The following is a 494,971-nucleotide window of genomic DNA, read 5'->3' as shown; positions in this document are numbered from 1 at the left end:
TTAACCTCAGTGTTCTTGTAGAATTTTTAAGGTGAACTTCTAGAAATGGAGTCTGACCTTAGTGCTGGGATTGCTAAAACAACCTGAGACAACAAGAGACCTGTTTCTGGAGTAACAATGCTCAGATTACTAGAAAAGACCAGGCTTCTATATTCCTTCTTCAGAAATGTCAATATAAATTGTACAGCAGATTTTAAAGAAAAGGGTAATCATTCTAATCAATAACATCCCACTTCATCTCTCATATTCTTTGTAAAATAGGCTGGTCACATGTAAAGGTGCTCACTTTAAAGTAGTTCAGCTTTATTGTCTGTTTTTCTCTTTCAGTTGCTGTCCTGTATAAAATAGTTGCATAACAAGTTTTTCCCTTCAAAGTCATATGCATTTTTTTTGATTACGTAGAAGTGTGATGTTCATATTTGCTCAAAATTCTGTTATGTTTTCTTCCTCACTAAACAAGCAAGTCTTCCCATTGGAGAATTACATCATGAAATCTCAATTTGCATAGCAAAGTATATTTTCTTGTTCCAGAAGTATCCATAATCTTGAAATTCCAAACAAATGTTTAAACTTTTGCCTTCTTGTCAAATGAGTATCAAATCGGAAATAATTTCATCTTCCAAGGATTCAAATTCTCCTGTTGTTAGCATCTCTACTCAGAATTTGCTTAATAAAATGTGAATACTTATGTTAGTGCCTTCTTTCCACCATCACCTTGAGAGTAAACCCCTGGGCTTGAATATGGGAATTCTATTGATTTTCCCATTTATGAAAGCACTCACAGAAGTCTTCTGGTTTCATTGTTCTCAGTACCTCCTGAAGTTCCACTTGTGTCTGTTCAGTGGAGTTAAAATGCCGTTTTTCAACCGGAGTTTCATATTTTAGAGAAGAGGTGGAAGTTGCAAGGGGGCAGATCAGGTGAGTAGGGTGGCAGGTGCAGAACTGTGATCATGTTGGGCTTTTGTCAGGAAGTTCCTCATAGTAAGCAAGGTGTGTGTGGGCATTTTGACATGTTGCAGTAACCATTTGCTGGTGTTCCCCTTGCCAAGCCATTTTTACTTATCTTCCTTCAGTCATCTCAAAATATTTTTGTAAAACTTCAGCAATCATTTCTGCAGTTGTGCATAATGACAGTCGAAACAGACATGTTTCATCCTCCACAGATTCCCGGCCTACCCTGAAACATTTAAACCACTCAGATGTTCTTACTTGGCTTAAAGCTTGGTCAATGAAAGCCTCCTTTAGCATTTGATGGGTTTGTCTGCAGTTTTATTGAGCCTGAAGCAATGTAGGGCAGGTTCTTTTGCTCCTTAACATCAGCCATTTCAAAATTCACTAAAGCACAAAAACTTGGTGTTAAGTAAAGCATAGAAAAACTGAGGCACTTGCACTTATGAGGATGCCAATTGCTAGACTAACAAGGGGGCATTCCCTACTTGTCACCACTGATTTCACTCAAATTTATAGAACATGCAGGGCTTGACTAGAAATGAAAGTACCTGAAGTGGGAACTCCAGATGGCCAAGCGTATATAAAATAAAAATAAAAATTTGACGCGGCTCTCGCACCATATCAGCCACTTACGTTAACATGCACGCCGAGCAGCAGTTGGGGTAGCGGTAAGAGCTCGGACTGGTAATTCGATGTTCGTAGGTTCAACTCCCCGTGTGGAGACTGTTTTTTTCCTGTCAACTTTTATATTATACATTTTCCAATTAAGCAAAGAGGTAAATAATTCATTTTATTTATTTATTTATTTATTTATTTATTTATTTATTTATTTATTTATTTATTTATACGCAAAATGCATAGAAAAGGTAAAAAATTGGGATTTAATTGTCAGACATTTTTCTACCTGCGCCAAGAATCTATTGTTTGTGTACAGCCGCCAGGACAACCTTCACTTGTCAGGTGAAAACGAATCTTACAGCGAAACGAATATTCACGTTTATGGCACATTCCCCAAGGAGGGAGATAGCCAGTAAAGGAGAAAAAAAGAAGAATTTATGTTTGAACACGTCGGGAAAGTTCGCAACTCCAAATTTTCTACAACTGTGTGCTCATTACAAAAATGATGTCCTATATGCCTTTTGCATACAAATAAATAAAATTAATTAAAATAAATTAATAATATAACAATTAAAAAAAATATTCTCGACACGGGGAGTCGAACCCACGACCATTGAATTACTAGTCCAAGCTCTTACCGCTACACTAACTACTGTTATTAATAATCTTGACCATGATGGTCGGGATTGGATCCGTATTGACGTAGTAACAGTAAATATGTTGGAAGATGGTCCGCCTAGTCAATACTATTTATTTATTTACCTTTCACCTTAACATCTAGTACATGTTTCGAGAATATTATGCATTCTCTTCCTCAGCTAGTGGATTAAAATTCAGTGTACAATAAGACCTGACTAAAATAGGGGGCCCCCCATTAAAAATTCAAAACAATGAATATTACAATGTAACACTTAAAAATTGGGTAGTACAAACATAGAATTAAAATCCCATTTTGTCAAGTACAAATTAAAAACACAATATAGTAATGTCTAATTAAATACAACGTCTTGTGATGATATGCATTCACAGTGTCCTTGAAGTTGCCTTGCGTAGTTCAAAAAAGTGAGTTTAAGCTCGTGGAATTTAAGTGTTTTGGCAGGTGTAAACAATTGCGACAGTGCTGTAATTTGCCACAGTGCATCTATTTGTATCGTGGAATCAAGTACTATCAACAATTAGTTCGTTCTTTGTTCGAGTGCCGTGCAATTAGTGTAATAGTGAAATGGCGCCAGGAACGAAGAAGAATCAACAGCAGGCCGAGTGCAGGAGTGCCAACCCAACAGAAGACACCGTGAGGAAAATAATAGAAGAGACACTTCAGTCTAAGGTATTCGTGGAATTAATTGTGAGTACCATAGTGGACAAAATTACGGAGTGTGTGTTAAAGAGACTAGAGGAATCTGTTCAGTTCAATATAAATGCATGTGAGGACCTAAAGAATCAGATTGCCAAGAGAGACAAGGAACTCGCAGAACTTAGAGCGGAAGTGAAGTCAAATTATGATAATTTGGAACAATATCAGCGTAGAAATAACCTCCGCATATTTGGCATTCCGGAAGAGTCGAATGAGGACACGGACAATTTAGTATTAAATGTTGCACGTGACATTGGTGCCGACATAAAATTGACTGATATCGACAGGAGCCACAGAGTCGGGCTTAAAATCGGTAATAAACCCCGGCCTATTATCGTGAAGATGACAAGTTATCGCAGCAGGAAGGAGATATTCGCAAAGAAAAGGCATTTAAAAGGATCTCGTGTCACGATCCGGGAGGACCTTACATCTGCCAGACTGACGGTTCTGAAGGCGGCTATCTCCAAGTTCGGCGTCAGAAATGTCTGGACCAGTGATGGAGTTATCCTGTTTAAGACCGCTGATGGCAGCATGCACCGCGCTACGCAGATGAGTGACATTCCATGAGCTTACTCATATCTAACCTGTGTTTAGTTTACTAACCCATAAGTTGGTAACCCTTTGTATTAAGTTTTGTTTCCTCTTCTAGGACACATATCTCTCTCTCTCTCTCTCTCTCTCTCTCTCTCTCTCTCTCTCTCTCTCCTTCACTGCTCTTGCATTCCACCCTGCTTGGCTGAACGGCTATAGTCTACCTGCTTGACCTTCACTAGCTCGTTAATTACGGTTCTCCACTGGACACTGACCTTGTCCCAACCCTCTGTACAAACTCCGTACTTACAGTAACTTCCTTCTTAGTAATAACTAACAGCTGACTTTAACCTTTTCCTGTAAATAGTCAGAATAGATCTAGAAGATGATTATGTAACATACCAACCTCTTTCAGAGACGAGAAGGGGCATCAAAGATTGCACGAGTAGTTTGCAGAAGCATGCGGAAGGGAAAAGTACATTACAAATTTTTCATACTAATATTAGAAGCATAAGGAAAAATAAGAACATTTTAGACGTTGTTTTGAAAGCATATGAGCATAGGTTTGATGTCGTAATTTTAACAGAAAGTTGGTCACTGAGTAATGTAAATATAAGCAACCATGCCTTGTATAAATCTTATTACAATGAGGGTTCAGTTAACAAATGTGATGGTGTTGTATTAATGGTAAAAAATGGTTTGGAGCACGAAATGGAAATTATTGAGTACGATGACTTTAAATTTCTCAGAGTAGTAATTAACTATGACAACAAGAAAGTAGCTATTACAGGAGTATATCGGTCACATGAATATCACAAACAGCGGTTTCTCAGTGCGTTAGATCATTATATCCAAGATAGATGCCATGTTGAAACCGAACTGATAATAGGGGACACAAATATAGACCTTTTAAATGAACACGACTGTGACGAATATCTCAACATGGTACAAGAAAGAAATTTTCAGTCCTTAATAAACAATCCTACTAGAGTATCTGGTACAAGTAAATCCTGTATTGATCATGCTTTGATTAAAAGTAGGTTGAGAAATGACGACATTCTGTCTATCATCTCTCAAAGTAAAATTTCAGATCATTATCCTATAATAGTAAGTCTCAACATTCAAAATGCCTCGGTCCCTAGTAATATACCAAATTTTCGACGTAACTGTTTTAAAATAGATCATTTTGAGCTTAAAAATCATTTAAGTAAAATAAATTGGGGAGACATCTTAAACAGCAGTGATTTAGATATCAAACTTGATAAATTCGTGAATACAATTAAAAGCTGCATGAGCCTGTCCACTGTTAAATTGAAATCCAAGGAAGTCAAAAGAACAGAATGGATTTCTTACGGTTTGGTAAAATCTATTCACACAAGAGACCGACTTTATCAACAATATTTAAAAAATAAGGATAACTTGGAAATTAAAGAACAGTACAGGAAATATAGGAACAAACTAAATGATCTAATTATGAAAACGAAAACTGAGTACTATAGGAATCTGATCAATCGCAATTCAAATAACCGGGGTAAGGTCTGGGGCATAGTCAATGAAATAACACAAAGGTCAGTTAGAAAAGAAGAGATCAAGGAAATCAGATATAAAGGTGAAATCTGGAAAGATGACATAAATATTTCTAATAAATTTAACAATTATTTCATTAACGAAACCACTGAGAAAGCAAAGCATCACAGACAGATTTCCGACTCCACATTAAATATCGCTCGCAACCCTCATACTTGCTTCCTTGCACCGGTAACAGAATACGATCTGAAGAGATGTTTGAGTGAAGTACATGAAAACAAAGCTGTAGGAATAGACAATATTTCGGCTCGAATTATTAAAGAAAATATAGAGTCATTAAAGGAACCGTTGCTGAATATTATCAATGATTCCTTCACCTTAGGTTACTTTCCAAAACAGCTTAAAACAACAATAGTAAAACCTCTTCACAAGTCTGGAAATATTTGTGACATTAGAAATTACAGACCCATTTCGATAACTACAACAATATCAAAAATATTCGAGAAATGCTTAAAGAACAATATTTACCAATTTTTAGAAAAACACCAAATACTTTCGCCCAGACAGTTTGGATTCATTAAAAATCTCGGAACGACTGATGCTATATCAGCCTTAACAAAGAGAATATACGAAAATCTTAATTCTTCTCTGCTCTCCACAGGGATATTTCTCGACCTTGAAAAGGCATTCGATAGTGTGTCACACCGCTTGCTCCTCCAGAAATTGGAAAAATACGGCTTTAGGGGTAATGTGCTGGATTTGCTTGAGAGTTACTTGACAGATCGAGTACAGTATGTCAAAATTAATCAACATCTAAGCACACCAATGAGGATAATAAAGGGTGTCCCACAAGGCACAGTATTAGGTCCTTTATTGTTTATTATATTTATTAATGATCTAGAGAAAACAATAGCAAATGCCGAACATACGCACGTCGTAACATATGCAGATGATACAGTCATTTATGTTGAGGGTGATAGCTGGAATCTCGTCAGACAGAGAGCAACTCGAGCACTGCTTAAAGTGCAAGCATGGTTAGATAATAATGAATTATTTCTAAACATTAAAAAGACAAAACTTATGAATTTTTCTGTAACAGATACACGAAACGATTTTAATGAATTAATTGTACACAACATCAACTGTAAATTTAATTGTAACTGCTACAAAATTTATAAAGTAAATAATGTTAAGTATTTGGGATTATTAATTGATTCGAACATGAAATGGAAAAGTCACATTACCGATTTAAGAAAGAAAATCAGAAGAACTGTTTATATATTTCATAACTTAAAATACATATCCAGTATAAAATTGTTAAGAGAGGTTTATTACGCTTTAGTTCAGTCTATTCTTAGCTACGGAATTTTGGCATGGGGAGGAGCCTACAAAAATGTAATCAATAAAATACAGGTTGTTCAAAACCTTATATTACGAATAATGTACCAGAAAGGAAGATTATACCCAAGTAGTCAATTATATGCTGAAGCAAATATATTTAATGTAAAACAGCTCTATGCCCTTGAAATATACAAATATATTAACAAAAACAAAAATATAATTGAGAACATTAAACATGAATATTCAACACGCAGTAAGATGAACCACCGTTGTATGTTATACAAACCCAAACTTAGCATAACAAAGCGCAATTTCTTGTACTTCATTCCAAAATTCTTTAATGTCCTTCCCGGTTCTTTACAAACTACTTTATTAGGTCAGAAAATGAGTCTGAAGTGTCTTAAATCCTTTGTCAGGGATAATAAAACTGTTATGGAAGAAATAACTAAATGAGAATATCACGTCACCATATCCAATTTCTATTCAATGCTCCACCATGTGCTGTTGATCATATCCGTCATTCACTCATACCCATACTCGTATTTCAGGCATCATTTAAAATATATTTCTCACTATGTAATTAATATTCTAAATTACCACACACAAGGTTTCACCTTACGTGGTATTTTACTGATATCTACTCGACTCTGTTGAGGTTGGTGTGATTTTGTATAATAATAATAATAATAATAATAATAATAATAATAATAATAATAATATATTTAATGTGTGCAAGAGATAGTTAGAAGTTCAATTTATTTTAAGTATTAATATGTTGATAATAATACTACTACTTCTGTAATATATGTGGTTTAGTTATAAGATTAATATTTCTCCAGTAATAATGTTATTAGAAGAGTTATGTATATATAAAACAGAGTCCTGTAAATATGTAAACGACATGATGAATGAATAAATACTACTACTAAAATTGCATTAAAACTTGAAGTCCTGCCGATATTCACCGTTAATGGGTGTTAAAATGATGTCTATTTAAATTAAAATATTGGACACAGCGTCATATAATGATGTGAATTTACGGTGTCCTAGGAATTGTAATACTATCTTGCGTAATTCAATTGGATTTGTACAAGAATAAATGAAGTTGCGTTAAAACTTGGAGTCCTGCCATTATCTTCGGTTGATAGATGTATTATGCAGCCAGGTTGAAAATAGGTTAAAATGGTCATTACGTGTGGCATGCATGTGTTGGCAATTGCCATACAATATCAGGTGCCTTCACATCTATCTAACACATTACATCATCACACTGACCATTTTAACCTATTTTCAACCTGGCTGCATAATACATCTATCAACCGAAGATAATGGCAGGACTCCAAGTTTTAACACAACTTCATTTATTCTTGTACAAATCCAATTGAATTACGCAAGATAGTATTACAATTCCTAGGACACCGTAAATTCACATCATTATATGACGCTGTGTCCAATATTTTAATTTAAATAGACATCATTTTAACACCCATTAACGGTGAATATCGGCAGGACTTCAAGTTTTAATGCAATTTCATTCATTCCTAACTCAACTTTTTTGAACTACGCAAGGCAACTTCAAGGACACTGTGAATGCATATCATCACAAGACGTTGTATTTAATTAGACATTACTATATTGTGTTTTTAATTTGTACTTGACAAAATGGGATTTTAATTCTATGTTTGTGCTATCCAATTTTTAAGTGTTACATTGTAATACTCATTGTTTTGAATTTTTAATGGGGGGCCCCCCCTATTTTAGTCAGATCTTATTGTATACTGAAATTTAATCCACTAGCTGAGAAAGAGAATGCATAATATTCTCGAAACATGTACTAGATGTTAAGGTGAAAGGTAAATAAATAAATAGAATTGACTAGGCGGACCATCTTCCAACATATTTACTGACACTAACTACTGCTCGGCATGGGCGCTGATGTAAGTAACTTATACGGTACAAGAACCGCATCAACATTATTATTTTTATTTTCTATATGCTTGGCCATCTGGAGTTCCCACTTTGGGTACTTTCATTTCTAGCCAAGCCCTGCATGTTCTATAAATTTGAGCAAAATCGGTGGTGATAAGTAGAGAATGTCCCCTTGTAAGAGTTGAAACATAGGGTACACCCACAGGTACGTAGCATCAGAACTTGGTATTGCTTCTGGTTCATACAGGATATTAAAATTCTAGGAAATTCTGGGCAGCATATCATATGTACGCATTTTGATTTCTTTGTAAACAGAGCAATTCAAAATTAACCCAAAAAAATATTATTCACCATTCATAAAATATCTATTCACAACCATTAGACTCTCTGACTCAGTTGCTTTCCTAGTAAAATTTATTTCACACTCAAATTTTGGTGTGTACAGTATATTTCATGAATCATACAGTGTTATGTGTCATCAGTTTTCTCTATCGTATGTGTTTTCAAGGTCTGTGGATCAGAAAGGAAGATGTGAACACATGAAGGGACGAATGTGGTGACAGGCTAGATTGGGCAAAATGAGAAGTACAAGGTCTAATATGTCTGCTCTCACTAGTCTTGTCGTTCTCCATTTTGTGTTCCTGTCCTCCTTAGCTTCTTACCTTAAATAATGTGTATGATTGTTATAGATGGTTAAGTTGAAGGCATCAGAGAAAGTGAGGGTTGGTAGGAATGCTGCATAGCAGTTCAGGATGTATAAAATGTCAAACTAACTCCTAGACATGATAACGCTTTGGGTTTATGTGTGTGAAATGAGGCAAATTGCAGAAAACATATTTTATAGACCTTGATCTGCTTCCCTAGAAGCAAACCATGACTGTTCTAATAATGCTGAAAGGTTCCAATTTGATATTACTGTCATTCTGCCAATGGCATAATACCCTTGTTCATTACTAGATGGCCCATTGTGCTTCGTTGTATACAGAGAAGGCTGATAATAAAAATTTAAAAAATTAAAAAAAAAGGCAGGGAATATTTCATGATTAATATAAATCAAGAACAGTGGAAGTTCAGTTCCTTAGCTGAATGGTCAGCGAACTGGCCTTTGATTCAGAGGGTACGAAGTTTGATTCCCGGCCAGGCTGGAGTTTTAACTGCATACGATTTATTCCTCTGGCTCAGGGACTAGGCGTTTGTGCTTGTCTGAATATACACCTCTTCATATACAGTAGAGTTTCGATTATCTGAGTGGACCAAGATTACCTTGGATAACAAAAAATTCAAGTAAAGGCATGGTTACTGAAAAAGCTGTCTTTTGATTAGAAATTGGACAAACTCTTCATTCATTGGACTAAATAGAATGGACAAATCAGGCTAATATGAACTCTCATGTTTTCTTTTTCCAGTCAGTTGTCCAACAGCCAATATTTTGATTACAGTTCTGAGAAATCAAGCCACAAAACAGCAATTGAATAACTGTTAGTGATAATAGACTCAAGCCAGGACAGTGGAGTCATTGCATAGCGTGTTCAGTCTGATACCGACTAAAAGAGAGTGCATAGACTTGAGCCTTGAAACAGTTGAATTCCTTGGCACTGATGGAAACATGATATTTGTTCATTTAATAGGCTTGGATAACACGGAACCTCACTTAATCGAGACTCTACTGTGCATACAAAACATCGCACCAAACTGCCAACCACCAAAGAAACAAGCATTAGTTAATATATCCCTCCACATAAGTTTAACATCAGGAAGGGCACGTGACCATAAAACTGTGCCAAAATCCATATCTGCCAAGAGCAATGAAAGGCATATCTCGGGTAGCCTTGTAATTTTCTGTTTGCCTAAGTCATTGCTGAGAAACATCACATTTCTATGCAAATATGACAACGTGAATTACTTTTCCATATATGATGATGCATAGTGAGCTATCTGGGGACCAATGAGAGTACTATTTCATCAATAGAACTTTAGAAAAATTGAATTTGAAACTGTCACCGTGAAGCCCATCTGGTGGCCATGATCGTTAGGGCGTAAAGTCTTTACGGTTGGACACTGTGGTTTGCTGATTCGAGTCCCATTGGTGGAAAAAAAATTCACCATCAGAATGTTGACCATCAGGCTAAATTGCGTGCCACAAGCCCGGGTTCAATTCCATACCTCCCTGCAGTGCTCAAGGAGTAACTAACTTCTTGACTATACATCATGCACTCATCATAATAGATAATGAAACACACTTATATCAACTTCTTGCCCAAAGATGGCCAGCACAGATAAATGAAGATCGCAAACAGCCCTTCATCACAGCCACTAGACTTGTACCCAAGTGCCAGGGCTTTAGGAATCCCACATTTCAGCATGATTAGAAGTTGTGTCCAGCCCTGGTTTACTTCTGAGGAAGCAGAGAAAACATGAAGTTTTTTTATAGGTTGTCTCATTTCATATGAAATAAACTCTAGTGACTATCATGTCTGTTATTCTGAGCCATGAAAGCATTTATCAACTCTCATGTTTTCAGTTTAAGTTGTTTTAATCTGGTGGTGTTCTATATTTTTAATTCTGTGGCCCATTCATGGGAAAATTCCAGCTTCTTTTTTAATTTATTTTGTTTTTTGTTCCATATAAGGAACAAATTAGTATCAGTATTCACTGTATCAGTGCCCTTATCTAATATAACATGACAAGTTGCTGAAAATTGTTCCTAAAGTCTGTGCATTAATACACAAGGAGAAATAAAATATTTTAAAATCAAAAATTGTTTTAAATTATACAGTAAGCATGAAAACAAGTGACAGAGAAATTATTGCTCAACTGTTGTCCATGTTTCCCTAACAACGAAGCATTTATTATATACTAGCTGACCCGACAGATGTCGTTCTGTCAAAAACAAATGACAATGGAACGAACTGAAATTCAGTCTGTAGTGCACGCTAAAATCAGAATAATGCTGCAACCTCTCCAAAGGGTAAGGTTACAATTAATAGGTTTAATGAAGAGAAAATGTTAGCTGCCGTAATGCATTCACAAAAGTACTCTACACTAGGCATGTCAACATATACGAAACTAAATTTGCAAGTACATAAATCACAAAAAATAAACAAACAGTTTAACCAACATGACTGTTAAGAAAGGATAACCGGGAAGCGGCTGGGAACCATATCCAGGCGGTGGAAGGTATTGGTAATACTGAAGAAGCGAAGTCAATGTAATCCTAAACTTTACTTAACAATTTAGATTCAATTTCATATATAAAGCAATAGCCAATATACCATTAAAATTTTGACGGCATTATTTCAACAACCATTACAATTTACATGAGGGTAGCATTTAGTTATTAAATTTCTTTTACACCGGAACATCACACATGACGTTCCACTGTCGTGGCGTTACCTTTAAAAACCCAAAACAGTTTGAAATAAATGAAAGGAAGGTAACGTTATACTAAAGTGAAGAGATACATCTAAGGAGGAAAAAATATTTACATATAATCATGGAGCAGAGCATCTTCAGTGGGTAGCCCCCTCAAAAACACTTCTGAGAAAGGGTACCCGACCTAAAGATGAATATTCCACGATGAAGCGGAATGAATGAGATAGTCCCGAGAAAAAAAATTACTTATAACGATTACTTCGACAGGCGTATAACATTTAATTTACAAAACAACAAACCGGAACTATCTCTTAACAAGTGAGGTGACTTACCGAAACGGCTAAGTCATAATGATAATATTTGGAAGCAGAAGGAAACACGGGTACGCTCCGGCAAGATAAATTAAATGAAACACTACATCTGAAACTGAATACCTGAAAAGTTAAAAAAAAAAAAATTAGTGCTTACCGGATGGCGGGGCCGAGAAGATCCGTACCTTGGAAGGTGACCGTTCCCTTCAGTGGTCAAACAGAAAAGATGCCCTCGCAGAGCAAGGCTCCAGCGACAACGCTTCTCCCCGGAAATTATGAAATCTTACCACGGCCAATGAGCGTACGATGTTTTCCTTCACCTACCAATCACATTTCCTTTTATTTTCTCCAATAGGAGCGCAGAAAAAATAGTGCTGACAAAGAACATTTAGGAAGCCTCTAGAAATTACGAAACTGATGCAACTTTACGAAACCGGAAATCTCCCACGCTGATGTGGCGCGTGTGGTACAGGATGCACCAGAATTACCATGACAATCAAATAATTTTAAAATCATATCAACTTCAAATAAATCAAACAATTCCAAACTTCACATACTGAGGAAAAACCAAAACAAACAATTGAATAAATTCTTTACATACACAATTCATCGCCGTCTTCCAAGTCCAATTAACCAAATCCCAATAATCACCACAATGCAAATGACTACATTATCAACATCAAATGAGTTAATTTTCTACTGCTACCAAAAGTTAGTAACAAACTACTGGACAAACATGTTTTCATTACCTGCAATATTAATATCTTGATTGTGAATAAGGAAATGCTCAAATAGATCACAGCATATCACTACCCAGAAATGGTCCTGATTGACTGTAACGTAGATGGTAACTTTTCAGCAAGTCTTCAAATCCCTCACAGAGCCATAATTATCCCCCGTCGCAAATCAAATAATTTGATAAGTTGATGGCGTGAAGATAATGTGGTTAAAGTTACTCCTCTTTCTTCGTAGGAAATAACTATCATAGAAAACACTGATTCCAATGAACACTATGAAGACATTTTTCATTGTAAAGCTTTGAGGTACACAATATTTTTTGTTTGATTACCTGGCACGTAAACAAACAAAGTTGATGGTTTTTCAACACGGGAACAGGCAACATACAGTTGGCCATGCGAGAAATGTCTTTTCAAGATTAATGCTGCAAACACTCAATGACTGCCCCTGGGATTTATTTATGGTCATAGCAGAAGCGATTCAAAGTGATAACCATCTTCACCTTGCCAAAATATGATGGGATATTGTAGCCATCATTTGAGCGGTGTGTTTCATACACATGCTGTAACTGATCATTCCGGCGATGTAAAACAATATCACGGGCTTCTGAATTCTCTCCAACTATAACAATGGCTACTTCATCAATTGTTGGCGCATTGAAACGTCTTGCATGTTGCCCGACAGAAGTTTTATCAGCTCTGATTACAATTTTGTGATTATCATATGGCATGAGATCCAGTGCAGTTTTGAACAATGTAATCAACTGATTGTGTTGATGAAAGAAAGTTTGTAATTGTTCTACAATAGACCTCTTCACTGAACTGTTATGTGCACAACGCAGATTGATTTCTTGTATTGAATTGCCCATGAAATAAATTTGCAGGAATTTGTATTTGCCAACTAACAGCAACAGCGAACTTGCTCTGTGATGTATTTGGCCTTGTATCTGTAAATTAAGAAGGACATGTTTATTATTTTTGTCACAAAAACTATAATATAAAATAAAATAAAATAAATAAAGCAGTATGGGGGATAAGACCGTTTGTTATATGTTAAAAGAAAGCAATCTTATATGTTACCTTGAAAGTTGGCATGAAATTGTCCCGAAGTACATTTGTTGCCCCAAATGAAGTCATTTGAAAGCAGCTGTTATATTTCTGGATATTTGTAAGGAAATGTATGAAATCTGTTCCTATTCCTGAAACCAGTGAGTGCAATGGATCTGGTGGTGGAATCAATGGCACTAATTTCACTTTGCCATTTGAGCAACACAATCCAGCGGCTTCATTTTTGTATTTCAATGCCTTACAATTTTGGCAAACTGAGTTCATAGATCCAATAGCAACGCATTGATAGGCACTGCAGTCAATTGAAACATCGTAACTGAAAGCAGCTCGATTCAAACTTGGAAGATTATTAGCTGAACGACGCGCTGCACGGGTTTGTGACATTCTAATCCTTTCAGTTTCATTTCGCTCTTCACGTTGTTGTGCAGTCCGATTAGACTGAAAATTAGCTTGGCTTGTAACATTTTGAGTTCTTCGACCGAAGTTGCTCCGCCCGCGTCTTGTAGGCGGCATGAGTCTTGAAACGAGTATACTGTATATGGAAGCACAAAATAAACCATGGGCCGGGCTGAGTGGCTCAGACGGTTAAGGCGCTGGCCTTCTGACCCTAACGTGGCAGGTTCAATCCTGGCTCAGTCCGGTGGTATTTGAAGGTGCTCAAATACGTCAGCCTCATGTCGGTAGATTTACTGGCACTAAAAGAACTCCCGTGGGACTAAATTCCGGCATCTCGGCGTCACCGAAGACTGAAAAAGTACTTAGTGGGATGTAAAGCAAATAACATTATTAAAATAAACCAAAGAAATCGATGAACTTGTTTGTTGAGAAGCGAAGATTTAAAAACAATCAGGGTGGACAAAGGTCTCCAACTATAACAAAACACAACACTGCATGTGACTGTCTGGAGAGCGTATGTTTGGGAGATCCGTACCGGCAGTCGAGGCAGCCAGACAGCTGGCCAGCCTCACGTGTGAAACCAAAACCCAAGGAGACATTCTTCCTGTCACAAACTGAGAACTAAGTGAGATAAGAACTTGGGGTTTGTTTTAAAAATAACTTCCGTATATGAAGACCATTTGCCTCGCTTTGACCCCACATGCAAATTCAATAGCAAAGAAGTTGGCCAGCGACTGACCTTTTCATGCCTGTACATAATCTCTGAACATGACTGAAATGAAACACAAATAGTGCATGTTCTTATCATTTAAATTTAAAAACAAACTTATATACGATGATATACTAACAATTTGTTGGTTGTTTTGATCCACCTTTTCAATACAAATTAGTTTGTGTTGCTAGGTCGTAATGTTACAACACTAATTTACCCGCCCTTCACAACAGCTCTTTCATACGTACAACACAAGGAGTAGAACCACAACAGACAATAGTCACAGTAACGCAATAAGGTCCACAAGATTCTGTAGCAGCAGACAAAGGGGTAAGTGATAATGCAACATCAACACTCACATTACAAGCACAACACACACACAATATTACTTAAGTTAATTTCCATTTGTTCCAGATGCTTCTTCCATTCTATATCGCGAAAGAAACAAAATCAGATACTCAAAATTTGGATTGAAGCCCCTTTTAACCATAACTTACATTAAAACAATCAACTTCCAACGGAGAGTCTGGTCGCTACAAACAAGAATTAAATATGTCAATACTTCCTCTGATCAAATTGCCAAACTGCAGCAGCAAGCCTCATCAAATCTAGAAGCCATTCTCCAACGAACCCAAGACTTCAATTCTAGATTATCATCATGACTAATCACGCATGATGCAAAATTACAGTCTTTTTAAATAATATTATTTAGAGAGCACAATTCTTAACTAAAATTCTCAATACTGAAATGTTACTGTATTCTAGAAACCAGCGCACTTTTGAAACTATGGCTCCTATATATTAACATCCAATATTTATATTTATGACTCAAATTTTAATGCCAAATTATAGTTGAATCAATTTTATTTTAACATTGCAAACAATTTTTGGCCAAATTTTCAAATGGTAAAAACTGTGTTTTGGACGTCAATGTGTTTTAGAATTAAGAGTTACTCCATTTTAACATTGCAAATCATATTGTCATAATTTTTAATGTGTATATTATTCCTAAGTTTTAAATATTATTATCACTGAAATTAGATTTACATTCAAAGTAATGAAATTTGTAACAACAATCCAAATATGACAAACCTTGAGACAATTGTATAGGCTGATGATGCTTGTGAATAAAGCAAAACATGTCAAAACCGGTAAATTAGTGTTGTAACATTACGACCTAGCAACACAAACTAATTTGTATTGAAAAGGTGGATCAAAACAACCAACAAATTGTTAGTATATCATAGCATAGTTCAATACGGGTCTAATCATGAGATTAGTTACATGTAAACTTATATACATCGAGCTGAAATGTTCCTTTACCAGCAGTGAAAAAAATTACAAATATAGTGAATATAAAATAGGAGTTACGACATGATAAGTTCTATGCAGTGAAGATTTTGCATTTGAGGTAACATTCCATTATATTAACATTTTCACACTCAATTATTTTCTAAACTTTTTTTTTTTGTTAACGGCATCAAATCCGACTTGAAATTTTGTACATAATCCGATATTCACCCATTTTAACCGCTAACATTCAGATTTACGGACATTTGGCAAACGCACTGGGTTAGAGGAGGACAGCGCTAAGCGCAAATGTGGGAGAAGGAAAGAGAGACGAACAGTTTGAATGGAAAAAGAAAAATGGGTCTTTTACGTTTTTCCTGTAAATTTTTTCCAATTTTTCTCTTCGTAAAAACCTTACTCGGACTTCGACGAATATTTGAAAAAAAGAATTAGCCGAAATGGTCCAGCCGTTCCCGAGTTTTGCGCTTAGCAACACATTTAGCGATTCATTTTTATTTATATTGATAATAGTTTGACATATTGTAAATTCAGTGTTGTGTTGATTTCTGCATGTGTGGTTCTCACACGTTATTTCCAGTGATTCGGAGTGGAATTACTTGATTTTACTCTTTTGGGGAGGATTTTGTTTTGGATAAGAATATGTTTAAAAAGGTTAGTGTGAATGTGATGGTTGGTATTTACTGTGTTCTTATTTTGGGTAGTCTTTATAACCGATGGAGTGAGTTTGCCTTGAGGTTCAGTTGTGTAGTATTGAGCTACAGTTAAGCTGAGTTTGTGGATTTGAATCCCAGTGTCAGCAGCTTTGAAGATGTTTGTGGTTTGCCATTTTCACACCAGGCTCATCTGCTACCTTCCACATCGCAACTCTTTCACATCCTTGTGTTGCTAAAATGATTTGATGTTTTAGTACAATGTTAAAACCACTAATAAAAAATAAAATAAACTTCCAATGGTGGGTATGCTGATTAGTGGATTATTTTTCTTTTCCCATTAAGTAGGTATGGTTTTTGCATGGAGGTTAGTGAGCTGAGTTCCAATGCCTTGTGAGGTGGGAAATTATTATGCTGTGCATCAGCAGTTCATTTCTGGGGTGGGAAGTATGAGGTTGGAGATTATGGATTAAGGATTGTCTGGGTGCTAGTTTCCAGGATGTCAACTCTGGACTGGTAGAGTAAATTTACTGAGGTATGGGGTTGGGTATTATGGATAGTGAGAAGGGATCATGACTATATCTGCTGGATTAGGAATTTTCTGTTTTTGTGTGTTACTTGAGTTCCATTTGTCTTTCACCAAGAGCTGTCGGTTTGTGAGAGCTGGTTTCTCTTTTAAACAGAGTCTGTTTCAGGTGTGGGGGATTTGTGCTAGGGTTGTGGGATTTTTAGGGATTGTCTGGGTGCTAGTTTCCATGACGTCAAGTCTGGGCTGGTAGAGGGAATTTACTGAGGAGATCATAGAGGGGTCGAGTATTTCTGGGTCACACCTGAGGTGATCATTCATCACCAGTACGTCATGAGGCTTAAGTCATAAGTCATGTAATTACTTGGGGCCAACCCACCCCCATCCATTATTCTCCCTACTTCCACAAGCACAGTAAAGTTGCAAGAGCTTGATGTTGGTATGGCCCCACTCGTCTTCACGTTATGAGTCTTCAGCAATGTTGTTCATGTGTGAACCCATTCACACTTAGCAACTAAGCATCTTGAGTCATCAGTATTTTTTATATGACTACTTGTTTGAAAGTGCCCGATTGCGTGTGAAACTTACGAAGTCTCACCTTAGAGGCTGTCTCTTGGACACCAGTAGGAAAGCATCCATTCACTAGATGAACTGCAACTCACATAATGCTAATATTGGTATAATGACAAAATTCTAGATGCATAACAAGAAATCAGTATACTTCAAAGGAAGCAAAATCATTTATCATTGTTGGTGTTGGTGTTGTAGTTCATTTTCCTTTTATACATTTCTGTTTATTAATAAGTAAACATGTGCTGAGTATACATTGTAGATAAGTTCACCAGACAAAAAATTAGTCAACCCCTGGAGACATTATTCTAATACTGTGTAACACTACCTCCAGCCTTGATTGGCAGTCCACAAGTTTCTGCAGGAATTCTATATCTGGTTGTAACCACTCGCTGATAGCGAGATCCGATAGAGTCACTGAATTGTGGAGATGCTGATACAGACCAGTTAAGGTGTCACATGGTTAATAATTTTGACTATAATAGGTGCTGTTTATTCCTGTATCGACTTGTATAAACTCATTAAAAACTATTTAAAGTATTCTGGTTAACTCCACTTCATCAATACATTTCTGTTAATGAACCTTATTTATTCATTATACATATTTAGAGAAGAATAAACATTGTCTTCATCAGAGATCATACAAACTTATTTCAACTGTCAAAGCCTTAACTTAAAACAGAGATTTTTATATAATTACATCATCAATGACCTTTCCTTTCCGAGGCTTGTTTTAGGTTTGAAAGCAGTATATTCATATTCAACTGTTGACTTGCTAGGCCTAACACAGGTGAGGATTTTCTTTTGGGGTTTACTCCCTTAGCCTTTGAAGATCCCTCTTCTCCACAAGGCAGTGGTGTCCTCTTCTAATTTTTCCCCAGGGAGGATGGGTTGCCTCATCCGCCATGTCTGCCATTCCGAAGGTCTCCTTCTCTGCCAAAGATGCCGTTAAGGTCTTCACCCGTAACCCTGGGCATGGGTTCCACGTTATACCCTGTGGTGCTGGGTCCCTGTCTGAACTTAGCCATCCTTTCACACCGGTCTACTGATGTGGAGGATGCCCACCCCCGCAGTGTGGATGCGCCAGGCAAGAATTACTCAAGTGGAGAACAGGGAAGGTGACCCTCTCTCCCTTGAGTCAGGTTAATGGTTGCTTATGATGCCTTAACCAAAGGTCGAAGTACTATGGATCTTATCTTTGCAGTAAAGATGCTGACAGAAAAGTACTGGGAATACGGAAGAAATCTTGTGATTGTATTTGTGGACGTTGAAAAAGCATATGATAGTGTTCCTCGAAACAAGATATGGGAATATCTGGAAGACCTAAAGGTGCCAAAGTACTTAATTGACAAAGTCAAGATGCTATACCAGAAGTGCTACAGCTCTGTCCAGATAGGCAACGGATGATCAAAATGGTTTGAAACAAAGAGAGGTGTCCATCAAGGAAGTGCTCTGTCATCACTCTTGTTCGTAATAGTAATGGACAAGGTCGTCAAATCTATCAAGAAAATGGACAGTGAACCAAATGCCCTGGTATTTGCTGATGATGTGCTTTTATGGGGAGAGACAGAAGCTGAAGTTCAGAAGAAACTTAATAAATGGAACAACACATTCAAAAATTTTGGGCTGAAGATGAGCAAAACAAAAACAGTGGAAATGACCATCAACAGGGAAGGAACAAGCTCAAATATATTTCTGGAAGGAGCAAAAATCGAATCAGCTTCCCACTTCAAGTACCTCGGAAGCACAATATTGAAAGACAACACTGTTAGGCAGGAAATACTCAGCAGGACACAGAAAACATCGAACTTCTACAGTTAAGTCAGGAATCTCCTCTGGGACTGCAAAATACCACAGAAAGCGAAAACAATCATGTACCACACTTACTTTGTACCAATCCTCACGTACGGTTTAGAGACATGTACCTTACTAAACAAAGACTTCAGTAGAATCCAAGCAACTGAAATGAGATTCATTAGAACCATGAACCAAACAACCAGAAAGGACAAGATCAGAAATGAAGTGAATAGGAAAGTACCTGGTATTGAGGTTCCCTATTATCAGTGTCATAAAGAAACGCAGACTTCAGTGGTATGGGCACGTAATGAGAATGAACAGGGAAAGACCTGCCAGAAAATATTTCGACCTTAATCTCGTAGGAAGAAGACCACAGGGAAGACCAAGAAAACGTTGGATAGAGACTGTAAGATCACATGTGGAGGAGAGAGGATACAAATGGGAGGATGTACTGGATCAGAAGATGTATGAAGACAGAAGGAGATGGCGAGCGCTTGTACACCACACCTGGGAAACTGGAGTTGGGAAATGATGATGATGATGATGATATCATCAATGAATAAAAACAATAACAATTTTCATTTGTTTAGCTTAAATTTAAAGAACTATTGTATCACAGTTTATAATATCAGTGAATAAACAGTTCATAAATATATCATCCAGGTCAAGAAAGCTAAGCAGTATACTCGTATCTGAGAAAATTGCTGATCATGTGACACTAATATCTGCTGGCCATCGTCTTGGCAGATCTAAGACCACAGACTTTTCCTTTTATCTTCAGTATATACTACGGAAGTGTATGAAGGAGAATATTGTTGTTTTGTAACTACATGCTATAGGTACAATGAAGAAAATGCAATTAACATTTACATCAACTGTAATGAGATTGATGAATATTGAATTTTCAAGACTGCATTGTACTCTAAATACACTTTGAACATAGTAGGTTGTGTTCAGTACACAGAATACTTATTGAACTGATGTTAAGTACAGAACAAAAGTGGTCAGCCAGACACTAGTGGGATCTGAACCCCTAATCTCCCGATTTTGTGTCAGTTACTCTATCTATCAGGAGACTGCTAAACTTAATAATACTGTACGCAGAGACCAATATTATTATAGTCCGTGTGGTTTAATGCTTGTTGCGGGACTCCTGAGGGTCACCTAAATGCTTATTACCAGGCTCAAAAAAAGTGCGGTGTTGGGCTCTTTGTATCATCAAGTGTATAGGGTAGGTAAGAAGCAAGCGTGTATGTGTTAAATATTTTACGTATGTTAGGTGTTTTTAAGTACGTTTGTTGTATTACTGAGATCTCGCTCTGTCACAGATCAGCCTGCCATGTGGTTTGCTGAGTACTGCTGACAGCCAGCTGATTTAGCAGAATAGAGTAGAGTGGAACAACCGAGCCCACCAAACGCTGCCAAAGGTCTGTGACAGGTTTCCAAGGCAAGCGCAAGCAGAATCCAATTCACACAAACATGCAATTCTACAAGGGTAGGCAATGAAATAAAATAAAATTGAAGGGGGTAAGTACAAATATATACAATTTCACAAAGACAGAAAATAAACTTTCTTTTTGGTTTTCTTTGTAAATTGATGCAGTTGTTTTCCTCAACATTAATACAGAAAATTCCATGGCGACCTTGGAGGTCATTCAAGTCGGCTTGGGTGCCACAGTGCACCAGTTGAAAACCTGTGGTCTATGATATCTATGTGTACTAGTTCAATTCAACAATCCCTGCAGAGTAGAATTAAAACCATGGACCACCATCATCACAAACTGATTGAATTACTCTCTCTGCCCAACTCCAAAACTCTAATTCATTTTTTGTATTTCAATTTTGTAAAAATTACTTTTCAAAAATATATTTTCCTCTCATAAAAGAATAACCAAGTTTTTTCTGAATAAATAAAACACATTTTCTTCCTTGTATTTGGATCATGAAACCACTGCCACAGACATAACTAATTTTTTACAAGAAGTTTTTCCAGGGAAGTTTTTTTGTTGTTGTAGGCATCATATATAGGAAGCTGTCCAGCAGTGTACTAGCACAAATATATACTTTTATTTTTTTATACAGTCTAGATTTGTACAAATAAAGCACATTTATAAAACATAAATCTGTATTTATTGAAAAAGAACAAACATGAAAGGATGTCTGTAACTTTAGACTTTGTTCTCAGTTTTTAAAATATAGGCTACTTTTCACAAGTACAACATTTTAGTACATGTATGTGTATTTGTATGTACAGATACATACATTGTAGTGGATTCTTTGTAAGTCAGCTGCACTATTTCTACCCAGCAGCTCTTAGCATTTTAATAACAACTGCTGGTACAAGCAATATGTTGTATAATACAGCCTTCTACAGGTTGATGACTGGATCTTCAGCAGGGCTGACAACAAATCTTGCACTGCGGTACCTCTGAGGTCTTCTGGGAGGTTCCAGTGACATTATTGCACGATCTTCGGGAACTGTTTCCAGGCTTGTATTGGCTGAGAATATCGGTTGACCGAAGTTCATCATCTGTGGTGGAGGTGAGGTTGGAGTACCTGTTGAACAAATGTGGCATTATAACATAGAATACATGTACACATTTCAGGGTATAAGAATTTGATATCAGGAAGGACATCTGGTCATAAAAACCCGCCACAACAGATTCATCTCACTTCATACTCGACCCCGTAGAGAAACGGGACAAGAATTCGACAAACAAACTTTCATCTCACTAATGGAGATTTACTCAACAATGACATGACTCCTCTGCTGATCAGCCTAAGTCTGCCAACCGCCAGACCCTAAGATTGTGGGCTCACATATGGCAGAGGTAGTAGGAATTTTGAAGGGCTGTCAGAAGATCCGTTAGGAACTGATACTGACCTGTGCAGCAGATATATGCGTAACAACAAAACTAGATGAAAGTTAGGGGAGTAACGTTAGGATCTGCAATGCAATGGGCCCTGCAGACTGCTAAAAAAAAAAAAAAGAAGGTATATTTAGCCTAATATCACTCTGCACAGAAATGGCCAGAAGGTCAGATCATGACAGTTTTGCAGAATCAGTCGAAATAGATTGTTTTTACAGTTTTTTACGTAGAGGAATTTCCATGTGGTTGTGTCTAGCGGCAGGTGTTAAAGTTGTGTTTAATGTAACGCAACACAGCTGTAAACAATGCTTTCCCTTGCCATCTCCCACAACAATGTGGCATGCTCCTCATGAAAGAGCTGCACCCAAATTATTTGAAAAAAGTAATATCAATGAAAATTGATACTAAATTTCCAAAATATATTTAGTTAGAAATCGATACTTTCTTGTAGTATAGTGTACTGGAAATCATATTATGTACAGAGTTTGCAGAATTTAACTTTTGTCACACATATATTCGACAATATTGTGATATAATTAATCACTGTCATTATGGGCTTTGAACCATGAAATTTATTTCATGCAACAGTGTATATGTCAATAAGAAGTTATCAGGCGTATCAGTTATGCAATGTGATATTTTTGAAACTTTATTTGAAGAGTTTTGGATTTAATTTTATTTTACACAGTACTGCCATAAGTTATGTCAGTACTTTCAATGCATAAAGCTACTATATAAAACTATGCAAACTGATCAATATACATTAATTCTGAAAAAAAAAAATTTAAAAATGCTACAGAATGAATGTACATGTATTCAAAATGATTACCATTTGCGGCAACACAGTGGCGAAGACGTTGAGGCTGTTCATCAATAGCTGCATGAATCGTGTTCAGTGGAATTTCTTTTGACAGCTGATATGATTGATTTTTTAACATCTCAGTATTGCAGTGCCGTTTTTGACATGCTATCACCTCGAGCTTCTGCTACAGAGAATATTCTAATGGATTGAGGTTCGGACTTCCACCAGGCCAGTCAGCAGCAGCAACGAAACATGGGACATTGCCAACCACTGCTGTGTATTTTTTGTTTTGTGTGCTATCCTGTTGAAAAATCCATGATTTCCTTTCAAACAGCTTCAAATTGATATATCGTATCACTTTTTCCAACATTGTCTGGCAGACAGCTGCAGAAGTCCGATTCTCCTCGCCAAGAAACTGCCTACCATACCATGACGGAAGCAGGGTGATGTCCGCGCTGCACACATAGAACTTTCTCTGGTGCTTCCTTGGAGGACTGTGTGCACACACAATTGTTTTGCTTCTTAAACGACTCTTCCATAGCGAATATTTGGTCATCTGTGAATAGGATGTCACGATACTGGCTCTCGCCATACCTCATTAACAAAGCCTGGGATTGAACCTGGTGTATCTCCTTTAATTTTTCAGTTAGTAAATGCTGTGTGTATCTTTTATATGCACCAACATGTAAATCATCCTTCAAAATATGTGACTTAGTTCGTGGAGATATATTCATTTCATGAGACAAAATGATTTGTTTATGCAAAGGATTGCATCGAATCCTTGCACAAACAGCATTTACAACTTCTTTTCTCTGTACACACCTAGGATGGCCCAATCTGACACGAGCAACAGTTGCACCCATTTTTAAAAATCGCGTTATTGTCCAAAACAAAAATCGTTCATTGATACCGAAGGGTTTCAGCATAGAAAAAATTTCCCTAGCTTGCATTCCACAACGAAAAAAACACCAATACAGCAATACGATTCTCAAACACTTCTTAATCCATCTTTAACTGCTGCCTGCTGTTAGCACACTGCAAGTCAGTTACTGGCAGAGTCATGAAGGTGACCTTGTGGATGACAACATACGGCGCTGCCAAACTTCTTCATTCACAATTGCCATACTACAGTGCATTTAGATTTTACTGACAGAACTTATGGCAGTACTGTGTATATTTTCCTGTGTTGTAATCAAATAAATTATTATAGCAGAGACTTTGGTATCGGTTACATACAGAGTAGAATTCTGTAGTTACGGTTAAGAACGAACATTAAGTGCTGCACATAAAGAAGCAAGAGTTAGAAAAAAGCAGAAAACAAATTCCTGAAAATAAGTAAATTCATTTTCCTCCTCCTAGTTCTAGTGTTAGTAAACAGTAACAGATGATACTTCCTCTTGCAGTGTCACAGACAAGTGTGCTTCTAAAGTGAAAAGTGATATGGAAATATAGTAGATAGTAGTTATGACAGCAATTGTGAAAGTGTAAAAGAACGTCTTTATGAAATTGCCTAAAAATTATTAAGCCTGTCAGTATTGGGGTGTATTGTATTCAAATGATCATGTAGATTATGAGTTAGATTATAGACAATGAAACTTAAAAGTTCTTTGACAGATAAAATCTGTATCAGCCCACGGGGCCTTTCCCTATAGATGCTAAACAGGATAACACATCCTTTTCCACTAAATATTTCAAAAAGTTCACATTGAAAGGCCAAAAATTCGGAGAGAATGGTTGAGTTATTCATCCAAAATGACTTTATTGTTAACTATGTAGGCTGTCTGGAGGACAGAAACTATCTTCAGTTTGGAGGGAAGGGGTCTGAGATTGGGGATGGTTAACCAAAAGCATAGTGAGATATGAAACCAGTCGCGCATATTTGAACGCATTAATTGTTTTTAATTTGTGGCATAAGAAAAGCAGTTGATGCGAGTATGGCTTCAGAACTAAAGAAAAGTTAGATCATATGGAAACAGGTCCTTGATCATATTGTGAATGTGACAGTAACATGGGCATACAATAATCTAGCTTTTCAGGAACATAGGAAAGATACTGGAAAATCAAACAGTGCAAAGTTTTTAGCAATCATCAAACTGCTCACACAGTGTGATCCTCTGTTAAGCGTTCTCTTATATAAACCAAAATACACTCAAAATGAGTTAATAGTTCTATCCCGTGCAGTTGAAAAAAAATGGCATTAAAGCTGCCTCTTTCTTTTTTGTTATTACAGATACAACATAGAACATTACAAAAGGAGATCAGTTAACTCAGATATTTAGATACCGGTATGTTACCGTTTCACGTAATGTAAGCGGAAAGTCTTATGACATGAAAAACCAACGAAAGCTTCTTACATTTTTGCGAAATAAAAGATGAAACTGCATTATGACTAGAGGAAGGAAATACTCAGTGAATTAGATGAAAAGGGACTCTTATTAATTAAATGTCATGGTCAGGGATATGAAGGTTATGCCAATATGTCAGCCGTATACCAAGGTGTCAAAATGAGAATTTACAAAGACAAAGAACTGCAAACTATGTGCATTATGCAGCACGTAATTTAAATCTAGTACTTTTATTACAAGTTGTTTTATGTCGCACTGACACAGATAGGTCTTGTGGCGACAATGGGATAGGAAATGGCTAGGAATGGGAAGGAAGCAGCCATGGCCTTAATTAAGGTACAGCCCCAGTATTTGCCTGGTATGAATATGGGAAACCACGCAAAACCACCTTCAGGGCTGCCGACAGTGGGGTCGAACCCACTCTCTCGGATGCAAGTTCACGGCTGTGCGCCCTAACCGCATGGCCAACTCACCCAGTCATATCTGGTACTTACTGATGCTACATGTGGAATTTAAGAAGGTAGGTCATATATATATTTTTTTTTTTAAATTGGCTTTACATTGCGCCGAGACAGATATGTCTCATGGCAACTATGGGATAAGAAAGGGCTGGGAATTGCAAGGAAGTGGCCATGGCCTTAATTGAGGTACAGCCCTATTATTTGCCTGGTGTGAAAATGGGAAACCACAAAAAACCATCTTCAGGGCTGCCAACATTGGGGTTCAAACCCATTATCTCCCAAATGCAAGCTCACAGCTGCGTGCCCCTAACCGTATGGTCAACTCGCTTGGTTTAAGAGACAGTGGAAATATTGTATCTTTTCTTCTGTCGGAGTATAAAAAAGTGGGAAATTTTAGTATATCTTCTTATATCTTAAAAAACTATTCCCAACGTGTTGGTCTTCAGGATAGCAGTCTATTACAGCCCTGCGTAATGCTTATGTCGATATACTTAAGGCACTGTCAAAAATAATATTGATATCTATGAAAAGAAAAACCAATTAGAGAAATTTAAATTCATTGTTCAGATAGGTTGCAAACAAAGATTTTAGAATAAACTAATTTAGTATCACAAATATTATAATTAGAATTAGAAATTACAATTAGAAAATGTAGAACTCGATAAAACGTGTTCTCTTATTCAGAATGCAGCTGAATAACTTGTTACCAAAATAAATTTGAAGAAGCAATGTCATTCGCTACATTTCTGGCAAAGAGGTATGGTGGCATTCCACCACAATTTGAAAATAAAAGTATCTGAAAAGTGAAAAAAGAAAATTTTGATAAACTGTGTCAGGATGAGCAGCTAGTAGATCAAACAATATACTTCAGAACCACTGTTTTTAATGGCTGTTTGGACATTATTGTAGCCCAATTAAAAACCAGATTTGAGGGTATGCATAATGTTAACCACTTATTCAAAATTATCTTCCCAAAATTCTTAAGTTCTGCTTCTGAAGAAAAGATTCACAATGCAGGAATGATAAAGATTCATTTAGTGAATTACCAGACCAGGTACAGTAGAACTAGGTTAATTCAAACTTCTATAATTCAAAATCTTCTTTAATTCAAATATTTTGCTTGGTCCCTAACAGTTTGTACATAAAGGATCTTAAAAGTCACGGGTAATGTAAATTTTATTTTGGCTAATTCTATTTTTTTTTACCTCAACGATACAGCACAGTATTGTATTTCACAACTTATGTTTTTTTAACAATAGGCTAGACTGGCTGTTAAAATTAGATGAAAAGTGTCGCAAAGAAAAACGGAAGATTACTCTCTTTATTGACAACTGCACTGCTCACAACGGCATTCTGCCTTCGGAAAACGTTACATCTGTTGTTCAGCCCATGGACCAGAGTATAATAAAAAGTCTGAAACACTTCTACAGATGATTGTTGGTTGAAAATATTCTCATAGAGGACTGTAACGCTCTTAAAATTAAACTTGACATTCTCCAAACCTCAAGAAGATGTAAGCAGGCATGGGATCAGGTGATAGCTGAAACAATCACAAACTGTTTCAAGGAAGCTGATTTCTTGATAAAAGACAATGACAGTGCCGACGTGGTTGTGGATGAAGCCATGCCTTCGGTTGACGGTTGGGAGGAAATCGTGTCTGTTCCTATCTCCTTTGAAGAATTCCTCAATGATGATGAAGATGTCGCTGTGTGTGGCAAGCTCACCGGCGCGGACATAATCTCCGAGGTAATCAGCAACTTCCACCAAGCTGGAGATGAGGGCGTCAATTCTTTAGAGGACCAGGAACAACTGATCCCGAGTGCAGCTGAGGCATCCAATTACGTCCATCAACTTGGGTTATATTTTGAAAATAATAACAATGTAAGTGATTCTATTTTTCAGTCACTAAATCATACAGATTCATACATCATGGGCGAGAGAATTAAATCAAGAAAGCAAGCCATGATCTCTGACTTTTTTAACAAAGAGCAAATGTGGTTTCTAATGGAGTTAGACTAACGCGTACAGTATTCTCAGTACCTACCTAATGTCAATAAACTAAATACTGTACTGTGCCCATAAACAGATAAAATAGATTGTAAAATATGTATGTATACACCAATAATGTCTAAGATGAAATTTTTTTAAAAAATCTAATGTTGGAGTTATTTTTGTAACCTTTTTGTTTATTTTGAATTTGAGGATGATTAGAATATTTTAACAGTCCTTTGAGGTTCGAATTATTCAAGTTCCACTGTAGTAGGTTTCAGAAATATTAAAAAAAAAGAAATAGCCTCATGAACCTCTGTAGCTGACTTAAAGCTATTAGTAATAGAGAATTCAACCATAGCTGCTAGTATTTCATATTTATGCATACTGGGTGAGTTGGCCATGCGGTTTAGGGCGCGCAGCTGTGAGCTTGCATCCGGGAGATAGTGAATTTGAATTGTTGGTAGCCCCAAAGATGGTTTTCTGTGGTTTCCCATTTTCACATCAGGGGAATGCTGCGGCTGTACCTTAATTAAGGCCACAGCCACTTCCTTCCCACTCCTAAGCCTTTCCTATCCCATCATCACCAAAAGACCTATCTGAGTCGGTGCGATGTAAAACAAATTGTAATAATAGATTTATGCACAGCTTTTTTCCTTTTTCCAACTATTTCTGTTACTGTTTTTCGCTCTGAACTGTCACTTTCAAAGTTGTATCTTATAACGTGTAAAGAACTATTTACAAAATTCTAGACAAGGCTCAGTGAACTCAGTACCGAATGCCAGCGAAATCATCAATACCTTCATATCACAGAAGGCATGGTCCATTTTCACTAAAGTTCAGTCTGAGTGCAACGAACAGCAGTTAGAAGTACCACATATGTTTATTGATACTAAATTTCAATCACTATAATATATCATTATGTTTATTTGAGTGCTCAGTCCAAAGCCTGGTTGGATTCTCAATCAGACATATTAAGCCAGGAGTTTCTTCAAGACAGGGTGGCCATTTCCTGTTGTCTGCTCCTTATATTCACTGCTTGGCAATATGAGGCAGGTATGACCCCATTCCAAACTTTCCAGTCTATCTTAAATTTGTTATGGAGCCAGGAATCGAACCTGGAATCTCATAGTTGGCAGTTCAGCAATTTAGCCATTACACCACGGAGGCAGTCAAATAAAATCTGTTTAATATTTTTTAATAATCTTACAATAGTGAATAATTCCTTTTTTATATAACTTGACAATATATTGCATGACTTCTACATGCTGTTATTAAGTTTATATTAGTTATTCAAAGGTTTTATATTTTATTTGAGAGGGCCTAAATTTTATTTTTGCAGGAAGGCCGGTTACCACATTTATTACACCTCTGTTGAGAGTAGAGTTCAGGTGGCAAAATTCTTTGTAGAGGTATCATAGGATACACAAGAAAACATAGAATCAGAAATAAAGAGATTAGAAAAAGTTTCAAAACTACAGGACAGGATAGAAATAGTATGGATATGGTGGAGGGTTTGGAAGTTTGTGACCTAAAGAAGTCCAAAATATGCAAGCAAATATGCCCTGAAACTAGCTAAATATGACCTAAAAAACTATATAACATGAATTTTAGGAATGGGTAGCAATTATCAGAGTCTTACTAACATTAAATGTCTTAAGTAACCAAACGTGATCAGCGATAATACACCAGACAGATTTAATCATACAAACTGACAGAGAGCTACAGTACGTTAAAACTTTCAACATTCAGTATCGTAGCTTTGGCGTGCAGTTCCCACTCAGTTTTCCTTAAAAACCAAAAAACAAAGTCTTAACATGCTTTATGGTACCTGTCGATGTAAGTTAGAAGACTCTACCTAACAGGAAGTTTATTGAGTTCATTGCCATACGTACCACTTAGTCCTCTTCTCTGCCAGCATTTCATATCATGACCATGTGCATTCTCAGGCTGCTGAAAAGAAATCTCCTTCGAAGATCGCTCAGTACTTTTTTGTACTGGCAGGAGCTTCTATCTCACATCATGTCACAGGAGCGTATTTAAACATAGTCAGTTCTCTGCAGGTCATCTTCACCTAAACCAGATCCACTATCCTCTAGAATGGCACTAATTCTGCACGTTGTTGTGTAGGCCTATCCCCCATTTACACTCAGTACCTCACTGAGTTTGTTCTTCACCATAACAGACACTGTACCTCTTGCTTGTTCTACCTTGGATACCACATCATTTACTTTTCCCAAACTCTCACGTAATTCAAAACTAGCAGTTTCTAGGCGAAAAGTCGTTTTCGACAGATCTCTATAATTTGAAGTAATATATACTAATTTTCCCAACAAATAATTGGAAAACAGTTCCTGTGCAGTTTATATTAGTGATGCTTCACTACTGTCAAAAGCAGAAACTATTTCTCACACAGTTTCATAGTGTTCACAGTAGTACTCCACTGCGATAAGCCATGTTCCCCATTGGGTCAGCACTAGCTGAGGAGGAAGAGGAAGCGAAGGTGTGTGATCCTTGAAATTTGTCACCCTCAGTGAAGCTTTCAAAAACATTTTTTAAATGTTTGTTATTAACCGGTCAACATTAGGAAACTTCTGCCATATTTCTTCAGCAACTCTGTGCACACCATGTGCAAAACACATTAAATGGGCCATCTTTTAGGTAGTGTACCTTAAGTCCCCTTGCTGCTTTCACCATGATTCGTTTTCACAAGATTCATTTTCGCTTAACTTCACCATCCCACAAAAGCTTCATGGCATTATCATAAAGTACTGCAATTGTGGAATGGTCAGCCGACCAGCCGATTCAAGAGAAACGTGCCAATTATAACATTTGCAACATACCTCCTACAAACATCTGTAGTTTCGTCAACGGATACCCAGATGCTATTGTTGCCTACACTAATTCTAATTTTTTGAAGAGCGTCTTCATAACAGGAAGGCAAATATCTTTATCACAATGTTGCCTTGTCCGGGATTGACTGTGTTGTGTATTCAGTTGAGAATATTTGGAAGTGCTCGCTGTTCACTTTGTTAAGCAGAATATTGGTAGATACCAACATTTCGCACAAGTCTTTTAAGAAATCGGAAAGTTCGGTGGACAAAGATTTTGCTGTATCAAACAAATGAGCTTGCCTGCTCTGTTCAGAAGACTTTTGATTCGTGCAGCTTTTATGCTTAGTCGTAATGTAGTGTTGTTGCACGTTAAAGCGCTTTACCACCACCACCTTAACTTCACACTTTACAAAAAAAAGAATTATTCCATCAGTACTGAAGAGCTCTTCACCGAACTCTTTCACATAATTTGTAATTTTACACCTTCACTGCACTTCAATTTCAGCATGATGGGGTTCACTGCAATACTACAAGTGTGACCAATCTGTTAAAATTTGTTGATAGTGAAAGAGAAAGGGGCCTGTAACTGGACGTGTCAAGGAAGAACTGGGCGAGAGATAGCATGGAATTTTGTAATTTGATAATTGCTTCTGAGCTAAATTGTCACTTTCAATGAGCTCATGTGTATCGTATCACAATTTAACCTGTCAAGAAAGATGTGCTAAAAGATGTCCCTATAGCAGCTCTTTCTTAGAATCAGGTTTTCTAAACCTGCTATCTGTCTGTTCTGGGGAAAAGCACACGGATTAACAATAAATAAATCGAAAACTGTTACTATGTCTGTCAACAGGCAGAAGAAGAAAGGAAAAATAATGCTGGAAGGTACACAGCTGGAAACAGTAGACCAATATAAATATCTTGGGTGCATCATTTCAAGTGATATCAGAATACAGCATGAGATTAACAACCGCATTAAAAAATCAGCACAGTTTTACCATCAAGTTCGGAACCTCCTCTGGAACGAACAAGTTCCCTTAAGATCAAAGCAGATTCTATTCCAATCATACTTCACCCCCATAATAACACATGGCCTAGAAACCTGCACAACAACCCAACAAGTGGATAGCAAAGTATAAGCCGCAGAAATGAAGTTCCTACGAACTATGGTACAGAAGACAAAAAGGGACAGGGTAAGGAATGAAAGAATAAGGGAGGAAGCTGGTGTGTACCCATCCCTGAACGAAAAAGTGACAAGGGCCCGTTTGAAATGGTTTGGCCATGTCAAACGAATGGACGATAGAAGGACAGCAAAACAATGGCTACACAGTCATGGCCGGAAAACGACCAGTAGGAAGACCTAGGAAGAGATGGCTGGACCAAGTGAAAGAGGACATAGGAACAAGAGGAGTCAGCTGGGATGTCGTCTTGAGAGAAGAGTGGTACATGGACAGACAGAAGTGGAGAGTGCTTGTAAACCACACCCGGGCAACTGGAGTGGAAAATTGATGATGATGATGATGTGTATCATTTAGAAATCTTGTGACTGAAACTTGACACGGATAACACGCAATTTATTAATGATCAAAATATGACCAAAACAATAAAAAGGCCAAAATATGCATTTATATGCACATTCAAATTGCTTTAAGCGAGGTCACGGACCCGTCATTTACGCTTCTTGAACTTGATACAATACAAAGAGAAATCATTATGCAGTTCTCTTACGGAAGTAAGGAAGAAGTAGTTTGACAATTATCTTTCTAAAACTCATCTTTATTCCAAAAGGCGAAGCTTTATCTGACCCTGTAATAATTAAGAGGGGAATTCCTCAAGGCAGTATTATTGGCCCTTATTATTATTATTATTATATATATATCAATGATATGTGTAAAGAAGTGGAATCAGAGATAAGGCTTTTCGCAGATGATGTTATTCTGTACAGAGTAATAAATAAGTTACAAGATTGTGAGCGGGGGTGACGGCAGTGCGTCAGCCTCTCACCGCTGGATACCGTGGTTCAAATCCCGGTCAATCCATGTGAGATTTGTGCTGGACAAAGTGGAGGTACAGGAGGGACAGGTTTTTCTCCGGGTACTCCGGTTTTCCCTGTCATCTTTCATTCCAGCAACACTCTCCATTCTCATTACATAGCATCTATCAGTCATTAATAAAATCACTTTGGGAGTGGCGACCCCATCTTACTAATAGCCTATATATGATTCATTCATTTCATTCCTGACCCGGTCAATGACTGGAAAACAGGTTGTAGGTTTTCATTTTTCATTGTGAGCGGCTGCAGGGTGACCTCGATAGTGTTGTGAGATGGATGGTGGACAATGGTATGATGATAAACGGGGTTAAAAGTTAGATTGTGAGTTTCACAAATAGGAAAAGTCCTCTCAGTTTTAATTATTGCATTGATGGGGTGAAAGTTCCTTTTGGGGATCATTGTAAGTATCTAGGTATTAATATAAGAAAAGACCTTCATTGGGTAATCACATAAATATGACTGTTAATAAAGGGTACAGATCTCTGCACATGGTTATGAGGGTACTTAGGGGTTGTAGTAAGGATGTAAAGGAGAGGGCATATAAGTGTCTGGTAAGACCCCCAACTAGAGTATGGTTGCAGTGTATGGGACCCTCACCAGGATTACTTGATTCAAGAACTGGAAAAAATTCAAAGCAGCATGATTTGTTCTGGGTGATTTCCGACAAAAGAGTAGCGTTACAAAAATGTTGCAAAGTTTGAGGTGGGAAGACTTGGGAGAAAGGAGACGAGCTGCTCGATTAAATGGTATGTTACAAGTAACTATTCTCATTTTGGTTCCGTATTGAAGATGACGTATGTCTCAAATATTATTACAATATTTATAAGTCCGCAATACAATACAATACAATATTGTAACTTAGTAGCCAACCAGGCAAAATCCAAATTAAATAGGTTTATCAATCTTAAAATTAAAATATCCAAGTTGTTTAAAACTAAAATTGATAATGTATTGTATTGAACAGGTGGACTTATAAATATTGTAATAATATTTGAGACATAAATGGTATGTTCCGAGCTGTCAATGGAGAGATGGAGTGGGATGACATCAGTAGACGAATAAGTTTGAGTGGTGTCTTTAAAAGTCGGAAAGATCACAATATGAAGATAAAGTTGGAATTCAAGAGGACAAATTGGGCTAAATATTCGTTTATAGGAAGGGGAGTTAGGGATTGGAATAACTTACCAAGGGAAATGTTCAATAATTTTCCAATTTCTTTGTGATCATTTTTTAAGAAAAGGCTAGGAAAACAACAGATAGGGAATCTGCCACCTGGGCGACTGCCCTAAATGCAGATCAGTAGTGGTTGAGTGAAAATAAACTGTAAATTTCATTTCTTGCCAAAGGAACTAACTGGGTGTAAAATATTCTTGTGAATACATTCAAACTCAAACCTTAAGGTGGAATTATTTTCACTTTACAATCTATCCTGTGTTTTAAATTGTACTTGGGCAAACATAGAATTACCCCACTAATGTGCAGTTATGAAATTACATTTCAGAATGTAAATTTGGAGTACACTCTCCCCATTTTCAAGTACAGTATTATGATGAACGTAATTATTGTAATCCACTCTGGAATAATTGAGTGTTGTTTCCTTTCCCTAGCTTTCTGATTGAACATGTTTAGATGTTCTTGTTTATTGTTTTGCTGATAGATTCCTTTAATATATTTTTATTTAACCTATATACTGTATTAGATTTTAGGCAAGGGAATAATCACTTTTCTCTGTACTGGAAGCACATTAATCAACATATGCTATTTGTTCAATCAAAATATTATTTTTAGTAAAGAATTTCCATTGATCATAGCCTGTCGAATCTAGGTCTTGCATCTAATTAAATTAATGTAATCTTTTTTAGGATTTCATGTAAAGATTCTTTTGGTTCCCCTGGGCATGAAAACTTAGGTTATTGTAATTACTTAAGCTGTTAATCTATGAAGGCAGTTCAAAATATAATGCAACACATTTTTTCTAAAAGCAGGTTGGTTTTATTGAGAATTCAAATACACCATGTTATTCCCGAAACCTTTTGCTACAATACCCCATTTGTCAACATAATCTCCATTCAATGCTATTGCCTTACGCCACCGTAATGTGATGGCCTGTATGCCTGCATGGTACCACTCAACTGATCGATGTTGGAGCTGAAGTTATGCTGCATCGATATCTTACCCATCATCCATGTAGTGCTTCCCGTGGATTGCTACCTTCATTGGGCCAAACAGATGGAAGTCAGAAGATGCGAGATCCGGGCTGCAGGGTGGATGAGGAAGAACAGTCCACTGAAGTTTTGTGAGCTCCTGTTGGGTGCCCAGACTTGTGTGAGGTCTTGCGTTGTTGTGGAGAAAGCTCACCGTGCTTTTGTCCACTGCCAGGTCTCCATAGAGATTCTGCAAGTGCCTATGAATATCTGTGATGCCCTGGTTTTCTGCCAAAAGAAACTCAATAACTGCTCTCTGATTGGTACGCATCTCCATTACACATGCCATTTTGAAGGCTAGTTATAGCGCTGCCACCTGTCAGAAATTAAGGAAACTCTATGAGACGAAGCGGGAATATTCAGAGATGTCCCGAACAAAATTCCAATATCTTTAAACAGAAATTGGCCAAGAAATAAATGATGTTGCATTATATATCGAATGCCCCTTGTAAAAGTTTTTTTTCAATGATATGTAATGATTATACACAGTTTTTATAATTCTAAAAGCTTTTCATTAATGAATCTTGTGCTTTCATTGTTGTCTATTAATATATTATAAGCCCATTTCTTGTTGGAATTTTTTTTAACCACGTGCTATAAAACGATCTCTAGTTTTGAACAAGCCTATGAGGCCTTGCTAAATCTTGTCACACAATTATATTCTTATTCTAATCTGAGATGTTTTCACCTTGTGAGTTAGATGATAGAAATTATATTATTGTTAATGTTGATAAAATAATATACATGGTGTTAAAATTTTTCTTTCAATCTTTAATTTATACTCTCCTTTTCTCTAATTATATCCTCTTACTTATTTTTGATCTTGTTATCTCACGATTCATAGCACTCTCTAATATTTGGGACCTGTCACTTCCTGCACACCTATTTTAAGTTAGGTTTTGACCTAGCCTCCTTATTTACTTATTTCTGAATCAAAACTTAAACTTATGCTAAACTTGGTTATACCACTCATAGAAGTGTGTCTTAGTGATAATCAACATTGTAAATAAAGGGTATCTTAAGGTCTAGGTCTATGTATGGTAGTCCCTTTTGGATTTGTGGAGTATTTTGGTCAATAGTATGATGTTTTCCTTCTAGTATATGAATGTACATGCATTTCTCATGGTAGAGTGCAAGTGAAGGGTTCATCTTCATTCATTTTTTCAAACATCAGTTCCCCACTTGGTTTCACACTTCATAATATCATAGATGACTAAAAGAGGTCAGATAGGAAAAATTAAATGAAAATGTGGAAGCAAATCCAAACTCAGCTAGGGGACCTGTGATCACCAACCCATGCTCCCAGTTGAGAGGACTTGGCCCTCAGTTAACAAATCTTCAGACTCCCAGTACTTCTTTCCAATTCATTTCTTCCATTTGTGACACTGGAGATTCAAAATATGATGAAAATCAATTCACACAATTCAAGTTTAGACTTCAGTTGTCCATGAAATAACATTAGTATATTATTTAAATGTAGTTAAAAATTAAACTAACTGAGACCAATATTATTTTTTAATGGACAGACAAAACTCACCTCATCCAGATATAAAATAAAAAAAAAATATTGTGTCGATGCATAAGTTTGTGCGGTTCTTATATTTTATACTTTATTTTATTTTACTGTCACTGTCACACACTGTAACTCACAATCACTCAGTGATGTTTTCACCTTCATTCTCTATGACCTTCTGCCAATATTCAGGTAGCAGTTGAATGGCTCACCTGTAGACTTGTTTTGGTTTCCACTGTAAGAAATCTGTTAGCCATTGGTCAAGAGAAGCTTTGTCAGCAAACACTTGCCCCTGAATGTGGTTAGAAAGAGAGCGGAAAAGATGGAAATCTGAGGGGGCCAGGTCGGGAGAATACAGAGGATGAGGAAGAGGTTCCTAACCAAGTTTAGCAATCACACCTTTGGTCAATTGCGTTGTATGTGAATGAGTGTTATCATGGAGCAATAAGACTGGTTGTTGTCTTTGTCTTTTGTTGTCAATAGCAACGGCAAGCCGTCTTAGCTGGTCATTATACACAGCAGAGGTAATCGTTACATTTTTCGAAAGAAGTTAATGGTGAAGAATGTCATTTTTGTTTCACCAAATACACAACATGATTTTCTGTGGATGGGCACTATCCTTGGCACGGGGACTTGCTTTTTTTTGATGGGCTGAGCAACTCTTTCTACTTCTTCATGTTGACATACAGATACCATTTCTCGTCACTGCTGACAATGTTCGAAAGGAATGCTTCGTGCCTATCACAAGCCAACTGGTGCCGGGCAAGCAATGACGAACAGATGTTTACTTGTTGATTTTTGTTACTGTCACTTAGCACGTGTCGTACCCATATACTCAATTTCTGTACCGTACCCATCGAAAGCAAATGGCGCACAATAGTTGACTGATCACATTAAAAAACTTGCGCCATTTTCCACGTTATTTTATGAGGATTCTCATGAAGCAACTCATTCAAGCAATTTTCGTCAAAATCTGAAGGTCTTCCAGAACGTGGATCATCAGACAATTCAAACCGTCCTGCTAGAAAGCGGGAAAACCATTTTTGTGCTGTTCTTTCAGCAATTGCTCCATTCCTGCACACTTCAAAAATTGTTCCCGTAACTCCTGCTGCACTGGATCCTCGGTTAAACTCAAAGAGTAAAATGTGTTGGAAATGCTCACTTTTCTCAACTTGACATTCCATATCTGTTTGTCTCAAATATACACAATTAATACGTTCACAATCAAGAAAACCTGTGTTTCACAACACACAAACTCCAAACTCAGTTAAAACAATGGAATAATGATAAGCAATCCCTTCATGCTGCATTGTTGCCAACCCAAAAGAATAGGGTACCGCACAAAATTATGCATCGACCCTATAATAGGCATTATTTTCAAATAAAATTTCAAACTCACTAGCAGTTTCCCGCTGGCTCCGCCCGCATTGTACAAAGTATGGTGTTGTTCGTTACTATCCTCACAGATGTATTTGCAAGGTTTTGAATTTTAATATTATGTCAACAAAACACTTGAAAATACATCACACAAAGAAATTGAATTAAACTCTCCTTGGAACAACACTACGCGCTGAACTGTTAAAAAGTCCTTCAAAGATCTTCGGTCATGGAGACAAATGTACTCATAACTTTTCTCAGAATCTACCAATGTAAGTAGTTATTACCTCAAAAGAAAGTGCATGATCCACTGAGTGTTTTTAGACAAAAAGGAACTGCATACCTGAATCAGAACAAAGATATGATTGCTTCAAAGAGACAAAAAATTGAAAAAAATCAAATAATTTGGGGAAGGCTGAAGTTAAGTGATTTATAGTACCTGATGACAAATCTGTCCATGAATACCTTTCAGTTAAAAAAACAATGAAGGAAATCGACCGGATAGAATGGTCGGACTGACTGACTGACTTAAGTTTTCATAAATTTTTTAAAATATATAGATAAAAGAGGTTACAAGAAACTGACCTGAAGGTCTCCAAGAGCCTTCTGACATTTGGCGGAGGAAGAGCCGTGGTGGCGTTTTACGGTTGGCACTTGCAAGAGTTCTGTACAACACTTCCAGTTCATGAACTGATGGAAATTCTTTTGCATGTATATCCTTAGTGTTTGGAGACCAAGTCATCTGATCTCCATCTGTCGCAGAGTTTAGTTTCTGGAACAGAAATGTTTACTATTTAGTTCAAAATAAATTTAAGAAGAAATGATAAAGACAACAAATATTTATTTTTTTACTTCTTGATTTAATGAAGAACTTTATTTACCAAAGTTATTCCAGAAAATAGAGAGAACTGGATGACTTGTACAAAATTTTAATAAACCTGCCATATAAAGAAGATAGCAATGGTATGTCTATTTGGCTTTGCCTGTACAACTTCAAGTGTCAAAGGTAATAGAGAGAGAAATGGTAGTATAAAGATAGTTTAATTAATGGCGTGCAGCCTCTGAAGAGGCCTGACGCAGGTCTTTTGAGTTAATGCTGTATAGGTGATCTGCGTGTCAAAATGATAGTGATATGGACAAATTACTGTAGATTTGAATTGACCTACTGTCCAATCACTTCATTTCACCCTGCTTACTTTTACGGTAGGCAATTCCAATTTATCATACTTTGCATGTGATGGAAAGTTTCTACACTAACTTATATTTTTCAAAGAAAATCATTTTAAAAATATCTGTTCTTGCTTCCATTTTGAGTATTATTTTGGTTCTTGAGAGGTATTGTATTCTTCTTTTTTTTTTTTTTTTTTGCTAGTTGCTTTACGTCGCACCGACACACATAGGTCTTATGGCGACAATTTGGATTCTTCTTCTTCTTCATTGGCATTACTCCTGTCAGGCTGCAGGGTACCCTTCTACTGTAAATCTCACCCTCCACTTCACCTGATGGACGTACATCCTCCTGCAGACAATCCATCCATTGCTTTGTTGGATGTCCTGGAAGTTAACATATAAATTATAAACAGGAGAGGTTTCCACCTATTCAATACATAGTTATATTTACACTGTTATTTACATTACATGGGACTAGTTTCAACCCTACATGGGGTCATCATGAGCCATATTTAAAGATACACAATATATGATGGTTGAAACTAGTCCCATGTAATGTAAATAACGTTGTAAATATAACTATGTATTGAATAGGTGGAAACCTCTCCTGTTTATAATTTATATGTTATCTCAGTTCAATACGGACCAACAACATGAAGTTCATAACTCTTGATGGTCCTGGAAGTTGCCGTCAACTGTTTTGCAATTGATTCTTCATACTAGTACAGTCTCACCTCTCATCTTGACCAGTATTTGGGTGATCTTAAGGGTATTCCTACCATCTTCATGCCTTAGGTGGTCCAGCCATATAACGAGCGACCATCCATCTTGGCATCCTTAACTACATCATGAGAAGGATATCTGCTCTTGCCTCTTCGTCATAGTCCAACATTGCACCCCAACGAGTATGCAAACATTAATGACCAAATGATACATCTTAGGATTTAGGTATAGAGGAATCTTCTGGTTGCAAAGTACACCTGTAACTTCATGCCACTTCAACCATCCAGTACTAACTCTTGTTCGGGCATCCAGTGGCGTAACATTTTCAGCTTTCATGCAATAGCCAAGATACCTAAAATTGGAAGACTTCACCAGTCTGATATCATCAACTATGATTGAGCCATCATCTCATGTTGATATGTACAACACCTGCCAAAGAGATGTTAACTACAGTAAAAGAAAGCAAACTGGACACCAGTGGAAACCGAACACACAACTTTCGAAAGCTCCTGCTAAAGATATGTGGAGTATAGAACAAAAAGGCCAACCAGAAACCAGTGGAAACCGAACACCCAACTTTTGAAAGCTACTGATTGAATTACAGTGGCCTTGTTCTGTTAGCAAGGATCTATGCTACAGGTATGACAGTACGACCAGCACAACTGTAGAGTGTGCACTTGTTGCCTCCTCTAGGCGATTCTAATTAAGTCTTTAGCTTCCAAGACCTCACTGTACAAGATATGTTAGCATACCTTCACCATATGTACTGAATCTTAATTTTATTTATTTATTTATTTATTTATTTATTTATTTATTTATTTATTTATTTATTTATTTATTTATTTATTTATTTATTTATTTATTTTTGATGACATGTTCACTCCTGCTTACACAAAGAATGGTTAAACTCGCAAACACACTGAGCAAATAAATGAAAACAACCACTGTTTCAGAATAATTATAACAGACATCTCAAAAAAAGTTTACCAACTTATTGTATCTCACAAAACAATATGGAAAGCAAAATACCAACAGAGATTAGCGAGGTACACATGTACGATTTTATAACTGTTTTGTCAAATCTACAAAAACCTGACGACCTCATTCAAGAGCTTAAGTGCATCAAAACACGCTCTGCTACCAAAATGTTATGGAAAATATAAACACACACAAAGAAAAGATAGGTAAAATATCCTGATCCAAGGATGATTAAAGGTAATGTGAATAGACGGACACCAGGATGTGGAAGATGATGGGCTGCCCTGGCGGGAACGTGACTTTATAGGGCTTGTACTCTTGAATAAGACTATCAGGTTTTAAAAATATTGTTTATTAAACATAAAATTCCTTAATATCCTTCAAAAATTTGATGCTAAAACATACGTAGTTTAACTACATTAACAGAACAGAGTGCTTGACAGCACTTGCGAAATGATTTGAAGATATTATTTGTTGTTTATTCAAAATCATTGCCTGCCTTACATATAAGGTAGCAATGAGGCCTAGGATCAGAAAACAAATAGTGACAAATGCTGGGACCGCCGTGTGCACTAAACATTCTCAAGAACTGTTAAAAAATTCTTTTGTATAAAGTTTTATTTGTTTAAAAATTCATATTGATTGAAAAATCTTAATTACAGTGATGTTTTTAGGCCTATAAAAAACACTATGAACATTATGAAGAATATCTATATTGAATTTTTTTTGTGGTAAATGATATTTGTTTTAGGAAAACATGAACATTTAAGGACTAATTTTTCTGAAGATCTTGATGTGAAATTGTAGAGTTTATAGAATGTATTGTGTAATTGTGGTTTAAAATTTGAACTTGTGAGGCAGGGTGTACTGTCATGTGCAATTTTTAGGAGTATTTTTCCAGTAGTTTCCTGTCGTTTGCTGGTTCATCAGAAAGAATATCCTCGAAAAGCTTTCTGATAGGTTAGAATAACGACCGTTCCTATTGGTGAATATAAAGTCTGGAGTAGTAGCGGGCTTACCTGATTGGTTATTTGTGAGTTTGTCTATTTCCATCCTTTCACTCCTCTGCTGGTGCGAAGCTTGTTTGAGTGTCTTTAACATCTGACCAACCTAGTGAGTGGACGCGCTCGGCGTTCGTCCCCTCTAAGGGATGCCTGCCTCTAGGGTAAGCGTTATTATTCCTTCTTGAGTTTCGGCCTTTAATGTGTTTTATGTAACTTCTGTTAAAATGTAAATTACTATTCGTGCATCGGAGTTTACTCGTGACATTCTACATTTGCTAATTTGAACAAGAAAAGGACTTAGCTTTTCAGCTAGTCAGTAAAACTTGTTTTCGGAGGCAGTTCTCTTTTCTTGTTCGAGTATTGTATCTAAATGTAAACTTAACTTTTCTTTTCTGGATTAGCGATATTGTCAGTCCCATGTAAAATATGATTTTCCTCTGAGTTTGCCTCACGTAGTTCTGAATCAGCTTCTGTGTTCAGGTTCTAGGCTCTTACTATTCGAAGAGCTTGATTTTTCCATTGTTACCATTTTTTTTTTTTTTAAAGATTATTAGTATGTAAGTAGTATTCACTGGCACTTTGGTGTTTTTAAATTTTACCTACTACATTGCTTGGATTTGTTTTATTAATTGGATTTTGTAGATTATCTCTTGTGTTGAGCAGTAAAGAGTTTGAGGGTACTCGTCACTATCTCCTTTTCCCCATAACGCTATACTTTCCCATGGACCTCAATAGGGTTTCCACGCTACTTCGACATCCTTTCCGTAGTTGTCATTTTGATCGACCTGTAAGTTAAGTTACGTAACCTCGAGTATGTGTTTAAATTTCATATATTTTAGATCCATTATTGTCGCGTGTTTTTTTTTTCAAATAAATATTACATTAAGGTACAACCTTCAAAAAAGATAAAGAAAAAAAAAGAGAAGGAAAACAGTCAATTTGACAGCCGTGCTTGGAGGCACGTGAGGGTTGGTGGCCCTCAGAATCTGAGTGATGTTTCATGCACCAAATAAAGAATTTAAAATGTTAGAAACAAAGGTTAAACAGTAGCTAATTGCAAAACACAAGTAAGCTAACGGATATCAGGGGGATTCTAAAACCATGACCATGCTCTTTCTTCCATATAATGGAAATGTACCGTGAGGCGGCAGTATATCCATTTACAAACCTGTTTTAGAATTGAAGATTCCCTTATTGCATTGGGCTAGTCCCATTCTGTCGGAAACAGACAAACAAAGAATATTACAATTTACACGGGAAGGTTGCTTGTCTCCAAACAACAATGTGTCATAGTACTGAAAAGCACCTTTTTGATTAAATTAAATCAGCGAAGATGAGAGCCTGCCCTGTAAAATTCCTGCACGTAAAAAGGTTAACTTGAGTTATGTTAAATAAAATTTAAACCATCCCGTTACCCAGGCCGGAACTCCCCAGGTGGAGCAAGAGCTCGGAATGGACATGCCCACCTTGACAGAGAACCAAGATCAGAATCCAAGATGCTAACTCACGTCTTAGGATATAACCCCCCCCCCCCCCCAGTTTGTACATGGCATCCTTCCAAAACAACGGAACCAATCATCCACTCATGTGCGGAATTTCGCCAGGCAGCATTCGCGTCTTCTTAGATGAGGGTGAAACGTTCTCATACCTTCTGATATTGACCAGAAACACCAGAAACAAGGGTTCCTTCTGGCGCCAGCGAGATGTGAGAATGAAATAGCCAGGCTTGCCATAGGATGTTCAAACAGTCCCCATCACCCTTTTACTGCGCAGAACCAAGATTCCATTTTCTTTATAATAATGAACTGCAAAGATTCCCCTTTCACACACACGTAACCCCAACGATGCATTTTATAAACTGGCACATATGTAATGAAGATGGAGCCAACAAGGAGAGGCATGTGGCTGGAAAATGGATAGTGGGAAGACCAAGAACCCACTCAAAGGACATTATAAAGATGGACCTTATAGACTGGGGAAGGACACTAGAGTATGTCATTAACAACAAAACATATCTCAATAAGACACAGTGGCTCACCAATAATACCTGGGAAACTTGCACTGTAAAATGATGGAAAAATTAGCAATTTCTAGGAAAAATGTTCAGATAACAATAGGTACTGCACATAACTTACAAGTAATTGATAAAATTCCTCTTGTAACCACAATCCCTATTTTCTCATGTAATGCATTTTCACTGTACAGTCTGATAAGGATAATTTTGAGGCAAAACAATAATTCTTACCTCTAGAGATCCTCTCTGCTTTCCTATAGCTCCATCGAAAGACCTGCCAGAATGTTCAATAACAAGTCTATAACAAACCAACACAATAATCATTAATTATTTCAATTATTCCATAAATGCACATGGAGACACACAGAGAGAAAATAAGGTGGTATGATAAAAATTAAGTGGTTTGGAGGTTTGAATCAGAAGTATATCTTAATAGCTAAGGATAACAAAAATATGAATATAAATGTTCATAAAATAATAAATTGAGATTCTACTGAAAAAAAAAAAACATGCTATAGTAAAAGTTGATGATACTGATTCCAAGGCAAGTATCAATAAAATTATCCTGGTTGATCGGACCTGAACCAATATATTGTTTTGAAACATAAATTATTTCCTACAGTTAAAGAAATTTCAACTATCTTAAAACAAACAAACATACAAACTAACTAACTTCCGTTCATCCCAGTTATTTCTGGCATCACTAGAGCCAAGCAGGCTCATTTTGGTTTTGGCTGGGGGTTTAAGGCTGGATACCCTTCAAGACACCACATAATTTTTGAGATCACTCACTCACTCACTCACTCACTCACTCACTCACTCACTCACTCACTCACTCACTCACTCACTCACTCACTCACTCAGGCAAAAAATTAATCTGTATGTCTCCCATGAGAACATGAAGGACCAAAAGGATGCAGAAGCCAGAGCATGTGCAGTATTCACCATGGACCTTCAGGCAGTGAAGGTATGGTAGCTCTGTTTCTGAGGGCTAGTGCATTATATTACAAAACAAGGATTCCAGTACATAACTTTACTGTATAAAACTTAGAAACCCATGATATATCATGCTATTGGTTCCATGAAAGTCAAGTTGAGCTCGTGTCTTCAGTCTTTGCCTCTTGCATAATCGATATAATAAGCAAGCAGTTGGAAAAGGCATGAGTTCCTATTACCTTGTATTCCTATCAAAATCGGAATGTAATGATGTCGAACACTTTGTTAAAGCTAGCCAAGAAAATTAGGGTTGCGATTTTCCAGAAATTCCTAGAAAAGGGTCACACCCAAATGGAATGTGGCTCAGTCCATATGGCAACTGAATGTAAGTTAAAGAACAGCGAAATCACACTTCTCAGCCAATATGCATCAGTGTCGAAAGAAGCACGAGGAAAACTCCAACCATACAATGCATTTTATCTTGACTACTCATTCTTAACCAATTATGCTGTAAAAGATTCATGGATTTAAGACTCCATTCATACGAGATGAAAAGCTTATGACCCAGCTGTTACGGATCTTGAAGTTATTAAATACGATCCAACAGGAGTCATTTTCTACAAATTGGATTTTGAGGATGATTTTGTGAAGATGCTCAGGATGCTAAGTGAACAAGAGCTTCCAAAACTTTGCCAAGAGAGCTTAAAGATCAAGAATACAAAATGGGATCATCTTCAGTAACTCAAAAGTGTAATTCCTAAAGACTGTCACTCCTATTATGACAGCATTCCACACTTGTAAGAAAGAATACGAGGTATTAATTATGATTCATGATCATAGTTGATGTGGCCCAATTTGTATACTATAAAAATAAAAGATGTTGGTTTTAAGGTTATATTTTAAATTTAATGGTAAAAATTGTAATTAAATTAATTTAAACAATTAGGTTTTATCAATTTGATTATGGAATCCAATACCGTGTTACTCATTGTTTTCTGAAAATTTAACTGATCGTAGCAACAGTGAATCTAATGCATTTAATCGTGGTGACAGCACATTGGATTGCCATATCCCAACACACATTTTCCACTAGTTTCTTGTTCATAACTCAGCAACGAAAGCAAAAATTAAAAATTAATTAAAGAATTAAAAATCTGACGATATGGATTAAACAAAATAAAAATTAATTTAATAGTATTATCTGAGTATCGAGAGACTTGTTTACATCGCAATATCAAAAAACAACTCTTATTATTTCACATTATTTTAAAAATAAACTTCTTTTGTCTCTGCCGTTAACTTTGAATTTTTTCAGTTACGTGGTATTAATTCTTAAGGGATGAAATACAGTTCATGTTTTATTGCTTGTATGGCAAAATCCTCGTATTCCCTCAAATTTTATGTGAATGAAATGAATATCGGGCAAATATGAAATAAAAATTAATTAAAACTTTTAAAAGTAATCATGAAAGCAGTTCTTTACCTGTATAAAGATTCATATAAGAACAGGCCTATGTGCCGTAGGTTTGTTTGGCTGGGCATCGCACACGTACACACAGACAAACAGTTCTGGATATTATGAACTGAATGTGGCTTCTCCTGTCGAGGACCAAAAATGGCTTCCTATGCCATGGAATTAAAATGGCTCCTTGACTTGTATTACCTATCTTATGTATGTTGCCCAACAACAGTGAATCTATACATTTAATCGTGGTGACAGCTCATCGGATTGTCATAACCCAACACGCATTTTCCACCAGTTCCTTGTTCATAAGTCAGCAACGAAAGCAAAAATTAAAAATCCAGTTTTGAGCTTTCATCTACCTATGTTAAAAATGTCAGATCTCTGCATGCCGTAGACTTGGCTGGGCACCAGCACAGACAGACAGACAGACAGACAGACAGACAGACAGACAGACAGACAGACAGACAGACAGACAGACAGACAGACAGACAGACAGACAGACAGACAGACAGACAGACAGACAGACAGACACTTCCTTTTATTATTATAGATTGAAACATGATACTAAATGGAATTATTTTTATCCCTTTTGTTTCACTAAAGCACTGGAGTTGTGATCTGAAGAATGAACCATCTTCCAAGGTCATACAAAGTACTCAACTCCTGCAATTTTGTGTTCTGCAAGGAAATATATAGGATTTCCAAAATCCATTAATGTGACAAGTGTGTCTGTTTGATTGAAGGTTTGGATATATTGTAAGCTTAAGAAGACATCTAAGTCTGCAAAAAATGGGTTTCCATTTCTTTGCAAATGTTATGGTACAGCTAGGTGTAGACACTATAAATCAAATCTTGTTTGTTTGAATGTTATCATTAGCAGTTTTGAATAAGTAATAAATACAATTCATTAATCAGTAAAAGCAAATTAATCTGCTTAGAAGATACAAGGTTTTCACTAGCTTTTCAGAGACAATAAACAAGACAAACATACTAACATTTATTTGTTAAGTTATCTACCTTCGACCCAATTCTCTGGCATCTTCTCCATTCCAAGTCCAGTTGTAGTCCTTGGCAACTTTCACATCATGCTTCCAGAATTTCTGCTGCTCTTTGGTTGTCCTGGGAGCCACAGCTTTAACCTACAACAAGGTATGTCTCTTTGACTATTCAAAGGAAAATGTTTCTCCCACTTTTTGTACTTTTAACTTAACGAGTATATCTCTCTAAATAGCTGCCACAGTGTTAATGAAATAGTAACTCAATAAAGGAATGATCTAAATAGCTGTGGCATCATTTGAACCTTACTCTTGTAAGATCTACTTTGGCCCATTGGATTCATTTTCTCCTGTTGTGTATTACCTTGTTCCTTGGTTTTTTCAACAAGATATTCTATTTTTATTTCTTCTTTTTCCCTACGTTTATCCATCTTATCCCATACTCCCCACATCAAAAACGAAGATCTCTCAATGAGTGTTGAAGCCTGGAAGATGGGAATCAGAAATAAACTCCTTGGAGCTTAGAAGTGGAAGAACTGGGATTGATGAAGAGAGCGTACCGTATTTACTTGTGTAATTCCCCCTTGCCCCCCTTTTTTAAAATTTTATCCTCAAAAATGGGGATCGAAAATTATGTGAATCTAAATTTAAAATATCAAAGAAAATCAGAGTTTGCTCTGCATTTCCGACTTGCGATAGCAGGTAATTGTACTCGAGCCACTTCCTAATAACAAATCTATGAAATTGCACGATTTTTTCACTGTGCCCCTTCGGAAGTCACTGGCATAGAGATGTCCTTCTTCGAAGAGAAAGATTGTTCCTTTTCATGAACTGATAAAACAACCCTCTGCTTGTTTTAAAATCAGGAATGTTCAAGGTTTTTGTTACTTCTGCAGCCTTTAATTGGAGCATCTCGTTGGAAACTGAAAAGCCATAATTTCTCAATTGATTTATGTAAGAAACAACTTCCTTTTCAATTTCTGGATGCTTCCCGGTTTTTGGTCCCTGAAATGCTAAAGTTGTTTTCTTGGTACACTGTAAATCTTCTTTCTGCTTCCGTCAGTAACGCTCATATGACGGTGATATGGAAAATTCATGAGATGCAGCACGATTGCTGTCATTTTCGGCAAATTCTATTACAGATAATTTACATTGTGCGTTGTAAGTACTGTTTTTCTTTCGCATCACATCACTAACAAACACTTCACACGTAAGAACACTGTTGAAAGCAATAACTGTACGCGTGCGAGTCACAGCTGATAACAAGGAAGAGTTATGGCTAGCCGTCACAGGTGTGTTCTGGTCCCGGGCGCTGGAATGTTGAGTAATCAGTCACTTCCTCCTCTCTTAGCATGGGAAACATGAACTAGAATTTCCAAACTAGTTCCTGATTTCTGTACATCGGCATGAATCACGAAGACAAGATAAGTCCGTGTTTCGTAACTAGGGGAAACGGTAGATAAAACAAGTGGTGAAAATATGCAATTTTTTTTCAAATATTCACTCTAAAAATCAAGTAGGGAAAATTATGCGAGTAAATGCGGTATCTCTCTAAAGATGGCAGTGTACAAAAATGTGGAGATTGTCTGTGTCGATTTGTGTTTACATGTTTGTTCTTGTTTTTTTTTTTTTTAATTGCTCTCTCCTCCAATGCTGACCTGTATTTGTGTGTTCCTATTAATTTTCCTATCTCTTTACACAGAACTTGATTTGTTAGTGGGACCATTGGTTTTATTTATGGTATCAAACTGACTGATAATTTATCGTGTAAGTACCATATAGCAATATTTTACCCTTCATGAGCAAATACATTGAGTGGCCAAAAGTCATGGGAAGACACTGAATGTGATGTTAATAACAAGTTGCTCCTCTGCGAGCCCTCAAAAGGGCAGCAATACAGCGAGGCACTGACTCTACAAGGTGTTGGAATCGTTCTGGAGGGATCTGCACCCACACATCTTGCAGGTCTTGTGTAGTAGGTGCAGGGTTCATGGAACATACACCAGCATCGACAGCATCCCATAAATGCTCGATTGGATTAAGATCGAGGGATCTGGAGGGCCAGTTCATGGTCGTAACTTTACTGAAGTTCTCCTCTAACCACCTGCATGCCACCACAGAGCGGTGACATGGTCCATTGTCCTGTTGAAATATGGCATCTCCATCAGCTTACTCTAGGGCCAGAAAGGGATGCAGATGGTCTGAAAGAACGTCCACATAACGTGCACCTGTCAGCGCTGCCTGCAGCCAGACAATGGGGCCTAATTGCGACCATGAGAACACTGCCCAGACTAGAACTGAGCCACCTCCCGCCTGGACACAACCTTGTTGACACGCAGGATCCATAGCTTCATGGGGCATACATCACACACTCACGCGCCCATCAGCTCGATACAGTTGGAACCGGGATTCATTGGACCATACCACATGCTGCCACTATTCCATGCTCCATTGTTGAGCTCTGTGTTGAGGTGTCAGCAAAGGGACTTGAGTTGGTTGTTGACTGGTGAAGCCAATGCGGTGCAGTTGTCTCCTTACAGTCCTGGTAGAAGTGGGTTCCTGACTTCCAACATTCAACTGGGCAAGGCAGTGATGTGACTCACAGTAGCTTGTTGAACACCCAGTATGGTTCTGCAGATGTGACGTGATGTCCGTTCGTTTGAACACCTGTGGTCTTCTCATGCGGCGGTTTACGCAGATGGTAACATTCTCTCTGCGATATTGAAGAATTTGTGTGTAATCTCCGCAATGCTATGACCCATATGCCATGTGCCGATGACCATCACACGTTCAAAGTTGGTTAACTCGTGACATGTTGCCATCTTCACGACACTGGTGTCTGTGACAAACTATGCAGTTAGCCGCAACGCTCAGGGATCATACATGGCACAGTTTCTAATGGAACACCACTTCCTGTGACTTTTGGCCACTCAGTGTATGAAAGACAACTGACTTCATTTCTTACCTTGAGTACCAAGATGCCCATTATGAAAATACAGACGATGTTGAGAAGTGTAAGTCCCATACTGACAGTACCCAAAATTGCAAGATCAGATGGGCGATGCTCACTGTACACATATGTATATAGTGGTGGGTTTGTTGAGTTATCATTGGAATCCCACCCACTAATTACATCCATAAAGGCCAAGCCCCAGAGGAGACCCTAAAAGAGAAAAGTGCAAACGTTTTCTTTCTATAGCTACATTATTTTAATATTCAAATGGTTGTGGATCATTTGTTGGAAAAATAATATGGAAAGTTGAAGTTACTTACAAGGAGAGGCCAGACCCTGCGGCCAACCGATTTCAACAAGCTTCAATATACCTGTTGGGGGGGGGGGCACTGAACAGTAACTCGTGTATAAGGTTTTAGGTCGATATGCTTTTATTTTTGAAAAAGGATAGGTCTAAAGTCATGATGCAGGATCTGTTTTGGATGAAGTGGAGGTGTAGAACACTAAAAGGCAAACAAATTTTACTTAAACATGTCAGGTCCGCAACTGAATAATTTCCGAAAAGTTGACGATTCCTTGATTTCAATGCAACGCATATTATTCTTGGACAGTTACAACACAGTCAACTGGAGTGGTTGCCTAGTGGTCACCATACTTGTCTGCGAACCTCAAAAATGTGAGTTCGAGTCTTGATGCAGCTATATTTCTTGTACAAAATAAATTAATGTTTGAGGGAAATTGAAGATAAAAATGGGAACAGAAATATTATGCAAATTGCAGTATAATTTACTTTCTACCTGAAATTAATACAGGCCTAAACGTTCTCACAGTTACTGTTGGATCTCTCTCTCTTTATCTATACTAATATTATAAAGAGGAAAAAATTTGTATATTTGTTTGTAACGGATAGATTCAAAAACTACTGAACCAATTTTAAAAATTACTTCACCTATAGAAAGCTACATTGCCAGTGAGTATCATGCGCTGTATTTTATTTTCGAAACAATTCAGGGGAGGGGGGGCGATGGGGGGGAGATATTAAATACTAGGCTAATATAGGTGAAATATCGTATTTGTTGTACAAGGATGAGACAAAGCTCTATTTAAGCCCCTTGATGCAAAGAACAAAACTCGGTAAGCCTTATGGGCCCTAAAACCAACCGTTTTGGAGATATCCCTGCTCTGGGAATCGGATAAAGAAATGAACTGCCGTAACCATGGCAACGTCAGCTCCAGTATTCTTACAGCACCGAGATTATCTACAATATATCACAAAAACCTGACACGTTACAGACATGAAAATTGGTATTTGGATACTCCTTTAAAAATAAAAGAACACTAAATGTTGTTTCCAGAATATCCACCTAAGGGGTGGGGGGGTAGTGATGAAAAGAAGTGAGGAAGGAGTTGAATTCTTTATATGCGGATACATATATCTCAGAAACTGAAGATGTTACAGAATTAAAACTGGTACTTGGAATCACCTTTAAAAATAAATGAACACACTTTTGAAAATCCACTTAAGGGGGTGAAATAATAAAAAAGCGGGTCAATTTTGAAAATGAGTATCTTCTTCTTCTACCGCTTTTACCACACCTTTGGGTTCGCAGGTGCGAACTGTGCCACACATGTGAATTTGAATACCAATATAATTGGTCCGTTATTGGAGATTATAAGGATTTGACCCTGTTTTACGGCTGGATGCCCTTCCTGATGCCAACCCCGTGTGTAGGGATATAATTACTATTGCGTGTTCCTGTTGTGGTTGGTAATGTGGTGTGTTGAGTGAATATGAAGAGGAGAGTGTTAGGACAAACACAAACAACCTGTCCCCGAGCCAAATTAATTAGTCACACGATTAAAATCCCTGACCCAGCCCAGAATCGAACTCGGAACCCTGTGAACCAAAGGCCTCAACGCTGACCACACCTGTGGGGTCGCAGGTGCGAACTGTGCCACACATGTGAATTTGAATACCAATATAATTGGTCCGTTATTGGAGATTATAAGGATTTGACCCTGTTTACGGCTGGATGCCCTTCCTGATGCCAACCCCGTGTGTAGGGATATAATTACTATTGCGTGTTCCTGTTGTGGTTGGTAATGTGGTGTGTTGAGTGAATATGAAGAGGAGAGTGTTAGGACAAACACAAACAACCTGTCCCCGAGCCAAATTAATTAGTCACACGATTAAAATCCCTGACCCAGCCCAGAATCGAACTCGGAACCCTGTGAACCAAAGGCCTCAACGCTGACCACTCATCCAAGGAGTGGGGCAGTTTTTAAAATGAATATATCTACAGTATATCTCATAAACTTAACAAGTTACAGACGTGAAAATTGGTATTTGCAATCCACTTTAAAAATACAGAAACACGCACATTTTGTTTTCGGAAAATCAACTTAAGCTGGAGATCGAAAATAAGTGAAGAAGGAGTTGAATTCTCTTTATGAGGATACTTATATCTCAAAAACTAAGATGTTACGGACGTGAAAATTGGTATTTGGAATCTCCTTTAGAAATAAAGAAGCCCTTTTTTTTTTTTGACTAAAAAGAGGACTGTGCCTCACATGTAGAGTTCCATGTCGCATGTTTCAGATTTAGCTCTGCCAGTAGCCTGGTCATCTTAGCCCCAAAAGGCAATGCCACAAACATGGTTTTCAAAGAGGTTCTGGGGTAAATGAATTGCAATTTTTCAGTGAGTTTTTCTACTTTATGGATTTTCAGATAATGTCTTATTGCAGTAGCGAGGAACAATTAATTTTTATCAACTTATCAAATCCTCACAAGCGAAGCCGTGGGTAACAGCTAGTAGAAAATAAAGTTCACTGCAGTTTGCCTAATATTATTATTCGCATTTTTATTTTAACATTCCCTCAAATAATCAATTATTTTGCACATAATAATAAATCTACAATGAGACTCAAACTCACATCATCGATGTTTGTAGACAAGTACAGTGACCATTTGGCCATCGCTCCGCTTGACTGCTGTCAATTTCCAAGTATATATGCGTTGCATTGGAATCGGGGGACTCATTAATTTTTCAGAAATTATTAGGTTGTGGACCTGACATATTTAAGTAAAATGTTCACCTTTTAGTATTCTATCACTTCCATTTGGTCCGAAGTGGATCCTGCGTCATGACAGTTGTCCTCAATTTTTTTTTTTTTCAAAAACAAAAGCATATTGACCTAAACCCTTATACACAAGTTACTGTTGAGTGTCTCCCAACAGGTACATTGAAGCTCGTTGAAATTGGTTGGATGCAGAGTCTGGCCTCTCTTTGTTAGTAATGTTCCTCCAGATAGTTCTTCTATCCATCCTATTCAGATGCAGCCCCAGAAAATGTTTGCTTAAATCAACAGCAGTAAAGGGAACAAAATGCTAATATGTCATACCTGTGTGTGTGAGGAAAGGACGATGATTACAATAGGTGCTGGAAGTGACCTCTTTTGGTGTCCTAACATGACTGAACATGCTGCTGTAACTTCTGGAATGTGGCAGCCAGAACTTGAAGAGATCCTGCTAGAATCTCATACTGAATATTCTCGAGCAAATTCTCTAGCGTAAGTGGAATGTTCATACACTGCCAGAAAAAATACATGCAACATCTTCAAGGACAGTGTTCAGTGGAACAAGGGTATAATATGTGCATACTGAGGGGTTGTTGTGTTAGTGATTCATTTATCACCAACATCGGCGATCAGATGGCGTTCAGGAAGCCTGTCCGTGTGCACTCTGTTTTGACTCTGCAGGCAGTAACTGTGCTGAGGTTAGAGGTAAACAGTGTTTGCAACATTCATTCTAGGGTACAACCATGCCCCGCCGACAAGTATGTGCTCCTGTTGAACAACTGCAGCTATTTGAACAGTGTTGGATTGTGACCTGCAGTAAGCTGGACAGACGCATGGACGGATTGCTGCACATGTTGGCCACAATGTATCGGTGGTGTGTCGTTGCTTTCAGCAATGGTCTATGGAATATTTCCACACCCATAGACCAGGCTCTGGATGTCCGCGTAGTACAAACGCACGTCAAGATCAACGCATTGTGCGAACAGCGGTGGCCAAGGAAACAGGAACAAAATCTGGTCACACGTTGCATCTGCTGTATCACGAAGGACCATTGGGAACTGTCTGCTTAGAGCAGGATTACGATTACATGTGCCTCTGGCCAGGCTACCACTGACACCATGACACCACCAAGCATGACTACTCTGGTGTTGTGAAAGAGTCGACTGGAGAAGGATTGTATACAAAATTATTTCAGTTGTATCCGGACTCCGGTGGGGAGAACAGATTGGTTTAGAAATCAAACTGGACTAAGACAAGGGAGTGTATTGTCTCCACTTAAATTTATAATGTTTGTTGTTGTTGTTGTTTGAGTCATCAGTCCATAGACTGGTTTGATGCAGCCTCCATGCCACCCTATCATGTGCTAACCTTTTCATTTCTACATAACTATTGCATCCTACATCTGCTCTAATCTGCCTGTCATATTTATACCTTGGTCTACCCCTACTGTTCTTACCACCTACACTTCCTTCAAAAACCAACTGAACAAGTCCTGGGTGTCTTAAGATGTGTCCTATCATTCTATCTCTTCTTCTCGTCAAATTTAGCCAAATCGATCTCCTCTCGCCAATTCAATTCAGTATCTCTTCATTCGTGATACGATCTATCCATCTCACCTTCAGCATTCTTTTGTAACACCACATTTCAAAAGCTTCTATTCTCTTTCTTTCTGAGCTAGTTATCGTCCATGTTTAACTTCCATACAATGCCATGCTCTACACGAAAGTCTTCAAAAACATCTTTCTGATTCATATATCAATGTATATCAATGTTTGAAGTGAGCAAATTTCTTTTAAAGTATGAAGGCTTTCACGGCCGGTGTCAATATAATAAAAATCTTCCGGGCTATTATGCCGTGGTCCACTCCTCTCGCTTCTCCCAGACGTTTCGACTACTGCAGTCGCCAGCGGTATACAGGAGAGCGTATCTACACGACGCCACAGAAGATGACTACCGCAGCAGTAGTCGAAACGTCTGGGAGAAGCGAGAGGAGTGGACCACGGCATAATAGTCCGGAAGATTTTTATTATACAAATTTCTTTTCTTAAGAAAGCTCTTCCTTGCTTGTGCTAATCTGCATTTTATGTCCTCCTTACTTCTGCCATCATTACCCAAGTAACAATATTAATTTACTTACTTTAAGACTTCATTTCCTAATTTAATATTTCCTGTATCACCTGCCTTCGTTTGTCTGCACTCCATTACTTTTGTTTTGGACTTATTTATTTTCATCTTGTACTCCTTACCCAAGACTTCGTCCATACCATTCAGCAGCTTCTCAAGATCTTCTGCAGTCTCAGATAAAATAATATCATCGGCAAATCTCAAGGTTTTGATTTCCTCTCCTTGGATTCTCTTTCCAAATTCCTCTTTGATTTTCTTTACTGCCTGTTCTATTTAAACATTGAAAAGGAGGGGGGACAAACTGCAGCCTTGCCTCACTCCTTTCTGGATTGCTGCTTCTTTTTCAAAGCCCTCGATTCTTATTACTGCGACTGATTTTTATACAGATTGTAGATAATTCTTCGTTCTCGGTATCTGATCCCAATCACCTTCAGAATCTTAAACAGCTTGGTCCAATCAACATTATCGAATGCCTTTTCTAGATCTACGAATGCCATGTACGTGGGCTTGTTCTTCTTGATTCGATCCTCTAAGATCAAACGTAAAGTCAGGATTGCTTCATGTGTTCCTACATTTCTTCTGAAGCCAAATTGATCTTCTCCCAACTCAGCTTCAACTTGTTTTTCCATTGTTCTGTAAATAATACATGTTAAAATTTTGCAGGCATGAGATACTAAACTAATGGTGCGGTAGTTTTCACACCTGTCAGCACCGGCTTTCTTGGGAATAGGTATAAAAACATTCTGACGAAAATCGGATGGAACTTCTCCTGTCTCATACATCGTACACACTAAATGGAATAACCTTGCCATGCTGGTTTCTCCTAAGGCAGTCAGTAATTCAGAGGGAATGTCATCAATTCCAGGTACCTTGTTCCTATTTAGGTCACTCACAGCTCTGTCATGGATGAAATTCTAAAGGAAACAAAGATAAGATATAGAGAGGATATGAGACAAAATAAGGAATGAGAAAATCCAGGAAGAAATTGGAGTGGAAAAAATGAATGATAGAATAGAGAAGAACCGACTAAGATGGTTTGGGCACATAAAGTGAATGAGCGACGAAAGAATGCCAAGAAAGGTGATGGAAATGCAAATCCAAGGAAGGAGAGGCCGTGGACGACCACGATTGAGATGGAAGGATACTATCCAACGCAGCATTATAGAAAGAAACCTGGACTGGGACACAGTGTTGGAGGAGGAGTGGTGGAAAGACCGAAGAAAGTGGAGAGGAACCATATTTGCCCCTACCCGGCTACAGCTGGATAAAGGGAAATGATGATGATGATGATGATGATGATGATGATGATGATGATGATGATGATGATGATGATGATGATGATGATGATGAAAATATTGTTGTTTGCAGATGACATAGTGATCTGGGGAATCAGTAATACAGAAGAGCAAATCCAAATAGAGGCTTTAAATGACTATATTGAGAAACAGGGTATGAAAGTCAGTGTGGAGAAAAGCAAAACAGCAGTGATGACATGAGGAGAATGAGAAGGAAAAGGAATTGTTAGTATCAGTGGGAAAAAACATTGAGATTATTGAATACTTCAAATTTTTGGGAAGTGAAATAAGACAAGACCATAACAAATGTGATAAGGCCTTGCCTGCCAAAATAAAAATTCAGGCCCCCTCAAATAAAATGTAAAACCTATGAATAACTAAAGTAAATTTAATAACAGCAGATACAAGTAATGTAATATTTTGTCAAGTTATATAAACAAAGAGATTATTCATTATTGTAAGATTATTAAAAGATAACTAGCAGTTTCTCGCTGGCTCCGCCCGCAATGTACAAAGTATGGTGTTGTTCGTTACTATCCTCACGGATGTATTTGTAAAGTTTCGAGTTAATGAAATAAAGCACATGATCTGCTGTGGTAATAGAATGTAATATTATGTCAATAAAACACTTGGAAATACATCACACAAAGAAATTGAATTAAACTTTTCTTGGAACAACACTACGCACCGAACTGTTAAAAAGTCCTTCAAAGATCTTTGTACCGGGTGAGTTGGCCGTGCGCGTAGAGGCGCGCGGCTGTGAGCTTGCATCCGGGAGATAGTAGGTTCGAATCCCACTATCGGCAGCCCTGAAGATGGTTTTCCGTGGTTTCCCATTTTCACAGCAGGCAAATGCTGGGGCTGTACCTTAATTAAGGCCACGGCCGCTTCCTTCCAACTCCTAGGCCCTTCCTATCCCATCGTCGCCATAAGACCTATCTGTGTCGGTGCGACGTAAAGCCCCTAGCAAAAAAAAAAAAAAAAAATCTTTGTCATGGAGACAAATGTACTCATAACTTTTCTCAAAATCTACCAATTTAAGTAGTTATTACCTCAAAAGAAAACGCTTGATCCACTGAGTGTTTTTAGACCTAAAACGAACTGCGTACCTCAATCCGAACAAAAGCTATGATTGCTTCAATGAGAAAAAAATGTTGAAGAAATGAGACATCAAATTGAATGTGCACTCAGAACTTTCCTCAGAATCAACCAATTTGAATAGTTAAGAGCTAAAATGAAAGAGCTTGATCCACTGAGTGTTCTTAAGCCAAAACGAACTCCGTACCTCAATTAGAACCAGATATGTGATTGCTTCAATGAGACAAAAATTGAAAAATCAAATAATTTGAGGAAGGCGAAAGTTAAGTGATTTATAGTACCTGATGACAAATTTGAAATTTAAAAAATGAGGGAAATTAACTTTAATAGAATGGCCGGACTGACTGACTTAAGTTTTCATAATTGTTTTTAATATATAGATATGTTATAGGTTTTAATGGCTAAGCTTCTGAACTGCCAACCATGAACCACTGCGATGTTTTAATTTTACTTCAACTGGTTTCATTTTTCAGTAACTACAGAACTATACTCTGAAGTCTCGATTATTATAAAAATTATTCAATTACAACACAGAAAATATACGAACAAAATTAAATTAAAAACTCTTCAAATAAAGTTTGTAAAATATCAAACCGCACAACTGATAAGCCTATTATTAACTTAGTGCAGAGAGAGCTCATTGGAAACTGAACTGACTGATTGTTACTACACCAACTTTTTATTGGCATTGTATTATATTGTTATCGAATAAATGTATGACAAAATGTAAGTGATCTGCACAATTTGTGCATAATGAAATCGCAGGTGCACTACACATCAAGAAAGTATTATTTCCTAATTAAAATATGATATTTTGGTATGAATCTCCATTGCTGTAATTATTTTAAAACAATTTGGTGAAATTCTTTTTTTCTGAGGAGCGTGTCATGGTGTTGTGAGAAATTGTTTACAACTGTGCTGTGTTACACTCAACATGATTATAATAACAGCTGCTAGATTGTTTACAACTGTGCTGTGTTACACTCAACGCAATTATAATAACAGCTGCTAGATTGTTTACAACTGTGTTGTGTTACACTCAACACAATTATAATAACAGCTGCTAGATTGTTTACAACTATGCTGTGTCACACTCAACACAATTATAATAACAGCTGCTAGATTGTTTACAACTGTGCTGTGTAACACTCAACACAATTATAATAACAGCTGCTAGATTGTGTACAACTGTGCTGTGTTGCGCTCAACACAATTATAATAACAGCTGCTAGATTGTTTACAACTGTGCTGTGTTACACTCAACACAATTATAATAATAGCTGCTAGATTGTGTACAACTGTGCTGTGTTACACTCGACACAATTATAATAACAGCTGCTAGATTGTGTACAACTATGCTGTGTTGCGCTCAACACAATTATAATAACAGCTGCTAGATTGTTTACAACTGTGCTGTGTTACACTCAACACAATTATAATAACAGCTGCTAGATTGTTTACAACTGTGCTGTGTTACACTCAATGCAATTATAATAACAGCTGCTAGATTGTTTACAACTGTGCTGTGTTACACTCAACGCAAGTATAATAACAGCTGCTAGATTGTTTACAACTGTGCTGTGTTACACTCAACACAATTATAATAACAACTGCTAGATTGTGTACAACTGTGCTGTGTTGCGCTCAACACAATTATAATAACAGCTGCTAGATTGTTTACAACTGTGCTGTGTTACACTCAACACAATTATAATAACAGCTGCTAGATTGTTTACAACTGTGCCGTGTTACATTCAACACAATTATAATAACAGCTGCTAGATGCAACGAAGTAGCTATTCAGCTACGTACTAATTGTAAAAATCAGTTTCGATTGATTGTACAAAAACGCCCTGATCATTTCCTTGCAGAATGACATATATATATTTTATTTTTACGAGGAGTCTGCAGGGCACCTTACAGGCTCGGGCCCGAATGCATTGCAGGCCCTGCAGGCCCTAACATTACGCCCCTGCTGCAAGGTTGGATAATGAGATCAGCAGAAGGATACAAGCAGGAAATAGATTCTACCAGAATGTAAGGAACATGGTGTGGAGCAGAGAAGTTCCTATGAAATGTTAAGAGATAATGTACAGAACGTACTATAACCCTATATTAACGTATGCTTCAGAGACTTGGACTTTGGCAACAAGAAAGGAGAATAAAATTCAGGCCAGTGAGATGAAGTTCCTGAGGAGTATGGTAGAGAAGACAAGGAGTGACAGAGTAAGAAATGTTGTGGTCAGAAAAGAGATAGGGGTAGAAAAAGTGAGTGCTAGGATGGAGAAGAATAAATTGAGATGGTTTGGACATGTTATGAGGATAGAGGAGGGAAGGATACTAAAACAAGTGTTGGAGGCTAAGATAGAAGAAAAGAGAGCAAGAGGGAGGCCTGGAGCAAGATGGATGGACTCTATCAAGAGTGGAGAGGTGGAAGGGGAGGCAACGGTGGAGAAGTGCCATTAACACCCTGATCTGGCAGGAGCTGGACAAGGGGAAATGAAAAGGATGATGATGATGATCATATGAAGAGGGGAATGGCGGTCTGTTGTCTTCAGTGATGAGAGTAGGTTCCGTCTTTATGCAAGTGATGGACGTACACATGTACAGCATAGACCTGGTGAGCGACCTATTCCAGAGTGCATTCGCCCATGACACCCAAGTGCTACCCCGGGCTTCATGGTGTGGGGGGCCATCAGTTACAACTCGTGGTCACAGTTGGTGTTTCTGCACGGTAACGAAACCAGTGCCTGCTACCTTGAACAGGTTGTTGTCCCCATGCTACTGCCATTTCTTCGACAGGAAGGTGATGTGCCTTTCCAACAGGACAGTACACGTCCACATACAGCTGCTGTGATGCAACATGCTCTACATGGTGTACAACAACTGCCCTGGCCTGCAAGATCACCGGATCTCTATCCAATTGAACACGTATGGGACATGATGAAGCAGGAACTTACGAGTTCTCCAGAGCCTGCAAGAACCATTGCCGAACTGCATCAAAAGGTGCAAGATGCTTGGGACAATCTATCGCAGGATGCCATTCGGCACGTTTATAATCATTTGCACGAGCACGAGCTGCCAGAGTGTGGTACACTGTGTATTGACATGGCTCTTTGGGCACCCTTTACTATGACATGTGTTTCATTTGGCCTCAATTTGTAATCATATATTCATGCAAGGATGAACTACCTGTCACATCCCATGTGAATAAAATGACCTTGTCCTTAAGGATGTTGCATTTTTCTTTTTTCTACAGTGTACAAACATCCCCTCTGAACACCAAAGGACACTTCCAGCATCTGTTGTGATTCTCCTCATGCAATCCTCCTCTCTCGCTATTAATTTAAGCAGACATCTTCTGAGCATAAGGACACCTGTAACATCAAAGAAGATTGATGATAAGGAAAAATGTAATATTCAGGAGAAGGCTTATTAATATAAATTTGATGAGTAGTCAAGCAATGTGGTCCCAAACACCTCATCAATGTTAAGAATACTGATTATTCTAGAAATTGTGTACAGGAATGGCTAATTGCTGAGAATAATATTTAGCTGTACTTCCTCTTAAAACAATAATCACCACCACCACCACCACCACCACCTGAGAATAATACTTCATGTTTGCAAAACAAATTTAATGATTCTTAGTGTGCAAAACAGCAGGAGTGTCCTCGCTGTGATTGTTTCTCTGGTAGACAAGGGGGTCACATTCAAATCAGCAAGGTTCACTTTGACATACATAGACAATTGCTGATATCAAGGCATCAGAATGGTAAAGATCACAGTCAAATCTATGATACTCTTGTGAAGCTGCTTCAACAGTTAATCTCTCCTCATGTCCCCAAACACTCAGCGTGGAAATATTATCAATTTAGACAAAATAAAGATAATGCAGATATCCAAAGGAAATATAAACAAACATTAACAATGAATGAGCTACAAAATGGGCAGGGTAAGGGGAGAAGAAAAATATAGGTATTAGATCATAAAATACCATTATTATAATCTGCAAAGAAAAGCAGTGAGATGTGTTCTGAATTTGAGAGCAAAAATGTGTGACATTTCTCCTACTGTGGTGTTTGATTACTTTCTGGAGACCCACGGGAAACCAGATTACATAGAGAAGGCTGAATATGCACCTAGAGTAACAAAAATGGAAAGAGATGAAATAATTTATAACTGTTAGGTTCTTCGGTCTGCCAAAACTAATTTTGAGTACAGTAATACATTTATAAACTACCTGAAAAAGAAAATATATGGTAACTTGGGGGAAAATACATTTGTTTCTTTGTGAATATAGGTTCTGTGTTATACATCATGAGGAATATTTTCCCTCATTTGTTGTTTGACATTTGACAAAATTTTTCATTTCACTGATGTTCTGTACAATATTTTCCAGACAAAAAGTTTTGACAATCATTTCCTGCTGGAAAAACTGAAATTTATCAGGAAAAATCCCCCAAGCTGAAATTAATGAAAAGAGTCCAATTGAATTAATGAACCTCTTTTCAGAACAATAATTAATTTCTTGTTTCCCCACAACTTTCCTAAGTTAATTGCAATCATTTGTAGCATACCAGTGTCTATTGCGTTGATGGAAAGGACTTTCTCGGTTTTAAAAAGAATAAAAACCTACTCAAGGAACAGAATTGGAGTAAAAAAACTTTCAAACTTGGCACTGCTTTCCATTGAAGTAGCATTACTGGAAAACGGTTGCCAGAAAGATTCATTTTTCGAAAGAAATGTTTGCTGCTTTGCTACACAGGAGGGAAGAATGAAGGTCACCTTTAAATGAACATGTCAACATTGTCAACGTGATCTCAGACAGCATTTTCTGAAGACCTCTCTGTCACTGAGTAGATGAAATTATTAAGCTCATTATTTACTAGCCAAAACGGTTGGCAGAATGGCAAAATATTATCTCAGAGGAATTCTGCAAGGTGCACCAAACTCTCTTACACATTACAAATCTTGCCTGGATTTGAACCTGCTTCCCGACTGCAGAGTACCAGATACTGGACAAATACGCTGTCGAGTTTCCTCCATAAATCATTCAAGTGAGTTATAATTTCATAAGTTATCAAATTATGGTGAATAAAAATCTTGTTTATTTATTTATTTATTTATTTATTTATTTATTTATTTATTTATTTATTTTGTTATATTTCCTCCTAGTTATCAAGTGAGTTTATAAAATATTAATGTTGACTTTAGAGAGTGTGGTGGAATTATGATTAATTATTTTTAAAAACATTTTTGCAGCTGGGGTAACCACACACCACTGGGAGAAGTGTTCAAGTTTAATGGTAATTTTTAACAACTTCAATCAATTTAATTTGCAGAGAAACGAGCTAAAAAATGAATGTGATAAGTGTTTAACGTACACTACAGATGAGAACAAAGTTGTTCTTGAAAATGCTTACAAATGAAGGAAAACTTTCTAGAGGCTGAGAACATGCAAGTTACAAAGTTGAAAATTCATATTTTGCTTTATTTGTTTTAAATCTATGTTACTTTTAATCCAGTTTGATTTCCAAATTCACTGCATAAATTTACACCCTGATTTTTAAACTCAAATTTATAGGGAAACTGCATGAGGTATGGACGTAAATACAGAATATGGTGTACTGGTATCAGTAACAAGTTAAGTTTCTGTAATTTATATAAAGAATAAGCTGAGGATATTTCTTATAATCCCTATTTGTTCCTTTAACTACTAAACATGCAGAATAAAGCTGAAAATTTGTTCTAAATCAAATTATGATCAATCAATTGATCACTACTGATCTGCATTTAGGGCAGTCACACGGGTGGCAGATTCCCTATCTGTTGTTTTCCTAGCCTTTTCTTAAACGATTGCAAAGAAATTGGAAATTTATTGAACATCTCCCTTGGTAAGTTATTCCAATAACTCCCCTGCCCCAATTTGTCCTCTTGAATTCCAACTTTATCTTCATATTGTGATCTTTCCTACTTTTAAAGACACCACTCAAACTTATTTGTCTACTGATGTTCCCCCACGCCATCTCACCACTGTCAGCTCGGAACATACCACTTAGTCGAGCAGCTCGTCTCCTTTCTCTCAAGTCTTCCCAGCCCAAACCTTGCAACATTTTTGTAACACTACTATTTTGTCGGAAATCGCCCAGAACAAATCAAGCTACTTTTCTTTGGATTTTTTCCAGTTCTAGAATCAAGTAATCCTGGTGAGGGTCCCATACACTGGAACCATACTCTAGTTGAGGTCCTACCAGAGACTTATATGCCCTCTCCTTTACATCCTTACTACAACCCCTAAATACCCTCATAACCATGTGCATAAAAGGTATTTGTTAATCCCCATAAATGCCTATTAAATGCCATGTTTCATATAACACAGGAAATGTCACATCTTTAATGCTGAAACCTACCTCAAAACCTTGGTGACATCTTTTTGCATCAGGAAGATTTCACAAAAAAATTACCAGCCTATTTCCTCTGCAATGTCCCAAAAATCAAAGCTAGAATCTTACGTGGCATAGCTGGACATACCTGCCTCACTGGCAAGCTGTGTTAATTTACAGTTTAGTACTCGCCACATCACTGCTGGCTTGCCCAAGGCTGTAAAATCCATCCAGTGGCAACTAGTATCACTTTTCTATAGCATATATGTGTAATTCAGGGTTTTATTTCAGAGCCTTGCATTGGAAACAGGTTGCAAAATTTTGCATGTTGTCTTTCTGTGGCACCTTGATTATGTCATCCAAGTTTTGAGGTAGGTTTTGGCATGAAGAGTGTGACACTTCTCTTGTTAGTCATAAATTACTTTAAATAAATCCAATTTAGAAAACAAAAATTATAATAAAATATTTTAACACTAAGTGATAATATAAATGGTAATGACATGATTTGCATTACTTCCTTACTGCATTGACAGCTGGTGGTAGCAGAGATGCTGAGATGGCAACACCAACAAGAGACCCAGTGTAGTCAGCAAGTGTAGATATTGCCACACCAGCCCCTGAAAATAGGGCTATCAGGAGGCCTACCCACAAAGAGCGGACTTTACCCCTGAAATGAGAAAGGTCACCTGCTGGAACTAAAAGTAAAGTTATCTATACTTGTTTTAAGCTGATAAACACTAAGCAAATATTGATGGAGTTACCGATGATATATGTCTTTTCACAAGAGTTTAATCCTGATGTAAACATGGTATGTCTATGCCTCCGCCAAAGAAAGAGTTGTGATTCGCTGAGCATGTAGTATCGACTCCCACCCCGTCAACGTCTTGTTTCGGACGTACAGGGCTGCGCATCACATACGATAACAGTGCGAAGATCTGAACTTCTGAATAAACGACTAAACCTAGATTCTGTTCACTTAGTTTATTGAACACATTCACAATGCACTGCCTATGGTCACTTCTGAGCAGTTTTCCTCTTTTGTGCTTCACTACACGTGATGGTCTTACCTCTTGCTCCATTTCTCTCACTATGAATACTGGCATTGACTGCTGTTGCAAGATGCCACATCTTTTCTCCACGGTACAACTTGGGACTTTCCCTCGCTACGGGCAGACTTCCTGTATTACACCTCACCTTGTGCCCTTATTTCTCATTATTTAATCACTACTTTGTACAAAAAAAATAAATATATATATACATATATATATACACATACCGGTATATATGACAAACATATTTTAATTTGATTACGTACTCTTCCGAACTTTCTAAATGTAAAAACTAAAATAAAATAAAATTAATGCAACGTACTACTTTTTTTCGAGCTCGCATACAGTCGAGTGAGTGTGATGGTTGCTTCTCCAATCAACTACGTCTATGTCCATGTGGAAAGGCAACGTGCTCCGCCTATTTGTTTGCAACAGGATTAAACTTTCATAAAAAGGCATATAGATGGACTGGACAATTAAAAAAAATACTGATTTTTAATGTTAATTCATCATGAAATGTATATGCTGTTAAAATGACTTCCATAAGTTTCATTGTTTCTCAACATATATCATTAGTTTTTAATTAAATTTCAAAGTTTGTGTAAGTATTAACAAGTACCCGTTAGAACGATAAATTTTAAACTTATTAACAGTGAAAATACACCCGACTTTTCATATTTATTTTTAAAACCATCACTGATTATTATAAAGGTGAGATTGTTTAGTCTTGATGACAGAGCTTCAAATAGTTTTTATCTAAGAAATATAGACACATGGAAACAAACACATAATAGGTTAAACTCAATGACAGGTCAGCATTGGAAGATAGATGAATAGAATAGGAAATAAGGACAAATGAAGAATTGACATGGAAAAGATATAAGTGCCCAGTTTGTCAAAAATCAGATTTTGTATGGACAGCAATCTATCTACCATTGCAGTTCATGCCATCTTACGGCATCGGATGGAATTCCATAGTTAATGGCATGGAAAAGGATGCAAATGCTGTGTCATGTTAGTTGAAGCAACGCTGTTCAACGTTATGTGGACTTGTGCAGAGTGTCAGATAATATGTATCTGGTGGTCAGAGGATACTATGATTCTACTGATCTGAAATTTCTGGTCTCCAGACATTCTTATACACCTTGTGATCGCAACATTGGCATTATTGAGAAATGAAAACAGGTTTTCAAGGCCATGGTGCCTGAAGAAATTCAGAATGCAGTGAGAATAGCACAACTTCAACACCCATTTTGTGTGGTGACAATAGAGAAATCTAATTTTTGTTTGATTTTTCCACTGCAGCTGATGTATTTATAAACAGAACATAACTGAAGATCACTAACAAATTGTGGATCCAAGTAACAGTGACAGATTTAGCAAACATTAAAACAAAGAAATCTTTCAGTGAAATGGAAGAGTGGGAGGATCATGCTGTCTTCAAGAAGGGAAAATATGCAGAATTCAGGAACATAGAGGCCTTCAGAAATGATACACAGGTAATATCAATAAGTGATGGCAAGAAAAAAGACTTATTGGCGATGCTGGATTACATGGATGCACAATATCATGAATTCTACATGGAAATCTGTTCTTCCTAATTTTGTATTGTTCAGGATAATAATTATCCTTATTATGTTTAATAAAAATTGTTGTTCTAAACCCAAAACAATCAATTGTGGATGAAAAATACTCAAATATTGCATTTTTGTAATCCTAACTATGTTTTTCCTTTCTCCTGAAAAATTTACTTTTTTGGCACTTGCATCCTTTTCCGTGTTAAGTCTTCAAATATGAAAATACAAAATTACAAGGACAATCTCCATATCTTTATACACTGCCATCTTCAAATAGATTGGCTCTCTCCTCATCAATCTTAGTTCTACATTCATTTCTTCTTAGCCTCTGAAGAGTTCATTTCTGTGGTGGTGGTGATTTTTTGTTTTATGAGGAAGTACAACTAGTTAATCATCCTCCCTGAACAAATTAGTGGAAAATAAATTTAAAATAAAACAAAAGTATTTATTTAACAAAGAAATTTGGAAATGCAGTACAAAATAAAACAATTTTTTTGAATTAGGCCGAAAAATTACTAACGAATCAAAAGATAACATATGTTCCCTAAGTAACAGTACACTTGTAATTTATATACCCTTGATTAATCCACTGTCGCACATAAAGCGGATGACGAGATTAGCAGTAGTCGCGTCATCGGCTAGTATACATTCGAGTGTTTTCTGCAGGCCGAGGCTCTGCCTTAGGCCAGAGAGAGCGACGCACTCTGTGAGGATGTGGGCCACAGTGAAGTCGGCACCACAAGAACACACTGGAGGTGTCTTCCTTCTTTAGTAGATAAGAGTGCGTAGATCGTCCATGACCTATACTCAGCCTACACAATACTACGTCCTCTCTCCGTGAAGGCCAAAAAGAGGACCGCCACATGGTGGTTTTCTTACTTGTTCTCAGCTTGTTGAGAGTTTGGATAGCTAGCCATTCTGATTCCCAGGTCGCGAAGATGATTTGACGTAGCTGAGAACAAAATATCCTTTTCCCAGCTTCATCAGAAGGGAGGCTTCAATACTCATTGACAGATCTTCAGTCCTGATAAGGAAAAATGTAAGATAAGGTGCTAAAAGAATAGGTACACAGGATAAACACAGAATAAAGAAAAAGAATATTGTAAACGAACTGAGACTGATAAGAACAAACAATTGGAAAACAGCAGCATATGGAGATTGTCCTTATTCTTTTGTGTTTTCCTTCTGTTTTCCACACTGACCTGTTTATCCCAGAGAGAGAGATTTATTAAAAAAATAAATCATCCATCCCCCAATGAGGGTGACCATTCGGATCCAGAATACAATCAGGTTACAATTTCAATTGAATTTACAAACATCAAAAAATAGAAATTTATAATTGTTAATACTGTTTTTTGTCCCCATTACTTGATTAAGTATTTGTTTATTAAGAAATGCTTTTAGGATATCTATCCTACCTTGAAGTCATTTCTTCAGTCGGCCATTCTCCATCCCCCCATTTGTCAGTTGACAGGCCAATAGCACAGCCAAACAGGAAGCCAATGATGAGACACGTGAGGAGACCAAGGAGCTCATTTCGGATGCCCATCTTCTGTAGATATCTGTCAGCAATCATTGTTCCAAGTGTACCTGCCAAGATTGGGCCCTGTAAAAAATGCAATTCAGCTAAACTGGAACAAAATAATTCCGGAAGTCCATGCAGAAGAGTATTCAGGCAACAATATGCACACTCATATATTATTTATAACATTCACATAAAGTTCTATGCTCTGCAACTAAAGTCTATGAGGGGCATAGTCCTTTGTATAGGTTTGTTTTTTTCTGGCCTTTTGCCAATTGTTTGCAGTTGGCACTTTGAACAGATCTACTGGTAGCCCATTTTTAAAGCTGAATGCCTGTTCTGATGCTGCCAACTCAGTGTAGAGGGATGCATTTACTATCATGTTTTTGTGGTAGTTTGTAGTGTGGTATGCTGTATATAAATGATTTGTAGTAAGATGAACACAGACTCCCAGTCCCCAAGCTAATAAATTAAGCAGACAAAATTCAAATCCCCAATCTGGCTGGGAACTGAACCGGGGGCCCACTGAAGCAAAAGCCATTATGTTGACAATGCAGCCAAGGAGCCGGACATGTTTGATTTTTCATACTTAATTTTTATACACAGGTATTATTGTAATAGTTACTGATGCAATAAAAATACATTTAAAACAAGAGAAATGGAAGAAAATTTTAATGTATTATATCTTCTGTATTAATTCTTTATTTTGAACTCAGTTCAAAGCAAATATCCATCCTATATTCTGCATTGATCTTATAATAGGAGTGCAATATTTATGAAAACTGAAATTGGAAATTAGAATCACAACCAACCATGTGATAAAAGAGATTTATGTGTGTGTATTTTTCTCTTTTTACAATGAAATGATTATAAGGAAATCTGCAGGTGCTAGTGAACCTCAAGAGGAAAGTGTATGACATATCCATTCTATAAGTAACAGCGCAAACCATCTTCAAGCCTGTCAGAAAGCAATGACGTGCTCTATGGTTTTAATCATCCTGAGACAGCAGGTCTGAAACATGGAGATCGAGAGGAGGAGTTGAGTTCTCAACGTGATGAGCAAGTGGTACAACTGGTAGATGGATCGATGACATCCACTGACAAGTAGAAAGCAACTGGACAGAGCAGAAGAAGAAGAAGAAGAAGAAGAAGAAGAAGAAGAAGAAGAAGAAGAAGAAGAAGAAGAAGAAGAAGAAGAAGAAGAAGAAGAAGAAGAAGAAGACATTTAATCAATAAATCAATTAATGTATCATCCTAATTGTCTACAAATCAGAACCTTAAATTCATATGAAAATTCCATAAAAACATCATGAACAAGTTTTAAAAATTAATTTTAAGGTATCATTGCTGGTAGTGTTTATGTTTAATTTTGTGCTTGTCAAGTTCAGGGTGTCTCTTATAATAAACCCAGACTGAATGCACGGTGTGCTATGGCAGCTGCCTCAGCCGAATTTATGTCGAGCATGGCCGCCCTGCTTTAAGCGTGTGTACAATCTTATATGAAATATTACCATATAAAAGATGCTGAAAGCATTGTCCTTCCTGCGTTATACAGGCATTGTATCTGCTTACCACATTCTGGCTGATGCAAGTGAGTTCTTCCACTGTAATGTTTCTGATTTCATTCGTATTCTTTCAGTTTCTCCAAAGTGTGAGGATTTGTTCGATTCACTTTTTTTTTCAGTTTACCCCACAAGTAAAAATCACACACTGTTAGATCTGGAGAACGAGGGGGAAATACTCCAGCACTGATCACTCTGTCTGCAAACACTTCAAGATTGTAAGAAGGGAATCTTCCGCTGTATGAGCAAGGGCTGAATCTTGTTGAAACCACCCATGCGATTTTTCTTCTTCTGTTAACTGATGGAATAACAGTGTTAGAATGACATTTTGGTACCCCTCTGTGTTTACTGTTGTCTCATAGGCCCAATTATTTGTCTTGAACTAACAGCACATCAAACACCAATCTTCCTATCACATTGAGGGACTTCATAAACACCATTAGGATTTTCTGCACACCAATAGATTGTTCACAAGACCATTAAGATGAAACCAGAACTTTTACATACAAAAATACAGTGTTGCAAATGTTAACTTGTTTCACCATGTTACCAGCTAAGATACAGACTGGTGTCTCATGCTTGCCAGGTCGAACACGTGCAGGCTGCTTGCAAGATCAAGAACTATGCTTGCACCTCTCATACTGCAGCTGCCATAGCCCAGAGTACAAACACCGTGTGTTCGGTCTGGGTTTATAAGACAGAACTTGTACATGTTATGAGAATAAAATAGAACTTCATTCTAATATACAGTGTTATGGGCTAGATGACAGTTACAATAAGGATTAAATTATTCAATATAATATAATATTACAAGCCAAGCCAAACACCATGGCACTACAGCTTTTATGGGCCTTGTCCAATGCTCAGCATGAAAGTCTGCAGATTAAGGCCCGGTTTCACAGTATACGCTTAAGCCTTGGATCGGGCTTAAGCGGGAGCTTAAACTCTGGACGAGTTTCACAGTGGGGAGTGCAAGTGGTAAGCCGAGCTTATCTGTGACTGGCTTAGGCCCGGTTTCACAGTATACGCTTAAGCCTTGGATCAGGCTTAAGCGGGAGCTTAAACTCTGGACGAGTTTCACAGTGGGGAGTACAAGTGGTAAGCCGAGCTTATCTGTGACTGGCTTAAGCTGAATGCAACTGAGGTTTAAGCTAAGGATACAGTTCAGATGGTAGAGCGCTGGCCTTCTTGGAACTTGGCAGGTTCGATCCTGTCTCAGTCCTGTGGTGAAGGTGCTCAAATTCATAGTTAGTGGGACGTAAAACCAATAACAAACATTAAATAACTTATATTTCTGAATATATTTCAAGGCTCGTGAAATAATACAGTTTCCGTGTTCCGATATACAGTAAAAGAGACAAAAATGTCGGTCGGTCACTTGCTTTCTTGGCTTGCGCTGCGTGAACCATCAACGATAGACCCCAAGTGTAAGTGTACGAATTGTAGAGCATAGAAACCTCTACAAAAAAGTCTGCGATGGTATATACCTATTTCCAACCGTTTGCCCTCTAGAAGTGATTTTATGCTATACTCAGCGGTAAAAAAATATAACTCCTTAACATTAAATAGATATTTCGATATCATCCTCAAATTCCTCATCGAAATAAATTGTTTGACCTCCTCCAGTATTTTATAAGGATTACAATAACCTTGTCAGGACATTATTTGCATGAATGGTTCAGAAGTTATGGCCATTTTAGACTGTAGTGGTAATACATGTCAGCAGGACGGGCGAGTGACCTTTTTTAAACTTTATTTTTGTTACTATTATTGGTATCACATTTTCTTGGCTGATAAACGATGTATAACCTACAAGTCAATCAATCATAGGCTACTGATGTAAACAAAGATGAGAATTGAATCATTGCGCATGCGCAAGCATTACCAACTTCGGAGATGTTCAGCTTAGTAAAGCTGCACATGGTCCCCCTACTGTGAAACTCGTAGTGTTGAAGCCAAAGCATAAGCCTTGCTTAAGCGGCGTTCGTGGCTTACTAAAGCTTTGGCTTAAACTCAAACTGTGAAACCGGGCCTAAGAGGTGATGCGTAGTCAGCGTGACAAAACCTCTTTGCCGTTAATACTGTGGCTGCTATCTAACAGTCAGATAGCTCGCTCCCCAATTGTTGGACCTCGAACCAGTCCTCTGAACCATTTAAAAATCCCTGACCTGGCTGGGAATTGAATGTGGGGTCTTCAGGTAAGAGGCAAGATCATTACCCCTAGATCGTAGGGTCAGTCAATAGGTTATAAAATATTTGTATTTTATAGATTCACAATTTAAATCAAACACCATTATATACAACTTGTAATTACCATAAGAGGAGATATAAGCATGCTGGCTACCAAAACCACTGTGCTGTTCTCCACCAGCCCCAAGGCAGAAAGAAATCTGCAACAGAAGACATATTTTACATAAAGATCCTTATTACTATTGTCATGAAAATCTAGAAAGATGTAGGAGTGACCCGAGTTGGCAAATACCTCCTTTTAGAATTAGTTCAAGCAAATTGTGATATTTGTCGAGTCAAAGGGATATTAGCAACAAGGGTATAAGTCCAATTACTGAAGATAGAGAGAAAGAGTTTTGACTCCTATGAAAAATGAAATGGCATATGGGTTTTAGTGCCGGGAGTGTCCGAGGACATGATGAGGATGAAATGCTGATCAAGACGATACATACACCCAGCCCCCTAGCCAGTAGAATTAACCAGTAATGGTTAAAATTTACGACCCTGATCGGAATCGAACCCGGTACACCTGTGACCAAAGGACAGCATGCTATTCATTTAGCCATGGGTGACTCCTGTTATAACAAGCGTCATGACAACATAAAATTAAATATTCCCTAGTTTAGAGGACTTAATTTCACTGTGACTGGAACAGAACAAGATTTGACTAAGAGAAGGTAATTTTCTGTTATGTCCGTCTCTGTGGTGTAGTGGTTATCGTTATTAACTGCCTCCCCCGGAGGCTCAAGTTCGATTCCTGGCTATGCCACGAGATTTGAAACATAGTACAAGGGCTGGAATGGGGTCCACTCAGCCTCGGGAGGTCAACTGAGTAGAAGTGTGTTCGATTCCCACCTCAACCATCCTGCAAGTGGTTTTCCGTGGTTTCCCACTTCTCCTCCAGGCAAATACCGGGATGGTACCTAACGTAAAGCCATGGCCGCTTCCTTCCTTCTTCCTTGTCTCTCCCTTCCAAACTTCCCATCCCCCCTGGGCTGAGTACTGGTCCTCCTCCACATTTTTATCCTGCCCGACCCAGAGTCTGAAGCTCCAGGACACTGCCCTTGAGGCGGTAGAGGTGGGATCCCTCGCTGAGTCCGAGGGAAAAACCGACCCTGGAGGGTAAGCAGATTAAGAAAGAAATAACTTACAGTTTATTAAAATCCGATAGCGAATTAGAACTTGCAAAAAATGTTTTTACTTCTTCTTCTTCTCCTTTATCTGTTTACCCTCCAGGGTCAGTTTTTCCCTCGGACACAACGAGGGATCCAATCTCACCTGCTATGGTGAACAGGGCCCTTGCAGGGGGGATGGGAAGATTGGAAGGGTTAGACGAGGAAGAGGGAAGGAAGCGACCGTGGCCTTAAGTTAGGAGAAGTGGGAAACCACGGAAAACCACTTCCAGGATGGCTGAGGTAGGAATCGAACCCATCTCTACTCAGTTGACCTCCCGAGGCTGAGTAGACCCCGTTCCAGCCCTCGTACCATTTTCAAATTTCGTGGCAGAGCCGGGAATCGAACCCGGGCCTCCGGGGGTGGCAGCTAATCACACTAACCACTACACCACAGAAGCGGATTCTCTGTCTGTCTGTCTGTCTGTCTTTCTTTCTTTCTTTCTTTCTTTCTTTCTTTCTTTCTTTCTTTCTTTCTTTCTTTCTTAATCTGCTTACCCTCCAGGGTTGGTTTATCCCTCGGACTCAGCGAGCGATACCACCTCTGCCTCAAGGGCAGTGTCCTGCAGCGTGAGACATTGGGTCGGGGGATTGGTATTGTGCCTTCTAAGCCAAATTCGTTTCGCTTGTAAGAACGGTTCTTACTAGTTCCATTCTCTTTTGTATTTCATTACCCATTATCTCAATTACACCCTGTATAGTAATATGTAGTCTGGGGGTAACGCGCGGGATTGCGTGGTCTGAATGTAGGAGTTCGAATCCCAGTGAGGGGGAAATTTTTACTGAAAATGAAATGGATATAGCTTTTAGTAAACATACCGTCGATATGCAGGACTGGAGAAACTTGGAAACGCAAGTCTGAAATATGACGGATGCGAGAACACGAAGAAACAAGCCTGAAAAAGGGAAGTGTTTAGGAAGATACATGATATGGGTAAAGGACTGCGTTCCAGGGATGGACTGAAAGTGAAACATGCGCCTGTGAGGTAGGCAGTACGCACAGTAGAATTCAACGACGTATTCTGGATAAATCGGCGAAGAATCCTCCCTGTATTTAAGGCAGCTGGGGCGGACGACAGTTACCTTTGACGTGTTCCCAACCACTATCCCGCCCGCCATTATACTTCGATTTATCAGCGCGAGTGAATGTATTAGCCCCTTTCTCTCTAGAACTTCATTGCCTGGTATTTCAGTAACAGTCGACAGCGATGAGTGGTCCGGGGTAACCCACTGCATTTGAATGTTGAACGCTGAGTTCGACTCCCAGTACAGCAGGGATTTTTTCTGAATAGTAAATACCTCATTCTTATACATTCATTATACAGTCAATACATTCATTACGCACATATTTTTACCGCATTGCGCCTTATCTTATCTTATCTTATCTTATCTTATCTTATCTTATCTTATCTTATCTTATCTTATCTTAATCTGTTTACCCTCCAGGGTCGGCTTTTCCCTCGGACTCAGCGAGGGATCCCACCTCTACCGCCTCAAGGGCAGTGTCCTGGAGTTTCAGACTTTGGGTCGGGGATACAACTGGGGAGAATGACCAGTACTCGCCCAGGCGGCCTCACCTGCTATGCTGAACAGGGGCCTTGTGGAGGGATGGGAAGATTGGATGGGACAGGCAAGGAAGAGGGAAGGAAGCGGCCGTGACCTTAAGTTAGGTACCATCCCGGCATTTGCCTGGAGGATGGCACGGAAAACCACTTCCAGGATGGCTGAGGTGGGAATCGAACCCACCTCTACTCAGCTGACCTCCCGAGGCTATGTGGACCCCGTTACAGCCCTCGTACCACTTTTTAAATTTCGTGGCAGAGCCGGGAATCGAACCCGGACCTCCGGGGGTGGCAGCTAATCACGCTAACCACTACACCACAGAGGCGGACTAATGAAATGAAATGTCGTATGGCTTTTATTGCCGGGATATCCTGCTCGCCAGATGCAGGTCTTTCTATTTGATTTGACTCCGTAGGCGACCTGCGCGTCGTAATGAGGATGGAATGATGATGAAGACAACACATACACCCAGCCCCCGTGCCATTGGAATTAACCAATTAAGGGACCCTGTGAACCGAAGGCCAGTACGCTGACCGTTCAGCCAACGAGTCAGAGGCGGACTGTATTGCACCTACCAAAACCAAATTCGTTATACTTACACTTGAGTGCATGGATCTTTTTTAGCTCCCTTCTCTTTAGAACTTCATCACCCAGTATCTCAATGACAACGTTCAACAGCAGTAGCGGCGATTGGAGATTAAAAGTGGGAGGGGGGGGGGGCAAAAATATACAGGCAACAGGAAGTAGCCGGGTTGAGGGATATAGCGGGCGTGGGGGGGGGGGGGGGGAGGAGTATACACATCAGAACTGAACAAAAAAGCTACAAATGGTATGTTTTTGATGCTCTTTGAGCGAATTTCGACAGAAAGGTAAAGGTTGAAAGTTTTACTAACTTAAGTGCGGCAATAATAGTTTTTTGAGATTTTGATTCAATACTCTATTTTCACCAAAGAAACAATATTACACACGTGTTACAGTTAAATAGAAGTACGGCGTGATTATAAATCATTTAGTATTTGACTACACTCTAAGAAACTGACAGACAATATTGGAGACTGCCAGACTGAGGAATGCACGCGGCAAGCAGGTGAATCACACCTCAGTGTCCACGACCGTGGCAAAAAATATACCCCTGTACCCTTCCTCATAGCATTTGCTAAGTCTCCACTACTTGCTGTGGCGCTATACAAACAGGTTAGCCGGGATGAACGACATTTTGTGCGTATTTTCGGTAACAATTTCGTTAATAATTAAAAATTTGCACAAATTGTCTTTTTAATAATTCCTAGTTTTAGCCGGCTAAAATGGAGTAAAAATGTAATGTTTGCTCTCGCCCCCTTAGTCGCCGCTACTGCTTGGAACCATCTCAACTTAGATGCCTTTGGTTTTAGAAAATTCCAGATTTTCTTTGTGAGTCGGTCATTATTCATAGGAAGGTATGCTCATAAAACATCAATCTTCTCTTTCTAATTGCTGTTGTTATCGGTTCCATCTTGCTGTATACTTCTTTGTTAGATTTCAGTCGAACCTGCCCGGGGCCGATGACCTAGATGTTAGGCCCCTTTAAACATCAATCAATCAATCAATCAATCAATCAATCAATCAATCAATCAATCAATCAATCAATCAATCAATCAATCAATCAATCAATCAATCAATCAATCAATCAATCAACCTGCCCGTCAACCCATCTGTTGCTTAAGATCACCCTTAATAGCCTGTGTTCTCTTTAAGTAGTTGACTCACTTGTCCTTTTCGATTTATTATTGTTTCGTTTCGGCCAACTAAGGACCACGTCATTTCAACTGTTTCCCTTGAGCTTTAATGTTGGTCCAGTATTCCTGCATTTATTATTATTGTACCGGGCGGTACACCTCCACGCCGCGAATTGAAATATTGCGCCAGTTGAAACCTCTCTACAGGAGAAAGCTCGAACTTTAACAAACTGTATTACCTCAACAGGTTCTCCGAAGATGGCTCTATGTGAATTTCGAGGTGTTTCTGTTTTTCATGTATCAAGAAGTGTGGACATTCTCTGCCAGATGTCTCTACTAAAACTATGATTACGCACTCTGGTGCGAAGGAATGAACCTTCTTGAAGAAATTTAGTATTCATAAGTTTTGCTTTTACTATATTTTGTTCTGTTATTTTTGGGTTGGCAAAATCAATCCTTTCTTTCCGCCTGTTTTGAATTTAGCCAATCCGAAATTTCTTTAATTTATTTTCAATCAATCATGTACATCTTCTTCGACAAAGGTATGTTGCTCTAAGCGATCAGATAAAAGCGAAAGGGGTGTGTCTAATCATTTCTGAAAGGTCTCGAATGTTCCACGAGAATATATAAACTGCTGATTTTCTTGTCTCCGGGCCACTTCAGTAACATCTCTCTTAGTGTGTGAATATGTAGCAGGGGGCGGGAATCGCCTCTTTCTTCAAGCAGCAGTTCATCTACAAGGTAATGGCCTATTAACATCTTCATTTCTTGCTAGCTCAGCAGTTTAATTCTCGGGGAGGGTTCGAAACCTTTAGTATGCAACCTACCCTTTTAAAATGTAAATTCTTTTCTGTCTATCTACAAATTACAAATCTGTAAAGCGGGGATAGAGAGTGCTTCACCCTCTCGAACTCCCCTTCATTTTGAATTTGAGGTGACTATGTTTTCGTAACCGTTTTTCTCTTCCTTCTTAAAGTCTTAAACTTATTTGCCGACTAGTCACCTCCATAGCTTGGGATTAGCCCCTGCCTGATCGGCCTAGCGCCACATAGGTTTTTAGACAAAACTTTGTGTAGGAGTGCAAGTTATCGCGGCCAGTAACTTAACCTGATGTTTTGTTTTCCTCATGTAAAGGCCCTGTAGGTTGGGTATCAAATACCCCTGTTTCTTAGTGTGCCTTGAGAGCAGTCTGAAGTGAAGGTTGTAGCCTTTGATAGGCTTGTAATATTGAGAGCGGGTTTGCTCTTTTCTTTAACATTGAAATTAGGAGCAAGTGCTCCTTGTACTTAGGGGTTTTCTGCCCCGTAGCTTTTGTGATTGTGAGTTGAGAGCTCAAGAGTTAATGAATTCGGGCCGTAGCCCAAGATATGTAAGAATCACTTAACTGGGTTTTGGTACAACGGCTGTATACCTGATTGTCTTTGTTATTTCCCCTAGTGGGAACCAGTTAAATATTCTCTAAATTGTGTACCTGATTTAACTTGTTGTTATTTGTTGTATGCTCAAAATTCTATGCTACCATTGTTAAGTTTTGAAAATATAACCTTGTTAAAATTTTAATTCATCTTTCGTGCTTCTGTAGTTGAGACCTATTCCAGCCCGCACCTTCTTTCACCTCTGCAAAACCACAAAACTCCGTAACAAGTGGTAGCAGAGCGTGGTTGAATGGGTCTCAATTTAGCCCCTTTTGATGGCTAAACATTGTTTCCGATTCGAACTCTAACAATTTTCTTAGTTGCTGGAATTTTTTTATCTTTCTAAAAAAAATTCTGTCGTCATGCCCGGCCCTCGCGACGTCCTCCATCCCGGCTATTTGCGCAAGGAGGAATTGATATATGAATTAACAATTAGAAATGTGCAATCTGGAGGCACGGTTGCAGTAGATACCAATAAGCTTAAAGAGTGCCTTGATTTGCCTATTTCATCCCCACGTTGGGAGAGAAAGAGATTGACGATGCTCTCTCTACGATCACTGACAATACTACTGAGCTAGCATCTGTAGTTAGTTTTTTTGAAGTAAGTGTTCCATCTCCTAATCAACTCAAAAGAGTACAGGCCAGGTTGTACAACTTTTATAATAGGGTGTGTGATCTATTATTCCTGAAGTTAAATGAACTTCAGGGTAAGGAAGCTAGTGCCGTTGCCGAAAACTTGTCTAAAATGTCTAGTAAAGTTAGCCATTTGTTATCTGGATCTGCTATTCCAAAAACCGACCAGCCTATGGTAGTGAATATTGTAAGTGGGGAGGATTCCTCTAAAGAGGAAGGAAGTAGTACTCCGGAGGCTACCCAACGAACACCTGCCCCATTAGAAACTGAGTCCGATCGTTGCACGTCCATTCCACCTTTCGTGTTAAATAATGCACCTTCTGAATCTGCTTCTCCGCCACTTAGGCCCCTTCCTACTACTTCACCGGGTTTCAGCAGTTTGCCCCATCCTTTAGCAATGTTGCTCAAAGGTATTTCTAACTTTTCTGTTAACTCTACCAGTGACGTCATTTCATTTCTAAGATTTTTCGTTGAGTTTCAGGATCATGCACTTGTTTTTTCTCTTTCTCCGAGTCAAATCCTTCAAATCATTTACCCTTATTCCATTGGTGTCCTCTCAGACAAAATAGTTAGAGCAATTGCTGAACAGTCATCCATAGAAGACTTCCATGCCCATCTGTTGTCAAATTTTATCCCCGCTCGAGCTAGGTCATCGCTCATTCAAAAGTACTACTACCGAGTAGAACGGTTGGATGAAAATTTGGCAGACTTCATCCAAGACATTATTAAGTTCTACACTAGGGTATTTGCTCTACATTTCCCTGAAGATCAAATTGTACAGGCTATTGTGGAAGGTATTTCTCCATCATACCGATCATACTTGTGTTTTGCGTCGCGTCCGCAAACTTTCGCCGAGTTAGAGGCTATGGCAGTCTCAGCCGAAGGAGTTAGATATGCCGACACACTACGTGTAGCGAGGGAGCCCCCTCCTTCTTTCAGTAATCCTCGGCCTCCACCTCGCCGACCAGTCACTCCCCGTAAATGTTACGCTTGTGGGTCGCCTGACCATCTTCGGAACAAGTGTCCATTAATTAAATCTAGTGGGATAAGGAATGGAGCAGGGTCATCCCAAGGCTGTGTTAAATGCGGCGCGTTTTCACATATTGCAAGAACTGCCCTAATGACAACAGCACCCCCTCCTGCTCAACTTCGGGTGCAACTTCCACCAACAATCATAAGTGACTAGTGGCTTTGGCTGAGTCGACTAACTCTTCTTTGCGAGGCTCAGCCCCAAGTAAATCTGCCGAAAGCTCATAGAAATTTTGTTCCTCTAATTCGTCTTTTGGAGGCCCTAAAGAATGTCTTAGGATTGCGGCGGATACCCCCGCACCTGTTCCATTTCTCAAAATTGAATTGAATAATGAGCCCGTAACTGCTCTTTTAGATTCAGGCAGTGTTTGTTCCATTATTTCGGCTGAATGGTATTCCAAATTAAAATCTATTTGTAAACTTCCTGATTTTTGTTCGTCTTCGGTTCAATATGTTTCGGCCAACTCATCTCCATTAGAAATTTTAGGTTCTCTGTATGCCAAGATCCGCATTTTGAAATTCACTTGGAAAATAAAACTGTTTGTGGCTAAGCACTTGTCTTGCCCCATTATATTGGGAGCTGATTTCATTTCTCACGCCGGTCTAGTGCTCGACCTTCAGAGCAAGTCGTGCACTTTCAAATTTGATAATAATTCCAAAATCCCTTTGTTAAAATGTAGTTCTGTAATATGTTCATCTATTTCGCCTACCCAGGATGAGATGTTGTTAGATCTTAGACATCTACCTGAGGAGCAGGCTGATAGTATTCGTAAGTTGTGTCAGTCGTTTCCAGAGGTTTTCTCGGATAATCTTGGTGTTACTCACCTTATCGAATATAAGATTGAGGTTACGGATTCTATTCCCGTACGGTTTCCACCTTATAGGCTAACTCCACCGAAAATGAAGGCGCTGAAAGAAATCATTGATCAGATGCTGAAGGACGGTATTATTCGGCCCTCTAAGTCAGCGTATTCTTCGCCTATTTTTCTAGTCCCGAAACCCCAAGGTGGCTTCAGGCCTGTGATTGATTATAGGGCTCTCAATCGGAAGGTGGTGTTACAATCTGTGCCCCTGCCAGACCTTCATTCTTGTTTTTCATGGTTTCGTAAAGCTAAGTTCTTCACCATCTTGGACCTCAATCAGGCGTGTAATCAGATCCCTCTAGCTGAAGAATCCAAACATCTGACAGCTTTTGCCACGGATTGGAACTTATATGAGTACAACCGCGTGACTTTCGGGCTCCCCACGGGAGCAGCTGTGCTTACGAGGCTACTAGACAGGGTCTTCTCCGACATTAAGTTTGAGTACCTGTACCACTATCTTGATGATGTCGTCGTATTTTCGGAGACCTTCGAAGAACACCTAGATCATCTGAAAGACGTTCTCAACCGCCTTCGTAAGGCTGGGTTAACTGTGAAGTTGTCCAAGGTCGCCTTCGCTAAGCCTTCCATGTCGTTTCTAGGGCATATTGTGTCGCCCGATGGCATCGCAGTGGATCATTCTAGAACACAGGCCATCCGTGAGTTCAAACCTCCTAAGGACATCAAAGGTATTGCCAGATTCATTGGCATGGTGAATTTCTTCAGGAAATTTATTCCTAATTTCGCCAATAGAGCGGCGCCCTTGAACTTACTACGTAAGAAAGGCGTCAAATTTGAGTGGGGACCTTCTCAACAAGCCGCTTTTGAAGATCTCAAATTAGCTCTGTGTAATGCCCCTGTTCTGGCTATGCCGGATTTCTCGAAGAAATTCATCGTCCAAACCGACGCGTCGTCGTCGGCTGTGGCTGCGGTCCTTCTTCAAGAGACCGAACTAGGGAGGCGACCCATCGCCTATGCATCTAGGACTCTTTCGGCTCAAGAAGCCAAGTATTCCATCTATGAACTTGAGGGTTTGGCTGACTTATTTGCGCTAGAAAAGTTCCGCCTCTATCTGGAACATGTCAAGTTCGACTTGGAGACTGATAACCAAGCCTTAAGCTGGGTCTTAGGTAGGCCGCGTCGTACTGGTCGTATAGCCCGGTGGGCCATCCGAATTTCTGCCTTCCAATTTGACGTTAGGCATATCTGAGGTACTGAAAATGTTGTGGCAGACGGGCTAAGCCGCGTGTTTTCCAATGATGTAGAGACCCATGAACTGGATGATAGTTCTTCACCTCCCGAGTTCATACAACCTGAGGTTAATGCTATTTTAACTGATGCTCCTATGTTGTTTAGGGATCTTGAGAAATATCAACGTGAAGATCCGACGCTGGCCCCTATCATGGAAACCCTTTCTTCTGGGGAACATGTTGTCCCTTATGTGCTGAGGAATGGTGTTTTATGTTGCCCGTCGAGGCATGAAAATAAGATGAAGGTGGTGGTTCCAGCCGTTCTTGTGCCCATGATCTTCAAGTACTATCATGAGACCCCATTAGGGGGGCATTTAGGTATCTTCAAAACTAGAGAAAAGATCCGGGAGATGTTCATTTGGAAAGGTATGGACGGCGAAATTCGTGAACTAGTAAAGGCTTGTAAATCTTGCTTGCTTAGTAAACCCACCATATCCACCAAGGTAGGCCTATTGTCTTCTCATCAAGCATCGCGCCCAATGGAACGTCTGTATATTGACTACGTCGGACCCTTCCCCCAGTCGAAGGCGAATGCCAACAAGTTCATCCTTGTGTGTGTAGATGGCTTCATAAGTTTTTCCTGGTTATTTTCGACTAAGCTGGCTACCGCTCAGTCCACTATTTCTTGTTTAAATTCCATTTTTGCTTCGTTTGGTCCGTGTCAATATATTGTGTCTGATAATGCTAAAGCCTTTACTTCTAATCTCTTTCGTAAATTCTGTTTTGATCTATCTATCTCACATGTAACACTTCTGCTTACTATCCTCAACCATCTCTGGCTGAACGGGTCAATCGTAATCTGAGGTCGGCGCTGATTGCATATCATCATGAAGATCATTCTAGGTGGGACACGTCCCTGCATTGGTTAGCTTTTGCTTTGAATTCGGCGGTTCATGAATCCCATAAATTTACTCCAGCTTCTTTGATGTTCAAGTTTGTTCCAAACACGCCGCTCTCTAACCTTTGGTCTCTGAGTGATATTCATGCCCGTCGAGGCATGACAATAAGATGAAGGTGGTGGTTCCAGCCGTTCTTGTGCCCATGATCTTCAAGTACTATCATGAGACCCCATTAGGGGGGCATTTAGGTATCTTCAAAACTAGAGAAAAGATCCGGGAGATGTTCATTTGGAAAGGTATGGACGGCGAAATTCGTGAACTAGTAAAGGCTTGTAAATCTTGCTTGCTTAGTAAACCCACCATGTCCACCAAAGTAGGCCTATTGTCTTCTCATCAAGCATCGTGCCCAATGGAACGTCTGTATATTGACTACGTCGGACCCTTCCCCCAGTCGAAGGCGAATGCCAACAAGTTCATCCTTGTGTGTGTAGATGGCTTCATAAGATTTTCCTGGTTATTTTCGACTAAGCTGGCTACTGCTCAGTCCACTATTTCTTGTTTAAATTCCATTTTTGCTTCGTTTGGTCCGTGTCAATATATTGTGTCTGATAATGCTAAAGCCTTTACTTCTAATCTCTTTCGTAAATTCTGTTTTGATCTATCTATCTCACATGTAACACTTCTGCTTACTATCCTCAACCATCTCTGGCTGAACGGGTCAATCGTAATCTGAGGTCGGCGCTGATTGCATATCATCATGAAGATCATTCTAGGTGGGACACGTCCCTGCATTGGTTAGCTTTTGCTTTGAATTCGGCGGTTCATGAATCCCATAAATTTACTCCAGCTTCTTTGATGTTCAAGTTTGTTCCAAACACGCCGCTCTCTAACCTTTGGTCTCTGAGTGATATTCTTCCTGAGACAATAGATCCTGACAACATTAAAGAGCTTTGGAAGAAGGCTAAGGCCAACCTTAAGGTTTCTCATGAAAAGGTTAGGGAAAGATATGATCGTGGACGGAGACCCACCAATTTAAAAGTAGGAGACCAAGTTATGGTCAAAAACTTTGTTCCCGCGGGCAAGCCTGCTCCCAGATTTCATGGGCCGTGCATCATTTTAGATTTCCTTACCCCGGTGACGTTGTTGCTAAACAATCTAGCCACCGAGAGGATATTTAGGGTTCACCTGTCGCAGGTGAAACCTGTATAATTTCCGTGCTAACCTTGTCTTTATAACCTTGTAAAAATCCTGAAGGTTATATTTTTAGTTTCATTTTAAGGCCTTCTGCCTCTTATAGTTTTTCATTTGATTGAATCTGCTTTGTATAAATATTGTGAAACCCTCCTTGAGGTTACTCTGCTGTCCTCTCCATACGGCCATTACCACGCTCCCGTCTCCTGCTAAACCACACCAGTGGCTAATTAAAATGAAAGAAAAACCTCCACGCCGCTGGCCCCTCAGCCTCACCACAAAGACTGTACCCTAAAACCATTATGGTCCAACAAAATTCTGCCGCCGAGATCTTAATGTTTCAGTGCTCCCGCAGCCGTGCGGCGCCGTACCGCCACTGAGGTGGGGTACGGGACCGCTCCACTCCAGTGAGGTCAACCAGTGTACGGCGAGTCGGAGTCCTCCTACCGGCCAAGGCTGATGTGCGGCGCACCACCTGCAAACTGCGCGCGGACTGTAAACAATCGTCGCGTGTGCGGCGTGCTTCACCACCACTACCCCTCTCATAGTAGCGGGAGAGGTGTATCTCAGAGTACTTGAGGGGTCCGAGCGGCCTCCTCTGGACACTTGCAGCGGCGGCTGGTCTGGCCGTCAAACTTAATCAACAACTAATGTACTTATTCAGCTACATGGACATTCCATATCCACAATTACTTCGTTTTTGGATTCAACATCAAAATCTGGTGGACTTAGCAAAAATAAATATTCTTCTTCCAAGAATTAAAGTTTTCCTTTGGAATTCAACTGCTACAACCATAGAGACCTTTCATCAAAAACTACTACAAAGAAATTCCAAAACGGGATTTTATTTAATCCCACTTATATCAAACTAACTTCTGAGACCTTCGACTATTGAAAAGTTATATTTTTCTCTTCTAAATTCTTCAACTCCTCAGCAAAAACTTGGACTTTTTTAAAAACAATTTTTTTTGTTTTCTTCTGTGTCGCCCCTTGGAAGGACTTGGAAGGTACACCTCCACGCCGCGAATTGAAATATTGCGCCAGTTGAAACCTCTCTACAGGAGAAAGCCTGAACTTTAACAAACTGTATTACCTCAACAGGTTCTCCGAAGATGGCTCTATGTGAATTTCGAGGTGTTTCTGTTTTTCATGTATCAAGAAGTGTGGACATTCTCTGCCAGATGTCTCTACTAAAACTATGATTACGCACTCTGGTGCGAAGGAATGAACCTTCTTGAAGAAATTTAGTATTCATAAGTTTTGCTTTTACTATATTTTGTTCTGTTATTTTTGGGTTGGCCAAATCAATCCTTTCTTTCCGCCTGTTTTGAATTTAGCCAATCCCAAATTTCTTTAATTTATTTTCAACCAATCATGTACATCTTCTTCGACAAAGGTATGTTGCTCTAAGCGATCCAATAAAAGCGAAAGGGGTGTGTCTAATCATTTCTGAAAGGTCTCGAATGTTCCACGAGGATATATAAACTGCCTGATTTTCTTGTCTCCGGGCCACTTCAGTAACATCTCTCTTAGTGTGTGAATATGTAGCAGGGGGCGGGAATCGCCTCTTTCTTCAAGCAGCAGTTCATCTACAAGGTAATGGCCTATTAACATCTTCATTTCTTGCTAGCTCAGCAGTTTAATTCTCGGGGAGGGTTCGAAACCTTTAGTATGCAACCTACCCTTTTAAAATGTAAATTCTTTTCTGTCTATCTACAAATTACAAATCTGTAAAGCGGGGATAGAGAGTGCTTCACCCTCTCGAACTCCCCTTCATTTTGAATTTGAGGTGACTATGTTTTCGTAACCGTTTTTCTCTTCCTTCTTAAAGTCTTAAACTTATTTGCCGACTAGTCACCTCCATAGCTTGGGATTAGCCCCTGCCTGATCGGCCTAGCGCCACATAGGTTTTTAGACAAAACTTTGTGTAAGAGTGCAAGTTATCGCCTCCATTCAGTCTCGTATTATGGGCCAGTAACTTAACCTGATGTTTTGTTTTCCTCATATAAAGGCCCTGTAGGTTGGGTATCAAATATCCCTGTTTCTTAGTGTGCCTTGAGGACAGTCTGAAGTGAAGGTTGTAGCCTTTGATAGGCTTGTAATATTGAGAGCGGGTTTGCTCTTTTCTTTAACATTGAAATTAGGAGCAAGTGCTCCTTGTACTTAGGGGTTTTCTGCCCCGTAGCTTTTGTGATTGTGAGTTGAGAGTTCAAGAGTTAATGAATTCGGGCCGTAGCCCAAGATATGTAAGAATCACTTAACTGGGTTTTGGTACAACGGCTGTATACCTGATTGTCTTTGTTATTTCCCCTAGTGGGAACCAGTTAAATATTCTCTAAATTGTGTACCTGATTTAACTTGTTGTTATTTGTTGTATGCTCAAAATTCTATGCTACCATTGTTAAGTTTTGAAAATATAACCTTGTTAAAATTTTAATTCATCTTTCGTGCTTCTGTAGTTGAGACCTATTCCAGCCCGCACCTTCTTTCACCTCTGCAAAACCACAAAACTCCGTAACAATTATTATTATTATTATTATTATTATTATTATTATTATTATTATTATTATTATTATTATTATTATTATTATTATTAAGAGCCTCCGTGGCTCAGACGGCAGCGCGTCGGGCGCGTCGGCCTCTTACTGCTGGATACCGTGGTTCAAATCCCGGTCCCTCCATGCGAGATTTGTGCTGGACAAAGCGGAGGAGGGACACGTTTTTCTCCGGGTACTCCGGTTTTCCCTGTCATCTTTCATTCCAGCAACACTCTCCATTATCATTTCATAGCATTTACCAGTCATTAATATCACCTTGGGAGTGGCGACCCCATTGTACTAATAACCTATATCTGGTTCATTCATTCCATCCCTGACCCGGTCAATGACTGGATGACAGGTTGTAGGTTTTCATATTATTATTATTATTATTATTATTATTATTATTATTATTATTATTATTATTATTATTATTATTATTATTATTATTATTATTATTATTATTATTATTACCATAATGCAGGGTAGAACACTGAGATAAGCTGCCCATCTTGTTTATTGATCACAAGGAGGTTGTTACGTAACATCCAGACAGAGTGCATTTTGTCGGCGCCGTTTTACGACTGAGCGGGATAATATGGTTCCGGAGGCTGGATCAGGAACAGTAGCAGCACTCACCAATGACAGTTGTCATCTGGCTTTAGAATATCTAACAAATTTTCAGTTTTATATTACAGGAATCAGTCGAGGGATGTTCCACCATTCAACACTTCATATAATGTTTATACTAATTCACATTTTACATATAATCTTATTCTTTTTTTTCTACCACTTTTCCCATACCTGTGCGAACTACGTAGCACATGTGTATTTGGTTTTATTTTACCGCCGGATGCCCTTCCTGACGTCAACCCTATATGGAGGGATGTAATCACTATTGGGTGTTTCTGTGGTGGTTGGTAGTGCGATATGTTGTCTGAATATGAAGAGGAGAGTGTTGGGACGGACACAGACACCCGGTCCCCGAGCCAGAAGAATTAATCAGAAGCGATTAAAATCCGCGACCCGGCTGGGAATCGAACCCTGGACCCTCTGAACCGAAGGGCAGTACGCTGACCATTTAGGCAACGAGTCGGACATATTTCACATAGAATATGCCTTTAAAATGCACTTGACGTAGTTAACATGAGTTGTATGTCATAAAAACACGTTGAATTTTAATTTACTTCCTTAGAGTCCAAGTCACAATAATTGAGTACGTATGCAGAATTTTAAATGAACCAAATCAAGTGTTTACGTTTTTAACATATATTTTTACATCTATGGTTATATCCACAGCATCACAGGAGCTTTACAAGATTCTCGACTACAAGTTTTTACACAATATTTTAAAACTTTGCTTAAAGTTGTGCATACGTGCTCAGTTATTGTGACTTGGACTTTACGTAAGTCATTTATGATGATGATGATGATGTTTGTTGTTTAAAGGGGCCTAACATCTAGGTCATCGGTCTACGGAAGACATTTAACATTCAACATGTTTGTATGACATACAACTCATGTTAACTACTTTATGTGTATTTTTGAGGCATATTCTATGTAAAATGTGTGTTAGTCCTGATACCTTTTCTGATTTATGTATTTGTTTGAACTGATGACGATTCCAAGAGAATCGAAACTAGTCTTCATTTATTAAAAGTATAAATATTATATAAAGCGTTGAATGGTGGAACATCCTTCGACTGATTCCTTTCATATAAGTCAAACGTCAACATGGAAATGAAAGTTATAAATTATAAAAATTTCAGATCGTTCACTCCCATATAATTTCACCTTGGGCATACGGCACTCATTTATTTATTTATCTACTGGAAGGACCGACAGCTCGGCTGAATGGTCAGCGTTGAGGCCTTCGGTTCAGAGGGTCCCGGGTTCGAATTCCGGCTGGGTCAGCATCGGATTAATTCTCCAGGCTCGGAGATTTTTTCCTTCATATTCAGAAAACACGCCACACTACCAACAACCGCAGGAAAACACAATAGTGAATGCATCCCTCTGCATAGGGTTGGCGTCAGGAAGGGCATCCGGCCGTAAAACACGGACAAATCCATATGTGCGACACAGTTCGCACCCACGACCTCACAAGTGTGCGAAAAGAGGTATAATGCGAATAAGACGAAAGTTTATCTACAGAAAGGTGTAAATAATGTTATTTGCTTTACTTCCCACAAACTACTTTTACGGTTTTTCGGAGGAAAAGTATAAAATGGCAGGGAGGGATTCAGTTGGTTGAAAATGTAGTAAACAGTTTGACCTATGTCGAAGACTTTGTCGTAATGGCAGACTAGACTGGATTTGGAGTACGTTATGGAAATTACGAAATTAGCACTTTCAAGACTGAAAAGACAATGTCAGGTCGGGAATACAAAACTGGAACAAATGGCACATATCTGTGTTCTGTCAGAATGACAATATACGTTTATGCTATTATTTTACGTCGCACCGACAAAGAGGTATTATGACAACGAAGGGATAGGACAGAGTTACGAATGGGAAAGAAGCGACCTTGGCCTTAAGGTACGGCCCTGGCACTTGCCAGGTGTGAGAATGGGAAACTATGGGAAAAACATCTTCAAGGCTGCCGAAGTAGAGTTCGAATTCACTGTCTCTCGAAGGAAAGCTCTCAACTACGTGACCCAAACCGCGTAGCAAACTCCCTCGCTGGTAGCTTTCTCATGAAATTATCTTTACATCGATCTGTTTTTAGACCGACTTTTCTATGCGGGAGTGAAAGCTAAGTGGACTCAGGGAATCAGACGGTTGATTTCCTCATCAGGGGAGCGACCGTGAATGCTGGCAGTTACTGTGATACAATGGGATGTCTACGGGTACCAATTCGTAAAAAGCGACCTCAACTTCTAACAGATGTCGTGTAGTTGCACGACAACGCCAGACCACACACAGCCAACAGCGCATGGGAATCGACACACCAAGCGACAAAGTTGCGGAACACGTGTATCGCGACAAGTCCCAGAGATGTCCTGCGACAGTTTTTCTGTGTTTGGGACTGTCGCGATATAAAAGTTGCATGTCGCAGGCCTCCCATTCGAAATGGGGTACATGATACAAATGTTGCGCAACATGATGTAGCCTGGACGTGTCGCGAGACAAAATCCCGGGACACGCCGATTCCAATGTGCAGGTAGCCGCCACGTGTTGGTGTGTTTCGTGTTTTGTTGTTTTGCAATGGAAACTACTCTAAAAGTCATTGAGGATTTACACACCCTCCCTTGTCTTTGGAATGTTATGTCTACCGAGTATAAAAACAGGGACGAAAGGAGGGAAGCAATGGAGTCTCTGGCTAAAAAGTTCGCTATGTCCATTCACGGGACAGTATCTCGCAACTGTCCCCATACAATGTCACGCAACTTTGTCGCTAGGTGTGTACTAGCCTTTACGGCGCTTCCGGTGGGGGATACTGGACCATCCTCCCTACAGCCCTGATCTGCCACCCAGTGTTTCATTCTCTTCGGACCGTTGAACAAGCACCTGGATGTTAAGCAATTTTTGGAAGCAATTCAACGACAGTCTTCATGACATGGCTTCAGAACTGGACGCGGATTTCTTCCATCCCAGCTTCGATGCGTTGGTGTGTCATCAGGACTAGTGCTTGGTCAAGAATAATGACTAAGTTGAATAGTAATATGTATCAGCGCATTACTACTGTGTATCCTACCGAGTGAGTTGAACGTGCAGCTGTGAGTTTGCATTCGGGAGATAGTGGGTTTGAACAACGCTGCCAGCAGCCCTGAAGATGGTTGTCAGTCGTTTCCCACTTTCACACCGGAGAAATGCTGGGGCTGTACCTTAATTAAGGCTACGGCCGCTTCCTTCCCATCGTATACATAAGACCTATCTACGTCAGTGCGACGTAAAGCAAGTTTGAAAAAAGGAATCATTTAAAAAAGAAATCATTTACAAAAGAAATCATTTTTAGAAGGTATTCACTACCTGAATGGGGCATTCTTTTTATAAACAGCCCGACAAGGTTAGCAGGTAAGCAAGGACAAAATACTGCGATGGATTATGTTTGTATTGCCAATACCACAAGTACAGAACTTACCCTGCAACAAGCAAGAGAGCGATGAAGTCGAAGGTAAGACTTGCTCCAGCCTTCACACCCTGCACAACTTCTGCCACAGTCAAGCGTGAACGTATGGAAGCGAGGAAGTTGTCCCACTCGGACATCTCCACCGTGTCCCTCTGGCTGTTCGAAAAAGACAGTTTCATTAATCATAGCAATAATTTCAAGCGAAGAAAACTACATAACAGATAAAGAAATGGAAATTAATCAAGTCACGTACAAAATACTGTGTAGATGTGTAACTAAAATGAACAAACGCTTTAAAGATGGCAATTTTCTAATATAAAACATATTTCAACTTAAAAGTACCACGGCCTGAATTTTCTTAATCAAATATATAGGGTACCCGGAGTACATAAGAACAGAAAGAGAGAGGATAAATGTTATAACCCAACTGAAGAGTAGGATAGGCCACTTCAGAGGGTTTTACTCACTGGTATTGATGGGACACAGACAGCCTAAAAAACATAACGAAAATATGATTATTATTTTAAATGTCGACTCTATTAAAGAAACACAAATACCTGAGGAGAACTCGGCAGACCTTTGAACAATAATGAAAAATACGAAACTGTAAAATGAAATGGCAAGGTAGGCCTATCAGAAAAAACATTTTCAGTTTAATTTATACCGAATAAAACTACCACATGGTACGTGAAAATATATATGACAGGCTTTAACACGGATATCTGGAAATAAATTGCAAGGTAAACGAACAATTTTCCTTTTAACACATAGAGTACAAAGTGGACTTGAATGTGATGACTGATGAGAAATGACGCGATTATGGGGTAACAAATACAGTACAGTATTCGTAACTGTGTACTCTAGACGATGAATATTGAAAGAGAGGGTCCCTGTGTGCTTTAGATGATAAACACCGGAATGAAATGGAAACTCAGGGGTAATAATGAAATGGCATATGGCTTTTAGTGCCGGGGGTGTCCGAGGACATAAATCAGGGGTGAAAGAGGTGAAGAGAATTGTAGAGGTGAATATATATATATATAATTTAATAGCACACAATTTGTGTATATAAAGCGATTACATGTCATTTAAACATAAGTGAATTATAGGCCTATTTCTCTTAGAGCATTCCACGACATGGTAACGAGAACAAGTCAAATTACACAGTGTACACACATAACTCTCGTCCGGTTCATGAAAGATCCTGGTTTTGCAGAGTTTGTAGTGGTATCCATGAATTGCCATAGAATTGATAAAATGTCGGAGGTCCTGGTTTGTATTGGTCCATGTTCTGTTCGTCATTGCTTCAGTCGTATAGAATTCGGGACAAATATCATTCCTTTTGGCCACTCTTTCGTCCAGGAGTTTCTTCCATTGGTCTGTATAAGGTAGAGCAAGCTTGAATCTCAAATCTTCAATTAGGAAAGGCTCCTTTGCGAGTTCATAAACCAGTCTTGATCTAGTGAATCTAGACACACACAGGGTTGTCTTTAAGAATCGGGCTTTGACTTTTTTTAGAATGTGTAGGTCATTCTTTGTTAGCTTATCCCAAATGATTTCCAGCCCATATGTTAAAATAGGGATTATTTTTGCGTCAAACAGGGTCATGGCCGTCTTGAGAGATAGCCTATTTAGATTCTTGATGTCAAATATCGCTTTCATAGCTGCCGCAGCACGTAGTCTAATATGAAGTCCAAAGGAGTTTGCTGTCGTCTGCATCGTCAATGTTTAATGTTTCTGCTTTGTACGTCACTTTGTCACCTGAGGATGTTCGTCCACCCTTCCCGAAAATCATGTAGACAGTCTTTTCGATGTTTACCTGCAATTCATTTATATCTGTCCATTTCTCCAGTGCATCCAGTGCTTTTTGTAGCTCTTTAACATCGTGTGATTCTAAAACCATATCATCGGCATATAAATACGTGGTTACTTCGTTTGTCACCTCTTTTATCGCTTGGACCACATCATAGGTAGCTACATTAAACAATAGAGGACTGAGAGGGTCGCCCTGTAGAACACCATTTGTCTGCGTGATCTCCCTCGATGAGGTTATATTGTCTGAGATGATGACAGTGTTATTTATCAACATGTTATGGATCAAAAGAGTGAGCGCCTTGTCCTCTACAAGAGAATCTAGTTTCGACGATATGATGTTTCGCTATAGGAAAGTCATAGTTCCACAGTCAGCACCAACAGATAGCGTAGGTACAAGAGGCAACCCGTCACTCTTCTGTCTTTGGCGATCGGTCATTGAATCGAGCGGGAGTTGCAAGAATTGAGGGGATGGGGAGTGTTACGGAGATTCCGTGGTGGACAGAGGTGAAAGAAGGTGCGGGTATCCACTACAATCAAAAGATTAATTAAAAGCTTTAAAGTTAGAGTTATCTTTCTTTTGGACTGTTTTTTTTTTTTTTTTTTCAGAAGCTATATTTTAACAAAACACGTCGCTCAGCGACAGAACAAGATTTCAGGTACAGTAGTTTAAATACAAAGTAGGAGAAATCAGAAAATTAATAAAATTTGTCAATCATCTGAGCTTAAAGCTCCCAATTTTACAAAGGTTACTTGAGCAATATTGCTCCATCCACTCAATAGTCAAGAAGACAGGTCTCCCACTTTCATTTACAAAGTATACTAACACCTTTACAAAAATAGAAAGAGCGCCTACGCTCTATGGATTTATCTAGGAGACTACGCTCCAAACCTTATCCCTTTACTGCCTTCTCACGGCAACCTTCAACAACCAGAGCATATTTGCTCACTAAATTCACACTTTCCAGGCACAGCCTACATTTTAAAATTTAAAAATAATTCACTGTCTTAAACTCCCAACAGTTTAACAGGAGTATCGAATACTCATTCCACCGGGCATTTGTGAAAAAAAAAAAAAACCCGCAGGTTAAAGTTAATGGCCTAAAAATCAAAATGATGCGGAGGCAGACACTTGCACTTCTTGAAACTTACACTTAGAAGTTGAAAACCCTAGTTGGGCTCACTGCTCGACGTTACAGAGGATAATCCTCTACTACTGAGGTGAATAGAAGGAGAAAATTTAAGTTACAGGCTGAAAACGGTTACAAAATCATAGTCACCTAGAAGTCAAGTTGATAGGGAACTCGAGAGGGTGTCACACTGTCTATTCCCGAATTTAAGCTAAGTGCTTTTCGGCTTGTTTGAAATTTACATTTTAGAGGATTGGAAATTTAAGGTTACATTATTAAAGATGGGAAACCTTCCCCTTGAGCTAGCTTGCAGAGGCTATCACATAGATATTAAATAGCTGCCATTACCTTAATCTGCAGTAAAGCTCGATGAAGGGCGCGACGCCCCCGCCTCCTCTATTAGCACACACTCAGTAAATTGGACGATCAATAAGACAAGGTGGCTCGATAAGGTACCAGCTTCTGTACCCGAGAGGAAAGTTCTAAAGAGATCTGGGCTAAGGCCCGACACACCCCCAATGTTTATTGGATAATCAAATAAGTAGAAGATGCATCTTATTGGTGGAAAAATACACATACAAAATTTCCTATTGGTCAATTTTAAGTTGGCAGAAAGAGATCGCAGTCTTGACAACTGTGATATATCCCAAAACATAGACAAATCAACTCAGTTTAGGAAACCTTAAAATAACAAATTACTTTGTAGTCTTAATCGTTCCTCTTCACATTAAAGGGCATAAGATATGTTTTTTTGTAGAGTCATCTGTGAAGAAAAGTCCCAACTTCTTGCACAAGTTGTTGCCTGTTTATATTGAAGATGGCATTCTTCAAGACGTTTCATTTAATGAACGGGCCGGGTGTACCTCGCGGTACAGGGAGAATCTATAATTATTAATTCACAGTGAATAATACCGAAATACATTCCTAACAACGTGGAAGCATGATAATTTAACGTTTACCAGTCAAAAGCCATGAGTCGATAATTGTGTTCTGGTATGGGGATAAAATGTGTAGAAGAGCGTATTGCGGTTAAGAATACGTCAAATTCAGTGGATCACCTCATCCACTACCTTCAGCTAAACCTTGATTCTTTGGAAGTTAACTACTGACCACTACCTCCCATGTACATCAATAAATTTTAGCCAGTCTTTCAAGGATAATACCTCATTGACGTTTTCTGACCTCATCGCATCCGGAAAATCCATATTTGATGTGGGCTTCCGTGATGCTTACATTTATCTTAGGGGTATTCTATCGTTTGGGATAAGATACCAACCCTCCGAATGCACGTGTTGTATCCAATTGGTTCCTATTGGCTGCTCTGCACCTTTCACTTCCTAGGTTCTCTACTATTCAAAGCTGTATTAATTTACTATTCAGAAAAAAAATTGTCAGTCTGATTGGGAATCGAACTCCCGATGTTCTGCATTCGCACTCCAGTGCCTTATCATTGCGAGCACTTATTGAGTATTTTAACACTCTCACACACATATGAGGACGAAATGGCGATTCTTTTCTCTTAACATGATTTATGTCTGCGTTCAGAAACGTTATCTGAAGTTCACGTGATAAAAACAATTACTATATGGGCAGAAGATTACTGTAGTAGTGAAATAAAATCATAAAATCCGCAATAGGTTCTGATAACGGAAGTCGTTTAGACATCACTAATAGTGTCGTCAACACGAAACATACAGGAACTCAAACAAGAAATATAATGAAGTAGTCTACGAGCGAAAAAAATACATAACCTACGTGTTGGTATCAGTAAAAATGAAAATGACTGTGATGGTTCTAACGAACAATAGCAAGTCCCAATATACTCTAATGCGCATGTGATCGCTTTCAACCAATCAGTAACCAGAACCAAATCGTGGATTTCTGGTCTGTTGGTAAATGTAGGGCGAAGGGCGAGCTAGTGGTTGGGAACACGTCAAAGGCAGCGATTGTCCGACCCCGGAGGGGAAACCGGAGCCATTACCCCAGCTGTCTAAAATACAAGGAGGACTCTATGTCGATCTGCTTAAAAGTAGGTCGTTGAACTTTTTTAAAAATTGCTATTTGTTCGGGGCGTCGACCTATAGAGATCTTTGCCCCTACTTGCACCGTGTGATATGAACCTGCGTGTAATTGGAATGGAGAGTGCTGAATATGAGGAAAGGAACGTTAAAGACGACACAAACACCCAGTCCCCAGGCCAGGGATATTAATCATTTACAATTAAAAACCCCTGACCCAGGTGGGAATCGAACGCGGGACCGCCGGATGACAGGTGGACGCGTTGCCCCCTACACCGTGGGGCCGAACTCGTTGAACTTTACTGTGCGGGTTGCCTACATCACAGGCGCTACCCCCATTTTCAGTTCAACCCTTGAACACCTTACCTTACTCGTATGGTATTTCTTTCTTCCTTTCTTAATCTGCTTACTCTCCAGGGCTCTATTTTCCCTCGGACGCAGCGAGGGATCCCACCTCTACCGCCTCAAGGGCAGTGTCCTGGAGCGTGAGACATTGGGTCAGGGAAGGATGACCAGTACCTCGCCCAGGCGGCCTTACCTGCTATGCTGAACAGGGGCCTTAGTGGTGAATGGGAAGATTGGAAGGGATAGACAAGTAAGAGGGAAGGAAGCGGCCGTGGCCTTAAGTAAGGTACCATCCCGGCTTTTGCCTGGAGGAGAAGTGGGAAACCACGGAAAACCACTTCTAGGATGGCTGATGTGAAAATCGAATTCACCTCTACTCAGTCGACCTCCCGAGGCTGAGTGAACCCCGTTCCAGCCCTCGTACCACTTTTCAAATTTCGTGGCAGAGCCGGCAATCGAAACCGGGCCTCCGGGGGTGGCAGCTAATCACACTAACCACTACACCACAGTCACAGTCTCCCCGAGTAGTGCCAGTGGAGCAGTAGCTTAGCCAGGATTGACCGTTGGGGGGTGGGGGGTGTTGTAGTTACAAAATGATGATAGAACATTATGAAGGAATTTATGCGTGTGTGGTGCGCCTTTCCATTATAAGGCCACTGATACCAGTGAATTATGTTGATATTCAGATCGCAGTACACTACAAAATCTTATATTAAAATACAGGAAAAAAATACGTTCAAGGTCAACCATTTTTACAACGAATGGTATGTTCAGTTTACAATCTAAAATCCAATTATTTAGTTTATTGTCAGTTTCTGTTTACTATTTTTTTTGTAAAAATCCCATGGGGGTGGTTCTAACCCCCCACCCCACCATAAATGTTGCTTCCCGACTTCTTGTGAATAACAACATTTCTGTTGGGTACAAGAGATATTTCTCTCTAAATGCGTGTTGCACTTCATGGTCATCAACCTGAGCAGGAGAGGATAATTCTAGGAGGACTGGGAGTTGGCCGTGCGGTTAGAGACGCGCAGCTGTGAGCTTGCATCCGGGAGATAGTGGGTTCGAACCCCACTGTTGGCAGCCCTGAAGATGGTTTTCCGTGGTTTCCCATTTTCAGACCAGGAAATTCTGGGGCTGTAAGTTACCTTAATTAAGGCCATGGCCACTTTCTTCCCAATCCTAGCCCTTTCCTATCTCATCTTCACCATAAGACGTACCTGTGTCGGTGCGACGTAAAGCAAGTTATAAAATAATTCTAGGAGGAAGTCAGCATGGTGGCAGAATAACGAAGTTCTTGACAGTATCACAGCCACTGCTATCACAAATATGCTGTTCGATTGATAAATTCTGTACAATGCATTTTTGTTGTGGTAGGGGAAAACAGGAAAGAATGTTTAGAACTGCATTCTGACCACGCTGTTTTATACCCATGATAATGAACTTCCTTCAGACTTAATATTGCAATGTGTGCGTAAACACAGTTGCGTTGATATCAGCACATCTAAGAAAGGAACGCTGTTCAGGAGAAGTAGTTTAAACGTACTAGAGAGGTTCAGTAGGTAATGCACACCTTTTTCTTGTTGTGAAATGAGAAGTTGGAGAAGGACTACATTTTATATACAGCAACTAAGAACCTTCCTTGTCAATGCCACGGAGTTTCATCTCCAGGGCCTCTTAACTTGGGAGAATGGATTGGAGACCACGGGCCCTTAGCTGAGTCCTGGAATTGTTTCCATTTGTGCCAAGTTACTCACTTTCATCTATCCTATCCGACCTCCCTTGGTCAACTCTTGTTCTTTTCCGACTCCGCCGGTATAAGAGCATTCGAGGTCTAGGGAGTCTTTTCATTTTCACGCCCTTCGTGGACCTTCTCTTTCTTCGGCCGAAACCTTCATTTTTCGAATTGTCGGACGGCTTCCATTTTAACCCTGTGATCAGTATTAATAAAGGATATTTGCCCAGTTTTAGTTCCTCTTAAAACAATAATCAGCTCCACCAAGTTTCATCCTCATTATCAAGGTAACATAATAGTTTTGTGTCCGACTCGTTGGCTGAACGGTCAGCGTACTGGCTTTCGGTTCAGAGGGTCCCGGTTTCGATTCCCGGCCGGGTCGGGATTTTAACCTTAACTGGTTAATTCCAATGGGACGGGGGTTGGGTGTATGTGTTTTCTTCACCATTTCATCCTCATCACGACGCGCAGGTCGTTTACGGGAGTCAAATAGAAAGACCTGCACCTGGCGAACCGAACCCGTCTTGGGATATCCCGGCACTAAAAGCCATACGACATTTCATTTTTCATAATAGTTTTGTTATAACATCGCTACTGAACATAAAGTACGTACAAAATAGAGAGTTGAGATATGTTTATTTTTTATCATTTTGTGGAGCAGGAGACCGTTGCAAACATTTACAGATGCTTAAAATATATGTCTATAGCAACGATCTAGGATAACAGAATAACATGATCAGTGGCGATTGAATACAAGTTTTAAGAAGTGAAAATTTAGATTCTTTCCTTCAAGAATGCCAGGCACAGCGTACGGTTGCTCTAAACCAAACGATTTCAACTGAGGTGCTCCCATGGCCCCGGCCGGCCCCGGCAGCAGCCCCGGCGCTGTGCTGTAGCCCCGGTGAGGTGGTGGGGAAGGAGGGGAAGTGCCAGAGGCAGAACCACAGGTCGTCAAGTCAGCGCGCAGCTTACGAAAACAATATTATTTATGACAATTCTGTGAACACATAAACAATTTATTCTGTACATACATTGCCTTTTTTTGCCCCAGGGGCTCTGAACTTTGGAGCGTGGGTTGGCGACCACGGGGCCCTTAGCTGAGTCCTGGCATTGTTTCCACTTACTTGTGCCAGGCTCCTTACTTTCATCTGTCCTATCCGACCTCTCTTGGTCAACTCTTGTTCTTTTCCGACCCCGACGCTATTAGGTTTGCGAGGGCTAGGGAGTCTTTCATTTTCACGCCCTTCGTGGCCCTTGTCTTTCTTTGACCGATATCTTCATTTTTCGAAGTGTCGGATCCCTTCCATTTTTTTTCCCTCTGATTAGTGTCATATACAGGATGGTTGCCTAGTTGTACTTCCTCTTAAAACAACAATCACCACCACCATCATACATTGCGTTTGCCTTAATGTACATTTAGCGTTTAAGTCGATTGTTGACATCATTTTGCGGCACCTAATTTACCAATATTGGGTACAATTGATTTGGCAGTAGAAATTCTAAGCACAGCCTCTAAGACAACATCAGACAGAGAAGTTCTAGTTATACATTTATTTAAATTCAGAATTGAAAACATCTGTTCGCATGCATACGTTGTATCGAACACTGAAGTAAATTTTAAGGCAAGTGCATGAAGTCTGGGAAATTCTGTGGATGATCACCTTTGTAAAACGAAATTAAATCACCGCTGTAGTGGTAGTACTTGTCCTTTAGGATTGCGTTGCACTGTAGTTTTATCAGCCCTGTTTGGAAATATGATGGCGATTTTTCAGGACGCGCTGAAAATGGGGTCATAAATATTTCACTTGAGGTGCCATATCATTCATTTCTTTGAATTGGGCATTGCATTTATGGTGCAAAGTCTGTAATGACGTTTGATAGTCTCTAATATTTTCGTAAGTAGACAAATGCAATCATTTTAATGAAGTGAAACCTTCAAAATTTCCGGCTTCAAGCTGACTTTTCAATAACAAACTGTGCATTTTTAAAAGCATTAATTGCATCCGGGAGTTAGTAGGTTCGAATCCCACTATCGGCAGCCCTGAAGATGGTTTTCCGTAGTTTCCCATTTTCACACCAGGCAAATGCTGGGGCTGTACCTTAATGAAGGCCACGGCCGCTTCCTTTCAACTCCTAGGTCTTTCCTATCCCATCGTCGCCATAAGACCTATCTGTGTCGGTGCGACGTAAAGCCCCTACAAAAATAAAGGATTAATTCTTTCACGCATGGTGCTAATCAGTGTGTTTCTCCCTTGCAATGAAATATTTAAATCATGCAAATAAGACGTTATGTCCGCCAAGAAAGCGAGATCAGCTATCCATTGTTTATTCCGCAAAGTTGGTTGTGGAGAATCTTTCATCTCCATGAACAGAGCAATTTCTTCAATTATTGCAAAGAAGGTTGCTAGCACTTTCGCGAAACTTAACCAGCGCACAATACGATAAAAGGGAATGTCGCTACATTCTGCCTCGAGATCCTTTAAAAATTCATTGAACTGCCGATGGTTCAAACCTTGCTTTCTGCAGAAATTTACATATTTTGACATAGTATCCATGACAGATTTAAAGTTGCGATTTTTTTTTTTTTGCACATAAGTGTTCTTGATGTAAAATACAACGCACTGTGTGGAATAGGTGGGGAAGGAGGGGAACGGTGCTGCTGAGTGCAGCGCTGATGCGCCCCAGCACTATACTCCGTACGGCTCTACTTCTAAATTGACGTTTTAGCAGATTTTGGCTCTGTCTGGTGGTTATGCGCTGAAGCATAGACATCCAACCAATCCCAAGCTGCCATTCATATCGATTTATATCGGCAGAGCACGATCTCGAAACCTAGTTACCAATTCTAATATTTACATTCGCCACGTGGTTAACTTATCTCGCTCAGCGTGTATGGTATTCCGTACGGTTCGCGATCTTTTGCATTTTCCTTCAATTTTTAGTGTGTTTTTCATATTTTTGGAGGGTTTCAGTGACTCTGAAATCAGTAGAGTGGTCCGTTTGTAGGCCATAACCTCCTTTCTGTGCCAGCTATCGAGTCTAACCTAGTCAGCGTTCGGTGACAGACGTATTGTGTGGAGTTGTCAGGAGAGCCGGCGTGGAATGTGAACGGTGGCCAGTAAAGTAATTCGAGAGGGAAGAGGAAGATGATTGGCGTGGATCAATATCGTGTGGCTATTGCAAGATGGCAGATGAAAGGGAAAAAGGAGATAGCTAGAAATAAAGGAAGTATAATGGAAACAAGAATGATGGACGAGATGATATTGGCGGCAGTGGTGATTATGATATTACTAGTTATAGGAGGAGTAGAGGTAAACCCTGGCCCGACTTCTAGTGGCAACATGAACTGGGAAGACGTGGAGATCATTAGAAAAGTGGTGAAAGAAGTGGTGGAAGAAGTATGCCCGTTTGAGCAGATTAAGAATATGATGAAAGAGCAAATGAAAGAACTTGAGCATATAAGGCGGGGGATACAGGGAAAAACAGACGAGATAATGAGTAGAGTAGAAACCAGCGAGAGAGAAATCATATCACTCAAGTCAAAAATAAGGGAGATGGAAGGAGAGGTGGTGAAGTTGCGAGCGGAAATTGAAGACTGTAACCGAGAACGGAGGAAGAAATGCCTATTCATATATGGAGTACCGGAAGATAAAGCAGAAGATAAAGTACTGACAACATACAAAGTTGTGGAAGTCATCCAGAAAATGATGAGAATTAATTTTAGCGAAGTCGATATTGATGATGTAGAAAGGATAGGTAAAAAACGGGGTGATAGGCCGATCAAACTGAAGCTATTCTCCACCTTGATGGCGGAAGTAGTGAGAAGAAGTGCAGATAACATACGGAGTACAAAAATTTGGATTAAAGAAGACATTGGTAGAGAAGGGGTAAAGAACATAAACACTCTGAAGAAACATTTGGCCAGGGCTAAATTACAGGGGTTAAGAGCTCATATTAAGGGTCAAAAATTAGTAGTGACCAACGGTATTTGGACTAGAACATGGAATGCGAAGAAATTACGAGAAATGGAAGATGACAGGAATGACGAAGTAGTAGTGGGAAAGAGAGTGGAGGAAAGACAAGCCAGAGACTGTAAAGTGGGGGATGAAGAACATGGGGGCAAAGAAAGAAACAAGGATAGTAAGGTAAAGGAACCAAGCTCGCAGCATGAAGGAAGTAACTGATAGATTTGTTAACCATAGCGAACAGGGAGGTAATGGCAGAGATGAGGAATGTGATAAGGAAGGAAACCAGGGAGACCTGGGCATTAACGAAGGAGTCCAGGACGGAGGCCAGTGGGAGAGAAGATAGAAGGATACAGGGAGAGATTGTGGGAGTAGAAACACAAGACGTAACAAGAGTAAGCAAACGAAGTGAAAACACGACTGGGAAGCAAGAAGAAGAAGCAAGAGGTGCCCTAGTGAGAGGGAGAAGTCTGAGCCTAAGAGAGTTATGGGGCAAAAAGAACAGAGTAGACGAAGGCATTGTGACAAGAAGCAAAAAGTTAATGTGTAGTGAGAAGTAAATGGCTATATACACGATAATAGTGGAGTGTGTGCGTGTTATTCATAACTTTGTTAAGAGCGAGTAAACGACGGGTGTGATAGAAGAGAAGTTTCCAGGTGGTCAAGTGTGTAGTGAATGTGAGGAAGAGGGTGTGATAAATTGGTCAGATGATAAGGAGAAAGATAATATCTGGTGACGGTTGGTTTATGAGCTGGGGTCCTAGTTATCCCAGTTGTCAGTGAGTGAACACGGCTTCATTTAAGGTGGTGAGTTGCATGGGTTCTAAAGTTAACAAATATAGTGAATTAATAGAGGTTGAAGAGTGATCAACAAGAAAGAAATGTGAAGTGTAATAACTGCACATCGGCACTACGGTGGAGATAACACGTAGTCAGGTTAGCAGTATAAGTAGAATATAAGAAAGGTCAGTGTCTAAGAGAGAATGTGCTGAGTGCGAACCCGGCCGGAAGTGGAACAGTCAGTGGTCTAGTGCAGACTCAGCCCGACACAGCACTGTACTCTGCTCAAGTTATATGTTGCCAGTTTTAGCTTCACATTGCCAATAATGCCATACAGTCTATAGATGGAATTACCCTGCTGCAATAGTTCTTTTAGTCTTCGTTTTATCCCTTTTCTTAATAGCAATATTGAGTTTTTACATTTTAATATTATTATTTTCAGTACGACTAGCTTTCATTTATCCCTGGTCTTAATAGCAATATTGAGATTTTTTGAGGTTTTGTTCATATCTGGAAAGATAACATTGACTCATGGACATTTGATTATTATTATTTCCAGCAACTTTGTTTTTCCACATTTGGTGTTCGCTATGTTTACTATACGAGCATTATTCTATGTGTATAGTATTTTAAGCTGTCTAGGTTGGGCACTATTATTTTTCTCCCTTAATGGATCAATAAGGCCTCATCGCTGTAGATCTGGAAGAAAAATAAAGGCTTTACTTACTGTGCCAGCTATTAGCCGTTAGTGATGTGTTATTTCCTCATTCTCTTTTATTGTTAATAATATATTCTCTTTTAGTGCCAGATATTGTTAGAAAGTGTAGTTCTTGTGAATTTGTTTTCAATCCATATTCATTCGGTTTTCAAGTACTGTATTACAATTTACAAGGGCTGTTTACCGCAGTCGTATTGCATCAGCTGTTCTCACAGGCGTAGCGCGCTGGCAACAGAGGAAAGGCGATGCTCATTTGTTTTACGAAACTTCAATTTGGAAGTAAGGCCGTGCGGAGTATAAGTGCTCGAGTTGGAAAGGCCTGCTCTAAACGGAGTAACATGTACGCATGGCAGAAGCAAAGCTACGGCGGGGCGGGGGTGTTATTGGGGGTTACAATCCCCCATTCCCATGGAAATTTTACACAAAATAAAATGAACAAACAGACAGTAAACAATAAAATAAACATTCAGAGATATAACTGTAAAACCAACAGATCTGTTGAATCTGTTTTCTAAGAAGCTTCGAAAGTTGGATTTTAGATTGTAAACTCAACATACTATTCGCTGTAAAACTGTTGACCTTGATCATATTGTTATTATTCTGTATTTTAATGTAAGATTTTGTAGTGTACTGCAATCTGAATATCAACATAATGTACTCGTATCATTGTCCTTATAATGACAAGAGTTGCATGCGCGCACCACACAAGCATCTTCCTTGTATTCTATCATAATTTTGTAACTATAACACCCTCCCCCACCCCACCCCCCAACCCTCCAGTCGGCCGATCCTGGCCACGCTATTGACGCATGGTGATTGATGATGTTCCCTTTTACCGACGTCGACAGAGGGCGGTGAATCACAGCACGACGATCCTTGAGTCCAATTAGTGGGGTAGGCCGTGGATAGTACGGTCATGACTTCCACGTTTCTTTGAATTTCTTTGCATACTGTCGGAAGCAGAACTTAACATGCCCTGATGAAGATCAATGCAATTTGGATGAAAGCTCGGCTTCATTAACTAAATATAGTGGCTTTAGTTCAGTATTCGTTTATTTATTTACGTTAAATACTATGAGCCACGAAAACCTACGTTCATTACATATTATATTCTCTTTGGTCTCGCAGTTATTTATTTTCGAGAAGATCGTGGAGTGTTTTTAAGCTTGTTCGGCGACATCACGCCATATTTCACGGGGCTTTTGTTGCAGATTGATGGGTAAGAGAAGAAAAAGTATGAAGAAACGAAAAGAAAAAAAGAAGAAGATTCTATTGGGGGATCAAAACTTTGGCGCCATTAACAAAAACATAGTCACCGCGGCGACTTGGCGCCCGGTACTTCTGCTCCCCTGCTACACAGGATGTTCAACCGGGTACATGAGTGTTAGAGGGTAGGTCGTACTGATAAATATATCGAAAAAAATTGATATTTCGCACCGTCCTCATTTTATCAGCTGATGAAATTAGTCAATCAGATCGCTGGGTGGTTTAAGAAAAATACTTTCACCAGGGGAGAGATATGAACACAGACCTCCGAGATGACAGGATCACGCCATAGCATATACACTACGCTGAGGTGACATCGGCAGAAACCCACGGTGTGCTTGTGTTTGATGCTGATTTCTTGGTATGTCTCTCAAGCCGGTCTAAGTCACTTTAAAATTTAGCAACACGGCCTCGCAAAACCCATATGAATTCGCCCGTTATGAGATCTGATTGGTTAACTTCAGTAGCTGATAAAGTGAAAACGGCGTGAACTATCGAAGTATTTTTTTTTTCAAATTATTTATCAGTACGACCAACCCTCTAACATTCACATACAGGTTCACGTTGTTTCCGAGCATTCTGTATATACTCAACATGACGTATTACGTTGAAAGTTTATTTCGAATACAACGCTGTCGTGAAAATTCACTATTCAAGGAGTGAGGTGGTTTACTCCTCGCCGAGCCAGAAGTTCCTCTTACATGCCAGTCTACCGAGCCCACGCACGCAACAACCTACCCCATGAGCAACTTTTTCACAGTACTCGCAATAGGGACTGGCTGCAGAAGGAGTGGCATTACTAGCAATACTCATACCTCTGTCACTTTCATGTTCGCGATGCCAAGGATAAGACTCAGACAGGTCAATGAAAGTAATGAATTTGTTCTAGTCCACATCAAAAGACATAGTGCTGTGTAAGAACTCTTTTAGGGGCAATGATTCACATGTTTCCAAGATAACTGATTCAAACGTGAAGTCATACATACTGCTCGGAGCTCACTTAGTTGCTAGGCTGAGGAATGTGACCACCGGGCGAGTTGGCCGTGCGGTTAGGGGAGTGCAGCTGAGAGCTTACAACCGGGAGATAGTAGGTTCGATCCCCACTGTCGGCAGCCCTGAAGGTGGTCTTCCGTCGTTTCCCATTTTCACACCAGGCAAATGCTGGGGATGTACCTTAATTAAGGCCACGGCCGCATTCTTCCCACTCCTAGGCCTTTCCTAAACCATCTTCACCGTAAGACCTTTCTGTGTCGGTGCGTTGTAAAGCAAATTGTCAAAAAGGAGGGAAAAAAAGAAAAAAAATGTGACCACCGGTAATCCAGCGCAAGCCAGTCTGACTGAAGTGTAGCGGTATCTGTCTTCCAAAAAAAAAAATATATATATATATATATTGTGTCATAACATTCAGAACGCACAGAACACTAATTTGAAAATTGGAAATACGTCATTGATGTTTTCATTTAAAGGACAATTATTAAGGATGATCGCCTAAATGCTGCGAAGTTCGAAAGTCTACACCAAGTAGCTGGAGCCATTGATGATGATTTTTTTAGAGTCGCACCGATACAGATAGGTCTTATGGCGACGATGGGATAGGAAAGGGCTAGGAACGGGAAAGAATGGCCGTGGCCTTAATTAAGGTACAGCCTGGTGTGAAAATGGGAACACACGGAAAACCATTTTCAGGGCTGCCGACAATGGGATTCGATCTCACTGTCTCCCGAATGCCAGTTCACAGCTTCGCGACCCTAACCGCACGGCCACTTTCTCGGTGACGGTGATGATGATGATGATGATGATGATGATAATGATGATGATTACAACATTAATTTAATTATGATTGTTTAAAATCAAACAACATGACTTGGCTGATGATGCTGATTTGTATTTCCTCTAGCTTCCGATCACACTGCTTAATCATGAATGTTCCCTATTATTTGCCTAGCTTCACTACGAATTATTTTCTATTTCTTGCAAACGGTGGTCATAAGGAAAGCAGAAAATATATCCACCGAGTAAAAAAAAAAAAAAAAAAAATGTATGCACCGTCATGGAAAACCCTGTGGAAAAAAAGCCGGACAATATTGAGTTCTGTCTGTTAGGTCATCAGCCCAGAGGCTGGTTGGATCCTCAAATAGCACCACCAAAGGTTATGCGGTTATAAGGAAACCCCAAAAACCAATGGCAGCACCAAAATGAGGCGTACTAGGCAAGATGAGGAGTGAGGTAGTTTGCCATTGCTTTCCTCACTGAGTCAGAAAGTACTATTGCAGCACGACTGACCCTATGAGCAGCACCTTTCATAACACTCAGATGCAATAGTTGTGCTCAGCACTACCCATACCCCAGCAGCTTCCATATTGTCACAGCCATGGATGTTGACTGGGACTTCGGTGGAAGGTACACTTTACTCTGGCCTGTGCCAACAGATGGATGCAAAAGTACTGTATCCATCAAGAAATGACAGCAGGCAGAATATTGAGTTATAATAACGATTTAATAAGAGCGCTGATACTGACACCAAGATAGAAAGTTATTCAGAGAATATTTGAAGAGCGAAACCGATATTTTCAGTTACCTAGTAGTAAAGAGGTTGCTATTGTAACGACAGCTAATCTGTGTGGAGGGAAGAGTATTCCCCCGCTCTCTGCTTCACCCCGCGCTAGTAAACACACGAGCTCCAAACAGTACTACTTTTTTTCGCCTAGTGGTTTAACGTCGCAATAACACATCGAAGGTTTTTGGCGATGCAAAGATAGGAAAGGGCTAGTATTGGAAAGGTAGGAACCGTGGCCTTATGGTGTGAAAATAGGAAACCACAGGAAACCATCATTAGGGCTGCCGGGATATGGACCCACCTTCTCCCGAATGCAGCTTACAGCTACGCGACCCTAACCGAACGGCCAACTCACTTGGTCATACAAACTTTGTGTACCAACGTGAAATGAATTTTATCATCGTCTTTTTAAGAAGCCTAACATCTAGGTCATCGGCACAGTCGTTTTCTGGACGCAGTTGGTATCAGTGGCGGCCGGTGACTTGACACGTAAGAGGTTGCATATTTTCAATTACAATATTTTACACTACGGACTTGTCGCTTTCACAAAAGTATGCATTAAAGAAAAGTAAGTTTGAGGCGAAAGTTTGAAGAGCACACACAAAATAATAATTTGTCTGTATTGATGATGTTTGTTTACTCACTCATCACCCTGTTCCAGGCCGCCCTCAGCTGCTTTGTCCATTCCTTCGTCGTCCATGCTCTGGTAGTGTAAGGAGCAAGGAATCACACTGCAAAAAATAAAGACCATTATAGTTGTGACAAACGATTACACCAGATACATCAATTCACATAACTTACTAAAGCCCAAATTATTTTTCTGTAACTTATTTTTAATGTTTAGCGGAAACATATGCAATACGAAAACATGACATTAAAAGCACGTTCTAAATTATGTAGCTTATGTGAAACGTCTCTCGTATGTTGTAATTAGAAATAATAATAATAATTTCGTGTGGCTATTTCTAGCCGAGTGCAGCCCTTGCAAGGCAGACCCTCCGATGAGGGTGGGCGGCATCTGCCATTTGTAGGTAACTGCGTGTTATTGTGGTAGAGGATAGTGTTATGTGTGGTGTGTGAGTTGCAGGGATGTTGGGGACAGCACAAACACCCAGCCCCCGGGCCATTGGAATTAACCAATTAAGGTTAAAATCCCCGACCCGGCCGGGAATCGAACCCGGGACCCTCTGAACCGAAGGCCAGAACGCTGACCATTCAGCCAACGAGTGTAATTAGAAATGATAAACACATTGAAATTTTTACACAGTTGTATTGGTTCATTTAAATGTTCATTTCCTTATGTTTAGCAATTATCAGCATGGTACTATTATTTCGGAAATTACGTGGACCACAGAGGAGTAAGAAGCTACCGGTGTGAATGGGCGGACAACGAATTAACTAGAGCATGAGTTGTTGTTGTTTGAGTCATCAGGCCATAGACTGGTTTGATGCAGCTCTCCATGCCACCCTATCCTGTGCTAACCTTTTCATTTCTACGTAACTATTGCATCCTACATCTGCTCTAATCTGCTTGTCATATTCATACCTTGGTCTACCCCTACCGTTCTTACCACCTACACTTCCTTCAAAAACCAACTGAACAAGTCCTGGGTGTCTTAAGATGTGTCTTATCATTCTATCTCTTCTTCTTGTCAAATTTAGCCAAATCGATCTCCTCTCACCAATTCGATTCAGTATCTCTTCATTCGTGATTCGATCTATCCATCTCACCTTCAGCATTCTTCTGTAACACCACATTTCAAAAGCTTCTATTCCCTTACTTTCTGAGCTAGTTATCGTCCATGTTTCACTTCCATACAATGCCACGCTCGACACGAAAGTCTTCAAAAACATCTTTCTAATTCCGATATCAATGTTTGAAGTGAGCAAATTTCTTTTCTTAAGACAGCTCTTCCTGGCTTGTGCTACTCTGCACTGAGTTAACACAACGAAATTCGAAATTTTATTTATTTACTTCTTTTTTGAATTTAAAATTTGATAAATAGAAGATCTGAATGAACAATAACAATAGCACATGGCCTAGGAGTCTGAGCTCCAAAATTTAATATAGTCCAGCCCCTCAGAGGCACAAGTTTCTTACAGCGCACAATCTTCAAATAATGTGTTTTCCGTCACGCAGCCCTGGTTTCGGCTTATCTTCTGCTGAACAGTTTTTCTTCTTCTTTTCCAGAAACATCAACAGGGGCAAAAAGTGTCCATACTAAATGGCCTTAATGTAAAATAAAAAGTTTGAATATAATTGGCGATGAGAAAAAGGCTAGGAGGCGAAACACTTATATTCCTTCTGAAGCATTTTTTAAAATCCCTAAGTTGGCTTATGGCCCAAATATACAGAGGCTAAGCCTATTCTACACCGGGGTGACTAAATGAGGAACATTAAATACCCAAAGAGTGTTAAGAATTTTATAGGATAAGAAACTTAAGTCGCCCCCTACCAAGTTGAATGGGAATCAACAGCGGGTAATCACTCTTTGTTCCCTTGTATTACATATTTCCCAGTAGGGAATAAAACAGAGTCCTTCGACTGGCCGAAAATTTTACATTTAAACTACCAGGTTTAGAAATTTACATAAAATAAAAGAGTTTTGTAACCTTCCCCTCAAGCTATCTGCCGGAGCCATCACTTGTTAAGGAAATTCTGCCATTACCTTGAGTTGCTGGGCCTTCCAGATGCAGACCTGCGGCCTCTGACTCCGACGAACACTCTGCACTCACTAAACTGGAGTGATGAAGATGACGATCGATCCCTAAAGTGCCCAGCTTTTATAGTATTTCCAGGGGAAGTTTCCAGAGCTCTTTGCAGATAGGCTGGGTGCCTGTACACACTCCCAATTTTAATTCGCTAGCGAAAATATTCACAACATTTCTGAATCGTTGATAGATACTGGAGATTGAGAGGGAGAAGTATTGACAACCTTGACCAAAAAAAAAAAAAAAAAAAAAAAAAATCAAAACTAAGTTTAGCCAATAGTGAAAATCAATTTTCCCTTAAGAATTAATTGTCCTTAATCCCGCCAGAGAGGGCACTTAGGTCGAACGTAGGACATCTAATAGTTGCAAACCCAAGTATCTTGCATAACATTAGTTCAAGTTCAATTATATAGATGGCCTTATAGCAGGCGCGCAGTTTAACCGGATGGAGGTGTACCCCCGGTAAAATTATTATTATTATTATTATTATTATTATTATTATTATTATTATTATTATTATTATTATTATTATTATTACCACCTATGTCCGTCTCTGTGGTGTAGTGGTTGGTGGGATTAGCTGCAATATTATTATTATTATTGTACCGGGCGGTACACCTCTACTCTGTTTATTTAAAAGTTGCGCCAGTTGAAACTCCTCTTCTGGAGGAAGGTTGAACTTTATCTATTCTATTAATTCTCTACTTTCTCAGAAGATGTCACCACGTGGAAAATTTTGAGTTTTTGAACTGTGTCACTTTTGATGTGTTTTTGTTTCGCTTGAAGTAAGAAGTGTGAACTTTCTCTTCTAGAGGACACTACTGAAGATCAACAATAGTGCGACCTAGTGCGGAGTTAAAGAACTATTTTGTTGGAGAAATTTTTATTTCAAGAGTTTGTTCTTTGTTAAATTTCTTTCTGTCATGGTTTAAGTTGGCTGTATACCCCTCTTTTTCCCCTTATTTTGGATCTAGCCAATCCCGGATTTCTTTAATTAATTTTCCACCAATAATGTGTTTCTTTTTCCTCTATGTAGGGGTTTCTTTTCCCGAACCAATAAAAACTTTGAGGGAGGGTGTTTTATTTCCCCTAACGCCTAGAATCTTCCGCGAGAGGATATAAACTGCTGATTTTGGGGTCTCCGGGCCACTTCTGTTCCATCTTTCAGTGTATTAAGTACATAGCAGGAGGCGGGAAGCGCCTCTTTCCTCGGCAGCGATCTACTACCAGGTAATGGCCTATTAATATCTTCTTTTCTTGCTAGGTCGGCAGTTTAACTCTCGCGGCGGGTTCGAAGCGTTTTCCATCATGTAACCTTTTCCTAAAATGTAACTACTCTTTTCTTCTATTCTCTTGTAAAGCTACATTATGGGATAGAGAGTGCTAACCCTCTCGAGTTCCCACTCACATCGTCTTGAGGTGAACTTATTTTTCTCAACCAATTCTCCCGTAATGTAATGTAAATTGCCTTTAAGTCACCTCTGTAGTATGGGATTAGCCCTTGTATTAACGGCCTAGTGCCAAGTAGGTCTTAAGCAAAGTGTATTAGGAGTGCAAGTTCGCCTCCTCTCAAGTTGTATTTTAGAGGTCATGTATTAATCTTTTCTCACCTAATAGACCTCAGTAGGTTGGGTATTTTACCCCTGTGTATATGTCCTTTGAGGACAACTTGAAAGTTGAGTTTGGTGTGGCCTGGGAGAGGCTTCACTTTAAGAGCGAGTGGCTCTTTTCTAAAACTGAGAGTTGTATGCCTCGAGGAGGCTTTACTGTGTAATTTGGAGCAAGGGCTCCAGGGTTTGAGTGGGGTCTTCTGCCCCTTTTGTTGAAATTGGTATATCGTAAAGTTGAGCTAGTTGCTCAAGAATTGTGTTTTCAGGGCTCGAAGCCCAAATTCTTTAATCCCTGTAATTGTACATTTCAAGTTGTATTTTGGCTACTAAGTACCTGTTCTATTTGTTGTTACCTAATTTTGAAAAGAAAATATAACCCAGGTAAATTTTAAATTACTTTTACATTAACTTTGATTCCGTAGTTTGAAACCCATTCACGCCCGCACCTTCTTACGCCTCTACCTACCGCTAAAACACGGTAACAAGTGGTAGCAGAGCGTGGTTGAATGGGTCTCAATTTAGCCCCTTTTGACGGCTAAACATTGCTTTGATTCGAACTCTAACAATTTTCTCAGTTGCTGGAATTTTTGAGTTTTTCAAAATTGTTCTGTCATCATGCCCGGCCCTCGCGATGTTCTCCTCCTTAACTATTTGCGCAAAGAGGAGTTGATATACGAGTTAACTATCAGAAATGTGCAATCTGGAGGCACGGTTGCAATCGACACCAACAAGCTTAGAGAGTCCCTTGATTTGCCCATTTCCATCCCCAATTTGGGAGAGAAAGAAATTGATGACTCTCTTTCCACGATCGTCGAGAATATTACTGGGCTAGCATCTGTAGTCAGCTTTTTTGATGAAAACGATCCGTCTCCTAATCAAATTAAGCGTGTGCAAGGCAGGCTGTATCACTTTGCAAATAGAGTTAATGATCTGTTGTCTCTAAAGGTGAATGACGTTCAGAGGAAGGACGCTAATACGCTCCTTGAAACTATTTCTGAATTGTCTAATAAGGTCACTCAATTGCTAACCGGCGAAGCTCCTCCCAAAACTGATCAACCCGCCACGGTGAATGTAGGTAACGAGGAAGAGCCTCCTCAGGGAGAAGTCAATAGGATAACCGTTGCTGCTCAAACTATCTCTGCCCCATCGAACAACGAATCTGAACGCCGTGCGTCATTGAGTAACACCCGCTCTGAATTAACTTCTTTGCCCTTGAAACCTTTAACGACTATGTCACCTGGGTTCAGCAGCTTGCCTCATCCTTTGGCAATGTTGCTTAGAGGTATCTCTAAGTTTTCCGTCAACACCACCAGTGACGTAATTTCATTTTTAAGATTTCTAGTGGAATTTCAGGATCATGCCCTTGTGTTTTCTCTTTCCCCATGTCAAATTTTGCAAATTATCTATCCTTATGCTATTGGTGTTCTATCTGACAAAATAGTTAGAGCCATCGCTGAGCAATCTTCTATTGAGGATTTCCATGCCCATTTGCTAGCTAACTTCATCCCGGCTAGGGCCAGGTCCTCCCTTATTCAGAAGTACTATTACCGTGTACAGCGCTTGGATGAAAACTTGGCTGATTTCATTCAAGATATCAAATTCTACACTAGGGTGTTTGCTCTGCACTTTCCTGAGGATCAGATCGTGCAAGCTATTGTTGAAGGGATTTCACCACCCTACAGGTCATATTTGTGTTTCGCGGCGTGCCCGCAAACCTTCTCTGAACTGGAAGCATTAGCCGTCTCTGCGGAAGGAGTTAGGTATGCCGATTCCTTGCGTGTGGCGAAAGAACCCCCGCCTTCCTTAAGTAACACTCGGCCTCCACCTCGCCGACCAGTCAATCCCCGTAAATGTTATGCTTGCGGGTCGCCTGACCATCTGCGGAATAAGTGTCCTCTGATCAAGTCAAGTGGGACAAGGAATGGAGCAGGGTCATCACAAGGCTGTTTTAAGTGTGGGGCCTTCTCACATATCGCCAAGAATTGCCCAAACTCAAATAGCACCCCCTCCTGCTCAACTTCTGGTGCAAATTCCAGCTATTCCAATAATAAAAGGTGACTAGTGGCGTCGGCTGAGCCGACTAACCCATCTTCCCGAGACTTAGCCCCTAGTAAACAGGTTGTAAATGCAGAGAACGACCAGCCTTCAAATTTATCTTTTGAATGCCCTAAAGAGTGTCTTAGGATCGCGGCGGATTCCCCCGCACCTGTTCCTTTTCTTAAGATTGAGTTAAATAACGAGCCTATAACAGCTCTCTTAGATTCAGGCAGTGTTTGTTCCATTATTTCGGCTGATTGGTATTCTAAATTGAAATCTGTTTGTAAACTCCCTGACTATGACTCATCTCCTGTTAAATATGTTTCGGCTAATTCATCTCCATTAGAAATTCTAGGTTCCTTACATGTCAAAATTCGGGTTTTTAAATTTACATGGAAGATCAAATTGTTTGTGGCCAAGCGTTTGTCTTGCCCCATCATATTGGGAGCGGACTTCATTTCTCACACTGGTCTTGTGCTCGATCTCCAGAGTAGGTCGTGCACATTCAAATTTGCGTCCAATTGTAGAATTCCCTTGTTAAAGTGTAATTCTGTATCATGTTCATCTATTTCGCCTACCCAGGATGAGATGTTGTTAGACCTTAGACATCTACCTGAGGAGCAGGCTGATAGTATTCGCAAACTGTGTCAGTCGTTTCCCGAGGTGTTCTCTGATACTCTTGGTGTTACTGACCTTATTGAATACAAAATTGAGGTTACGGATTCGATTCCTGTCCGTTTTCCACCGTATAGGCTATCTCCACCTAAAATGAAGGCTCTGAAAGAAATCATCGATCAGATGTTGAAGGATGGTATTATTAGGCCCTCTAAGTCAGCGTATTCTTCGCCTATTTTTCTAGTCCCGAAACCCCAAGGAGGCTTCAGGCCTGTCATTGATTACAGGGCTCTCAATCGGAAGGTGGTGTTGCAATCTGTGCCCCTTCCCGACCTTCATTCTTGCTTTTCATGGTTTCGAAAGGCCAAGTTCTTCACTATCTTGGACTTGAATCAGGCCTATAATCAAATTCCCCTTGCCGAGGAGTCTAAACATCTTACTGCGTTTGCCACGGATTGGAATTTATACGAATACAACCGCGTGCCTTTCGGGCTCCCCACGGGGGCAGCTGTGCTCACTAGGCTACTAGATAGGGTCTTCTCCGACATCAAATTTGAGTACTTATATCACTACTTAGATGATGTCGTCGTATTTTCCGAAACCTTTGAAGAACATCTAGATCATCTGCGAGAAGTTCTCAATCGCCTTCGTAAGGCTGGGTTAACTGTTAAGTTGTCCAAGGTTGCCTTTGCTAAGCCCTCTATGTCATTCCTAGGGCATATTGTGTCACCCGATGGAGTAGCAGTCGATCATTCTAGAACACAGGCCATCCGTGATTTTAAACCTCCTAAGGACATCAAAGGTATCGCTAGATTCATTGGTATGGTGAATTTCTTCAGGAAGTTCATTCCTAACTTCGCTAATAGAGCGGCGCCCTTAAACCTTCTTCGTAGGAAAGGCATCAAATTCGAGTGGGGACCTTCTCAACAAGCCGCTTTTGAAGATCTAAAATTAGCTCTCTGTAATGCCCCTGTACTTGCTATGCCTGATTTCTCGAAGAAATTCATCGTCCAAACCGACGCATCGTCGTCAGCAGTAGCCGCAGTTCTTCTTCAAGAGACTGAACTAGGGAGGCGACCCATCGCCTATGCGTCTAGGACATTGTCAGCTCAAGAAGCAAAGTACTCCATATATGAGCTTGAAGGTTTGGCAGTCTTATTCGCCTTAGAAAAGTTCCGTCTCTATCTGGAACACGTCAAATTCGATCTGGAGACAGATAATCAAGCCTTAAGCTGGGTCTTAGGTAGGCCGCGTCGTACAGGTCGTATAGCCCGTTGGGCCATCCGTATTTCTGCCTTCCAATTCGATGTACGGCATATCAGAGGTACTGAAAATGTTGTTGCCGATGGACTCAGCCGTATGTTTCATAACGACGTAGAGACCCACGAACCGGTCGACAGTTCATCACCTTCCGAGTCCATACTATCTGGTGTTAATGCCATCTTAACAGATGCTCCCATGCTTTTTAGGGATATTGAGAAATACCAACGTGAAGATCCGACGCTGGCTCCGATAATGGAAACCCTTTCTTCTGGGGAACATGCTGTCCCTTATGTTCTGAGGAATGGTGTTCTATGTTGCCCTTCGAGGCATGATAAGTTGATGAAAGTTGTTGTTCCAGCGGTTCTTGTACCTATGATCTTCAAATACTATCATGAGACCCCATTGGGGGGGCATCTTGGAATCTTTAAAACTCGTGAAAAGATTCGTGAAATGTTCATATGGAAAGGTATGGACGGTGAAATTCGGGAACTTGTAAAAGCTTGTAAATCTTGTTTGATCAGTAAACCCACCATGTCCACTAAAGTAGGCCTTTTGTCTTCTCATCAAGCGTCGCGCCCCATGGAACGCCTGTATATCGATTATGTGGGACCCTTCCCCCAGTCAAAGGGTAATGCCAACAAGTTCATCTTTGTGTGTGTAGATGGTTTTACAAGATTTTCCTGGTTATTTCCGACTAAGCTGGCTACCGCTCAGTCCACCATTACTTGCCTAAATTCTATTTTTGCTTCTTTTGGTCCGTGTCAATATATTGTATCTGATAATGCTAAGGCTTTTACATCAAATTTATTTCGTAAATTCTGTTTTGACTTGTCCATCTCTCATGTAACTACTTCTGCTTATTACCCTCAACCTTCTCTGGCTGAACGGGTTAACCGTAATCTCAGGTCCGCACTTATTGCCTATCATCATGAAGATCATTCTAGGTGGGACACGTCCCTGCATTGGTTAGCTTTTGCTTTGAATTCGGCGGTCCATGAATCACACAAATTTACTCCAGCTTCTTTAATGTTCAAGTTTGTTCCCAACTCGCCGCTCTCTAACCTCTGGTCTCTGAATGACATTCTGCCCGAGACAATAGATCCGGACAACATTAAAGATCTTTGGAAGAAGGCTAAAGCTAATCTTAAAGTATCTCATGAAAAGGTTAGGGAAAGGTATGATCGTGGACGGAGACCCACCACTTTGAAGGTAGGTGACCAGGTTATGGTCAAAAATTTTGTTCCCGCGGGCAAGCTTGCCCCCAGATTTCATGGGCCTTGTATCATTCTCGATTTTCTTACGCCGGTTACCTTATTGCTAAGTAATCCAGCCACCGAGAGGATATTTAGAGTTCACCTGTCCCAGGTGAAACCGGTGTAATTTCTGTGTTAACTTGCTTCATATTATTTTGAAAGGATATGAAGGTTATATTTTTTCTTTTTTTGAGTTTCACTTTTAAGGCATTCTGCCCCTCTGTAATATTTTGGTTTTAGATGTAAGCATGTTTGTGAAACCTGCCCCGACCCATTAAACTGCCATCCTGTCTTTGCCACGGCCATTACCACGCTCCCGTCTCCTGCTCCACCTTACACTGTGGCTTCATAATAGTAAATGCCATGGATATCTACACGCCGCTGGCCCCTCAACCTCTCCACAAGCCTGTACCCTCAAAGGAAATGATTGTCCAACACAATTCTGCCGCCTAGCTTTAATGTTTCAGCGCCCCCGCAGCCGCGCAGCGCCGTGCAGCGACTGGGGAGGGGGATGGGCCCCCTCCTCTCCAGCGAGGACGACATGTGCACGGCGAGCCGGAACTCTCCTCCCGGCCAAGGCTGATGTGCGGCGCACGACCTGCTACATGCCCGCAGCCTGTATCTGTTCACCGCGGGCGCGGCGTACTTCAACACCTCTGCTCCCCTCATAGTGCGGGCGAGCGGTATCTCAGGGTACTTGAGGGGTCCGAGCGGCCTCCGTTGGACGCAAGCTGTAACGGCCGGTCTGGCCATCCGACTCAATCTACATCAACTACATGGACAGTCACCATAAGCAATAATTACATTTGGGAATTTAACAACAATATTTGGTGGACATTGCAAAACTTTTCTTCACTTTTAAGCATTAAAGGTTTATCTTCAGAAATTCAACTACTACAACAGAAAAACTTTACTGCACCTGCAACAACAAAATTTTGAAATTGCAACCAACCAAATTACTAAAATCTTATAAATGCTTCCGCAATTAATCTTAATATCAACATCAAAACTTGGACCTTATTTTGGAAACAAAGCTTATGTTCTTCTGTGTTACCCCTTGGAGGAACTTTTGGGGGGGGAGGTCTGTACCGGGCGGTACACCTCTACTCTGTTTATTTAAAAGTTGCGCCAGTTGAAACTCCTCTTCTGGAGGAAGGTTGAACTTTATCTATTCTATTAATTCTCTACTTTCTCAGAAGATGTCACCACGTGGAAAATTTTGAGTTTTTGAACTGTGTCACTTTTGATGTGTTTTTGTTTCGCTTGAAGTAAGAAGTGTGAACTTTCTCTTCTAGAGGACACTACTGAAGATCAACAATAGTGCGACCTAGTGCGGAGTTAAAGAACTATTTTGTTGGAGAAATTTTTATTTCAAGAGTTTGTTCTTTGTTAAATTTCTTTCTGTCATGGTTTAAGTTGGCTGTATACCCCTCTTTTTCCCCTTATTTTGGATCTAGCCAATCCCGGATTTCTTTAATTAATTTTCCACCAATAATGTGTTTCTTTTTCCTCTATGTAGGGGTTTCTTTTCCCGAACCAATAAAAACTTTGAGGGAGGGTGTTTTATTTCCCCTAACGCCTAGAATCTTCCGCGAGAGGATATAAACTGCTGATTTTGGGGTCTCCGGGCCACTTCTGTTCCATCTTTCAGTGTATTAAGTACATAGCAGGAGGCGGGAAGCGCCTCTTTCCTCGGCAGCGATCTACTACCAGGTAATGGCCTATTAATATCTTCTTTTCTTGCTAGGTCGGCAGTTTAACTCTCGCGGCGGGTTCGAAGCGTTTTCCATCATGTAACCTTTTCCTAAAATGTAACTACTCTTTTCTTCTATTCTCTTGTAAAGCTACATTATGGGATAGAGAGTGCTAACCCTCTCGAGTTCCCACTCACATCGTCTTGAGGTGAACTTATTTTTCTCAACCAATTCTCCCGTAATGTAATGTAAATTGCCTTTAAGTCACCTCTGTAGTATGGGATTAGCCCTTGTATTAACGGCCTAGTGCCAAGTAGGTCTTAAGCAAAGTGTATTAGGAGTGCAAGTTCGCCTCCTCTCAAGTTGTATTTTAGAGGTCATGTATTAATCTTTTCTCACCTAATAGACCTCAGTAGGTTGGGTATTTTACCCCTGTGTATATGTCCTTTGAGGACAACTTGAAAGTTGAGTTTGGTGTGGCCTGGGAGAGGCTTCACTTTAAGAGCGAGTGGCTCTTTTCTAAAACTGAGAGTTGTATGCCTCGAGGAGGCTTTACTGTGTAATTTGGAGCAAGGGCTCCAGGGTTTGAGTGGGGTCTTCTGCCCCTTTTGTTGAAATTGGTATATCGTAAAGTTGAGCTAGTTGCTCAAGAATTGTGTTTTCAGGGCTCGAAGCCCAAATTCTTTAATCCCTGTAATTGTACATTTCAAGTTGTATTTTGGCTACTAAGTACCTGTTCTATTTGTTGTTACCTAATTTTGAAAAGAAAATATAACCCAGGTAAATTTTAAATTACTTTTACATTAACTTTGATTCCGTAGTTTGAAACCCATTCACGCCCGCACCTTCTTACGCCTCTACCTACCGCTAAAACACGGTAACAATTATTATTATTATTATTATTATTATTATAATAATAATAATAATAATAATAATAATAATTATTATTATTATTATTACCACCTATGTCCGTCTCTGTGGTGTAGTGGTTGGTGGGGTTAGCTGCAATCCCCGGAGGCCCGAGTTCGATTTTCGGCTCTGCCACGAAATTTGAAAAAAGTTGCACGAGGACAGGAACGGGGTCCACTCAGCCTCGGGAGGTCGGTGGGTTCGATTCCTACCTCAGCCATCCTGGAAGTGGTTTTCCGTGGTGTCAGACCATTACAGGACGATCATGGTCACCATGTTAACAATGAATGTCTGTTAAGCTGCAAAATTTTGTTTAGGATTTGTTTGCAGTTGAGTTATAACAAGTGGTAGCCAAGTGAGTCACTAGCTTCCTATGAAGGCGTCCACGGTTCGAATCCCACTCAATGCATATGGAAATTTTGAAATGAAAAGTCACGCCCCTGTGGTTCGTATTCCGCGTAAAAGTGGATGTCCCGCGGCTATGATCGCTATATCGTCACATAAAACTGCAAACTTGCTTGCGAAACCATTTAAATTTTTCTAAATTTAAGCTGGTAGAATGTATAACTCCCTCCTTAAGATGCAATCGTATAATTTTCAAATATTGTACAAAATGCTTTAGCACTAATTTATTGATCATAATTGAAACTCACCACTATTGAACAACGAAAGTAGAACAAAAGGGTGTAAATTAAAGCAATCTTCTATTCCATTTCTAAATATTTTAGTATCCGTACCATGAATACGTATTTCTTCAGTACTATGATTTGGACTGTGCTAATGTGCAGAGTGTCAACACCGGAAGTAAATCGAGCATAACCATCTCATTGTTGAAGTGGTATTTTATGTATTGGGGTTTATGTCCTTTATTTAACACAGGACTTATTTCTTGGAATTAGATCAATTCTACGTGAGTATCGAACTCGATAAATCTTTTCTAAGCGGTACCACGTAACCATGGAATTGGTAGGTCTACGCATTTTAATGCTACATTTTGTTTTTCTATCCTATTATTTGGTTTGAAAAATGCATTGATTTCCATTGTTATGGTCTTGGCTCAGTAGGTGGCGGTGGTGATTATTGTTTTAAGAGGAAGTACAACTGGGCAACCATGGTCTCTCAGCACTAATGAGAAGGAAAATGGAAGTTCTATACTTCGAAAAGGCTTTATTTTTAATTTTTAGAATTGGCTTTACGTCGCACCGACACAGATAGGTCTTATGGCGACGACGGAATATGAAAGGTCTAGGAATGGGAAGGAAGTGGCCGTGGCCTTAATTAAGGTACACATCGTCGCCATAAGACCTATCTGTGTCGGTGCGACGTAAAGCCCCTAGCGAAAAAAAATTAAGGTACAGCCCCAGCATTTGCCTGGTGTGAAAATGGGAGACCACGAAAAAGCATCTTCAGGGCTGGTGACAGTGGGTCTCTAACCCACTATCTACCGGATGCAAGCTCACAGCTGCGCGCCTCTAACCGCACAGCGAACTCGCCCGGTTTTTCGAAAAAGAAGCAACGAATCTGCAGAAGAGGTAAGGTAAGGGTTGTTCTGCCCGAATGCAGGTCCGAACCTCCGCAGAGGTGTTCCTGAGCCGGAGTTTACGTGCGGTAGGGTGGCCAGTTCCTTTCCGCTCCTCCATTCCCTTACCCCCACCAACAGCGCGTGGCAACCCATCCAACTCCAGACCACGCCCAATGTTGCTTAACTTCGGAGATCTCACGAGATCCGGTGTTTCAACACGGCTACGGCCGTTGGCAATCTGCAGAAGAAAGGGCGTGAAAACGAAATACTTCCTAGAGAACAAGAGTTGACCAAAGGAAGGTCGGACAGGAAAGATCAAAGTGAGAAACCTGACAAGTGGAAGCAACGCGAGACTCAGCTAGGAAACCTGTGCTCGCAAACCCACGCTCCCAAGGAGAAAGCCCTTGAACCCTCTTATATTCAACTTTTATGACAGGCAGAGGATGCCGTGAGAGTATTCTACTGCCCTTACCGATAGGGGGATTCTGGGGTTGTGCCTTAATAAGGCCATACTCACTTCCTTCTCAGTACTAGACATTTCCTATCCTATCGTCGTCGTAAAACCTATCCGAGTCGGTAGGATGCAAAAAAAAAAAAAAAGGTTGGGGGGGGGGGGACAAATATCTTCGTAGAATGAAACTCCAAGTAAGTGGGTAACTCAGATCTGTAACGAGAACGACCGAAGTGCTCCTCGTGTGCTGTGCCAAAGGGTACACGGGTCCCTCCGTTCCACTCTCCGACTGAAGCGCCTGACAACTCTGAAGAGCTCTTACGTCACACGTCAGCCAGTTGGTGGACACTGGACTAGCACGTCAAGTGGAAGAACGACAATCAACATGTAAAGCACTCTACAGTTCCATTTTATAGAATTCTAAAGGACATCTCCTATTAGTGTGACGTTAGAAAGGCTATCCGATTCATTCATTCTCCAGGGGAATATTACCATCCAGCCACAAGTTATCCTAGTCGCATATTAGTTACTTTGATCGAGTATATATTATTTCATGTTGAGTTATTTTATTGTATAAACTGTAGATTAGATATTTCCGTTGTCTTTTTTTCCTGACTTAGCAGGTTTCTTATCCCCAAAGTACGTTTTGGTGGGTGAGGTTGAGACATTATTCTTCCTGTTTATCCTCCAGGGTTGGTTTTTTCCCTCGGACTCAGCGATGGATCCCACCTCTACCACTTCAAGGGCAGTGTCCTGGAGCGTGAGACATCGGGTCGGGAATACAACTGGGGAGAAAGACCAGTACCTCGCCCAGGCGGCCTCACCTGCTATGCTGAACAGGGGCCTTGTGGGGGAATGGGAAGATTGGAATGGATAGACAAGAAAGAGGGAAGGAAGCGGCCGTGGCCTTAAGTTAAGTACCATCCCGGCATTTGCCTGGAGGAGAAGTGGGGAAACCACGGAAAACCACTTCCAGGATGGCTGAGGTGAGAATCGAACCCACATTTACTCTTGTGATCTCCCGAGCCCTCGTATCACTTTTCAAATTTCGTGGCAGAGCCGGTAATCGAACCTGGGTCCCCCGGGGATAGCAGCTAATCACACTAACCACTACACCACAGAGGCAGACGAGGTTAAGACTTACCATTAGAATTGGCTTCCTGAATTATCGGATACGATCTGAGATATAATAAGGGTTGCCCAAGTGAAACAGTCTATTGTTGGTTCTCTAATGGTTTATTGTTTGGAACACGTGGACATACAGGAAGAGCGATCTAAGGGTGATATAGGTCTATCATATGCCTAAATATAGCCGGCTTGTTGGTTCAAGCATTGTCGCAGCGGTCTACTTTATGTCCAGTCGGGCTGAGTGGCTCAAACGTTTGAGGCGCTGGCCTTCTGACCCCAAGTTGGCAGGTTCGATCCTGGCTCAGCCGGTAGTATTTGAAGGTGCTCAGATACGTCAGCCTCGTGTCGGTAGATTTACTGGCACGTAAAATAACTCCTGCGGGACTAAATTCCAGCATCTCGGCGTCTCTGAAAACCGTAAAAGTAGTTAGCCAATAACATTATTATTATTATTATTATTATTATTATTATTATTATTATTATTATTATTATTATTATTATTATTACTTTATGACGGCACTGCACAGGCGTTGCCTACGTTATATTTCACAAAGCCGTGAAATGCAGGTCTTTTCAAGCCAAAAAAGCGGGCACAGGTGTTGCGTCTTTCTGCCGCTAGATTGCAGGCTTTATCCCTGTCCTTGCTGAGAATTAACATTGTGGAGATAATTCTTCAAAGCATTAGTGTGCCTTTCCTGTCTTCTAAAATATAAAGATCTTCCTTCAGCTAGCTTGGGATCACTATGCAAATCACAATAGGCTCCTTCAGAATGCCCATAAGGCAGAGGGCAACAGTATCTATCAGAGAAATATATCAAATAATTAAATACCTCCATATAGGGCCTACTGTCTATAAGAGCAGCACTAACACTATTTCACGCTGCAATCAGCCGTATTGATACCTATGGTATCGAAATAATTTGGGAAAACTATCTTTATCCCATCTCCAGAAAACAATGACCTTTTTAGACACAGTCCGAACGTGGCATGCCATACACAGACGTCTGTAACATAAAACAGTTGTACATTTCACGAAATTTTGACAAATAAATTATTTTCCGCAGTAGACGACGACAGACTGACGTGGTTAATGGAGACCTTTTTTTACGTTTATTGAAGAGAGTCAAACCAATGTAGACCAAACACGCAAAATCAGCAAAAGAAACATATAAACTGACAACAAATTCGACTGCGAAAGGTATTCGGTATTTATTGTCAATAGGTTTCCATTACATTTTAAGTCACAGCCTGAGTAGTGACGACACTGAACTCTTGTTCAGTCATTTACGAAGGAAAGGTGGATTTACTGATATGGTGGATGTGAAATCATGCTTGTATGTCATAGAAACAACATTGAAAACTGGCATGAAAAATGCATTGGATACAAGTAATGCAGAAAGAAATACGTCCAAGACATTAGATCATAAAAACAGCCACCTACCGAGGTAGAGACGCAGAAAATTAACTCAAATTTTCTACTCAAGGATATTTTAGAGTTTCTTAACTTGCCACTAGAAGGTATGATGTTCATGTATCAGCTAGAAATAATTTTCTTTTCTTTGTATAAAACGTCTCAAGTAAACAATCCATAACTTGCTTTTTTCAGAATACCCAGTCTCAAACGAACTGACATCATTGTCTATGATAGGAGGGTACTTGGTTCGAACGGCAGAGAAAAACTCACAGTGTTCGTTCTGTCTAGAGTAACTTTCCGTAATCAATACCAACGGCCCTTTGATGTGCCTAATTGGGGGACAAGACTGGGGCCCATCGCGTTACCCACGGAGAAAGTTTGTTTCCTTCTGAAGAAATGTTCCTAACTTCACTTCGTATGCCACACAATATGTACAGAAATGCAGATCTACTTAAGAAATAGAAAGCATCAGTTGTTCCCAAATATTTATATGTGAGGAATGTAATCAGGAACCACTCCCTGACATTACTGTAACAAAGTTCCTACCAGTACTTGACAATCATGCGAGAAATGTTACAAATTTAATGTCACTGGTTTCGTGAATAATTTTATGACAAAGCCTCTAAGTCGGAAAGTGCTAAACGTATGATTCCCATATTATCATTAAGCAGTAGAGTATTTACAGCTATTTAACGTGTGTTATTAAAACCTAACCTAACCTAACCCCATGGCACTACAGCCCTTGCAGGGCCTTGGCCTTCCAAAACCACTGCTCATCCCGAAGGCCTGCAGTTACGAGGTGTCATGTGGTCAGCACGATGAACCCTCTAGGCCGTCATTCTTGGCTTTCTAGACCGTCGTTATTAAAACAATTATTTATTAAGTGAATTTACTATTTTCTTGTTCCCATAAGTGTGTCATATCTATTAATTCGCTTCATACATACATACATACATACATACATACAAACATACATACATACATACATACATACATACATACATACATACATACATACATACATACATACATACATACATACATACATACATACATACATACTGAACCCATGACATTTGTGCCCTAAGAATATTATGTATTAAATTGTCAATTGGAATAAGAAGTTCGATTCTTGATAGCACGGAGTTGACATGTGGCGAGGGGGTGGCTACCTTCTGTCCCACGCTCTGGGAGACGTGACGTCATTCGCACGTGTCGACGGCGGAAGAATCTTAAGTCATTTTGGGGGCTATTTCAGAAGAGCGCGTGTGTATGGCGTGCCCAAGCCAAGTCGACAAAATATAGTGCTTATCAAATGAGGTCATTTATCCAGCTAATTTTATATGTATAAATTTTGAATGTCCATGAACACTACCGCCGGAAATGTAGCAAGTATGTAGTCACCTTCAGAACTCTTGTAATTACAGTTTAGTTAAGTCAGAAAAGTTACAGAAATTTTCTTGGCGGCAAAGGGGGATGCCTGGAGAGAGGGGGAAGTTTCTATAAATGAAAAGTGACGCCATGACGAAGCCCAATGTATTTTGTATCACGAGGCTGAAGACAGAGGGTTGAGTTGCTCCGTAAAATCGAACGGCAAAGTAGACTAAGTCCAACCAACAGATTTTAGCCGTTGTGGCTGGGGTCTTGACTCCATGTGGAGATAGTTTTTCTTGAGTGGAAATAATTGTACCAAAAGGGACGGTCGAGGGACCGAATAAGTTTGTATGTGATAAAGAAAGTAATTCGTGTGCGGAAATAATTACAGTCCATCGTGTGCGCTCAACAAGAACAAGTGAAGGGCAATTTTTAATGCTTTATTTCCAGGAAAAGGGAAGAATAAAATGATCTGTACAGCCAGAAATGTAAAAATGGCTAAATAAAAATGCCAGGGTCACAGGTGAGCCCTATGATGAACGCTGGCGTGACTTAAGGTATGTGACTTACCATCTTTCCACCTATTATATCTTGTTTCATGATTCTAAATTGCATGTATTTGAAGGGGGTATATACGACGCAGTTGGTCGTCCATATGTGGTTTTTGTAAATGTCAGAATACGACGAAAAATGGTCATTTGTTTAATTTTCCACTTGGATAAATTTTTGAAGTCTTGCGAGTGCCGTATGATGTTGTAAAAAGTTATTAAATAGGGTTTCGAAGTGATATCACGTCCAATGTAGATCGTTATTTCCGTGTGTTTAGTGCCTATATTTTGTGATGTCAGATTAAGATGTTCATTCGACGTAAAATTTTCTGTCTGAATTTTTTTGACGTAAATAATATAAGAAATCCATAGTTACCCATTTGCAATCGAGTGGAAGCGCGCTGTCGGGTGAGAGTATAGAGTGATGAATTTGGTCACGGAGTGAAACGTTTTGTAGGCCCATTTAAACTGTGCCTGACTGACAATAAAAAGATTTAGTAGGATTTTAGTCATTTTCAGTGAAAATCCAGTTATAAAAATACGATATTTTATGCGAAGTTATTCATTATTAATGCACGGTGCGTTATTAGACGTCGTGGATTCTAGTAAGGATTTTATTCCAGTTGTTTTGTCAGTGATAGTTGCGAGTTTGGGAAACAGAGGTTAGTTTTGTCGTGTGAGTCGAGATGAGATGTGAGAATCAGGTTTTGGAGACCTGTCAATGGAGCCGGGACTTGTGGAAGCCCGAGGAAGATTTTATAATGTTGGGAATGGAAAGCAGTATACAAGAATCCGCGCGGTATTAATTTGCGATGTGTACAATTATTGTGGGCATTTTGAAGTATACTCTATGTGCATTTTGTTGGTTAGAATATCGTATTTGTGTAATTATGTCGGCAGAGTTTCAAGGTTGCATTCTGAGAGGCCAGTCATGTAGAACGACCAGATGTCTCATGTCACTGCCAAGCGAGGGTTGGGGCGAAATGCCGTCAGCTGATAGGGGTTCGACCGAGCTCGATAGCTGCAGTCGCTTAAGTGCGGGCAGTATCCACTAATCGGGAGATAGTGGGTTCGAGTCCCACTGTCGGCAGCCTTGAAGATGGTTTTCCGTGGTTTCCCATTTTCACACCAGGCAAATGCCGGGGCTGTTCCATAATTAAGGCCACCGCTGCTTCCTTCCAACTCCTAGGCCTTTCCTATCCCCTCGTCGCCATAGGACCTATCTGTGTCAGTGCGACGTAAAGCAAATAGCATAGTAGATAGGGGTTCGCCGCTCGGTTAACGGGATATGCAGAGTGTGTTACACATTGAATTGAGATTGCATTTCTCGGCAGAGGATAACGTTAAATGTTGGATTTAGTTGAAATTTTCATCCGGGAATAACGTGTGTGTTATTAGACACGGTAAATTTGTTTAATTGAAAACGTAATGTGCATTTGACACCGCAAACTTAGAGTATAATGAGCAAGATTAGCCAAATTCAGGGTTATCCAAAATATAGAGCGATGGTAGTGATGATTGTTTTGTATGTGAGGGGTGCGCAAACTTTGTGGAATGTTATGACGAGATATGACATCGTAATTGGCTTACATTATACGGTGAATTACTTTGGTTTGTACGTAAATTATTAGGGTTATCCAAGTGTTAATAATGGCTAGGGTTAGATTAGATTTAAAGTGTGAGGTCATGAAACAAGATATAAACTTGACATGAATGATGTAATAGTTCTTTTCCAGCTACTGGAATCAACGATAGACATCCGACATGATTAAATTAAATTATGTCAAGACTTGTGCAGGGACATGTGAAAGAAACCATTAGTCCGCGGAGATAGAATTTGTTGTTCATTAAGATTTCATTAAATCGTTTTAATTTATTTAATTATTAAATTCAGTGAAAACCGTATTTTGAAATAACTTTAAATCAAGCGAATAACTTGGAGATGCATTCTGGAAATCTTAGTTTGTTTTCTGGGGAATGTGTAAATGTTAACGTAACGATTAAGGGGATATATCCGAAGGTAATGCATTTTACTGCCACAAAGTATTGTGAGCATTGCTATTGTTGTATTATTTAACTTTTATTGATTGAGCAGTGAACGTGCTGGGGATAGTAAAGTGGAAACTTTGGTCATCAACCGATGCAATTTAAGCGTTTAGCCTTCAGCTTAGAAACTTGGATGGTCAAGGGGTCATCAACCTCAGTGATTTTGATTAGGGCCATATGCCACTGAAGCATCATTTTCCTTGCGGTCATCATCCACAATGACTTTAAAGTAACTTAGAAGTTTAGATGTCGGTCCATAACAGTCGCAGGTCACATCGATTCAATTAACCACTGTGTAGCACACACCGATTGGACTGCCTTAATTATACCCAGAGTCCAGAGTTCGTGTTACGAGGGCTGGACCATAAAGAATCACTAAGATGGTACATGTAGTCTCACATGGAAGCCGAATTTAAGGATTTCTAGACATTCCTTTCTTTAATTAATAGTTGAGACAATGGTTTCCAGTAAGAATGCCCATCAGGCAGTTACGTCAAAGGCTCACACCAGTGTTCTGTAAAAATTTAAAAATAATTGTGGTGTCCAGTGGACATGATTGAGTTAAATGATACCGTTCACGCAACTTTTATTTTATAGAAACACACATTTGTTTACAAAATCAGCAAAGCAAGTTCACTTTTTACAAACTCAGCAAATTAAATGAAATACTGACACACGCATCTGTTTAGAATATTTGCACGTTAATTAATTACAGATAAACACATTTATTTACAAACTCAGCAATCTATATATATAAAATAACTTGTCCTGACTGACTGACTGACTGACTGACTGACTGATTCATCATCGCCGAGCCAAAACTACTGGACATAAAGAGATGAAATTTTGGGGATATATTCATATTAAGAGGTAGGTGCTCGCTAAGAGAGGATTTTTGGATATTCCTTCGCTAAGGGGGTGAAAACGGGGGTGAAATTTTAAAATGAGTTGCTCTATATCTCAAAACTTTAAAATTTTACAGATGTAAAAATTGGCATTTAGAATCTTCTTTAAAAATAAGGAAACACGTATTTTTTTGTTTTCAGAAAACCCCAATAGGAGGGGTGAAAAAGGGTGAAAATGGGGAAAAATGGGTTGAATGCCTTTAATCAGGATACCGGTACCTTTATCTCAGAAACTGAAGATATTACAGACCTGAAAATTGGTACTTTTGATCTCTTTTAAAAATAAAGAAACACGTAATTTTTTGTTTTTAGAAAATCCAATTAATGGGAGGGTGAAAAGGGGGTGAATTTTTAAAATGAGTGAATCTATATCTCCAAACTTTTAAAGTTTGCAGATGTAAAAATTGGTATTTAGAACCTTCATTAAAAATAAAGGAACACGTATTTTTTTGTTTTCGGAAAATCGCAATAGGAGGAGTGAAAAGGGGCTAAAAAGTGGTTGAATGCCTTTAATGAGGCTACTTATATATCAGAAACTGAAGATATTACAGACCTGAAAATTGGTGTTTGGGATCTCCGTTAAAAATAAAGAAACACGTATTTTTTTGTTTCTGGAAAATCCAATTTGGGGGGGGGGGTGAAAAGGGAGTAATATTTTAAAATGAGTGTATCTATCTCAAAATTTTTAAAGGTTATATATGTGAAAATTGGTATTTAGAATCTCCTTTAAAAACAAATAAACACACGTATTTTTTCGTTTTTGGAAAATCCAAATATTGGGGGGTAAAAAGGGGGGAGGGTAAATTTTTTAAAATGAGAGTGTATACATCTTAAAACTTTAAAATTTACAGATGTAAACATTGGTAGTTAGAATCTCCTCTAAAAATAAAGGAAAACGTATTTTTTGTTTCCTGTAAATCCCAATAGAAGGGGTGTAAAAGGGTGAAAAATGGGTTGAATGCCTTTAATGAGGATACATATATCTCAGAAACGAAAGATATTACAGAACTGAAAATTTGTATATGGGATCTCCTTTAAAAATAAAGAAACACGTATTTTTTCGTTTTGGAAAATCCAATTAATGGCGGTTAAACAGGAGTGACAAATTGGGTGAATTTTTGAAAGACTATATCTACAGAATATCTTGGAAACGTAAAATGTTACAGACGTAAAAAGTGGGTGTTTGTAATCTCCTGTAAATCTAAAGAAACACAGGTGATTTGTGTTTGGAAACTCCACTTAAGGGGAACTCAAAAGGGGTGAAATTTTAAAATGAGAATTTTTACAGTTTATCTCAAAACACTTAACATGTTACAGAAGTGAAAAATGGTATTTTTTATCTCTATTAAACATAAAGAAACGTGTATTTTTAGCTTTCGGAAATACCACTTGGGTGGAGGGGGGGGGGGGGTAAAAGTGACTGAAAATGGTGTTGAGTTCTTTTAATTAGGCTACTGATATCTCAAAAAGATGTTACAGACGTGAAATTTGATATTTGCAATCTGCTTTAAAAATAAAGAAACACATATTCTCGGAAAATCCAATGAAGGGGGGGGGGGTGTGAAAGAATTGAAAAATTAATTGAATTAATTGAATGAGAATACATACATCTAATAAAAACTAAAGTTGTTACAGACGTGAAAATTCGTATTTGGATCTCCTTTAAGAACAAAGAAAAACGCGTTTTGGGGGGAAACAATCTTGGAGGGCGGGAGTGTAAAGGAGTTGAATTCCTTTCATGAGGACACATAAATCAAAAACTGAAGAAGTTAGTCGTGATAATAGGTATTTAGAAGATCCTTTACTATTAAAGAAACAAGTATTTTTTGCAGGAAAATTCACTTAGGGGGGGGGGGGGAGTAGTGTGAAATGAAGTGAAGAAAGTAAATTATTTTTATGGGGATACTTATATCTCAAAACTGAAGGTAATAGACGTGAACATTGGTGTTTGAAATCATCTTTAAACATAAGAAACAAGCCTTCTTTTATTTTTATTTTTTGGGGGGGGGGAGTTGCCGGTAAATAAACTTAACGGCGGTGGGGTGTAGAAGGAGGTGAAACCAATTGATTTTACTGTTCTTAATGTACTTATAAGGATCCTCGGCAGCGCGCCGGCCTCTCACAGCTGGGTTCTGTGGTTCAAATCCCGTTCACTCCATGTGACATTCGTGCTGGACAAAACGGAGGCGGGACAGGTTTTTCTCCGGATACTCCGGGTTTCCTGTCATCATCCATTCCAGCAACACATAATAATAATAATAATAATAATAATAATAATAATAATAATAATAATAATAATAATAATAATAATAATAATAATAATAATAATAATAATAATGTTCCGGACCGTCGTCAAATGTGCGGACCGCGCTGGAAACGGCTCCTGGACGGGTAATGACTAAGAATGCAGTCCGGCCGCGGGTTCAGTGCCTTCTAGGCACCCAATATGACACCACGCCGGATCTCCTGAAGGATTTTATCCATATTAAAAATGATTATAGGAAAAGATGGCAAAGATTTACGGACCCAACTGACCGGGAGGAATACCTGAGCCTAGCCCGGGAAGTACGAAATCGATTGCTGGAAAAGAAGATTGAAAAATGGGAGGAAACATGCCGTAACCTAATAGAAAACGAGTCAGATCGGGAATTTTGGTGGGTTCTCGCAGAAAACGAGTCAGACCGCGAATTTCGGCGGATTATATATCTAAAACAATAAGCATTCAATTATAAATTTCAGTATAATACCGTAGCGAAGCACGGGTATCTTGCTAGTTTCTTTATATATAATGTAATTCAGTTCAATAATTCGAGAAATATTGAAAGTGTATAGAACTATATGTGTTGTAAGTTGGTCAGTAAAGTTTCATGTTCCCAACAACGTTCAGTGTCACTCGCACACACGCACTGTGTGAGATAACCTGAAGCTCCCAAGTTACAACTTCAATAAGAGCACTACTGCTCCCTTCAATAATTCCTCAAAGAGACTGAGCTCCAAAACTTACAACAGTGGGAAGAGCGTCTTTGTGCCACAGAGTTACTACACTGACTGACAGAGCAAATGCAACACCAAGAAGGAGTGGTTCGAAACGGATGAAAGTTGGGGAAAAAACAGAGACGGCACGGACGAATAATTGATGTTTATTTCAAACCGATATGCAGGTTACACAATGCGCACGGCATCGACTCAGTAGGATGTAGGACCACCGCGAGCGGCGATGCACGCAGAAACACGTCGAGGTACAGAGTCAATAAGAGTGCGGATGGTGTCCTGAGGGATGGTTCTCCATTCTCTGTCAACCATTTGCCACAGTTGGTCGTCCGTACGAGGCTGGGGCAGAGTTTGCAAACGGCGTCCAATGAGATCCCACACGTGTTCGATTGATGAGAGATCCGGAGAGTACGCTGGCCACGGAAGCATCTGTACACCTCGTAGAGCCTGTTGGGAGATGCGAGCAGTGTGTGGGCGGGCATTATCCTGCTGAAACAGAGCATTGTGTAGCCCCTGAAGGTACGGGAGTGCCACCGGCCGCAGCACATGCTGCACGTAGCGGTGGGCATTTAACGTGTCTTGAATACGCACTAGAGGTGACGTGGAATCATACGCAATAGCGCCCCAAACCATGATGCCGCGTTGTCTAGCGGTAGGGCGCTCCACAGTTACTGCCGGATTTGACCTTTCTCCACGCCGACGCCACACTCGTCTGCGGTGACTATCACTGACAAAACAGAAGCGTGACTCATCGGAGAACATGACGTTCCGCCATTCCCTCATCCAAGTCGCTCTAGCCCGGCACCATGCCAGGCGTGCACGTCTATGCTGTGGAGTCAATGGTAGTCTTCTGAGCGGACGCCGGGAGTGCAGGCCTCCTTCAACCAATCGACGGGAAATTGTTCTGGTCGATATTGGAACAGCCAGGGTGTCTTGCACATGCTGAAGAATGGCGGTTGACGTGGCGTGCGGGGCTGCCACCGCTTGGCGGCGGATGCGCCGATCCTCGCGTGCTGACGTCACTCGGGCTGCGCCTGGACCCCTCGCACGTGCCACATGTCCCTGCGCCAACCATCTTCGCCACAGGCGCTGCACCGTGGACACATCCTTATGGGTATCGGCTGCGATTTGACGAAGCGACCAACCTGCTCTTCTCAGCCCGATCACCATACCCCTCGTAAAGTCGTCTGTCTGCTGGAAATGCCTCCGTTGACGGCGGCCTGGCATTCTTAGCTATACACGTGTCCTGTGGCACACGACAACACGTTCTACAATGACTGTCGGCTGAGAAATCACGGTACGAAGTGGGCCATTCGCCAACGCCGTGTCCCATTTATCGTTCGCTACGTGCGCAGCACAGCGGCACATTTCACATCATGAACATACCTCAGTGACGTCAGTCTACCCTGCAATTGGCATAGAGTTCTGACCACTCCTTCTTGGTGTTGCATTTGCTCTGTCAGTCAGTGTATATAGGAGACTATTCTCCAAATTCTATAATTTCAGGCCTCTTAAAGGCACAATCTGAATTTTACCAAAACCAAACAGTATTCACTGTCTTATCTGCCCGACAGTTACATTTAAAAGGAAATGAATAATGGAAGTTAACTTTAACAGGGGTAACAAGTACCCATTATACGTGGCGTTAGTTGAAAAAGAACATGTTAAAGTTATTGGCCGAAAATCAAAATGTTAGTAGACGAACATTTGCACTCCTTCGAAAAACACTTGAAAATATCTAAAACCCTATTTGGGCTGATGGCCCTAAGTTACAGAGTTACGGAGGTGACTATATGGAGAGAAAGATTAAATTACAAGGAAAAGATACATTTAAAGTTTACGAAAACATAGTCACTTCAAGAACAAGTTGAATTGGAACATAAGGGGGTTCCCACTCTTTATTCCCTGAGCTAAACTAAGATCTTAAACCAAATGTAGAATTTACATGGCCGAATTACATTAAAAATAATTTTGAGACCTTCCCCTCGAGTTAACTTTCTGAGACTATTACATGATTAAAATATGTCTGCCATTACCTTTAGCTGGTGGATATTCCGGAGATGAACGAGGCAAGCCCTCCCCTGCCTCCTCTACTAACACACTCTTCTGCGGACTGGAGCGATCGAAAGACAACCTGGCCCGAAAGGTCCCAGCTTTTATAGCTGAGAGGAATGTTCCAGAAATCTCTGGGCCGAAGCCCAGGGCACGCCCGTAATTTCCATTGGACAATCAATCAAATAAATATAAAAAACCCTGATTGGTTACTTAAATAAATGTAAAAAATTCCTAATGGTTACAATTATTTTAAGCTGGCGGGAAGAGATAGAAGTGCTGATAACCTTACAACACCAAGAACAATCTACAAACAACACAGCTTTGGAAACCAAAGTTTACAAAATTTCTCTTAAAAATTAATTGTCCCTCCTCTCATCAGATGGAGCACATAAGTTGATAGTAGAGATATCCGTCGATGAATGTTCAAACTTCTTCCGAAATGAGTTTCATTGTTCATGTTTTAGATGTCCTTCTAAAAGGCGGTTAATTTAAATGCGCGGAGCGCGTGTACCTCCGGTACATTTAGTATCGAATCTTGTTAATTTTCCTGCTGTGGTGAGTGGAACTACTTCCATTGAAGATATCCGCTTTGATTTTGAAGTTCATAGTCCCATTTCATTGACTAGTCGCCTGGTGTTCATCATTACTGACACCTGGGGGAAGAAGTAGAAGCCTTAATTGAGTCTGCTTCTTTGATTACAAAGCAAGAGTCGTAGACTCACATGCCCATTTGAAACTATTATTAATGCAATGAGAAAATGCTCATCAATGCTCTCTTCGCGGACGATCGCATCGCTTGCCTGTTGCACAAGCTGCACGTTCCTAACGAGATTTAACCTCTTGGGACTGTAGATAACTTGGATAGTGCAGAGAAAATACTTGGTATGACACCTGGATTTAAAATATTTCATTTTGCGTTCTACTTATAGTTCGTATTGCGAAAATGAAGGCTACAGACGCGAGAGTAATCTGAGGGTATCCACCTGCTTCCTTCATTAGGACCTTGCCTAGATATGGCCGACATACACTTTCTCTTAATTCGTTCTTAGATGGTATTTTATGGAATCTTTTCTCTTCGAGATTCGAACCAACTTACAGAAATTTTAAAAATGGTACACAACAATTAAATATTTCTAAAAGAATTCTAAAGTTGTGATAGTACATATATCATACCCTCGCACTATATGTAGAAGTGAGATATATTATTGTCAGTATTCGATTTATTATTATTATTATTATTATTATTATTATTATTATTATATGCATTTCAGTTGTATATTTTTTCATTAATATTTGTAAGCTGGGAGGTCTCCATATATAGTATGAGTAATTTGTTTTGATCGTACGGCTGGGAAAACATTGCTATATTGGAACAGGAAACGTTGCATGAGTCATGTATATATCCCAGTCTGATGAGATGAGCTTGTTGTTGTACTAGGAAATTTCTATGACTCATGTGAAACACCCCAGAGTTTGTTATTTTCTTGGGACCAAGAAGAAGTTCACGGCATGGTCTGGACTCATGATTGGCTGGCCAGGATCAATCTAGACGTATCATGTGATGTCTATAACGGTTGATCAAACGGCGGGAACCAGACACACTATACGAGAAGGAAGTAGTGCGGACACACTGTACGGGAATGAAGTAGTGCTGACACACTGTACGAGAAGGAAGTAGTACGGAGACACGGTACGGGAAAGAAGGAGTGCTGACACACAGTACGGGAAAGAAGGAGTGCTGACACACTGTACGAGAAGGAAGTAGTGCAGACACATTGTACGGGAAGGAAGTAGTGCTAACACACACGGGAGTGTAACTGGATATACGGTATTCGAGTGACACTGCTACAATGGACTGGACTTCAAACGTTCGTGGAACGTAGTCTTGTTATGTTCGTGGAAAGTGACTGATCGACAAATTGTGGAGTGCTTAAGCATTGGGTATTGTATCACTTTGTGGCGGCCTGGTATTATATGTTAGTGAAAGCTATCTCAGACTTTCCATAATTTATGTTCAGGATCGACAAGCGTGTGTTGCTCAAATGTAGGCTATATATCTTTAAAACAAGTGTTAAAGTCTGTGAACACAGTATTACGAGGTACAGTATCTGTGTGATGTTATAACTGCCGATTATGAGAATCGGCAACTCGTGTTGATACAGAGACAGTGAAGGGTTCTTATATACATATATGTACATTGTTCAACGCACTAACTACAAATGGTGGCTTAGTTCTCGCTTTCGTTTTCCCACTGTTTTCATTGTTGTTGTTGTTGTAAATATGGAGTCTTGCAGAAATCCTTTGTTTGTGTATTATAAGTGTATTTTGGTGTGTTGATGAGGTGCTCATGCACGGATTTTATTGATAATATAGTTAGATATTTTAGAATCAGTGGAGTTATTGATGAACCTAGGTGCAGTTCCTACCTATTTAATCGTTTTCAGAAGGTTAGGTAAGGCCTGTAGCAGATGTACCAGTACGCAGCATTATGTATACGCCCTGGGATATAAAGAATTATCATGCTCTATCTAAATTCGAGGGATCCATTCTGGTGAACTCTGGCGCCCATACTACGGACATTTCGATTAATTATGTTTATTAATTTTATTACGTTTTTAGTAATTATATTTATTTATATTATTTTCTGTATGATATTTTATTGTTATTTATTAGTATTCACAAAGAATTACAAAGTCTCAGTCCTACATAAAATGATAACTTCAAATGGAGGAGAACTTTAAAAATATCTGTAAGCTTAACATGATTAATTCATTTCATAGTTCTATACAAAATATCACTTGTACAAACGGGTGCTAACAGGCAAGTTCACTGAATTAATTGTACGAAATAACTCAGTTTTTCGTATACATACATGCATCAATAACACAATGCAACATCCACACTGACCGCGAAGATTGTGCGTCTATGACTGCACTCTTACGGCGACTTGAAGAAATATTGGTATTCGCGCCTTCCTGTGTTAAACTAGTCAAGACCGACTCCAATCCTCAGACCTTAATGCTACCAAATACTTTAAAAGTATTTGATGCTACTCTCGATCGTTCAAGCTGGCGAATCGAGTAGCCGGATATGTTGGAAATGTGGGTTTGTTTTGGTTTGTTGTTATCGTATGTAGTCGGTGTAATTTCATATAAGTTGACGGTAAATGTTAGTTTCTTTGTAGAATATAAGTGTGCGAGTGTATTTATATGATTCAGTGGACACTTGAGATATATAATTATACGCAGTAATGCGAAAATGTGTTGGTATTGATCGTGTTGTGAACCAGGTTTGTCTAACTACGGCACTGTCTCTCTTACAACTATTCTTAAGTTTTCTACGGAATAAAATATTTGGAGAGAAATGGATTAGGAATATACTGTACATCGTGATTATTTTTAAGTCAATGACAAAACTGTAGTGTGCATGCAATATTTTGAGAATAAGTCTGAGGTTAGGGAAGACTTTTCTCTAATTCTAAACGGGGAACCTATTCGTATTCTTCCAAAATATTAATTTAGATAGAATATAATCGATATTTTGACACTCCGTCAGTGTCAATGTGCTTTAAAGTGTCCAGTGATTTAGGTGCAAGTGTATTTTACAATAATCTGTGGTTGCCTGCGGAAATGTTTGACTGGCTCTTGTGGAGAATAACAAACCTTATAAGTGTGACAGATGGAGCAATCTGTATACTGTTATACAGAAGAAACAGTGACTTGGAGGGATTAGCTGGGTTTGTAACGCAGGGTTTTACCCTACCAACATATTTCGATTCATGCAGTGGTTATCTGTTATCAAGCAGACTACACTGAACTGACGCTCGTCCATGTGGTTAAATATCAATGTATAGAGTCAAAAGAGATTTTGCACTCATGTTCTTTAATGGGTAAAAACCTATTATATCTGTAGTGTCTGAACGTTTCATTACTAAGGTTACCGTCATTGTGTGAAGTGTTGCTATAAAAAGACAAAGACACCTCCGTACAGGCCTTGAAGGCCTTTGGAGGAGTGGAAGGTAAAGGCTTCCACCATTGTTAACCGCGGCACGTGATGGGGTAGAGTGGTTAGCTCTACGCCCGGCCGCCTTTGCCCCCAGGAATTAACCTGGTACTCATTTTTGGTGCAGGCTGAGTGAACCACAGGGCCATATGCACCTCCGGAAGTGGAAATCTCGTTTCTTAAATTTTACGACTTCCTGACGGGGATGAAGTGTTGCTATGCCATATGTTAATATTATGTTAACATTACCAGAGTCGTTCATTGGGTTAACGTAATCATTTCGGGTGTACTTGGGCTGAGTGGCTCAGATGGTTAAAGCGCTGGCCTACTGACAACAAGTTGGCAGGTTCGATCCTGGCTCAGTCCGGTGGTATTTGAATGTGCTCATATACATCAGCCTCGTGTCGGTAGATTTACTAACACGCAAAAGAACTACTGCAGGGCTAAATTCCGGCACTTCGGCGTCTCCGAAAACCGTAAAAAAGTATTTAGTGGAACGTAAAGCCAATGACATAATTTCGGGCGCACTTCCCTTTAATTGGCTGCTGAATAAAAGAAATCGTCCACTTCAAAACTAAGGCAACAAATTAAGTTTCATAGTTCTCATTAGAGCGAATGCATTGAGAAATCTTGCACCTTAATTTATTTTGAAGCATTCAAAATGATGTTATAAATAGAATTTTAACAGGTTTATCATGTATTTTCATCTATGCAGCGAAGTGAAATCTAAGAGAAAACGTTATTTGACTAAATGAAATTTCTAAATAATCAGCTTGTTATTCTCTTTTCTAGTAGAATATACGTTGTATGCTATTCTAGTTGATTGTATGTGGTGCACATTTGTTGGCGAAGCATTTTCATACGTGTAAAAGTGTTTTTCACTGTGATATTACATTTATCATGTTAAATTAGCGCCATTGTAGGTGATATTTTCGCGTTAGCCATTCCCATCAATCCGGCTACTTCGGCCGCCATGTTTTTTATAATACGGTCTGAGGATTGGAGTCGGTCTTGAACAGGCAGTGATCGAGACGGTGGTGGTCGTACTTAAGAGATCATCGAGCCTGTTACTTTGTCACCGATATTTTTTTTTTGTCACCGATATATCAGATACGCTGTCACGGAAGTATCTGTGACAAAATATCGTTTTACTTGGATCACGCTATGTTATCCGCTCTAGCTCAAGGTCTATATATCCGTTTTTGATTTACCAGTTACCTACGGCGATATTAAAGGTGTTAAATCATACATTTTATCATAATGTAATTATGAGCACAGTAGAGAGAATACCTGTCTAGCAACTCTATAACTAGCTCATGTTTCATACGCAGTGCGAATCCAACAGATTAGTCCTCAGCTGGTAAATGAGGCATGTTTGATTACATTATATTTTTTCGAGAAGTACTTGTCCGATTTTCAAAATAATCACGGTGCTGAATTTGTAATGTTTGTAGATTTAAGGGTATGTGTACAAAATAGTGCGGTACCGTTTAAAAAAGGCGAAGTCAGTACCATGATCCCAGAAAATATTAACTTAATGACACAGTACGTACTTTAAGCCCTTTTAGCCTTTGGTACCATTACTGAAAGTGAAAACAAAATGTCAGTATCTTTAACCGTTCATGAGTTATTTGAGGTGGACAACTTTGCTGAATAGTCCTGTATATGGGAGGAATATTTGTATTAAGTTCATAAATGTATTACTTTTATTCTTTTTATTTTTTAAACCCACATCAAGTAGGCCCTACTGTCCCCCTGTGGGTGGGGGCGGTAGAATAACACCCACGGTATCCCCTGCCTGTCGTAAGAGGCGACTAAAAGGGGCCCCAGGGGCTCTGAACTTTGGAGCGTGGGTTGGCGACCACGGAGCCCTCAGCTGAGTCCTGGCATTGCCTCCACTTACTTGTGCCAGGCTCCTCACTTTCATCTATCCTATCCGACCTCCCTTGGTCAACTCTTGTTCTTTTCCGACCCCGACGCTATTAGGTTTGCGAGGGCTAGGGAGTCTTTCATTTTCATGCCCTTCGTGGCCCTTGCCTTTCTTTGGCCGATACCTTCATTTTTCGAAGTGTCGGACCCCTTACATTTTTCTCTCTGATTAGTGTTATATAGAGGATGGTTGCCTAGTTGTACTTCCTCTTAAAACAATAATCACCACCACCACAACTAGGCCATACTGTAAATAATTGGCATCCCGGAGACACGACACGAGTAATCATATTCCGCTTGTTAATTTATTGCGCACCATGTTAACTACCTTTTCCCTATGCATTATTAAAACTTCAAATTATAAATGTGAATGTTATTTTTCCCTTTTCTAATGTCACGAATCTTCCGAAAAATACTACCCAACGTTGTCACACATAAACTAGAAGTATTTCTATACTGGCCGCCCGAGACCAAAGAGTGACCGTGACGATCATCATATGCTCGTGCTTCCTGTGAATGAATCACATAAAAAGTCAGATATTTTTTTTATCACAGATACGCCGGTCAGATATATTCTGAAATATCATTTAAGCTCATCTCTAACCGTGACCCGTGACGATAGTCATATGCTCGTGCTTCCCATTGCTGAATCACAGATAAAAGTCACAGATATTTTTGTGTCATAGATACGCCTGTGACCGATATTCTGAAATATCGGTTTAGCTCATCTTTAGTCGTACTGTGGGAAAGGCACCAAGCGGCTAAGCCCATCAGCTGATCGAAGTGAGCGGTCTGAATGAATGTTATGAATTGTACTTGTGAAGTAACTAAGTGTGTTCTTCGGATAATTGTGACTGTCGAAAGACAGACCTTTATTGTTAAGTACATTGCATGATTCTTCTATAAATTTATCACATCAGAAGTTACACAGACAGCTCTTACTGAGATAACCTGATCTTTTAGTTTAGGTTCGGTATGTTATTTTCATATGTTGAGTAATGTAAATTCAAGGAACGTTATACTTCTCATGGAATTTATTAATGGAATCGTTACCGTATAGCATAATTTTGTGGAAATACAATGTTAATAATTTAAATACATTGCCACAATGCCAAAAAGTTGAGGGCATCACGACGAATATCCAACTATACAAGTGACTATACACAACAGTACACCAATATTCTCACGCCTTACGAATGAGGACAGGATAAACTTACGGAAGGTGAAAATCCTAGCCGAAATTGTAACTACCCATTACGATGAATACAGCAGTATGTTTCACTCATTTTCCCGAGCTGAGGGTGAGTTCTGGTTTTGACTCTCTTCTCGTTATGTAAATACATGGCAGTGCGTTTTATTGTTGATAAAGTACAGTCCTAAAAGTAACATAGATGATCAGTAGGGCTCGGATGTTTAGGAAAAGTCATAACTTTTTCTTTGCCTCTGTTTCCTTGCCTGATTGGATTTTGGTGGAAATCAGGTGATTATCGTCAACATTAAGTGATTTTTATTTGTCATATAAATGCATATTTTGGCTATTTTTGTCATAAGGTCATATTTTGAGCTATTTTCGCAGATGCGTCATATTTCGGTCATATTTTGGCGGCTTAACGACAGCTGTAGCTGTGCAAAATCATCTTCAACGTACCGAATTCGAAGTAGTGTTCATAAAACTGCTTCTCAGTATCACATCTGCAGTTAATACAAGCGGAATACTCTGCCTCTTCTATCAAGATTGGGTAGGAATTGTTTTCGAACAATTTGTCAGAAAGTCTGGCATATATACGGTATATAGTCGAACTTTGGAATTATATCGAGCGCAATTACTCGTTTAGAAACTGCTAGCTCAGAAATTCAAGCAAGTATTGAAATCCTTTACAACAATCACATGTAATAGTTGGCGAAAGTGTAAAACGGAATTTTTAAAACACTCTCGCCAACTATTTTCGAGTCATATTTTGTAATTTTTACGTCATATTTCGTCACTTTTGAGGTCATATTTCGTCACTTTTGAGGTCATATTTGCTTGCTTATTTGGGCTATTTTTAGGTCTTAAACATCCGAGCCCTAATGATCAGTAACCAAGTGAGCCTACATTTGTGTTATTTCTTGGGTTAGGTAATATTGAGAACGTGCAATAAAAGCGGACTCCAGTCCAAAATCCAGTTTATAAAATCCAGCCTTCTGTTAAATGATTTTGGCATAGTTATACATACACTTTAAACAATTTAAATTAAGCTATTGCTAGTGGATAATATTTAGGCATTACAAATAATGCAACTTAATTCCTTGAAGAATAGTGACAGAAGTTCCGAGAAATGAAACCACGAAAGCTGCACTGTATGTTTGATCATCAAGAGGCATAGTGGCATAGCTTAATTTTTTTATTAGTGTACGTTCGCTGTCTCCATATTTTTATTGATGCATAATAATTATGATTTGTTGGGTACATGGATGAGTAATTCAATCATTACGATTTCACCACATTTTAAGTCTACTTCTCCTAAAATTGCCGTGACCTAACTTACAAGAAAGCAAACGATTAGAGAAGTTAATGATCTCATTTGTTCTATTAATATAACATTTGAGAATATTTCTTAACTAAAGCACAGACTTATCATGTGCTTGCATTGTGCGGAAGAAACTGTTCGCCTATTTGCGTGACGTCATCCGAGTTACAGTACGGCCTGTACTTCACCCACGGCTACCCAGATTGAACTACGTCCGTGGTTAATGGCAGAATCATTTTTATGGTTTCTCGGACTCACTATTACTTGCGAATCGGAATTATTTTATTGTTGATTTCCATTTTCTCACCAGGCTGCCCACTGTACCAGGCCTGGTTTTCGAACATCGAATAACGAATAACATTATTATTATTATTATTATTATTATTGTTATTATTATTCTCAGGTATGGAAAAAACCATACCCCACCTACAAAATTACAATAACAAAAAGAGACTTTAGTCATACCATGTGATCTGTTAAAGTCAGGGCCTCTCAGAGTGCATGCGCCTGGTGCATGCACTGTGCACGGTGCAAAAGACGACTTCGCTTGGTTGACCAGAGTGTAGACCCCCACCCCTCGATTTGGAGCAGTAGCGCTGTCTCTCTCTTTCCCCCACGCCTGTCTCGCTCGCTCCCCCCTGTCTCCCTCTACCTCACTCGCTCCGTAGCGCTCCACATCCGAGCCGAGTTGAGCCGAGCTTAGCCGAGTAGCCCAGAGACGAAGCGTTGGTCCGAGGCGAGCCGAGCGAGACCGAAGCACTGTGCACAGGAACGCTGCGCCGCTGTATGCACGCGTGAGACTTTGGGCGTTTGAGAGCCCCTGTGTTAAACTATCAAAATCAAAAGGAAATTTCGAACTATCCTACGTCAGCGTCTTTAGCATGAAACCCGATTTTGATTTGAGATTACTATTTTCAAATAGATTCTTATTTTGAAGTGAATGAAGTGACAGGAAATGGTGTATTTCATGGTTTACCTTTTCCGGATAACATGAGTGTATTTTGGAATTATTTTCACCAGGCGAGTTGCCCGTGCGGTTAGGGACGTGCAGCTGTGAGCTTGTATCCGGGAGATGGGTTCAATCAAATCATTCAATACTGATCTGCATTTAGGGCAGTCGCCCAGGTGGCAGATTCCCTATCTGTTGTTTTCCTAGCCTTTTCTTAAACGATTTCAAAGAAATAGGAAATTTATTGAACACCTCCCTTGGTAAGTTATTATAATCACTAACTTCCCTTCTTATAAATGAACATTTGCCCCAATTTGTCCTCTTGAATTCCAACTTTATCTTCATATTGCGACCTCTCCTACTTTTAAAGACGCCACTCAAACTTATTCGTCTACTAATGTCATTCCACGCCATCTCTCCACTGACAGCTCGGTACATACCACTTAATCGAGCAGCTCGTCTTATTTCTCCCAATTCTTCCCAGCCCAAACTTCGCAACATTTTTGTAACGCTACTCTTTTGTCGGAAATCACCCAGAACAAATCGAGCTGCTTTTCTTTGGATTTTTTCCAGTTCTTGAATCAAATAATTCTGGTGAGGGTCCCATACACTGGAACCATACTCTAGTTAGGGTCTTACCAGAGACTTATATGAGCTCTCCTTTACATCCTTACTACAACCTTTAAATACCCTCATAACCATGTGCAGAGATCTGTACCCTTTATTTACAATCCCATTTATGTGATTACCCCAATGCAGATCTTTCCTTATATTAACACCTAGATACTTACAATGATCCCCAAAAGGAACTCTCACCCCATCAACGCAGTAATTAAAACTGAGAGGACTTTTCCTATTTGTGAAACTCACAACCTGACTTTTATCCCCGTTTATCATCATACTATTGCCTGCTGTCTATCTCACAACATTATCAAGGTCACGTTGCAGTTGCTCACAATCTTGTAACTTATTTATTACTCTATACAGAATAACATCAACTTCAAAAGGTCTTACCTCTGATTCCGTTTGTTTACTCATATCATTTATATATATAAGAAAACATAAAGGTCCAACAATACTGCCTTGAGGAATTTCCCTCTTAATTATTACAGGGCCAGATAAAGCTTCGCCTACTTTCATTTTCTGAGATCTGTTTTCTAGAAATATAGCAACCCATTCAGTCACTCTTTTGTCTAATCCAACTGCGCACATTTTTGCCAGTAGTCTCCCATGATCCACCCTATCAAATGCTTTAGACAGATCAATCGCGATACAGTCCATTTGATCTCCTGAATCCAAGATATATGCTGTAACTTGCTGGAATCCTACAAGTGTAGCTTCGGTGGAATAACCTTTCCTAAAATCGAACTGCCTTCTATCAAACCAGTTATTAATTTCGCAAACATGTCTAATATACTCAGAAAAAATGCCTTCCCAAAGCTTACATGCAACGCAAATCAAACTTACCGGTCTGTAATTTTCAGCTTTATGTCTATCACCCTTTCCTTTATACACAGGGGCTACTATAGCAACTCTCTATAAATTTGGTATAGCTCCTTCAACCAAACAATAATTAAATAAGTACTACAGATATGGTACTATATCCCAACCTATTGTCTTTATTATATTCCCAGAAATCTTATCAATTCCAGACGCTTTTCTAATTTTGAACATCTGCATCTTATTGTAAATGTCATTGTAATCATATGTAAATTTTAATACATCTTTAGCATTAGTCTCTTCCTCTATCTGGACATTATCCTTGTAACCAACAATCTTTACATACTGCTGACTGAATACTTCTGCCTTCTGAAGATCCTCACATACACACTCCCGTTGTTCATTAATTATTCCTGGAATGTCCTTCTTGGAACCTGTTTCTGCCTTAAAATACCTATACATACCCTTCCATTTTTCACTAAAATTTGTATGACTGCCAATTATGCTTGCCATCATGTTATCCTTAGCTGCCTTCTTTGCTAGATTCAATTTCCTAGTAAGTTCCTTCAATTTCTTCTTACTTCCACAGGCATTTCTAACTCTATTGCATTCCAGTCTGCACCTCCTTCTTAGTCTGTTTACTTCTGTGTTATAATATAGTGGATGTTTACCATTCCTTACCACCTTTGTAGGTACAAATCTATTTTCACATTCCTCAACAATTGCTTTAAACCCATCCCATAGTCTGTTTACATTTTTAATTTACCGTTATCCACCGGTGATAATTACTCGTACTTTTTAGAAACTACCTCATGCCTGTTTTATCAGCCATATGGTACTGCCTAATAGCCCTATTTTTATGACCTTCCTTTCTATCACATTTATTTTTAACTACGACAAAAACTGCTTTATGATCACTAATACCTTCTATTACTTCGGTTTCCCTATAGAGCTCATCTGGTTTTACCAGCACCACATCCAGGATATTTTTCCCTCTAGTTGGTTCCATCACATTCTGAATCAGCTGTCCTTTCCATAATAACTTATTTGCCATTTGTTGGTCATGCTTCCGGTCGTTTGCATTTCCTCCCCAATTGACATTTGGTAAATTCAGATCTCCCGCTACAATCACATTCCTTTCCATGTCGTTTCCCACATAGCTGATTATCTTATCAAATAATTCTGAATCCGTGTCAGCGCTACCCTTTCCCGGTCTGTACACTCCAAAGATATGAAGTTGCCTATTATCTTTAGAAATGAGCCTTACACCTAAAATTTCATTTTTTTCATCTTAAACTTTTTCGTAGCTTACAAATTGTTCTTTCACCATAATGAATACTCCCCCTCCCACCATTCCTATCGTATCTCTACGATACACACTCCAGTTCCGTGAGAAAATTTTTGCATCCATTATATCATTTCTCAGCCATGATTCAACTCCTATTACAATATCTGGTAGGTATATATCTATTAAATTACTTAATTCTATTCCTTTCTTTACAATACTTCTACAGTTGAGCACTAACAGTTTTATGTCATCCCTACTTGATTTCCAGTTCCCTGTTCCCTTAACACCGCTGCCTAGCGCACCCTGTTTCCCTGAATGTACCTCCCTGTAAAATTTCCAAACAAATTTCCTAACTTATATGTACCACTGCGGTTTAAGTGAAGGCCATCTGAGCGCAGATCCCTATCTCCTACCCACCCATTAGGATCTAGAAGTTTCACTCCCAGTTTCCCACAGACCCACTCCATAGTCTCATTTAAATCCCCAATCACCCTCCAGTCAGTATCCCTCCTAGACAGTATTCCACTGATAACAATCTCCGCTTCCTTAAACTTTACCCGTGCTGCATTTACCAGATCCCACACATCTCTAACTATGTTTTTTTGGTACTTATATCAGCTTGCCTTACGTTGTTGGTCCCATCGTGAAACACTACCACCTTCTCCTTCCTCTCCTCCCTCAACATCTGCCTCAACCTAATTCCTGGATAACACTTTATCCTGGTTCCATTTCCTCCACACACTTTCCCCACATGTCTAACGATAGAATCCCCCATGACCAGAGCCTCAACCCAACCCACCTCATTTGATCCCTCCCCTCCTGGTCAGCCTTATCTTTCCTGATAGCTGCAGAAGCTACTTCCTCCTCCCTTTTCTCCTTCCTATGAACCTGTTTCACCTGTCTTTTCCTATCCTCTACTCTACATTTCCCTTTCCTACCTTTTCCCTTCCTTACATTCCCTTCCCTTGCATTGTTGGATGCGCTCGTGAACGGTTGGCTGTTGAGGGAGCTAGTGATAAAGTAGTTAAAACCTATTGAAATTATTGAAATTTTGTGTGTGTGTGTGTTCCATTTAGTGCTATTTATATATTGGTGTTTAGTGCTAGTTGGAGAAATTGGGAGTAGTGATATTTATTTAAATTTTATAACAAGTAATTCACTTGGTGTTCGGTAGATTACGTTTTCTAGGTTAAGTAGGCTAGCTAGGTGTACCTTGTTTCGAATTTAGTTTTAGGAAATACTTTAGGTAATAATATTAACTTTTAAAACAATATTTTTAAATATCTGTAGATTCGTTGGTATATTAGTTACAAATGTGGGTTATCATAAGGCGTTGTAACTCATTGTAACTTCCCCCGCAATTTTCCGATATTTCGTATGGATATCCGTTCAAAATATCACAAAGGTAATAACAAATACAGTAGAGACAATACGCGACACTGAGCGAGATATCGAGGGACAGCTATTGGAGCTCTCTCTAGCGGATAGACCTGAACAGTACTAATTCTGTCATAAGAGCAAGTGTATTTTTGTGTGCAGTTTTTGGTGTTATTTATGCGTTTTCAGTGAGTTGACATAATTAAATAGTAGTGTGTGTCATTCCTTGATATCTCCTCTCAACATGAGGGGAAGGGTATGTGCTGTGCTTGGCTGCAGTAACTATGAAGTAGAGAAAAATGCGCGGTCGTTCTTCAGGTTCCCTCGTGACAAGAAAATGTAAGTAATATTGTGTTTGCATATATATTCTTCCAGTGACCGAGATTTTTATAGTACTTCATAATCTTCTGACCTGCTCGACCCATATTTTAACTGGCATAAAATGTAATACGCATATTTTATTGTATAGTGCAGCAGTTAACCTTCAATACCGATGTGTTGTTGTAGGTGTGATCTGTGGGTTTTGAAATGTCACAGAAGTGATTTGGATAAGGAGTATAAGAAAGAAGGGACGTTACGCTTATATAAGAATTATAAGATCTGTTCAGATCATTTCCAGGCCAGCGACTTTAAAAATCCTCGACTATACAGCCAAGGATATGTTACATTTTTACTCTAATTGTACGTAAATATTTCTCAAAGCATCACTATCGACAACATTTTCATACTTTTCTTTCTTTAATCCCTCTTCTCAGATGAAAGCCGGAATTTTATAGATTTTCTTTCTGTTAGTAGGCTTTATGTTAAGAGGAAAATTGTCCAGCTTTTAAATGTTAATTCATTGCATCATGTGTGTAAGGAATGTGCCGATATTTTTATTGACAAGTGTCTTAATGCGATCATACAATGTTTTCTAAATGAGGAAAAAGACAAATCCAACCGTAAAAGTTCAGGCAGGAATGCTAAAGCTAAAAAAGTAATGCATAAATGAAAGATCAAGCCATTTCACAGCAGCCCATTTCATATCGTGTTTATGTGTCTAATTTCAGTCTTTGAATAATAACCTTTTAAATAATTCTTCATTCATTTATCCAGAATTGCTTTAGCAACTTCGAAGTTAATATCTCAATACCACTTTCTTTCTAGACGTAATTTATTTATCCATTTCCGTATATACATTCCCATTGATTTTTTATTTTAGCGCGATTTGTTCAGGTCAAGTCACTAGGAGCGCCACCGTCGAATTGTCTCCCATTTTAGAAAGGCGAAATCCGTAAGTGTCGCGTATTGTCTCTACTGTATTTGGTAATAATTTATTAAATTACATAACACGATACGCCTGTAAACTTCGATTTAAAAAGAAGCTAAAGAGAATACACGGTAATTTCACTGGATAATTACGGCACTTAACAGTTTTTGGATTGTTGACGATTGCTGCTACACGCACATGGCAGTTGTGTAAATCAATACAAAATCAGCTCATTACTTTATTCCGATAATTTGTAATCTTAGTTCCCTGCATACTTTGTACTTTTCACCTTCGTTTATTCATCGAGTAAAAGTTAATAATCTAATAATCAATCCCAATAATATTGCAGTTCAAGCCCCCGGCGTAGTTTTGACAGAAATTATTGTAGACAAACTCTTATTTTTCAGCATTTAAGGACACTTTTATTCTCCATCCCGCGTAGTAGGGAAAATAATAATGATCCACCAGCGGTAAAAAGTCATATAACCACATTTCAGCTGAGAATTGTGGTGTAGATACAGTATATTTAGATAGTACCGTATCTTACCTGCTATATTCGTGTGTATCTATTAGAGCATAGTACTAATAATAATCTGTCTAAGGATTTGGCATTGTTGGTAATCTCTGAGTGCAGTAGTTCTTGCAAAATTTCAAACTTGCAATTTTCATTTCTGTTTGTGTTTAATAGCGACATACGGTAGGCTACCGGTATTGTAATTAGGATACGTCTGAACGTAGTTCAAAATTATTGTAGTGGACTGTACAGTAGTATATGTGTAATATCTTATTAGAATTTGGCGTGCTTATTTTATTATTGTAAAATATTTGTGTAGTACCGTTATAGTAGAGGTATCCGTAGAAACTCTCTTACTAAAATTCTGTTGTTGTAATTAGGATAGGCTTAATTGCAGTTTAGAATTGTGTAATTCTTGTGTATTGCTTACGGTATTCAGTAATTAACAGTAGGATAAAAATAGTGTAAGACTAAGTAGTATTATAGTGTAGTCGTATATTAATTACCTTATTGTCGTGTCATCTTTGAGTACTATCCCAGACAATATATCACTCGAACCCCACTGACGGCAGCCCTGAATATGGTTTTCCGTGGTTTCCCATTTTCACAAAAGGCAAATGCTGGGGCTGTACCTTAATTAAGGCCACGGCCGCTTCCTTCCCACTCCTAGGTCTTTCCTACGTCATCGTCGCCATAAGACCTATCTGTGTCCGTGTGATGTAAAGCAAATTGAAAAAAAAAACTATTTTCATTTGGATTCTTATAACCGTGCTATTTACTGGACTTGTTAAAACTAGTTTCTCGCGAAGTGGAAAATCTGGCAACATTAAGAAGCTAAAGAAACGCGCCACCTCAGTTCATAAACCAGTTTTTGGTGCCGGGAGGATCCAAGGACACTTTCGGCTCGCCTAGTGCAGGTCTGTCTGTCTGCCGTCCATGGGAGATTTACGGTCTGGGTGTGAGATGCTGATGGTGTATGGAGAGGGTGAAATCCAGTGTCGGCAGACAGACTACCACTGTCGAATAAAACCAAGGAGTCTGATCAAGGGGTAATGTTCTCATCCAAAAGACGAATCACCATCAAGAACGTCATATGCCCTCACTATATATGAACTGCGGAACTGGAACTAAATCCAGGCTTTTGATACGCAATCTAGTGATCTACCCTGCCAGCCGACATTCCAATGGCAAATATTTTTCCACCAACGGCACTGGAACAGGCTAACCATTGTTTCAAACCATAAGGGCTTGACGCCTGAACGATTATGGCCATCATGTGAAACAAGGGAAGAAGTAGCACTTGATGAGTTAGATGGTACGACTTACCTGACGACAGAACTCCACTTGCTGCCTATCCCGTACTCTTGCAGTTGTTGTAATGTTTCCTCACATCCACTGTCTGCTTCCATAGTAAATATCACCTGTAAAATGAAAGCAAAGACCAACTGATTGTATTCCCCTTTCGTATCTATACTAACATAAGGAGATAAAATAATAATAATTGAACCGGGAGGTACACCTCTACGCCGCACATTTAAATCTTGCGCCTAATAGAATTCCTCTACTGGAGGAACAGTGAACTTGAAACTGGACCAACTTATAAATTTACTTTGAAGATGGCACCACTAAAATTTGATGTAATTTTGTTATTGTGAAGTTTCCAGTACTGTGTGAATTTCTATTTGTGTTGTTTGCCCTTTATCAAGAAGTTTGGACTTTCTTCAACAGGTCACTGCTCATAAACTATCATGTACCCTGGTGCGAAGTTGAAGAACCTTGATTTGAAGAAATTTTGTATTCATAAGTTTTATTTTACTAAATTTCGTTCATTCAGTTTTTGGTTGGCAATATTTATCTTTTCTTTCCGCCAGTTTTGAATTTAGCCAATCACGAATTTCTGTAATTAAATTTCTGCCTATCACAGGCTTCTTCCTCGATTTTGAGTGTAACTTTTAAATTCTCCAATAAAGTGAGAGGGTGTGGCTGGTTTATTCATGAAAGGTCTCAAACTTTCCCCGAGGGTTTATAAACTGCGGATTTTCACGGTTCTTGGCCATTTAATCGTCATCTAACTTAGTGTGTGTGTCAAGCGGGAGGCGGGAGGCGCCTCTTTCATCAGGCAGCAGTTCTTCAGTAAGGTAATGGCCAATTAACATCTTTATTTCTTGCTAGCTCTGCAGTTCAACCCGAGGGTGAGGTCCGAAACCTTAACTATGTAACCTACTTTTCTGTACATGTAACTTCTGCCGGCTTTTGTAATAACTTCATAAAACTTTAACTGTAAATCGGGGATAGAGAGTGATGTACCCTCTCGAGCTCCCCATCATATTGGTTTGAGGTGACTACGTTTTGTAACTGGTTTTCTTCCTTTCCGTAATGTCATAAATTTTCTTTCGTATACGAGTCACCTTAGTTTGGGAAGCTTGATATTGTGAGTTGGGAGCAAGCGCTCCATGTATTGAGAGATTTCTGCCCTTGTGTAAATTTGTACATTTGTAAATTCGAATTAAGAGCTCACAAAAATGGTAAAACTAGGGGCTGGTAGCCCAAGTGTGTTAAAGTTCCGAAATCTTGGATTTTTTCCTAAGTCTTGTACCTGAACTGTCATTGTTATCTCACTAAGTGAAAAGTTGTTAAAGTTTTTTTTTAATTTTTTAAAAATATAACCTTCAGTTTGCATTTTAAATTTTGTTCTGGACATTGTAGTTAGACCCATTCACCCCGGCACCTTTTTTCACCTCTGCTGGTTCACGGGTAACCCCGTAACAATAATAACAATAATAATAACAAATGTTACGGAGATTATCCGTGGAGTAGAAAGAGGTGAAAGAAGGTGCGGGTGTTGAATGGATCTAACTACCACATCAAACATACATACATACATACATACATACATACATACATACATACATACATACATACATACATACATACATACATACATACATACATACATACATACATACATACATACATACATACATACATACATTATCATTATAGACTGTTATGCCTTTCAGCGTTCAGTCTGCAAGCCTCTGTGAATTTACTAAACGTCGCCACAATCCTCGATTTGCAACTAGTGTTGTGGCCTCATTTAGTTCTATACCTCTTATCTTTAAATCGTTAGAAACTGAGTCTAACCATCGTCGTCTTGGTCTACCTCTACTTCTCTTACCCTCCATAACAGAGTCCATTATTCTCCTAGGTAACCTATCCTCTTCCATTCGCCTCACATGACCCCACCACCGAAGCCGGTTTATGCGTACAGCTTCATCCATCGAGTTCATTCCTAAATTAGCCTTTATCTCCTCATTCCGAGTACCCTCCTGCCACTGTTCATACCTGTTTGTACCAGCAAACATTCTTGCTACTTTCATGTCTGTTACTTCTAACTTATGAATAAGATATCTTGAGTCCACCCAGCTTTCGCTCCCGTAAAGCAAAGTTGGTCTGAAGACAGACCGATGTAAAGATAGTTTCATCCGGGAGCTGACTTCCTTCTTACAGAATACTGTTGGTCGCAACTGCGAGCTCACTGCATTAGCTTTACGACACCTTGATTCAATCTCACTTACTATACCATCCTGGGAGAACACACAACCTAAATATTTGAAATTATCGACCTGTTCTAGCTTTGTATCACCAATCTGACATTCAATTCTGTTGAATTTCTTACCTACTGACATCAATTTAGTCTTCGAGAGGCTAATTTTCATACCATACTTCTTGCACCTATTTTCATGTTCCAAGATATTAGACTGCAGGCTTTCGGCACAATCTGCCATTAAGACCAAGTCGTCAGCATAGGCCAGACTGCTTACTATATTTCCACCTAACTGAATCCCTTCCTGCCATTTTATACCTTTCAGCAGATGATCCAAGTAAACTACGAACAGCAAAGGTGAAAGATTACAGCCTTATCTAACCCCTGTAAGTACCCTGAACCAAGAACTCATTCTACCATCAATTCTCACTGAAGCCCAATTGTCAACATAAATGCCTTTGATTGATTTTAATAATCTAACTTTAATTCCATAGTCCCCCAGTATAGCAAACATCTTTTCCCTCGGTACCCTGTCATATGCTTTCTCTAGATCTACGAAACATAAACACAACTGCCTATTCCTCTCGTAGCATTTTTCAGTTACCTGGCGCATACTGAAAATCTGATCCTGACAGCCTCTCAAAATTGAATTTAAAACTTTAACAAAGGTTATATTTCTCTTTAAATCGCAAACTGAACAATCTTTTCACTGAGTGAACAACATGTTACAGGTACAATGACAATTTCAAAAATTGGAAAATTCAAGATTCAGGTCTTAACAACCCTGGGCTACAAGTCCCCAGGTTACAAATTTACAATTGAAAGTGGTATTATTTAGGTAAGGGTAGAAAACCCCTACTTCAATAGCACTTGCTCCCAAAATTTACAATACCTAGCCTTCCAGAGGCACACTTCACTATTACAAAACTTAAAAAGAGCTAACAGGCTCTCAGTTTCTTCCAGCCTACACGAGGCAACATTACATCAAAATCTAACACTCTCTGGACTCCCCAGACACGAATTACAAATAGAAATAGTATTACACAGAGGTATCTAGTACCCAACCTGCAGGACCTTTGCGAAAAAAAAAAAAAAAAAAAGTTAAATAAATGGACCGAACACAAACTGAATGGAGGCGAAAACTGCATTCTAGATAATGAAATATAAAATCCTACAGGGCTCTCGGCCGATGAAACAGGGGCTATTCCCAAACTACTGAGATGGCTCGCATGGAAATCACTTTAACACATTACAGGAGGAAAACAGTTACAAAACGTAGTCAGCTCAAACCAAGATGAAGGGGAGGTCGAGAGGGTAACTTACTCTCTATCCCTGATTTACAGTTAAAGACTTTATGAAGTTTTACATTAACCGAAAAAAATTACATTTTAGAAAGGTATAGATAGTTACATAGTTAAGAATTCGGACCTTCCCCTCGGATAAAGCTGCGGAGGTAGCTACAGAAAAGAGAATTTATGTGGTCATTACCTCCTAGATGTTCTGCCGGCCGAAGAAAGAAGGACGGCGATCAATTGACAAGGTACCCAGAAAAGCCGCAGTTTATACACCCTCAGGGAAGGTTCGAGAGAATTCAGGACTAATCAGGACACACCCTCTCAATTTTTATTGGTTAACACAAAGTGAACAAGGTATGCGGAATTGGTTGAAAATTAATTGCATTAATTTATGATTGGCCAGATTCAAAACTGGCGGAAAGAAAAGAAGTGTTGCCAACCCAAAAATAAATGAACATAGATTCAGTTATGAAAACCTAGAAATACGAAACTTCTTTAAGTTATAAGTTCTTTCACCTTGCACCAGAGTGCATGATCAGAGTTTTTGGTAGTGTCATCCTTAGAAAAATGTCCAAACTTCTTGATGTGTAGCAAACAAAACAAGGAGAAATTCAATCAGTTTAGGAAACTTAACAATAACACAATTCCTTAATATTTTAGAAGTGACATCTTTTGATAAAAGTTCCAACTTCATGTGGTATCAGTTTCACCTTTTGATCGATAGAGGAGTTTATTAAGGCGCTTATTTTGAATGCGCGGGGTTGAGGTGTACCTCCCGGTACAATAATAGTAATAATAATAATAATAATAATAATAATAATAATAATAATAATAATAATAATAATAATAATAATAATAATAATAATAATAATAATAATAATAATAATATCGTCGCCATAAGACCTATCTGTGTCGGTGCGACGTAAAGCAAATAGCAACAACAATAATAATAATGTTATTGGAGCCGACGACCTAGATTATAGCCCCTTTAAAAGACAAGCATCATCATCAACATTAATGTTATTGGTTTTATGATCCACTAACTAGTCTACTTTTACGATTTTTGGAGACGCCGAGGAGCCGGAATTTTGTCCAGCACTTGTTTTACGTGCTGGTAAATCTACTGACACGAGGCTGACTTATTTTAGAAGCTTCAAATACCACCGGACTGAGCCAGGATCCAACCCGCCAACGTTCAGGCGTTCTGCCGTCTGAGCTACACAGCCCGGTAAAGAAAGGACGTTTTTGAGTTGTATGTGGAAGGTAAACTCGGGAACCACTCAATGATTTCAATCATTCTTTCACCATTGATAAGCTTACAGTATTTATTCCGAATTATTAGATGCTGTACAAAGTATTATTTATTATTATTCTACCTTATCAGCAAAATAGGGCTGCTTGACCCAGACGGTAAAGAGGTGTTCGGTTCACCCGAAAGGAGATGGCTTCGATTCCCCTACACCAAAAAATGAGTACCAGGTTGATTCTTGGGGGTAAAGGCAGACGGGTATAGAGCTAATCATTCTACACCACCAAATGCTTAGGTTACGGATACGTACATCTACCCGCCGCATTGAATCCCGAATGTGCTGATGTATTTCTGGAGTATCAATCATTTGAGCCGGGCTGAGTAGCTCAGACGGTTGAGGCTCTGGCCTTCTGATCCCAACTTGGCAGGTTCGATCCTGGCTCAGTCCGGTGGTATTTGAAGGTGCTCAAATACGTCAGCCTCGTGTCGGTAGATATTTACTGGCACGTAAAAATCTACTGCGGGACTAAATTCCGGCACGTCGGCATCTCAGAAAACCGTAAAAGTAGTTAGTGGAACGTAAAAGCTGTATAAAGCTGTTGTATAGTATGGTTTAGCAATATAGCAGGCTCCATAGCCTGAGCCCCGCCATATAAGAAAGGCAATAAACTAAACTAAACTAAACTAAACTAAACTAAAAGCAATACCATTATATTATTATCATTATCAATAATTTGCACATTTCATGTAAGAAAGAGTTTCACGTGGTATGGTGGTGCGTTCTCTTCCTGTGTGTTTCTCATTATTAGGACTCGGAAGCTGAAGACCAATACATTACCTATAAAAGACCTAAACATGTCCAAAAATGCCTAAAGCTTGGCAAAAAGGACCTAAAAGTGTGATCCAAATTCATTCATAATTTTAGTTTAGATTACATATTTAATGTTTAAAAAATGCAAAATTTTAGTGGTATGTAACATCTTCTTAATCTGTTTACCCTCCAGGGTTGGTTTTTCGCTCGGGCTCTGCGAAGGATCCCACCTCTACCGCCTCAAGGGCAGTGTCTTGCGCGTGAGACACTTGGGTTGGGGATACAACTGGGAAGGATTACCAGTACCTCGTCCAGGCAGCCTCACTTGCTGTGCTCACTTACTCGCTTCGAGTGAAATTTCGCACTACCCAAAACAGAGCGAAAAATAGCGCGAGTGGGGCGAGCCGCCTTCGACAAGCCTGAAAGCTTCAGTTCTGGTTTTGCAGCCAACATGGAAACTTGTTTTGCCCCTCCAGCCGCTACATTATTTCATCATCATCATCATCATCATATAGTAGATTAGTGTCATAAAAATATCATAAAGTTAAAATAAATTTCAGTTTTTGTAAGAAATTGAAGTGTTGCGTTCTTCGTGCTGGTTGCGCTTAGTTCTTCACAATGACCCAAGAATGCTTCAAAATAGGTACCGGTAGGTTCAAAAAAGTAATGAAATGACACAATGTTGCATTATAAACCAATAGTAATTGCTTACCTGATCCAGTGACTCTGCTCTTATTTTCTTTCGCTTCGATATGATCCCGGTAGCGCTTTCATCTTCCCTTTCACTGTAGAGATAGGAAAGTTTAGTTGAGAACTAATTTCCTTCCACGCATCTTCTCTTTTATTGCGATTGAAATGGTTTTTGTTTTTCGGATTCCACATAAAATGTCGATTTTTATAGAGCTCGATGAGCTGCAAGCACTGTTCTTGATTCATCCCTCGCGGAATTTTGAGGACCACGTTTACACTCAGCGAAATTCGATGAGCGAAACCCTTTGATGCGCGGACAAAAACCTACAAGGCTCCGAGTCGCAGCGAGGGCCCTCACTCCGCAATTACTCAGGGGTGAGGGAGCGTCTACACTAGGCGCAATTCCCTCGCGAAATTATTTCGCGAAATTATTTCGCGAGGGAATTGCGCTTAGTGTAAACGCAGCTTTAGGTGTAAAGGATCGTCAGTTTTCAGAAAGCATGTTGTGAAACATTGAAAAACCTGTCTCCACATCAACAGATGTTAAAAGGTTCATACCTGAAGCAAGTGAGATCTTCCTCTTCAAAAACACATCATAATTTTATCTTTTCAATATTTCACTTGAGTCTCCGTGGCTCAGGCGGCAGCGCGCCGGCCTCTCACCTCTGGCTTCCGTGGTTAAAATCCCGGTCACTTCATGTGAGATTTGTGCTGGACAAAGCGGAAGTGGGACAGGTTTTTCTCCGGATACTCCGGTTTTCCCTGTTATATTTCATTCCAGCAACACTCTCCACTGTCATTTCATTTCATTTGTCAGTCATTAATCATTGCCCCAGAGGAGTGCGGCAGGCTTCGGCAGCCGGCACAGTTACTATCCTCGCCGCTAGATGGGGGCTCATTCATTCCATTCGTGACCCGGTCGCATGACTGGAAACAGGCTGTGCATTTTCAATATTTCACTTATCTTGCACATAGTTTGACACCCGTGATTTTATTCACGCAGTAGGTTAATTTCCATTTAATTGAATGTCCACCTCCGTAGCGTAACAGTTAGTGTTATTACCTGCCGTCCTCGCGGCCCCGGGTTCGATTCCCGGTACTGGCAGAAAATTAAGAATTGCAGGAAGGCTGGTGTGTGGTTGAAATGGTACATGCAGCTCACCTCCAATGGGGGTGTGCTTGAAAGGAGCTGCACCACCTCGGGATTAGGACACGAGTTTACTTTATTTCATTTAATATCATTTTTATTTAATTTTCTCTCTTTTCACATATGGTTCAGATATATGTATTTACTAGAGAAATGATATTTAAAAGGTGGAGGATGAAATAATGATGATTGGAATTGAGAATATGCAGTAAAAATATAGTCGAAACAAGGATAACTTGCAAAAGAAAGCCGTTAAGACCTAAAAAGGGCTAAAAAGGGCCAATAAGCCAGAAAACGCCGAAAAGGGCAAAGAAGTTCAAATTAAACCCATCATTTTCTGGCCTACATTGACCCAGAATGAAGATAAATTATGTTGGGTCTCGTCTTCGGACACGCGAGAAAAATGTACTGTGTACAGTTGTAGAAAATTCTAAGATGAAAATAAAGCGTTTCCGGACTCATGTCCATATAACATTATTTTCTTCTTCTGCGTGTTGCGAATGCGTCTTGAAAGTTTGGCTGTACCTTATAATTACACTCTATGTATCTCTGTATGTCCGGCTCTGTGGTCTAGTAGTTACGTGATTATCTGCCACCTCAGCAGGCCCGGGTTCGATTCCCGGCTCTGCCACGAAATTTGAAAAGTGGTACCAGGGCTGGAACGGGGTTCACTCAGTCTCGGGAGGTCAACTGAGTTAGAGGTGGGTTCGATTCCCACCTCAGCCATCCTGGCAGTGGTTTTCCGTGGCTTCCCACTTGTCCTCCAGGCAAAATAATGCCGGCATATTACCCATCCTAAGGCCACGGCCTTCCTTCTTCCTTGTCTATCCCTTCCAATCTTCCCATCCCCCTGTTCAGCATAGCAGATGAGGCCACCTGGGCAAGGTACTGGTCCTCCTCCCCAGTTCATCCCTCGACTCAAAGTCTCAGGACACGGTATAGGTGGGGACCTTCACTGGGTCCGAGGGAAAAACCAACCCTGGAGGGTAAACAGATTAAGAAGAAGAAGAAGAAGAAGAAGAAGAAGAAGAAGAAGAAGAAGAAGAAGAAGAAGAAGAAGAAGAAGAAGAAGAAAAATATCTGTATACGATGCTGCTGTAATTGGGATGAAAATCTTGTAGCAGGCAATTAATTAAATTAAACATAACATTTTTCTCTCTGCCAATGAAGGCTGTCTCACGGCAGCAGATCGAAATATCACAGCAATAGACCCAGCTTTTGAGTTGTTAGGCCGGGTGCATGTCAACAATATTGTATACTCTCCAAAGAACACCACTGTCACACCCTGCCCGCCGTAAGCGCAGTGCCCGTACTAGAAATACATCTACTCGTGGGCGCAAGTCGCTTCCCCTCAGTCGGCTTGTACTTCTCCACTTTGGTGACTCAGGGCTGTGCACGCCTACCGCTAATGGGCTCCAGTTACGTGTTTTGGTCTACAAGTTATGGCTGAAACATTCAGCTTCATAGACTGCGGGATAATTAATTTGTTAGCATGTGTTGTGCACTTCACAATCAACACGGTTGCTCGAAGAGATGCTACTTTTATCACAGCCTATTTTCTTTTGGTTAACTTTATAAACGCATGACGTTTTGCAATAGAAATGATATGGTAGTGGCATAATATTCGGTATTACCCTGTTTCATAATTGTACGTAAGAGAGTTGAGCATGGTAAGTCCCTAAAAATAGCCTTTTATTTGTACTACATTGTTTATGCCAACCTTTGAAATATTTATTTTCCTGGTGCAGGGTGATTACAAAGCACGTTGTTATGGACATTTTATACAAACGCCGTGATGAACACATTTAATTATGTATGTCCGCATATGAAAGAATGTATACATGTATTGCATCGAGTACCGCAGTTATGAACGTGTAATGTGCACCCCACCAGGTTTGCGCTATCAAGACCATCTACTGTACAATAATATCAGACCTTAATACAAAAACAACATGTCCGACGCATCGGTTCCATGTAAACACGCCTGTGATACATAAACATAACCTTTTGATTATCGTATTGAATTGCTAAGCTGTTAATAATAACGAACAGAAACTTTACTTTGGGTAATAGACCAACACTATCTATAAATAGCCTATGTTTAGATAAGCAATATGTGGATAATTCAAAATATACGGTACATATTTTCTATGAACTAGTATGGTAAAGGAAATAGGTAATAGAGGATTGCATTCTAAAATAATAGTCCTGGGAAAATATTTGATACGTTTCAATTCAGTCAATTAATTAATTAATAACTCACCTATGATCTGAATTTAGGGCTGTCAACCAAGTGGCAGATTACGTATCAATTGTCTACTTAGTACTTTCTTATGTGATTTCAAAGAAATTGGAAAATTATCGAATTGGTGTAGATATAGTAGGGAGCACCCTTGGTAAATTATTCCAGATTGTAATTCTTCTTCCTATAAATCAATACTTGTTTTAGAAATACATTTATTTGAATGGCCTTTCTATTACCATATGTTAAGTAGGCCTATAATAGTCTACCTCGTTCAAGAAATTTTTTAGAAACATAACCTTGTCGCGAATTTCAATTCTCTCATAACAATGATTCTGATAGGGCCTAATGATCCACCAAACTGCTACATCTGTTTCACTTCAGAGAATCTATAGGAGAATGAACTTGAAATTCTCTGGTAGCATATTTATTTTCGTTTAAAGCACTTTAACACCCGCATCGTTGGCAACGTAAATACGTACTGTAAGGGACAATATATCAATTGATACCTTGTCCTCTAATTTAACAAGGAGAATATAATCTTCATTCACAGATAAATAAATAGCTTTTATCACTTTTTATACCCTCACTTTTAAAATCCTCAAAAGGTATAGTAATTGAGAAATATACTAGGATTGGCACCAACACAGAGTTTTGGACTTATCCGAAAGAAAAAACAAAAAACAGCTCATCAAGTACACGGAACACATCCTCTCTATTGACAAATGTATCCTCGAATGTTTTAATGTACCGTAATAAATTACTTGTAACTACGAAATCGTCACGATGCATGAAGTACACTTGATCTGAATGTGAGTGCATCTCTTGTAATATGAATTACGTCCAGGCATGCACTGCGATCGACACGTCCTAATATATCAAAATAGTTTTAAAACCAAATTTCAATATAAACATGACTACACTAACGTTTCCTAATCAATCCAAACCAACAGAAAGAACTAAACAGATGCTTCGCACATGCTCATGTTTACATTTGAACAAACCGATCGGACCGCCATTTTAGCTAATATCGATAGCTGCATTAAGGTCTGATGTATATTGTAGTTGGTCTTGGCGCTATCCGATAACGTCCTGGACTAGAGCTCGTAACAGCTGTTTCTCATGCGTACAAAGTCATCAGTCAGTTCGTGGCCTTCACATGCCTGCCATTGAGGCACAATACAAATACAGCTTTTACGGCCGCAGATCGAAAACTCACAGCAACAGACCTAGCTTTTAAGTTTTTGGTCATGTTCGATCTGCGGCTGTGAAAGCCTTTATTGGCATTGTAACTCTATGGGGAGTGCATTTTGTTTTTATAACTATGAATCACGTCTCCTTTAGCAGGTTAGTAATCCTTATTTGCTAATCCAACTACGGAGACAAGTCTACCACTGTTAAGCAGCGTCTTAGAAAGGCATGCCAGTCTAACTGATGAGCCCAAATGGCATGTTCTGGGCGAAACGCTGCACATGCACACGGCCCAACAAACTAAAATCTGCTTCTATAGATGTTATTTTCTCTCTCTGTTTCACGGTTCCCCGTATCGTCTTCTCTCCCTCCAAAGGCGGACCCGGGATTCCCCAAAGGGATGGGCTAACTAAAAAAATAAAAAACACACACAAAACAGAAACAACGCCGCCTCTGTGGTGTAGTGGTTAGTGTGATTAGCTGCCACCCCCAGAGGCCCGGGTTCGATTCCCGGCTCTGCCACGAAATTGGAAAAGTGGTACGAGGGCTGGAACGGGGTCCACTCAGCCTCGGGAGGTCAACTGAGTAGAGGGGGGTTCGATTCCCTCCTCAGCCATCCTGGAAGTGGTTTTCCGTGGTTTTCCACTTCTCCTCCAGGCAAATGCCGGGATGGTACCTAACTTAAGGCCACGGCCGCTTCCTTCCCTCTTCCTTGTCTATCCTATCCTTTCCAAACTTCCCATCCCCCCACAAGGCCCCTGTTCAGCATAGCAGGTGAGGCCGCCTGGCGAGGTACTGGTCATCCTCCTCAGTTGTATCCCCATACCCAGAGTCTGAAGCTCCAGGACACTGCCCTTGAGGCGGTAGAGGTGGGATCCCTCGTTGAGTCCGAGAGAAAAACCGACCCTGGAGGGAAAACCGATTACGAACGAACGAACGAACGAACGAACAGAAACAACGAGTAATGGGACATTTTACTTGCGTAGTGATTAAATTTTTCACGTTTTTGTTTGTTTGTTATAGTATAGTAAACGCTAGTTAGGTAATTTTATATTTATTTCACCACAAAATTTCAGTACATAATGTTTAAAGTATTACCGATACATCAACTTTACTATGTACAGTTACGTATTTGCAGTTCACATCATTCAACATTTGACCAGTTAGCTGGTTCTCTCCCACTGTACTTGTAGGTTTTTAGCGCTTACGTAGGGCCGAAAAACTTCTCTCTGTAGAGGCTGTTGTGACTCGCAGGGCGGCAAACATTAATTTTGTAGCAATAGTATAATATTGAGAAATAAATCTCCTTTACATAGAACTAATATATGCAACTTTTCGGCCTTCTATTTCCTTCTGGATGAGACGTTGTCCAATTATCTCTCCATAGTGATATTTTCACTCTTAATTCAGCACTGGTTGCTTTGCACTCTGCATCATACATCTCCGCTGCTTTAATAATTTCGTCTACCGGGCGAGTTGGTCGTGCACGTAGAGGCGCGCGGCTGTGAGCTTGCATCCGGGAGATAGTAGGTTCGAATCCCACTATCGGCAGCCCTGAAAATGGTTTTCCGTGGTTTCCCATTTTCACACCAGGCAAATGCTGGGGCTGTACCTTAATTAAGGCCACGGCCGCTTCCTTCCAACTCCTAGGCCTTTCCTATCCCATCGTCGCCATAAGACCTATCTGTGTCGGTGCGACGTAAAGCCCCTAGCAAAAAAAAAAAATAATTTCGTCTACTGTAAACTTAGAAAATTGACTGGGTATAAGCCCTTCTAAGGGGTCACATTGTTAACAGTAGTAATAATGTCAACGCCACCAAAAGAAGCCTTTACCTACACAATTTTTATGTTTCATTTTCTGATTATTATTATTATTATTATTATTATTATTATTATTATGGCTTTTCAAAGAATGATAAAATTGAAACACTAGAAGATTTACGCTTGCTATTCATTGCATAGAAAATAGTAGAGTTTCGGGTAAATTTAATTTCTTGTGGCTATTCCTAGCCGAGTGCAGCCCTTGTAAGGCAGACCCTCCGATGAGTATGGGCGGCATCTGCCATGTGTAGGTAACTGCGTGTTATTGTGGCGGAGGATAGTGTTATGTGTAGTGTGTGAGTTGCAAGGAATGTTGGAGACAGCACAAACACCCGGCCCCCGAGCCATTGGAATTAACCAATGAAGGTTAAAACTCCCGACCCGGCTGAGAATCGAACCCGGGACCCTCTGAACCGAAGGCCAGTACACTGACGATTCAGCCGACGAGTCGAACTACTTTCAGGTAATATTTCAAGTATTACTTGCTCAGTAAGAAGCAAATTATCTGTGAATGTTAATGCACCGCATCCACAAGCTCGTCGTAACTTGTGAAGCCCTGGCTTCGGCGGTCGCTACACACATGAAGTCTATTGCTGCTCGGACGAGTTCAATACTTACTAACCTGTTGTCACTATACTACTATTCATCCCTGGCGAACTTTAGTGACACAGCCTACGTATTTAATGCAGGGACAAGACTGTTAGGTATAATTTCATTAAACAAAAATTACTTTGTAAACTTCTAAATTAACAAGGAGTGAGGCTACTGCGCCCCTTAGCCCCTCCCTGGATCCGCCTCTGTTTCCCTCCTCTGATCAGTTACGCATACATATCAGAATAAGTGCTGTGTTTTGCTAGCACCACCAATCAGTCACTACTGATCTGCATTTAGTGCAGTCGCCCAGGCGGCAGATTTCCTATCTGTTGTTTTCCTAGCCTTTTCTTAAATGTTTGCAAAGAAATTGGAGACTTATTGAACATCTCCCTTGGTAAGTTATTCCAATCCCCAACTCCCCTTCCTATAAACGAATATTTGCTCCAATTTGTCCTCTTGAATTCCAACTTTATCTTTATAATGTGAGCTTTCCTACTTTTAAAGACACCATCCAAACTTATTCGTCTACTGATGTCCTCCCACGCCGTCTCTCCACTGACAACTCGGAACAAACCACTTAGTCGAGCTGCTTGTCTCCTTTCTCCCAAGTCTTCCCAGCCCAAACTTTGCAACATTTTTGTAACGCTACTCCTTTGTCGGAAATCTCGCAGAACAAATCGAACTGCTTTTCTTTGGATTTTCTCCAGTTCCTGAACCAAGTAATCCTGGTAAGGGTCCCATACCCTGGAACCATACTCTAGTTGGGGTCTCACCACGGACAAATATGCTCTCTCCTTTACATCCTTACTACAACCCCGAAATACCCACATAACCATGTGCAGAGATCTGTACCCTTTATTTACAATTCCATTTATGTGATTACCCCAATGAAGATCTTTCCTTATATTAATACCTAGGTATTTACAATGATTCCCAAAGGGAACTTTCACCCCATCAACGCAGTAATTAAAACTGAGAGGACTTTTCCTATTTGTGAAACTCACAACCTGACTTTTATCCCCGTTTATCATAATACCATTGCCTACTGTCCATCTCACAACATTATCGAGGTCATTTTGCAGTTGCTCACAATCTTGTAACTTATTAATTACTCTGTACAGAATAACATCATGTGCGAAAAGCCTTATCTCCGATTCCACTTCTTTACACATATCATTGATATATATAAGAAAACATAAAGGTCCAATAATACTGCCTTGAGGAATTCCCCTCTTAATTTTTACAGGGGCAGATAGAGCGTTATCTACTCTAATTCTCTGAGTTCTATTTTCTAGCAACAGAGCCACCCATTCAGTCACTATTTTTGTCATATCCAATTGCACTCATTTTTGCCGGTTGTCTCCCATGATCTACCCTATCAAATGCCTTAGACAGGTCAATCGCGATACAGTCCAATTGACCTCCTGAATCCAGGATATCTGCTATATCTTGCTGGAATCCTACAATTTGGGCTTCAGTGGAATAACCTTTCCTAAACCCAAACTGCCTTCTATCAAACCAGTTATTAATTTCGCAAACATGTCTTATATAATCAGAAAGTACGCATTCCCAAAGCTTACATACAATGCATGTCAAACTGACTGGCCTGTAATTTTCAGCTTTATGTCTGTCACCCTTTCCTTTATATACAGGGGCTACTATAGCAACTCTCCATTCATTTGGTAAAGTTCCTTCATGCAAACAATAATCAAACAAGTACTTCAGATATGGTACTATATCCCAGCCCATTGTCTTTAGTATATCCCCCGAAACCTTATCAATTCCAGCCGCTTCTCTAGTTTTAAACTTTTGTATCTTACTGTAAATGTCATTGCTGTCGTAGGTAAATTTTAATACTTCTTTATTATTAGTCACCTCCTCTATCTGGACGTTATCCTTGTAACCAACAATCTTTACATACTGCTGACTGACTACTTCTGCCTTTTGAAGATCCTCACATACACACTCCCGTTGTTCATTAATGATTCCTGGAATGTCCTTCTTGAAACCTGTTTCTGCCTTAAAGTACCTATACATACCCTTCCATTTTTCACTAAAATTTGTATGGCCACCAATTATGCTTGCCATCATGTTATCCTTAGCTGACTTCTTTGCTAGATTCAATTTCCTAGTAAGTTCCTTCAATTTCTCCTTGCTTCCACAGCCATTTCTAACTCTATTTCTTTCCAACCTGCACCTCCTTCTTAGTCTCTTTACTTCCCTGTTATAATATAGTGGATGTTTACCATTACTTACCACCTTTAAAGGTACAAACCTATTTTCACATTCCTCAACAATTGCAACCCATCCCAGAGTCTGTTTATATTTTTATTTACCGTTTTCCACCAATCATAGTTATTAAAAACTCCCTCATGCCTGTTTTATCAGCCAGGTACTGTCGAATAGTCCTAATTTTAATCTCTTCCTTTCTTTCAAATTTATTTTTAATTACCACAAAAACAGCTACGTAATTGTTACTGATTATTGCCGCTCTTCGTATTCAAATATTGGCATTGTTGGCTACAGTCGTGAACGAAGGGGTTAGTGTATCAAGAAAATACAAATAAAAATCAGCTGATTCTTGTTTTCCGATCATTTGTAGTTCTGACGAGTAGGCAGTTAAAGTATCCATAATTTATATTTCACACCTTCGACATTTCAGTATTTATGAGCGGTTGGTTAATAACCAAGTTCCTACATTCCAATAATTGTAATTCAATTCCCTGGCGTAATTTAGACAGAAATACTTTTGAGAAATTATTGTAAACAACCTCATATTTTTCAGCATTTAAGGACACTTTTATTCTCCGTCCCGCGGAGTAGGGAAAATAATAGTAATCCACCATCTGTAAAGATCACATAACCGCGTTTCAGTTGAGAATTGTAGTGTAGATACGGTATATTAGATAGTATCTTGCCTGTTATATTCCTGTGTATTTTTGTACAAACGGCAGATTTCATTTCTATTGCAGCATAGTAGGACAAAGTAGTACTAATATTAATCTGTATACGTGTTTAACTTTGTTGGTAATCTTTGAATACCTACCGGTGTTTCTTGCGAATATCTAAATTTAGGCCTAATTGGGTTAGGATACGTCTGAACGTAGTTTTAACATTATTGTAGTGTAGTGTAGTAACTTATTAGAAATTAGAGTGCCTATTCTATAATTTTGAGTAGTTTTGCGAATTTCGAACTTTAATGGTAATTTTCTTTTCTGCTTTTGCTTTCTGTTGTAATTAGAGTACGTCTGAACGTAGTTTAAAATTACTGTAGTGTATTATAGTATCTGTACTTAGTCTGAACGTAGTTTAAAATTATTGTGGTGTATTATAGCATCTTATTAGAAAGTAGTGTGTTTATTATATTACTGTGAAATATTTATGTAGTATAGTGGTACCGTTTCTGTGGCATCTGTAGTTACTCTCTTACTACCATTCTGTTGTTGTAATTAGGGTATACTTAACTACAGTTAAAAATGTGTAATTCTTGTGTATTATTCTCTGTTTCCAGTAATTAACAGCAATTTTCATCCTGTTTGCGTGTTGTAGGAATGAAAAAATCGTGCAATAAGTAGTACTGTAGTGTAGTAGTAAGCTAATTAACTTACTGTCGTGTGATCTTTGTGAACTAACCTAGAAAATATTTCTTTCCTTTCATTTTTATTTTGCACTGACTAAGTTATCTTATTTTTCCTTTTCTTTTCATTATTGAGTAAAAAATGGCTAAGCAGTGTGAGTGTAGGAACTGTGGGTGTGGCCATGCATTAAGGAGTTGGAGAGCTTGAGGGAGATAATTAGGATTCTCTCAGAGGACAGGAAGGAAAGTAGGTCTCCAAACAATGTACAGGAAACAGTAGGTGTACTAAAGGGATGGGAAGGAAAGGGGGGAATTGTAGAAGACAGGTGGTCTAATGTTTTAAGGGGAAGGAGATTGCAGGCTAAGGGCTCCATTCAGGATCAAAATTCAGGCCAGGTGTCGGTGAGAAATCGGTACGAGTCACTGCAGGTAGAACAACCGAGGAAAGATGAGGAACAGGGAACTGTTGCCGAGAAGTAGGGGAAAGGGAAGAGGTAGAAAAGGGAAATGTGGAGTAGTGAATAGGAAAAGACAGGTGGAACAGGCTCATGGGATGGAGAAAAGGGAGAAGGAAGTAGCTTCTGCAGCTGTCAGGAAAGATAGTAGGGGAGGAGATCAAATGAGGTGGGTAGGGTTGAGGCTCTGGTCATGGGGGATTCTATCGTTAGACATGTCGGGAAAGTGTGAGGAGGAAAGGGTACCAGGGTAGAGTGTTATCCAGGAATTAGGTTAAGGCAGATGTTGAGGAAAGTAGAAGAGAAGGAGGAGGGAACGGAGAAGGTGGTAGTGTTTTACGTTGGTACTAGCAACGTAAGACAAGCAGGTATAAGTGCCAACATAGTTGGGGATGTGTGGGATCTGGTAAAAGCAGCACGGGTGAAGTTTAAGGAAGCGGAGATGGTTATCAGTGGAATACTGTATAGGAGGGATACTGACTGGAAGGTGATTGGGGATTCAAATGAGAATGTGGAGTGGGTATGTTGGAAACTGGGAGTGAGATTTCTAGATCATAATGGGTGGGTAGGTGATAGGGATCTGCGCTCAGATGGCCTTCACTTAAACCGTAGTGGTACATATAAGTTAGGAAATTTGCTTAGAAGGCTTATAGGAAGGTACATTCAGGGAAACAGAGTGGCCTAGGGAGCGGTGTTAAGGGAACAGGGAACTGGAAATCAAGTAGGGATGACATAACACTGTTAGTGCTCAACTGTAGAAGTACTGTATTGTAAAGGAAGGAATAGAATTAAGTAATTTAATAGATACCGGTATATACTTACCAGATATTGTAATAAGAGTTGAATCATGGCTGAGAGGTGATATAATGGATGCAGAAATTTTCTCACGGAACTGGAGGGTGTATTGTAGAGATAGGGTAGGAATGGTAGGAGGGGGAGTATTCAATCAATCAATCAATCAATCAATCAATCAATCAATCAATCAATCAATCAATCAATCAATCAATCAATCAATCAATCAATCAATCAATCAATCAATCAATCAATCAATCAATCAATCAATCAATCAATCAATCAATCAATCAATCAATCAATCACTACTGATCTGCATTTAGGGTAGTCACTCAGGTGTCAGATTCCCTATCTGTCGTTTCCCTAGCCTTTTCTTAAATGATTGCAAAGAAATTGGAAATTTATTGAACATCTCCCTTGGTAAGTTATTCCAATCCCTAACTCCCCTTCCTATAAACGAATATTTGCTCCAATTTGTCCTCTTGAATTCCAACTTTATCTTTATAATGTGAGCTTTCCTACTTTTAAAGACACCATCCAAACTTATTCGTCTACTGATGTCCTCCCACGCCGTCTCTCCACTGACAACTCGGAACAAACCACTTAGTCGAGCTGCTCGTCTCCTTTCTCCCAAGTCTTCCCAGCCCAAACTTTGCAACATTTTTGCAACGCTACTCCTTTGTCGGAAATCCCCCAGAACAAACCGAACTGCTTTTCTTTGGATTTTCTCCAGTTCCTGAACCAAGTAATCCTGGTAAGAGTCCCATACTCTGGAACCATACTCTAGTTGGGGTCTCACCACGGACAAATATGCTCTCTCCTTTACATCCTTACTACAACCCCGAAATACCTTCATAACCATGTGCAGAGATCTGTACCCTTTATTTACAATTCCATTTATGTGATTACCCCAATGAAGATCTTTCCTTATATTAATACCTAGGTATTTACAATGATTCCCAAAGGGAACTTTCACCCCATCAACGCAGCAATTAAAACTGAGAGGACTTTTCCTATTTGTGAAACTCACAACCTGACTTTTATCCCCGTTTATCATCATACCATTGCCTACTGTCCATCTCACAACATTATCGAGGTCATTTTGCAGTTACTCACAATCTTGTAACTTATTAATTACTCTGTACAGAATAACATCATGTCGAAAAGCCTTATCTCAATCATTTATGTATATAAGAAAACATAAAGGTCCAATAATACTGCCTTGAGGAATTTCCCTCTTAATTTTTACAGGGACAGATAAAGCTGCATTCTCGTGAAAGAAGAATTTGTGAGCTATGAAAGAGTTACAGATCACAAACTCGAAATTCTAGGGGTAAGTCTCATCTCTAAAGATAATAGGCAACTTGATGTCTTTGGAGTGTACAGACCAGGAAAGGGTAGCGCAAATGCTGATTCAGAATTATTTGATAAGATAATCAGCTATGTGGGAAACGATAAGGAAAGGAACGTGATTGTAGCGGGTGATCTCAATTTACCAAATGTCAGTTGGGAAGGTAATGCGAACGACAGGAAGCATGATCAACAAATGGCAAATAAGTTAATATGGGAAGAGCATCTGATTCAGAAAGTGATGGAACCAACTAGAGGGAAGAATATTCTGGATGTGGTGCTGGTAAAACCAGATGAGCTCTATAGAGAAACCGAAGTAATAGACGGTCCATCCCGGCATTTGTCTGGAGGAGATGTGGGAAACTACGGAAAACCATTTCGAGGATGGTGGAGGTAGGAATCGAACCCTCCTCTATTCAGGTGACCTCCCGAGGTTGAGTGGACCCCGTTCCAGCCCTCTTACCACTTTTGAAATTTCGAGGTAGAGCCGGGAATCAAACCCAGGCCTCCGGGCGTGGCAGCTAGTTACGTTAACCACTACAGCACAGAGGTAGACATTCGTGTTACCCAATAATATAATCTCTCTCTCTCTCTCTCATCTGTACACCATTACACTCCTATCCAAAGATTTGAAGTCAGTTTTCTTACTTTTATTGGATTCTTGATTTATGATATATGAAACGTAGATTTCAAGTTCATTTGACTGATAAATTCGCTCCGATAATGTCTAGGTAGATACTCGTCTCCAGGTATTTCATAAATTATTCTCTCAAGATAAAACACTTACAGTTTTAAAATAAATTTAAAGCAAACTGAAACGAAACTAACCTGGAAAAAGTTGGCGTCATTTGTCTGGCACCACATTGCGTTGATAATATTCATACTTTTCAGAACTTTCCTGAGGGCCTGAAATAAAAAGAAAAGTAACGTTAATTACATTTTCATACATCACTTATTAGGATATATTCCCTTTCAGTATTGTCTATTTCCTGCATAATATTATATTACCATACCAGTAACAGAGAATTAGTCTACAGGGTGTACAGTATCTAAATTATACCGACAAAAAACCAGGTATGCTCTTCGTGTTATATTGTACAAAGAACGATGACGCAATCAAATTGGCGGAGAAAATTTTTGTTTTCGAGGAAATGTGGTTTATTACTTCCGAACGCGCGATTCAAATAGAAGAAAAATGGCAGGAATATATTCAACAACTATGTCAAGGAGTCAAGGGAAAGAAGTAGATGCCGTGGTCGTTTTTCTAATCCCATGAGGTGTGAGGTTAATTTCTTTGCTAGTGGTTGAAGAAAAGGCGCTATCGTCACCGTTTAACATGATATACGAACCATATAATTTAATTTCCAAAATCTCACATATTTAGGCCTGGATTCAAACCGCGGTCATCTTGGTAATAAGTCTGCCACTCTGCTTACAGGCCTGTGCTAATGTGCTAATGGTCTAATATTACACTCACACAGAGAGTTTTCGGGGAAAATCGTATAGAAAAGGGTTCGGACAGAAGGAAGCAGCCGAAGTCTTTATTAAAGTACAACGCCAACATTTGCCTAGTGTGAGAATGGAGGTTCGAATCCACCATCTCCCCAGTTATACGCTGTCTGTACTGTCCAGCCAATTCTCTTGGTGAAGAGAAGATAACTTCTTTGGTAACCGCGGGTGTAAACATAACATGACACCATTAGCTTCTGCGCACCGTCCTTGACGGCTTAGACTTTGTAACTGCAGTAGTAATGCCATCTAATGTGGTTCAGTTAGTAGCAGCAGGAGAGTCATATCATACGAGAGTGGCAATAATGATAGAAAGAAATATTTAATGAACTAACAAGTACAATTATATTACATTCCTTCACTGTAGCCCCCCCGTAAAATCAAATTGCCAAATGTCGGGAAGCCGTAGTGGACTGGTGGCAAGGCGTTCTCTGCTGATGACTGGGCGGAGTATAGATGCCACGTCAGGAAATCGGCGGCCTCGGAGGGGCTCCTTCCACTTCGTAAATAGGTCGAAGTCACAAGGACTCATGTCTGGTGAATATGGAGGGTGTTCCAAGACTTCATTCCGACCCACATGAAACGCCTTGGCCCATGATGCATTTTTGCCACGGACAACCTCGATTTTAATCCACGAACGCTGATCATATTTGGAAAACACCTTTTAGAATGGTGAAATCGACACTCTTCACTTCAACGCCACACAGCAACAACACTGCCAACTGGATGCCCGTCAAATGCACGCACTATGAACACATCGACAACAGCGCCACCTGACCGCTCCCATATTCTATTTGCGCACGTCCAATCTCCTGCGAGGGTCTGGACTACGTTGTCAATACTTTATTTACAGCCCTCGTAGTAATGAAATGGCTTATGGCTTCTAGTGCCGGGAGTGTCCGAGGATAAGTTCGGCTCGCCAGATGCAGGCCTTTTGATTTGACTCCCGTAGGCGACCTGCGCGTCGTGATGAAGAAGACACATACACCCAGCCCCCGTGCCAGCGAAATTAATCAGTGATGGTTAAAATCCCCGACCCTGCCGGGAATCGAACCCGAGACCCCTGTGACCAAAGGTCAGCATGCTAACCATTTAGCCATGGAGCCGGACAGCCCTCGTAGTAAATCCTCACTAAGAATAATAGTCTGTTACTTTTTATTGTTTTCGTTCATACCTTTTTAGGGCTTTGAGATATTATAGAGAGTCACAGCGTCTTGGAAAGATGTGACAATTCAGCTGATGAACCCACTGCCATACTGAGGTGAAATGCTGGTAATTTCACTATTGACAAAACCTTAAGAGTTTAAATGCTGTTAGTCACAATTTAATTTCTTCCGCTTGGTTTTTAATTTTGTGTGGCTACTTCTAGCCGAATGCAGCCCTTGTAAGGCAGACCCTCCGATGAGGGTGGGCGGCATCTGCCATATAAAGGTAACTGCGTATTATTGTAGTGGAGAATAGTGTTATATGTGGTGTGTGAGTTGCAGGGATGTTGGGGACAACACAAGCACCCAGCCCCCGAGCCACTGGAATTAACCAATGAAGGATAAAATCCTCGACCCGGTCTGGAATCGAACCCGAGATCCTCTGAACCGAAAGCCAGTACGCTGACCATTCAGCCAAGGAGTCGGATAAAACTCATGTCCTCATTCCGAGGTGGTTCAGCTCTCTTCAGGCACTCCCCCAGTGGAGGTGAGCTGCATGTACCATGTCAACCACATGCTAGACTTCCTGCTATTCTTAAATTTCTGGCAGTACCGGGAATCGAACCGGGGCCACCGAGGACGGCAGCTAATAACACTAACCGTTATGCTACGGAGGCGGACTTCCGCTTGGTAATATTAAGGCATTGAGTGTTAGTAGAGGCATGATATTTTCGCATTAACGATAATCGCGACAAAAATATTTTGAAGCGATTTTGAGATCTCTTAACGAATCATATGATTGTGGTTAAGAAAATATTTGTTTCGTTTTTGCGAATTACAGTGAATTAAAGCGATAAGGCCAGTTTAAAGGGAGATCTACTTTTTTTGCGATTTGTGCGAAACTGCAGCAAAATTCGTGAAAACTGGGCGAGTTGGCCGTGCGGTTAGGAGTGCGCAGATGGGAGCTTGCATCCTGGAGATAGTGGGTTCGAACCCCACTGTCGGCAGCCCTGAAGATGGTTTTCCATGGTTTCCCATTTTCAAACCAAGCCGTCATTAAGGCCACGGCCGCTTCCTTCCAACTCCTAGACCTTTCCTATCCCGGCCTCTTCCTTCCTTTCCTATCCCATCGTCGTCATACGAACTATGAGTGCCGGTGCGATGCAAAGTCAATTGTAAAAAAAAAAAAAAAAAAGTCCTGAAAAATCACGAACTTGAAATTGCATTCCAATAATACGTGTGTGAAAAGGAACGGAAGACAGAATAAGGATTTTCCTACTGGACAGAAATATCCGTTCGTTTTTATTTTCTAAGAAATCCCGTAATTGAATGGTCGTATAGAGTAATCTTTATTAGGACTATAAGGAATAGTGAATGATTATCAATATTGTACCTATTTAATATACCTATCTTCCACATAAATCATTCACAAATCACACGAATGAAACTATTTTGTGAATTATTTTGGAACGTGATTAAAGCAAAATTGAAGCGTTGAACAAGAACAGTTTCGCGAAATAACGCGAAAAATTGGTTCGTTTCCGCGAAATCGTCAATAAAATTAATGCGAAAAAATCATGCCTCTAAGTATTAGGTTTTCAATCCTTCCCTTTCCCCACTTTTTGGTTCCCTCCCCCTCATTCTTCGCGAGACCGTTCTCTCACCTTTGCCTTCTCATTTCGATAGTGATCTTCATTATCTTCCTGATCAATACTCGCTCATGGCCACGGGGATTTGCAGCTTATAGTAACAGTAACGGCAACCAGCATCTCTATCGCTAGTTAGTTCGTTAGCATGACGACAGAACAGCATTCCCACGTCAGCAATGGTCGCCGATGATATACTTAAAAAGCCTCCGTGGCTCAGACGGCAGCGTGTCGGCCTCTCACCGCTGGATACCGTGGTTCAAATCCCGGTCACTCTATGTGAGATTTGTGCTGGACAAAGCGGAGGCGGGACAGGTTTTTCTCCGGGTACTCCGGTTTTCCCTGTCATCTTTCATTCCAGCAACACTCACCATTATCATTTCATAGCATTTATCACTCATTAATAAATCACCTTGGGAGTGGCGACCCCATTGTAATAACAGCCTATATATGTTTCATTCATTACATCCCTGACCCGGTCAATGACTGGAAAACAGGTTGTAGGTTTTCATTTTCATCTTCATGACTCGTAGGCTACAGCAAAAATAATTATCAGATATCGGACATTGAAAATTATATTTCCTATGCTTTTTCTAATAGTTTTTTTTGTTAGTGGCTTTACGTCGCACCGACACAGACAAGTCTTATGGCGACGATGGGATAGGAAAAGCATAGGAGTGGGAAGGAAGCTGCGGTGGCCTTAATTAAGGTACAGCCCCAGCATTTGCGTGGTGTGAAAATGGGAAACCACGGAAAACCATCTTCAGGGATGCCGACAGTAGGATTCGAACCCACCATCTCCCGCTTGCAAGCTCACAGCTGCGTGCCCATGACCGTATGGCCAACTCGCCCGCTTTTTCTAATGTAAGTTAGATTTTTTAGATAGAAGTAACGATTCCGGAGATATTAGGAAGTTTTGAAAAAAATGAGTCCGCCTCTGTGGTGTAGTGGTTAGCGTGATTAGCTGCCACCCCCGGAGGCCCGGGTTCGATTCCCGGCTCTGCCACGAAATTTGAAAAGTGGTACGAGGGCTGGAACGGGGTCCACTCAGCCTCGGGAGGTCAACTGAGTAGAGGTGGGTTCGATTCCCACCTCAGCCATCCTGGAAGTGGTTTTCCGTGGTTTCCCACTTCTCCTCCAGGCGAATGCCGGGATGGTACCTAACTTAAGGCCACGGCCGCTTCCTTCCCTCTCCCTTGCCTATCCCTTCCAATCTTCCCATCCCTCCATAAGGCCCCTGTTCAGCATAGCAGGTGAGGCCGCCTGGGCGAGGTACTGGTCATCCTCCCCAGTTGTATCCCCCGACCAAGAGTCTGAAGCTCCAGGACACTGCCCTTGAGGCGGTAGAGGTGGGATCCCTCGCTAAGTCCGAGGGAAAAACCGAATCTGGAGGGTAAACAGATGATGATGAGGATGATGAAAAAAATGAAATAATTGCATATCTCCATTAATAGTAAAAAAAAAAAAAAAAAGCTCGAAACATAAAATATTGGGAATTACATTTTTCACACCTTGTGTTATGTACAATTTTTCGACACAGCTAATAGTAACAGAGAAATTGCACATTTACCCCACTGTATAATAAAATAATAGATAGTTTAGTGCATAAGCCATCCATCCTTGAAGTTAAATACGGGGATATTTTTTTTGTTATTTGTTTTACGTCGCTCCGGCACAGATAGCTTTTATGGCAACGATGGTATAGGAAAGGCCAAGGAATGGGAAGGAAGCGGCCGTGGCCTTAATTAAGGTACAGCCCCAGCAATTGACTGGTGTTAAAATGGGAAACCACGGGAAACCTTCTTCAGGTCTGCCGACAGTGGGGTTCGAACCCAATATTTCCCGGATGCAAGCTCACGGCTGCGCTCTCCTAACCGCACGGCCAACTCGCCCACGGGGAACTGATGATTAGAATGCATTACTTGTAGCTGTCTTGGAGCCTTTTCCCAAAATTATAAGATGCTTCAAGAATGGAGTCCAGCATTCTGTAAATTGTGTGCAAATTTCTATGCGATGGTATCATATTTTTATGTAACACTGTAAATGGGAGTATTAAGACATCTGAATTATTTAAGGTATGTATGAATTTGTATATGAACGTATCGTATTTACAATGCTAAGACAATAGTAATTGGACCACTCAATCTACCGAAAGTCATCATCATCATCATCATCTGTTTACCCTCCAGGTTCGGCTTTTCCCTCGGACTCAGCGAGGGATCCCACCTCTACCGCCTCAAAGGCAGTGTCCTGGAGCTCCAGACTCTTGGTCGGGGATACAACTGGGGAGGATGACCAGTACCTTGTCCAGGTGGCCTCACCTGCTATGCTGAACAGGGGCCTTGCGGGGGATGGGAAGGTTGGAAGGGATAGGCAAGGAAGAGGGAAGGAAGCGGCCGTGGCCTTAAGTTAGGTACCATCCCGGCAGTTGCCTAGAGGAGAAGTGGGAAAACACGGAAAACCACTTCCAGGATGGCTGAGGTGGGAATCGAACCCACCTCTACTCAGTTGACCTCCCGAGGCTGAGTGGACCCCGTTCCAGCCCTCGTACCACTTTTCAAGTTTCGTGGCAGAGCCGGGAATCGAACCCGGATCTCCGGGGGTGGCAGCTAATCACGCTAACCACTACACCACAGAGGCGGACAATCTACCGTAAGTAATAGTGTAAAATTTTGAAATACTTAATCTACTTGTGAATTTGTATATTACGGTGCTGTAATGTTAAGCTAGTAGTAGGCTAAGTCATTGCACTGCTCAACCTGTGTAACGGACTCTTCACCTCACCGGCAACTACTGTTATCAACCTCGCCACGCACATAACCTTTTTCTACAATTAATATGGACTTACCTTCATCTGGATACACACCGCATTTTCTCTTCAACTGGAATTTATATACTTATGTGGATTTGCACACATCATACCTTGCACGAACTCTGCCTTATCCACCTTTCCGATCGACGATAAACTAACCTCCCTTTCGCTGCCTGACGTCATGTGACATCGTCCGCTTTGTCACGCATGCTCCACTAACTTCTGGAATATTCCAGACATATGTCTCATTATTCCACACTATAAATACCCGGCCTTCCTCTGAATGTGTTGAGATGGACTTTGGCCTGTGTGGAGGGAGGAACCTTTAACATCATCTCCGTCTTTAGCGACATGTGCCCTGGACTCTCCATTTTTGGGCAGAACTACTTGGTTCAAGATGAGGTATGACAAACTAAAAATGTCTTTATTGTAAATAATGCTGTGTTGCATTTGGAGCTATTTTATTTGCAAATTTTGACTGGGAGCAGTGCATTTCCAGGCCGAGATTTTACTTGCATTTTCAATTTCAAAGCCTCTATTGACTATCCAGTGACTGTTTGCTTTCAAAATGTGCGTGTGGTATATCCGCAACTCTGCGACTCCTATACACACTTGTGGTTAATGCTTCACCATGTATGTTTTTGGTACACTTGGAGACTGTTTCATTATTGTATACAGTGACTTAAGCCAGTAGGACAATCTTTATTTGTGCCTATTTTCGGGTGTTAATTGAAGAGGTGGCAACTTTCACATGACATTAGACTTTGCTTTGTAGACTTCATGTTGGTATACTTCAATCTGGTAACTGCGAACATTCTTTCTTATTCTCGTTGTTCAACATTTTTCTTTAAACTGTATTCATCCCCTTTTCGTCCATCCCTTTCCTCTCCTGGCCCCTTTTCTTATTTGCTTTCATTTTCTTGAATATTTTACTCTTGATGTAACTATTTGTATTAATTCTGGTTGGGAAAATTCCGTATTCGTACTGACTTCTATTCTTCTAATATTGTAAGAGTTTGATTTGATTTTTCTAATATATGTATATTTCCAAATTTTGTCTTGGTTTCTCTTCTATTTTCACCTGTCCCTTATTTCTCCTGCCATTTTCTTTTAGTTTTTTTTTGAATATTATCTAGCATCGTTTCCACTGCGCTATCTGTGTTTATTCTGGAATGTTTATTTGAAGAACCCTTTTTACCACGGCCTCAATTCTCAATTTGGCATTTTTTTCATCGCGTAAATTTATTCCCTACTGTTTGTAAGCACTCGGTGTCACCGATACTTTGGATTTCCCTTGGCTGGATTTATGAATAAATATATTCATATATGCATATACCCCCATTGAGGGGTTTTACACATGGTAGCAGAGTATAAAGTCGCAGTTTACTACCACTCTAAATCTTCACCCTGTTACTGCCTTAGTTCTTTTGTTTCTTTCTTCTGAGGTTTAGTGGTTTTCCTCGCTAGACTTTGCTTTTCTTTTTGTCATCTCTTTCAACATGGCTTATTTTTCAGATAATTTTTCTCCTTATACTTCAGACACTTCAGACATTTCGTTTGATCCCCATTTCAATTTTTCGGATCCAAATCCTTTTACTAATATGTCTTATAATCCTTTTCTCCCTTGTAATTCTGATCTTACTTCCACGTCTAGTACTCTTACTACTACTGTTTCTTCTAGTTCATCCTCTGAACCTTTACCAACCCCACCTCAACCTAACACCCCTCTCTATCCTGATCTTTCTCTTTTTACTGCCGAATCCAAACTTCCACTTAATCAAGCACCTCCGCCTTCTCCCCATAAAACTCAACCAGCACAGCATTATTCTCCCGATTTGCGCACTCCACCACCATCCCCTTCTCAGCAATATTTTTATGAATCTCCATATCATCACACCCCTTCTTCACATCAACCACTTAATTTCCATATTTTGACTAAATGTCTCGATCAGGTACCCCTCATTCAGTCTACTGATCCTGATACTTTGACACAGTGGCTTTTTTTAGTTCGCAAATTTCTACAGACGGACTTGGCTCCATTTTCCCAATTGCTTTCGTTGCTTTATCCAAAAACCTCTGGTCATCTTAGTAACTTTTGGCTCCAGTATATGAAGTCTTCTCATGATTGGGCTCATTTTCGCTCGGTTTTACATACTTATTTTCTGCCTTATGAAATTAGACAACAGCTGAGTAACAAATATATCAGACGTCATCAACGTCCAGAGGAATCAGCTTACGATTATCTTGACTCCATTATCGGCTATTCTGATGTGTTAGCTATTGCTCAACATCCCCAGGAAATTATTTCTCTTATTCGATTTTATGCCTCTCCAGCTTTCCGCCAAATCATCAATCCCTTTACGCCACCCACTACTATTCCTCAGCTTTACCACATTGCTCAACTAGATATTCTAAATACCCGTAGCAATTTTTCTTATTATTCGTCTACCCCACCTCCCCAGTTTAACACATCAACAACTCGCATGCCTTCTACCACTCGTTCACCTTCTCAGAGTGATATTTCTCGCCTTCGCTGTTATCGGTGTCAGGCTATGGGGCACCTCGCACGAAATTGTACCAATTCTACCTTGGGAAACTTCAATTCCCGTCGTCAGTAGGCAGCTCACGACCTCTTGGGCAAAATCTGCCTTATGTTTCCTCAACTTTCTTGCCTGCTACTAAATCACAGTCGTATACTCTTGTACAGTTACATAACATTCCCTCCTTAGCCTTCTTAGACTCAGGTTCTGCAATTTCCCTTATCAGTTTCTCCTTTTTTCAGCAACTTTTACAAACGCATCCGCATCTTCAATTGCGCCCTTCTACCATCAGATGTCTTTCCATATCTCAGCACACTCTTGAAATCATGGGTCACCTAAAACTTAATGTTAAAATTTCCCAATTTTCTTGGCCGTTTGAATTTCAAGTGGTTAATAATTGTTCACTTCCTGTTATTCTGGGATATGATTTTTTTGCTCATACTGGCCTTATTTATAATACTGCTATGGCCTCTATCTCTTTCTTTTTCAATCCGCATGTTCAAATCCCTTTGGTAGACCCCCTCGATTTCCCTATGAACCATGTATTCAGTCATCAGCATATTTATGCCACTGCTCCCCAACTAGATGCAATTGAGGCCTTGAAATCTGAATTTGCCGATGTTATCACAGATACTTTAGGCTCCGTTGTTAATTATCAGGCTCACATTGATTTACTTGATGAAACACCTGTTCGTTCGTCTCCTTACCATCTTAGCCCTCCTCGGATGGCCAAAATGGATGACATTATTGACAAAATGCTTCTGGATGGTACCATTGTCCCATCTTCTTCCAATTATGCCTCTCCGGCCTTTCTTGTCGACAAGCCTGATGGTTCTTCGCGCCTGGTAGTTGATTACCGTAAATTAAACTCCAAAATCCTCTATGACTCCTATCCTATTCCTAAAATGCAAAACGCTTTCCACTTTTTTTCTAAAGCTAAATATTTTTCTCTTTTAGATCTCAATTCTGCTTACTACCAAATCCCCTTGGACTCTCGGAGCAGTCGCCTTACTGCTTTCATCACCCCAAATGGCCTCTTTCAGTTCACAAAAGTTCCTTTTGGATTGAACTTGGGGTCACAAATCATGCAGAGATTAGTGGATTCCTTATTCTCAGATTTCAAGTACAAATTTCTCTATCCTTATATTGATGACCTTTTAATCTTTAGCCCAGATTTTGAGTCCCACATGTCGCATCTACACCAAGTTCTTTCCAGGCTACGTTCTATTGGTCTGACAGTTAACCCCTCTAAAATTTCTCTAGCTCAAACTTCTATAAAGTTCTTAGGTCACATTGTGTCATCTCAGGGAGTAGCTGTCGATCCCGAACGTACTTCGGCTATCTCTAATATTCCACCTCCCAAAAATCTCAAACAAACACGCACCTTTTTAGGCATGGTTTCTTTCTACCACCGGTTCATTCCTAACTTTTCTCACATTGCTGAGCCTCTCAATTATCTGAAACGTAAAAACGTCCCTTTCATTTGGACTCAATCTCAACAGGACGCCTTTCTTCAGCTTAAGTCTCTTTTGATGCATGCTCCCATTCTTCAATTTCCTGATTTCTCCCTACCTTTTGAAATACATACTGATGCTTCCAATCTTGCTGTGGCTGGTGTTCTAACTCAGGTCGTTAATGATGTTCCTCTACCTATCGCCTATTTCAGTCGACTTCTTTCTCCTACTGAGAGAAAATATTCTATCTTCGAGCGTGAAGCCTTGGCTTTATTAAATTCCATTGAACACTTTGCAGAGTATTTGGAACATAAAGAATTTCTTGTCAAGACAGATAATCAGGCTCTCTCATGGTTGTTACATAACGCACCTAAAATTGGTAGAACTGGCCGTTGGCTCATGCGATTGTCCAGATTTAAGTTTTCCCTTAAATTTATTTCTAGCACTGAGAATTCTGTAGCTGACGCTCTTAGTCGCTTATTTGACACTTCCACTCCTCAGTCAAGTACTACTGACGATTTACCCCCGAATCTTTCTATGATGCCTTCATCTTCCTCCATTCATGCGGTTCTTTCGTTAACAGACTTTCCTCTTTCCTTTCAATCCTGTCAGTCGCATCAGCTCACCGATCAGTTCTGCATCCAACTCAAACAATCCATCTCTGATCCCTCTTATCAGGGTCCCTTTACTATTTTTAAAGATCTCTTGGTTTACAAACCCACTAAGAAAGCTTCTCCTAAAGTGGTGCTTCCTCAGGCTCTTCAACCCATGATTTTACAATATTATCATTCCTCCCCTGTGGGCGGGCATCTAGGCATCACTAAAACGTACAACCGTATTGCCTCTCTTTTCTTTTGGCCTCAAATGCGCAAATCTATTCGCACTTTTGTTCAAACTTGTGAATTGTGTCAAACATCTAAACCTTTAAACATAAAGTCTGCTGGTCTTCATTCTGCCCTGCCACCCACTCATCCTGCCCAAACCTTTTTCATTGATCTAGTTGGACCCATAGTTCGTTCTTCTCGTGGCAACTTGTACATTTTTACCTTGTTGGATGCCTTCTCAAAATTTCTAGTCCTTCGACCCTTACGGAAATTCTCTACTAAGATCATCATTAATTTACTCACTGAACAAATCTTTCCTATTACCGGTTTGCCTGCTAATATCGTTTCTGATAATGCTTCTATTTTTACTTCAAGTGTTTTTTTAATATGTGCTTTCAGCTGGGTATCAAGCGTATCTTGACTTCTCCCTACCACCCTCAGTCCAACACCGTGGAAAGGTATCACCGTAATCTCAAAGTTGCTTTATCTATATTTCATAGTTCTTTCCAGAAAGACTGGGATTCTCATCTTTCTTCTTTGGCGTTAGCCTTTAATTCTAGTATCAATAGTTCTACTGCTCAGACTCCGGCTAAGCTTTTTCTTGGTCGTGATCTTCAAACTCCTCTTTCTCTAACCTGGGATCTGCACAACCTCCTTGAATCTTCTGATCAGCCATCCTCTTCATCACTCTGGAAAGACGCCTTTGATCAATTGTTAAAAGCTCAACAGGTCCACAAAAAAGCTTATAATGCTCGTCATAAGCCATCCACTTTTAAAATTGGTGATTTAGTCCTCGTTGCTAATCATCCACACAGCTCGGCAATTAATGCCACTTCTGCCAAACTTGCTCCTCGATGGCTTGGACCATACCGTATTTTGTCTTTCCCTACTCCTGTCACTGTATATTTGCAATCCACTTCTGATTTGTTTGATACTAAAAAACTTCATCTAAATCAGCTCAAGCGCTTTCATTCTTGAAAACTTTCATATCTTGATTTTCTTTTCTTTTGCCCTGTGTTTTTCTTTTCTTGTTATTACCTCCTCTTCTTTCTGCCTTTTTTTTTTCTCTATTCTCCATCTGGTCTGGTAATGTCTATTGCTCCCAGTGTTATTTATTTTTTTTGTTCCTTTCTTTTTCTTTGTTTGTCTGCCTCATCCCCCCATTCTTTTCTTTCCCTTTATGGAATTTCCTTTTTTTTCTCCCTCCACACAGGTTTCTCCAGTCTCCCTCCCAGCCACTTGGCACAGGTTGTAATGGGAGTGTACATACAACTTCCCAACCATTTTATTTTTCTCTTTTGTAATTGTTTTTAAATTCTTTAAATTTTCTTGTCATTTGTGATATTTATATTTATATTTCTATGTTAATTCATCACTACCCTTTTCTCCTTACCCTTTCCCTTTGCTAACGCGTTAGCCCTTTTCTTGTTTCCTTTCCTCCTCTACCTTTTTCTATTTTCTATTTCTCTATTTAGGCATGTTTATTGTGTTTGGACATTTTTCTGCCGCCTCTTGTTTTGTTTTGCAGTATTTTTTCTCTTTGATATACCGTTGCGGCTGCTATCGACCCCCGCTCCAGCTCATGGAAGGGCCCTCCATTGCTGTTCCTGGGGCCGCCTCGCCGTCGCCATTCAACTGTATCTTCCGCTTCTCGTCTTCCACCAGCCGTCTTCATTTATCTCCAGCTGCTTCAACAACTACAAAAACAAAAAATCCTTTGGATTTTTTTTCTGGTGCCCGGCGGATGATGTAACGGACTCTTCACCTCACCGGCAACTACTGTTATCAACCTCGCCACGCACATAACCTTTTTCTACAATTAATATGGACTTACCTTCATCTGGATACACACCGCATTTTCTCTTCAACTGGAATTTATATACTTATGTGGATTTGCACACATCATACCTTGCACGAACTCTGCCTTATCCACCTTTCCGATCGACGATAAACTAACCTCCCTTTCGCTGCCTGACGTCATGTGACATCGTCCGCTTTGTCACGCATGCTCCACTAACTTCTGGAATATTCCAGACATATGTCTCATTATTCCACACTATAAATACCCGGCCTTCCTCTGAATGTGTTGAGATGGACTTTGGCCTGTGTGGAGGGAGGAACCTTTAACATCATCTCCGTCTTTAGCGACATGTGCCCTGGACTCTCCATTTTTGGGCAGAACTACTTGGTTCAAGATGAGGTATGACAAACTAAAAATGTCTTTATTGTAAATAATGCTGTGTTGCATTTGGAGCTATTTTATTTGCAAATTTTGACTGGGAGCAGTGCATTTCCAGGCCGAGATTTTACTTGCATTTTCAATTTCAAAGCCTCTATTGACTATCCAGTGACTGTTTGCTTTCAAAATGTGCGTGTGGTATATCCGCAACTCTGCGACTCCTATACACACTTGTGGTTAATGCTTCACCATGTATGTTTTGGTACACTTGGAGACTGTTTCATTATTGTATACAGTGACTTAAGCCAGTAGGACAATCTTTATTTGTGCCTATTTTCGGGTGTTAATTGAAGAGGTGGCAACTTTCACATGACATTAGACTTTGCTTTGTAGACTTCATGTTGGTATACTTCAATCTGGTAACTGCGAACATTCTTTCTTATTCTCGTTGTTCAACATTTTTCTTTAAACTGTATTCATCCCCTTTTCGTCCATCCCTTTCCTCTCCTGGCCCCTTTTCTTATTTGCTTTCATTTTCTTGAATATTTTACTCTTGATGTAACTATTTGTATTAATTCTGGTTGGGAAAATTCCGTATTCGTACTGACTTCTATTCTTCTAATATTGTAAGAGTTTGATTTGATTTTTCTAATATATGTATATTTCCAAATTTTGTCTTGGTTTCTCTTCTATTTTCACCTGTCCCTTATTTCTCCTGCCATTTTCTTTTAGTTTTTTTTTGAATATTATCTAGCATCGTTTCCACTGCGCTATCTGTGTTTATTCTGGAATGTTTATTTGAAGAACCCTTTTTACCACGGCCTCAATTCTCAATTTGGCATTTTTTTCATCGCGTAAATTTATTCCCTACTGTTTGTAAGCACTCGGTGTCACCGATACTTTGGATTTCCCTTGGCTGGATTTATGAATAAATATATTCATATATGCATATACCCCCATTGAGGGGTTTTACACCTGTAGTATTGTATATGATGATGCTGGACTTAGAATGTTAACTAGTAGTATTTCGGGAGATAGTGGGTTCGAACCCCACTGTCGGCAGCCCTGAAGATGGTTTTCCGTGGTTTCCCATTTTCACACCAGGCAAATGCTGGGGCTGTACCTTAATTAAGTCCACGGCCGCTTCCTTCCTATTCCTAGGCCTTTCCCTTCCCGTCATTGCCATGAGACCTATCTGTGTCGGTGCGACGTAAAACAAATAGCAAAAAAAAAAAAAAAAGAAAAGTAGTATTTCGTGTAATATTTTTCTTTTCATGGAATTACTTGTAATAGCAGTAGTTGTTGTTTAATTATGGTATAACTTTATTTTCTTATCACACTACTGTAAATGATCATTGCCAGCGGATATTTCCCAATTACTATGTATTTGTTCGACATTTACCCACGTCCTTCTTCTAATACTTCTCCTCAACCCCGCCTAATCTCCTGGCCAGAGAGAAGGCGTAACCTTCTAGGTGGCCCGCCCCACCCCTTCAGGGTGGAGGAATGAAAACGTTCTCAGACAGACAGATGTATTTGTTAATACTAAAAGCTTAAATAGTATTTCGGTCAATGAATTGTTTCGAGGAATTCTATTAAGTAACTTTCTTGTGATGCCGTAGGAAATAAATAAACAAACAAAGAAACAAACAAACATTGAATATAAGTAACTTACTTTCGACTTACGTGTACCTAATCTGAGATAAAAACAAAGAATACTGCAAAACCGCCTCTGTGGTCTAGTGGTTAGTGTGATTAGTCTAGTGATTAGCTGCCACCCCGGGAGGTCCGGGTTCGATTCCCGGCTCTGCCACGAAATTTGAAAAGTGGTACGAGGGCTGGAACGGGGTCCACTCAGCCTCGGGAGGTCAACTGAGTAGAGGTAGGTTCGATTCTCACCTCAGCCATCCTGGAAGTGGTTTTCCGTGGTTTCCCACTTCTCCTCCAGGCAAATGCCGAGATGGTACCTAACTTAAGGCCACGGCCGCTTCCTTCCCACTTCCTTGTCTATCCCTTCCAATCTTCCCATCCCCCCACAAGGCTCCTGTTTAGCATAGCAGGTGAGGCCGCCTGGGCGAGGTACTGGTCATCCTCCCCAGTTGTATCTCCGACCCAGAGTCTGAAGCTCCTGGACACTGCTCTTGAGGCGGTCGAGGTGGTATCCCTCACTGAGTCCGGGGGATTCCGACCCTGGAGTGTAAACAGATTACGATACGACAATGCAAAAATTGGAGGTGTACGGAAAAAATTATAATAATATTGTTTGTACAGATGAGTGGTTTATGCGTAAAGTAGATTATCAACGCTTTGATGAATAATACCAGGATATTTTGTACGTATATTTACAACTGAATAAGTTCATAAAGAGTAACACTGCCGTGTACAAATGGACAGGTATGTACTTGTCGCTTTAATGGAGTTACAGAATTGTAGAACGTCAAACTGACGAGGCAGGCACGTCCTTTATACACCGAGTCATTGGTCTTAATACCCGCATATGGCTTAAAGCTTAATTTGGCATCACACACAACAAACAACTTAAGAAGTGTGACTCACAGCACATCACCTGCTTGGTTCTTGCTCAAAACAAGCCTTAACGAGCGTGGAAAGTAACAGAAATAAACACAGCCTAAAACTAATAAAACATACATACATACATTATCATTATAGACTGTTATGCCTTTCAGCGTTCAGTCTGCAAGCCTCTGAGAATTTACTAAACGTCGCCACAATCCTCGATTTGCAACTAGTGTTGTGGCCTAATTTAGTTCTATACCTCTTATCTTTAAATCGTTAGAAACAGAGTCTAACCATCGTCGTCTTGGTCTACCTCTACTTCTCTTACCTTCCATAACAGAGTCCATTATTCTCCTAGGTAACCTATCCTCCATTCGCCTCACATGACCCCACCACCGAAGCCGGTTTATGCGTACAGCTTCATCCATCGAGTTCATTCCTAAATTAGCCTTTATCTCCTCATTCCGAGTTCCCTCCTGCCATTGTTCCCACCTGTTTGTACCAGCAATCATTCTTGCTACTTTCATGTCTGTTACTTCTAACTTATGAATAACATATCCTGAGTCCACCCAGCTTTCGCTCCCATAAAGCAAAGTTGGTCTGAAAACAGGCCGATGTAAAGATAGTTTCGTCTGGGAGCTGACTTCCTTCTTACAGAATACTGCTGATCGCAACTGCGAGCTCACTGCATTAGCTTTACTACACCTTGATTCAATCTCACTTGCTATATTACCATCCTGGGAAAACACACAACCTAAATACTTGAAATTATCGACCTGTTCTAGCTTTGTATCACCAATCTGACATTCACTTCTGTTGGATTTCTTACCTACTGACATCAATTTAGTCTTCGAGAGGCTAATTTTCATACCATACTCATTGCACCTATTTTCAAGTTCCAAGATGTTAGACTGCAGGCTTTCGGCACAGTCTGCCATTAAGACCAAGTCGTCAGCATAGACCAGGCTGCTTACTACATTTCCACCTAACTGAATCCCTCCCTGCCATTTTATACCTTTCAGCATATGATCCATGTAAACTACAAACAGCAAAGGTGAAAGATTACAGCCTTGTCTAACTCCTGTAAGTACCCTGAACCAAGAACTCATTCTACCATCAATTCTCACTGAAGCCCAATTGTCAACATAAATGCCTTTGATTGATTTTAATAATCTACCTTTAATTCCATAGTCCCCCAGTATAGCGAACATCTTTTCCCTCGGTACCCTGTCATATGCTTTCTCTAGATCTACGAAACATAAACACAACTGCCTATTCCTCTCGTAGCATTTTTCAATTACCTGGCGCATACTGAAAATCTGATCCTGACAGCCTCTCTGTGGTCTGAAACCACACTGGTTTTCATCCAACTTCCTCTCAACGACTGATCGCACCCTCCCTTCCAAGATGCCTGTGAATACTTTGCCTGGTATACTAATCAATGAGATGCCTCGATAGTTGTTGCAATCCTTCCTGTTCCCTTGCTTACAGATAGGTGCAATTACTGCTTTTGTCCAATCTGAAGGTACCTTACCAACACTCCACGCTAATTTGACTACTCTATGAAGCCATTTCATCCCTGCATTCCCACTATACTTCACCATTTCGGGTCTAATTTCGTCTATTCCTGCTGCCTTAGGACAATGGAGTTTATTTACTACCCTTTCCACTTCCTCAAGCATAATTTCACCAACATCATTTTCCTCCTCCCCATGAGCTTGACTGTTTGCAACACCACCATGATGATTTCCTTTTACATTGAGAAGATGTTCAAAATATTCCCTCCACCTCTCCAGTGGTTCCCTGGGATCTGTTATGAGTTCACCTGAATTACTCAAAACACTGTTCATTTCCCTTTTCCCTCCCTTCCTAAGATTCTTTATTACTGTCCAGAAAGGTTTCCCTGCTGCTTGACCTAGCCTTTCCAGGTTATTACCAAAATCTTCCCATGACTTCTTTTTGGATTCAACAACTATTTGTTTCGCTCTGTTTCTTTCATCTACGTACAAATCCCTGTCTGCCTCGGCCCTTGTTTGGAGCCATTTCTGATAAGCCTTCTTTTTACGTTTACAGGCTGCTCTCACTTCATCATTCCACCAAGATGTTCGCCTTTTCCCATCTTTACGCACAGTTGTTCCTAGGCATTCCTTTGCTGTTTCTACTACAGTATCCTTGTATGCCACCCATTCACTTTCTATATCCTGAACCTGCTTACTGTCTACTGTTCGAAACTTCTCACTAATCATATCCATGTACTTCTGTCTAATTTCCTCGTCCTGGAGATTTTCTACCCTTATTCGTTTGCAGACAGATTTCACTTTCTCTACCCTAGGCCTAGAGATACTTAGTTCACTACAGATCAGATAATGGTCTGTATCATCGAAAAATCCCCGAAAAACTCGTACATTCCTAAAAGATTTCCTGAATTCAAAGTCTGTTAAGATATAGTCTATTATGGATCTGGTACCCCTAGCCTCCCATGTGTAGCGGTGAATAGACTTATGCTTGAAGAATATATTCGTAACAGCTAAACCCATACTAGCACAGAAGTCCAGCAAACGCTTCCCATTCCCATTAGCTTCCATATCTTCCCCACATTTACCAATCACCCTTTCGTATCCTTCAGTTCTATTCCCAACTCTCGCATTCAAATCGCCCATTAGCACTATTCTATCCTTGCTGTTGACCCTGACCACGATGTCACTCAATGCTTCATAAAACTTGTCAACTTCATCCTCATCTGCACCCTCACATGGTGAATACACGGACACAATTCTTATCCTAATTCCTTCCACTGACAAATCTACCCACATCATTCGCTCATTTACGTGCCTAACAGAAACTATGTTGCGTGCAATGGTATTCCTGATAAAGAGCCCTATCCCAGACTCTGCCCTTCCCTTTCTAACACCCGTCAAGTACACTTTATAATCTCCTATCTCTTCCTCCTTATCTCCCCTTACCCGAATATCACTTACTCCTAGCACATCCAGATGCATCCTCTTTGCTGACTCAGCAAGTTCTACCTTCTTTCTTCCATAAGCCCCATTAATATTGATAGCTCCCCATCGAATTCCATTTCGTTCGCCAAGTTGTTTCCAAGGAGTCCCTCGCCTGTCAAATGGGAGTGGGACTCCATTACTCCCATAGGTCCGAGGCTTGCTTAAGGTGTTCTGAGCTCGGTAAATTCATGAAGCAGGATGCTGCTCTACTTGCACATAGTCCAAGTGAGGATCTCTCGTCTAACGGGTTATGGACCACCGGTGAATTGTGTAGTCCTAGCCGCCTGAGCACAAGGAGGGCTACGACTCAGAATATGTCCGAGATGCCCACTCCCATTCCATAGCAACTGGTATCCCGACTCTCAGGACCACTTACTAGGCCACTCAGCCGTTGCCCATGGTTCACGAACTAGGACGTGACTACAGTAACCCACAAAATAAAAATAAAATATAGGACTATTGATTTGACCTTGATTTTCTGATCGAAATGATGTTCATTTTAAAAAGTATACGTCTGAAATGATCTAACTGTTAATAAAAATAATACCGATCTCAATACCTACAGTCGCTGAAGTGCGGCCAGTATCCAGTATTGGAGAGATAGTGGGTTCGAACTCCACTGTCGGCAGAACTGAAGATGGTTTTCCGTCGTTTCCCCTTTTCACACCAGGCATCTTAATTAAGGTCACGGCCGCTTCCTTCCCACTCCTAGCCTTTTCCTGTGCCATAGTCGCCATTAATACCTATCTGTGTCTGTGCGACGTAAAGCAGCTTGTAAATTATTATTATTATTATTATTATTATTATTATTATTATTATTATTATTATTATTATTATTATTATTATTATTATGCGTTTCTTTGAACTCTGTCAGATGACAGATCGAGGCCCGGTTTCTTCAACTCTATGTTAAATTCTGCTTAACAAATGTTATCTAACAATTGTTATTAATTTAACAGTTCGTTTAAAAGTTCCCTGTTTCACGAACACATTTCCAACATTTGTTACGAAACAATTGTTAAAGACAAATTAACACATTTCCGTAAGATTTCTGAACGCGTTTGGCAGTGAGCGTCTTTTGTTTCTTTACATATAGCGCTCCTAGTGGCGTGTTGAAATCACCGAGCACTCGGTGGTTGAAATAGTATTTTGTCACACAGACACATGGTTGACATTATTATAGGTTATGGTTAGCGGAGACCGCTAAGAAGTAAACATGTCAAGTAAGAGGCAACAACAGCGTTAATATGATGAATGCGAGACAAATGTTGTTATAGTTTTAATTTAAAATTATGCGAGTGTGCAAAAAAAAAAAAAAAAAAAAAAAAAAAAAAAAAAAGAAATAACGGACTGTTATATCACAACATTCGATATAGCCTATTCTTCTAGGAGTCCAATCTAAGGTTCCTACATCACCGGGAAAATGTGATAATTGATATGTTTTGAATGATTTTCGGGCATTCTTTTATTGCGGGGAAAATAATGTAGTACCTTGTTAATGCTGCAATGGCAGCAAGAATGCTTTGTAGAATTCTGCACACTCTTTTCTTGCCCTCGTGAGCATAGTCGCCTACAATTAGGCCTTTTTTTTCTTTAAAAAAATACTATTTGTTCGGGACGTCGACCTACGAAGATCTTTTGCCCCTACAATTAGGCCTACATGGAAAGTGTCTCGAGGTAAGATGTCGTTACAAACCTCCGCTTCGGACGAAGTGGAGGTGATATAACACTAGAGGCGAACAAAGTTTACTTAAACATGTCAGGTCCGCAACCTAATAACTTCTGAAAAATTGATGAAACCCCGATTCCAATGCAAGGCGTATATATTTAGGAATTGTGGCATAGTGGTCATCGTACTTGTCTGCGAGCGTCGTAGACGTGAGTTCGAGTCTCGTTTCAGGGAACGTTATTTAAAAATGGGAACAAAAATATTACGCAAATTGCAGTACAGGTACACTTTGTTTTCTACCTGAAATTAATATAGGTCTTAAACGTTCTCACAGTTACTGCTGGATCTCTTCTTAATCTGTTTATCCTCCAGGGTCGGTTTTTCCCTCGAACTCAGCGAGGGATCCCACCTCTACCGCCTCAAGGGCAGTGTCCTGGAGCTTCAGACTTTGGGTCGGGGGATACAATTGGGGAGAATGATCAGTACCCCCCAGGCGGCCTCATCTGCTAGGCTGAACAGGGGCCTTGTGGAGGGATGGGAAGATTGGAAGGGATAGACAAGGAAGAGGGAAGGAAGCGGCCGTGGCCTTAAGTTAGGTATCATCCCGGCATTTGCCTGGAGGAGAAGTGGGAACCCACGGAAAACCACTTCGAGGATGGCTGAGGTGGGAATCGAACCCTCCTCTACTCAGTTGACCTCCCGAGGCTGAGTGGACCCCGTTCCAGCCCTCATACCACTTTTCAAATTTCGTGGCAGAGCCAGGAATCGAACCCGGACCTCCGGGGATACTAACCACTACACCACAGAGACGGACTATACTAATTTGATGTAGGAAATAAAGTTCCACTGCAATTTGATCATTACTTTTATTCGCATTTTTATCTTCACATTCCCTGAAATAATTAATTAAATTTGTATTTTTTTAAAAAAAAGTAATCTAACGCGGGACTCGAACTCTCATCGTCGTGGTTCGTAGACAAGTATGATGACCACTCAGCCACTGTTACACTTGGCAAGTGTGCAACTTTTCAAGTATATACGCGGTGCTTTACAATCGGAAATTCGTATTTTTTCCGGAAATTATTACGTTGCGGACCTAACAAGTTCAAGTTAAATGCGTTCGCATTTTAGTGTTCTATCCCCTCCACGTGGTCCGAAGCGGATCCTGCCTCATGACATTTGTCCTCATTTATTTCGAAACCGAAACTGTACGGTATTACCCAAACCCTTCTACACGAGTTACTGTTGAGTATCCCTCAGCAGGTACATTAAGCTAGTTGAAATCGATTGGACGCAGGGTCTGACCCATCCTTGTAAAATCTATAAGCAACTGCTGCACTGGAGAGATTGGTAAGTAGCAATCTGTTGGAAACTCTAACCTATATCGTCTAGTAGGTACCTTGTTCATTATGGCTTCGGTAATTAGAAATCTTTCTTCTGACAACTCTAAAAGGTCGTTATTTCTTAGTATGGGTCGTCCTTTGCCTTCTTCAGTTTATAAATAGTCCTCATACAGCAGTAAAGCTTCAAACTTACGTCTTCTACATGTCTCCATTTTGAAATTTTAGCATCTGTTAAGAAGTTTAACACAGGGGTGCTGCTAGGTTAATTTAACACAAGATTTAACAATTGTTAGTGTTAACAATTCTTGATGAGACGACCATTTTGTTAAATTGTGTGTTAAGTCTCCTTAACAGCAGTGTTAACACTTAACATTCGTTGAAGAAACCGGGCCCGAGTGAGGGAAAAGCCCCAAGAGGTTTGATCACGAGCGACAGTGGTAGGTTTCTGAAGACGGGAAAATTCATGGTTCTTCCTTTTGTCCTAGTAGTTCAACGTCGCTGTAACTAAATCAAAAGCAAACCCTATGGCGCAAGAGCCTGCCTATCGCCCAGAGACCCCTGGTTGGATTACTGGCCAGGTCTGGTATTTTACCTACATCTAAGGACTAGTTTGAAGTCCACTCATATTATGTGATTATAATTGAGGGGTTGTCTGACTGAGATAGTGGCCCTGGTGTAGAATGCCAAGAATAAAGGCCGAGAGAATTCGTTGCGCTGACCACGCATCAGCTCATCATTTGCAGGCCTTCGGATCGACCAGCAGTGACTTGGTAGGCCAAGTTCCATCTGCGTTGCTGTGCCATGGGTTTTGTTTTGTTTTCACCTATGTACAGATGAAAAATAAGACATTGTCGCATCACTGGAGACGTAAAATATAAGAACAAACAGAAATCGGTTGCATGGTAGAATTCCTTGTTTGCCGTTTCTATTGTACGCAACTGAGTAAATTTTTCTCAGGTAACTGTAATTGAGGTCAATTGTTTTTATTTTGTACTTTCCCCATCACTGTTTGTACGTATATTTACAACCGAATAGGTTCATAAAGAATGAAAATGAAATCTCGTATGGCTTTTAGTGCCGGGATATCCCAGGACGGGTTCGGCACGCCAGGTGCAGGTCTTTCCATGAGACACCTGCAGGCGACCTGCGCGTCGTGATGAGGATGAAATGATGATGAAGACAACACATACACCCAGCCCCCGTGCCATTGGAATTAACCAATTAAGGTTAAAATCCCCGATCCGGCCGGGAATCGAACCCGGGGCCCTCTGAACCGAAGGCCAGTACGCTGACCGTTCAGCCAATGAGTCGGACTTCATAAAGAATAACACTACTGTATACAAATGGACCAACATGAAGTTATCGCTTTGATGGAGTTACATTGACAGGAGTTCCGTTTTATTCGGGGAGTATTCCTTCGCGGGACTGGAAATATCAGTCCGTTTCCACGTTAGACAGGTTCCGTTTTAGGATGCCTAAAGTGCCATTTAGCTTCATGGGACTATAGAAAGAGTTCGTTTAAGGCAGGTTTCCGGTTTATTCAGGGTCCGGTTTGTACAGTTTTAACTGTAATAATACATACATACATACATACATACATACATACATACATATAGTCCGCGCACCTTATAGCGATATTTCTTTGTACGGAATGGAGGAGTAAGGACGGAGCTCTCCCGGTTCCGGTAACACTGCCAACTGAATGGAAACGAAATCTGAATTGAATCGATAATATGATCGATCGATATGAATTTTCTAAACCTTTATTATCTTAAGCCAACAACCGTGTCACACACACATTATATAACATTATATAACATTTCTCGATGCGAATCTTGTTCCCAGCATGAATTCTATAGTTTGGCTTTGCTGTGTAAACAACAACAGCACTAGTACGTAAAGTGTACGCCAGATGTCGCACAGCGATGCATAAGCGATTCATAGTTTGTGTTTCAAAGGTTGCCAATACGAATCTCGAAGATACCCGTGGTCGATCTATTCAGCACTAGGGTGTCCGTGTATCGCTAAAAGGTGCGCGTACGGTACATACAGTGCGAGCTTCAGTCAAGTTGCTGTGTCTGAACGAGTGGATGATGCGATAGCCACCTGACGCATACAACTCGCCCAGTGGTCATGGTCTTGGCTGGTCTGCGATAAGCTTGCGTACAGCGTGATTGCTTCTTATAGAACAGTTATTAATCGGTTTGGTGCACGTCACGACTTCTGAATTAAATGTTGGACAGAGTATTATCGTGTGCTGTAGATTTTTAAATACAATTTGCACCCACATTTTGAAGATTCATGAGCCTGAATTGCAGAGAGCGAACTGGAATATCATCACGTTACAACGCTTGTCTATGGGCTGAGAGAGAGAGAGAGAGAGAGAGAGAGAGAGAGAGAGAGAGAGAGAGAGAGAGAGAGAGAGAGAATATTCAACATATTACACTGTACTGTAATGGGGTAGGCCCCAAGTCTAATTGTTGTTCTATCTGCTTTTTTTTGTCCATTCATCGAAGTTTGTGGGTTTTCTGCAGAAGTACGGGAACAGTGTGACGGCGACTGCTCTCTCGTTTACCGACAAGCGGCATGCAGGAAAGATGGTAACCCTTGCAGGTCTCACCATGTACATTATTTATTTATTTATTTATTTATTTATTTATTTATTTATTTATTTATTTATTTATTTATTTCCAGAAGTCTATACAGAGTTTCCTGCAATTAATAGACCCTACATGATATCTGGAATATAAGTCTACTTAGAATATTCTTTTGTGCAAGTGCCTGCATGGGCGCATATGACAACTCCACTCACCAGTCACGGATAACCACCGACCAGTGGGGCAAGCCTCCTATCCATCCCGGCCACAGATTGCCAGCAGCTGAGGAGATCAAGCTTTCACCTCATGCCCTTATATCAGTGTTTTGCCAACTAATATAACTGTTGTATTAGCAAAGAGCGCCAATGCACGCAGAATAGCCTACTCACCCAGCTACGGATTACCGCGAGCTGTGGGTACCACCCTGTCTCTCTCACTGCCTGAGTAATTGTGCGCATAACTTTTGTCACTTACCACTACAATCACCCTCCTTCCTTACATGACTACAACTACTCATTTCCTGTAACTTTCGTATATACACTGACTGACAGACAGAGCAAATGCAACACCAAGAAGGAGTGGTCAGAACTTTATGCCAATTGCAGGGTAGACTGACGTCACTGAGGTATGCTCATGATGTGAAATGCGCCGCTGTGCTGCGCACGTAGCGAACGATAAATGGGACACGGCGTTGGCGAATGGCCCACTTCGTACCGTGATTTCTCAGCCGACAGTCATTGTAGAACGTGTTGTCGTGTGCCACAGGACACGTGTATAGCTAAGAATGCCAGGCCGCCGTCAACGGAGGCATTTCCAGCAGACAGACGACTTTACGAGGGGTATGGTGATCGGGCTGAGAAGGGCAGGTTGGTCGCTTCGTCAAATCGCAGCCGATACCCATAGGGATGTGTCCACGGTGCAGCGCCTGTGGCGAAGATGGTTGGCGCAGGGACATGTGGCACGTGCGAGGGGTCCAGGCGCAGCCCGAGTGACGTCAGCACGCGAGGATCGGCGCATCCGCCGCCAAGCGGTGGCAGCCCCGCACGCCACGTCAACCGCCATTCTTCAGCATGTCCAAGACACCCTGGCTGTTCCAATATCGACCAGAACAATTTCCCGTCGATTGGTTGAAGGAGGCCTGCACTCCCGGCGTCCGCTCAGAAGACTACCATTGACTCCACAGCATAGACGTGCACGCCTGGCATTGTGCCGGGCTAGAGCGACTTGGATGAGGGAATGGCGGAACGTCGTGTTCTCCGATGAGTCACGCTTCTGTTCTGTCAGTGATAGTCACCGCAGACGAGTGTGGCGTCGGCGTGGAGAAAGGTCAAATCCGGCAGTAACTGTGGAGCGCCCTACCGCTAGACAACGCGGCATCATGGTTTGGGGCGCTATTGCGTATGATTCCACGTCACCTCTAGTGCGTATTCAAGGCACGTTAAATGCCCACCGCTACGTGCAGCATGTGCTGCGGCCGGTGGCACTCCCGTACCTTCAGGGGCTGCCCAATGTTCTGTTTCAGCAGGATAATGCCCGCCCACACACTGCTCGCATCTCCCAACAGGCTCTACGAGGTGTGCAGATGCTTCCGTGGTCAGCGTACTCTCCGGATCTCTCACCAATCGAACACGTGTGGGATCTCATTGGACGCCGTTTGCAAACTCTGCCCCAGCCTCGTACGGACGACCAACTGTGGCAAATGGTTGACAGAGAATGGAGAACCATCCCTCAGGACACCATCCGCACTCTTATTGACTCTGTACCTCGACGTGTTTCTGCGTGCATCGCCGCTCGCGGTGGTCCTACATCCTACTGAGTCGATGCCGTGCGCATTATGTAACCTGCATATCGGTTTGAAATAAACATCAATTATTCATCCGTGCCGTCTCTGTTTTTTCCCCAACTTTCATCCGTTTCGAACCACTCCTTCTTGGTGTTGCATTTGCTCTGTCAGTCAGTGTACATATTTCTAACTACAGCTAAGTACTTGCTTACATTACTAGGGTTATTCGATTCATTCTTCATCCATCTTATAATTTTATGATGGTTTTTTCCTGGCTTAATACTAATAGTTCACTATTACTCAAAATTGTGTTCTAATCACTATAGTTTCTTTACATAATTTAAGGAGATGAAATTCTTCTCTCATTTTCGCACACAACACACATCTTACATTGTCCCTTTTCCTTGCCCATCCCCTATTTTTATAAATTCCCATCAAGCACCATATCAGACCTCTTCTTTCTCTGTTTATATTAACTATCTTTATATTCGTGTCTTGGTTTACCATATTAAATAATGAGAGGGTCGCCTTGCTCCTGCACTCAGACTCCAATAACTGTAGGCCTACTTGAATATCCTTGACCCTTCGCACGATTCTCTTCCATACTGTTGCTTCTCCCCTTGCCATGTCAACAGTATCTCCCAATAATTACCAAATTCCAACCTCTCTAAGTTACTGTTAACCTTACCCACACTGTACATTCTTCAGCTTATTCTTCTTCTTAATCTATTTACCCTAGGACTCAACGAGCGATCCCACCTCTACCGCCTCAAGGGCAGTGTCCTGAAGCGTGAGACATTGGGTTGGGGATACAACTGGGTAGAATGACCAGTACCTCGCTGAAAAGGGATGGGAAGGTTGGAAGGGATAGACAAGGAAGAGGGAGGGAAGGGATTGTGGCCTTAAGTTAGGTACAATTCCGGCATTTGCCTGAAGGAGAAGTGGGAAACGACGGAAAACCACTTCCAGGATGTCTGAGGTGGGAATCGAGCCCACCTCTACTCATTTGACTCCGTTCCAGCCCTCGTACCACTTTTCAAATTTCGTGGCAGAGCCGGGCAGTTAATCACACTAACCACTACACCACAGAGGTGGACTCTTCAACTTATCCCAGTCCAATTACTTCTATTCCGCTGGAGCTGCTCTAGTTGCTCTTGGTTTTTGGCCGGGGTTTGAAAACCGGTTGTTCTTCCTGACGCCACGTCATTTTTCATTCCAAGTCAGAATCAACCGGATTCGAACCTCCGCCGTTCAGGGAGAAACTCAGAGGCTAAATAACTGAGCTAAATATGCCAGGAACAACAACAACAATAACAAGCCGAATCACACCACACCAACCCCCATGGCAGTACACCTCTGATAGGCCTTGGCTATCTCAAGCAACTGCTACTCAGTCCGAAAACCTGCCGATTACGAGGGCCTTTGGTCAGCGCGACGAATCAATTTGACCGTTATTTTTTCCTTTCTAGTCCAGAGCCGCTGCCTAGTCGTCACATAGCTCCTCAATTGTCCTCACGTAGGCTGAGCGGACCACGAAACAGCCGTCAGCTTCAGGTACAAGTCCTTGCCCTGGCCGAGAATCAAACCCAGGGCCTCCCGGAAAGTGGCAGGCTAACCCTAGACCGCAGGGCCGGCATGATCGTTAATGCGTGAAGTCTACGCGATCTGACGCCGTGTTCAGCCGGTTCGAATCCCGTTGGTCAAACCATTTTCACCATCAGAATGTTGGCCGGCAGTGGTGGTGTACAATTTCTATTCACTAGATGAAGTGAGGGCATATGCCGCTGTTGATGGTGATTCGTCCGTCGGATTGCGACATAAAGCTTTAAACAGTCTCCTTGATGCTACTAATCACATCATTCATTTTTCATTTCATCTCATTAACTCCTCTCATGAGGTTGACGTCAGGAAGGGCATCCGGTCATAAACACTCTTTACAAAGATAAAACTCACTTCATACCCGACTCCGTAGAGAAACGCGACAAGCGTTGGGCATATGGTAAAATAATAATAATAATAATAATAATAATAATAATAATAATAATAATAATAATAATAATAATAAGAAGAAGAAGAAGAAGAAGAAGAAGAAGAAAAGATGTATATAAAAAATGCAAAATTACGACACTACAATACAGTCATCAAACCAGGGGCACTTTATGCATCTGAAACACTGATCACTGGCGGCAGGTCACAAATGAAAAGCATTGAGAAACAAGAGAGGAAAATTCTCAGAAAAATCCTGGGACCAAACTTCGAAAATGGAATTTGGATGAAAAAGAAACCACAGGAAATTTTTCAGTTCACAGAAAAAATCACAGATACCATCAGAAAGAGACGACCAAAATTCTACGGACACCTACACAGAATGGATAACAACAGGCTGACAAAGAAAATTCTAAATCTAGCTCTAACCTTGAAAATCCGCAACAATTGGTTAGCAGAAATTCATGAAGATCCACAAGAAATGGGTATTGAGGACGAAACCATTCAAGATAGATTGAAATTTAGAAGCTTAGTAAACAAACATAAATTTGCAGAGAAACCAACAAGAAAAAATACAGGCTGGACAGAAACACGCAGAAAGGAACACAGTGAAAAAATGAAGAGATATTGGGAAGAAAAGAAGAAGAAACATTGTGCAAAATAAGTTCAAACGCGCTCCACAGTTGGGCACAACGAATCAATAATAATAATAATAATAATAATAATAATAATAATAATAATAATAATAATAATAATAATAATAATAATAATAATAATAATAATAATGTCAGTAGTTTACAGGGCCTCGGGTTCGATTCCCGGCCGGGCAGTGGATATCATCCATACAGCTGGGTGTTTGTGTACGGCTTAACTTATTTTTATTTTTTTGCTAGTGGTTTAACGTCGCACCAATACGCCGAAGCTTTTCAGCGACGCAAGGACGGGAAAGTGATAGTAGGATTGGAATGGTAGCGGCCATGGCCTTAATTAAGGTACAGCTCCAGAATGTTCCTGGTATGAAAATGGGAAACCAGGAAAAACCATCTTCAGGGCTTCCGACGGTGGTATTTGAACCCACCATCTCCCGAAAGCAAACACAGAGCTACGCGACCCAAACCACATGGTCGACTTTCTCGGTAATACACATCTTTATTCACATAACACATCACACTACCGACCACAACAGGAACACGCATTAGTGAATATATCCTTCCAGATAGGTTTGGAGTCAGGAAGGGGATCCGGCCGTAAAACCGGGCTTAATTCACATCTAATGCGAACCCTAAGATTTGTTTCTTTACAAGTTGATTTACGTCACACCGACACAGATTGGTCTTATGGCGACGATGGAATAGGAAAGGCATAGGAGTGGGACGCAAGCGTCCGTGGCTTTAATCAAGGTACAGCATTTGCCTGGTGTGAAAATGGGAAACCATAGAAAGCCATCTTCAGGGCCGCCGACAGGGGGGTTTCGAACTCACACTGGAACTGGCCGCACGTAAGCGACTGCAGCGATCGAGCTCAGTGAACCCTAAGAAATTAGAAAAGGATCAACAAGAAGGAGAATTGTGTGATAGCCGAGTGGATAGATCCCTAGCTTCTCATCAAACAATTAAGGTTCGAATCTCGGTCTGAGCAAGTAACATTCTCGAAGTGAAAATTAATGCCACGGTTAATCGAAGTCCACGTAGAACATAAGGTCGCGTGGATTAATGACAAGGCACGTAAAATTCTAAGCTTAATGTTTGATATAGTTTCTGAATTAATACGACATCACAATGGAACATGTAAGATATTATATTCAAGCCTTTCAGTTTCGCCGCTAACTCAAGAAAACTGACTGAAGGGCCAGGACTTTTCAAGTTCACAACTAAACTCGACTGTTAGCTTCACTCCATGACCTGGATAATAACAAGTATTGCACTAACTATTGGCACTTCAGGCTCAGGCGTCATTTATTACTTAATTGGGTATCACCTTGTCTCCCTAGACATTGGACTCACCTTGAGTGCATCTGTACTGCATGGCTGGTTGGATGAAAGCCTTCCCGCGACAACTTCAAGGTAGAGTCTTAAGGGTTGACTGCTGATAGTCAGAGGACAATATGTACATATAAAATAACATGAAACGGGCATATGAGCGTTAAAGTGCTGGTCATATTGTTATATAATTTGAAAAGAATAATTCGATTTCCCGCTCCGTTGTCATTTTATGTGCCAATCAGTGGCGGGTGAATTCAAATGGGCTTTGTGAGGTGGTGTAGTTAAATCTGACTTTACTCACTTCTTTTTAGAGGAACTACCCCTGTGGTTGGGGGATGCAGATGAAGAATACACCCACGGTATCCTCTGCATGTCGTAAGAGGCGACTAAAAGGGGCGACCAAGGGGGTGATGGATCTTGAACTATGAGATTACCTGTGATTAGTACCATCACGCAGGGAACACCATGGGTCGACTTTACTTGCGATTAGTACCACTATGCGAGGAATACCACGGGTCTGGGCGTTGCCTGTGATTAATACCACTATGTGAGGAACACCACAGGTCTGTGAGAAGCCTGTGATTAGTACCACTACGTGAGGAATACCACAGCTCTGGGAGAAGCCTGTGATTAATACCTCTGTGTGAGGAACACCACAGCTCTGGGCATTGCCTGTGATTAGTACCACTGTGTGAGGAACACCACAGCTCTGGGAGAGCCTGTGATTAATACCACTATGTGAGGAACACCACAACTCTGGGCGTTGCCTGTGATTAGTACCACTATGTGAGGAACACCACGGGTCTGGGAGAAGCCTGTGATTAGTACCACTGTGTGAGGAACACCACGGGTCTGGGCGTTGCCTGTGATTAATACCACTATGTGAGGAACACCACGGCTCTGGGCGTTGCCTGTGATTAATACCACTATGTGAGGAACACCACGGGTCTGGGCGTTGCCTGCGATTAATACCACTATGTGAGGAACACCACGGCCCTGGGCGTTGCCTGTGATTAGTACCACTGTGTGAGGAACACCGCAGCTCCGCAAGAAGCCTGTGATTAGTACCACTATGTGAGGAACACCACGGGTCTGGGCATTGCCTGTGATTAGTACCACTATGTGAGGAACACCACGGGTCTGGGCGTTGCCTGTAATTAGTAACACTATGCGAGGAACACCACAGCTCTGGGCGTTGCCTGTGATTAATACCACTGTGTGAGGAACACCACGGGTCTGGGCATTGCCTGTGATTAGTACCACTGTGTGAGGAACACCACAGCTCTGGACGAAGCCTGTGATTAGTACCACTATGTGAGGAACACCACAGCTCTGGAAGAAGCCTGTGATTAGTTTTTTTTGCTAGGGGCTTTACGTCGCACCGACACAGATAGGTCTTATGGCGACGATGGGATAGGAAAGACCTAGGAGTTGGAAGGAAGCGGCCGTGGCCTTAATTAAGGTACAGCCCCAGCATTTGCCTGGTGTGAAAATGGGAAACCACGGAAAACCATCTTCAGGGCTGCCGATAGTGGGATTCGAACCTACTATCTCCCGGATGCAAGCTCACAGCCGCGCGCCTCTACGCGCGCAGCCAACTCGCCCGGTCCTGTGATTAGTACCAGTATGTGAGGAACACCACAGCTCTGGAAGAAGCCTGTGATTAGTACCACTATGCGAGGAACACCACAGCTCTGGAAGAAGCCTGTGAATAGTACCACTGTGTGAGGAACACCACAGCTCTGGAAGAAGCCTGTGAATAGTACCACTGTGTGAGGAACACCACAGTTCTGGAAGAAGCTTGTGATTAATACCACTGTGTGAGGAACACCACGGGTCTGGGCATTGCCTGTGATTAGTACCACTGTGTGAGGAACACCACAGCTCTGGAAGAAGCCTGTGATTAGTACCACTGTGTGAGGAACACCACAGCTCTGGAAGAAGCCTGTGAATAGTACCACTGTGTGAGGAACACCACAGCTCTGGAAGAAGCCTGTGATTAATACAACTGTGTGAGGAACACCACAGCTCTGGAAGAAGCCTGTGATTAGTACCACTGTGTAAGGAACACCACAGCTCTGGAAGAAGCTTGTGATTAATACCACTGTGTGAGGAACACCACGGGTCTGGGCATTGCCTGTGATTAGTACCACTGTGTGAGGAACACCACAGCTCTGGAAGAAGCCCGTAATTAGTACCACTATGCGAGGAACACCACAGCTCTGGAAGAAGCCTGTGATTAGTACCACTGTGTGAGGAACACCACAGCTCTGGAAGAAGCCTGTGATTAGTACCACTATGCGAGGAACACCACGGGTCTGGGCGTTGCCTGTAATTAGTACCACTATGTGAGGAACACCACGGCTCTGGGCGTTGCCTGTGATCAATACCACTATGCGAGGAACACCACAGCTCTGGGCGTTGCCTGTGATTAATACCACTGTGTGAGGAACACCACGAGTCTGGGCGTTGCCTGTGATTAATACCACTATGTGAGGAATACCACAGCTCTGGGAGAAGCCTGTGATTAATACCACTATGCGAGGAACACCACGGGTCTGGGCGTTGCCTGTGATTAATACCACTGTGTGAGGAATACCACAGCTCTGGGAGAAGCCTGTGATTAATACCACTATGCGAGGAACACCACAGCTCTGGGCGTTGCCTGTGATTAATACCACTGTGTGAGGAACACCACGGGTCTGGGCGTTGCCTGTGATTAATACCACTGTGTGAGGAATACCGCAGCTCTGGGAGAAGCCTGTGATTAATACCACTATGTGAGGAACACCACGGCCCTGGGCGTTGCCTGTGATTAATACCACCGTGTGAGGAACACCACGGCTCTGGGCGTTGCCTGTGATTAATACCACCGTGTGAGGAACACCACGGCTCTGAGCGTTGCCTGTGATTAATATCACTATGTGAGGAATACCACAGCTCTGGGAGAAGCCTGTGATTTGTACCACTATGTGAGGAACACCACAGCTCTGGGAGAAGCCTGTGATTTGTACCACTATGTGAGGAACACCACGGTTCTGGGCTGCTCCTGTGATTAGTATCACTATGCACCACTATTAGTACCCCTATGGGACTGCGTTATCTGTGAGTAGTACTACTATGCGAGGAACACCGTGAGTCTACGTTACTTGTGATTAGTACCGCTACATGAGTAGCACAATGGTTCTACTTTGTCAGCGATTAGTACCTTAAGAGGGGCCGGTGACCTGGATTTTGGGCCCCCTTATACAACAAGCATCATCGATTTAGTATTTTGCTTTGGAAATAGTCCCTTGTTCAGTTTATATCAATGTTTTAAGTTATTTTATAGGAAGGTGAGATATTGTGGGTCGGAACCACTGATTGTTTTAAGTTCATAATCGTTCATCGCACTTTTTTTGAATTCTGGTCAGCGGATTAATTTTGGAATTTTAACTGTCATTATATTTCGCCTCATTTCGTACTATTAGGGGTCGATGACCTAGATGTTAGGCCCTTTTAAACAAGTAGCATCATCATCATTAGACGAACTTAATTTCAAGTAGCAACTTCAGTACCATGAGGTTAAAATAGCTCGTTATTGTTTTATTTATACTGTATTACTTAATTGCAGGCCCCGTGGTGTAGGGGTAGCGTGCCTGCCTCTTACCTGGAGGCTCCGGGTTCGATTCCCGACCAGGTCAGGGATTTTTACCTGTACCTGAGGGCTGGTACGAGGTCCACTCAGCCTACATGATTAGAATTGAGGAGCTATCTGACGGTGAGATAGCGGCCCCGGTCTAGAAAGCCAAGAATAACGGCCGAGAGGATTCATCGTGCTGACCACACGACACCTCGTAATCTGCAGGCCTTCGGGCTGAGCAGCGGTCGCTTGGTAGGCCAAGGGCCTTCAAGGGCTGTAGTGCCATGGGGTTTGGTTTTGGTATTAATTATTTACAATGTAGACTTGATAAATCTTTGTGATTTTGTCGTGTCAAGGAAATAAATAATAGAAATGCTTTACGTTTCGCGAAGACTTTACTTCATATGGAGTTCTTGTGGTTTTTGGGGTAGTATCCCTCACCCGATTACTTCTCATATGTTTTGGAACACTCTGTGCTTAATAATTACGATTTATGGCCTAAAGTAACGCTTAAAGAAAGAAAGAAAGAAAGAAAGAAAGAAAGAAAGAAAGTGAACAATATTATGTTGTCAGTCACCTAAGATTGATATTGTATTTGCCACTGCTGGCTGTTGCCATGGACATCAGTGTGAGAAATGTTGATACTACTACTGTATTCAGAGAAATACATTATTTGGAGATACTGGCTACAAAGTAAAAGTGTAAATATAAAATATACTGTATTTAAATGTTGCAGTTATGATCGTCGAATGTCTCAGCCAATTTGAGGCTAAGAATATTAAACTTCCTGAAGTCACAACACTTGCTGTGTTCCAACCACGCTGAGGTTTATAACTTGCATATGTGCGCATATTTTTTCTTGCTTTCAGTCTTAGTTGGCTTAAATATCACCCACCAATTTGCACTTACGAACCAGTGAAAGTATCTGAAAATTATAAGCGCAAGAAAAATTAGTATGTTACAGCTGACATAGTACTTAAAACTACCTAAGTGAACGCAATATTTTAAGTTTTATGCATGCGAAGGAGGCAAGGAGCAACATTAAAACTTTATTTTTAAACATTTCTTTAAATTGCGGTAGCCTCCGTGACTCAGGCGGCAGCGCGCCGGCCTCTTACCGCTGAATTCCGTCGTTCAAAACCCGGTCACTCCATGTGAGATTTGTGCTGGACAAAACGGAGGCGGGACAAGTTTTTCTCCGGGTAATCCGGTTTTCCCTGTCATCTTTCATTCCAGCAAGGGGCCGATGACCTACGATGTTAGGCCCCTTTAAACAACAAGCATCATCATCATATCATTGCAGCAACACTTTCCAATATCATTTTATTTCATCTGTCAGTCATTAACTGTTGCCCCCACCTGGCGAGTTGGCCGTGCGGGTAGGGGCGTACAGCTGTGAGCTTGCATCCGGGAGATAGTGGGTTCGAACCCCACGGTCGGCAGCTCTGAAGATGGTTTTCCGTAGCTTCCCATTTTCACACCAGGTAAACTTTAATTTTTTTGCTATTAGTTTTACGTCGCACCGACACAGATAGGTCTTATGGCGACGATGGAACAGGAAAGGCCTAGGAATGGGAAGGTAGCGGCCGTGGCCTTAATTAAGGTACACCCCAGTATTTGCCTGGTGTGAAAATGGGAAACCACGGAAAACAATCTTCAGGGCTGCCGACAGTGGGGTTCGAACCCACTATCTCCCGGATGCGAGCTCACAGCTGCGCGCTCCTAACCACACGGCCAACTTGCCCGGTCAAACCTTAATTAAGGACACGGTTGTTTCCTTCCCACTCCTAGCCCTTTCCTATCCTATCGTCGCCATAAGACCTAGGGCATATAGTCGGCGCGACGTAAAGCAAATTGTTTGTCATTGCCCCAGAGGAGTGCGAGAGGCTTCGGCAGCCGGCACAATTTCTATCCTCGCCGCTAGGTGGGAGCTTCATTCATACCATTCCTGACTCGGTCGAATGACTGGAAAGAGGCTGATGGATTTCATTTCTTTAAATTGTAGCGCAAAATGATGACATCGGCATACAGTCCAAGAACATGACGTTAAGAAAGAAATTTATTTTCAGCTTTACATTGAAAAGTTACCAGAGTACTCAAAAATAATTAAGTTAACCCCCACATTTGAATTAACTGGAGCGAAATAATTGTATAACCACTGCTGAATTAAGCCTCTACTATATTGGTTAAAATGAAACGAAATAAAAATATACGATCGAAGGAACAGGCGAGTTCTCGAAGCATAACTCTGTTTCATGAATCTCCGGACGAAGACTTAACGAGCTGTACACGCCCTACGGGTTCTTTTTAATCATGAATAACATTCATGGGTACCAGCTGAATGTGGCTTTTAATTTCACTTTTACTTTTATGTTTACGCTCTATCCGTTCTTCTACCCGTCTTTCGCCACACAGTTTATTTGGGTTGGCACTTGAATTGGATTTGGCTCATTTTTACGGCCAGATGCCCTTCCCTACGTCCAGTATGTGTAGGGATGTATTTACTTTTGCGCATTTATATATGAAGAGAAATATATTGATATGAACACAAAGACCCAGCCCCAGAAATTGAGGAATTAACCATGCTCAGATAAAATCCTCATCCCGGCTGGGAATCAAACCCGGAACCTTCTGAACCGAGGATCATACGCTGACAATTCAGCCAAGAAACAGCACTGCACTCTATCCTTGCTTGATAAAAAGAAATTCTGACTGTAATATTATTACTAGGGCTCGGAAGTTGAGGGAACATCCCTTTTTTTTCTCGAGTGTCCAAAGACGATGCTCATTCTCGGTCACTGTAGGCCAGAAAATGGTGGGTTTTATTTGTCTTTTACCACGTTCGATAGCTGCAGTCGCTTAAGTGTGGCCAGTATCCAGTATTCGGGAGATAGTGGGTTCGAACCTCACTGTCGGCAGCCCTGTAAATGGTTTTCCGTGGTTTCCCATTTTCACACCAGGCCAATGGTGGGGCTGTACCTCAATTAAGGCCACGGTCGCTTGCTTCCCAATCCTAGCCATTTCCTGTCCCACCGTCGCCATAAGACCCATCTGTGTCGGTGCAACGTAAAGGAACTTGTAAACAAGAAGTCCTTTTTTGCTTTTCTTTCGACTACATTTTTACTGCCCATTCTCAATTCATTACTTCATTACATCTCTTCTCTAGTAAATACATATATTTGAACCATGTCTGAAACTGAGAAAATGAAATGAAAAGGATATGAAATGAAAGAAATGAAACTATTGCTTAAAAAATATCAAGGGCATCAAATTATATGCACGAGAAGTGAAATATTAAAAGTAGAACATTTTGAAGAGGAAGATCTGATTTCATTCAAGTATGAATCCTATGTCCGTTGATGTAGAAAGAAGTTTCTCGATGTTTCGCACCGTGCTGTCTGAAAACCGACGACCCTGTACACCTAAGAACCTAGAGAGATGACTACTGTGATATACTGCAAAGCCAACTGAGGTAAGGTTTACGACTTCCAATTTCTGTAACCTAGTATAGTTAAGCCAAATATGATTCCAGTCATACTAATTTCAATTTCTTTCTCCAGGATGTCCATTAGGGGTTCGTTGAATTCATTCTAGGTGGACAAATTTCACTTTAAATTCTGCACGTACTTTTGTTACCAGACACGGAATTCTTTTTTTTCAATTATATCTAAAAATATATACTGTCTGAAAGAATTATTTCACCCATATATCTTTGCACATAATGTTCAGCATAGCACCACCAGAGTTTATCATTTTTAAACATTATATTCCTTAATTAAATATGCATTTACAACTAAACTTATGAAAGAATTTGGATCGCATTTTACGTCCCTTTTCCAGATTTAGGTCCTTTTTTGTGTGGATATTTTAGGTCTTTTTATAGGGCATTTTAGGCAATTTATAGGACTTCAACTTCCGAGCCCTAATTATTACTATCCTCCATTCTCAAGAAAATCCCTGGAAGGAATGTGGACTGGGAGCTCGTGCGGCCAGCTGTCCTGTTACTACTAACCGTTCTGCAAACATTCATCATCTTTCTCCTAATGTGCAGTAGGCCTATCTAAACTAAGAATGGAAGTGTAGCGAGATACGCATACAAAGTAAAGATACATGAATTAATGAAGCACTTCCAGACATGTTAGAAACTTCAAACGCAGTTCCAGGGAAGCTGATGTCTCCCAATATCCCTAGAAAATATCGAAACCCCGAGAAAGTATTGAGCGTATTTTTCGAGATAGTAAGCATGTAATTTGTAGGCTGAGAATTGTCCCTATTTGATTTTCTTCCCTTGGCTTAAAACTTTCGATAATAAATAAATAAATAAATAAATAAATAAATAAATAAATAAATAAATAAATAAATAAATAAATAAATAAATAAATAAATAAATAAATAAATAAATAAATATACATTTTAGGTCAATTGTTGTCAATAAACTTTCATTTTGCCTATTTTTTCCTATATTGGGAGAAATGCCTATTTTATGTTTTTTCGAGATTATTCTCATATGTTAGCAAATGCAGCATCATAAATGAAAATACAAACAAATATAAATGAATATTGTGCGCCGGTTCAAGATCAATATTCTTTGGGGCTGAAGGGTTTAGAATAAACTGCAATATAGCTTAGTATAGTACCTCGTAATTTCAGCACGACAGCAATAAGACCATTACGTCGATAACGCATAATTTAGTCTTTTCTGTTATGTACAACTTACAATAATCAGGTGCAATTTTTGTGAAATTTCGAAGTATAGGCCTACTTTCGCAGGCATTTAAAATTTTCTGTATTCAACATTATCACTGAGACCAAATACGTAAGTCATTAATTATTCCATTCTTTTGAAAAAGCTCCATGCACGTATTATAGAAATTATAGGGTATAATGATGAAAACCTACAATCTGTTTTCCAGTCAATGACCGGGTCAGGGATGGGATGAATGGAGGCAATTTACGGCGAGGATAGGAATTGTGCCGGCTACCGAGGACTGTCACACTCCCCTGGGGCAATGATTAATGACTGACAGATGAAATGAAATGATAGTGGAGAGTGTTGCTGGAATGAAAGATGACAGGGAAAACCGGAGTACCCGGAGGAAAACCTGTCCCGCCTCCGCTTTGTCCAGCACAAATCTCACATGGAGTGACCGGGATTTGAACCACGGTATTCAGCGGTGTCAGGCCGGCGCGCTACCGCCTGAACCACGGAGGCTCTTCCATCCTGAAATATCAAACCTATTTGATTAGTGATGAACGGTGAGGTGCGCGGCGAAATGAACAACTCCAAGATGATTTAGGCCTAGAGGGATTGCACTATCTGCCAGCAATTTGACTGTGCTAAAATCGTTGTTGATGCATACCCGAACATTATTGGGGTTACAATTTCCAGGAGTTAATTTGCTCAAAATATGTCGGTCTTTCCAGCTTTGTTTGATGAAATAACTCATACAAAGGCTAGGAAAGAGAAAAGAATAACCTATGTTATGAAACAAAAAATCAGTTGTACTTTATATTTTTCGGAACTTATCTACAAATTAGACTAGGTGAACATAGAGTTGTCCGCCTCTGTGGTGTAGTGGTTAGTGTGATTAGCTGCCACCCGCGGAGGCCCGGGTTCGATTCCCAGCTCTGCCACGAAATTTGAAAAGTGGTACGAGGGCTGGAACGGGGTCCACTTAGTCTCGGGAGGTCAAATGAGTAACCGCTTCCTTCCTCTTCCTTGTCTATCCCTTCCAATCTTCCCATCCTCCCGCAAGGCCTCTGTTCAGCATAGCGGATGAGGCCGCCTGGGCGAGGTACTGGTCATTCTTCCCATTTGTATCCCCCGACCCAATGTCTCACGCTCCAGAACACCGCCCTTGAGGCGGTAGAGGTGGTATCCCTCGCTGAGTCCGAGGGAAAAACCAACCCTGGAGGGTAAACAGATTAAGAAGAAGAAGAAGATGGAAAACATGGAGAAATACTTGGTTACACACTGCACAATACGATAAAAAAGGTACCGTACTATTTTTGTTACTTAATAGGGGTTTAAAGACAGATTCTATATTCACTTTATTTAGTGACATTTATTTCATTTTCAGAGCATTAGGGTAACAGGAAATTACCTACAACACACTGCATAATATACTCTGCAATTTACAGTGCGTAACATTAATTTCAAATATTTGAAGTATTTTCATTATGCCTTTAATTTAATTATTTAATACTGTCAAAATTAGAAACCAGTAGACCATATCAATTTTCAAAAGCAACAACGAAGATTGCCATAAAATATGGAGGTGTTTAAAACAATTTTATTGTCTCATTTCATAACCATAAGTCATAATTTAACCATTCCACATACGCGTGGTATTATCATTTATTGAATACCTCATGCGTATATCAAAACCAACGCGGGGACGCGAACAGAGGAAGCGCGCCAGAATTTGGTCAACGCCCATGTCGGGGACAGATAGACCAACGCAGGGAGTATACGGGAAGGTATCAAGATTTAATCTCCAGCTCTGCGAGATTAACAGATAATTATGCCTAGGAGCCACATGACAGAAAACTGGAACGACAGAATATTGATTGAATTTATGTAATGTCTAGAGTTGATCATATCTGTTAGTTTACGTCCAATATTAATAATAGTTTTATTGCAGCCAAATGGCCATGTAAGTAACTACATTAATTCTAACATTTCCACATAGGTCTCATTCTTCTGAACAGAATTTAGTCAATGATTTCCCTCTATTAGGACATGTCAAGACGTGGTATCTATCACATTCACGATCGCACAATTTACACAGGCATCCGAATTCAGGTTCATGAAATGTTTTGGTTTTGCAAAGCTTAAAGTGAAAGCCATGAACAGCCAATCTAATTACAATATGTCTTAATTCGTAGTTCGCTTCCATCCATCCCCGCGTTGTCATAGCATCCGTTGCATAGAAATCTAACCAAATGTTTTCTCTTTTCTGCTTCAGTTCCGTAAGTAGTCGATCGTAATTTGTCGTGGATGGTAGTGACATCTTGAAGCGTAGCTCTTCGATCAGGAAAGATTCCCTTGTCAGAACATACACAAGTCGAGATAGTGTATACTTCGAAAGCCCCAGAGCTCTCTTTAAGTATGCGGCTTTGACTTTCTCTATTCGTCGTAGACTATTAATATTTAGGTATTCCCAGACGAGTTGTAGACCATAGGTGATTATAGGCACAACTTTAATATTGAAGAGCTCTATCGCTGCTTTAACTGACATCTTACATAAATCTTTGATTTCATTCACTGCTTTAAATGCCAAGATAGTCCTATTCTCTATGTGTTTTGTGAAAACATCACCTCTGGTTTGGAATATGACTCCCAGGTATTTGAAGTGACTAACCCTTGTTAGTTCTTTACTATTGTAATGGACTCTGTCAGTCACTGCTGATCTTCCCCCTTTTCTGAAAATCATGTGGACAGTCTTTTGGTCATTTATGCTGAGATCAATTTCATGTGCCCATGCTGCCAGAAGATCAAAGGACTCTTGCAGGTCTTCCAGCCGTTCTGCAGCGAGAACCATATCATCTGCATATACATACAACTTTACACCATCCTTGATGCATCGCGTCACATCCGAAGTGATTATTGAGAACAGAAGAGGACTTAGAGGATCTCCTTGTAGTACACCATTGGTCTGTGCTATTGCATCTGATATTGATATGTTATCCTGTATAAATACTGTATTGTTGGAGAGAATGTCTTTGATTATGACCGTCAGGTAGTGACTCTTACCAATTAATTGTTCCAACTTTGTCAGGAGTATGTTCCTATTGAGCATATCGAAAGCTTTAGAGAAGTCAACAAAGATTGCGTGGAGCTTTCCACCTGGTACTCTTAGTGCTTCCTCGATATCTTGTTTTAAACACTCCACCGCTTGCAGGGTAGATCTACCTCTTCTGAAACCAAACTGTTGCTCTGGTATATATTGATCCACAAGTGTTGTTAGCCTGTCAGTGAGAATTTTGGTCATTACCTTAAAAAGAGTGCATTCGAGTGCGATACCTCTGTACGAGTCTGGATCTCCCATATCCCCTTTGCCCTTGTATACCATTTTGATGTAGGATCTCCTCCAGCTATCTGGTATTCTACCTCTCCGAAGACATTCGTTCATCAAATAAGACCACGTTTCTTTCAAAATTGAAGTCACAGTTTTTAAATGTTCGTAGTAAATCTGATCAGGTCCACAAGCCTTTCCATTTCCCATGCTGTGTATAGCGTTCTCGATATTCATTACAGTTATAGGCAAAAACTCAGTTACATCTTCTAATTGTGTCTGTAGCGGTCGAGTATCTTTAACCTGAAGCACTTGACACATATGTTTTTCCCAGGTTTCTATTGGTATGTCCCTAGGGAATTTTGGTTTTCTTGGGTTCAGTATTTTATAAGGATGTCGTTCAGCAACTTCTATCTTCTTTATATCTAGCATTTCTTGGTACTCTTTCTTCTTTTGTTTTATTAGCTGCTTATAGAGCCTGCGAGAGAGTGTGTATATTTCAAGGTTTTCTGGAGACGGAGAATTCAAGGTAATGTGTAATTTATTCAGCGTTTCTTTCCTAGCAGCATAGCAGTCTGAGTCGAACCAGGGCTTTGCTTTCCGTTTGTATGGATCTGTATACTGTATAGCCTTCTGCATCTGGCGGTCTAATTCTAGAACAGCTTCGTCCAACATACCGTCCCTGATCAGTTCCTGTACTATTTCAAAATTTGCTTCTTGTATTTTGGCAGAGTCAAGTGTCCTTGTGGGGTAGAGTGCTGGCATTTTCTTTTTTCCATCTTGCAATAAAAGATTAAAGTTTGTTACTACTGGCAAATGTTTTCTAATAGCAATAGGGATGACCTGTTGGTGCGTTGGATGGATGTTTTGCAAGTTCGTAAATACAAGATCTATTGTACTCCTCCCGTTATATGCTACGTATGTAAACTGATTTCGCTGGTTGATTAACTTTAAGCCTTCTTCTTCCAAATATTCCATCACACACGTATTTTTAAAATCTGGCTTGTCAATTCTACAATTCATATCACCAGCAAGTAACAATGGTTCATCTGGGTCCAACTTGTTTAAGATAGTACCTAATCCTTCTATTATGTCATTCACTGGGGAGTGTGGTTGGTAGTATAGGCATGCTATGGAACATAATTTAGTTCTTATAAACAAGATGTGCTCTGAAGAGTGTATTACTTGAAAAGGCGAGAAATCGCATTTTAATAGGCACGTGATTCCACCTTTTGGTCTGCCTACATGCTCCTGGGAGGCAAAATTCTGGATTGTATACATGCCCTTTGTGGACCATTCATATGTCAGCATTGTCTCAGTTAAGATAGCAATATCGTAAGTCATGAAGAAGTTATCAGGGAGCATATTGCTTGCATTTGTCAGGCCTTCTATATTCCAAAGTAATGTCCTAATTTGTATCTGTGTGGTGCATCTTGTGCATTCGCTTCCACTATTTGCAACATCATTACTGCTAGTCAAGTTTGCCTTCTTCTGCAGCTTGGCGAATATGAAAACAAGTTCGCCAAGCTGCAGAAGAAGGCAGCAGAGTTCAACTTCCGCAACCAGCTCAAGGTCGTCAAGAAGAAGGAATTCACCCTTGAAGAAGAGGACAAGGAGAAGAAACCAGATTGGTCCAAGAAAGGAGACAAGGTAAAAGAAGAAGAAGTTGAAGCATAATCTAAAAATTACGTCCAATATTAAAACGTCATTATATAACAGACCGTGGGAACCGAAGCCTCTTCAACGCAAAGAGTTGTGTGGCTTTGTCAGGGATTCCCATAGATAAGAGTCGGCCTATGAATATTATAAAACGGAGCTGAACGAGGGAAGAGACGCTATTCTGAAGTAGTTTGGAGGAAGGATAGGTTGTCTGAATCACAGTGCGCGGATCAAGAGACGATTGAAGTGTAAGGCAGTGCGCTAGAACAATAGTTAATACCTTTTTGACTTTCGAGAAAGCTGCGGGAATACTGAATTAACCTAAAGCCGAAGAGCAACTTCAAAGACATAAATGCTATCAGATCAGGGCGTGTGAAGTAATGAGGGAACGACATTATAAACTATGAATAATTATAGCGCTAAAACATAGACCAGCTCGATAAAAGTAACAGGGAATATCTTTTCAGCGTAATATATGGTAGTACAATATTGTAATATTTTGATGACTACCATTATTTAAATAGTTAATCGAAATGTCCGTAGTATGGGCGCCAGAGTTCACTAGAATGGATCCCTCGAATTTTGATAGAGCATGATAATTCTTTATATCCCAGGGCGTGTACATAATGCTGCGTACTGGTACATCTGCTGCAGGCCTTACCTAACCTCCTGAAAACGCTAAATAGGTAGGAACTGCACCTAGGTTCATCAATAACTCCACTGATTCTAAAATAGCTAACTATATTCTTAACAAAATCGATGCATGAGCACCTCATCAACACACAAAATTTTACGTATATTACACACACAAAACATTGCTGGAAGACTCCATATTTACAACAACAACAATAATGAAAACAGTGGGAAAACGAAAGCGAGAACTAAGCCACCATTTGTAGTTAGTTCGTTGAACAATGTACACATATGCATAGAAGAACCCTTCACCGTCTCTGCATCAGCATGACTTGCCGATTCTCATAACCAGCACTTACAACATCACACAGACACTGTACCTCGTAACACTGTGTTCACAGACTCTAACACTTGTTGTAAAGTTACACACATTTGAGCAACACACGCTTGTCGATTCTGAACACAAACCATGGAAAGTCTGAGATAGCTTTCACCAACATACAATGCCAGGCCGCCACAAGTGCTACAATACCCAATGCGCAAGCACTCCACAATCCGTCGATCAGCCACTTTCCACGAACATAACAAGACTACGCTCCACGAACGTTTGAAGTCCAGTCCATTGCAGCCGTGTCACTCCAGTACCGTGTATCAGCACCACTTCCTTCCCGTACAGTGCGTCAGTTGTGGTTCTCTTCCGCTGTGATGTCGCCGTATATAAAGACCTCAGGTTTCACATGATTCGCCGAGATTGGTCCTTGCCAGCCAATCATGAGTGATCCTCTAGTCAAGACCATGCCCTGAACTTCTCCTTGGTGACAGGACATAAACAAACGCTGGGGTGTTTTACAGGAGTCATAGAACTTTACTAGTACAACAACAAGCTCAACTCATCAGGCTGGGATATATACATGACTCATAGAACTTCCCGACAACAAGTACATCTCAACAAACACTGGGATGCCCGCATGAGTCATACAAAGTACCGGAGTCCAATATAGCAATGTTTTCCCACTCGTGCAAAACAAATTACTCATACTACATGCATGGATACCTTCCAGCTTACAAAGATTAATGGCAAAATATACAAATGAAATACTGATAATAATAATAATAATAATAGATAATATTAATAATAATAATAATAATAATAATAAATCGAATAATGACAATAATATCTCTCACTTCTACATGTAGTGCGAGGGTGTGATATATGTACTATCACAATATGTGGAAGTAGAAACGCTCAGGTAATAGCAATTTCTTCTAGGCTAATTACAGCGAGTAACGGCGCCAAATCTGGGAGAAAGAACTGTACAGTTAACTCCAAGAGGACGTGGTGAACGTGTGATTGAGGGGAATCGAGTGATTGCAGCATCAACGGAGGAGAACAAGACGCATCCAATTTATTCCGGCTGAGAAGACGACATCGCCATGGATTGCAGTGGAGTACGTCCCAGAGGGCTTCGACCCATGGACTCTCAGGGTGCTATGACTCGCTAAATCAACCTATGGTCTTTTGGAGATGAGGCCGAGCGACAACACCTGAACAACTTAAGTCCAAACTGATGTAAGCATGGGATAGGTTAGCAAGGTTCGTTAAATTTTCATGTAAATAAATCATTAATTTGCCTAGGGCAAACCATGTGTTAGTTTAGGTAGGCTCCTGGACCGTTGCATGTATACTATTAGTATAAATAGCTTTGTTTGAGTTGTATCTGGTTATATGAGGAATAGATGTTAAATAGGTGTGATTCACTGCATAGTATTTAATGGCATTCTTGTCTTGTGTGGAGTCACGGTACTTTGAGTGCTAAGATCATCCAGAGAATAAGGACGAAAAGGCCTTGTAGTAATTGAACTGGGGGAAGATCCTTGAGAGGAATAGTCAACTTAAAGAATAGGATGTGCATGGTAGATTACTGATAAGCATGAGATTTCAGAGATCCAGACGAGGTTGGGGACGAGGTGTCACCATCGTTGATTAATGAGGGTTTTCAAGGAAATTACGGCAAGTTAATTCACAGCTGTGTGGGAGGTTTGAACCGGGGCCAAGTAAATGTGAAATAAAGAAATGTTGAAAATATTCCAGATAGTCCAATGTTAGAGGATACAACGTGGCCTATCTGATGTGAATTTTAAATCTGGGGACAATTATAAGAGATTGCCGTGCTGATATTGTAAGAATTATTTGAGAGGCTATGGCTGCCGAGATTGTGAAATTTGTCGCCGTGAAAAGGGGCTTAGCCCGAGATGAGTGTTCTTGTTTTACGAATAAAGGAGGGAGCCAGAACTGTGTTGAAATACGAGCCCCAACTGTGTGTTAGCCTCGCCATTAGTCATGTTTTTGAGGTCTGGAATGTGTTTTGTATTTAAAGCCTGTTAAAGGGCCGTGTTTTGAATGATGACCGCCACGCGACGGTCTTGCTGATCTGCTGGTTCATTGAGGTCTATGACCTTTATCAGAGGATATTCAGGTGCACCAGATGTTACCAATCCGTCAAGACAAGTGCATTTCCATTCATGTGTGTTTACAGGTGCAGTGTTTTAAATGTGTAAATTTATTGGTGTGTGATTGACTTCATTTTTATTATTCTTGTCTTAGTCGTATTTTTGTCGGGGGAAATAGGCCCGAATGCTTATAGAAGGGATGCAATTTTTTGAACTCATTCATTTGCATATTGGAAACCGTGCCAATCGTAGAGTCAGTGAATATTTTTGGAGAAGATTTACGGTCCTGGAAAAGTGTTATATATTTGTGTCCCTTATCGTAAGGGAATTTTGTAGCGTGAACCTTAATAACCTACGCCCATGTTATATGAAAGTTTCAGGAACAAATATGTTACACCGGTTTGGACTAATTTTATCACTGGTGGGAACAAAAGGGGAATAAGTTTTCTCACGTCTCTAAGAAACATAAACTGAACTATATTTGTGTGGGGAATAGAACCATCACTTCGGTATCATGTTAATAAATATTTAATAGGGAAATTTCTATGTTTTTATTGTAATAACATTTTGTTCTATAGTAACATGTTGATTTATCATTCGCAAGTTAGTATGTTGCCAACGGCCGTAGCCGTGTTTAAACATCGTATCCCGTGAGATCTCCGAAGTTAAGCAACATTTGGCGTGGTCAAGATTTCGATGGGTTGCCACGGGCTGTTGGTGGGGGGGGGGGGGGGTGTAAGGTAATGGAGGAGCGGAAAGGAACTGGCCACCCTACCATACGCAAACTCCGGCTCAGGCACGCCTCTGCGGAGGTTCGGACCTGCCTTCAGGCAGAATACACCCTTACTTTAGTTAGTACGTTAGTTTCCTGTCCTGCTTCGATTTCTGTAGTATAGTTGTTGAACTTATATTAAACCCACTGATGAACCGAACACGAATCTACCATTAGGAAACCGCACGAAGAAAGCAGGATGGCAGTAAGGTACATAATAAAAGGAATATACGAACATTTTTGTAAATGTATTGCATTAATACCATTACTTATTTAATGAAGAACCTTAAAATCAATTGCTACTACTGCTAAAATATTTTCATTCCTCCCCTGAAGGGGGAGGCGGGCCTCTTAGATTGTAACGCCGTCTCTCAGAGCAGGATGTTTGTTACGGTGAAGGAGATGAACGAAGAAGGTGAGGGGGTTGGCGGTCGTGGCCTCAACTAGGAACTGTACCGGCATTCGCCTTAGTGCAGGACAATGAAAAACCACGGAAAACCCTTTTAAGGTGGGGATCAGCCCTTCTCCGTCTCCCGAATACAGAGGCGTAGAGCCACGACAAAGCCGCGGCCACCCCTCTATGCTCGGTTGGTCGGTCGGAGTGCAGAGCTGTCGTACTAGCCGAAACCCACTCTGAAACTGCCGACAAATCAATTATCTATTGAACCCTTTGGTCCACGTGTACCTAAGGGTTCACTATCTAACTAAGCTTTCATTCCACCCCTGAGGGGGGAGGCGGGCCACCTAGTAGGGAACACCTACTCTCTGGCCAATAAATCAATTGTATTGATTTTGCAGATGATATGGCCTTGTTTGCTGAAACATTGGAGGAAACAAGGGAACAAATCCTAGAACTAGAGGAACGAGCAGCTAAAATAGATCTTCACATCTCCTTCGAAAAAATCAAAATTATGGCAAACAACAAACACCCACATAAATACCTTGAAGTCCAAGAACAAAACATTGAAATAGTAAAATAAATGAAATACTGTATCTCGGAGAATGGACTACAGTAGGTGGAATGCTGTGGAATGGAATTCAGGAAAAATAAACATCAACTGTCCTTGCAACTAGCAAAAGACACATACAACAAGAAATCCCTTTCGTGTGGGTCCAAAATTAAACATTATAAAACAGTGATTAAACCAGAAGCACTATACACAGTAGAAACACTAAACATGAATTTCAAAGGCCAGGTGGAGAAACTCGAGCTAAAAGAAAGGACAATTTTAAGAAATATCGTAGGACCAAAATTTCAGGATATTAAGGTAATACACATGAAGAAGGAAACACTCTACAAGAAAACTGAAGAACTCTCAGATACTATGCGAAAAAGAAGGATGAAAGAATCAACTCTATTATCTCGGAATATCAGAGGAAACGAAGATCAAAAAGAATGAAGAACTACTAGGCACTAAGAAAATAACACTTACTTACTTATCCGGCGCTACAGCCCTGTGTAAGCCTTGGCCTCTTCTACGATAGTCCGCCATCTACTTCGATCCTGATTGGCTGGTCTCCATGGGCGGATGTTCATTGCCCTCAAGTCAGCTTCAATTTCATCGCTCCATCTATTACGGGGTCTTCCTTGTCGCCGTCTTTTATCTACTCGGGATTTAACTACTTTTCTTGGCATCCGATCTTCCTCCATTCTTTCCATATGACCAAGCCTTAATAATATGTGCCTTAATAAATCTAACTATATCCTCCTGGTCTCATATGTTCTGTATTTCAGCATTCGTCCTTATCCTCCAACCATTCTGGTCTTGAATTGGGCCATATATTCGTCTAACAATCTTTCTTTCAAATATTCTTAATTTATTTGCGTCATCAATTAAAAGGTTCCAGGCTTCTGAGCCATATGTCACTACAAGTCTAATAAGGGTCTTATATATTTAGCATTTTGTAGGCTAAGACAACAGACGAGATTTAAATAATATAAGATTAGCATAATAGGCCCTGCTTCCAGCTATTATTCTACGATGTATCTCCTCACTTATTCTATTATTATTTATCAACATGGTTCCCAAATACTCAAAACTTCGTACATTTTCAAAATTATGACCATTTATTGTCAGATTATCTTGATTTCTTCTGCCCTCTATAACAGTCACATGCATATACTTAGATTTACTGTCATTACTAAGAAAATAACAACACACAGAAAAATGATTGATCCAACCTACCCCAAAGACGGTGAAACGAATGTAGAAAAAATAGTGCAGATTTAATGACACATTTTTAGAATTATTTCACTGACATTCACTAAATTTGTATGTACATGTTTCGCACTTTGCTATTACATAAAAGTCCGAGCTATAGAGCCTTACAGCTGACGATGACATAAATGTATTAGTTTTGTTGCCGACTCCACCGGCCAATACTTCATTTTTCTTTCACTGGACAAACACATGTGCATTCATTAGTTGGTATTGGCTCGTCAACACAGAGAGCGTTGGCCTGTTAAATATGGACCACGCTGAAAATAGATCTAATATTCGACGCCAAGCTATAAGCCTGTAAGACCTTTTACCTGCAGCATTAACCGCAGTGCAACCTCGATATCTCGATTCACCTCGGGAGCTAAATTTTATTTCGAGTTATCGAAATTTCGAGATACGTAGAATACCGTTTTTGAGGATGTATAGCACATAATTGAATATACTAAATACATTATTTTTAACACTAGTTAAGAATGTACAAACAAACTCTATTTAACAGCATCACTTTAATTATCATCATCATCATCATCATCATCATCATCATCATCATCATCTGTTTACCCTCCAGGTTCGGTTTTTCCCTTGGACTCAGCGAGGGATCCCACCTCTACCGCCTCAAGGGCAGTGTCCTGGAGCTTCAGACTCTTGGTCGGGGGATACAACTGGGGAGTATGACCAGTACCTCGCCCAGGCGGCCTCACATGCTATGGTGAACAGGGGCCTTGTAGGGGGATGGGAAGATTGGAAGGGATAGGCAAGGATGAGGGAAGGAAGCGGCCGTGGCCTTAAGTTAGGTACCATCCTGGCATTTGCCAAGGGGAGAAGTGGGAAACCACGGAAAACCACTTCGAGGATGGCTGAGGTGGGAATCGAACCCACGTCTACTCAGTTGACCTCCCGAGGCTGAGTGGACCCCGTTCCAGCCCTCGTACCACTTTTCAAATTTTCGTGGCAGAGCCGGGAATCGAACCCGGACCTCCGGGAGTGGCAGCTAATCACGCTAACCACTACACCACAGAGGCGGACATCACTTTAATTATAACCCTTATTATAGTAACTGTAAAGAAAAAAAGGCAGGATACAGTACTATCTGCGCACGTTTTAGCGATAGATTTGTGTACGGGTTTGAGGAGTAAGGAGGGAGCACTTCCGGTTCCGTTAGTACTGCCAACTGAATGGACATGAAATCTGAATTGAATCGATAATATGATCAATCGATGCGAATTTTCTAAACTTTTGTTATTTTAAGCCAACAACTGTGTCACACACACATTATATAACATTATGTAACATTTCTCGATGCGAATCTTATTCCTAGAGTGAATTCTATAGTTTGGCCTTGCTGTGTAAATAACAACAGTACTAGTACGTAAAGTGTACGCCAGACGTCGCACAGCGATGCATAGTTTGTGTTTCAAAGATTACCAGTACGAATCTCGAAGATTGCCGAGGTCGACCGCTTCAGCACTAGGGTGTAAATCTATCGCTAAAAAGTGCGCAGATAGTACATACAGTAGTGAAAAGAGAAACACAACTCCGTTAACGCTTTTGGAAAAAAATCCACCAGTCTCTTCTGTTTGTTACTGTTAACCGTTCCTCCCTTCACGATGAAACTTCTCGTCAATACCACGCAGCCGAGATTCGTAAACGGAGATTGTCATCCGCGACTTCGGGGGTTGCTTTTGTACGCGACCGGTAATTAATTCACACCCGAGAAACAGTGAGGATTCGCTGATTTTCCGATCGTTAGAAGTTTTAGTTTTTCGGTTCCCATCATATTAACTCCCAGAATCACTGTAACCCTTTCTTTACTTGTTAACTGTTCCTCACAAACCACAAATAACGTATTGCACAGTTAAAGTTGCACAAAAATCGAGTTACAGAGGTTTTTTTTTTTTTTTTTTTTTTTTTTTTTTTTTTTTTTTTTTTTTTTTTTTTTTTTTTTTTTGCTTCAAGGGAGGAAATGTTTGCTTCGAGAAATCGAGAAATTCATATAATCGAATTTCGAATAATATGGCACGGCCGACTGGATCCCGTGCGCTCCAGCTAGCTAGAGCGACGCATCAAGTCGGCCATGAACAGAGATATAAATACTGTACACATGCCGTCTTACTAATAAACGGTGTATAACTTTTATACAAGGTTTATACACCGTTTATGTGAAATTCGTTACTAATAAATCGTGTATAAGCTTCCTGTGTATACATCTGTTATAGTTATTCATTGAATTGCTTATGCAGACCAGGACCCTTGTATAAGCGTTGTATAGCAGCGAGTAGCGGAAAAAGTAACGAGTGAGCAGTTTATTTTCGTGATATTTATTGTCTACAGTAATATAATCGTGGTGAAATATTCAAATTATCCATTTAACATTGAACACACATTGAAAGAATGGACGATAACGTTGATGATCTTCACGATATTTTAAACATAGAAGACATGGTACACCATTCAGAGGTTATGGAGGCTAGACAGCTTCTTAAAGTAAAACACTTTAAAGAGACGGAATGACAATGAATAACTATAAAAGAAATGATGGCTGGGCGTATTTTTGTGTAATAATGTGTTACTGCTTAATAGACTTTTGAGGTATTGCGAGTTTATTATACATTATCTGCCCCTACAAAGATCTTTCTCAAATTCGAGTACCTATAAAAGGGGACATATTCCTCGCAAGCAAGCTGAAGAAATGTTGATATTAAGTCAATTGCCAGCCGTCTCACGGAATGACAATGAATAACCATAAAATAAATTATGGTTGGGCGTATGTTTGTGTAATAATGTGTTACTGCTAAATAGACTTTTGAAATTGTGAGTACAAAGATCTTGGATCTTTCTCAAATTTGAGTATAAAAAGGGTCATATTCCTTGACATAAACATGGTATAACTTGAAAACCGTACGTAATATGATTTCCATACTTTGTAGTTGAATACGCAGAAATATGATGTATAAATGCCTAATAGAAACTTTTTTGATCAAACCTTTCGTTTAGCTACAAAACAGGTTTTCCTTTCCCCTGAAAAGTAAGGATTTTGGAATGTGTGCCCTTCTCAACTCGCCGATTCAATTACAATTGCTTACGTTTTCCGTACTATCCCAGTTAGGAGCTATTGATCTTTTCTTAAGCTTTTTTTTTTATTGGCGTTCATTACACAAGCAAGCTGAAGAAATGTTGATATCAGTATAAGCCAATGTCCAGCTGTCTCACTTAGTGTTGCCACTGCCTTTTCGATATGCCGTGCTACTGTGCGACTTCCGGAAAGTTTTGCTTGTAGATAACCAGCAGAAGCGATCGTAAAGGCGGTGAACGTGCGAAATACGTCAGTGAACTACAGGAAAAGATTCCTACGCTTTGGAACGAGTGTATACGTGATGTATAGTAATACAATGCGTATACCTCGTTTATTAGTAAGAAAAATGTAAAACGCTTTTACAGGGTTTATTCACTGTATAACTAAACAAGAGTTAAACAACTGTATAAGGACTTTTTATTAGTAAGACGGATGAAGAATAGGACAAACGACCGGGAAATTTAAGTTACTTCGAGATACTGAAAATTCGATTAATTGAGGTTCGAGATATCGAGGTTCGACTGTGATGTATAAGTTGTACGAAGAAGTTACTGCACTAGAAATACCGGGAATGTAGAACACAACAGAGCACTGACTGATACATTTAGCCGACCTTGAGCCACACTCGCTGCGTTCACTACCGATGACGTTGACATCCAGCGTAGCCTAGTACACAACATCTGCGCTTGTTTCCCCTTATCAGCTAGGTATTCGAGTAATGGTTTATTTACCTCCTGGCTGCAGCATGTGTTCATAATGAACGTACCGTTCAGCGCAGCTAAATAGCCAAGTGTACAAACGTTGTTTACCGGCAATAAGCATTTAAAAATCTTCCTAAAACCTTGTTTAAATGAAACTACGCAGCATCATTCCTGATTGTTAGTTAAATCCCTGATTATTGCTGGATAAATTTAAACAGTCAAGTTCGAGCGGTGATTAGCAGTGAAGGCAAAATGACTGCTAGATTTGGAGATGGTTTTGAAGATGAACTGTTATATCTGGAATATCTGGAACGGAATAGTAATGAGCACGAAGGTATAATAGTGGAGAGAGGTGATCCTTTTAACAATGAAATGGCGTATGGTTTTTAGTGCCGGGAGTGTCCGAGGAAAAGTTCGGCTCACCAGATGCAGGTCTTTTGACTTGACTCCCACAGGCAACCTGCGCGCCTTGATGAGGATGAGATGATGATGAAGACGACACATACACCCAGCCCCCGTGCCAGCGAAATGAACCAATTCTGGTTAAAAATCCCGACCCTGCCGGGAATCGAAACTGGGGCCCCTGTCACCAAAGGCCAGCACGCTAACAATTTAGCCATGGAGCCGGACATCCTTTTAAAGACCTTATTTATAGAAAATATGTGGAAAGTTTTCGCTTATCTAAACAAATGTTCCATTGAATATTGAATTTTCACGACCGCATTGTAATCGAAACCGACTTTCAACCTATTAGGTCGTGTTACGTACATTTAGTACGTGCTGAAGAGATGTTAAGTTCGTTCGTAATCTGTTTACCCTCCAGGGTCGGTTTTTCCCTCGGACTCAGCGAGGGATCCCACCTCTACCGTCTCAAGGGCAGTGTCCTGGAGCTTCAGACCTTGGGTCGGGGAATACAACTGGGGAGGAGGACCAGTACCTCGCCCAGGCGGCCTCATCTGCTATGCTGAACAGGGGGTTTGTGCGGGGATGGGAATATCGGAAGGGATAGACAAGGAAGAGGGAAGGAAGCGGCCGTGGCCTTAAGTTAGGTACCATCCCGGCATTTGCCTGGAGGAGAAGTGGGAAACCACGGAAAACCACTTCAGGGATGGCTGAGGTGGGGATCGAACCCACCTCTACTCAGTTGACCTCCCGAGGCTGAGTGGACCCCGTTCCAGCCCTCGTACCACTTTTCAAATTTAGTGGCAGAGCCGGGAATCGAACCCGGACCTCCGGGGGTGGCAGCTAATCACGCTAACCACTACACCACAGAGGCGGACAGAGATATTAAGTACAGAACACAAATGGCCAACCAGACACCAGTGGGATCCGAACCCACAACCTCCCGATTTCTGATTGGCCATTTTTGTTCTGTACTTAACATCTCTTCAACACGTACTAAATGTACGTAACACGACCTAATAGGTTGAAAGTTGGTTTCGAAAAGTGTTCCATTTCTTCTGGAAACAATGCAAAATAACCTACAATTTCCAGAGCAGAAAAATCATCCTGTTTCTGCTATCAACAGACCTCACTGCATTGAAGTATTACGCCACTGGTTCAACATAATTGCAGATGATACTACTAATATGCACAGAACAATAGCAGCTCGGATTGTAAAAGACGTAAGTAATGTTATAGCTTCAGCAATTATGCCACAATATCGGTTTTAAAAACCTAAAAATTGGACGACCTTTTTCTCTTTTGTTCTTCCATGTTTCTAATTACTGTAAGCAAAGAAGAAATGAATACTTCTCCTTCTGACAAAAGAAACACGAGATCACCGAAGCGCGTTCACTATTCTTCGCTAGCAAGTTAAACATCACGCTAGTGTTTAATTCCACTGCCAGCTAAATGTGCTTAACTAAACATTGTTTAAGAATGGTGCTCCACGCTTCCTTCTAACCAGTCCATAAATTTGAACCATGTTTACGTACACACTGGTTAGCCGAATGTTAAACAAGGTTGATGTGCTTGGCCATTAAACTAGGATCACCTAAACAAAGAAACACTTCCTCTGTCACTCGTCGAGTGAGAGAATGAATTTTGAATTTGGTGGACTATGTTCAGAAATAACACGTTGGACCGAAATTGATTTCTCTACCATTGGTTACAACAGGGTAGAGGAAAGGAGAAATATCAGAGAATTTTTATTTATTTTTAACGCGGAGTTAGGGTATAGTGCGCATTGGTATCACCTAAATATCACTATAAAATTTGTCACAAATGGAACATAATAATTACTTTTACACATATCAAGTGAAAAATCCCTGACAAATTAAGAAATATATGTTTTTTGGAGAATATTAATACGTACTTTACCACTTTACAAGTACATTTGGTGTTGCGCTCACAGTGACACACGTATGTCTTTTGTCTTACACTTTGAACAATTTCGTGTGTGATGTCTATGTTCACTGAAGTTCTTTACTTTCGTTTCATTCTTCACCTGTCAATGACATCATTTCATGAATTGTATCGCGATATGCAATATTTAATAGGCGACAAAATGATATGGCCAATGTACATAAGAAAAATTCAGTGGACTAGTGATTTATTCGTTCGAACGGAAATAAAAATATTTATTGGTCCAGGGATCATGCTATTTTTCTTTTGACCTCCATTTTGCTGTTTGTACTGGCCAAAGATAATGGGAATCTACAGACATAGCACTCCCATTCCACGGTGCTAGCCCTGGACCCGAAGAAAGTAACAAAAGACGGCACCAGCAGCGAATGGACAAAGATAATGAGAATCCACAGACATAGCACTCCCATTCCATGGTGCTAGCCCTGGACCCGAAGAAAGTAACAAAAGACGGCACCAGCAGCGAATGGACAAAGATAATGAGAATCCACAGACATAGCACTCCCATTCCATGGTGCTAGCCCTGGACCCGAAGAAAGTAACAAAAGACGGCACCAGCAGCGTAGTACGACATAAACCAGTCCTGTCTACAAGCCTTAAGTATGTTTTAATATTTCTCAAATAACGACGGTATTTCTTAATTTGCCAGGGATTTTTCACTTGATATGTGTAAAAGCAATTATTATGTTCTATTTGTGACAAATTTTATAGTGATATTTGGGTGATACCTTTGCGCATCATACCCCGGAGTTATGTTCTTCGACAACAGGTACATGGAAAGGCCCTAGGTCTCAGTATGTTTCACCTATCTCGTAGAGATAGATGTTTGTGTTGTGCCGATACCAGTGTCTCGTTAGAGTCTCCTCTGTCGGTCTTTTGTGTTAATTATCTGTAGTGTGTTTTGATGTTAATTTAGACATTCTTATATGTTGATTGCCTGATGGGTAGGTTTTGAGTTAATTATTTGAGGAAGTGATGTTGTGGTCACCCAACCAGGGGGTGGCCACGCCGGATGTTGCTTAACTCCGTGTGTGTGTGTGTGTGTGTGTGTGTGTGTGTGTGTGTGTGTGTGTGTGTGTGTGTGTGTGTGTTAGTTACTCCGTATGTGTTAGTTATTTGTATGTATGTAATACTAATGTGTGTGATATTTTGCCAGGGTAATGATACATTCAGTGAGCATGACTAGCACAGCTGTGTAAATGTATCGGTAAGTGGCAGTGATGGGTGGTCACCCATCCAATCACTGACCACGCCCAATGTTGCTGTACAGTGAACAGTGAGGCAGTTACCAATGTAGTTCGCAGTGACGACCACAATTTGTAAAGATAGGTTTACAATTTTGTGGGTGTGCGGATGTTGAGTTTGTTGGCATCGCTAATACTGTATGCAGCATTTGTGTGTGCACCGCCTCGTCTCCGGAACCAGTGCTTCATCTTGTACTAAGAAGGCTATGTGAAGTTATGGCCAGTATGGGTGCAAAAAAGAAGTGAGAATTAGGTGTCTCTTGGTGGGTGGGGGTAGTAACTTGGTGGTGTGGGGGAGTTGATACTTGGTTGGGGGTTTCAGGGGCCTCAGCTACTCAATCCACCTAGGGAGCCCTGTAGTGGATTTGCTTGGCACCGAATGCAAGGTACCACGGGCCCAGGCGAGATGCGCCAACTGCCAGGGTGGACACGCGGCCTCGTTCCCTGGATGCCCATATTTAAAAAAAAGCAGTTATAGCAAAAACAAAGGCGCAACAAAACATCTTGCTCAGAAAAAAATCCCAGCTCAAACCCCCAGCCACAACTTCCCACACCCACACCACCCTTAAACAACCAAGCTCAACACTCCCTGCTACACCTACTCACCCTCCTCAATACATGGAGAGGAAAAATTGAAGACGCTTTTAGTGTTTGTGTAAAACGTGCATATCGCCGAGAGTAATATTATAGCTTTTGCAATTTTACCACAATACCGGTTTTTAAAAACCTAAAAATTAGACGACCTTTTTCTCTTTTGTTTTTCCACGTTTTTAATAAGTACTGTCAGCAAAGAAGAAATAAATATTCCTCCTCCTAACGAAAGAAACACGAAATCACCGAAGCGCGTACACTCCTCTTCTCTAGTAAGTTAAACATCACTTACATTTAATGTCTCAATTGACAGATAAAAGAGGTTGCATAGACACAGATAGGTATTATGGCGACGATGGAATAAGAAAGGACTAGGAGTGACAAGGAAGTACCGTGGCCTTGCTGGCATTTGCCTGGTGTGAAAATGGGAAACCACGGAAAAACATCTTCCGGGCTGTCGACAGTGGTATTCGAACCCACTATCTCCCGAATGCAAGCTGATAGTTACGTGACCCAAACAGCGCGGACACTTACTCGGTACATCAGATAATTCTATCACATACCATTTTGTTAGCTTGCAGTTCTTTTGCACAAAGTTTGTATGCATTTAGTCATTTGTAATGCTATGGATTTACAGTACGTTCCACTAACTACTTTTACGGTTTTGACACAGAATACATCTCACACGCTCGGTTTTGATAGGCAAATGCCTGTCACGATTTCATGAAAGACTAGCAGTTTCCCGCGAGCTCCACCCGCAATTTATCATGTTCGTTAATAACTCCGCAGAGGCACTTGCAAAGCTTCGCGGCAAAGGAACAGTACACGTGAACTTCTGTGTAAATGAAATGAGCCTCCGTGGCTCAGGCGGCAGCGCGCCGCCCTCTCACAGATGGGTTCCGTGGTTCAAATCCCTGTCACTCCATGTGAGATTTGTGCTGGACAAAGCGGAGGCGGGACAGGTTTTTCTCCGGTTACTCCGATTTTTCCCTGTCATCTTTCATTCCAGCAACACTCTCCATGGCCATTTCATTTCATCTGTCATTCGTTAATCATTGCCCCAGAGTAGTGCGAAAGGCTTTGGCAGCCGGGACAGTTCCTATCCTCGCCGTTAGGTGGGGGCTTCATCCATTCCATTCCTGTTCCGGCCGAATGACTGGAAACATTCTGTGGATTTTCATTTTTTCATTATATCAACACACTCTTGACAATACATTACAAATATAAATTGAATTATATTTGTTTTTCGGCAGTTTGGTAACTTTTTGTACTTATCGCCAATTATTGATATAGATTCGTTAACTTTGTACACGTTTTCTAACTGCGAAATCATTAATCCAGTACCGTAGTATAAACAATATTACGTATCACACTATTAGGAGCGTTCTGAGTTCCTCTGAGTTCCAATCACCCTTTGGGTGGGGGTGGTAGAATAACACCCACGGTATCCCCTGTCTGTCGTAAGAGGCGATTAAAAGGGATTCCCAGCAGCTCTCAACTTGGGAGTGTGAGTTGAAGACCACGGTGCCCTTAGCTGAGTCCTGGAATAGCTTCCACTTACTTGTGCCAGGCTCCTCACTTTCAACTATCCCATCCGACCTCCCTTGGTCAACTCTTGTTCTTTTCAGACCCCAACGGCATTAGGTTTCTCCCATTTTCACGCCATTCCTGTCCTTTGTCTTTCTTTGGCCGATACCTTCATTTTTGAAGTGCCGGATCCCTTCCATATTTTCTCTCTGATTGGTGTTACATAGAGGATGGTTGCCTAGTTGTAATTCCTCTTAAAAATAATTACCACCACCACATCTGAGTTCCAACCCTGGAGCGAATTAATCCCTGCTACTTTCAGCGATTATTACTGAACCTTGTTTACAGTCATCGCAAAAGCCCTATGCATCCGTCCGTCCCCTGACACCTGGGCATGGTGGATACATTGGTTGAGGGGTGCATGCGGGACACTTATAAGTAGAGTTTGGATTTTTATGCATTAATAGGTTAGAATGCAAAGTTACTGAAGCGAGCAGCAAGTATAGTCTACCTTCACAACGATCATGCTATGGGGATTGCATAAAAATTACGCGTACGGCCCATCAGAACCCCTATAATTTATGTTACTCTTGCTACATTATGGAAGAGCGGGTGGCCGACACTTTCTACTAACCAAATTATTTTGCAATCTAACCTGTTACTGCAAAAAAATCCGGGCTTTACTTATAAGTAGAAAGTACAGGGCTGGAGCATCACCTGATATGTTGCATTTCGTTGGTCTCACTACAAATGGTAGTTCAGTTCTCTCTGCATTTCCCAAATGCTCTTATTACAGTCCCATTTTGTTGTATACAGGGATAATATTCCTGCATTTATGTTTATTGAAGATGTTTCTATTTTATATTTATTGTGTGTTGATGAAGTCCTAATTCATGGATTATGGTTTAATCAGGGGCGGTGCGTGGTATTGTTGCAGTGTTGCACAACTCTCAATAATTTTACTCTTCATTTGTCTGTTTTCTTCTAATTTTTTAGTTTAAGGAACCTAACATATATTCCAAAATTTGATAAAATCAACCATCTTTGATCCTTCGATGTACTAATGCTTTGTAATGGACCAATAAACGCTACCGGCTTCGAATCATATTCAGGTGGTTTGCTTTCCTACGGCAACTCCCAAGCGATACGCCTAACCCTGTACGCATCATCAGGTATCACGCTCGCCAATATCGGTCCTAGGGCGTTGCACAGGACCAGCAAACCCCCTATCGAGTAACAATTCCAAAAGTCCCCGTTAGATTGCACCACTGTGCGGAGATAACTTCTTCCCTGCTTTATCTCCACTCGCAAAGGTAATTTCTTTTCCACGCTACTAGGGTAAGCTATATCGGTCCACCCACAATATTACTAACATTTTGCATCAGTGAAAAACAAGGCAAATTTTCAATTCAACTGATGTAAGAATAACTGTTGTTATTCTGTATAATTAGCCCCTTATTTCCTGTGTCTTGATTGCCGGATATTTTCAGTTTTAATAGGAGTGTAGTTAATTACTTAATATAATTTCTTGTTTTTTTCTGTAAGCTTCTCATATAAAAATGTGACCTTGAAAAATTTGGTGCAACACCCAGCTTCAGATACCACCAGCCGCCACTGGGTTTAATTATAATATGGTTTATTTTTAAGTTAGTGTGGAGAAGTTACTGAAGAACCTAGGTGACGTTCCCGCCCGTTTACTTGTATTCAGTGGGTCAGTCAAGGCCCGTTGCGTTTGTACCAGTACACAGCCTCATGAAAATACCCTAGAAGACAACATGCTCTCTCTATATTCGAGGGATTCATTCTGGCGAACTCTAGCCCCCAAATTACGGACGTTTTAATTATTTATTTATTTATTTATTTATTTATTTATTTATTTATTTATTTATTTATTTATTTATTTATTTATTTATTTATTGAATAATTTAAAGTTTAAGGCAAAGTAGAATCAGTGAAATTACAAATGACATCGAAGAGTGAGGCAAGTATGCTTTCACTCGTGTCGTTCTGTGGATCTGTCGGTCTCCGGATTTCAGAATCGCGATTTCAAACTCGACAGATAGTCAGATTTTAGAAGGGGGCGGTAAAAGGGGGCGGTAAAAGACCCATTTCGGGACTCCATGTTCTACGATGTCGGCATGAGAAATATTTATAGTGATATATTTAGTGTTTACACGACAGAATTAAAAGTCAAACATAGATCACCCAAAAGATATACATTTCTCTGTCATCTATTAAGGTAAAATAGAACGTCGAAATTGACACACAGCAGCCTGAATCTTGTCAAATAATTCGATTATTATTTTTGTTGTTATTATTACTCGGTGACCGGTCGAAGTTGATCCCAGTCTAAACCGGTTTATGCAGGAAAGTACCGTCAAACCACTAGCGCGACGAGAATTAAAAAAATTATGCTGAAAGGAGAAAGGAAAGAGAAGCTGAAATGCCCCATAAAATACGGTATGTCATTTCTTTTTTGTCCACCAGAAATTCACGAGGTGGTCGTAGTAACTGGTTTTACTGTTTTCCTAGCCTCTGAGGTGATGAAATGTTGTCCCTCAGGGGCTCCTTTACATGCCAGTAAATCTACCGACACGAAGTTGCGTATGTGAATACCTTCAAATAACACCGGGCTGAAGCGGGATCCAATCCACCAACTTCAGGTCAGAAAACCGTCCGACTCGTTGGCTCAATGGTCAGCGTACTGGCCTTCGGTTCAGAGTGTCCCGGGTTCGATTCCCGGCCGCGTCGGGGATTTTAACCTTCATTGGTTGATTCCAGTGGTCCAGGGCTGGGTGTTTGTGCTGTCCACAACATTCCTGCAACTCACACATAACACTATCCTCCACCACAATAACACGCTGTTACCTACACATGGCAGATGCCACCCACCCTCATCGGAGGGTCTGCCTTACACGGGGTGCACTCGACCAGAAATAGCCACACGAAATTACGGAGGTATCCGTGGTAGGTAGAGGTGAAAGAAGGTGCGGGTGTGAATGGGTTTCAAGCTACGAAATTAACGTGCAATGTAAAATTAATTTAAAATTTAACTAGGTTATATTTTCCTTTCAAAAACAAGAGATAACAATCATAACAGGTACAGAGTAGCAAAAATGTAGGTACAATATTACTGGATTCGGGCTCAGTGCCCTTACTTCATAACTCTTGGGCAATCAGCCCCGCCTTACTCCAAAAAAAAAATTTTAGCCAAGGGGCAGAAAACCCCATTCATGCCCAGGAGCACTGGCTCCAAACATTACACATAAAGCCTGCACGAGGCATACAGAAACAAATTTCAAAGAGCGATCCGCTCTCAAAATTGTAAGCCTATCACAAGGCCACACCAAACTCTACCTTCAAGCTGTCCTCTAAGGACGTATTCACAGGGGTAAAATACCCAACCTACGGAGGTCTATTACATGAAAAGAAGGTTGATTACATGACCTCTAAAATAACAATTTGAGAGGAGGCGAACTTGCACTCCTAATACACTTTGTTTTTAAAACCTAATCTGGCTCTGGGCCACTAACGCAAGGGCTAATCCCATACTACAGAGGTGACTTAGAGAAGAACACTTTACATTACATAAACGAAGAATAGTTTGAGAAAATAAGTTCACCTCAAAACAAATGTGAGTGGGAGCTCGAGAGGGTTAGCACTCTCTATCCCAATATGTAGCTTTACAAGAAAAAGATGAAAAGAGTAATTACATTTTAGGAGAAGGTTACATGATGGAAATGCTTCGAACCCGCCGCGAGTGTTAAACTGCCGACCTAGCAAGAAAGGAAGTTATTAATAGGCCATTACCTGGTGTTGAACGGCTGAAGAAGAAAGAGGCGCTTCCCGCCTCCTGCTATGTACTTAATACACTGAAAGATGGAACAGAAGTGGCCCGGAGACCCCAAAATCAGCAGTTTAAATACTCTCGCGGAAGTTTCTAGGCGTTAGGGGAATGAAAACACCCGCCCACAATGTTTTTATTGGATAGGACCCCGCAACAGATACAAGTTGGGGGAAGATACACCAGATTGGTCAGAAATTACTAAAAGAAATTCGGGATTGGATAAATCTAAAACAAGGGGAAAAAGAGGGGTATACAGCCAACTTAAACAATAACAGAAAGAAATTTAACAAGAAACAAACTTTTGAAATAAAAATTTCTCCAACAAAATAGTTCTTTGACTCCGCACTAGGGTGCGCTATTGTTGATCTTCAGTAGTGTCCTCTAGAAGAGAAAGTTCACACTTCTTACTTCAAGCGAAACAAAAACACATCAAAAGTGACACAGTTCAAAAACTCAAAATTTTCCACGTGGTGACATCTTCTGAGAAAGTAGAGAATTAATAGAATAGATAAGGTTCAACCTTCCTCCAGAAGAGGAGTTTCAACTGGCGCAACTTTTAAATAAACGGTGTAGAGGTGTACCGCCCGGTACAGACCTCCCCCCCCAAAAGTTCCTCCAGGGGTGACACATGAAATCAGTTTGAAACAAAGTCCAAGTAATGATGTTGATACGAAGATAGATAGCAGAAGCATTTACAAGATTTCTTAATTCAGTTTCAAAATGTTGTTGTTGCAGGTGAATGAAAGTCTTTATGTTTGTAGAATTTGAATTTCTGAAGATAAACATTTAATACTTAAAGGTGAAGAAACATTTTGCAATGTCCACCAAATATTGTTGTTGAATTCCCAAGTGTAGTTATTGCTTATGGTGACTGTCCATATAGTCGATGTAGATTGAGTCGGATGGCCAGACCGGCCGTTGCAGCTTGCGTCCAACGGAGGCCGCTCGGACCCCTCAAGTACCCTGAGATACCGCTCGCCCGCACTATGAGGGGAGCAGAGGTGTTGAAGTACGCCGCGCCCGCGGTGAACAGATACAGGCTGCGGGCATGTAGCAGGTCGTGCGCCGCACATCAGCCTTGGCCGGGAGGAGAGCTCCGGCTCGCCGTGCACATGTCGTCCTCGCTGGAGAGGAGGGGGCCCATCCCCCTCCCCAGTCGCTGCACGGCGCTGCGCGGCTGCGGGGGCGCTGAAACATTAAAGCTAGGCGGCAGAATTGTGTTGGACTATCATCTTCTTTGAGGGTACAGGCTTGTGGAGAGGTTGAGGGGCCAGCGGCGTGTAGATATCCATGGCATTTACTATTATGAAGCCACAGTGTAAGGTGGAGCAGGAGACGGGAGCGTGGTAATGGCCGTGGCAAGAACAGGATGGCCGTTTAACGGGTCGGGGCAGGTTTTACACAAGGCTTACATCTAAAACCAAAATATTACAGAAGGGGCAGAATGCCTTAAAAGTGAAACTCAAAAAAATATAACCTTCATATCCTTTCAAAATAATATGAAGCAAGTTAACACAGAAATTACACCGGTTTCACCTGGGACAGGTGAACTCTAAATATCCTCTCGGTGGCTGGATTACTTAGCAATAAGGTAACCGGCGTAAGAAAATCGAGAATGATACAAGGCCCATGAAATCTGGGGGCAAGCTTGCCCGCGGAAACAAAATTTTTGACCATAACCTGGTCACCTACCTTCAAAGTGGTGGGTCTCCGTCCACGATCATACCTTTCCCTAACCTTTTCATGAGACACTTTAAGATTGGCTTTAGCCTTCTTCCAAAGATCTTTAATGTTATCCGGATCTATTGTCTCGGGTAGAATGTCATTCAAAGACCAGAGGTTAGAGAGCGGCGAGTTGGGAACAAACTTGAACATCAAAGAAGCTGGAGTAAACTTGTGAGATTCATGAACCGCCGAATTCAAAGCAAAAGCTATCCAATGCAGGGACGTGTCCCACCTGGAAGGATCTTCATGATGATAGGCAATGAGTGCGGACCTGAGATTACGGTTAACCCGTTCAGCCAGAGATGGTTGAGGGTAATAAGCAGAAGTAGTTACATGAGAGATGGACAAGTCAAAACAGAATTTACGAAATAAATTTGATGTGAACGCCTTAGCATTATCAGATACAATATATTGACACGGACCAAAAGAAGCAAAAATAGAATTTAAGCAAGTAATGGTTGACTGAGCGGTAGCCAGCTTAGTCGGAAATAACCAGGAAAATCTTGTAAAACCATCTACACACACAAAGATGAACTTGTTGGCATTGCCCTTTGACTGGGGGAAGGGTCCCACATAATCAATATACAGGCGTTCCATGGGGCGCGACGCTTGATGAGAAGACAAAAGGCCTACTTTAGTGGACATGGTGGGTTTACTGATCAAACAAGATTTACAAGCTTTTACGAGTTCCCGAATTTCACCGTCCATACCTTTCCATATGAACCTTTCACGAATCTTTTCACGAGTTTTAAAGATTCCAAGATGCCCCCCCAATGGGGTCTCATGATAGTATTTGAAGATCATAGGTACAAGAACCGCTGGAACAACAACTTTCATCAACTTATCATGCCTCGAAGGGCAACATAGAACACCATTCCTCAGAACATAAGGGACAACATGTTCCCCAGAAGAAAGGGTTTCCATTATCGGAGCCAGCGTAGGATCTTCACGTTGGTATTTCTCGATATCCCTAAAGAGCATGGGAGCATCGGTTAGGATGGCATTAACCTCGGATAGTATGGACTCGGAAGGTGATGAACTGTCGACCGGTTCATGGGTCTCGACCTCGTTTGAAAACATACGGCTGAGTCCATCAGCCACAACATTTTCGGTACCTCTGATATGCCTGACATCGAATTGGAAGGCGGAAATACGGATGGCCCAACGGGCTATACGACCAGTACGACGCGGTCTACCTAAGACCCAGCTTAAGGCTTGGTTATCTGTCTCCAGGTCGAATTTGACATGTTCCAGATAGAGACGGAACTTTTCTAAGGCGAATAAGACTGCCAACCCTTCGAGCTCATAGATGGAATACTTGGCTTCTTGAGCCGATAGAGTCCTAGATGCATAGGCGATGGGACGCCTCCCTAGTTCAGTCTCTTGAAGAAGGACTGCAGCTACAGCTGACGACGACGCGTCCGTTTGGACGATGAATTTCTTCGAGAAATCAGGCATAGCAAGTACAGGGGCATTACAGAGAGCTAATTTAAGATCTTCGAAAGCGGCTTGTTGAGAAGGTCCCCACTCGAATTTGATGCCTTTCCTACGAAGAAGGTTTAAGGGCGCCGCTCTATTAGCGAAGTTAGGAATAAACTTCCTGAAGAAATTCACCATACCAATGAATCTAGCGATACCTTTGATGTCCTTAGGAGGTTTAAAATCACGGATGGCCTGTGTTCTAGAATGATCGACAGCTACCCATGCCCTAGGAATGACATAGAGGGCTTAGCAAAGGCAACCTTGGACAACTTGACAGTTAACCCAGCCTTACGAAGGCGATTCAGAACTTCTCGCAGATGATCTAGATGTTCTTCAAAAGTCTCGGAAAATACGACGACATCATCCAAGTAGTGATATAAGTACTCAAATTTGATGTCGGAAAAGACCCTATCTAGTAGCCTAGTGAGCACAGCTGCCCCCGTGGGGAGCCCGAAAGGCACGCGGTTGTATTCGTATAAGTTCCAGTCCGTGGCAAACGCTGTAAGATGTTTAGACTCTTCGGCAAGGGGAATTTGATTATAGGCCTGATTCAAGTCCAAGATGGTGAAGAACTTGGCCTTACGAAACCATGAAAAGCAAGAATGAAGGTCGGGAAGGGGCACAGATTGCAACACCACCTTCCGATTGAGAGCCCTGTAATCAATGACAGGCCTGAAGCCTCCTTGGGGTTTCGGGACTAGAAAAATAGGCGAAGAATACGCTGACTTAGAGGGCCTAATAATACCATCCTTCAACATCTGATCGATGATTTCTTTCAGAGCCTTCATTTTAGGTGGAGATAGCCTATACGGTGGAAAACGGACAGGAATCGAATCCGTGACCTCAATTTTGTATTCAATAAGGTCAGTAACACCAAGAGTATCAGAGAACACCTCGGGAAACGACTGACACAGTTTCCGAATACTATCAGCCTGCTCCTCAGGTAGATGTCTAAGGTCTAACAACATCTCATCCTGGGTAGGCGAAATAGATGAACATGATACAGAATTACACTTTAACAAGGGAATTCTACAATTGGACGCAAATTTGAATGTGCACGACCTACTCTGGAGATCGAGCACAAGACCAGTGTGAGAAATGAAGTCCGCTCCCAATATGATGGGGCAAGACAAGTGCTTAGCCACAAACAGTTTGATTTTCCATGTAAATTTAAAAATACGAATTTTGACCAGTACGGAACCTAGAATTTCTAATGGCGATGAATTAGCCGAAACATATTGAATAAGAGCTGAGACATGGTCAGGTAGTTTACAAACAGATTTCAATTTAGAATACCATTCAGCCGAAATAATCGAACAAACACTGCCCGAATCTAAGAGAGCTGTTATAGGCTCGTTATTTAACTCAATCTTAAGAAAAGGAACAGGTGCGGGGGTATCCGCCGCAATCCTAAGACATTCTTTAGGGCATTCAAAAGATGAATTTGAAGGCTGATTGTTCTCTGCATTTACAACCTGTTTGCTAGGGGCTGAGTCTCGGGAAGATGGATTAGTCGACTCAGCCGATGCCACTAGTCACTTTTTATTATTGGCATAGGTGGAATTTGCACCAGAAGTTGAGCAGGAGGGGGTGCTATTTGAGTTTGGGCAATTTTTGGCGATATGTGAGAAGGCCCCACACTTAAAACAGCCTTGTGATGAACCAGCTCCATTATTTGCCCTACTAGACTTGATCAGAGGACACTTATTGCGCAGATGGTCAGGCGACCCGCAAGCATAACATTTACGAGGGGTGACTGATCGGCGAGGTGGAAGCCGAGTATTACTAAAAGAAGGCGGGGGTTCTTTTGCCACACGCAAGGAATCGGCATACCTAACTCCTTCCGCAGAGACGGCTAATGCTTCCAGTTCAGAGAAGGTTTGCGGGCACGCCGCGAAACACAAATATGACCTGTAGGGTGGTGAAATCCCTTCGATAATAGCTTGCACGATCTGATCCTCAGGGAAGTGGAGAGCAAACACCCTAGTATAAAACTTAATATCTTGGATGAAGTCTGCCAGGTTTTCATCCAAGCGCTGTACCCGATAATAGTATTTCTGAATAAGAGATGACCTCGCGCGGGCAGGAATAAAATTTGCAAGCAGATGTGCATGGAAATCTTCGATAGATGACTGTTCAGCTATGGCTCTTACTATTTTATCTGAGAGAACCCCAATAGCATAAGGATAGATAATTTGCAAAATTTGACATGGGGAAAGAGAAAACACAAGGGCATGATCCTGAAATTCCACTAGAAATCTTAAAAATGAAATTACGTCACTGGTGGTATTAACGGAAAACTTGGATATACCTCTGAGCAACATTGCCAATGGATGAGGCAAGCTGCTAAACCCGGGCGACATAGTAGGTAAAGGTTTCAATGGCAAGGAAGTTAATTCAGCACGTACATTGTTCAACGATGTGCGGCGTTCAGACTCGTTGTCCAATGGGGCAGAGATAGTTTGAGCAGCAACGGTTATCCTATTGCCTTCTCCCTTAGCAGGTTCTTCCTCACTACTTACATTCACTATGGTGGGCTGATCAGATTTGGGAGGAACTTCCCCAGTTAACAATTGAGTGACTTTACTAGACAATTCAGAGATAGTTTCAAGGAGCGTATTAGCTTGCTTCCTCTGAACGTCATTCACCTTCAGAGACAACAGATCATTAACTCTATTTGAAAAGTGATATAATCTGCCTTGCACACGCTTAATTTGGTTAGGAGACGGATCATTTTCATCAAAAAAACTAACTACGGAAGCTAGCCCAGTAATATTCTCCGTGATCGTGGAAAGAGAGTCGTCAATTTCTTTCTCTCCCAAATTGGGGATGGAAATGGGCAAATCAAGGGACTCTCTAAGCTTGTTAGTGTCTATTGCAACCGTGCCTCCAGATTGAACATTTCTGATAGTTAACTCGTATATCAACTCCTCTTTGCGCAAATAGTTAAGGAGGAGAACATCGCGAGGGCCGGACATGATGACAGAACAATTTAAAAAAAAAACTCAAAAAATTCCAGCAACTGAGAAAATTGTTAGAGTTCGAATTAAAGCAATGTTTAGCCGTCAAAAGGGGCTAAATTGAGACCCATTCAACCACGCTCTGCTACCACTTGTTACGGAGATATCCGTGGTAGGTAGAGGTGAAAGAAGGTTCGGGTGTGAATGGGTTTCAAGCTACGAAATTAACGTGCAATGTAAAATTAATTTAAAATTTAACTAGGTTATATTTTCCTTTCAAAAACAAGAGATAACAATCATAACAGGTACAGAGTAGCAAAAATGTAGGTACAATATTACTGGATTCGGGCTCAGTGCCCTTACTTCATAACTCTTGGGCAATCAGCCCGCCTTACTCCAAAAAAAAAATTTTAGCCAAGGGGCAGAAAACCCCATTCATGCCCAGGAGCACTGGCTCCAAACATTACACATAAAGCCTGCACGAGGCATACAGAAACAAATTTCAAAGAGCGATCCGCTCTCAAAATTGTAAGCCTATCACAAGGCCACACCAAACTCTACCTTCAAGCTGTCCTCTAAGGACGTATTCACAGGGGTAAAATACCCAACCTACGGAGGTCTATTACATGAAAAGAAGGTTGATTACATGACCTCTAAAATAACAATTTGAGAGGAGGCGAACTTGCACTCCTAATACACTTTGTTTTTAAAACCTAATCTGGCTCTGGGCCACTAACGCAAGGGCTAATCCCATACTACAGAGGTGACTTAGAGAAGAACACTTTACATTACATAAACGAAGAATAGTTTGAGAAAATAAGTTCACCTCAAAACAAATGTGAGTGGGAGCTCGAGAGGGTTAGCACTCTCTATCCCAATATGTAGCTTTACAAGAAAAAGATGAAAAGAGTAATTACATTTTAGGAGAAGGTTACATGATGGAAATGCTTCGAACCCGCCGCGAGTGTTAAACTGCCGACCTAGCAAGAAAGGAAGTTATTAATAGGCCATTACCTGGTGTTGAACGGCTGAAGAAGAAAGAGGCGCTTCCCGCCTCCTGCTATGTACTTAATACACTGAAAGATGGAACAGAAGTGGCCCGGAGACCCCAAAATCAGCAGTTTAAATACTCTCGCGGAAGTTTCTAGGCGTTAGGGGAATGAAAACACCCGCCCACAATGTTTTTATTGGATAGGACCCCGCAACAGATACAAGTTGGGGGAAGATACACCAGATTGGTCAGAAATTACTAAAAGAAATTCGGGATTGGATAAATCTAAAACAAGGGGAAAAAGAGGGGTATACAGCCAACTTAAACAATAACAGAAAGAAATTTAACAAGAAACAAACTTTTGAAATAAAAATTTCTCCAACAAAATAGTTCTTTGACTCCGCACTAGGGTGCGCTATTGTTGATCTTCAGTAGTGTCCTCTAGAAGAGAAAGTTCACACTTCTTACTTCAAGCGAAACAAAAACACATCAAAAGTGACACAGTTCAAAAACTCAAAATTTTCCACGTGGTGACATCTTCTGAGAAAGTAGAGAATTAATAGAATAGATAAGGTTCAACCTTCCTCCAGAAGAGGAGTTTCAACTGGCGCAACTTTTAAATAAACGGTGTAGAGGTGTACCGCCCGGTACAATTATATAGGTCAGAAAACCAGCGCTTTATCGTCGGAGCCATGGAACATGGCTGAAAGTGTTAGAAATTGTGTTAATTTTAAGAATTCTTTTAATAAGAATGATCTGAGATAATGATGATGATGATCCACTCTCCACATCGTCCAGAGGTTCTTGGAGATGAATATCCACCGAAGGACTTCAACATTTGAATCGCTGGTTGAAGTTGTTTGTAAATATGGTTTCGAAAAAAACACAGTCTCTTTTTTTACTACTACTACTACTACTAAACGTTTTCAATCCTCCCCTGAAGGGGAAGGCGGGCCTCTTAGACGGTTACGCCGTCTCTCAGGCCGGGAGATTTGTTGCGGTGAAGGAGATGTGTGGAGAAGGTGAGGGGGTAGGCAGCCGTGGCCTATACTACGAACTGTCCCGGCATTCGCCTTAGTGCAGGAGAATGGAAAACCATTCTCAGGACAGCCGACGGGCGAGGTCAGGGAGAAATGCAGCACTGTGCCCCAGGCCCGTCTCCCGAATGCAGAGACGTAGAACCACGGCAGAGCCGTGACCACCTCTCCTTTACTCGGTTGGCCGGTCAGAGTACATAGCATATGGGACAACAACCCACTCTGCATCTACCGACTTCTTTTTTATAGCTCTAATTCATTTCAGGATGCCACACACGCACATCGCCTTGGAGTGCTAAGGTCGAATGCTTAAGAATGAAGAAAGACTCCGAAGTAAGGGATAGTAATATTCAAGCCTTAAAAGAAGTTTAGAAATCGTGGAATCCATATTATTTAGCATAAGAATGCCAGGCTTGTGTTCTATAGATGTCTCCTGCAGATCTTGCATGCTATTTCTACCGTACACTAAAGGTCAGAGACGGTCACGCCCTTTGCTAAACACAGGTGTTTCCTTACTGAATCAATGCTTCTCACACTACGAGGGCATCATGATCTACCGCTCGTATGTTAATCGAGATACATTTGCAACCGAGACTTTCATTCCTATAACCTTTTTCAGAAGCATTTAATGATAAATTTGTAGATAATGTATCAATCATTCGTGTTCACGACCACTATATATTGATCATTAAACGAAACAGCAGGAAAACAAACTGCAGTAGACACAGTAATTTCGTTGGACAGGAACATTTGTAAGTGTTTTGTAAAAACTGACAGCATCAATTTTTTTTTTCTTTGAGCCAAGTGAATAATGTAAATAGCAGACTTTTGGAGGTCACGGCATCCAATCTGAGTACCAGTTAGCCAGAAGATGACAGAGTGACCAACATAACCAGTTATTCATAGAACTGTTAAAAATAAGTGGTCTTCCACTTCTACTTTATACATCCGCTATGGCGATTTTAGACAAGACTAGGTTCGTTCGTAATCTGTTTACCCTCCAGGGTTGGTTTTTTCCTCGGACTCAGCGAGGGATCCCACCTCTACCGCCTCAAGGGCAGTGTCCTGGAGCTTCAGACTCTGGGTCGGGGGATACAACTGGGGAGGATGGCCAGTGCCTCGCCCAGGTGGCCTCACCTGCAATGCTGAACAGGGGCCTTGTGGGGGGATGGGGTTTGGAAGGGATAGACAAGGAAGAGGGAAGGAAGCGGCATTTGCCTGGAGGAGAAGTGGGAAACCACGGAAAACCACTTCCAGGATAGCTAAGGAGGGAATCGAACCCCCCTCTACTCAGTTGACCTCCCGACGCTGAGTAGACCCCGTTCCAGCCCTCGTACCACTTTTCAAATTTCGTGGCAGAGCCTGGAATCGAACCCGGACCTCTGGGGTTGGCAGCTAATCACACTGGGAAACCACGGAAAACCACTTCCAGGATGGCTGAGGAGGGAATCGAACCCACCTCTACTCAGTTGACCTCCCGAGGCTGAGTGAACCCCGTTCCAGCCCTCGTACCACTTTTCAAATTTCGTGGCAGAGCCGGGAATCGAACCCGGGCCTCCGGGGGTGGCAGCTAATCACGCTAACCACTACACCACAGAGGCAGACCACGAACGCTTATCACCTTTTGAAAACATGCTTTAGAGCGGTGAAATAGACACTCTTCACTTAAACGCCACACAGGAACAACACTCCCAACTGGATGCCTGTCAAATGCACACTACACATCGACAACAGCGCCACCTGACCGCTCCCATATTCTATTTGCGTATGTCCGATCCCCTGCGAGTGTCTGGACTGCGTTGCCAATACTTTATTAACATCCCTCGTAAATCACCGAGATAATTTATAGAAATATTATTCACCTGCTTGCAGCCAATAATCGGGTTGGCGGATAAAAAACTAGCTAGTATCGAATTATAGAACGAAGTATGAAGACTGCTATGAAGTGAAATAGTCTGACACCCGGCAATATCGGCAAACCACCAAACATGTGTGTGAAGCAGCCGGCTATGTCTGTCTATGTTCGGTTCTTTCTGTCTGAGTCAAATCTGTCCCCGGCCGGCTCCATGGCTAAATGGTGCTGGCCTTTGATCAAAGGGGTCCCGGGTTCGATTCCCGGAAGGGTATGGAATTTTAACCATAATTGGTTAATTTCTCTGGCACGGGGGGCTGGGTGTATGTGTCGTCTTCATCACCATTTCAACCTATTCAAGACGCCTACGAGCGTCAAATCAAAAGACCTGCATATGGCAAGCCGAACTTGTCCTCGGACAATCCCGGCACTAAAAGCCATACGCCAATTTCTTTTATTATTCCTTTGTTTGCCGTAGAATCGTACCACCACCATAGTCATACAGTATGGTGTTTCTTCTTTTTTATTATAAGTGAGAGAATAATTCCTTTTCATTTATTGAACTACTTCTTATATTAAGATTGATGCTTTTACGGCCCGTAATTGTAGACATAACAATAAGCTCTTGGGCTTTTTCCGTGTCAGAAAACAAGGTGAAATTATTTACGTTTCGCAGAAAACTTTGCTCTGCATCTTCAGAAGAAATTATCGTCTGTTCAACTTCTCAAATAACGAAGTTTTGAATTAGAATGCTTTACCCTTGGTCTATAGCAAGTGGTACTCTCGTTCGTCGCTAGATGGCTCCCCGGGAGTAGAATAAACCATCTCGTGATGAGGAGAGGACAAATTTGGAAAACATCGAAACGAAATAACAATAGTAAAAGGACAAGGAAGAGAATTACCTATGTAAATTTTTAATGGTTTGCAACCATTTATTACTTAATTGATAGCCAGTGACCCAGTTGAAATTGTTAGGATTTTTACGTATTTCCACAGCTTCCCGTATACTACGATACTTCTTTTCTTCTTCCTCAGCCCACAGCCGTCCCCGCGCGCATCACACACTCTCAAAACCTCCCTGTACGTGGACATATCTTCGTAGCAGCACCTCCAGTGTCTTTTGATCGACCGGGTGGCTTCTTCACATCTATAATAACAGCTCCCGCCGATCTGAATCAGCATAACGGCCGACTCCTAGTTGGATGTCAGCCTCCCTATTACGCTCAACAATGACGACCACCACCACTACCACTACAACGACTTCCACCCTCACCTTTTCCTCCCACCCTATGACGAATATTACGTCATCCCATCCTACACCACTCATGTCCTCATCTTTCTCCGTGCCACAAACTTTTCCTCAGATCAGTGTACCACCTCCTCGCTTTTTGCGCCACCGTTCACCACCTGTCTCTTCGTCTGCACAGACACCATCTACGACACCGTCAACTCCAGCCGCATCAGCATTGGCCGCCCGTCAACCGGCATCACCGCCATCAACATCAGATACCAACACATTCAGTTGCGTCCTTCGCGGCGTGGACCCACTCATCTCCGTAAGAGAAGTCCAACGCCAGCTACGCCTTCACGCTATACCAGTCCGGAGGGCGTTTCGGATCTTTAACTCCACAGGCCCAACATACTTAGTGCGTCTACAGCTACCCAATGCAACAGCCGTCGGCCATCTCATCGCCACTGGTGCCCCCATCTACGGTCGTCTTCATAATGTCGAACCCTCTCGTTCCCCTCCACAATCTAGACATCCCCTCACCCCACCACGTCGCCGCACCCGGCCTGATTATCCTCCTTTTCAACCACCCCACAACGTCCGTCCGCCGTCTCCCCCATTTAATATCTCCTTCCCACCGCCGCCAACACTAGAACATCTCCGACAACTCACAACTATACTGTATCATATCGCTTCCACACTTTACCACCTCACCCTTCCCCGCACCTTCCATTTAAGCACTCCCGTATAAACGTCCATTTCTTCCCATCTCCATAACCAAGAGACGCCATCTTCTCTTCTCATTAAATATTCAGATCGCTTACCCATCCTCTGCATTCAGTCACATCGCACTGCTCTCTTCACATCTCCGGGCCCGAGCGTGAGCGTCACTCTCTAACGGCCCGCCCCGTCCTTCGGGCGGGGAATGAAAACGTGAAAAGAAAAAGAAGAATCCGTCCACTCCTGGATGGGAGCCTTTTCCATCGCTTTCCATATGTCTCTGCTGGCAGCTCTCCTCAGTCATTCTCTCCCCGCATCACCCCTGCTGTCATTTCGCCAACTCAGCTGCTGTCTGCCGAAAATCCACCTAGTGGTTCTTGGTTGTCACTGGAGGATTTTCTTCGTACACCACTCGTCACTCTGTCTCGTGACTTGACCCGCCCAGCGTCACTTGAGGCGACGCCTGTGACCTAGTGCGCCTCTGGATATCCTCGTTCCACACTCTATCCCTGAGGCTGACCCCGAACATGGCACGTTGGCTAGTTCTTACGCCTTTGGTATTGCTCTGTAAGTGTTATTGTTTCAAGACATTATGTAGTGCCCGACAACTCACAGGACTTGCATGTCTTCCGTTTGAGATAGATCGACAACACGGGATTCTTGAGGGTGAACTAGAGTATCCCGAAAGCCACTCATGTTAGGCAAATTCATCTCGTTATCTCCCCTGTCTGCTTTTCCTTTATGCCAAACTTGATGTTGTGGCCAAGGTAACGTAGCGGTCGACTACTTCGAAGGTTTGTTTGTTCACTTCTAATCGAATGATATTCGGACCTAGGATCTTCGGCTTCCTTGGGTTCATCCTCAGTCCGACTCTCGACGACGCCTCATGGAGTTGCTCGAGAATGGTCTTCAGTTTCTCCGGGTCTTTCCTCATTATCATGATGTCGTCAGCGAACCTCAAGTCGTTGAAGAAGATGCTATCGATGTTGACTCTGTTCTCCCAAGACTGTGTCTTGAAGATGCTCTCTAAGGCCAAGATGAACAGTTTCGGAGAGATGGCGACACATAAACCACAGCCACGTCACAACAATGCGACATATATGCCACAGCGTTGAGGCCTTCAGCTCAGAAGGTTCCGGGTTCGATTCCGGGTAGGAACGGGGAATTTGAATCACGTGTGATTAATTCTTCTGGCTAGGGGACTGGGTGTTTGTATTTCCCAACACTTTTCATATTCAGACAATACATCATACTAACAATTACCACAGAAATACGTAATAGTGATCACGGTCTCCATATAGGGTTGGCGTCAGGAAAGGCATCAGGCCGTAAACCAATGCCAAATCCACATGTGCGACGCAGTGTGGGAAAAGATATAGAATAAGATTAAGAATAAGAATAAAACTCTTTGCAATTTCAATTCATTTGATGGCAAGTCTGAAATGTTGTCCGAATTAAGGAATTCAGTTGTAAATTCAAGTGCTCCTTAGGGTTGATCTCTTACTCAGTCGCAGCTATGGTTAATTTTGTACTCTCCGGGAAGTTTAGCAGTGATTAATCATTGCTCTATCGACATCTTTAAGTGGTGCGAGTATTGCTTTATCATTCCTTCGTAATTTCCAGTGGCAAAGCATTGACATCTTTGAGTGATGCGAATGCTCTATCATTCCTTCGTAATTTCCAGTGACATAGCAGTCTCAGAACACTTCATTAATACGACCATCGCTTGAATTGATATCTTGTGACAAGTCAGTTTCTTCCATTGTATTATCGGTAATTCTCCGTTGCCTAGCTTTACAAGATATGCAGCAAACTAGCGTTGCTCTGAACCAATACGCATGCCTTCCATGAGAAAATCGCCGAGCTGCATGCATGAAATCTTTTGCCAAATTTTCTGCACATGTTTCCCAGAGCTGCTTTGGGTTTTCAGGAGATCCAAAGATGAATATTTGGTCGGAAACAACGGGGTATGTGAGCGTTAGAGTGGTGGTCGTACTGATAAATAATTTGAAATAATAATTAACATCTCGCACCGTCGTCATTTTAACAGCTGATAAAATTAGCCAATCAGATCGATCCGCGGGCGAATTCAAATGTTCTTTGCGAGGTGGTGTTGCAAAATCTGCACGTGGCTTAAGATAGGATTTAGAGCACTCATCGAAGAAAAATAATTTTACAAGGGGAGTGATATGAACACAGACCTCCGTGCTGAGAGGCTCGCGCCATAGCAAGTACACTACGCTTAGACCAGCTTGAGAGCCATACCAACAAATCAGCATCAAACACAAACAAATTTGCGAACAATCCAGAAATACGGCCAAATCTAACGTATAAGGGAGAGAGATACGACAAAAGTCATAGGACCAAAGTTGTAGATCACTCCAAATTGAACTGAGGTTGTGCCATCCGTTTTGTGATACGACCTACCGTTTAGCCAACAAATACCTCAGAAGGAAAATCTGCACAGTAATTAAAATTGCCTCCATATTTCGATATTTTTAGGGGGGAAAAAGTGAAAATTTTGAACATCTTGGAATTTTTCCGTCGGTTACAAGCTAAAAGCTATAATTTTGCCAGATTTCAATTTTCTATCTCATCTAGCCGATTGTCCCGCCATCTTGGTTTGGGGGGAAGGAGGAGGGTAACGATTAAGAATTTCCTGAAAGTTTTTAAAACCACGAAACTTATAGGTTATCGCTTTAATAAGTATATACGACTGCGTTCTTATGCTGAGAGCAACATATGAAACCCCCCACCCACAGCGTGCCTCCTTCAGGGAATTTTTAGAATTTTCGATTTTTCTATGGAACCTGGGGACATCAGCTTCTGCTCGTAAAAACCCGTTTGAATTCGTCCGCGGAGTGATGTGCTTCGCCAACTTGAGCAACTGATAAAATGACAACGGGGCGAGATATCGAATTATTTCTTTTATATTAAATTCACACTCTAGCAAAGTGTATTTTGGATGGGGAGAAGGAGAGTGGATATTTATTATTGCTACTTGTTCAACATCGCACTAACACATCGAAGGTTTTCGCCAACGGAGGAATGGGGGACGACTAGGACTGGCAAGGTAGCAGCCGTGGCCTCAATCAATCAATCAATCAATCAATCAATCAATCAATCAATCAATCAATCAATCAATCAATCAATCAATCAATCAATCAATCAATCAATCAATCAATCAATCAATCAATCAATCAATCAATCAATCACTACTGCTCTGCATTTAGGGCAGTCGTCCAGGTGGCAAATTTCCTATCTGTTGTTTTCCTAGCCTTTCCTTAAATGATTGCAAAGAAACTGGAAATTTATTGAACATCTCCCTTGGTAAGTTATTCCAATCTCTAACTCCCCTTCCTAAAACGAATATTTGCTCCAATTTGTCCTCTTAAATTTCAGCGTTATCTTCATATTGTGATCTTTTCTACTTTTAAAGACACCACTCAAACTTATTCGTCTACTAATGTCATTTCACGCCATCTCTCCGTTGACAGCTCAGAACATACCACTTAGTCGAGCAGCTCGTCTCCTTTCTCCCAAGTCTTCCCAGCCCAAACTTTGCAACATTTTTGCAAAGCTCCTCTTTTGTCGTAAATCACCCAGAACAAATCGAGCTGCTTTTCTTTGGATTTTTTCCCAGTTCTCGAATCAAGTAATCCCGGTGAGGGTCTAATTAAGGTACGTCCCCAGTATTTTCCTGGTGTGAAAGTGGGAAACCACGGAAACCATCGTCTTCAAGGCTGCCGATAGTGGGATTCAAACCCATTATCTCCCGAATGCAGGTTCACTGATGAGCGACCCTAACCGCGCTGCCAACTCGCTCGGTGGAGAGAGGATAGATCTCGCTTCAAATGATGAGGATTCTCGTGTGATATTCGAAGAACTGAATTCGTTTGATTTTGAATGCTCTGTACAGAAAACATCGATCCAGGAAAGTCAGCTGAACATGAAGTGTATTGTGCAATTATTTATTTATTTAGCGTATGGCTAACACATCACATTGCATATAAATACATTAGTAATAATATTTACAATCTGAAGTATTTACAGGTTTAAATTATTTACATAGTAAACACACAAGGGTGAGAGCAGAAGGGTTTCCCTGGTAGGCAGTGAGAGGACACTGCTCCACAATGTGCCGAACTGTTTGCTTCGCAGCACCACAACTGCACGCCGCCGAATTAAGTATTCCCCATTTATAGAGGGTGTTGGCACATCTGCCATTGCCAGTGCGAATCCTGTTGATTGTTGTCCAGGTCTTCTGTGGAAGATCAAAACCCTCTGGTTTGTTTTTCAGCCATGGTAGATTGTGATATTCTGATGGAGCACTGGATATCCATACTTGCTTCCAGGGCTGCAGCAGATTAAAGTTAGCGTCTACTAGGTTTCTGGCTGTTCTGACAGGTGGGTGTCTAGATTTTAGCCTGTTAATAAGAGCATCATTCATGTCACCACGGATTGGCAATTGACTGTTAGTTATTTTCTTATAATGCCGTAGGAGAGCATTTTCTCGACGGAGGTGAGGTGGTGGAATATGGGATAGAACAGGTAGCCAGAAAGTGGGAGTAGATCTAATTGTCCCTGATATCATACGCATAGTGTGATTCAGCTGAGTGTCAATTAATTTGGTGTGACTGCTGTTCAGCCATATTGATGAGCAGTATTCTGCAGCAGAGTACACAAGACCTAGAGCTGAAGACCGTAGGTAGATGCTGATGATCCCCAGGTGGTTCCACACAGCTTCTGTAAGATGTTGTTCCTTGATCGTAACTTAGCAGCCGCATTCTGAAGATGTTTCTTGAAGGACAGAGTTCTGTCAAGAGTAATCCCTAGATACTGTGGATATCTGTTGTGGGCAAGACAAGTGTTCTCAAACTGAACCTTCAGTTCACGATTGGCCATTTTGTTGCAAAGATGAAAACATGTAACTTCACTTTTATTTGGATTCGGTTGTAATCTCCATTTGCGAAAGTACTGTCCCAAGGTGGTAAGATCATCTGTCAGTGTTTCTTCAGTGTTTTCCATGAATTTATCTTGTACTGCCAGAGCCCAGTCATCAGCATATCCGAATTTCCTAGAGCTAGTTTCAGGTATATCAGCTATGTACAGGTTGAAAAGCAGAGGAGCTAATACAGAACCTTGCGGAAGACCATTGTTTAGAGTTTTCTCACTGCTAGTGTCATTTCCCAGTATTACACGAAAGTTCCTCTTGGTGAGCATGCTATCAATAAGTCGTGCAATCTTCTTAAATGGCAAAACGCGCAGTAGTTCGCAGATAAGTCCTTGTTTCCACACAGTATCATAAGCTGCCGTCAAATCATTAAATGCCACAGAGGTTTTCAGTTGTTCAACAATATAGGAACCTAGGTCGAAGTATTCAAATAATGCAGATCAACATAGAAGGGCTAAGCAGATCAAAGTATTGTGCAATAAGCGTTCAGTATGGATGATAAGCTTATCATTGCAAACGTATTGAGTGACAAGTTATATTTCGGCAGGCACAGTTTGATAAGTCTAATAATCTTTGTGAAGATAACGAAAGAACTGTCTACATCTAGAATGCCCAAATCGGTACAATTTCTTTAAATCTGATTATATTTTTCACATTTAACCGAGGTGAATGAATATTGATCTTAAATACGTAGTTTCTCAAGAAAAATCATTCCCTTGTGTGAGTTTCTGTAGTCACGTCATGGGTAACGCCTCAGTGGGCTAAAGATTAGAATACCAGTTCTTGGAATATTAGTAGGTCCGCCTCGGTGGTGTAGTGGTTAGTGTGATTAGCTGCCACCCCCGGAGGCCCGGGTTCGATTCCCGGCTCTGACACAAGATTTGAAAATTGGTACGAGGGCTGGAACGGGGTCCACTCAGCCTCGGGAAGTCAACTGAGTACAGGTTGGTGCGATTCCCACCTCAGCCATCCTGGAAGTGGTTTTCCGTGGTTTCCCACTTCTTTTCCAGGCAAATGCCGGAATGGTACCTAACTTAAGTCCACGGCCACTTTTTTCCCTCTTCCTTGTCTATCCCTTCCAATCTTCCAATCTCCCCAGAAGACCCCTATTCAGCATAGCAGGTGAGGCCGCCTGGGCGAGGTACTGGTCATCCTCCTCCCCAGTTGTATCCCCCGACCCAGAGTCTGAGGCGGTAGAGGTGAGATCCCTCGCTGAGACCGAGGAAAAAGCCGACCCTGCAGGGTAAACAGAAGAAGAAGAAGTATTACTAGACATCTTGAATATTTTCTTAACTTTCTGTTTAGATGTCTTACCCAGTCTATCGGTTGACCCCTTAATCACTTAAAGTGTAATAATCAATTGTTTACTAATATCTTCTTGAGTGCAACCCCCTACATTTGCGATTTCATCTTCATTTGATTTACCAAGCGATTCTGATTATAACTCACGAAAGAATTTGGTATTCGAATGAAGAGTTGTTAACACCACTCTCCTTACGGAATAAGAGAAATGATAATAGGCCACCGGGCTATCATAAAGATCAGTTCTTTTTTTCTGTCAGGCAAAATGTTTTTTTGTTTTGTTTGTTTTGCTATTTGCTTTACGTCGCACCGAAACAGATAGGTTTTATGGCGACGATGAGATAGGAAAGGCCTAGGAAAGGGAAGAAAACGGCCGTGGCCTTAGTTAAGGTACAGCCCCAGCATTTTCCTGGTGTGAAAATGGGAAACCACGGAAAATCATCTTCAAGGCTGCCGACAGTGGGATTCGAACCCACTATCTCCCGGACGCAAGCTCACAACTGCGCGCTCCTAACCGCACGGCCAACTCGCCCGGTGGGCGAAATGTTGGTGGACAGGAAAGTATAAAGTGTGATTCAAAATAACACGGGCACCGCTTAGTATGTTGCACGGGACAGCAAAGTGATGCTTTTCTCATGTCCAGTAATGCATGGGTTTTGGCGCTGTAAGGAGTCAAAATTTGACAGCACTTTGAATATCACGATGCGGTTGCATCCCATGGTGTCGTGCCTCGTGCTATACTACTAAACGTTTTTCATTCCTCCCCTGAAGGGGGAGGTGGGCCTCTTAGACGGTTACGCCGTCTCTCAGGCCGGGAGAGTTGTTACGGTGAAGGAGATGTGCGGAGAAGGTGAGGGGGTGGGCGGCCGTGGCCTATACTACGAACTGTCCCGGCATTCGCCTTAGTGCAGGAGAATAGAAAACCACGGAAAACCATTCTCAGGACAGCCGACGGGTGGGGCCAGGCGTGAAATCCAGCACTGTGTCCCTGTCCTGTCTCCCGAATGCAGAGGCGTAGAGCCACGGTAGAGCCGTGGCCACCTCTCCTCTGCTCGGTTGGCCGATCAGAGTACAGAGCTGTTGGACCACGGACAAGCCGTGACCTCTTAAGGGACCAAAACCCAAGGGCCGAAACCCACTCTGCATCTACCGACCGCGACCAGTGTTGACAACCCAATTTTCATTTAATAAGTTATGTCATCATCCAATGTAAGGTAAGCTAAATTAGAACCAGAAAAGGTTAGAAAATAGGCCAAAAATTTATAGCGCGACTTGTTCTCTTTATGTTCAAAAAGCGAACTACTATAACCGCAAACCGTGCACATTTTATTATGTACACTGAATTAGTCGTCGGTCAATACAGCCTATTACGTAAGTCTTTTTGTTTTTGCTATTGGCTTTACGTCGCACCGACACAGATAGGTCTTATGGCGACGATGGGAGAGGAAAGGGCTAGGACTGGGAAGGAAGCGGCCGTGGCCTTAATTAAGGTACAGCCCCAGCATTTGCCTGGTGTGAAAATGGGAAACCACGGAAAACCATCTTCAGGGCTGCTGACAGTGAGACGTAAGTCTTAACGGAGAGCAATCCCAAAGATTGAAAGATTTATAAATAATAGTTAATGAGTACATTTCTACGAATCCGGCCCCACGGCCCCACGGTGTAGGCGGACAACGCGTCCGCCTGTCACCCGGCGGCCCCGGGTTCGATTTCCGGCTGGGTCAGGGTTTTTAATTGTAATTAATTAATACCCCTGGCCTGGAGACTGGGTTTTTGTGTGGTCCTTAACGTTCCTTTCCTCACATTCAACACTCTATACTTCCTCCATTCCAATTACATGCAGGTTCATATCACATGGTGCAAGTAGGGTTGACGCCCCGAACATTTGTTATTTGCTATTTAGCATTTTAAAAAAACATTTCTATGACAAAAGTTTAAATAAAACATGCATACATTACATTACACCCGAAGCTAATATCTATAACCAACTCAAGAACTCGTTGTTGAAAAACGGAATGCAATAAACTGAGATATTCCTTCCCCAGAGCAAACACAGATGGGTCATATAATAACCCAAGAGATATTTTAAGGGAGGAAATGTACAACTAGGTAATTCTGTACTGAATACTAAAATAACACAAGTTCAATTCTATTTTAACGAAGATTATTTGTTTTACCGTTACCTGATCTGTAAGTATAGTTCTTGGGGATCATCAGAATCAGTCCCTGGATTTTCAGGAAACAGAAGTTACAGAGCAGCATGTTCCTAACTTGCTTTTGAGAAATTTACTGTTAAGTACCAGCACTAAGTGCAATGTCAATTGAACTACAGCTATAAGCAGCTACTGCCCTCACTTTACATAACACTCCTGGGATAAACTGGTAGTTTTTACAGCACGACATATAGTGATGCGTTTAAGTTTTATCCTACAACATGCCCATATATGGAAGTGCATTGCCATGTCTGGGAAAAGGTATCAAACGGATTATCTCAGTGCATTACAGCACGGCGGCCAGTTACGGTTACTTCGCGAGACGGTTGAGTTCGAATCTCCCGTGGGCAATTTTCCCATTTTCCTTTCTAGCTAAATGGCGGGATGGTACCTTTCCGATGGTCATGGCCACTTCCTCCCCATTCCTAACCCGTACAATTACACCTACCCCCTCGCACAGCGGTACATGTATCTCACCCCCATTGGGTGTATCGGGAAAGGCAGCTAGAGAACTGGCGAGCCAAACTTGTCCTCGGTCACTCCCGGCACTAAAAGCGCAAAAACAAAATAAAAACATAAAAGAACTGAAGAAGTTCAAGGTAATCATAAGATTATTCTGATGCTTTGAAATTTCGTGAGATCATGTTACATAAGCAAAGCATGTTCCAGTATATACAAGGAGGAAGGCAACTGATGCACTAAATGAACTCATTAGATCTTGAGGACAGGATCACACTGCCGCAATTTCCAGGTCTGTAGCTTGCACCGTTACGCTAAGACCTGGGAGAAGGGAGATGGGCTGTTCGAGTGAGCGGGATGTTTCGAGCTGTCAGTTAACAAATGGTGTGGAATGCCGTTAGCGGACGACTGAGTGATGTGTTTTGCAATAGGAAAGATCACAATATGAAGCTGAAGTTGGAATTCATGAGGACAAATTGGGACAAATATTCGTTCATAGGCAGAAGAGTTAGGGATTGGAATAACTTAGGAAGATGTTTCTCTGTTACTTCTGTTTCCCGAAAATCCAGGGACTGGTCCTGATGATCCCCAAGAACTGTAGTTATAGATCAGGTAACTGTAAAACAAATAATCTTCCTGAAATTATTTAAGAAAAGACTAGGTAGACTGTTTACAGGCAATCTGCCATTTCCGCGTCTGCCCTAAATGCAGATAGGTGTTGATTGGCTGATTGGTCGCATGCGGCACGATGTTTAATCCAGTCGGTCGCTAGCGGCACAATTTTGGTGTGGTCGCACCCGGCACGGTCGCTTCTAGCACGTAACCCGTTCCACGTCTGGCTCCATGGCTAAATGGTTAGCGTACTGGCCTTTGGTCACAGGGGTCCCGGGTTCGATTACCGACAGGTTCAGGAATTTTAACCATCATTGGTTAATTTCGCTGGCACGGGGCTGGGTGTATGTGTTGTCTTCATCAGCATTTCATCCTCATTATGACGCGCAGGTCGCCTACGGGTGTCAAATCAAAAAGACTTGCGCCTGGCGAGCCGAACATGTCCTCGGACACTCTCGGCACTAAAAACCATACGTCATTTCATTTTACCCGTTCCATATTTTCTCATCCACCAACCTAAGAAGAGCATCGTATCGCGCATTAAATGACAGATTTAAGCTCACAGCTACGCGACCCGACACAGATAGGTCTTATGGCGACGAAGGGATAGGAAAGGGCTAGGAGTGGGGAGGAAGGGACCGTGGCCGTCATTAGGGTACAGCCCCAGGATTTGCCTGGACAGGGCGAGTTGGCCGTGCGATTAGAGGCGCGCGGCTGTGAGCTCGCATCCGGGAGATAGTGGGTTGGAATCCCACTGTCGGCAGCCCTGAAGATGGTTTTCCGTGGTTTCCCATTTTCACACCAGGCAAATGCTGGGGCTGTACCTTAATTAAAGGCCACGGCCACTTCCTTCCAACTCCTAGGCCTTTCCTATCCTATCGTCGCCATAAGACCTATCTGTGTCGGTGCGACGTAAAATCCACTAGAAAAAAAATGATTGGCCACGAGTGAAAATGCAAAACCACGGAAGACCATCTTCAGGGAGGCAGACAGTGGGGGTGCGAACCCACTATATCCCGGATACAAGCCACGTCCGCTTCTTTCCCTCTTCCTTGTCTATCCCTTCCAATCTTCCCAACCCCCAGCAAGGCCCCTGTTCAGCATAGCAGGTGAGGCCGCCTAAGCGAGGTACTGGTCATCCTCCCCAGTTGTATCCCCCGACCCAGAATCTCACGCTCCAGACACTGCCCTTGAGGCGGTAGAGGTGGGATCCCTCGCTGAGTCCGAGGGAAAAACCGACCCTGGAAGGTAAACAGATAAAGGAGGAGAAGAAGAAGAAGAAGAAGAAGAAGAAGAAAACAGAAAGCAAGATTATTTTGCGGTCAGGCGTTAGTACAGACAGCGTGAAAGTAAAAAATACAGTGGTTCGAAAGCTTTCAAAACTATCTGTTGACACCTTCATACACGTTTTATATTATTGAGGAAGATCTAATTCCTTCAATAATAAAACAGATGATCCTAATGTCGTCCATTTCCGTATCCAACGTCTTTTATTATTTTTGGTTAATTCATCTCCTACTAAGTTGTATCTAATACTTCTGCGTACAGGATGAGTGGGAAGGGTAAGGTGATGAGAATAGGTAATGATGATGCTTGTTGTTTAAGGGGGGAGACCCAGCTCAACAGGGGAAAAATAGGCCAATATTCATTCGATTGTTATATATGCTACAAACGTTGCTGACAAATGCTGCACATATACCAGTATTGGCATGCTTCCTAGCAATCAGAAGCAACTTCAACAATGTCAAAATTCTAATCATAACAATTTTAAATAAAATGTTCAAAATTTCCCGCCATTTTGACAATATATCATGGTTTCCATTATAACTCTCTTATGGCCGGTTTCTGGTACACCACAGTTACCTGTGAGTTACCTAAATGCGCTTGTAACTTTAACTGCGCTGTTAACTTAAATGAGTTTCCCTAAACTTAAATCCAGATTTATAAGCCCTGGTAATAAACAGTGCAGTTATCGTCATGTTTAGTATCTGTCGTCCTCCAATAGATGTCTCTATGCAAATGATTGTAGGGTTATTTTGGTAATATCTACTTACTTTTACTAGCAGAAGTTTTCTACAATAGAAAATGGTTAGCAAATATGCAGTCATCTCAATCAAACTGATTAGCATGTAATAATCTCTCATAATATGAATATACAGTATGTACGATCAAATAATGCAAACATTATATATATTTCCCGTTCTTTCTTATTCACAGTACGCAGTCATCGTCTAAATTTCACCTTGATCGTTATCGTCAGTAAAATTATAAAAATACACAGCAATTTCCAGAACACAACAAGCGTAAACGGAAAAAATCCATAAATGAAAACGTGCAGCACACTTTGGAACCTATCATTCCGACACTGAAGGTGCGATATCAATTTGTTCCCGCAGCAACTGTTGCAGATTTTTTTTTGTAGATTGCAAACAAGCCAAAAACTCCTACTTAAAACACGCATATGCCGTTTTTCTCTACAAGGATGCTGGATATGTACGGTAAGATTGCCGTTTTTTCAGTTTTCTTCTGTATCTCGACGCCGAGTCTTACGTACAAAATGTTGCTTATTCCCGTCCGTATTTCTCTGGGAACTCACTCATTTATCATTCTTCTTTGACATGTAATTTCACCTGATCAGATGACAAACCCTTCAAAAATTCAATTTTTTCCCGGGCTTTCATGGCGCAACTTGGACAATACGGAAGCATTACAATCTGCGATCTCCAACAGCCAAAAGAAAATAACCATATCACTCAGTTTTTCATCAGTTCTGTAGTTCCCTAATGTACTCCTCGAACTGAGAATTTGTAGTTCATAATAACTGCAACGGACTAGTAATTTGAGATGTTTTACTTACACTGAGCACGCAACATGCATTGACAAAAGTACTCTCGTAACTGCTGACGTGAAGTCCACTTGAGAATTTAAATCGACCCTAGCGAGCTAACCCTGACATAGGGTGTGAAGTGTGTTGACACAGATAAGAAGATGACATAACCTACAGCTCCCTGCAAGATTTTTAATTAAGTCCAGATGTTTTATGTTTACTGGGAGTCAATGAGACCTTACGTCACTGGTTAAAGAATATAATAACATTAAAAAAAGCAATGAAAAATCGATATTTATTATTAAGCAGGCTTATATTAAATGCATACCGGTAGCTAAGATATTTATTATTTAATACAAATGGAAATATTCCATAATTTCAGACTGGGTGTTAACTAACTGTTGGTGGGACACATGAATCAAAGCCTGACGAAAGAGATCTTAACATTAATTCTACTGTACATAGAAAGATCAATTTGAGCCTGATGAAAATCCATTTGATTCGAGTTCCATTTGATTTCACGAATCATTTCCTGTATTGCAAGATACATCTACATTAGAGGCGTCATACTCCGAGAAGACTATAACCTAAACATATGACAGGGACAGATGACACCATTTAAGTGGAATCAGTGACCAAAAGCCAGTGATAACGTGGAAATAAACGTACGGACCAAAATAATGTCGACTCCAGCACACCCAAGCACGTTAAAACTACAATGAATGACTGTAAATATATTATAACCAGTTCATTATCACGTATTAATGTTTACGAAACTAATACAAGACCTTGTACGAGTGGCGCCTCATAGCGGTATATGCTGGAATCAGTTCTAACATAGAGGTAACTACAGCACTAGCTGCAGTTACCAGTTGTTGCGCAGATAACTGTGAAGAAGCCGATAACTGTTGTTTCGGAAACTCGTTTTAAACATATCACCATGTTAAGTCACTGATAACTACGCATCTACATATAACTGTCATTCCAGAAACCGGCCATTACTGTTTCACGGATAATTATGAATTTTTCAGGGTTTCCTCCCATAGTGTTCTACTACAATTTATACCTAATTCAGATCAATAGGATTTATATTAGATTTATATAACATATTTATTTACAAAAAATATTAATATTGTCAGGTGCTCGGAATAAAAAAATCGACAAAAGAATCTAAATCACAGTCTATGTTAGTGATTGAGGTTCATCTTGTAGGCAGAGGTTTGATACACGCTTTGAAAAAGGAAAAGTACCAAAATTCTTATAAACTTGGAATTTATAAGGGAAACAGTTATACATTGTTAAAAAAGGCGGGAAATTTTGAACATTTTTATTTTAAAATATTATATTTATTAGGATTTTGACATTACAAGTTGCTTCTGGTTGCCAGGAAACATGCCAATACTGGGATATGTGCAGCAATTGTCAACAACAATTGTAGTATATTTAACAATCGAATGAATATTAACCTTCTTTTTTCTTTTGTTAAGCTGGGTCTCCCCCCTTAAAGGGGCCTAACATCGAAGGTCATCGGCCCCTGATGAGAATAGGAAAGGAGGAGATTGTTGTTAATATAACACTGGTAAGAGTTATTCTGCCCGAAGGCAGGTCCGAACCTCCGCAGAGTTATTCCTGAGCCGGAGTTTACGTGCGGTAGGGTGGCCAGTTCCTTTCCGCTCCTCCATTCCCTTACCCCCCACCAACAGCGCGTGGCAACCCATCCAAATCCTGACCACGCCCAATGTTGCTTAACTTCGGAGATCTCACGGGATCCGGTGTTTCAACACGGCTACGGCCGTTGGCAATATAACACTAGAGGGAAATAAATTGAAACAAGTAAAGTTATTCAGATGAAGCCTCCGTGGCTCAAGCGGCAGCGCGTCGGCCTCTCACCGCTCGGTTCCGTGGTTCAAATGCCGGTCACTCCATGTGAGGTTTGCGCTGGACAAAGCGGAGGCGGGGAAGGTTTTACTCCGGGTACTCCGGTTTTCCCTGTCATCTTTCATTCCAGCAACACTCTCCAATATCATTTCATTTCATCTGTCAGCCATTAATCATTGCCCTAGAGGAGTGCTACAGGCTTCGGCAGCCGGCATAATTCCTATCCTCGCCGCAAGATGCGGGCTACATTCATTCCATCCCTGACCTTTCAATGACTGGAAAACAGGTTGTAGGTTTTCATTTTTTAAAGTCATTCAGATATTTGGAAAGTTTGTTAACATGGAATGGAAGCTCTACAGAAGATATAAGAAGCAGAATATCTATGCGAAAAAAATCTTTCGGAAAGGTGAGAGGGGTTTTGATATCTAGGGCATTTCCTATTGATTTAAGAAAGAGGTTCGCAAAGTGTTTTGTGTGGAGTGTGGTGTCACACGGAGTTGAAACATGGACATTAAGAAAGAAAGATACAAAATATTTGTAAAGTTTTGAAATATGGTTGTGGAGAAGAGTGGAAAAAGAGAAGTGGACAGATAAAGTGACAAATGATGAAGTGCTCAGAAGAGTAGGAGAGAAGAGACACCTTATGAAAACGATAAGGAAGAGGAAAATATCCTGGTTGGATAGCATACTACGTGAGATCGTCTTCAACAGAGAGTGATGGAGGGAAAGATAGATGGAAGAAGAGAAAGAGGTAGAAGACTGTTTGGAATGTTAACAGATGTCAAACATGGGAAAGCTATGAATAACTGAAACAAGATGCTCAGGACAGAGATTCATGGAGGATGTCCAGTTGATGCCTGTCTCAGGACAGATTCACAGAAGAAGGTAAGATATGTAATTATTTTCTTATTTTTCCTTGGATCTCTTTTGACTTTGTACGAACATTGTCTTGTCTTGTCCTGTGCAACTGATGAGCTGTTCACGGAACACAGGACAGTACAGTATTGTCCCCGTGTAAACTTGGCTTAAGCTCTTCGACGTTAATCCTGGAGTAACGAAGTCTCGTAGTAGTTTACTTCTGTACTTCTTACTAGACGCTACTTCCGAAGTAATATACTACAAGATGATGCATGCTGCCCATAGAGTGTAAATGTAATGAATGAAACAGGTCAAACCTGAGTCCAACTTTGTAACTTGGTAAGATGAATGATGATAGATTTGAGCTCAGGCTTCCAAACTTTTCAAATTGCTGCTGAATAACAAATTACAAAAATATAACGTATCTAAAACACAAGAACCAATATCGGAAGTGTGAAGCTGAAAATGTACCGTTCATGGCCTCGACACAGTTCTGGAGAGCTGTTCTATTAAAGTATTATGTTACATAACTCTGAACGGAGAAACCAGTGATTTCAAAACACAGGTGTTTTTTATTATGTTGCTTTCCTTTTTCACTTCCTTCTAAGGCCGGTCTAAGTGGTTCAGACGATTGAGGCGCTGGCAGGTTGGATCATGGCCCAGTCCGGCAGCACGGTATTTCAAGGTGCTCAAATACGTCAGCTTCGTGTCGGTAGATTTACTGGCACGTAAAAGAACACCTGCGAGACTAAATTCCGGCACCTCGGCGTCTCCGAAAACCGTAAAAGTAGTTAGTGGGACTTAAAGCAATTAAGATTATTATTTATTCCTGCTAAGGATAGTATTGTACAAAGGTACAATCTTCAGCAAGAAAACTGGATCATACATTTTACATCGATCGAGGCTCATGTTAGCAATGAAGGAAACGAACTTTCAGACCATCAGACAAACAAGCTGGAAACAACCTGGAGTTAGAAATGATTTACAATCGAACATTTATCTGTACAATCAAACAAGACCTGAGAGAGGAGATCGTGGGAGAGCGAGTGGGAAAATACTACAAACGGAGCCATAACAAAATCATACTTTCGTAGTGTACGGAGTAGACTGGAAAAAAGTCATAATATGACAGCCATTTTGGTGAGTACTTCTTTAGGTTCAAAATAACAGAAGACCCTAAATGTGTGTGCGTGTGTGGTGAAACAAATCATCAGACAGTTCTTCTTCTTCTTCTCCTTCTGGTCATTCTTCTTCGTCTTCTTCTTCTTCTTCTCCCATGGTCCTTCTTCTTCCTCTTCTTCTTATTATTATCATTATTAGACTATTATTATTATTATTATTATTATTATTATTATTATTATTCAATAGTGTTAGAAAGTACTCAGCTGTGGTTTCCTGCATAGTTATCCTTATCCCTATCCCCATTTTGCAATGTTTTTCACCCACAGTAAACACATGAAAACGGTAACATTCGTCAATGTGATATATTTCTGGAATTGGACAAATTAATTGTAAATATTAGTAGGTGTATCTATATTATTATATTTATTATTATTATTATTATTATTATTATTATTATTGAAATTGTAATTCGTTCTTTGTTGTATGTTAATTTCTTCGTAGGAAGCAAAATGTTAATTTATATTGTGTATTATAATAGTTATTTTTATGTACAGCAGGATAGCATAGTACCGTAGTAATTTGTTTCAGTCTCTTTTTTCATTTATTCAGTATGTTATATATTTTTATGCTAATTATGTATTTCACTGGTTAAGTGCAAGACAGGGACACGTGTCCCTAACTTTGCCAGTTAAAATAAATCATATCTATCTATCTATCTATCTATCTATCTATCTATCTATCTATCTATCTATCTATCTATCTATCTATCTATCTATCTATCTATCTATCTATCTACCATATCCTTTGGGAATGTAAGTTACTCAACTCCGAGAGAGGTGAACTTCGTAGAAGTGTTATAAACTCTGTGGGCCACTGGCCGGTGGAGAAATACGAACTCGTGGACAAACACATAAAAGAATTTTCTAAATTTGTAAACAAAATAAATATTGAAATCTTACAACGAGATGGCTACAGTCATATGTAAATAAGTGTATATAAGGTATTAATTACTACTGTCAACATGCAGTATTACTTTCTGTAATGGATCGCACTGTTAACAAATTATTTAAAAATATATACATACGTATATAAATACATGGAACGTGATTTCTGAGTGTCACTAACGCGGCCGTTGTTCGAATCCCTGTCTATGAACGTGAGATTATAAAACGGAAATTAACGTTCCTGTTGGGTCGGAGTCAACAATCAACAGTCACGTAAAACTACAAGCTTACTCATACGTACTAGGGTAAGTCGAAAGGTAATGCCAGGCTGAGTGGCTCACTCGGTAGAGCGCTGGCCTTCCGATCCCGGTTCAGCCCGGTGGTATTTATACGTACTCAAATACGCTAGCCACTTTTAGATTTATCGGCATGTAAAAGAACTCCTACGGGACAAAGTTCTGACACCACAACATCTGTGAAAATTGTAAAAGTAATAAACAAATCACATTAATATTAGCATTGGTTCCTACGGTTTCCCATTTTCACACGGGCAAATGGCAGGACTGTACCTTAATTAAGGCCACGGCGGCTGATTTCTTCGATTTAATACCCCATCATCGCAAAAAGAGAATCTCAGTTGGTGCGACGTTAACTACTACTACTTTTTCGGTTTTCGGAGACGCCGAGGTACTGGATTTTTTTTTGCGTACGTCGCATCGACACATATAGGTCTTATGGCGATGATGGGACAGGAAAGGCCTAGGAATGGGAAGGAAGCGGCCGTAGCCTTAATTGAGGTACATCCCCAGCATTTGCCTGGTGTGAAAAAGGGAAACCACGGAAAACCACCTTCAGGGCTGCCGACAGTGGGGTTCGAACCCACTATCTCCCGGATGCGAGCTCACAGCTGCGCGCTCCTAACCGCACGGCCCGGTCATGTACTGCTGATTTGATATAATCTGATGATGTTCTATCAAGAAAGACAACGTCATTCTATTTTAATTAACTTGTTTCTTTTTCAGGTGTAATAATGTTACCGTATGTTTTCTCTTACATGCAGTTTATAAATGTATTTAATCAAAGTTAGTTTCGGCAGACTGAAGAATTATAAATTAACTGATATGAAATGGCGCACGGCTTTTGGTGCCGGGAGTGTCCGAGGACAAGTTTTCCCGCAAGTGACCTGAGCGTTGTGATGAGGATGAAATGATGATAAAGAAGACACATACACCGAGCCCCCGTGCCAGCGGAATGAACCAATGATGGTTAACATTCCCGACCCTGCCGGGAATCGAACCCGGGACCCCTGTGACCAAAGGCCAGCTCGCTAACCATTTAGCTATGGAGCCGGACTAGGTGAGTTGAAACTGAAGAGACGGCTTCAAATACTACAAAAAAAAAAAAAATACTAAAGACATTCCGTGGTACACATGCTAAATACCACGGCTGCAGTGACAGGTTTCCAGAACTCCAACATTTTGTTTTATACGAGCCAAGGCTATGTGGGAGATAGGACTGAGGCGCATTGGATGAGTCGATCGATCGAGGAGATTGATGTGGGCGTAATACAACTCGACCACCAGTACAATTGCTCGGTGTAGTACTGTGTTTTATCTCGTAATTTCATTTAGATCTGCCTCTGTGGTGTAGTGGTTAGTGTGATTAGCTGCCACCCCCGGAGGCCCAGGTTCGATTCCCGGCTCTGCCACGAAATTTGAAAAAGTGGTACGAGGGCTGGAACGGGGCCCACTCAGCCTCGGGAGGTCAACTGAGTAGAGATGGGTTCGATTCCCACCTCAGCCATCTTCGAAGTGGTTTTCCGTGGTTTCCCACTTCTCCTGCAGGCAAATGCCGGGATGGTACCTAACTTAAGGCCATGGCCGCTTCCTTCCCTTTTCCTTGTCTATCCCTTCCAGCCTTCTCATCTCCCACCAAGGCCCCTGTTCAGCATAGCAAGTCAGGCCGCCTGGGCGAGGTACTGGTTCTCCTCCCCAATTGTATACCCGATCCAATGTCTCACTCTCCAAGGCACTGCCCTTGAGGCGGTACAGGTGGGATCCCTCGCAGAGTCCAAGGGAAAAACCAACCCTCAAGAGTCAACAGATTAAGAAAGAAAGATAATAAATAATACTGCTATTTGCTTTACGTCCCACTAACTATTTTTACGGTTTTCAGAGACTCCGAGGTGCCGAAATTTAGTCCCGCAGAAGTTCTTTTACGTGGCAGTAAATCTACCGACACGAGGCTGACGTATTTGAGCACCTTCAAATACCACCGGACTGAGCCAGGATCGAACCTGCCACGCTGGGTTCAGAAGGCCAGCGCCTCAACCGTCTGAGCCATTGAGCCCGGCAAGAAAGAAAGAAAGAAAGAAAGTTTCATTTAGTGGCTCGGACCACTGTGATATTCGTAGCTTGCTGGATAACTTAAACAGTGATTGCCTCCGTTGATGTAGTATCTGCCTTGAGTATCATTTTTTGAGCTGTTTAAAAACCTGAAGGTGACACACTAAGTGACTATAACCTCAAGAACGGGGTTAAAGTTGAAATGGAAAATCCCGGGGGTTCACTCCAGATGTCGTTTCAAACAAGTTATGTTTCTAAATTTTATGTTTTTCTGAAGAGAAAATCGAATTAAAGCCCTTTCGGGTGAAACAAACACACCTTTTCTGTTTCACCAAGACACTTTTGAAGTTCTTGCCAATTAACAACAACTAGCCAGTTGTATTCATTTAACATCTGCCTATAGTTAAAACTAGCAACTGTGATCTTCACAAATCTACTGGTACAGGTTTTCGCAGTTGACATCTAATGACGATTTGTAATCTGTCCGGTTAGTAACAAATATTACTTTTTCACAACATTCAGTTTTCTTCGCTATGTTTAACTTGAAGTAGAGTTGGAAGTTTCCAAAAGCTACTGCCTAATTATTTTGCTGCATATCCAGACTTCCAACAAGCACCGTAGCCAGAATCGACTTTTTCTTGAAAATGAAAACCTACAACCTGTTTTCCAGTCATTGACCGGATCAGATATGTAATGAATGAAGCAGATATAGGCTATTAGTACGATGGGGTCGCCACTCCCAAAGTAATTCATTAATGACTGATAAATGCTATGAAATGAGAATGGAGAGTGTTGCTGGAATGAAAGATGATAGGGAAAACCGGAGTACCCGGAGAAAAACCTGTCCCGCCTCCACTTTGTCCAGCACAAATTTCACATGGAGGGACCGAGATTTGAACCACGGTATCCAGCGGTGAGAGGCCGACGCGCTGCCGTCTGAGCCACGGAGGCTTTCGACTTTTTTTTTTTTTAATGTTCCTATTTTTCGCATTCTTTCCGTTTTTCGTTTTATTTACTATTTACGGACGACACACACCCCCAGTCCCAGAGCCAGTGGAAATAACCAATTAAGGTTGCATTCCACGACCCGGAGCCCCTTTTATCAAAGGTCAGCACGCTAACCATTTAGCCATGGGGCCGGACTAGACCGATTGGGGGGGCGGGGGGAAGTGGTTATAGTTACAAAATGATGATAGATCATGATGAAGGTGCTTGTGCGTGTGCGCAGGACACTGGTACAAGTAAATGATGTTGATATTCAGATTGTACTACCGGTACAATAGAAAATGTTTACATTCAAGTACATAAAAAACAATATGATCAAGGTGGATAGTTTTACAGTGAATGGTATGTTCAGTTTACAATCTAAAATCCAACTTTCGGGGCTTCTTATGAAACAGATTCACGACATTTGTTGGTTTTACAATTATGTCTCTGTGAGTGTTCAAAAGAGCCAAACTATTGAGTCGACTTTAACTTGTTTATTGTCAATTTCTGTTCATTTTCATTTACAAAAGTTTCATGTGGGGGGGGGGGGTCCTAACCCCCCAATAACCCCTCACCCTGGCCACGCTGTGTTTCCGACACGCTTATACTATCATGTCTTGCAGTATAGGCAACAGAATGTAATGCCAATTTCGCGATAATTCGCGTAGTATGCATGTTGCACAATTTAGGACTTTTTCTGAAGGGGTTTGGATTTTCTGTGCATAAAATTTTGTTTTTAACACGTTTCACGTTCATAGTTAATACCAAAAAATCACACATCTAGCTGTTAAGAATCGTAAAATCTCATTACCCGCAAAATAATTCGGGCGTCCTACACTGCAGCCAGCCTCAACCTGTGTACGTCTAAGTAGTCTTCTGCATTGGAACGTTATTTCAAGGCGTTCATTGTTTCTACCGCCTATCACAAGCTTCTCTGGCAATGATGACTAGAAAGTCACTCAAGGGGGAATGAATGACACGTCACACAGTCTTAAAGATCAAAGCCGCTTCTGTGTGCAGTACCATGATTGGCAACTACGACGATAAATTGGGCGAGTCCTCTATTATGCCATACTAGTCTCGCGCCGTGCGTTATAGCATGGAGTATCATTGGATTCCAGTCACGTTGGTGCTTAGCACGTATTCGTAATATGCTGACTGACCATAATTATATCTCCAGTGAGTTCAAAACTTTTATTGTCCTTTATCTTCAGAATCAGCATGCAGAAGACCTAAAGGATGGTAGTTAATAGGGCCGACAAACTGACTGAAGTCAATGCCTCTAGGGAAATAAAAAAACACCTTCAGAAATGTCGTATCTTGTTGCATTGTAAGTAGCATTAACAGCTGTGAAACAGACATCAGAAGAAGCATCGTTGTCAGGAACTGAAGTAAAACTACCCGTTTTATTCTTTGCACTCAATGTTTCATTCTGATTTACAAACTTGAAGCACACTTTTATTTAAATTTCTTAACTATCAAAAACATTACCGGTATAAACAATGCCAGTCTCATATTGACATAGAGTAAACAAATCCCGTGGAACAACAAACCCAAAATAATAAACACTCCCTCAGAATACAATAAACACATTTAGAATCTAACAATTGCCATAGCCAAGAATCTCATTTTTTGGAGGATCGTTCCGTTTAGAGATGGGCACTATCGACTGAAAACCACTATCGACTACTCGGGCGATAGTCCCTTCGAACTATCGACTGAATAGTCGAATGTTTTCAGTCGAACAAAAGTATTCATTACTTCCTGTTGAGAAGACTGAACAGTCGAATGAAAGAATTCATATCACGCAAGTAGTCATTCCATGAAAAACATTCGAATGTTTCCAGTCGAAACTCTCCGTATCAAAAGTGGAAAGTCGTACTTTTACGAATTCGACTCAATTTAACGCAAATTACGAATAATTAGAAATCACTTGTATAGACACCCATTAGAAAAAAATTAATGTTATATTGAGTGACTTACAAATTTATTCAAAGAGACCCACGTTCGCAGCCGAGAAGTCCACTTCGCTCCACATTAGGAATAAGAAGCTGCACCATCTGGATATCCCAGTTCCGTATTCCATTCTCGGACAGCGGATACCAGAATCCGATTTACGCACTCGTCCGTACACGGGGCTAACAAATAGAGAGATGCCCTTAATACGAACCAACATCATACGAATGGCCTTTCTTGGTGCTAAATGGACAGTGAAACGTAGAAAGACGACAATGAGGCTCTATTCGCGAACAATGCTAACAATAATAATATGAAAAACTTATTGCTGTAGTACACAATCAAGATATATATGAGAATAGCCAAACACACTATCGTACTACTGTATTTTCTAGATTATTATTATAGTTATAAATGGATAACGTAATTAATATAAACAAATATGCAACGAAATAAAGAGCACATAAACGACAAGAGAAAATCGCCATATTAAGTAGGTACCTATAAAGTTAACATATTATATATTACATATCCGAAGTGACCATAAACCGATAGTTCCATTCGCTGTGTCGGGAGTGCGACTGAATTCAGTCGACTTGTTTAGTGCTAATTGGAGAGCAAAACGTGGGAGATGCATGACGGGAATACGACTGAATTCAGTCGACTAGTTTTTAAAGTAGTCGACTGTTACGATAGTTTAAACTATCGACTAGTTCGATAGTTATCAGTCGATAGTACCCATCTCTAGTTCCGTTTCAATCAAGCTAAATGCGAGAATGGTTCAAACTCCGGTTTTCTCTTTCTTTCTCTACGGTGCTGAAACTGCGAGGTTTTTTTTCTATTTATTTTACGTCGCACAGACACAGATATATCTTATGGCGACGATGGGAAAGGAAAGGCCAAGTAATGGGAAGGAAGCGTCCGTGGCCTTAGTTAAGGTACAGCCCCAGCATTTGCCTGGTGTGAAAATGGGAAACCACGGAAAACAATCTTCAGGGCTGCCGACAGTGGGGTTCGAACGCACTGTATCCCGAATACTGGATACTGGCCGCACTTAAGCGACTGCAGCTATCGAGTTCGGTAAACTGCGAGTTCCAGGTACGAAATAAATCAACTCGTTTAAGATGTGGTGATGAAGAAGAATGCTTAACAGTCCTTGGACAGCATTTCGTACCACAGAGTCCGTCCTATAAGAGCTGCATATCAATAACAGCAGAAAATTCTCCAATACATCAGTCACATCATGCGACGCGGAGAAGGAAGCCTTGAAAAAACACATAATTTTATGAAATGTACCAGGGAAGGAGGAAGATGGACGATGAACAGACTGCATAAAACATGCAACCAAGACATTCTTCATACAAGCAACCAGTTTGACAGAAGACCGGAAATCGAACCTCAGCCGTCCAGGTGGAAAGCCAGCAGCTAAGCCACCGCGTTAAACACGCCCCTATCCCCAGATGTATATACTCACTAAAATTTAAAAGTATAATTCATTTTGATTTCATTTTTAAATTCGATCACATGACCTTCAACATAGAAGTTGACGACTTAATCAACACCGCAACAAATCTATCAATAGCTACGTAACCAATAAAAGAATACCGTCAAGTGAGGAGTTAAACTGAACAATGTGATGTAAAATTTATTTTTGATATTATAAAACAGTTTAGGATTACTTTATTCAAAATTTGACATAATACAATGGTCAGTGTTCTTTTAGGAAGTATCTACTGTCATGGAAATACGTATAGACACACTAGTTAATACGTTAATAAACATGTTATCCTTTGTCCCACATAGAAACTAGCTGCACCAAAATTCAGCTTTGTGATAGTACATATATCACACCCTCGCACTGTATGTAGAAGTTAGAGATATCATTGTCAGTATTTGATTTATTATTATTATTATTATTATTATTATTATTATTATTATTATTATTATTATTATTTCATTTGTATATTTTGTCATTTATACACTGACTGACAGAGCAAATGCAACACCAAGAAGGAGTGGTCAGAACTTTATGCCAATTGCAGGGTAGACTGACGTCACTGAGGTATGCTCATGATGTGAAATGCGCCGCTGTGCTGCGCACGTAGCGAACGATAAATGGGACACGGCGTTGGCGAATGGCCCACTTCGTACCGTGATTTCTCAGCCGACAGTCATTGTAGAACGTGTTGTCGTGTGCCACAGGACACGTGTATAGCTAAGAATGCCAGGCCGCCGTCAACGGAGGCATTTTCAGCAGACAGACGACTTTACGAGGGGTATGGTGATCGGGCTGAGAAGGGCAGGTTGGTCGCTTCGTCAAATCGCAGCCGATACCCATAGGGATGTGTCCACGGTGCAGCGCCTGTGGCGAAGATGGTTGGCGCAGGGACATGTGGCACGTGCGAGGGGTCCAGGCGCAGCCCGAGTGACGTCAGCACGCGAGGATCGGCGCATCCGCCGCCAAGCGGTGGCAGCCCCGCACGCCACGTCAACCGCTATTCTTCAGCATGTGCAAGACACCCTGGCTGTTCCAATATCGACCAGAACAATTTCCCGTCGATTGGTTGAAGGAGGCCTGCACTCCCGGCGTCCGCTCAGAAGACTACCATTGACTCCACAGCATAGACGTGCACGCCTGGCATGGTGCCGGGCTAGAGCCACTTGGATGAGGGAATGGCGGAACGTCGTGTTCTCCGATGAGTCACGCTTCTGTTCTGTCAGTGATAGTCACCGCAGACGAGTGTGGCGTCGGCGTGGAGAAAGGTCAAATCCGGCAGTAACTGTGGAGCGCCCTACCGCTAGACAACGCGGCATCATGGTTTGGGGCGCTATTGCGTATGATTCCACGTCACCTCTAGTGCGTATTCAAGGCACGTTAAATGCCCACCGCTACGTGCAGCATGTGCTGCGGCCGGTGGCACTCCCGTACCTTCAGGGGCTGCCCAATGCTCTGTTTCAGCAGGATAATGCCCGCCCACACACTGCTCGCATCTCCCAACAGGCTCTAGGAGGTGTACATATGCTTCCGTGGCCAGCGTACTCTCCGGATCTCTCACCAATCGAACACATATGGGATCTCATTGGACGCCGTTTGCAAACTCTGCCCCAGCCTCGTACGGACGACCAACTGTGGCAAATGGTTGACAGAGAATGGAGAACCATCCCTCAGGACACCATCCGCACTCTTATTGACTCTGTACCTCGACGTGTTTCTGCGTGCATCGCCGCTCGCGGTGGTCCTACATCCTACTGAGTCGATGCCGTGCGCATTGTGTAACCTGCATATCGGTTTGAAATAAACATCAATTATTCGTCCGTGCCGTCTCTGTTTTTTCCCCAACTTTCATCCCTTTCGAACCACTCCTCCTTGGTGTTGCATTGTCACTGTCAGTCAGTGTATTTGTAAGCTGGGAGATATCCACATATGTAGGTATGAGTAATTTGTTTTGTACTGGGAAAACATTGCTATCTTGGACTCTGGTAATTTGGATGACTCATGCGGGCATTCCAGTGTCTGATGAGATGTGTTTGTTGATGTTATTGTACTAGGAAAGTTCTATGAGTCATGTGATATACCCCAGCGTTTGTTTATTTCTTGGGACCAAGTATGAGTTCAGGGCATGGTCTTGACGAGAGCATCACTCATGACTGGCTGGCAAGGACCAATCCAGACGTATCATCTGAGAGGAAGGGAGAAGCGGATGTTTATATAAACTTCGACATCACTGTATGAGTGACCCACAACTGACACACTGTACGGGAAGGAAGTGGTGCTGATACACGGTACTGGAGTGACACGGCTGCAATGGACTGGACTTCAAACGTTCGTGGAGCGTAGTCTTGTTATGTTCGTGGAAAGTGGCTGATCGACGGATTGTGGAGTGCTTGCGCATGAAGTATTGTAGCACTTGTGGCGGCCTGGCATTATATGTTGGGAAAAGCTATCTCAGACTTTCCATAATTTATGTTCAGGGTCGACAAGCGTGTGTTACTTAAATGTATATATCTTTACAACAAGTGTTAAAGTCTGTGAACACAGTATTACGAGGTACAGTATCTGTGTGATGTTAGAAGTGCTGATTATGAGAATTGGCAAGTAGTATTGATACAGAGACAGTGAAGGGTATTTATCTACATATATGTACATTGTTCATCGGACTATCTACAAATAGTAATTAGTTCTCGCTTTCGTTTTCCCACTGTTTTCATTGTTGTTGTTGTTGTTGTAAATATGGAGTCTTCCAGCAATATTTTATGTGTGTATTATTATGTATAATTTTGTGTGTTGATGAGGTGCTCATGCACGGATTTTGTTAAGAATATAGTTAGCTATTTTAGAATCAGTTGAGTTATTGATGAACCTAGGTGCAGTTCCTTCCTATTTAGTCGTTTTCAGGAGGTTAGGTAAGGCCTGCAGCAGATGTACCAGTACGCAGCATTATGTACACGCCCTGTGATATAAAGTTTATCATGCTCTATCAAAATTCGAGGGATCCATTCTGGGGAACTGTGGCGCCCATGCTACGGACATTTCGATACATTATTTTGAGTAATATTAATTTATTTCAAGTATTTTATGAAGTTTTTGAATATTTTCATTTATGATATATTTTGATCATATTTATTATTATATTTATTATTTATTATTATATTTATTATTATCATCAAATGGTTACAGCTTATTTTATTCTACGTTTAATTATGTGGAGTAGAAGTTTTTATCGTACACAGTTTAACATTTTAACACATGTTGAACAAAAATGTGTCGGAATTTTTTCCCTTTCCAACGGAGCGCTCATTTTGAAAATTTATTACTTTTAAAGTATTGATCTGATCGCCAACATTTTCTCATTCCTGGGTGATCATAGCCGTAAAAAATTCGGCTTGTTATGAAGCTCATGAGAATTTCAGGCTAAAATTAAAAATGTTCTTTGCCTGAATGCAATTGTTGATTTTATATTGATTTATATTTAATTGCGTGGCAAAGTGCTTGGCGGGAGACAGGCTCGCAGCGCAGGCAACCGGGCGAGTGAGTCCCCCAGAATAGATAAAAAATAATGTCGCTGTATATGTAAGGGCAGCTAAAATTAATGTAATAATCATTTAGCTTGGTTTCCTGTGGTATACATTATTATATATTCATTAATATACCATTGTCTGTCTAGGCTCAAACATGTATAATTACCGCAATGGGCAGGGTGACATCCAAACATGTCCTCCTTTTTAGACCATTGACCGGGGTCCGGGTGGATAATTTAAAAAAGCCAAAATATCTTCCTATCCTTAGTAAATCTACTTATTTTGGGAAAATCTGTTTTACTAATTCGTTTTTACAAGTATTATTTACTAGCTGCTGTACACGTGCTGGCCTACGAAATTCTACATTGTATACAGAATTCTAGACGAAGTTGTGAATAAGATGTTATTACATTTCATAGTAACTGCACGGTCCCAAACTTAAGACGACTAAAGCCCGCTAAATGGCAACGATACGGATATATTGGAACACGGAATGTGAGAAGTATCTTTCAGGCTGGGGCTAGTAGAAAAGTGGAGGAGGAATTGCTTAAATATCAGGTAGATGTGGCAGCATTCCAGAAGATACGATGGAAGACAATTGAGGTGGCAGATCTACAGCACTACATTTTGTTCAGTAGTGGGGAGGAAGAAAATAGAATAGGAATAGGGTTTATGGTCAAGAAACGGTCAGTCATAATATGATTGAATATGAAGCAATAAGCCCCAGACTATACCGGTTAACATAGAAAGGGAGATTTGCCAACATGGCCTATCACTAATTAGTGTCTATGCCCCAACAGAGGATGCCGAAGAGGATGAGAAAGAACAGTTCTATGAAAAAATGGAGCAAGGCAAGTTGCCCAAGTATGATGTTAAAGTTGTCCTAGGAGATTACAATGCCAAAGTGGGCAAAGAGAAATAAAATCACCCAGTGGCAGGATATCACAGTAAGAAAAGTTATTTATAGCCTAGACTATAGTGTTTTATTCCCCGACTTTACATACCGATTTTCATTAAATTCTGTTCACCCATTTTCTTGCGGCTCGGCATTATTTGGACTTGGCAACAAAAAATTGAAATTCATGAATATTTCTATTGTAGCCGATACGGTAAAAGTTTGTAAAACATAATTATCGGAAATTTAATTCTATATAACTTTAGTTACTTAGTTAAAATGCAGGAAATACCTCATAAGGATATCTTGCTTTCGGTTATTGGTTTGTTGGCTTGGAGTACGTTCAAATTTAACAACATATAATGTTTTAGATTACAATAAACGAATACGCTCTCCCCAGTTGGTGGTCATCCGTGACTGGGAGAGAAGTGTATTCATTCATTCGTATAATTTTAGTTATGTAGTATTTATTTATAAGAATTTATAAGAATTGAATTTTGGGCCTTCCCCTAAACTACCATTTTACTCAGCGTGTACAAAATTATGTATAGTCTAGATTGTATTGCCTTATTCCCCGATTTTAGATACCGATTTTTATTAAATTATCTTCAGCCATTTTCTCGTGATGCGCGTACATACATACATACATACATACATACATACATACATGCATACATACATACATACATACATACATACATACATACATCCAGCAGACAGACAGACAGCGATGACGGAAAATTAAAACATGCATTTCCTTGTTTTACTGTGGACACGATCGATATAGAAATACTATTCATGTTTAATTCTGAGCAATGTACAGACAAAACTCTTATCTTATGTGTATAGATTACGTAACGGGATCGTCGAAATCGCGTCGATATATAAAAAAAGTGATTATGGATAGTACATACGTGCATTCCATGTATAATATGAAATGGATGGCTTTTAGTGCCGGGATATCCCAGGGCGGGTTCGGCTCACCAGGTGCAGGTCTTTCCATTTGACTCCCGTAGACGACCTGCGCGTCGTGATGAGGATGAAATGAGGATGAAGACAACACATACACCCAGGCCCCGTGCCGTAGGAATTAACCAATTAAGGTTGAAATCCCCCGACCCGGTCGGGAATCGAACCCGGGACCTCCTGAACCGAAGGCCAGTACGCTGACCATTCAGCTAACGAGTTGGACATTCCATGTATCATGATAATGGACACTATTTACCACTCAGTATACTGCATGCTTCTTTCTCAGCAATACCGCGTCACAACTCTGCTATGTTAATGTGTGACAAGCGACAGGAGATCATCTGTATTTGAAGGCAGCCTGTTTTAAATGGGTGGCACTGAACGTAACATTGATTATTGTGATGTTGAAAAATATTTGGCTTTCAAATTGATGTGAAGTATTTTGATCAGTGCTGCAATTTCAAGCAATTCCTGAATGAGTCAGTAGTCAGAAATGGGCAAAGTTGATTGTAGCTCCGAGTTATTAAAACTTGAGATTTTGTTTCTATACCAGGGCTCAATGCAACTGTAGAAATATTATTTTTATTGATATAAGCACAATGAACTGATAATAGGAACCGTTTCAAAGTAGAATGTGTGAAAATCTGCTAAATGGCTCAATATAATCTGAAAGAATTTACATGTGTTTGTTAGACACGCCAAAACTCCTAAAGACAACTGAATCTTTAGAAAAGTACCAGCAAGGCGTGTGAATTAGTTTCATTGTTTAAATTTGGTAATAATTTACTGTATAATATGGAAATGGATACATTTTGTTTATGTACAGTATATGAAAATTAGAATATGTGTCTAACTTCATTCTCTCAATGGAGGATTTTGGTGTCCTCTTTTTTTTTCGGCATTGTCCTCCTTTTTTTAAATAGTTTTGTCCTGTTTCCTTTTATCTATTTGCATCTGGTCACCCTAGCAATGGGCAGCTAAAATTAGTACAATAATCATTATTTCCAGCTGAACTTTCCCTTGTACTTGATTTTATAGCATTATCAGTCGGGCACATCGTGAATGCTCCTTGTTAGTGTAAACTGAGTTTGTACAAAGAAAACTTCTTTGTGGGGCCACGACTTCAAGGTCAGTCTCCGCCCGCGACCTAGTACGACTTCAAATCGATATACCTACGCCTACACAAGAAACCCACAGCTCTCCATGAGCAAAATGATCTCCCTAACAGTCAAGATGTTTACTCGGGGTTTATTTAATTTCATTACACTCTTTATACAATATGTAGAGTTGTTATTTCTGGAAAATAAACTTTTGACAAAAAAATTTCATGAGTAATTTCAACGTGACCTACAATATATTCAGTATTAGGCCTGCATGCCATTAACAGATGGCCTCGGAATCCCGGGTTCCATTCCCAGTACTGTCGGAAATTCTAGATTGGCCGGAGGGTTGCTATGTGGTTGAATACTTAGGTACACACAGCTCACTTCCATGAGAAGGGCGCATGAATATAACTGCACAACCTCGGAACGAAGACACAAAAGTACATTTTTTAAATTTCAGTTAAAGCTGGAGAATAGGTATGAGGTTATCCATCTTTCAATACACTATACGTAAAATGACGAAGAAATTTTAGATCATTTCACTATTTAGGGGACCGGTTTCGACCCAACCACGGGTCATCCTCACCCTTGTAATTTTAAACATCGGCAAGTTATGCAATGTATGTACAATCATTAAAATTCCTTACCGTATGCAAAATCACAAGATATAAAACGCGCATTAAAATTCGTCGCCATAAGACCTATCTGTGTCGGTGCGACGTAAAGCAACTTGTAAAAAACAACACATTAAAATATATAACGACAAAATAGAAGGCACTTAAAACACAGATGTGAAATTCAAATAAATGTTTTCGTAAATTCTGTGGCTTGGTTCTAAAAGGGCCAATGCCATTTTTTTAAATATCGAAATTGAGATATTAACTGATACAAACGCGTTTTATCCTGGCTCGCAACGTGTTAAAAGGGCCAATGTCTCTGTTAAGTACTAAACGAGCAGTTAACGTTTAATTAAATAAGCCCTTGCCAATAATGTTAGATTACCAATAAAGATTAGAGACCTGGCAATTTTTAAAGAATACGATAGAAAAAAATAGCGTTTAATAAGGTGACTTCCACAAAGAAAGTATAAAGTTATTTAAAGTTAGTTGTTGAAAAAAATAATTGGAAAACTATAAGCAAAACTTCAAATGCTCATAGCTCAAAAAGAGGTTTTTTGACATTGGCCCTTTTAGAACCAAGCCACAGAATTGACCACTTGTACACAAGTTCTGATGGACTGGAAGTGTCACTCCCCCCCCCCCCCGCCGGCACTTACGCCCTTGAAAGGGTTTTGGCCTGCCCAGTGACCGCTGCTCAGCCCGAAGGCCTGCAGATTACGAGGGACCGTGTGGTCAACACGACACATCTTCTCGATCGTTATTCTGGGCTTTCGAGACCGGGGCCGCCATCTCACCGTCAGATAGCTCCTCAATTCTAATCACGTAGGCTGAGTGGACCTCGAACCAGCCCTCAGGCAGAAAGAAAAATCCCTGACCTGGCTGGGAATCGAACCCGGGGCCTCCGGGCGAGAGGCAGGCACGCTACTCCTACAGCACGGTGTCACTCAGTTCACATTTATTCCTTGAGTATAAATCCGGCAATAATTTACTGTATAATATGGAAATGGATACATTTTGTTTCTTGATAGTACCAGTTTACTCAAAGTTAAAACTCTATCTTCTTAAATAATGTTTAACTATGTTATATTTAATGTTTAATAATAGTTAAAACTACCGCCTACTGCCATTTCTTAATGAATGCAGTTATTCTGCATCTGTCTCTTGGCACAGGCTAGAGAAAAATGTACCTTCCACCAAAGTCCCAGACTCACTACTACAGAAATGTTTTCAGTTCTTCCCTGAAGTGGGAGGCGGGCCTCTTAGACGGTGACGCCGTCTCTCAGGCCGGGAAATTTGTTACGGTGAAGGAAATGCGCGGAGAAGGTGAGGGGGTTGGCGGCCGTGGCGTATACTAGGAACTGTCCCGGCATTCGCCTTAGTGCAGGAGAATGGAAAACCACGGAAAACTATTCTCAGGACAGCCGACGATTGGGGCCAGCCGTGAGGTCCAGTACTGTCCCGTCTCCCAAACCGTGGCCACCCCTCCTCTGCTCGGTAGGACGCTCAGAGTGCAGAGCTGTTGGACCACGGACCAGCCGTGGCCACTTATGGGCTGAGGCCTACTCTGCATCTACCGACCCAAACCAAAATGCGTGGTCCTGCTGTGTTAGTAGATAGGGACTGCTAACCTGCTAAAAAAGAATTGAATTCTTTTTTTTTCAAAAATATGTATTCCCCATGGTAACATAATTCCAAAAACTCTAAACTAATTTCAATTTCTTCAAGTATATTGTTCAATATGGCTTTGGTAATTAGGTACCTATCTTTGTAGAAAACTTTCTTCTGACAGCACTAAAATGGCATGTTTTCTTAGTATGGGTCATCCTTCACCTTCTTCATTTTATAGGTAGCTCTCATACAGCAGTATAGCTTCAAACCTACGTCTTGTAGATGCTGCTATTTCGAAATTTTGCTGCTGACAAGAGATTTAACACAGGGTTGGTGTCATGTTAATTGAACACAAGTATCAACAATTTGTTAGTGTTAATAATTCTTTTTTACCGAGCTCGATAGCTGCAGTCGCCAGTATTCAGGAGATAGTGGGTTCGAACCACGCTGTCGGCAGCCCTGAAGATGGTTTTCCGTGGTTTCCCATTTTCACACTAGGCAATTAAGGCCACAGCCGCTTCCTTCCCAGTCCTAGCCCTTTCCTCTCCCATCATCGCCATAAGACCTATCTGTGTCGGTGCGACATAAAGCCAATAGCAAAAAAAAAAAAAAATCTTTTGTTAAATTGTTTGCTAAGTCTTCTTAACAGCAGTGTTAACACTTAACATTCGTTGAAGAAACCGGGCCTGAGAGTTATGAAAGGTGCTACTCATAGGGCTGATCGTGCTGCAAGAGTGCTCCCTGGGCCATTGAAGAAAGCAGTAGTAAACTGATCATCTTGCCTAGTATGCCTGATTTTGGCGCCGCTGTCAGTTTTTGGGACTTTGGTGGTCCTATTTGAGGATCCAGCCAGCCAAACAAAACAGGTAGTTAAAACTTCAGTAATTTTCTTTGGATAAGCCTCGGTGGCTGAGGCGGCAGCGCGTCGGCCTCTCACTGCTGGGTTCCGTGGTTCTAATCCCTGTCACTCCATGTGAGATTTGTCCTGGACAAAGCGGAGGCGGGACAGGATTTCCTCCGGGTACTCCGGTTTTCCCTGTCATCTTTGATTCCGGCAACACTCTCCACTATCATTTCATTTCATCTGTCAGTCATCAATCATTGCCCTACAGGAGAGCGACAGGCTTCGACAGCCGGTACAATTTCTATCCTCGCCGCAAGATGGGGCTTCATTCATACCATCCCTGACCCGATCAATGACTGGACAACAGGTTGTAGGTTTTCATTTTCAATTTTCTTTGATGAATTTACATGAACAACAGTATTACATCCTTGAATTCACGTTATCTTCAAATATATTGCCCATATACAGTCGAAACTGTTCATTGCGACATCACTTCTAACTTTTAACGACGTATTGGATATAACGGCGAAATCTAATGGTCCCGTCTAAATCCTATATAAACACTATTTTAAAAAATAGCTTAGTATGCCATTGCTTATTACGACATATCATGTAAAACGGCGCATTTTTATAACATTTTCGGAGAAATGTATCGACTATAACATCCAATAGTGGTTTTTGTTTATTACGCGTTTGGCGATTGGTGACAACAATGTATAGCTTATTTTCAAACTCTTGTTTTCAGTAGATTGTAGATTTCAAACAAGTATGTCTGTTAAATGGTCGAGGCAAGCATCGCTGTGAAGATGTTGCAAAATAAAGGGAAAATGTTTAATGTTAAAGGAAATTCACAAATAATATGACGATTACTAAGTGGGGAAACAAATGTCAGCGCACCAATGAATTGGGTGTATCACACTCAACGATTACTACAATTTAGAAGGACACAGAGCATATCTAATTTATTAGTCAAGACGGTGCACGACATTATTGATCAATTTAAACAGGTGACACTTCGTTACTCACTTATTGTCCGACTCGTTGGCCGAATGGTCACAGGGTCCCGGGGTTCGATTCCACCTTCATTGGTTAATCCCAGTGGCTCGGGGGGGGGGGGTGGAAGTTTATGCTGTCCCCAACATCCCTGTAACTCACACACCAGACATAACACTATCCTCCACCACAATAACACGCAGTTACCTACCCATGGCAGATGCCGCCCACCCTCATCGCAGGGTCTGCCTTACAAGGGCTGCACTCGGCTAGAAATAGCCACACGAAATTATTACACTCACTTATTAAGCCCTATTTTATATTTTGCTGACGTTATTTCTGTACGTACTGTGTAAACATTACAAGAAAACTTTCTTTTAGTCCCACTCCACAAATACTGTATCGCAAATACCGTACTTATTTTACTTAAGTTATTTGAAGTTCTAACTTAATTCTGTTAATTAACCATGCAAGTGCGCAGCCTAAAACTTACAAATATGACATTTTCAGCAAACAAACAACCCCGGGTTGTGCGACTGTCGCCTATAACGACTGTTAATTGGCTGTCCCTTCTGAGTCCTTATAACCGATTTCCACTGTAATTATTAAACTCCACCTTAGTTCAAGCATTCGTGAGGTAAGTTACACAGATACAACAGTTCCGTTGTAAAAGTGGAAAGTACTGGAATAATTAGCAATTTAAAATAATTCCAAATTAGAAACAAGATCAACGGGTCACATCTTCTTTCTTGCTACGGGTTTAACGTCACTTCAACTGGCAGCCTTTTTGGCGATGATCGGATTCGAAATGGCTTCGACTAGGAAGGGTCGACTGTGCCCTTAACTAAGGTAAATCCCCAGCGCTTAACTAGAGTGAAAATAGGAAACCGTGGAAACTGTATTCAAGACCGCTGATTGTGGCGGTATTTTAGGGGTTGTATAAAATAAGGATGTAAAGGAGGGAGCGCATAAGTTATTGGTAAGACTCCAGTTAGATAGCCCCTGATGAACACATTTTTCGTTGACAATTGTTAGGAAGAAAACGAAGAGTAACTTTTTCTGGGAAATTGAATTCTAAGTACGCTTGGTAGGATCCATTCACTTTTAAGGGTCCCAGCCGTGCAATTTTTATCAGATTTGTTTCACATTTCCTTTCGCTGTTTAGATAGTGATAGTATAGCCTATTTGTTAACTGAAAATACTACCTATAAGGGTGGTAAATTTGAGTTCCATGGTAAAACAATTTTTATGAAAAAGAAAGACAAAGTCCTTTTCGTTAATGGGGTGATAGCCCCTGATGGAGACCACTCTAAGTACCTAGGTGTTAATATAAGGAAAGGCGTTCATTGGGGTAATCACGCTTAAAATAAAGGTTACAGATCTCATCACATGATTATAAAGGTATTTTAGGGGTTGTATAAAATAAGGATGTAAAGGAGGGAGCGCATAAGTTATTGGTAAGACTCCAGTTAGACTGGTTCCGGTATATGGTATCTTCACCATGATTGTTGCAACTTTGAGCTGGGGAGACGTAATTAATTAATTTGTTTATTTATTTATTTATTTATTTATTTATTTATTTATTTATTTATTTATTTATTTATTTATTTATTTATTTATTTACTTATTTATCCTACAAAGGAGGTTTGTAGTGGTATCTCAACGGCGCACTAGCCACCAGCGCCTTGAAAAAACTCCAACTGATGGGGCCACTGCTACACTGGGGCGAAACGCTGGTAATTTCACAATTTAAAAGGTCTAAACAGTTTTAATGTTTTTAACATTTGCAATCCTAACCTAACCCCATGGCACTACAGACCTGAAGGACCTTGGCCTACCAAGCAACCGCTGCTCAGCCCGAAGGCCTGCAGATAACGAGGTGTCGTGTGGTCAGCACGACGAATCCTCTCGGCCGTTATTCTTGGCTTTCTAGACCGGGGTCGCTATCTCACCGTCAGATAGCTCTTCAATTCTAATCACGTAGGCTGAGTGGACCTCGAACCAGCCCTCAAATCACGGTAAAAATCCCTGACCTGGCCGGGAATCGAACGCGGGGCCTCCGGGTAAGAGGCAGGCACGCTACCCCTACACCAAGGGGCTAGCTAACATTTACAAACGATGAAATTAAATTATGATTTCATTCTGGAAATTTATTTATTTATTTATTTATTTATTTATTTATTTATTTATTTATTTATTTATTTATTTATTTATTTATTTATTTATTAGTCTCTCGGTTTCACAACCCAAAGTTACAGGTTAATGTAAACAATCAAATCACAATCAATTCCAACATCACGTCATGGTCTAGTTCCAGAGCGTTCACCTTCCGGCCCTACTTAAAGTACATTTATCAGGACAGGTGATGGATGTTACTCAATACATCAAATAAGTGTTTAATCTATTCTGAAGCTTGAAGGTACTCTCGAATGACGTATGATGGCACTGGTGTACTCAAACACTCGCAAAATACAGTCATTACTGACGATGATAATCAGTGGTGTGCGGTGCCTTCTGCAACAGGGTAGGCTCTTCATGTTTCCATGCTACTTACCGACCGTTCAAGTATTACCTAAGCATATTTGTAGTATTTTATAAAATTACCCCCCCCCCCAGCCCCCTCGTCCTGTAAGCAACAATAACCCTTTGGTCCCCTGAACATTTTGCGCTTACGTAAGATTAATCTAATTTATTTACGTTACATCAGTGGCCAAACTACTGGTTTCAATATTTAAATTCATAGTCCATTCTGAAGTAGAAGTGTATAGTGTAAATGAAAACAACAGACATTATATCAAAGTGTTGAATAATTTTCCATTCTTTGTATATAATTGAACATTTTCAGTTTTGTCTGTCTTCGATAAGCATTACTCTGTTCTTTCCTCCAACTTGCCAACAGAATAAACTACGTTTGATCCGTAAAAATTACGTAGTACTTCATAGGTCCCCTACAATATCTTGAACACATTGGTAACTGAATATAATTTATGGCTTCTGACATTAAACCAGGGCCAGGCCGATTTTGATAGGAAGTGAATAAAATAAACAATTTCCTTCTTTATTTGAAGGAGAACTCCATTCTGCGTTCTTGTTTGGAAAACGCCTCAATGACATCACTGTGGAATGTTCGCGATTTTTGGATTTCTCTCAACGTCGTCGTCTTCTAAATGGACATCAGTGCAAGGTTGTTCAATCTTTGCTGTCCTTGTGTTGACATTTGGAATGATTTCATCCATTTAAGTGCAGAAAATGATCTTTCGGCCGATGCAGATGTGCTTGGTATGGCCAAAGCAAGTAATGCCAATTTATATAATTCAGCAAATACCTTGTGGAGTTGTTTCGATTTCAAATGTGTTGCCAGTTCGTGAGGGTATTTGCCATAAAACTCGCCCATAGAATATAAGACTGTCAGTTCATTTTTGAGTCGAACAATATAAAACATTGAATTGTGTTTCATTTTCAGTGCATCTAGAGCGGGATTAGGAAAATTTAATTTGTTCACTTCAAATTTGGTTGGATTAAGTAATTAAAGAAATTCCAGTTGGGCCCCAAGTTTCCAAACCTATTTGCAATATGACTTGTCAGATTGTTTATTATTTCAAAATATATTCTCCTACAGTACGGTATACTGTACTTCACGATACCACTGTCCAGGCGTTTTCTCTTTCGTAGCACTTCTTTGTATTCGTCCACCATCACAAACATCATTCCATACTGCTTCAAATCTCTCTCTCTTTCTTTCTGAATAATACACTTTGTTTCGTTCACCTTCTCTGCACAATACAGTATGTCTAAATGCTTAATAATAATAATAATAATAATAATAATAATAATAATAATAATAATAATAATAATAATGCTATTTTGCTTTACGTCCCACTAACTACTCTTACGGTTTCCGGAGACGCCGAGGTGCCGGAATTTAGTCCCGCAGGAGTTCTTTTACGTGCCAGTAAATCTACCGACACGAAGCTGACGTATTTGAGCACCTTCAAATACCACCGGACTGAGCCTGGATCGAATCTGCCAAGTTGGGGTCAGAGGCCAGCGCCTCAACCATCTGATGTCCAAATGCTTTGTCTGAAGAATGTTATATAGAATGTTAGTATATGAATAAATGTTTGATAAAACATAAAGAAGGAATTTGGTCTCAAATTCTGAAAGGAAAGACAAGTATCCACGTGCAAGGGCTACAGATTCATTTTCCAGTCTGGTGAGTAGTCTAATATACTCTGAAAAAAATCCACCAGCAATTCACGGTTCTCTTTGACAACATTTGCAACTCTGGAAGAGAAATTCCATCTTGTTGGTGCATTTCATGGAATTTTCTTGTTGGAATAATTAGTAAGATTAAAAGTTAAAAACTTCGTTTTGTTCCGTATTGAACTGAGATTACACTGTTAAAATTTGAATGAAGGTTCCACCTATTCAATACTGTATGTCGTACAAGATATTATTTTACAACATGTTATTTATTTATTTATTTATTTATTTATTTATTTATTTATTTATTTATTTATTTATTTATTTATTTATTTATTTATTTATTTATTTATTCATAGTACCGGTTCCGACACGTAAGAGTGTCACCTTCAGCTTAAAATTGCAAACCGGGCGAGTAACATATTATGTTACTATAAACAACATTGTGCGTATATTATTTATTTATAGTAACATAATATGTTACTCGCCCAGTTTGCAATTTAAAGCTGAAGATGGCACTCTTACGTGTCGAAACCGGTACTATGAATACATAAATAACATGTTGTAAAATAATATATTGTACGACATATATTTAGTATTGAATAGGTGGAACCTTCGTTCAAATTTTAACAGTGTAATCAGCAAGAGCATGAGTACGTTCTGTAGACTTAGAGAAGAAACAACTTAGTCCTTTGACAGTTTGTAAAAAGATACGGCACTCCTTAATACTCATAGCTGACTGAGATAAGACTAGATTTAGAACGTGACTGAAACAATGAACAAAGAGAGCTCTAGGGTATGTTTCTTGAATTTTGCTTTTTAGTTCATTTAGTTCTCCAGCCATCACTGCAGCACCGTCGTATGCCTGAGCAACCAGTTTTTCTCTGATGGCATAGGAAGTCACTATGTCCATTACATGATTAGGTAAGCCACTAGCGGACCTATCTGCACTCACGCCAACGAAGGAAATAAACGTTTCTTAAACCTGTGCTGTCTGGTGATGAACATATCTGAGGGTGGTGGACAGTTTTGATTAATTGCTAATATCGGAAGTTTCGCCTAAAATAATTGTTCTATGCTGGGCCATGGAAATCTCATTCCTTATGTTTTCCATCAACACGCTACTGATAGCAGCAATCAAGTCGTTTTGAATCCAGTTCGATGTGTCCTTAAAAGTTGAAGAAGATTCTAGAAGTTCAATCAATCAATCAATCAATCAATCAATCAATCAATCAATACTGATCTGCATTTAGGGCTGTCACCCAGGTGGCAGATTCCCTATCTGTTGTTTTTTTAGAATTTTCTCAAATGATTGCAAAGAAATTGGAAATTTATTGAACTTCTCCCTTGGTAAGTTATTCTAATCCCCAATTCCCCTTCCTATAAACGAATATTTACCCCAATTTGTCCACTTGAATTCCAACTTTATCTTCATATTGTGATCTTTCCTACTTTCAAAGACACCACTCAAACTTATTCGTCTACTGATGACCTCCAACGCCATCTCTCCACTCACAGCTCGGAACATACCAATTAGTCGAGCAGCTCGTCTCCTTTCTCCCAAGTTTTCCCAGCCCAAACTTTGTAACATTTTTGTAACGCTACTCTTTTGCCGGAAATCACCCAGAACAAATCTTTGGAATTTTTCCAATTCTTGAATTAAGTAATCCTAGTGAGGGTCCCATACACTGGAACCATACCCTAGTTGGACTCGTACCAGAGACTTATATGCCCTCTCCTTTACATCCTTACTACAACCCCTAAATACCCTCATAACAAAGTGCAGAGATCTGTACCCTTTATTTACAATCATATATATGCGATTACCCCAATGAAGATCTTTCCTTATATTAATACCTAGGTATTTACAGTGATCCCCAAAGGGAATTTTCACCCCATCAACGCAGTAATTAAAACTGAGAGGACTTTTCCTATTTGTAAAATTCAAAACCTTTTAACCCAGTTCATACCATTGCCTACGGTCCATCTCACAACATTATCGAGGTCATTTTGCGTTTGCTCACATTCTTGTAACTTATTTATTACTCTGTACAGAATAACATCATCTGCAAAAAACCTTATCTCTGATTCCACGTCTTTACACGTATCATTGATATATATATAAGAAAATAACATAAAGGTCCAATAATACTGCATTGAGGAATTCGTCTCTTAACTATTACAGGGACAGATAAAGCTTCGCCTACCCTAATCCTCTGAGTTCTGTTTTCTAGAAACATAGCCACCCATTCAGTCACTCTTTTGTCAAGTCCAATTGCACTCATTTTTGCCAGTAGTCTCCCATGATCTACCCTATCAAATGTCTTAGATAGGTTAATCGCTATACAGTCCAACTGACCTCCTGAATCCAGGATATCTGCTATATCTTGCTGGAATCCTATAAGTTGAGCTTCAGTGGAATAACCTTTCCTAAACCCAAACTGCCTTCTATCAAACCTGATATTAATTTCGCAAACATGTCTTATACACTGACTGACAGAGCAAATGCAACACCAAGAAGGAGTGGTTCGAAAGGGATGAAAGTTGGGGAAAAAACAGAGACGGCACGGACGAATAATTGATGTTTATTTCAAACCGATATGCAGGTTACACAATGCGCACGGCATCGACTCAGTAGGATGTAGGACCACCGCGAGCGGCGATGCACGCAGAAACACGTCGAGGTACAGAGTCAATAAGAGTGCGGATGGTGTCCTGAAGGATGGTTCTCCATTCTCTGTCAACCATTTGCCACAGTTGGTCGTCCGTACGAGGCTGGGGCAGAGTTTGCAAACGGCGTCCAATGAGATCCCATACGTGTTCGATTGGTGAGAGATCCGGAGAGTACGCTGGCCACGGAAGCATCTGTACACCTCGTAGAGCCTGTTGGGAGATGCGAGCAGTGTGTGGGCGGGCATTATCCTGCTGAAACAGAGCATTGGGCAGCCCCTGAAGGTACGGGAGTGCCACCGGCCGCAGCACATGCTGCACGTAGCGGTGGGCATTTAACGTGCCTTGAATACGCACTAGAGGTGACGTGGAATCATACGCAATAGCGCCCCAAACCATGATGCCGCGTTGTCTAGCGGTAGGGCGCTCCACAGTTACTGCCGGATTTGACCTTTCTCCACGCCGACGCCACACTCGTCTGCGGTGACTATCACTGACAGAACAGAAGCGTGACTCATCGGAGAACACGACGTTCCGCCATTCCCTCATCCAAGTGGCTCTAGCCCGGCACCATGCCAGGCGTGCACGTCTATGCTGTGGAGTCAATGGTAGTCTTCTGAGCGGACGCCGGGAGTGCAGGCCTCCTTCAACCAATCGACGGGAAATTGTTCTGGTCGATATTGGAACAGCCAGGGTGTCTTGCACATGCTGAAGAATGGCGGTTGACGTGGCGTGCGGGGCTGCCACCGCTTGGCGGCGGATGCGCCGATCCTCGCGTGCTGACGTCACTCGGGCTGCGCCTGGACCCCTCGCACGTGCCACATGTCCCTGCGCCAACCATCTTCGCCACAGGCGCTGCACCGTGGACACATCCCTATGGGTATCGGCTGCGATTTGACGAAGCGACCAACCTGCCCTTCTCAGCCCGATCACCATACCCCTCGTAAAGTCGTCTGTCTGCTGGAAATGCCTCCGTTGACGGCGGCCTGGCATTCTTAGCTATACACGTTGTAACGGTTCAAATCCCGTTACAAGATGATATCTGTATTTTTATTATTGTATGATTTTATCTGTATTTTATTATTATTATTATTATTATTATTATTATTATTATTATTATTATTATTATTATTATTATTATTATTATTATTATTATTATTATTATTATTATTATGTCAGTATTATTATTATGTTATCTGTGATATTGTACTATTATTGTAATTATCCGTTTTATTCAATTTTGCAATTGCCTGTTGCTTGCAAGATTGCACTTAGATGTATACATATATACGTATGTGTAGTATAACACTCGATACCTGTACAGTGAGAATTGTTGTATATATCAGAGATTGGAAGTGACGTTGTGATATTGCTAGACCTCTGGCGATTCTGCCAAGTCATCGCCAAGCCATGGCTACGTCATTGTATTTATTTAGAATATGCGCGCACGGACTCGTCGCCGCGGGGCTATTTCACCACTGCGTGTAATATCTGTCGCGTAGGTGGGAGTATGTCATTGTTATTTTTGGAGATTACGTAGCTGTGTCAACCAAGTCTATATAAGGTGGATGCACATTGTAGCGTCAGTCATTACTTATACGGATGCAGTATAGTGAAGTAGTCTACTAGATCAAGAGGCCTTTGTTGGCCAGTCAACCAGTGTGAACGAGAGATGGAGAAGACTCAGTGAGCCATTATTGGTCATTGAGAGAGTGAGACCAAATGGTTGGTCCGTCACTTAGTGGAAGACGCGGACGCAAGGCTTACCAAGGAGTCAGAGAGGGCAACCCTGGACCTACCAAGAGGTCATACCATATTGACTTACAAAGAAGTCAGATGATATGGAGAAGAAGCAGTCTCAAGGATGTATCACCACGTTAGGCGTGACACATCTACAGTAAACACCAGAGCAATGGATTACGTCGCAATTACACTCAAAGTGTTAAAGGTACAGTCAAGTGAATCAGTGAGGGAAATATTTCGTATAAATTGTTAAATGTCCGGTCAAGAAGAATTCAAATTCATGCCTAGTTTCTTTGAGTCGCAATGTCATAATTTCATATTCTCATCTGTTTTATCGCAACAAGACTCACTAATTTTGATATATTTTTTAAAGAATATATATTGTTCTATCAAACGAGTTCATAGTTTCATTTCATTGACAGTAAAATATCTTAACCTCAAAATTAATGGGGAAACCGAACGCCAATCTCCTTTTCCCAGAACTTATATGGTATGTTGTCAAAAGTAAGCTTATTACCCCACACCCTAGAGATGGTCAAGAGTCTCATTCTATTATTGCTGTACTGAGTGACAGCTGGCGCCCTTCAAATAACGTATGTGTAAGTAAGCAGGTAACAAGTAAGTGTGAGTACAAGGTTCGACGAGTGTGTATTTTATTTAATGAAGGTTAATTTTCATAATTTCCATTTTAAATGCAGATATTCAGATTTTTCAAGTTTAAATGCAGGTTTATATGTTTGTAAATTTAGTCAACGAGTTAGGAAGTTCTCAACGTGTCCTGTGGCACACGACAACACGTTCTACAATGACTGTCGGCTGAGAAATCACGGTACGAAGTGGGCCATTCGCCAACGCCGTGTCCCATTTATCGTTCGCTACGCGCGCAGCACAGCGGCGCATTTCACATCATGAGCATACCTCCGTGACGTCAGTCTACCCTGCAATTGGCATAAAGTTCTGACCACTCCTTCTTGGTGTTGCATTTGCTCTGTCAGTGTATAATCAGAAAGAATGCTTTCCCAAAACTTAGATGCAATGCATGTCAAACTGACTGGCCTGTAATTTTCAGCTTTATGTCTATCAGCCTTTCCTTTATACACAGGGGCTACTATATCAACTCTCCATTCACTTGGTATAGCTCCTTCATGCACATAATAATCAAATAAGTACTTCAGATATGGTACTATATCCCAACCCATTGTCTTTAGGACATCCCCCGAAACTTTACCAATTCCAGCTGTTTTTCTAGTTTTCAAATTTTGTATCTTACTGTAAATGTCATTGTTGTCAGAGGTAAATTTTAATACTTCTTTAGTATTAGTCACCTCCTCTATCTGGACATTATTCCTGTAACCAACAATCTTTACATAATGCTGACTGAATATTTCTGCCTTTTGAAGATCCTCGCATACACACTCCCCTTGTTCATTAGTGATTCCTGGAATATCTTTCTTGGAACCTGTTCCTGCCTTAAAGTACCTATGCATACTCTTCCATTTTTCAGTAAAATTTGTATGGCCGCCAATTATGCTTGCCATCATGTTATCCTTAGCTGACTTCTTTGCTAGATTCAATTTCCTAGCAAGTTCCTTCAATTTCTCCTTACTTCCACAGCCATTTCCAACTCTATTTCTTTCCAATATACACCTCCTTCTTAGTCTCTTTATATCTCTGTTATAATAAGGTGGGTCTTTACCATTCCTTACCACCTTTAAAGGTACAAACCTGTTTTCACATTCCTTAACAGTTTCTTTAAACCCATCCCAGAGTCTGTTTACATTCTTATTGACCGTTTTCCACTGATCATATTTACTTTTTAAAAACTGCCTCATGCCTGCCTTATCAGCCATATGGTACTGCCTAATAGTCCTACTTTAAAACCTTCCTTTTCTATCACATTTATTTGAACTACGACAAAACTGCTTCGTGATCACTAATACCATCTATTACTTCGGTTTCTCTATAGAGCTCATCTGGTTTTATCAGCACCACGTCCAGGACATTTTTCCCTCTAGTTGGTTCCGTCACTTTCTGAACCACCTGTCCTTCCCATATTAGCTTATTTGCCATTTGTTGGTCATGCTTCCTGTCGTTCGCATTACCTTCCCAATTGACATTCGGTAAATTGAGATCACCCGCTACAATCACGTTCCTTTCCTTATCGTTTCCCACATAGCTGATTGCCTTATCAAATAATTCTGTATCAGCGTCTGCGCTACCCTTTCTGTCTTGGTATTACTAATATGCAAGGAGAAATACAGATTTTAAGGACAGAAATGTCTACGTCAGTCCAAGGTAATAATGAACAAGTACAACAGAGACTGGAGGAAATTAAAAGGGAGTTATTAAGCAATATGCAAAGTGTACAGGGTCAAATTAAGCAAGAAGTACAGACTCTTCGAAAAGAAGTTGACTCAATGCGCAGTGATATAATGGAGAATATACAAGACTAGGAACATAAAGTAACAGAACTAAATGAAAAGATTGAGAACTCGAACCAGGGAATTAAACAAGATATTATTTTTAATTGTGATTGTCCACATAACTTAAACCAATTATATACATAATAATGATTAAAACTAATGAGTCCAATGGATGAATCCACCCCATTTAGGCGTATCATCAATTTATCTATTGTTTTCTTTGAATCTACAGTTTTGAAATAAATGTTAGAGTTCATAGTATTCAAGAGTAGTTATTTCCCAGGTAATTATCATTGGTATTCCCTGAGCTAAATCGAATCCTCGAGAAATACACCCACCTCCCAGGGGTAACTCGAACGCCCTGTGGGTAGTTTCGTGTTGCTCCCTGAGCGATGTCGTGGCGTAAACGGATATAGCATACTTTTTAAAAAACACAATTTATCATTTGTTTTTCTTTTATTTCGTTTTTCAACTGTTTTTTTCTTACATTTCAGTGCTATTGGTCGTGGAATGGAGCTGTGTTCATTTATTTTCATTTGAACTCAAATTATATCGTGAAATTCGGAGTGATTTTTTTCGAACGGATTGGAATTGAGCTGTGTCGATTGATCTGCGTTTGAATTGAAGTATTTCGTTAGTATTTTTCATTTTTTGTTTTCTTCTTTGTTTCACAGTTCGTATTTTTTAAATATGATTTTGTTATAATTTTCTTTCCTCTCTTTCAGTGTGATCGATCTGCTTTACCTCTTGAAAATAATGCATCGCAGAAGATCAAACTTAGTCGTCGTACTCGCGGAGCGGAAGCAGTGCGGCGAGTACGTGCAAATCAAACTGAGGAAGAACGGCCATCATCGAACGAGCGAAACAGACAAACAATGGCTCAAATACGTGTCGAGGAAGCAGCAGACGATGTGCAGCCAGACTTGAGGATTCACGTTTGCGATCACAGTCTAATATACACAGTCGCGAAGCTTCTTAGTGATGAAAAGGCATCCTGTTGACTGGTGGAACTACGCCAGCGCACGCAGCGGTCAGCAAGCTCTAACTGTCCGGAACAATTCTCTACCCAACAGCTGATTACACTTTCCCACGTAAATTATAAACTGTACCCATCTCGACAACTGTATTAATCGTCAATTTTAAGAAAATACGTTGATACACTGGACTACTTATTGCTACAGCGTGGTGATAATACCGAAGGAAAACAACAATAGCTTCGTTAAGGTCTTAGCCATTTTCGAAATCCCATCATTGAATTGAATTTGGTAATTTCACATAAATCATAAAAATAGTAATGAACTAAAAAACAATTCAAATTCTATTCAAAGATCTCAGCAAATATAAATGGCTGGATTTTGAGCTTTCTTGTTTTATGGCACTGAAAACTTTCATTGCAAACTATCACAATGTAATCTAATCTTAGTTTCACAAATAATATGACTTAGTACTTTTACAGCATTAATGTGGAAAATGAGATATTTACATTAGGGAATTAACAGTATACCACATCCATACAGGAAATTCCTAAAAACAGCCCATGTTCTCTCGGCTCCTCTGACAACAGAGCAAATGGCCGCGCGGTTTAGGTCGCGTAGCTATCAGCTTATATTCCGGAGACAGTGGGTTCGAACTCCACTGTCGCCAGCCTTGAAGATGGTTTTTCCTGGTTTCCCATTGTCAAAACTGTCTGTACCTTAATTAAGGCCACGGTCGCTTCCTTCCCGCTCCAAGCCTTTTCCTACCCCATCGTTGCCAAAAGACGTATCTGTGTCGGTGAGACGTATGACTGTGTGTTGTGCTTCTGTGACACGGGCGCAATCATCTCTTATCAATAACTTTCGGTTTGAAGAGATCTGCGGAGATTTATTTGGAATGGAACTGCATTCCATACTAATTTCTTCTTCTCTGCTGACATAAACTGGCTGTCTCCAAAATGATTCGAACATTACTGTACGTTACCGGTATTGTACAAATAGTTCATATTTTTCTTCAATAAATCAGCCCTACTACTATTTACAAGCAATTATTTTGCCTGTCTTTCTTTCTTGATCCCTTTACCCTCCAGGGTTGCATTTTCCTTAGGACTGAGCGAGGGATGCCACCTCTACCGCCTCAAGGGCACTGTCCTGGAACGTGAAACTTTGGGTCGCCCCGGTGGCCTCAACTGCTATGCTGAACAGGGGCCTTGTGGGGGATGGAAAGATTGGAAGTGATAGACAGAGGTGGGAAACCACGGAAAACGACTTCGAAGATGTCTGAGGTCGGAATCGAACTCCCTTCTACTCAGTTGACCTCCCGAGGCTGAGTGGACCCCGTTTCAGCCCTCGTACCACTTCTTCAAATTTCGTGGAATCAAACCAGTGCCTCCGTGGGGTGGCAGCTAATCACACTAACCACTACACAGAGGCGCACAAGCTATGACAAGCTCTTTTCTACACATTGAAAATTAAAACACCGCTACATGTTAGAGGTTACGGTTGCGTTAAAACGTTATTTAAGTTCATAATTGGATGGATTTCACTATGAGTTACATTCCTGAATCATTGATGAACAAAATACCTACTTATCGGAAGTTAAATTTCTGAAAATTCACAATATTATCCGAAAATGTAAACAGTAATTCAAGCTTTACTCTACAAAATCTTTAGAAAACCTAAGGAATGGTAATTCTGGTGTCTTCTTGTAATTGAGCAATTTATTGCGCCACACACACCTAGTTTCGTAAATGCCATGTCATTTTAATAGAAATTAATTAATAGAAATGTAATTACCGCACGCTTACTTCGCAAAACGTATACAACTTACACATCACAGTAGACCGGCAGCTTGCTAGCCACGTGGAGCGCTGCATTCGCATGGATGAAAAAAATGAGCCGCACTTCGCGACTGTGTACTGTATATTAGAGTGTGGTTGCGGACACGCGATCGCGTTCTACAGCTTCAGATTTGTATAGTACTCAACAAAATGAACGCGACAGGCTGAGAATGCTTAGAAACATTAACAAGAAACAGCAGATCAGGGTCAAAGACGACTCCGTGCTCAGCAGTCACGCGGTTACAATCGCTTTGCATTTCGGTACAAACCAGCTGATTATTATAGTTTGAACCGACATGTTCTTATCGGCACTATGACTGAAGTGTGTCCTCATTGCAAGGCTCTGAAATTTTATGAAGAAGCGAAAGGACTGTGTTGCGCCACCGGAATACCTAAACTGCTTCAACTTGGAGAACCGCCAAAGCCATTAGAAACTTTGCTTGCCGGATATAACACCGAATCAAAGCATCCTTATCTAACATTAGGAAATACAACTCATGCTTCCAAATGTGTTCGGCACAGAAATCGTAACAGCTCCATTCATGCCAACTTTCAAAGTGAAAGGGCAAATATATCATAATGCCGGTTCGCTGCTTCCGATGTCAGATAGTCAACATAAATCCCTACAAATGTATTTCATCGGTGATGGAAATGACGAAATGAATGCACGCTGCGGAATTTCTACCGGAATAAAAGGTCCATCGTTTCCCAACTGCAAGAGCTTCTTCACGAAAAAAAATAAATAGTGTGTGTGTTCAAAACAGCAATTGACATGATGCCATCTGACACACACAAGATTGTTATTAATGCTGACAAAACGCCTTCTGGAGAATTTGTACGAAGATTCAATGCTCCATCTAAAGACGAAGTGGCAATTGTTGTAGTCGGATATCAGCTCCAACCTAGAGATATTGTTCTTCATCCGAGAAACGATCAATTGACAAAAAATTGCAGAAACTAATCGATGCTACGATGCCCTGCAATATCCAATCATTTTTTGGGATTGTACCTATGGATATCACTTCAACGATAAGATGATAAATCCAGAAACAAATAAAAAATGCAGTGCAATGAACTATTATTCATACTGAATAATGGTTCCAGAGAATGAAGGCAATCACATTTTGAAATGCCGTCAATTGTTTCACCAATACATCGTAGATATGTATGCAAAAATCGAAACAGATCGTTTGATATTCATTCGTTTCAATCAGAGCAAGCTTTGCTCTGAAGAATACGTTCATTTGCGAGATGCAGTTGTAAATGAAGGTAATACAACTAACGTTGGAAGACTAACGATTTTGCTGTCTTTCTCGCCATATGCATGAGAAGAATGCTCAATATGAAATTGCGTACGTTCGCCACTATGGGCGTCCAGACCTATTCATTACATTTACATTCAATCCAGCTTGGGGCGATATACAGCAGCTCTTACTTCCTGGGAAATCGCCGATGGATAGGCACGGCATCTGTTTTAAGACAGAATCTGAAATCCCTGACGGATTCACCATGCAACCAGTGGAATGTTTCATATTCACCTTTGTTATTAAAAACATACAAAGTGCATATAAACGTGGAATATTGCAACTCCGTTAAATCGATCAAATACATTTGTAAGTGCGTGAATAAAGGCAGGTACATGGTAGTTTTTGGCGTGCAACCTGAAAGAAGTGATAGGAATGCGGTCATACATATCGATGAAATCGCACAGTATCGGTCTGGAAGATATATAAGCAACAGCAATGAAGCTGTATGACAAACTATTTCATTTTCCACACATGAACGAAAGCCCAGTTGTTGTTCACTTAGCAGTATATCTAGAGAATGGACAATGCGTTTATTTCACACCTACAAATGTGCAACAAATAGCCCTGAATCGAACAGCTACAACGTTAACTGCTCTCTTCACGTTATGTCTGAATGACGCGTTTGCGAAAAGACTGCTGAATTCGAAAGTGCCTACGTATTACACATGAAATAAGAGTAGAAGATCATTTGAACGACGCAAACGACGAGAGCGGACAACCTCGCATATTCAAAGAAACTACGATAGGCAGACTGTACACCGTGCATCCAAATCAAGATGGATGCTTCTTTCTTCACACGCTGCTGGTAAATGTGCCCGGTCCAACGTCTTTCCAGCAACTGAGAACCGTCAACGGCGTTACACATGCCACTTTCCGAGATGCATGCCATGCCCTAGATTTATTGGAGAACGACCGATACTGGGATGTATGCATTAATGACGCGTGCAACACGTCACATCCAAATCAAATTAATGCTTTGTTTGCAATCATATTGATCACCTGCTCTCCTTCATGTCAACAGAGTTATGGAAGAAAAATAAATCGCAAATGTCTAAAGATATTTTCCGTCAGATACGCGAGGAAAATTCCAATATGAACATGGATTTTTCAGGAGAAATCTACAACGAAAAGTTGATAATGACTGAAGAGTTGTGCTTACAAATCAAGAACAAAGTTCTCAATCAATTGGGAATGTCATCGCCGAATCGAGCTGCTGCTGCTTCATTCGATGTGGAATTGGGTCGTGAACAAAAGTACAACACAGGTGATTTTTGTCGCATGTTCAATCAAATATTTCTACTCTAACGACTGAGAAAAATAGTATTGACGATCACGTAATGGAAACTGTCGCTGGCAGCAATTCGATCCCAAAATAATATAGCCTTAGCTCTTGTGTCGTCCGGAATAGCTGTGACGTTGCTACCAGTTAGAAGAACAGCTCATCCCGCTTTGAAATTGTCATTAAACATGCAATTAATTGAAACTCCCACGTGTAACATTTCTAAAACATCAGACATGTGAAAAGTATTGCAGAAATGCAAAATAATTGTTTGAGATGAATGCACAATGACACACAAAACATCGCTTGAGGCTCTTGATCGATCATTGTAAGACTGGCGTGGAAACTCGGATCATTTGGGAACGCATTAATATTGCTTGCAGGATATTTCAGACAATCATTACATGTAATTCTTCGATCTACACCAACGGACGAAATAAATGCATGCCTGAAATACTCTGCTTTGTGGCGACACGTTAAGACATTGAAATTAAATACAAATATGCGTGTTCAGCTGCAAAATGATCGATCAGCTGACATATTCTCACATCGGTTGCTGGAAATTGGGAACGGAAAGTTGCCGGTTGATCTGACCTCAGGACGAATTTCATTGCCTCATAACTTCTGCAATTTAGTGACGTCAAGAGAAGAATTGGTTGGAAAACTTTTTTCCCAATAATCAAACAAATTATAAGGATCACGATTGACTGAGTTGACGAGCTATTCTTGCCGCTAAGAACATAGATGTCTACGAACTAAACAATATTATTCAATCCAGCATTCCAAGCGAGGCAGTCACATAAAAGTCGGTCGACACTGTCTGACACTGTTGTGGAACCTGATGAAGACGTTAATTTAGCAACAGAATTTTTGAATTTACTTGAAGTGTCAGGGATGCCACCACACGTACCGCAACTGAAAATCGGCGTGCCAATTTTCATGTTGTGAAGTATCAACCAGCCAAAACTTTGCAACGGCACGCGGCTTGCAGTACAAAAAAATTAATGAGCAACGTCGTAGATGCAACAATCTTGACAGAACCTTTCAAAGGTGAAGATCTCCTCGCATTCCCATGATCAAACGGATATCAATTTAAGAGATTGAAATTTCCAGTTCGATTGGCGTTTGCAATCACCATCAACAAAGCTCAGGGCCAATCTTTAGAATTATTGTGCGGTTTAGGTCTAGACACGGATTGCTTTTCACATGGACTATTATATGTTGCGTGTTCTAGAGTTGGCGGACCAGACAATCTCTGTATCCGCACAAAGGAAAAAAACAAAAAAATATTGTATACCCATAAGCTTTGTGAAATTAAACATACTAGAAACGTGTGCTTTCTCTTTCGTTTCTAATCCATTTAACTGCAGTGAGCCACAGCACTGAGTGGACGGATACAGCTAATAAATAATATAATCTATCTGAAAAATAATGCAGCTTTATTAACTTAAACATTCATACTTTCAGAGACTTAAAAGTAATGTACTGTATTTCAATAGCTGTTGGTCTCTGGACATAGATTATCCAGACTTAAGTGATCATGGAGATGGGATTATTAATGTGGACACACGTGCTTGTAGACATTTTACATCTGGGCAAGAGTTCTGTGGACTCTAAAAACGTGGATATTTTGTCAGCGGTCATAAAACGGACTCAACATCCGTGAACCGAGCTTAAGTAACAGGAACAATTCTAGACTTGCCATTAATTCGGAGACAAATACACTGCCTCCCGTGAAATAATGTAGTAACAATTTGAAAACTGAAATGTAATGTTGGGTGATATAGAACTGCGCGAAATTTAAACTTGGCATTTGTGAAGAGCACAAGGTCATAATAGCGAACTCATTGTAGCCGCGCTCTTCGAAGGACTGGGAGAATCGATTTTCGAGTACTGTCGCTAGCGACTCAGCGGTCTGTCTTTCTTTCCATTCAGTAAGACGTGGCAAGGCAGGTAACTCCAGATTTTGACAGAAGTTTGCTAAGGTCCTGAGTTTTAACTAGAGAGCATATACAGTGGCTCCTGCTTCTTATGTGCTGATGTGCTATAGCACACTGTTAATAATTCTATCTTACAGAAAAACACTGTATTCTCTTCGTTCTGTGCATTATTTTGTCCGTCTACTTGGCTGAATAGTCAGCGTAGAGACCTTTAGTTCAGAGCGTCCTGGGTTCGATTCTCGGTCGGGTTGACGATTTTTATTAAAAATACAAAACTCATGGCATTACAGGCCGGGATAGCTTTTGCCTACCAAGCGACTGCTCAGCCCGAAGACCTGCCTCTCGGCCATTATTTTTGGCTTTCTACAAGGGCGATTTGAATTGTCTGGCTGATTTCCTCTTACTCGGGGACGGAGTGTTTGTCCCAACACGCACACACAATCTCTGTTAGCCACGAAAGAAATATGCAATAGTAAATACATCCTTTCACATATTATCACAAAAGGCTGGTATCAGGAAGGGCATCCGGTCGTAAAGTGGGACTAGATTCTCGAACGACTTCGCTGCGCGGTTCGGGCTATACAGCTCTTGGCTTGCATTCGGGAGGTGGGTTCGAGTCAGACCATCGGCAGCCCTGCAGATTGTTTTTCACACCAGGCCACGGCCACTTTTATCCTCTTTTTTTATCCCATCGTCACCTGCGCTAGTTGGTGCGACGTTAAAACACCAGCAAAAGTTTTTTTTAAAAAAGCTATTTGCTTTACGTCGCACCGACACAGATAGGTCTTCTGACGACGATGGGATAGGAAAGGGCTAGGAGTGGGAAGGAAGTGGCCGTGGTCTTAATTAAGGTAAGCTCCAGCATGTGCCTGGTGTGAAAATGGGAAACCACGGAAAACCATCTTCAGGGCTGCCGACAGTGGGATTCGAACCCACTATCTCCCGAATACTAAATACTGACTGCACTTAAGCGATTGCAGCTATCGAGCTCGGTAAAAAAACCAGCAAAAAAAGAAAATAAGGTACTGAGGGAAATCTCTGAAGTGCTGGCTTAGCTTGGGTTCACAAGGAAAGCAGCTGCTTCACCGCGTGCTGAAATTCTGGAGACAAGCTTTGACGTCATACAGAAGTATAAACACTGCATATAAACATGCTATATGCACATGCGCCTTGATAAATCACACGTTGTGCTATCAAACTCGTAGCCAAAACGTTACAATTTGCTTACTCTGCCCTATTCAATAAATACTACTCCTCAACGAAGGTAGTAAAACTATTGGGGAGTATTCAAGTCATATCCCAGCTTCCCAGGCTTACAGGATGCTACAGTTGGGCCCACGAGAGTTGAAGTCTGACATTTGAGTGGCGAAAGCAGTAACTATGAAGTACGCTGCGTTGTCATAGTTACCTCCATCTGCGGCGTATCGCCCTTTCATACAGGCTGAATACTGTATCAACTATGTTGGCCTAATGCTATGCAATAACCTTCGATCCGTTCCTAAGCTCGTTTTAATAATTTCGGCGTTGCCGATAAGTATGAGATTTCATATTCACTTAACTGACAATAACCTCAATAAAGCACATGTTAAATAGATGATAGAACTATACAACTAGCCACTGATTTGCTTACAAAAAAAACTAACAACGAAAATAATACTCAGGAAACAAACACTTAAATTATTACATAAACCAGCAACAATTAACACAGCTAACACAGTATTACTCCGAATACTACCACAAAAGCGGCTGAGAGCAAGCCAACCCACGTGGCGATAGCTTCATTAAATGTGGCATCTCTGTTATCGTTGCTATAGCAACGGACCATTTTCGAGCAGAGTTAGTCAACTGTTTCTCGCCGGTGGCGCTAAACGTCAGACTTCAACTCTCGTGGGCCCAACTATAGAGAAACGCAAATTGAAGTCAGGGTTTTCAGTTACCGGTATATATCAAACACCGACTTCAGGAACATTGAAGGAGATGTACCATTACTTCATTACATCCAACAGTTAAGAAGAAACATTCTCTTAAATAACTAGATTGTTGGGATTACTAATTACAATACCCGTGCCAGCTGCTGAACCGGAAAGATGTTTTTCTTCCCTCAGTGGAAGCAAGACCTTTCTTTGTCACAGCAACGACTCAGTGCTCTTGTCGCTAATGTCAAGGGGTTCAACTCATCTGCAGCAGACACTTTGGTGTTATTCAAGAGGGGAAGGCTACGTGCCGACTCCGGTTTATCACCCTCTCCCTTCCTCGTTATCATCATCATCCCACATCCAGATACGCAGGTCGCCCGTGGACGTCAAGTAGAAAGACCAGGTGAGCCGAACATGTCCTCGGACACTCCCGATACTAAAAGCCATACGATAAATACAGTCGAAACAGTTTATTGTGACATCGCTTTTAACGACGAACTGGATATAACGGCGAAATCTAACGGCTCCGTCTAAATCCTATATAAACACTGTATTTTAAAAATCGCTTATTACGACATCTCTTATTACGACATCCCTTATTACGACATCTCTTATTACGACATCTCTTATTACGACATCTCTTATTACGACATCTATATATATATAAAATAAGAGTTTTGTCTGTACATTGCTCAGAATTTGAAAATAATGGTATTTCTGTATCGGTCATGTCAATAGTAACAAGAAAATGCACTTTTTACTTTTCCGTAATTTCTGTCTGTCTGTCTGTACACGTACCACGAGAAAACGGTTGAAGAGAATTTAATGAAAATCGGTATGTGAAGTCAGGGGATGAGCCTCTACTGTCATGTCCAGGGACACGAACCTTCATCAAGTAGCAGCACATAAGTAATACATAGTGATTATTTTGGTAACTCAATCCACTGGCCTTGCTGTCGAAGCAGCCATGTGTTGGGGGTGATATAGAATGACAGTTAAAAACAGAGTTGTGTGAGGTCAAGAGGTCTCACGAGGAAGTCGATACGGACAAATCTAAAAAGTCACGTCCTGTCGTCTTGAGATGGCAAGAAAATGGGGGTAGTTTGAAGGATAACATACTTAAAATTAATGGGCGACCCAATTAAGTGAAACGGGACGCAGTGTCATGTTTATGATGACAAGTATTAGAAATGGGGAAGTTATTTTATGAGCATAGGTTTAAGGGCGAGAAATCAAGTTCATGTTAATAAATATTGCCACGTGCATAGTGTGGGATTTGAGATACATGGGGGAGGTGGTAGCACCAATAGTAAGCCAGTAAGGCTTTATCTGAGAGGAGGGGAGACCCTCATATCATATTGCTAGTCCCTTTAAATACGTATGTAATTGAAGGAACAAGCGTCTTATTGCATTAGTCTTCGCTTTGGGAGCCTTGCCTTCCGCTCACGTTAGAGAGTTGCGATCAATTCTCCAAGCGGTCTCGCTACTTAGAATATTTCTTAGTAGATCAGGTTGAACGGTGGTGCTAACACTTGGTATTCACCATTCATACTTTGATTCTCGACTTAAGCCCGAGTTCTTCTGGGTTTTATCGTAGTTGGCAACTTAAAGCTTGAGGAATCTCTGTGAGATTTCACGATACTCTGTTTTTAACATCGCTTAGCATTTCAGTGGGACTCTAATGCTTTAGAGTCCACTTGCATTTACTTGGAGTAGCCGTTCTGAGGAAGGCTAGTTCCAGTACGTCACAATACGTGACCGACTTCAATTGTACGTGTATATTCTTTGTACATCATCTGTCAATATACGCACATATATAGGAAATCATATGAGTTTCAACTCTTAACAACCAACTTACCTAACGCCTATAAATTACCATCTTATATCCCTTTCGTTTTAGTACTGTTGTTAGCCATCAGGTGATTCCACTCACCGCTCGGCGTCTCACCTGTTGGCCGGGATACGACAGGAGAAGAAAAACTGGTGTCAGTTTTGTGGGGTTGGTCCTGAGTTCGACGTCCATCCAGGGTGTTTAACTCTTAACCAGGCGTTGGTGGTTTCCTAAGCGGCTGTCTATCCTAGTAGACTGAGGGGCGGTCGGAAGAAAGAAGAAGAAGTCCGGAGGCTGTCTATCCTAGTAGACTGAGGGGCGGTCCGAAGGAGAAAGAAGAAGTCCAGCGGCTGTCTATCCTAGTAGACTGAGGGGCGGTCGGCAGGAGGAAGAAGAAGTCCGTAAGCAGACAGAGAGCAGAACCAAGAAGGCGCAAGGGCTGGCCCACGGAGTAGCAGAGGGATTCATAGGAGTCCAAGGAAGGAAGACGCAATCGACCCGGCGTACCTGCACGTCGTCAGCTCACCATCAGCACGCAGTAGAAGACCAAATATTGTAAGGTAAGCCAAACTCAAAATCAGTATGTCTAATTCTGAAGTGGGAAGTGCCAGTGATAATTCAGATAACAATTATATTAATATCAATCAAGCGTTCAAGTTAATCGGAGATCCTTTTGACGGGAGAAATCGGAGTAGGTTGAAAGAGTTCTGTGCAAATGTAGATTCAGCAATAGAATTTGTTCAACCAGATGAACATCCGCTGTTTTTTAAATATGTTCTTACCAGAATAACGGGTGAAGCTAGAAGCAAGTTATTAGTAAGACAGGATGTGACGAGCTGGCCAAAAGCGAAGGCAGCTTTGTTTGAAAATTATGGAGAGCGTAGGACTATTGATCATTACGCATGTAAAATGTTTAAAGCACAGCAAAATAAAGATGAATCTGTAATAGCTTGGGGTTCGAGAATGGATGCAATGGTAAGCGAACTTAAAGAAGTTGCCACGGCAAGAGTCGAACCGGAGGCAAAAGTTCATAGAGCGAATTTAATAGGAGAGTTAGGGATATCATGTTTTGTACAAGGATTAATTGATAAAAGCATTCAAACGATTGTCCGTAGTAGGAACATTACGGATGATTTCGGTTTAGCAGTTGAGGTAGCGGCCCAAGAAGAGTCGGCCGTACTCTCAAGTAAGGAAAAGCACGGTGAATCAGTTAGGAGAGATAAATATTGTAGTAATTGCAATAAGAAAGGACATTCGGCATCCTCATGTTTTCTTAAAATGCGACCAAAAGAAGTTAAGGCAATAACGTGTTACAATTGTAATAAGGAAGGGCACTATTCACGAGAGTGCAGAGTAATAGTTTGTAAACGTTGTAAGAGAACAGGGCATGTAGAGAAAAATTGTAAAAGTAGTAAACCGCAGCAATTCACTAATTACAAGGGTAAAGGTTACGAGAACAAGCAGGCGGAAAACTAGAACAGGATCATGACGCAAGGCCGGTTATAGGTCCTAAAAGTGTTCACATAGGCCAAGTACACAATAAGTGTAATAACAATGAAGGGACAGTTTTACTATCTATAAATGATGTACACGGACCTTTTCGATTTTTAATCGATACAGGCTCAGAAATAAGTGTAATAAAGAAACAATGCGTACCGAAGGAAATAAAGATAGATACAAGTGATAGATTAAAATTGCTAGGAGTTAGCAAAGGAACACTATTCACGTGTGGAACCGCGAAGGTAACTTTGGGATCATCTCAATGCAAATTGCATGTAGTAGATGATGAATTTCAGCTGTCACAAGACGGATTGATAGGTAGAGATTTATTGAAAGATTCTGTAATTAATTTCACGGAGGAATTCATAGAAGTAAATGGTGATAAACATAAAATAGAAATTAGAGAAGCTAAAGCAATAACAGTATGTCCGAGAACGGAAACTATGTATGACATAGGAACAGATGAAATTGCGCACGTAATGAAGGTAGAAAAAAGTGACGCACAGAAATGTTCACAATCGAGAACTCTAAGAATAATCGAACTAATGAGAGCAGATCATATGCTAAAGAGTGATAGAGAAAGGGTAATTGAAATATGTTCGGAATTTAATGATAGATTTTATTTAGATAGAAAATTAAACGAGATTACGATCGGTAGCATGTACCCTATACCAGGTACTACGGAGTTAAGTAACTCAATAGGGAAAGCGAATTATTTCTCGACAATTGATTTAGCCAATAGCTATTATCAAGTTGAAGCAGAGAAAAGATATTGAAAAGATCACATTTTCGGTATTAGATAGGCATTTGATATAAATTTATGCAAATGACGTTCATGAGATCAATTAGAGGAGTAAATGGAACTAAGTGTTTATGCTAATTATATTACAAAAAACACAGTATTTTCAGCATTATATCGGAATTTTTGATATAAACGTATGTCAGTGACGTTCATGAGATTAATGACAAATTTATTAGCGGAAGTAAAGTGAATTAAATGTTTATTAAATGAAATTAAATTATATAATTATTTTGAAGATTCAGTATAATAATAATAATAATAATAATAATAATAATAATAATAATAATAATAATAATAATAATAATAATAATAATAATAATAATAATAATAATAATAATAGTGATAATATAATACTAGTAATGCCGGTAATAATAAAATGATCGACGTTTTTGAGAAGTTAAGAGAGATTTTCTCAACCCACGACCACGAAACAACTTAAGGGATTTTGGGATTATCGGGATATTACAGACGTTTTATACCAGATTATAGCAAAATTGCTAAACCACTGTATGAACTTTTAAAGAAAGAAGTAGACTATAAATGGGAAATTAAACAAGAGGAAGCATTTCAGACTTTAAAGAATAAGTTGATAACGTATCCGATTTTACAATATCCAGATTTCGAGAAGCCGTTTATTGTAACAACCGATGCAAGCAATGAAGCGTTAGGCGCAGTATTGTCGCAAGGGAAGGTAGGAAGCGATTTGCCAGTAGCATACATATCTAGAGTATTGAATAAGGCAGAAAGAAATTATTCAACAACAGAAAAGGAAATGTTAGGAATTGTATTTGCAGTAAAGTATTTTAGACCGTATGTCTTAGGACGAAAGTTCACTGTAGTGACGGATCATAAACCACTTAAATGGGTATTTAATGTGCAAGATCCAACCTCAAGATTGCTAAAATTTAGATTGAAGTTAGCAGAATACGATTTCGATGTTGTTTATAAACAAGGAAAGTTAAATACAAATGCAGACGCACTGAGCAGAATACACAAATTAGATGAGGTTGAACAAGAAGAAGTTTCAGAAATGGAAACAGATGAGAAATTCACAGAGAAATTAACAGAGGATGAAAAGAAAGAGATTATGAAAGAATTTCATGCATCTTTAGTTGGAGGACACCAAGGCATTACACGCACGTATGCTAGGTTAAAAGATTATATTGAGTGGCCAGGAATGAAGAAAGATGTAGAGGAATACATTCGATCATGTCATTCATGTCAAACTAATAAGTTTACGAAGCCAGATACGAAGGCGAGTATGGTTATCACAGACACACCGCAGATTGTGTTTGAGAAAATAGCGTTAGATGTGGTTGGACCACTTCCACTTACACTCGACGGAAACAAATTTATTTTAACGTGTCAAGATCAGTTATCGAAGTACTTAGTAGCAGTGCCAATGAAAAATCAAGAAGCAGAGACAATTGCAAGGGCATTGATGGACAATGTAGTACGAACATTTGGAATACCAAGTGTAATATTAACTGACCAAGGTAGCAACTTTTTGAGCGAAGTAATGAAGAAATTATGTAGATTATTAAATATTAGGAAGATTCATACTGCCGCATTTAGGCCACAGTCAAACGGAAGTTTAGAGAGGTCTCATGCAGTATTAGCTGAATTTTTGAGACACTATGTATGTGGAACCCAAGACGATTGGGATAAGTTCATTTCAATGGCAACTTTCGTATACAATACAACGAAAAGTACGTCAACTAATTTCACACCATTTGAATTAGTATTTGGAAGAAAGGCGAATATACCAGGGACATTGCAGAGAAAACCAAACGAGAAGAATTATAATGAACACAAAAGCTATGTGGAGGAATTAGCTCGAAGGCTTAGAGAAAGTCACGAGGTAGCACGTAAAACTCTAATAGAAACCAAGTTGAAAAATAAAGTCCAGTATGATACAAGAATAAACGAAGTAACGTTTAAGATAGGAGACCAAGTTCTTTTAAGAAATGATTCAGTAAGGCGAGGTCGTAGCAAAAAATTAAGTCCAAACTTTGTTGGCCCGTACACAGTACAGGAAGTTTCAGGAGTGAACTGCGTTTTGAATATGAATAAGCGAGGGAAGCGCGTTACAGTACACAGTAACCGATTAAAGTTATATATTTAAATGAGAAGGAAAATTGTATGTAAATACATTGTGAACAATCAGTAATAAATTATAGGCAACGCAAGGTAACACAAATCTGTTACTTGCAGGTCAATGGCGCTGATAGCAGCGGCGATCGCAGTGATGGCGATATTTACGAAAGGAGGAAAGGCAATTGATTTCCAGCTCCAACCATATGAGTCCACCCCAGGGGTTTATTTCGACAAGCTAGGTGAAGTTCAACTCTATAACACTGAATGGAAGGTAGTAACTTATGTAAATTTAGAAGCGTTAAATGATGCGTATAATGTTGGTAAGAAATACGTTCAGAGAACCATGAGATTGTGTTCAGAACTGGAAGTAAATTTAACACATACGTGTGAGAATGAGGTAAAGCTTTTAATTATGCAATTAAATAAAACTCAAAATTTGCGTGAATTAATAAGACAAACAACTAAGACTGAGGAGAAGGAAAATTCAGATCAAAATAGAATGAAGCGAGGAGTTCTTAATTTTGTAGGAAGTATTGCTAAAATTTTATTCGGAACCTTAGATTCGCAGGATGCAGCCTATTATCAAAGTCACATTAAGGATCTTGAATCAGAGAATTTGTCGATGTTAAAAGTCGCGAAAGAACAGATGATTGTAGTAAAAAGTACGTTACAATCAATGAATAGCTCATTGTATGACGTCGCTAAGAACGAAAAAGAATTAAGCGATAATATAGCAACAATACGGGGATATCTGAAGGATGAGACTGAGCAAATAGAAAGCGCATTTAGGAGAACGGAGATTGAAATCGCGGTCAATAGGCATTTAATTGACACGCAAGGATTCTTAGCGCAATTAAAAGATCATTATGAGATTCTGTTAAATGGAATAATGTTGGCTCAAAAGGGAGTCTTACAACCTCAGATTATAAGTCCTAGTGATATAATAAAGTCGTTTTCAAAGGCACAGAATAATTTCCCACCAGGAATGACATTACCTGTTGAGTTGAGACTGGCTTATGGCTATTTAATAACTAGAATAGCAGAGATTGAAGTGTTCATTACTAAAGAAATACTTGGTTACATTGTAAAGGTACCTTTGGTAGATAAGGTAAAATATGATCTTATTAAGGTTATACCATTCCCAACAAGAGTGAATGGTGAGATAGAAAACTTTGTTTTTATTAATAGTGAAAATGAATTTATTCTTTTGGACCAGAACAGGCAAAATTATGTAATGTTAACTGAAAATCAAATTAATAATTGTAAGAGGTTGAATGATAAACTTAAGGTATGCAAACAAGAGTTTGCTATCAAACTAGCTCATTCACATGAGGAATGTGCAGTAAAATTGTTGACAGGGGCACAGGTTATGCCACAAGATTGTCAAAAAAATGTAATTAGAGTACAAGAAGTAATGTGGTTTCCCTTAAGAGAAAATAAGTGGATTTATATCGCTCCACAGGAGGTAAAAATAACAGTAGTATGTCAAGAGCTGCACACAAGTGACGCTAAGTTAACAGGTACAGGAATAATAACAATGTTTAATAGATGTACGGCCTTTGGGCCAAAATCAAAAATTCAATCTTCAAATGTAATTAAAACAAATAGTACCAAAGATCAAGGGTTTGTACCTGATCTATTGTTACAGTATGACTGTTGCGATCATTTAGGAATTAACACTAAATTGAGTCAATTGCAGGATGAAGGAAAGATACCGTTGGTAAATGTACTTCACCATGCAGAGGAATTAAAATTAGCAAGTCATAAAGTAGAGGCAGTTGAAAAATTAATACTTGAACAGGAGGATGAATTAAAGCAAAATCATAAATTGGATAAGTTGAATTTTCTGTCTTATATAGGTGGAGGAACAATTGCTGTTATTTTGTTATTATTATGTTCCTGCTGTTGTTGCAAAAGATGTTGCAAAAGATTTACACTTGCTCATAAACTGTCAGAGCTAGGAGATGAGTGTTGCGGAAAGGTATGTATCCGCCAAACTATAATTAATGGTCCTAACTCACATTGTTCAGACGAGGACGTTACAGTGCACTTTGATAGACAGGAGTATGTAAGAGGTAAGCGCGTAAATGAGCGCAGGGGTAGAAGTATGACAGATCTTACTACTTCCAGTATAGAGCTTAATGAAAGGTCTCTCATCAGAGAGCCAAGGAGGCAATAAAGAGGGAGCGTAACCACATTAGTAAAGTAAAAAAAAAAAAAAAATTCAATGACCATTGTATAAGTAATGAATCACTAGTAAGACAGTGTTAAGGCTGTAATGTAACAAATGTAACTTTAAAATTGTTAAAGTACAAAAAAAAAAAGACTTGCCAAGGGGCAGAGTCGAACAGGCAACCTTATGTTAAGGTAAAATTTCATGAGACTGGCCTAAGGAGGCACAGTTCGGGCTTGTCGAGGGAGGCAAGACCCAAGCGTCCATTCCTATGAGTTTGGTACGGGTTATGTGTCAGTAATGACTGCACAAAAATTTGTGAGACTGGCCTAAGGAGGCACAGTTCGGACGTGTCGAGAGAGGCACGGTCCAAGCGTCCATTCCTATGAGTTTGGTACGGATAATGTGTCAGCAGTGACTGCACAAGTTTGTAAGACTTACTCAAGAAGTATAGTCAGGGGAACCGAGTTGCTATTGCAATCTCGAAGCCGGCCATTCCAAGAGTTTGGTACGGAAGTAAAAACCGACCAGAGAAGGCTGGAAGGTAAAGTTGTATGTACTGTGAAGCATATAAATTGATATGTGTTAATTACTGTGAAATGTGAAATAAAAAAATGTGAAATGTAAACGAGTGATATTAAGTACTGTAAAATGAAAAAAATGAAGGGTTATATGTACTGTGACATATATAAATTGATATGTATTAATCACTGTAAAATGTGAAATGAAAAATGTGAAATGTAATATGTAAATGAGTTATATCAGTACTGTGAAATAAAAAAAATGAAATGTTATATGTACTGTGAAACATATAAATTGATATGTATTAGATGTTAAATCTAAACTATGTTATATTAAGTACTACATGTACTGTGGAATATGTGAATTGAAATGTATTAATGCAATATGGTTTACTGTGAAAGAATATGTTAATTGTAATGTGAAATGTATTATGAACATTAATTGTATGAAGGGTAAAGAGAATTGTATTAATGTCAAAATGTAATAAGTTGAAGTGTATCTATGAAATGTAATGTAATATTGCTAAAATGTAATGTGCCATGTAAGGTACATGCGGTAATTAAACCTGTATGTACGTGTACTCAGGTGGAAACCAGTTGCATGTGTGGCAACTAGTTTCTTTCCTAAGGGGGGAGGTGTCATGTCCAGGGACACGAACCTTCATCAAGTAGCAGCACATAAGTAATACATAGTGATTATTTTGGTAACTCAATCCACTGGCCTTGCTGTCGAAGCAGCCATGTGTTGGGGGTGATATAGAATGACAGTTAAAAACAGAGTTGTGTGAGGTCAAGAGGTCTCACGAGGAAGTCGATACGGACAAATCTAAAAAGTCACGTCCTGTCGTCTTGAGATGGCAAGAAAATGGGGGTAGTTTGAAGGATACCATACTTAAAATTAATGGGCGACCCAATTAAGTGAAACGGGACGCAGTGTCATGTTTATGATGACAAGTATTAGAAATGGGGAAGTTATTTTATGAGCATAGGTTTAAGGGCGAGAAATCAAGTTCATGTTAATAAATATTGCCACGTGCATAGTGTGGGATTTGAGATACATGGGGGAGGTGGTAGCACCAATAGTAAGCCAGTAAGGCTTTATCTGAGAGGAGGGGAGACCCTCATATCATATTGCTAGTCCCTTTAAATACGTATGTAATTGAAGGAACAAGCGTCTTATTGCATTAGTCTTCGCTTTGGGAGCCTTGCCTTCCGCTCACGTTAGAGAGTTGCGATCAATTCTCCAAGCGGTCTCGCTACTTAGAATATTTCTTAGTAGATCAGGTTGAACGGTGGTGCTAACACTTGGTATTCACCATTCATACTTTGATTCTCGACTTAAGCCCGAGTTCTTCTGGGTTTTATCGTAGTTGGCAACTTAAAGCTTGAGGAATCTCTGTGAGATTTCACGATACTCTGTTTTTAACATCGCTTAGCATTTCAGTGGGACTCTAATGCTTTAGAGTCCACTTGCATTTACTTGGAGTAGCCGTTCTGAGGAAGGCTAGTTCCAGTACGTCACAATACGTGACCGACTTCAATTGTACGTGTATATTCTTTGTACATCATCTGTCAATATACGCACATATATAGGAAATCATATGAGTTTCAACTCTTAACAACCAACTTACCTAACGCCTATAAATTACCATCTTATATCCCTTTCGTTTTAGTACTGTTGTTAGCCATCAGGTGATTCCACTCACCGCTCGGCGTCTCACCTGTTGGCCGGGATACGACACTACAATCTAGGCTATAAATCATTTTACTCGCGCTGAGTGAAATGGTAGTTTAGGGGAAGGCCTAAAATTGAATTCCCAACTATTTACGTTATTAGTGGTCTAATGAAAATCGGTATGTGAAGTCGGGGGATGAGCCTCTACAATCTAGGCTATAAATCATTTTACTCACGCTGAGTGAAATGGTAGTTTAGGGGAAGGCCTAAAATTGAATTCTCAACTATTTATGTTATTAGTGGTCGTATTTTAAAGAAAATGGGTATGCAAAGTTGGGGAATAAGTTGCTACAATCTAGGCTATCAATAATTGTATTCACGCTGAGAAAAATGGTAGTTTAGGGGAAGGCCTAAAATATAATTCGTCGGCAGCCCTGAAAATGGTTTTCCGTGGTTTCCCATTTTCACACCAGGCAAATGCTGGGACTGTACCTTAATTAAGGCCACGGCCGCTTCCTTCCCACTCCTAGCCCTTCCCTGTCCCATCGTCGCCGTAAGACCTATCTGTGTCGGTGCGACGTAAAGCAACTAGCAAAAAAATAAAAATAAAATATAATTCTCAAATATTGTTGTTATTAGTAGTCCTATCTTGATGAAAATCGGTATGCAAAGTCAGAAAATAAGTCGCTATAGTATAGGCTGTAAATAATTTTATTCACGCTGAGTAAAATTGTAGTTTATGGGAAGGCCTAAAATGCAATTCTCAAATATTTCTTATTAGAGGTGTAATCGATGAATGCTACATAACTAGGGTTATATAGTATTAAATTTCCTATTATTCATGTCTTATACATTGTTACCGTACTGGCTATGATCACCAAGATATTCATAATTTTGGATTTTTGTTACCAAGTCCATATCAGCGCCGAGTAACCAGAAATGGGTAAACACTATTTAATGAGAATCGAGTTGTAAAGTCGGAGAATAAGAAACTACAGTTTATGATATAATATATTTTACAAATCACAGAGTCGAAAGAAAACTAAATGTGAAGGCCTACAATATATAAATCCCATAACATTGATCAACAATAACATTACATTGACCATTGTTTGTCGTGATGTGCTTTGTGTCATCTGTTGCCCTTCATCTCCGGTATATAGGATTACTGTTGCGTACAGAGTATTTTTATTTGATTTACGTCGCACCGACATAGATAGGTTTTATGGCGACGATGGGATAGGGAAGGGCTAGGAGTGCCTTAGGCCTTAATTAAGGTACAGGCCCAGCATTTGACTCAAAAGTGGGAAACCACGGAATACCATCATCAGCGCTGCCAACAATGGGGTTCGAATCCACTATCTCTCGGACGCAAGCTCACAGCTGCGCACCGCTAACCACACGGTCAACTCGCCCAGTCGTACAGAGTGTAACAGCCTGCCTGAATATTGATGGGAAGTAGCTGGGGAGTTAGATAACTTTCTTCTTTAGCATGACATTCCCCTGGTTTATACATTTTCTGATACTACTGGTACGTAACACACTGGATCATCATAGCATTCGGGCTATTCAATCCCTAATCTGAGGCACTGATTGGAATGAACAGTGTGCATATTTAGCGGAATAATGAGTGTTCAATGGCAATCTGCGGCCTGGTCATCCCAGCTCTGGAACTTTGGACTATTAGATTGGCACCGCAATCTAACCGCAGCACTGTTCGTTAAAAGTGATAAAACATGCGACTTTCCATTTGATCGAGTATTTTATATGATAGCATTGCTTTTAATCGCTACATTCATACTTACGTTTTTGTAATGACCTACGTTGATTTCAGGTTAAGAAAACCACAAAGTCAGTCTTTCTGAGAATTCCGTAGCGAAGCACGGGTACATCAGCTAGTATCGTACAAAACGACGTACTTTTTCATCACATTTTCGGAGAAATGTATCGACAATAACGTCGAATGTTGATTTTTATTTGTTACGCGTTTGGGGATTGCTGCCAACAATGTAAAGCTTATTTTCAAACTCTTGTTTTCAATAGATTGTACATTTTAAATCAGTCTGTTAAACAGTAAATGCAAGCATCGCTGTGGAGACGCGGCAAAAGAAAGGGAAAGTGTTTAATATTGAAGAAAAGTTGCAAATAATATCCCAGTTACGAAATAGGGAAACAATCGCCAGCATTGCGAAGGAATTGGGGGTATCACACTCAACGACTTCTACAATTTGGAAGGACAAGAGAGAACGCCTCATTTATTAGCCAAGACTGTGTAGGCCTACAACATTATTGATCACTTTACATTGTTGCTACTTCTTTCCTCACTTATTTTATATTTTGCTAACACATTATTGCTGTATAGAGGCGGCCAACTATCGATAGTAACCGTCATCGATATATTCCGATATTATGGTTTCTACTATCGATAGTAATTGATAGTTTTCAAAAAGTGGAACGAATCATATTATTATGCCTGAAAATAGAACATTTATTGAGCACAATCCACAAAAAATCAGTAGCAAGCACAACTATTTCGTGCTATGTAATTTCTGAAATTCAAATCGGAATAACTCGTAAATCTCGTCTTTGGGCACGTCCGAGACATTCTCGGGCTGCACGCGCTTGCCCATAACGTGACCGGCCGAGATATTCTCGTTCAGCTGCAGTGTTCATTTTCTTGGGTATTGTAATATCTTTGGAAAATATTTTACAGCATTCTCAACAGATGGCAGGAAGGTTTTCAGTTGCTTTCATGAAGTCTTTGACCAAAAATGTGCCTTATCTTCTCTCGCCTACATAAAATCTCTGACAACTTATAAATCTAATTTTGTTGTCCCGTATTGGCGTCAACTCAACTAAGGTTAGGTTGAATGGAGAATCCCACCTTCCAAAACTCTAAATAGTATTTCTGCCGACACTGAAGTCGCAGGTACACAGAGACACTTAAATCCACACCTTTGAATTGGAACAAACTCCTCACCACTTAACTGCAAACAGCTGTACAATTTCTGTTAGCGCGAAAAATAAGCCAATGAGGGAAAAAAAGAACTATCGTTGACTATCGATAAAAAGGAACTGACTATCGATGTCAGACGATAGTGGTCGCTATCGATTTCCGCCTTTATTGCTGTAGCACTATGGAGCTCAGGGCTCAAGGTAAGGATCGCGTACTATAAACATTAGAAAAATTCCTCTCAGTCCCACTGCACAAACGATATTGCAAATACAGTACTTATTTCACTTAAGCATTTTTTGAAGTCTTTACTTTATTGTGTTAATTAACCATAAAAGTGTACAGCCTAAAACTTACAGATATTACATTTTTAGCACACAAAAAACCGGTTCTGTCACTATCGCCTACAACAGCCGTTAATTGGCGCTCCCTTCGGAGTCGTGATAACCGGTTTCGACAGTAAAGTTTATTTTTTGATTTATTGAGTGAGTTTATTTTTTGTTTGTTCTGTTTCTTACTTGAATTTTAGCATGAGTCGCCACTGCAACGAATTATATTAAAACATGCGAGTTATAATTCAAAACACCTAAAATATGTAAACAGTTGAGATATATTTAAGTAAGAGTTAAGAGCGAAGATTTTACGCACGGTACTGTTATTTCATCAGAACTGGATCTGTGCCAGTTTCGTGACTTCATGAGCCGTAATATTCTTGGACCCAACCAAGATGAGTTGTTTGACTATTATTACTTTACTCTTGAATTTATTTAAAATCCATGTCGTGGTACTTGAATCTGTAGCTCAGGCGCTAGAGCGTTGACCATCTGCGCTCAGGTTAGCGGGTTCGATTCTAGCTCAGTCCGGTTGTATTTTTAAAGGTGCTTACATATGCCAGCCTCGTGTTGGAATATTTTGCCGGCCGGCACCCTGTATGTTCGGCTCACTTGGTGCGATGCTCATGGGTGATCTGCGCGTTTGTGTGCGAGATGTTCATGATAATGACGTAGGGAGAGGGTGAAATCCGGTGTCGGTACATAGCCTAATCCTCTCGACTAACGTCAAGGGCCAACGTCTCCATCCGACGGATGAATCACCATCAATAATAATAATAATAATAATAATAATAATAATAATAATAATAATAATAATAATAATAATAATAATAATAATAGTGCATGACATCTGTATAGGCTTGGTAGTGACCTAATGAGGATGAAATGAATGGCGAAGACGTCATAAATTCCCAGTCCCCAAGCCAGGAGAATTAACAGTAAGACGGGGTTGATTCTGAGAACTGAACCGGGGCCATCGGACTAAAGGCAAACATTCTATCCATTTAACCACAAAGCCGGACTTTAATTTGCTGAACCTTAGGCTACCACCTCCACTTATCAGGTACTGAATATTGGCACAAAATACCAGTTCCCGAGCCAGGGGAATTAATCATTTAAGAGTAAAATCCCCTGAAGGGAATCAAACCCAGGGCCCTCCGAACCGAAGGCGACTACATTGACCATTCAGCTAAAAAGCCAGACTTGACACGTAGTTAACCGATTCGAGTCCTTTTTGTGAAAACATTTTAACCAACAGAAATTACGTCCCAAATTCTACGAATTAGTTGTACCAGGTTACCGAGTGGAGTGTTTCGCGCGTATTAACGCGCTACGGCTATGGAGCTAAGCTCTGCATTCAGGACACGCGTGTGTTCGAACCCCACCGACGGTTGACCCTGAGATTGATTTCGAGTCAAGTGCCGGGACGGTTCCTATCCTATCTATTCACCATTATTCATTTAATCTTCATTAGTAACTCAACTGAGGTTCATGTCAGGAAGGACATCCGGTCGTAAAACATGCCATATAAATTAATCTCACACCATCCCCGCCGTAAAAATATGCCATATCGTCGTTGCGCCTTGAAATAACGTAATGTGAAAATGTCGAGCAATGACCCGCAACACAGGTATCACTTAGAACGAAAATTCGTTTATACACTTCATACAATGCTGAACCTTAGATGACAGAACCTTCCTGGTCAGAGTTCTAAGCTGAAAGCTGGGCTGAGTGGCCCAGACGGTTGAGGCGCTGGCCTTCTGACCTCAACATGGCAGGGTCGATCCTGGCTCAAATACGTCAGCCCCGTGTCGGTAGATTTACTGGCACGTATATGATCTCCTGTGGGACAAAATTCTGGCACATTTTTTTGCTTTACGTCACACCGACACAGATAGGTCTTATGGCGACAACTGGACAGGAAGGACCTAGGAATGGGAAGTAAGCGGTCGTGGCCTTAATTAAGGTACAGCCCCAGCATTTGCCTGGTGTGAAAATGGGAAACATGCGAGCTCACAGCTGCGCACCTCTAACCGCACGGCCAACTCGCCCGGTTATTCCGGCAGCCCCGCGTCTCTGAAAACAGTAAAAGTACTTCGTGGGACGTAAAAGCAATAATATTATTATTATCTAAATTGTCCGCCGCCGTAGCGTAACGGTTAGTGTTCTAAGCTGCCGCCCTCGGGGGCCCGGGTTAGATTCCTGGTACTGCCAGAAATGTAAGAACGGCGGGAGGGCTGGTATGTGGTTGGGATGGTACATGCAGCTCACCTCCAATGGGGGTGTGCCTGAAAAGAGCTGCACCACCTCGGGATGAGGACACGAATTTACTTTTTTTATTATTATCACATAGCGGTTTTTCTGGGCGCAACGACGACATAAATTCATCTCACCTCATCGGCGACCCCGTATCAAGGAACGGGGCTAAGGGGCAGACATACATATATCACGGTCAACGGTTACTACTCTTTCTTTTATGCGAATTCGCAGTTCATTTAGTCTTGCAGGAAGAGGTGGAAGAAACACTTTGTCATGTAACGCACCCCCCCCCCCCCCCCGACATTAACGCAATACACCGCCGGAAAAAAACAAAACAAAAAAAACAGGCAACAACCTCTAGGACAAGGTTATTTTATTCACAAGCGATGTGACAGGTAGTTCACCATTGCAGGAGTATATGATCACAAATTCAGATAAAGTGATACACACATGTCACAGCAAAAGGTGCCCAAACAGTCGCATCAATACACAGTGTGTCCTCCTCTGATCGCAATGCAGGCGTGTATTCGCGCACGCAAACGAATGGCATCTTGCGATAGATTGTCCCAAGCATCTTGAACCTTTTGATGCAATTCGGCAACGGTTCTTGCAGACTCTGGAGAAAGCGTAAGTTCCCATGAGTGTTCAGTTGGCGAGAGATCCGGAGATCTTGTAGGCCAGGGCAGTTGTTGTACACCAGGCAAAGAATGTTGCGTCGCAGCTGCTGTATTTGGACGTGCATTGGCCTGCTGAAAAAGCACATCACCTAGCTGTCGAAGAAGTGACATTAGCATGGGAACAACAATGTGTGCAATGTAGCGGGCACGGATGACGTTACCCTGCAGAAATACCAACTGTGACAGCAAGTTGTCACTTATGCCCCCTTCCCCCCCCCCTCGGACTCAGCGAGGTAACCTTCCTCTACTCTGGATCGGGGATACAACTGGGGAGGGTGACCAGTACCTCGCCCAGGTGGCCTCACGTGCTATGCTGAACAGGGGCCTTGCGGGGGATGGGAAGATTGGAAGGGAAGGGAGGAGAAGTGAGAAACCACGGAAAACCACTTCCAGGATGGTTGAGGTGGGAATCGAACCTACCGAGGCTGAGTGGACCCCGTTCCAGCCCTCGTATCACTTTTCAAATTTTGTGGCAGAGTTGGGAATCGAATCCGGGCCTCCGGGGGTGGCAGCTAATCACACTAACCACTACACCACAGAGGCGGACAGTACTTGAATATACCAAGTGAAATTGAATTATGCTCTGCCACGAAAATTTGAAAAGTGGTACGAGGGCTGGAACGGGGTCCACTCAGCCTCGGGAGGTCAACTGAGTAGAGGTGGGTTCGATTCCCACCTCAGCCATCCTCGAAGTGGTTTTCCGTGGTTTCCCACTTCTCCTCCAGGCGAATGCCGGGATGGTACCTAACTTAAGGCCACGGCCGCTTCCTTCCCTCTTCCTTGTCTATCCCTTCCAATCTTCCCATCCTTCCACAAGGCCCCTGTTCAGCATAGCAGGTGAGGCCGCCTGGGCGAGGTACTGGTCATACTCCCAGTTGTATCCCCGACCAAGAGTCTGAAGCTCCAGGACACTGCCCTTGAGGCGGTAGAGGTGGGATCCCTCGCTGAGTCCGAGGGAAAAGCCGAACCTGGAGGGTAAACAGATGATGATGATGATGATGATGAAATTGAATTATAGAAACCCTGGCCTTCTAGTCATGTCTAACAAGTAGTGGGCGATACTGCGTGTGTGTATTTGATTTCCCGTTTTAAATGGAAACTGCGAGAGAAGCTGGGTTGTCACTGTGAAAATAATGAGTGACAAATTTGAAAAGAGAAAGGATATGAAGAGCGGAGAAAGAACCACCACAACTGGCCTCTATTACCAGGATATTGTTAAGAACGGACGAGACCAAGGGTAGATCGAGGGAGATAAGAAAAGTTCAAAGAAGTCTGACAGTACAAGAGGACGATGCTGGACTGAACTTGAAGGAGGAAGAGGATAGTGGCTAGCTGTTACTTTTCGTTTAACATTCGCAATTTGGTTGTTTCGGCTGCAGTAAACTAAATGTTTGCTAGTGGTTTAACGTCGCACTAGCACGGACAGGTCTTCAGTGACAATCGGATAGAGGAGGGGCAGGCCTGGAAAGGAAGTAGCCAGTACTTACCTGGTGTAAAAATGGGCAACCACGAAAGATCTTTAGAGCTGTCGAATCCATCATCTCCCGAATAAAAGCTCACAGCTCGCAGCCAACTCGCTCATAGGGCATATTGTAAATACTTCATGGTTTTTAATTCATGAGATCTCATCCTAGGTTCTCAACCACTGGCTATTTCGTGTCCTGTTTTGTACATCTGTAGGGAACTACTGAAAGAAAAGTATTGAGCATTTTGATTCATGAACGTTTTCAGATAAGGCATAGAAGAAAGGCCATTTATGTAACTTCACCACATTCTCCATTTGGTGTGTTACGAGTCCTCACTCATATATCAGTATAAAGATTGATAAGATGAAGGATATGGCATATAAGTCGACATGCGCGTTATCAGTCGAACAAGATAACAAGATAGCGATAACACTGCAACTTTATGTTCATTGTTGTAACAGAATAAATGTCAAAATAGTTGTATTTAAAACACGTGGGGGCGTGATAGGCGAGTGGCATAATCACTGACGGCTGCGATTCAAATCCCGGCCAATGCATGCGGGATTTTCTTTCTTTCTTTCTTAATCCGTTTACCCTCCAGGGTTGGTTTTTCCCTCGGACTCAGCGAGGGATCGCACCTTTACCGCTCAAGAGCAGTGTTCTGGAGCGTGAGACTTTGGGTCGGGGGTACAACTGGGGAGGAGGACTAGTGCCTCACTCAGGCTGCCTCACCTGCTACGCTGAATAGGGGCCTTGTGTGAGGATGGGAAGATCGGAAGGGATAGACAAGGAAGAGGGCAGGAAGCGGCCGTGGCCTTAATTTAGGTACCACCTCGGCATTTGCCTGGAGGAGAATTAGGAAACCACGGAAAACCACTTCCAGGATGGCTGAGGCGGGAATCGAACCCACCTCTACTCATTTGACCTCCCGAGGTTGAGTGAACCCCGTCCCAACACTCATACCACTTTTCAAATTTCGTGGCAGAGTCCGAAATCGAACCCGGGCCTCCAGGGGTGGCAGCTAATTACAGAGAGACGGACTAGAAGTATACGGTCCGAAATATAGTATCATATGTACAAAGAACACTAGGAAAGTTTTGCAATGTGAGTGAACGCTTTAGACTTTTTCAAAATAATTTCAACCACACTCAATACACTTCTCCATACGTCGAAACCAATCACTGAACCAACTCTGCCACTTTTCTTCGGTTACATTCTCACACTTTTGATCCCATGCTGCCAAAAGCTCCTCGTCGGATGCAGAACGCCGCCCTTTCAGCTTCATCTTCACTTCTGGGAAGAGTCCAAAGTCACATGGGGCAAGATCAGGACTGCATGGAGGGTGATCAAGCACAGTCAACCCTGATCTGGCAAGAAAATCCATTGTTACATTAGCACGATGTGCTGGAGTATTGTCGTGATGCAAGAGCCAAGTGTTGAGCCGTGACCTTGGACGGAGCTGCTTGAGAGCCTGGATGACCTGAGGCAAACAAGTCTCACTGTACCACTTCGCAGTAACTGTCCTTTGTGTTTCTAGCACAACCCGAGTCAGGATGCCCCGTTTAGTGAAGAATACTGCAATCATCCTTTTCTTCACTGACCTTGACTTTCGTATAGTCATAGGAGTATCCTCATTTTCAAACCTTGTTCTGGAATTTTGTTGGGACATCATAATAATAAACCCAAGTTTCGTCAACTGTAACGATGCTACTGACGTTACGTGAAGTCCCATTTTCAAACTATTTTAGCATTTCTCTCCACCATTTCATACGATGTGCCCCTTGTTCCTCTGAAAGTGAATGGGACACCCAAAGGGAACAAACCTTTCTAACATGGAGATGGTCGTGTAGAATTGAATGGATAGCTAATGCAGGGATGTGGAGGGTCTCTTCTATCTGCCGATATGTCAACCGCCTCTCTTGCTGCAACATTTTCCTCACAGCTTCAATGTATTCTTCAGTCACTGATTCAGATGGTTGTCCAGAACGAGGATCGTCTTCAACCCCAAAATTTCCCCTCTGGACCTCTTTGTACCAGCGGAAAATTGTTGTCCAATGTGGGCAGTCTTTCCCCAGCACAGGAGTCATTTCCTCCAGGCACTGGTCAACAGTTAATCCACGAGCAAAATTGTAACGGATAATTGCGCGATATTCACCTTTAGACCACACTGTTTTCAATCCCACTGCTTGGTAACAACTGGTGTGAAGGTCGCGCCTTACTGTCTTCTAGACCGGTTTTAATCCCTCTTTTCATCCCTCACCATAACAGGGGTGTCCAGCCAACCGTTTTTGCGTATTGCAAAACTTTCCTAGTGCCCTTTGTAATATAACGAGAGCTTTATAAATGATTTAGATATATTCTGGAGCTCGAGTTGTATTTATTGTAATTACGAGGGTTGGCGCATAAGTCATTGCAACTACATACTTTTATTGGCTCCCTCCGCCAGGCAAATGCCAAGATGGTACCTAAATTAAGGCCACTGCCGCTTCCTTCCCTTCCAACCTTCCCATCCTCCCACAAGGCCCCTGTTCAGCATAGCAGGTGAGGCCGCCTTCCCAGTTGTATCCCCCGACCCAAAGTCTCACGCCCCAGGACACTGCCCTTAAGGCGGTAGAGGTGGGATCCCTCGCTGAGTCCGAGGCAAAAATCAACCCCGGAGGATAAACGGATTAAGGAAGAAAGAAACCTATGACTTATGCCCCAACCCTCATATTTAGCCAATAACTGTAAAAAGAAGTAAGCACCTAATGATAATAAAAGCCTATAGTTATAATATTGAAACACGATAGTACAACAGAGAATCTGTCCGGCTCCATGGCTAAATGGTTAGCGTGGTGGAATTTGGTCACAGGTGTCCCGGGTTCTATTCCCGGCAGGGTCGGGAATTTTAACCATCATTAGTTAATTTGGCTGGCAGGGGGGGCTGGGTGTATGTGTCGTCTTCATCATCATTTCATTCTCATCACGACGTGCAGGTCGCCGACGGGCGTCAAATCAAAAGACCTGCACCTGGCGAGCTGAACTTGTCCTCGGACACTCCCGGCACTAAAAGCCGTACGCCATTTAATTTTCATTTCAGCATAGAATCTATAAAGATGGAGAGCATTGTTCTGATAAATTTATATGAAAACAAGTGCACGTAAGTGCGATAGTACGAAGTCGATAATTTCGTATACTGCTTTCGGTAATGCTGATCGTTTTTTATTTATTTTATTTATTTATTTATTTATTTATTTATTTATTTGTTGATGATGATGCTTGTTGTTTTCATCATCATCATCATCATCATCATCTGTTTACCCTCCAGGTTCGGTTTTTCCCTCGGACTTAGCGAGGGATCCCACCTCTACCGCCTCAAGGGCAGTGTCCTGGAGCTTCAGACTCTTGGTCGGGGGATACAACTGGGGAGTATGACCAGTACCTCGCCCAGGCGGCCTCACCTGCTATGGTGAACAGGGGCCTTGTAGGGGGATGGGAAGATTGGAAGGGATAGGCAAGGATGAGGGAAGGAAGCGGCCGTGGCCTTCAGTTAGGTACCATCCCGGCATTCGCCTGGAGGTGAAGTGGGAAACCACGGAAAACCACTTCGAGGATGGCTGAGGTGGGGCTTGTTGTTTTAAGGGGCCTAAAATCGAAGGTCATCGGCCCCTATTTATTTATTTATTTATTTATTTATTTATTTATTTTTATTTTTTTATTTATTTATTTATTCCCACGGTCACTCAGATCTTCGTTGTGTTTACGTTTACACATCTTGTCATTTTATTCGTATTAAATGGCTAACTCCACTTCATCGGAACAGATGCACTTCCCGATATCACTTTGCAACAAAAGCATGTAACGGAAGTAAAAAGTCAGTGGAGGCTACTCATTACTAAGTCAAATGTAGACTAACAGAACAGAAACTGACCATGTATGGTGAGATTTGCATTCACTAAACAATGTTACGCTCACGGTCGGGCTTGCTGTCTCAGACGGTTGCGGCGCTGGCCTTCTGCTCCAACTTGGCAGGTTCGATCCTGGCTCAGTCCGATGGTATTTGAAGGTGCTTAAATACGTCAGCCTCGTGTCGGTAGATTTACTGGCACGGAAAAGAACTCCTGCGGGACTAAATTCGGGCACCTCGGCGCCTCCGAAAAGCGAATAAGTAGTTAGAGGGACGTAAAGCCAAAAACGTTATTACTATTGTAAACAAACGCCTCTATCTCGTAATTTTATAAGGGCAAATCTCCAAGGGACTAAACAATGGGTTTTTTTCGTGTTGTTGAGTGAAATGGAAAATTTATAAAATCTGATTCGTAAAATAATTCGCAATAATCAAGTACCTCTTCCGTACTGCCGACGTATATGCGAGAAAACCGCAAGAATTGCGGAAAGATCGTAGTAGTAGTAGTTGTCATGTCTTTTAGTCTATTATTATCGGGCGAGTTGGCCGTGCGGTTAGGGGCGCGCAGCTGTGAGCTCGCATCCGGGAGATAGTGGGTTCGAACCCCACTGTCGCCAGCCCTGAAGATGGTTTTCCATGGTTTCCCATTTTCACATCAGGCAAATGCTGGGGCTGTACCTTAATTAAGGCCACGGCCACTTACTTCCCATTCATAGGCCTTTCCTGTTCCATCGTCGCCATAAGACCTATCTGTGTCGGTGCGACGTACAGCAAATAGCAAAAAAAAAAAAAAAAAAAAAAAAAAGAAAAGTATATTATTATTATTAATATTATCTGAGCGTTACGTTATCCCGCTCTGGGTGGGGGCGGTAGATTAGCACGCACGGTATCCCCTACATATCGTAAGAGGCGAACTAAAACGGCTCCCAGGGGCTCTGAACTTGGAAGCGTGGGTTGGCGACCACGGGGCTCTTAGCTAAGTCCTGGCATTGCTTCCACTTTCTTGTGGCAGGCTCCTCACTTTCTTTCATCTATTCTATCCTATCCTATCCTAATTGACCTCCCTTGGTCACTTCTTATTATTTTCCGATCCCGACGATATTAGAGCTTTCGAGACCTAGGGAGTCTTTCATTTTCACGCCCTATGTGCCCCATGTCTTTCTTTAGCCGATACCTTCAGTTTTCGAAGTGCCGGATCCCTTCTATCTTTTTCTCTCAGATTAGTGTTATATAGAGTCAGCGTACTGACCTTTAGTTCAGAGGGTCCCGGATTCGATTCCCGGCCGGGTCGAGGATTTTAATCGCTTCTGATTAATTCTTCTGGCTTGGGGACTGGGTAAATGTGTCCGTCCCAACACTCTCCTCGTCATATTCAGACAACATACCACACTACCAACCACCACAGAAACACGCAATAGTGATTACATCTCACCATATAGGGTTGGCGTCAGGAAGGGCATCGGTCGTAAAAAAAGGACCAAATCCATATGTGCGACGCAGTTCGCACCCGCGACCCCACAGGCGTGGGAGAAAGCGGTAGCAAAAGCAGAAGAAGAAGAAGTGTTATATAGAGGACGGTTGACTAATTGAACTTCCTCTTAGGACAATAATCACCACCACCACCACCACCACCACCACCACCACCACCACTGTCACCACTGAGCGTTATGTTAAGATTACTTGTGCCGAAATATAGCCATTTGATTCACAAGAGTTCTTTTAAATGCCAACACGTTCACAGAAAGGACATACGATAACTCAAGTGAAGTAAGACAAGATCGTCACCTCTCATCTACTAAGACAGCTTTTATAATGTACAATTTCCATAGTACACCTCTTCACTGACACCTAGGTAACCTATAACAGACTATGGTGAATCTGTTGAGGATTCAACCAACCTTTGGTCTGAGTACTTAACATACAATCTTCTGTACTTAGTAAATTTGAGTAGATTAAAACTCCTCCCTTTTAGAAATCCTTAAAGTGTTATTCCCTTGTTTTTCACTTAAACTCCAAGTAAATACCGGAATTGTACCGAAATACAGGACTTCTTATTAGTCCCAATTACTGTGAGGACACCTCAAATACTACCCAAATTATTAGACGGACATCACATACCGGTACACCATGTTTATGGGATGTTGATCGGCGTGTCCCCAGCCCCCCAAAATGAAAAAAACAAATCTGAATCCTGATGATGATGATGATGATGATGATGATGATGATGATGGCCTATATGGACTACTAGGAAATGAAGAGAGCGGCAGGGGGGAGAGGGGAATGGTTGTAGTAACAAGTCTTTGCCTAAGTACATGATGATGATGAATTCCAATATCTAATGTTACACGGTGGTTCGTCCCAGTAGGCACTATATTATCTAGCAGCAAAAGAACTTACCTTTTCCAAGGCTAATTCCTCGGTTTCCACTGTAAGTTCTGTACTTTTCTTGGGAATATCTTCCAACGACTTAGTTTTCTTTGTATCTAATTTCAATTTGGGCTTTTGAATCTGGTTCCTACTGTCGTCGTTGTTTACTTCTGCCACCTTGTTACCCATTTCTGAAATATCACTAGGTACAGTTGGTGATTTAGATAATTCATTTTCGTCGACTGTTAGCAGACGTTTGGTTTCTTCAGATTCTTTTACACAGTTATTGTCAGCGTCAACCTTATCAATGGTAACCTCACAAGAATCCGGAGATGGTTTATTTTTGTTTTTTAAATTTTCCCGCAGTCGGCCTTCGTACTGACTTGTGGGAACATACACACGGAACAAGACACCCGCCATCGGAGCGAAACAACACTCACCCGCCTCCGACAAAACCCCTCGCGCTACTAGCAGTGAGGCCTGCTGGCTGGCAACTGGCCCGCCCGCGCTGCGCTAGTCTAAAACAGGAGTGCGTACCTTCAGGCTGTTCTCGTTGCCGCTACGATGCGCCACGAACATGAAATTAAGTATCGGGAATCCCGTAATATAATGTATAGACCATGAACATGATTTCGTGCAATATTATTGGTGGAGACTTTATACGATCCTGTAAAAGGAGTAGGAGATATGTCTGTTTTCTTCTTTATCTCCAGGGTCGGCTTTTCCCTCGGACTCGGAGAGGGATCCCACCTCTGCCGCCTCAAGGCAGCGTCCTGGAGCTTCAGACTCTGAGTCGGGGGATACAACTGGGGAGGATGACCAGTACCTCGCCCAGGCGGCCTCACCTGCTGTGCTGAACAAGGGCCTTGCGGGGGGGATGGGAAGATTGGAAGGAAGAGGGAAGGAAGCGGCCGTGGCCTTAAGTTAGGTACCATCCCGGCATTTGCCTGGAGGAGAAGTGGGAAACCACGGAAAGCCACTTCCAGGATGGCTGAGGTGGGAATAGAACCCACCTCTACTCAGTTGACCTCCCGAGGCTGAGTGGACCCTGTTCCAGCCCTCGTACGATTTTTCAAATTTCGTGGCAGAGCCGGGAATCGAACCCGTGCCCCCGGGGGGTGGCAGCTAATCACACTATACCACGGAGGTGGACATGTTTGTTTGTACTTTGATTTAAATATTACTCGTACTTGCAGATACCCTAAGATATTACTTTTCAGGCTCAAAATGATTGCCTAGTAACTTCAGAATGATTTGCAAGTCGAAAATCGACTTTTGGAATCATCGCTCAGATTGATTTCAAAGTAATCAGTGATGCCACATAATATACACCGGTATGCAAAATATTAATTTCAGTTATGAAAGTGTAAAAAAAAAAAAAAAAAAAAAAAAATTCGCGATTTGAGCCGGCATTGCAGAAGATTGCTCAAAACTGCTTATGCTTAGCTTACCTGCACCTTACATAAACATGATTGATAATTCAGAAAGTACGTTACGAATGTCGACTTTTGTTTACTGTGTATGTGACTTTCTTCCCAGGTTTCGACAAAAGATAATAATGTTGTTTTTACGTCCCACTAACTACTTTTACGGTTTTCGGAAACGCCGAGGTGCCGGAATTTTGTCCCGCAGTTCTTTTTACGTACCGGTAAATCTACCGACACGAGGATGACATATTTGACCACCTTCAAATACTACCGGAACCGGACAGAGCCAGAATCGAACCTGCCAGGTTGGGGTCAGAAGGCCAGCGCCTCAACCGTCTGAGCCACTCAGCCCGGCGAATAAGCTTGAACGGAGTTTTTAAAAGTAGGTAGGAAAGATCATAATATAAAGATGAAGTTAGAATTCAAGAGGACAAATTGGGCAAAATTCATTTTAGGAAGAGGAAATGGGAACTGAAATAATTTACTAAGGGAGATGTTCGACACATTTCCAGTTTCTTTGACCGTAGGCCTATTTAAGAAAAGACTAGGCAAACAACTGATGGGGAATCTACCACGTGGGCGATAGTCCTAAAATGCAGATCACTGGTGATTTGATTGATTGATTGATTGATTGATTGTGGCATCTATAAAATAAGGCTACGTACATGAGATACCGGGCGAGTTGGCCGTGCGCGTGGAGGCGCGCGGCTATGAGCTTGCATTCGGGAGATAGTGGGTCGAATCCCACTGTCGGCAGACCTGAAGATGGTTTTCCGTGGTTTCCCATTTTCACACCAGGCAAATGCTGGGACTGTACCTTAATTAAGGCCATGGCCGCTTCCTTCCAACTCCTAGGCCTTTCCTATCCCATCGTCGCCATAAAACCTATCTGTGTTGGTGCGACGTAAAGTCCCTAGCAAAAAAAAAAAAAAAAAAAAAAGGAATAGCGTACATGAGATCTTTAGTGTAACGAAATCATGAGTTCAGTCAGGCTTGTAACTTCAGAACTAAAGATCTCCGATCCGAAAGGTTGAGGTGCCCTTTGACTGGAAACGTAGGACATGGGAAAAAATGCATGTCTGTCGGTGGACCTCAGTCAGTGGCGGTTCGTGGGGTTCACGAGGTGAGGTACAATGTTGTAGATCTTTTATGTCAGTCTTGGCGTCAGGAAGTGCATCCGGCCGTAAAACGTACCATATACATTCAACTCACTCATCTCTGAACCTGTATCAACAAACGCGACCACCGGGTGAGTTGGCCGTGCGGTTAGGGGAGCGCAGCTGTGAGCTTGCATCCGGGAGATAGTGGGTTCGAACCCCACTGTCGGCAGCCCTGAAGATGGTTTTCCTTGGTATCCCATTTTCACACCAGGCAAATGCTGTGGATGTATCTTAATTAAGACCACGGCCACTTCCTACCCACCCCTAGCCCTTTCCTATCCCGTCGTCGCCGTAAGACCTATCTGAGTCGATGCGACGCAAAGCAAGTTGAAAAAAACATAAAACAAACGGGAATAAGGAGTGGGGGCGATAGTATAACGTCCACGGTATCCCCTGCCCTGGCGTGAGTTGGCGACCACGGGGCCCTTAGCTGAGTCCTGACATTGCTTTAGCCGGGCTGAGTGGCTCAGACGGTCAAGGCGCTGGGCTTCTGACCCCAACTTGGCAGGTTCGATCCTGGCTCAGTCCGGTGGTATTTGAAGGTGCTCAAATACGTCAGCCTCGTGTCAGTAGATTTACTGGCACGTAAAAGAACTCCTGCGGGACTAAATTCCGGCACCTCGGCGTCTCCGAAAACCGTAAAAGAGTAGTTAGTGGGACGTAAAACAAATAACATTATTATTATTTGACATTGCTTTCACTTACTTGTGCCAGGCTCCTCACTTTCCTCTGTTCTATCGACCTCCTTTGGTCAACTCTTGGTCTTTTCTGACCCTGATGGCATTAGATCAGGAAGATTAGGGAGTCTTTCATTTTTGCCCTTTGCCTTTTTTCTTTGGCCGATACCATCGTTTTTCCAAATATCGAACCCCTTCCATTTTCTTCACTTTGATTAATGTTAATAAAGGATGGTTGCCTGCTTGTACTTCCTCTTAAAACAATAATCACCACCACTCACCACCTTTAGAGTGCCGACCTCATGTAATTGGTAATAAGTCAAGAAGAATAGGAAGGGTATCGTATGCTAAAATTGAATCGGTCATTGTTAGAAGGCACTAAGTCAATTTTTGTCAAAATTGAGATTTCCATGGATACGTATAGTATGAATGTAGACGCATCTAGCTATGTTAAAAGGAACTAAGTCTGCCCGTCCAGTATGCTGTAGAACTACTAGCTGAATTAAACGTTCAGTTTTAAAGAGAACTAAGTCATTGACTTAGTTCCATTTAACAGTGAAGCAGATTATGTTGGCAGCAAGCAGTAACACGGAAGTGTGTTGTACAAGCTTGTTTGCCCAACGTAATAATGGAGGGAATAAAGAAAGGCAAGAAACGTTGCATAAATACTGGTAATTACCATAGAAATACGGTTAAGAAGGCAAGAGTGAAAGGTTCGGAATATGTTACAGGTACAGGAAAAATAATGCCAGCCAAGAAAACTGGAGAAGATTGCCGGTAAGTAGTAAGGTGAAGCTTAATTTTACTGATACGTTATGAGCAGGGAAAGCATCATATTATAATATCAAGATACTAGGTGTGGTGGAAATTTTAGTCTCCAATATTAATTTTCCTCGTTCGCGTATGTTACAGGTGCCGAAAGAGATGTTTCCTCCGTATCAAGGGTGTAACCAAATCAATATTCTTACAGCATTTCATGACCTTGAGACTAAAAACGAACAAGATCTTCATTTGCAGCGTCTAATAGAAGCAAAACAGGTGAAACATCGCAGACCACGCAAAGTAGATATCAATGGGAAAGCAAATGAAAGGCAAGCTGCATTCAAATATCATGTGCTTGTTGGAAGTGAGAAAACTGAGGTATGTAGGCGAGCATTCTTGAGTCTTCATGCGGTGTCACAAAAGAGAATATACCGAATTAACAGTCTGCTGCTTAGAGGGGAAACACCAAGGGATAGGCGTGGGTTCCATCCAAGTACCCGTAAAACACCATTGGAAGTGGAGCAACTCATACACAATCACATTGAAACATTTCCGGTAAAATCAACTCACTATTCTGGTTCTGAGATAAAATATTTGGATGCTAGGTTAGATGTGAAGCAGATGTACCATCTTTTCAGAGAGAAACATCCAAACTTGAACGTGAAATATAAATTCTACCTGAAATATTATAATGAAAACTTCGCTCTCCGCTTTGGAAGGCCACAGATAGACGTATGTAGTACATGTGAAGAGCTACAGGTAAAAATGACATCTCCACACTTGGCTGAGAATGTGAAGCGCGCAGCCGCCTCCGAGTTAGCCATTCATAAACGTCGAAGTGCCAAGTTTTATAGAGCTTTAAAGAAAACACAGGAAGCTTGCAAAATGAACGCTCATATTGGTGGGCTTTTTTTTGATTTCATGCAGAACTTACCGCTCCCGCATCTTCCAGTGCAGGAGATTTTCTATCTGCGTCAGCTATGGGTTTATTGCTTCTGTGTGCATGATTTGAAATCCGAAACCAGTTTTCTCTTCTTATACCACGAAGACATTGCAAACAAAGGTGCGAATGAGGTTTGTTCTTTTCTAATGCACTACATTAATGCTTACTTGACTCCAGAAATCACGGAACTTCATCTTTACTCAGACGGTTGCGTAGCTCAAAATAAGAACCACGCTGTCATTCGCATGTGCCTGAGTTTAACACAGTCTGGAAGATTTAAGGATATAATTCACCGGTATCCTGTGAGAGGCCATTCCTTCCTCCCTTGTGATAGGGATTTTGGAATCTTCAGAAGAAAAATCAAGAAGACTGATAGGATATATACCCCACAAGAATACTGTTGTCTGCTGGCAAACAGTAAATCAAATGCACTTGTGCACATGGTGGAATCGTCTGAAATCCTAAATTTCAGTGCCTGGTGGCCTTCCTTCTACAAGAAAACCTGCATCGCTAATGAAACTCAAACTGCTCCTCGTTGTGAAAAGGTCACCTTTGCCCCCATGTCATTCAAGGAATTCAGGTATTCAGTTGAGAAAGCAGGTGTTATAGAAGCATATCCATTCATTGACGGACTTGTTAAATACACATTTTCCGTTGCGAAACCTCACGTATATGATACCTTCAGCATGAATATTCCTCAGGCTTATGTTTTGGAGAAAGTCCCCATTAACAAGAAAAAGATTGTGGATATCCAAAAAGTGTACAAGTATGTTGAAGTTGATGAGGAAGCCGTTTCGTTTTATAAGGACATATTGGTGTGGCCAACAACGGAACACAATAATGATGAATAAAGTGTTTAACACATATCACAGCGTCATCATCAGAAGGTTATTAGGCAATTACCTACCTAGGCATTACAAACTGTAACTTCCTTTCTGAACGTTTTGGTTCTATTTGCCCACTACTGTATTACTAGCATTGAAAATATAGTAATATGCTATAATGGTAAAAATAAATCTATATATTTGTCATAAAAGTGAACTAACTACTGTTTAAAGATCTGATTCATTGTTAAAGGGAACTAAGTCATAAATTTCTTTTTCTATTTTCTCACTTTTTAAAAGGATAAATCTGTTCAAATAGACCTCTCTAGAACAGCATTATTGCAGGCAATGATACTTACACGTGACGGCAACTATGCTTTACAAATAAGTGAGAGAAACAGTTTTTGTCAATTATCTCAATTCTTACAAAAATGACTTAGTGCCTTCTAACAATGACCGATTCAATTTCTTCATCAATATTAACAAAATTGCTTATTTACAAAAATAAATTAAATGGGACAAGACCCGTTTTTAGTGGGGTGAGTTACAGCAGTCGTGTCCTAGTTTGTGAACCTTGGGCAACGGCATAGTAGCCTAGTAAGAGGTCCTGAGAGTTGAGGTACCAGTTGCACTGGAATAATATTCTAAGTTTTGGCTCAGGTGGCCAGGGCTATACAATCCACTGATGGTCCCTAAATCATTAGAGGAGATATTCTCACTGTGACTGTGTTGAGAAGGAAAGCATACTAATCAACAGAAAATTCACTGAGCATGATCAAAATGTTTTAAGTAAGCGTCAGACTGTGGGAGTGAAAGGATACCACTACTATTTGACAGGTTTGACTTCTTGGAAACAACTTAGCAAAATAAATGTGTAAAAAAAAAAAAAAAAAGTTTGGAATATCAAGGATTCAGTGCAATAATAAAATAGGATGTTGTTTATTGTATCACAGAGAGAGACAACCTGGAAATGTAAAGGTTTACAAACTCAAATGCTTTCCTCCCAGTATTGAATGCAAATAAACAGTAATGGCGAAAAGGTTACAATTTGTGTGTGAGTTTTTTTGAAATGGAACGTTGTCCCTTCTTCTCTCTGACTTTGTCTTAGTACCTTGCATAACCTACTCTGGCATTGTTCAGGTCTCTGATACATTGTGGCATGCTTGCGATCAGTACATTGATGTCATTTTGAGGTAGAAGGCCCCATTCATCTGTAAACATGACCTGTGGTCTTCAATTTGCTTTTAATTTGAGTTATGATGCTCACATAACCCCTAGCTACACAGCTTTTTCCTGGCTGAAACCCGAAAAGCAACGGAAGTTTCACATACTTACATTAATTTATCGAACTCTGAAGGAAAATCTACCCAAATACATTTCTTCAAAACTCCATTTATTATTCTCATTCCATAATTGTAACAATAGATCTGGCACTTCCCTTGCTATTCCATTCAACCACTCTTCAATGTATAATAGATCCTTCGTTGTGGCTGGTTCACGACTTTGAAATTCACTTCCAGCTGCAGCCTTAACTCAACAACAAAATTTAAAATTGCATGCAGAGATTACCTATTGAATACCGCTGATTGTCTCATGTGACTGGTGACGTATGATAGCTTGTGTGATTGTGGTATGTAGGCTAGTAACAGTGGCATTTTACCATACAGCTGAAGAACACTGTTGTTCTTATAATTAATATTAGGTCATTATTTTTATTGTTATAGAATAAATGTACAAAACATATAGCTTTTAACTCATGTACATATATCACTGTTTATTGCCACACTTGTATTTCCATTACTTTATTATGTATTGTGTTCTGTTTATTCATTGCTCATGTTTTTCATTTCGTATGTAACTTTTCATTATGACTTTTTCTCATTCTTTTTCACTGCTCTGGATTTCTTTTTGTTTTGTTTTTATTTGTTGAGCTTTGCTTTTATTCTTCTTTATATGTTCTCCATGTGTGTTATTTTGGTTAGTTATCCTTTATCTTATAATAGAATAGCACATCTCTTTTATACTGTATATGTACTCTTTCTTAATCTGTTTACCCTCCAGGGTCAGTTTTTCCCTTGGACTCAGTGAGGGATCCCACCTCTACTGTCTCAAGGGTGGTGTCCTGGAGCTTCAGACTTTGGGTCAGGGGATACAACTGGGAGAAGGACCAGTACCTCGCCCAGCCGGCCTCACCTGCTTTGCTTAACAGGGGCCTTGTAGAGGGATGGGAAGATTGGAAGGGACAGGCAAGGAAGGGAGAAGGAAGTGGCCGTGGCCTTAAGTTAGGTGCCATCCCGGCATTTGCCTGGAGAAGAAGTGGGAAACCACGGAAAACCACTTCCAGGATGGCTGAGGTGGGAATTGAACCCACCTCTACTCAGTTGCCCTCCCGAGGCTGAGTCAACCCCGTTCCAGCCCTCGTACCACTTTTCAAATTTCGTGGCAGAGCCGGAAATGGAACCCGGACCTCCGGGGGTGGCAGTTAATCACACTAACCACTACACCACAGAGGCGGATTTATATATGTATTAACTTGTAATATTTGTGATTAAGTATAAGAGAGGGCCACGAGCCGTAACTTAGCCACTGTTAAAGTCAAATAAATAAATAAAATTAACTAAATAAATTATGCCATTCATCCAACCCCCAGTGAAGATGCTGGATGGTTCATCTTCTCTTAACGCAATGACTATTATCTAGCGGAACACGTTGAATCGGTTGAAATGACCTTATTTGGGCACTGTGCAGCCAATATCATACAGTTTGTGCAGATACACGGACCGTGATTGCTTTCAGGAAGTCATCTCGTAATTGTTCAGCCGGCAAAGTTAGTCTCCTCTGCGCTGTTACATAAATGTGCCGATCTTGACATGGGGTTGTCACGTTTGGTCTGTCAGTCACATAATTGATCTCACAGAACTCTCTCCACATTTTTGACACTGCACTTTGGGTAAGCTCTAGGATGTGTGATACTACTGCTTGTGTTTGTCGACCCTGGATCAGTAAAACTGGGATATACGTACTGTATATGAAACATAAACACCAGAAGTTCATACTGCACTGTACACACTACTATCAGTCTTCACATGAAATGGCATAGTTCGCCCCAGGTTCAACTAAGACCATAGGCAATGTCATAATGGATATGCAGTCCATCAGAACAATTATTGTTGTGTTCATTTTTCTGTACCACACGTAAAGGAATATGAACCTTAAATACTTTTTTTTTTTTTGCTAGTTGCTTTACGTTGCACCGACACTGATAGGCCTTATGGCGATGATGGGGCAGGGAAGGGCTAGGAGTGGGAAGGAAGCGGCCGTGGCCTTAATTAAGGTACAGCCCCAGCATTTGCCTGGTGTGAAAATGGGAAACCACGCAAAACCATCCTCAGGGCTGCCGACAGTGGGGTTCGAACCTACTATCTCCCGAATACTGGATACTGGCCGCACTTAAGCGACTGCAGCTATCGAGCTCAGTGAACCTTAAATACATTATTCTGTAGGAGTGCATAAATACGTCATACAAACAACATTCCTATAGTATGGTACGGTAATGTTCATTTTTCTTTACACGTTAGCACAGGAAAATGAACACAACAAAAATTGTGATGGACTACATATCCATACGTGGCGTGACCAGGCTGCTGATATGCTGTATTGAACAGAAGCAATTGAATTACTTGTATGTATATAGTGCTATCTACTACTTACAAAAGGACTACACACGTCCTACCACATAACGTGCCTAATCCCACAATATTCCATACTTTTTGAGGTGAATATAAGCAAGAGAACAGGAAGGATTTCAGCAGGTATTCACTGGCATTGTGGAACACAGGATGTGATCAATGGTGAAGAGTAAGTTGGATGAAAACCATTGTGGTTTCAGATCACAGAGGGGCTGTCAGGACCAGTTTTTCAGTATTCACAAAGTAACTGATAAATGCTGCGAGAGAAATAGACAGTTATGTTTATATTTTGTAGATCTAAAGAAGACATAATGATGACCGAGTGCAGAGGGAAAGTATATTAGCCCTGCTGAGGGATTATGAGATTACGGATAGGTTATCATGGGCAATCAAAAGCATGTATGTTGACAATTTGGGCTGCAGTGAGAATTAATGAAATGATGAGTTATTGGCTCAAGGTAGTTGTTAGACAAGGCTATAATCTTTCAGCTTTCATGGATCATTTAATGAGTGCAATACAATAGCAGGGAGGATTCATTTAGGTGAGAATGTAGTAAGCAGTTTGGCCTGGTCTTAATAGCAGACTGTGCTGAAAGCCTACAATGTAATATTTTGGAACTTTGAAATAGATGCAGTAAGTAACAAAAATTAAGCATTTCTAAGAATGAAGTGATGTCAAAAGGATAGAAACCTAAGAGGTTTGAATGGCATTTTGGGAATATAAAAATGGAACAGGTAGATCATTTCAAGTATTTCAGATGACTATTGTGGTACATACTTAGTGAAACTGAATCAAGGTGCGGCAAATCTAATGCAGTTAGCTCACAGTTGTGATCAACTGTACTTTCAGCTCGTATGTCTGCTCTTTGATTCCAATATAGGTTTTTAATGATTCATAAGTCTTTGCTATTGATTCATGTTTTTCTGAGGATGCACAGCATTTTATGGTGTTATGCAGTGTCAAAAGTCTATAAAGCAAGAAAAAATACCAAAGTTTACACCTCGACTTCTTTGGAATAAGATCTGTAAACAAAATATAGCTTCTCTAATGTTATTCCAAGCCATCTCTCCACTGAAATCCCAGAACATACCGCTTAGTTGAGCAATTTGTCTCCTTACTCCCAAGTCTTCTGAGCCCAAAGTTTGCAACATTTTCATAACACGACTCTTTTGTGAGAAATCACTAAGAACAAGTTGTAGTTCTTTTCCAGTTCTCATATCAAGTAGTTCCGGGGCAGGTCCCATACAATGGAAAAATACTCCAATTGGGGTCTTACCAGGGACTCGTATGCCCTCTCCTTTAAACCTTGCTGCAACCCCTAATTACCCTCATAACCATGAGAAGAGATATGTAACCTTTCCTTTCAATTTCATTAATGTGATTATCCCAATGAAGATCATTCCTTCACCTGGGTATTTACAGTCATCCCCCATAAGGTACAATCAGCCTATCAACATAATAATTAAAACTGAGAGGACTTTTCCTCTTGGTGAAACTTACTACTTGACTTTTCATCCTGTTTACTATTTTCATACCATTGTCTGCTGCCCATCTCACAACATTATCTAGGTCATTTTGTAGTTACTCACAATCCTGTAACTAATTTACTACTCTATACAATATAAGATGATCCGCAAAAAGCCTTATCTGTGATTCCAGTTATTTACATTGATGACGGACATGACGAGTTTGGCAACAGGTCTACTCGTATAATTCAGCCATTTGTAAGAATTGCTGAAATAATGTGAAATCCTTTTTCCTTTCTTTCTTCCCCATGTGATGTTAAATTCCTCCTATTGGTAATTTCTGTTATACACACTTATATATTCGAAGTCAATTCTCAAGTTATTTCTTCAGTCTTAAGAATCTTCCATTTCATCACTATTATACAGCATCTTCTGTTACATCGTGCTGTTCACTGATATCAAATTGATCAACTTCTATAACAATACACCACAAACCTCCAACACACCCTGAACTATGAGCTATTCAAGGAATTTTGAGAGAAAGAAATGACAAATGAATGAAAGGAATTCTGTTAACAGTTTATTTGACATTAAAACCAACAACAACAATATTTATTCTATGTACATTTCACATTGAGTCACAGCACAAGTTCAGATGCAGTTCATGACTCTACAACATCGATCACCACAACAAAACATCAATGAACAGCGTCATCATGCAGAGCTGGAGGCAAGAGGTAACTCGCGCTAACCATCACACTCTCAAATCATAATGTGTTGCTGCTTATAGAGTGAACAACCTTGAAGAGGCAAATTATTCTTCAGTCTATTGAAATACATTATTGCAAATTACAGGATAGGGAGCATTAAATTTACAATATTATGTGATGTAACAAATTATGTGAAATTGAAAAGGTATAGAAAAGGAAATGTTTCTTGAGAAGATGATGATGATGATATAAACCTTAATCACATTTAAAATTTGTCCCCTTTCACTTTAAATGTGCAGAAGCTAACTGTCCAGTAAAGAATGCCAGACCTCAGAGCAGCAACAAATATGGAAGGCTCTCATGTACTTACTATCAGAATAAAAACATGTGGCCAAAACTCATAGAACAGTAATTCATTATGTATTTCACCCATTTTTAGTGCATTTTAACACTAGTATTACAGTTGCCTAAAAGAGGATACCTGAAATGTTGTTATTATGTAAATACGTCAAGTTTCTCAGAGATATACAGTAAGTCCTGATCTAATAAAAAAAATATATTACCAAGCTCGATAGCTGGAGTCACTTAATTGCAGCCAGTATCCATTATTCCGGAGATAGTGGGTTCGAACCCCACTGTTGGCAGCCCTGAAGGTGGTTTTCCGTGGTTTCCCATTTTCACACCAGGCAAATACTGGGGCTATATCTTATTTAAAGCCACGGTCCCTTCATTCCCACTCCTAGCCCTTTCCTGTCCCATCGTCGCCATAAGACCTATCTGTGTCGGTGCAACGTAAAGGAACTTATAAAAATAAAAATATTGTCTTTTTTTTAATCTATAATCCAGTGGCAGCTGGAGGTTTGGAAATGTGGTGCTACACAATGGATATCAAAGGAGGAGGGGATTTGAACATACCATACAGTATTTTAAACTTGAAAACTTAGTACTTGAGGACTTACACAATTTAGTAAGTAAAGTGGTTAAACACAAGCATACTGTTACCTGTTTACACATAATAATAATTAATGATAGTGTGTGGCCTCTGGAGAGGCCTGGTGTGGGTCTTTTGAGTTGACGCCTATAGGCAACATGCACATCTGTGAAGATGGGGCCGTACCTATGATGAATTCTAATCCTGTAGATGGCACACATACCCAGCCCCAGAGCTATTGGAATTAACTAATGAAGGTTGAAATCCCCAACCCGACCAAAAATTGAACTTGGGACCCTTTGGACCAAAGGTCAACACGCTAACCATTTAGCTATAGAGCCAGACTCTACACTCCTAGTTCATCCATCTTCAAAAAAAAAAAAAAAAAAAGAAAAACCCACACATTCACTCCACAGCAGCAAGGTTATGAAAATGACTACTTTCAGGACGACAGTGCTGTTATATTTTATTTTCTAAGATGAGATCTTAATTACTGTGCTACGTGTGTGTATGTTGCTTTTATATAAAATATATGACTGTATATTGCACAAACCAAATAAATAAAATGTTCACATCACTCCAAACAAAAGCCTTTTGAAACAGAAACCTTTCCAATGTTCCTTTAGTCCCTTCTGCAACTATATTGGTGCCAATGTTAAGGATTCTGACAAACCTCGCTCAGTAGAAAAGCAAGTCATGCTTGTAACCCCCTTTGTCTCTGTAGAAGCCAAAATCCTACTCAAACTAACCTTCCATAGGTTAGCATCTTGTCTGCAAACCTGCTGCAAACAAGAAGGATCCTGGCAGCTCCTAGGCTTCTACACACATATTAAATGATGTTGGCTACATACAGTCATAAAATAAGACTGTAAAATAATGATCTAGGAAGAGAACTAGGAATTCAGGAAAATAAATGGGTTGTTCAAACCTGCAATCCCCTTGAGAAGCTACCCCTGTATTTCAGTAGTATTAAAATAAGGTTCATTGTCATTCCTACCACAACAGCATTTTTGACACCATACACATTTAGTGAACTTTACCATAACAACCAGGATCTCAATTTCAGACAAGAATGCAAGTACTTTTCTCTCTTTCTTTCTTAATCTGTTTTCCTTCCAGGGTCAGTTTTTCCCTCAGACTCAGCAAGGGAACCCACCTCTACTGCCTCAAAAGCAGTGTCCTGGAGCACGAAACTTTGGGTCATGGGATACAACTTGGAAGGAAGACCAGTACCTCGCCCAGGTGGCCTCACCTGTTATGCTGAACAGAGGCCTTGTGGAGGGATGGGAAGATTGCAAGGGATAAGCAAGGAAGAGGGAAAGAAGCGGCCGTCGCCTTAAGTTAGGTACCATCCTGGCATTTGCCTGGAGGAGAAGCGGGAAACCACAGAAAACCACGTCGAGGATGGATGAGGTGGGAATCGAACCAACCTCTACTCATTTGACCTCCCGAGGCTGAGTGGACCCCGTTCCAGTCCTCGTACCACTTTTCAAATTTCGTGGCAGAGCCAGGAATCGAACCCTGGCCTCCGGGGATGGTAGCTAATCACGTTAACCACTACACCACAGAGGTGGACAGAATACAAATACTCATTTTTAAATATTATAGAATCAATGTTAAATACCACAGAATAAATCTTAAATCATGTAGTCTGATGTAACAGATAATTACCCACCATAATTGTGCTGCTCTTGCCTTAACTTATATCTAGATAAACCAGTGATAAAACCATTAATTTATCGTGCTTTAATATACTTTTGTTGTATTTGAAATATGGTGATGCTAATTTACAAACAATTTCAAATATTATATCTGTAGTTTTTAACTCAACAGAAGGATACTAATTAACTTCTGCAGCATATGACACTAGAAGTAATACAAAGTCATTGCTTACCCTACCTTCATATTTTACAAAATTATTGTCATTAATTTTTTTTCTGTCATCAGTCCTGAGTCCATCACAAAGAGCATGTAATAATAAAAGAAGAGCATCATATGAAAGATAATTTAAAGTTTCAACCATTCTTTTCTTAAAGTGACTTCGAATAGAATCTACTTATGGGAATATCCCAAAAAATATTTGTTGCACTTTTTATCAAATTATTTTATTTGTATCGAAAATTAAATTTCACTGATTGCAAATATTAAAGTATCATGCCTTTTTAATTGTGAAATTTCCAGTGAGACATCACTGCAAGCTTCATTTGTAGGACAACGCAGTGATGGTGCACTTGTATAAATGACTGCCTTTGGTTTTATATCAAAAGTTTTTTTTTGCTATTTTCTTTACATGGCACCGACACAGACAGGGCTTACAGCGACGATGGGACAGGAAAGGCCTAGGGATGGGATGGAAGTGGCCGTGGCCTTAATTAAGGTACAACCCCAGCATTTGCCTGGTGTGAAAATGGGAAATCACGGAAAACCATCTTCAGGGCTGTCGACAGTGGGGTTCAGACCCAATATCTCCCAGATGCGAGGTCACAGCTGCACGCTCCTAACAGCATGGCCAACTCGCCCGGTTATCAAAAGTTTTTGATACAAAATCCAAAGGCAGAATTTGTTTATATACAAGACAAAGGCCCACTAGTTGCCAGCGTCTTGGAAAGGCGAGGCCGTCCAACCAATGAAACTGCTGCCACTGTGGGAAGAAATGCTGGAAATTCCATGACTGAAAGGGCCTAAAGAGTTTGAATATTTTATGTCTCTGCAGCTTTTCATTATAAGCTGGACAACATTTCCATGTTTCAATACATTCATTTGCAAAAAACAAATAAAATTGTAAACCATGAAGGAGTTATTGCTTTGCTGCAAACCTGCTCATGCAGTTACACCTCAAGCAGATAGTCAAATGACTAATCTAGTGATGTGATTAGTTGAACGATCTTGCTACCAGAGGTTGTGAGTGTCTTGCCAACCATCGCCTATATATAGGCTCGCAGAGCTTACTCCTACATTGCGGACCACTGTGGCTTCTGGTTGTGAAAAGCTTGTTGACCACCCAGTATGATTCTTGGACGCAATCAAAGAGAATTTTCCTAGTTATCAGAGTTTGAGAAGGGGCAGGAGGCTAGATGCTTATATCAACAAATCGCCTGTCACCTAAGCTGTTCTGATCAGACTATTAGAGCGTGTTGGGTTCAGTGGATGCATGAGAGCATACACACATGGCAACTGAGCTAAAGACACCCTCAACTGACTGCCAGGAGAGAGGATAATCAGACCCTCTGACAATCACCATCAGATTAACTGTTACAGTGTTTGTGTTACAGGCCCATGTAGCTCCACCTTTTCCAGGCACTTAGTTGAAGTAAATTTAGTCTCTTGGCACCCATTACATGTCCTGCCATTGACAGCAACCCAAACTCATCAGCATGTACAGTGGTGTTATGAATGACACACCTGAACTGCTATGTCTCTAGTGACAAATCCAGATTTTTTGGGCACTGACAATAGCTGTATTCATGTCTGGTGGTCTTGTGGTGAGCACTCCAATCTTTTCTTTGCTGTGGCATGACATACTGCCCTCACTGTTAGTGTGCTGGTCTGGGGAGGCCATTGCATACAACAGTTAGTCACCCATAGTAGTGATACAAGGGGTATTGACAGCACAGCGATATGTGCAGGATATACAGCTTCTGCAAGTGTTGCCTTTCATGATAGGGCTTCCAAGAGGCATTTTCCTGCAGGAACAAGGGTATCAAAGGAATGCCTCAGAAATATTGTGTCACTTCCGTGGCCTGCTCAATCGCCAGATTTATCACCCATGGAACATGTCTTCCACCACCTGGAGTTCCATTTTCAGCAGCCTAGCAGTTTACATGAGTAGAGAACCAGTTACAGAAAATATGGACCAATGTGCTGCAGGATACCATACAAAACCTGTATGTCTCCATGCCTGTTTGTATTGCATCTTGTATCTAAAGTAGAAGTGGATCCACAGGGTCTCACTTCAACTGTTCAGTTTTCCACAATAAATTATACTTTTGATCTGGTATTGTAGTCACTAACTTGCATCAATGTTACAATCATATGATGCTGTTCATATGATTCTGACAACTCCTTCCTGGTGTGCAACTTTCTTTTTGCAAATGAGTGTGTACTGAATGTTTAGGAACTAAATTGCAATGTGTAAATGATACAGAATGTTATGTCTATCAAATGAAACTATAGGTTTGTTATTTCTACTTAGACCATTTGGTGGCCATAATTGTTAAGGCATCAAGTCTTTATGGTTTGACACTATAATTTGCTGGTTCAATTTCCGATGATGGAAAAAAAAATGTTGGCTGGCAGGGTAGATGTGGTGGTATACAATTTCTAATCACTAGATTGCGTGCCAAAAGCCTGGGGTCAATTCCAAACCTCTCCTCAGTGTTCATGAGGCGAGGTCATATGACACTGTCAATAGTGACTCATCCGTTGGATGGAGACATCAAGCCTTGAGCAGACCCCTTGGTGTTATTGGACACCGCGTTTCATCCTCTCTCTACCTCATTAATATCACCACCACCACCACCACCACCACCACCACCACCACCACCACCACCACCACCACTTAGATGCGCAGGTTACCCATGGGCATCAGCCAGAAAGATCTGCTGCACGAGGCCTTCCTGGAGACCACATGACAATCAATTGCTTCAAATATGAAGTGTGGAAACAGGTATATTTGCTCCTCCATTTATGCACAATTTACTGAGAATGGCAATCGGATGTATATCATCAACTACATTACTTATCACTATATGTTGCCTGCATGTCAGTTGTGATGTTCTGTTTAACTCTACTAGAGGATAGAGATATGGATCTAAATCTATGCTAATAATCTAGTAATTTTGTTAAGTAAACACCAAATGTGTCACCAGAGATCTTTTGCATGCCAACATTGTACACCATGGAGTGCCAAATAGAAATTTATCTGCCCCTACAGGATTTGAACCTGTAATCTTAGGATCAGGAGATTGACTCTACCACTGATGCACAGTATAAGCTTGATGTCTAGCGTCCATACTAAAATAGTCCCCTTCAGATGAGTTTCAAATTCACTTGGTGATGAATTTTTCATATTTAAAAATTCTTAGCTGTCTATGGCTGTCACATTGACAGTAGACAATCTAAAAAGGGAACTCTGTATAGGAATCTCCTGTAGGTACAGTTTCTTCCTTCTAGAGATGAACTCTAGAATCTGTTATATATATACCTAGATAAGACTTGATCTGACATTTGGTTGTTCCTTTCCAATACTTAGCGCTAAAAACCTTTTATCAATCACCTTCTGAATATGGAAATGTGTGTCCAACTTTTTAGCTGTCATACAGTTCGTTGAAACCATTACTGAAATGTTGGTATTGATTTGTGATACTGTTTAGAAATGTTAATTAATTGTTCAACTTAACTACAATTATTAACTTATTTGTCTTAAATGCTGATACTTCTGCATATATTACCGCACCAATTAAAGGTTTTGTTTTCCTTTTCAGACATTTTGTAATATATTCTGTTAATAATAAAAATGTATTTTACTTCCAGATTTTTTTCTACTGTTTTCTTTATCTTACATTAGTTTTGACAGACTGGTAAATTAAAAGGTTACACTGTACATTAAAAAGAAATGGTAAATCATCTTGCAATGATGTAAAACAAACCCAGGATTGAAATATGTCTACTGTAAATAAGCAACAACACACAAGTAAGTTTACATCAATGGCAGTAGGACTGGAAATGTGCTATAATTAAAATTATTGTCTCAGATACCACAACATCTTTTATAAAAAATATGGTAGTTAAACATATGGTATATGTACTTATAAAAGTTACATTAAATGGCACACAAAAATGATAAATAAAATGGTATATATCTTTCAGTCATGCCCTGATATCAGAAAATGTTTCTAACAATTTGAAATAATATTTTATACAGTTATATGATAACTTATCCTTTTATCTTGGTTAGCTAAGTATAATTATTTGACAACTTAAAATTTACTTATCAGGATGAATAATGAGGGTTTTGTAAATTAAAAGGTCATTTATGGCATACATTAATAACCATCAATTACTAATGTTAGAAAAGAAATATGGGAATTAAACAGTTTTCATTTTGCCATTGTTTACAAATTGTAATCCTCAACTTTCAATCTTAACCCAAACTACTGATGTGTACTTGCTAAGATAGATCATTTTTATCCCTAACACATCTGGTTCCAGTGGTTGGAGCCATTTAAGATTAGGTAGACAGATAAGTTACTAAAGAAATTAATCAACTTCAGGGTAATATAATTATTATAATGGGTCTACATAGGGGTAGTATGTTTTTCTTCAAAACTAGCTGCATCATATTTTAAAAAAACCTGCCTAAAATTTACACAAGTATATTGTGTGCAAAACAAAATGATAAATCTTGGGTAATTCAGGTTCAGTGGAATTATACAGTTAAAATTATTTCCCCGGGCTGAGACGGTTGAGGCGCTGGCCTTCTGATGCCAGCTTTTCAGGTTCGATCCTGGCTCAGTCCAGTGGTATTTGAAGGTGCTCAAATATGTCAGTCTTGTGTCAGTAGATTTACTGGCATGTAAAAGAACTCCTGTGGTACTAAATTCTGGCACCTCGGCATCTCTGAAAACCATAAAAGTAGTTAGTGGGACGTAAAGCCAATAACATTACTATTATAATTATTTTGAAGTTCTCTCTGCAGAAGTTTCAAGGACACAGGGACATAGGTTTGATAGTTTTAACACCAGTAAAATCAACTTTCTATAAACAATGTCTGTGTATAGCTTTTTTCCTGTTTCTATACGGAGTTGGGTTTGAAGCGATTTTGCAAAATCATGTATTGTTTGATAATAAACTTCACTGACCAAATCCCAGAATAACATAAGGTGAATCCAGGGAATCCAGTAATAACGAAATGATAGTGGGGAATGTTACTGGAATGAAAGATGACAGGGAAAACTGGAGTACATGGTGAAAAACCTGTCCCACCTCCACTTTGTCCAGCACAAATCTCACATGGAGTAACCAGGATTTGAACCATGGAATCGAGTGGTGAGAGGGTGGTGCACTGCCGCCTGAGCCACGAAGATTTCATCAAATTTGTACATAAATTGTAATATTTACCATAAGTATATTTTATCAGGACAATAAAGTTTGTAAGCACAATGTGCCTTCATAAATTAAGTTGGCCTAAGTCTATCCTACCTACAGATATAAATCAGGAAAAGAATAACAGACGTAAGCTTACTTACAATAGCAGAAAGTTGTGTCCTACATTACGTTATAAAATATGAACTTGGGGGAATAAATATAGGCAATGAACATTCTTCTTCAAAATACAATTTTTTGATTGATAGATTTCAAGGATAACATCAGTAGTTATAGGTTAAGAATATGTTCCAGAATTAGTTCAAACTTCATAATTGCTTTAAAAGTCTAGTGGCTGCTATCTTCTTTGCTTCAAAAGACTAGTGGCTGCTATCTTCTATCTCCATGGCTGTATATTCTCACCAATGTATTTCTATTGATAAACTCAGAATTAAATCCAAGTTCATATTTTTAACATCTATTTTCTTCCAATAACAAAGAATAGAAAATATGGTATAGTAGGAAAGTAAGTACCGGTCTCTTAAACCATTTTATAGTAATTAACACCTACTTCAATTGAGAAGAGATTATTTATCATTTTCAAATTATGGATTTTCCTACTATAGTATTAAAGTATTAAAGTAATTTCTTCATAGTTAACTGTAATATTATGATAATCTCCTACCTTCCAACAGTTGAACTAATCAAACCAAACGTTTTGCCACTTTGATATGAACCAAAGAAGAGTTGCCATGTCTAGGTACGGTAATAAGAATGTCTAATTCTGCACCATTCCAAGTATTTTAAACATGAACATTCTAAGAAGATTGAGAATAAAGAGACAATTAATTCAATTAAATGGTTCCTGAGAATCATTCTTCTTTGAAGAAAACTGTTTTAGTGGGTATTAAAACCTTATGTAGGTTAGCCTACTTCCATCATCCTATTTTCTTTCATCATACAGGCAGATGAATGAATGACTGATTTTCCAGTACTCCATGTTAGGCCTATGTGTTTAAATAAGAGCTTCCACACAGCAATCTACCCATTCCTTGTAGTTCTCAGAATTTATTTTATCAATAAAAGTTCCTTCCTGCTTCATTAATTTAAGAACCTACAATTATAATTCTTAGCATTATCAAGTACTTATAGTCTGCAAAATGAAAATGGTTTCCAGATATATTCATTTATACTTAAACACACCATCCTGATCACGTTCTTTAAATTAAACTTATTGAAGACATTAACTGACTGCTTTCTCATCTAGATATTTATCTTAGATTTTCATTCTGTGTCAACTGTCTTTCTTAAATCCTACAACAGCCTTTTTACAATAGTCTGACTAGTCTACTTGTAAATACCATTCCTCTTAAAAAGTACAGTACTAGTCTGCTCAAAATGTGGGATGGAGATTTACTTTATACATAACTATACCATTACTTAATTTATGAACATCAAGGTACCATATATAAAGGTGATCTAGATTACCAGTATATCAGCAGTAGAATTTATGTCATATTTTAATGAGAGCTGTAAGAAATACACTTTTTAAATATAAACATCATGGGTAACAAAATATTAATATAATTTTACCCAATATGAAGCTGAGCAAAGAAATAGTCATTTCTTGTCTCTTTCATACTCCAAAATATAATGATGATGTTCAGCAAAACTTGGTGAATGCTAATCTCTTCATGAAAAAATATTAATGAAGAGAGGATTTCTTCTCTTTCATTCACAGCAACAAAATAAAATAAAGCTGAATTATAAATTACATTATAAGTGAGTTGTTGAAATGAAGTGAAGATTATCTCTTTCTTCTCTGTTTTCAAAGGTTGAAAGTTTCCACATAATTATATATATGGTTCAAATGGAAAATGGTGCATCTCTAATTCTGAATAAAATGCATGTTTGGATTGTATACTGATTGCAATAACTTTTAAAACCATAACTTTACCAGCAAGTGATGACTGTGTTAACCTAAAACCAGTATTTTCACTCTGCTATGCCTAACACTATACAAGCCAGAGTTCAATCAACTGTAACTTCATAGTTTGGTTAGTCACAAGTTGATTGACGCTGACATATGCATAGAACACAATAACGGCTAACTATGGTTGTGATTACAAACATGACATAAAAGGAATATCTGAAATTAAATACGGTATACCGTAGGTCAATATTATGGGCAGAATGGATTTCATTAAAAACCAACGCTAGTGAACACTGGAAGTGAAATAGTTATCTAATGTAACCTAGTGTGTCTGAAATATGGTAACAAACAATTTTAAAATATTTTATTCAAAAATTAACTGATGGTTCAGCTATTTAAGTTTGGCTTGCTTGTTACAGGGATTTCACACAAATAAGCAGCTATCACTATTATGGACTATCTTTTGCGCAGTAATGAAATATTAAAATTGATTCTCTCAACTGCCAGGAAATCTAGAAACATGAAGAATAGTTACTGAATTACATGTTGCTATACTTGAGCTGTGCGTGACTTCAAAACTTATTTTATATTTTAAAAACCAATAATCAAGCTGAGTTCATCATTGCTGTATTCTTGTGTAATATATTTCCTTTATTGTTTCTAATCACAGATAGAACTATTGTGTATATACATGTATGGCTCAGTGCCATAAAGTGTCCATAGAGGACATCTGACCCCTTATATATTTATTTTGTGCTCTTGAAAAAAAGTTTAGAAAATATGAGGAAGAGTCAAAATTGGCTATGTACATGGTGGCTTTCCCCTCTTTCTTTAATCTTAAAATAAAAGAATGATCTTTGTTTTATGACAGCGATTCTCAAACTTTTATTCATATGTATATCATACCTCTAAACCATCAGTCTTCATGTAGACTCCCATCCTGCACTGCAGCTACAAAAATAATACTTCTAACACGTTTCTAACTTCTTTACTGCAAATATTCTAAATTATGTAATTTTAAAAGTTTGTGTGGTGTATACTACAAGGTATGGAACTAAAGTTTTACAGCAAGATGAAGTGGTAGATGGTAACAATGACCATTCTGCTGTCAAAGGCGACACTGAATTTTAAAGTGGGGACTTCGCTAATTGCTAAGGCATCTCCATCCTACAGAGCTGGAGAGTTTTCTAAGAGATTTAGATCCCCTGCTCAATGCCTCCTGTAGATTTTGTTGGTTCCAGGTCCTCCATCTCACAATAATTATTACTGACTTATTTTAGGATCCAGGGACATCATTGATCTAAGCCCCAGGAAGTTGTGTGTTATGACCCTCATGCAATTGTGAGTATGCCTGTGAATGAAACTTGAAATCCAAAAGAAAACAACCTCATCAGTCAGAAAATAGATGATTTTCTCAGCTAGAACCTACTATACATATTACTATATACTCAAACATGATCAAGGAGGAAATTTATACTTTTTAAATGCAACAAAGTATTTATTTTACTTAATGAAAGTATATAAGCATGTTTGTCAGTGTTACAGATTTGCAGTTTACTCAAATGAGCCTTCACCTAAGATAATTAACAGGGCCAGGCCTAATTGTTTGTAGATGCCTTCAGATATATATTCAGTAAGGATAATATAAAAAGTTGGTAGGCCATGAAAAAGCATTGAAATCTTCTTGAAAAGCAAAATAAAGGTACAAATAATCAAAGCTACATATGCCACAATATTGGTATCTACCAATCTTCCAAGTGCAATTTATCTCTGCAACTGAACTAGACAAATGATTTTCTTCTTGCTTTTGTACTAGTGAAATGTTGTATGGCTTTTAGTGCCGGGATATCCCAGGACGGGTTCGGCTCGCCAGATGCAGGTCTTTCTATTTGACTCCCGTAGGCGACTTGCGTGTCATGATGAGGATGAAATGATGATGAAGACACCACATACACCCAGCGCCTGTGCCATTGGAATTAACCAATTAAGGTTAAAATCCCCGACCCGGCCAGGAATCGAACCTGGGACCCTCTGAACCGAAGGCCAGTATGCTGACCGTTTAGCCAACGAGTCGGACTTTGTACTAGTGAACACACTAATAACATCTTTAAAAATTCACAGTAAGGTCATTTTTCTTGATAATATAACCAGATGATTCAAGAGCTCTTGAGTTTAAGATGAACTTAAATTTGTTTAAACATCTGTTGCTCCTAGGAATTTGCTGCCGTGGGCCTATGTAGCCCTTACATAAATATGGGCCTAAGGAAGACAGAGTATTTTAAACATTTTTTTCAGAGACTGCCCTTCTTTACAATGTCATAACAAGAGAATACAGATATTTATGGAATGAGGAACGATTCAATTAAAATTTAATAAATAAATATGTTACTTCAGATGCCTTCGAGTATCTTTCCTTCATTTTATGATTATTTTAATCCAACAGCACTGAAATGTTTTGCCTTCAATGAAGACAATTGAAACTTATGAAAGAATAGGCATGTTGAATTCTTGAAGCGGGTCTGACAATAATTTACAGTTTTGCTCTGTATGGCATAAGGTCAACAGCCTGGGATTTATCATATGTTGTATGATCTAGCCTAAATGACTATAGTCCAAGTGACAGTACATTCTAAAGAAGGATTAAGGGAACCTCTTAGATTTTAAACATGTACCATAATTTGAGATGGCTAAGTCTTTATTAAGGCAATTAAAATATATTGCTCCTAATGAAAACAGTGTGCTTCAAACAATATCCTTGTTGATAGTATTGGTTGAGAATTTTCATGTTACGTGGCTATAGTTGTCGTACTGAGGAAGTTGTAAACATCTTCCCTTACTTGTTTACAAATACTTTTATATTGTTCATTAACAGTATTGTTTTCCATCTCATTTCTACTTCATTAACTGGTACAATTTATACTAATTTCTAATTTCATAATTTATTTCTAATCTGCTTGTACATACATCAGCACATCTCTAACTAGAAAATATAACAGTTTGAGAATTGCTGTCAAGAAACACCAGTACAAGATTATGAATATTTTATGGATTTTTCCCACAAAGCCATCAATGAAAGTGGGTATTAAGGCCAATGGAGAGACAAGAGGATGTCATAATAGAAAACATACATTTAACTCTGTCATGGTTAATATCTCTAAAAATTTAATCTCGGCTAAGAGCAAGAAATTTCTTTCTTTTCAACAGATAACATAGTATTGTACTTACATAAAATTACAGAATTAAAAAAAGTTTCATTCCTAGAGATCACATATTGTTCCTCTATGATTAAATAATATTATTGTCAATCACTCTAATAGAAAATTAAAACATTTCAATATATATCACATTATGGAGATACTTTGAAACTTCAGAAGTATCACAATATTACTGCACTGGCAACCTTTAAGGTGAAAATTTTCCTCTTTTGATACATTATGCACAGGCCATTCCAGAATATTCTTTTTAGTACTTTGGGTGCACCAGGAAGTGTGGCATAATTGGATATGAAATCTCTTGCATGACTTTATAAAACTTCATAGAAAACAAAGAGAAAACAACATTTTTCTCCTTGGTTAAACTATACAGCTACGATGAAAAACTGATATTACAGATATTACATTCAATCAACTTTGATAATTTATTCTCTAAATCTGAATGACATAATCAGTGATAGAAAAATACAAGGAAAAAAAGTAACTGGGGTGAATTGTAATTATGCCATCGAACCCCATTCTTAAGGAAATTACTGACTTTTTTCTTTTGTATATGGCTGGAATGATACCAAAGTTCACAACAAAGGAACAGAAGTTACTTTTAATTTTTTTTTTTAACATAAAGTCATTCCTATGCAAGATTAAGCATGATACCTTGGAACTTTCAAAATTACTTTTTTTCCCCCCCATCATTTTAAATTTAGTTAATGAATTCTATCATTTCAAATAATTTGCCATTTACTTCACAAAATAATTGGTTCTTAAAATTATCTTTGCTAAGCCAAAGTTCATCTTTGCATTTTTTATTGAAAAGACGCTCTACAGGGACACTTGAAGAAATACCTGAGTTTAATTTTAAGATCATCCCCAGCAGTGATGGATACTGAAGGATAAGTTTGATGTCTTTAAAAGTATCGGGGGAGTTAAGAAAGTACCTGCTCCAGCACTGGTGAAGCTACTGATGCTGCTTTAGAAGAACTGAAAAATTTATCTTAAGGCGACACTCTGGGGATAAAAAGATATTTTTACTTAATGCATGGATTTTCACAAAACTTTGTGGGGATGTCACCTACATAAAAGTAGAGATATCACGAACATTTCTTTCATATACAATTAATAGTTTTTCCAAAATAATTGTTTTGAAATTTTTAATTCCATTTATTTAATTAACATGTCAATGTAAATTCATAATTAGGTAGATAATACTTATTTTAAAAGCACTACATATCACCTGTACATAATTTATATAAGGAGATATATGATACTAAAATTTGTGTAATTTTTACGTTCTAAAATTTTGGACTTAAAAATCCCTAGTACTAGAAATAATTCTGCAATAAAAAATTCCATATGCAGATTTCTTAATATAGCTGTGATACATATACCATACAAATTTTGTTACATTTGGTAGAATATTTCGTGAGAAAAATGGGATTTAAATGTAAAATTACAATTGGCAAACAAAGCATTATTACAGTGATAAGTTGTTTGAATTCATGACAAGAAGGAAGAAACTCAATCCTTTCAATTTCAGTCATAAAAAAAAAGTCATCAAAATTACCAAAATATTGATTTTTATCTCTGGAGTGTCGCCTTAATCATCACTTAATTTTTTTCCTGTTTCTGCTTCCATGTAATGTATATTGATTACTAGAATGACCGAGTGACTTTGTTATGGGGTTAGAGTCATGTAGCAATGAGCTTACATTCAGGAGATTTTGGGTTCAAATCCCACTGTCGGCAGCCCCGAAGATGGTTTTCTGTGGTTTTCCTGGTTTTTCAGCTGGCAAATGCTGGGCCGTCTGATGTGTTGGTGTGATGTTAAACCACTAGCAAAAATAAGAACCAATTTTATTTCAAGAAGAAATTCTGAGTAAAAATTATATTTTGTAGAAATTAACTTTTAAAAGTAAAAATTACTAAAAACTTATTCATTACAAGCAATTTGATTACTTCTGAACTCCAGACATAATAAGGGTGAGGACCAATTGAAAAAGCAGTTCTTCTGTTAGTAGTTTTTAAGATATATTGCGATAATAGTGACTCAGGCATATTAAACTGGGACTCCTGTACATAAACTCTGTAACTGTTAAAGGACCAGTTTTATTGGAGACCCCTCATCAAGGTATTAGCTAGTAAAAAAAATAAAAATAAAAATAAATAAATCACCGAGGTCGATAGCTGCAGTCGCTTAAGTGCGGCCAGTATCCAGTAATCGGGAGATAGTGGGTTCGAGCCCCACTGTCGGCAGCCCTGAAGATGGTTTTCCATGGTTTCCCATTTCCACACCAGGCAAATGCCGGGGCTGTACTTTAATTAAGGCCACGGCTGCTTCCTTCCAATTTCTAGGCCTTTCCTCTCCCATCGTCGCCATAAGACATATCTGTGTCGGTGCGACGTAAAGCAAAAAAAAAAGTATCCATAATAAGTTTCTAAAATAATTTTAATAATTTTAACTTAGTGGCCAGGGTTTAACTTTGGGACATACCACTCAATTTGCCTAGGTATTATTTCCAGCTCTGCTTGGTTTTAGGGCTGAAATAGCGGGCACTCTGCTTCATGCAACACATTTGATAGGAAAAGTGGATTAAAAAGGAAGTTTCATAACATGAATAAATTAAGATTTTTTTTTTTTGCTAGTGGTTTTAGGTCTTATGGCGACGATGGGATAGGAAAGTCCTAGGAGTTGGAAGGAAGCAGCCGTGGCCTTAAATAAGGTACAGCCCCAGCATTTGCCTGGTGTAAAAATGGGAAACCATGGAAAACCATCTTCAGGGCTGCCAACAGTGGGATACAAACCCTCTATCTCCCGGATGCAAGCTCACAGCCGCGCGCCCCTACCTGCACAGCCAACTCACCTGGTTAAATTAAGATTAAATTAAAATGAATAGAAATATGAAACCATGGTTACAGTTGTTCTCATTTCTCAGTATAATTTTTTTTGAAATGTTAAAAAAATTTTATTGTTCAGATAAAAATCATTTATAGATCATATGACCTCATATATACATTCTTTATAACAGAAACTGACACTCAATGGGCTTGCCATAAGACATAGTACAGATAAATGTGTGTATTAGTGAGAAAAACAGTTTATCAGGACGACAACTTGGAGGGTATGGTTATTTCAGTAGCTTAGCTGCTGCCTTCCCACCGAGAAGGCTGAGGTTCAAATCCTAGTTGATCCTGAATTGAAATTTTCATCTCAAAAATTACATGTTGTCAGGAAGAACATCTGACCTTAAACCACCAGCCAAAACCAAATTAAGCCTGGGTGGCTCCAGGGACCCCAAAAGTAAGTATGATAAGCTGAAGAAAGTTTTCATCAGGAGGGAGACTGACCCTCTATTGGATAGCAAATGAACACATAGCGTCTTTGCTATCAATAGCTTGAATATTGTCTCTTTTTATACTCTCTCCTGAAGGCAGGCTGTGAACTTCCTTATGAACCTTCAAGCTTTCAAAATGGAAAGTGTTCGCAATATGGCCTTGTATTATATGATGGTGTGCATTTCTAAGTAATGAGCCAAACAGGCATTGGCTAATGATATGTGCCAATGTTTCATTGTCACCTCAGGCATGCCTGCAGTGGTTGTCCCCTTGTCTTCTGTCGAACAAGCTCTTTCCCATTCAGTACCGGTGTTACAAATAGTGACAACCTTTACTTTCCAATAAAAATTAATTTTGTGTGGCTATTTCTAGCCAAGTGCAGCGCTTGTAAGGCAGACCCTCCAATGAGGGTGGGCGGCATCTGCCATGTGTAGGTAACTGTGTGTTATTATGGTGGAGGATAGTGTTATGTGAGGTATGTGAGTTGCAGGGATGTTGGGGACAGCACAAACACACAGCCTCCAAGCCATTGGAATTAACCAAAGAAGGTTAAAATCCCTGACCCGGCCTGGAATCGAACCCGAGACCCTATGAACCAAATGCCAGTACATTGACCATTCAGCCAACGAGTCGGACTACTTTCCAATTGAATGGTTGCTTTGTTTTGTAGGTATTATGAAAATATGATGAAAATGCACAGGAGTTCCTACACTTTTCCTCATGGACCTCAACTGGCTGGCTTTTATAATAATAATAATAATAATAATAATAATAATAATAATAATAAGAAGAAGAAGAAGAAGAAGAAGAAGAAGCTGTTCCACCTGTGGTTAACCTTAAAGAGATTACCTCAAAAATGCCACACTCCTACTGATACTTACAAAACTTAACATTTTATTAACTTTAGTCTCCTGGGCATTAATGAATACTGCACCCTTACTGAGAGGGAGTTTGATTTATATTTCTCTTCAATTTCTCTGTTATTTATTAATTATGTTACTTTTACTTTTTAAATCTTCAATAACTTAGAAATATTAGAAAGTCTTACACAATGTCTGTAAAAATATGCCTAATTCTTTTTCATGTATTTAGTAACACTTTAATCACACATTATCAAGAATTTGAATCAACTCATCATAGCGAATATTTATAAGGAATCCTGTAGCACACATTGCATTCTTCCATTAATAATACAATATGAGAACATTCTTTAAGAATGCTGTCCATTATCAAAATACACATTAAGCATCAGTGCCACTTTAGAGTTTAAATTGGTATTAAGCTTAAAGCTAACGTGTCTATGAGCTTTATACAAAGGGAAGGCAGCAAATATTTGTGGCACAAGAAATGCAACACACTCCATAGACACACATCAATATAATACATTCATTATTTATATACATTTTCAAACATTGTCAATTCTTGTCTCAAATAAGGCTGTTCTAACATTTTATTTTGTGGAGTGTGCTGTTTTGCAATGAAAATATTTATTTATGGTTTACAAGAACTGTTTAAATAGGTACCCATCTGTGATAGATTAGGTGAGATATATTACATACCATTCAGCAGTGGCACAATCTGTATGACAGCCTACTAGAAATATTTTGAGGTACAAAATGTTGATAGATTGATGGCTGTAGGTTTATCAGTAGAGGTGAAGAAAACACAAAAGGAGTCAACAATCTACTGAAATGTCAAAATAGAAATAAGCTAGGTACTGTAATGATAAAGAATAAAGTGAAAATTATAATTAACAGATCAGTTTACAGTATTAAAATACTGTTTAGCAACCATAATTAGGTAGTGAAAGAATGAATTACTTTGTGTTATGAATTTTTAAGGAGATAAGTAGCCATTTAAAATAATGATATTTTATACAGTCCCCATTCTTCCTCCTTCAAATGCTGGCAAATTTAAGGACATCCCTGAGCATCCTACTATTGTCCAACAGCATCCACAAGGAATATGCTTTCACACAGATGTATATTGTAATCTTCTTTTGTTTTTAACCTAATTGTGTTTTCTTCAGTTTATGTTAGACATGTGCCACTGACTGTTGGTAAAGATGTTTCAGTTTGGAATTTAATAATATTTATTTAAACCTGATTTGTTGAATTTAATGACATTGAAATGTATGTACTTCAGATCCTGAATACTATATTGAATAATTTTAAGCATTTTGAACTCTTATTTTACCTAGTATTCAGGACTTAGAACTTATTAAAAACATTGACTTACAGGATATTTTGAAACACTGCAATGCATTAGCAATAAGAAAATACCTTCAATAAACTTTGGAAAAGGCAAAGCTGAACATTAAATTATTCAACATTTAGAAAAATTATCAACAAATGGCAATTGCTTCCTTGATGCAATCAGATATTCTGATAACAATCGTTGTTGATTAAAATATTGTCATAGATTTCTTTCTCAACTGGAAATTTTGAACGATTTATAGTTTTATTCCACTTTTTGCAACAAAAATAAAAGAAAACTACACAAAATTTAAAAATCTGTAACAAGATTTTATAATAGTAGACTACTACATTAATATTTTTTAAAACTCTCTCGTATCTCTGATCCAAATATAACAGAAAGACTCACAACATTATTGTTCTTATATCTTTAAAATTTATCGCTCCTTCATTTAAACTTTGAACCACATTGCTGTTTGCTATATCTGCTACATATTTTAATACTTAGAAACTTAATTATACAAAAGTCTGTAAATGACTGGTGATAACTTAGTGGGATAACATTTTATATTGCTCTTATTCACATTTTCTGCAGCATTTAATTTTTATATTTATTCCTTAAGTATGCATTCAACAGCTAATATAATTTTCTTCTTTGAAATTATCTCTTATAACTGTTTATAGTTTTAGGAGCTGTCAATAAATTACCAAATAACAATGGATATTTCATATTTATTAGGATGTTTAAGGTAATGGGACCAGTAGATGACACTTTAAGGGAAATTTCAGACACAAATATTCATATTGAATTTCATGTAGGGTGAACTATTAAATTTATTATTGATTTGTTTACTTCAGTAATCCCTTTACATAAAAATATAATGAAAGTAATAAATGGATTATTTCCCAACTATAAAATCGAACAAGAAAAACAGGCATGACAAGTCACCAGTAGATGGCATCTGTCTTTAGCCATTGCGCCAGTAGTTGACACATCATGACACCAGTTGTTGACAGTTTGTTTATAAAAAGTTACTAACCCACAAACTTTTCATTATTCATATATAGAAAACTTTAAATAAAGGGAATACAAAGCAATACTGAAACAAGGTTATATAATTGAACCAGATATCTTAAAATGTGCGATATTTATTAATTTCTGATATTCGATAGTGTCCTCTGTTAGTGTACAATTTGGGGCTTGAAATCACTTCCTTTATATCTTCCTTATCATACCAACACACATCGTCAGATTTTGGCCACTTCCATGCATTAATTCCTGCCACGGCCATTACTTTGATATATGCCCGATTTGTATCTAACTTCTAAATAATTCCAGAATAATATTCACCCTCATAGTCACATATCACATAAGCTCCCTTACGTAAATTCGTTGGGGCACTTGTCAAAACACGTTCTTCTGATTCACTGTCATTTTCTGGAATTCTTGGCTTTTTTCATTTCTAATTCAGCACATTTTTTCTTTATAGTTGCTCTTTCTCCTTTCAATCTCTCTGCTTCATCTTTTGCTTTTTGCTTCCTTTCCTGGAATAACTGCCAATCTGTTGATACCACAACACTTGGAATTTTTTTTCTTTCTTTTTGGTGTTGTTGAAGGTAGTTCTTTAGGGTAAAATAACGCTCATTTGAAGGGAGAAGGGACATTGCTTGTGAAACATTCTGCACCAGTAGCATTGGTATGATGATACCTATTGTCCTCAAGTGAAGGTTGCAGTGTTGGAGTGATTGAAATATTTTCAGTTGGATATAGATTCTGTGTTGATGTTGAGGGGATGGGCTGAAGATCTGATGATGATCCTTGAGTTGGTGACTGAGTTGTGGAAGGAGAAACCTCTGACAATGACGGTTCATTTTGAGGTATATGTGCTGTGTTTTCCTTTGCAACTGCCAGAATAGTAACTTGATTCATGACAGTAGGTGTGGGATCAAGCACTGGTATGTCCTTATAGATTACTAATGGGCTGTTCATCATGGGAGGTGAGTGGACTTCAACAATTTCCATCAACTTCCTCCACAATAAAAATAAGTTTCTGTCCTCTTCTTTAATGACTTCTATCCAGCTGCCACAGTTTGTTTTCTGCTTGAAGTATTCAATTTTACTTCCACCAATTTGTTTTTCCATTACTTCTATGGCTACTTGGTATTCATGCCACATGCTGCTGGGTTGCTGAAACACTCAGACTTCTTCCTTCCCTTCAGTGGAAGGAATCTTAGAAAAATCAATGGCGTTTGGATGCTTTGGATGCGTATGCTTAATTCCTGGTGCCTCTTCATGAATGATGTGTACCAGGATTTGCTAGGTTTACCATCAGTAAACGGATTGTCATGCTTTAATTCGTTGCACGCTCACTAAGCGTTCGGTTTTTTGTTATTGGGAAACCAGCTTTTCCCATTTTCACTATCCAGTCATTCTTCATTTAGAACACTTGGTGGGTCCATTTTTCTTCTGACAGGCGTTTGTTCACTCTTGCATTTTTTTGCAAATGTTCATCAATGTTACACGTGGAACACAAAATCAAGTAGCTGCAGTGGTATATGGTGTGTCCTTCTTAATTGCTTCGATGGCATTTTGCATTGACTCCAAGGAGTATTTAAAAAGTGATCCTTTCCCCCTGGCAGGCATGATAAGATAGATACAGGACTCTGAAATTAATAACAAAAGCAATGTTTAGCTCAGAGCATGACCTGGAAATTGAACATACCTTCAACAAACTGTAGCAACTGAGCTATAACATTACTTTATCAGAAATGTATATATGGAATGCACTTAAACACACATGTACCTAAATTTGATAACGTTTAACAAATTCTGTTAATTCCGACTGAAGATAAATAGATCAAAACAGGCCATACCCTCTGTCCTAAGTGTGCGTATAACCGTGTCATGATTTATAGGCGTACATAGACTGCTACTTATCATTAATGTAATATTCCATCACCTTTAAGTTTTCCTTTCCTTCGTACAATATAATTTACCAATTAGAGATTGATATGAACTACTGTATTCACCAGAATTTGCTATCACATTGAAGTATACACATTCAGGCTGTCATGTCAACTACTAGACCCATGAGGTCTTGTGGACGGGTTGAGAAGATGGCATACCCTGCCAACTACTAGTCCACTAGCTATATTAGGGACCAATAGATGACACTAACAATATATTTCTTCAGTCGTAGTTATAACTTCCGAATATGCTAATATTACACTCCCCAAATAATGTATTTGGTAAAAATGAATCAAATGACCAAGGTACAACAAAACCCTGCCCAGCAACATATCTGTATTGTTACTTCCTCGTTAACACTAACTTTAAGCAGACGCCATTTTTACATCTAATGCTCATACGGCTCTTTATAAAACCTCCTTGGATATATGGAGAAGGTACTGATATATTTCACTTTATTTCATATGCTGCACTCTGGAATCATAGAAGGGAACTATTGATTGAAAACGATTATAACTTCCCTTACAAGCTTAAGAATTGGTTTAACATCTGCAAGTGCCATCTACTGGTCCACTGTCATCTACTGGTCCTTTTACCTTACTTCATGATATGTTTTGCTGCTTTTATGATATGTATTCTGTATTAAAATACAATTAGGTAGCTAAAAATTTAGAACAGGCAATTTCTCTTCCAAGAATACTGCTACTGGTATATGTTTTGGTTTATATGTACAACTTAAAAATCAGAAATCAGAGAACTCATTGTCATTATAATGAAATTTGTTTTCTAAATTAAAATTTGTGGATGAATGTAGTATACCTTTTAATCTGTAAGAGCAGGCTTTTTCTTTCAAACGAGCCAACCCAATTTGTAGAATCATCACTTGAACATTTGTCTGTTCGATAATATGATGGTAACTCCCTCTTGGGAAATAAGTTAATGTTATTAAAATTGTACTTGCTCTTGATGTGTTTTTCAGAATCTTCTGCAAAGCATTGATGCTTCTGATATGCCAACAGATTTTTAAAATTTAGACTTTACATCATGTATACATTTATTATATTATATTCCTAATTAGACACATGTGTACAGCAAGAGCTGGCCCTGCAGTCTAAGGGTAACAAACCTGTCTCTTACGTGAAGGCCGTAGGCTTGATTCTCAGCCATGTAAGGACTGGTTTGAGGTCCACTCAGCCTACATGAGAACAATTAAAAAGCCATCTCACCACAAGATAACGTCCCTGGTCTAGAAAGCCAAGAGTTAACAGCCGAGAGGATTCGTTGTGCTGACCATGCATCACTCACGATCTGCAGGCCTCTGGGCTAAGCAGTGGTCTCTTGGTAATTCGAGGCTCATTAGAGCTGTAGTGCATTGCGCTTTTTTTAAAAGTGTAAATCAATTTCAGAACAATTACTGCTGTAGGTAAGGCTTCATTGAGCCATAAATACTTGTCCATGTTCTGTTAAGCTGCTAAGCTGAAGGAACTTTGCCCAATATGAGACATTACCACATCAGATACAATAATGCTGTAGCTCTCAGGCCACATAGATGGACTGTGTGGTACAAGTCACAGTTTTAAGACTGTGTTCAGTAGACGGTGTTCAGTGGACGGCGGGCTCAAACCTTCGGCAGCCCTGAAGATGATTTAGCGCAGTGTTTTCACACCAGGCAAATGTTGGGGATGTGCATTAATTGAGGCCACATCTGCTTCTTTCCCAGTCCTAGGTCTTTCCTATCCCAGCATTGCTGAAAACAAATATGGTTTTTGCAACATTAAACTGCCAATAAAAAAAAAAAAGGAAGAGAAAATTAAGCTCCTCATGAGAATAAGTTTGTTGTCCACGAATAAGTCCAGTGGCATGCTAAAAAATGAGTTAAAGTGAACTGACATAATTGTTCCTCAGCCAGACCTTTCATCTCCTTGAAAATGAAAATTCACAGCCTGTTTCCAATTATTCGATGGGGTCAGGAATGGAATGAATCAAAACAATTTAAGGCCATTTAAGAGTTGAATTTATTGGAAGAGTAATCGCCAATTTATCTTGACTATGCAGTTGCAGATTATTTTTGTCTTACTATATGGTAAAAGTGTTTTTAAGACATATTTGTCATAGGAAGTTCTAATATACAGTCACTTATGGTGTATGACTGATGAGTATTGTTTCAAAACTAAGTGACCTATGCAAACTTGGATGTTAATGACTTACTCATTGCCCCAGGCTGGCCAGAGGTCCCTGATCAAGCATTTTGAGCCCGAGTTTACTTGCAGTAGGGAAGCTAGATTCTTTCTGTTCCTCCTCTAGCCAACATCATGTGGCTAACCATACAAGTACTGACTACATCCAATGTTGTTTAACTTTGGATATCTCACGGGATCTGGTATTTTAATTTGGATTTTTTGTTGGTGAGTACAGTTTATTGAAATAACATTTGAATTGTCATTTCATAGATACTGCTGATTCTGTACTTCTCTTTTACAATTTATTTTCATGGAAGTGTTTGAAAATTTTAGGACTCTTATGTGGCAATTAACGCATATTTTCTGAATAAACAACAGTACAGAATTTGAGAGAATTAAGCAGAGGCAGAATAGTGGTAACACTGATATGCAAGAGAAGGAGAAATTAGCAAGGGAAAGGAAATTACTGTAGTGAGTGTGAAATTGTGACTAAATGAAGATATTTCATGTACCAAACAGGACTAGGTAACTGTATGTTGAGGACTAAACTAATGCTGCTGAGCAAGTTGACTAGTGTCCAGAGCAGTGTTTATGTATGGTGGGTCATCTAGTTTTATTTTCCTTTTCCATCTGTCACAGCATGAGCAAGGTTCCCCATACCAGTTCATACCAAGACTCTGACATTTAAAAATAAACAGTAACAAAATTAAACTGACTTTAAAGTACATTTACTGGGGAGTGAGTTATGGTACTTTAAAGTACATTTACTGGGGAGTGAGTTATGGTGCTTTAAAGTACATTTACTGGTGAGTGAGTTATGGTGCTTTGAAGTATATTTACTGAGGACTGAGTTGTGGTGCTTTAAAGTACATTTACTGAGGAGTGAGTTATGGTGCTTTGAAGTACATTTACTGGGGAGTTAGTTATGGTGCTTTAAAGTACATTTACTGGTGAGTGAGTTATGGTGCTTTGAAGTATATTTACTGAGGAGTGAGTTATGGTGCTTTAAAGTACATTTAGTGGGGAGTTTACTAGGGAGTGAGTTATGGTGCTTTAAAGTTAATTTAGTGGGGAGTGAGATAGGGTGTTTTAAAGTACATTTAATGGGGACTGAGTTATGATGCTTTATAGTAACATTTACTGGACAGTGAGTTATGGTGCTTTAAAGTTAATTTAGTGGGGAGTATACTGGGGAGTGAGTTATGGTGCTTTAGATTCCATTTACTGGTGAGTGAGTTATGGTGCTTTAAAGTACATTTACTGGGGAGTGAGTTATGGTGCTTTAAAGTACATTTACTGATGAGTGAGTTACGGTGCTTTGAAGTATATTTACTGAGGAGTGAGTTGTGGTGCTTTAAAGTACATTTACTGAGGAGTGAGTTATGGTGCTTTGAAGTACATTTAGTGGGGAGTTAGTTATGGTGCTTTAAAGTACATTTACTGGTGAGTGAGTTATGGTGCTTTGAAGTATATTTACTGAGGAGTGAGTTATGGTGCTTTAAAGTACATTTAGTGGGGAGTTTACTGGGGAGTGAGTTATGGTGCTTTAAAGTTTGTTTACTGGGGAGTGAGTTATGGTGCTTTGAAGTATATTTACTGAGGAGTGTGTTATGGTGCTTTAAAGTATGTTTACTGTGGAGTGAGTTATGGTGCTTTAAAGTTCATAATAATAAGTTCAGAATAACAGTAAGATAAGTAAATGTGACTCTCTGTGCTAGTATTCTAACGTAAAACTGAGTTAATTGGAGCATGATGTATTTTTAGAGAAACTTGATTTAATTTTGGCTTTCTACAGGAAGCATCTTCAGTTTTAATCTTAAGTTCTTCCCATTATGCATTATTGTATTGCAAAACTGCCAAATATTTTTATTAGATCAGTATTTTGTAGGAATTCAGTCTATAAATAGAGTTTAGAAACTGTTGTGGTTTTCAGGATTCATAGTCACATTGAAAATAAACATGCATACATGTTAAGAAAAAAGGAGTACCTATTAGCTTGCTTATTATCTAAAGTTCAATAATTCTTAATGACATATTATGTGCACAGTCAGTAGTCAAAAAAAAAAAAAAAAAAAAAAAAAAAAAAAGAGAGACTGTCTCAATGCCTTAGCTCCACTTACGGAGATGATCTGAACTAATGAGGCTCATTGCACACAGGCTTGTTCTGATGATCAGTTAGAAAACAACACAATAAGTCAAAATGAAATAACTTACACTGCCCAACTGCACAAAATATACACCAAATCAAAGAGAAAGTATTAAAGTAACAGACATGGAATATTGTTATTTAGTCATACATCATTTAAAATATCAAAAGATCTTGAAAAGAAGCATAGAAGTTTGCTTCTAAATGAAGAGAAATCCTTCAGTACACTATATTGCCAAAAGTTCCCGAACACCCGTGTTATGCATAGTACAGTTTGTTTACAGTACAAGTAGAGGTACTGTAATATCATACTGCCTTGCTATCATTACAGTCGAGTACTAGCTAGAGAATGGGATGGATGGCAGAGTTTGGTGACTTTCAGTATGGTATCATTATATGCAGCCACCTCTCCAGTAAGTCAGTTAGGGAAATTTCAACCTTGCTGACGATTGCTTGATCAACTGTAAGTGATGTCATGGTAAAATATGCCTGTGAAGGCTATATTTCTGAACAGCAAGCCAAGACCCTAAATTGGCTGTATGGGGCATGGGTTTAGTTCTAGTTCTGATGATTTATGGAATGGGAAAAAGTTCTTGACATTTTTTAATCATGTAAAAATTCAATTTAATTCACTCATACACCACAGGTGACAGAAGTGCTATCATCCTCATCTTTATTTTACTGTATATTCTTTTAGGCCAAATTTGTGCTAGATTCACATTAACAACTACAATATTGGATATGTTTATCAATTAAATACACAAATGGGTGAACTAATTAATGGATTCAGAGAATAAAATAGTTTGATTATATAAATTTTGTTTTGTTTACTGAAGTTTATTTTACTGTATCTTCTTTTAATTCTGAAATGTGAACGAGTTCATGTACATCCTCATAAATTTACATTTTCTGTTATGTTAAAAGAGCTGTAACTTACGGACGGCCCCTCTCAAATCACTGATTAATTAAAGTATGACACAAAGTATAGGTAGAGCATACGGTCTGTAATTCTGACAGAATTGTTGACATAGTACCACACTTATTCTAAAGAAATGCAAATAATACTGTTCTGCTATACCCATGACAAAATATCATTACTTCTTTCCAGACTGTAAAATAAACTGATACTTTGTCTTATGACAACTGTTCAGACTTTGTACATTATTGCAATAGTTTTGTGAAGACCATAGTATAACTACTGATATATTTTAAATTATCTTTACAGTACTTATATTTTGCCTTGCCTTACCTCTGGAGGTATTTCTTTATATATTTTTGTGCTGTAGCTCCTTCACTGCACCATTTGCAAGATTTATATTGAAAGAAAATCACAACAATTTAAATAAAATTATGTTATGCTATTTCAGTTTTCCTTACTTGCTTATTTTCAATTAGTTTTTCATTCTCAGCATCCCTCTTGTGAGAATCATACTATATTTATAGACTATTCCTAAGCTTAATGTACTTCGCAATCAGTTCTTCTTAATATGATTATTGCTGGTCTATAAGTTTTGCTGTTTAAATTCAAGATTGCCAGGTTTTATGTTTGTTATGGAAACAAGGTAAAATGAGGTTCATATCCTAAATATTCATGCAGTCTACAAGAGGAGTTTGTCAGGAAGAACAAAATTAATGATTTTTGATACTCATATCTGCTGAGAAATTCCCTCTATGATTATTTAGCTTCCCAGTTATTTTTGTTATGTCATAGCAGTTTACTCAGAAATGAGATGAATGTCTGTATCAATATTAGTTCCATAGGACAGCTGCTTTGACATTCCATTAGTATGATATAATGTTCTAAAAATTGGAAACAATTTTAATTTCTCACAGAACTGTTCGCTTTTTGCAACAACATACCTGGAACTATCTTTTGTTGCTTCTACATTTCTACCAAAGAAAATGCCTTAATTTGCCTCAATTTCATACAAAATTCTTTTTTCTTTGCAAAGCTCAAAAAATTTTTTTTAAACTTCCTATTAAACTGTACTCATTCTAGACATGATAGTTCTTTTGGGTTTACGGTATATACTTCAAGAAAATATACCTTGCTCCTGAGTAATTACTGATCTAGTGCTTTTTGCTTATGACTGTAAAGTTTGATCCCAGCCAGATTTGGTGTCTGTTTTGAAGATGGGGAAACTCACAGCTTTCTATGTCATAAATGGTGTCATATAAAACATGGAGACATTCACAGATGATAGTAAATACTCCAAGAAGTTGAGGTGCCACATTGTTGTAGCCAAGGCCTCAGAAGCCCCGACACTACACAAGGCAGAAATCAACCACACGGAAGCATTTGAAATGTGGTGCTTCAGTAGGGTAATGAAAGTCTTGTGGAAGGATAAGATTTCTAATTTTAAGGCCCTTATGATAATACAGAGATCTTCACTACATTTCATATACAAGCAGTGATTGTCCTGGTGGGAATATGAAAATGCACCATTCAGAATTTATACAGACAGTAGCAGAAAGTTTCATTGGAGGAAAGACCCCATTAGAACAATTGAGATACAATTTCATCAAACAAATGGAGGACGTCATGACCAGACAGCTATGTGGCAATGAAAATGACTGAAGGATTGCTGAACATGGAGGAACTTTATGGGAATTGACTAGTTGTAAGATTGGTTACTCATGATGATGAATTGAGATATCAGGATTCCACATGTAAAATCTCATTCTCAGTGTAGTTCTTGGCTTAGTAACTTGAAACATTGATTATAACAATGGGAATATAATGAAAGAAACAGAATATCATTGTTGGCACACAAATTACCATGGTAGCACACGCTAATTGAATGGAGATTGAATAACATTAATAATAATAATAATAATAATAATAATAATAATAATAATAATAATAATAATAATAATAATAATAATGGCATATGGCCTCTCGAGTTGACGCCTGTGGATGACCCGTGGGTCCTTGAAGATAGGACCTACCAACGAAGAATCTAATGTTGAAAATGGCACGAACAACGAGTCCTGGAGTTGCAGGAAATAACCAATGAAGGTCAAAATCCCCAGGTTGGTTGGGAATTAAACCCTGGACTCCTTGAACCAAAGCCGGTTAGCCACAGACCTGGATATCTAGGTCATAATTCCATTCAGTTTATTCAATTTAAATCAGTTAGCACTTATGATCAGTTTTATTTTTCAGTACTTCAACTTAATACATGAAGGTCATATTGCAGCAGTTTTATAGACCAATAATAATTCTGTTTCTATTTTCTATACTATGTCATAATGCCCAGGACATTAACAATACTGTTTCCAATGGGCATTAGTCATACAGGTCAGTAAGATACTCTAATTGTTCATTCAACTGAACTTATCAAGTAAGGTAAACTGTATATTAGATCTCTGAGTATGCTGCACATGGGCAGTGAAAGAGCACTTTCATTAGTTCTCACTAGGTGTCATCTTCGTCTGGCTCACCAGTCGGACAACAAATACCTTCTGTTCCATCATCATGAATACAGAAGAGAACTTTCTCTGCTGGTGTTACTTGGTGTGGCATAATTCCATGAAATTCACGTAGGTCATCTGATGGAAACCACGCTTTGTCATTGTCTTCAATGATTAGAATTCCACATGCCCTGAAACAGTGAAAAAGTAAATATATATTTATATTCTTAAAGGTAAAATCTACCTAAATATCATCAGAATGAAAAATATTCATGTAGTAAATAGCTATACCCCACAGGGTTTCCTCTCAGTTATTTGCTTGTACAGGGTGATTCAAAAGATTGTGTATAAACTGAAATAGCCCACACAGGGGTAAAATACAACTTTCAAATATGAACGAACAGACTATGGCAAATCCCTGCATGAGGGCTAGTCTGAAAATATCAGGAACAACATAATGGACAATTTATTTTATTTTTTGAAAATACTCTATATTTCTAAACAACACAGAAGTGACAATTAATGAAGTGATAGCCATTTGTGCATACAGTGAAGCTACAGATTGGACACTGAATGTTCTTTACATAAACTACATTGAATGTGATGTGCGATAGTTCAAAAGAGTAAATATGGTGAATTCAGTGCCTTATATTGTTGTTACCACAAAGACATGCATACAAAATGCTGTCATTTGTGTACATTTTTATTTACACATTATTTACACATGATACACAGATACACACACAAACTAATAAACTGCCACATGAACATTTGACTAAAGTGCTCTGAAACAAAACACTGTTACCGGTACAAAGAATAAGAAGAAAACTGCACATACTTGCATGTCAATCAACTACCAACGCAACAAATTCACATACCAGATTAATGACTTGCACTCATAATTCTCACTAAAATAATTCTACTCAACTCCCAAGACTGCCTCTTTATATACGTTGCCTGGCCAGGCTTCTAGAATAATATGACACACCATGTTTTTCTCATAATTTCAAGAGTCTCCAATAACCTATTTAAAATGAATGGAATTTTCTGTAACTCTCTAGTTCCAAAGATAAGTTGTTCTGGACTATTACTGTGTGTTGCACAACATTGCAGTGGATATATACAGGTAATAATAAATTACATACTATTAATTAAGTGTTCTTACATTAAATAAACTTAAATTAATATACATACAGCAGATGTTTCATGACATAACCTCACAAATAATATGACCATGATTTATACCAAATAAAGTTTGTATACAACTATGTAAATAATAGTAATATTAATACTAATAGATGTAAACAACTTCATAGCCATATTTCACATGTCATAATAATAATAATAATAATAATAATAATAATAATAATAATAATAATAATAATAATAATAATAATAATAATAATAATAATAATAATAATAATAATAATAATCAAGCTCAATATTTTCATTATTTACCTATGGGTTAGAGAATATTGTTTCCAAGTTACAGGTACTAGTCTATTACACTTGAGTCAATATCAGCAGTTTGTTACTACCAACCTCAGTGTCATTGTATTTCTGTTGCCAAGACAGGTGGTTTGGTCCCAGCTAAGGTGGTGTAAACATTACAACTCTGTATTATTGTCTTCTGAACTGATTTTTGTATGTCTACCCCATAGTTCCATTTCATGAAATGGTGTTAGGGGTGAGGTGAGATGAAATTATATACAGCTGGATGCCCCTCCTGTCACCAATCTCAGTTGTGGAGCTAATGAAGATGAAATGAACCAGTGAAAATGAGAAACCATAGATAAACATTCTCAGGACAGATGACGGTAGGGTTTGAATCCACTTGGCTCCTGAATCCAGAGCTTGGCTCCATTTTCATAGCGTGTTAACACATGCGGCAACTCTGCTCGATTCTGAGCCCAAGTTGGCAGATTCAGTTCTGACTCAGCCCGGTGGTACTTACCACTAATATTTGTCATATCAATTATTTAAAAGTGTGAGTACTCCTGAAACTGTTTATTGAAAATTAACATAATTCCTTTCAAACATCATACAGGGTGGGGCATAAGTTAGTTAATGGAAAGTGCATAGTGTTCAGGGTCTCTCATATAAACTAAGCAGCATATTTTTTTTACTCTGTGAGACATAAGCTGCAGTATAGGAGGCATGCAAGCAGCCTGCATGTGTTTGACCATGCAAGCATCAGTTGCCAGTCTGAATCTCAGCTGTTAACATCGTGAGACAGTTGTCATTGCAACACAGAATTTTTCTATGTAAAAGTTCTGGTTTATCCTTAATGGTCATATGAAAAGTCATAACTCTCACTATTATTGTGCAGAAAATCCTAATGGTGTTCGCAAAGTCCCTCGTTATGATAGGAAGATTGGTGTTTGGTGTGCTGTTAGTGTAAGATGAATAACTGGGCCTTTTCTTTGACCGGGCGAGTTGGCCATGCGGTTAGGAGTGCAAGGCTGTGAGCTTGCATCCGGGAGATACTGGGTTCGAACCCCACTGTCAGCAGCCCCCTGAAGATGGTTTTCCGTGGTTTCCCATTTACACACTTGTACCTTAATTAAGGCCACAGCTGCTTCCTTCCCAATCCTAGGCCTTTCCTACCCCTTCGTCGCCATAAGACCTATCTGTGTCGGTGCGACATCAGTTAACGGAAGAAGAAAAATCGCGTGGTTGGTTTCAACAAGATTTAGCCCCTCCTCATGCAGCACAAGATTCCCTTCTTACAACCTCGGAAGTGTTTTCAGGCAATGACCAGTGCTCGTCTATTTCCGCCTTGTTTTTCAGATCTAATAGTGTTTGATTTTTGTTTGTGGGGTAAACTGAAAGAAGAAGTGTTTCGAACAAATCCTCACACATTGGAGGAAATGAAAGAAAACATTACAAATGAAATCAGTAACATTATAGTGGCAGAACTTACTCACGTCAGCCCAAATGTGGTTACCAGATACAGTGTCTGTATAACCCAAGAAGGACGACATTTCCAGCATCTTTTATAAGGTAAGATTTCATATAAGATTGTATACACACTTACAGCAGGGCGGCCACACGCGACATAAGTTCGTCTGAGGCAACTGCCGAAGCGCAGAGTACAAACACTGTGCCTTCGGTCTTAAATTTATTTGAGAGACCCTACAGTGTAGCATTAATGGTTTATAAAAAGACAGTTGTTGTCTTGCAAAAATTGTTCAAAGTTGGCCTCCATTGTTATCTAAATATTTAAGACATAACATAGTATTTAATATTTACAAATATACAAAAGTAATTAATTTTCCATTCTCAGATGAATATGCTCCCCTGCATTTTGTCTTCCATTTCCCTCCAGACTGCATATACTTGCCCAAACCATAACTCCAGGAAAATTTTATTTCTCCTCAATTACAAATCATGGATTTTCAGAAATCCATTACACGTGGTTGTTCTTGTTAACTCTTCCATTTAATGTAACACATCCTTCATCAGACTACAAAATTGTTTTGTATAAGTTAAGACCGACCGACCGACCGATCGATCGATCCATCCATCAATCAATCAATCAATCAATCAATCAATCAATCAATCAATCAATCAATCAATCAATCAATCAATCAATCAATCAATCAATCAATCAATCAATCAATCAATCAATCAATCAATCAATTCACAAACATGTAGCTAATATAACCCTTTCAGACCGTATACGCACAATTGTGCGGGTTCGTATTTTATTGATGTCTGAGCTTATTTAACGTTTTCTTGGCGCTAGACCAGAATGCAGTGCTTGCGCAGGACACGTAGCATGTACTTCAGCTGTTTTTATTTAGTACTTGACCACTAGGGGGCAGGAAGAAGAGTTTAAAAATACAGTTCATTAGCAATATGGCAGGAAGCAGTAATGTCTAAAGTAAGTATTTATTTATTGCATTCATATTAATCTAGAAGCTTTACTGAATATCAGAATATAATCAATGAAGTGTGTAAATTGTGTAGCAAACGTAAATTGTGAACTTACAACATTGCATGTAATACTATGAGGTTTTGAATGTTGATACGCACATATGTGCGGGCTAGGTTTCCTTACAGGAAATGCATGCAGGAGTTCTGGGTGTTGTCATAAAAAATGCTGTGAAAGCAAAACTCGTACTCTACATGAGAAATGTTTAAAATTGTCCCACACTGTAAAATAGAACGTTTGATCATGTACATGTGCATATTCACATGTACTGAGTTGAATTTTTTATTTTTTTATTTTTAGCAAGTAGTGAACGAAGTCCTGACACGCACAATTGTGTGGGTTCTGTTTTTCAGCCGATAGTTCTTATTTCGTAAAATAAACTGTAAAAACCTGTATTTGAGAGCATTTTAGTAAGTTTTTGATGTTTTGACACCTCCAGATTTCTTTCAGGTCTGACGACAAGTTGCTGCTGCCAAAAGGGCAGTAAAAGCAAAATTCTTCCTCAATGTAGAAAATGTAACGTTTACTTGTGTTTGAACAAAGATTTAATTGTTTTAAATTATTCCCCACTGTAAAATAGAACATTTGATCATGTACATACGGTATGTATATTCACATGCATTGAGGTAGTTTTTTTTTTTTTTTGTAAGTAGTGAAGTAAGTCCTGACACGCACAATTGTGCAGGTGCTTTTTTTCAGATGTTAATTTTTATTTTGTAGAATAAACTAAAAATATATGTATTTAAGAGCATTTTAGTCAGTTTTTGATGTACAAACAAAAATTCACATGGCCAGTTTTCTTTCAGGTCTGAAAGGGATAATTAGAAAGAATGCTTTCCCAGAGCTTACATGCAATGTATGTCAAACTTACTGGTCCGTAATTTTCAGCTTTATGTCTATCACCCATTCCTTTGTACACATGGGCTACTATAGCAACTCTCCATTCATTTGGTATAGCTCCTTCATGCAAACAATAATCAAATAAGTATCTCGGATATGGTACTATATCCCAACCCATTGTCTTTAATATATCCCCAGAAATCTTATCAATTCAAGCTGATTTTATAGTTTTCAACTTTTGTATCTTATTGTAAATGTCATTGTTATCATATGTAAATTGTAATACTTCTTTAGCGTTAGTCACCTCCTCTATCTGGGCATTATCCTTGTAATCAAAAATCTTTACATTCTGTCGACTGAATACTTTTGCCTTTTGAAGATCCTCATATACACACTCCCATTGTTCATTAATGATTCCTGGAATGTCCTTCCTGGAACCTGTTTCTACCTTAAAGAACCTATACATAACCTTCCATTTTTCACTAAAATGTGTATGACTGCCAATTATAATTGCCATCATGTTATCCTTAGCTGCCTTCTTTGCTAGATTCAATTTCCTAGTAAGTTCCTTCAATTTCTCCTTACTTCCACAGCCATTTGTAACTCTATTTCTTTCCAGTCTGCGCCTCCTTTTTAGTCTTTTTTTCTCTATTATAATAAGGTGGGTCTTTACCATTCCTTACCACCTTTAAAACTACAACAGGTGTTAGACTGCAAGACTTTTCCAGGAGCAGATGTGAACTCTGACCACAACCTTTTGGTCATGAAATGCCATCTAAAGTTGAAGAAATTGAAGAAAGGAGGGAATTCAAGGAGATGGGATCTAGACAAATTGAAAGAAAATAGTGTTAGGGATTGTTTCAAGGAACATGTAATACGGGGACTAAATAAAAAGGCAGAAGGATACGCAGTAGAAGAAGAATGGACAGTCATGAAGAATGAGATCAGTAAGGCTGCTGAAGAAAAGTTAGGAAGAATGGAAAGATTACCTAAGAAACAATGGGTAATTCAAGAGAAACTAGACCTGATTGATGAACAACAAAAGTACAAGAATGCAAAAAATGAGGAGGGCAGAAAAGAATACAGGTGAATAAAGAATGAAGTAGATAGTGTAGGACAGCTAAGAAAGAATGGATGAAAGAAAAGTGCAAAGATCTTGAAGGTTGTATGCCCTAGGAAAGGTAGATGGCTACATACAGGAAAATCAAGGAACCCTTTGGAGAAAGGAAAAGTAGGTGTATGGATATTAAAAGCTCAGATGGAAAACCACTTCTAGGGAAAGAAGACAAGTCAGAAGGATGGCGGTACATATCCAACACTTGTATCAAAATGAAATTGAAATAATAAATAAGGTAGTTCAACCTATTCAATACAAGTAAATATGAAATGTAGTATTACATTCCTATTTAATTAAAAGCGGAAGCGGTACCGGTTTCGACCCTAATCTGCGTCATCATCAGCCGAATAAAATGCAAAAAACAATGCAAAGAGAAATAAGAAATTAAAGAGCGAGTCTTTCACAAAAACAGTTGAAGAGGCAAAATATGTTAATGGGGATTGGCAATGTGCAATTTTAAATCGTAAAATCTAGAAGAAGTAGAAAGTCAGTCACTTATAAGAAGTAAGGCGCAATCTTCTGAATAGTAGCACAACACACGCAAATTTCAGCACTGTCTCATGTTTACAAGAAGAGGTGAAAAGTTAAATGAGCCAGCGAAGTCACAATATAATTAATGAAAATGAAGTCCCAAAATTGTTTAGAAGTCGAAGACGAGTCACTTGATTGAAGCGAATTGCTAGCTCCTGAAGATCAGCGCAAAACACTCAATGTTCGGCACTGTGCTTTCAAATGCCAACTAAACTTGGTGAATAGCTTGATGAACCAGTCTGTAATTGCTTCGGTTGCAAAAATGTGTGTGTGTGTGTGTATATATATATGCATATATATAAATAATACAATTTAATATAATTTAAGTACGTAAACAGGATCTGTTTAGTGTATAAGATGTACGATACAGGAGAAGTGCCATCTGATTTTCGGCAGAATGTTGTTATACCTATTCCCAAGAAGGCCAGTGCTGACAAGTGTACAAACTACCACACAATTAGTTTAGTATCTCACGCCTGCAAAATTATAACATGTATTATTTACAGAAGAATGGAAAGACAAGTTGAAACTGAGTTGGGAGAAGATCAATTTGGCTTCAGAAGAAATGTGGGAACACGTGAAGCAATCCTGACTTTATGTCTGATCTTAGAAGGATAAGATCTCTAATTTTAAGGGCCTTATGACAATACAGAGATCTTTACTACATTTCATATACAAGCAGTGATTGTCCTGGTGGGAATATGCAATGCACCATTCAGAATCCATACAGACAGTAGCAGAAAGTTTCATTGGAGGAAAGACTCCATTAGAACAATTGAGATACAATTTCATCAAACAAATGGAGGACGTCATGACCAGACAGCTATATGGCAATGAAAATGACTGAAGGACTGCTGAACATGGAAGAACTTTATGGGAATTGACTAGTTGTAAGATTGATTACTCATGATGATGAATTGAGATGCTGATGACATGGGAGACCCAATTATGAGGTCAGAATTCAAAAGAGCTTTGAGAGACCTAAGTAGGAACAAGGCACCGGGAATTGATGACATGCCCTCAGAATTACTGACTGCTTTAGGAGAAACCAGCATGGAGAGGTTATTCTGTTCATCCATCCAGATGATTTATAATCCCATCCAGTTCAGTAGGCAAGGAAACACCAGAAGAACATCAAATACTTTAAATACCCACTTGTCTTTCATCTAAAGAAGGGGAGAGTGCTAGACTTTGAACTGTATATGAGCATGCATGCCACTGGGTGTGTTCTTGTTGCATTTATACCAGCACTTGAATGCAATCCTAGGCGAGAATTATGGAGGGATTATTTTGATGTAGAATATGTATATGTTGTGCTTGCGAGCATTATGGAAACATGAAAGTTTTAAAATCAAAATAATTTCCATGTGTGGCCACAGTGTTCAATATCTCATTTTAAAGATGGAGGAACACTGTGCCCAGCAACAAGAGTCTGAACTCAATATTACATCACTGGGTGATACAATAGCACTGCCATCTTGAGGCATTGAAATCATCTTACCATGCAGATAACAGTATAGCTCTGCAGCCTGGTGTGGTAGCACATCATATTACAACATAAGGATAATATATGGCTTCAAAATTATCAAAAACATTAAAGAGGATAGAGAGGCTTGTTAGAATTCCAAAAAAGTTCAAAATCACCAGTGTCAAGTGTCAAAAGGCTTATCAGGTGCACCTCAAAGTTAAGATTGCCTAGCCTATACATCAAATTTATCCTGAAGATGTGTACATTTAGTTTGAAATAAGAAATAAAGTGTTGACAATAAAATTTCAAACCCATATGGACTAGACAATTTATTTCAACAATACCTATCATGTGGTACGTATTCTACTTCAAAACTTGTCACCATGACCTTGACACAGCCTGGTTCAATTTTTCTCTCAATTCCATAACAAAGATTAGGTTGCGTGATATACACGAGTAAATAAGCGTTATGAGGAAATATTCCTTACCTGCAGATTGCCACAACTGGGATCCATAGAACAGACACAAGAATGAGGACGGCTATGAGTACAAGAGCCCATACTGGCCACTCATGACGTTCTGTGACACCCTTGCTTGATACCCAGGCAGGATAGCCACTACCCTCTAGTGCAATTTCAACAAAACTAGCCACCAGTATGGACAACATGGCAAGTGGTGACAAGTACTTCCAACAGATGAGCCAATATAGCCCGGGACGTTTGCCTGTCATTAGCTCAATGTCGTCTGCAAATCTGAAATCATAATGAAGTTAGAATACTGTATATCAACATCTGTCACAAACACTGGGAAATTGAATAAAATTGACAAAAAAATAAAAAATAAAGATAACTCGTATGTAGGATTACAACTATTTAGATGTCCTCCTGGTTGTACAATAGGGTATTATTAGATGCAATCCAGAAAACTCTGAGGATCATTACATATATTTCAGTATCTCTTTTTGTTGCAAAGTAAAATACAGTATTTACAATATATCATCATCATCATCATCATCATCATCTTCTTCTTCTTATTCAGCATTTCCCATTATCCAGCTCTAGCCGGGTAGGGGCAAATACAGTTCCTCTTCACTTTCCTCAGTCTTCCCACCACTCCGCCTCCAACACTGTGTCCCAGTCCAGGTTTCTTTCTCTAATACTGCGTTGGATTGTGTCCTTCCATCTCAATCGTGGTCGCCCATGGCCTCTCCTTCCTTGCGTTTGCATTTCCATAACTTTTTTTGGCATTCTTTCATCACTTATTCACTTTATGTGCCCAAACCATCTTAGTCGGCTCTTCTCTATTCTATCATTCATTTTTTCCATTCTAATTTCTTTCCTTCCTGGATTTTCTCATTCCTTATTTTGTCTCTTCTATTCTTCTGCATCATACTCCTCAAGAACTTCATTTTGGCTGCCTATATTCGACTCTCATCCTTCTTTATAATTGTCCAAGTTTCTGCTCCGTAAATTGTTATGGGTGCGTAATACATCTTGTACATAATTTCCTTTGCTTCCATTGACGCATCTTTGTCCCATAACATGTTTCTTACACTAAGAAACAGCTTCCTGCTTAAATCCTCTTACTAATTTCAGCATCCAGTCGAGCATTCTCCATTAATTCACTCCCCTGGTATTTGAACGTCTCCACTACTTGCAGGGGTTTGTCTGCAAGTCTAATCTGACCTTTCCCTTCTTTCTCCCCTCTAGTCATAACAAGAGTTTTACTCTTTTCTACACTTATTTTCAATCCATATTCTTCAATCTTCCCATTCACCACATCCAACTGTTCTTGAATATTCATGTCCTCTTCTCCCCAAATCACAGTATCATCTACAAATAACAACATTTTTATTTCTCTTCCTCCAATGCTGCTTTTGCTGTTCTCATGTCATCCATTACTACTGTAAACAGGATTGGCGATAGAACACTGTCCTCTCTCAGCCCACTAGTGATTTTGAACCAACTTGTGTTTGCATGCAACTACAACATTCCTTGTTCATTGACATGATCATTTAATATTACTTTTTTTTTTTTTTTTGCTGTACGTCACACCGCCACAGATAGGCTCCCATCTTTGCTCATAGTTGGTCCAAGATATTCCCTACTTGCTTCTAAAACAATATTCCCCCACCTCCCCGTATGCTACCCTTTGCCTTTCAGTATATTAATGACTATAATAATAATAATAATAAATAATGACTTAGTCTGATCGATATAAGTCTTTCAATGGAGTAGACCAGTGATAGATCTCAAGATCGCAGGTTCAAACGAGGCAGAGGACAGAAAAAATTCAAAAAGTCCATTCGACATTGCATGTCATATGATGTCGGCATGTAAAAGATTAAAAGATCTTGGTCATGCTTTTGGTGTTTACACAACAATGTTAAATAAAACTCTGTCATAAATTGCCCAAAAATGATCCCAGCTATCTGGAAGAGCAAAACAAAATGTCAAAGGTGATGTTCAGGCAACCTAGATAGCTTTGAATCCAAATTTCTACACACAGTAGCTGAGACCATTGATGATGATGATGATGATTATGATGATGATCAAACCCAGGACCTCTTGGATCAAAAGCCAGCATGCTAATCACTTAACCGTATAGTCGGACATTAATATTGGTATTACTACATAAACATTCCTAAATAAAGAAAAATATTGGTCTTCGGTAGATATTCACCCTTGATTTCAATATCACCATCACTGATTTGTTAGATATTCATTGAGCTCGGTAGCTGCAGTTACTTAAGTGCAGTCAATATCCAGTATTCGGGTACGTATGCAGTGTAACGTGTAAAGTACGTATCCAACTGCTAGATTTCATAATCTTTGGCAAGAGATTTGGCAAATGAAGGGGATATTCCCCATTTTCTCTCCTTGAACAAGACATTATTATTATTATTATTATTATTATTATTATTATTATTATTATTATTATTATTATTATTATTATTATTATTATTATTATTATTATTATTACCATATATGGATGTTTTAAATTTAAATTTGGGACTCTGCTTTCATAGCATACATGATGAACTACAGATGTTTCACTGGCAGTGGAATGACATTTAACACTAGAACGGCCCAACTTTCCTCATACCTATAAAGGCCACAGGCGGTCATTTTGACCGCTGCCACTTACTGACATATATCTAGCATCCAGGATCTGGGAAACATGCGAATGTTCAATTATTAATTTTAAAGCAACATAGGCTACTTAACAATTGGGATGTATTGTATACAGATCAATCCATTGTTAAGAATTAATAATTGTTCATATTCTCTCACTTCTGATAGGTAACAATGAAATATTTTGATGGACTTGCTATTGAATTCCTTTATGAAAAATGATAAAAATAAGAGTCTCAATTTGTTTACAAGCCTATTTAGGCACTTGACAAGCAATTTATGCAAGTTATATAAGGGACAATATCGGTGTTCCCTTATCAACCATGGATGTAATTTTTGGCGTAAACGTACATAACCCTAAAAGATTAAAAGTCACAAAAGCACAACTTCGTGCATTAAAAAGTACGAGCGTGGAAATACCTTGAAATTCGCTAACGGTCAAAATGACCACTCTGGCCGTTCTAGTGTTAATATATTTTTATGACAGCTTACAAATTCATGTGGAGTATGTCTCTTACCTTTTTAGGCCATACACATATGAAACTCCAATACATTCAAAAAAGGCAATTATGAGGAGAGGAAAATTTCCACTGAAGTTATCGAAGAGGATGAAGACGTAGCTACCCGCTCCATGGGCAAAGGCCATTGACAGAGAACAACAGAGAAGGCATATAGCACCTGAAAGTATACCAATTTCGATTAATCACTCTACAAGATTTAGAATGAAAATAGTGGTAAACAATAATAATTCTCCTTTTTCTCACTCTCTTGATAGATACTCGAGTACAAGTTACTAGATAGAGTTATGGAAAGCATGGTGTAAAGTACGTATGCAACTGCTAGATTTCATAATCTTCGGCAAGAGATTTGGCAAATGAAGGGGATATTCCCCATGTTTTCTCCTTGAACAAGACATCAAGACTAGTAATGCAAGTCTGAGAGCTAAAGGAGTGATTATTTATTGTCTACAGTCATGCAAATACAAGTTTAATAGAAGTATTGAACTGTACTTAAATAAAAAGAAATTCAGAGATTACTTCATATATACAGGCACCTTCTATTCAATTATTTAAAAAAGTACTGAATACTTTTCTTTCATTAAATTTTATTTTCTAACAAATGAATAATAAATTGCACTTTGAATTTCTTGATTGCATATTGTAGACATGTTGGTAGCAAATATTATTTATATCTCTAATTACACTTTCTTAACATTCCTTATTCTAAAATTAAATTTTGTGATGATTATCACTAATAAAAATATTTTATACACATATTATATTAGAATTAGAATTATAAAATTCTTGGATCAGCAATATAAACATTACTACTTTTATCTTTTTACAAAAATACAGATATTCAGTGTTATACATGATCTAAATATTTAAACCATATTAAGGATATGTAGCCTATGATTTTGTGCATGGTGCAGAATGTTTTTCATAATCTTGATGCCTCAAGAGTGGAAAGCTGGCTATGTTCAGGTTTCTATCTTTGTTCCCTTCTTTCAAATTTGGTTAAGCTCAAAAAGCTACATTGCCAATAATGAGAGCACTCAAGAAATGACTTTGCATTCATAGCAACTGATGGATGTATTTGCAATGTCACAAACTCTCCAATATTGATGCAGTATTATTATATGCAGTTACTAACAAAAATGTAGGATTTTATTCCTACAATGGTTGACATTTTCAGTGTCTCACACACTTCTTGGCCTTTAATAGTTCAAGATTAAGTATGGTACATATGTGTAATTTTCGACCAGTTACTGAATGGATCTGTCATTCAATATCCTATTTTTAATTTGTTTTAAAGACTTAATTTGAAAAACTTCTAACTATACAGTGTTATACAGGGTTATTCACTTAAGATGTTACATAGAAATAACATCTAAATCATTAAAGATATTGGTATTCTGTTTTCATATTTGTAAATAATACCCAGGGGCTTGTAAAATAATGTGCTACTTATTTTAAGGAGGTGATTAATAACCAAGATATTGATACTAACTCCATATTTTTAAATGAAATGGCACAAATTCATACAGCTGGCCTAAAAGTTCAACCGCATATAAGTTCAAATATGTAAGTATTTTCAAAATCGGACAGTTACTTCCGATATTAATAAGAACAGCATGCGTGGTTTTGCATGCCGCATCAGATGGTGTACAGTCGGGCAAGTATATATTGATGCACAAGCAGTTTTCTGGGTGTGATTTCAGCCACAAAATGTAAACCAGGCATGTAAGCATATCCTACACATGTGATGGGTTTTCAAAGTGTGTATGACAGGCAAACTCATGACAGGACAGGGAGGGCTGATGTTCTTATAAGGAATAAAATAAATACTTTGGTTTCTTTGAGATAGGCCATGGTCGACGTCCTTTCCAAATCCTTTCCATTCCCATCCATGGGGAAAAAAATCCAAACTGAGCGCAACCTGTTGCATATGAATTTCAAAACAAAAGAAAAAAACTTTAATCTCCCTTCTCCGTAGTGTGTTCGCCAGTCATACAATAATGTTGCACACCCAGGGTATGTGAAGGTACATCACATTATGTACGATAGTTAACAATACATCCCTGGTATCCGTTCTGTGGCTGGAATCAATGCCAGGAAACAACTTTCATACCAATACATCCTTGGCTGATCGCACACTGTCTGATGCGGCACACAAAAGCCCAAATGCGGTTTTTATTGATACCTCAAAAAGTAACTGTCTGATTTTGAAAATACAAATTTGAACTTGTACGCACTTGATGATGATGATTATGCTTGTTGTTTTAAGGGGCCTAACATCTAGGTCATCGGCCCCTGATGGTGCGAAATGAAATGACAAATTAAAAGTTTTAAATCATCCACTAACCAAAATAAAAAATGGCATGAAGAATGAATGGATGGATATGAATTTGAAACAATCAGTGGATCCTACCCAAAAACTACCATAAAAAACAGTATTACTGACCAAGAGACCACTTCTAAAGCACAATCCTGAATAGAGGATGCTTGTTGTCTAAAGTGGTCCAAAATACAAGTCAACGGCCCCGTATAATGGTACTTATCACTAGTAATGGAGAACCATGGTATTTGTCTTGTTGGGGTACTAATCAAAAGTAGCGTAGACTTACGGTGTTCCACACATGATGGTACTACTCACAAGTAGGACGTCGTACAGGTAACGCAGACCTATGGTGTTTCTCACATAATGGCACCACACATAGGCATCGCAAACTGATGGTGTTCCTCACCTAGGTGTACTAATCACACGCACCGGTATTCCCGTGGTGTTCCTCACATATTGGGTACTAAGCACAGGCAACGTAGACCCACGGTGCTGCTCATAGTGGTTTATTATTATTATTATTATTATTATTATTATTATTATTATTATTATTATTATTATTATTATTATTATTATTATTATTATTATTATTATTATTATTATTATTATTATTGCCAACAGCCGTAGCCATGTTGAAACACCGGATCCCGTGAGATCTCTTAAGTTAAGCAACATTGGGCGTGGTCAGGAGCTGGATGATTTGCCATGCGCTGTTGGTGGGGGGTAAGGGAATGGAGGAGCGGAAAGGAACTGGCCACCCTACCGCATGTAAACTCCGGCTCAGGAACACCTCTGCGGAGGTTCGGACCTGCCTTCGGGGAGAAAAACCTTTACCTACATTATTATTATTATTATTATTATTATTATTATTATTATTATTATTATTATTATTATTATTATTATTATTATTATTATTATTATTATTATTATTATTATTATTATTATTATTATTATTACTTTAATGCTGCAGCTAAAGCTATCTGGTACTGTACCTTCATTCCAAAGCAATGTGAAATAAATAGCTTACCTGTTAGTATTTCCTTACGTAAATTGGGGAAAATTTTCATATCGACTATAGAAGTGACTACACCTTCAAGAGTCCCAAACTGAGAGTCTATTCCAAGCGTGAAGAGCATCAGGAAGAAGAGAATAGACCAGAACTGAGCTCCTGGGAACTGGTTTATGGCTTCCGTGAAAATTATGAAGGCAAGTCCAGTTCCAGATGCTGACTAGAACCAATAATATATATTCATTAAGGGTACTTTCATGAGCAAAAATTTTAGTTATATTATATATGAAACCCTCAAAAACATGATGTCAGTAATATAGACTAAAACTTCTTTTCAATGTAAGCATCAGTAATATATATATAAGAGAAAAAATGCTACAGTCATGACTTTTAATGAAATTAGTTACAGTCAAATACATTTTTTTAAAGATAATAAGGAACAGGTCAAGAGAAAAAAAAAAAAAAATTAAATCCCACCTCTATTTGGAAATGTTGTAATAATTTCCAGGCTAGTTTCATTCCAAAGTACTGTCTATTCAAACAAAGTTTCATGCCAGTCACTCAAGTAGAGTTGCCATAATACTTCCACAAACAAATAAAAATGAAACTAAAGATCATTAAACATCTCATCTAAGATTAAAAAAAAATCAGCTACCAAAAAGGATACAACACTATTTGATCAAAAGTGCTTAGTAGTGACATACGGTACAGTACCGGTATCGTAATTAGGATACGTCTGAAAGTAGTTTAAAAATTACTGTAGTGTACTGTACAGTAGTATACGAGTAATATCCTATTAGAATTTAGTGTGCTTATTTTATTATTGTAAAATATTTGTGTAGTACTGGTGTAGTAGAGGTATCCATAGAAACTCTTACTAAAATATTGGTGAAATTAGGATAGGCTTAATTGCAGTTTGGAATTGTGTAGTTCTTGTGTATTACTTTCGATATTCAGTAACTAACAGCAGCTTTTATCCTGTTAGGGGTTGTAGGATAAAAAAATAGAGCACGACTAAGTAGTATTGTAGTGTAGTCGTATATTAATTACCTATTGTTGTGTACTATCCCAGACAATATATCCCTCCGTTCATTTTTTTTTTGTAAATAAGTTATTTTATTTTTTTAATTTAAAAAAATTTCCCCCGTAAAGAATGGCTAAGGAGTGCGAGTGTACTTATTGTGGGTGTGGTGAGGCATTGAGGGGTATGAGGGAGGAGTTGGAAAGTTTGAGGGAGATAATTAGGATTCTCACAGAAGACAGGAAGGAAGATAGGACTCCCTCAAACAATGTACAGGTTACAGTAGGTGTACAAGAGGGAGGGGAAGGAAAGGGAGGAGTTGTAGAAGACAGGTGGTCTAATGTTCTAAGGGGAAGGAGATTGCACGCCAAGGGCTCTATTCAGGATCAGAATTCAGGACAGGTGTCTGTGCGAAATCGGTACGAGTCACTCCAGGTAGAACAACAGAGGGAAGATGAGGGACAGGGAACTGTTGCTGAGATGCGTGGAAGTAGGAGGAAGGGAAAAGGTAGGAAAGGGAAATGTAGAGTAGAGGATAGGAAAAGACAGGTGGAACAGGGTCATGGGAAGGAGAAAAGGGAGGAGGAAGTAGCTTCTGCAGCTATCAGGAAAGATAGGGCTGACCAGGAGGGGAGGGGATCAAATGAGGTGGGTAGGGTTGAGGCTCTGGTCATGGGGGATTCCATCGTTAGACACGTGGGGAAAGTGTGTGGAGGAAAGGGAACCAGGGTAGAATGTTATCCAGGAATTAGGTTGAGGCAGATGTTGAGGAAAGTAGAAGAGAGGGAGGAGTGGAAGGAGAAGGTGGTAGTGTTTCACGTTGGTACCAACAACGTAAGGCAAGCTGATATAAGTACCAACATAGTTGGAGATGTGTGGGATCTGGTAAATGCAGCACGGGTGAAGTTTAAGGAAGCGGAGATTGTTATTAGTGGAATACTGTGTAGGAGGGATACTGACTGGAGGGTGATTGGGGATTTAAATGAGACTATGGAGTGGGTATGTGGGAAACTGGGAGTGAAATTTCTAGATCCTAATGGGTGGGTAGGAGATAGGGATCTGCGCTCGGATGGCCTTCATTTAAACCGCAGTGGTACGTATAAGTTAGGAAATTTGTTTGGAAGGGTAATACGGAGGTACATTCAGGGAAACGGGATGGCCTAGGGAGCGGTGATAAGGGAACAGGGAACTGGAAATCAAGTAGGGATGACATAAAATTGTTAGTGTTGAACTGTAGAAGTATTGTAAAGAAAGGAATAGAATTAAGTAATTTAAAAGATATATATTTACCAGATATTGTAATAGGAGTCGAATCATGGCTGAGAAATGATATAATGGATGCAGAAATTTTCTCACGGCACTGGAGTGTGTATCGTAGAGATAGGATAGGAAAGGTGGGAGGGGGAGTTTTCATTCTGGTGAAAGAAGAATTTGTAAGCTACGAAAAAGTTACAGATGAGACACATGAAATTCTAGGTGTAAGGCTCATTTCTAAAGATAATAGGCAACTTGATATATTTGGAGTGTACAGATCGGGAAAGGGTAGCACTGATGCGGATTCGGAATTATTTGATAGGATAGTCAGCTATGTGGGAAACGACATGGAAAGAAATGTGATTGTAGCGGGAGATCTGAATTTGCCAGATGTCAATTGGGAAGGAAATGCGAACGACAGGAAGCATGACCAACAAATGGCAAATAAGTTAATATGGGAAGGACAGCTGATTCAGAAAGTGATGGAACCAACCAGAGGGAAAAATATTTTGGATGTGGTGCTGATAAAACCAGATGAGCTCTATAGGGAAACTGAAGTAATAGATGGTATTAGTGATCATGAAGCTGTTTTTGTGGTAGTTAAAAATAAATGTGATAGAAAGGAAGGTCTTAAAAGTAGGACTGTTAGGCAGTACCATATGGCTGATAAAGCAGGTATGAGGCAGTTTCTAAAAAGTAACTATGATCGGTGGAAAACGGTAAATAAAAATGTAAACAGACTCTGGGATGGGTTTAAAGAAATTGTTGAGGAATGCAAAAACAGGTTTGTACCTTTAAGGGTGGTAAGGAGTGGTAAAGACCCACCTTATTATAACAGAGAAATAAAGAGACTAAGAAGGAGGTGCAGACTGGAAAGAAATAGAAATGGCTGTGGAAGTAAGGAGAAATTGAAGGAACTTACTAGAAAATTGAATCTAGCAAAGAAGGCAGCTAAGGATAACATGATGGCAAGCATTATTGGCAGTCATACAAATTTTAGTGAAAAATGGAAGGGTATGTATAGGTATTTGAAGGCAGAAACAGGTTCCAAGAAGGACATTCCAGGAGTAATTAATGAACAAGGGGAGTGTGTATGTGAGGATCTTCAAAAGGCAGAAGTATTCAGTCAGCAGTATGTAAAGATTGTTGGTTACAAGGATAATGTCGAGATAGAGGAAGAGACTAAGGCCAAAGAAGTAATAAAATTTACATATGATAACAATGACATTTACAATAAGATACAAAAGTTGAAAACTAGAAAAGCGGCTGGAATTGATCAGATTTCTGGGGATATACTAAAGACAATGGGTTGGGATATAGTACCATATCTGAAGTACTTATTTGATTATTGTTTGGCCGAAGGAGCTATACCAGATGAATGGAGAGTTGCTATAGTAGCCCCTGTGTATAAAGGAAAGGGTGATAGACATAAAGCTGAAAATTACAGGCCAGTAAGTTTGACATGCATTGTATGTAAGCTTTGGGAAGGCATTCTTTCTGATTATATTAGACATGTTTGTGAAATTAATAACTAGTTTGATAGAAGGCAATTCGGTTTTAAGAAAGGTTATTCCACTGAAGCTCAACTTGTAGGATTCCAGCAAGATATAGCAGATATCTTGGATTCTGGAGGTCAAATGGACTGTATCGCGATTGACATGTCTAAAGCATTTGATAGGGTGGATCATGGGAGACTACTGGCAAAAATGAGTGCAATTGGACTAGACAAAAGAGTGACTGAATGGGTTGCTATATTTCTAGAAAATAGATCTCAGAGAGTCAGAGTAGGTGAAGCTTTGTCTGACCCTGTAATAGTTGAGAGGGGAGTTCCTCAGGGCAGTGTTATCGGACCTTTATGTTTTCTTATATATATAAATGATATGAGTAAAGCAGTGGAATCGGAGGTAAGGCTTTTTGCGGATGATGTTATTCTCTATAGAGTGATAAATAAGTTACAAGATTGTGAGCAACTGCAACGTGACCTCGAAAATATTGTGAGATGGACAGCAGGCAATGGTATGTTGATAAACGGGGCTAAAAGTCAGGTTGTGAGTTTCACAAATAGGAAAAGTCCTCTCAGTTTTAATTACTGCGTTGATGGGGTGAAAGTTCCTTTTGGGGATCATTGTAAGTATCTAGGTGTTAATATAAGGAAAGATCTTCACTTGGGGTAATCACATAAACGGGATTGTAAATAAAGGGTACCGATCTCTGCACATGGTTATGAGGGTGTTTAGGGGTTGTAGTAAGGATGTAAAGGAGAGTGCATATAAGTCTCTGGTAAGACCCCAACTAGAGTATGGTTCCAGTGTATGGTGACCCTCACCAGGATTACCTGATTCAAGAACTGGAAAAAATCCAAAGAAAAGCAGCTCGATTTGTTCTGGGTGATTTCCGACAAAAGAGTAGCGTTACTAAAATGTTGCAATGTTTGGGTTGGGAAGAATTGAGAGAAAGAAGAAGAGCTGCTCGACTAAGTGGTATGTAATACCAATATAAATGGTCCGTTATTGGACATTATATTATCTATATCATCATAAGTGGTATGTTCCGAGCTGTCAGCGGAGAGATGGCGTGGATTGACATTAGTAGACGAATAGGTTTGAATGGCGTCTATAAAAGTAGGAAAGATCACAATATGAAGATAAAGTTGGAATTCAAGAGGACAAACTGGGGCAAATATTCATTTATAGGAAGGGGAGTTAGGGATTGGAATAACTTACCAAGGGAGATGTTCAATAAATTTCCAATTTCTTTGAAATCATTTCGGAAAAGGCTAGGAAAGCAACAGATAGGGAATCTGCCACCTGGGCGACTGCCCTAAATGCAGATCAGTATTGATTGATTGATTGATTGATTGATTGATTGATTGATTGATTGAAAGTAATTATTCAACACTCTGCACACATGAATTAGAGTCTAGATATCACTATGATCACCACTGCTGTTATAAATGTGAGTTGAGGACTCCATGTTGTTCAGTGCTACAGGATACCTGAAGAACGAGTGGAGTAAGGCAGCTTAGTGACGCTGAATCATCATCATCCTAAACCATCTCCAGTTTCCCGAGTGTGGTATGTGAGCCTCCTCCATCTCATCCTGTCCTTGTACCATTCTTCCTCCACCAACTTGTCCCAATCATGACCTCTCAGTAGTACATCGTTCTTAATTAAATGTATCCATTTCCTTCGTGGCCTTTCTACGGGTCGTCTTCCTTCTACTTTTCTGCAAATAACCTCACTTCTTGTGGGTGGGGTTAACTTCCAATAAGTAACCAGGAGAACCTGACCCCTACAGAGCGCATCCCCATGTGGCGGATAGGGGGCCTCTATAGTATGTAGGGCTGGTTGAAATAACCAATACAACCCGCGGACCAACAGGTAGCCCAATTACTGGGGGTTTTAAAATACTGGGACACCCTTTCTCCAGGGGTCATAAATATGGAAGGCCCTTGCCCTGGGTTAAAGGTGAAGACCTCAACAGCATCTACGGCGGAGAAGATGGACTTTGGTACGGTGGAGATGGTGGAAGAGGCAACCCATCCTTTTGGGGTGTACAGATGGAACCTACTGCCTTGTAGGATGAAGAAGGCATCCTCAAAGTCTAAGGGAGTAAACCCTGAAAGAAAATCCTCTTATGCTTTAGGCCTAGCAAGTCAGCAGGAGAGTATTGAGTACAGTCGCTTTCAATAAGAAAAAGAGCCTCGGAATGAAGTGACTCTGAATGTGGAATGTTAATTGGTTGCCACATTGAAACGCAATCAGTCAGGGTTATTTCTGTCCTTTTCAAGGTGCCCAAGTTGTCTTTTGGGGACATGATTGTGAAGCAGAAACAGGACACAACCACAACAAAACCATGGTTAGGTAGGCCTCGTGTGTTGACTGATGGACCATCAAATATTGAAGAAGGGGTCTGGGAAAATCGCCTGACACCCACAAATTTTGTGGTATTGGGACCACTAATTGTGTAGCTAGCACAAAGAGATATGAGTAAAAGGTTCAAACAGCCATGTCTAAACTGCACATTTTGTTTGTAAATGCTAGGTGCTGGGTTTGATGGTGTAAAGAGAGCTGCCAATGGTCACTGAATGATTAAAGCTGCATGATTTGGAGTGATAAATCAAGTTACATCATGTTGCAGTCAGATAGGAAGGACTGAGTGTGGCAAATGCAAGGTGAGTGCTATATGACACCCCCTTACAGTGCCCACAATGATATTTGGTATAGGTCGAGAGACAATATGGGGTGGGGGTGCTTTTCATGGAAGGGATTTGGTTCTCTCATAATACTATAGAGCATGTTAAAGGCAGAAGGAAATAACATTTTGATCATGTTGTCAGTAGTAGAAGACTAGTTTGGAAATGATCACTGTGTGTTTCAGCATGATAATGTGGAGTCTGTTCATGCATGGTTTGTGGACAATGAAGTTCCAGAAATGAACTGGCCATCCAAGAGCACAAAGAGAACATATCTAGCATCAACTAGAATAACAACCATCATTCCTTCTCCAGATCACACTCTGGGATGGGAGGCATAATAATCATTTCTTTGGTGTTTGGTATCGTATAACTGCTGCTTTCACGAGGGACATTGCCATTACTCTGAAGACATACCAATGCCTCGTAGACAGTCTCCATCACAGAGTTCAAGCCGTAATAAAGGCCAAGGGTAGACCCAGGTCCACTTCATATTAATGTCCACTGCTGGCAGTATACTTGAGGAACGCTTAAAGGACAATTTCGAGTAAGTGTCTGGATACTTTTGATCAAATAGTGTATATATGCACATATAAATATGCAAGATATTAATGAAGGTTTAATTTTCAGTCCTTTCATGGGATACAGGATCCTTTTAATATCCTTCACTTCTGTCTGAAGACTCTTCTTGATGGCTACTCTTTACATTTAATATTACTATTGAATAAATAGGATGTTTAAATATTTTCAGTTTAACCTATATTGAATATTCAAAACTTATTAGTAATTTTCAAAATTAATTTTCAAGACTTACATTGTCCAGTTCCTTCTCCAGATCACACTCTGGGATTGGAGGCATAATAATCACTTCATTGGTGTTTGGTATCGTATAATTGCTGCCTTCAGGAGGGATATTAGTGACGTTATTAGTGCCAAACAAAGCAAATAAAGTGTTGTTCCTGACTTCCAAACAGCGTTCATGAATTAGTGTTGCCTTAAAACCTGAAATGGCAACAGAGCTATGAATTTTTCTGAGTATTTCCTCACAAAAGAAATAAAGAAAACAGTAGGCTGGAGTTAATGCTGTAGTTAACCCTCAATCACACGCACCAAATTTCAGAACACAAACTCATGTGCAGGGTGCATTACACCCCAGATTTTTATAGTTCTATAAAATGAAAGATCTTATATTAATTGGATGTTTTAGGATATTCTAGGTAAATGTAATTCTCCTTGCCAGTTATAATCAAGTTGTATACTCTGAAATGTTTCTACGACCATATTTATAATCTAAAATATACAGTACACAACTTGTGAAACCTTTAGAGATTTTGCATGTTAGTGGAAAATAACTTGGACATCCTAATTGTTGGTGGCAGTGACTCAAATCTGAGTATACATATTCCATCAGCAATCTTCTTTGTACTCAGTATAGTTTATGGATATGCCTCCTATGACTAAATAGGTTGACTTTAGCATGAAGCCAACATCCATGTGAGATTCATTGAATGGATGGTGGAGAACTTGTTTGAATTTGATAGAGCTTTTACTGGGTGAGTTGGCCATGTGGTTAGGGCCACGCAGCTGAGAGTTTGCATCCAGGAGATAGTGGGTTGGAACCCCACTGTCGGCAGCCCTGAAGATGGTTACCGCGGTTTCCCATTTTCACACTAGGAAAATCCTGGGGCTGTACCTCAATTAAGGGCATCTCTCCAAAGCTGTTTACCCTTGCCTTGGAAGATGTATTCAAAACTGGGATAACAAAGGAATAAAAATCAACGGATTATATTTGAACCACCTGCGTTTTGCTGATGACATTGTGCTCATAAGTGAAAATCTAGATGAGCTAGAAAGCATGATCCAAGAATTAAAAACTGCCTCTGCTAAGATTGGTTTGAAAATGAACATTAATAAAACAAAAATACTAAGCCCAGACAGTGAACCACTTAAAATGGGAAACCAATACTGTATATAGAAGCTGTGGATGAGTACATCTATCTTGGACACAAGATAAAACTTGGAAAAGACAACCAATGTGCAGAAATTCCTCGCAGAATAGGCATGAGTTGGATAGCATTCCGAAAACTAAGATTCATCCTGACCAACAAGGATGTTCCAATTAACCTGAAGACCAAGGTTTATAATACGTGCGTGCTACCAGTTATTACTTATGGTCTGGAAACAATGACTTTGATGAAGGAAAGTGCTCGCAAGCTTCAGCAAACACAATGAGCCATGGAGCAACAGATGCTATGGATCAGCCTTAGGGATAAGATCCGTTCAGAGGACATCAGGAGAAGAACGAATGTAACAGACATCCTGGAAAGAGTAGCAAGACTAAAATGGCAATGGGTAGGACACGTAGCTCAACAAGACTACAACAGGTGGACCTCTAGGATTGTTCACTGCAGACCATGGGAACGCAAGAGAGGCATTGAAAGATCCCAGAAGAGATGGCTTGATGACATAAAGCTGTTGGCTGGAACACACTGGTTCCAAGTGGCTCAAGACCGAACATCATCTGTATACTGTACTTCACTTACTGTAGTAACCTTAGTCAGCCTTTGGGAGCAAAGTCTTACTAGATTGAAGAGTTCTCTGCCAAAACAATACCTAATATTTACATCTGGGTTGTCTGCTATTATTTCACATAGCATGGCAGCCAAATATACAGCAAAGAGCATTAGTACAAACCTTGTTTTAGTCTATGACTCATCGAAAAAGTCTCCAAGATATTATTTTGATAAAAATAAGCCTGCCCAGACATGTCACAATGGAGAGCCTGGATGAGATCAGCTAAATGCTGAGTACAGCTAAAGTATTTCAGCGCTGCAAACATGGCTGGTCTCATAACTGAATCAAATGCCTTTTCCAGGTTTTAAAAACTAAAGAGATATTTCTGTTATTCTCTGCATTTTTTTGAAACTGTCTTGCACAGAAGATCATGTCAGTTGTGCCTCTGGAGGTTTGAAAAACACACTGGGACTCTGTTAGGATTTTCTCAGAGATGTCCTAATAATATTATCAGAAAATGGTCTTTACATCTTATTTATTATAAGAGCATGAATGAAAAAGCAAATTAAAGCATTTAAAGTGTACTGTATATTAATTGTAGAAAATTCTAAGACTAGAATGTACCATAATATGACCATTTCATATCATGAGTAATTACTTACCACCAAATTAAAATGTAAATAACCCATACAAATTGACCATACAGAACTCATAAGAGTTGTATATTATTTTATTTTATAAGAAAAAAATTCTGTTTGGAGGTTAGGAGGTAGGGAAATTCTCATTCAGGAATGCATTCAGAAAGTACACACAATTGTGTAACAAGCAGATCAGCTTTTTTTCACTGGCAGCACAATGTTTTAGTTTTTCAGTCCTTCTTCATTTGAAAATTCAAAGAAGCTTGAATACTTGTCCCTTCCCTTCTTTTCTCATAGTTCTTGGGATAGGTCACACTTTTTGAGACCATTCTTCTGGTACAAGTTTATTTATGATCCTCAAAATAGTTATAACTTTTTGTCAGTAGTCAAATTTGTAACATCTGAAGCCATTTATTTTCAATTTCAACTCACTTATAAAATAACTGTTAGGTTCTTCAGTCTGCTGAAACTTATTTTGTGTAATAAATAAACTACCTGCAAGAAAACATATGGTAACAGAATTATACCTGAAATAGAAACAATTTCATTAAGTAGAATGGCATGTTTTGTTCTTAAAAGAACATCATCAGAGTCTATCAAATCACACTCAAATATTTAGGAAAGTATGAACATTTATTTCCATTTAGAATAGTTATAACAATACATGAGCTGAGCCCCTGGTTAGAGTGGGGGAGGAAAGGAAGAGCGATATTAAGATAGTATTAAGATCTTGAAGAAGACATGTGGATTGTAGGAGGTTAGGAGATAAAGCAGGATGTATTGGAAAAGAAAGGAAGATTGTTGGAAAGATCTGAATATAATTATGTGATTTAAGATTTATGTGAGATGATGTTGATAGCAGAGAAGATGGAAGTATGATCTAGAGGTGACAAGAAATAAAGAAATGGAGGTTGTATGTTATTTATGAAGCTTTTATTAAAAGATTATCTTGAGCAGTGTTATTTGAATTAAGATTTATTAAATCATTGAAATGGAGATGAAATGAAATGGCGTATGGCGTTTAGTGCCGGGAGTGTCCGAAGACATGTTCGGCTCGCCAGGTGCAGGTCTTTCGAGTTGACTCCCGTAGGCGACCTGCGCGTCGTGATGAGGATGAAATGATGATGAAGACAACACATACACCCAGCCCCCGTGCCATTGGAATTAACCAATTAAGGTTAAAATCCCCGACCCGACCGGGAATCGAACCCGGGACCCTCTGAACCGAAGGCCAGTACGCTGACCGTTCAGCCAACGAGTCGGACGAAATGGAGATAAACCTATAAGTCAAGAAAAGAGTCTGAAACCTTGGAATTTATTAAGGTTTATGTACACTGCCGGCCAAAAGTTTCCGGACAAGTGTTGGACTATTAAAGAATGGAATGAGATTAAAAGAAAACAACATACCTATGCAAGGAATTGACAAACATATATTCTAAAACTAATATTTTACAATAAAACTACATTTTTACATTACATCTGAGCAAGAAATAGGCAATATGTACACATTTACTCCCACAGATCACCAGAACACATCAAGCTCTCTTCTCATAAAAAAATAAAAAATAAATCCTTTACTACAAGTACACTTTCAACTATTCTCCGCATTCTCAGAACAAGTTTTTCTAATACTGCCAGGCACTCTGCAAGATTTTCCTACAGCTTTTCCAATCAAGAAGAACACTCTTTTTGGACTTGCCGATCCAAGTCCTCTCACAGCAACTCGACTGGATTTAAGTCTGGAGATTGTGGGGGGGGGGGGGGGGCATTCCGATAAAAACAATTCCCCAGAGTTCTGTTTGTTTTGCAGATAATTCACGCAATAGAGAGATGTGTGTATGGGGTCATTGTCTTGGTGGAGGATAAACCCACGTCCATAAGTTGTTGTCCAGACAGAAGAGCATAACGAGATAGGATGGAATGGTAGCCGTTTGTGTCCAGCGTTCCTTGAATTCGGTGCAGTGTACCAACTCCACTGAATGTGAAACAACCCCAAACCATCACCAAGCCCCCTCCATGTTTCACTGTAGGTGTTATACAGTCAGGATGCATTTTTCCCATGCTGAATGTTGAACATAAACTCGTCGCTGTTGCCTGAAAACCTTCGAAACTTGGTTACAGTAATATAATATGTCATTAAACAAACATTAGACATATTTGTGCAGGTACATATGTTTTGTCAGGAAACTTTTGGCTGGCAGTATACATCAGCAATAACAATATTGATGCTGGTGTATGATGGAAAGAAGAAGAGCAAGGTAGTCAAGTACTGGATACCAAGAACCTCAGAGTAACTGAAAATATTTGTTAATGTAGATATATTGGATCTTCAAACATTCTGGAGCATCTGAAAAGAATGTTGAAGTAGGAAGTGGGCTGGTTACAAAGTTACATTTATGTTTATTTCTGTTTAAATACTTATGAACTTGAAAATCTGGAACTTAACTTAATGCAGTTCTGTTTCCCCTCCACTCTAGAATATACTGAAAGCAGGACTTCATTTGAGTATGATTTGATAGAATCTGATAATGTTCTTTTAAGAACAAGACACGTCTTTCTATTTTATTAAGTTGTTTCTTTTTCAAGTATAATACTGTTACCATATGTTTTCTTGCAGGTAGTTTATTTCTTACTCAAAATTAGTTTTGGCAGAATGAAGAACTAAACAGTTATAAAATATTCCAATATTCAGCTACACCATTTTCTCCAGTCCTCTAAGATTGTGATGTTATCAGACTAGAGACACCTGGGAAGAAACTGAAAATTATTTACTCATATAGTTGTAGGGAATGATACGATTCCACTCCTATTGCTTTTCTTCTGTATTCTCTCATGAAATCATTCTTAATGTACAAGTTCTGATTTCAAATGCACCAAAAAGTACAGATTTCACTAAGAGTGAAAAATGTTTTCCATTTAAGACAACAATGTGGTAAATTCCTAAGAAACAAAACTAGTGACAAAAATCAACAGACCTATTCTATTACACAAATACATGTGAAGGGTATAATCCACGCTATTGAAACTTAAGATATGTGTAGTCTTCAGCAGTGACGTGAGAACTGGCTGATCTATCGAGGACATGTCATGGGAATGCAGAGAGAAAGGTACTGAGAAGGTAAGATTAACAAAGACATATTTGCTCCTTTGCGAATGGAAATTTAATTGTCTGGGGTGGATTACAGCCCAGTGCGTGTGGTTGAGAATTAAGTGAATGAAGTAGACCATAAACAAACAATACTGAAGGCAATGTTTAAAGAAAGCATATAAATCAAGTTTTCCACTACTATGGTCCAAATATTTTGTAAACATCCTGCGTGGGAATCAGCCATGCATGTGGGGAGAGGCAATTGAATGGGGCTGCCTCATCTTCAACTCCTCTTGCTGCTCAGTCTTTGTCTACACATCGTGCTAAGCACTGTACACAGTTGTTGAACACAACGCCTCAACAAGCAAGTTAAGAGATAGTGAACTAGGAAGAGAGAGCACGCGCTAATCAGACCTTTCACACTACCTACATGACCACGCTCCACCAGTCACTCAAATGGACATTTACTAAGTATTTGGACTACATAGTTCTTTTTCAGAGAATGATTAAGAATTTATAACTTCATATTATGTAATTCATTGCTGTTGTAAAATTAAATTCTGAAAGGTTCTTAAATACTACTTCTCATATACAATGTAAAAATAGTAGGTTAGACTAAATACTGAGGTAGCTGTTATTACATGCACATTTTTATGATGAGTAACTGCAAATAGAAATATCATTCTTATCTCTTTCTTAAGGAATGTAAAATACCGTATGTACGCGAATAATCCCCGCAGCCTACCTCTAGGAAGGCACATTTAAAAACAACAACATGACAACATTGACTCAAATAAAACCTGCATCCCAATTTAGTGCCTCAAATATTAAAAAAAGATGTGGGTATTATTCGCGTAAATACGGCGTATGTACACGAATAATCCCCACCACCGAATAATCCCCGCACCCTAACTTTAGGAAGGCTCATTTTGAAGAAAAAAAAAAGCCAACAATGACTCAAATAAAACCTGCACCCCAATTTAGTGCCTCAAATATTTAAAAAAGATGCGGGGATTATTCATGTGAATACGGCGTATTGACTCAAATGTAAAATGTAAAATGTAAAATACCGTATTTACGCTAATAATCCCCGCAGCCTAACTTTAGGAAGGCACATTAAAAAATAAAAAAACATGACAACATTGACTCAAATAAAACCTGCACCCCAATTTAATGCCTCAAATATTAAAAAAATATGCGGGGATTATTTGCGTAAATACAATATATCATTAAATAATTTTGTTAGATGTTACGTGGGTGAAATGGAAGGGTATGGAATTCAAGAATAATGAGCATCTAACCCTGAAATACAGGATTTTATGAATATACCTCAAATCCAAAATTAATTTTCAAATTCAATTAAATTTTAGATTATTATACATAGGTATAGAGCCAGATTTAGTGTGGACCACCTCCCTACACTGCTATACTGGCAAAGTATTCCATATGAAATATTCTAATCCTTTATTTTTAAACTCAAAAGTGGCTCAAAGTTTTTGGTATTTAATCATCTTCAGTATGTAACAAACAAAACTTAATGCTAAAAAATTGAAGGAAATTTATTTGAAATGCACGTACTTAAACTATAAAACTTGATTTTTTGTTCTATGTATGGTATGGCTTGATGTTGTCTGACAAATGTAAATTTCTATAGAAAATAAATAAAAACTGAATTGAAGTTATCTGAATAGTACATGAATATTTTAATTAACTGAGAACAGTTTATCAATCATATCATGCCAATCACCATTGGTCTGCCTTTAGGGCAGTTGTTAACAACAAATAATAGTATGGCCTTAGCTACCATGTGCAAGCATTTTAATTTGACACTATCTGGCTGTTTGCTTGGCAATTTCAATGTTCCGTTTTACTCTATGCCTACTAGATGGCGGAGTAAAATAAATCTCTCTTGGGTGACATCTACAGCCAAGTTTTTATGAATTTTGTTGGGCTAACACCAAATGTGTTACCAAAGATTTTTTTTTACATGCTAACATCATACAACATGGAGTGTCGAATGGACATTTTTTCTGGCTTTCAAACATCCAACTACCTCTGCCAGTCTTGAACCCCACTATCTTGGGATTCAGAGGCAGACACTCTACCATGATCCCTAAAGGGAGTTGCCCAGGTGGCAGATAGCCTATCTCTTGTTTACCTTGTCTTTTCTTAAATAATTTCAAAGAAGTTTGAAATTTATCAAACCTCTTAGTAAATTATTGTAAACCCTAACTCCTCTTCATATAAACAAATATTTGACCTGAATTTGTCCCCTTGAATTCCAACTGTTACATGCTGAAGTGACCATCAGCCCTGTCACAGCACCTTTGGTATTTCCTGAAGGGGACAACCTTGTACCTCTCAGCCAACCCCTCCTCTATTGTTCCCTTCGTCTGGTTTCACCATGTGGTTTCTGGAAGGTGCAACGGGAATGTTCTGTGTCTTGGAGAGTCCTGAATATTCTAAGTAACCTATCATTGAGATATAAATACAAGACCGCCTCGAACGAAGGGTTATTGTTGTGTCAGAGTGTCGAGTGAGTAGCTGGACTGGGGACGGTTGTAGTATTGCTGGCTGCAGTCAGTGTCCCACTGGAGTCAGAGTCAGAGTCAGGTGTGGAAGATGGCACAAACAACCAGTTCCTGAGCCAGAGGAATTAACCAATGAAAGTAAAAATCCCTTACTCAGTTGTGAATTGAACCTGGGACCCTTTGGACTAAAGGCCAGCATATTAATGAATTAGCCACAGAGCTGGACACTTGTCTACAGTAGATATAATAACAATATGAAAGAAATTACAATGTGTTTTAAGTAAAATGAGAAAATGATGATTTATTACATGTGCTATTGATTAAAACTTTGTGATATAACATATTTATTCACATATTAGACCCCCCCCGCCCCCTACTTCCACCGGGTTTTCAGGACAAGGAAATTGGAAATAATTAAAACTTACCTATAAGACCCCCACAACATAATTTGTCAAAGAAGAATAAGGATTCCACTTTGTAGCAGAGTTTTTGCAGCACTACAATAACAGCCAAAATCATATTTTGAATGTGAATGAATCGATGACAACCATGCCATAAAAACTTCCTTTTAATAGTGACCTTTGTTTTGTGCAATAGTCTGCTACTAAACGAGGTTTCTTTTTAAAAATTCTGGAGTTGAATAGCATAAAAACAAGAAGTGTAGTTTTACTAACGTTTTCAAATGAAAAGCTGTGTCTTTTGCAGAGAAGCAAGGTGTAAAGTCAGCCTTCATAAGTGGAAGCATTTTGTCTGTACACTGACCAAAAGTAGGGCCAATTAAAACTCATCCAAAAATATATAACACTACCTAAAAAAATCCATATGTACCTAATATAACTAATTTACCTTGAATATTGGCTGTACTTAGTCACCGGGTTGTGCAGAAAATTATCAAACTTTTTTTGCAGCAGCATGATAGCAGACAAATGTCACAAGTCATTCTGTAGTGGTTACTTGGATTTGATTATTTGGACTCGGAAGACGGCGATGAATTGTATATGTAATGTATTTATTCATTTTTTTTGTCTCTCCTCGGTATGTGAATTTTGGAATTGTTTGATTTTATTATGGCTTTAAGTTTGGTTCTTTATCATGGGGAAAAGTAAAGTAAGATGTATTAGGAAACACCACTTCCTGTTGTGTACACTTGCCAGATCGGCATGGATATGTCCGGATGTTGCATCAGTTTCGTAATTTCTCGAGGCTTCCCAAATGTTCTTGGTCAGCATTAATTTCTGCGCTCCTACTGGAGAAAATAAAAGTAAATGTGATTGGTAGGTGAAGGAAAAAGATCGGACGCTCATTGGCCGTTGTAAGATTTCCTAATTTCCGGAGAGAAACGTTGTCGCTAGAGCCTTGCTCTGCCAAGGCGTCTTTTCTGTTTGACCAGTGAAGGGAAAGGTTGCCTTCAAGGGTATGGGTCTTCTTGGCCCCGCCATCAGGTAAGCACTTAATTGTTTTTCACCTTTCAGGTACGGTATTTAGTTTCAAATGTAGTGTTTCATTTAATTTATTTTGCCGGGACTTACCCGTTTTTTCCTTCAGCTTCCAAATGTTATTAAAATGACTTAGCCGTTTCGGTAAGTCACGTCACTTTGTAAAGAGACAGTTCCCGTTTTGTTGTTTTTTGTAAATTAAATATTCTATGCCATTCGATGAAATCACAATATGTAAATTTCACCTTGGGACTGTCTCGTTCATTCTGCTTCATCGTGGAGTATTCGCCTTTAGGACGGGTACCCTTTCTCAGAAGTGTTTTTGGGGTGCTACCTACTGAAGGTGCTCTGCTTCAAGATTATATTTTAAATGTTCCCTTTCTTACATGTACATCTTCATTCTAGTGTAACATTACCTTCCTTTTCTTTCTTTCGAACTGTTTAAGGTGTTTCAAAAGTGTCGGCACGAACAGTGGAACGCCATGTGTGATGTACCGGTATAAGCTTAGATAACGAAATGCTGCCCTCGGGGTAAAATTGTAATTACTGCTGGATTTCTGTTTTCAAATTTAAATGGTGTATTTGTTATTGATTTATGTTTTGATTTGCATCTAAATTTGTTAAGTAAAGTTTAGGATTACATTTGACTTCGCTTCTTCAGCATTGCCAATACCTTCCACTGCCTGGATATGGTTCCCAGCCGCTTCCCTGTTATCCTTTCTTAGCCGCCATGTTAGTTATCCTGTTAATATTTTCTGTGCTTAATGTGCTTATAGTTTTAATTTCATACATATTGTCATGTCTCGTGTTAGTGTGCAACTAGGTGAATGCACAACAGTAGCAAACATTAATATTATTTTTATTATTCCTATTACTTGTAACCTTACCTTATTTAAGGGGTTACGCTTCTCTCCGGAAATTAGGAAATCTTACAACGGGCCAATGAGCGTTCGATCTTTCTCCTTCACCTACCAATCACATTTACTTTTATTTTCTCCAATAGGAGCGCAGAAATTAATGCTGACCAAGAACATTTGGGAAGCCTCGAGAAATTACGAAACTGATGCAATATCCGGACATATCCATGCCGATCTGGCACGTGTACACAACAGGAAGTGGTGTTTCCTAATACATCTTACTTTACTTTTCCCATGATAAAGAACCAAACTTAAAGCCATAATAAAATCAAACAAGTCCAAAATTCACATACCGAAGAGAGACAAAAAAAAAAAAAAAAATGAATAAATACATTACATATACAATTCATCGCTGTCTTCCGAGTCCAAATAATCTAATCCAAGTAATCACTACACATTCCATAAGAAATTACCCCTTAAATCAGAAAGTCGTAGTTGACTAACCTTTGTTTCTACATTTTCTAGTTGGAGATGTTGCCTGTTGTTACACTTTGTCTCTCTGAACTAGTGTTTTAAATTTTTTAATGCGATATGTCAATATTTTGGTATCTAAAACCATGAAAAATACTTCATAGGTTCGGTTTCCACACCAAAATGTGAAAGTAGAATTGGTCCTTGATTTATATTATAAATTGGAATGGTAGAGAAAGGTCGTGGCTGTGAATTACGCATGCCTGTACATTCATCACTGTTTCATTCTAAGGCACTTGAGTTTCTCTTGGCCTCAGAAGACTCACCAGTTGAATCTCCATCTTCTGACTCCTCAAACTAAAAATCTCTCATTACATCCATGGAGTCCAAAATCAAAACAATCTCTTGCTCACCGACTCTCTCACTACTAGTCATGTCGCAAAATAATACTATAAATTGTAAAACGTTGGTCTCAAAACTTGCAATTAGCTCACGGCTAAAGACAATTACCTCTCCCAGCTTGTTAAAAGCCAGGTAAGTAATAATATTACACTATTTGAGAATGTCTCATTCAGCCAGAATGACAAGTGTTGTTTACTGCCATCTGTCAGGCTATTCGAGTACTACAGTACAGATAACGGTGTATTTTTACCTGTTTAATGTATTAAATTCATTGTGCAGGTGAACTTTCACAGGATTTAATATATTGAATTCTACCCTCTGAAGGTTAATATTCAACCTAACATGATCATAAACTGGCACAAACAAAAGGAGAAAGAGGTGAATAAAAGTGTGGTACCAAAAAAAGTACATATCTTGAGATTAATGCTGATGTGCTCAAGTACATAAATAAGCTGAGAAAACTATAAAAAAGCTTTGGAAGCAGCAAAAATATTGAATCTCAGTTGGCAAAAATGGATGCACTTTTCTTTTTCAATATTTATAACAAAGATCTAGGGAGCCTCTTTTATGAGAGACATATTAAAATGAGTACCAATCTCAAATGTGAAATAATCTACAACGTGAATAGTGATACAGCAAACCAGTAGAGATTACAAATGGTTCTACGGTTTGTCTATCGACTGACAACTAACATCACATGTGTAGCTTACAAAATGAAGTACAAACGGTATATGGCATACCATGACTCAAAATAGGAAACTATGTAGGCCTACAAAACAATACTAACTTGCTGGTAAGTTGAGTACGACTTCTTCCTGGTCATTACAAAAGAAATGTGTATCACCACTACTGACTACTATAGCCATTCTAACAATACAGTACTGGTTTATTTTGTGCACATAAAAATGAATCTGTTGTGATTAAAATTTTTCCAAGCACTGTTGTTTAAAAACTTGAATTTGAACATGATTACTCCATCCTTTATTTCTCACCATCTCCAGTAATTATTACATACACTATAAAAAACACTATACATTGTAATCTCCTTTACACATATACTAAGGATATCAATATTATGCTCTGTGGCAGGTGTACAGTATTGAGTGTTCAGCACAACTGAGTGAGCGGTTATTGATCTCCCTTTAAAATTTTATTGCATATAGCAGTCCATCCAATTTTAAGATTTTAAATATTACCTGCTAAGACCATTTTTGTTGAAAATGAAAAGTGTCCATAAGCCAGGAATATTTTCCAAAATTTTAAGGGGAAAATTGGGGTCCATCCATTATGCAGCAGTGTCCATTATGTGAGTAAATATGATATATAGACCTAAAAGCCATGTGTTCACAATTTTCTGTTGTGTAGGCCTAAGAATCATAACATGTTCAATGTACATAATGGGAGGTTCTCACATATTGCACACCCCTTACTTTTGCAGCTATAAAAATGGTGAAAAGGAAGGTCTAAAATGCAATTAAATATGGTACATTGCATGAAAATTGTTATTAACTGATGTTAATTTTAAAGATATTTAACTCGTGAATACTTTCTTATTTTTATTTATTGTTTGTGTGCAGACTTCTAGGGTGCAGCCTAGTCAGCTTACCCCTAAATTTGGCCCTGTGTAGGTATAGATTTGAAAGCACGAAAAGGAAATCTGTAATCAGAGAACATCTTTCTAAAACTACCTTATATTCTACCTCATTTCATCATGCATGTAAAATCTTCTAAATTAGAAAGTTAGGAAAGAGGACATGCAAGTTAAGTTCTGGTAAAGCATTTTCACAGGAAAATGTAGAAATTTTAGTTCTTACCTATGATAGAGAAGACAACTATGCCAGCAAACATGGAGGTGAAACAGTTGGTGAGTGACACCATGATGGCATCTCGATAGCAGTTGTTGTTGACTGGGTTGTATGAGGAGAATGCTATGAGCCCTCCAAAGGCAAGGCCTAATGAGAAGAAGATCTGCGTACCAGCCTCCAGCCACACCACAGGGTCAGCTAGGGTGTACCACTGCAAACACAAACGAGTTTATCTCTACTAATATTATATTATAAGGAGAGAAGTTTATGAATTGGTTTGTATTTGAAGGCTAAACTTGGGAACCAGTCAACTGACTTCAGTAATTATTTCACAGTTAGAAAGCGTATTTCATCATAATCATCACCATCATCATCAATTCTCTGCTCCAGTAAGCCATGTACAGGTTATTTCTTCTAGAATATTATAGAAACCATACGACCTTGCCATGATGGAAAGGCTTATGCATCCCAGTGAAGTAGATAGCTTGAGCCATAGGTGCAACCATATTGCATATTGGATGGGTATCTGTTGAGAGATCAGACTAACGAATGGTTCATCGAAAGGGGGTAGCAGCCTTTCAGAAGTTGTAAGGGCAGCAGTCTAGGTGATTGACTGATATGGCTGTGTAATAATACTTAACACAGCTTAGCCTGTTGATATTGCTACATGACTGAAAGCAACAGGAAACTACAGCCCTAACTATTTCCCGAGGACATGCAACTCTCTCTGTATGAATGATGTACTGATGATGGCTTCCTCCTGGGTAAAATAATCCAGAGGTAAAATAGTCCCTCATTCGGATCTCTGGATGGGGACTACACGAGAGGGGGTAATCATCAGAAAGATGGATACATTCTGCGAGTCAGAGCATGGAATTTTAGAGAATCTGAAAAGGGAGATGGATAGACTAAAGTTAGATGTAGTTGACAGGAAGAGCTGAATTTTTGGTCGGGCAACTATGGAATTATCAACACAAAATCAGACGGGGTAAATGCAGGAGTTGGTTTAATAATGAATAAGAAAATTGGGCAGCAGGTAAGTTACTACAATAAGCATAGTAAAAGGATTATTGTTGTCAAGATAGACAAGTAGACAGATGCCTACTAGTTCAGTGGATGATGAAGTCAAAAGAATATATGAAGAATAGAAGATTTAAGGTAATGGGACCAGTAGATGACACTTTAAGGGAAATTTCAGACACAAATATTCCTATTGAATTCCGTGCAGGGTGAACTATTAAATTTATTATTGATTTGTTTACTTCAGTAATCCCTTTACATAAAAATATAATGAAAGTAATAAATGGATTCTTTCCCAACTATAAAATCTAACAAGAAAAACAGGTATGGCAAGTCACCAGTAGATGGCATCTGTCTTTAGCCATTGCGCCAGTAGTTGACACATCACGACACCAGTTGTTGACAGTTTGTTTATAAAAAGTTACTAACCCACAAACTTTTCATTATTCATATATATAAAACTTTAAATAAAGGGAATACAAAGCAATACTGAAACAAAGTTATATCATTGAACCAGATATCTTAAAATGTGCGATATTTATTAATTTCTGGTACTCAATAGCGTCCTCTGTTAGTGTACAATTTGGGGCTTGAAATCACTTCCTTTATATCTTCCTTATCATACCAACACACATCGTCAGTTTTTGGCCACTTCCATGCATTAATTCCTGCCACGGCCATTACTTTGATACATGCCCGATTTGTATCTAACTTCAAAATAATTCCAGGATAATATTGACCCTCATAATCACATATCATATGAACTCCCTTACGGAAATTCGTTGGGGCACTTGTCAAAACACGTTCTTCTGATTCACTGTCATTTTCTGGAATTTCAGTCAACTTAAGCCTCTTCTTGACTTTTTTCATTTCTAATTCAGCACATTTTTTCTTCATAGTTTCTCCTCTGAACTTTGCTCTTTCTTCTTTCAATCTCTCTGCTTCATCTTTTGCTTTTTGCTTCCTTTCCTGGAATAACTGCCAATCTTTTGATACCACAACACTTGGAATTTTTTCCTTCTTTCTTTTTGGTGTTGTTGAAGGTAGTTCTTTAGGGTAAAATAACACTCGTTTGAAGGGACATTGCTTGTGGAACATTCTCACCAGTAGCATTGGTATGTTGACACCTATTGTCCTCAAGTGAATGTTTCATATTTGGAGTGATTGAAATATTTTCAGTTGGATTTAGATTCTGTGTTGATGTTGAGGGGATGGGCTGAAAATCTAATGATGATCCTTGAGTTGGTGACTGACTTGTGGAAGGAGAAACCTCTGACAATGACAGTTCATTTTGAGGCATATGTGCTGTGTTTTCATTTGCAACTGCCAGAATAGTAACTTGATTCATGACAGTAGGTGTGGCATCAAGCACTGGTATGTCCTTATCGATTAGTAATGGGCTGTTCATCATGGGAGGTGAGTGGACTTCAACAATTTCCACCAACTTCCTCCACAAGAAAAATAAGTTTCTGTCCTCTTTTTTAATGACTTCTATCCAGCTGCCACAGTTTCTTTTCTGCTTGAAAAATTCCATTTTACTTCCACCAATTTCTTTTTCCATTACTTCTATGGCTACTCGCTATTCATGCCACATGCTGCTGGGTTGCCGAAACACTGGGACTTCTTCCTTCCCCTCAGTCAAAGGAATCATTGAAAAACCATTTGGATGCTTTGGATGCATATGCTTAATTCCTGGTGTCTCTTCATTAATGATGTGCACCAGGATTTGCTAGGTTTACCATCAGTAAACGGATTGTCACGCTTTAATTCGTGCACTAATCATTGCACGCTCACTAAGAGTTCGTTTTTTTGTTATTGGAAAACCAGCTTTTCCCATTTTCACTATCCAGTCACACAGCATATATTCTTCTTCCTCATTTAGAACACTTGGCGGACCCATTATTTTTTCTGAAAGGCGTTTGTTCACTCTTGCATTTTTTGCAAATGTTCATCAATGTTGCACGTGGAACACCAAATCTAATAGCTGCAGTGGAATATGGTATGTCCTTCTTAACTGCTTGGATGGCATTTTGCATTGACTCCAAGGAGTATTTAAAAGTGATCCTTTACCCCTGGCAGGCATGATAAGACAGATACAGACTCTGAAATTAATAACAAAGGCAATGTTTAGCTCAGAGCACCTGCAAATTGAACATACCTTCAACAAACTGTAGTAACTGAGCTATAACATCACTTTATCAGAAATGTATATATGGAATGCACTTAAACATACATGTACCTAAATTTGATAATGTTTAACAAATTCTGTTAATTCTGACTGAAGTTAAATATATCAAAACAGGCCATACCTTCTGTCCTAAGTGTGCCTATAACTGTGCCATGATTTATAGGCGTACATAGACTGCTACTCATCATTAATGTAATATTCCATCACCTTTAAGATTTCCTTTCCTTCCTATAATATAATTTACCAATTATATATTGATATGAACAACTGTATTCACCAGAATTTGCTATCACATTGAAGTATACACATTCAGGCTGTCATGTCAACTACTAGACCCATGAGGTCTTGTGGACGGGTTGAGAAGATGGCATACCCTGTCAACTACTAATCCACTAGCTATATTAGGGACCGATAGATGACACTAACAATATATTTGTTCAGTCGAAGTTATAACTTCCGAATATGCTAATATTACCCTCCCCAAAGAATGTATTTGTTAAAAATGAATCAAATGACCAAGGTACAACAAAACTCTGCCCAGCAACATACCTGTATTGTTACTTCCTCGTTAACACTAACTTTAAGCAGACGCCATTTTTACATCTAATGCTCATACGGCTCTTTATAAAACCACTTTGGAAATATGGAGAAGGTACTACTATATTTCCCTGTATTTCATATGCTGCACTCTGGAATCATAGAAGGGAACTATTGATTGAAAACGATTATAACTTCCCTTACAAGCTTAAGAATTGGTTTAACATCTGCAAGTGCCATCTACTGGTCCACTGTCATCTACTGGTCCTTTTACCTTAATACAATATGTAAAAGTTGATGAGAATCTAATTATGATGGGAGACTAGAATGCAGTGGTAAGCAAAGGAAGAGAAGGTAATGCAGTAGGAGAATTTGGATTGGAACAAAGGAATGAAAGAGGAATTCAGCTGGTTGAATTCTGCACCAATCATAAATTAGTCCTTGCTAATACTTGGTTCAAGTACCACGAACAACAGCTGTATACGTGGATGAAACCTGGAAACACAGGAAGGTATCAAACAGACTTCATTATGATTAGGCTGAGATATAGAAACCATGTGCTGGATTGTAAGACTTTCTCAGGAGCAGACATGGACTCTGGCCACAACTTGTTGGTCATGAAATGCCATCTGAAGTTGTAGAAAGAACAGGGTAGAAAGAAAAGGGTGTGAGGGGTTATTTCAAGGAACATGTTGCACAACTACTAAATGAAAAGGCTGAAGGAAACACAATAGAGGAAGAATGGACAGTCATGAATAATGAGGTCAGAAGGGCTGCTGAAGAAAGGTTAGGAAGAAAGGAAAGATCAACTAAGAATCAATGGATAACTCAGGAGATACTAGACCTGATTGACAAATGACAAAACTACTAGAATGCAAAAAATGAGGAGGGCAGAAAAGAATACAAGTGATTAAAGAATGAAGTTAATAGAAAGTGCAGGGCAGCTAAGAAAGAATGGCTGAAAGAGAAGTGCATGGGATGCTGAAGGTTGTATGGTCTTAAGAAAGGTAGATGCTGCATACAGGAAAATCAAGGAAACCCTTGGAGAATGGTAAACGAGGTGTAGAAGAGGCAGATGGAAAACCACTTCTAGGGAAAGAAGACAAGGCAGAAAGATGGCAGGAACATATCCAACAGTTGTATCAAGGTAAAGAAGTAGATGATATGGTTCTGGAACAAGATGCTGATGTTGCTGATGAAATGAGAGACCTAATTTTGAGGTCAGAATTTGTCAGAGCTTTGAGAGTTCTAAAGAGGAACAAGGCACCTGGAATTGATGACACAGCCTCAGAATTACTGACTGCCTTAGGAGAAACCAGCATAATGAGGTTATTCCGTTTAGTGTGTAAGATGTCTGATACAGGAGAAGTGCCATCCGATTTTAGGCAGAATATTGTTACAGCTATTCCCAAGAAAGCAGGTGCTTACAAGTGTGAAAAATACTGCACCATTAGTTTAGTATCTCATGCCTAAAAAATGTTACGATGTTATTATTTACAGAAGAATGGAAAGACAATTGATCTTAGAGGACCAAATTCAGAACAAGTCCATGTATGTGACATTCGTAGATCTAGAAAAGGCATTCAATAATGTTGATTGGACCAAGCTATTTGAGATTCTGAAGGTGATGAGGATCAGATATGGAGAAAGAAGAATTACCTGCAATCTGTACGAAAATCAGTATAAGAATCGACGGCTTTGGAAAAGAAGCAGCAATCCAGAAAAGAGTGAGGCAAGGCTGCAGTTTGTCTCCCCTCCTTTTCATTGTTTATATAGAACAGGTGTTAAAGGAAATAAAAAAGGAATTTGGAAAGGGAATCACAATCCAAGGAGAGGAAATATAAACCCTGACATTTGCTGAGGATATTGTTATTTTATCTGAGTCTGCAGAAAATCTAGAGAAATTGTTGAATGGTATGGACATAGTCTTGGGGAAGGAGTACAAGATGAAAATAAACAAGTCCAAAACAAAAGTAATGGCATGCAGTCAAACAAAGTCAGGTGATGCAGGAAATGTTAGATTAGGAAATGAAGTTGTAAGTAGATCAATATTGTTACTTGTGTAGTAAAATAATGAACGATGGAAGAAGTAAGGAGGTCATAAATTGCAGACTAGGAAGGCCTTTCTTAAGAAAAGAAATTTGTTCACTTTGAACATTGATATAGTAATTAGATATTTCTGAAGACTTTCATGTGGAGTGTGGCATTGTATGATAGTAAAACGTGGAGGGTAACTAGCTCAGAAAGAAAGAGAATAGAAGCTTTTGAAATGTGGTGTTATAGAAGAACATTGAAGGTGAGATGGGTAGATAAAATCATGAATGAAGAGATACTGAATTGAATTGTTGAGAGGAGATCGATTTAGCTAAATTTGATGAGTAGACGAGATGGAATGATAGGACACATCCTAAGACACCCAGGACTTGTTCAGGTAATTTTTGAGGGAAGTGTAGGCCATAGTAATGGTAAGGGTAGACCAAGGTATGAACATGACAAGCAGACAAGCGATGGACAAGTGGGCAGTGTTGTCAGATTTTCATGTGTCATCCAGGAGGCTCTGCCGTATTTTCACCTATCTTTACTGATACAAAACTTCCATAGTTATGTTTAATTCATTCATTGTAAACCCTGTATCTTTTTAAGGTTCTGCCATCCCTAAAACCTGCTGCACTGGGCGGTGGCACGGCTTCCCCTCCTCCCTCGACCTGTGTGTGTGTGTGTCTCAGGTAGACAGATAATCACAGGTGGGTTTATTAATAAGTATCCTGGGAGAAACATTTGATCACTAAATGATTTTCCATTTCATGAATTCTAGAGACACTGAAATACATTGGACAACACAATGTCTAGTCAGTTTAATGGGTATGATATATTATACCAACTTCTTACAATCTTTTAGATGACCAAAGATGCATGAAGTCCAGTAATGTCTACATGGAAGACAATATCAAAAACTACTGGACCGATGTCGCTGAAAATTTCACAATTTGTTCTTAATTCTTCTGAGAGGGTTTGGGAAGCAGTTTTGATCAAATTGGATAGGGAGTTTTATTATGATGAGTAATTTTATGTAATTAATTTAATTACAAAGCCACACCAAGATTGGATCGAAATTGATGGACAGATTGTCGGTAGGCGAAGACAACTTGCTATATATCATGATGGTACACGGTAAGAATTGCTGCACCAGTATATAGGAGGATGGGAAGCCGCAGTCAAGTTTAATGAGTCAAACTTGGTACAAATATGACTTGCTATGGGGAATAAATAGTGTGGGGGTAAGACACCCCTACACCCCAAGGGGAGGGGGTGAAATGTAAATGTAATTAAAAAAATGACAGATATTAGTGCTATTTCCATAGTTTTTGAGGCCACCGAGATGAACTATGACACTAAAGGTGCTTTTTTTTTTTTTTTTTTTTTTTTTGCCATTTGCTTTACGGCGCACCAACACAGATAGGTCTTATGGCGACAATGGGATAGGAAAGGCCTAGGAAGTGGAAGGAAGCGACCGTGGCCTTAATTAAGGTACAGCCTCGGAATTTGCCTGGTGTGAAAATGGGAAACCACGGAAAACCATCTTCAGGGCTGCCGACAGTGGGGTTCGAACCTACTATCTCCCGAATACTGGATACTGGCCGCACTTAAGCGACTGCAGCTATCGAGCTCGGTAAAGGTGCTGTTTAAGTCAAAGTTCATCTCAAATGGCACCCCTAGCGGTGGGGGTTGAAAGGGGGTTAAATATGAAAATAACATAAAATGACTAACATTAACCCTTTCACTACGGCAGAGTGAGAATGGTGGCATGACCCTCTGGATGCGAGAAGCGAGTGGCTCACCGAGTCCGCTGTACGGAGTACTCGTCTTGTTCCGCTCTCCTATCCACAGTCAGCCTGTGATGTAAGGAGAGGACAGGCAGAGTTTAAAATGCACATTTGGTGAAATGCTTATGATTACATTTTTAGCACTTTTCACTCTGCAAGCATTGCCCAATAAACTTTTCAATCCGAAGTTAGCTGCATCGAACTTATGTTTCTTTGGATTCGGTTCTCCTTTTTACAATTTATTTTTCTTCTCGATGGTTCAAGTACCTGATCTTCATCCACATTATCTTCATCTTCAGTCGAATCGTCGGAGTAGGCCAACCTTTTAGACGACGAAGCGGTAATTGGAGTAGAAAACGTGCCTGAAGTATGATTGAAGTCATTCGTCAGTGGAATCAGATGATAAATAACTACCGATGTCATCTTCTTCAAAGTCTCTACTCAATATAAGGGCAAGAGCTTCTTCCACAGTATATATTTCCTCCGTCAACAGGTCTTTCACAATTTCAAAGCGACTGAAAACTAAGTCAAGAAGTACAAGCATGTCAGCACAGGAAAGCAACAAGGCACGAAGAGAGTAGCATACCGGACACATTTGCTTTCGTCTTCGAACTGGTTACTCCTGTCATCTGGTGATCATAGCCGTAACTATAGACTCCCAAGACAGTCACGATAGACTCCAAGGCCGAACTTACCCAGCAGCCTATTGTGGTGAATTGGAAAACAGCCGAAAGACACGTGACTTCTACAGCAGTCGACCGGCTATGAGGCACGGCTGCAGCACGACTGCTACAGCAGTCCGCTGAGTACACGGCACAGCTGCCAACCAACTGTTATAGCAGTCGACTGGAGTGAAAGGGTTAATGTAGAGTCCATGGTTTTCGGAATCGCTGAGATGAATAAGTGTACTCCAGATGTCATTTTAACTCCAAGTTCAGCCCCATCGGCATGGAGGTGAGAGATGGTGGTGGGAGTGATGATGGTGATTATTGTTTTAAGAGGAAGTACAACTAGGCAACCATCCTCTATTAACTAATCACAGAGAAAAAGGAAGAGATCCGACACTTCGAAAAATGAAGGTAATAGCCAAAGAAAGAAAAGAACAAGAACAAGAGTTGACCAAGAGAGGTCAGATAAGACAGATGAAAGTGAAGAGCCTGACACAAGTAAGTTGAAGCAATGCCAGGCCTCAGCTAAGGGCCCCATAGTTGCCATAGAGCGCTGGGACCTCTTCAGTTGCCTCTTACAACAGGCAGGGGATACCGTGGGTGTTATTCTACCGCCCACATGCGCAGGAGGAACATGCGGGTGAGAAGGGGTGCAGAAGAAAATATACAAAATGACCGAGATTATGGAAGAATGTGTGTATGTTCCAGCATGGCTCTCAACCAAACTTGATACACATGTGACTTACTATCTGTAAAAATGACCGTGGGGTCAAGACACCACTAGCAACCTTAGGGGAGGGAGTGCCATGTAAAATAAATGAAAACGACCAATATTGGTGTCCCAAGCATAGTTTTTAGGGTTGCTGAGAAGAATAGTGACCTTCTGGATGCTGATCAAGTAAATGTTCAGGCCCCATCGGCATGAGGGGAAGAAGTGGTGAAGAATAAAATGTCCAAACTGACCGAGCATGGAGAATATTTTTGTGCTATCCACTTTGTTGTAACTTGCCACTAAATGGCACTACAGTATGTCAACTTCTATACCGTTCAATCGATCGCAAAATTAAATCGATGTCTCAATCCTCAATAATAAGAAATAGTGATTGTGACTATACAGGCCGAAGAGATGACTTGCCATTTTATTGCCAGGAGGGAGATGGTCCATTAGTAATGTGACTGCAAAAATGGCTCTGAAATCAGATACGAAACTCCATTCTAAGATTAATCAGCTATGTTTCTAGAAGGCCATGGTGAGTGCACATCTTGCGCTCCTTGAAGAATGTTTTGTTGTGTACGGATCGATGTGTGTGCGCAACTGAATGTAGAATTAGTACCGTAAAATGAATGCCGTGTGGCCTCTGGAGAGGCCTGGTGTAAGAAGAATCAAGTGCTTCACCGATCACCATGAAAGTTGGCACATCAGTATTTTTTCATGGAGAAGTTTTTTATGCTATTCACACATCTTGCGCTCCTTATTGTTCATTCACATGAATTATTAATTAAAAATGTATATAGTTCATCATTAAAAAAAAAAAAAAGCTATTTGTTTGGGCATCGACCTATAGAGATCTTTTGCCCCTACTTGCACCATATGATATGAACCTGCATGTAATAGGAATTGCTGAAGTGTAGAGTGTTGAATGTGAGGAAAGGAACGTGTTAAGGACAACACAAACACCCAGTCCCCAGGCCAGGGATGTTAATCATTTACAATTAAAAACCCCTGACCCAGCCGGGAATCGAACCGAGGGCCGCCGGGTGACAGGCGGATGCATTGCCCCCTACACCGCAGGGCTGGACTAGTTCATCAGGTACTTTTATCGATAAAAATGATATCTCATCAGTATGAGCTATCTTTTATTTTTCTACATTTTTCTTCTACTAGTTATAGTTTCTAGATTACATATAGATCATCTATTCTTATATATGCCGAGGTAAATATACACAGGCAGGACAATGTCTACTGGGTTCTGCTGGTCCCTTATAATTATCAGTTCTGGCCTTATATAATTAATTTTTGGCATCTACATCTGTAGTGACTGACAAGTTATATGGGGATAACTCCTATTAAAGAATGCCTTTAAAAGTATGTGTTCTTTGACATGAAACGTCATTCAAATTGAGTCAGGGGTCTCTGGCAGAAAATTGATATAATGCTTTTCGGGCGTCTAATTTTGATATGGCTGAATAAAGCATTCGTACTGAAGTCGTCGTACTAAATCTCAATCAGATCGGAGATTTACAGCTGGAAGGGTTTCCTTGTCAGACGGTTGAGGCGCTGGCCTTCTGACTTCAACTTGGCAGGTTCAATCCTGGCTCAGTTTGGTGGCATTTGAAGTTGTTCAAATAAGTCGGCCTCGTGTCAGTAGATTTACTACCATGTAAAAGATCTCCTGTGGGATTAAATTTCAACACAGTTGTGTCTCCAAAACCATAAAAGTAGTTAGTGAGATGTAAAAGCCAGTAACATTATTATTATTAGAAGTAAATCTGAATATGGTTTCCTATCTTAGAGATGCGAAGTATGATGTATTTTGGCAAAATGCATCAAAATATTTTGAAAAGATTTTCTATAGCATGACTTTGGGGACATTTGTTAGATTTGTGATAGACTTTGGTTTAAGAAAGATTTAAAAGTGACTAATGGAAAGTTCTGTAATATATTGATAAGCGAGTTCCCTGAAGACATTAGTAACTTGAAAATGTGTGAAAGGCTCAATGTTGTAACTTTTAAGAATAATAGTCTAAAAGTATCCAATGAAGCTTACTCACTTGCTATGTTTGCTGAGAGACTTGTATCACCAAGACTGTCTTATTTGCAAATAGAAACTTCTCACATCACCCATATGGTTCAATGAAAAGTTTGACAGTTACCAAAGACAGTGCACATGAAAATTTAAATGAATGAATAGAATGATGAGCAAAATTCAGCCTGTTTATTTTTCTAATTACAATACATGTAACGGCTGTACCCGTACCATGTTTAACTGTAAAATTTCAAGTTGATAAAGGAAGGCACTAACCTTTGGAGTGAATAGATGCCGCAGGCCATCTGACATCCCCTTCAGTGTCACTCCACGGAAGAAAAATATTATTAGGACTATATAGGGGAAAGTAGCAGTGACATACACAACCTAGAACACAAACAAACACAGTATTTAAAAGTTATTAATTATTATACATCGCATTGTTTCTTACGCCATATCAATTCATCCAACCAAATTATGTTGCAAAATGTACCAGGTTTGTCCCATGTATACACTGTATCCTCATAAAATACGGAACAGTTTGTAAAAAGTCAGTTTACTAAGGATAATGCTAGAACATGCTCTTCAACTTCAGCTTCCATCCAGTACCTCCATTTGATCATATACGGTACTAATGTAGAATCTCAAAATTTTGCCTACAATGAAAACAGGAATTTGTCAGGTCACATCAAAGATATCAAGATCTCAAGAAGTTATAAAATGTGTAAATATGTTGTTCTATTCAGCAGTGAAGTTGTCAGAAACATATATACATGTCTTAACGATGTTGTCCATCACATGGAACACATGATGAACACTGTAAAATATGGAACTAGACTTCTATTGATCATAAAAATTGTACCACAGTACAAATACAGTATATATACAGGAAACTGATCGAAAGCAGTAAATTACCGTATAAGCAGGCATTGATAAGAATACATATAAATGAAACAAATGGACCATAACTTTTGGCTGCTGCCCTCATAATTGGAGGATAGAATAAGAATGGTAGTGGTCACATTTAATAATAATAATAATAATAATAATAATAATAATAATAATAATAATAATAATAATAATAATAATAATAATAATAATAATAATAATAATAATAATAATAATAATAATAATAATAATGTTGTTATATCCCATGAACTACTTACGGTCTTTGGAGGCTATGGTCACATTTGACAAATAGATGCTCTTATGGGGTAAAAGAATGGGGAAGACAGGCAAGACAAGAGAATGGAAAAAAGGATTGGTTATCTAATATTAAGGCATAGTTCTTCTCTAGACCTGAGCACCAGTTCATGTCTAACTTCGGAATTTCCAAGGTCAAGAGGGTGGGAATATGGAGATAAATGTTTAAGAGCAAGCTCGATAGCTGCAGTCCTTTAAGTGCAGTCAGTATCCAGTATTTGGGAGATAGTGGGTTTGAACCCCACTGTCGGCAGCCCTGAAGATGATTTTCCATGGTTTCCCATTTTCACACCAGGTAAATGCTGGGGCTGCATCTTAATTAAGGCCACGACTGTTTCCTTCCCATTCCAAGCTCTTTCCAGTCCCATCATCACCATAAGACCTGTTTGTGCCAGTGCGACGTAAAGCAACTTGTAAAAAAAAAAAAAAAAAAAAAAAAAAGACTTCAACTGTGAAGTTGATGTTGTTGAGTTGAGTTTAGATGGGGCAGGAATATCTATATTTTGGGTTTTTCAGGCACTGCAAGTAATCTTTCCACACATACTGGTACATACAGCATATGGTAAGTCACTGCTCATCTTCTGTTTCTTACACGTATACCTTATATATTTTCCTCCTGTTAGCTTTCATTCCCGAGTGTTTATAACTTGTACAAACTTAAAAAATGTTAATTTTTCAATGAAGTCTTAATTTAAAACCTTAAAATGTTTAGAGTTTATGAACCATCCTATGCAGTGGTGTCACATGCTTAAAATCTTTGAGTGTGCACACAGACCAGGCAGTAGCTCAGTAATGAAAAGAAACCTATGTATAAGTTGCTCCTCAGTCTGTTAATAGGTTAATGGAAGCCCAGTTAGTTGTGTTGTCGTCCATAGCACAGACGCTCCATGAGAAAGGATTTCAAGTGCATGAGGAAGTATATGGCATTGGAGTAAAGAGCAGCATGAGAAGGATAGACATGATCACCATTAAAGGGAAGAAAGGATATATATTGGATCCCACAGTAAGATTTGAAATGTACTCCGACCAACCAGATGAAGTAGACAGAGAAAAGAAGTCCACCTACCTGCCTACAGAGCTGTATTATATGAATAAATATGAGCTAGACAATGTAGAAGTGAGGGGTCTCATGATCAGTGCAATGGGGACAGTCCCTGATGAGGACCTTCATCATCAGTTCCAAGGAGTTCATAGACTTGGGGATGACAGTGCTCAGGGATTATCTTTTGATATTCAGACACCACTTGCATTCACCAGACTGAGATATAATCTACTTTGTTTTATTTTTGAATGAAATTGTTTTTGTGTACTCTTTGTCTTAGGTAAGATTTTGAAAATAAAACATGTAGAATAAATCAACATGACAACAAATATGAAGTTAAATCCCAAAATTTACAAATAACTTACATACAGGTAATATTGCTGTGAAACAAACCCTCCTCTGCACTTCAAGGAATATATATTCCTATCCTACTGAAAGGCTGCCAATGTAGCCATAGGAATTGTAATTAATAATTATCTTTAACTACACAAGTTGAAAGTATAAATCTATTTTGTACTCAAGTAATATTATGCTACATCTGCAAATGACAAGAATAGTGCCATGCGGTTGGTCAGTTAACCACTCCCTGGTAGCAGTCCTGTGCCTTACCCACTGCCACGGACTACGCAATACATGCTGCCATCTTTGAGATTTGAGAAGAACTTTGGGAGAAGGCACTAGAAGCCAGCCAGCAGAACGTGATCACACAGGAATTGTGCTCAAATTTGTTATACCCACAGCATTGCCCTTTCAAGCGTATTGCATACCTAGAGCTTGAGTGGGCAATGCAGTGGTTGTGAATAGGGTTGTGAACAGCTGGTGTGGTGCATGATTCAACTGAAAATGGAAAGTGAGTCAGCACTTACAACTTCGTATATACATTCTCAACAAACAAAAATCTTATTTTCTTCATACAATATCATGTAAATTTCAATTGTTTGGGATTATCAGGGTGTTCACATGCTCATGTGATCCTTAAGATGGGACACCGCTGATCCTATGATTATGAAGAAATATTAACAGATTAAAAGAAATTAGAAATGACTGAATACATTGCATAAGAAGAAGGTGATAACTATACACTCTATAAGGTGAGATGCATAAATTCTAGGGACTCTAATAGGTCGAATCTCTAATATTTAAGTAAATCTCTCTCCAGAACTATTATGCGGGCTAGAAGACTCCTGCTACTCACTTAAGTAAGTTTAAATCAGTTTACATTCTAGCTTATTAGTGCTTAAAAATCCAGTCTCTATATAGTTTCTATCTACATTGTCTTCGTCCAGAAACAGGCAACAGCTGTGGTTTTGAAAAGTGCTTTAAGCAACTGCTCCTCACTGCAAGGTATGGGAGAACATGGACAATGACACAGATATTTTACATTCTGGTGCTCTCTGCACTGACACAGGGTTTGATTCTCCTGGGCTTATGTAACCTCCTTTCCTTAGGTTGTCCTTGGTTTTACCAATACTTCCTCTGAGTTGCTTCAGAAATTTCCACATTGCCCAGTCCAGGTTGCTTTCACCTGGTTAAGTTTTAAGATGGGCACAGTTTTACCTTTCTAAGCAGGAGTTCAGAGCTCCTGATGTTTTGCTTCAGCCATAATGACTGTCCAGTTCACTTACAAGTAACTGCTGCAAAAAAAAAAAAACTGCAGAATACCAGTGATTAACACCAGAACCAGCATGGAAAGCACCACTTCTTGGACTGGTCTGATGTAGTTCTCCAATGGATCTCACCTTATTCTATCCCACCTCAATCTTCCAATTAATCTACATACAGTACTAATCTTCTCACATCACTCTGCCAAAATTCACCAATCAGTCTCTTGCAGTGAACCAGACTCTCACAGAAAGCAAGATAGGACTGAAAGCTTTGTTGTAAAACCAGAAGATGTTGAGGCAGTCAAAGCACATTTCACATTTCAGTTTTGCTAGCTCCACATACAATATCGACCGAGTAAGGACTAGAGACCCAAGCACTCAAAAAGAAAAAAGAAAAAAAAAAACATGTGCAGATAGTACCTTGTAAAACAGTATTCAGTATTAAACAGTATCATGAAAGATCAATGAATATAACTCCTGTAGTCTTACCTCTTTCAAAACCATTCTCTCTATACACTACATTAGGTGAGTGATTTTCGATGTACAGTTCTTTGAGATCTGAAGGCTGCCAATTCATGTACTGTACGAGCAAGCTAGTTTCCTTTCTGTGTTTCTAGAACTGTAGTGACAAATAATTTTGCAGCATTCTTTCAAATATTTTTTAAAGATGACATAACAGTGGGATGGGCCAGTAACTTTTGGGGTTGGATGGTCATATCCTGATTTTAAAATGGCAATTGTTTTGGTTGTTCTCAAATATGTTGGAATGTTATGATGTCTTAAGCTGTTATTAAAAAATTCAACAACCCACTTGACAGTAGTATGCCTGAATTTCTTTATCTGCTCAACTTGTGTGTCTTGTTCTTACACTGCTGTATGATTTCTCGCAATTCTTTTTCAGTAGACAAAAATGATAGTTTCTTGCTCAATATACCTTTGTATCCTAGACCCTTTCTCTTGTTTGCCAGTTTTTGCATTTTGTTAAAGTTAATGAGCAATCTGATTAAGTGTAATGTTTGCATAAGTTTTATTTTGTGGTGGGTCATTACTATAGACATAGAAGACTTTATCCCATCATGTCTAGGTTTTCCAGTATGTCTGTCCATGGAGTTTTCTTAGGTTCTGATAAGGTATTAGTAAGTTTCCGTGCAGCATCTAATGTTTTCTCCCTGAAAGGATTTTATTCAAAGTGTTCCACATAGTTTTCTCTAAGAGGTGAGTGTTCTCTCTATTGAGGCTGGGAATTTAATCAATACAGCATCCATGCAGAATTAATTTCTGCTATGGTTCCTGAACAGCAGCTAAAAACTCATCATACACTTCCCTTACAGAATTTATTTTTGAAGCAAGGTGTTTCATTAAACTTTTCTCAGTTAGTGTTATTGAAATTTTATAGTCTCCTAAACAGCCTGTTTGAGGTTGCACAATGGCAATGCTTTGGCATAATGTGGGTCTATGCTGTGTGTTTGGAATAGAAGAGGCAATAATTTTGAGACGCTAACAGATGACTGTTTTGCTGGTAAAAATCAAATTACCGGGCAAGTTGGCCATGCGGTTAGGTGTGCGCGGCTGTGAGCTTGCATCTGGGAAATAGTGGGTTCGAATCCCACTATCGGCAGCCCTGAAGATGGTTTTCTGTGGTTTCCCTTTTCACACCAGGCAAATGCTGGGGCTGTACCTTAATTAAGGCCACGGCCACTTCCTTCCAACTCCTAGGCCTTTCCTATCCCATCGTCGCCATGAGACCTATCTGTGTCAGTGTGACGTAAAGCAAGTAGAAAAAAAAAAAAATCAAATTAGGATTGTAACCCCATTTCAAGCATCCACTTTTGAAGGATGGAGTTAGTTTACTGTCGTGAAGTAAATGTAGTCTTTTGGATTGTGGTCATTGCATTACTGCTTCAGTGTTCTTTATCATCTTCACCCAGATACTGCTGTGGCTGTTGAAGTCACTTATGATGATGTGGGTATTCTGTAGTGATGGGCAGTCTGAGATGAGGCCTCGAGATTTATCGAGACTAGTGGGATGATCTGGCACTTAAAAAACACATAACTTCACTGAAGGGGAATCGTCAGAGAGAATACCTCTGACCCAGTCTGCAAATCTGTCGACAACAAATGCGAGGTATCCAAGTAGGTGTACATCCTGTCTACAGTTATTAACAAATTACAGTATATAAGGTTATTCAGCTGAGATGTCCACCTCATATAACTCATGACCATTTAAGATATTCTTTTTTCCACTTTCGTTAATGGTATTAAGGGGCTCATAGTTGAATATGTAATACTTTTCCAGGCTTTTGACAAAATTTATCGGCACACGTTTCCATGTGAGAATGTTATTTCAAGCAATAACTACTGATGGTATACTATCAAGCTTATGCTTATACTTAGTGGGACATTCCCTAGATCACAACACAGGAGAATCAGTCTTGAGATTCTCGCAAGAGTCTCAAGATCTGTGATGTCAGTCTCGAGAATCTCGAGCAAGAGCATCGCCCATCGCTAGTATTCTGATTGTGTGCATTGTTAGGACCACTGAAGATGAAATATATACCAGGTGGTTTATATACTGATGTGACTACACAGCTGTTAAATTCAAAAGAGAGGACTTCTGTATATTATTTTCTTCAGTGTATGCTGTACAGAACACTGTAAAGCCAGGTTTTATAAGTATTGCCTGTGAGGTCTTTCTATTATGAGATTTATACCATGTGTTACAGGTCTTCTTTGGTACACACCTCTGTGGACCTCTTGGACACGTAGCACATCACACTGGTATTCTTGACAGATATTTTGGAAGAGTTCCTCTTTTGATGTTGATAGTCGTTCTGTGTTTATTGAGATATTTTACAACCTTTTGAATGAAACATTATACCTATAATGAGTGCTTCTGGATTTGAAAGGACCAGCTGTCAAGTGATGGAGTTTGTTCTGATGTTGCCCGGGGTATGCCCAATTCCATTCTTCTTCCATTATATGATTAACTTCCCTTAATATGCAAGGACTGGCATATGGATTATTTTGACACAAGTTATTAAAATGACTTCATATACCCTCTAAAAAAAACTCTATTTTCTTTAGCTTTCAGTACCTTCCTTCTTAAACTTGAACTACACATTGTGTGCGTTGGTAAATCAGTTCTGCTCCCGAAAACCAAATCCCATGGTACTACAGCCCTTGAAGGACCTTGGCCTACCAAGCAACCGCTGCTCAGCCCAAAGGCCTGCAGATTACGAGGTGTCATGTGGTCAGCACAATGGATCCTCTCGGCCATTATTCTTGGCTTTCGAAGGTGAAGTTATTTTGTTCTCTTTCCTCCTGGGTTAAAAATACCCATGGCTCCCTTGCTCGCATAACTTTCTTCCTGGTGACAGGCGTTCTTATCTCCAGCTTCCATCACCAGTAGTTACTTCAAGCGGCAGTGAAGATGGATTGGAAAAGAGACAGGCATGTATTAAAGGTCTGAGAAGTTTCTTCGGAAGACCAATTGAAAGAAGATATTGGTAGTGATGTTGGATGCATGAGCAGACGTTAACTGCTTGCAGTACCTTTTGCCATGATAAATGTTGCTGGTATAAACTCCCTTGTTATCTATCAGTCGAAGAACCCTCAGAAAGTAATCAGACAAGCATTTCTGAATCAGTTGTCTGAGGAAATACTTCTCGATCACATGAAACGCCAAGCAGTTATGAACAGCCTTCCTTGTTTTATTCGAAAAAGGCACTTTGGTGCCCGGACTTCCACCGAAAAATTTCCATACAAGACAAGTTTTTTTTTTATATTTACAATTTGCTTTACGTTGCACCGACACAGATAGGTCTTGTGGTGATGATGGGATAGGAACGGGCTATGAGTAGGAAGAAAGCGGTCATGGCCTTAATTGAGGTACAACCCCAGCATTTGCCTGGTGTGAAAAGGGAAAAACCATGGAAAACCATCTTCAGGGCTGCTGACGGTGGGGTTCGAACCCACTATCTCCCGGATGCAAACTCACATCTGCGTGCTCCTAACCACACAGCCAACTCACCCGGTAACAAGACAAGGGTATTGCCCCTCTAGTGCAGACAGTAAAATAATAACTGAGTGTTACACATGTAAAACTATGATCTGTAAACAACAAATGACACCTATATGTCATCAATGTGCAGAATACGCTATTGGAAATAACAAGTGACACAGTAATTTTTAGGCAACCATACCTGCTTCCTGGATCAGTACTGTGAGTTTTAAATTACTTAAGTGTTTTTTCTACTCTTATTCTTTATAAGTACAGTGATTTTTGCATGCAATATTGGTATTTACTGTCTTCTTCTTCTTCTTCTTCTTCTTCTTCTTCTTGCGTTACGGCCTCTGTAGGACCACGGACAGCTCCTTCATGGATTGCATTTTCTTCTTCTCCTCCCAGAACCTCTTCATCCTTTCTCTTCTTCTCTCCCGCTCTTCTTCTGAGATATTCAGTATCCTCTTCTCTTGTCTACTCCACTGGTGACTCTCAATCCTTTTCCTCTATCCATCCCTATCGTTGATCTCTGGCATATTAGTCGGTATGTACTTGCTTCTCCAATTTTCCTTTTCTTCCACCTTGATCCCCAATTCCGACCAATCTTTCCGGAGTTCAACTACCCACTTGGTTCCTGTCTTTCCTCGTGTCCTCGCTGTTGTTTCCCATACTCTTTTCGTCATTCTATCCATATTCATCCTGATTACATGTCCCGCAAACCTTGCTCTTTTCAGTCTGATTTCTTCTGAGATTGTCCTCATGTTCCGGTATAGTTCTTCCCTGGGCCTCCTCATCCATCTCTCCATTTTTTGTACTTAGAAACATTTGATTTTTTAACTGCATGAAGGAATTAATAAATTGTCAAGAGCAACATATTCTGACTAGACAGATTACTGAATAAAATACAACCTTAGAGTTTAAATAAAAGTGTTCAAAATTTAGGAAAACACAAAATTAAGTCTTGGGTACAAAAGACCCGGCACCAGTCCCAGTGTTACTCATCATCATGACAGCTTTCACAGGTTAAACCAATGCCTGAAATAAATATTATAATAACTATTCTGCAGTTGAAGTAAATATTCCAATAAAAATAGGATTTCTTCTTGTTCTTCTTCCTCCTAGCCTTTCGTCCCAATTATCTGGGGTCATCACTAGCATAGATTAAGCCCAGACTTTCAGTTGGATGCCCTTCCTGATGCTAAATCTATATGAATATATGTACTCACTATTGTATATTTCTGTGCTGGCTTGCAGTGTGATGTGTTGTTTGCAAATGAAGACTATATAAAGAACACAAACGTTCAACAGTACAAAAAGTAACCAGATGCAGAAAAGATCGCTGGTCTGGCTAGGAATCATACCTAGGGCCCTATGCTGACCATTTGACCAAGGATCTTCAATAAGAATAGTACTCAACATGAAAATAAAATACCTGTTTCAGTTTCCATATAAATGCTCATGCTAATCATTTGCCTGTTAGGTCCTCAGGACAGAGGTTGGTTGAATCCTCAGATAGCACCACCAGAGTTTATGCTGTTATAGGAAACTGCAGAGAAGCATCGACTGTGCCAAACTGAGGCACACCCGCAAGGTGAGGAGTGAGGTATTTGCCATTGCTTTCCTCACTGGACCAGACAGTGCTATTGCAACATAACTAGCTCTATGAGTAGTAACTTTCAGAACATCCAGATGCCCCACAGTTTGTGTCAAATGGAAAATGTTTTTGGCCTCATGAGGTTACTCAGAAGTGTCTGCTATGTTGTTACGTTATCCCACCCACTCAATCTGTTGCACTCTATCGAAAATTTCATCAACTTAGTCTTCCTCCTTCTAAGTATTGGAACAAGTGTCCTGCTACAGTCTAGCATTTTCTCTCCATTACTTCATTGGACATCCTATAGATGTGTTGATAGCATCTTGCTTGGTTGATAGCATAGGATCTCCTCTGGCAATCTTCCAAATTCAATCCTTTGAATGTAACATTTCCAATTTTCTTGGTAATCACCAGGACTAGGATTTATATGTATTAAAAATGGTTAAATATATACACACATTCTCAAAATAAGGAGTAAAATATTATTTTTATTTTTACAATTGGCTGTACGTCACACTGACACAGATAGATCTTATGATGACAATGGGGCAGGAAAGAGCTAGGAGTGGGATGGAAGTGCCTGTGGCCTTAATTAATGTACAGCCCAGCATTTTCCTAATGTGAAAATGGGAAACCATTAAAACCACCTACCTTCGGATATATCGTTGAGATTTAGATTTGGATTAAAATGTTGATCGAGCTGAATATAGCAATTTTCAGTAACATCTAGTAAAGGGCCCTTGTTTAATATTTCAATGATATCCATGTCTTGATCAATACCATAGAATTTATGTTTGCAGTTATGTACATGTTGGCTTACTGCAGAGAATCTTTTATATTTAATTGCCTTCACATGTTCCATGTATCTAATTTTAAATGACTGGCCAGTTTGTTCGATATATGTGCTGCTGCAATCGTTGCAGTGGAATCTGTATACAACCGATTTTGCAAAAGGATTAGAAATACTAATTAAATTAGCGTTATGTAAAATGTCCATATTTCTATTGTTCGTTCTAAAGGAGATGTTAATGTTCTGTTTCCTAAATACACTTAAGAAAATGGAAATTGCAACACTATGAAGGCATTGTTCGTTTGTGTTGATTTTCAAGATATGGAATGATGCCATGTAGGTATGTAAACGATCAAAGTTTCAGATCCATTGGATTGTTGCTACAGGTCTCCCCACGTGATTGGTCGCGGAGGAATCAACTCCAGTATACGGTCTCTGGTGTAACATAGTTGACTTGCAGTCTGTGCAGTAAAGTGTTCCCCATCAAACATGCCTCAACGACAGAGAAGAGCACGCTATCAACAACTATCGCCGTTTTAGAGGGCTCAGATAATTGGGCTATGTGAGGCTGGATTATCGCTAAGGACTGTCGCTGCACGTGTTGGCCGACAGGCATCTACGGTACAACGTGTATGGCAGCAGTGGTCAAATGAAGGTACCCACACTCGTAGACCTGGCATAGGCCCAGCGCAACAGACAACTGTGAGAGAGGATCGCTACATCATTCGAATGGCCAGGATGGAACCCCATGCAATAGCAGCGCAAATTCGAGCAGCTGTGGCACCCCACGTTACACAACAAACAGTTGGTAATCGCCTGCGGGCAGCTGGCTTACGAGCCCGTGTCCCTGCTGAAGGTGTTCCATTGACCCCACAACAGCGACGTGTAAGGCTGGCCTGGTGTCGAGAAAGATCGACGTGGGTCGACGAATGGCATAGGGTCATCTTTAGTGATGAATCGCGCTTCTGTCTTGCCCGCAGTGATCGCCGGAATTGTGTGCGCCGACGTACCGGGGAGAGGGGCTGCCCAGATCTTATTGTCAAGAGGCACACAGGGCCAACATCAAGCATTATGGTCTGGGAAGCTATTGGCTTTAATATGAAATCAATTAGTGCTTGCTGAGGGCACAATGACTGCTGGACAGTAAGTTGATAGAGTACTCAATCCAGTGGTCGTCCCTATGATGGCGAACATTGCTAATGGGATGTTTCAGCAGGACAATGCCCGGATTCACACTGCACGCATCTCCAGAGAAGCTCTCCACGACATTACAACCTTAGAATGGCCAGCCAGATCTCCGGACCTCAGTCCTACTAAGCTTGTGTGGGACATGATGGGTCGACAACTGTCCAACCGTCCTCAACCACCCACAACTCTGAAACAAGTGACCCATGTAGTGCAGCAAGCATGGGCCACAATTCCTCAGAAAGCAATCCAGGGCCTTATTGAATCCATGCCTCGACGAATTCATCAATGTATTGCAGCTCGTGGTGGGCACATCCTGTATTGATTGTTGTCCAAACTTGCAGTCAGAGGGACCTGAAAGTGTAATCATCGAATCACAACCAAACATTCATCCTGCATGCATGTTCAATTGCAGCAATGTAGCACCACTCCTTCTGGGTGTTGCAATTTCCATTTTCTTCAGTGTATATTCATGACACTGTGTATATTTCAATTAAAGCTGAATGTTGAAAAGATTTTAGATTTGGTTTTTTCTTTAATTAAATTTGATTTGGGGCGGTGTTTGAATTTGTTAATTATACGTTCTATAAAGATTTTGTTGTAACCATTATGGTGGGCAATATCACGTATAATGTCTAACTCTTTATTGAGGTCTGACTTCGACATAGGGACCTTAAATGCGCGGTTCACTAAGCTATTTTAGGTGGCGCGTTTATGGTTGAGAGGCGGTGTAGAGTCTTGTTTAGTTGTTGTAGCAGTGTGAGCGGTTTTCCTATAGATTTTATACGTAAAAGAACAGAGCAGCCTGGTAATAGTTAAATCTAGGAAATTGATAGAACTGTTGACTTCGGATTCTAATGTAAATTTGATGTCTGGGTCGATGTTATTAAGATTTGTTAGAGTAGTAGCTGCATCGGTAGAACGTTCGTCTAAGATAATGAAAGTATAATCTATGGATCGAGACCAAAAGTGTATATTATTGAATTTTTCATCTTCATCTATTTTCGTATGTTCTAAAAAGTCCAAATATATTTCAGCTAATATGCCGGAAGCCGATGACCCCATAGCTAGACCATCTTGTTTGTACACTGTATTATCGAAAGTGAAACAGTTATTGTTAATTAACAGCTTAAAAATGGATATGAAATCGGTTATTTCTAATTTGATTAGTTGACTATTGGTATTTAAATTCCTGGTAATAATATGTACTGTATGAGTTTTTCTTTTTTTATACTCGTATACATATTAGTAATATTGAAAGAATGTATGGAATGGTGCGGTTGGAGTTTGAAGTTGTCTAATTGTTTGATAAGTTCTATAGTATTCTTAATGGATTTGTTTGACTGAAATGTATATTATTTTTTAAGAAATTGTTGAATGAATTGTGATGTCTTATATAGAGGACCTGGTCTAAAGTTTATGAAGCGCCATATGGGGACACCGGTTTTATGGATCTTAGGCTGTGCCTTAATACCCGGTAGTTTTGGGTTCATATTGATGAGTTTGTGTTTTTCATTATCCGTTTGAAGAAATTATGTATTTTTAAGCATCTGTTTAAGCTGGCATTGTATGGATTGGGTTGGGTCTTTGCCGATTATTGAGAAGGTATTATTTGTAAATAAGTTTTTTTGTTTTTGTAATGTAGTCAGATTTTTCCATTACCATGGTAGTGTTACCTTTATCCACCTTGGTAACAATAAGTTGCACATCTTTAAATTTCTTTTTAAGTCCAATATCTTTTTTCCTGTCTGCAAAATGTGAATGAGTATTGCTGGGGTTAGACAAAATAAAGATTTTATTTAATTGTTTTTTGACTTCATGTCTTAGTTCATCTTGAGACTCATGAAGCATTTTATTGATGGGTGCTTCTGCTTCTGACAAGTTTTGTAGCAACATTCGCTATATTAGAGTTAGGCTAGTTGTGTTTGGGACCTTTTGAAAGTGTTGCAATTTCTTCGTCATCTAACTCTACAACTAACAGCCTGTCACCTGAGGTGAGTTTTCTACTTAAAACTTTCTTGCCCCATTTCTTTATTCCAACTCTAACTCGAGCATATTTTATCTTATAGGTTCTGTCTTGGATCGAGAACCATTTATTTTAACGTCTGCAACATCAAACTGTTGCTACGAGATCCACTCTTCCAGCCATGTTACTACACCACATTAACGAATTTTGAACTTAGTGCCATACATAATTAGCACAAGTTGATCTTTCTTGAGGAACAACATTCAAAAAGAACTCTGTTACTTCTATACATAATATTACAAATGAATTATGGCTATAACACTCATGTGCTATATACACTGACTGACAGAGCAAATGCAACACCAAGAAGGAGTGGTCAGAACTTTATGCCAATTGCAGGGTAGACTGACGTCGCTGAGGTATGCCCATGATGTGAAATGCGCCGCTGTGCTGCTCACGTAGCGAACGATAAATGGGACACGGCGTTGGCGAATGGCCCACTTCGTACCGTGATTTCTCAGCCGAAAGTCATTGTAGAACGTGTTGTCGTGTGCCACAGGACACGTGTATAGCTAAGAATACCAGGCTGCCATCAACGGAGGCATTTCCAGCAGACAGACGACTTTACGAGGGGTATGGTGATCGGGCTGAGAAGGGCAGGTTGGTCGCTTCGTCAAATCGCAGCCGATACCCATAGGGATGTGTCCACGGTGCAGCGCCTGTGGCGAAGATGGTTGGCGCAGGGACATGTGGCACGTGCGAGGGGTCCAGGCGCAGCCCGAGTGACGTCAGCACGCGAGGATCGGCGCATCCGCCGCCAAGCGGTGGCAGCCCCACACGCCACGTCAACCGCCATTCTTCAGCATGTGCAAGACACCCTGGCTGTTCCAATATCGACCAGAACAATTTCCCGTCGATTGGTTGAAGGAGGCCTGCACTCCCGGCGTCCGCTCAGAAGACTACCATTGACTCCACAGCATAGACGTGCACGCCTGGCATGGTGCCGGGCTAGAGCGACTTGGATGAGGGAATGGCGGAACGTCGTGTTCTCCGATGAGTCACACTTCTGTTCTGTCAGTGATAGTCACCGCAGACGAGTGTGGCGTCAGCGTGGAGAAAGGTCAAATCTGGCAGTAACTGTAGAGCGCCCTACCGCTAGACAACGCGGCATCATGGTTTGGGGCGCTATTGCGTATGATTCCACGTCACCTCTAGTGCGTATTCAAGGCACGTTAAATGCCCACCGCTACGTGCAGCATGTGCTGCGGCCGGTGGCACTCCCGTACCTTCAGGGGCTGCCCAATGCTCTGTTTCAGCAGGATAATGCCCGCCCACACACTGCTCGCATCTCCCAATAGGCTCTACGAGGTGTACAGATGCTTCCGTGGCCAGCGTACTCTCCGGATCTCTCACCAATCGAACACGTGTGGGATCTCATTGGACGCCGTTTGCAAACTCTGCCCCAGCCTCGTACGGACGACCAACTGTGGCAAATGGTTGACAGAGAATGGAGAACCATCCCTCCGGACACCATCCGCACTCTTATTGACTCTGTACCTCGACGTGTTTCTGCGTGCATCGCCGCTCGCGGTGGTCCTACATCCTACTGAGTCGATGCCGTGCGCATTGTGTAGCCTGCATATCGGTTTGAAATAAACATCAATTATTCTTCCGTGCGGTCTCTGTTTTCCCCCAACTTTCATCCCTTTCGAACCACTCCTCCTTGGTGTTGCATTGTCACTGTCAGTCAGTGTATAATTGACAGCAAGTTATTCTTTAATGACGAACAACATTCAAAAGGAACTCCCTGTTACATACATAATATGTAGCTACAACATGCCACATTTGACCAACAAAATGTTACCATAGTGTCAAAGACAATCAACATTGGGTTGTTAGATTTTTATTTTATTTTAATATATGACTTTCAAGTTTCAAACTTGTAAAAATAGTTGTTATATGGCCATAAAAAAAGCAGTGTTTGTTTATAACATGGATATCGACTGTAAGTTACTTAGTACATTTTAATTATAGGGTCTATTATGATTATGTCCACTATGTATGTTGTTGTAAGTTCTCTATTTGGCTGATGATGGTATTCGTAATGCTGAAACCGGTCCCATGTAATAAATAATAATGTGGTGATTTAAAACTCCTACATAATTTGTATTGAATAGGTGGACCCCTATACTTCAATTTATTGCTGTGTGAATCTCAATTCAATATGGACCTAACAGTGAAATTTTTGACGTTGAATAGTGGTACTAATCATAGACAATGTAGACACATGGTGTGTTGCACATTATGGTACCACCCACAGGCAAATCAGACCCATGATGTTCCTCACATAAATGTACTCATAGGTAATGCAGACCCATTCTGAACATAGTGGAACCAACCCATTCGAGCGTATCTCTCGGCGCCTATTCGCACAGTAGGCGCTAGTCTGTGCAGCCAAGCGTCCGCTCCCCCACCTTGGTGGGATGCACACAATGATGGTAATCACTGTGGTGTTCTTCACATAATGGTAATGCTCCTAGGTAACGTAGACCCTCAATGTTCCTCACATGGTGATACTAATCGTAAGTAACATTGATCCATGGTGTTCCTCACATTGCGGTACTAATTACTAGTAGTCTCATGGTTATCTTGCTTGCCCCTTTTACTTGCCTCTTATGACAAGCAGTAGATACTGGGGATGTGTTCTTCATCTGCATTCCCCACCCACAGTGGCTGTTTGTTGTTTCCATTGCTGACTACCTTCTAGTGTGTACAAAGATGCCTCAATGCCTATTATGGTTGCAAACTTGGAGAAATTCTGTATCTGCTGATATGATTCATTTTTCTGTGTCTGACATAGTTATTGTATTATCAACATTTCAAATCCGGGAGTGAATTATAAATAATCCTGTATTTCCTTGACATCTTACCTTGCCTGAAGAGGCTATGCCCTTTATCATACACAAGTAGACAAGTATCCATGCAGCGACAAGAGCTAATCCTATCTTCCAATTGAAGACTTCAGGGGTGTTGATATCTTCGGATACCATGAGTGTAGTACGATACCAGAAGTACTGAGTGGGTGTGCTAATCTGAAAGCACAAATTTGTTGTGGTAAACATTTAATTTACAGAAAAGTCACCAATACAGTATGTTTGAAACAAGTGGTAAGTATTGGCAAGGTATAAATATTTTATGTTTTTATTAAGGCTTTCAGAGTTTGGGATATTAGACGTAATAAGTCAAATGCTGAAAAAATTAAAAAACTTCAATAGGCTTTCAGTTTATTGGGTCATGTCAAGTACATATTGTACAAAAGGTGTTAAGTGCAAACCAAAATGGAACTGAACCCACAATCATCATATGGCATAAATCAGTTGCCTAGCACACTCCACATTAGTACAAGGCTTGTAGCTTAAATACCAGCCAAAGAGAACAGAACTGTCAAGGCCAACATTGCTCTATAGTAGAGCACTTGACATGAAATTCAAAGGTTGTGAATTTGGTTCCCACCTATATCCCGTTCATCATTTCTGTTCTGGACATGACCTAATAAGCTAAAAGTCTGTTTGAAGTACAATTCAGTAATGAAAGCTAAATACTGAATAAAAATGAATAAACTTCCCAAAATTTTTGACTTACAGTAAAATTCCTTTTCATTAGCTGTCTTTCATACAATCAAATCAACATAAACAAAATAAGTTGGTTATTAACAACAACTTATTATATAATTTTGCTTGATGTAAGCATATTTTGTTCTTTTTCTCTCTGAATTTAGGCAGAGGCCTGCCACTTAAGACTGCACCCTATTATTCTATGTTTAAACATAAATTTACAGTACACACAATTGCTCCATTAATTTTCCAAAAGCATTCTTCAGTAAACAAGTGGTGCGGCTCCATGGCTAGATGGTTAGCATGCTGGCCTTTGGTCACAGGGGTCCCGGGTTCCATTCCTGGCAGGGTTGGGAATTTTAACCGTCATTGGTTAATTCTGCTGGCACAGGGGCTGGGTGTATGTGTCGTCTTCATCATCATTTCATCGTCATCCCCATGCACAAGTCGTCTACGGGAGTCAAATCAGAAGACCTGCATCTGGTTAGCCGAACCTATCCTCGAACTCTCTTGGCACCAAAAGCCATGAGCCATTTCAGTAAACAGTTTTCACCTACACTCAAAAACCACAGTCCACTTACAAACCAAACAGTTTATGTTAGCAAGCTGCAAGCTTCAAGCTACTGGTGAGACCAATGACATATCTTAGTCCAAGCACAGCAGCTGAAAGGATCAGATGTAATGTACGTGGGCTGCACTAAGATAGTGGACTGCTGTGTTGAGTAGGCAGTGAATTGCTGTAGCAGTTGTGCGTTGTTTGGCTTTTCTGTGCTTCACTACAGTGCTATAGTTGAGCTTCATAATATCTAGTGGTTGTCTTGTGAGTCTGTAGTTACTAGGAGAGTCCCCAGATGTCAGGGGCAATCAGTTAGAAGGTAAGGGTTCGAGTGACTTTTGTGCTTGTCATTTTCTGCATAATTGCTGTTCACTGCCAACCCATTAGTGCTTCTATAGGTGGCTTCAGTGTATTGTAGTACCGTATTTCATAATGCATGAGAAATTGTATACCACGGATGAAGCACTTTTCCTCACATTGGGTACCGACTTTAAAGAAAATGAAGATGGAAAAGATTTAACTCTGTCAATGCTGGGTCCAAATTCCAAAGATCTAAAATAATTGTGGGAAGCTTTGCATGAATAAAAATGCCAGAACTATATGCAAAGATATTTGACTGAACTATATAACAAAAAATTGACATAATTCCAATATAATTGTCTATTATTGGAAATTATGCAGGCCCTACAGTGTAGGGGTACCATGCCTGCCTCTCACCTGGAGGTCCCAGGTTCAATTCCCAGACAGCTCAGGGTTTTTTACCTGAATTTGAGGGGTGGTTCGAAGTCCACTCAGCCTACATGATTACAATTGAGGAGCTATCCAATGGTGAAATGGTGGCCCTGGTCTAGAAAGCCAAGAATAACGGCTGAGAGGATTTGTCGTGCTAACCACATGACACTTCGTAATCTGAAGGCCTTCAGGTTGAGCAGTAGTCGGTTGGTAGGCTGTGGTCCTTTGGAGCTATTGCACCATAGGCTTTTTACATTTTAAAAATTTGGAAGTCATAAATTGTCCAGTTTACTCATTCTTTGTTGCTAGTGTTTTGCCCTATTATGCCAATTTTTGCTCATCAGTTGGTAACTAGCTCACCTATCCAGATGCAAGCCTAGTGCATACAGTGGAGACCACTGCGTAGGCTGCTTGGAGTGTCAGGCAGTGTCACTGCACTATGAGAGACTCCATTTAATGCACTAACCATACATCTTGGTAGGTGTGCTAGTTACCCACTGATGGGCCTAAATTGGCACACTGGGGCAAAATGCTGGCAACCATGAATTAGTTATTTGGAAAATGTATGATTTCCAATAATGGACCAATTATAAGGGGTAGTCAAATGAAAACCAAACACCCGCCATAACACACAATCTACACAAAAGCCGGTAACACCGTTGTTACGTATCAACCCTGCCATCGCTGCAGTAGGGAAACTGCATAGTGACAACTCACTGGTGCACGCAGTTGTTGAGTTATGTCTTTGTTGGTGCGCGGACTGGTCTAGTGTGTTCGCTGTGTTCGACCAGCTGTAGAACTGGAGGCAAGCAAAGAAATGTCTGCTGTGTATGGCGAACATAGCACGTCCATGGAGAGTTTGCACAAATGGCATAGGAGATTCCGAGAAGGGCGCACATCACTGCAAGATGATGCATGCCCAGGACAGGCCCATCAAGCCATTACTCCTGATGTGATAGGGTGGAAAAACGGACAAATCATGGAGGAAGAAATTCATGTTCAGGTCGGCATTAGCCATGGCTCTGTGCATGCCATTATCAAAAATCACTTTATATCCACAAAATCTGCATGCAGTGGGTTCCACATCTACTGACGGAGGGACAAAAGATTGACAGAATGGCATCAGGTCTGAGTCATCCGCAGCGGTACCATGAGGAAGAGTATTTTTGGTGACTTGAAGAAATACATTCATGGACGTCTGTTTCCTTCGGACACGGAAGTGCAAGAGTGGGTGCAGTTGTGGGTCTGTCAGCGATCTACCTCATTCTACAATACAGGAAATGGTCTTGTCCCCCAGTGGAATAAATACGTTGAAACTTTTGGTGATTACTTTTGAATAAAACTATTCCATGGTCACATTGTAGTGGGTGTTCAGTTTTCATTAGACTTTAAGATTGATATAGGCTGATGGTGCCCGTAAAAAAAGGGTGAAACATGTACCTATGACTTTTACGTATTATGTATAAAGTTTATAAGATTAGAAAGATTCCATATCCATCAATTTCATTGGACTCCCCTTATTTATTGGGATAATGAATTTACTCATTCAGGGTAAATATTTCAGGTTCCCAATGGGAATCAAAATCTACATAAAAGATATAGTCAACCCGTCGTGTTTTAACAACATGAATAAATGCAAGAGAGAAAACAAAGTATCCTGTACAGCAGGCAAAGCCAGCTACCATAAGCACCTGTTTCACAAGGCAATGCTTGGTCTCCTGCTTCACTGAGAAAAAAACGTTCAGATATATGCATGCTATAAAAGTGATTTGATAGAATCTGAGGATGTTCTTGTACAACAAAACATGTTATTCTGTTATTAGTAAAATGTTTTCTTTTCTAGGTACACTGTTTTCATAAAATTGTACTTTCCTGTTAAACAGATTGAAAAACTTGGAGGTGAACATATTATTTACAGTGCTAAAATATCATATAACTTTTCTACATCTGTATCATTTCTGACTTTGTAAAAGAAATACACAATGTTAGTATGTAAAATAAAACTTAACTCACCATACATTCAGGTTCTGGAGTGTACGAGTTGTTCTCATAATACCTATTTGGACATTTTGACCACGGCAATTCTGACTGGAAACTCTGAAATTAAATGATAAATATATAATTATTTTGTTACATGGTAACTATCATGATAAAAGACATAGATCTATAAATGTGGCATTAAATATACAAATCATACAATGGCTTTTAAGGAAAGAACCACTTGACGCAGAAGTTATCAAATGTTTGTTTTTCATATACATATATATACCCTACACTAGTAGACGTAGTCACCTGCCTATTATTATAAGACATATGTTAAGATGACCTACCAAAGGAGATTTGGATGAATAAGCACGAGCATATAAATGCATGTCAAAATTATCTATATTTACAAAAACAAAACAAAAATTTACTTGTCACAATATAAAAGGAATCTACTGTAGTTTCACAGAACAGAACAGTACACAAAATTCAGAGAATCTGCCAAACTACCAATTAAAACTGAATAATACTTATGAAAGGAATCATAAAACTTCTGTTGTTGCCTCAACAATAGGAAGGCGTAAATACACTTAACACCATAAAAAACACCCCAAGTAATAGTTCACAACATGCAGCATAGAGAGAGAGATTTATTAAAGAAATAAATTGTCCGTCCTCCAATGAGGGTGACCATTTGGATCTGGAATACAGTTTCAATTTCAATTGAGTTTAAAAATGTCAAGAAATGAAGATTTAATCGTTGAAGCTGTTATCTTCTTTTTTCCCGGGGTTAGTGGGGGAGAAATGTCAATCACGTTCTCAGGTACAGATGGAAGTGAATGATTTGCAGAGAGTCCCTCAGTATCTGTATTACTATTTTTTCTAACTCGCAGAATAGAACTTTCAAGTTTTGTAGGAAGTTCGATGTCTGACTAGGGAGGGCGCCTCTTGCTCCGAATAGCAGGCCTCTGACAATCCACCGATCGATACTTGATTGTCATCAGCTGGAAGAGTCAGGGAATTTCTTATTTCAGTGTTTGCAGCATACAGGCTTGTTTCAGGAGCAGTATGTGGTTGTCATTCTTTTGACTCCTGATAGGCAGAAAACACAGTACTTCTTCTGTCCCCAGTAATCTAAAGTTGAAGTCAAAGTTTGCCTATTTTCTTGTCCAAGCAAGTTCTTTACAAATGACTTCACTTTCATTTTCATGGTAGGGATGGACAGCCTTTGTGTTTGCATGGAGCTGCTAGTTGCTTACGGAGTTCTATCATATAACCCAATCTTGAAAGTGCCTTTTTTTTCCCCCTCTAAGATGAAGTACTGAGAATATATAATTAATTATTGGAAAGGAACAAAGAAGTGTCAAATCCAGTCATACATATATGGAGAGAGAACTGTCAAGATGGCCCCTCAATGAGTGTTGATGCCTGCCCTCCTGATGAAACTGGGAGGCAGAAATGAGCTCGTCAGGGGCTGAGAAGAGGTAGTCACAGCCCGCACTCCAAGATGTAGATGACATTCTCCTCTGACTGACTCATCTGTATATAAAATAAATTTTCTATTGTACAGTATTATTATTCCTTTAGTTGAATAGGCACCATTACATCCCAGAGCAACAGTGACATGAAAGCAGAACCCATTGTCCACAATTGTATATACTGTCTGTGCTCAGTACTTAAATGTTTATTTTATTTTATGACATAATGAACAGTTAAATTGACAGTAACAAGAGTAGGCACTACCACAACGCCATTGATTAGAAGAAGGAGAAGAAGATACTGAGAAAGTGGCTGAGCAGTTAGGGTTGCACAGCTGTGAGCTTGCATTTGGGAGATAGTGGGTTTGAACCCCACTATCGGCAGCCCTGAAGATGGTTTTCCGTGGTTCCCCATTGTCATACCAGGCAAATGCTGGGGCTGTAGGCCTACCTTAATTAAGGGCACCACTGCTTCCTTCCCACAGCTAGCCATTTCCTATCCCATTGTTGTCATAAGACCTATCTGTTGTGTCTGTGCGATGTAAAAAAATAAAAAAGAAAGAAAAGGAGAGGAGTGACCCTGTATTCCACAGGCTTGGCTGGAAATACTCCCTTTTCCATTGACTGTGGGATTTGTCCTGTAACCACACAGAATGGACACCACTGAACCTGTGCACAGAACCCTTCAGGGCTGAGATGATTGCTCCCGCTAATCAAACAAACTTTCCAGGAACTGGACATGTCTTGTACATGATACATACTCCTCATTAACATAACCTCTGAAACATCCAGCTCACAACCTTGCATGTACTATATACAAAATGTCCGGTTTTATAAGTAGGCAGCTTTCTATTTCCACCTATGTGGTTTTTCCCTGGCCCTTACTACCTGATTCTAGCACGATTAAACCTCATCACCTTATCAGCCCGGTAACATGCTGAGTATGGTGACAGACTGATACTCCCTGAGTATCAGTCCTTTCTAATCCTCCTTGCTGTTTCTTTCTTTTATTAGAAATAACAGCATATTGGAGGTTGTGTAGCTTGTGTTATCACCCCATGGAGAGGGGTTGCGGACTTTAGGAGCCTCAGAATAAAAAAAAATGGAAAATCATGGAAAACCATTTTAAGGACTGCCAGTGGGATAGTGGATGAACTCAGTGACCTGTCATAATGGCCCCACAATGAGTCTTGATGCTCATTCTTCTGATAAAGCTGGAAAGTATGAATAAGCTCATCAGGGGCTGAGAACTGTATGTAGTAGAAATGGAATTGATGAGAGGAGAGACATTTAGTTGAAGATGACAGTGTATGAGGATGTGTGTGTTTTTATATTTTCCTTGTCTTTTCTTTCTATTGCTTCCTTTTCTCACAATGACCCGTCATTGTGTTTATCCTAGTATGTGCTCCTATTCATTTTCCTATGATTCTGTTTTGTTTATTTTACAATGTTTGTTTTGAGCTAGGGACTTCGTTTATGTAAGGATTTTTGTGGATGATGTTGTACTGTAGGGAGTAATAAGTATGATGCAAGATTGTGAGCAACTGCAAAAAGATCTCAACAATGTTGTGAAATTACAAACCATTATTCTCGTCATTATTCCGTATTGAAAAATATCTAATCACCTTTAAAATTCTGGTAATTTCTATGTGTATTTGACCACACAATAGTGGAATAAATTGGATTGAATAGGTACTCCTTGTGTAAACTTTGTGATTAATGTTGTGAGATGGACAGCAGGCAATGGTATGATGATAAACGGGATGAAAAGTCAGGTTGTGAGTTTCACAAAGAGGAAACGCAATCTCACTTTTCATTACTGTGTTGAAGGGGTGAAAGTTCCTCATGGCGATCGTTGTAAATACATAGGTGTTAATATATGGAAAGATCTTCATTAGGGTAATAATAATATAAACAGGGTTGTAAATAAAAGTTACAGATTTCTTCATATGGTTCTGAGGTTATTTAGGTATTATAGTAAGGATGTAAAGGAGACGACAAATAAATCTTTGGTAAGACCATAATTAGAATATGGCTCCAGCGTGTGGGACCCTCACCAGGATTACTTGATATGAGAAGAAAAAATCCAGTGAAAAGCAGCTTAATTTGTTCTGAGTGATTTCTGACAAGAGTTGCCTTACCAATATGTTGCAAAGTTTGGGCTGGGAAAACTTGTTAAAAAGAAGATGAACTGCTCAACTAAGCGATATGTTCTGAGCAGTCAGTGGAGAGATGGCGTGAAATGACATTAGTAGACGAATAAGTTTGAGTGGTGTTTTTATAATAGGAAAGGTCACAATTTGAAGATAAAGTTGGAATTTTTTTTTTTTTTTGCTAGTTGCTTTACGTCGCACCGACACGGTTAGGTCTTATGGCGACGATGGGACAGGGAAGGGCTAGGAGTGGGAAGGAAGCGGCCATGGCCTTAATTAAGGTACAGCGCCAGCATTTGCCTGGTGTGAAAATGGGAAACCACGGAAAACCATTTTCAGGGCTACCGACAGTGGGGTTCGAACCTACTATCTCCCGAATACTGGATACTGACCGCACTTAAGCGACTGCAGCTATCGAGCTCGGTTAAAGTTGGAATTCAAGAGGACATATTAGGGCAAATATTCACTCATAGGAAGAGGAGTTAGGTATTGGAATAATTTACCAACGGAGGTGTTCAATAAATGTCAAAATTCTTTGAAATTATTTAAGAAAATACTAGGTAAACAACAGACAGGAAATCTGTCACCTGGACAACTATCCTAAATACAAACCAGTGGTGACTGATTGAAATGATTTACTGAATGATTGATATGCTAATTTAAATTTAAATCTGCTATTTATTTATGAACTGTAATTGCCATACTGGATTGCTCATCTTAAAAAAATATTATTTTGAAAAGGAATTTTACTCTTCTCACACTTTGAGTACGGCAATTACCCACCGTCACCAGTGGTACTAGGCATGGCTTACTGTAATAGCTGAAAACTCAAACTGAAGAACAATTTATGCAATATCCCATTAGCAACAATGTTGTTTTGTATAAATAAGTACTTTTTCCTCACAGTAGCTTCCTTACAGAGGAAGTATTAATAAATGAATAGGAATGAAATAACATATAGTGAAAAATAAATTTGGGAATACCAGAACTTAAAATTTATTTTATTTTATTAGCTTCCTGAAAATTGTCAAGGCTGCCACAAGGACAAAGCATAACAAAGATAAATAATAATAATATTAATATTAATAATAATAATGAAGTAAAATCATTGTCATATTATACCTAGGTATCATAAATTAAATTAATTAGTTTTATTAAATTACAAAATGTTACGTCTTTTCAACATTTCTGTATTGATTAGAAGAATGGACTATAACACAGAATGACTGTTAAAAGTTAGTCTTTTCAAAGTTCATGTTACAGGAGTATACTTCGCATCTCGTGAACTGAAAAAGTAAAAATAAAATAGCGAAAACCAATGGGATGGAAAGATCAAATAAAACAACTCTCCTTCCCCTCAAAGCTAGTAAACTTGTATATCTTGGACATATCATGAGGGAAGATAAGTATAAACTCTTACAACTGATACTCCATGGAATACTGCCAGCAAATGTGGATCTGGGAGACATCGCATTTAATGGTTAGGAAATGTATGGGATTGGTATGGCAAAAATATGAATTGACTTCTGGATGTTGCTAAACATCATCATAATCATTTCTTTGCTCCAGAAAGCTGGGTACATTGTGTATGAGCTGCCTCCACTACGTCCTATCCATCTACAGATGTTGTTCATATATGCTATGCCAGTTTACATCTCTAATTTCAAAGTCAGTGACAATCTGCTTCTCCCAAACATCATGAGGTCTTCCTCTTGGTCTCTTCTCAGGAACACTGCAGTTGAAGTATGTTTGAGGAGTCCTGTGGGGATCCATCCATTTTTTAGTGACTGTATCATTTCAATCTCTTCACTTCTAGGGTCTCCAGTCCAAGCTACTTTTGGATATCCACATTCCTTACTTTATCAATTTTTTTTTTTGCAGACAAAAATGGAGGAAATTTATTTCTGTTGCCTAAAGATGACTCTTTGTTGATCCAGTAAGTGTTGCTACTTCCAGACCATCCATCAATATAGACCTAGGTAGCAGATATATTTTGTACAAGTTGATTTTGGAAACTAACAGAAATTTTTCATCACGTGTTGCTAAAGAAAAACTTAAAAATGTCAGAATGATCACCAACCTTATATAGGAGGTATGTCAAAAAGAATTATACATCAGAATCCTAAATTATTCCATGTAAAGGAAATGTTAATAGGATGACAGTGTCATTAGATGAAAAAACCAAGTACCTGGACGAAGTAGAAGAGGCACCATGCAATGATGGTATTGTAGTAGAGGGCTACGTTAAATGAAACCACTGCACTACTGATGCCAATGCCGCCCAAGTACGGAGATACTTGGTTCCACACTCCAATGGCACCCTTACGTAATCGTTGACCAATCGCCAACTCCAGGTAAAAGATGGGAATACCCTCGATGGCCAGCATCACAAAATATGGAATTAAGAAGGCACCTATAAAATAACGTTGTCCTATTAAAATAAATTTTAAAGTACTTCTTCATAAATCATAATTATTCATTTCTTGTGAATGTAATAATGAATGTAATAAAACATTGTGAAAACAAGTCTTGCTGTCACTTTTTACATCTGTAATATCATGAAGGGTAGACAAAAGAAAAGAAATACCTTGGATTTCAAGAACAATCCTATTTCACACTGATAAAATTGTCTAAAGTACATTACGACACAATATATTTCAAAAGGTTATTGGTAGACTTGTATAGCATAGAGCGATTTTCAGATACATGTGAAAAATATAGGTGGTAAAATGTTTTTACAGTAATAGCTGCTTGTATGAATCTTCATAAGTAGACTACTTACAAGTATTTAAATTTAATCATTGCTTCAGACATATCATGTGAAGGTATGTGGGTCACATAATTCTTAAAAGATGATTTGTGACCTACCTCCACCGTTCTTCTGCGCTAGATAAGGAAACCGCCACACATTACCAAGGCCCACTGCATACCCAATAGTGGCCAGCAAAAAGGTCAGCTTTGAATCCCAGGACTCACGGTCATCTTCTCCAGCTTCTGGTTTGAACACTCCTTTACCTTCTCCAGAACCAAGTTTCAAGGGCTTGCTAGCCTGTGGAAAATGGACACAAGTGGAACTAGTTAAGAACGTGAAAGAGACATTTAAGATTAAGGAACATACACACAGTAGGACTGATTGACTGCTTGATCAAATGATTATTCATTACTTTAAAGCAGTGATGCGCAGATGCATTGGCACAGGGGTGTAAATGACACAGACATGCTCTCATGCACTATATGACTGAAGCTTGCATTCGTAGTTAGTGTCAGTTAGTGTCATTTTGACATGAATGGGAAGTATTGTACTTATTTATGTACGTTCAAGGGTTGGCAAAATGTTTCATTTGTCATAAAACCTTGAACCAATTGAAGAAATTCAACCTAAAATGACATTATATCGTTTATCACAGTAAGGATTATGATCAATATAAAGGTGAAGATCGTCTAGCACTAATGAAGCGACTAAAGGAGGAAATGATCAACCAAGAGGTATGTATTATATTAATATCCTTCAGAGTTTATGATTAATTTATGCCTAATCATATTAGCCTATTAAATATGTTTCAAAACTGAATACGCACTAACTATGATGATGTCATTCAGTTACGCATTATTAGTACATTGCTACATGGTTCGTAAATATGATTATTAAAAAAAGACTAAAACATGAAATTTTCATATTATAATAATTATTTGAAGTAATGTTAAGTTAAGTTTACATTACTCTGTTTACTTTCAGGACAATGAGCCAGCCGTATGCCTCTTCTACAGAATTTCTCTTTAGTTGGCAAAACAATTACAAAGTTCATCTGATGGAGATTTGATCAAAGATTGTTTAAAAATGGGGTGGAAAAATTTAGTCCAGTAAACCTATCAAGATGGACTTCGAATCGACGAATTCAAGATCTTAGCGAGGAAGTACGGGTTGTTATTGACAGTCCGCAGGTCACCGCTGGTTCACTGGCAAGCAGCTGCTCATGGGCTGTTCTAGCGAGCCAAGCCTGCACATGCCTGATTTAAAGGCACATTTATTGTATACACTCCTTTCTCATACAATAAAACATAATGTAACTGGCAGGTGAGTATATAAAGTGTATTAGGTAAAGAAACGATGTGGACTGAATTAACAGTAGCATCAAAGGAGGGTGCACTATATGTGTGTGTATAGCACATTTTGTCTCACTGTGTATTTCTATCACGTTACTGAGTTTTGTATTCCGTGTTAAACTGACTTTGGTCCATGAGAGGACAGATAGCTTGTAGACAAACAGCTACAACACAAATACTCACTCAGGAATGCAGGTGTGTTGTTCATCAACACACTCTTGTACTTCCAGTTGATGTCGTCTACAGCAGCACCAAGGCATTTTTTTTTAAGGTCATTGCTTCAACTATCCTTGACTGCACACCTCAGACATCTTTGATGCCTAGTATGTCACATATGGTTGCACAAATGGCATGATAATCTCTTCTGAGAGTCCCACTTGTATCTCCAGCACCACATCATTCACATCCACGCTTGGTGGTACCACGGCACCAGAATGGGCAAGTTGTGCTGGTCCAATGCCTGGCATTATTGTACTTAAATTGGAAAAGCATTACTAGTACTATGACTTTTGAAAAATCAATCAGAAGATAAAAGATAACATGAAACTGTTCCTAGCCATGAGAAAACATGCTGCCAAAACCATCCATGGAGTTAAATGTGGATTCCACCAACAACAGTTGGAACAGATAGACCAGGATTTCAAAAAATAAGAACAATACCCAGGATTTCTACAAAACTGTCAAACAAAACCTAAACAAATATACCCCTCCAAGCCTTCACTTTAAAAACCTGAGTGGCAAAGTTGCTTACAATGATGAAGAAAATTGTCAGGTTTTGGCAAAATACTTCAAGTTTTTGCTTAATTGTGAAGTTCCAGAATCAAAATTTACCTTTGAGGAAAACTTTCGCACTCAGAAAGAAATCAAACAAATCATCCATCCACTTAAGAACAATAAAGCACCAGGTGAAGACTCAATAGTTGCTGAACTCTGGAAGTGGGTACATGAGAAGGCAATTAGTAAGTTAACAGATATCATCCAAGACATATGGTAAACTGAGAAACTGCCTATTGACTGGACATTGTCCATGATTCATCCACTTCACAAGAAAGGTGACAAAGCAGAGTGAACAACTATCATGGCATATCACTCCTCTCAATAATGTACAAGGTTCTGTTGAAAGTACATCAAACCAGGCAGAGGCACAACCGGATATGCAATAGGGAGAATACCAAGGAGGGTTTAGAAAAGGGCATTCATGTGTTGAACAAATTATGAACCTCAAGACCATTATTTCTTACTTGAAACTGAGGAGTATGGAATGTGTGGTGACTTTCATTGACTTCCAGAAGGCCTATGACTCAATTGATCAAGGTACCTTAATCCAGATCCTCAAGGAATTGGGCACGGATAACAAGACAAGAGCAGTCATTCAAAATACCCTGTTAAACACGCCATCCAAAGTGAAATTTAGGGGAGAAATTTCAGACAGCTTTCAAATTAAGATAGGAGTGAGACAAGGAGATGGACTCTCTCCTTTGCTCTGTGTTCTGGAGAAAGTTATTTGAGAATGGCACAAAAATCTCAGTAGTGCAGGTGTTGAGAATGGGGTCAAACTAGGCTGTAAGAGCAAGAACCTAACAATTGATTGCTTAGCCTTTGTGGATGATTTGGCAATTTTTTCTGATTCATGTGAACACATTCAAAAACAAATAAACCAGCTTCAGATGCAAGCAGCTAAGGCAGGCCTCCAGATTTCATTTGAGAAAACACAGTTCATAACAAACATCAAGATAGCTTCCAGAAATCTACAGATCAATCAGGACAAACTAAAATGGACAGAGAAATTCAAATACCTAGGCAAGTAGATAGAACCTAATATTTCTGAGAAAGAGGTATTCAAGTCAAGAATCAACAAAATAGAATGGCCTACCAACTCACCAAAGATATCTATAACAAACGGTCAACATCTTTCAGATCCAAGCTTAGACTTTACTGTACAGTAATTTGACCAGAAGCTTTATATGCTGCAGAATGTCTCTCAGTGAATAAGAAAGGTTTGGCAGAACAACTAGAAGCCAAAGAAAGGAATATTTAAGGAAGATCTTGGTCCCAGTAAACGAAAATGGAGAATATAGAAGGCACAAACACAAACTACTGTGTATCTGCAAATGGAGAAAATAACAGATACTATTAGGAAAAGAAGGATTTATTTCTATTGTCACTTAACACAAATGAAACCAGAAAGATTGTCCGCTGAAGTCTTTGCCTACTACTTGAATAAGAAAACTAAATTCTGGTTCACTGAGGTGGAAAAGGATTTACAAGAATTGGGGATCTTCAATGATAACGTCTTGCAATGTGACCATTTAAAGAAGAAATTTGAAGATTTACAGAGTTTTTGAACAAAACTTAAAATGAAAACAGGCAAGACGTGGACTGAAGAACTGAAGGAAGCTCACCGAAGAAGGATGAGGGAGACTGGATGAGTGTTAAAGCTCAAGACAGAAAACATTTGAAATAGCGTAGTCCACAGCTGGCCAAAAGAAAAGAAGGAAGTGCTAGTAAGATATTTTGTCTTCTGGAGAAAGAATAAAGAATATTGTTCCAGTTTGTTTCGATAATAAGAAGAAACTGGCTCATAAAAATCTTATGATGCATTGAGCAATTGCCATGATTCTGTGTCTGTAGGCCATGAGTTAAAGCAAGAGAGTTAAAAATGATTCACTGTTGGGATTCAGACATGAGTTCCCCTGCCCATGTTTCATCAGCTGACAAACATTTTATAGGGTAGATCATGGAAGATCACTGACGAAAATGAGGGATATTGGAATAGACAAAAGAGAGGTTGAATGGGTGGATATATTCCTAGAAGATAGAACTCAGAGAATTAGAGTAGGTGAAGCATTATCTGATCCTGTAATGATTAAGAGAGAATTCCCACAGGGCAGTGTTATTGGATCTTAATGTTTTCTTATGTGTATATGTATACACACACACACACACACTGCTGGAAAAATATAATTAGTACACGTGGAAAGACGACATCGATTTTGATCCGATGAAGGCAGATGCCACCTGGGGGATAGTAGATTTACTGATAACGGTTTCAACATCGTCCACCAACAGATAGCGTAGTGACATAGCTGCCACAGCGCCATCTGCGTGTGCCCTTTAATAGGGAATGTTTACAGCCATAAGGCTCAGTGTGATGTAAACATGTGTAGCAAACAGGTGCCATGCTAAGGAAATGCACTCATGCTTCCTACAGTTAACTGAGAGAGTTTGACAGAGGTCAAATTGTGGCCTTCTGAGTGGCGTGGGTTGGTCCTTTCGGAGAACTGCCATACAAGTTGGACGTGCTACATTAGTTGTGCAATGATGCTGGTTGTAATGGTTACGTGAACATTCTCACACCCGTAGACGAGGTTCTGGACGTCGACGTAGCACAGACGTCCGCAAAGATTGTTGTATTGAAAGGGCAGCATTGGCAGATCGTACAGCTACCACAGCACAGATAAGAGGGCTTGTGAGCAGAGGTGTGTCAACACGAACTGTTGCCAATCAGTTACTAGCAGTGGGACTATGGGCACATACTCTTCCACTCACTCCACAGCATTGACGTGCATGGCAGTCAGGAGATCACTTGGAGGATGGAATGGCAGGCTGTGGTCTTCAGCAATTAAAGCAGATTCTGCCTGCATGCAAGTGATGGTCATTTGCGCGTACAACGTAGACCTGGTGAGGTCAGTCTCGTAGAGTGCATTCGTCCAAGACATACTGGCCCCACCTCAGGCCTTATGGTCTAGGGTGTGATGAACTACAACTCTCATTCACCTTTGGTGTTTGTGGAGGGAACACTGACCAGCGTTCAGCACATGCAGAGTGTTGTAAGACCCGTTCTTTTGCCATTCTTGCAACAGGAAGGCGGTGTGTTTTTCCAACAGGATAATGCTTCCCCACACACTGCACATGAAACTCAATGTGCTCTGCAAGACAGGCAGCAACTTCCCTGGCCAGCACGATCTCCGTACTTGTCTCCCATCAAGCACGTGAGGGATATGATGGGACGACAACTGACACGTGCGACTTGTCAACCCACAACCCTTGTAGAACTAGGTGAACAGGTTGAACAGGCGTGTAATAATGTATCCCAAGATAGTATTCGCCATCTGTACGATTGAATGGATGCCATAATCAGCGCCTGCATTGCTGCCCACGTACTAATATGGGTGTTTCAGCATGGATCGACACTTGGTACCTTAGTACCGCTTGAGCTATTGATCTGTAAATGTAATCATTTCATGTACTCCATAAATGTACTGTTTCAACAATAAATTTTGAGTGAATGGGAAAAGTCTAAGAGTGTGAACTAATTTCTTTTTCTTTCCAGCAGTGTATATATAAATAACATGAGTAAAGATCAGGAATCAGAGATAAGGCCTATTTGCAGATGATGTTATATTCTATAGAGTAGTAAATGAATTGCAGGATTGTGAGCGACTGCAAGGGGACTTAAACAATGTTGAGAGATGTACAGCAGACAATTGTATGAATATAAATGGGATGAAAATTAGAGTTGTTTCAAGAGGAAAAGTCCTCTCAGTTTTATTTATTGTGTTGATGGGGGTGATAGTACCTCTTGGGGAACAATGTAAGTATGCAGGTGTTAATATAAGGAATGATCTTCATTGGGGTAATCATATTAACGAAGTAGTTAAGAAAGTTTACAGATCTCTTCGCATGGTTATGAAAGTATTTAGGAGTTATAGCAAGGACGTAAAGGAGAGGGCGTATAAGTCTCTAGTAAGACCACAGCTAGAGTATGGTTCCAGTGTATAGGACCCCTCACCAGGACCACTTGATATGAAAACAGGAAAAAATTCAAAGGAAAGCAGCACAATTTGTTCTGGCTGATTTCCAACAAAGGAGTAGAGTTACAAAAATGTTGCAAACTTTGGGCTGGGAAGACTTGGGAGTAAGGAGATAAGATGCTCGACTATGTGGTATCTTTCAAGTGTCAATGGAGAGTTGACGTGGAATGACATAAGTAGACGTATTGAATAGGAAAGATCATAACATGAAGATAAAGTTGGAATTCAAGAAGACAGATTGGGCCAAATATTCATTTCTAGGACGAGGAGTAAGGGACTGGAATAAATTTTCTATGTAAATGTTCAATAAATTTCCAAATTCATTGAAAATATTTGAGGAAAAGCTAGGTAAACAACTGATAGGGAATCTGCCACCTGGGTGACAGCCCTACATGCAGATGATTGATTGATTGATTGATTGATTCATTGATTGATTGATTGATTGATTGATTGATTGATTGATTGATTGATTGATTGATCTTCCTTAATAAACATCTCTTCAAGACGTACTAAATGTACATAACACGACCTAAGAGGTTGAAAGTCTGTTTCGATTACAATGCGGTCGTGAAAATTCAATATTCATTGACTTGGCCTTCAACGGGCGACTTGAACGCACTCTACAGTGTGACGGCAGTAGTGCCAGACCTGTAGCTTAGATCATTTCCAACAGAATGAAGATGGCCTAGGCCACCATAGCTCAATTGGTAGAACAACCGACGCGAAATCGAGAGGTTCGGTTCCCACTGGTGTCCGGGTGGCCATTTTTGTTCTGTACTAACATCTCTTCAACACGTATCGTTACTAAATGTACGTAACACGACCTAAGAGGTTGAAAGTCTGTTTCGATTAGTAAATCTTCATTGCCAATAATATACTAACTGGATGTCGTTAAGTTTATCAACGCAGCTGAGTGTAACATTGTGTGCTAGCGCATCCACCTCACTGCAGAGACAGTTTTGCCACGCACTGTACTACTAACAAAATTGCAAACATAATTTCCTCAACTTCGCTAAACAGGTCTTCATCACGGACAGGTTAAAATATTTATAATTTTGAAAGAAACGTAGGTTTACTAATTACCAGAACTGACTGACAGGTCATACACATGAGGATATTATCACTTGTGATGTCTGACCTTGGTGTTGGGGCTGGAATCATCGAAGGCGGCGTTGGTGGCACCGTAGGTGTTGGAGTTGCCGTTCTCTACGACGAGGCGGCCGCGCATCTCCTTCATCTCGAGTCGGTCCAAGGAGCGTTGAGGGTTTAAATTCTGCGAGCTCTGGCGCCGCACCAGATGCGCCGTGTTGGCCATGGCTTAATTACTGTCTGAGTTCAGGACCACATGGTCTGAAAATACAGAGAAAATACCATTTCTAAACAATATTCTTACGACTTAATAACTACAGGATCGAACTACACATCAACAGAGACTTGATAGGTATTTGAATATTGTGTGATAACCATAATGAGATTAAAAGAAAGCAGTTGAGTCTAATAATAATAATAATAATAATAATAATAATAATAATAATAATAATAATAATAATAATAATAATAATAATAATAATAATAATGACCGATACACACTCCAAGCTTAAATTCAGAAGCGGGATCTCTGAACCTTTAGAGATCAAAACACGTGCCTGTGAAGATGGGGTCCATGCAATCTAATGTTAAATACGGCACTACATCACTACCTTCGTGATGTACAGGTCGTACTATAGCTCCGATGACGTCACGCAAAGAGGCGAACTGTTTCCTCCGTCCGACTCGTGCAATGCTAGGACATGATACGTCTGTACCTTGTAATTATGAAATATTCACAAATACTGTATTAAAATACAGTGGTTTAGTTGGACCGGAACGGGCCGGAACGCCGTTCCGGAAAATATTTTCCCGCTTTAGAATGACGTAATATTTTTTACATTCAGTAAGAAAATCTTATAATCTATACATAGCGCTGAAACGTCATGGGTGTACTCTAGCGGACTAATATCGAACCTTACGGTTTTATGTTCATAAGATAGGTCGCTTTTACACTCCTGGGCGGTTTTCTGGTTCTCTAAGGTTGGCTACACTGCTATTGGATTCGGAGAGCGGGAAGTGAGCACAACAACTTTCTTCCACGTGTTATGTTTGTGTGAATCCAAGTTTTATTTTATGATTTGTTCAATTTGTTCAATTTGTAATTATGAAATATTCACAAATACTGTATTAAAATACAGTGGTTTAGTTGGACCGGAACGGGCCGGAACGCCGTTCCGGAAAATATTTTCCCGCTTTAGAATGACGTAATATTTTTTACATTCAGTAAGAAAATCTTCCAAGTTTTTCAGTGGCTGTGAAAGTGAGTTGTGAGTGTGACTATGAGTTTACCGAAGTGGCTGGGTTCAAAAAAAAAAAAAAAAAAAAAAAAAACCGTGCTGGGGATGAAAATGAAGAATCAAAGAAAGAATACTAAAAATGTGTGTGATGGCTCAAGTAAAAACGAAACTGAATGGAGTTCCGAGAACATTAGTTTCATTAAAGACCTGAGTATAAAGACAGAGCCTGGGTTAAATGTTGCTGAAACGTGTGATGCAGATTCAAGGGAGAATCTATGTTATGGTTCTACACCTACCATCGACTGTAAAATTCAAGGACCTAGCTACCGAAAACAAGATTTTCCAGACTGTTGGAAGGAGTCTCAGTACCGTTATTTTTTGTCAGAGAACAAGTGGTTATTTGCAGAAAATAAAAAATTAGGCTGCAATATATGTAAAGAGGAAAGTAAATTAGGATTAGGAGTTTATAAAGGGGCAGGACCTAAACTAATGAAAGTATGGGTAGAATGCAAGGTTAATCCCAACGGAAATAATATTAGTCAACAACAAACAAGCCTTCGAAAAAAAAAAAAAAAAATTGAGCACAAAAATTCAGAATCTCACAAAAAAGCTCTGTTACAAAAATCAGAATATAATCAAAAGATATTTGAAAATTGCTTGGACACTATGAATGTCAAACACCTAGAAACCACCGTTCGAGTATTTCGAACAGGATACTCAATTGCGAAAAGAAATAGACCCTTCGTAGACCTACAAGCTTATGTTTAACTTCAACAATTAAATGGTTTAGATATGGGACGAGTTCTTCATACAAATTTTAGTTATGCTAATATTATTGAACACATTTGACAGGAAATGAGAAATAAAATAGCAAAATGTATAACAGAAAATCAGAAGTGAATCAGTATTATGATTGAAGAATCAACAACAGTTAGTGTAAAATGTGTATTATGTTTGAGATGTGTCCTTTCAGATAATTCTGAAGTTGTTTCCTTTTTCTGGGACTTGATAGAACTTGAATCAACTACAGCAGATGTTATTACTCGAGAGATATTGAAGAATCTCTCTTCATATGGGATGAATGAAAACTTTCTGGCAGAACATTTAGTTGGTCTAGCATGTGATGCGGCCTCTGTAATGTTAGGTAGAAAAACGAGTTGGAGCACAGTTTTTAAAGTTATTTCCAGATATAGTAATCTGGCACTGTTTAAAGCATCGCTTGGAATGGCCGTTTCTGGTACAAGAAATGAAGTTACAGGTGTTAACCATTTCCATTCTTTCTTTGACAAATTGTATTCTTTACACAGCATGTCTCCCAAAAATCAAAGGGAACTCAACATTTGCGCTGCTTCACTGGAACAAAGAGTTAAGAAGATTGGGGAAAATATTTACAATAAGATGGGTAGAATCAAGCCAGAGAACTTTCAAAGCTGTTTGGGAAAACTAGCGTGCACTAGTAAAACATTATAGTGAGGCCAAAATTGACCACCAGAGAGACTCCAAAGAAACGGCAAAATTCCAAGGTCTAGAAAATATGTTAACATGTGTAGAATTTCTAGAAAATGTTGCACTTATGTATGATGCTCTTCTTGAGTTAGCTGATTTGTCATTAGAGTTGCAGAAAAGAGAGACAAGTCTGATAGAGGCTCAAAATGCAATCACGCGCAGTATAACAGTGTTTGAATCTATGTGTAACTCAGCTTCACAGAACAGTTCTTAAAGCAGCAGAAAACAAAAAGTTTAGAAACATAGGATTACATGATTCTAAAAAAGTTGTAAAAATTGACAGAAAGTAGTTTTCCAGAAGTCTTGTGAACAATTTAAATAACAGGCTTATGGAAAATGTGTCCACAGCATCTCATCTTGGTTCCAGCTCTAGTCAGCAGAGACATGAGAGAATGACAAAAAGTTATCAGTGATTCAAAGGTACTATACAAAAATAATTGGCCCTCCACTTCTACTTTGGATATGTGCTATGGTGATGAGAGTGTTGGCAACCTTTGTGACTTTTTTCCACATGTCAGACAGGAGGAGGTACATTAATGCTTTTATAAAGTATGTCGAGACCAAGGAAATTCCAGTGTAGCTGATGCCTTTAATCAAGACTGTAGCCTATAGACCATTCCCATCTCTTCAGCAGAAGCTGAAAGTGCTTTCCACACCGAAAAGAGAAATAGGCTGCTCAAGCGGACTTATTTTCATAAGCTGCGTTGGACCTCCTGTGCATATATTTAACCCACAACCACATGTCAAGTCATGGCTACGAAAGAGGAGACGTTCAGCTGATGAAACAGCTTGTCGGAAACATGAGGCCGCTGATTTTGACACCCAATACGAGTCTATTTGGAAACTAATGAATCAATAAGTTGAGTTCCTGTAAATATTTTGTTCCAACTAAATCACTGTTAATATAACGAGTGAGATCATTAACACCCTTAATCGCATCATAACTCAAAAGTCGGGTCTACATAATTTTACGAGAAGTAGGTTTGAAATGTGATCTACGTGGTCAAAGCATGAGGGTCGTATTCGTCAATGTAACCAACAAATAATTATGTATTAATACAAATATGGAGACAAGAAAGTAAAATAATGATGATAATAATAATAATAGACTATCTCCATACCTCTACATACGGTAGCTTTCTTGTTTTTTCCTTGACACTACTGGCACTATCCTTCCGAAACTTTCATCCACACAAACATTTCTATCCTTTTTTGTTTAGGAATAGCCCATATTTTCCCAAATATTAATGCATTGGCCAGCAAGATCTGTTAGTTACTTCCCACACTCACGGAAATTGGCGAGGAATAATTCTTAATTATTACTTAGGCCTAAGTATTAATTAATTATTACGATGCATTGCTTCTAACATCTAAATATTATCTACCAGCAATAGTTTAATTTTAAAATGTTAAAGTATATGCATCAAGTGCGAAAACCATTTAACAGAAGATTACTCGCATGAATTTCGGAGAGAAAAAGCTGCGCGTACCCAACATTACTAATCCAAGAAATAACCATATGTAGGTTCGATTGGTTACTGTTCGCTTTTATGCTTGTTCTGTATCAAACAATAAAACACCTGCTGTAAATCTGTGAAACAAGAAAGTTAAAAGCAGAATCATTCTTTTGGTAACTGCCACTTTACGATGATCTTTGTCTATTTTTTAAATCACATCTGTATTCACAGCAGATCCCTTTATATTCACGTTACTGTTCTAACAACGAAACCGAGATCGATAGCTGCAGTCGCTTAAGTGCGACCAGTATCCAGTATTCGTGAGGTAGTGAGTTCGAACCCCACTGTTGGTAGCCCTGAAGATGGTTTTCCGTGGTTTCCCATTTTCACACCAGGCAAATGCTGCGGCCGTATCTTAATTAGGGGCAGAACCGCTTCCTTCCCACTCCTAGCCATTTCCTGTCCCCTCTTTTTTATGTGGTTAAACTTTGTCCTTGTGGCAATCCAGAATGCCTGGAAAAAAACGTCCAGTTTCTCAATAAATGTATAATAGACTAAAAAGTTTTAAAGTTGAATCTTGTGTCTAAGGACAAATGGACCTAATCAGATTTTTTCAGAAGGGATTTTATGACTCTTAATTTTACAGTATTTTTCCACTTTGATCTTAACCACCAGGCGAGTTGGCCGCGCGGTTAAGGGCGCGCACCTGTGAGCTTGCATCCGGGAAATAGTGGGTTCGAATACCACTGTCAGCAGCCCTGAAGATGGTTTTCCATGGTTTCCTATTTTCACACCAGGCAAATGCTGGGGCGGTACCTTAGTTACGGCGCGGTCGCTTCCTTTTCTATCCCATCGTCGCCATAAGACCTATCTGTGTCGGTACGACGTAAAGTTAAAAGAAAGATCTTAACCATTCGAATTTTAAAAGCAATACCACATTATAAACATTTTGAGACCTGTGCATTTGTTAAATTTTGAGATATTACATATTAAGTAGTTGACTGGTATTGTTACTGTTTAAAGAACCTGTGCACACCATTTAGAAGCAGACACCACCACACTAAGGCATCTGCAATTCTAAAAATTGAGCGAAAGCTCATGAAAAATGTATCGTTTTCATTCCCCCATTTTACTGTTACGTGTTTTTTTTATAGAACACCATTTTCGCCATGAAGAATGTGTTGTGCCTTGCTACTGATTTTTTTACTCCTTATCCTTTCATAATGATTTTTCCAGACACGCAATGGCCATGGCGTGTCGTATCTTAATAAATTGCACGCAGCCTTAAAGACATAACTTACTTATCGTGTAAACTTTCCCGTAGAACGCACGCGGAATAATATCTTAGGAGAAAGTTAGTGGTTAGTTAGCAACAGGTCGAAAGTCAGGTTTTCTTTTACTAATTCCTTTTACGTTTATTTTGAGATGATATTTATGTCCCATAATTTACATAGTTTATTAATGTTCTTGTGTTTTCATCATGATCTTCTTCTTCTTCTTCTTCTTCTTCTTCTTCTTCTTCTTCTTCCTCCTTTTACCCTCGAGGGTCGGTTTTTCCTAGGACTGAGAAGGAAGTGACCACCATCTTAATTAACACCTGCCTGGTGTCAAAATGGGAAACCACAGAAAACCATCTTGAAGGCTGCCGACAGTGAGGTTCGAACCCACAGCTACGTGACGAAAGCCACGTTGGGCAACTTGCTCGGTCATTGGCCAAGTTGTATTACCTTCTGCGTATATTTGATTGAAGTTGAAAATCCTGAAAGGAGTTACAGCGACTTTTAACAGTAATTGCCATTGTTGTTGTTGTTGCTGTTACTGTTTATTTCTGTTCTGTTAAGTCATCAGTCCGGAGTCTGGCTCATTGGCTAAATGGCTAGCATCCTCGCCTTTGGTCCAAGGGGCTCCGGGTTCGATTCCAGGTAGTCTCGGGCATTTTAACTTTAATTGGTTAATTCTTCTGGCTGGATACTTGTGCCGTCTTCATTAGAATTCTTAATCGTAAGTAGGGCTCCGTCCTCACGGGTGCGCAGGTCGCCTAGAGGGACTCAACTCAAAAGGCCAGTAGCTCTTAAGCCAAAACCTACTCTGTCTTGTATATTAGCCAAATTGTGAGATGATTGCGTATTATATAACACTAGCAGAAGTACCCGTTCTTCGTACGGGTTATCAGAAACGGGCTTTAGTTACTCATACTATCGGTGTGACTGACTTCATTAGATATTTATATCACTGGTGTATTTACTTAAGTACATACGAATTATTTGTCATGTTTGGAATTATAGTGTATCTTCTTCTTCTTTTCTTCATGGGGCCTCTAAATATTAGTTCCTAATTAGCGTCGACCTCTAAGATCTTTTGCTAGCATGTTTTTCTTTCATTCCCACCTAGATATACCCGCTCCCTTCACAAAGCTCCAGGTTTAGTGTAAGTATACTTCCGCTAGATAGTGATCCGACATTTCGTAACTATTACAAATGATCAAGGAAATACGCGATGCATAAAAGAAACTACTATAATTATCGAGAATTATAATTCTCATGTCGCTCATCATATAATGTATCTGCGTATAAATGTTGAGAAATTTTTTCAAGTCAAGTGTACAATTGTGTACAGTATATAGGTTTTCATGGTTACAATAATCGTAAAAGTGGACCAAAATATCGGCACTAATAACATCAGTGATCCTACTACTCCTTTGTTTGATAGAAAATAGTTTAAACTATAGGTAACAGATTCCGCAAAATGCTGAAACCTAAGCCAGTACGTAAAAACGGAGGTCCGTCGGCAACCGCTGGTCGCTGTGCTAAGGAGATCTCCGGGGCTATTCTTTTTATACTTCACTCCCTTTCCATCCCCGCCCAAAGGAGCGCTATGAGCGTCTTACACAACAGTTTATTTTTTCCAGATAGTAAGTCATATGTGTATCAATTTTGGTTGGCAGCTATGCCAAACGTAAATGCATAATCTAGCTGCTGTAGAATCCTGGAGCTGACGTTGCCATGGTTTCGGCCGTTCGTTTCCTTATCTGATTCCTAGAGCAGGGAGAGTGTGGTTCCAATATCTCCATAACGGTTGGTTTTAGGGCCTTAATACATGGTCTTCGGTCCCGAAGGTTTTACCGAGTTTTGTTCTTTGCGTCAAGGGGCTTAAAATGAGCTTTGTCTCGTCCTTGTGCGACAAATTAGATTTCGATTATATTGGCCTATTATTTTAATATTTTTATATCTGTCGTCGTGCCCCCGCCCCCAGAATTGTTTTGAAAATAAAATACAGCCCATGTTACTCACTGGCAATGTAGCTCTTACAGGTGAAGTAATTTTTAAAATCGATTCAGTAGTTTTTGAGTCTATCCGTTACAAACAAATATGCAAATTTTTCCTCTTTATAATATTAGTATAGAAGTATAGCTTACATCCCTACACATACGGTTGCCGTCAGGAAGGGCATCCAGCCGTAAAACACGGTCAAATCCTCATGAGCGACAGTTCGTAGCCGCAACCTCACAGGTGTGGGTAAAGCGATAGAAGAAGTACTCATTTATAAAAATTCACACGCTTTTTTATTTGTTTCACCCCCTTAAGTGGATTTTCCAAAAAGAGTGTGTTCATTTTTAAAGAGATTCCAAGTACCAATTTTAAAGTCTGAAACATCTTCATTTTTTGAGATATATGTATCCTCATATAAATAATTCAACTCCTTCCTCACTTCTTTTCACCCCCCCCCCCCCACACCCCTTAAGTGGATTTTGTGAAAACGAATATTTGTGTTCTTTTATTTTTAAAGGGGATTCCAAATATCAATTTTCATGTCTGTAACATGTTAAGTTTTCGTGATGTATTGTAGATAATTTCGCTGCTGTAGAATCCTGAAGCTGACGTTGCCATGGTTACGGCAGTTCATTACTTTTTCCGATTCCCAGAGGAGGGGTAGTGTGGTGCCAATATCTCCGTAACGGTTTATTTTAGGGCCTTAAAACATGGTTTTCGGGCCCGTAGGGCTTACCGAGTTTTGTTCTTTGCGTCAAGAGGATTAAATTGAGCTTTGTCTCGTCCTTATACGACAAATTCGATATTTTGCCTATATTAGCCTATTATTTTTATATCTCCCCCCCGTCCCTCCCACCTCGAATTGTTTTGAAAATAAAATACAGCCCATGTTACTCACTCGCAATGTAGCTTTCTACAGGTGAAGTAATTTTTAAAATCGGTTCAGTAGTTTTTGAGCCTATTCGTAACAAACAAATAAATTTTTCCTCTTTATAATATTATAGTATAGATAAAATCCACAGCCTTTATCTAGTCATTTGATCGGGTCAGGAACGGAATGAATGGAGTCCCAATCTAGCGATGAGGATAGGAATTGTGCCGGCTGCCAAGGCCTGTCGCACTCCTCTGGGGCAATGCTTAATGATTGACTGATGAAATGAAATGATGTTGAAATGAAAGATGACGGGAAAAACCGGAGTACCCGGAGAAAAACCTGTCTCGCCTCTGCTTTGTCCAGCACAAATCTCACATGGAATGACCGGGATTTGAACCACGGAACCGAGCGGTGAGAGGTCGGCGTGCTGCCGCCTGAGCCACGGAGGCTTATTTTTGAAAATCTACAACCTGTTTTCCAGTCATTGACCGGGTCAGGGATGTAATGAATGAAACATATATAGGCTGTTATTACAATGGGGTCGCCACTCCCAATGTGATTTTTATTAATGAATGATAAATGCTATGAAATGTTAATGGAGAGTGTTGCTGGAGTGAAAGATGACAGGGAAAACCGGAGTACCCGGAGAAAAACCTGTCCCGCCTCCGCTTTGTCCAGCACAAATCTCACATGGTGTCACCGGGATTTGAACCACGGTATCCAGCGGTGAGAAGCCGACGCGCTGCCGTTTGAGCCACGGAGGATCCACGGAGGCTTATTATAGCGTGTTAATTAAATGGTATTGTTCCAGTTTAAGGAACTGTGCACACCATTTAAGAACACATTAAATCACACTTTACTTTCTAAAATTGGGCGAAATCTTGAGAAAAACTAATTTTCATTCCACCGTTTTACCGTTACGTATGTTTTAAGGAAAATATTTCCACGGAGAATATGTTTTTCTTTGCTAGTCCTACAAACACGTAGCGGTGGTGATTACTGTTTTAAAAGGAAGCACAACTGGGCAACCGTCTTCTATTAACACTAATTGTTACGAAAGGATAAGGAGCAGGAAATTCGGTAATGAGACATAGGGAGGATTTGATTAGCATGCTGCCGGGCTGAGTGGCTCAGACGGTTGAGGCGCTGGCCTTCAGACCCCAACTTGGCAGATTCGATCCTGGCTCAGTCCGGTGGTATTTGAAGGTGCTCAAATATGTCAGCCTCGTGTCGGTAGATTTGCACGTAAAAGAACTCCTGCGGGACAAAATTCCGGCACCTCGGCGTCTCCGCAAACCGTAAAAGTAGTTAGTGAGACGTAAAGCAAATAGAATTATTATATTATTATTTTCATGCTCTTCGTGGTCCTTCTCTTATTTTGCCGGTATTTTCATGTTTAGAAGTGTCGGACCTGTTCTCATTTTTAAATTGGATTATAAAATAGCACAACTAACGATATTTCAGTTGTAGGAAAACCGCAAAAACCCATAATGAGGCGTTGTACGGGGAGTGGGGTCTGGACCACACAGTGGTATTCCAGCATGACTGATCCTATGACTAAACACCATTCATGGTATCCACACGCAGTAGTGATGCTCCGAATTTCATTACTAAACTGAGGATAGCCTTCTTCTTCTTCTTCTTCTTCTACCGCTTTTCCCTCACCTGTGGGGTCGCGGGTGCAAATTGCGTAGCACATGTGGTTTTGGCCCTGTTTTACGGCCGGATGCCCTTCCTGACGCCAACCCTATATGGAGGGGTGCAATCACTATTGCGTGTTCCTGTGGTGGTTGGTAGTGTAGTGTGTTGTGTGAATATGAAGAGGAGAGTCTTGGGACGGACACAAACACAGAAGAATTAATCAGAAGCGATTAAAATCCCCGACTCGGCTGTAATCGAACCCGGGACCCCCTGAACCGAAGGCCATTACACTGACCATTCAGCCTACGAGTCGGACTGAGGATAACCTACGCATTCGGGAGACGGAGAGGAGCTGGTCCTCACTGTCAGCTGTCCTGAGAATGGTTTTACATGGTTTTTCATCTTCCCGCACTAAGGCGAATGCCGGGACAGTTCCTAGTATAGGCCATGATCGCCAACCCCCGCACCTTCTCCGAGCATCTTCACGGTATCCCATCTCTCTGGCCTGAGAGACGGCGTTACCGTCTAGGAGGCTGTTGTCCCCTTCAGGGACGGAATGGAAACTTTTTAATAGTACAGTAGTAGTAGTAATACTTTTTTTTCTTCGATATATAGGGTGTATCGGTGATGATTTTACAAACTTGGAGAACGGCAAAGTGGATCAATTTGAGATAAGGAACCATATTCCGGAAATGTTCGAGTCAAGTTGTTTAAAGTCCGTCCGTTCTTAACAGACGCCGGGGTGTCAGAAGTTCATCCCGCAGTAGTTATTTAATGTGCCGGAAGCGAACGACATGGGGTTGTCATCTTTAAACACCCGCAAAGCCGGGTTTGAACCCGTTAACTTGGAATTAGTAGACCAACGCCGAGTACTTGGCATTGCTTCCACTTAATTGTGCCAGGCTTCTCTCTTTTAACTATCCTATTCGACCTCTCTTGGCCAACTCTTTTTCTTTCTGTAGGATTGTGAATCGTAGGGAGTCTTTCATTTTCTTTGTCAGATATCGTCATATTTCGAAGTGTCCGACCCCTTCCATTTTTCCCTCCGGTTAGTGTTAACAGAGGATGGTTGTCTCGTTGGTCTTCCTCTTAAAACAATAACCGCCACCGCTTCTCCACTTGGACAGTGAGTGAGAGAGAGAGAGAGAGAGATTGCCGTGCAAACCGGGCCTATAGATGTTTCTAGCTTGCTTCCAGCTATTAGTGCTCACCTCCTGGCTTTCGTTTCTCCTATCCTATTTCCTCTGATCAACTCTTCTTATCCCCGACAGCATTACATTTTTTGTCCTCCGAAGCAACTTCCCTTTCTTTTTCCGATGCCTTTATTCATCCAAGAGTCAGCACCCTTCCATTTTTCCTCTGATTAAATAGGGAATGGTTGCTTAGTTCCTCTGAATAGAATTATAGTGAGACGGACTGAGCAGCTCAGATGGTAGAAGCGATGACCTTGCGAGTCCACGTCTGCGGGTTCGAAACCGGCTCAGTTCAGTGATGTTTGAAGGTACTCGAGTGCACCAGCCTCGTGCCGTTAGATTTACCGGCTCCTACGAGACAAAATTCCAGCACCTCGGCATCACTGAAAAAGTAGTCAGTCAGACGTAAAACCAATATCATTATTATACATCTTCAGCTTCTTTGAATTAACTAAGTGCCTCCACAATCCTCTATTTGCAACTAGCTACGTGGTCTCGTTTATTTCCACATCTCATATACGGGGCTGATGACCTAGCTGTTAGTCCCCTTTGAACAACAAGCAACATGTCCGACCCGTTGGCTGAACGGTCAGCGTACTGGCCTTCGGTTCAGAGGGTCCCGGGTTCGATTCCCGGCCGGGTCGGGGATTTTAACCTTAATTTGATAATTCCAATGGCATGGGGGCTGGGTGTACGTGTTGTCTTCATCATCATTTCATCCTCATCACGACGCGCAGGTCGCCTACGGGAGTCAAATAGAAAGACCTGCACCTGGCGAGCCGAACCCGTCCTGGGATATCCTGGCGCTAAAAGCCATACGACATTTCATTTCAACAAGCAACATCATCACATCTCATATAATTAAATCGTTAAAAACTGAGAATAACCATCGTCCCCTTGGTCTCCCTCTACTTGTCTTACCCTCCATGGTCGAGTCCATTATTCTCCCAGGTAACATATCCTCCACCATTCGCCTCACATGACCCCATCACTGAAGCTGGTTTATACGAGGGCTGTAAATAAAGTAATGGCAATTGATAGAACGCAATATTTAATCAGCTAACAAGTACAATTGCTTTACATTCCTTCAACGAAAGCTGCTAGGGACCATCGGCAAAGCGTTTTCTGTTGATGGCAGCGACGGAGCGTCCTACTGAGCGGAGTACAGATGCCACGTCAGGAAATCGGCGGCCTTGGAGGCGTTCCTTCAACTTCGGAAACAGTTCGAAGTCACAAGGACTCATGTGTGGCGAGTACAGAGGGTGTTACAAGATCTCCCAATGCCACCGTTACAATGCGAGCTGAGCTTGACATTGTTTGCGACATGACAACGTGCGTTGTCGTGCAACACGATAGGGTGATCGTCTCGCAATAAACGTGGCCGTTTGCGCCGTATAGATGGACGCTCGAGAAATCGGCAATAGTAGTCACTGTTGACTATGCACAGCATGCATAAGAATAACACCCCCGTAGTCGTATGCCACTATCAGCAAAGGCTTCACCCAACTGGGTTCCTGTTGACATTTCTGCGGACGTCCCAACCTGGGATTGACGCTTTAATTCAGGCTCGTAGGCTCGTGCCCACGCCTCATCAATGGCGACAATACGCTGCAGAAATGAGTCTCCTTCGTTCCGGTATTTGTCCAGGCGAATGCCAGCCGATACATATCGGTGCCATTTCAGAACGTCGGTGAGTTGATGTGGAACACAACGGGACGCAATTTTCCTCATGTTAACATATTTCGTCAGTATGTGTCACACCGTTTGATGACTGAGACCAACCTCTACGGATAATTCCCGCAAAGTTGGTCTACGGCAGGGCCTCTCAAACGCCCAAAATTTCACGTGTGCAAACTGCGACGCAGAGTTTATGTGCACAGTGCATTGGTCCCACTCGGCTCGGCTCGGACCAACGCTTCGTCTCTGGGCTACTCGGCTAAGCTCGGCTCAACTCGGCTCGGTTTTGGAGCGCTACGGAGCAAGTGTGGAAGAGGGAGACAGGCGTGGGGAAAGAGAGAGACAGCGCTATTGCTCCAAATCGAGGAATGGGGGTCTGCACTCTGGTCAACCAAGCGAAGTCGAATTTTGCACCGTGCACAGTGCATGCACCCCGTGAGGCCCTGGTCTACGGGAACGAGACCATCCATGATGTCAATCTGATCTTGAGGAATGGACGGCCGGGCCGACCTGTGCGGTGCAAATCCGCAGTCCCATTCCGACCCGCACGAAACGCCTTGACACATCGTGTGACCGTCTTATACGGCAATCTTCATTCAGAGTACCATTCTCCTATTGTTCCCAACAGTTATTACCAGCAAACAGTTTCACTAATTTCCCGCCCGTTACTTCCTACGTATATCCAGAGGCCACCCAGCGTCCACTTTCGTACATATGTAAGTATACTTTTGTCCGTGAGCTGACTTCTTGATCACAACTGAGAACTCACTGCATTAGCTTTGCCGCATCTTGATTCAATTTCACCCAGTCCTTATTATTACAGCAGTGACGGCCGGCCCATTAGGTCACAGAGTCACGTGCCCTTCCAATGTACATTAATATTGTAATTGTTATTTCTCAATACATTATACACTGGGCATATTATCTTTTAATGTTTATAGTTGCATGTGTAAATATGGGTGTGTATTTTAACATGATCCTCCTGTATGAAACTTCACGAGCCACCATTGTACGTTCATAAGAATGGTGAATACTAAATCTGGTTTCAGGGCACTGTGTAAAACCGTTTATATCAGCTCGCGGTCACAACTCAAATGTGACCGTAGGGGAGACGTTTAAATGATATAGTCCTCAAACATTGCCGTTGGCTGTGTTGCTTGGCGAAGACGCCTGCTGTAATGAGAGAGCCCCGCTCACAAACAAACTGTGTCCAAGAAGGGTAGCAGGTCGTTCTCTGGAAGAAAGCAAACTACACGGTTTACTGACTTGTATTTCCGGCTGTGCTATTGTTGAAAATTACACTATAACTATACTATTGTTGTGGAAAGAGAAAGGTAAGATATTCCTGAGAAGTCCAATGACATCTGAGAGGTAGAAATGTGATTTGCTACAGCTAAAGAAAGAAGAGGGGATCTGATATAAGTATTCATGATAAACTAAGCCTAGGTGTGATTTGACATATTACCTTCTAATGTTTATAGTTGTATGTGTAAATATGAGTGTGTATTTTAATTTGACCCTACTATATGAAACTTCACGAGCCACCATTGTATTACAGTATTATTAATATTCCCTCTTTGATCTTCGCCAGCTGTGGACCACGTGAAGTAACTTCATGATTTTCTTCCTCTCCTTGACTTCCTGTCTTTCCAGTATTTCTTCAGTCTGTTACTATGTTCCCTCTTTCTTTCCTCCGTCCAGACAGTACTTTGCTTCTTCTCTTTCTCCTGGAAACTTCTAATCTCATTAGTCCTTTTCCTGAAAATGGCTCTAATACCTCATTTCCTGTGATACCCAGATCAGCCATATCATGTTTAACGTCTATGAACCATCAGATTTGTGTTTTGAGATATTTTTAAAACGAAATTACACTCATGTTCATAAACAAACGAGAATACCTTGGAAGACTAGAGACAATAAGTTCATTTTCACAGGACATGTGCACTAATATGTTCTGAAGAAATGATTAGCATCGATATCTCGGCACACCACCACCAACTGGTAAAATGTGCCTGCGGCTCACGCTGTCGCTATAAACCGAAGGTAATGGATCAGTGTGACGTGAGCAGACGTGCAGGATGCATCGTAGACGTATGCGAGAACCGTACCATCAAATTAGTGAGTTTGAAAGAGGGTGCATTATTGGCATGAGAGAACGTGATGCATCCATCAGGGAAATCGCTGCTCATGTGGGACGAAGTGTGTCGGCAGTGCTACGGGTGTGTACAGAATGGTTCACAGAAGGCCGTAGAACATGACGAGATGGGTCTGGTCGCACCACCTAGACCACCCCCGAGAAGATCGACACCTCATCCGAATGACATTGCAGGACAGATCTGCGTCCTCCTCAGCTCTGGCGCAACAGCGGAACAGTGTAACACACCGTACACTATCAGGAGTGACAGTTCGTCGCCGTTTATTACGGTCTGGGTTACCGGTGCGTCGTCCGCTTCTCCGCCTACCTTTGCTTTAATGTGCTTAAACATGCCAGACTGCAATGGTGTGTGGAACGACGTCACTGGGGACAGGATTGGCAGCAGATAGTGTTTTCGGACGAATCCAGCTTCTGTTTGTTTGAAAATGATGGCGGCATTTTGGTTCACCGCAGACAGGGGGAGAGGCATCACATCGACTGCATTCGTACAAGGCATACAGCACCAACTCAAGACCGTATGGTGTGGGGTTCTATTGGGTGCAACCAAAAATCACAGTTGGTGCATGTCCAGGGCACTGTGACCTACGTGAATGACATCCTGCGACCCGTAGCCATACCCTTTCTGCACGACACCCCAGACGCCATATTTCAGCAGGACAATGCGCGACCACATGTTGCTGGACGAACACGTGCCTTCTTGTTGTCACAGAATGTCAGACTGTTGCCCTGGCCCGCCCGATCACAGGACTTGTCGTCAATCGAAAATGGGATATGGTGAAACAACGGGTGCGGCGCTGTGATCCAATGCCAATCAACAAAGATGGACTGTGGAACCAGGTGAATGCAGCATGGATGGCTATACCCAGGACGCCATTCGCGCCTTATACGCGTCGATGCCATCACGCATGGAACAAGTTATCAGTGCCCATGGAGGACCCAGTGCCTACTAGGCAACAATACACATGCTGAACCTAGGTGACTGAAATGCTAATCGTTTCAGCAAAACATACTAATGAACGTGTCCTGTGAATATGAACTTGCTATCTCTAGTCTTTCAAAATATTCTCTTCGTTAGATTCCTTAGATTCTCTGGCTTCATCCTGTCATGGACATAAAAGAAATTTTTTTTCTGGTACTGACCGAAATATTTTAAAATAGAGTTCCTTATTGTTTTTTCCCTCCCCGAGCGGAGTGGCGGCGCGTGTTAACGCACTACGGCTATAGAGGGGGGCTCTGCATTCGGGAGACGAGTGGGTTCGAACCCCAGCGTTAGTTGTCCTGGGAATGGATTGTCCATTTCACTTCCAGGCAAATATCAGGATAGTTTCTATATGGAGGCCACAGCCAATTCCTTGCACTTCCTTACCCGATTTCATACACCATCATTCATTTCATCTTCATTAGCTCGCCAACTGAGGTTGACACCAAGGTGAGCATCCGGCAGCAACAAGAGCCATATAATTTTATCTCACATCATCCCCGACCCCTTATCAGGAAACCAGTTTTCTTTGGACCAAGAAATTTTCTTAGTGCTTTCCCTTTTTTTTTTTTGTAATTCACCAAGTTCTCCTTTGCTTGCTGGGCCGAGTGGCTCAGACGGTTGAGGCGCTGGCCTTCTGGCCTCAACTTGGCAGGTTCGATCCTGGCTCAGTCCGGTGGTATTTGAAGGTGCTCAAATACATCAACCTCGTGTCGGTAGATTTACTGGCACGTTAAAGAACTCCTGCGGGACTAAATTCCAGCACCTCGGCGGCTCGAAAACCGTAAAAGTATATAACGAGACGTAAAAACGATTATTATTATTATTATTATTATTATTATTATTATTATTATTATTATCTTCTTGGTTGGTTTGTTTTGTTTAAGAATAAACATTCATCTGCATAGAGGCACTCCGGTTTTATGACGATGTTGTAATGAAGAAGTTTCGCTTTTAGTGATATTGGTTTCTCGATCATTGATAAGCTAGTTCCATTATTATTAGTTTCGTTTCAACCACTTACGGTTGCGATTACACAACTTCCCAATCTCTTTCCTCTTTCACTAATTCTCCTTCAACCGTTGGCTTACTCGAGCTCGTTCTTCTGCCGAGAATACTCCGTTCTTTTCGTTTCCTCATCGGACAGATCCCTCATCTCTGCAACCTTTCTTCTGAAGACTTCACCCTTTCGCTCGCCTTCTGCCCTGACTCTATAATTTTCTAGATACCAATGGACTTTCTTCACCCATGGGACTTGCGTTTTCCTATTCTTCTGGAAAGTGGGTATTTATTATTATTATTATTATTATTATTATTATTATTATTATTATTATTGTTATTTATAGCCCACCATGTGGCCGTGATCGTAAAGGCGTCAAGTCTATATATAATGTTCTGAGACCGTAGTTAGCCGGTTCGAGTCCCCTTAGTCGATAAGTTTCGCCATCGGAATGTTTGCCGGCAGGGTAGGGGAGGTGGTGGTATGCAATGTGTAATCACTAGATAGCGTGATAAAAGCCTGGATTCAGTTATTTCGAACCTCTCCGCAGTGTCCATATGAAGTGAGGGTGAGTGGTGATTCGTTCGTCGGATGGAGACGTAAAGCTTTGAGCAGACCTCTTTGTGTTATTCGACAGGAATAGGCTATGTGCCGACAACGGGTTTCACCCTCTCCCTACATCATCATCATCACCCCACATTCAGATCAGGCGAACCAAACATGTCCTCGGACACTCCCGGCACTAAGAGCCATACGATTATTATTATTGTCCGCCTCTGTGGTGTAGTGGTTAGCGTGATTTGCTCCCACCCCTGGGTTCAATTCCCTGCTCTGCCACGAATTTTGAAAAGTGGTACGAGGGCTGGAACGGGGTCCACTCAGCCTCGGGAGGTCAACTGAGTAGAGGTGGGTTCAATTCCCATCTCTGACACCCTCGAAGTGGTTTTCCGTGGTTTCCCACTTCTCCTCCAGGCAAATACCGAGACGGTACCAAACTTAAAGCCATGGTCACTTCCTTCCATCTTCCTTGTCTATCCCTTCCAATCTTCCCATCCCACCACAAGGCCCCTGTTCAGCATAGCAGGTGAGGCTGCTTGGGCGAGGTACTGGTCTTCCAGCCCAGTTGTACCCCGGACCCAAATTCTCACACTCCAGGCCTTGAGGTGGTAGAGGTGGGATCCCTCGCTGAGTCCGAGGGGAAAACCGACCCTGTAGGGTAAACAGATTAAGAAAGAAAGACCGATTATTATTATTATTATTATTATGATGATGATGATGATGATGATGATTATTATTATTATTATTATTATTATTATTATTATTATTATTTACATTATTATTATAGCAATAATGGCCACTCCCACTGCTATTAAATCATAGTTTTTTGGCCGTATAACACTTTTCATAGAAATCACTTCACATTCAGCTTCAAACTCCAGAGTATTCCACTCCTCGGGTTATGTTTAAACATGCAAGTGCCCTATGATGCTCCATTGTGTACATTAGTCGATTAGCGAGTTAGCTGTCAGTGCCATGACCGACGGTCAGGCTAATTGAATTACAAACTGTTGACATGTGAAGCACAAATGAAATGTGAGTTGTAACGTCGAAGACAGATATCATCCAAGAGTGTGATTGTGTGGCGCAACTGGGATGGCAATGGGACGGGATCGAGTCCCGGCGTAGTAAACTGGCGTTTGCAAGTACAAACAAGGGAGATAACCGTGCTGGTACGTTTACTGGTTCATCAAAGAATTCCTTCTCAGGACAAAATAAAAAGTACTCTGGCGTGACTCAGGAGTGAGAGTTGGGGTCAATGACCACGATGTTTGTTGCCTTAAAGCAACATTTATCGTTAGGGCTAGAGTCTTATTCTTATTCTACCGCTTTTCCCCACACCTGTGGAATCGCAGGTGCGAACTGTGGAGCACATCTGGATTTGGCCATGTTTTACGGCCGGTTGCCCTTTTTGACGCCAACCCTATATGGAGGGATGTAATCACTATTGCATGTTTCTATGGTGGTTGGTAGTGTGATGTGTTGTCTGAATATTAAGAGGAGAGTGTTGGGACAAACCACTAACACCCAGTTCCCGAACCAGAAGAATTATTCAGACGCGATTATAATCCCCGACCCGGCCGGGAATCGAATACTGGACCCTTTGAACCAAAAACCTCAACACTGACCATTCAGCCAAGGGCTCGGACAACTGAAAAAAAAAAGTTTTCATTATTCGTCTAAAATCTTTACATTATCATTGTTGCCTTCAAGTTTGTAGAGATGTCTGGACACCGTTTCCTTTGGAATTCTGTATGTCTAAAGAGAACAGATAAATTCCAATTTTGTAGTTTATTCACTTTGGCATCAGAACTCTTATAATGTTATTCGCTTTACGTTTCACTAACTACTTTTACGATTTTCGGAGACGCCAAGGTGCCGCAATTTAGTCGAGCAGGAGTTCTTTTACGTGCCAGTAAATCTATCAACACGAGGCTGACGTATTTGAGCACCTTCAAACACCACTGAATTGAGCCAGTTCGAACCCGCCAAGTTGGAGTCAGAAGGCCAGTGCCTCAACCGTCTGAGCCACTCAGCCCGGTTCAGAGCCTTCAACTGGACCCTGGAGTGTGGGAGGTAACCTGTCCTTCTGTGATGAAAACTGGTTAGCGGTATCGTTTCAGTTTCACGAAATGACTGAACTCTAAACTTAATGCTCTCGTTCACAATTAGCGTCGATACTGAGCGTGAAAAATGAAGCTTTTGAATGTTGATGCAACAGTCGCGATCCCTACTCATTGCCAGGCATTGAATGTAGAGAGAGAAGGGAGACTAGCAGAGGCTGAGCGAAACTGATAACAGATAATACGAGCCATTATCTTAAGAAAATTAATAAATAAATTAGATGACTATTTCTGTAGCCTCCGTGGCTCAGGTGGCAGCGTGCCAGCCTCTCACCGCTGGGTTCCGTGGTTCAAATCCCGGTCACTCCATGTGAGACTTATGCTGGACAAAGCGGAGGCGGGACAGGTTTTTCTCCGGGTACTCCGGTTTTCCCTGACACATTTCATTCCAGCAACACTCTCCAATATCATTTCATTTCATCTGGCATTCATTAATCATTGCCCCAGAGGAGTGCGACAGGCTTCGGCAGCTGGCACAATTACTATCCTCGCCGCGAGGTGGGGCTTCATTCATTCCATTCCTGACCCAGTCGAATGACTGGAAACATGCTGTGGATTTTCATATAACTCTGCTGCAGAACCCAACAACTGACGGTACTGCATTTTGTTAAACTTAATAATTCACGGCTGGAAGCTTCGATTAACCTTTTGACGAGAGTTAACATGAAGAGGTGCACTGCTGACGTAGCTCGCGCGGAAATCAAATGAAGCATAGACTTTTGTTCCGAGTTTTTAAAGTGCTTTACGCTTCATAATTTCGAAACATTGAAACCATCTGTTACACTACGTTCAAACTAAGTGCACACACGAATCAACTACACTTCACAGACCTTTGTTCCGCAAATAATTCCATTTTACCCCAGAAAATTAAACATACACGTTTGTTCGCACATATACTTCAATTAACAAGAAATGTCTGCCGGGGAACACAGCTTATCTGGACTCCTCCTTTACATATATATTATCTGCTTACAACTTCAATAAAACGAGCTGAGATTCAATGTTGCTGGAAGTATGAAGGCCACAAATAATTGTGGGTTGAGTTGTGTGGGTGCAGATACATCTGCTTTAAGAGTAAGTTTCAGTCCCGGTTTGAGTCCCGCGCTTGCCCGATCGATCTAACCTCTGACGTCATAGTGTTACAGTCCCGCCTACACCATCCACCCACGCCAACTACCCTCAATCTGCCAACACCACACCCCCGCAAACACAGCCAGTTTAGAGGGCCTTGGGATTTAAGATGATATATTTCTCGCAACATACCAGACTTCGATTTCTCTGTCGCTACATTGCTCTTTGACTTGCTAGGTATTTATTTTATATTAACTTGGGCACATGAGGCATCCCATATACAATTTTATCTATCTATCTGTCTGTAAAATGTTCCTTAATCTTTGTACCAAACTTCTCAGCGTGTTAAAAAGTAACGAAATAAGGAATACATCCGATATCTTTCTTTCCTTCTCTCTTTCTTAATCCGTTTACCCTTCAGGGTTGGTTTTTCCCTCATACTGGGCGAGGGATCCCATCTCTACCACCTCAAGGGCAGTGTCCTGGAGCGAGAGATTTTGGGTTGGTGATACAACTGGTGAGGAGGACCAGTACCTCGCCCAGGTGGTTTCACCTGTTATGCTGAACAGGGGCCTTGTGAGTGGGGGGATATTGGAAGGGCTAGGCAAGGAATAGGAAAGGAAGCGGCCGTGGCCGTGATCGGCATTTGTCTGGAGGAGAAGTGGGAAACCACGGAAAGCCACTTCGAGGATGGATGAGGTGGGAATCGAACCCCCTACTCCTACTCAGTTGACCTCCGGAGGCTGAGTGGACCCATTTCCAGTCCTCGTACCACTTTTCAAATTTAATAATAATAATAATAATAATAATAATAATAATAATAATAATAATAATAATAATAATAGTCTAATAATAATAATAATAATAATAATAATAATAATAATAATAATAATAATGTTGTACCAACAATGTGAAAACATCACCACAACAATGAAAAAGAGGAGATTGACGTTCTACGGACATATTAAAAGGATGGGATCGGAGAGACTCGCCGACAGGATCCTCACCTTCCAGGAGAAGTCCCATGGGTAAAATAAGTCCACCGAGATTTAGAAAAATGTGGGATCACGGCTGAAGATATAACAAACAGAAACATCTTCAGGCAGAGAGTTGCGGAGGTGAAGGACCTAACTGATGAGAAAACGAGGAAGAATAGAGTATTCTCGGCAGAAGAACGAGCACGAGCAAGCCAACGGATGAAGGAATACTGGCGAAAGAGGAAGGAGAAAGAACTTGGGAATGCAATGAAGTTGTGTAATCGTAGCCCATAGATGGCTGAAACGAAAAGAAGAAGAAGAATCATGTTATTGACTTTACGTTCCTACTAACTACTTTTTACGGTTTTGGTGACGCCTAGATGCCGAAATTTAGTATCGCAGGAGTTACTTTACGTGCGAGTAAATCTACAGACACGAGGCTGACGTATTTGAGCATCTTCAAATACTAGGGGACTGAGCCAGGTTCGAACCTGTGAAGTTGGGGTCAGAAGGTCAGCGCTTCAACCGTATGAGCCACTCAGGCAGTGCCGAGAATCGAACCCGGGCCTCGAAGGGTGATATCTAATCACACTAACCACTACACCACAGAGGCGGACTATATACGATATCACCTCGTTTAATAGTAAGTAGCGACAATACTTGTAATATCGTTAAAAAGAGTTGCAAAGGAAAGCAAAGTTATCTCTGGAGAGGCCATAAAGACGCTAGGAGCGTAGGAGGTAAAGGCTTCCATTATCCGAAAACTCGGCACTTAATATAGTAATGGCGCGTGGCCTCCGAAGAGGCCTGGTGCAGGTTTTCCGAGTTGACGCTGTGTAGGCTAAGTGAACTTCAGGGTCATGTGCCTTTCTAACAGCGGAAAATCTCGTTAATACATTTTCAGCTTCCTGACGGGGAATCGAACTCATGCCCTTAGGTGTGAACTGAGAAGGCTTTTACTATCTCGGCTAGACCTCACCAATAGTGGGGTAACCGGAAAAAGATATTACCAGTAATATTTCGGAATACTCTTTAGCTTAAGGAAGTGTAAGCATCTCTACCGTTTCCCGATACGGGGTCGGGGATGGGTTGGGGTGAAATTATATGCCATTTTTTTACGGCCGGATAACTTAACTTTGCGATAAGTAAGGGGAACTTAAAATGTAGACTAGTACAAGCAAGGAACGCCTTTCTTAAGAAAATAAATTTTCCTTACTTCGAACATTGATGTAGGAAAGAAGTTTTTGAAATATATTTTTGAAGACCTTCGTCTGGAGCATGGCACTGTATGGCAGTGAAACGCTGACGATAACGATATCAGAAAGAAAGAGAATATATGTTTTTGAAATGTGGTGTTACAGAGGATTGATGAAGGTGAGATTGGTAGCTCGAATCAAGAAAGAAGAGGAGAACGATGTGGCTAAACTTGACTAGAAAAAGAGATGAAATGATAGGACGCATCTTAAGACACACGAGACTTGTTCAGTTGATTTTTGAGGGAAGTGTGCACGGTAAGAACGGTACAGGTAGACCAAGGTGTGAATATGACGAGCAGAATAGAGTGGAAGTTTCGTGGAAAAGGTTAGCACAGTATAGAATGGCACGGAGAGCTCCATCAAACCAGTCTATGAACTAGCTAAGTAAATTCGAGTCCTCATCCTGAGGTGGCGCAGCTCTTTTCAGGCACACTCCTCAATGGAAGTGAGCTCTATATACCTATTTAACCACATGCCAGCCCTCCTATCAATCTGGCAATAACGGAAATCGAACCCAGATCCCCGAGGAGGGCAGCTAATTGTGCTAACGTTATTTTCCGAAGGGAGGCAGTCTATAGACTGATTATCGAAACAACAACATGGATACACACTTTTAGGATTTTCTGGGGCTCGATTCCATCATCTCCGGAATGCAAGAAATTCAAGTTAACAGCTACATAGCCAGCACCGTGCAGGCAACTCACTCGGTGTTGTAATAATGGCGTATGGCCTCCGGAGAGGTCTGGTGCAGGTCTCTTGATTTGACACACGCAGGCGACCTGCGCGTCGTGATAAGGATGAAATGATGATGAAGACGACACATAAACCCAGTCCCCGCGCCAGGCAAATTAACCAATTATGGTTCAAATTCCAGACCCTGCTGAGAATCAAACCCGGTATCCCTGTAACCAAAGGCCAGCACGCTAACCATTTAGCCATGGAGCCGGACGCTCGGTGTTGTGCAATTCCGTGAAGGTTTCTGTAGTGGCCAGCCTTGTCTGGCCGTCCTGGCTGCTTCGCCAGTAATCGAGTGAGCTCTAATTTGGAGTGTCATCTCCAGTTAAATGTACAAATGACTAAATGCCTGTGGGAGGGAGGTAGGAAGCCGCGCCAGCAAACTGCATTATCTAGGCGTGATAACAGTCCGGAAATTAGATTGAACTCTCCTCCCTTCTCACTACCTTCTGCCCTGAAGCTCAGCTCTGTGTTGTTCCATTACTATGTAGCTCTGCAGCGACGCAAGATCTCCTATATAATAATAATAATAATAATAATAATAATAATAATAATAATAATAATAATAATAATAATAATAATAATAATAATAATAATAATAATAATAATAATAATAATAATAATAATAATTGTTCCGGGATTACCCGTGGATCACAGAAGTGAAAGAAGGTGCCGGGGTGAATGGGTCTAACTACAATGTCAAGAATTGAATTTAAAACGTAAACTGAAGGTTACATTTTTAAAACACAAAATTCAACAATTTTACAGGCGCAAGGAGTAATCATTAAACAAGTCTAGGAAAGACAAGATTGGTGGTATAAACAGATCGTGGGCTTCAAGCCCTCACTTAACTTTTCCTGAGCTCCTTGCTCAAATTTACAAAAGAGCACAAATTTTATACAAGGGCAGAACTCCCCTAATGCATGGAGCACTTGCTCCGTAAATTACAATATCAAGCCTCCCAGAGGCACTTTTACAACACTTGAAAAAGAGCTAACGTGCTCTCAGTTTTCCAAGCCTACTCAAGCCAACATAGCCTGAAAATAAAATCTAATAATCTCTGGCCTTACAAGGTACTATTTACAAATAGAAATCTTGTTACACAGAGGTATCTAGTACCCAACCTACAGGGCCTTAGTGAAAAAGAACAGGTTAAATAAACGGCTCGAGTACAATTTGAATGGAGTCGAAGACTGAGCTCACCGAGCTCGATAGCTGCAGTCGCTTAAGTGCGGCCAGTATCCAGTATTCGGGAGATAGTAGGTTCGAAACCCACTGTCGGCAGCCCTGAAAATAGTTTTCCGTGGTTTCCCATTTTCACACCAGGCAAATGCTGGGGCTGTACCTTAATTAAGGCCACGGCCGCTTCCTTCCAACTCCTAGCCCTTTCCTGTCCCATCGTCGCCGTAAGACCTATTTGTGTCGGTGCGACGTAAAACAACTAGCAAAAAAAAGACTGAGCTCCAAAAATTTAAAAACCAATAGGGCGCTTGGCCGATAAAACAGGGGCTATTCCCAACCTACTGAAAGGTTACAAAAACGCGGCACCTCTAACCAAGATGAAGGGGAGCTCGAGAGGGTACTTCACTCTCTATCCCCGATTTACAGTTAAAGGTTTAGTGAAATTTTTACATTAGCCGGCGGAAAGTTACATTTTTAGAAAAGTAGGTTACATAGATATTGATTCGGACCTTTCCCTCGGGTTAAACTGCGGAGCTAGCAAGAAATAAAGATGTTATGTGGCCATTACCTTGTAGAAGTTCTAGCAGCTGACGAAGAGGCCGTCCGCCTCCTGTTTGACACACACACTCAGTAAGATGGCGATCAATTGGCCAAGAAACGTGAAAATCCGCAGTTTATAAACCCTCGGGGAAAGTTCGAGACCATTCAAGATTAAACTAGCCACACCCTCTCACTTTTATTGGTCAGTTAAAAAGTTACACTCAAAATCGAAGAAGACGGCTATGATTGGTAGAAAATTAATTACAGAAATTAGGGATTGGCTAGATTCAAAACTGGCGGAAATAAAAAGGAAATATTGCCAACCCAAAAATAAATGAACATCAATCAATAAAATAACTTATGAATACAAAACTTCTTTTAATAATTTCTTATTCCTCGCACCAGGGTGCATGATCATATTTTTTAGTAGTGACATCTGTGGAAGGATGTCCAAACTTCTTGATGAATGGAAAACAAAACAAGTAGAAATTCACACAGTTCATGAAACTTCACAATAACAAAATTACATCAGATTTTAGTGGTGACATCTTCTGAGTAAAGTTCTAAGTAGGTATAGTTTCAGTTTTTACTGTTTTGCCAATAGAGGAGTTCTTTAGGCGCTAGATTTAAATGCGCAGCGTTGGGGGTGTACCTCCCGGTACACTAATAATAATAATAATAATAATAATAATAATAATAATAATAATAATAATAATAATAATAATAATAATAATAATACCGGGAGGTACACCTCAACACCGCGCATTCAAAATAAGCGCCGTAATGAACTCCTCTATCGATCAAAAAGTGAAACTAATAACATAAGTTGGAACATTAATCAGAATATGTCTCCACTGAAAGATTAAGTAATTTTGTTATTGTGAAGTTTCCTAAACTGACTGAATTTATCCTTGTTTTGTTTTGCTATACATCAAGAAGTTTGGACATTTTTCTACAGATGCCACCACTAAAAATTATGATCATGCACTCTGGTGCAGAGTGAAAGAACTTATAATTTAAAGAAGTTTTGTATTTCTAGGTTGTCCATAATTGATCTCTGTTCATTTATTTTTGGTTTGGCAACCCTTTCTTTTCTTTCCTCCAGTTTTGAATCGGACCAATCAAAATTTTTGTAATTAATTTTCAACCAGTCCCGCATTTATTGTTCACTTTGTTTTAACCAATAAAATTAAGAGGGTGTGTCCTGATTAGTCTTGAATGATCTCGAACCTTCCCTGAGGGTTTCTAAACTGCGGATTTTCACGTTTCCTTGCCAACAGATTGTCGTCTTTCTGAGAGTGTGAGTTAAACAGGAGGCGGGCGGCCTCTTTCTTAGGTCAGCAGAACATCTATAAGATAATGGCCACATAACTTCATTCTTTCTTGCTACCTCCGCAAATTATTCCGAGGGGAAGGTCCGAATCTTTACTATGTAACCTACTTCGAATTCCTTACAGAGGAGAGATGTGTTCATTGCGATGTCTACGAACCCACCGCCCCGCCCCCAGAAGTACAATTACTTTTATAATTTAATAAAGAGAAGCACTCGCCATTCTCCATTGCTGAAGTAGCTACTTACATTCTTATTGGCCAACGTGAAAAGGGATGTGACGTCATTCCCAGTAAAGATGATAAAATTAGATTGCTTTACCAACCCCGGCAGAATAAAAGCACAAATAAATAGAACACGTAAAGGAAACAATGTGAAATACACAACAGCAAAATAGAATGCGCTGGTATTGCTCTACAGAATGCTAGAGACCTAAATGCCGCTTCGCGGCCCTAACTTGGGGGCTTACACACCTATACCCCCTTCGCTTGACCACGGTCCAATGGTTTTGTCACTAGCCGGACCTAACCAATCCAGACCAATCGCTTTGTCACTGACCCGAATGATAAATTAATTCAGCTTTTCGCCACTCTCCAACATAGAATGCGCTGCTGTCGTTCTACAGAATGCTAGAGACCTAAAAGCCGCTTCACAGCCCTACGCCTCCAGACCCCCTTTGCTTGGTCACAGTCCAATGGTTTTGTCACTAGCCAGATTGATAGCTTAATTCAGCTACAGAGTATCTTAGTTCCTAAGTAAACAGGTTGGTAACATTGTCGACCGTCCGATCACTTTCTGCGCGAAAGTAAACACAAGACAGTCATTCCGCGCCTAGCTGAATGTAGTGAGTACTGGGTGGCCCGGCGTCAGCTATTAATTTGTGGATTAGCCGAATCTCCTCTATTTATTTTAATAATTCTCACGGTACTTAAGTTATTATTCAGGTATGTTTATAATCAATAACCTAAAGGCAGTTACGTAGGAATGGATGTGGATACTACCTCTGAGTGTACATACGATTATGGCCATGAGATAATCATCGCAGTATTAGCAAACACCAAACATAGCCAGTCATTACTGTCAATTCCATCTGATTTGTGTTCACACGTCGCAATCTCATAATTAATAGTGTGCTATCAAAATCTAATTTTAGTCCATTCTGCCATTATAATACTAGATTCATGGAATTGATTGTGCGTGTCGCATTTATCACCGCTGGTACAATGTGACTGCTGGAGCTTAAAGCTGGATGTAGTGTTGAGACTACGAGTTCAGAGGCATCACCTTGAGAGCAAATTGCTCAGACTTGTAGAGAAGTTTCAATACACACCATTGTCCGGCTCAATGGCTAAATAGTTGGTGCGTTGGGCTTTGGTCACAAAGGTCCCGGTTTCGATTCCCGGCAGGGTCGGGAATTTTAACCATAATTGGTTAATTTCGCTGACACGGGGGTTGGGTGTATGCATCGTATTCATCATTATTTAATCCTCATCACATATCTCGTATCTCCTCTATTTATGGGTTAGATTGAGTCATAAATGTTGTATAGGACGAAATTTGGGTACGGTTTTCGCACAGTGCATTACTTTTCGGATGCTTATGTGACAGATAGAAACATAGAATTTGGCTCACATATGGCAACTTGGTGGGCCAATATTCGTGCCGAAGTTGATGATCTATCTTTCCTATAAGTATGTCAAACTATGAATTATACGTGCAAAAAGCGCAATATTTACGTACAATCAAGAAATACTGCAAAATCTAACGTATAAGTGATTGAAAAACGACAAAAAGTCATAGGATCAAAGTTGTACATCACTCCAAATAGAGCCGAGATTGTGTCATTAGTTTTGTCATACGACTTACTGTTTAGACACGTTGTTTGTTGTTGCTATTTGCTTTACGTCGCGCCGACACAGATATGTTTTATGGCGACTATGGGATAGGAAAGGCCTAGGAATGGGTAGGAAGTGGCCGTGGCCTTAATTAAGGTACAGCCCCAGCATTTGCCTGGTGTGAAAATGGGAAACCACGGAAAACCATCTTCAGGGCTGCCGACAGTGGGGCTCGAACCCACTATCTCCCGATTACTGAATACTGGCCGCACTTAAGCGACTGCAGCTATCGAGCTCGGTAGAAATACCTCGAAACGAAGGTCTTCACAGTCATATTTTTGGGGGTAACAAGTGAAAAAATTATACATCTTGGAATTTTTCCGTCGGTTACAAGCTAAAAACTATAATTTTGCAAAATTTCAATTTTCCAGCTCGTCTGGGAGATTGCGCCGTCATCTTGATTTGGGGGAACGGAGGTAAAAATTAGGACTTTCAGGAAAATGTGCAGTTGATCATTATTGCACATGAAACGGAATACTCCGAAAATTTCGCCAAAATGGTCAGTGTACAGACACACGGTCGTTACGATTTTTTTATTTATATAGATAAGAAATCTGCTCCATGTGCAACGCCTTTCGGTCAATGTCCCAGCAGCGATTTAGCCTGTAGAACGGTCCGTTAATGGTATCTCCCATAATAATCGAATAGGTGCATATGAGGAAAAAGATTTAGAAATAGATGTTCATTAAGGTCGGTAAATTTCCATTCATGGTGGTCTTGTGTATTTTGTGGAAGAGTAAAGTCACGGTTTCGGTTCCCTATAAACCCGTAGTCAGTTCCAGAAATTTGAAATGTAGTACGCCTCTTCAGTGACGCCTAGGCTGTTTATGACAGCTGTTGGCGGAGCTACAGAGGATCAAACCAGCCTTCGGGCTGACTACCCAACATACATGGACTTTAAAACCTACCTTTGGACAGGTGGATGCTAAATATGAAGTTTACCGGGCGAGTTGACCGTGCGGTTAGGGGCTCACTGCTGTGAGCTTGCGTCCGGGAGATAGTGGGTTCGAACCCCACTGTGGGCAGCCCTAATGATGGCTTTCCGTGGTTTCCCATGTTCACACCAGGTAAATGCTGGGGCTATACCTTAATTAAGGCTACGCCCGCTTCCTTCCCAGTCCTAGACCTTTACTATCCCATCGTTGCCATAAGACCTATCTGTGTCTGTGCGACGTAAAGCCAATAAATGTAAAAAAATGAAGTTTGGTTGAAATATCTCGAATAGTTTTCAAGTTATAAGAAATACGCTTTACACGCACCTGCTTTTGAGTTAAGTCCGCTGGGACTTGTATTGAAAAACCGTCCGTTAATGATATCTCCCTTATCAATACTATCGAAATGATGCACACGAGAAAAATATTTAGAACGTGATTTTCTTTAAGGAAGAAAGATTTCCATAAAATTTGGATGTGCATATTTTGTGGGAGTGCAAAATTCACGGTTTCGGTTTCGTATAAACCCTCAGTTAATTTAGGTATACTGAAATAATATTGGCCCTAAAACCTACCCATGGACAGGTGGATTCTAAATATCAAGTTTGGTACAAATATATCGAGTAGTTTTCAAGTTATAAGAAAACGAACAAACAAACAAACAAACAAACAAACAAACAAACAAACAAACAGACACCAAAGCTAGAAAATGTGCAGATGGTCATTATTACCCCTGAAGCGGATAACTGTACAATCATTTCGCCAAAATAGTCAATGTGAGACACACGGACGTTACGATTTTATTTATATAGATTTATAGATATTAGATGTTGGGGATTTCTATTATTATGATTTCTGTCATTTGTTTAATCATTGTCTTAACTCAAAGGCGGGCACAATTCGGCTCAATGAGCAGCGCTCGAGCTCGTGCCGTGAAAGGAGCAGTGTATGCCCTCTGACGGAAGGTACACCGTAGCAATGGCCTGCAGTTACAACTAACGAAGGGACGCGCTTTTATTGTGCCTAATGCCTCGTTCTATTCAGTGCATTATATTACGGCGAAGAAGCACAATAAGTTATATTGTGTAAAATAAGTTATTTTTTGCATACAAAAGGCCATGTGCTAAGTAAATTGTTATTTACATTCATTTAATTAAGATACGCGTATGAAATGTAATTCATTATTTTAACACGTGATAACTAAATACTCCTTTGACTACTACCTGTAGTCATGTAAATACTGCAGGTCAACATAAAAGATTGTTTAAGAATACAGCATTTATTTATTTTTATTTTTTATTATAAATTCTTCGTCCGTCTAGAGTTTCTTTTGACAATTTGTTTTACGTTGCGCCGACACAGATAGGACTTATGGCGACGACAGGATAGGGAAGACCTAGGAGTGGGAAGTAAGCGGCTGTGGCCTTGATTAAGGCACAGCCCCAGCATTTGCCTGGTGTGAAACAGGGCTGCCGACAGTGGGGCTCGAACCCACTATCTCTAGGATGTAAGCTCACTGCTCCGCGCTCCTAACCGCACGGCCAACTCGCCCGGTCCGAATAGAGTCTGTACGATAAAGTGAATTTTAATTAAAAAAGAAATAGTTTGTAAAGAACTCGAAAAATTAAAAACGATTTGAAATGGATCTACAATTTTAAACAATTATTAAAAAAAGCCCAATGAGACTAGAATATTTCCATCCCCTAGTTCTGGATCGCCGGAAACTGTGGAGAGAGAGAGTAATCATTTATTGCAGTCCAAGTTATTTGATACGTGCATAATTTGGTTACAATTAATTTATCCATTACTACTTTGAATATTACAATTACGCCTGCTCACCAATTACACAAGATCTCTAAATTGTAGTTTCTAAGATTATTATTTTGTTATTACTTTATTATTATTACGCATAAACCGGCTTCGGTGGTGGGGTCATGTGAGGCGAATGGAGGAGGATAGGTTACCTAGGAGAATAATGGACTCTGCTATGGAGGGTAAGAGAAGTAGAGGTAGACGAAGACGACAGTAGTTAGACTCGGTTGCTAACGATTTAAAGATAAGAGGTATAAAACTAAATGAGGCCACAACACTAGTTGCAAATCGAGGATTGTGGCGACGTTTAGTAAATTCACAGAGGCTTGCAGACTGAACGCTGAAAGGCATAACAGTCTATAATGATAATGTAATGTATTATTGTTGTCCTAGACGTTAACATTGTTATATCGTCTTATTAATTCGGTTAGTTCAAGTATTTATTTGTGTCACTAGTCTGAACAATGTTATCCTTAGCTTACAATAGATATTATGAATGACTGACTGACTGAATGAATGAATGAATAAATGAATGAATGAATGCTCTCCGCCTACATCTACGGAACTATAGCAGATAGGGTGAGAACTTTCCATGTGGATGAATGTATGACAATGATTGAATGAGTGAATGAATGATTAATGAATGACCTGTATTCATGCATGCATGAAAATAGGTCTCTCTCCCAGTCACGGATAACCACCAACTGGGAAGAGAGCACAATAAAGCAATTAATTATATTAAAAGCTACAAAAACATTTTAAATATTATAAGAACAACTTGAGAAACAATAGCACATAAATTGGATTCGGAGTTGAGGCCAGTTGATCTCATTCCGATGAGATGCCTCAAAATGAGAATAGATCCCCTGAGAACTTTCAGCCCCCAGTCCACAAGTTCATCAGTGCTGATCCCGAAGACTCTTGAACGACGAACGAACTGGACGATTGTATTGAGTATACACAACATAATCAGCCAGGTGCAATGCTGTGGCTTTTCTTACGCCTTGACTCCACACATCGCCATCTAGTCTTTAGAGCACAAACTATTAGAAGTCAACTGCTCTCGGCTCCTCCCGGGCTTAATACCTTTAGCTCAGTGAGCGGGACTCTCTCATTGTCCACTTATGCCTTAACTTATGACTGGCTCTGCAAAGGGAGAATAGAGGAAACCGTTCTTAAATTCGTTTTCGATTAAAATTTATCCCATTGTTTCTGACGTGAAAAAAGAGTTATTCTTAAAACAATATATGTCTTTGTGGAGTATTGAAGATTGAAGGAGAGGTGAAATCGATACACCTACTTGTTGAGGTGGGTTTGCCCTACGTGTCACGATCAGATCCCACAATTCAGTCTTATTATGTACCTAGCGACGTGGAGCGTCATGTAATGTGAAACGTGTAAGCTCAGACAATGACAGATTATCCGAGTTAATGGCTTCCATCCATCAGAACCGTTCGTTATTCTGTTCGAGATGCCGGGTGGATAGCTCTCATCCATCCGTTAGTCTATCAATAGCATCCAGAGGTAACTCATGGGAAGGGCCAATAATGTACAGCTAAATAAGATAAAAAATACATTGCTTTTATGTTTCATTTTGAAAGAAAAGCAATATAGACAACAAACCTAAACATTTACTCATATCTGTGCTACGCTAAAGAGAACACTTCAGTAGGTTTTTTTGTTTTTTTATTTTTTCATTTTTTTTTTACAATTTGCTTTACGTAGCACCGACACAGATAGGTCTTATGGCGACGATGGGTTAGAAAAGGTCTAGGAGTGGGAAGGAAGCGGCCGTGGCCTTAATTAAGGTACAGGACCAGCATTTGCCTGGTGTGAAAATAGGAAACCATGGAAAACCATCTTCAGGGCTGCCGACAGTCGGGGCTCGAACCCACTATCTCCCGAATACTGGATACTGGCCGCACTTAAGCAACTGCAGCTACCGACCTCGGTCACTTCACTGGAAAGGAAACGCAAGTCATGTTTATTGAAACTTCTAATACTCCTATATGAGTGTGAAACATGGGATTTTGAAGGTAAAGATGAGCATAAAGTTCAGGTAAGTGACATAAGTACACAAGATCGATCAGATATTGTTCTTATGGTTAAACGTAAGAATATTTCATGGAGGTGTACACACAAACAATGTAAGAAGTTTCTTCATGCAAATGGTGTAGCTTCTGAAATTATAGTGGAATCTAGTAACAACTCACACAACTATCCTGCAATCACTGAAAGTAAATCTCAAGTGCACAGTTACCATGAATTGTCTTATGGCTTTTAGTGTCGGGAGTGTCCGAGTACACGTTCGGCTCGCCAGGTGCAGGTCTTTTGATTTGACTCCGTAGGCGACCTACACGTCTTGATGAGGATGAAATGATGATGAAGACAACACATAAACCCAGCCCCCGTGCCAGCGAAATTAACCAATGGTGGTTAAAATTCCTGACCCTGTCTGGAATAGAACCCGGGACCCCTGTGACCAAAGGCCAGCACCCTAACCATTTAGCCATGGAGCAGGACTGCACATTTACAGAAATGAATGAAAAAGCAGCCGACTTTGACTTTACGTGCTACAACCCTCTCTAGCCTGCTTGTTAATGCAATCAGAAATGTACTTAAAGATTGACGCGACTATATACAGAATGTGTCATAACTATACCGACAAAAAAAGAAAATCAGGGATGCTCTTCGTGTTATGTTACGAACGATGGTGCAATCGAATTGGTGGAGAAAATGGTTCTTTTCGAGAAAATAAGGTAAGTTTGTTACTTCCGGGCGCGCGAGTCAAATTGACGAACTTGCCGTATTTTCTGTGCCAGAGAGCCAGCTGTTGCTTATTGCTGTATGAATAAGACAGAATCTGCTTGCTTCCATCTCCACAACAAGTTGGCTAATACAAAACTCCACGTATGCTTCAATGGCTCAGTGCTAAAGCACAATCCTAATCCAAAGTACCTCGGGGTAACGCTTGATCGAACCTTATCTTATAGAAAGCATCTTGAAAACCTTGGATCTAAGTTGAGATCACGTAATAATATTCTGTTTAAATTGTGTGGAACTTCATGGGGTGCTTCAGCAGACACATTACGACGTACTGCGCTTGGCCTCGTGTATTCTGCAGCTGAATACTGCTCTTCAGTATGGCTCAACAGTTGCCACGTGTAGAAAGTCGATGTATAACTTAACACCACCATGCGTATAATCTCTGGTACTCTGAAGCCTACTGCAACGCACTGGCTGCCAGTCCTGTCCCACATTGCTCCACCAAGCCTGCGATGTTCAAGAGCCCTTGTTCAAGAATATGATAAGATCATGTCCAATCCAACTCTACCTATCCATAGAGATGTTGCAGATCTCTGGAGACAAAGGCTGAAATCCCGTAAGCCACCATTGAAAACAGCTAAGAATCTAATGGATGCTGGTTTCAGTTTAAAAGAGGAATGGAAAGAGCAATGGATTCGTACAGCTCCAGAGTGGCCAAGCCTCTTTAATCCAAACCACGCCTCAGCTGGTTTCAGTTGGCCAAGAAGAACGTAGGCATCACTAAACAGGTTTCGCACAAATTTTGGAAGATCTGCATTCTCCCTTCACCAGTGGGGCTTCAGGGACTCTGCAGCGTGTGATTGTGGTGCTTTAGTCCTGACCATGCATCATATAATGGACGAATGCCCTCTGCGTGCTTATGGTGGAGACCGAAAAGACTTTGCTGATGTCTCAGTATCCCTAGTGCAGTGGATAAACAATTTAGATATTCATGTGTAATTGTTCCCTACTTACCATGTATTCTTTGTAGGGCTTTCTTTTGTATAATATTGTATATACTTGTCCATTCTGTAAGTTCCATACGCTTAATAATAATAACAATTGCTGTGCGTCAAAGAAGGGAAGGGAAGGGAAGGGAAGGGAAGGGAAGGGAAGGGAAGGGAAGGGAGGGGAAGTGGGAAGTGGGAGACAGAGGTAATGCGCGACACACCACATATCCTGAACAGGATCCAAAGGTCACCACAACACCGTTGTGAACTGTGCATCGAAGTAAGAGGGGGCATATTGAACATCTATTGCAGAGGTGCCAACCTCTGAAGTTGGTTATCAGTAATCCCCCCCCCCCCCAGACGATTTTTGTAAAGTCAAATCTCGATAGTAACACTTCCTTTGCCCTTCCTGACAGTAATCTAATTTAAAGTATATTATATTACACAATACAATGTGCAAATTACCAGTTTAGTGATAAAACATTCTTTGTAGACAAGCTTGTTTTGCACACATCAGCTACTTTTCAGCGTACGTTTTCTTGAAGCATCCTTCCCCTCTGTGATGGCATTTTTTCTCCTGAACCATAAGCGATTTCTGTGTAGCTGTACATAATGTAGCCCTGAATTGCCTCATAATTTCCATCAACATTGAAAACACTTCCTGTGGGAGAGTTACTGTCACGTAACAAATACAAAAGTACCTAAAGTTTTACAGTGGAGAAGAGCAATGAATTTCACAACGCTCACGTGTGATGATGCTTGTAGTAAAGGGGCGTAATATATAGTAACTACTGAATAAGGATCGTTGCCAACTGACAAGCAGTGAAACGACGAGGGTTGAGCAGTAATACTCGAAAGGATTGGACATTTTTCCTTCTTTCCTTTTTTCGTAGTTTTTTATGATGTCACTTTTCCGCAATACTTTCACGTTTGACCGTAATGCCGTAATCGTGAGGTGAAATCCGTAATAATTACGGACAATTTGTAATAGTTGACACCTCTGTTATTGTAATCAAACCTCTGGGCGTATTGTTTCCTTCATTCAGTATTTCATTCCATTTACAGTGTTGTGAGTGAAGGAATACACAATGGTGGGACGGCAGCGTTGCATTGCATCTTCAAGCATGTTAAATAATAAATAACGTTACTGCGACCAAAGGCCGAGAGAAGAAACGATCTGGTGCATTCCTTGACTTTATTGCCACTCACTTCTCCTGAAGCTCTCAAAGTACAACATTGTCAAAATAATAAGGGTACCAGGGCATGCAGGTATAGGAGGAAATGAAACGGCAAGTAAACTGGCCAGGAAAGGGGCAGAACCTGTATGCGGGATTTCCTATGGACAAGCTCGACACTGCATGGGAAAATGGGTACAAAAGAAACAAATTAAAAACCGGAAAAATACTCCAGGATGCAGGCTTGCAAAGGAACTGATAAAAGGACAAAACAAGAAGCATACTAAAGAACTGTTGGAACTCAACAGAGAAAATATAAGATGGGTAGTAGGACTGTTGACAGGACACTGCATCTGAATAGAATTGGAGTAATAAGAGACAAGACATGTAGGAAATGCAATGAAGCAGAGGAATCAGTTGAACACATACTTTTCGAATGTGAGGCGCTGGGTAGAATCAGCCTCTCCACTCTAGGACTACCGGGCGAAGAGAGAGAGAAAATCCACGCAGACCCAATAAGAACAACCAGCAGCTTTGTGAAGGGAGGTTGGGAATGAAGGAAAAACGTGGTAGCAAAAGATCTTAGAGGTAGACGCTAATAAGGAACTGATATTTAGAGGCTCCATGAAGAAAAGAAGAAGAAGAAGACTCCTTGACTGACAAGCGTGTCTTAATTACGGTGTGTTCTTGTACTGTGTGTGCATTTACGGCTGTTTAATAAACGAACTGTGGATATTGCCTGTAAGAGACAAGGACATACTGTGCGAGTCGAACGAGGAAACTTGTGCACACACGCAGAGCATTATCTCTGTCTCCATCATACGACACACTTCCCCTCCCTCCCCTTTTCTTCTCTGAAGCACGGCAGCGGCTTGTGCTCTGGCATAGCAAGTACGGCAAGTTCGTCAATTTGAATCGCACGCCTGAAAGTAACAATGTTACCTCATTTTTCATCGTTCTTAACATAGCACGAAGAACGTCCCTGACTTTTTTTTGTCGACATAGTTATGTTACACTCTGTATAAATTGAACCAACAAAAACCAAGTAAAGAGTACGGAAAAAGGACTTGGGTCGATTACTCTATGTGGAGATCCTATAAATCAAAAGTCAGTTCAGCTTAAGCCACGGTCGATCGCGGACGTATAGTGTGGTGGGTCCCGGGAGTGGGAGTAGGGAGAGAGAGTGCTGAGTGCTGGAAGGTTGTGTGGAGTTGCATCGACAATGATTGGTGTGGAACAATATAGAGCTACTATAGGAAGATGGCAGGGGAGAAAGAAGAAAGAAGAAGTGAAATCAGGTGGGTGTAAAATGGAAATGGAGATTAAAGGAGAATTATTGCTTTCAGTGGCGGTGGTTATGATGTTGCTATGGATTGGGGGGGTCGAGCTGAACCCAGGTCCGACATCTAGTAGAAACGAGGAATGGGTAGACTTTGATGAATTCAGAAGCCTAGTAAAAGAAGTGGTTGAAGAAGCCTGCCCCTTTGAGCAACTGAAAAAGATGATTCAAGAACAAACTAGGGAGTTTGAGAAAATGAAGGTATGGTTACGGGAAAGGACTGACGATATAACATCTCAAGTGAGGAGTAACGCCGAGGAAGTGGCAACATTGAGAGAAAAAATAGGACGATTAGAAGAGGAGACGCAGAAACTGAAAGCAGAAGTGGAGGCTAACACTTTAAATCGAAGGAAGAAGTGCCTATTTATATATGGTGTGCCGGAGGAGCGGAGAGAAGACAGAGTGCTTACAACCTATAAAGTAGTGGACTTAATACAGGGGAAATTGAAAGTTAATTTTAGTGAAGTGGACATAGACGATGTGCAGAGAGTGGGAAGAATTAGGGGCAACAGGCCGATCAAGGTTCAACTATTTTCTACGCTGATGGCTGATGCTGTGATAGGCAATGCGGGTAATGTGCAGAGGGAAAAAATATGGATTAAGAGAGACGTGGGAAGGGAGGCGATTAGGAATGAAAAAAACTTAGAAAGCACAGGATTCTAGCTATAAATCAGGGGCTGAGAGCAACTATCAAAGGACAAGAACTGGTGGTGTCAGGCAGCAACTGGAAGAGAATCTGGACTGTGAATAGTTTGATGGACTTAGAAAGGAAGATAAAACAAGACGAAGAAAAAGAGAGAAGTGCTGTGATCAGAGGGGAAGAGAGGCAAAATACCAAAAGTAACAGTGTACTGTGTGAACAGAGGCAGGGAGAGGTACCAAGTGAAAATATGACCAGAAACAGTGAAGAGGAAAGGCAGGAAAGTGAAGGAAGTGTAGTAAGGGAAGCGCAGGGGAAAAAGCAAGGTCAGAGACAACTTGGGGGAGTCTTGACCTGAGTAGGAGCAGAGGGAGGAGCAGAAGCTTAAGGGACCTGCAGGGAGCTGAAGTTGGTGGCAAAGGAAGTCAACAGAGTGAAGATAGTGATGAAATGGCGGCCAAGAGGGGTGGTAGAGAAGCAGGAAGGAATAAAAAATTGACAGACATGTGGGCTACAGATGGAAATGAAGGGGGTGTTATTACGCGAAGAAAAAACATTAGAGTTTTGAATAGTGATGTCAGAAGCTGAAATTGGTTGTATAATGTGTAGTTTGTGGAGAGCTATTTATTGATGAAATATGTGAGTGTTGAGAGTGAGTAGAGTTGGGATTGTGGAGGTTGAAATGTGGTGATGGAGAAGTGATGTTGTAATTGGATGTATAATGAGGAGTGTGGAGAGGGAGCAGAGTCATGATTGTTGAAGTTGAAATGTGATGATGGAGAAGTGATGGTATAAGAGAGCTTGGTATGAGTGAATGAAGATGGGAGTGTGAGAGTGATGAGTTAACGATGTGTGGGTGTTGAATCACGAGTAAATTGTTAGTAAGGAATGAAATTATAAGTGGATGTTGGTAGAGTGATGGTATATGTGTTGGTATGGAATTTAAGAGCAAGAGGTGGTATATGTATTGTTGTTGTAGGATTTATGGATGTGTAGGTATTGGAAATAGGGGTAAGATGTTAATTTGTGGCGGAATTGTGGAGATGGAGTGGTGTGTGGTGTATTTATTGCTATAATGAGCAGATCGAGAATAGATTGTAGAGGTATATCTTTTAACTATATGGTATTTAAGAGAAGTAGTACATAGGGGTCTATATGTAATTGTGAGAGTTGGGAAATTGTGGTTTTGTGGACGAGATGGCAAATTTAATGTTGAGTATGGATTGGTATTTGAATTAGATCAAGCATGGTTAAGCAAGGATGAAGCAAGGATGAAGTTGCAACAGGAGAGGAAAAATGTAAACACAGACACGGCGGGTGAGGTAAGGTTGTCTGGGCTCAGCAATCCGGAGTAGGTCAAGCAGAAGAACAATGGCGGTGATGGAATGTGCCGTATCGACAAGGACAGTTGGGTAGAAGGTGTAGTCTTGCTCCGGGATTGCATATGTGGTATTCTATGTTTATTTTTAAGTATGCGCTGGCCTTTCTTTTTGTCTTTTTTTTTTCTAGGACTAACGGTTCCTCGAGGGAATTGACCGTGGGCCATTTGTTTGTTTATATGTCGTTTATTATGTAAGGGTGGTCGTAATGGTAAGGGCTGGGTATTTTTGAAGTGATTATTTAAGGCTGAATTTTATGCTGGAAGGTGGTGCAGGAGAAGTATAGAGAAATGATGGTGTAGATGGTAAGGAAAGAGGGACAAGGGTGAGGAGGACTCACTCGTAAGAAGTCGGGGTGGGGAAGGGCCCAAGACAAATATACTTAGGCGGAACATGACATGAAAACACTGAGGATGACTACTGGGTGACCCTATCAGAGGGAGTCACATATCCGGAGTATCCGACGGACTTCATGGCATGTCCAAGGGGTACGTTTAGAAATGGAATGGTGAGAGGGAAAACATTGTCATCTGGTTAGATCTTGGGGCCTTTAGGAGGTCTCCACGGGCAGGGCCGGTCGGGTCATCATCGGGAGGGCGGCCTTCTTCTCACCAGGGGTGATGACTCGGCCGGACAGTAGGTTTTTATGTGGTGTTCTTTTCTTTTTGTCTTTACCTATAATCTGTGGTGTTCTTTTCTTTCTTTGTATGTATATTAACTATGTCTGTTTGTTTTAAAGTTAGTAGGAGTTTGTGTGTGTGGCTAAAGTTGAACGCTGTTATTTTTCTCATTCAACGGATCAATTTGATATTTGTTTACTGTGATCTAGAGAAAAATAATAATAAAGAAAAAATAATAATATAAATCAAAAGTAAATAAGGTACACGTTTCAGCTAAGATAGCGGTTTATGCTGCCACATTTCACAGCACACACATTATCCTTTCTCCCTAGGCACTGTGTTATTTCTAAAATTTTCACCAATCTGTTATTATGTTTTCGCGTTTTTGGGTTGTGATTAACGTGATACTCGCGATTTTGGGCTGCACCCTAGGAATGTGTTAGTGTTTATCTAGATCTAGACGTAGCCGTTTCAATGGCACTTGGGGTAAAATAAGATCTGCAGCTTAAGTACGCTAAGTAAATCCTAACATTCAACCTGACTACTGTTGCTAATTCTTTTGGAAGTAGTGCTGGATAAAATTATGCTAAATGCAGAAGTAAGGTTGTTTTTACGAGGGTATAAATCCATAGCCGATTATAGTCAGCGTCATTGGTCCTTGGGTCTTCGTGTTCAATCCCTGGCCGGGCCGAGTGATTTTACTCTTAAAATGTTACCGTAATTTTCTCTACTCCAAGACTGAGTGTTTGTGCTATTTCCAACATTCCTGTAACGCATACACCACACAAAAAACGATCCACCACCACAGTGCCGGTAATGTTTTCAGTACAAATCAACACCACTTTCTCTTACACCTTCTATATACCAGGTGGCTCTCGAACGCCGTACTTTCTACTTATAAATGCCCCGCATGCACAAATGATGAATGGGATATCTATCAACTGATTTTCACAGGGGAACTACTGCCAGCGGGCAGGTTAAGTCAGAATATGAAGAGATAAGAGACGGAGTGTCGCTCGCAGCATGTTACTCAGCGCTACTGGTATTTGCTGTCTGTACCATAATAAAACAATGTTTACCAAGGGTCTGTGTTCTGTCACTTTCCTACGAGAATCTCCTGAAGTCAGAATTTGTCTTCAGACACTATGCATAAGTACATGCCCTATATTTCCAAATTCTCCTGAAGTCAGAATTTGTCTTCAGACACTATGCATAAGTACATGCCTTATATTTCCAAATGCACATAATATATTTTCCGTGTTGTCTCCTGTTCCCGAGAAAAAGAATAGTTGCCATGACTTATGACTCGACCCTTGTATTTTTGGATTTAGTTTTCATAATGTTCTACTGACTAAAATTGTTTCTAATTCCGTATTTGACATTGACAATAGTAGGTGCAGCAGTAAAAATTATTGCCAATTCCTGAAATAGATTGGTGTTAGTTGCATCGCAGTATTTCATTACGTTACACCAAAAATAAACGACGTCCATGATTTGAGACAATGTTGCAAAGGACATATCTTTCCAACTGATATATTTATCTTTTCGCTGGCGTCCAAATTACATGATTCGAGAAGGAGAATCAACGACACTATTGCAACCTTACGTGCATTTGATACTTCACTATGAAAGAAAGAAAGAAAGAAAAAAGAAAGAAAGAAGGAAAGAAAGAAAGCTAGAAAAAAAGACTCACTGAAGCGTTCCATGCTTCCTTACTTTTAAGGGAATCCCCTACATCTCAGCTCCGCCTAGAGTTCAGGTCTTCCCTTGCTCGTCTTTTGATGGCATCACGAACATCAACATCAAGAACTTAAAAATGAACAATTGCATAGTCTCTATAACGTTGAGGCCTTCAATTTAGAGCAGAGGTGTTCACGCTGGGCATTCCGTCCCGCGGGCGCCCAGCACTGTAAGGGTACGTCCAAGATGCACGCTGGTTTTCTGAGTCAGACAGTCGGCACCGAGTCGGCATAAGTATATCCTTTGTTGCTAAACGGGACTGGCCATAATGCACCTGCGCGCAGGAAGCCTGCGCACTGGTAGTTTGACTCAGATGTTTACTGGAATGATTAGTTCATTCTGGTTTCAGACAACCTGAGTGTGTTTCACATTTTGTTAACGATGGATATCGAGGATTTGATTTCAAAAGTTCAGCTTAATTCTCCGATATGGGATAAGCGAATTAAAGATCATTCCAATAGGAACATCGTATGTGTTCAATTTTTAACAAAATAAAATAAAACGTATCCGAACTCATTCTGAAATATTCGAAAAATCTGTTTTCGTCGGCAAGTAACTGTGGAAAAAGGTGTTTGTACTCCCCATAAATAGATCACAATTCATTAATTAGATGTATATCACTTCTCATTCGTTTTAACTTGGTTTCAACATTGTCACTTAGCAGCAATAGAGCTGCAGCCTGTTCTCTTGTTAGTTCCATGCTACACTGATCAGTTGTATTGCATATCTTTTCTTTTGTGGCAGCTCTGTCGGCGCTGACAACCAGCTTTCATAATGGCCACATCCCACCTGCCGCTCGGAGTCAGACAGTCAGCGCCGACTGTCTGACTCAGCCAACTAGCGCGCATCTTGGACGTACCCTAAGCGGGCAGGCAGGCAGGCAGGCAGGCGATGAGCGTATGCTATTCAGCCAGTGACGTTGTGGCTACGTCACAGGCCGTGAAGGTTGGGTGAAGTTCTCCCAGACACTCTCGATCACTGCGGCGATATTCGAGTTCGAAATGGAGGCAAAAAATAAAAAATAATCAAGGAAAGAGGGCAGAAATCTAAGGCGTTTTCAATTTACGTCGTAAGAAATAAGTTGTTTATGTTCATTGCAGTTTACGTATTTCAACCGGATACAATAAGGAGCTAGGCCTACAACCTCAAATATTTTTATAATGCGCGTAATGAATTACACAGTTCGCACCCGCGACCCCACAGGAGTGGGAAAATTGGTAGTAGAAGAAGAAGAAGAAGAAGAAGATACTCTCTATCATACTGCATGTCTGTCTGTTTGGTCATCAGCCCAGAGGCTGGTTGGATCCTCAAATAGCATCACCAAAGGCTATGCAGTTAGAGGGAAACCACAAAAACCAATGGCAGTACCAAAATGAGGCGTACTAGGCAAGATGAGGAGTGAGGTAGTTTGCCATTGCTTTCCACACTGGGCTAGACAGTGCTATTGTAGCACAACTAACCCCATGAGTAACACCTTGCATGACACTCAGACACACTAATTGTGCTCTGAATGTCGTTAATCAGCACCACCCATACCCCAGCAGCTTCCACATTGTCACAGCCATGGATGAGACTGGGACTTCAGTGGAAGCTACACTTTGCTTAGGCCTGTGCCAAGGGATGCAAAAGTACTGTATCCATCAAGAAATGACAGCAATCATACTGCATATAGAATTTTAATTGAAAAAACCACCAACATACCCACTGACATAAGCTTGAAAAATACTAGATTTCCCACTGACCACCATGAAATTACCCACTGACGACCAAAAAAAAGGCCAACAACCTATATTTAGTGGGAAAACAACTGTGTTAGCAACACTGGCTTCGGCGTCACTAGGAACACGTACGCAACGCTAGTGGCTACATCGAAGGCCTGTTAAAACACAGAACCTTGTATGTATTTTATGCATCTAGAAGATAAATACCGGGCAGTTGGCTGTGCGGTTAGGGGCGTCCGCCTGTGAGCTTGCATATGGGAGATAGTGGGTTCGAATCCCACTGTCGGTAGCCCTGAAGATGGTTTTCCGTAGTTTCCCCATTTCCACACAAGGCAAATGCTGGGGCTGTACCTTAATTGAGGCTACGGCCACTTCCTTCCAACTCCTAGGCCTTTCCTATCTTATCGTCGCCATAAGACCTATCCGTATCGGTGCAACGTAAAGCCACCAGCAAAAAAAGAAAATAAATTAAAAAATTAACCCGTACAGTAGAATCTCTTTTAACCGAAACTGGGGAGAGGGGTCGGAAAATCAAAATTTCGGATAATTGAGTGCCATTTTTAGATGATAAGGAATCGATTTTTGATGATTTAGATGTATCCAACTTACAGGATGTCTAAAGGACCTGGAGATAGTAAAGGAGTTTGTATACTTTGGGTCAGTCATCAGTGACACGGGAAGCTGTGAAATAGAGGTCAAAAGTCGTATTGTTCTAGGTCGTGCTGCAATGGTTAAACTCACTAAGATCTGGCAGAACCTGGCAATATCAAAAGCTACGAAGATGCGCTTGGTGAAAAAACTAATGTTCTCAGTCTTTTTGTACGACTGTGAGCCTGTTTCCATTCTGAACGGACTGAGCATTCAGAAACATCTATCTTCCCGTGTGAGTGAGTGTTACTTCCAGTTCCTTAGCCACATTTTCAAAAAAGAAGGAGGGAACTTGGGAAAGACCATTTTCCAAGGAAATCTTGAAGGCAGTAGACCACCAGGAAGAACAGCAAATAGATGGTTAGATTTTTTTTGCTAGTTGTTTTACGTCGCACCGAAACAGATAGGTCTTATGGCGACGATGGGACGGGAAAGGTCTAGGAGTGGGAAGTAAGCGGCCGTGTCCTTAATTAAGGTACAGCCCCAGCATTTGCCTGGTGTGAAAATGGGAAACCACGGAAAACCATTTTCAGGGCCGCCGACAGTGGGGTTCGAACCTACTATCTCCCGAATACTGGATACCGGCCGCACTTAAGCGACTGCAGCTATCGAGCTCGGTAATAGATGGTTAGATCAGGCGGAGAAGATCACTGGCCTACCTCTTCAGCTCATGTTAAGGAAAGCTGAAAACCGCTCTGGGTGGAGGCATCTCGTAAAGACTGCAACGCAGAAATGATAGAGTTATGAGGTTTCGACGCTCAGCAGTGAGAAAAACGACTAATGATGATGATGATGATGAAATGAAGACAATAGGCTACATCTACTGTACTATAGTACATTGCTGACAAAGTATTTGATACTGGAAACCCGAACTACTCAACTGTATAAAAAATTAAACGATGTTCGACAGTGTATGTAGAATAAATATACAGTAGGCCCTACTATTTATTTTCTGAAAAATCCTTCCATTTTCTTCTGTTTCTTCTTTTCCTATGGTTTGCTAGCCACTATGTCATGCCACAGTTTCGTTAGCAGAACGTCAGAATAACATAACAAAATTAAGTTTCTTCAATTCGTTTTTGTAATTCAACCAAATTTTTTCTTGGTTGTTTCGGTTAAACAGTATTTCAGTTAAAAGTGTTTCGGACAACGGAGGTTCTACTGCATGCAGTTCTAAGACTGCTGCTTATTTCATGACATATAGGCCTACGTAGAAATCTACGCCTATTAGACATACGGTGAGCGAAAAGAACATTTTACTCACTCACGTTCTTATATTTATGTACCACGTGCTTTTCTTGCCACACATTAGCTGTCTTTTGTTTATAGGTACCTGTTAACACCACCCGTCAGGTTCTATGGCTGCACTCCAATATGCAGGTCTCGCCACCGCGAGGCTTACAAAATCTATTTCCTTTCTTCCTCAAGCAACGCAAGCCGCATGACAAAGAGGACGGGAAAATCCATAAGTTTCCGCCCGCGTCGCTTCTTTTGTCTTTTAGAGTTGGCAGGTGAGAAGTTCCTTTATTCACTTTTCAGGAAAGAAATAAGTCGTCAGCCCTCCGCAGCAAATCCATGGTTTCCTCTTCTTTTACTCTAGAACAAGAAGCACCAGTACTGCATTAGAAAACAGTTATGCACGTAAACCAATGAACTAACCAGTGACTTACGACGAAGCTCTTCACCAAATGAGATAAATATGCTATACGGTTCGTGTAGCTGTAGTCTGAAATACTGTCGGCAGCCCTGAAGATGGTTTTCCGTGGATTCCCATTTTCACACCAGGCAAATGCTGGGGCTGTACCTTAATTAAGGCCACGGCCGCTTCCTTCCCAGTCCTAGCCCTTTCCTGTCCCATCATCGCCATAAGACCTATCTGTGTCGGTGCGACGTAAAGGAAATAGAAAAAGAAAGTCTGAAATACCACCATAATCAAACCAACCAAACCCGTAGGAGTACAGCCCATTAAGGGCACTGACCTGCCACGATGGTTGTTGCCCCTCGAGACAGCCTGCAGTTTCTGGAATTACACGTGGTCAACGTAATGACATCCTCAGCTGTATTACTTTGCTTTCGTGACTGGTTCACTGCCACTACCAGACAACCTCCCAATTTTACGAGGCTGAGTGAATTAAAATCCCTGGACCGAAGCCCGACCATCGTCAGTCCTACATATGTTGTTCTCAAATTATGTGCCTTAATTAAGGAGAGATAATGGCAGGAAATTTGGAAAAGAGGCGTTTTATAATATATATAAAGGTCTGAGAACATATTCCCAAAATGTAATGCCTGAAATAAAGTTAATACTAATGTTATTGGTGTTACGTCCCGCTAACTATGTTTAAGGTTTTCGGAGAAGTAGAGATACCACAATTCAGTCCCGCAGGAGTTCTTTTACGTGCCAGTAAATTTGCCTATATGAGGTTGACGCATTTGAGCACCTTCAAATCCCACCCGACAGAGCCAGGATAGAACTTGCCAAAATGGGGTCAGAAGGCCAGCGTCTCAACCGTCTGAGCCATTCAGTCCGGCTTTACTGTAACAAAATAGTTGAACAATTGTACTGAATAGACAGACCGGTTAAAAAATGTTTATTTCCAGACTTGTTTTTTCTCAAATACTTATTATAAAAACTATGGCAATTTCAAAATTTCGCAGTTGTTCAGCCATCATCTCCACATAAGGCCATGGCTTCTTCCATCCTGATCCTTGCCTTATCCTATGACACTGTTGTCGGAAAACTGTCACTGTTAATAGGTGAAGCCTTCCATCAAGCGCAATGCTTAATGCCCCTTCAACGAGAGCAAATTGCATAAAAGGCACCTTCTAAACGTAAGCCAATTGTAACTATAGAATTTAATTTAAATCATACTTCAAGTAAGAAACGACATTTTGAAGTGTTTTCATGTTTAACACGTACATAAGTTCGGAACCGTACTTGGCTGGTGAGCGTTACAAGAACAGGAAAGTTTTATCATTTCTAGACAACATACAGTATGCGATGACAGTGTTCAATATCTCATTGTAAATAGGAAGGACCAATGTACTGTGGCGGTGTCCACCATTTTGTTATACAGCCTTGGGAGGTTCCAACGGTGGGCTACATCGCCGAGTCACGGCCCCGCCCTCTCGCCATGGAAGGCAACCAGGCAGAGACATGTCGGGCGCTTTGGCCAGTGTATCTGCTACCATTACTGTCATCACTCCTTCCGGCAATATCAGAAACCACGAGAAACCAGAGCATTCAATTTTCAGCGGGATCCAGGGATTTATCCTCGGCGGAAGATTCTGGAAGGACCGGCCTCCCTATATAAGTCAGACCAGACGAGCCTCAGCGGTTCAGCGTGGGCTCAGTTCTGCCAGAGATCGAGACGCTTCAGGGGAGTGTAGCCGAGGACAGTGTTGGCCGAGTGCTGTTAGTGCTGCGTGTGACTGACGGGACATTGGAGCTGAGCGACATGTTACAGCCATGAAGAAGAGGAGCGACGAGGGGCATCGGAAGAAGACTGCCGTGAGTATGTGAACCCTGTACACGTAAAGACATGTGGTTGTGCGCGCGAAAATTGTGATGTTCGCGGCTGTGGACATTGTACATTGAGTCAATAGTACACTGTCTTAGGGTCCCTGACAATATTACAGGAGTGTGTGTAGTGTAATTGTTTTAACTCGTAAGTGTTATACTTATTAACTAGTGTGCCCGCCGAACAGTGAGAGAGAGAGAGAGAGAGAGAGAGAGAGAGAGAAAACTAGTGGATTGTGTACCTATGTAGTTTGTATAGCAATTAGTGTTCAATTAGTGTTACTTAATAATCTTAGACTAAACACTGTCAGAGTCGCGTACTTATCTACCTCAACATCACGTTACAGTATTGTGACCTTTCTGTTTGACTGACGTGAAAGAACTAGCTCTTGTCGATTGATGGACGTAAAATAACGAACTCCTACTAGTTGTTGGACATAAATGGCGAACTATTGCTTGCTACTGGATATAACATGCGGAACCACAGGATCTTTATTTAGATTGGAACGGAAAGGAACAGAGCGAACTGTGCGAGGGATAATTACGAGGACTGTAAGTAATTTGTTTTGCTATTTGCTTTACGTCGCACAGACACAGATAGGTCTTATGGCGACGATGGGGTAGGAAAGACCTGGGAATTGGAAGGAAGCGGCCGTGGCCTTAATCAAGGTACAGCCCCGGCATTTGCCTGGTGTGAAAATGGGAAACCACGGAAAACCACCTTCAGGGCTGCCGAGAGTGGGGCTCGAACCCACTATCTCCCGATTACTGGGTACTGGCCGCACTTAAGCGACTGCAGCTATCAGGCTCGGTGGTTGTAAATAGAGTAGTGACAATGTAGCCCTGCATGTTGAAGTCTTCCCGTGGCCAGTAAGATCTCCGGACCTCTCCTCCATCATTGAACACCTGTGGGATGACACTGGAAGGGGACTCTGTCCCAGTACCAACCTGCGGGATCTGGAGGGGCAGCTGCAACTACTGTAGACGAACTTGCCTCAGGAGAGGATCCAAAGGCTGTTTGACACAATTGCGAACCGCATAAGGGCATGCATTGCGCCCAGGGGTGGGGGTGGGGGGAAGAGGTTGCGACACCCTACTGAGCTGGCGCCAACTCTCCCCCTGTAACTGTCAACGGTCTTGTCTCTTCCTTCCCATATTGAAATCAGTTCAATAAAGGTACATGGTCCTTCAGCATATGTGGTTTCATTCACTTTCAACCACTCCTTTTGGGTGTTTAACTTTTCTTGTCAGGCAGTGTAATAATAATAATAATAATAATAATAATAATTGTTACCGCGTTTTAGTGGTAGGTAGAGGTGAAAGAAGGTGCGGGTGTGAACGGGTCTCAAGCTACGAAAGTAAAATTAATTTAAAATTGAACAAGGTTATATTTTCTTTTCAAAAACAAAGAAATAACAAGCATGGCAGGTACAAAGTAGCAAGTCAAAAGGGTAGTTACAATATTTACAGGATTTGGGCTTCGCGCCCTGACTTC

At 40.1% G+C, this 494,971-nt stretch overlaps 2 protein-coding genes across 5 annotated transcripts; both read right to left on the bottom strand.

Annotated features, from left to right (window-relative positions):
• Positions 1 to 20,977: 20,977 nt before the first annotated feature.
• Positions 20,978 to 324,984, bottom strand: LOC136873763 (uncharacterized). Of its 3 annotated transcripts, XM_067146953.2 has the most exons (13): positions 324,536 to 324,984; positions 170,281 to 170,358; positions 150,018 to 150,112; positions 107,551 to 107,637; positions 90,593 to 90,736; positions 72,390 to 72,465; positions 68,410 to 68,597; positions 64,888 to 65,032; positions 50,397 to 50,594; positions 47,454 to 47,575; positions 44,267 to 44,333; positions 38,732 to 38,918; positions 20,990 to 22,257 (listed from the first exon to the last, which is right to left on the bottom strand). In XM_067146953.2, the coding sequence occupies exons 1-13, from the start codon at positions 324,923 to 324,925 to the stop codon at positions 22,070 to 22,072; spliced, it is 1,965 nt and encodes a 654-aa protein (XP_067003054.2). In that variant the 5' UTR covers positions 324,926 to 324,984; the 3' UTR covers positions 20,990 to 22,069. The 3 variants fall into 3 exon arrangements, with proteins under 3 accessions (XP_067003056.2, XP_067003054.2, XP_067003055.2); XM_067146954.2 differs by lacking the exon at positions 50,397 to 50,594; XM_067146955.2 differs by lacking the exons at positions 47,454 to 47,575; positions 50,397 to 50,594 and having other exon boundaries at positions 20,978 to 22,257; positions 64,880 to 65,032.
• Positions 324,985 to 365,560: 40,576 nt separating this feature from the next.
• On the bottom strand, positions 365,561 to 445,765 carry LOC136874510 (sodium-dependent neutral amino acid transporter B(0)AT3). Of its 2 annotated transcripts, none has more exons than XM_067148145.2 (12): positions 445,575 to 445,765; positions 438,401 to 438,576; positions 437,722 to 437,945; positions 431,932 to 432,015; positions 427,947 to 428,108; positions 411,906 to 412,016; positions 400,655 to 400,856; positions 387,718 to 387,905; positions 380,452 to 380,653; positions 377,102 to 377,261; positions 373,938 to 374,201; positions 365,561 to 365,747 (listed from the first exon to the last, which is right to left on the bottom strand). In XM_067148145.2, exons 1-12 carry the CDS (start codon positions 445,763 to 445,765, stop codon positions 365,561 to 365,563), a joined length of 2,151 nt encoding a protein of 716 aa, XP_067004246.1. The 2 variants fall into 2 exon arrangements, with proteins under 2 accessions (XP_067004246.1, XP_067004247.1); XM_067148146.2 differs by having other exon boundaries at positions 438,401 to 438,581; positions 445,589 to 445,765.
• Positions 445,766 to 494,971: the final 49,206 nt, after the last annotated feature.

The sequence above is a fragment of the Anabrus simplex genome, chromosome 5, assembly GCF_040414725.1.
Source record: "Anabrus simplex isolate iqAnaSimp1 chromosome 5, ASM4041472v1, whole genome shotgun sequence".
NCBI classification, from domain to species: Eukaryota; Metazoa; Arthropoda; class Insecta; order Orthoptera; family Tettigoniidae; genus Anabrus; species Anabrus simplex.
Note: the sequence above shows the minus strand (reverse complement) of the source record. Positions and strands in the feature narration are given on the sequence as shown.

Bases quoted from the DNA above. Each gene is read 5' to 3' on its own strand.
- LOC136874510 (XM_067148145.2), bottom strand. From the start codon at position 445,765: ATGGCCAACACGGCGCATCTGGTGCGGCGCCAGAGCTCGCAGAATTTA. The intron at 374,202-377,101 runs GTAAGAGACATA...TTATGATTTCAG, and splicing joins TATGTGTATGGCCTAAAAAG to ATTTGCAGACGACATTGAGC. The intron at 365,748-373,937 runs GTAAGGAATATT...TCACTGTTTCAG, and splicing joins CCAGTTGTGGCAATCTGCAG to GGCATGTGGAATTCTAATCA.
- LOC136873763 (XM_067146953.2), bottom strand. From the start codon at position 324,925: ATGGCGGGTGTCTTGTTCCGTGTGTATGTTCCCACAAGTCAGTACGAA. The intron at 68,598-72,389 runs GTAATTACAAGT...CATTTTTTACAG, and splicing joins TGCTTATATCTCCTCTTATG to GGCCCAATCTTGGCAGGTAC. The intron at 38,919-44,266 runs GTAAGAATTATT...TTTCTGTTCCAG, and splicing joins AGCAGAGAGGATCTCTAGAG to AAACTAAACTCTGCGACAGA.